The 450,476-nt window shown below is 44.7% G+C and overlaps 3 protein-coding genes across 3 annotated transcripts; 1 reads left to right on the top strand and 2 right to left on the bottom strand.

Annotated features, from left to right (window-relative positions):
* Positions 1 to 27,308: 27,308 nt before the first annotated feature.
* Positions 27,309 to 28,055, bottom strand: LOC149462767 (zinc finger BED domain-containing protein 5-like). The gene has a single exon (XM_089676424.1). It carries the CDS (start codon positions 28,053 to 28,055, stop codon positions 27,309 to 27,311), a length of 747 nt encoding a protein of 248 aa, XP_089532550.1.
* Positions 28,056 to 114,291: 86,236 nt separating this feature from the next.
* On the top strand, positions 114,292 to 334,496 carry STRC (stereocilin). Its single transcript, XM_089676425.1, has 28 exons — positions 114,292 to 117,475; positions 197,863 to 198,912; positions 209,085 to 209,109; positions 210,584 to 211,883; positions 230,069 to 230,131; positions 244,461 to 244,571; positions 247,536 to 247,702; positions 251,679 to 251,865; positions 259,021 to 259,130; positions 265,594 to 265,726; positions 265,962 to 266,144; positions 267,593 to 267,631; positions 271,727 to 271,894; positions 281,808 to 281,951; positions 283,846 to 283,904; positions 303,163 to 303,286; positions 303,369 to 303,460; positions 305,416 to 305,551; positions 307,088 to 307,287; positions 307,969 to 308,059; positions 308,538 to 308,712; positions 311,935 to 312,104; positions 312,779 to 312,934; positions 313,103 to 313,245; positions 314,251 to 314,399; positions 317,373 to 317,470; positions 333,989 to 334,136; positions 334,289 to 334,496. The coding sequence occupies exons 1-28, from the start codon at positions 114,292 to 114,294 to the stop codon at positions 334,363 to 334,365; spliced, it is 8,682 nt and encodes a 2,893-aa protein (XP_089532551.1). The 3' UTR covers positions 334,366 to 334,496.
* Positions 334,497 to 340,044: 5,548 nt separating this feature from the next.
* Positions 340,045 to 410,911, bottom strand: CKMT1A (creatine kinase, mitochondrial 1A). The gene is made up of 10 exons (XM_089676361.1): positions 410,769 to 410,911; positions 391,414 to 391,617; positions 360,251 to 360,449; positions 357,070 to 357,165; positions 356,714 to 356,935; positions 356,073 to 356,158; positions 351,772 to 351,895; positions 350,550 to 350,684; positions 348,587 to 348,712; positions 340,045 to 340,868 (listed from the first exon to the last, which is right to left on the bottom strand). Exons 2-10 carry the CDS (start codon positions 391,563 to 391,565, stop codon positions 340,752 to 340,754), a joined length of 1,257 nt encoding a protein of 418 aa, XP_089532487.1. The 5' UTR covers positions 391,566 to 391,617; positions 410,769 to 410,911; the 3' UTR covers positions 340,045 to 340,751.
* Between the last annotated feature and the right edge of the window lie 39,565 nt (positions 410,912 to 450,476).

Below are 450,476 nucleotides of genomic sequence, written 5' to 3' on the forward strand. Positions count from 1 at the left end.
TAGTCACGGTCGTGTGATTGTCGCATGTTGGTGGCGGCGATCGTGGATCAGTGACACATAGGGGTTTCATTAGCTGTGTTTTGCTGGATAAATGTGTGTAATTGCACTGTAATGATGTGATATACACTATATTGCCATAAGTATTGGTCGGCCTGCCTTTACACGCACATGAACTTTATTGGCATCCCAGTCTTAGTCCGTAGGGTTCAATATTGAGTTGGCCCACCCTTTGCAGCTATAACAGCTTCAATAATAGAAAATATGGTAGTGTGACAAGAGCAACACCACCCAAAAGAAAAGTGGTTACTTAGAAATCCACGCGGAGTAATGTAAGTTTAGTAGTTACAAAAAGTACTTTATTTGATCACATAGATCATAAGGAGGTTAAGCATAAGCACGGTGAACATATCAAACAAATGAAATCATTTAAAAGCACTTGGCGTCTTCATTTCTGGGTGATTTTTGGCACATAGGGAACCATATAGGGCAATGGAGTATTCTCTAGTTATATAGTCCTAGATTTCCATATAATTCAATCTTGTATTTAGATTAGCCATGTATTTTTCAGATGTATTCTTGGTATAAGCCAGGATATGTAGGATAACTTCCTGGTAACTGGAAACTGGAACAGAAAAATATGATGATAAAAAAGCTTAAATAGCACATAGATCACACCTCAGCTGCCCCATGCATAAGTAACCTAGTACTTTAATTACCTTCTCAGTAGCTTGGCTGTCATACCAGCATGATGGATGTAGAGACTTCCTGGGTAACCACCCCAGGTGAATCAAAGTCCACAATAACAAGTGATTCTAGAGATATATATAAATATAGAGATCATAAACATCAAGCAGAATCCCTGAATAATAAAAGACAACAAAATAAAGGTATATATTACCATCAGTGAAGATCAAGAGGACATACGTCGACTTGAAATGAGATCAGGTCCTTACTGCTTGTTCAGTAGTGTATATATAGGTGGGAAGCCAGGTAGTCTCAATACATGAATTTCAAAAAAGAGTATTATATATAGAAAGCAGGCACTATATACCTGGATCTATATACCCAATGAAGGGTTTCCAAAAATTGCTCAAACTGAGAAGGTAAAGCGGTTCCTTAAGAATGTAACTATATCACAGCGTATAGTACATATGTGACATAGAGTATATATATTCCTCTAGAGAGGATTTTCAAAAAATTCCCTGAAAAAACAGGGGTACTAGGCACATACAGCGTTCCCTATAACCTCCATATAAGCTCTATAAGTCTAAACAGCAACTGCCGCTAACTGAGCCAAATAAGCAAAAAAATAACTTGCCACCGGTGGAAGATATGCTCTTATTTAAGATTGCCATATGCGGACTGCTGGGATAGTAGCCTTATGGTAGTTTGTTCAAAGCCTCGTGCCTTCCTAGCATGGAGCTGGAGCAACGCCGCTCCTTCCCTCCTCGTGGGCACCGCACCCTATGAAGACGCCGAGCGTAGTGACGTCATTACGTTGACACGTTTCGTCCGCCAATCACCGCGGACTTCGTCAGAACTGGGAGGGGACTTCATTCCATTGCCTTATATAGTACACTTAATTGCATACAGAGAGATCTCCATGTCGCCCTCTTGTGTTGAAAAGATATCACTACATTAAAAAATCCAAAGTGAGTTTAAAAGAACATATATTGACTGCTGACAATACAGAGGAAGGCCTTATTTAGAAAAATCATCTTTAGTGAAAATAATGATCTATGTGATCAAATAAAGTACTTTTTGTAACTACTAAACTTACATTACTCCGCGTGGATTTCTAAGTAACCACTTTTCTTTTGGGTGGTGTTGCTCTTGTCACACTGCCATATTTTCTATTATGTATTTTCCGGTTTATAAATCCACACTTTTATGATAAGTGAGTCAGAGATAATACTAGGACACAATCTATTTGTGTTATTTCAGGTGGCTTTTTTCTGTTCTATTTTTGTGATATATATTCTTAAAGGTTATTATAACCTGTTCTGCCACCTACTGGAGGTCCGGATGTTGTTTAGCACTTGCATGGTGAACATTGACTGCTGGATAAACAGTAACCCTCTGACTTAATTTAAAGGAAAGGGTAGGGGGGAAAAAAATGGCCTATCAGATTAATGAGGAAATGGACGCAGAAATTAGATCTGCATTTACAAAGAATTTTGACTCTCGGACAGATGGAAATGAGGGGGACATCAGAGCTAAGTTCAAACTACATAAGAAATTAACTACTAAATATTTAAATAGAAAGTGGGATATTACATCTTTAGAATCCTATATAGAGAGAGGGATTGTCCCCAGGGGATTAAGAGAGAGAGTAATTCCAGCAGAACATCTTCACACTTCTAGATTTCTGGAAGGGTGGAAAGAGGTCTGCATAAAGCATGGCATTGAGATCATGCGATTAATTGTGGAAGAGGAGAGGGTTCCATTAAATGAACTCTCTAAAGAAATTGATGAAAGTGCTAAATCCCTTGATCCCCTGAAGGAGAATCCCGAGTTCGAGAAATACAATGATCTCCTTAGAAAGGAGATGGAAAAAACACAAAAAAACCTGAAATTTACTAAACAACAAAAATTCAGAAGAGATCTTGAGGACTGGGTGAAATATTCGATCTATCCAATAATAGAGGAAGGAGTCGCTCTAAACGTAAGAGATATTTCTCTAGGAATAATAGACAATACTCGTCAATGAGTGAGGATGATGATGAAATTAATAAGAGATCCGTCAGTTTTTTTAGAGGAAAAAACGGTAGGCGAAAATCAGGGTATACTAAAACAGACAAACAAGCAAGTAAATGGGACGAAGGAAGAAAGAAATGTTACAGCTGCCCTAAAACCGCTCAACCAAAATCGGACCAGGAGTCACAAGAGGTAAAAGATAATCCAGAGGAGGGAAATAATGACCTGAAGGTAATAAATTTATCTAAGTTTGTGCTGAAAAAAAGACATTATGATTTATTACGAAAAGGCTTGACCTTTTCCCCTATGGATAAAATGAGGTCTTTGAGGTCTATAAAGACTTAAATCTATTTTTGAGAAAGATCCTTCTAAAAATCCCGTATTTGCTTAGAGGTGAACAGATTTCCTATGGCCTAGACTCAGAAAGGGAACAACAGGCATTAAGTGACCTTCTAAGTCTTTTGGAGGAGACCCCTACGTTAGGTGAGATTGGGGAAAAATGTGTTTTAAATAAGTGGAAAAGACACACTAGATTAAAAACCCCATCTAGAAGGATGCCTAATATTAGGGAAAATAAATGGCTAAGTACCTTTTTAGATCTGGTACATGAGGACTTGGGTAAGATTGACTGGAAAATGAGAAACCCCGATAACCTTACTCAAGGTGAAAGAATAGCACTTAGGGAACTAAAAAATGCCAAAAACATTGTGATTAAAAGGAGCGACAAAGGGGGAAATGTACTATTGGAAAGTGATGAATATGAGAAGGAGGTACTTAGACAGCTGAGGAACCCCAACATATACTGTAAACACTATACGAATCCCTTCCCTAAACTGGTTGCTGCTCTGAACAAAGAAGTGGAACTGGCGCGAGAAGTAAACCTTCTAACCAAACAGGAAGGTGATATGTTGACAGTAGATGTTTATAATATTCCCACTTTCTATGTAATCCCAAAAATACATAAAAACCCCACCCAACCACCGGGACGCCCGATAGTATCTGCCATTAAAGGCCCTTTGGAACTAATTGGTAGGTTTGTTGATGATCTTATTAAGGACTTGGTCCTTGAACTTAGATCTTATGTAAGAGATACCGGAGATGTATTCAAAAAAATTGTAAACTTCAAAGTACCTGAGGGGGCACTTTTGGTTGGCATAGATGTGGAATCACTGTATACTTCTATTCCACATATTTGGGGTCTGAGAGCTGTGGCTTTCTTCCTTGAGATATATTTTCCTGAAATGGAAGCTCAGAATTAATTTATTCTGAACCTTCTGGAATTTATGCTGACCCATAATTGCTTCCAGTTCCTGGGTTCCTTTTATCAGCAAATATGCGGCACCTCCATGGGAGCACCCTGGGCCCCGGCATTTGCATGTTTGCATTTAGGCTTATGGGAAGAAGAGCTGGTATATCCATCTACTCCCTTTAAGCAACATGTGGTGAAATGGCTGCGGTACATTGATGATGTCCTTATGGTGTGGGACGGTGGTATGGATCAGTTGGAAAACTTCATGGGATTCCTAAATGAGAATGATAGAAATATCAGACTAACCTATATAGTAGATAGAGAGGTAATATCATTCTTGGACCTATCAATCTCAATATATGAGAGTAGACTAGTTACTAAAACATTCAGAAAGTAAACAGCGGCTAATACACTCCTGCATGCGAGTAGCTACCATCCAAGGAGTCTAAAACAGGGCATACCTATTGGTCAGTTTCAGAGAATAAAAAGGAACTGTACAGAAGAAGCTCAATATAGAAATGAATCCATTCAGCTCTATAAGCGATTTAGGGAAAGGGAGTATTCATATAGAACCCTAAGAAGAGCTAAACAAAGAGCCTTAGGTAGAATGAGAGAGGAACTAATAAATAAGCCAAAATCAAAAATAGAGGGGGACCCCTTAAACCAACCTGTAAGATTCATAACTAAATTTGGACAACAATGGAGTGAAGTTAGAAAGGCACTGGACTCTCATTGGCATCTATTAACACAAAACCCACAGATAGCAAGAATTGTGGGGGAGAGCCCTCAAATGGTAGCAAAAAGAGCTCAGAACCTAAATGACATACTAGTACAGTCAGAATTTCAGATGACTCCACAAACAAATTGGTTAACTAGGAAGACACGCTCGCGAGGTATGTTTCCCTGTGGCCATTGTCAAATCTGCCCATTTGTGCATAAGACTAACCAGTTCTTTAACAAGGATAACTCTCGGGTATTCCAGATACGTAGTTTCATTAACTGCTCTAGTAATAGAGTAATATATATGATAGAATGTCCATGTAAGAAGATGTATATAGGAAAAACTAAAAGGAATCTTAGAACTAGGATTGGTGAACACCTGAGAGATATTAGAAATGAAAATAGAAATGGAGGCAAGGGGGAGAAAGAGAATCCCCTGGCACAACACTTTAAAGAAGTACATGGAGGAAGGACAGAAGGCCTGAAAGTTAAAGGGATCTTCCTGCTGAATATTTCAGCTAGACGTGGTGACTTCGATAAAGTCCTTCTCCAAAAAGAGAAATTTTGGATCTATACTTTGGGAGCACTTGTCCCATATGGATTAAATACAGAACTTAATTTTAAAGTCTTCCTGAATTAAGCTCTTTTGAATTTATATCTGTTCTTGTGCTATATTGCCCACATGGCTACTTCTAAATTAAGGAAATAACTGTTTTCCTTGGTAAAATAGATTCTCGGTTTGACGGCCCTGAGGGGACCAAATAGAAAATCCAACTTGGGGTAGGTCTTATCTTACCTCAGATTGGATTTTTATAATAATAAAATAGTATTAAAACATGGATTTTCTATTTGGCTTTGATGTTCCCCGTATTTCCTCTCTCTTGTCGTTAGAATTATAATTATCCTCTCCTTTCCTCTATTTTCACTAAAGATGATTTTTCTATTTAAATAAGGCCTTCCTCTGTATTGTCAGCAGTCAATATATGTTCTTTTAAACTCACTTTGGATTTTTTAATGTAGTGATATCTTTTCAACACAAGAGGGCGACATGGAGATCTCTCTGTATGCAATTAAGTGTACTATATAAGGCAATGGAATGAAGTCCCCTCCCAGTTCTGACGAAGTCCGCGGTGATTGGCGGACGAAACGCGTCAACGTAATGACGTCACTACGCTCGGCGTCTTCATAGGGTGCGGTGCCCACGAGGAGGGAAGGAGCGGCGTTGCTCCAGCTCCATGCTAGGAAGGCACGAGGCTTTGAACAAACTACCATAAGGCTACTATCCCAGCAGTCCGCATATGGCAATCTTAAATAAGAGCATATCTTCCACCGGTGGCAAGTTATTTTTTTGCTTATTTGGCTCAGTTAGCGGCAGTTGCTGTTTAGACTTATAGAGCTTATATGGAGGTTATAGGGAACGCTGTATGTGCCTAGTACCCCTGTTTTTTCAGGGAATTTTTTGAAAATCCTCTCTAGAGGAATATATATACTCTATGTCACATATGTATTATACGCTGTGATATAGTTACATTCTTAAGGAACCGCTTTACCTTCTCAGTTTGAGCAATTTTTGGAAACCCTTCATTGGGTATATAGATCCAGGTATATAGTGCCTGCTTTCTATATATAATACTCTTTTTTGAAATTCATGTATTGAGACTACCTGGCTTCCCACCTATATATACACTACTGAACAAGCAGTAAAGACCTGATCTCATTTCAAGTCGACGTATGTCCTCTTGATCTTCACTGATGGTAATATATACCTTTATTTTGTTGTCTTTTATTATTCAGGGATTCTGCTTGATGTTTATGATTAGAGATGAGTGAAGTATTCAAAAATTCGATTCGACTGATTCGGCGAATTCGTGAAAAAAAATCGATTCGAGTCGAATATATTCGCTGCGAATTTAACTTATAAAAGGGTGTTTCTAGGCTTCAGAGAGCCTTTATATTAGTGCAGAACACTGTACCTTTAATTTAAATGCCCTTGGAGTCTGCTGGGGAAGAGAAATAATACTGTCAGTCAGTATGACATGCAGATGAGTGCCGTCGATCTTAGAATCACCGCACACTTCACTCATTTGGGCAGTCACGGGGCCAAAACCAGAGTGTGGAGCCACAGTGTGGCGGTGGAGGCAGCAGCAATGGGAGGCCATACAGCACCTTATGACAAAATGGAACCCACCAGCAGTGTGAGGAGACCTGAAAGTGGCACATGGCAGAGTGTGGCGATGGAGACAGCAGCAATGGGAGGCCATACAGGGACCCATGACACACTGTGGACCTGGCAGCAGCGTGAGGAGGCGGTACGGGGGCCCATGGCAGATTAGGGGCCTGGCAGCAGCAATGGGAGGCCCGTAATCTGCCAGCACCCTATGACAAAATGGAACCCAGCAGCAGTGTGAGGAGACCTGAAAGTGGCACATGGCAGAGTGTGGCGATGGAGACAGCAGCAATGGGAGGCCGTACAGGGACCCATGACACACTGTGGACCTGGCAGCAGCGTGAGGAGGCGGTACGGGGGCCCATGGCAGATTAGGGGCCTGGCAGCAGCAATGGGAGGCCCGTAATCTGCCAGCACCCTATGACAAAATGGAACCCACCAGCAGTGTGAGGAGACCTGAAAGTGGCACATGTTTGGGGCATGATTCATGGCGGATTTAGTCAGTTGTGTCAGGAACTGGTGGTTTGAAATCCAGACTAATCCACGCCTGATTCATTTTCACAAACGTGAGTCTCTCCACACTTTGGGTGGACAGTCGTGTCCTCCGCGGAGTTACAATACCTCCTGTCGCACTAAACACGCGCTCCGATGCCACGCTACTGGCCGGGCATGACAGCCTTTTAAGGGCAAATTCAGCTAGTTTGGGTCAAAGGTCAAGTTTTGTTGCCCAGTAGTCAAGGGGATTGTCTACCTCGGTTGGCAGGGTGCTGTCCAAGTAGGCCCAAGCCTGTTGTTTGAGGTCCTGCTCCAGGTCCAACTGATGCTGCTGCTGCTGCTGCTGCGGCTGGTTAGTAGTTTCCTCACTGCGCTGGTGAAGAAAGCTACTCATCATCGACTGCAGACTGAGGCAGCCGCTGCTGGTGGAGCTGCCACTGCTCCTACCACCCCACCCCTCCCCTGCTGCCATGGCAGCGGAACGCGAGCGCACAGGGCCCACAGTGTCTGAGGATGGACGTTGGCGCAGAAAGGCAGAGACCAACTGACTACATAGGTGGTTTTTATAGTACGTAATTTTGGCCTCCCTCTCAGCAGGTGTGAAAAAGGCCACCATTTTGGAACGGTAGCGAGGGTCCAACAAGGTGGACAGCCAAAAGTCATCCCTCTGTCTGATGGTTATTATTCGGCTGTCGCTACGCAAGCAAGCGAGCATGCTATGGGCCATTTGTGCCAAGGAATGCGAGGGACTCCCTGCCTCCATCTCCACAGCATACTGCCATGGTGCGTCTGGGTCCTCTGTCTCCTCCTCCTCCTCCTCTACCAGATGCTCCTGCTCCTCCACTCCTGTCCGCTGAGTGGAAAAACCACCCATTTCACTCAATAATTCCTGAGCACCAATGTCCTCCTCTACCTCCTCCTCTTCTTCCTGTCCTGCCCCCACAGGGGTCATGTGGCATTGAGATCTGTGCGCCACGTCTACCGCACCCTGACCAGCCATTGTTAACAGCATTTGTTCCAGGACGTGCAACAGAGGAATGACGTCGTTCATCCCATAGTCCTGCCGACTCACGAATAGCGTGGCCTCCTCAAAGGGCCTGAGCAAGCGGCAGGTGTCACGCATGAGCTGCCAATGGCTGACATCTAAGTTACACAGGGGAGTACCTTTATCCGCTTGTAACATCAGGAAATCGGTGATGGCCTTTCGCTGTTCGTAAAGGCGGTCTAACATATGTAGGGTTGAATTCCACCTTGTTGCAACGTCACAGCATGAGGAGTCGGTACAGGGGCCCATGGCAGATTAGGGGCCTGGCCGCAGCAATGTGAGGCCCGTAATCTGCCAGCACCCTATCACAAAATGGAACCCAGCAGCAGTGTGAGGACACCTGAAAGTGGCACATGGCAGAGTGTGGCGATGGAGACAGCAGCAATGGGAGGCCGTACAGGGACCCATGAGACACTGTGGACCTGGCAGCAGCGTGAGGAGGCGGTACGGGGGCCCATGGCAGATTAGGGGCCTGGCCGCAGCAATGTGAGGCCCGTAATCTGCCAGCACCCTATGACAAAATGGAACCCAGCAGCAGTGTGAGGACACCTGAAAGTGGCACATGGCAGAGTGTGGCGATGGAGACAGCAGCAATGGGAGGCCGTACAGGGACCCATGAGACACTGTGGACCTGGCAGCAGCGTGAGGAGGCGGTACAGGGGCCCATGGCAGATTAGGGGCCTGGCCGCAGCAATGTGAGGCCCGTAATCTGCCAGCATCCTATGACAAAATGGAACCCAGCAGCAGTGTGAAGAGACCTGAAAGTGGCACATGGCAGAGTGTGGCGATGGAGACATCAGCAATGGGAGGCCGTACAGGGACCCATGAGACACTGTGGACCTGGCAGCAGCGTGAGGAGGCGGTACGGGGGCCCATGGCAGATTAGGGGCCTGACCACAGCAATGTGAGGCCCGTAATCTGCCAGCATCCTATGACAAAATGGAACCCAGCAGCAGTGTGAGGAGACCTGAAAGTGGCACATGGCAGAGTGTGGCGATGGAGACAGCAGCAATGGGAGGCCGTACAGGGACCCATGAGACACTGTGGACCTGGCAGCAGCGTGAGGAGGCGGTACAGGGGCCCATGGCAGATTAGGGGCCCGGCCGCAGCAATGTGAGGCCCGTAATCTGCCAGCATCCTATGACAAAATGGAACCCAGCAGCAGTGTGAGGACACCTGAAAGTGGCACATGGCAGAGTGTGGCGATGGAGACAGCAGCAATGGGAGGCCGTACAGGGACCCATGAGACACTGTGGACCTGGCAGCAGCGTGAGGAGGCGGTACAGGGGCCCATGGCAGATTAGGGGCCTGGCCGCAGCAATGGGAGGCCCGTAATCTGCCAGCATCCTATCACAAAATGGAACACAGCAGCAGTGTGAGGAGACCTGAAAGTGGCACATGGCAGAGTGTGGCGATGGAGACAGCAGCAATGGGAGGCCGTACAGGGACCCATGAGACACTGTGGACCTGGCAGCAGCGTGAGGAGGCGGTACGGGGGCCCATGGCAGATTAGGGGCCTGGCCGCAGCAATGTGAGGCCCGTAATCTGCCAGCATCCTATGACAAAATGGAACCCAGCAGCAGTGTGAGGAGACCTGAAAGTGGCACATGGCAGAGTGTGGCGATAGAGACAGCAGCAATGGGAGGCGGTACAGGGACCCATGACACACTGTTGACCTGGCAGCAGCGTGAGGAGGCGGTACAGGGGCCCATGGCAGATTAGGGGCCTGGCCACAGCAATGTGAGGCCCGTAATCTGCCAGCATCCTATGACAAAATGGAACCCAGCAGCAGTGTGAGGAGACCTGAAAGTGGCACATGGCAGAGTGTGGCGATGGAGACAGCAGCAATGGGAGGCCGTACAGGGACCCATGAGACACTGTGGACCTGGCAGCAGCGTGAGGAGGCGGTACAGGGGCCCATGGCAGATTAGGGGCCTGGCCGCAGCAATGTGAGGCCCGTAATCTGCCAGCATCCTATGACAAAATGGAACCCAGCAGCAGTGTGAGGAGACCTGAAAGTGGCACATGGCAGAGTGTGGCGATGGAGACAGCAGCAATGGGAGGCCGTACAGGGACCCATGAGACACTGTGGACCTGGCAGCAGCGTGAGGAGTCGGTACAGGGGCCCATGGCAGATTAGGGGCCTGGCCGCAGCAATGTGAGGCCCGTAATCTGCCAGCACCCTATCACAAAATGGAACCCAGCAGCAGTGTGAGGACACCTGAAAGTGGCACATGGCAGAGTGTGGCGATGGAGACAGCAGCAATGGGAGGCCGTACAGGGACCCATGAGACACTGTGGACCTGGCAGCAGCATGAGGAGGCGGTACAGGGGCCCATGGCAGATTAGGGGCCTGGCCGCAGCAATGGGAGGCCCGTAATCTGCCAGCATCCTATGACAAAATGGAACCCAGCAGCAGTGTGAGGAGACCTGAAAGTGGCACATGGCAGAGTGTGGCGATGGAGACAGCAGCAATGGGAGGCCGTACAGGGACCCATGAGACACTGTGGACCTGGCAGCAGCGTGAGGAGGCGGTACAGGGGCCCATGGCAGATTAGGGGCCTGGCCGCAGCAATGTGAGGCCCGTAATCTGCCAGCACCCTATGACAAAATGGAACCCAGCAGCAGTGTGAGGAGACCTGAAAGTGGCACATGGCAGAGTGTGGCGATGGAGACAGCAGCAATGGGAGGCCGTACAGGGACCCATGAGACACTGTGGACCTGGCAGCAGCATGAGGAGGCGGTACAGGGGCCCATGGCAGATTAGGGGCCCGGCCGCAGCAATGGGAGGCCCGTAATCTGCCAGCATCCTATGACAAAATGGAACCCAGCAGCAGTGTGAGGAGACCTGAAAGTGGCACATGGCAGAGTGTGGCGATGGAGACAGCAGCAATGGAAGGCCGTACAGGGACCCATGAGACACTCTGGACCTGGCAGCAGCATGAGGAGGCGGTACAGGGGCCCATGGCAGATTAGGGGCCTGGCAGCAGCAATGGGAGACGCCCGTAATCTGCCAGCAACCTATGACAAAATGGAACCCAGAAGCAGTGTGAGGAGACCTGAAAGTGGCACATGGCAGAGTGTGACGATGGAGACAGCAGCAATAGGAAGCAGTACAGGGACCCATGACACACTGTGGACCTGGCAGCAGCATGAGGAGGCGGTACAGGGGCCCATGGCAGATTACAGGCCTGGCAGCAGCAATGGGAGGCCCGTAATCTGCCAGCACTCTATGACAAAATGGAACACACCAGCAGTGTGAGGAGACCTGAAAGTGGCACATGGCATGACACACTGTGGACCTGGCAGCAGCATGAGGAGGTGGTACAGGGGCCCATGGCAGATTAGGGGCCTGGCAGCAGCAATGGGAGGCCCGTAATCTGCCAGCACTCTATGACAAAATGGAACACACCAGCAGTGTGAGGAGACCTGAAAGTGGCACATGGCATGTCACACTGTGGACCTGGCAGCAGCATGAGGAGGCGGTACAGGGGCCCATGGCAGATTAGGGGCCTGGCCTCAGGAATAGGAGGTTCGTAATCTGCCAGCATCCTATCACAAAATGGAACACAGCAGCAGTGTGAGGAGACCTGAAAGTGGCACATGGAATGACACACTGTGGACCTGGCAACAGCATGAGGAGGCGGTACAGGGGCCCATGGCAGATTAGGGGCCTGGCCGCAGGAATGGGAGGTTCGTAATCTGCCAGCATCCTATCACAAAATGGAACACAGCAGCAGTGTGAGGAGACCTGAAAGTGGCACATGGCAGAGTGTGGCGATGGAGACAGCAGCAATGAGAGGCCGTACAGGGACCCATGAGACACTGTGGACCTTGCAGCAGCGTGAGGAGGCGGTACAGGGGCCCATGGCAGATTAGGGACCTGGCAGCAGCTATGGGAGGCCTGTAATCTGCCAGCATCCTATGACAAAATGGAACCCAGCAGGAGTATGAGGAGACCTGAAAGTGGCACATGGCAGAGTGTGGCGATGGAGACAGCAGCAATGGGAGGCGGTACAGGGACCCATGAGACACTGTGGACCTGGCAGCAGCATGAGGAGGCGGTACGGGGGCCCATGGCAGATTAGGGGCCTGGCAGCAGCTATGGGAGGCCTGTAATCTGCCAGCATCCTATGACAAAATGGAACCCAGCAGGAGTGTGAGGAGACCTGAAAGTGGCACATGTTTGGGGCATGATTCATGGCGGATTTAGTCAGTTGTGTCAGGAACTGGTGGTTTGAAATCCAGACTAATCCACGCCTGATTCATTTTCACAAACGTGAGTCTCTCCACACTTTGGGTGGACAGTCGTGTCCTCCGCGGAGTTACAATACCTCCTGCCGCACTAAACACGCGCTCCGATGCCACGCTACTGGCCGGGCATGACAGCCTTTCAAGCGCAAATTCAGCTAGTTGGGGCCAAAGGTCAAGTTTCGTTGCCCAGTAGTCAAGGGCATTGTCTACCTCGGTTGGCAGAGTGCTGTCCAAGTAGGCCCAAGCCTGTTGTTTGAGCTCCTGCTCCAGGTCCACCTGATGCTGCTGCTGCTGCTGCGGCTGGTTAGTAGTTTCCTCACTGCGCTGGTGAAGAAAGCTACGCATCATCGACTGCAGACTGAGGCAGCCGCTGCTGGTGGAGCTGCCACTGCTCCTACCACCCCACCCCTCCCCTGCTGCCATGGCAGCGGAACGCGAGCGCACAGGGCCCACAGTGTCTGAGGATGGACGTTGGCGCAGAAAGGCAGAGACCAACTGACTACATAGGTGGTTTTTATAGTACGTAATTTTGGCCTCCCTCTCAGCAGGTGTGAAAAAGGCCACCATTTTGGAACGGTAGCGAGGGTCCAACAAGGTGGACAGCCAAAAGTCATCCCTCTGTCTGATGGTTATTATTCGGCTGTCGCTACGCAAGCAAGCGAGCATGCTATGGGCCATTTGTGCCAAGGAATGCGAGGGACTCCCTGCCTCCATCTCCACAGCATACTGCCACGGTGCGTCTGGGTCCTCTGTCTCCTCCTCCTCCTCCTCCTCCTCTACCAGATGCTCCTGCTCCTCCACTCCTGTCCGCTGAGTGGAAAAACCACCCATTTCACTCAATAATTCCTGAGCACCAATGTCCTCCTCTACCTCCTCCTCTTCTTCCTGTCCTGCCCCCACAGGGGTCATGTGGCATTGAGATCTGTGCGCCATGTCTACCGCACCCTGACCAGCCATTGTTAACAGCATTTGTTCCAGGACGTGCAACAGAGGAATGACGTCGTTCATCCCATAGTCCTGCCGACTCACGAATAGCGTGGCCTCCTCAAAGGGCCTGAGCAAGCGGCAGGTGTCACGCATGAGCTGCCAATGGCTGACATCGAAGTTACACAGGGGAGTACCTTTATCCGCTTGTAACATCAGGAAATCGGTGATGGCCTTTCGCTGCTCGTAAAGGCGGTCTAACATGTGTAGGGTTGAATTCCACCTTGTTGCAACGTCGCAGATCAGGCGATGCTGTGGAATTTCGTTCTGCCGCTGCAGCTCAAGGAGGGTGTGCTTTGCGGTGTAGGAATGGCTGAAATGCATGCAAAGTTTACGTGACATTTTAAGGATGTCTTGCAGTGGGATGGTGGATTTTAGGAACCGCTTGACAACCAGATTGAACACGTGAGCCATGCATGGCGCATGGCACAACCTTCCTTGACGCAGAGCAGACACCATGTTCTTTCCGTTGTCGGTCAACATGGTTCCGATTTTCAGTTTGCGCGGAGACAGCCATCTGTTGATTTCTCTGTTCATTACACTGAGAAGTTCCTCCCCTGTGTGACTACGTTCGCCAAGGCATACCAGGTGCAGCACAGCATGACACCGTTGCGCCCTGCACATGTGATATGCCGGTTGGGTAATGGGACTTGACACGGGGGTGGCGGCTGAGGACACGAAGAGGAAGAAGAGGTGGTAGAGGCGGACATCTTTGCTGGACCAAGGACGTGCAAACGTGGAGGCAAAAGCGTCGTGACCTGTCCAAGTTGCTGGTGCGGCTGTGCCGGCACCACGTTCACCCAGTGGGCCGTAAATGACATGTACTGTCCCTGACCGTAGTTACAGCTCCACACGTCGGTGCTGCCGTGCACTTTGGCAGAGACCGACATGCTCAAAGACTGGCCCACCATCTCTTCTACATGTGAATGCAGGGCTGGCACTGCCTTTTTGGCGAAGAAATGCCGGCTTGGCACTCTCCACCGTGGCGCGGCACAAGCCATCATTTCTCGGAAAGGTGCTGAGTCCATCACTTGGAAAGGGAGGGACTGCAGCACCAGCAACTTGGACAGGAGGACGTTCAGCTTTTGCACCGTTGGGTCCGTGCTCGCAAACTGTTGTCTCTTGGAAACGGATTCCAAAAAAGACTGCTGACGGAATCCGTGAAGAGGAGTAGCAGGAGAAGGAGCATCTGAACGAGCGGAACAACTCCCCTCAGCAGAGGTGTTGGAGCCTTGACTGGCTGATAGAGGGCGATTGACGTCGGGTGACGGAGCAAGTAACGGAGCAGGTGATGGAGCGGGGGTGGGGCAGGCAGAACCGCCGTATCTTTATCACGGTTTTCCCAGGCCACCGAATGGCGACGCTGCATATGCTGACGCAACGCTGTAGTCCCAACATGGGCCCCCTGGCCACGCTTGACTTTCTGGCCACATAGTCGACATACGGCTACGTTTACTTCCTCGGGCGGCTTGACGAAAAATTGCCACACCGCCGAGTAGGAAACTTTGCCCCCGCTACTCCTCACTGGCTGACTGCTACTTCCTCCGTGCACACCGGCACCACTACTGGCCGTGGTGGTAGGCTGCAGTGGAGCTGGTGCTCTACTCCGTGGCCGTTTGCCTCCACTGACACTGCTGCGACCCTGCTGCCTCCTGGGCAACCCACCGACTGTTTTGCTCGCTGCCAAGCTGGCACCCTCTTCTCCTGATGATGCGGAAGAAATTGCCTGATGACGACGAGGCTGCCAAGTGCGATCAGCCTCATCATCATCAATTAGGGTCTCCGCCTCACTACTAGCCCCCTCGGCTGCGTGTGGGTCAGGAGACAGACCTGTCTCTAGACCGGCTACCGAGCCACTCTCCTCGCCAGTACTTCTTCGCCTGGCTGCTGAAGAGGCGGATGTCTCCCCCCGTTCCTGACCGCCCTCTGTTAGCTCTTCCTCACTGTACAGTGGGGCTGAGCCCACAGCATGCGATACTTCGCTTGGTGAGGGAACAGCAAAGGACAGGGGCAGGTAGAGGACACGTGATTTCAGTGGGCTTGCTCCCGGGCCATGCCAACTAACGGTTGTGTCTGACGTACACACCGACCGTTGGCTGCAGGTGTCAGAGGTGACCTGGGAAGAGGAAGACGACTGAGCCAACCAATCGATGACGGCAGGGTTGTCGGTGGAGACACGACTGCTGGATGACACCGGGAGCACTGGCCTCTGGCTGCGACTAGTGCTGCCTCGACCCCTTCCTCTGCTGCCACGTCTGCTCGCTCCTAAAACATTACCTCCTCTGCCACTCCTCTGCATGTTGTCTTACATACTCTTTAATTCAACGATTATGTGTCCCTGAGTAACAATTCTGTGTCCCTGAGTAACAATTCTGTGTCCCTCAGTAACACTTCTGTGTCCCTCAGTAACAATTCTGTGTCCCTCAGTAACAATTCTGTGTCTGTCCCTGAGTAACAATTCTGTGTCTGTCCCTGAGTAACAATTCTGTGTCTGTCCCTGAGTAACAATTCTGTGTCTGTCCCTCAGTAACAATTCTGTGTCCCTGAGTAACAATTCTGTGTCCCTGAGTAACAATTCTGTGTCCCTGAGTAACAATTCTGTGTCCCTCAGTAACAATTCTGTGTCTGTCCCTGAGTAACAATTCTGTGTCCCTCAGTAACAATTCTGTGTCTGTCCCTGAGTAACAGTTCTGTGTCCCTGAGTAACAGTTGTGTCCCTGAGTAACAGTTCTGTGTCCCTGAGTAACAGTTCTGTGTCCCTCAGTAACAATTCTGTGTCCCTCAGTAACAATTCTGTGTCCCTCAGTAACAATTCTGTGTCCCTCAGTAACAATTCTGTGTCTGTCCCTGAGTAACAATTCTGTGTCTGTCCCTGAGTAACAATTCTGTGTCCCTCAGTAACAATTCTGTGTCCCTCAGTAACAATTCTGTGTCTGTCCCTGAGTAACAGTTCTGTGTCCCTGAGTAACAGTTCTGTGTCCCTGAGTAACAGTTCTCTGTCCCTGAGTAACAGTTCTGTGTCCCTGAGTAACAGTTCTGTGTCCCTGAGTAACAATTCTGTGTCCCTCAGTAACAATTCTGTGTCCCTCAGTAACAATTCTGTGTCCCTCAGTAACAATTCTGTGTCTGTCCCTGAGTAACAATTCTGTGTCCCTGAGTAACAATTCTGTGTCCCTGAGTAACAATTCTGTGTCCCTGAGTAACAATTCTGTGTCCCTCAGTAACAATTCTGTGTCCCTGAGTAACAATTCTGTGTCCCTCAGTAACAATTCTGTGTCTGTCCCTGAGTAACAATTCTGTGTCCCTGAGTAACAATTCTGTGTCCCTCAGTAACAATTCTGTGTCCCTCAGTAACAATTCTGTGTCCCTGAGTAACAATTCTGTGTCTGTCCCTGAGTAACAATTCTGTGTCCCTGAGTAACAATTCTGTGTCCCTGAGTAACAATTCTGTGTCCCTCAGTAACAATTCTGTGTCTGTCCCTGAGTAACAATTCTGTGTCCCTGAGTTACAATTCTGTGTCCCTGAGTAACAATTCTGTGTCCCTCAGTAATTCTGTGTCCCTGAGTAACAATTCTGTGTCCCTCAGTAACAATTCTGTGTCCCTCAGTAAGAATTCTGTGTCCCTCAGTAACAATTCTGTGTCTGTCCCTGAATAACAATTCTGTGTCCCTCATTAACAATTCTGTGTCTGTCCCTGAGTAACAGTTCTGTGTCCCTGAGTAACAGTTGTGTCCCTGAGTAACAGTTCTGTGTCCCTGAGTAACAATTCTGTGTCCCTCAGTAACAATTCTGTGTCCCTCAGTAACAATTCTGTGTCCCTCAGTAACAATTCTGTGTCCCTCAGTAACAATTCTGTGTCTGTCCCTGTGTAACAATTCTGTGTCTGTCCCTGAGTAACAATTCTGTGTCTGTCCCTGAGTAACAATTCTGTGTCTGTCCCTGAGTAACAATTCTGTGTCCCTCAGTAACAATTCTGTGTCCCTCAGTAACAATTCTGTGTCCCTCAGTAACAATTCTGTGTCTGTCCCTGAGTAACAATTCAGTGTCTGTCCCTGAGTAACAATTCTGTGTCTGTCCCTGAGTAACAATTCTGTGTCTGTCCCTGAGTAACAATTCTGTGTCTGTCCCTGAGTAACAATTCTGTGTCCCTCAGTAACAATTCTGTGTCCCTCAGTAACAATTCTGTGTCCCTCAGTAACAATTCTGTGTCTGTCCCTGAGTAACAATTCTGTGTCTCTAAGTAACATTTCTGTGGCCCTAAGTAACGGTTCTGTGTCCCTAAGTAACGATTCTGTGGCCCTAAGTAACGTTTCTGTGGCCCTAAGTAACAATTCTGTGGCCCTAAGTAACGTTTCTGTGGCCGTAAGTAACGTTTCTGTGGCCCTAAGTAACGTTTCTGTGGCCCTAAGTAACGGTTCTGTGGCCCTAAGTAACGTTTCTGTGGCCCTAAGTAACATTTCTGTGTCCCTAAGTAACGTTTCTGTGTCCCTAACTCTCTCCCTCAATACAGCCAGTTCTGCCTCTCTTGAATGACCGGAGGCAAATGGAGAATTCTAAAATGGCCGCCATTTATAGCTCGACCATTACACAGTGCTGGCTGGCTGGCTGCTGATTGGCTAATGCGATCACATGTCATGAATGAATGCATTATGGGTCAGCGCGCCTTGTCTGCGCGCCTTCCCAGACATCCCCGCTCCGTCGCCGCACATGTCGCCGCCATTTTAGGAAAAATTACGATTCGCGCATCCGAAGTATGCTAATTTTCGGATTCGGCGCGAATCGAAATTTTTCTAATATTCGAAACGAATTCCACTTCGCCTAGTTCGATTCGCTCATCTCTATTTATGATCTCTATATTTATATATATCTCTAGAATCACTTGTTATTGTGGACTTTGATTCACCTGGGGTGGTTACCCAGGAAGTCTCTACATCCATCATGCTGGTATGACAGCCAAGCTACTGAGAAGGTAATTAAAGTACTAGGTTACTTATGCATGGGGCAGCTAAGGTGTGATCTATGTGCTATTTAAGCTTTTTTATCATCATATTTTTCTGTTCCAGTTTCCAGTTACCAGGAAGTTATCCTACATATCCTGGCTTATACCAAGAATACATCTGAAAAATACATGGCTAATCTAAATACAAGATTGAATTATATGGAAATCTAGGACTATATAACTAGAGAATACTCCATTGCCCTATATGGTTCCCTATGTGCCAAAAATCACCCAGAAATGAAGACGCCAAGTGCTTTTAAATGATTTTATTTGTTTGATATGTTCACCGTGCTTATGCTTAACCTCCTTATGATCTATGTGATCAAATAAAGTACTTTTTGTAACTACTAAACTTACATTACTCCGCGTGGATTTCTAAGTAACCACTTTTCTTTTGGGTGGTGTTGCTCTTGTCACACTACCATATTTTCTATTATGTATTTTCCGGTTTATAAATCCACACTTTTATGATAAGTGAGTCGGAGATAATACTAGGACACAATCTATTTGTGTTATTTCAGGTGGCTTTTTCTGTTCTATTTTTGTGATATAACAGCTTCAACTCTTCTGGGAAGGCTGTCCACAAGGTTTAGAAGTGTGTCTATGGGAATGTTTGACCATTCTTCCAAAAGCACATTTGTGAGGTCAGGCCCTGATGTCGGACGAGAAGGCCTGGCTTGCAGTCTCTGCTCTAATTCATCACAAAGGTGTTCTATCGGGTTGAGGTCAGGACTCTGTGCAGGCCAGTCAAGTTCCTCCACCCCAAACTCTCTCATCCATGGCTTTATGGACCTTGCTTTGTGCACTGGTTCACAGTCATGTTGGAACAGGAAGGGGACATTCCCAAACTGTTCCCACAAAATTGGGAGCATGAATTTGTCCAAAATGTCTTGGTATGCTGACGCCTTAAGAGTTCCCTTCACTGGAACTAGGGGGCCAAGCCCAACCCCTGAAAAACAACCCTACACCATAATCCCCCCTCCACCAAACTTTACACTTGGCACAATGCAGTCAGGCAAAAATTGTTCTCCTGGCAACTGCCAAACCCAGACACATCTATCAGATTGTCAAACAGAGAAGCGTGATTCATCACTTCAAAGAACACGTCTCCACTGCTCTAGAGTCTAGTGGCGGCGTGCTTTACACCACTGTATCTGACTCTTTGCATTGCACTTGGTGATGTAAGGCTTGGATGCAGCTGCTCCGCCATAGAAACCCATTCCATGAAGCTCTCTATGCACTTGTGTTGTGCTAATCTGAAGGCCACACGAAGTTTGGAGGTCTTTAGCTATTGACTCTGCAGACAGTTGGCAACTTCTGTGCGCTTCAGCATGCTCTGACACTGTGTCTTTTTTTGTGGCCTACCACTTCATGGCTGAGTTGCGGTTTTTCCCAGTCGCTTCCACTTTGTTATAATACCACTAACATTGCTAATATTTAGTACAAGGAGATTATATGGATGGATTTATTGCACAGAGATGGCAATAAGAGCTCCTGAGAGCGACCCATCCTTTCACAAATGTTTGTAGAAGCAGTCTGCATGCCTAGTTACTTGATTTTTTACATCTGTGGTCATGGAGGTGATTGGAACACCTGAATCCACTGATTTGGAGGGGTGTCCCAATACTTCTGTCAAAATAGTGTAAGAATGATACATTTGTGTCACCGATAAATCTTGAATAATGGCTGAATGGCTCAGATAACTGCAGTAAATTGAGAAATTACAACTGGAAGGATGTCTTGAGTTACCTTGCATGTTCCTGGTAACACTACGTACGCTGAAATGTGTATTTATCTTCTAGTACATTGTATGGTGTTATACACCAATTTGTTTTTTGATGCATTTGTGTTTATTTCAATGGAGAGCACATCTGGATAAAAGTGGCTAAAGGGTTAGTACTTCTGCCTGACAGTGCTAGGGTCGTTTGGTTCGAATCCCAACCATAGTACCACCTGCCTGGAGTTTGCATGTTCTCCCTGTGCCTGCGTGGGTTTCCTCCGGGTACTCTGGTTTCCTCCAACACTCCAAAGATATGCTGGTAGGTTAGTTGGATCCTGTCTAAATTGGCCCTAGTATGTGTATGTATGATTGTGAGTTAGGGACCTTAGATTTTATGCCCCTTGAGGGTTAGGGACTGATGTGAATGTAATATATATATGTAAAGCGCTGCGTAAATTGACAGCACTATATTAGTAGCTGTAATAAATAATAAAAAAATAAATCTGTGATTCCAGCCTGAAATTGTATTTCTTTCATCTCCATTCACGTCTACATTGGGGTAAGCTCAGGTTTGGTTATTACTTGCAGTGTTAATCACATTGACCTGATGTGGCCATTTTCAATGTGATGTCACAGACATCCCCACCCCTTTGTTTACATGCAGCTGCGAGGTGGGGAAAGCACTGGCTGCAGTTGATTGGGCGGGATTGACAGCTTCCTTCTGGGTTTAGTCTGAGCCCAAGTTAGAACCAAACCCGTGCTCATCCCTACTATACACCAGGGCTTATAGTGGACCCCCCACCTTAATAAAACTTATTATTTTAAATGGTTAGTTTACCTTTTTATAGAAATAAAATGAGTTCACAACACCCCCTCCACCCCAAACCCCGCTGCACTTAGCTCCTTTCCCGACTAACTTGTGCTGCCCATGCAAGCGTTATAGTTTCAGTGTAGTGGTATAAAGTTTGCAACAGCAAGCAGCCATTGGTCTGCACCAGCATGTGACCATGCTCTCCTAGCCCTCTTTGTGCAGGGACTGACTGCTTGAAGAACGAAGGAAGCACAAGAGTGCGTTTTAATGCCTGGACCTCTACATCAGCTAGCATAGTCAGTGGAAGATCATTCTGGAAGAAGCTAAGTGCATGGGGTGGGGTGGGGAGGATGTTCTGAGTTAGTTCATGTTTTTCATTTTTTATGATAAGGTGAAGTAACCCTTTAAAATAATTAAACTTGGTAATAGTTATTTGCATTTATCTTCCCTGCAGTCTCCATGGTCTGTTCCTCCCCAATTGGAAGAGAATGTTACCAGTAGTTGACCTTTTCCTTTTTCTGTGCCAGCTCACTGGTGACATCTGCTTCTGATCTCAGAAATGCACCATATGACATCTGGCCCAGTTTGCTCTTAAAGAACAACAAATCTCACCAGATCTCATATTGGCGACATATGGGACATCGATCAACACTGGTGACATAGTCTTCTCTGTAGGCAACGGTGATGCCTGGCATTCAGCCTGTAATACTGACACTCAGTGGCTGAATATCTCCTTGCCATGGGAACTCTGCCATACTGAAGCCTCTATCTGCTCAACCCAGCTCTGATGAAGAAGGGAGCACCCTTCAAAACGTGTTAGCCTTCACCCCCCCCCTTTTGGATTTACCTGTAACCCTGTTTGGATTATGGTTACTTATGCCTGTTATACCATCACTTTGTGAGTATATTTCCTTAATAATAAAATTAGTCACTATTTATTGAGGTAATGCGCAAGGTTTGTGCGCTCTTTCTTTCATCTTCTTCTACAGTTTTATTAAGCTTCCCCAGCTTCATGATAGAGCTGCACAACCTCTGATCACCAGCGGCTGAACACACAACACGCTGCTTGTTACTAACGCCCGTTTGATCTGAGTCTCTGAGCGCAAGAGATAATGGATCTTTGGCATGTTCGGATGTGCCAAAGGGCTCCGCCTAGCCTTCGGGTTCTGGCAGAGCCCTTAGTTACATCTGCATATGCTCAGGAAATTGACTGCAGAAGTGCAAACATGAGTTTTAAGTATTCCAATAGTTGCCTTTGCACATGAATTTGCAGCACAAAAAAGGTGGCAGGGCAATGGAGATTTAAGCCGGCCATGCATGGATCGAAATTTGGCCAGTTCAGCAGGAATCGGACAAATTTCAATCCATGTATATAGTCCGGCTGGTTGTATGTAAGCTGTTCTATCTATTGACTTGTGTACAACCAGCCTGTTGGAAATTTTCTCTCAATCAGTGCCACCAGCTATAGGTTGGTGGATATCTATTTACTCAGGCAACCTCATCTGTTTTATTGTAACAAAAATGTGCATACTTTATTGCATTTTGTTGCCCTAACATTCACCTTTTACTGAAATTTTGCATTTCCTAGACCTTTGCAGTAATATTTGTGTGACATATAGAACTAGAACTATCAATATTTTATTATCTAGGGTGTCTGCTTTCAGAAAATACATAATGTTTGGGGGTTTTGTGTAATCTTCAGGCCTTTAAATGATTTTTTTTTAGACATGCAAAAAAAGCAAAAACGGCTCTGACAGGGAAAGGACTAAAGGTGTACAGCAGGGGTCTACAAACTATGGCCCATGGGATGGATACAGCCAGCTAAAGCCGTTTGTCTGGCCAGCCGAGAAAAAAAAACAAAACCGGACTGGCAAATAGCTAAGCTGCTCACTGGGTCCTCGGCTGCGAGGACCCAGCAAGCAGCAGCCTGGAAGTCCCTGATTTGACCTTCTGCAGCCAGAGGAGCAACAGGAGAGGAGGAGAGCCCACCAGGCACCAGGTACAATACATTGCCGTGTCCAGTGCATTGCCGTGTCCAGTGTGTCAGTGTACAGTGCATGGCGGTGCCAAGTGAATTACAGAGTACAGTGCATTGTGGTGTCCAGTGCATTACAGAGTACAGTGCATTTTAAATATTGTATTGTTTTTTCCTGTTTTTTTTGCACTACAAATAAGATATGTGCAGTGTGCATAGGAATGTGTTCCTATTTTTTTTCAAACTATAGTCCGGCCCACCAACAGTGTGAAGGTCCGTGAACTGTCCCGTTTAAAACGTTTGAGGACCCCTGGTGTAGAAGCTGGGCTTTTTGCATTGTATTGTAATGAAGACAGACTTAGCAGAGGCTTTCAAATGTTCAAAAATCCTTGCAGTCAGCCTTGACACCTCCTGTGAACCAACTAAAACAGGGTCTCCAAACTTTCTAAGCAAAGGGTAAGTTTACTGTCCTTCAGACTTTAGGGGGTTGGACCGGAAAATGTCCTGGCTTCCGTGAGAATAAACAATGCCCCATTTTTGGTGTTAGTGAGAGGAATTGGGTCCCATTGATGGTGTCATTGGGAGAAATTGTGCCCCATCAATGGTGTCATTGGGCTCCATTCTTGGTATCATTGGGATGAACTGTGCCCCAACGTTGGTGTCAGTGGATTAAATAGTGCCCCAAGGGCCAAATAAAAGCAAGCGAAGGGCCGCAGTTTGGAGACCACTGATCTAAAAGATAAAAAATGTTCAAAATATATATATATTTTTTAGGGATGCTGTGTGAATGGGAACACATACTGTAAATATATAGTGTGGGTGACTAAAATTTGGCTGCCAAAGTATAAATAAACAAGCAGATGTCTTTTCCACTGTGAGTCAGTGAGAGGTATTTGCCCCTGCATGCCCAGTCAGTTGTGGATCCTGGAGTATCTTCAATACAGTTCGGAAAATAAACCAGTTTCTACATTTTATTTATCTAAATGACCATAATGTGATTGTGGACCAATAATAATTATAGCTGCCAATATTAATTGCTGCTGAGTGTAAGTTTTAGGTAGGAAATGCTTCTATTAGCTTGCCTTTTTCTCAAAAGTTAGAGTTTAGAGTAGAACCTGGGAATATCTATGTAGACATTACTAGTAGCACATTGTCAGAACTGGTGCTGAACAAGTCAGGATATTCCATTACCCCAACACATACCAACCCATGCATGCTAAAGGTTTGCTTTTTTATAAGTGAAGCTCTGCTCTTTTCCCTGCATTGTGTTGTCCCCTGTTCTGCAGAAGACTTGCATCTCCAACATGTTGTTGGTGTGCTATTCCTCTTATGTGGAATATCATTAAGGCAAATTTAAAGGGTAACTCCACTTTCTTACCTTTTCAATCTGCAATGCTGTAAATTTCTGTAAAATGCAAAGCAATATGGCTAGTGGGAAGGAAGTGGGTCTGAAAACATACTGTACATATAAATTCAGCTGCCTGTATTTATGAACCCTCCTAATATGCATATTTTTCACAGTAAATTACCCAGGCATGTGATCGGTTTCTTTGAGGCCATTTGACTCAACACCATGCATTTGTTAGTGCTTTGCAGATCTATTTATTTCAAATCTCACCCCAATGCACTAAAGCACCTGCATTGCAGTGCAGCATATTACACTACTGTGAGTTACATTCCCAAAAAGGGTCAGGAGCAGTTTCCAGTGCGCTTGGGTGTGTTGGCAACGCATTCAAAATATACAAGCTTCCCTAACATAATGCACAAGTCCAGATGGCTCTAATTTTAAAGTGTATCTAAACTCAAGACAAGGGAGAGGCTCAGATAATAATCACTGCGGTTTTAGTGCTATTGACAGGCTGTATTAAATCTGTAATGTTTTACCTTAATCATAGAGTACAGGATACAGAGTGAGTATTCATAGACTCTGTGTTATAGGCTGATACCTTCATTTACTTTCAGTGGCAAAGCTTTTGAGGACATGCTTGCTGGACACCTCCCCTTTAACCCTACCCCACTTTGTGTGTCATTAGATGGTGGACCTTTTCTCCATTACAGATGAATCATTCTTTGCCAAACTAGTTTATTATTTTTGGATTATTCACTGTCTAATACCACAATAGGAGTACTTTTTCCAAATCCGTGCATCCTTCGTAAAACCTTAGGTGTACCCAGACCCCATGCCATGGGGATGACCTGTAATGTTGCTTCCAGCACTTGGTCCTTCATGGGTATGCACCTCTGCACTTTGCACAATGCGTGTAGCTAGCTGCAGGGTGCTATACAAGTCCGGGGTTGTTGTCCATTCCTATAGAACCCAAACTCTGAAGACCCCTTAGGGTGTATACCCACCCCGATGGTCAAAGTCTGGACCCTATTTACAGGCTGTATTATATATGTAATGTTTTATTTTTCTTGTAGTTATATTTTAAAGGTGCAGACAATGTAATAGGTTGGCTGTAGGCAGGAAGACTCTATTCTTTTTTTTTTTTTTAAGATATTTTTATTGGTTTTCAACACAAAACCTACAAAAAGGTACAAAAGCAAGGTTCAACGAGTAAGCAGTGATCAAACAAAACACAAAACAGCTCACATTGTAATACATTTGCATCACATCAAAGCATACAACCAACTGAATGAATGTACTCCAAGGAAACAAGATCTATACATACTGTAACTAAACACAGAAAAATCTCACTCAAGACAATGGCTCTATAGAGGACAAAGTAAGGGGATTGGAAAGCCATCTGTCCTATAATTTGTGGAAGACTTTGGGGGTTTTCCTGACCTTAAGAGTTAATTAATACAAGGGGAGGGAATAATTAACAAGCTTAAGCCAAGAGGTGATCGTGGGTCGACCCGAACCCTTCCAGGACAAGAGGATCAGTTTCTTAGCATAAAAGTACAATATCCGTAGCAATCGTTTGGCGTCTTGTGAAAGAACAAGATCCCCGAATATACCCAAAAGACAATTTTTAGGATGTACAATGTGAGGGATATAAAGGAGCCCACCTCCCCCCAAAATTCTAGGACTATCAGACAAAATCAGAAACAATGCAGGAAATCGGCCCTATGTCCACACGCTCTGAAACAATCCATTGTAGGTAATAAACCCATCTTATACAACTGGGCAGTAGTAAGATGAGAAAGAGATGAAAAATTTTTAGTTGGATAATTCTATCTTTAAAAAAAAGTATCACTGAATTTGGACCAGTCTGCCTCCTCAAATGGTATGTCCATTGAAACCCATCTAGCCTTGGCAACCCGAAATCTAGGATTGGAGTCCAGTATCAGAGCAGAATAATAGAGATTAATTTATTAGGTGCAGGTTGTCCTAATAACTTTTCTAAGGGGGTAATCTGTAAAGGGTTATCTAAATTCCCAAATTGCATGCGCACTGCATGTAATAAAATAAGTAGTAGAGGGGTAAGTCAAACTCCACTCTCAATTGTTGGAATGTCTTAAAACCCCGGGGAGTAAACAATTGACATAGATATCTGATTCCTCTAGAGCACGAGTGTCAAACTGGCGGCCTTCCAGCTGTTGACAAACTAAAAGTCCCATGAGGCATTGCAAGATTGACAGTTACAAGTATGACTCCCAAAGGCAGAGGCATGATGGGACTTGTAGTTTTGCAACAGCTGGAGGGCTGTTTGACATCCCTGCTCTAGAGCAGTGTTTTTCAACCTTTTTTGTGCAAAGGCACACTTTTTTCATGAAAAAAATCACGAGGCACACCACCATTAGAAAATGTTAAAAAAATTTACCTCTGTGCCTATATTGACTATATATAAAGTAATTCTCTTGAATAGGAATCAAACACAAAGAAATTATTTTATAATTACTTTATTATGAAATAATAAAGTATTTTATAATTGTTCATATTTCTGTTTACTTACTCAGTGCGAAACCTGGGCCTGTTTGGCTGAACACAAAGCTGATATTCTGGCAGGAATCGAAGAAAGACACACACGTAGCTCTTCGTCAACAGCTCTCAGTCTCTCTCTGTCTTTAGTTTTTATAGCAATCAGGCTTGAAAAGCTCATCTCACACAGATATGTAGTGGAAAATGGGAGCAATGTCAAAATAGCTTTGTTTGCCAGAACGGGGAACTCCTTGGCAGTATCCAACCAAAAACTGTCCAAAGGTAGATCAGCAAATCTTAGCTTGAATCCACGATTTTGTCTCAGTTCAGTTAGTAAAGTCCTCCTGCTCCTGTAAAGTCATGTCCTTTCCACCAACTGATGCTGAGCTATAAGGGTCCCTAACCCAGTCAAGGCATTCAGTGGAGACTGAAGAGAAATAAAATGACAACTTCTCCTTGAGAGTTTTTAAATGTTTAACTATTATCTCACCCAGTGCAGCAGTGTGAACACCTTGCCATTGCTTGGTGAGTGTGAACATTTCAAGATTGCCACTTTCCACGTGTTGATGCCAGAGTTGCACCTTTGAACGGAATCCATTTATTTTATCTGTACTTGTAAGCAGATTTTCATTTCGGCCTTGCATTCGTGTGTTCAGCTCATTCAGATGATGAAAAATATCTGCCAGGTATGCAAGCCTTGCACACCACTCATCACTTGCAAGCAGCTTTGCGTAATCTGACCTCTCATTTGTCAGAAACACTTTAAGTTCCTCCTGCAGCTCATACACACGAACCAAGACCTTGCCACGCGACAACCACCGGACCTCCATATGAAACGGCAAGGTTTTATGCTTCGCTCCCATCTCCTCACACAAAGCTGCAAACATGCGACTTTTCACGGGTCGTGACTTTACAAAGTTTACCATGCGCACAACATCATCCAACACAGGAACTAGGTCTGCTGGTAAAGTCTTGGCTACGAGGGCCTCATGGTGTAAAAAACAATGCGTAACAATCACATCTGGATTTCTTTCCTTCACTCTGCTTACAAAGCCTTTGGTGCGACCGACCATGGCTGCAGCTCCATCGGTGCAGACACTTGTGCAGTTTTCCCACTTAAGTCCTCCTTGTTCAAGGTATTCTGATGTGACCCGAAAAATTTCTTCTCCTGTTGTTTTTTCTGGCAATGCCTTGCAAAAAAAGAAGTTTTCTCTAATTGCATCACCATCCACAAAACGCACATTGGCCAAGAGTTAAGCATGTCCACTGATATCAGTAGACTCGTCAAGTTGCAATGCAAATTTCTCACTGATACGGATCTTTTCCAAAACCACACTTTCTATGTCTGCAGACATGTCATTAATACGTCTGGAAATTGTGTTGTCTGAGAGAGGGACTTTGTCTATTTCCTTAGCTGCTTCAGGTCCGAGCATCTCCTCTACAATAGCTTTGCAGGCGGGAAGTATTAATGTCTCTGCCACAGTGTGCGACTTTTTTGACTTATCTATAAGTTCAGCAACTTGATAGCTAGCTTTAAGAGCTCTTTCATTTACCTTTGTGGTTTTTCTCATGAAAGTTGCCTGTTTCTCTGTGTTTTCACGCAGGTGAACAAAAAAGTCCGCATTTTTGTTTTGAAGCGAAGGGTGTTTCGTTTGGAGATGGCGTTTAAGTTTACTTGGGACCATAGCACTGTTAGCTTTTCACCACACACCACACACAGTGGAGTTGGTTTGTTTGCATCTCCGGTGAAATTAAATCCAAATGAAATATAGCTTTCGCTATATTGCCTTGTGCCAGAGAATTTCCTTGAGCTAACCATCTTTGCTTTCTTTTGATCCCCACTCATACTTGGGCTCTTATCTGGCTCCGAATTTTGTTCAGAGTCTAGTTCTTTCCTTTTCAAAAATTTGTCCATCACTGCAGTATCTGTTCCTGTCTCACTGTCACTCAGTACTTACTGCGCTTGTCTCCTCCAGATAGCCGCTGTCCGTCACACTCAGCACTCCATCCAGATCCATCAGTCAGCGCTCTTCTGCTCCTGTCTCCTCCAGATCCATCACTCAGCGCTCTTCTGTGCTGCGTCCGCGATAATCCTCCAGAGTCCAGATCCTTCGGTGCTCTTCTGCGCATCGGCGATCTACTGCGATGTCTTCTCCTGTCAGTGTAACAGTGACACCGGAGCTATTTATAGTCCGTAACATGCGCTTTGGCTCACAAATAGACCAATCATTAGATTCTAATGATTGGTCTATTTGTGAGCCGAGGCCACATGTTACGGATGAAACTGGAATTTTTTCCACGCCACACCAGACAATATCTCACGGCACACTAGTGTGCCGCGGCACAGTGGTTGAAAAACGCTGCTCTAGAGGATCATCGCTGGGGGTCCGGCAGGGAAGTTCTTGCAAAGTGGGAATAAGCCACAAAGGATTTTTGGGAGACACGATCCAGGAGGCTTTAAATATTTGTGACAGCACAACAGTAAACAAGGAGAAGGATGTGCGTAGCATCGTAGTACCAAGGCAGACAGGCACCTGGCGCCGATAAACAGTATTATGCAGGGTTTCCAAGGATGAAGCGATAGCCGCCTCAGTTGTAGTGCAAGCATTAGCAGAAGTAGGGAACAGCTAATTATGTATATGAACCATTTGTGATGCCAGGTAATATAGACAGAAGTTAGGGAAGGCCAGTCCCGCCAAAGAGTCGGGTAGCCTCAAAACCTCCATTGCCATTTTGGGAGGGGGGCGATGGTTCCAGAGAAATGCAGTACAAATGGCATCAATTTGTTTAAATAGGGATTTAGGTATTTTGCAAGGGCAAATACAACAGCTTAGGAAGATAAATCAGCCAGTCCGCTCTAGTAAGGGGACCAGGGCTAGCAGTACAATTTCTTTCAGCCGAAATCATAGCTGACTCCAGTTCCTCAGTGGCCACCTGAGCATTTTACGTAACATACCAGTAACAGACATAAAATTTCCACGGAGGGTAGTTTTAAATGCCTCCCACTCCGTAGAGGGGTCAACAGTTGCCAAATTTGAATTTTAATAATCAGCAATACCCTGATGCACACTCTCCCTGTACCACCCCGTCCTCCAACCACTGCGGATTCAAATGCCACAGTGTAGAGCCAGTGCGCGGAAGCAGGAGGAGGTCCATGGAGGGGCATGATCGGAAATATCCCTAGGTAAATAGCCAACTGCCGAGACCACAAGAAGCATGGTCACCGAAGCAGAGGCCATATCAAGACATGACATAGTATTAAAGGAATCAGAGTGGCAGGAGTACTGGCGAGCATCAGGGTGTTTCCACCGCCATATTTCAGTAAGACCGTATACCTGTGCCTAATCCAGGAGCGACTGATATATTTTATCACCACCCCCCAAGCGGTCAACAGCACGATCTAAGATTGCACTGAAGGGACCAGGAGGAAGAGATAAAGTCAGAAGGGACAATTTAGTCAGGAGATCTGGAGAGAATGGAGGTGGAATATAAACATTGACTAATGTAAACATAGTATAGGCAATCTGGATGGTAAGGACACCAAATCTCGCGTCTGGATCTAGTTTTACCTGGATAATATCAGCTGGGAGGGATTTATCCAGCAGTACAGAGACCCCACAGGAGTAGGAGGTATGGGTAGAGTGGAAGGACCTAGCTATCCAATGATGCTTAAGAACCAGAATTTTGGAGCCAATTAAATGGGTTTCCTGGAGACAGACAATATGTGGTCTATATTTTTTTTAGAAAAGAGAACACCAGTGACAGTTTCTGGGGTGAGTTCAACCCTCTAGTATTAAAAAAAAAATCATAAAAAATCAGTAGAAACATCACAGAATCTGTGAGGGACCGCCTAGCGGCACCACTAGCACTCCACTGGTCAGGCGTGCCCAGAGCGCGGAGTCTAAGTCCCAGGGTACTTGTTTACCAGAGCCCCTGATGGTGGGGATGGATTTGGAGTACCCCGAGACCAGGTCGCAACTACTGAGCACACCTGTCAGTGGTAGGGGTGTTCGCCAGGGGCTCCAACCAGGGAGAGCCAGATATGAGGAGGTCGGGTGACCCCGATGGGATGGATGGATGGCTGAGCAAGTGCGAAGTCAGACGGGCCGAGTCGGTAACGTAGAGGACGGTATGGTACAAGGGAGCGGACAGAGAATTGTCGGATCACACGCCAGGTCAGCAACAGCAGGTCAGATCTAATGAGGGGCATTCAGAAGAGAGGTCAGGCAAAGCAAGGGTCTAAGCAGGAGAAATCAGCAGGTCAAGAACAATACGGGTCAAATAACTTACTAGGTACAGGTTCAGATTCACAGGATACAGGTAAGACCAGAAGGCACTGAATGACAGCTCAGGGCCATTTAAATATCCCGCCCTGCGCTGCCACTGGTGCCCAGCGGGCGGCCGCGGCTTCTACTGCGCATGCGCGAACTCTAACGCCGCGGCCGACCCGGACCTAGTGCCCGTGTCCCTGCACAGGGCGGTGCACTGCGCCTGCGCTGGGACCATCGCGGCGGGGATCGAGGAGATCCCTGACAGAATCACAGGATAACCACGTAACATACAGTACATTCATACAGCCAGACCGAAAACTGTGGAGAAAAGACATGTAAGACTAACAAAAGAAAACAACACTTGCCCGTTCCCAACAGAGAACTTCCAAAAACCCCTCCTTGCCCACCCCGCTTTTCCATCCCCAACTTTGAGAGCTTAAATCCCATTAACTCTCGAACATCCAGTGGCCTCGCCACTAACCGATCGGAAGGTATTCTGAAATCCGGATGGCTCTTTGCATTAGAAGGCAAATCCTCTAAAAGGGTAGAGAGAGTTCCTGAGGCAGGAACAAAAAAACAAAAGTGGGCAGTCCTTCGGTACAAAAGGAATGCAGTGGGAGGCAGAGGCACCAGGAACCACAATTGAGGAGGTGCAAAAATAGGGTCAAAAAAGTTGAAAAAAAGAGTATGGGCACAGGAGAGTCTGATAGGGTCAACGTCACACATGCCTGGGTTCCGGCTCAAAGCGGTCATCCAGCCAAGACATCACCTCCTTTGGAGTAGTATAAAAATGAGCTTTCACATCATGAATAATGCGTAACTTGACTGGAAAGAGCATAGCATATTGCAAGTTATAAGACCGAAGGCATGCTTTAACAGTGGCATAAGAAGCGCATTCACATTGTACATCTGCAGAAAAGTCTGGATAAACAGAAATGGTAGCACCATTGTACTTAAGTGTCCCTTTCTCCCTGGCACTATGGAGGATAAGAACTTTATCTTGAAAGTTGAGGGTTCATGCAATCATGGAACGAGGAGGGGAGGCAGAAGGAGGTAGGCGCGGTGGTGTACGATGGGACTGCTCAATCAGAAATGGGAGGGTCATATGTCAACTCCAAAGGTGCCCTTCAGCCAGGAGGAAAGAAACTATTCAGGAGATGAGCCCTCCGAGTGTTCAGGAAATCCCACAAATATTAGGTTATTTCTGCGGGAACGATTTTCTAAACCGTCCAGTTGGGTCATGAGAGCTGCCATGTCATCACTAGCCCAATGCACTGACGCCGTCAAACGATGGAGAATATCTTACAGAGAACCGATGCGGTTTTCAGCCACCTCCGTTCTCTCCCGAAAATTTTGTACATCTTGTTTTAACAAAGAAAATCCAACATGGATGGTCTCTATCTGAGTAGTTAAGGAGTTCTTGCAGTCATGTATGGCCTGCATAACCTGAGATAATGTAGGTTCAGATGCTTGCTAAACAGTATCCCCCTCAGTATCAGAAGCAGCAGGGGATCCCAGAGAAGAGGAGAGGTCTGCAGGCAGAGCAGAGAGCTCAGGGAAAGAAGCACTCACGGATCCAGCAGGAGACAGCAGGAGGCAGCAGCGTGCATGGAGTCAGGGCCATCTTGCCTGTGAAAGCGGACCAGCTTTTCCGTCATCGATGGCATCTTTGCCTGCCCGATTTTATGTTTTAATATTTTTATTAAGAAAGTTTTGTTTTATGAACACAACAAGCTCAATATGCCTGCCCGATTTTTACCATGATAAGTGTACAGTGAGGTGCCTGCCGTCAGGAGGAACAAAGCGATGTGTTTGGAGTGAGGATTCACCGCAGGATGTCTGAAGGATACCAAGAAAGAGCTGGAGCCGTTGGGTTAAGCTGCCACTCGGTCCAGCATCAGGCCACGCCCCCCTCAAAGACTCTATTCTTTAACACTGTACCATTGTAATCATTCACAAGGTAGGAGGCAGCAGGGAGCTGATCTATGTGAAACATATGTACACATAGCCAGGAGCTGCACAGGGACTGGGATTTACATGATTATGTGATCTATGGGACAGTAACTTAGTCCAAGTAATACAGTTGTGACCAAAATTATTCAACCCCCACTGAAATTGAGTGTTTTGGCCAGTTTGACATTGCTTTTGATCATTCAGTCATCTTGCTTACATTTACATTAAAGAGGCACTTGTAGGTCAGACAAATATAACATAACAGTTATAATGAAATAACCACAAATGTCTTTTCTGTGCTCACAGCATTATCAGTTTTATTCAACCCCCAAGTGACATTCAATCTTAGTACTTAGTACAGCATCCTTTTACAGTTATAACAGCTTTTAAACGTGAAGCATAGCTTGACACAAGTGTCTTGCAGCGATCTACGGGTATCTTCGCCCATTCTTCATGGGCAAAGGCCTCCAGTTCAGTCACATTCTTAGGCTTGCGCACTGCAACTGCTTTCTTTAAGTCCCACCAGAGGTTCTCAATCGGATTTAAGTCTGGTGACTGCGATGGCCACTCCAAAATGTTCCAGCCTTTCCTCTGCAACCATGCTCTAGTGGACTTGGAGGTATGCTTGGGATCATTGTCCTGTTGAAAGGTCCAACGTCTCCCAAGCCTCAGGTGTGTGACGGACTGCATCACGTTTCCATCCAATATCTCCTGGTACTGAAGAGAATTCATGGTACCTTGCACACGCTGAAGCTTCCCTGTACCTGCAGAAGCAAAACAGCCCCAAAGCATGATTGACCCTCCACCATGCTTCACAGTAGGCAAGGTGTTCTTTTCATCATAGGCCTTGTTCTTCCTCCTCCAAACATAGCGTTGATCCATGGGCCCAAACAGTTCTAATTTTGTTTCATCAGTCCACAGAACACTATCCCACAACTTTTGTGGTTTGTCCACATGGCTTTTGGCATACTGCAGTCGACTCTTCTTATTCTTTGGAGACAGCAAGGGGGTACGCCTGGGAGTTCTGGCACGGAGGCCTTCATTACGCAGTGTGCGTCTTATTGTCTGGGCTGAAACTTCTGTACCCACATCTGACAAATCTTTTCTCAGTTCCTCAGCAGTCACACGGGGACTTCTCTCCACTCTACGCTTCAGGTAGCGCACAGCAGTCGAAGTCAGCATCTTCTTTCTGCCACGACCAGGTAGCGTTTCAACAGTGCCCTTTGCCTTGAATTTGCGAATGATGCTTCCTAAGGTGTCTCTTGGTATGTTTAACATCTTTGCAATCTTCTTATAGCCATTGCCCTTCCTGTGAAGAGAAATCACCTCTTCTCTTGTCTTCCTGGACCATTCTCTTGCCTTCACCATGTTTGTAACCACACCAGTAAATGTCTAGAAGGAGCTGAGTATCACAGTCATTTTAAAGCTGCCTAATTGGTGCTTATTATGCTTGATTGCTGCTCGGTGACATCCACAGGTGTTTTCAATACCTGATGGAAAGCACCTGTATGAACCTCTGTTCTTCAGAGTGGTAGTCTTTAAGGGGTTGAATAATTGTGGCAATGAAGAAACCACATAAGAACCATTTACTACTGTATTACATAAACAATTGATGTCATTTTAGTTGCATTTGGGTAGTTACAACGTCCTTGTAGGATTTGATTCTGAATACAATTCCAAATGTACACTATAGTCCCTAAACCCCTTTACAGCATTGGGGGTTGAATAATTTTGGTCACAACTGTAAATGTTGACTCTGAGTGATCATGAACAAAGATGGCAGCAGCCTGCATGAGAGAATGTCGGGGAGTATTGTGGCATCTGTGAGCTGTCAGCATTTGGCTGCAGTGAGTCGTAGTGAGGGGGTGGTAAGATGTGCAGTTTGGTGCATCACACTCTATACTACGTTCTCCAAACAGCTGCTCGATGTATTGTGCTGCGATATAGATAAAGTTATCCCTGATCATTCCACAAAGCCAGCATTGAACACCAACCACCCCCACCCCTCTGCAAAGTAGACATGAATAAAAACACTCCAAACAAAAAGAAGATAGAGAGCCTATGGAAGACATCAGAGATTTTGGAGCACCAGAAGAAGAAGAAATGACTAAAAACAATATTGGCAAGCCTGACCAGGAATCTCCTTAACAGGAGGAAAAAACCAGACTGACTGAGAAAGGAAAGAAAGAAGTGACCATATCACCAATTTTAACCATTTGCCGCCCGCCCTATGGCCGAATGGTGGCCGGCAAATGTCATCAACGTTCCGGGTGGACGCCATATGGCGTCCTCCCGCACATGCACAGATCGTGCTCCTGCAGAGTACCTTGGACACGGCCGATAACAGATCTGAGTATCGGCCCCCGTTGCCGGTACCATGTGACCTGCTGTGACCAATCACAGCAGGTCATATGACAGTTGTATACAATGGATGGCTTCATTCATGCCATCCATTGTATACTAGTGTCTAGCTGTGAATGGTCACAGCTAATCACATGCACATGTCACGTGATTATCTGTGGCCAAATCACAGCTAAGCACAAAAAAAAAAACCCTGAATTAATCCATGTCATTCAGATAAATGCTTGCTTATAGCAAAGTAACTCTTTGCTATAAGCAAATTGTGTAAAATAAAAAAAAAATACTGATCACTTCCCCAAAGTAGTACAATGTTACTATGGTAACATTGTACTACTTTGGTCATAGTGAAATATGAAAAAGAAATCTTAAAAAAAAAAAAAAAAAAATTAATAAAAAATAACAAATAATAAAAAAAAATTAAAATATATATTTTTTTTCATACTGTCACCAGTCAGTGTCCCTGATCACCGCCATGCCAGTTATATGATGACGCTGTACTGCACTGGTGACAATATGTAAAAAAAAAAATAGTGAAACTAATTTTTTTCATTTTCTGAAAAATTATGACAAAAAAAATACAACTTAAAAAAACTCGCCATGCCTCTTATGAAGTACATCGGACTGTCTACTTTGAAAAAAGGGGTCATTTGGGGGATATCTATACTGTTCTGACATTCTTGGACCTCAAGAAATTAGATTGGCCGTCAGTACTTCAGGATTGATCAATATTCAGATCTATACCATAGTTTGTGAACTCTATAACTTTCCTACAAACTAAAAAATACATCCTAATTTGGGTTATTTTCACTAAAGACATGTAGTAGAATACATCTTGGCCTAAATTTATGAAGAACAATTATTTATTTGCAAACTTTTATAACAGAAACAAAGAAAAACGTGTTTTTTTCAAAATTTTTGGTCTTTTTTTGTTAATTTAGCAAAAAATAAAAACCCCAGCGGTGATTAAATACCACCAAAAAAAAGCTCTAGTTGTGTGAAGAAAATGATAACATTTTAGTTTGGGTACAATGTTGTATGACCGCGCAATTGTCATTCAGTGTGAGAGCGCTGAAACCTGAAAAATGGCCTGGGCAGGAAGGTGTAAAATTGCCCGGTATTGAATTGGTTAAAGAAGGTAAGATACTCTGAGTTATCCATACTATGCATGTATGCAATTGTCATTACTTTCAAGTAGGCATTCTTTATTTTCCAGAAGGTCCTGAACCCAGGGCATCCAGAATGCAAACACACACACACACATCTTCACAAAGTCAGTGTTCTGGCACATGTCCCTGCAAGTCTCTTTAAAGTTGAACTGTAGGCAGTTGTTAAGTCTCATGTTTAAACGAGTACCAGCTTATAAGCCAAAAGCTCCTGCGCATGAGTGTAGAAGTCTGAAGACAGGGAGGTACGGCGAAATCCAAATAAATGCCAAATTCGAGCAGATAAGACAAGCCTTGCTGCTCCCTTGTACAACAGGGGAAGTCAGTAACTGCAGAAAAAAAGGAACAAGAGTGCAATGGCCTAGCACATTATCTCAGATAACAGTTTAGTGAATGAAACTTGAAATATACTCACAATCAAGAAGTGACAAATCACATAACAAATGACAATCATTGGAAATATGCTCCATATGGCACCAAGAGCCCCGACATAAAAGAAGTGTCATCCAAGGGCCAAAGAAAGACTGATGCGTTTCTAGGGAAATCCTGTTCCCCAGAGCCAAGAGAACCAGAGCCCTCTCTCACACTATATACTCTAAAGTCAGAAGCAGCTGACCCGTAGCTCCTCCCTTCTACAGTGGACGGGGTCACTGATGCATGTATCAAAACACAGTGATTAAAAAAGTATGAATGAGTAAATAGATGAATAAACCAGCATTGCAATTGCCATGTATAAATAGATACACCAACACATCCAATATACATACCGTATTTTTCGCTCCATAAGACACACTTTTTTTCCCCCAAAAAAGGGGGGAAAATGTCAGTGCATCTTATGGAGCGGCCGGTCCAGTATTTCCACCGCCGCCGCCGTGTGAGAATACCAGGCCAGCCGCTCGTCTCTTCTGTGCAGCAGGACCTTACCTGTTCCTCGGTCCAGTGCTGCACAGTCTTCCCACGCCGGTATCTTTAGTGTGGGCTCTCGGCTGTGACAGCCGGGTGCCCAGTGCGCATGCGCGAGGAGCGCTGCGCTTTGTGAATGGTACGGCATCTTCTGGGACACATGACAGATCCCAGAAGACGCTGGACCAATCACAAAGCGCAGCGATTCTGACGCATACGCACTGGGTAACCCTGCTGTCAGCCTGGTGCTCACACTAAAGGGAGGACAACTCCTCGGAAGTGGGAGCGGGTAATGACAATGTGAAATAAGTTTGTTTTGAAGTCTTTGTAATTTATTAAAAATAAAGAATGAAAAACATGTACACAAGTATTCACAGCCTCCATAGTGTAAAAATAATCTTGATCCTGAGGAAGCCACGTGTCCTATCGTGGTATAACGCGTAGAGAGCATGTGCAGTGACGCACTTTCGGTTTCAGCGGTGATGCACTTCTGGTTTTGACGCCATCTTGGTACATATATATAAATAAAGAACCAGCGCCACAGAAATTGTATGAAACACTAAGCTGCAAAACCTAGCCTATAAACTTGTAGGATATACAAAACTTCAAAAAAATAGGTTGCGCTTAAATAAATACAAAAGTGTAAAAAAAAAAAAATAAAACAATAAGAAACAATATTTTAAATCAAAATAAAATCCAGCAAAAACGAAAAAGTCCAAAAGTTCAAATAATCAATAATGTCCAAAATAATTCATCACCATGTAAATCCACCACCAAAAATGGTTAAATAGAACTCACCAGAGTAATATGCTGATTGTTGAAAAACCAGCATATAGTACTTGTTATTCTGGGAGAAATGAATAATATGGTGACAACAACACTGAAGAAATGAGGGATGAACTCCAACAGATGATGTGCTGCAAAGTTGAAAATCCACTCCAAAGGTGATTTAGTATCCAAACTGAGAGATGATCAGACCGTCACTCAAAAGAAAAAAACGAACAATCATGGTGCAGTATGTTTTAAAAAGCATCAAACTTTAATGAAGAAATGCACTTACAAGCAACGTGTCCAGACTGACATCAGTATAGACAGCATGTGTAATGAATATAGGCGACTCAGACCCAGCCAAACACACACATGTAACGTGCAGACAAACCAGGAGTATTCTGAACCTCACATCCAAAGGCACCGCCCTAAGCTTTTCGTCATCGAAGTCCTCACGGCCTGTATTCATTACACATGCTGTCTATACTTTCCACCAGGAATCTTCCTAGAGTGGGCTGCCCGGCCAAAATGAGCTATCAAGGGAGAAGGGCCTTAGTCAGGGAGGTAAACAAGCACCTGATGGTTACTCTGAAAGAGCTCCAGCGTTTCACTGTGGAGACAGGAGAAACTTCCAGAAGAACAGCACTCCACCAATCAGGCCTGTATGGTAGAGTGGCCAGACGGAAGCCACTCCTCAGTAAAAGGCAAATGGCAGCCCACCTGGAGTTTGCCAAAAGGCACCTGATCTCTCTGGTCTGATGAAACAAAGATTGAACTCTGGCCTGAATGCCAAGCGCCATGTCTGGAGGAAACCAGGCACCGCTCACCACCTGGCCAATACCATCCCTACAGTGAAGCATGGTGGTGGCAGCATCATGCTGTGAAGATGTTTTTCAGCGGCAGGAATTGGGAGACTAGTCAGGAGGATCGAAGGAAAGATGGGTGCAGTAATGTACAGAGACATCCTTAATGAAAAGCTGCAGAGATGGTTGTTCTTCTGGAAGGTTCTCCTCTCCACAGAGAAACGCTGGAGCTTTTTCAGAGTGACCATCGGGTGCTTGGTTACCTCCCTGGCTAAGGCCCTTCCTTCTCCCTCGATAGCTCATTTTGGCCAGGCGGCCCGCTCTAGGAAGATTCCTGGTGGTTCCAAACTTCTTCCATTTACGAGTGATGGAGGCCACTGTGCTCATTGAAAGAAGAAGAGATAGAGATAAAATACTCCTTCAGAAAGAAGCCATGTGGATCTTTCTATTAGAGTCTATGACTCCTGAAGGACTCAATAGTGAACTGTCTTTACTATGTTTCCTATGAACCAGTTGGTCTCTGATAGACTCCTCTCACTGGATCTTGGATCCAGAGTGCACATGAAAAAGGGAGGGTGGTTTTTAGGAGCATAGGGATTGAGATTAAATTGAGTGGATTGCAGCTATTCCCAGAGGAAGGAGGGTGCCTGTTGTGGGGGTGAGATACTGGAGGACCAGGGTTTGGGGAGATATCCCCAGAGGTTAGGAGAAGAAGGAGGGTGAGGAAAGTGAGATCGGAACAGGGTGCACATGCCTTCCTGTCCTGGTGTTTGGGTCACAGGTGAGTAAAGTATTAGCATGAGGTGATGAGAGCAGTAGTAGGGAGATGGTAGCAGTCAGGGTGATATGTATAAGCTTTGAGGTGGAGCAGAGGGGTAGAGAAATTAGATTTTGAGAACAGAGGATAGTAACATGAAAAGAAGGAGTAGAGGGGGCATATTAAAAGGTTCAACTGCTGCTTTGCACTCCAGCAGATGTGGTAATTCAATTTTTTTTTTATGTCAAATGATGTTAGTGCAAACATACAGTAAACAAGGAAAGCACATAAATGTAATTACTCCATTTTTGGTAAAAGATGAGGTTCTACTAAGAAAATTGATACCCAAAATTTTATGCCTTAATATTGTGCCTGCATAATTGTGACAATATTTGGTTATCAAAATTGTTCTTAGTTGATGCTTTAAAAGCTCTTGCAGGTCACAAGTTTAGGAATAACAGTGAATAATGTCCTAGAATTATTGCTCTCATTCCATCATGTGCGCTGATCTGTAATGTGCAGCACAATCAAGATTTTCATAGGTGCCCCCAACATGTGTATTTACATGTGCTTTGGGGGCTCAATATTTTTGTTGGAGCGTGATTTAAGTGCTCGGGTGTACCGTAAGGTGATACTAAACATACAGTGGTTGATTTACATGGTAACTGTTTGGCTACCATGCATCTATACATTGTAGCCAACGAGCTTCTAATGTCATATTGTTCAATTAAGCTTTGACAATAAAACCTGGAAGCTGATTGGTTTCTATGCAGAGCTGCACCAAATTTTGCACACTTCAGTTTTAGTAAGTCAGTCCCGTAATGTTTAATTGTCATCATCCCTTCTATTTATGTGTAAAGATTGTCAGGGCAGGAGCTGAGGAACGGACAGGCAGGCCTAATAACAATGTAACGCACTGGCTGGCGACAACCACCACCCACAGACCGAAGTCCCCCAGGGCGCGGAGTCTAAGTCCCAGGCTGCCCTTCACCAGGGCCCCTGATGGTGGGGTGGACTTGACGCAGCCAGGAACCAGGTCGTGGCCCCCGAGACACCTCAGTTGCGGTAATGGCCGCCGCCAATGGCGTGTAGCTGGTGGAAAAGACAATAGAGTAGTTGGGCAGGCCGGGTCCACAACAATGGGACAAAACGGTACAGGACAGCAGACGAGAATCACGGGTCACGGGCCGAGTTCAGCAATGGAGGGTCAGATCAAAGGAGAACACAAAGAATGGTCAGGTCACAAGCCGAGTCAGATTCCAGGAGAGTCACGAGAGTCAGAACAGAGTTATAGCAACACCAAGACACAAGTGCAAAGGGCATGTGTGGACCACAGGCTTATATGTAATCAGCCACACCCCTCTGGGGGATGGACCTCAGAGACTAGAAGGCATAAAAGATTCCCACCATGCTCTGCAGAAATCCAACATGAATGCCAGCACATGGAGAAACATAACCTCTGGGAAAAGGTCGGACCTTGACAGTACCTCCTCCTCAAGGGCCCCTCCCCCTCCGCGGCTCAACAAAAGGCTTCTGAGGAAAGCGGGCATGAAAAGCGCGGAGGAGGGCAGGAGCATGGACATCCGTGGAAGGAACCCAGGAACGCTCCTCGGGACCATAACCGCGCCAATGAACCAGGAACTGCAATCGACCGCGCACCAATCGAGAGTCCAGGATCCGGCTCACCTCATACTCCTCATGACCGTCAACCCAGATGGGACGGGGCCGAGGCAGAGAGGTAGTAAAGCGATTGCAGATCAGAGGTTTCAATAGGGATACATGAAAGATATTGGAGATCCGCATCCCAGGAGGAAGGGCAAGGGCATAGGCCACCGGATTCACCTAGCGGAGAATGTGAAAAGGCCCAACAAAACGGGGAGCTAGTTTGGGTGTGGGCACCCGAAGATTGAGGTTGCGAGTAGACAACCACACCCGATCGCCGACCTGGTATGAAGGAGCGGGCAACCATCTGCGATCAGCCTGGAACTTCTGGCGCTGGGCTGAGTCTCTCAAGGCCCTCTGGATCTGCCCCCATGAAGAACGCAGGACAGCAAGATGGTTCTCCACAGCCGGAATGTCCTGTGGTGAGAACCTCTCAGGTAATACCGCGGGTTGGAACCCATAGTTGGCCATGAAGGGAGACATCCCGGAGGAGGAGTTGACAGCCGAGTTCCTGGCAAACTCTGCCCAAGGCAGGAGATCGGCCCAATCGTCCTGATGGTCCGAGATATAACACCGAAGGAATTGTTCAAAGGCCTGATTGGAACGCTCCGCAGCCCCGTTGGACTGCGGGTGGTAGGCTGAAGAAAAGGAGAGACTAATACCCAACTGGGAGCAGAAGGCGCGCCAGAATCTGGACACGAACTGACTACCGCGGTCCGAGACAATCACCTTAGGCAACCCATGCAGGCAAAAAATCTCCCTGGAAAAGACCGTGGCCAGTTCTTGCGCTGTTGGTAATTTCCTGAGTGGAATGCAATGGCACATCTTGGAAAACCGATCGACGACCATGAGGATGACCGTATGACCCCGAGACACCGGGAGGTCTACAATAAAGTCCATACCTAGGTGTGACCAAGGACGCTCCCCATTGGGAATGGGTTGCAGAAGACCCAAAGGGAGATGCCGTGGAGACTTATTCTGGGCACAGATCGAACATGCCGCTACATAAGAGGCAATGTCGGCACAGAGGGTTGGCCACCAGAATAAACGAGAGACAACCCAGCACAGCTGGTTCTTCCCCGGATGCCCGGCAGTTTTGGCATTATGGTAGGTACGCAGCAGGCAGGTGCGCAATCCCTCGGGTAAGAAACATCTACCCTCTGGCCTCCCGGGAGGAGCGTCAGTTTGAGCCGCCAAAATCTGCTCCCCAAGAGGAGAGATCAGACTGGTGCGAATGGCAGCCAGGATCTGATCTGGAGGTATAACTGAGATTGGCTCAGAGTCCTCCCAGGACAACTCAGAGTATTGCCGTGATAACGCATCAGCCCTGACATTCTTGGAACCAGGCAAATATGAAACCAGATAGTTGAAGCGTGACAAGAACAGAGCCCATCTGGCCTGGCGGGGTGTCAATCTCTTGGCCTCTGAAAGATAAGTCAGGTTCTTGTGATCGGTAAGAATGAGGACCGGAACCGTGGAACCTTTCGAGCAGGTGCCTCCATTCCTTGAGAGCCAGAATGATGACCAACAACTCCCTATCTCCAATCAGGTAGTTGCACTCTGCAGAGGAAAGCTTCCTGGAGTAGAACCCGAAGGGAAGTAGGGGTCCATCGGGCGACCTACGCTGAGACAGGAGAGCCCCTACTCCCATCTTGGAAGCATCAACCTCGAGGACGAAGGGCAACCCAGGATTGGGATGAGAAAGAATCGGAGCCGAAGCAAAGGTGGCTTTCAGAGCCTCGAAAGCTACGATGGCCTCGGATGGCCACTCATGAGGGTTACTCCCCTTCTTGGTTAGGTCAGAGAGAGGCTTTGCCAACGTGGAGAAGTTCCTGATGAACTTCCAATAGTAGTTGGCAAAACCCAGAAAGCGCTGAATGGGCCGAAGACCATTGGGACGAGGCCACTGCAGAACCGCTGCAACCTTCTGAGGGTCCATCCCTCCGCGGAAATGATGTAGCCCAAAAAGGCAACTTGGGATCGATGGAACTCGCACTTCTCGAGCTTACAAAAGAGTTCGTTCTCACGTAATCGTTGCAGCACCCGCTTGACATCCTGAATATGGGACTCCATGGGAGTGAACCAGGATGTCATCCAGGTAAACCACCACGCACTGCTGCAACAAATCACGAAGGACATCGTTTATGAATTCCTGAAAAACCGTGGGCGCGTTACACAACCCGAAGGGCATCACCAGGTATTCATAGTGCCCGTTTCTGGTGTTAAACGCGGTCTTCCACTCATCCCCCTGTCTGATCCGTACGAGGTTGTACGCCGCCCTAAGGTCGAGTTTGGTAAAGACTGTTGCTCCCTTAAGGCGGTCGAACAACTCAGAAATCAAAGGAATTGGGTATGCATTCTTAATGGTAATCCGATTGAGACCCCTATAATCGATGCAAGGCCTCAATTCCCCACCTTTCTTTTCTACGAAAAAAAACCTGCTCCTGCTGGAGAAGTAGACTTACGAATGTGCCCCCGGGAAAGCGCATCCACAACGTACTCCTCCATGGCCTTATTCTTCGCAACCGAGAGAGGGTGCACCCTGCCACGCGGAGGAGTGGCACCGGGTTGCAAGGATATGGCGCAGTCGTAAGGACGATGCGGAGGTAAGGCACCAGCGCGTACCTTATCCAACACGTCCAGGTACTCCCCATAGTCGGTAGGCAACGCAGAGTCCGAAGAGGCACACAATACCTTAACCGGCCCACGGATGCACCCGGCCCCACACTGTGGAGACCATGAGAGAATCTTGGCTGCTTGCCAATTGAAGGTTGGATTGTGCCTCTGGAGCCAGGGATACCCCAAAACCACCGACTAGTGTGGGGAAGAAATCACCTGAAAACAGGCCAACTCCCTGTGAACAGCCCCAATGGCTACCTCTATCGGCAGAGTCTCGTGGGTAACCTGCGGTGGTTGCAGGGGCCTGCCATCTATTGCTTCGAGAACCAATGGGGTAGCACGAGCCTGCAGAGGAATGGAGTGCTGTGCAGCAAACGAGCTGTCCAAGAACAACCCACCGGCCCCAGAATCTACCAACGCCTGGGCCGTCACCGAGCCCTCCGTCCAAGAAAGGACAACGGTGATCAGTGGCTTATCCTTGCGGAACGCCGGGGACGAGGAAACTCCACCCAAGATCTGTACCCGACAGGATTCCGGGTGCGAGCGTTTCCTGGACGGACCGGACAAGACTGCCGAAAGTGCCCACCGAGGCCACAGTACAGGCAGCGACCCTCCCGACGCCGAGCGGCCCGCTCTCCCCCGGAAAGGCGAGCAAACCCCAGCTGCATAGGCTCCCCACCAGACAAGCTATCCCCAGGAGGCATGGGAGGAGAGGGAGGAACGGGTGGGACAGAAAACGCAGGTGCCAGTCGATTGGAAGGCCTCCGCAGGTGTTCCTTGAGTGAAGGTCTCTCCCTGAGCCTGGTGTCAATCAGGAAAGAGATGAGCTCCTCCAACTCCACAGGCAGCTGCAATCTCATCCTTCAATGTGTCAGAAAGACCATGGGAAAACGCAGCCACCATAGCCTCATTGTTCCAATCCACCTCTGCCGCCAGGGTACGAAACTCTATGGCGTACTCAGCCACGGTCCGTGAACCCTGATGCATGGTCATGAGCAGCTTGGCCTCCGAGGCGGAACGAGCCGGTACATCGAATACCCTGCGGAAGGCATCGACAAAACCGGAAAAATCTTGAATCACCGGGTCGTTCCTCTCCCATAAGGGATTTGCCCAGGCCAAGGCCTTGTCTGAGAGTAGTGATATTAGGAACCCCACTTTTGACCTCTCAGACGGAAAGGCGTGGGGTATTAGTTCAAAATAAATACCCACCTGGTTGAGGAACCCACGGCACTGACTCGGCTCACCCCCAAAGCGCTGTGGAAGAGGGGCAGAACCAGTCATACCACTGGGCGCCGCCGATGCAGCAGCCGAGGTGGTGGACACAACAAGCGGAGAAGCAGCGGGAGAGACCACCGGAGTGACTATCGGCCTAATAGCACCAGGAGCAAGGTGCGCAGTGCGTGCAAGCAGAGTTTGCAACGCCAGAGCGAACTGATCGAACAGGTGATCCTGTTGATCGAGTCTGGCGACTAGCGTTGGGAGCGAAGGCGTGCCTGCACCGTCAGGGTTCATGGCACTTGTGTAATGTCAGGGCAGGAGCTGAGGAACGGACAGGCAGGCCTAATAACAATGTAATGCACTGGCTGGCGACAACCACCACCCACAGACCGAAGTCCCCCAGGGCGCGAAGTCTAAGTCCCAGGCTGCGTTTCACTAGGGCCCCTGATGGTGGGGATGGACTTGACGCAGCCGCCGAGACACCTCAGTTGCGGTAATGGCCGCCGCCAATGGCGTGTAGCTGGTGGAAAAGACAATAGAGTAGTCGGGCAGGCCGGGTCGACAACAACGGGACAAAATGGTACAGAACAGCAGACGAGAATCACAGGTCACGGGCCGAGTTCAGCAACGGAGGGTCAGATCAAAGGAGAACACAAAGAATGGTCAGGTCACAAGCCACGTTAGATTCCAGGAGAGTCACGAGAGTCAGAACAGAGTTATAGCAACACCAAGACACAAGTGCAAAGGGCATATGCGGACCACAGGCTTACATGTAATCAGCCACACCCCTCTGGGGGATGGACCTCAAAGACCAGAAGGCATAAAAGATTCCCACCATGCTCTGCAGAAATCCAACATGGATGCCAGAACATGGAGAAACATAACCTCTGGGAAAAGGTAGGACCTTGACAAAGATAATGTCATTGTACTTAATTTAATATAAAAAAAAAATCATGTGAGTACCTTAACCACTTCAATACCTGGCACGTTTACTCCATTCCTGTTCAGGTAAATTTTCACCTTTCAGCGCTATCACAGTTTGAATGCACGGTCATGCAGCACCATACATAAACTAAATTTTTATAATTTTTTTTCACACATCTATAGAGCTTTCTTTGCGTGATATTTAATCACCACTGGGTTTTTTATTTTTTGTTAGATGAAAAAAGACCGAAAATCTTGAAAAAAAAACAGGTTTTCCTTTGTTTCTGTTATAAAAGTTTGCAAATAAATAATTGTTCTTCATAAATTTAGGCCAGAATATATGCTTCTACATTTCTTTGGTGAAACAAACCCACATTTGTGTATAATATTTAGTCTGTAGGAAAGTTATAGAGTCCACAGACTAGGTATATATCTGAAATTCGATCACTCCCGATGTACCTCCTCATTTCCAAAAATGTCAGGACAGTACAGATATCCATCAAATTACCCCTTTTTGTAAAGTAGACAGTCTGCAGTATTTGGTAAGAGGCATGGCGAGATTTTTTGTCATCATTTTTTGGAAAACAAAGAAATTAAGTAAATTTTTATTCACTTTTAATTTTATATATTTTTAACATTCTGTCACCAGTACAGTACAGCGTCATCATACAACTGAATTTCACTGCTATAGGCAAGCATTTAACTGAATGAAATCTGTTTATTCAGTGTTTTTTCTTGTAATTAGCTGTGATTGGCCACAGCTAATCACATGACACAGATGGGCTGTGATTGGCCCAGTCTGTACCATGTAATCACTGTGACCAGTCACAGCTAGCAACACAATTGTATCAAATGGATGGCATGAAAGAAAGCCATCCTCTGTTTACAATTGTCATGTGACCAGCTGTGATTGGTCACAGCGGTCACATGGTAGCAGAAATGGGCTGTGTCTGAACTTGCCACAGCAAGGCGGCGATCAGGGAGAACATCATATGATGCCCTCCCAGATTGACTAAAGTCTCGCTCGGTCATCACCATGCTATTGGCCAGCCGGGAACTGGTTAATTATTGCTATTCAGAGGTCACATGATGTTTTCAAGGTCTTTCCTGTCCTCAGGGAAAATTCTAAGGTAGGAAATGCTAGTACTCTCCTGATGTGTGAATCTGTGTCTACAAAGCACTGATTGGTGCTGTGCCAGTCACTTGACAAAAAAAAAAGTTTTCAGAATAGAAAATTAAATTAATAGCAGCAAAAGCGTTTTAAAGCCTTATGCAAATCTTTATTTCAAAGCAAATGTTTGCCTTTTTTTGCAATAACAGGGTGTAGGCGGAGTTTAGGTTGACTGACAATAGCTTTTGCTTTGTTGACACTGTAAACACATAGGTCTGGGTATGCAGCCTGTGATCTCTCTAGTTCCAACATTATTGGCAAGTATTCAAAGAATTAAAGCAGAAGTCCAGGCTGTTACTTACTAAGCCTAAACCTGCTCCCACCCCTCTTCTAAGTCCTTTTCTAACTACCCTGTAGAAGGAAGATGCTTATACTTGTCTATTCTCAGGACACTCCAATCCATTCACGTGATAGGCTCCCAGCGTCAACTTTAGGTGAGAGTAGGGACAGCCTCATAGTAATCCTATGGGCGAAGTCACCTACCAGACATAGCAACTGCTGTCACTGCTCTCTCCTCCCATGAAGCCTGCTGCTGGGGAGATCATGTGACCGGACCAAAGCACATTGAGAATAGGTAAGTATAAGCATTTGTCTTTAACACAGTAATTAGAATAGGATATGTGAGGGGAGTGGTATCAGGTTTAATCCTAGTAAGTGCCTGGACTTCTATTTTCAGCTTCTCTATTTGACAGGCAGGGAGGAGGTGATATATTACATAGTTAGTCTGGTTGAAAAATTAACCTCAGTGTGCACTTTCAGCCTATATCCATTATATAATTCCCGACGTGTTGCATCAGTAGTCAAACCCTGAGGAAGTCATGTGACCAGTGACGCAATGCAACGTGCCGGGTGGAGCCTAGTAACGTCAGTTGCGGTATTGTGCAAACTGGAAACTACGGTGAGAGGAAGCATCTTTGTCATTGAAGTGATATGCCTTCACTATTTTGTACTTTTGTGAGTGGATTTTAATAATTTATTAAAGGAAATCCTTTTTATGGGGTTGCACTATGAATTGTCCTATTTTCCCCTGAACATTTACCATCCCAGTGGGAAGCTGGAGTCTGGTCTCTTAAAGGGCCAGGAGCAAGTAAATAGCTACTAAGGGATAGCGGTGGACTAGCAAAATATTAACCAACATCCATAGTGTTATGACCTATATGGTATATGGGTCAAGGAAGAAGGTGAGTGCATGGCACACTCATTGGTGATGGGAAGTACTTTTGTACATGCTGGGTAAAGTGAACACTTACAACACTGTTTGTGGAGCACGGTGTGTTTTGCTTTAATGTGAGCGCATATGTTTGGTGCTTAGTTTTATATTAAATGGTGTTGCACTATGATATGTATTTTTGTTTTTATACACATTTTTGGAGCCGTGATTGAGTAAAGACATTTGGATTAATCACCGCATGAAAGAATTCCCTCCTGTATAAACGTATTTGACCTGTTATAATTTGTAGGTCGAACTTAAATGTAAGCAGGCAGAGCATCATGAGCACAAGCACAACCTTTGGAAAGTGATTGTTAAGCGCATTGATCTGGACATTTTTAATTTTTAATTTGGGATTTGGATTTATTTAGAGTATATTTATCTTGCATGGGACTGTTGGAGGAGTATTTAGTTTATTCATATTGCACGATGAGGAGTTGGCACACTACTGATTTATAGAAGTTTTAAGTGAGAGAACACTTAATGAGTTGTTGCAGCAATCTCCCCTTTTTCGGTTTAATTTTTCTTTATTCTATCTATGGTGTATCAACGTACGAGTGTGAGAGCTTTTTTTCACTTTATATTTTGAGAATGCAGTGAACATTTGAAAAGTACCAACATTTGACATGGAAGGATAACATCCATTTAGACATGCATATGGGACATCTAAAAACGCCATGTTTGTAGGCTTTCAGGCTTTGTTTTTTTCACTGACTTAAGTGCAGCCCATTGTTTTTAATCAGCCTGTACACACAGGTGTGTAAACTTGCCCTGGGTATAGATCAGTTGGTAAATATTTATACATGTATACCCCTATATATACAAATGTACCACCTTCTTTCACTTGTATAAAAAAGAAAAAGAAAAAAAAAAGCTAAAAGAAACTCTATACCCATGTACACGTACGCACAACTACAGCTCGTATAGTATACAACCTATTCTCGTGTAGACTAACAGATTGCCAGGAAACATTTTAAGGCCTGCAACCTTCCTCTAAAGTCCAACCAGTACTGACGCATCAAGCTAAAAACACAAACAAGGTAATAAAAGTAAGTCACAGAGGTTAGAATGGTCAAAAAATATTTGACAGAAATTTAGGAAACTGAAACCCACATTGTCTGTTATGTCTTGTGTCAAACAGGTTTCATTTAACATTTTGCTAAATGTTTGTATATTGGTACATCTTAGAGGAGAAGGAGTAGGCCCCAAAAGCTTGTCCTCAAAATGTTAGTTACCCATTGTTGTATGACCTGCTATAGAAATCCAAGTCCACTTTATATGGAGAAGCATTTTACGACAGGTATAATGTCACTTCTGGGTCACCTTGTCACTTTCTCCGGATAGCATAGCCGGGAAAGAATGTTTTGCAATGCAGTCTGAATTTCAATACATGCAGTGGAGCACAGAGGAGACATGCATGTTTTTTAGACCCTGCATGTCTTATTAAAGAGAACCTGTTACAAAAAATACCACAAAAAAGTTAAGCCAAAAATGTTTTATCTTAATTGCAAAAAAAATAAAGTTACACCCAAGCATATAACATTACCGCATGCCCCCCCCCCACCCCATTTTTTTTTTTCAGGACTTTTGCCCCCACATATACACATGTACAAACGTAAACAAATGTGTTGGGGATGCCTACGTGTGGAAACGTTGATTGTGATATGCATTACTGATGACATATAGGGGGCTTTTGAAGTGTTGCCTATAAAAAATATAGGGTACTAAAGTTTGTTGGCATTTCACAAGCGCACACAAATTTGATGTTTGACATGTTGGGTATCTATTTACTCGGCCAAGCATAGCTTTTATATTTTAACAAAAATGTGGGTAATTTATTGCGTCTGCTTGCCTTAAAACTTTAGTGTGTTTTTTACTGACATTTTATGTTTCCTAGACCTTTTAGGTAATATCGCGTGACATAAAAATCTGAAATTACCACTATTTTATCATCTAGGGTGTCTGCTTTCAAAAAATATATTTTTAAAAATGCAGAAACGGCTCTGTCAGTGAAAGGGTTAAAGGTGTAGAGGCTGGGCTTCTGGCATTATGTGGTAATGAGGACAGACTTAGCAGAGGCTCTCTAATGTTGTTCAAAAATCCTTGCAGTCAGCCATGACACCTCCTGAGAAACATCTAAAAGGTAAAACATATATATACACTGCTCAAAAAAAAAAAAGGAACACTGTGAAAACATATCAGATCTCAATGGGGAAAAATATCATGCGGGATATCTATACTGATATGGACTGAGTATTGTGTTAGGAACGTAAGGATGCCCCATCGTTTGATGGAAATGAAAATTATCAACCTACAGAGGACTGAATTTAAAAACACCCCGAAAATCAAAGTGAATAAATGATGCAGCAGGCTAGTCCATTTTGCTGAAATGTTATTGCAGCAACTCAAAACGGTACTCAGTAGTTTGTATGGCCCCCATGTGCTTGTATGCATGCCTGACAACGTCGGGGCATGCGCCTAATGATCGACAGATGGTGTCCTGGGGTATTTCCTCCCAGATCTGGACCAGGGCATCACTGAGCTCCTGGACAATCTGTGGTGCAACCAGGCAGAGTCGGATGGACCGAAGCATGATATCCTAGAGGTGTTCTATTAGATTTAGGTCAGGCGGGTGTGGGGGCCATTCAATGGTATCAATTCATTCATCGGCCAGGAGCTGCCTGCATACTCTCTCCACATGAGGCCGGGCATTGTTGTGCACCAGGAGCAACCCAGAACCTACTGCACCAGCGTAGGGTCTGACAATCGGTCCAAGGATTTCATCCCGATACCTAATGGCAGTCAGGGTGCCATTGTCTAGCCTGTAGAGGTCTGTGCGTCCCTCCATGGATATGCCTCCCCAGACCATCACTGACCCACCACCAAAACGGTCATGCTGAACCATATTACAGGCAGCAGAACGTTTTCCACGGTTTCTCTAGACCCTTTCATGTCTGTCACGTGTGCTCAGGGTGAACCTGCTCTCATCTGTGAAAAGTACAGGGCGCCAGTGGTGGACCTGCCAATTCTGATGTTCAACGGCAAATGCCAATGTCAAGCTCTATGGTGCCGGGCAGTGAGCACAGGACCCACTAGAGGACTTCGGGCCCACGGGCCACCCTCATAAAGTCTGTTTGTGATTGTTTGGTCAGAGATGTTCACACCAGTGGTCTGCTTGAATTAATTTTGTAGGGCTCTGGCAGTGTTCATCCTGTTCCTCCTTAAAGATACCGGTCCTGCTGATGGGTTAAGGACCTTCTACGGACCTGTCCAGCTCTCCTAGAGTAACTGCCTATCTCCTGGAATCTCCTCCATGCAGTTGAGACTGTGCTGGGAGACACAGCACACGTATTGATGTGCCATCCTGGAGGAGTTGGACTGCCTGGGCAACCTCTGTAGGGTCCAGGTATCACCTCATGCTACCAGTAGTGACACTGACCCTAGACAAATACAAAACTAGTGAAAACAGTCAGAAAAAAATTAGTAGGGAAAGAAATATCAGTGGCCTCCACCTGTAAAACCATTCCTTTTTTGGGGATTGTCTCATTATTGCCCATCTAGTGCACCTGATTTTAATTCCATTAACACCAAAGCAGCTAAAACTGATTAACAACCCCCTCTGCTACTTAACAGATCAGGTCAATATCCCAGGAGTTTAAATGACTTGATGCTAGACTCTGACTAAAAAGTGTTCCTTTAATTTGTTTGAGCAGTGTATACTTTTTAGGCATGCTGTGTGAATGGGAGCACATAATAAACATAGTGGGGTTGTCTAAAATTTGACTGCAAGGACTTGTTCACACTTGACTTCTTCCCAAAGGCCCATATAGCTTTAGACAGGCATTTAATGAGCTTTAAAAACACTCCCCAAACACCCTATGCATGGTTTGGAGGCATTTTATAGATGTTTTACAAGTGTTAAAACCGCTCCACAATCCCATGTAATGAACTTAATGGTATTAATGCCCCGCAAATGCCTGCCAGATGTTTGAGAAGCATCAACATAGACTTGAATAGGAAGCATTGAAAGGCTTCAACCCCTCCTGACTCAACATGAGGCATCAATTTAGACGCAACGTTAACGCTTCAGTGTGAACAGCACTGTGTGCTACCATGGGTATCATTTTCATAGGCATTTGAGGAATGTTAAAAATGCCCCTTAAGCGCCTGCTTACAAAGCTAGTGTAAACTGAGCCTAAGCCCTCATGCACACTGGGCGTTTTGATAACGCTTGTAATGTTAGCTGTGTAAAGTCACATTAAAAATGTGAGTTTTTCAGCTTTTTATTAGTGGTTTACTGTGGTTAGTGGTGTTTTCCCACGTTTGTTGTTTTTAAAGTTCTTTTTTACCAATAAAAATATATTTTTTTGGGGGGGGTCAAAAAATCATCCAAAAATGCCAGTTTGCGGCATTTTTACAGTGTGGCAGTGCGGTATCCTGCCACAGTGGAAATCATGATGGAGACCCAGGATTCTCAACCATACAGGTTGAGGGGCTCCAGGCAGTTCTCATAATGCAGAGGAAACTGGTTTATAAGTTTCCTCTTTGGTTTGTAAAGCCTGTTTTGGGACCTGTGGCCTGGAGATTTCTAAGAGATTTGGGAGGGATGAAATCTCTAATCCTGGGCCCATAATTTGAGAGCAGCCAGTGCGATGATTGCACATGTGTGTGCAGGCCTTTTTGTGGAGGCCAGGTCATGATTCTGAGCTCCACCCCGGCAGACAGGAGTCAGGAGGGCTCCACCCCGGCAGACAGGAGGTCTCTGCCGTGAAGTCAGGTGGGCTTCACCTAGTAGAGGTGGAAGCCAGACAAGCTGTGTGCGATTGGCTAGCTGTGTACGGGAAAGCCATTTTTGGATAGAGTCTGCAGGAGACAGATGGAAATCGGTGTACCAGCCAGAAGGCTGAATATCATTTGCATTGGTTTGACGGTGGATACCCCTGCGTGGGAAGCATTTTTTGTTATTTGAACTTTCTTAAATAAAATTGGGCAAAAAGGCCCTTAAAAAGAAGCGAATTGCCGTGTGCTTTGAAGAAGCTCTACCATTTTGAAGCGAGTTCCCACAACCGCTAAAAAACTCCTCTAAAAACCCACTAGTCCTGGGGTTTTTTCCAGCCAAAAAAGTTGATTACAGTATATGTGTGCATGGACTCATAGGATATCATGCTGGGGGGGTTACTAATTGTAGAAAAAAACGTCAAAAGCCAAAAACAGCCGCTGTAAAAACGTCCAGTGTGCATGTGTTGGATTTTAGACACATATAATACATCTTTAGTGTCTTGAGGTGATTATGAATGAAGAGCCGTTGAAATAAAAAATGAAGTGTGATTTTATTCTATCACACAATGGCTTAAAATAACAATGTAAAGCGTATCATGAACAGTTCCATGTAGATAAAACTACTGTAGAAATATCAAGCAGAAGTTTAAAGAAAAAGTCACCAGTATTTGTCATGGCTGTCCTGGCCATGTGCTGTTCTCCATGTTCTTCTTGTTCTTCTCATGTCTTTTGGGAAGAAGCCCGAAATAGACGGAAGTGACGATTTTGCAGCATGCACCTGTTGCAGCTTCTCAGTCGTGTATGTATGTGTGTGTTATGTATGAAAGAGTGTAGTGTTAGCGTGTGTGAGCCCCCCGTCTTCTGTCCCTTATGGACCTTTTATGCAGAATGAGTGTGTCATAACGAGAGATTCTTAATACCTTGTATGGCATAGAAGGGAGGGGACGACACTCACATAATATTTTTGATGGACAGGAACATATGTATGCTGATGTACATATTATAAGCTAATGATGTAACCTCAGCTATTCATATTTAAAGAATAATATAGCTTAAGAACATATTTTTTCAACATATCAATGTATAATCACTAATCTATATATGTATCAATATTAGAAACGTATACTAAATACACACAGATACTATTAAAATACATTATGTAATAGCAAATCTATAATGAGTCACTCCTAGTACCCTTGACATATTACTACCAGAGACTTTTAACCAGCTATACCTAAATATAGTCTTCAGCTGGTTTAGCTGGTCTCAGCTAACTCCTGTCTTATTTTACTGTCTCAGCTATAGCTAATATCTCAGCTATTTTACTGAAGAATTAAATATCATCGGTTTAAGGCGACAATTCACACATTTTAATATTAATTATGATTAATCATAAAAAACAAATATTTTGCAAGCTTGCCATCGATATAAGTGCTGAATCATAAATTTGATTTCTAACAGCATGAGGACTTAAAGTGTAAATAAACAAGCAGATATATTTCCCAGTGTGAGCCAATGACAGTATTTGCCCCTGTGTGCCCAGTCAGTTGTGGACCCTGGATGATCTTAAATACAGTTAGGAAAATAAGCCAGTTTCTACATTTTATTTTTCTAGATGACCATAATGTGATTGTGGACCAATAATAACTATAGCTGCCAAAAATAATTGCTGCTGATTAAAGGTTTTAGGTAGGAAATGCTTCTATTAGCTTGCCTTTTTCTTAGAAGTTAAGAGTTTAGAGTAGAACCTGGGAATATCTATGTAGACATTACCAGTAGCACATTGTCAGAACTGGTGCTGAACAAGTCAGGATATTCCATTACCCCAACACATACCAGCCCATGCATGCTAAAGGTTTTATTTTTTATAAGTGAAGTTCTGCTCTTTTCCCTGCATTGTGTCCTTGTCCCCTGTTCTGTAGAAGACTTGCGTCTCCAAACATGTTGGTGGTGTGCTATTCCTCTTATGTGGAATATCATTATGGCAAATTTAAAGGGTAACTCCACTTTTGTGGGAAGAAAAATTGCAAATTAATAAGAAAAATAAAAATATAGCTTATATAATTGCGGCACAAATCATATTGTAGTTGTTATTAAAAATGACCTTGCCTTTTCAATCTGCAGCGCTGGAAAATGCAAAGCAATATGGCTACCTGGAGGTGTTCTGTACACATATGATAGTTTACAGAACGCCCCCCAGAAATGTAATTTCCTGCTTGTCCGATTGGCTCATTGATTTTCCTAGAAGTCTGCACTAAGATACATGTCAGATTTTTTGCATCACCTGCAGCAAAAATATCATTTTTGGTGGGATACTCCCAAAGGGATATCACATCTGATGGCTTGCAGACCTTACAGCTTTCCTCATTAGAGCCTTGCAAGTACAACAGCTGTTTCTATAGAATAGCAAAAGGTAGGACTCTAAAAGAGTTTGCTAAAAGCCCTGTAATGTACATGGATTACCCAGAGGGGGACATTTTTTCTTAACAAGTGGAGTTACTCTTTAACCACTTCAATACTGGGCACTTTTACCCCGTTCCTGCCCAGGCCAATTTTCACTCTCACACCATAAATGACAACTGCGTGATCATGCAATTCTGTACCCAAACTAAATTTGTATCATTTTGTTCACGCAACTAGAGCTTTCTTTTGGTGGAATTCAATCACCACTGGGGTTTTTATTTTTTGCTAAATTAACGAAAAAAGCCCAAAAAGTTAGAAAAAAATATGTTTTTGTTTTTCTGTTATAAAATTTTGCAAATGAATAATTGTTCTCCATAAACTTAGGCCAATATGTATTCTGCTACATTTCTTTGGTGAAAATAACCCAAATCAGTATTTATTATTTAGTCTATAGGAAAGTTTATAGAGTTCACAAACTATGGTATATATCTGAAAATCAATCAATCCTGAAGTACTGACAGACAATCTAATTTCTTGAGACCCAAAAATGTCAGAACAGTACAGATATCTCCCAAATGACCCCTTTTTGCAAAGTAGACAGTCCGAGGTATTTAGTAAAATGTATGGTGAGTTTTTTGAAGTTGTAATTTTTTTATCATTTTTTTTTTCTTTTTTACATACTGTCAGCAGTGCAGTATAGCATCATCATATAACTGGTGTGGCGAAGATCAGGGACACTGACTAACTGAAAGAGGCAATTCAATGGCATGTATAGTGTATCTCTTGTACCCTGTACTCATATTACAGTATTATTTCACTTTTAGTTGTAGTAAATTTCAGCTACCCCTCCCTGGAGGAGCCTCCACTACTGCCAATTCCTGCTCAATTTATGCCAGTTAAACCAAGTCCCCCACCCTCCTCCCACACTGAACCTACTCCTGTACAAGAATGTCCAGCTACCTGCTGCCAGTAAAGGAGAAAAAAAAACTATTCCATAGTTAGTCTGGCTGAAAAAAGACAAAAGTCCATCCAGTTCAACCCCCCAAAAAAAGTTATAATCCTACACCCACAGTTGATCCAGAGGAAGGCAAAAAAACCCAGCAAAGCATGATCCAATTTGCTCCTGCAGGGAAAAAAATTCCTTCCTGATCCCCCGAGAGGCAATCGGATATTTGCTGGATCAACTTTACCTATAAATGTTAGAAATCAGTTATATTCTGTGTATCCAAGACAAAATCCAGGCCTTTTTTTAAAGCAATCCACAGACCCAACTCTTGAGGGAGTCTATTCCACATTTTCACAGCTCTTACTGTGAAGAAACCTTTCCGTATTTGGAGATTACATTTCTTTTCCTCCACACGTAAAGAGTGCCCCCTTGTCCTCCGTGATGACCTCAGGGTGAATAACTCTACACCGAGTTCACTATATGAAGTAATCTCGAAAGAGCAGGGCCCTTGAACCCCTCTTGTAGTGTACTGTTACTGTCTTGTCTCATGTTATGTGCCCCCTGCTACTGTACAGCGCTGAGCATACCCTGTGGCGCTATATAAATACTGTATAATAATAATATTAATAATTTATACATGTTGATCATATCCCTCCTCAATCTCCTCTTCTCAAGAGAGAATAAATTTAGTTCCTCTAATCTTTCCTCATAGCTGATCTCCTCCATGCCTCTTATCAGTTTGGTTGCCCTTGTCTGTACTTTCTCCAGTTCCCCAATGTTCTGTGAATTGGTGCCCAAAACTGAACTGCATATTCCAGATGAGGTCTTACTAATGATTTGTACCGGGGTAATATGATATCTCTCTCTCTGGAGTCTATACCTCTTTTAATACGAGAGGATTTTGCTCGCTTTAGAAACCGCAGCTTGGCATTGCATGCCATTATTAAGCTTGTGGTCTACCAGAACCCCCAGATCCTTCTCCACCATTGATTCCCCCAGTTGTACCCCACTAGTATGTATGATGCGTGCATATTTTTAACCCCCAAGTGCATAGCCTTACAGTTATAAAATCTACATTAAACCTCATTTGCCACATAGTTGCCCAATTAAACAGTGCATTGAGGTCGGCTTGTAAATTGGAGACATCCTGAAAGGACGTTATTCCACTGCACAGCTTGGTGTCATCTGCAAAGACTGAAATGGGGTTTTTAATCCCAGACCCTATATTGTTTATAAATATATTAAAAAGTAAGGGTCCCAACACTGAACCTTGGGGTACACCACTGATGACCCTAGACCATTCAGAGTATGAATCATTAACCACTACTCTCTGAATACGATCTTTTAGCCAGTTTTCTATCCATTTACATACAGATTATTCCAAGCCTGTAGACTTTACCTTACACATTAGCTGTGTGTGGGGAACTGTGTCAAATGCTTTTGCAAAATCCAAGTATACCACGTCCACCACCACCCCTCTGTCCAAGGTTTTGCTCACCTCCTCATAAAATGAAATCAGATTTGTTTGACAACTTCTGTCTTTCATGAATCCAGGCTGTCTGTTGCTTAAAATATTTTTTTTCCAGCAAGAACTCATCTATGTGGTCTTTTATTAAACTCTCCAGTATCTTCCCAACTATAGAAGTTAAACTAACAGGTCTATAATTACTTGGTAAAGATTTGGATCCCTTTTTAAATATAGGCACCAATACGCCAATGCAGTGGTACTATGCCAGTCATTAAAAAATCCCTAAGAATTAGAAACAATGGCTTTGAAATGACAGAGCTCAATCCTTTAAGGGCTTGTGGGTGTATGCCATCTGGTCCAGGTGCTTTGTCTAAATATTTCTGGACCATATCCGTTGTGATCCAATGTGGATCATCTGAAGCTGTGTCAATACCATACCCATTATGAACAAGAACTCCCCCATGCTCCTTTGTATACACAGAGCTGAAGAAGGTATGTAATAAATTTGGCTTCTCTTTGTCCCCAGTCACCCACTCTAGATTATTTTGTAAAGGGCATACCTGTAAAAATCAGTTTCTTGGGAGTACATCACGAGACACAGAGCTGGCTTAATTATCATGACCACCTGGGTTATGAGCCACCTTCAGGTGAATGGACACTGAAAGTCAAGGACAAGCAGTCCTCTATATAACCCGCCCATGGAAGCCTCAGTTTTGTATCAAGTAATACCCTCAAAAATAGAGAGTGCTCCCAGCACAAAGACCACGGTGTCACTGAGAACACCGGGTCACATGATCGCTGTAATAGCCTCTGATTGGCTATCACAGTGATCAGTCGCTGTACAGCCCGACCCCCTTGTTTTTGTTTTTTCTTTCTATGAATGGAGCAGAGATACATTGTCTCTAACTCCTGGCATAGAGGGGAAAAAAATATCTTTGTAAAAAAAAAATAAAGATAAATAAATATTAAAAAATAAAGAGAGAAAAAATACCTAGATCAAGGTTTGATCTAGTTCAGTGCCAGGGTAAGTGTTTGGGTCAGGATCAAAGGTCAAGGTCAAAAGGTCAGGATTTAAAAAAAAATTATTGTCAGTTAGTGTCTTAGGTAAAAAAAACAAAACAAAATGTGCGCTATTGTTTCCTGGCTGTACTACGGGTACAAACAACAAATAACATACACATATATGGTATTGCTGTGATTGTCAAGAGCTGGAGAATTTATTTTGGGTTGTTCTTTGGTAGTAGGTTATGATAGTAACAAGAAACACAAAGCTAAATAAAAAAAAAAATTTTTTTTTTACTATTGTGGGCCAGTTTTCCTTTGATAATAAAAAAAAATCAGGAGATATCCATTTACCACCAAATGAAAGCCCAATTTGTCCTGAAAAAAAACAAGGTATAATTCACCTGGATGTACAAAGTAGTTGTGATGCTATGTACGGTTTTACTAACACATGTCAACGTTGTAAAATTGTGCTTTTTTACCCTTAGGCACGAAGGGGTTAATAATCATGGCCACCTGGGATGTCTCTAAGCACTGCTCCGGAGGGGAGGGAATCACAGCCACCACTGGCAGGCCCAAAGCTGCACCACATCCCTCAAGAGACTGTGACCAAATGCAGCATCCTTTGCAGCAGGTGCAGCCATCTTAAACTTGTAAAAGTGTGAATAGACAACCAGGTAGCAGATTTACATACCTGTTCCACTGAAGCCTGATGACGTATTGCCCAAGATCCCCCTACACTCCTGGTGGAGTGAGCTTGTCAGGAAGGTAAATATATAAACACAATAATAGCGCTCACAAAAAACAACTGATATTAACCACTTGCCCTCCTGAGGATTTACCCCCCTTCCTGACTAGGCCTCTTTTTGCTACTCGGCGCTGCAACGGACAATTGCGCGGTCATGTAATACGGTACATAAATGAAATTTAAGTCCTTTTTTTCACAGAAATAGAGCTTTCTTTTAGTGGTATTTGATCACCTGTGCACTTTTTCTTTTTGGCGCTATAAACCAAAAAATGTTTGAAGAAAATTTTTTTTTTTTTTTTAATAACAATATTTTCTCATTTCGGTCATAAAAAATATCCAAAAACTAAAATTTCGTCATAAATTTAGGCCAAAATGCATTCTGCAATATGTTTTTGGTTAAAAAAAATCCCAGTAAGTGTATAGTTATTGCTTTGTGTGAAAGTTATAGCGTCTACAAACTATGGTATAGATAATGGAATTTACACAGCTTTTATTTTCTGACTGCACATTTCTTGAGGTGCTAATATACCAGGATAGTACAAACACCCTCAAATGACCCCTTTTTTGGAAAGTAGACACCCTAAGCTATCTGCTGAGAGACATGTAAGATTTTTTTTTTTCCACAAGTTTCTGGAAAATGACAAAAACATTTTTTTTTTTTTTTTACACAAAGTTGTCATTTAAATTATTTATTTCTTGCACAAGCCATGGGTATATGTGGAATTACACCCCAAAATACATTTTGCTACTTCTACCGAGACTTTTTGGGAGCCTAGCCACATACAGGAGCCTGAAATCCAATGACCACTTTGAAAGCTTGAAGGTGCGTAACTTCCTCAATATCTATCACAGTTTCGAAGGCCCTGACATGCCAGGATAGCACCAAACCCCCCCAAATGACCCCTTTCTGGAATGTAGACACCCAATGAATTTAAAAAGAGGCATTGTGAGTATTTTGCAGATCTAATTTTTTCTCACAAGGTTTTGAAATATAAAAAAAGAATATAAAAAAGTTTTTGTTTTTTTTTTCTTCATTTTCCAAAAACTTGTGGCAACAAATGAGATCTGCAAAATACTTTTTTTTACACCTTGGGGTGTCTGCTTTCCAAAAAGGGGTCTTTGGGAGGGGGTTAGGTGCTATCCTGGCATTTCAGGGCCTCCGAAACTGTGATAGGTAGTCTGGAAGTGTAATGAGGAAATAAAGCCCTTTAAAAACCTGAAGGTGCTTATTGGATTTTGGGGTCCTGTACTTGGCTAGACTGCCAAAACGTCTCTCACATGTGGTACCCCCATTACTTGGGAGAAGTAGCAGAATGTATTTTGGGGAGTAATTCCACATATACCCATGTCAAGTGTGAGCAGTAAATCATTTAATTGACAATTTTGTGTACAAAAAAAAAAAAAAATTAATTTTCCAAAAACGTGGTAAAAAAATAAATTCTTCTATTGATTCAACATGCCTCTCAGCAAATAGTTTTGGGTGTCTACTTTCCAAAAAGGGGTCATTTTGGGGGGTGTTTTATGCCCAGCATTGGAAGTTTATGCCACACATCATTCACTCTTCTAACCACCTGAAGATCAAGCCTTTTCTGACACTTTTTGTTTACATGAAAAAAAATCAGTATTTTTTGCTAGGAAATTAATTTAAACCCCCAAACATTATATATTTTTTTAAAGCAGACACCCTTGTGAATAAAATGGTGGGTACTACAATTTTTTATGGCACATAGTACTCGTGCAGCGATTTTTCGAAAGCAATTTTTAAAAAACAAATACACTTTTTTTACTTTTAATGCACAAAAACACAATATATTAGCCAATTATTTGGTAAGATATAAAAGATGATGGTATGTCGAGTAAATAGATACCAAACATGACATGCTTTAAAACTGTGCATGCCCCGTGCAAAGGCGACAAACTGCATACATTTTTAATATCCATAGGCAACGCTTTAAAAGCTACCAGTTTAGATTTACAGAGGAGGTCTAGTGTTAGAATTACTGCCCTTGATCTGACGTTCATGGCGATACCTCACATGTATGGTGCAACCGCTGTTTACATACCAGAACAGGGTCAACACTTGTGCACACAGGTATGCGTGCATGTGAGGGACGAGTTTTTTTGATTTTTTTTACACTGTACCTTTCATTTTTTTTTTGATCACTTTTAATGCTATCACAGGGAATGCAAATATCCCCTATAACTTCAATGGGCATTGTCATATATATATTTTTTTTTTAGAAATCTGGGGTCTATCAGACTGGATATTTCCTCTGCCCTTACATTACAGTTGCAAGAAAAAGTATGTGAACCCCTTGGGATTACGTGGAGTTTTGCATGAATTGGGCATAAAATGTGCTCTGAACGTCATCTAAGTCACAACAATAGAAGAACACAGTCTGCTGAACATAATACTACACAAACATTAGATGTTGCCATGGTTTAATTGCACAGAACATGTAAACATTCACAGTGCAGGGAGGAAAAAGTATGTGAACCTTTGGACTTAATAACTGGTTGACCCTCCTTTGGCAGCAATAACCTCAACCAAACATTTTCTGTAGTTGCAGATCAGACCTGCACAACGATCTGGAGTAATTTTGGACCACTCCTCTTCACAAAACTGTTTCAGTTTAGCAAAATTCTTGGGATGTCTGGTGTGAATCGCTCTCTTAAGGTCATGCCACAGCATTTCAATCGGTTGAGGTCAGGACTCTGACTGGGCCACTCCAGAAGGCATATTCTGTGCTGTTGTAGCCATTGTTTTGTTAAATTACTTGTATGCTTTGGGTCATTGTCCTGTTGCATCACCCATCCTCTGCGGAGCTTCAGTTGGCGGACAGATGGTCGTACGTTTTCTTGCAAAATGTCTTGATAAACTCTGGAATTCATTTTCCCATCAATGACAACAATCCGTCCAGGCCCTGAGGCAGCAAAGCAGCCCCAAACCACGATGCTCCCTCTGCCATGTTTTACAGTGGGGATGAGGTTTTGATGTCGGTGTGCTGTGCCTTTTTTTCTCCACACATAGTGTTGTGTGTTCTTCCCAAACAACTCAATCTTGGTTTCATCTGTCCACAGTATATTTTGCCAGTAGTGCTGTGGAACATCCAGGTGCTCTTTTGCAAACTTCAAACGTGCTGCAATATTCTTTTTGGACAGCAATGGCTTCCTCCGTGGTGTCCTCCCATGTACTCCATTCTTGTTTAATGTTTTCCTTATTGTAGATCTGTCAACAAAAATGTTAGCATGTGCCAGAGATTTCTGTAGGTCTTTAGCTGACACTCTGGGATTCTTCTTTACCTCATGCAGCATTTTGCGCTGTGCTCTTGCAGTCATTTTTACAGGACGACCACGCCTAGGGAGAGTAACAACAGTGATAAACTTTCTTCATTTGTAGACAGTCTGTCTTACCGTGGACACATGAACATCAAGGCTTTTGGAGATACTTTTGTAACCCTTTCCAGCTTCATCCAAGTCAACAATTCTTGATCGTAGGTCTTCTGAGAGCTCTTTTCTGCGAGGCATGGTTCACATCAGACAGTGCTTCTTGAAACCAGTAAACCCAAAACAGGTGTGTGTTTTTTAAGGGCAGGACAGCTGTCAGCAACACATCCAATATCATCACACTGATTGGAGTCAAGGTTGGCTCACTCCTGGCTCCAATTAGCTCTGGGAGAAGTCATTCAGCTAGGGCCTCACATACTTTTTCCTCCCTGCACAGTGAATGTTTGTATGTTCTGTGCAATTAAACCATGGCAACATCTAATGTTTGTGTAGTATTATGTTCAGCAGACTGTGTTCTTCTATTGTTGTGACTTAGATGACGTTCAGAGCACATTTTATGCCCAATACATGCAAAACTCCACGTAATCCCAAAGGGTTCACATACTTTTTCTTGCAACTGTATCTAATCAAACCAAAATCGGTGTGATCAGATGCTTTCCCAATTTACAAATGGAGCTGTTTATATCCTGCGAAACTGAAGTGATGAAATGCTCGTAGCTTCCGAATTCTTGCACCACTCTGGTCTCCAATCAGCTCTATGGTCAGCTGGCAGAAACACCGGCTGCATTCTCAGGTTCCCCTGATGGCACGGGACTGCCAGAGAAGGCCGTGGAAGGCAGCGGGGGAGGGGGGCATCATATCCCGCTGCTTGTAAAAGCAATCCTGCAGCTAATTAGCCACTAGGAAAATGAAAGCCGATCACCGGCTGAAAAAAACGATACCAGGATGATGCCTGCAGCTGTAGGCATCATCCTGGTATAACCATTCAAAGTCCAGTGATGTACCAGTACGTCGCTGGTCCTTGTTGGGTGTATATGCTATGCTTTTTATTTGTATGCAGCCTGTGTACTGAATGAAAAAAAGAGAAGAAATCTCTGCCAGAAAAAGTGTGTGGTATGCCCACCATTAGAATATTCCTCCCTGCATCTACCCACTTCTAATGGTGGGCACACATTAGGTCACACTTTGCCACATGCACCAGTTCCAAGATTGTACAAATGTCTAAATAGTGGCATGCTTGAAAAAAAATTGTCCACGTATAAGTGGTACCCCATATGGAAAAAGGATGACACCAAGTCCCAAACTATCTTGTCACTGCTCTCCATGTAGTCTGGGCATTCTGGGGGCTCCACGTGACTAGTTTTTCCCTCGTAAATCCGAAACTTATAAGTATAGCCTGCTGTCCTCTCACAGGTCTTCTACATCTTGACCCCATATCTGGCACGCTTACTGGGGAGAAATTGTTTGAATGCAAGGCGGCCACAAAAATCAATCAGGGACTCATCAATGTAGATGTTTTGCTGGGGAGTATAGACATCTGCAAATTTTTGGTTAAGGTGATTTGCGAGGGGCTGAATTTTGTGGAGCCGGTCAAATTCAGGGTCACTCCGAGGACGACAGAGTTTGTCGTTGAAATGCATAAAACACATTATACTCTCATATCTATGCCTGGCCATGGCAGCAGAGAACACGGTATATGATGAATCGGGTCTGTGGACCAATACAACCGCAATTCATTTCTTTTAGTAATGCCCACGTTGAGGGTTAGGCCCAAAAAAAATGTAATTTCGGAAACCGTAATGAGTTTCCATGCGACTGGTCTGGCAAGGTTTGAATTTGGGTTGGTGGCGATAAATTGTTGTGCATATAAATTGCTTTGATCCACAATCAATGCATACAGATATTCCGTGAAAAACAGCTCCAAACAATCAAGGGGAGTAGTTAAATTTGCTATTTCCACCTGAATTCCGGGTTGGGCAGTGAAAGGGGGAAGTACGGGTGCTGCAGAATTTGTGCGCTGTCAATCGGGATTTGCATGCACATCCGGAAGGATACTAGGAGCCTGTGTGTGAATTCTTGGTGGCTGCGGGACAATACTTGTGCTTGCCACCGCACCGGCTTGTACTGGACTTATGGGACTCGCCACGCCACCAAGTCATACTTCAGTGCAGTGCTGGTATTATTACTATACAGGATTTATATGGCGCCAACAGTTTGCTCAGCGCTTTACAGTATAAGGGGAGACAATACAGAACAATACAGTTCAATACAAGAGGGATAGGAGGGCCTGATCCTGGGAGCTTACAGTATATTCTAAGAGATACTGTATGTGAAAGACCAGGATGTACTAGACGAGGGCTTAAAATTTAGAGTCTAGACCTACTAGCCAGGCACAAACTTTGCACTTCTGCCATGTAATCAGTCTTGTCCTGAATGACCATTCCTCCTCCCTTGTAAGCCGGACGTATGACCAAATCTTTATTTTCAAGGAGTGTTGTAATCCGTGCATCTATCTGTTGTTGATTATTCCGATTTTTGACTTTTAGAGTCTCTAGATCTTTAATGACCATATCTCTAAAGATATTGATATGGGAATGGGTAGGCGGGTTAAAGAGAGAAGCATTCCTCAAATGTGAGGATTTAATGTCACTAATGATGTTGTTCTCCCTTACAACAGGATTGCTAAGTAAGTGTCTTTTTAAGGACAAATTTATCGAAAATTTATGTATATCTATATACATCTGAAATTTATTCAGTTTGGCTTTAGGTGCAAACTTCAGACCTTTATTCAGAAGCGTAAGTTCATTAGAGGTCAAAACTGCTTGGCTGAGATTAAAAATGCCATTACTTTTCAACTTCTCCTTTTCTTGGGGTCTATTGACCCTCTTTTCCCCTCGTTTTCCTCTGCGCATATACTTCTTTTCCTTGATGTTCTTCCTCCTAAAAAATTATTCTGTTGTCTATATTGTGTATCAGGGGGTGGGTAATGTTGATCCTGATAGTGTTGTGGGGGATCTCTACTATTATAACTTTGACCATTATAATAGTCATTGTTAGGATGTTTGTAATATGGTCTATAATTATTCTATTGTGAATATGGTGGATAGTATGACCCTCCATTATTATGGGTAAATGATTCATCATAGGTATATTGTCCAGGTCTATTATCTCCCATCGTACAAAATCTTTGGTCAGTAGGGGGGTATACTGTTGTTTATTAGAGTGTTGGTTATTAAAGTTCCTTGGTCCCCGCCATGATGAATTACGGGGTCTAAATTGGTTCAGCTTATTGGCATATGATCTATTATGTCATGTCCCCTATCAGTCTGTTGATTACCTTGACGGTATACTGAATTGTATGGATGAACTCTCATGTCTCTAGTGCCTATATTAGCATCTTGGAGATCATGAAGAACCTCAAACCTATTAATGAGAACATTAAATCTCCCGTCACCATGTCCTCTTAATGGTGATAAATGTTGATCACCCCGCACTTTTTGTTCCTTATGGGGGGTATTAGGGGGTTGCACATATTAAATTGTGCACCATTTTTCTCTAAAACCAACTTGCATGTCTGGACCTGAATGCTGGGAATTATTCTGGGCCGAGGTATTAGACAGGAATTGATTCTTGGCGATTTGCCATTTGAAAACCATATTATCTTTGTAGTCTCTCAAATCTCTAGAGAATGTTTTTATCTTTTTGATTTTCTGTTCTTTTTCCATATTCGCCATTAAAAGTTTCAGTCTATCTGATTCTAATTTGTATTCCTCTCTTCCCATATATAGGGCTAGTTTTTCCCGTGTTTTGTTAATTTCAGTATCTAGATGTATCAGTTTTTTCTTTTTCAAGATCAAAAATTTTAGTAAATCTATACCCATGTTATAAAAAAATTGATACCATTTTACATCGCTGTTAGTATCATATGTTTTAGGGGATACCTCCCATCTCAAAGACCTTGGGACCATACCATCTTTTACATATTTCTCCAAAAACAAAATGTCCCATAGTGTTCTAATTTCAGATGTGGCATGGTTTTGTAAATGTATTAAAAAGGCCATGTAGATTACCTACTTCCTCGTGTAAAAACTTCATCAGAGATCACAGATCTCTTGATGTTAATTCAAAAATATCCATAATGAAAAGAATGGATATAACTGATAGATGAAGGAATGATATGTATGTGTAAGAAATAATATAGATATGAAGAGAACCGTATATTAATGTGTGGGCTAAATCGGCAGTTCAAAATAATAGAGGTATAAACAAGATATCATAGAAGAAGGAAAACAAGCGACTGCACGATGAGATATAAAGCAACTAGCATGAAAGGATAAACCCCTATATCCTCAAAAAATAAATAAATGGTAAAAATGCAGCGCTATATAATAAATCAATGAACAAATAAAGTGACAAAAGTGACTGAATATATATAAGTGACAATCGTGAATCATTCAACATGTATGAAATCAAAAATAATGATAATTAAAAAATATATAATAAATATAAATAAAGTCCAAACAAACTCAGTGAAATATCTGTGCTGGTGACTCCCTGCTAAGGGATTGCTGTATGAATGCACTCACCAGAAGCGCATGTATATTGTGCATGAAATCAAATCCAGCTCCTTCACGGTGGAAGTAGGCAAGGAACTCCAAAAACTTCTTGCAGCATACAGGGAAGACCACTGGCTTCTAGCAGCATACAGGGAAGACTCCAGACCACCAAACACTGGCTTCTAATAGCCTGCAGGGATGGCTCAAAGGGTCCCTCCCCACCATAGATGGAAGATGCCAAAAACGATATATACCACCTTAAGGGAAATGGCTTTCAAAAACAAGCCACAAACAAGAGTGCTAATAGTGTAGTATTCTTTATTAGGTGGTGAAAGTAAAATAATCCACGTGTATATGTTAAAACAAGAGGCTGCAACACTTACAAAAATGGCCTCCGGCCCTCCATGCGGACTCGGCGGCGTGACGTCAGCACAGCAGGCTACTCCCTAACGCATTTTGTGCGCATGCACATTGTCAAAGGGATCTGCCTGCCACGACGTCTTGGACTTATATAGCCCCAAGCGCCTCCGTGATCGGGCGCCATTTTGAAGAAGACCATCGGATCACCATATCGTATGCAAGAACCGGAGTGGATTAAAGATTATAAACAATGTATTAGACAAAAATAACTGAATCCCAAACTGTATATCAAGCTATAGATAAATATGAAATATATTACCAACCGGTTATGACAAAAAAAATTTGGAAAAAATTACTAAAAACACCACGGTTGCCATGTTGTTGTAGTTGTAAGGGACAACAGGTACCAGGGGAACCAAACGAACCAAAAAGAAAAAACAATGTGTATCAAACCAGAATTAAGCCGTAGATACAGGGTAATATGTCATATATCAGTTATAATAGAAATATGGATTAAAAGGAATATACTAATTCATTAATAAATATAAAAAATTCTTAAACTCTTAAAAAAATGTCATAGTCCTGGCAGCAATGGGTGATCAAAGGTTGTACTTTAATATTATATTATTTTTATTTTATTATGTAATACCATAATATAATAACAATATTCTAAAGAGTGTAAGATATATAAAATAAAATGAATATAAACACCTATAAAATTATATGTTGATACTAAAATACTCCTAGAGAGGGTGTGTAATATACATATAAAAATATAGAATCATCTTATTTAGTCTCATTAAACCAGTGATTATGTGTGACTAAACTCAAAAAAAGAGGGAAAAAAAACAAGATAATACAAACCGGAGAGAATAAAACTGGAGATAGTGAAAAAATTGGAGATGCTAACTGAAAATGGTGATAAAAAATATGTAAAAATAACAAAAAAGGGACCTAAAGAATAAATTAGGATAAGTGCTAGTCACCAATGACTAAAAAAACGCAAAAAACCCAGGTGGCAAGCAAAGGGGAACAATATATGAATGTAATTGAAAAACAATGTGCAAAAACGCATAATAAAATGTATCTCAACTGTTGTCTATAAAACAATTAATATCAATGTCGATATTATGCCCCTGAGGTGATAGAGTATGCATCTCAAAAATCCACCTGGTTTCGAGCATTGATATGGCTCAGCGTTTGTTGTTATCTCTCCAGTATGGGCGAATTAAGTCAATACCCGTAAATTTTAAAAACCAAATGAACCAAAAAGAAAAAACAATGTGTATCTAACCAGAATTAAGCCGTAGATACAGGGTAATATAAGTCATACATCAGTTATAATAGAAATAAGGATTAAAGGGAATATCCTAATTCATTAAGAAATATAAAAAATTATTAAATTATTAAAAACATTACTAAAAGAATTTCATAGCCCTGGCAGCAATGGGTGATCAAAGGTTGTACAATATTATTATACAATACCATTTACCGTTGTTGCAGGGTTATTGGGGATAAGTCCTGAAATAGTTTGATTTCAAGTACATTAAACAAAATGCGGTCCACGGCTTGGACATCCAAGCAAAGTTCGGCAACAGCTGTCGCGAGGGCAGATTTTATATCTGCTGCAATGGTCTGCAAGTCCGCCAGAATAGCCAGCTGGGGAGAGGTAGAAAAGCGAGGTGCTCTTTCGGTGTCCGCTCGGTAGTGGTAATAGTTTTTATTGTGTACCTGATGTGTTGCTGATAACTAACTTCTGTTGGAAAACTGATAAAACACTGCAAGGCATTTTGGATTTTGTGCCCTTTCCTGAAACTCTACAATCAATATTACTTGCCAGATCCAGGATCAAGACACATTATATAAAATAGCTGGGCTTGGCTGAGTCTACCCTAGATTGACTTCCCCACCCTCATTTACCCCAGACTGCCCCCACACGCAAATATACCCCAGTCTAATCCCCCATCCCCATCTACCCTAGACTGACCCCCACCCACCTCCATTTACCCCAGACCGATTTCTCCAACCTCTCTGCCCCAGACCGATCCCTCAACCCTCTCTGCCCTAGACTGATCCTTACACCCTCTCTCCCCCAAGACTGACCCCCTTCACCCTCTCTACCCCAGACTGACCCCTCATTCACCCCCATCTACCCCAGAATGACCCCTCCACCGCCACTATACCCCAGACTGACCCCTCCACCGCCACTATACCCCAGACTAAACCCCCTCCACCTCAGTCTACCCCCGACTGACTCCCTTCACACCCATCTACCCCATACTGATCCTTCACCCCCATTTACCACAGACTGATCCTTAACCCCCATTTACCAGACTGAGTCCTCCACCGCCACTATACCCAAAGACAAATCCCTCTACCCCAGACTGATCCCTCCATCCTCTCTACCCCAGACTGATCCCTCCACCATCTCTACCCCAGACTGACCCCTCGACCCTCTCTACCCCAGACTGACCCTCCTTCACCCTCTCTACCCCAGACTGACCCTCCTTCACCCTCTCTACCCGACTGACCCCCCCTTCACCCCCATCTACCCCAGACTGACCCCTCCACCACCACTATACCCCAGACTAAACCCCCTCCACCTCGGTCTACCCCCGACTGACTCCCTTCACACCCATCTACCCCATACTGATCCTTCACCCCCATTTACCACAGACTGAGCCCTCCACCGCCACTATACCCAAAGACAAATCCCTCTACCCCAGACTGATCCCTCCATCCTCTCTACCCCAGACTGATCCCTCCACCATCTCTACCCCAGACTGACCCCTCGACCCTCTCTACCCCAGACTGACCCTCCTTCACCCTCTCTACCCCAGACTGACCCTCCTTCACCCTCTCTACCCGACTGACCCCCCCCTTCACCCCCATCTACCCCAGACTGACCCCTCCACCACCACTATACCCAAGACCAAACTCCCTCCACCTCTGTCTACCACAGACTGACTCCCTCCATCCCCATCTACCCCAGACTGACCCCCTTCACCCCCATCTACTCCAGACTGACCCCTCCACCGTCACTATACCCCAAGACCAATCCCTCTACTAAAGACTGACCCCTCCACCCTCTCTACCCCAGACTGACCCCTCCACCCCAGACTGACCCTCCTTCACCCTCTCTGACTGATCACCCTTCACCCCTATCTACCCCAGATTGACCCCTCCACCGCCACCATACCCCAGACTGACCCCTCCACCACCATTATACCTCAGACTAAACCCCTCCACCTCGGTGTACCCCAAGCTGACTCCCTCCACACCCATCTACCCCAGACTGACTCCCTCCACCCCCATCTACCCCAGACTGACTCCCTCCACCCCCATCTACCCCAGACTGACCCCTCCACTGCCACTATACCCCTAGACTGATTCCTCCATCCCCATCTACTCCAGATTGATCCCTCCACCACATCTACTCCAGACTGCCCCCCCTCCACCCCAGACTGACACTCCTACCCCCATCTACCCCAGACAGACCTCTCCCCCCCCCACCCTTTATCACAGTCAGATCCCACCCCCCCATACCCCAGACTGACATCCCCACTTCCATCTATTCCAAACATCTATCCCCATCCCCAGTATGACTCCCCACCCCACCTACCCTAAACTTACCCCACCCGCCTCATCCCCAGACTGACCCCCCACCTACCCCCATTTACCCTAGGCTAACCCCCCCCCCACCCCCATCTACCCCAGGTTGACCCCCCCCCCATCAACCGCAGACTTACCACCCACTCCCTTCTACCACCATTTCAGTCTGAAATGCCTTGCAGTGATTTATGTTTTCCATAAGCTACAACCTGGTGGGTATGGATTCATTTCATCTTCATCATGGCTCGCCATTCGTCACCTACAAAGGAAAAGCCATTAAAAAGCTTCTGTTCCTCAGCTGAAATAGGTTCATAAGGTTCTTCTTCTTCATCCAAGTCATTCATTAGGTCTTCCAGCTTTATTTTCTGTCTTGTCATGTCTCTGAAGCCCTGTAAAAGAGAAAACAATGAGATCCACTATTCAATGAAAGCCTCTATGACTTATGGGAACAATTTCCCCCTGTCCATAGGACTGTGAGATATTAGATATCAGTCATCACTATGCATAAGAAAGGATATGGATTTTCCAATATTAGAATTGTGCAAACTCACTTCTAAAAGCGTTATATGCATCCCCTTATTTCACTTTACTCACTTTTCCTGAGTCTTCAGATTGAGAGTCAGGGTAAGAGCTCATCTGAAGTCTGCCTGTTGCTGTCCTCTTTTATTTTTTTCACCATCTGCTTCCCATTTCAGAGATTTCCTTTCACTTCCTGTCCCATAGCCAAACAGGTATTGGAAATCCCTGCAAATGAAGAGAATCCCTTGAGGACCCCCAGGTCACAAGAACCAGGGTTCCCGTTGGAAGATTCCCCTCTATAACTTTTCTGGGGATAACCCATAATTTTATATTTTCTTTACTTTAACTTTCAATGTTAATAATAAACAGGCCAGACATTGTAAATTTCTTTAATAGAGACGCAGACAGCAATAAAAACGTACAAGGGTTCTACCTCCCTCTCCTCTCTATGTACAACCAAAAAAAAGTTTTGCCTTTTAGTTTTACTTAGGTGTAATTTCAGGCGCTATGTGTATATATACAGTTGTGACCAAAATTATTCAACCCCCACTGAAATTGAGTGTTTTGGCCAGTTTGACATTGCTTTTGATCATTCAGTCATCTTGCTTACATTTACATTAAAGAGGCACTTGTAGGTCAGACAAATATAACATAACAGTTATAATGAAATAACCACAAATGTCTTTTCTGTGCTCACAGCATTATCAGTTTTATTCAACCCCCAAGTGACATTCAATCTTAGTACTTAGTACAGCATCCTTTTACAGTTATAACAGCTTTTAAACGTGAAGCATAGCTTGACACAAGTGTCTTGCAGCGATCTACGGGTATCTTCGCCCATTCTTCATGGGCAAAGGCCTCCAGTTCAGTCACATTCTTAGGCTTGCGCACTGCAACTGCTTTCTTTAAGTCCCACCAGAGGTTCTCAATCGGATTTAAGTCTGGTGACTGCGATGGCCACTCCAAAATGTTCCAGCCTTTCCTCTGCAACCATGCTCTAGTGGACTTGGAGGTATGCTTGGGATCATTGTCCTGTTGAAAGGTCCAACGTCTCCCAAGCCTCAGGTGTGTGACGGACTGCATCACGTTTCCATCCAATATCTCCTGGTACTGAAGAGAATTCATGGTACCTTGCACACGCTGAAGCTTCCCTGTACCTGCAGAAGCAAAACAGCCCCAAAGCATGATTGACCCTCCACCATGCTTCACAGTAGGCAAGGTGTTCTTTTCATCATAGGCCTTGTTCTTCCTCCTCCAAACATAGCGTTGATCCATGGGCCCAAACAGTTCTAATTTTGTTTCATCAGTCCACAGAACACTATCCCACAACTTTTGTGGTTTGTCCACATGGCTTTTGGCATACTGCAGTCGACTCTTCTTATTCTTTGGAGACAGCAAGGGGGTACGCCTGGGAGTTCTGGCACGGAGGCCTTCATTACGCAGTGTGCGTCTTATTGTCTGGGCTGAAACTTCTGTACCCACATCTGACAAATCTTTTCTCAGTTCCTCAGCAGTCACACGGGGACTTCTCTCCACTCTACGCTTCAGGTAGCGCACAGCAGTCGAAGTCAGCATCTTCTTTCTGCCACGACCAGGTAGCGTTTCAACAGTGCCCTTTGCCTTGAATTTGCGAATGATGCTTCCTAAGGTGTCTCTTGGTATGTTTAACATCTTTGCAATCTTCTTATAGCCATTGCCCTTCCTGTGAAGAGAAATCACCTCTTCTCTTGTCTTCCTGGACCATTCTCTTGCCTTCACCATGTTTGTAACCACACCAGTAAATGTCTAGAAGGAGCTGAGTATCACAGTCATTTTAAAGCTGCCTAATTGGTGCTTATTATGCTTGATTGCTGCTCGGTGACATCCACAGGTGTTTTCAATACCTGATGGAAAGCACCTGTATGAACCTCTGTTCTTCAGAGTGGTAGTCTTTAAGGGGTTGAATAATTGTGGCAATGAAGAAACCACATAAGAACCATTTACTACTGTATTACATAAACAATTGATGTCATTTTAGTTGCATTTGGGTAGTTACAACGTCCTTGTAGGATTTGATTCTGAATACAATTCCAAATGTACACTATAGTCCCTAAACCCCTTTACAGCATTGGGGGTTGAATAATTTTGGTCACAACTGTATATATATATATATATATATATATATATATATAATTTTTTTTTTTTTCAGGCCATTCACATAATCTGGCTCCCCTGTGTCAGCCAGCGGTGGCTGCAGGGGAGAGGAGTGAGCACAACAAAGGTTGTGTCATATAAGCCTATGTGTGATGTCACCACTTCCAGGCATTCCAGCCATTGTCAGAGCTCTTTCCTCTCTTTTTGTATCCGCTGCTGGCTGACACAAAGAAGTCGGATCACCTGACCTGACTGGAGCAGCTTGAAAATATGCAAGTATGTACATCTTTTTTTACATAGGTTAGTCAACACAGATATTAGGGGGAGTAGACATTTTTAAGATTATTTAGGGTTAAGTTTTTTTCCTCTAAACAACCTCCTAAAAGTGTCATGATATGTGTACATTGACAGGTTGGCGGACCGCACACACACACACTGCTCAAAGTCTTTACTTACCTTCTGACATATGAAAAAAGGAGGGTGTGCCTCCCCCGCTTCCAGTTTATACCATTGAAAAATTGGTGATCTTGTATGTGGGCAACATGTTCTTTGCGCTGTTGTGGATCTTTGCACATGAGCTGTAGGGGAAAAAAATTGAAAAACATAAGGTGACAGTTATGGCACAGAATTGCTAAAAAGTCTATAAAGACCTGCGACTTCCACTCTCCACACATCACAAGAAAAACTGCACATGGCTCTGGCAATTTATGTCCTAGCAATAAAAAGCAGAACGTAATGAGGAGTCTGTGATGTGTTTTCTGCATAATGCTGCAAAGAATGCTTGGCCATAGGTGGTGAGAGATGTCACAGGATATGTTTCAAGGGCATGTGACAGGTTTCTGCCAGCATCTTGCACACTTTTTTTTTTTTTACAATTATTAGAATAAATGGGATTTCACTTTTTTCCGAGTCCCAAAGCGAATCAAGTTCAAACCGCATTTATAAAGCACACTGGCTCCTTGGCTGAGCCTATGGCCCTGATTTACTAAGAATTGAGTCTACCAGCAGTCACTGAACATTCAGGCAGACTCAATTCAATCAAGACCTGTCAGTCTTCAGAAAGGTGCCCAGCAAGCTGATTACAGAGTCTACTTTCTAGGCTCTTTCCTGTTCGTAAATACGAAAGCACGTTGGGCGTATTTCTAGATGCAATGCCGGACATGTTTGCTAGGTGGCGCACAACCGGCTTTGTTCCGTTGGTGTTTATCTGTTTGGATATGAGAATACTTATAATTTAAAAAAAAAAGCACACCTATATTATAATTTATTTATTTTTTTATTTTTTTTGTTGCCGTTTCTCCAAAAATGTTCGGCCAACTAATGCATTTCTTAATGAATGTCATGCATTCTATTTTCAAATGTCAAACATTTACACACTTATATCGCAAATAATTTGAATGTCTAGTTCTAAGTTCCCAATATAATTATATATCTTCATTCTCTTTAATCATGTAACTATTCTACATTCCAGCTCAAACTCTGTCTCCTACAGTGGCTTAGTGGTTAGTACTCAGAACTTACAGCACTCGGGTCATGAGTTCTAATCCCAGTCATGGCTGCACCTGTCTGGAGTTTGCATGCTTTTTCTGTACAGGTGTGTTTCTGCTAACACTCCAAAGACATGCTGTTAGGTTAATTGGGCCTAGTATATGTCCGAGTTTCTGGCCTTAGATTGTAAACTCCTTGACATTACAGACTATTGTGAATGGACAAAATGTGGAGGTCCATTTCCACAGTTCTGTCATTGCCAGGAATATTGATCAATCAATGAAGATTTTGGCTACTGACTAGAAAGTGGAAAGGGAGTGAATCTTACCTGCGTCCTGTTCTTCTGACAAGTTTGAAACTTTCAATTTTCCTTCTGTTTATATTTGATTGCAACTTTGTGTCTCTTATCTTAGGCTATGTTCACACTAGCTTTGTCAGCAGGCGCCAGACAGGCATTTGGGAAGCTTTTTAAACGCTTCTCAAATGCCTATGAAAATTCTGCACATGGCTGCACACAGTGCTGTTCACACTAAAGCATTAGCGTTATCGTTGCGGCAAAACTGGCCTCTCATGTCGAGTCAGGTGGAGTTGAACCCTCCCATTCAAGTCTATGGTGCCGCTCCTCAAATGCCTGGCAGGCGTTTGCAAGGCAGTTGCGGAGCGTTAATGCCATTTAACTTCATTATAGGCGTTTGTGGTGCAGTTTTAACGCATGCCTCAAAACCGTGCATAGGGAGTTTGGGGAGCATTTGAGGAGCGTTAAAAACGCTTCCCAAGCGCCTGCCAAACTATAGGGGCGTTTGGCAAGTGTTAGAAATAAAGTCAAGTGTGAATGAGCCCTTAAACCTCTCTCCTTATACAACTTGACCCACTCCCCCACCCCCCTGTCATCACTTATTCCATCTGCCAAAATATGTATCACCGCCCCACTCTTTTTATTTAACTATTTAGTGATCTTGTTAATGTGTCTCATTTCCTATCACCTACAGCTCAGATCTAGAATTATTATAAGATTCCTAATTGTATCTCACTACTAGTCTGATTGAATTCACAATTCCTGGTCAGTCCCGTTACCTTTCCTATAATAACCTTTAGGGCCAGTTTACACTACACATGTTTCAGTTGCTTTTTCTGTATCCAAAGCACACAGAAAGAAGGTCATATGGTTGTCAATGTCATAGTTCACATCAGCGCTTGCAGTTCCAGTGCATTGTAGGTGCTGCCAAAAAAGTCAAACAGGCTGCATTGTTTATGCATGGAACTGTACTGGAACGCGGTAAAATGCCCTGGAACGCACTAAAATGCACATGTCCCTAATTAAATTGGAGAAAAAGAGGGAAAAAATTTACTGGAATGCATAAAAAATGCACTGGAACACACAAAAAATGCATCCAAAATGCACTGGAACACGCTAAACATGCATCAAATAAGTGCATGCAAAAACGCATCTGGAACACGTCTAGACTGTGTTTCTATAGTGGGAACTGGACCTTAGGACTTGTTCACACCATTTCTGGTGCAGAAACGCAAGCAAGAGCACGCATTTTCCTGCACAGCAAAGAAATGCAATGCCCTCTGCAGATGTGCGCAGGTACCATGATGAAAACTTAACTGCACCTCCGCATGTCTAGTAAATACAGACGCAATTACAGCCACCAAAACGTATGGCACCACACTACTGTGCGGTTCGGTGCAACACACTTTTAAAATAATATGCCTGCAGTATTTTTGCATGCTCCTACACGTTAGGCAGCCCATTGAAATTAAGGGAAAAAAGTAAAAAATGCCACATTCACACAGGTCCTCTGGCCTGTACAGCATGAATAAGTGGTTTGTTCATGTGGCTGGAGCCACCTGTTTCGCTATGAGGACACAGCAGCTGTATGAACACAGGTTTTAATCTGACAGGTGTGAAGGCGTGGGGAAGTGGCCCTGAATGCTCACTGTCTGTGTTCAGGGCTGTACACTTGCACCCATATGCTTGATAAATTAGGACCTGCAGCATTTCCATAGTGTAACATAGGTTGCCTGCAAACGGCGACAGCCACAATAACAAACCACTGATTCACACTCTACAGGCCACAGCACCCATGTGAATGAGCCCCAAGACCTCAATTACACAGCTTTATTTATAAACTCAGTGCAGTTTTATCATTTATATTTAACATGAATTTGGTTGGGATTGCGTCCATTAATAATGTTTTTAGTGTATTTTTACCATAAATATAATTTGGATATTTTCTTTGGCGGTGGGAGGCTGTCAGGTATGCCGTACGGGGCCCCATGATATCTAACAGTGGCCCTGGGTGTATGCTTGTGTCTGTGCCACCTGTATAGTTAGGAAGAACAGTAACTTCTATGGAATACCTTGAACCTCTGCTATGTACCTCAATGTATGTAGGAATCGGACATGTTTTCAGCTGAAAATAAAATTATTAGTAATGTTTCCCCTGCAAATGAGGATCAGCTCCTCAGTCGAGAACGGCGATCTCGCCATGTCCTGATGTGGTCTGGAATTCCATAAAAGAATAATTCACAAAGCCAAAAAATAGATTTGCAAGTTAACACTAAACTCTTCAAACTACACTCCCATCCACTAACACTCCCCACTACCACGTGCGCGCGAACGTCCTCCAGCAAACGTGATTCTGTATTTCCGGTATGATAGCTGCTCTAGCGCCTCCTCCAACAATATGTTTGCTGGTAAAGGCCCAAAGTCAACATAAATTTGGGGCCTAATTTATTACTGTTAAGAGCATTGTAGAAAAAGAATAGCTAGCTCCACACTGAACACAACCTATTCATTGGTACATAACATCACCTTGTGGTGCAATAGGGGGCTTTTGGTTTGTTAGTTTGGACATACTTGCATATGTGCACTTTAACAAGCTAGATTTGGGCATATTATATAGGTATCAAAAGTAAGTGTTAGGGGTGCAAGTATACTGAACTTGAACATGAAATACCCCCCCCCCCAAAAAAAACGCAGTCCAAACAATTATTGATCAAATACATTTTCCACATTTATTTGGACAACAGCAGCAAGTAGGTACAGTCAATTTCTTGGTGGGAAAATAAAAAGCAGGATTGATGTTGCTAATATAGAACGGTCCTGCTCATAAGAGCTTACAATCTAAAAGATTATACTTCTAATGAACTGTGCTTTCACAGGTTACAGCAGGAAACAAAAAGGTTAATATGAATCAAGCAACATTTTCAGGGCCATAAAATTAACACACACCATCACTTAGTAGGATGATATATCCACAAAACAGGCTGCAGATCAAAATATCAATATAAAAATAAATACGTGCCAAAATAAAACACCTCCCACCTCCCCAAATCCCCCACACATACATTTCTCATCAGGTTTATCTGATAACTGCATTTCAGTCTAAATAAAGCAAATTATAGCCAAGTGCATATTTGGAAGAGCAGAGCAATTGACATTACAATGCAGAGATAATAAACATACAATCATTGTACAATAATACACAAACACACTGTAGAAGGACAAAAATGCAAAACATTTACAGCCCACATCAAAACACAGCCTGAGTGCGGTCTGGGCTAGTTCAGCACAATATCTCTTCCTCCCCAAACCACCACAGGCAAGGACTTGCTGAAAATAGGCTGGCCTATTAACAAATTGGATTAGATGTGACTGTGGTGTTAGCCCCTGGTCACATCCGGTGCAATTTGGCATGCGATTTGCAAGTTGCAGGGCATGCAAATCGCATGCCAAGTTGCATCCTGGGTGCGTGATGTCAGGTGCGATTTGGGAATTGAAATTGTACCTGATATCAGATCTAATTAATGTGAATGTGAGTGTCTTAACATATGTGATTTGCTGCAGCACAATTTCAAAAGTAGTTCTTGTCTAACTTTTTCTGCATTTTGTAGCGATTTCCCATATAGACTACAATAGAAATCGCAATGCAAAACACAAGTGAAAACGCAATACTTTGTTGGTAAATCTACAGAAAACACGGTAAAATTGCCAGCAAAAAGCGCAATTTTAAATCGCATCTAGTGTGAACCAAGCAGGCAATTCAACAAAGGAAGTACATCTTTGAAGGTATGCGGTAACTGCATGCTCGGATAAGGGTCTGTTATGGATTTGGAGGGGGGAACTCCATGCCATTATTTTATTTTTTTTAAATCCTTTTCTCTCACTCTGTCAGCTCTTGACTTGACAAACCCTTCCTAAAAGGGGGCGGAGTGCAAACCAGCATTATCAAATCAATCATTAGTCCAGGCCCTTATCTCATCCCATCATTTGACATTCACATTAGGTGCAGCTTTGAAGGTGTTTGAACAGACAAGGCCTCATTCTAATTCACATTCTAGGGAACATTTAGACAGAAAGCAAAGATGCTGCCAGCACATCTATTTCAGGGCAGCCGCCCAGGAACAACATTCAACTTCATTGCCGTGGTTGGAATTCAAACTGACAACCCTAGTACTGTGAGGCAGCAGTGCTAACCACTTATCCACTGAGCTGTGACACCAATCCAGCCTGTATTTATGTGGTGTGAATCAACCCTAAGTCCCTGGGCAAGGTCAATGTAACTAGCCAGATATCTCAAATGTGACACAAATGTTGTGTTATGTTGCCAATTCAGATGTATGTTGGTTCTATGTATCCCAATACAAAGGATTGCAATACTAATACAGGCGTACCTCGGTTTAGGAATGCCTCGGTTAACGTAATTTTAGGTTTACGAATGAAAATCCATTGAAAATAATGCCTCGGCTTACAAACTTTCATAATTTTTTTTCGCAATATGAAGTGTATGTCGGTGCTGATTTTTAAATGCAAGTGCCAGCCTTTTTCTTCACTTTAGCTCACAAGCTTAGCTGTCAATTTCCCAGGCGTTACAGAAAACTTTGTTTCTTTTAATAAACTAAAAGTAAACATTGTTTCCTTTAGGGAAATAAACTCAAAGAAAACTTTCTCTTTTAGCTGGGGGAAGTGACAGCTGAATTTCTGAGCTATAGTGAAAAAAAAAAAAAAGCGAGAATTACATTTAAAAACTAGCACGATGATAAATAAAAAAAGGCGTGGGGTCCCCCCTCCCATCCATACCAAGCCCTTCGGGTCTGGTATGGATCTTGAGGGGAAGCCCCACCCCAAAATTAAAAAAAAAAAAAATGGTGTGGGGCCCCCCCCAAATCCATACCAGACCCTTATCCGAGCATGCAGCCTGGCAGGTTAGGAAAGGCGGGAGACGAGCGAGCTCCCCCCCTCCTGAACCATACCAGGCCACATGCCCTCAACATGGAGGGGGGTGTTGATGGGGACAAGGGCCTCTTCCCCACAACCCTGGCCGATGGTTGTGGGGGTCTGTGGGCACGGGGCTTAACGGAATCTGGAAGCCCCCTTTAACAAGGGGGCCCACAGATCCTGGCCCCCCCCCTATGTAAATGCGTATGGGGTACATGGTACCGCTACTCATTCACCAAATTCTCATTTCAAATTTCTGAATGGACATAGTAACAAATGTCAACAAATCCAAAAAAGTTCTAACGAAATTAAGGAATGCATTCACATCATTTGGATTCATTGTGGACAGCTGCTTGTTAAAATCTGATATGGATTTTGAGGGGAACCCCCTCCCAAAATCTATGCCGGACCCCCCTCAGTTGGGTGAGACCCCATGCTGGTTTTTTATTTTTTTTAAGGCCAGCACTTCTCTGTTTACATTCTGCTGTCAGCGGGGAATCCCACTGACAGCAGATGAGTCATGGTTAAGGATGTAGTGGGTTCCCTTTCCTCAACAACTAGCAATTATGAATGAAACTAAACTAATGGCGAAGAGGCAAACTGCAAAAATTAATCTGTTCAATAAAAATAACAAATGCATCTGAAGCAAAATTCTTCAATTAACCACTAGGTTACAGTCCGCAGTACTGCTACAAGGCGGCTCCTGTGCGCAGGATCACGTATATAAACGTGATCCTGCATTACGGGGTAGGGGGCGTGCGCCCGCCCTATCCGTGGCACCGATCGCAGCTGCGGGTGTCAATCACGAGTCCCGGCCTCCCTGTCAGCTTTCAGCTCACTGTTCCGGGATATACTCTTATATTGCAACGAATAATTCGTAATGAAGGGACAGAATCTTTCGTTATTACGTTTAATTCTGGGGCCCAGGAGATTCTCTCTATCCAAATTACCGACTTCTATAATCTCCTTGTCCAAAACGTCAGTATTATACCCTCTCAACATACAGATATACTTTTTAATACATTTTGCATAATTTTACGGTTTAGTATTAGGAATTTTAAATACACACAATTCACCATTATATTATTATACGATTTTATGACACATACAATTTTCTATATTTATGAATAATTTAATATGTTTAATAATTATGACTGAGGACTAATTATATTTGTGGGTCTGCGCATGCCATAATGACTTTTAGTCAATTGAGACTTGTGGTTCCACCATTATATTATATATACTAACTATATCAGCCAAATGAGGGGATATAATCTGTTATGAAAAATAGAGGGTGAGATTTAAACTATCCTTGCTCCTTAAATGTGAATATACATGTTCACTATGCAATCTGGGTATATAGGAGACAGTAGCCCACTACATTGACTTATCATAGAGCGAGTCCCTGTGCTCTTTCCCATGAAACGAAGAATCCCCATAGAAATCAATGTAATTTAGGACTCCTTCAAAATGGCCACCGCGAGGACGATCTGCGCATGCGCGAGCGGACGACGATGACGTCATGAAGTCCTAATGCGCAGGCGCCGCCCACACTATATAAGAAATGTCACTGAGAGCAGCCAGCTTCCTTTGATAACGTGCAATCGCACGAAACATGTCAGGAAGTTGCTCTCAGTGACTTTACCATGTGGATTCCCCATCTGGCCAGATGCTATTGAAAGTGTAAGTGTCACTACAATTTTTTATACTGTTTTCAAATAAAAGCTGTGTTGCACTATGGAACTGTTTGTGCTTGGGCTCTTTTTTCTGTGAGCCCACTTCCTAAGGAGCCCTTGGGTCGACATGCTAACTACTGGCACCCTCTGGGAGATTTCATCTGCTTAGGATTCATCTGTGATTTTTGAGCCCTGGATCCTGGATGACATTCAGACGGCTGGCTCCCCCTGGTGGATGAGAATTGCATTACCTGGATATATTGGTTGAAACACAATAATCTCTAGAGTCGTTCTTCACCAGCAGATTCGGGTTCTGGATGTCTAAACTTAGATGATCTAATACCATCTATTACATGCGCAATATTAAGCGCTATCTGGTTAGTGCACTCTACAGCTATATTTTCTCACGGAAGTCACCATATTTGAATTAAGAATATCAGAGAGACTGTCACGTTTTATCACCTATCTGTAATAGTGTGGAATACTGAATTATTCCTTGAATCATCATAATAGAGACTTTATATAGAGATTTATTGAAGATATATATGTTCATTTTTAAGCGCTGCATGGTGTATGAATTTTGAGTGATATTGAAGGTTTTTGAGGTGATTACCTTTCATGCCAGCTGCTCCTGTCACATAGATCATTTTCCTTTGATATTTTCAACTTATGGTGGTATTTGATCGCCTGTACGTTTTTTATTCTTTGCGCTATGAAAAAAAAGGCTGACAATTTTTGAGAAAAAAAACAATATTTTGGACTTTTTGCTATAAAACATGTCCAGTAAAAAAATGTAAAAATCAAATTTCGTCATAAATTCCGGCCAAAAAGTATTCTGCGACATGTCTTTGCTAAAAAAAAAATCCTAATACGTGTAAATTAATTGGTTTACGTGAAAGTTACAGCGTTTACAAATGGCGGTATAGATACTGGATTTTTTTTTATACTAATAATGGCGGCGATCAGCGACTTATGGCGGCAATCATCGACTTATGGAGGCAATCAGCGACTTATTGCGGGACTGCGGCGGACATTCTGACACTGGGGGGAACTGACTTGGGGTCACTGACATCCCATTACACCAATACAGTGATCAGTCCAAAAAAAACCCACTTACACTGTACTAATGGCACTGGGGAGGAAGGGGTTAACATTTGGAGACAATCAAAGGATTAACTGTGTGTGTGTGTGTGTGGGGGGGGGGGGGGGGAGGGGTACTGGTCTGTTACACACTGTCCCAGAAGGCTGTGTCCTGCGATCCCGGAACAGTGAGCTGAAAGCTGACAGGGAGGCCGGGACTCGTGATTGACACCCGCAGCTGCGATCGGTGCCGCGGGTAGGGCGGGCGCACGCCCCCTACCCTGGAATGCAGGATCACGTTTATATACGTGATCCTGCGCACAGGAGCCGCCTTGTAGCAGTACTGCGGACTGTCCCCTAGTGCAGTGGTTCTCAACCTTTCTAATGCCGCGACCCCTTAATACAGTTCCTCATGTTGTGGTGACCCCCAACCATAAAATTATTTTCGTTGCTACTTCAGAACTGTAATTTTGCAGTGGGAGGACTAGCGCCCCATCACTGATGTCAGTGGGAGGAATAGTGTCCCATCGTTGGTATCAGTGGGATGAATAGTGCCCCATCGTTGGTGTCAGTGGGGGGAGGAATAGTGCCCCATCGTTGGTGTCAGTGGGGGGAATAGTGCCCCATCGTTGGTGTCAGTGGGGGGAATAGTGCCCCATCATTGGTGTCAGTGGGAGGAATAGTGCCCCATCATTGGTGTCAGTGGGAGGAATAGTGCCCCATCATTGGTGTCAGTGGGGGGAGGAATAGTGCCCCATCGTTGGTGTCAGTGGGGGGAATAGTGCCCCATCATTGGTGTCAGTGGGAGGAATAGTGCCCCATCGTTGGTGTCAGTGGGAGGAATAGTGCCCCATCGTTGGTGTCAGTGGGAGGAATAGTGCCCCATCGTTGGTGTCAGTGGGAGGAATAGTGCCCCATCATTGGTGTCAGTGGGGGGAGGAATAGTGCCTATCATTGGTGTCAGTGGGGGGAGGAATAGTGCCCCATCGTTGGTGTCAGTGGGGGGAATAGTGCCCCATCGTTGGTGTCAGTGGGAGGAATAGTGCCCCATCGTTGGTGTCAGTGGGAGGAATAGTGCCCCATCGTTGGTGTCAGTGGGAGGAATAGTGCCCCATCGTTGGTGTCAGTGGGAGGAATAGTGCCCCATCGTTGGTGTCAGTGGGAGGAATAGTGCCCCATCGTTGGTGTCAGTGGAAGGAATAGTGCCCCATCGTTGGTGTCAGTGGGGGGAGGAATAGTGCCCCATCGTTGGTGTCAGTGGGGGGAGGAATAGTGCCCCATCGTTGGTGTCAGTGGGGGGGGGGAATAGTGCCCCATTGTTGGTGTCAGTGGGGGGAGGAATAGTGCCCCATCGTTGGTGTCAGTGGGGGGAGGAATAGTGCCCCATCGTTGGTGTCAGTGGGGGGAGGAATAGTGCCCCATCGTTGGTGTCAGTGATGGGAGGAATAGTGCCCCATCGTTGGTGTCAGTGGGGGGAGGAATAGTGCCCCATCGTTGGTGTCAGTGGGGGGAGGAATAGTGCCCCATCGTTGGTGTCAGTGGGGGGAGGAATAGTGCCCCATCGTTGGTGTCAGTGGGGGGAGGAATAGTGCCCCATCGTTGGTGTCAGTGGGGGGAGGAATAGTGCCCCATCGTTGGTGTCAGTGGGGGGAGGAATAGTGCCCCATCGTTGGTGTCAGTGGGGGGAGGAATAGTGCCCCATCGTTGGTGTCAGTGGGGGGAGGAATAGTGCCCCATCGTTGGTGTCAGTGGGGGGAGGAATAGTGCCCCATCGTTGGTATTAGTGACACAAATGATGGGGCACTATCCCTTCCACTGACACCAATGATACTTACCTTGCTGACCCCTGCTCCAGCCTGGGCTCGCTCTCTCCCTCTCCCATCTACAGCCTGCAGAAGCAAAATTTGCACTTACCTGTCAGCTGTCTTCCTTCTCTGGCCGCTCTCCTCTTCACTCGCTCCTGCAGCTCCCTCGATCTTCTTCGATCTGCGCGCTCTGCCGCTCGGCTCCTCCTCTCCAAGCTCCACCTCCTCGCCGGTGATTGGCCGCCTGTGTGCCTCTCCTGAGCTACAGTTCCGGTGGCCAATCAGCGGCAAGGAGGCGGTGACAGGGGCAGCATATCCCGCCCACACATCGCCGGAGACAGGAGCGGTGTCTCGGGTTCCTAAGACCATCGGAAATATGTGTTTTCCGATGGTCTTAGGCGACCCCTGGGAAATGGTCGTTCGACCCCCAAAGGGGTCGCGACCCCCAGGTTGAGAACCGCTGCCCTAGTGGTTAATTGAAGAATTTTGCTTCAGATGCATTTGTTATTTTTATTGAACAGATTAATTTTTGCAGTTTGCCTCTTCGCCATTAGTTTAGTTTCATTCATAATTGCTAGTTGTTGAGGAAAGGGAACCCACTACATCCTTAACCATGACTCATCTGCTGTCAGTGGGATTCCTCGCTGACAGCAGAATGTAAACAGAGAAGTGCTGGCCTTAAAAAAATAAAAAACTAGCATGGGGTCTCACCCAACTGAGGGGGGTCCGGCATAGATTTTGGGAGGGGGTATATATATATATATATATATATATATATATAAAGGAATTCATGCACCTGTCCACAACCTCAAACAGTCACACTCCAAACTCCACTATGGTGAAGACCAAAGAGCTGTCGAAGGACACCAGAAACAAAATTGTAGACCTGCACCAGGCTGGGAAGACTGAATCTGCAATAGGCAAGCAGCTTGGTGTGAACAAATCAACTGTGGGAGCAATAATTAGAAAATGGAAGACATACAAGACCACTGATAATCTCCCTCGATCTGGGGCTCCACGCAAGATCTCACCCCGTGGGGTCAAAATGATCACAAGAATGGTGAGCAAAAATCCCAGGACCACACGGGGGGGACCTAGTGAATGACCTGCAGAGAGCTGGGACCAACGTAACAAAGGCTAAGGCAAAGGAGTGGCTTCGTAAGAAGCATTTCAAGGTCCTGGAGTGGCCTAGCCAGTCTCCAGATCTCAACCCCATAGAAAACCCAAAACATCACTGCTCTAGAGGAGATCTGCATGGAGGAATGGGCCAACATACCAGCAACAGTGTGTGCCAACCTTGTGAAGACTTACAGGAAACGTTTGACCTCTGTCATTGCCAACAAAGGATATATAACAAAGTATTGAGATGAACTTTTGATATTGACCAAATACTTATTTTCCACCATAATTTGTAAATAAATTCTTTCCAAATCAGCCAATGTGATTGTCTGGATTTTTTTTCTCATTTTGTCTCTCATAGTTGAGGTCTACCTAGGATGCCAATTACAGGCCTCTCTCATCTTTTTAAGTGGGAGAACTTGCATAATTGGTGGTTGACTAAATACTTTTTTGCCCCACTGTATATACCCAACAAGGACCAGCGACATACTGGTACATCACTCGACTTTGAATGGTTATAACAGGATGATGCCTACAGCTGCAGGCATCATCCTGGTATCATTTTTTTCAGCTGGCGATCAGCTTTCATGTAAAAGCAATCCTAGTGTCTAATTAGCTGCAGGATTGCTTTTACAAGCAGAGGAAGATAATGTCCCCCCTCCCCTGCTGCCTTCCACGGCATTCTCGGGCAGTCCCGTGCCATCGGGGGAACCTGAGAATGCAGCCAGTGTTTCTGCCAGCTGACCATAGAGCTGATTGGAGACCAAAATGGTGCCAATCATCTCTATAGTCTAATAAATCAGAAGCTACGAGCATTTCATCCATATATCTATAAATGTTGCGCTCCTATTATCCAACTATATAAAGTGTGTGAAATATACTGACAAAATTTTTTTAATATATCAATAAAGTGATCATAATAAAAAACAAAAATAAATCCGTTTATCTAAAAAAAGTCCAAATTTGTGATAAAGTGATTAAAACATAATACAGTGACTTTCTGTGAAACCTTCAGTGAAATTAAATGTGCGCTCAACTCCTTCTAAGCCTATTATACAGGCTTAATAAACTTTTGGTTCACATATCCTGGAACCTACTAGAATTGCTGCAGTATATGATGGATGTTGGGAACTTCTTGCAAACACCTTTCCCCTTTAAACTCTGTATATCCCTGCAGGGATTTCTCCCTCCTTCAGCAAGTTGGTGAGTTTGGGAGAAATTACAAAATACAGGTGTGTGTAACTTGCGAGCCAAACAAAAAAACCTTAGAGATCACTAACAATTAACACATACTCCAACTGTGCAATTTAAACCATATATCTATAAATGTTGCGCATTTCATCACTTCAGTTTCGAAGGATATAAACAGCGCCATTTGTAAATTGGGAAAGCATCTGATCACACCGATCTTGGTTTGATTAGATAATATAAGAGCAGAGGAGATATCTAGAGTTACACAGAACCTTCAGGCTTTTAAAGGGCTTTATTTCCTCATTACACTTCCTGACTACCTTTCACAGTTTTGGAGGCCCTGAAATGCCAGGATAGCACCAAACTCCCCAAAATGACCACTTTGTGGAAAGTAGACACCCCAAGGAATTTGATAAGAAGCATGGTGAGTATTTTGCAGATCTCGTTTGTTGCCACAAGTTTTTGGAAAATGAAGAAAAAAAACAAAACCTTATGAGAAAAAAATGAGATCTGCAAAATACTCACCATGCCTTTTTTTATATTCCTTGGGGTGTCATTTGGGGGGGGGGGGTGTTTGGTGCTATAATGGCATTTCAGGGCCTCCAAAACTGTGATAGGTAGTGAGGAAGTGAAATGAGGAAGTTACGCACCTTCAAGCTTTCAAAGTGGTCATTGGATTTCAGGCTCCTGTATGTGGCTAGGCTCCCAAAAAGTCTCACATGTGGTATCCCCATACTCGGTAGAAGTAGCAGAATGTATTTTGGGGTGTAATTCCACATATATGCATGGCTTGTGCGAGAATTATATCATTTAAATGACAAATTTGTGAGAAAAAAAAAAAAAGTTTGGCATTTTCCAGAAACTTGTGGAAAAAAAATTAATGTACCATGGACTTAATATGCCCCTTTGCAGATAGCTTAGGGTGTCTACTTTCCCAAAAAGGTTCATTTGAGGGTGTTTTACTATCCTGGTATTTTAGCACCTCAAGAAATGTGATGAGCAGTCAGTAAGGAAAAGCTGTGTAAATTACATTATCTATACCATAGTTTGTAGACGCTATAACTTTCACAAAAAGCAATCAATATACACTTATTGGGATTTTTTTAACCAAAAACATGTAGCAGAATACATTTGACCTAAATTTATGACGAAATTTTATTTTGGATATTTTTTATGACAGAAATGAGAAAATATTGTTTAAAAAAAAAAAAAAAAAAAAAAAACAATTCTCAAAAATTTTTGTTTATAGCGCCAAAAATAAAAAGTGCACAGGTGATCAAATACCACCAAACGATAGCTCTATTTGTGTGAAAAAAAGGATATAAATTTCATTTATGTACCGTATTGCATGACTGCACAATTGTCAGGTAAACTAGTGCAGTGCTGTGTAGCAAAAAAAGGATGTACGTTGCAGTATCTATACCATAGTTTGTAGATGCTATAACGTTCACACAAAGCAATCAATATACACTTATTGGGATTTTTTTTACCAAAAATATGTAGCAGAATACATTTTGGTCTAAATTTATAACTAACTTTTTGAGTTTACTATATATTTTTTATAGCCAAAAGTAAAAAATAGTTTTTCTTCAAAATTTTCGCTCTTTTTTTGTTTATAGCGCGAAAAATAAAAAGCGCACAGGTGATCAAATACCACCAGAAGGAAGCTCTATTTTTGTGAAAAAAAGGACATAAATGTTGTTTGGGTGCAGCATTGCATGACCGTGCAATTATCAGTTGAATTAGTGCAACGCCAAGTAGCAAAAAGAGACCTGGTCATTAAGGGGGGTAAATCCTCTAGAGGGCAAGTGGTTAATGTATCCAAAACAAAATGAAGATTTGCGGCATGCACATGTCTATCATAAAGATCTATGTTTCATTGCCAACATTTTTTTTTTTAAATATTGTGGCAAAAAAATGTTCAACTTTTCCAAAAAAAGGGTAATTTTGAGGGTTTTCATACTGTTCTGGCATGTTATTTTAACAGAAGGTAAGGGAAAGTGTTTTTTTTTTATATTTGTGGTCTTTTTATTTAGAAAACATAAATCCAGTGGTTGTTAAATACCACCAAAAGAAAGTTCTACCTGTCTCAAAAAATATAAAATTAATTTGGGTATAGTTTTGTATAACCAAATAAATGGTAGTCAAAGTATCACAGCACTGAAAAATGACCTGGTAATGAAGAGGATTACAGGGCTGGTACTCTAGTGGTTAAATATTTGCTTACATCAGGACTGAGCAATTAGTCCTGGTGGAAAATCCAATCAAATCCGACCAAATCACCCATCAACTGTCCATTTATACTAATGTAAATGGCCAGGCGAAGGGCAGCCACAGACATTGGATGGAGGAAGATGAACGGGCAAGTGTACGCTCACCATTGTCCTTTTCACAATTTTTCTCTGATAACAGTTTAGCTGTTGAGGTGGAGGGAGGGGGAGCGGTGAATTGTAAAATGATTTAAGAATGTATTAATTACCTGTGCACTACTCCTCTGGAATGCAGGCGCTTCAGACCACACAGGAGCTCCGCAGACAGGACTCTGATCATGGAAAGGTCAGCTGGGTCCAAGTTGTCTGCTATGCCCAAGGTTTCAAATACATCATACACATTTCCTCCTCTCAGATAGTCCATAGAATAAGTAATCCTGGGGAAAGGAATACAGACAGGTTAGTGAATTAATTTCAGTGAAAAGGTCCAAATGAAAATAACGTTATAATTTTTTACCAAAACACACTGCATGACATCTATCCATCCCATGTAGGCTATCTTCACTCCATGTACAGCTGTAGGTGACACCATTATATAATTTGTTATAGCATCTCGCTTTCAGGCAGTTGCTGTAACTACTGGATGGTTCCCTGAATAAAGCATACATGTACTAAACTTATAAGCATTGTACATTTCTTGGTAGCTTGTTTCTGGTGTCTTCTACATCTACTTAATCTCATCATTATCAGCTTAATCTATTATTATCATCAAGCAATGTTTGTGCTCCTATATGTTACATTTATATATATACGCTATTCATACGATAATTCTGTCTTTTTAACTTTTCCAAAATTAGACTTACCTCTGTCTGAAAGGCAGCATAGGCATGGCTGCAGAAAGGACTGCCCTCTGCCATCTCCAGGGCTTGGCGTTCATTGAGGACTGTGTCTGGGTTGTCATCAATTGGATTCCTCTTGTGGACCATCTTCACGGCCACCAGTCTTCCGCTGTCACGGTGTGTTGCCAGCACCACCTGTAGGAGAGAAACAGTTAGTACATCATTTTTTCCATGTGCTCTATATATAACATCATTGCTGGACCTTCCTCATGTTCAATGCTTAATTATCTTTCTTTTCCCCCTTCTTCTGACCTGTTGGTTTTGCCATCTGCAGAAATATAACCAAATGCCATTTGTGTCCTGTATACACAGACAGCCTCCGTCCTCCTTATTCAACCCACCAGGCTGATTCTTAAGCGTTGTAACCCAGAGCAACCAATCAGAATTCACTCTGCAGAAGTCAGACAAGGTGCATTCTGACTGGTTGCTGCACTGGCAGGCATAATCTGACACTCCACATTAAAATTTTCCCTAGCAGTGTGGGGGGGGGGGGTGTCACCCTCCATTCTGCAAGGGTTAATTGCTCATTGTGCCTAGGGGATGATGAATGAGGTGATATATATACACACCTTATTCCTTACTCCCACAGGCTTCTTCCGCACTCCATGACTACTCCCTCCGATGTCCCTACCCTTCACTGCATAGCTGGTTGCAGCTGTCTGATCTCGTCCCATATAGTGCAGATCCAGGAGTCCTGCATTATAGGGGGACAAGGGTGTACAATCCTTGCTCAGTACTTCATTTCCCTCCATCCCCCACAGACCTGGCTGAGTGTACATGTTTATTCTGCACATGGTGTACAGTCTTCAGTGAGGATGGTCATATTGTGTCCCCAAGTGTGTAGGGACACAATATCTTATCTTTAATCACTTACCTTCCCATAGCCTCCCTCTGGACCCAGGGAAGTCTTTTCACGTTGTTCACTCTCTGTGCTGTGGATCGTCGTTGTTCCAGTAACTCCTAGAGAAAGAAAGACATTAAATTTATTACCCCGTCACCATACAAATCATGTTGCGGTACTTATTCCTATTGGTAATTGAAGGCTCCAAAACAGAAACAGCTGCAAAAGGTGTATAGCAGACAAAAATCGTGTACTCCAGGTATAACTGATAATTCTGTTTTGCATTTAATCAGTTAACCACTTAAGGCCTGCCCACAGTACATTTACTGCTGCAGGGCAGGCCCACTGCACAAAATCACGTATATATATAATTGTGATTTTGCATTTCCAGGTAGTGGGCGCGCTCGAGGCACACAACCATCCTACCCGCACTGCCGATCGCGGCCTCAGGTGTCAATCACCAGGTCCTGGCCAGTGATTATAAGCAAACACCAACAGGGAGGAGGACTGCATTGTTTATATGATGTAAGGGCAGAGGAGATATTTAGAGTCTAATAGACCCCAGATTTCTCAAATAGAATACCTGTCATATATAATGTTTGGGGGTACAAAATTTCCTAGCAAAAAATACTGATTTTTTTTAACCACTTGCCTATCGGGCACTTATACCCCCTTCCTGCCCAGGCCAATTTTCAGCTTTCAGCGCTGTTGCACTTTGAATGACAATTGCGCAGTCATGCAACATTGTACCCATATGAAATTTTTATAATTTTTTTCACACAAATAGAGCTTTCTTTTGGTGGCATTTAATAGCTACTGGATGTTTTTATTTTTTGTGCTATAAACTAAAAAAAAAAGCAAAATGGTCTTGAACTCGCTTCCCATACTCCCGGAGTCTATGGGAAGCTATTCAAGCAGATAACCTTCTCTGCAAACACAATAATAAGCGGTTTTAACCCATCTGTACTTTATTGGCACGTTGCAGATAAATGGTAAAACTATAACAAGAAAGATAACATACAATCACTATACGATAAACATCACAGATAAAATGACACTCAATATAGCTAAGATCCTCTTCTATACAATCCTAGCTACCTATACCTATAGCAGGAGAAAAGGGACATTAATTACCTCTGATGATAGAATCTGGTTACTTCTCTCATGTAGAGAATCATGGATTCCTATGAGGTGTTTTACTTCCTGTAGCTCACTTCCTGTATTGTGGGAGAAGCAATGACCTTTTACATCACATCCTGGCTTAGCAAAATAACAGCTCTGAAGTTTAGCCAGTAGGTGGCATAAGAGAACAGATAACTAATCTGTAAATAAAACATGACTACAATCAAATGCAAAACAACATATAATTATTATACAGGTCAATCTTGACCTTGAGGTCCTCAGAAGGGAATGTATTCTGGGGACAGGACAAATACATTTGAAGAAAAAAAGTTTCTTTCTTTCTATTATAACATTTTGCAAACAGGTAATTTTTCTCCTTCACTGATGTGCGTTTATGAGGCTGAACTGATAGGCAGTAATAGGAGGCACTGATGAGCTGGCACTGGTGATGCTGCACTGACAGGCGGCACTGATGGGCATCACTGATGGGTGGCATAGATTGACGGTACTGCTGGCCAACACTGATGAGCAAAGGTGGGCAGCACTGATCATCAGTACTCTGATGATCAGTGCCGGTCAGTTTTCTGACAATTGCTTGTTATCGGCAGTACTTTCCTCACGGTGTGTGTGTCATTGGACACAGCTGATCACTTGGTAAAAGGCCGCTGTGATTGGCCTTTTACCATATCACGTGATCCTACGGACACAGCGATCACCGGTGGCACCACGTGCGTGCTGCTGGGGGCGCGTTCTAGGAGGACGTCCATGGACGTCCTCCCAGAACTAGACAACCGCGCTGTAGCCATCTTTCAGCTATAGCACGGTAGGGAAGAGGTTTATGTGAACAAAAAACAAAAAAGGCTTGGTCTTCAGGTGGTTAGAAGAGTGGGTTATGTGTGGCATAAACTTTTAATGCTGGGCATAAAATACCCCTATCCCCCAAATGACCCCTTTTTGGAAAGTAGACACCCCAAACTATTTGCTGAGAGGCATGTTGAGTCAATAGAAGAATGTATTTTTTTTTACCACAAGTTTTTGGAAAATGACAAAAAAAAAACCCTACTTTTTTTTTACTCAAAATTGTCACTTAAATGATTTACTGCTCACACATGCCATGGGTATATTTGGAATTACTCCCCAAAATACATTCTGCTACTTTTCCCGAGTATGGGGATACCACATTTGAGAGACCTTTTGGTGGTCTAGCCGCGTACAGGACCCCAAAATCCAATAAGCACCTTCAGGCTTTTAAAGGGCTTTATTTCCTCATTACATTTCCTGATTACCTTCCAAAAACTCAACATGCCTCTCAGAAGATAGCTTAGGGTGTCTACTTTCTGAAAAAGGGTATTTTGGGGGTGTTTGTACTGTTCTGGTATTTTAGCAGCTTAAGAAATGTGATGAGCAGTCAGAAAGTAAAAGCTGTGTAAATTCCATTATCTATATACCATAGTTTGTAGATACTATAACTTTCACACAAATCAATTAATATGCAGTTATTGGGATTTTTTTTACCGAAAAGACATGTAGTGGAATACATTTTGGCCTAAATTTATGACTAACTTTGAGTTTACAGTATATTTTTTATAGCCGAAAGTAACAAATTTTTTTTTCAAAATTTTTGATCTTTTTTTATTTATAGCGCAAAAAATTACAAAAACCCAGAGTTGATCAAATACCACCAAAAGAAAGCTCTGTGTGAAAAAAGGACATACATTTAATTTATGTACAGAATTACATGACCGCGCAATTGTCAGTTAAACTACCGCAGCACTGTATAGCAAAAATGGCGTAAATTGCAGTATCTATACTATAATTTAGTTTGCTGGATTGTGTAACCAGTGAAGGAAATAAGTATTTGATCCCCTGCTGATTATGAATGTTTGCCCACTCACAAAGAAATGATCAGTCTAAAAATTGAATGCTAGGTGTATTGTAACACTGAGAGACAGAATAGCAACAAAAATTTCAAAAGAAATGCATGTCTAACAAACTATGCACTGATTTGCATGTTCATGAGGGAAATAAGTATTTGATCCCCTATCATTCAGCAGGATTTCTGGCTACCAGGTGTCTTTCATACAGGTGACAAGCTGAAACTACAAGCAGTCTCTTAAAGGGAGTGCTGCTAATCTCATTTTGTTACCTGTATAAAAGACACCTGTCCACAAGAGCAATCAAACAATCAGATTTCAAACTCTCCACCATGGCAAAGACCAAAGAGCTGTCCAAGGATGTCAGGGACAAGATTGTAGACCTACACAAGGCTGGACTGGGCTACCAAACTATCGCCAAGCAGCTTGGTGAGAAGGTGACAACAGTTGGTGCAATCATTCGCAAATGGAAGAAACACAAAACTGTCAGTCTCCCTAGGTCTGGTGCACCATGCAAGATCTCACCTCGTGGAGTGTCAATAATCATAAGAACTGTGAGGAAGCATCCCAGAACTACACATGAGGATCTTGTCAATGATCTACAGGCAGCTGGGACCACAGTCACTAAGAAAACAACTGGTAACACACTATGCCGACAAGGACTGAAATCTTGCAGTGCCCGCAAGGTCCCTCTGCTCAAGAAAGCACGTGTCCAAGTCCGTCTGAAGTTTGCCACTGAACATCTGAATGATGCAGAGGAGGACTGGTTGAAAGTGTTGTGGTCAGATGAGACCAAAATCGAGCTCTTTGGCATCAACTCAACTCGCCGTCTTTGGAGGAGGAGGAATGCTGCCTATGATTCCAAGAACACCTTCCCAACTGTCAAACATGGTGGTGGAAACATTTTGCTTTGGGGGTGTTTTTCTGCTAAGGGGACAGGACAACTGCACCGCATCAAAGGGACGATGGACGGGGCAATGTACTGTCAAATCTTGGGTGAGAACCTTCTTCCCTCAGCCAGGGCATTGAAAATGGGTCATGGATGGGTGTTCCAGCATGACAATGACCCAAAACACACAGCCAAGGCAACAAAGGAGTGGCTCAAGAAGTAGCACAGTAAGGTCCTGGAGTGACCTAGCCAGTCTCCAGACCTTAATCTGATTGAACATCTGTGGAGGGAGCTGAAAGTTCGAGTTGCCAAATGTCAGCCACCAAACTTTAATGACTTGGAGAGGATCTGCCAAGAGGAGTGGGCCAAAATCACTCCTGAGATGTGTGCAAACCTGGTGGACAACTGCAGGAAACATCTGACCTCTGATTGCCAACAAGGGATTTGCCACCAAGTACTAAGTCATGTTTTGTGAAGGGGATCAAATATTTATTTACCTCATGAAACTGCAAATCAGTGCATAATTTGTTAGACATGCATTTTTTGTGAATATTTTGTTGCTATTCTGTCTCTCAGTGTCACAATACACCTACCATTCGATTTTTGGACTGATCATTTCTTTGTGAGTGGGCAAACATTCAAAATCAGCAGGGGATCAAATACTTATTTCCTTTACTGTATGCCTTTTAATGCAATGCAGGTCAACGTAGCATTGTAGTTGTAGTATATAATATGCGATGACCTGTATATTACAAGTGCGCTAAAACCCAGATCAGCGCATTTGAACACGCATTAAAACACGTGTAAAATAGATGGAAATGTACATCCATTTTCGCTGTATTTTATGCAAGTCAGTGTGGATTCAGCCTAAAGAGGAACTTAATCCATAATAACATGATAAAAAATAATGTTCTTCAGCAAGAAACATACATTCCTCATTATTAATTATACTACTAAAAGTAGCGTGTGCTGTAAATTCCCTCCAGCATTGTTCCTGTTTCTTCTTGCTGGAGGCTGCCATTTTGCTGAAGCCCAGAGCCCTGACCGGCATTAAATCTTAGACTCTCAGCAGATCGGCCTCTTCATTTCCGGCACAGTGCTGAAAAATCGAGAGCAACTAATCATGTGCAGACCAGGATGAGGCACTGTATTACTTGATTTTAAACAGTATAGGCACTTATTTTTAATGTTTTGCATACTTTTCACCTGCAAAATGGGCCAGTGTGAAGTGATCCTGCAGGACTTACTTTTTTGACTAAGTTCCATTTTAAGTTGGAGTATTAGTCTTGTGCTATGCAAGCCATCAGTTAATGCTTAAAGTTTGGAGTTTCATTGACACCCTTTATTTCATGGTATAAAGCCTGAAGGGATCAAAAGGGCCCCAAAAGCTTGCATCTTTATTAATTTAAAGCGGAACCTCAGGAATGATCCGTATTACCTATTTACAATGGTCTAGCTTGGCACAATGTAAGTATGCATACAGTGGGGCAAAAAAGTATTTAGTCAGCCACCAATTGTGCAAGTTCTCCCACTTAAAAAGATGAGAGAGGCCTGTAATTGGCATCATAGGTAGACCTCAACTATGAAAGACAAAATGAGAAAAAAAATCCAGATAATCACATTGGCTGATTTGGAAAGAATTTATTTGCAAATTATGGTGGAAAATAAGTATTTGGTCACCTACAAACAAGCAAGATTTCTGGCTCTCACAGACCTGTACCTTCTTCTTTAAGAGGCTCCTCTGTCCTGCACTCATTACCTGTATCAATGGCACCTGTTTGAACTTGTTATCAGTATAAAAGACACCTGTCCACAACCTCAAACAGTCACACTCCAAACTCCACTATGGTGAAGACCAAAGAGCTGTCGAAGGACACCAGAAACAAAATTATAGACCTGCACCAGGCTGGGAAGACTGAATCTGCAATAGGCAAGCAGCTTGGTGTGAACAAATCAACTGTGGGAGCAATAATTAGAAAATGGAAGACATACAAGACCACTGATAATCTCCCTCGATCTGAGGCTCCACGCAAGATCTTACCCCGTGGGGTCAAAATGATCACAAGAACGGTGAGCAAAAATCCCAGGACCACACGGGGGGGGACCTAGTGAATGACCTGCAGAGAGCTGGGACCAACGTAACAAAGGCTACCATCAGTAACACACTACGCCGCCAGGGACTCAGATCCTGCAGTGCCAGACATGTCCTGGATTTCAAGGTCCTGGATTGGCCTAGCCAGTCTCCAGATCTCAACCCCATAGAAAACCTTTGGAGGGAGTTGAAAGTCCGTGTTGCCCAGCGACAGTCCCAAAACATCACTGCTCTAGAGGAGATCTGCATGGAGGAATGGGCCAACATACCAGCAACAGTGTGTGCCAACCTTGTGAAGACTTACAGGAAACATTTGACCTCTGTCATTGCCAACAAAGGATATATAACAAAGTATTGAGATGAACTTTTCATATTGACCAAATACTTATTTTCCACCATAATTTGCAAATAAATTCTTTCCAAATCAGCCAATGTGCTTGTCTGGATTTGTTTTCTCATTTTGTCTCTCATAGTTGAGGTCTACCTATGATGCCAATTACAGGCCTCTCATCTTTTTAAGTGGGAGAACTTGCACAATTGGTGGCTGACTAAATACTTTTTTGCCCCACTGTGTGTGTGTATATATATATATATATATATATATATATATATATATATATATATATTCATGGCTCATTACTGTATAGAAGCAGGTTTAATTACAGTTGAGTTTGGCAGAGGCACCCTGGCTGCTTTTAGCCAGAATTGAGCAGTGTGAAGCATTATCCCTCCCCTGCGTGGCTAGTTAGTTCCCAGCTGTGCTGACATAGAGCTGTCAGGAAAATGGAAAATTTCATGACAGATACTTACCGTAATTTCCCTTTCCTGACGAGCTCCATGTCAGCACAATTCCCACCCAGCTTGGCAGGACTAGTTACAGAACACTGAGGCTGTACATGGACTCAGGTGTATGAGTTAGGTCCTGGAATCCTGGGGGTGCGGGGCCCTTACCCAGCTGTGCTGACATGGAGCTCGTCAGGAAAGTAAAATTACGGTAAGTATCTGTCATGAAATTTTCCATTATCCTATGCATACAAAGCCAAGCTGTGGTTTCTAAAGTGAGCAAAATCCTCTCTTGCATTAAGAGGTATATACTCCAGAGAGAGAGATTCTACCCCTGTGCAAATCATTAGTAAGGCCTCATCTGGAATATGCAGTTCAAGATCTGATGGCGTCCTGGAGGAAGGGCGAGGCGCGTCAGGCGGACGTGCTTCCGGTTTCCTATGTTGAACATGTGATGTCATATCCAGTGCTGCTAGTTTGGTTTACTTTCTGGAATCCGTTTTACACTAGGAAGTCTGTTTGGAGGATTTTGTCATTTGGCGACTTATTATAAGTTATAATGTGAGTAGTGTGGCAGTGCAGTATCCTGCCACGGTGTAAATCACGGTGATAACCCAGGATTCTCAACTATACAGGTTGAGGGGCTCCAGAGGTTTATCAGTTTCCTCTTTGGTTTGTAAAGCCTGTTTTGGGACCTGTGGCCTGGAGATTTCTAAGTGATTTGGGAGGGATGAAATCTTCAATCCTGCTACCATGTTTTGAAAGCCGCCAGCACACAGATTGCACAGGTGTGTGCAGGCCTTTTTGTAGAGGCCTAAACAGGGTTCTGGGCTCCACCCCGGCAGACAGGAGGTCGTTGCCCAGGATTCAGGAGAGCTCCACCTAGGAGAGGTGGAAGCCAGAGCAGCAAGGGGCTGCTAGCTGCGTGCAAGATAAGCTATTTTTTGGAAGGAGGCTGTGTGCATACAAGGAGTCCAACGCTGTGTGCTGGGACTAGCCAGTGGTCTGGGAGACCCATATAAATTGAGGTACTGCTAACCAGCAGGGCTGATAAAGAGAGTCAGGAAGCTGAATATTTTTGTTTGTTTTGATGGTGAACACCCCTGCGTGGGAAGCATGTTGTGGAACTTTCTTTTAAATAAAAATGGGCTAAAAGGCCTTTAAAAAGGAATAAAGCGAGTGGCTGTGTGCTGGAAAAACTCTACCATTTGATGCTAGTTCCCACAGTAGATTTAGCACTATTTTATTTGATTAAAAGTCTTTGTACTATTGGTTCTTCTTTGTCTTCCTATATAACACATTGTTATGAGGGGAAATCCCTTTTGAAGCTGGATGTAAGGAAGAACTTGTATATGGAGGAGGCTATGGAGAAGAACTTTTCCCTGGGAATTGAAGGATAATATTGTATCCATAAAGTATAATTTATTCTTATCTCTGGTGAGTGCGGAATACATCAGTATTCACAGGAAGGGGTGGATCCGTGGAGTCTTTTCTCTGTATTACACTTATCCTAAATAATTTTTGGAGCACTGTTTGCAATAAAAGGCATACATGTTGCATTTTAACACAGTGCAACACAATGCAGTTTTGTAGTGTGAATAGGGCACACAAAAAATTGTTTTCTATGTCTCTATGTGATGACCTGCATATTACAAGTGTGCTAAAACGCAAACCAATATGCATTAAAATGCACATAAAATGTATGAAAATGTTCATCCATTTTCCCTGCATTTCACTACAAGTCAGTGTGAATTCAGTCTAAAAGTTGGGATTTGTTAGGAGTCCTTTAAATTGTTATGTGATGCATTTTTCACTTTTCGCCACAAGAGGTCCTTATTTTACAAGATTAAGTATTCTGGCATCACCTGCTTGGATAGTATAAAGTTAGCATCTTTTGAGTTGTATTGCAGTGACCAGTCACTCCAGGCTTCTTCTATGTTCGCATGATTGTTCCATGATCATTTCATAAAACTGTGCAGGCCTGACGCAAATTATTTTATTTGATTCATATAGCCAAAACATTATGTACAGAATCCTGTTGCAGGTTAGGTATAAATCTAGCACACATTTTCTGAGTGAACTAACCCTTTATACCAAGGGGTCAATAAAGTGATATTTAAACCCTATGTACTTTCAGCAGCTGATTTATTCCCTTACTGAGTATGCAGCTTCTTTATCTTTTATTCCTTGCCTAAGCTCCAGTTTAGGCCGGTGCCATGACTTCTACCATTTCCTGTTTTCATGGTGGCTTCTTTCTCCTGTAACATCCTATGGAGCCACCATTGCATACAGGGACTAAAGTTGTGTCTCCCTACACTGTGTGCATTAAAAGAGACACACAGCCCCAAGGAAAGCAAGGCATTGTCCTGCTCCTCTGCTCACCTTCCTTCTCCACGCTAAAAGACTGACTCTAGACTGCACTGTCCACTCTTAAAGCCCAACTCTGGACAGAACAAAATGATCCCTTTCTGTGGGGCTGTGCTCGCACTACAAAGGTAATAGCTCATTTTGTCCAGGAAAGCGAATAAACCGTTTTACTTACCTGATTCTTCGCTCCCCAGCAGACAGTACTCCCCCACACTCTAGCTGTGGACTGGTCTTTTGCTTCCTCAGGTCCAGAGCAGGTTCTTAATGTCAGGACTTTAGAACATGGAGATGCCAAAGCTGGGGCCTGTCTAGTTGCAGGGAGGAGTGAAGGATTGGGTTCCCCTAGACATAAATAACCAGTTAACCCACCCTTAGAGTGTGGGCCCCCCGCAATTGATAGTTTTTTTTTTTTTTATTTGACCAGAGTTAAGCTTTAACTCTTTTTTGTGAAGACTGGAAGTTCAGGGAAGCAGCTTTTAGAGAGCAGGATCCAGCAGCATTGGAAGCTGTAAACGGCCAGTGCTGGGATAAGAATTTTAAAAAAGAGTTTACTGGGAAATGTTTATTTTATGCTCACTAAAAGCGCTGAGGGTTTAGTACTATCCTAGTGCCCTTAGGGTTTGTTGAGATTTCATTGATCGATTGATGTATTCATTTACTAGTCGTGTGTTTTATATATATTTTCAATGCACATGCAATATGTTACCACAAAATAGCTGTCTCTCTCCCAAGTAACACATCTTCAGATCACCCCAGAATAACTTGAAAATAAACAAATGAAGAAAGGACTGCTGGGTCTCACATGCTGCTCTTTTATTCAGAAAAGCTAGTGAAGCCTGGCCACTGAGCAGGACCTGCATCCCGTCCCATCAATAATGCAGGAGTTCCTCCTTTGTATTCTAGGAACACAGGACCTGGGCTCAGTTGGCTGTGGCAGAAGGCTTGGAGTGTAAAATCTCCGATTACTGTGCGAGACAAGGCTTTGACAGGCCAACGGTGTCAGGTGAAAGGCTGAAATGATCCGATTTAACATTAAAACAGCTCATTATCTGTGGTTACCTGAAACGGTTTTGTTGCTGCTCACTTTTCACTTAACTTATATTAACTATGCTACTGCTCAGCATAACATATGCAATTTGTGTTAAATTTGGTCTCCCCCCACCACAAAAATCCACGGTGCATACACATCCATAAGCTTCCCTAAATTCATATGTACAAATTAAAGATTTTTGTATAAAGCTGAAGATTAGCAAATATATTTTTTTTCATCAGCACAGGACTGTACCTATATTGAATGAAAAGTGTCCCTTGTGCTTGTGGCTTGTCTTCATTCTTCTGCCTCCAATACCCCCACAGTAGTGATTTTCCAGTGCTGCACCTGTCACAGGCACTCATTCAAAGGATAAGTTCACCTTTGGAACAGGTTCCTGTCAGTATATCTGCTTGGCCTACATCTTGTACGGCAAGCAGATATTCTAACAGGTCTGCAGGAGACCTGCATGGCATCAACGATTTACTGGTGAAGTGCTTTATTATTACAAAAATAATAAATGCACATTTTTTACCTGTATAATATCTGTATTATTTATGTCCAAAAGGTGAACTTATCCTTTAAAGGAGAAGTTTAACCAAAGCTCTTTTGGTTGTACTCCTGTGGTTCACAGGAGTGCAGTTCATTCTGCACTTCTGTGACACATTTCAGCTGACACAGGCTGATGCTCTCTGCCAGCTCACATCACTCAGCCAGTCCAGGCCAGGAAAAGATCCCGACTTTAAATTTGTCTGGAGCTGCACCTGGCTCAGCCTATCAGATCAGAGCGGCTGTGAGAAATCAGTAATTTTCGGTCATGTGATCGCTAAGTTCTCACGCTTAAAACCAGTGGAGGATAAGAGGAGGGGAGCGAAAAGGGAGGGCATAATCGACCCTTTTGATGAGTGCCTGTGACAGGTCTAGTGGCTCATAATAACCCCCACAGCACCAGAAGATCACAGGTGTGAAGGTATCTGGAGGGCAGATGAATGAAGATTTCAACAAAGGTAACAGCCACCAGCGCAAGAGACACTGCTTATTCATTGAAAGTACTGTCCCTGGTGCTGATTAAAAAAAAACAAAAAACACTAAATTTAGCTTTACATTTTTTTTCACTTTCTGGTTTTCAGTAGAGACTGGTGACATAGCCATAGCCCCATAGATGCCCCCTGGGAACGTTATGTCACCAGTACATTCCAGGGAGTGTGCAAGATCTGAAACACATTTTTAATAAATACAAAGCATCAACAAGATCAAAGGCAAACATCATCAGAAGGTCAGCAGAGAACAAGGAATAATAATCAGGCCATTGTTGGTAGGATGCAGAACACAGGCACAAAGGAACTGTGGAAAGGGGCAATCTAACAAAGTAAGAAGTGCTTTTCTATATGTAAGATTATTGGTTTCCCTAAATACATTTAGTTGTCATTGGCAATTTAAGGTTGGAGGGATCTCCATATTAAACTGGGTCAGGTCAGGCTTGTCATTGGTCTTCCCCTATACTAAGTGGAGTGAATATTTTTATTGTTTGCCTATACTGTCACACTCAAAAATGAAAATAGCAATACAGTATGCTAGATGTTCAGCATTTAAACTTACTGAAAATGCCGCTGTTATCTAATCAGAAGTATTGTTCTAAAAGGTTCAATGCACCAGGGGCGTATATAAAGGGGGGGGGGTCAAGGGAGTCTGATTCCCCAGAGGAGGGTTGCCAACCATCCCTGCAGCCCTTAAACTTTTCACTCGCCCGCGAGTGCAAGAAGGTGGAGGCTGCGAGCAATGTTGGGACTAGGGGTTTATGGGAGAGGCGGTGGTGGGGGCAGTGACAAGCAGCGATCTCCTGTATGGCTTTCAATAAATCAGCTGAAAGCCGCGGGAGAGGAGGATATGCTGCTTCCAGCTGCTTTATTGAAAGCCATACAGGAGATCGCTGCTTGTCACTGCCCCCACCGCTGCACAGCACAGAACATACCTGATGGTTCCGTTTTCTGGCCCCCCCTCGCCCTTTCCACCGCCGTGTTCTTCTCACTGCCCAGCCTCTCCCTCCATCCTCTGCACCAATAGGCGGAGAGGGGAGGGAGGCTGGATCTGCTCTGCCTCCCCCTGTGCCACACTCCAGTCCATGGAGCTTCAGAGGAGGTGTGGGCGGGAAGCTCTGATGCATCTGAAGGATTCATGGTGAGTCTGATCTACCTTCTTTCCTTCCTTCCACCCACCCCTCCCTTCCTTCCACCCACCCCTCCCTACCTTCCTTCCTTCCACCCACCCTTTCCTTCCAACCACCCCTACCTTCCTTCTACCCACCCATCCCTTCCTTCCGCCCACCCTTCCTTCCTTTCATCCACCCCTTTCTTCCTTCCACCCACCCACCTTTCCTTCCTTTCTTCCACCTTTCCTTCTACCCACCCCTTCCTTCCTCCCTTCCTTCCACCCACCCATCCCTTTGTTCCACCCACCCACCCCTCCCTTCCTTCCTTCTACCCACCCCTCCCTTCCTTCCTTCCATCCACCCCTTCCTTCCTGCCACCCACCCCATTCTTACTCCCTTCACGGAGGAGAAGTTGGTGAGGTGGGGGTAAAAATGCAGCCCATCTGCAAGCTGAACTCCCCCCCAGAAAAAAAATTATCTACAGCCCTGCAATGCACCCAACAGCCTTACTTTATTTTTAGGGGATCCTGTGGAATAAGTTACCCCTTTACTCCCATTTGATGACTCTGCTGTTGAGATTTCCATGTTTTCCTTTCAGGTTTTGTTCCTGCTCACCTTTTTATTCTGAGTACCCTTTTCCCTATGCTTCCACTGTAACAATAAATTACAGATCCAAGAGAACGCAATAGATTTCCTCATAACTGCCACAATGGGTCGTCATTATTTATGTATTAAGAATGTAGGACAAGGTCCCTTGGTTAACGTTATATGCTGGTAGTTCCTCTGCTTCCTATTACTTTGATTAGATTGCTGGTTAATTTCCCAGGAAGGAATCCCTTCTGTTCACAGAGGCCCTGTCCTGGGTGGAGGCTCTGCCAACTTTATTATCAATCTCACTCTACCACTTAGTGACTGTTTGGTTCTCTTATTTACCTACTGGTTAAGTACAATATCCATTTTGGGGAGGGCAATTTCTCATAACTCCCAAAAGAGGACTACAAGAGCATTACAGTGCACAATACAGAGGTAGCAAACACCATAATTCAAAGTGTTTGAACTCTGTGGCTGTGACATGTTGAAAAACAATACCACCTTTACGTAATGAAACAGTGGAAATTAACCCCTTCACGTCTAAGGGTAAAACAAATCTAAACGCCTATGCACAATTCTGCAACGTTGACATGTGATAGTAAAACCATACATATCATCACAACTACTTTGTACATCCAGGTGGATTATACCTTATTTTTTTCAGGACAAATTGGGCTTCCATTTGGTGGTAAATGGTAATGAATATCTCCTGATTTTTTTTTTATTATCAAAGGAAAACTGGCCCAAAATAGTAAAAAAAAAAATCATTTTTTTTATTTAGCTGTGTGTTTCTTGTTACGACCATAACCTTCCACCAAAGAACAACCCAAAATAAATTCTCCAGCTCTTGACGATCGCAGCGATACTATATATGAGTATGTTATTTGTTGTTTGTACCCGTAATACAGTCAAGAATCAATAGTGCGCATTTTGTTTTTGTCTTTTTTTTTTTTCACCTAAAACACACTGACCCTGACATTAACTGACGCTGATACCAATTTTTTTCTAATCCTGACCTTTGACCCTGACCTTGACCTAAACGCTAACCTTGGCACTGAACTAGATCAAACCTTGATCTAGGTATTTTTCTTTATTTTTTTCTATTATTTTTTAATATTTATCTTTTTTTTTTGAGGAAGTGTAAGCACACGAAATGCGTTAGAGGTGCCCCTGACCATTGTACATATACCGCAAGGCCATCCTGATTGACACCCAGTGGCCATATCGGATCCGGATGTAAGTTTGTTTTTTAATCTGTATATGCTGGAATTTTGTGAATTAAAGACCTACTGCACTATTGGAAGCTTTCTCTGGGCTCATCATTTCCATGGGAGCCCGCTTTTGAAGGTTCCTGATGACCTGGATTGGTGTGTGACCTCTCCCTCCCCCCCTGGTGACTGGCATGGTGGAAGTTTAAAGAGCACACCTAGATTGATGACACCTAGTGGCCTACACGCTGATAACATCTTCATGGTATTATAAGTCCAGAGCACCAGGAGCAGGTCTTAATTGCTCCACGCGCAGTTAATGCGCTATCTGGTTAGTGCAATGTTTGTATACTTTCAAGAGCACAAGAGTCATGGTTATCCCTCTATTGCGGATTTATGAACATTTGCACATAATCACATTGCTGTACCACTATATATGGACTACATTGCTGGAATATGATATTGTGCAATTTCTGATCTATCTGATTCTATATATTTTTTCATCTATTTGATTCTATATTTTTTACATTAGCGCTGCATACTTATTTTATATTTCTTGTACTGGGTTTTAGAGGTTGCCTTTTATGCTAGCAGCTTTATATTATTGTTCCCAGCGCTCAATTACCGCTTTTATATAGAGAAGTTGTATTGTATCTGTCTCACTACTTGCAGGATCTCCCATACTTTGTGTAGGGTACTGTAGTGATTGGTGTCAACAAACAATCATTGTAAAACAGCGAGTTTCACCAGCACTCCTTGGTATAGTGAAAGTGTTGTTGTTTATTTGCATAAAGTAAGAGGCATCACAGAGCAATGTTTCAGGACCCAGAATGTCGGCCTGTGATGTCTGTTACTTTATGTGAATCAAGAACAGCATTATCACTATACCAAGGTGTACTGGAGATCCCTATTTTCTGATGGGGTATTAGTCTCCCAGAGATCCCCATCAAGCTCCTGCCACCCCACAACAAAATTCCTCAGCCGCTGCACCTGTTTGTGTGATGGACATAGTGGCCTCGGAAAGCAGGTACAAAAGCTGCACCCGTCATTTTATCAGGCTCAGCGTTAATGAACTGCACTGAGGAAGCAATGTCTAGAATGAGCACTACAACCTCAGTGCCAGCCTCCATGTGACAGATTATTGCACCTGTTTCCGAATGAATATCAACAATTTGGTTCAAAGGCCCAACACTCTTTGAGTTTCAGGGATTGTGTGCTAACCCCACTCCAACCTGTTAGATGAATTCACATTAGTCTAAAAAACGCTTTTGCGGGGAGGGGTGGAGCCTGAACATGGTGGCACGGGAGAGTGTGGTGTAAGCACTCCTGGTGGCGAGCCTGGAGCCTGGCAGGATCCCAGAGAGTGACGCCCGGGGGGTTCCCTGGGACTCCTTACGGCGGCTGTGGAGGAGGAGTAGGAGCAGGGTTGCCAGGGAGACGGACGGAGCGGTGCGGTGGTGGAGACACGTGGGCAGCCGCAGAGGAGCTCTGGGCGCTCCAGGAGAGGGAGAGGAGATTGTCGGTCAGTTTAACGCTCCAGCATTCGGCGTCTGGGTGAGCTGGTGGAGTGGGAGGAACGCTGTCATACTACCTCCGTACCACACCACCCCCAACTCCAAATTCCCTCAAACCCTCCAACTTACATAACAGCTTTATCGCCTATATCAACATACCTGTCCACAGTTTTCATACCATCTCCAATTCAAGGTGGATATAGAAGGGAAGAAAAAAAAAAAAAAAAAGAGACCCATAGGAATCCCCCTAAGAGAGTACGGATATAGGTGAGGATTGCACTGAGAAAGACACTCCAACGTGGAGGGTGAGTGATAACTGTGATAACTGCAGGTTTTTTGAAGGTTTTCATATATACTCTTTATGCACTCTTTATTGATTGGATTTATGTTCTGAAACCTGGTTTACTTTGGATCTCCTGCTGCCTCTAATAAGACATTTTATTAAATATTTTGTCTGAAATAAGGAAATAGGGGATTCCTAGGGAGGGTCTGAAGACCTGGAGAAGTGAAAGAAGAGAGTTCCGAAAATAAGAGTAAAACTCTAAAAATTAACATGAAAGGAAAAAACACAAAAGGGAGTGGGTCTAAGAGTTCCCAATCTAGTACGATTAAAAAGTACGTATCACAAGGAAATTTGACCCCAGAAAGATCATCGGGAGTAAGTGAAAAAAGCAAATTGGAAATAAGTCTGGATAATAGCCCGAGACTATCCCTTGGACCGGTATATAATAGTCAACAATTAAAGGAAGGGTCTGAATCGAGAGAAATTGAAAGAGATCTGCAGATACCTAATAAAAAGGAAATGGCGGAGATGTTAAAAAATCTGGAAAAATCAATAAAGCAAGAGATGGGGACATTGCGGGAAGAATTGGGGCAAATGTTAACTAGGGTGGAGGAAATGGAGGAAAAGGTTCAAATTCATTCCCAAATTGTTCCAAAATTAGAGAAATGGATAATAGAAGATAGAAAAGAACAAAAAAGACTGCTTCTTATGATGGAAGAACAAGAAAATAGAGAAAGGAGAAATAATCTTAGAGTAAGAGGAGTCCCAGAGTTGACACAGGGGGAAGATTTAAAAGAACTAATTGATAAAATTTTGAATTCCATAATGGATAAACCAGAGGTGGAGACGTTTAAATTGGACGGAGTTTATAGGATAGGAAAATATCAACAAGAAAAAAGATCAGAAAAACCAAGAGATATAATTGTCAAATTCCATGACTTTGGAGATAAAGAAGAGATATGGAAAAAGATCAAAGGAAGAACAAGTATTGTATATAGAGAGAAAGATATCCAAATTTTCGCAGATTTAACAGCAGAGACTCTGAGAAGAAAGAGATCACTGAAACCCCTATTAGAACTGATCAGAAAGCATAATGTGAAATATAGATGGGGACGTGCAGTGAGTTTAATCGGTTGGAAGAATGGAATCACAGCAATATTAAGATTCCCAGAAGATATGGAAGACTTCTGTGATAAACTTGGACTGCAGAGACTAGTGATACCGGGTTGGGAAGCGGAGGAGGGAGAGTTATCTACCTTTGGGGAAGGAAAGTGGCAGTTGGTTAGAAAAGGAATTAGAGAGTCAATAGACAAGGGGACACCGGGGAGGAGGGGGGGAAGGTGAGCGGTCATGGGTGGAGTCGAACCCCTAAGGAGGGATCAGAGGAGGATCATGATCCAAAGGCAAAGGAGGCCTGGGGGGGAGGGATGGGGAGGAGATGGGGGGGGAGGTATGGGGGGGAGAGGTTTAGGGAGGGCAACACTCAGCAAAAGAGAGGAGAGAGGAGGGGTGAAGGAAAGAGAGAGATAAGAGGAGTGGGTTAATATGGAAGAAGTTCAGTTTGTAACATATAACGTACAGGGGCTGAGTTGCCCAGGGAAGAGATTCAGATTATTTAGGGAGTTGCAACATAGAACAGCATCGGTGGTTTTTCTGCAGGAGACACATCTAGAGATGGAGTCGAAGGTTAGGCTGAGCACTAGATATTTCCCGACATGGTATTATGCGGATTCATCAATTAAAAGAGCAAAAGGGGTAGCTATAGGCTTTGCAAAAAATATAAGGTTTGAGGTGGAAGAGAGAATAATAGACCCAGAGGGAAGGTTTTTGTTTCTGAGGGGTAAGTTGCAGGAAATCGAATGTACACTGGCTAGTATATATTGCCCAAATAAGAAACCGGAGACATTCCTGAGGGAAGTACTGAGGAAATTGATGAATTTTAAAAGGGGTCGTTTGATAGTAGCTGGGGACTTTAATATTTGCATGGACCTACAGATGGATACCACCTCTAGTGTGAGGAGGGAGGAGAGTCGGTCCCTGAAAATTTTAAAGAAATCGTTGAATGAATTCCAATTGGTGGATATATGGAGAATCAGGCACATGAAAGATAGAGATTACACATTTTTCTCACAGGTTCATGAGACTTATTCTAGATTGGATTATATATTGGTAGAACATCAATTTATAGATACCGTGGTGGAAGCAAAAATTGGAGGAAGTTCTATTTCTGATCATGCCCCAGTTGCAATGAAGTCAAGATGGGGTAGAGGGGAGAGAGGAGGATTTGCTTGGCGGATGAATGAGGCACTTCTTCTGGATGAGGAGATAGAGCGAAAGATCGCGATAGAAATTAAAAGATTTTTCGAAGAGAATGATACAGAGGAGGTGTCGGTTGCAACGGTGTGGGAAGCCCATAAGGCTTATATTAGAGGATAATTCATTGCAATAGGGACAAAAAAGAAAAGAGAAAGGAGGGAAAAGATTAATAGACTTTTAAATGAAATATCCAATCTTGAACAGGCCCACAAAAGGAAAATATCTAAAGAGATAATGCAGGAAATAATAAAGAAGAAAGAGGAATTAGAGACGGTAATAGAGGAGGAAAAAAGACGAATCTTTAATAAAGTAATAAGTGAAAGATATAGATGGGGAGATAGGCCGGGAAAACACTTAATGAGAGCCTTGAGGAAAAAGAAAAATAAGAATTATATAGAAAGAATAAGGAACTCCAAAGGTGAAATGGTGCATTCAACCAAAGATATCGCTAGAGTGTTTAAGGATTATTATAGCGATTTATATAATATTACACCCCAGGATACTTTCAAGAAAGCTGATATAGTAAATATAGTAAAAAGAAGAACATATTTAAAAAATGCAGGCCTAGCAAAGCTAGGTGAAATTCAGTTGAACTCCTTAGAATCAGAAATTACATCAGAGGAAATAGAAACAGCATTAAAGGGCACTGCGGTGGTGAAAAGTCCAGGCCCAGATGGGTATACTGCAAAATACTATAAAAAATATAAAAAGTTGTTAATGGGGGGCGTGGCTTGGCGCCGAGCAGAATGGCCGCATAATACAGGAGCTCCCGCCGGCCGGATCGGATTGCCAGACAGCGCGGTCGGGAGGGGTAAGATAATCCCCTCTCATCATGGGGAAACACGACCGGACGCTCTCCGGCACCCGATCGCGATCCCCAAGGGGCCACAACCCAGCTGGGAGGCACATTAAGGAGCTCTTTAGCTCCCAGGCTCAGAGAGCAGGGCCGCAGCCACCTCCCTCTCTCTCTCAATCCCCCTCTCCCCCTCCCTCTGCAGCCTCAGCCTCAGCCTCTGACACAGGCTGCTCTTCCTGCATGGCTATGCAGGCTGGAAGTGACACAGTGCCACAGCATGATCTCTCTCGCGCCACACAGTCCTTGTCCCTAAAAGATTTACATGCTGTGGCCACTGATATAAAGGCCTCTCTGGCTACTACCCTGACCACTGCCTTACATGATTTAAGGGAAGACATCCGCGCAATGGGCTCAAGACTGGCTCAGGTAGAAACGGTCTCTAGTAGCAACAAGAATGCTCTACTCCACTTACAGAGACAGTCAGGGGTCCACACTGCGACTATCAGAGAGTTATACAGGCAGATTGAAGACTTGGATAACCGTGGCCGTAGACATAACATTAGACTCCGCGGTGTACCAGAATCCGTGGAAAACCCTGATATACCTAAGGCGGTAACAACCATCTTTAACGACCTTCTGGGTCGCCCGCCGGCTACCCCTATTGAGATCGAGCGTGCACACAGAGCAAGTCTGCCCAGGGGGAGCGATGTGGATCCACCCAGAGATATCATTTGCTGCATTGTTAACTTCCCGCTCAAGGAAGATATACTTCGATGCGCTAGGATCAGAAGGCATCTGTCATACGAAGGAGCGGATATACAACTGTACCAGGATTTATCCAGCATGACCCTACAACAAAGGCGAGCTTTGAGGCCACTACTGGAGTCGCTCCGTTCCCATAATATTCTATACAGATGGAGATTTCCGTTTTGCCTTTCAGCTCGGGTTGGTGACCACACATATGACTTGCGAATTCCTGAAGATCTACCATCTTTTTGCTCGTCACTGAATATCCCATTGATCGACCTGCCTGATTGGCAGGGGTCTCTGAGAGGGCTTCCGACCCTGACCCCAGATTCAGCAGATGGTGCAATGGACTGGCAGGGCCACTCCCTTCGTAGAAGACGGACTGTCCCTTCGACTCCTCCAAGACCTCCCATTGGAGGCGCGGTGGCCGCTTCTAGCCCATCGGCCTCCCCCGCGCACAGAAAGCAACGGCACGAGCCTTAAACGGCTCCCGCTCCCCTTCCATCGGGCCACTTCTGTGTAATTTTTTTCAGCTGCCTGTGGTTCATTATATTTCTTCTGTTGTTCCCATGGCCTTCCCTAAGGAACTCCGAATGCCTCCTCTCTCACAACTTGTTTTGCGCTGGACTCCCTTCCCAGTTGACACGTCATTTGTTAGCTCTTTGGGGAATCTACGCCTCTGGACTCTGACCAGCACCCACTAAGGGAAAGACGCCCTGCGGGTGTCTCCACTGTACCCCTGCCTCATTGGTTCTAGAACCTGCTGCGAGTGATATTCGGTTGCTCCGGTGTGGATTTCTTGATCCTCGGCTCGCCCGCTACTGCTGAGATTTGGCTCCCCGGATCCCCCAGCTGAACTTCTGTCCCCTCCTCACCTGGAACCCGCCCAGTGAACTGTTCGCTCAAGTATCCGCCTTAGTGGTCAGCTTCCGGATTGTCCGCCCACCTTTTGCCGCATCCTCTTCGTACCCAAGGGTCCTCATCCTGCCTCAACGTCTGACGCTCTGTTATCTTTGAAGAAGCTCCCAGCTGAACTCAGCCTCTCCCTGGCGTTCTGTGATCGGCTATGCCCATTTGATTTCTTCGGTGCTGGCGCAAGAGGGCTGAGTATTTTATGCACTGTATTTGGGTCTGTGGAGGTGGGCGGGTGGCGGGATGGGGGGTGGGTTTGTGGTTGGGTGTGGTGGGGGGAGTTTGTGGGGTGGTTCCTGGGGTTAATGCTTCTTCCCTGTGGTTGGATGACTGACGATCCCCTTCCCTGCTTCCTATAGGGTTGTCCCGCCTGGCCTTGCCTTCTTCTCATTGGGTTATTCCTGTTTCCTGCTCTTGCTGTCAAGCGCCTTCTAGGGATAATAGCTTGGGCGGGGTCCCCTTGAGGTTCATTTCCCCTTTGCTCTAAGGATCTTAGTGGCCGTGCGGTTGTGGGGGAGGTGATGCTCGTCCCTTTTGTGATGATGGGGGCATTGATTATATTACTTATAAACATTTGCAGTATAGGGTCAGTGTTTTGTTTAGTATCGGCTTCACTGGTGCTGACCCTGGGATGTTTAGTCTGTATTTGCTAACCACTTGGGGTTCCATTGTGTTTCTCATTGTTAATGCCTGATTTTCGTTTGTTTTGCCTCTGCTAACCCGTTGATAACTTTGTTTTTTGTTAAGGAGATGCTTGCAATACTCGTCTTGGCCCTCCACTCTTCTACATTTGTCCTCCCTCGTTTCAGGCCTTGAGACCGTCTCCACATTCTCCAACCCTTCCCTTATATATGGGTTCTGGAGTTAACCAGACACTCGGGCTTGGACGGCGTGGAGACGGTTTTTTGACCTGATTTATGCCTCTCCGAATTTATTCCTGTGCCAGCCTGCGCTTTAGTGCCCCACACATGACTTACACTTTGCCACTTCATGGAGTTGGTATGCGACCCTTCCTACGCGCGTTTTTTCTAGAACCTCCTAAACCTTCTGTCACTACCGACCTCCTCCCGCCTCTTCACATATTTTCTCACCTGATTCCATATTTTGGCGTGACCACCGGCCAGCGGTGGTGTTTCTTCTCGTTTCGGCGTCCTCCTCGTTCCCCACACAGTGGGCTCTGTGAGCTCCTACTGATCGTCTATACGGCGCGTTTCACTATATAGTTTGTTTCCATTTCTTGCTTCTCTTTCTTCTCTTTCTCTTTCCACCTCCTTCTTACTCTCTTTCCTAGTTATCTTCCCCCCCCCCCCCTTTTTTTTTTTTCTTTTTTTTTTCTTCTCATAGGGAACAGCGGGTCTCTTCCCCAAGCCGTTTATTTTTTCCACCCCTTTTTTTTTCTTCTTATTCTCCCCCCCCTTTTTTGGTTTTGTTTTGTTTTTTTTGGTTTTTTTTTTTTCCCTTCCCTTTCCCCTCATCCCTAGTGCATTTTACTGACGGGTTACCATGTCGGCCTCCACCTCAGTCTCAGGATCATTGTCCTTGAAATGCCTTTCACTCAATGCCAAGGGCCTGAACGTGCCCGAGAAGCGTTCCATGTTGCTCTCCTACGTGCGTAAACAAAAAGCGGATGTGGTCTTTCTCCAAGAGACGCACTTTCGCCAGGATTCTATACCCAAACTTTTCAATTTCCATTTCCCTACAGTTATCCATGCTGCTAACCCTCTAGCCAAATCAAAGGGTGTTGCCATCTTACTCGCTAGACATTGTCCTTTCTCGGTGTCGGACTCCCTTGTTGATCCAGAAGGCAGATACCTGTTTGTAAAGGGTTTTTGTGCTAAGCGACCTGTTACACTGGCCAATGTATATGCTCCTAACACCAAGCAGGTTTTTTTCATGCGCTCAATTACCACCGCCCTGGCTGGGTTCCAATCCGGAATGTTGATTTTAGGGGGCGACTTGAATGTCCCACTTAGCCCGCTGTTAGACTCCTCTTCAGGTAGCTCCTTTCTGCCGTTCAAGGCCCTTAAGCAAATACGCACACAACTACAACATCTACAATTGCATGACTCCTGGAGAACCCTTCACCCGTCGGTGAAAGACTACACATTTTACTCTGCTCCCCATAATAAATATTCCAGGATAGATTATTTCTTCCTGTCGCAATCGGATCTCCCACTCCTCCATGCTGCTTCGATAGAACCTATGGTTCTTTCAGACCATCACCCCATCACCATGATCTTGCGGTTCCCTGATGTGTTCATTCGCTCGAAATTTTGGCGCCTGGATGCTTCCCTTCTTGCAGATCCCGCTATTTTACAGGAGATACGCTCCAATCTGACGGAATATTTTTCCCTAAATTCCTCTCCTGATATCTCCCCCCTTACGCTGTGGGAAGCCCACAAGTGTGTTATCCGTGGCTTCCTCATTGCAGCGGCGACAAAGCGCAAAAGAGATAGACAAGAACATTTGAAATTCCTCACGGGCAGGATACACTCCTTGGAGAGGGCGCATAAACGGTCTCTGGCCGCGTCGACCTTATCTGAACTAACGAGTCTACGCTCACAACTTCTTACTGAACTGGGTAGGGTGGTTAAGAAACGATTCATTCTTTCACAAAAGCTGTATTATGAATTTGCTAATAAGAGTGGGAAGTTTCTCGCCAGAGCTCTCCGTGAACAAAGATCCAGCATGACGGTGCACAGAATTAGAGGTTCTGATGGCACTATGGCCACATCTAACCCTGACATTGCCACCCACTTCGAACAATTTTACACTTCCTTATATAATCTCCCTCCGGAACATCCCCCTCTGCCCACTGACAATTCCAGGGCCTCCCTGATTTCCGAGTTTCTCCGCCGTCACGGCCCGGCGGCCCTCTCGGAGGACTTGGCTGCATCGTTGGAAACAGACCTGACACTGAATGAGGTGCAGTGTGCTTTGCAACGGATGAAACCGGGTAAGAGTCCGGGCCCGGACGGCTTTTCGGCGGCCTATTACAAATCTTTCCTTGACATCCTGGGTACCCCTTTCCTATCGGCATTCAACACTTTCTCTCAAGACCCTCCACCTAAAAATCGCCTTCTGGAAGCCCATATCACAGTTATTCCTAAAGGTGACAAAGATGCCACACAGGTTTCTAATTATAGACCCATCTCCCTGCTGAATGTGGACATTAAAATCTTTGCGAAAATCCTTGCCAATCGACTTCTTCCTCTGCTCCCCTCCTTGATCCATTTGGACCAAGTTGGATTTATCCCGGGTAGGGAGGCCAGGGATAATACCATTAAGGCCCTCAACCTCCAACATTGGCTCTGTAAATCTAACTTTCCCGGTTTCTTCCTTTCCCTGGATGCGGAGAAGGCCTTTGATAGGATCGCCTGGGACTATTTGCAGGAGTCTTTGGTGCAATTGGGTCTGGGTGAGAAGATGCTCAATTTTATAATGACCCTGTATTCAGGCCCTACTGCGCGTGTCCGGGTCAATGGCCATTTGTCAAACTCTTTTCCTTTGGGCAACGGTATGCGTCAGGGTTGCCCCCTTTCTCCACTCTTGTTCGTCCTTTCCTTGGAGCCCCTTCTACGGAAGTTGCGCTCTAACCCCGACATCAAAGGAATTGCGGTCTCGGATAAGGAATATAAGCTTGCGGCTTACGCGGACGATATTCTTCTTTTCCTTGCCGAACCGCATATTACTCTGCCAAATTTACTAAAGGACTTTGCATTTTTTCGTTATTTGTCGAACTTTAAGATTAACTTTTCCAAGTCTTTCGCTCTCAACATCACCTTGCCATCGGAAGTAGTTTCTGATTGTGAGTCGCGTTTCCCGTTTCATTGGGAAAGGGACTCACTTTCTTATTTAGGTGTGCAGCTTACCCGCAACCCTGATGATTTATATGCTAAGAACTTTTTACCCACTCTTCGTTCTCTCCAAGGGGATCTGAACAAATGGCACCGTCCTTGCTTTTCGTGGTTCGGAAGAGCTGCGATAATTAAAATGAACATCCTTCCTCGCCTTCTCTACCTCTTTCAAACTCTGCCCATCCACATACCGCTTGCCTTCTTCACATCCTGTAGGAGGCTCTGTTCTCTATTCCTATGGAACCATAAACGCCCGCGCATTGCTTATTCCCAACTGATTCTCCCTAAACTCAGTGGTGGTATTAGCCTTCCTGACCTTCACCGTTACTATTTGGCGTGCCAGCTCTGCCGTGTAGTGGATTGGCATGTCCACTCTGCTTCTAAAGACTGGGTGCAACTAGAACACGCCTTCTCGTCCGCACCCCTGATTTCGATCCCTTGGCTGCCGCTGAAGCATACGCCTCAGGTCCTTCTTAGTCACCCTTTGGTAGGCCCTACCCTGAAAGCCTTCCGCTATACCTGCAAATCAGCATCTATTTCTGCGTCTCCGAATTGTCTCACTTCCATCCAATTCAACCCTGACTTCCCCCCTGGAATGCACAAGAACTTTTTATCTGAACATTGGCCGCATGATCAAATTTCGGCCAAACACTTTCTCCACGAAGGCAAGATGAAATCACTCCACGAACTGCGTGAAAGCTTGGGTACCCGCGATTTTCCTCTCTGGGTTTATTTGCAAATATGGCATTATCTGCTCTCGCATAAACCTTTCCGTGATTGGACCCGCCCTCTTACCCCTTTTGAGGATATTTGCTCGAAAGGAGAACCGCGTAAGCATTTGATTTCAGAAATTTACCCTCTCTTAATTGAGAATAGGGCCTATAACTCCCTGCCCTCCTGTCAGGCCTGGAATAGAGATTTGGATGATAATTTGGCAGATTCCGACTGGGCACGTGTTTTCAAATATTCTCATAAATGCTCCCTTAATGTCTCGACGCAGGAAAACGGTTACAAATTGGTATCGAGGTGGTATCGCACCCCTTCACGAATTTCTCATTTCAATCCTTCTTATCCCAATACCTGTTGGAGGTGTGGGGCTGCGGACGGATCATTTTTACACATCTGGTGGTCCTGTTCGAGCATTCAACCGTTTTGGAAAGAGGTCCATAGGATTGTAGTATCGGTGACGACCGTGCCTCTGGATCTGTCTCCGGCCCAGTTTCTCCTCCATCATTCCTCCCTTCCGGAGAGACAATATCATAGATCTTTGGCCATGCACATGGTCAATGCGGCCAGACTCTGCCTTCCCGTCCTTTGGGGCTCTACTCGCCCCCCCTCTGTTCGTGATTGGCTTTTCCGTGTGGGTAAAATGGCAGACATGGAGGAACTAATTGCGTCGGCCCTTGACACTCCCACTAAATTTTCCCACATTTGGGCCTGCTGGATCTACTTCACAACTACTCCTACGTACAGGTCTCTTATGGACCATCAGGTCTGACTTGGTCCAGCTTTCCTGCTGATGTTACTTCTTTACAGTAGTTTTTGTGATAGGCACTGAGACTCTTTTCGACAATGTATCCCTTCCCACGCGACTCTGGCGTTAGCTTAACTCCTATCCCCATGCATGAGTAACCCCAGATATTGCTGTCATTACTCACCCCATATGTTTCCCCCCCCCCCCACTATTAATTTATTTTGCAAATTTGTTCTTTTTTTTTTTTTTTTTTTCTTCACCTTCCACCCCCATCCCCCTCTTTCTGTTTCTATCACTTTTCTCTCTATTTTCCTTTCTCTCTTTTCTCCTTTCTCTTTTCTTCTCGCCTCTCGCTTTGCTATGCTACATGGAACACTAGACATGCCATCCTATCACTCTCCCCACTTCCATCAACGGCCCCTACCGCAATATATGCCGATTTTGTAACTCTCCACCTTACCATAAGTTTTTTGTCCAATTCCTACGTTCAGATGCCATGACCACTCTTCCTATCACTACAGCCCTGCTTGGCGAAGCACGAGCGCAGGGGATATTATAAGATGCAATTACACCCCATACTATACTATATTGGCTCCGGTTTGTTGCAAGCATAACCTTATTGTAGTCGGGTTTTGTATTATTGCATTATCATGATCTGTATTCTCTTGTTTGAGTTACTGCTGTATCGCTGTAGGTTGTGCCTGCTGTTTCGCTTAGGCACCCTGTACATGTCTTTTGTACCATTATGTTCTTTCTTAATAAAGGCTTTCTTTTTGGAAAAAAAAAAGTTGTTAATACCCAAATTGAAGACATACATGAATGCTTTGGGAGGAGAGATGGAGATAAGGGGAGAGTCCTTACAGGCCAATATAGTTTTAATTCACAAGGAAGATAAAGACCCATCTCAGTGTGCAAGTTATAGACCAATTGCGCTGTTAAATGTAGATACTAAACTATATGCAAGGGTTCTGGCAAATAGACTTAAGGTCTTGATGCCAGAATGGATACATGGAGATCAGGTGGGGTTTGTACCGGGAAGAGAGGGTAGAGATAACGGATTGAGATCACTGTTGCTCATACAGGAAGGTAAAAAGGGGAAATCCCCAGTAGTACTACTGTCGATCGATGCTGAGAAGGCATTTGATAGAGTGAGCTGGGGATTTATGATGGACACCCTGGAGGCAATAGGGCTGGGGGATAGAATGAGGAAGTGGATTAGTAACTTATATAAAGGGCCTACAGCCGCTATTATGGTTAATGGAAGAAGATCGGAGATTCTCAGAATGTCAAATGGAACAAGACAGGGTTGCCCTTTATCTCCATTGCTGTATGTCTTATCGTTGGAGCCACTTTTGTCGATGATAAGAAAGAACATAAATATAAGGGTATAAAGATAGGAGATAGAGAACATAAGGTAGCGGCCTACGCTGATGATCTGATGTTCTATGTTGGAAATCCTCGGATATCACTTCCAAATTTAATGAAAATTCTGAAGGAATATGGGGAATTGTCAAATTTGAAAATTAATCCAACAAAAACTGAAATTTTAAATATTAACCTTACAAATAGTGAAAAAGAAATAATACAGAAAGAATTCCCCTTTGTTTGGCGAGAGAAAGAATTAAAGTATCTCGGGATAAAACTGTCCGCTTCAATTAAAAATATGTACATAACTTATATTTCACTTTTAAATGAGATTAAGGAAGAGTTGAAGAGATTGGGGAGTGGAAATCCGTCTTGGATCGGTCGTATAAATCTGATTAAAATGAAAATAGTGCCCAAAGTTTTATATAAATTCCAAATGATTCCAATTAAACTCCCAGAGGTCTTTTTTAAAACACTTAGAAAAATACTGTTGGGGTTTATTTGGAGGAATAAAAAACCAAGAATACGCTATGATATTCTGACTAGAATAAAAGAGAGAGGTGGTTTAGGACTCCCAGATTTTAAGAGATATTATAAAGCGGTGATAATTGCGAGAATTTTTGACTGGACCCATAACCCGGGGAAAAGCTGGGTCAGAATTGAAAATACACTGAGTGGGACAAATTTAAGTAGGATTATATGGTTACCTGCACAATATAGAGGACTAGATGCTAACACAAGTGTGTACACTTTTATGGTTTTAAAAATTTGGGAAATATTACATATAGAGATGGGCGAATTATTCAAAAATTCGGTTCGGCTGATTCGCCGAATTCGCCGAATAAATTCGCTTCGAGCCGAATATATTCGCTGCGAATTTAACTTATAAAAAGGGTGTTTCTAGGCTTCAGAGAGCCTTTATATTAGTGCAGAACACTGTACCTTTAATTTAAATGCCCTTGGAGTCTGCTGGGGAAGAGAAATAATACTGTCAGTCAGTATGACATGCAGATGAGTGCCGTCGATCTTAGAATCACCGCACACTTCACTCATTTGGGCAGTCACGGGGCCAAAACCAGAGTGTGGAGCCACAGTGTGGCAGTGGAGGCAGCAGCAATGGGAGGCCATACAGCACCCTATGACAAAATGGAACCCACCAGCAGTGTGAGGAGACCTGAAAGTGGCACATGGCAGAGTGTGGCGATGGAGACAGCAGCAATGGGAGGCCGTACAGGGACCCATGACACACTCTGGACCTGGCAGCAGCAAGAGGAGGCGGTACAGGGGCCCATGGCAGAGTGGCGAAGCGTAAGCAGCTTAAATTGAAGGCCATACAGAGGCCTATGTTAAAAAGTCCCCCCAGCAGCAGTGTGGGGAGACGACTATCAAGAGTAGAGATGAGCGAATTATTCAAAAATTCGATTCGACTGATTCGGCGAATTCGTGTGGCGGTGGAGGCAGCAGCAATGGGAGGCCATACAGCACCCTATGACAAAAATGGAAACCACCAGCAGTGTGAGGAGACCTGAAAGTGGCACATGGCAGAGTGTGGCGATGGAGACAGCAGCAATGGCAGGCCGTACAGGGACCCATGACACACTCTGGACCTGGCAGCAGCATGAGGAGGCGGTACAGGGGCCCATGACAGATTACGGGCCTGGCAGCAGCATGAGGAGTTGGTACGGGGGCCCATGGCAGATTACGGGCCCGGCAGCAGCAATGGGAGGCCGTACAGGGACCCATGACACACTCTGGACCTGGCAGCAGCATGAGGAGGCGGTACAGGGGCCCATGACAGATTACGGGCCTGGCAGCAGCATGAGGAGTCGGTACGGGGGCCCATGACACACTCTGGACCTGGCAGCAGCATGAGGAGGCGGTACAGGGGCGCATGACAGATTACGAGCCTGGCAGCAGCAACTTGGACAGGAGGACGTTCAGCTTCTGCACCGTCGGGTGCGTGCTCGCAAACTGTTGTCTTTTGGAAACGGATTCCAAGAAAGACTGCTGACGGAATCCGTGAAGAGGAGTAGCAGGAGAAGGAGCATCTAAACGATCAGAATATGCCAACAAGCGACAACAGGGGCCCATGACAGATTACGGGCCTGGCAGCAGCATGAGGAGTCGGTACGGGGGCCCATGGCAGATTACGGGCCTGGCAGCAGCAATGGGAGGCCCGTAATCTGCCAGCACCCTATGACAAAAAATGGAACACACCAGCAGTGTGTGAGGAGACCTGAAAGTGGCACATGGCAGAGTGTGGCGATGGAGACAGCAGCAATGGGAGGCCGTACAGGGACCCATGAGAGACTCTGGACCTGGCAGCAGCATGAGGAGGCGGTACAGGGGCCCATGGCAGATTACGGGCCTGGCAGCAGCAATGGGAGGCCCGTAATCTGCCAGCACCCTATGACAAAAAATGGAACACACCAGCAGTGTGAGGAGACCTGAAAGTGGCACATGGCATGAGACACTGTGGACCTGGCAGCAGCATGAGGAGGCGGTACAGGGGCCCATGCAGATTAGGGGCCTGGCAGCAGCTATGGGAGGCCCGTAATCTGCCAGCACCCTATGACAAAAAATGGAACACACCAGCAGTGTGAGGAGACCTGAAAGTGGCACATGGCATGAGACACTGTGGACCTGGCAGCAGCATGAGGAGGCGGTATAGGGGCCCATGGCAGATTAGGGGCCTGGCAGCAGCTATGAGAGGCCCGTAATCTGCCAGCACCCTATGACAAAAAATGGAACACACCAGCAGTGTGTGAGGAGACCTGAAAGTGGCAAATGGCAGAGTGTGGCGATGGAGACAGCAGCAATGGGAGGCCGTACAGGGACCCATGAGAGACTCTGGACCTGGCAGCAGCATGAGGAGGCGGTACAGGGGCCCATGGCAGATTACGGGCCTGGCAGCAGCAATGGGAGGCCCGTAATCTGCCAGCACCCTATGACAAAAAATGGAACACAACAGCAGTGTGAGGAGACCTGAAAGTGGCACATGGCATGAGACACTGTGGACCTGGCAGCAGCATGAGGAGGCGGTACAGGGGCCCATGGCAGATTAGGGGCCTGGCAGCAGCTATTGGAGGCCCGTAATCTGCCAGCACCCTATGACAAAAAATGGAACACACCAGCAGTGTGTGAGGAGACCTGAAAGTGGCACATGGCAGAGTGTGGCGATGGAGACAGCAGCAATGGGAGGCCGTACAGGGACCCATGAGAGACTCTGGACCTGGCAGCAGCATGAGGAGGTGGTACAGGGGCCCATGGCAGATTACGGGCCTGGCAGCAGCAATGGGAGGCCTGTAATCTGCCAGCACCCTATGACAAAAAATGGAACACACCAGCAGTGTGAGGAGACCTGAAAGTGGCACATGTTTGGGGCATGATTCATGGCGGATTTAGTCAGTTGTGTCAGGAACTGGTGGTTTGAAATCCAGACTAATCCACGCCTGATTCATTTTCACAAACGTGAGTCTCTTCACACTTTGGGTGGACAGTCGTGTCCTCCGCGGAGTTACAATACCTCCTGCCGCACTAAACACGCGCTCCGATGCCACGCTACTGGCCGGGCATGACAGCCTTTCAAGGGCAAATTCAGCTAGTTGGGGCCAAAGGTCAAGTTTCGTTGCCCAGTAGTCAAGGGGATTGTCTACCTCGGTTGGCAGGGTGCTGTCCAAGTAGGCCTAAGCCTGTTGTTTGAGGTCCTGCTCCAGGTCCACCTGATGCTGCTGCTGCTGCTGCGGCTGGTTAGTAGTTTCCTCAATGCGCTGGTGAAGAAAGCTACTCATCATCGACTGCAGACTGAGGCAGCTGCTGCTGGTGGAGCTGCCACTGCTCCTACCACCCCACCCCTCCCCTGCTGCCATGGCAGCGGAACGCGAGCGCACAGGGCCCACAGTGTCTGAGGATGGACGTTGGCGCAGAAAGGCAGAGACCAGCTGACTACATAGGTGGTTTTTATAGTACGTTATTTTGGCCTCCCTCTCAGCAGGTGTGAAAAAGGCCACCATTTTTGAACGGTAGCGAGGGTCCAACAAGGTGGACAGCCAAAAGTCATCCCTCTGTCTGATGGTTATTATTCGGCTGTCGCTACGCAAGCAAGCGAGCATGCTATGGGCCATTTGTGCCAAGGAATGCGAGGGACTCCCTGCCTCCATCTCCACAGCATACTGCCACGGTGCGTCTGGGTCCTCTGTCTCCTCCTCCTCCTCCTCTACCAGATGCTCCTGCTCCTCCACTCCTGTCCGCTGAGTGGAAAAACCACCCATTTCACTCAATAATTCCTGAGCACAAATGTCCTCCTCTACCTCCTCCTCTTCTTCCTGTCCTGCCCCCACAGGGGTCATGTGGCGTTGAGATCTGTGCGCCACGTCTACCACACCCTGACCAGCCATTGTTAACAGCATTTGTTCCAGGACGTGCAACAGAGGAATGACGTCGTTCATCCCATAGTCCTGCCGACTCACGAATAGCGTGGCCTCCTCAAAGGGCCTGAGCAAGCGCAGGTGTCACGCATGAGCTGCCAATGGCTGACATCTAAGTTACACAGGGAGTACCTTTATCCGCTTGTAACATCAGGAAATCTGTGATGGCCTTTCGCTGTTCGTAAAGGCGGTCTAACATATGTAGGGTTGAATTCCACCTTGTTGCAACGTCACAGCATGAGGAGTCGGTACGGGGGCCCATGGCAGATTACGGGCCTGGCAGCAGCAATGGGAGGCCCGTAATCTGCCAGCACCCTATGACAAAAAATGGAACACACCAGCAGTGTGAGGAGACCTGAAAGTGGCACATGGCAGAGTGTGGCGATGAAGACAGCAGCAATGGGAGGCCGTACAGGGACCCATGAGAGACTCTGGACCTGGCAGCAGCATGAGGAGGCGATATAGGGGCCCATGGCAGATTAGGGGCCTGGCAGCAGCTATGGGAGGCCCGTAATCTGCCAGCACCCTATGACAAAAAATGGAACACACCAGCAGTGTGAGGAGACCTGAAAGTGGCACATGGCAGAGTGTGGCGATGGAGACAGCAGCAATGGGAGGCCGTACAGGGACCCATGAGAGACTCTGGACCTGGCAGCAGCATGAGGAGGCGGTATTGGGGCCCATGGCAGATTAGGGGCCTGGCAGCAGCTATGGGAGGCCCGTAATCTGCCAGCACCCTATGACAAAAAATGGAACACACCAGCAGTGTGAGGAGACCTGAAAGTGGCACATGGCATGAGACACTGTGGACCTGGCAGCAGCATGAGGAGGCGGTACAGGGGCCCATGGCAGATTAGAGGCCTGGCAGCAGCTATGGGAGGCCCGTAATCTGCCAGCACCCTATGACAAAAAATGGAACACACCAGCAGTGTGAGGAGACCTGAAAGTGTCACATGGCAGAGTGTGGCGATGGAGACAGCAGCAATGGGAGGCCGTACAGGGACCCATGAGAGACTCTGGACCTGGCAGCAGCATGAGGAGGCGGTATAGGGGCCCATGGCAGATTAGGGGCCTGGCAGCAGCAATGGAAGGCCCGTAATCTGCCAGCACCCTATGACAAAAAATGGAACACACCAGCAGTGTGAGGAGACCTGAAAGTGGCACATGCCATGAGACACTGTCGACCTGGCAGCAGCATGAGGAGGCGGTACAGGGGCCAATGGCAGATTAGGGGCCTGGCAGCAGCTATGGGAGGCCCGTAATCTGCCAGCACCCTATGACAAAAAATGGAACACACCAGCAGTGTGAGGAGACCTGAAAGTGGCAAATGGCAGAGTGTGGCGATGGAGACAGCAGCAATGGGAGGCCGTACAGGGACCCATGAGAGACTCTGGACCTGGCAGCAGCATGAGGAGGCGGTATAGGGGCCCATGGCAGATTAGGGGCCTGGCAGCAGCTATGGGAGGCCCGTAATCTGCCAGCACCGTATGACAAAAAATGGAACACACCAGCAGTGTGAGGAGACCTGAAAGTGGCACATGGCAGAGTGTGGCGATGGAAACAGCAGCAATGGGAGGCCGTACAGGGACCCATGAGAGACTCTGGACCTGGCAGCAGCATGAGGAGGCGGTATAGGGGCCCATGGCAGATTAGGGGCCTGGCAGCAGCTATGGGAGGCCCGTAATCTGCCAGCACCCTATGACAAAAAATGGAACACACCAGCAGTGTGAGGAGACCTGAAAGTGGCACATGGCATGAGACACTGTGGACCTGGCAGCAGCATGAGGAGGCGGTACAGGGGCCCATGGCAGATTAGAGGCCTGGCAGCAGCTATGGGAGGCCCGTAATCTGCCAGCACCCTATGACAAAAAATGGAACACACCAGCAGTGTGAGGAGACCTGAAAGTGTCACATGGCAGAGTGTGGCAATGGAGACAGCAGCAATGGGAGGCCGTACATGGACCCATGAGAGACTCTGGACCTGGCAGCAGCATGAGGAGGCGGTATAGGGGCCCATGGCAGATTAGGGGCCTGGCAGCAGCTATGGAAGGCCCGTAATCTGCCAGCACCCTATGACAAAAAATGGAACACACCAGCAGTGTGAGGAGACCTGAAAGTGGAACATGGCATGAGACACTGTCGACCTGGCAGCAGCATGAGGAGGCGGTACAGGGGCCAATGGCAGATTAGGGGCCTGGCAGCAGCTATGGGAGGCCCGTAATCTGCCAGCACCCTATGACAAAAAATGGAACACACCAGCAGTGTGAGGAGACCTGAAAGTGGCAAATGGCAGAGTGTGGCGATGGAGACAGCAGCAATGGGAGGCCGTACAGGGACCCATGAGAGACTCTGGACCTGGCAGCAGCATGAGGAGGCGGTATAGGGGCCCATGGCAGATTAGGGGCCTGGCAGCAGCTATGGGAGGCCCGTAATCTGCCAGCACCCTATGACAAAAAATGGAACACACCAGCAGTGTGAGGAGACCTGAAAGTGGCACATGGCATGAGACACTGTGGACCTGGCAGCAGCATGAGGAGGCGGTACAGGGGCCCATGGCAGATTAGGGGCCTGGCAGCAGCTATGGGAGGCCCGTAATCTGCCAGCACCCTATGACAAAAAATGGAACACACCAGCAGTGTTAGGAGACCTGAAAGTGGCAAATGGCAGAGTGTGGCGATGGAGAAAGCAGCAATGGGAGGCCGTACAGGGACCCATGAGAAACTCTGGACCTGGCAGCAGCATGAGGAGGCGGTACAGGGGCCCATGGCAGATTAGGGGCCTGGCAGCAGCTATGGGAGGCCCGTAATCTGCCAGCACCCTATTACAAAAAATGGAACACACCAGCAGTGTGAGGAGACCTGAAAGTGGCACATGGCATGAGACACTGTGGACCTGGCAGCAGCATGAGGAGGCGGTACAGGGGCCCATGGCAGATTAGGGGCCTGGCAGCAGCTATGGGAGGCCCGTAATCTGCCAGCACCCTATGACAAAAAATGGAACACACCAGCAGTGTGTGAGGAGACCTGAAAGTGGCACATGGCAGAGTGTGGCGATGGAGACAGCAGCAATGGGAGGCCGTACAGGGACCCATGAGAGACTCTGGACCTGGCAGCAGCATGAGGAGGCGGTACAGGGGCCCATGGCAGATTACGGGCCTGGCAGCAGCAATGGGAGGCCCGTAATCTGCCAGCACCCTATGACAAAAAATGGAACACACCAGCAGTGTGAGGAGACCTGAAAGTGGCACATGGCATGAGACACTGTGGACCTGGCAGCAGCATGAGGAGGCGGTACAGGGGCCCATGGCAGATTAGGGGCCTGGCAGCAGCTATGGGAGGCCCGTAATCTGCCAGCACCCTATGACAAAAAATGGAACACACCAGCAGTGTGAGGAGACCTGAAAGTGGCACATGGCATGAGACACTGTGGACCTGGCAGCAGCATGAGGAGGCGGTATAGGGGCCCATGGCAGATTAGGGGCCTGGCAGCAGCTATGAGAGGCCCGTAATCTGCCAGCACCCTATGACAAAAAATGGAACACACCAGCAGTGTGTGAGGAGACCTGAAAGTGGCAAATGGCAGAGTGTGGCGATGGAGACAGCAGCAATGGGAGGCCGTACAGGGACCCATGAGAGACTCTGGACCTGGCAGCAGCATGAGGAGGCGGTACAGGGGCCCATGGCAGATTACGGGCCTGGCAGCAGCAATGGGAGGCCCGTAATCTGCCAGCACCCTATGACAAAAAATGGAACACAACAGCAGTGTGAGGAGACCTGAAAGTGGCACATGGCATGAGACACTGTGGACCTGGCAGCAGCATGAGGAGGCGGTACAGGGGCCCATGGCAGATTAGGGGCCTGGCAGCAGCTATTGGAGGCCCGTAATCTGCCAGCACCCTATGACAAAAAATGGAACACACCAGCAGTGTGTGAGGAGACCTGAAAGTGGCACATGGCAGAGTGTGGCGATGGAGACAGCAGCAATGGGAGGCCGTACAGGGACCCATGAGAGACTCTGGACCTGGCAGCAGCATGAGGAGGTGGTACAGGGGCCCATGGCAGATTACGGGCCTGGCAGCAGCAATGGGAGGCCTGTAATCTGCCAGCACCCTATGACAAAAAATGGAACACACCAGCAGTGTGAGGAGACCTGAAAGTGACACATGTTTGGGGCATGATTCATGGCAGATTTAGTCAGTTGTGTCAGGAACTGGTGGTTTGAAATCCAGACTAATCCACGCCTGATTCATTTTCACAAACGTGAGTCTCTTCACACTTTGGGTGGACAGTCGTGTCCTCCGCGGAGTTACAATACCTCCTGCCGCACTAAACACGCGCTCCGATGCCACGCTACTGGCCGGGCATGACAGCCTTTCAAGGGCAAATTCAGCTAGTTGGGGCCAAAGGTCAAGTTTCGTTGCCCAGTAGTCAAGGGGATTGTCTACCTCGGTTGGCAGGGTGCTGTCCAAGTAGGCCTAAGCCTGTTGTTTGAGGTCCTGCTCCAGGTCCACCTGATGCTGCTGCTGCTGCGGCTGGTTAGTAGTTTCCTCAATGCGCTGGTGAAGAAAGCTACTCATCATCGACTGCAGACTGAGGCAGCTGCTGCTGGTGGAGCTGCCACTGCTCCTACCACCCCACCCCTCCCCTGCTGCCATGGCAGCGGAACGCGAGCGCACAGGGCCCACAGTGTCTGAGGATGGACGTTGGCGCAGAAAGGCAGATACCAGCTGACTACATAGGTGGTTTTTATAGTACGTTATTTTGGCCTCCCTCTCAGCAGGTGTGAAAAAGGCCACCATTTTTGAACGGTAGCGAGGGTCCAACAAGGTGGACAGCCAAAAGTCATCCCTCTGTCTGATGGTTATTATTCGGCTGTCGCTACGCAAGCAAGCGAGCATGCTATGGGCCATTTGTGCCAAGGAATGCGAGGGACTCCCTGCCTCCATCTCCACAGCATACTGCCACGGTGCGTCTGGGTCCTCTGTCTTTTCCTCCTCCTCCTCTACCAGATGCTCCTGCTCCTCCACTCCTGTCCGCTGAGTGGAAAAACCACCCATTTCACTCAATAATTCCTGAGCACAAATGTCCTCCTCTACCTCCTCCTCTTCTTCCTGTTCTGCCCCCACAGGGGTCATGTGGCGTTGAGATCTGTGCGCCACATCTACCGCACCCTGACCAGCCATTGTTAACAGCATTTGTTCCAGGACGTGCAACAGAGGAATAACGTCGTTCATCCCATAGTCCTGCCGACTCACGAATAGCGTGGCCTCCTCAAAGGGCCTGAGCAAGCGCAGGTGTCACGCATGAGCTGCCAATGGCTGACATCTAAGTTACACAGGGAGTACCTTTATCCGCTTGTAACATCAGGAAATCTGTGATGGCCTTTCGCTGTTCATAAAGGCGGTCTAACATATGTAGGGTTGAATTCCACCTTGTTGCAACGTCACAGCATGAGGAGTCGGTACGGGGGCCCATGGCAGATTACGGGCCTGGCAGCAGCAATGGGAGGCCCGTAATCTGCCAGCACCCTATGACAAAAAATGGAACACACCAGCAGTGTGAGGAGATCTGAAAGTGGCACATGGCAGAGTGTGGCGATGGAGACAGCAGCAATGGGAGGCCGTACAGGGACCCATGAGAGACTCTGGACCTGGCAGCAGCATGAGGAGGCGGTATAGGGGCCCATGGCAGATTAGGGGCCTGGCAGCAGCTATGGGAGGCCCGTAATCTGCCAGCACCCTATGACAAAAAATGGAACACACCAGCAGTGTGAGGAGACCTGAAAGTGACACATGGCAGAGTGTGGCGATGGAGACAGCAGCAATGGGAGGCCGTACAGGGACCCATGAGAGACTCTGGACCTGACAGCAGCATGAGGAGGCGGTATAGGGGCCCATGGCAGATTAGGGGCCTGGCAGCAGCTATGGGAGGCCCGTAATCTGCCAGCACCCTATGACAAAAAATGGAACACACCAGCAGTGTGAGGAGACCTGAAAGTGACACATGTTTGGGGCATGATTCATGGCAGATTTAGTCAGTTGTGTCAGGAACTGGTGGTTTGAAATCCAGACTAATCCACGCCTGATTCATTTTCACAAACGTGAGTCTCTTCACACTTTGGGTGGACAGTCGTGTCCTCCGCGGAGTTACAATACCTCCTGCCGCACTAAACACGCGCTCCGATGCCACGCTACTGGCCGGGCATGACAGCCTTTCAAGGGCAAATTCAGCTAGTTGGGGCCAAAGGTCAAGTTTCGTTGCCCAGTAGTCAAGGGGATTGTCTACCTCGGTTGGCAGGGTGCTGTCCAAGTAGGCCTAAGCCTGTTGTTTGAGGTCCTGCTCCAGGTCCACCTGATGCTGCTGCTGCTGCGGCTGGTTAGTAGTTTCCTCAATGCGCTGGTGAAGAAAGCTACTCATCATCGACTGCAGACTGAGGCAGCTGCTGCTGGTGGAGCTGCCACTGCTCCTACCACCCCACCCCTCCCCTGCTGCCATGGCAGCGGAACGCGAGCGCACAGGGCCCACAGTGTCTGAGGATGGACGTTGGCGCAGAAAGGCAGATACCAGCTGACTACATAGGTGGTTTTTATAGTACGTTATTTTGGCCTCCCTCTCAGCAGGTGTGAAAAAGGCCACCATTTTTGAACGGTAGCGAGGGTCCAACAAGGTGGACAGCCAAAAGTCATCCCTCTGTCTGATGGTTATTATTCGGCTGTCGCTACGCAAGCAAGCGAGCATGCTATGGGCCATTTGTGCCAAGGAATGCGAGGGACTCCCTGCCTCCATCTCCACAGCATACTGCCACGGTGCGTCTGGGTCCTCTGTCTTTTCCTCCTCCTCCTCTACCAGATGCTCCTGCTCCTCCACTCCTGTCCGCTGAGTGGAAAAACCACCCATTTCACTCAATAATTCCTGAGCACAAATGTCCTCCTCTACCTCCTCCTCTTCTTCCTGTTCTGCCCCCACAGGGGTCATGTGGCGTTGAGATCTGTGCGCCACATCTACCGCACCCTGACCAGCCATTGTTAACAGCATTTGTTCCAGGACGTGCAACAGAGGAATAACGTCGTTCATCCCATAGTCCTGCCGACTCACGAATAGCGTGGCCTCCTCAAAGGGCCTGAGCAAGCGCAGGTGTCACGCATGAGCTGCCAATGGCTGACATCTAAGTTACACAGGGAGTACCTTTATCCGCTTGTAACATCAGGAAATCTGTGATGGCCTTTCGCTGTTCATAAAGGCGGTCTAACATATGTAGGGTTGAATTCCACCTTGTTGCAACGTCACAGCATGAGGAGTCGGTACGGGGGCCCATGGCAGATTACGGGCCTGGCAGCAGCAATGGGAGGCCCGTAATCTGCCAGCACCCTATGACAAAAAATGGAACACACCAGCAGTGTGAGGAGATCTGAAAGTGGCACATGGCAGAGTGTGGCGATGGAGACAGCAGCAATGGGAGGCCGTACAGGGACCCATGAGAGACTCTGGACCTGGCAGCAGCATGAGGAGGCGGTATAGGGGCCCATGGCAGATTAGGGGCCTGGCAGCAGCTATGGGAGGCCCGTAATCTGCCAGCACCCTATGACAAAAAATGGAACACACCAGCAGTGTGAGGAGACCTGAAAGTGACACATGGCAGAGTGTGGCGATGGAGACAGCAGCAATGGGAGGCCGTACAGGGACCCATGAGAGACTCTGGACCTGACAGCAGCATGAGGAGGCGGTATAGGGGCCCATGGCAGATTAGGGGCCTGGCAGCAGCTATGGGAGGCCCGTAATCTGCCAGCACCCTATGACCAAAAAATGGAACACACCAGCAGTGTGAGGAGACCTGAAAGTGGCACATGGCATGAGACACTGTGGACCTGGCAGCAGCATGAGGAGACGGTATAGGGGCCCATGGCAGATTAGGGGCCTGGCAGCAGCTATGGGAGGCCCGTAATCTGCCAGCACCCTATGACAAAAAATGGAACACACCAGCAGTGTGAGGAGACCTGAAAGTGTCACATGGCAGAGTGTGGCGATGGAGACAGCAGCAATGGGAGGCCGTACAGGGACCCATGAGAGACTCTGGACCTGGCAGCAGCATGAGGAGGCGGTATAGGGGCCCATGGCAGATTAGGGGCCTGGCAGCAGCTATGGAAGGCCCGTAATCTGCCAGCACCCTATGACAAAAAATGGAACACACCAGCAGTGTGAGGAGACCTGAAAGTGGCACATGGCATGAGACACTGTGGACCTGGCAGCAGCATGAGGAGGCGGTACAGGGGCCCATGGCAGATTAGGGGCCTGGCAGCAGCTATGGGAGGCCCGTAATCTGCCAGCACCCTATGACAAAAAATGGAACACACCAGCAGTGTGAGGAGACCTGAAAGTGGCACATGGCAGAGTGTGGCGATGGAGACAGCAGCAATGGGAGGCCGTACAGGGACCCATGAGAGACTCTGGACCTGGCAGCAGCATGAGGAGGCGGTATAGGGGCCCATGGCAGATTAGGGGCCTGGCAGCAGCTATGGGAGGCCCGTAATCTGCCAGCACCCTATGACAAAAAATGGAACACACCAGCAGTGTGAGGAGACCTGAAAGTGGCACAAGGCAGAGTGTGGCGATGGAGAAAGCAGCAATGGGAGGCCGTACAGGGACCCATGAGAGACTCTGGACCTGGCAGCAGCATGAGGAGGCGGTACAGGGGCCCATGGCAGATTAGGGGCCTGGCAGCAGCTATGGGAGGCCCGTAATCTGCCAGCACCCTATGACAAAAAATGGAACACACCAGCAGTGTGAGGAGACCTGAAAGTGGCACATGGCATGAGACACTGTGGACCTGGCAGCAGCATGAGGAGGCGGTACAGGGGCCCATGGCAGATTAATGGCCTGGCAGCAGCTATGGGAGGCCCGTAATCTGCCAGCACCCTATGACAAAAAATGGAACACACCAGCAGTGTGTGAGGAGACCTGAAAGTGGCACATGGCAGAGTGTGGCGATGGAGACAGCAGCAATGGGAGGCCGTACAGGGACCCATTAGAGACTCTGGACCTGGCAGCAGCATGAGGAGGCGGTACAGGGGCCCATGGCAGATTACGGGCCTGGCAGCAGCAATGGGAGGCCCGTAATCTGCCAGCACCCTATGACAAAAAATGGAACACACCAGCAGTGTGAGGAGACCTGAAAGTGGCACATGGCATGAGACACTGTGGACCTGGCAGCAGCATGAGGAGGCGGTACAGGGGCCCATGGCAGATTAGGGGCCTGGCAGCAGCTATGGGAGGCCCGTAATCTGCCAGCACCCTATGACAAAAAATGGAACACACCAGCAGTGTGAGGAGACCTGAAAGTGGCACATGGCATGAGACACTGTGGACCTGGCAGCAGGATGAGGAGGCGGTACAGGGGCCCATGGCAGATTAGGGGCCTGGCAGCAGCTATGAGAGGCCCGTAATCTGCCAGCACCCTATGACAAAAAATGGAACACACCAGCAGTGTGTGAGGAGACCTGAAAGTGGCACATGGCAGAGTGTGGCGATGGAGACAGCAGCAATGGGAGGCCGTACAGGGACCCATGAGAGACTCTGGACCTGGCAGCAGCATGAGGAGGCGGTACAGGGGCCCATGGCAGATTACGGGCCTGGCAGCAGCAATGGGAGGCCCGTAATCTGCCAGCACCCTATGACAAAAAATGGAACACAACAGCAGTGTGAGGAGACCTGAAAGTGGCACATGGCATGAGACACTGTGGACCTGGCAGCAGCATGAGGAGGCGGTACAGGGGCCCATGGCAGATTAGGGGCCTGGCAGCAGCTATGGGAGGCCCGTAATCTGCCAGCACCCTATGACAAAAAATGGAACACACCAGCAGTGTGTGAGGAGACCTGAAAGTGGCACATGTTTGGGGCATGATTCATGGCGGATTTAGTCAGTTGTGTCAGGAACTGGTGGTTTGTAATCCAGACTAATCCACGCCTGATTCATTTTCACAAACGTGAGTCTCTCCACACTTTGGGTGGACAGTCGTGTCCTCCGCGGAGTTACAATACCTCCTGCCGCACTAAACACGCGCTCCGATGCTACGCTACTGGCCGGGCATGACAGCCTTTCAAGGGCAAATTCAGCTAGTTGTGGCCAAAGGTCAAGTTTCGTTGCCCAGTAGTCAAGGGGATTGTCTACCTCGGTTGGCAGGGTGCTGTCCAAGTAGGCCTAAGCCTGTTGTTTGAGGTCCTGCTCCAGGTCCACCTGATGCTGCTGCTGCTGCGGCTGGTTAGTAGTTTCCTCAATGCGCTGGTGAAGAAAGCTACTCATCATCGACTGCAGACTGAGGCAGCTGCTGCTGGTGGAGCTGCCACTGCTCCTACCACCCCACCCCTCCCCTGCTGCCATGGCAGCGGAACGCGAGCGCACAGGGCCCACAGTGTCTGAGGATGGACGTTGGCGCAGAAAGGCAGATACCAGCTGACTACATAGGTGGTTTTTATAGTACGTTATTTTGGCCTCCCTCTCAGCAGGTGTGAAAAAGGCCACCATTTTTGAACGGTAGCGAGGGTCCAACAAGGTGGACAGCCAAAAGTCATCCCTCTGTCTGATGGTTATTATTCGGCTGTCGCTACGCAAGCAAGCGAGCATGCTATGGGCCATTTGTGCCAAGGAATGCGAGGGACTCCCTGCCTCCATCTCCACAGCATACTGCCACGGTGCGTCTGGGTCCTCTGTCTCCTCCTCCTCCTCCTCTACCAGATGCTCCTGCTCCTCCACTCCTGTCCGCTGAGTGGAAAAACCACCCATTTCACTCAATAATTCCTGAGCACAAATGTCCTCCTCTACCTCCTCCTCTTCTTCCTGTCCTGCCCCCACAGGGGTCATGTGGCGTTGAGATCTGTGCGCCACATCTACCGCACCCTGACCAGCCATTGTTAACAGCATTTGTTCCAGGACGTGCAACAGAGGAATGACGTCGTTTATCCCATAGTCCTGCCGACTCACGAATAGCGTGGCCTCCTCAAAGGGCCTGAGCAAGCGCAGGTGTCACGCATGAGCTGCCAATGGCTGACATCTAAGTTACACAGGGAGTACCTTTATCCGCTTGTAACATCAGGAAATCTGTGATGGCCTTTCGCTGTTCGTAAAGGCGGTCTAACATATGTAGGGTTGAATTCCACCTTGTTGCAACGTCACAGCATGAGGAGTTGGTACGGGGGCCCATGGCAGATTACGGGCCTGGCAGCAGCAATGGGAGGCCCGTAATCTGCCAGCACCCTATGACAAAAAATGTAACACACCAGCAGTGTGAGGAGATCTGAAAGTGGCACATGGCAGAGTGTGGCGATGGAGACAGCAGCAATGGGAGACCGTACAGGGACCCATGAGAGACTCTGGACCTGGCAGCAGCATGAGGAGGCGGTATAGGGGCCCATGGCAGATTAGGGGCCTGGCAGCAGCTATGGGAGGCCCGTAATCTGCCAGCACCCTATGACAAAAAATGGAACACACCAGCAGTGTGAGGAGACCTGAAAGTGGCACATGGCATGAGACACTGTGGACCTGGCAGCAGCATGAGGAGGCGGTACAGGGGCCCATGGCAGATTAGGGGCCTGGCAGCAGCTATGGGAGGCCCGTAATCTGCCAGCACCCTATGACAAAAAATGGAACACACCAGCAGTGTGAGGAGACCTGAAAGTGCCAAATGGCAGAGTGTGGCGATGGAGACAGCAGCAATGGGAGGCCGTACAGGGACCCATGAGAGACTCTGGACCTGGCAGCAGCATGAGGAGGCGGTATAGGGGCCCATGGCAGATTAGGGGCCTGGCAGCAGCTATGGGAGGCCCGTAATCTGCCAGCACCCTATGACAAAAAATGGAACACACCAGCAGTGTGAGGAGACCTGAAAGTGGCACATGGCATGAGACACTGTGGACCTGGCAGCAGCATGAGGAGGCGGTACAGGGGCCCATGGCAGATTAGGGGCCTGGCAGCAGCTATGGGAGGCCCGTAATCTGCCAGCACCCTATGACAAAAAATGGAACACACCAGCAGTGTGTGAGAAGACCTGAAAGTGGCACATGGCAGAGTGTGGCGACGGAGACAGCAGCAATGGGAGGCCGTACAGGGACCCATGAGAGACTCTGGACCTGGCAGCAGCATGAGGAGGCGGTATAGGGGCCCATGGCAGATTAGGGGCCTGGCAGCAGCTATGGGAGGCCCGTAATCTGCCAGCACCGTATGACAAAAAATGGAACACACCAGCAGTGTGTGAGAAGACCTGAAAGTGGCACATGGCAGAGTGTGGCGACGGAGACAGCAGCAATGGGAGGCCGTACAGGGACCCATGAGAGACTCTGGACCTGGCAGCAGCATGAGGAGGCGGTATAGGGGCCCATGGCAGATTAGGGGCCTGGCAGCAGCTATGGGAGGCCCGTAATCTGCCAGCACCCTATGACAAAAAATGGAACACACCAGCAGTGTGAGGAGACCTGAAAGTGGCACATGGCATGAGACACTGTGGACCTGGCAGCAGCATGAGGAGGCGGTACAGGGGCCCATGGCAGATTAGGGGCCTGGCAGCAGCTATGGGAGGCCCGTAATCTGCCAGCACCCTGTGACAAAAAATGGAACACACCAGCAGTGTGAGGAGACCTGAAAGTGGCACATGGCAGAGTGTGGCGATGGAGACAGCAGCAATGGAAGGCCGTACAGGGACCCATGAGAGACTCTGGACCTGGCAGCAGCATGAGGAGGCGGTATAGGGGCCCATGGCAGATTAGGGGCCTGGCAGCAGCTATGGGAGGCCCGTAATCTGCCAGCACCCTATGACAAAAAATGGAACACACCAGCAGTGTGAGGAGACCTGAAAGTGGCACATGGCATGAGACACTGTGGACCTGGCAGCAGCATGAGGAGGCGGTACAGGGGCCCATGGCAGATTAGGGGCCTGGCAGCAGCTATGGGAGGCCCGTAATCTGCCAGCACCCTATGACAAAAAATGGAACACACCAGCAGTGTGTGAGGAGACCTGAAAGTGGCACATGGCAGAGTGTGGCGATGGAGACAGCAGCAATGGGAGGCCGTACAGGGACCCATGAGAGACTCTGGACCTGGCAGCAGCATGAGGAGGCGGTACAGGGGCCCATGGCAGATTACGGGCCTGGCAGCAGCAATGGGAGGCCCGTAATCTGCCAGCACCCTATGACAAAAAATGGAACACACCAGCAGTGTGTGAGGAGACCTGAAAGTGGCACATGGCAGAGTGTGGCGACGGAGACAGCAGCAATGGGAGGCCGTACAGGGACCCATGAGAGACTCTGGACCTGGCAGCAGCATGAGGAGGCGGTATAGGGGCCCATGGCAGATTAGGGGCCTGGCAGCAGCTATGGGAGGCCCGTAATCTGCCAGCACCCTATGACAAAAAATGGAACACACCAGCAGTGTGAGGAGACCTGAAAGTGGCACATGGCATGAGACACTGTGGACCTGGCAGCAGCATGAGGAGGCGGTACAGGGGCCCATGGCAGATTAGGGGCCTGGCAGCAGCTATGGGAGGCCCGTAATCTGCCAGCACCCTGTGACAAAAAATGGAACACACCAGCAGTGTGAGGAGACCTGAAAGTGGCACATGGCAGAGTGTGGCGATGGAGACAGCAGCAATGGAAGGCCGTACAGGGACCCATGAGAGACTCTGGACCTGGCAGCAGCATGAGGAGGCGGTATAGGGGCCCATGGCAGATTAGGGGCCTGGCAGCAGCTATGGGAGGCCCGTAATCTGCCAGCACCCTATGACAAAAAATGGAACACACCAGCAGTGTGAGGAGACCTGAAAGTGGCACATGGCATGAGACACTGTGGACCTGGCAGCAGCATGAGGAGGCGGTACAGGGGCCCATGGCAGATTAGGGGCCTGGCAGCAGCTATGGGAGGCCCGTAATCTGCCAGCACCCTATGACAAAAAATGGAACACACCAGCAGTGTGTGAGGAGACCTGAAAGTGGCACATGGCAGAGTGTGGCGATGGAGACAGCAGCAATGGGAGGCCGTACAGGGACCCATGAGAGACTCTGGACCTGGCAGCAGCATGAGGAGGCGGTACAGGGGCCCATGGCAGATTACGGGCCTGGCAGCAGCAATGGGAGGCCCGTAATCTGCCAGCACCCTATGACAAAAAATGGAACACACCAGCAGTGTGTGAGGAGACCTGAAAGTGGCACATGGCAGAGTGTGGCGACGGAGACAGCAGCAATGGGAGGCCGTACAGGGACCCATGAGAGACTCTGGACCTGGCAGCAGCATGAGGAGGCGGTATAGGGGCCCATGGCAGATTAGGGGCCTGGCAGCAGCTATGGGAGGCCCGTAATCTGCCAGCACCCTATGACAAAAAATGGAACACACCAGCAGTGTGAGGAGACCTGAAAGTGGCACATGGCATGAGACACTGTGGACCTGGCAGCAGCATGAGGAGGCGGTACAGGGGCCCATGGCAGATTACGGGCCTGGCAGCAGCTATGGGAGGCCCGTAATCTGCCAGCACCCTGTGACAAAAAATGGAACACACCAGCAGTGTGAGGAGACCTGAAAGTGGCACATGGCAGAGTGTGGCGATGGAGACAGCAGCAATGGAAGGCCGTACAGGGACCCATGAGAGACTCTGGACCTGGCAGCAGCATGAGGAGGCGGTATAGGGGCCCAGGGCAGATTAGGGGCCTGGCAGCAGCTATGGGAGGACCGTAATCTGCCAGCACCCTATGACAAAAAATGGAACACACCAGCAGTGTGAGGAGACCTGAAAGTGGCACATGGCATGAGACACTGTGGACCTGGCAACAGCATGAGGAGGCGGTACAGGGGCCCATGGCAGATTAGGGGCCTGGCAGCAGCTATGGGAGGCCCGTAATCTGCCAGCACCCTATGACAAAAAATGGAACACACCAGCAGTGTGTGAGGAGACCTGAAAGTGGCACATGGCAGAGTGTGGCGATGGAGACAGCAGCAATGGGAGGCCGTACAGGGACCCATGAGAGACTCTGGACCTGGCAGCAGCATGAGGAGGCGGTATAGGGGCCCATGGCAGATTAGGGGCCTGGCAGCAGCTATGGGAGGCCCGTAATCTGCCAGCACCCTATGACAAAAAATGGAACACACCAGCAGTGTGAGGAGACCTGAAAGTGGCACATGGCATGAGACACTGTGGACCTGGCAGCAGCATGAGGAGGCGGTATATAGGGGCCTATGGCAGATTTCGGGCCTGGCAGCAGCAATGGGAGGCCCGTAATCTGCCAGCACCCTATGACAAAAAATGTAACACACCAGCAGTGTGAGGAGATCTGAAAGTGGCACATGGCAGAGTGTGGCGATGGAGACAGCAGCAATGGGAGGCCGTACAGGGACCCATGAGAGACTCTGGACCTGGCAGCAGCATGAGGAGGCGGTATAGGGGCCCATGGCAGATTAGGGGCCTGGCAGCAGCTATGGGAGGCCCGTAATCTGCCAGCACCCTATGACAAAAAATGGAACACACCAGCAGTGTGAGGAGACCTGAAAGTGGCACATGGCATGAGACACTGTGGACCTGGCAGCAGCATGAGGAGGCGGTACAGGGGCCCATGGCAGATTAGGGGCCTGGCAGCAGCTTTGGGAGGCCCGTAATCTGCCAGCACCCTATGACAAAAAATGGAACACACCAGCAGTGTGAGGAGACCTGAAAGTGGCACATGGCAGAGTGTGGCGATGGAGACAGCAGCAATGGGAGGCCGTACAGGGACCCATGAGAGACTCTGGACCTGGCAGCAGCATGAGGAGGCGGTATAGGGGCCCATGGCAGATTAGGGGCCTGGCAGCAGCTATGGGAGGCCCGTAATCTGCCAGCACCCTATGACAAAAAATGGAACACACCAGCAGTGTGAGGAGACCTGAAAGTGGCACATGGCATGAGACACTGTGGACCTGGCAGCAGCATGAGGAGGCGGTACAGGGGCCCATGGCAGATTAGGGGCCTGGCAGCAGCTATGGGAGGCCCGTAATCTGCCAGCACCCTATGACAAAAAATGGAACACACCAGCAGTGTGTGAGGAGACCTGAAAGTGGCACATGGCAGAGTGTGGCGACGGAGACAGCAGCAATGGGAGGCCGTACAGGGTCCCATGAGAGACTCTGGACCTGGCAGCAGCATGAGGAGGTGGTATAGGGGCCCATGGCAGATTAGGGGCCTGGCAGCAGCTATGGGAGGCCCGTAATCTGCCAGCACCCTATGACAAAAAATGGAACACACCAGCAGTGTGAGGAGACCTGAAAGTGGCACATGGCATGAGACACTGTGGACCTGGCAGCAGCATGAGGAGGCGGTATAGGGGCCCATGGCAGATTAGGGGCCTGGCAGCAGCTATGGGAGGCCCGTAATCTGCCAGCACCCTGTGACAAAAAATGGAACACACCAGCAGTGTGAGGAGACCTGAAAGTGGCACATGGCAGAGTGTGGCGATGGAGACAGCAGCAATGGGAGGCCGTACAGGGACCCATGAGAGACTCTGGACCTGGCAGCAGCATGAGGAGGCGGTATAGGGGCCCAGGGCAGATTAGGGGCCTGGCAGCAGCTATGGGAGGACCGTAATCTGCCAGCACCCTATGACAAAAAATGGAACACACCAGCAGTGTGAGGAGACCTGAAAGTGGCACATGGCATGAGACACTGTGGACCTGGCAACAGCATGAGGAGGCGGTACAGGGGCCCATGGCAGATTAGGGGCCTGGCAGCAGCTATGGGAGGCCCGTAATCTGCCAGCACCCTATGACAAAAAATGGAACACACCAGCAGTGTGTGAGGAGACCTGAAAGTGGCACATGGCAGAGTGTGGCGATGGAGACAGCAGCAATGGGAGGCCGTACAGGGACCCATGAGAGACTCTGGACCTGGCAGCAGCATGAGGAGGCGGTATAGGGGCCCATGGCAGATTAGGGGCCTGGCAGCAGCTATGGGAGGCCAGTAATCTGCCAGCACCCTATGACAAAAAATGGAACACACCAGCAGTGTGAGGAGACCTGAAAGTGGCACATGGCATGAGACACTGTGGACCTGGCAGCAGCATGAGGAGGCGGTACAGGGGCCCATGGTTGATTAGGGGCCTGGCAGCAGCTATGGGAGGCCCGTAATCTGCCAGCACCCTATGACAAAAAATGGAACACACCAGCAGTGTGTGAGGAGACCTGAAAGTGGCACATGGCAGAGTGTGGCGATGGAGACAGCAGCAATGGGAGGCCGTACAGGGACCCATGAGAGATTCTGGACCTGGCAGCAGCATGAGGAGGCGGTATAGGGGCCCATGGCAGATTAGGGGCCTGGCAGCAGCTATGGGAGGCCCGTAATCTGCCAGCACCCTATGACAAAAAATGGAACACACCAGCAGTGTGAGGAGACCTGAAAGTGGCACATGGCATGAGACACTGTGGACCTGGCAGCAGCATGAGGAGGCGGTACAGGGGCCCATGGCAGATCAGGGGCCTGGCAGCAGCTATGGGAGGCCCTTAATCTGCCAGCACCCTGTGACAAAAAATGGAACACACCAGCAGTGTGAGGAGACCTGAAAGTGGCACATGGCAGAGTGTGGCGATGGAGACAGCAGCAATGGGAGGCCGTACAGGGACCCATGAGAGACTCTGGACCTGGCAGCAGCATGAGGAGGCGGTATAGGGGCCCATGGCAGATTAGGGGCCTGGCAGCAGCTATGGGAGGCCCGTAATCTGCCAGCACCCTATGACAAAAAATGGAACACACCAGCAGTGTGAGGAGACCTGAAAGTGGCACATGGCATGAGACACTGTGGACCTGGCAGCAGCATGAGGAGGCGGTACAGGGGCCCATGGCAGATTAGGGGCCTGGCAGCAGCTATGGGAGGCCCGTAATCTGCCAGCACCCTATGACAAAAAATGGAACACACCAGCAGTGTTAGGAGACCTGAAAGTGGCACATGGCATGAGACACTGTGGACCTGGCAGCAGCATGAGGAGGCGGTACAGGGGCCCATGGCAGATTAGGGGCCTGGCAGCAGCTATGGGAGGCCCGTAATCTGCCAGCACCCTATGACAAAAAATGGAACACACCAGCAGTGTGTGAGGAGACCTGAAAGTGGCACATGGCAGAGTGTGGCGATGGAGACAGCAGCAATGGGAGGCCGTACAGGGACCCATGAGAGACTCTGGACCTGGCAGCAGCATGAGGAGGCGGTATTGGGGCCCATGGCAGATTAGGGGCCTGGCAGCAGCTATGGGAGGCCCGTAATCTGCCAGCACCCTATGACAAAAAATGGAACACACCAGCAGTGTGAGGAGACCTGAAAGTGGCACATGTTTGGGGCATGATTCATGGCGGATTTAGTCAGTTGTGTCAGGAACTGGTGGTTTGAAATCCAGACTAATCCACGCCTGATTCATTTTCACAAACGTCAGTCTCTCCACACTTTGGGTGGACAGTCGTGTCCTCCGCGGAGTTACAATACCTCCTGCCGCACTAAACACGCGCTCCGATGCCACGCTACTGGCCGGGCATGACAGCCTTTCAAGGGCAAATTCAGCTAGTTGGGGCCAAAGGTCAAGTTTCGTTGCCCAGTAGTCAAGGGGATTGTCTACCTCGGTTGGCAGGGTGCTGTCCAAGTAGGCCCAAGCCTGTTGTTTGAGGTCCTGCTCCAGGTCCACCTGCTGCTGCTGCTGCTGCTGCTGCGGCTGGTTAGTAGTTTCCTCACTGCGCTGGTGAAGAAAGCTACTCATGATCGACTGCAGACTGAGGCAGCCGCTGCTGGTGGAGCTGCCACTGCTCCTACCACCCCTCCCCTGCTGCCATGGCAGCGGAACGCGAGCGCACAGGGCCCACAGTGTCTGAGGATGGACGTTGGCGCAGAAAGGCAGAGACCAGCTGACTACATAGGTGGTTTTTATAGTACGTTATTTTGGCCTCCCTCTCAGCAGGTGTGAAAAAGGCCACCATTTTTGAACGGTAGCGAGGGTCCAACAAGGTGGACAGCCAAAAGTCATCCCTCTGTCTGATGGTTATTATTCGGCTGTCGCTACGCAAGCAACCGAGCATGCTATGGGCCATTTGTGCCAAGGAATGCGAGGGACTCCCTGCCTCCATCTCCACAGCATACTGCCATGGTGCGTCTGGGTCCTCTGTCTCCTCCTCCTCCTCCTCTACCAGATGCTCCTGCTCCTCCACTCCTGTCCGCTGAGTGGAAAAACCACCCATTTCACTCAGTAATTCCTGAGCACAAATGTCCTCCTCTACCTCCTCCTCTTCTTCCTGTCCTGCCCCCACAGGGGTCATGTGGCGTTGAGATCTGTGCGCCACGTCTACCGCACCCTGACCAGCCATTGTTAACAGCATTTGTTCCAGGAGGTGCAACAGAGGAATGACGTCGTTCATCCCATAGTCCTGCCGACTCACGAATAGCGTGGCCTCCTCAAAGGGCCTGAGCAAGCGGCAGGTGTCACGCATGAGCTGCCAATGGCTGACATCGAAGTTACACAGGGGAGTACCTTTATCCGCTTGTAACATCAGGAAATCGGTGATGGCCTTTCGCTGTTCGTAAAGGCGGTCTAACATGTGTAGGGTTGAATTCCACCTTGTTGCAACGTCGCAGATCAGGCGATGCTGTGGAATTCCGTTCTGCCGCTGCAGCTCAAGGAGGGTGTGCTTTGCGGTGTAGGAATGGCTGCAATGCATGCAAAGTTTACGTGACATTTTAAGGATGTCTTGCAGTGGGATGGTGGATTTTAGGAACCGCTTGACAACCAGATTGAACACGTGAGCCACGCATGGCGCATGGCACAACCTTCCTTGACGCAGAGCAGACACCATGTTCTTTCCGTTGTCGGTCAACATGGTTCCGATTTTCAGTTTGCGCGGAGACAGCCATCTGTCGATTTCTCTGTTCATTACACTGAGAAGTTCCTCCCCTGTGTGACTACGTTCGCCAAGGCATACCAGGTGCAGCACAGCGTGACACCGTTGCGCCCTGCACATGTGATATGCCGGTCGGGTAATGGGACTTGGCACGGGGGTGGCGGCTGAGGACACGGCGGAAGAAGAGGTGGTAGAGGCGGACATCTTTGCCGGACCAAGGACGTGCAAACGTGGAGGCAAAAGCGGCGTGACCTGTCCAAGTTGCTGGTGCGGCTGTGACGGCACCACGTTCACCCAGTGGGCCGTAAATGACATGTACTGTCCCTGACCGTAGTTACAGCTCCACACGTCGGCGCTGCCGTGCACTTTGGCAGAGACCGACATGCTCAAAGACTGGCCCACCATCTCTTCTACATGTGAATGCAGGGCTGGCACTGCCTTTTTGGCAAAGAAATGACGGCTTGGCACTCTCCACCGCGGCGCGGCACAAGCCATCATTTCTCGGAAAGGTGCTGAGTCCACCACTTGGAAAGGGAGGGACTGCAGCACCAGCAACTTGGACAGGAGGACGTTCAGCTTTTGCACCGTCGAATGCGTGCTCGCAAACTGTTGTCTCTTGGAAACGGATTCCAAGAAAGACTGCTGACGGAATCCGTGAAGAGGAGTAGCAGGAGAAGGAGCATCAGAACGAGCGGAAGATGCCAACGAGCGACAACTCCCCTCAGCAGAGGTGTTGGAGCCTTGACTGGTTGATAGAGGGCGATTGACGTCGGTGACGGAGCAAGTAACGGAGCGGGTGATGGAGCGGGGGCTGGGGCAGGCAGAACCGCCGTATCTTTATCACGGTTTTCCCAGGCCACCAAATGGCGACGCTGCATATGCTGCCGCAACGCTGTAGTCCCAACATGGGCCCCCTGGCCACGCTTGACTTTCTGGCCACATAGTCGACATACCGCTACGTTTTCTTCCTCGGGCGGCTTGACAAAAAATTGCCACACCGCCGAGTAGGAAACTTTGCCCCCGATACTCCTCACTGGCTGACTGCTGCTTCCTCCGTGCACACCGGCACCACTACTGGCCGTGGTGGTAGGCTGCAGTGGAGCTGGTGCTGTACTCCGTGGCCGTTTGCCTCCACTGACACTGCTGCGACCCTGCTGCCTCCTGGGCAACCTACCGACTGTTTTGTTCGCTGCCAAGCTGCCACCCTCTTCTCCTGATGATGCGGAAGCAATAGCCTGATGACGACGAGGCTGCCAAGTGCGATCAGCCTCATCATCATCAATTAGGGTCTCCGCCTCACTACTAGCCCCCTCGGCTGCGTGTGGGTCAGGAGACAGACCTGTCTCTAGACTGGCTACCGAGCCACTCTCCTCGCCACTACTTCTTCGCCTGGCTGCTGAAGAGGCGGATGTCTCCCCCCGTTCCTGACCGCCCTCTGTTAGCTCTTCCTCACTGTACAGTGGGGCTGAGCCCACAGCATACGATACTTCGCTTGGTGAGGGAACACCAAAGGACAGGGGCAGGTCGAGGACACGTGATTTCAGTGGGCTTGCTCCCGGGCCATGCCAACTAACGGTTGTGTCTGATGTACCCACCGACCGTTGGCTGTAGGTGTCAGAGGTGACCTGGGAAGAGGAAGACGACCGAGCCAACCAATCGATGACGGCAGGGTTGTCGGTGGAGACACGACCGCTGGATGACACCGGGAGCACTGGCCTCTGGCTGCGACTAGTGCTGCCTCGACCCCTTCCTCTGCTGCCACGTCTGCTCGCTCCTAAAACATTGCCTCCTCTGCCACTCCTATGCATGTTGTCTGACATACTCTTTAATTAAACGATTCTGTGTCCCTGAGTAACAATTCTGTGTCTGTCCCTGAGTAACAATTCTGTGTCCCTCAGTAACAATTCTGTGGCCCTAAGTAACAGTTCTGTGGCCCTAAGTAACAATTCTGTGTCCCTGAGTAACAATTCTGTGTCCCTGAGTAACAATTCTGTGTCCCTGAGTAACAATTCTGTGTCCCTCAGTAACAATTCTGTGTCTGTCCCTGAGTAACAATTCTGTGTCTGTCGCTGAGTAACAATTCTGTGTTCCTCAGTAACAATTCTGTGTCCCTCAGTAACAATTCTGTGTCTGTCCCTGAGTAACAATTCTGTGTCTGTCCCTGAGTAACAATTCTGTGTCCCTCAGTAACAATTCTGTGTCCCTGAGTAACAATTCTGTGTCCCTCAGTAACAATTCTGTGTCCCTCAGTAACAATTCTGTGTCTGTCCCTGAGTAACAATTCTGTGTCCCTAAGTAACGTTTCTGTGGCCCTAAGTAACGGTTCTGTGGCCCTCAGTAACAAATCTGTGTCCCTCAGTAGCAATTCTGTGTCCCTCAGTAACAATTCTGTGTCCCTCAGTAACAATTCTGTGTCTGTCCCTGAGTAACAATTCTGTGTCTGTCCCTGAGTAACAATTCTGTGTCTGTCCCTGAGTAACAATTCTGTGTCCCTCAGTAACAATTCTGTGTCCCTCAGTAACAATTCTGTGTCCCTCAGTAACAATTCTGTGTCCCTGAGTAACAATTCTGTGTCCCTGAGTAACAATTCTGTGTCCCTCAGTAACAATTCTGTGTCCTTCAGTAACAATTCTGTGTCTGTCCCTGAGTAACAATTCTGTGTCTGTCCCTGAGTAACAATTCTGTGTCCCTCAGTAACAATTCTGTGTCCCTGAGTAACAATTCTGTGTCTGTCCCTGAGTAACAATTCTGTGTCTGTCCCTGAGTAACAATTCTGTGTCCCTCAGTAACAATTCTGTGTCCCTCAGTAACAATTCTGTGTCCCTGAGTAACAATTCTGTGTCCCTCAGTAACAATTCTGTGTCCCTCAGTAACAATTCTGTGTCTGTCCCTGAGTAACAATTCTGTGTCCCTAAGTAACGTTTCTGTGGCCCTCAGTAACGGTTCTGTGGCCCTCAGTAACAAATCTGTGTCCCTCAGTAACAATTCTGTGTCTGTCCCTAAGTAACAATTCTGTGGCACTAAGTAACGTTTCTGTGGCCCTAAGTAAAGTTTCTGTGGCCCTAAGTAACGATTCTGTGGCCCTAAGTAACGTTTCTGTAGCCCTAAGTAACGTTTCTGTGGCCCTAAGTAACGTTTCTGTGGCCCTAAGTAACGTTTCTGTGGCCCTAAGTAACGGTTCTGTGTCCCTCAGTAACAATTCTGTATCCCTCAGTAACAATTCTGTGTCTGTCCCTGAGTAACAATTCTGTGTCCCTAAGTAACAATTCTGTGTCTGTCCCTGAGTAACAATTCTGTGTCCCTAAGTAACGTTTCTGTGGCCCTAAGTAACGGTTCTGTGGCCCTCAGTAACAAAACTGTGTCCCTCAGTAACAATTCTGTGTCTGTCCCTAAGTAACAATTCTGTGGCCCTAAGTAACGATTCTGTGGCCCTAAGTAACGATTCTGTGGCCCTAAGTAACGTTTCTGTAGCCCTAAGTAACGTTTCTGTATCCCTAAGTAACGTTTCTGTGGCCCTAAGTAACGTTTCTGTGGCCCTAAGTAACAGTTCTGTGGCCCTCAGTAACAATTCTGTGTCCCTCAGTAACAATTCTGTGTCTGTCCCTGATTAACAATTCTGTGTCCCTAAGTAACGTTTCTGTGGCCCTAAGTAACGGTTCTGTGGCCCTCAGTAAGAAATCTGTGTCCCTCAGTAACAATTCTGTTTCTGTCCCTAAGTAACAATTCTGTGGCCCTAAGTAACGTTTCTGTGGCCCTTAGTAACGTTTCTGTGGCCCTAAGTAACGATTCTGTGGCCCTAAGTAACGATTCTGTGGCCCTAAGTAACGTTTCTGTAGCCCTAAGTAACAGTTCTGTGGCCCTCAGTAACAATTCTGTGTCCCTCAGTAACAATTCTGTGTCTGTTCCTGAGTAACAATTCTGTGTCCCTAAGTAACGTTTCTGTGGCCCTAAGTAACGGTTCTGTGGCCCTCAGTAACAAATCTGTGTCCCTCAGTAACAATTCTGTGTCTATCCCTAAGTAACAATTCTGTGGCCCTAAGTAACGTTTCTGTGGCCCTAAGTAACGATTCTGTGGCCCTAAGTAACGATTCTGTGGCCCTAAGTAACGTTTCTGTAGCCCTAAGTAACTTTTCTGTGGCCCTAAGTAACGTTTCTGTGGCCCTAAGTAACGTTTCTGTGGCCCTAAGTAACAGTTCTGTGGCCCTCAGTAACAATTCTTTTTCCCTCAGTAACAATTCTGTGTCTGTCCCTGAGTAACAATTCTGTGTCCCAAAGTAACATTTCTGTGGCCCTAAGTAATGGTTCTGTTGCCCTCAGTAACAAATCTGTGTCCCTAAGTAACAATTCTTTGGCCCTAAGTAACGTTTCTGTGGCCCTAAGTAACGATTCTGTGTCCCTCAGTAACAATTCTGTGTCTGTCCCTAAGTAACAATTCTGTGTCTGTCCCTGAGTAACAATTCTGTGTCCCTAAGTAACGTTTCTGTGGCCCTAAGTAACAGTTCTGTGGCCCTCAGTAACAATTCTGTGTCCCTCAGTAACAATTCTGTGTTTGTCCCTAAGTAACAATTCTGTGGCCCTAAGTAACGTTTCTGTGGCCCTAAGTAACAGTTCTGTGGCCCTCAGTAACAATTCTGTGTCCCTCAGTAACAATTCTGTGTCTGTCCCTAAGTAACAATTCTGTGGCCCTAAGTAACGTTTCTGTGGCCCTAAGTAACGTTTCTGTGGCCCTAAGTAACGATTCTGTAGCCCTAAGTAACGTTTCTGTGGCCCTAAGTAACGTTTCTGTTGCCCTAAGTAACGTTTCTGTTGCCCTAAGTAACGTTTCTGTGTCCCTAAGTAAAGTTTCTGTGTCCCTAAGTAACGTTTCTGTGTCCCTAAGTAACGTTTCTGTGGCCCTAAGTAACATTTCTGTGTCCCTAACTAACGTTTCTATGTCCCTAAGTAACGTTTCTGTGTCCCTAACTCTCTCCCTGAATACAGCCAGGTCTGCCTCTGTTGAATGACTGGAGGCAAATGGAGAATTCTAAAATGGCCGCCATTTATAGCTCGACCATTACACAGTGCTGGCTGGCTGGCTGCTGATTGGCTAATGCGATCACATGTCATGAATGAATGCATTATGGGTCAGCGCGCCTTGTCTGCGCGCCTTCCCAGACATCCCCGCTCCGTCGCCACACATGTCGCCGCCATTTTAGGAAAAATTTCGATTCGCGCATCCGAAGTCTGCTTATTTTTCTAATATTCGAAACGAATTCCACTTCGCCTACTTCGATTCGCTCATCTCTAATCAAGAGTCCAATGGCAGAGTGGCGGAGCGGAAGCAGCTTCAATTGAAGGCCATACACAGGCCTAGGTTAAAAAGTCCCCCCAGCAGCAGCGTGGGGAGACGACTATCAAGAGTCCAATGGCAGAGTGGCGGAGCGGAAGCAGCTTCAATTGAAGGCCATACACAGGCCTAGGTTAAAAAGTCCCCCCAGCAGCAGCGTGGGGAGACGACTATCAAGAGTCCAATGGCAGAGTGGCGGAGCGGAAGCAGCTTCAATTGAAGGCCATACACAGGCCTAGGTTAAAAAGTCCCCCCAGCAGCAGTGTGGGGAGACGACTATCAAGAGTCCAATGGCTGAGTGGCGATCCGGGAAGTCAGCGTTGTGATTGCAGATGCAATGCAGAAATTCTACGAAGTAATGCCGTGGGTGCGAAGAAGATCATATACCGTCGTACTTCCATCCATAAGATGGAACAACCTGCGAACCGGGAGCTTTATTGCCCTGACCCGCTGAGCAGCTTCTGGGATACCCAAGAGGCCCATGGCAGAGTGGCGGAGCGTAAGCAGCTTCAATTAAAGGCCATACAGAGGCCTATGTTAAAAAGTCCCCCCAGCAGCAGCGTGGGGAGACGACTATCAAGAGTCCAATGGCAGAGTGGCGGAGCGGAAGCAGCTTCAATTGAAGTTTATGTCGTACGTTTATGTCACTGGAATGCACTAATCGCCCAAAAAATATTACCGCCACCCGGCGTGTAAATGGATCTAACTCTTTGAACGTACAATAGTGGTTGTGAAGCAGAAAGTCAGTTTATTGTACACAATCGGTCAATTGCAGCTTGCCGTTGGCTGGAAACTGTACGTTTGTGTCACTGGAATGCACTAATCACCCAAAAAATATTACCGCCAGCCGGCGTGTAAATGGATTTAACTCTTTGAACGTACAATAGTGGTTGTGAAGTAGAAAGTCAGTTTATTTTGCACAATCGGCAAACTGCAGCACCAACTGTGCACGACAACCACCAAAAAAAAAAAGGGTGTATGTCACTTTAAATTTTCGATTCTTTGATAGCTGTGGCCCTAAGTAACGATTCTGTGTCCCTGAGTAACGATTCTGTGTCCCTGAGTAACGATTCTGTGTCCCTGAGTAACGATTCTGTGTCCCTGAGTAACGATTCTGTGGCCCTAAAGTCTCTGTGGCCCTAACTCTGTCCCTTAATACACACAGGTCTGTCTCTCTTGAATGACCGGAGGCTAATGGAGAATTCTAAGATGGCCGCGATTTATAGCTCCACCATTACACAGTGCTGGCTGGCTGCTGATTGGCTAATGCGATCACATGTCATGAATGCATTATGGGTCAGCGCGCCTTGTCTGCGCGCCTTCCCAGAGATCCCCGCCCCATCTTCTCTGTCCATTTTCTCCGTCGCCACACATGTCGCCGCCATTTTTGGGAAAATTCGATTCGTGCATCCGAAGTTTGCTAATCTTCGGATTCGTCGCGAATAGAATTTTTCCAAATCTTCGGAACGAATTCCACTTCGTCATGTTCGATTCGCTCATCTCTAATTACATAGACAAAATGGATGGGTTTTTAATTCACAGTTAATGCCACTAAGGAATTCAGAATATTTTGCTCCAGGGAAGGAAGATATCACAGGGAAATGGATCATAAAAGAGGATGCCCAATTGAGAGATATAATGGTGGGGGAGGAAATAGGAACATACAGGGAGTTGAAGCAGAAAAAGGGAGAAGTTTTTAGCAGAATGGACAACCTTCGATATCATCAACTGAAATATTTCTTTGGGAGTCTCCCAAAACCTGTGAGAACCAGAAAGGAGTGGAATGCATTTGAAAAATTATTTGAGGCACGGGGAGATGGGAGACACGCAGTTGCAAAAATTTATAGAATATTAACGAATTTAGACACAGGCACAAAACTAATTTATATAGAGAAGTGGGAAAAAGATATGGGAAGGGAAATAGATGAGAAGCAGCAGAGGAAAATGCTTAGAATAATCCACAAAAACATTAGTATGCGGGAAGTGGAGTTGAACTATAAGTGTTTAGTAAGATGGCACATCACACCAAATGTGGAGCACAAATTGAACAGGGAGATTTCACCACTGTGTTGGAGAGGATGTGGAGAAGTGGGTACGTTATATCATGTATGGTGGGAGTGTTCAAAAATACAGGTATTTTGGAGTAAAATTGTATACTTAGTAAGAAAAATTACTGAGATTGACATTAGATTGGAGCCAGAGCTATGTCTTCTCCATGTCTCAAAGCTTTCAGTGAAATCTTATAAGGATTCAGGAATAGGATATTTCTTGAGCGCAGCTAAGAATCTTATACCCAGGTTCTGGAAAAAAAGGGAGGTGCCAACAGAGGAAGATTGGTTGATCAGAATGAATCAGATTTGTGCGACGGAAAGATTATATTATATGGATATGGATATGATGGAGAAGTATAATATAAAGTGGAAAAAATGGGAGGAACATAGAGAAAAAGTGAAATATATGATGATGATGTATACCCCTCTTAGTTAAAAAAGTTGAGTTTATGAAATGGTTTTAGAGAAGGGAAACGCTGAGTGGGGGGGGGGGAGGAAAAGGGAGGGTAGGGGAAGTGGGATATAGATAAGTTATGTCAATAAAAAATTTCCATTTGATGTTTTTTTGTATAGAAACAGGTGTTTTGTAATTTGCATTTGGAAGTAAATTAATAAATATTTATAATAAAAAAAAAAAAAGATGAATTCACATTAAAGCAGAGTGCCAGCCACAAACAAGATAAACATGAATAGCCTATTTATTGCAAAAAAACAAACAAAATCAGCTTTGCTGAAACATTCACCTTCAATCTCTGAACACCTCCTCCTATGCTTAGAGAATGAGGAGAGGGGAGATGTTTCTAAGGCTGGCCATACACTAAACAATTTTCTGTCCAATTTCTGCCTAATTTCTTTTAGATTTACCTTCAACTATGTAATGCTAGGGCCTGCCTAACTGGATACAATTGAAAGTGTTGTTTAGGTTTGACCTCGTATTATATGTTTTTTGGTAAATCTAAAGCAAAAATCTCAAGAGAACTGTATATTGTATGGCCAGCCTTAGTCCTGCACTGGGTTGATAACACTCCATGTCCTCCATAGTTACTGTTCAGTAAGTAAGCATTATCACCCTAGTACAGATTGTAAGGTTCCCATGTTGGGAGGCCATTCTAAACCAAGCCACGTGACCTGCTAGGAGAAGGTCAGGGGTGTCGATGTTTCTCTTTCTGTCTCCAAAGTGTCTTCTCTGTCTACCCTGGCAGTTCAGCTCTGCAGAGGGTTCTCTCTAGCAGTGCATATGCTACTTAATGCTGGTTGGGGTGTTTTGTTCCCATACCCCAATCTCCCTGGGCCCCACCCACAGCTGGCATACAAAGGGGAACTAACTTTATCCACTACATCACCACAAGAAGGGGCAACAAATAAAGTGCACTAACACCTGCCAACAGTTAGCGTGCTACTTGTAGAATTACTAAGTGAAAATCGAAGACACGTCTAAGCTGCAACATATTTTATTCTTGGGTTTTACACACCATCAATAGACTGTTCCTTGAAGCAAAGTTTTGTGCTAAGGATTAGAATCCTATTTACTATTGTTTAGTGTATAATAGAATGGGTTGCCTCACATTATCATTTCTGCTATTGATATTGTATGCTACAAATGCATTACTTGGATTTCATGGAGTAATAAACTCAATTTACCAAGTGTCAGAAATTTCTGTGTTAAATTCTGTGTTCAAAATATCTAAAGAATGTGTTTTACTAAGACCCCCATGCAATGCTGAGCTGCGGCGTGTTATACGAACAACAGGCTCCCTTGTTACAGATAAAGAATACAAAGCTCTGAAGTATTGTGTGTTCTTCATATAATTACTGCAGGTAGTTGTGAGCCTTGAATGTCTGCCAATTAGAATACACAATTGGTTAGTTTATCTGCACTTATCTGTCTGCTTATATTCAGTGATATCAGAAGTAGAGAGCCAATTACCAGCTGGTACACAAAGCCATCCATCAGCCGGTCCTCAGAGAGGCCTCTTTCATGCGTGTAATATGAATGTTGGCTACAGTTTCCTGGGCAGTAAGAGTTCCCAAGATAACAGACCTCTAGGGCTTTGGTTTCTTCCAGACATGAGGAATGGCACTACACCCAGATCACGTTTTACTGATAGACATCGTAAACTGAAAGGGACCAAGACTTGGGAGACTCTAAACAAAACTCCAAGTACGAAGCTTTAGTGTCTGATTGGGATGATTGTGTGCAATGAGAAGAATGAATCTGTTGTATCACTAGGCAAAACAGAATTTTTTACAGTTGTTTTTTTTAGATTATTACATTATTTTCTGGTACTGATGTACAAAGCCATCAAAAAACATACTGGCATTTTAATACAACAAATACAGTAGACAGTATGTGCAACAGCATGCCATGGCACTTTCAAATTAACAGATTATAGTAAGAATGTTTACAGTACAATAAGGTGTAAGGTGACTTTACAGAAGGCACTCGCCATACACTGCAGTAGCAGCTGTGCAGTAAACATTATATTGCTTGCAATGGTGAGTGGTCGTTGGTCAGCACAGCCCTGTGACCACACTGGCTAATGACAATCTCTTCTGAGCCTTCTGCTGGAATAGCATACCAGAAGAAAGAAGGGCTTCTCATTGGTGGAGATTCTTGTGGTCATGCTGACCAATGACTGCTTGCCATTATGATCCTTACAGGCTCTGAGTCTGCTAGAGAAGTGTACCATGCAGGGATTGTTTTCTGTAAAAGCGGACTTCTCCTTTAGGCTTTTAACACCCCACTACTAAAAACACTATGGTTTTCCTTAAGAAACCCTGTCACTAGAATAGAAAAAGGAACGAGACCTGAAGTGACAGCGGGTACAACCAAAATGCGCAGCGGGGAATATTCTTTCGGACACACCCAGAAGTACCTGTAGCTCTGTAAAGGTTTGAAGACTGGAATCTGCCAGCTAGACATGTAAGCATTTGGGATCTTCCTTTCCTATCCTAGCAATAGGGTTGCTTTAAATTTGATTCTATAAATATGACTTTCTGAGTAGAGTGACTACCCAAGCACACAGATGTGCTTCTTCCAGGTGAATGAAAAACTTTATTAAGGGCTTGTTCACACCAGTATGCATGCTAAAGGCCTCTGATACATGGGTGTTCCAATCAGGTCCACCTGTCAGTTTTTCAGGCAGACCTGATCGGAAGGTCCATTCATCCTTATGGACAGGCGAGTGTAAATAGACTTGTGCCTTTTTATACCCACCTACCTCCAGGTCCGTTAAAAAAAAACACAGAAGGGGACTCCATTCTCTTCCATTTAGGTGGAGCTTACCGGAGGTATTCAGGTGTAAATGGACAGCAGAGTCTGTTTACTCTTGGCTGCCCTTACAGCAGAGCAAGCTTTGTCTGTGTGGACACAGTTGTGTAGTCCGCCTGCTCTGCTCCTCTCAGCAGGGGATCTGTGAGCGGATCCCCTGTTGATCAGTCAGAATCCACCCCATGTGAAAGGAGCCAAAAAGAAAAAATATGTGATATGAGGTGTGGTGCATGTCTGCCTTTTGTTTCTGCTGCCTCAACACAGCAGAAAGAAAATAACTCACCTCACTAGAAAGGCAGTATTCCAGTCAGCACAGTGTCCAGTGCTTGCCGGCAGCCCACAAGCTGCATTCAATACTGGAACGCCCAGTGCCTAGTGACACTTCAAATGCTCAGTCACTACTGTCCCATCAGGCTTGAACACTCTGAGCCAGAGAGAACAAGAAGCAGTAGAATTTATATCCCCGGGGTGTGTCCAGGTGTCCTGGGGATTGTGGGAAAAGAAATTAAAGCATAAATGCAGCCAAAATAATTCTATGGAGGACAGGCAGATGATTAAAATGTCTGCCTCCTCCATTCATAGATCCTGTTTCCGCTATAGAAGCTTAGGCTTTTTTTGAATGGCAGAGCTGGGTGGAAAGGGCAGCCATAGTCAGACACCGTTGCGGCCTTAGTTTCATTAACCCCGCACCAGAAGATTGTGGGGTGCCACAAACAGAGGAAGAGTTCACATAAAAGTAGAGGCATCAGCACGTAGGACATATCCCGCTGACTGTAAATTTTGTTCTCTGTGCTGATTTTTGTGTTTTGTTTTACTTTGGCTGCACTAAGGTTTTAAAGGGGCCTGCAACCACAAGGTGGGTAAAGTGGGGCCCCACTACACTCCAATCCACTTGAACGTTCTGTCCCTAGCCAGTTTGTTGACCATACAAAGTCATTTTGTGTAAAGTGTCCAGGTGGCTTTCTGAATTTAGACCTCTGGGAGCTCCGGAGAGATTGAGTTTTGAATGCATATGTACAAGGTCATGAGGTGACACATACTCTTCAGGTATATCAGTAAATGGTGTTTAATGGCTTCTTAGAGGGAACACTGACCTGAACTGGATGATCATCAGGCTGAGTTGTATTGTCAGGGTTTGGAATTGCTCCTGAGGGTCTTGGAGGTGCTTGAGGATGAGCAGGGGACAGTCACCATTAGATCTCTGATGGACTAGACACCTGTGGTACATGAACATTTATAGACACATTCTCTATAACATCAAACTCTCCATGATTTCAGAGGGTCTTGAGGAGCAAAGTAGAAGAGTTTTGGTGTTATGGAATCTGAATAACAGCGTGCCTTGAGCCACTGTCAGGACCCTGCTGACCAATAGGGTCATTTAGGAGGGCAAGATTCAGCACACCTTGCAGTCATAGACGTGAGCCAACATTCATGTGAAGTACAAGCTCCAAAAGGGACCCCCGACAACACCAGCTTTTTTCCTAAACGTCTGCTAAGTGCATCAAAGGCTTCCAGCACTGCTAAAGCATCAAGTGGTTGTCTAATTTCCTTAAATGGACCCAAATAGTAAGTGTTTTCAACAACACAGACCTTAGTTCCTGTATGATATTCATGCCCAGTATCACCTGTGGCCATCACCTGTGACCACCATTCTCTTCTGGCTGAGGTCCTTTCCCAAAGTTCTACTTTCATCCAGGTAAACCTGAGTACTTCATTTGGAAGCTCATTTGCAACTGTCAGCATTATCTACAGGATATCTAGGTTCATTTTCTTGTTGGGGTTATATCGCTGGAACGGGTTTTGGCAGGGTAGTAACTTATATCCCAGTATCAAAGTGGCACTTGATCTCTTGACTGTCAAAGTACCCGTGCACAACAGGGGAATTGATCACCATGCATGATAGAACAGTTCCCTTAGCTGATGGCCCTTATTTTGGCAGCCCAAGCACAGGGAAGGTGACCCTGCCTGCCTATATAATCTCCAAGGTGATGTGTTCTTCCTCCAGGATGGGTTGTTTTTCTTTAACCTTTCAGTATATTCCTGTCTGCACTTCAATTCAGCAATTCCTTCTGTCAATTTCTGGATGGCTGCTATCCATGCGATTGTTTGATTTTTTTGTGGATCCAATGTTTTTTTTCACCTGCAGTGGTCATGGGTACATCCACATTGGTACACCTCTGCTCCAAGAATACTATGGCTACCTCCTGTAGTTCATGCAATTTCAAATTTGCAATGCTTCTTTTTCCTGTAAAATTTCTCTGGCCTTATCAGATGTCAGCCCATCCTTTTCCTTCAGCCATCCATCTGTGTTACCCATTGGAAGGACCAGCGCCTGGTCACAGCTCACATGCCCAGTCACTGCTGTCCCATCGGGTGTGGTCCCTCTGAGCCCTGGGGTGCAGGAAGTAGTGGAATTTATATTCCCGGAGAGAGTGTATAGGAATCCTGGGGATTGTGAAAAAGGAAATTAAAGGGGTGTCTGAACCCATTGCTTAACAAGGTGAGTAAAGAGTGACTACGCTTTATGTTTGTCTATAGGTATGGATATGAAATGTAAGTTTATTCAGCACAGTAGGAAGTAAAAGATGTTAAACCTATGTGTATCAAAATGAGTTTTAATTATTATATGTCATGTAACTTTACTCACATAAAAAGGATTAGTTGTGTAATTGTGCACATGATGCCTAGGTGCTCTATGTTGATAGACTTACTGAGTAAAAGAAAAAAACAGAGCTGGTTGACCTTTTTTGTTTGGAACCCAAATTATGTCTTTGGATTAGCACTGTAACCTGTTGTTGGGTTACTCATTAATGATGTATTTCCTCTTAATTACTCTACTATTGTCTGCAAATGAATGTGCATTATCACTTACATTTAATGAAGGCAACAATTTTCTAAGCTCAAACCGTTTTCATTTGACTACAGCTTTTCAATTAAGTAGAAACCAATGACCTCTCTATAGCTCAATGTTCTTCAGTGACATTCCTCTTTTCACCCAACCAATTGTAAGCTAAACCTTTGCATGAATGGGCCAATAATGAAGGTTTAAATCATGGGACAAAGAGGATCGAAGATAGTGACTTTAATTGTTTTGTCTTTTGAAAATCTGTTCTCTCTGCTTGTTCTTGGGTTAAAGGAGACAAACCCAACTACTATATTGTTTTAGATATTATGAAGGTGTATATGTGAAGGAAGTGTAACTATAGGCAGAAAAAATGACTCATACAGTATGATGCAGTCTGTCAGTAGCATTAGTGGAGCTTTTTTCCCTTCTCAGTCTTTGATAACACAATATCATTACCTGCTGAAGCTGCCAGTGGAGTTTTTTTAAATTTTGTGTAATAGAGTGACAGTGCTAATTGTGCGGTGCTAAAGTCACACAGCATTGTTGCCACACTGAGGACAGGGTAGTCTTAAATTAATACATTTTAAATTGAGTTTAAGTAAGAATCAAGCAAATTAAAACCTAAACTCAGCTAACACGGTTTAAGCAATTACAAAAAGGTTTAAAACTTTACTCCAGGCTGTTGTTAAATTTATCCATACAGTGGAGTCCTCACTGCAGAAGTTAAATGCTCGTTTGGTTAGGCGGGAATAAAAAAGTACAAGTATTCCTTGCTTCCTCAGGCTTCATCCCTGCTGTGCAACTGGTCCCTCAAAGCCACTTCACTCTGTTGTCTGGCCCTCAGTTTTTCGTTATACTTGAAGATTCCCCACCCCATATCCTGGGTGTGCTGGACAGCATAGGCAAGCATGGGTCATTGGGGTGGGGTTGAGGAATAGGAAAAGTGTTTGTACTTCCCTCCTAGGAAATTGAGCATGCAGAGTTGGGGGACCTCACTACATGTTTAACTGCAGCCCAGAGTGGGTCTTTAATATGAATAAAAGTTGACTTTGTACCACTGTCAGTGTTAATGACTGCAACTGCCATTTTTTTGGACAGCTTGATTTGATAGGCTACATTCACATGGACAGATAATTTTCTGCTGTCAGAGGTCACTAAATGCTAAGTTGGAATGCAGCTGTGGCCACATAAAAAACTGGCCAATTAGGTGTGACAGGCTTGTTTTTCTTGTAGAACCTGCATGGGAATGACATCTTTGGAAGCACACTATCTGCATGCACCCATCCAGGGTCAGTTAGAGGGTGTTTTTTCATGTAACCAACCAGATGAATGGTTCTATGTTAACAGCGTTTGGCGCCAGTCATTGATTCCTACAAATCGAGTACAAATCTGATGGCAACCACTGGCAGCAGCTGTTGTTCACACACACACTTTGTACACGCATGGTTTAGATCCGCAGGCAAGAATCCATTATTTGTCACCAACAGAGACCCTTTTCACCCCAGATGAATGTAGACTTACAGAAAGTGGAAAAAAAAACAGGTTTACTTGCAGGGTCAGCATGTAATAATACTATGATACAGGGGGCCACTTGTGATTTTGCATACAGTTCCACTTTAAAGTGTAATTCCTCTCAAATTCTAACAAATCTAATCCTATGCCCACCCCCTTTCCAAGACTATTCTATCTACCCTGTAAAAGAAAAGATGCCTGTACTTACCTATACTGAAGTCGCTCTGGTGCGATCACATGTCCAGCTTCCAGCTCTGTCTTCAGCGTACAGGAAGGATAGCTGACAACGGCTGTTCCTTAGTAAGCCTATGGGTGATGTCATTGCCCATGCTCTACAGCCATTTTTGCTGCCTCTCCTCTACAATGAAGCTGGTACTGGTACTTGATCATGTGACTGAACCAGATCGGCTTCAGAAAGGTAAGTATATTCATCTTTTCTTTTACAGGGTAGATAGAATAGTCTTAGAATGGGAGTGGGAGAAAATTTAGCCTCAGAATTTAACTAGAATTCCACATTTATTTATATTTTTTGCCTTTTTAGTTATTTAGAGCCCCTTTTCCAGGATAAATCATGGTGTCCTAAAGCCCCCCAGGGAGTGAAATTATAAATTGTTGACAAAAACATACATAATAGGTGACTAAAACATGATTGATTCATTTAAAACAAATAAAAACATTTGGAGAAGAAAATGTGATTGATTATGCTGTGTATGTGGATTTGTAATGGATTGCAGATCTTCAACGAGGATTTTGGAAATCCTGTATACCTTGTATACCTTGACCTATTCATTCAAAATTGGTGTTGCATATCACCAACCTGCTATAACATATTACAGAACAATAGTGCACTTCAAATGGCTTGGCCTACTTTTTTTCATTAAGTAAATTAATTAAAATTTCAATGAATGAATACCTGAATCTTTTTTTTTTTTGTAATCAGCATGATATAGTTCAGAACAAAACCAAAAATGTTAGTAAAACATCAGTGTTCTCATCAGAGTCCCCATTTACATCGGGTCCCCCATCAGAGTCCCTTTTATATAAGTTCCCTATGTTCCCTATCAGAGTTCTCCCTTACATTAGAGTTTATATCAGAGTTCCTCCTTACATCAGGTTCCCCATCAGAGTCCCTCCTGAGATCAGTGTTTATGTCAGATTCCTCCTTACCCCAGGGTTTCCCTCAGAGTCTCCCCTTACAGCAGTGATTATCAGAGTCCCTTCTTACATTAGTGTTTCTGTCAAACTTGCACTGGAGACCATGGAAGCAGAGATCTCCTGATCTGATATCTCTGACCCCAGCTGTGGCTCAGATAAAATCTCGCAGTGGGCCAGATGTGGCCTGAGGGCCATAGTGTGGAGTCCCCTGGTCTAAACGATACATAAATGTCCTACAGAATGAGGACAGAAAATCTTCAATAGCTATTCAGTCATTCAACTGACATTACACCTATTTAATTGTATTAAACAACTTACAAAAACAAACAGAATGCCTATAAGTCTGTAAATTTCTTTTTAAGCACAAAATACATAAACAAAACCACCAATTATGAAAATAATAATAAATCTGCCTTCCACACCTACACCTCCTCCCTCCACGCTGCCAAACAAGCCTACTTCCTGACCCTCATCAAGACCCTCTCCTCCAATCCTCGACGGCTCTTCTCCACCTTTAACTCCCTACTCTCTCCGCCACCACCTCCACCCAGCACCTCACTCACCACCCTTGAGATTGCCAATCATTTCAAAAACAAGATTGACACTATTTGCAGGGACATCGCCCCTGCTCAAACTTCCTCCCCACCCGTCCCCTCTCACACGGCAACCCCCTCATCACACCTCTATGCCGACGACACGCAAATCTATCTCTCCACCCATCACCTCACCCCCTCAGTCTTCGCCCGAATCACAAGCCTACTGAACGACATATCAGACTGGATGTCGCTCCACTTCCTTAAACTGAACCTCTCCAAAACCGAGCTCCTCGTCTTCCCCCCAGCCCGCACACCACCCCCCACTGACTTCTCCATCATGTCCAACAATGCCACCATCAGGCCTGCCCCACAAGCCAGAGTACTTAGGGTCATACTTGACTCCAATCTATCCTTCCAGCCCCAAGTCCAATCACTAACAAACTCATGCAAACTCCACCTTCGCAACATCGTCTAAATCCGCACGTTCCTAACCCCGGAAACCACTGAGCAGCTCATCCACTCCCTCATCATATCACGACTCGATTACTGCAACTCCCTCCTCACTGACCTGCCTCGCCACAGGCTATCCCTGCTTCAGTCGATCCTGAATACAGCAGCCAAACTCATCCACCTTACCAACCGCTCTGTTTCCGCCACCCCCCTCTGCCAATCCTTCCACTGACTTCCGATTGCCCAACGGATCAAATTCAAAATCATAACACTGACGTACAAAGCCGTCCACCATACTGCCCCAAACTACATCACTGACCTAATATCTAAATACCACCCAACACGCACTCTCCGCTCCTCACAAGATCTCCTTCTCTCTAGATCCCTGGTCTCCTCTTCCCATGCCCGCCTCCAGGACTTCACCCATCCTCTGGAACTCCCTACTCCAATCCATCAGAATATCACCTACTCTCCTCTCCTTTAGGCACACCCTGAAAACCCACCTCTTCAGGGAAGCCTACCCCACCCCCTGTTAATTACCGACCTCCTCCACTCTTCCTACCACTCCATCCCCCACAGCCATTTCCTCCTGTACCACTATCCCCTCCCTCCTAGACTGTAAGCTCCAAGGAGCAGGGCCCTTGAACCCCTCGTGTATCACATTGTATTGTTATCGTACTGTCGCATGTTCTGTCTCCCATTGTAATGTACAGCGCTGAGCGAACTGTTGGCGCTATATAAATACTGTATAATAATAATGAAAACTTTAGTAAAGTGTAGAAAATGTTCTTTTTAAGTCCACATAAAATAATTTTATACATCCTCTTCCCATCATATATCAGCTACGTTATCTATGCATCAAACAAATTACGCTTCTGCACAAAAAGGGGTTCTTTATGGATGATATTTATTATTTTTAAAGTTTAATTCATAGAAAATGTGATTTAAAGCTACACTGTAAATGGTAAAAAAATATAGCAAGACACCATCAGAAAACGAAGATGCTCTATACTCACTAATCCCGCTGCCAATCCTTCTGATCTTCATTCTGAGCTACGGCACCTTCAGGCTCTTCGTATTTGACACTTCTGTACCACTTGCCCTCCCCACTACATTGTAAGCTATCACGAACAGGGCTCTCCTGACCCTCTTGTGTTAAATTGTATTGTAACTGTACTGTCCCATCATATTGTAAAGCACTGCACAAACTGAATAATAATCCAAAAGCCCCTTTATTGTCCTTTCATAACTTGCTGGCCATAGTTTAAAGGCCATGCAGTGCATTATGGTTTAAAAATAATTTCCTCGAGTGAATCAGCATCTAAATGCTCCTGGACCTCAAACAGGATTCACCTCATACCCATGCTGGTGGCAAACCCAAACTTTATTCATTTTTTAACTAGGAGGGCAAGTCACTGCAAGGGCATAAAACAAATTCTTCCACATGATACCCAATCCGATTAAATGTTGATTCTAAGGTTGCATATATTTGTAAACAGATGATAGCTACAAATTACTATGATGGTACTTGTTGAGGTTTATCCCTGGAATATGTCAGTCATATTGTTATTACATCAAATTAATGTGTTAAATTAAACTCAAAGAAATGAGTAGTGAGGTGCAGTGAAGGTGTGAATAGTTTAATAATTGTGCCCCATGGGATTCCACTATTTATTTGATAACAGCTGTTCATTGCTGACTGATGAGTGTAAGACAGATGATTAAACAATTCTGATGTCCCATGATAGCGCTGTAAAATGTTTTTGGCAAGTATGCAAGTTTATGCATCCTATGGGAAACTATAACTTAATTCCAGAGAATCTATTCTGGACAATAGGTTTTTTCCTCTGAGATTGTTCAACCAGGGGATGTCTGAGTAGATCACATTATGCCCATTAATAGAGATGAGCGAAGTATTCAAAAATTTGATTCGACTGATTCGGCGAATTCGTGGACAATATTCGATTCGAGTCGAATATATTCGCTATGAATTTAACTTAAAAAAGGGTGTTTCTAGGCTTCAGAGAGACTTAATATTAGTGCAGAACACTGTACCTTTAATTTAAATGCCCTTAGAGTCTGCTGGGGAAGAGAAATAATACTGTCAGTCAGTATGACATGCAGATGAGTGCCGTCGATCTTAGAATCACCGCACACTTCACTCATTTGGCCAGTCACGGGGCCAAAACCAGTGTTTGGAGCCACAGTGTGGCGGTGGAGGCAGCAGCAATGGGAGGCCATACAGCAACCTATGACAAAATGGAAACCAGCAGGAGTGTGAGGAGACCTCAAAGTGGCACATGGCAGAGTGGGAGCAATGGGAGGCGGTACAGGGACCCATGTCACACTGTGGACCCAGCAGCAGCGTGACGAGGCGGTACGGGGGCCCATGGCAGATTTGGGGCCTGGCAGCACCTATGGGAGGCCTGTAATCTGCCAGCAACCTATGACAAAATGGAAAACAGCAGGAGTGTGAGGAGACCTCAAAGTGGCACATGGCAGAGTGGGAGCAATGGGAGGCCGTACAGGGACCCATGACAGACTCTGGACTTGGCAGCAGCATGAGGAGGCGGTATAGGGGCCCATGGCAGATTAGGGGCCTGGCAGCAGCTATGGGAGGCCCGTAATCTGCCAGCACCCTATGTCAAAAAATTGAACACACCAGCAGTGTGAGGAGACCTGAAAGTGGCACATGGCAGAGTGTGGCGATGGAGACAGCAGCAATGGGAGGCCGTACAGGGACCCATGAGAGACTCTGGACTTGGCAGCAGCATGAGGAGGCGGTATAGGGGCCCATGGCAGATTAGGGGCCTGGCAGCAGCTATGGGAGGCCCGTAATCTGCCAGCACCCTATGACAAAAAATGGAACACACCAGCAGTGTGAGGAGACCTGAAAGTGGCACATGTTTGGGGCATGATTCATGGCGGATTTAGTCAGTTGTGTCAGGAACTGGTGGTTTGAAATCCAGACTAATCCACGCCTGATTCATTTTCACAAACGTGAGTCTCTCCACACTTTGGGTGGACAGTCGTGTCCTCCGCGGAGTTGCAATACCTCCTGCCGCACTAAACACGCGCTCCGATGCCACGCTACTGGCCGGGCATGACAGCCTTTCAAGGGCAAATTCAGCTAGTTGGGGCCAAAGGTCAAGTTTCGTTGCCCAGTAGTCAAGGGGATTGTCTACCTCGGTTGGCAGGGTGCTGTCCAAGTAGGCCTAAGCCTGTTGTTTGAGGTCCTGCTCCAGGTCCACCTGATGCTGATGCTGCTGCTGCTGCTGCTGCGGCTGGTTAGTAGTTTCCTCACTGCGCTGGTGAAGAAAGCTACTCATCATCGACTGCAGACTGAGGCAGCCGCTGCTGGTGGAGCTGCCACTGCTCCTACCACCCCACCCCTCCCCTGCTGCCATGGCAGTGTAACGCGAGCGCACAGGGCCCACAGTGTCTGAGGATGGACGTTGGCGCAGACAGGCAGAGACCAGCTGACTACATAGGTGGTTTTTATAGTACGTTATTTTGGCCTCCCTCTCAGCAGGTGTGAAAAAGGCCACCATTTTGGAACGGTAGCGAGGGTCCAACAAGGTGGACAGCCAAAAGTCATCCCTCTGTCTGATGGTTATTATTCGGCTGTCGGTACGCAAGCAAGCGAGCATGCTATGGGCCATTTGTGCCAAGGAATGCGAGGGACTCCCTGCCTCCATCTCCACAGCATACTGCCACGGTGCGTCTGGGTCCTCTGTCTCCTCTTCCTCCTCCTCTACCAGATGCTCCTGCTCCTCCACTCCTGTCCGCTGAGTGGAAAAAAAACCCATTTCACTCAATAATTCCTGAGCACCAATGTCCTCCTCTACCTCCTCCTCTTCTTCCTGTCCTGCCCCCACAGGGGTCATGTGGCGTTGAGATCTGTGCGCCACGTCTACCGCACCCTGACAAGCCATTGTTAACAGCATTTGTTCCAGGACGTGCAACAGAGGAATGACGTCGTTCATCCCATAGTCCTGCCGACTCACGAATAGCGTGGCCTCCTCAAAGGGCCTGAGCAAGCGCAGGTGTCACGCATGAGCTGCCAATGGCTGACATCTAAGTTACACAGGGAGTACCTTTATCCGCTTGTAACATCAGGAAATCTGTGATGGCCTTTTGCTGTTCGTAAAGGCGGTCTAAAATATGTAGGGTTGAATTCCACCTTGTTGCAACATCACAGCATGAGGAGTCGGTACGGGGGCTCATGGCAGATTACGGGCCTGGCAGCAGCAATGGGAGGCCCGTAATCTGCCAGCACCCTATGTCAAAAAATTCAACACACCAGCAGTGTGTGAGGAGACCTGAAAGTGGCACATGGCAGAGTGTGGCGATGGAGACAGCAGCAATGGGAGGCCGTACAGGGACCCATGAGAGACTCTGGACCTGGCAGCAGCATGAGGAGGCGGTATATAGGGGCCTATGGCAGATTAGGGGCCTGGCAGCAGCTATAGGAGGCCCGTAATCTGCCAGCACCCTATGTCAAAAAATTCAACACACCAGCAGTGTGTGAGGAGACCTGAAAGTGGCACATGGCAGAGTGTGGCGATGGAGACAGCAGCAATGGGAGGCCGTACAGGGACCCATGAGAGACTCTGGACCTGGCAGCAGCATGAGGAGGCGGTATATAGGGGCCTATGGCAGATTAGGGGCCTGGCAGCAGCTATAGGAGGCCCGTAATCTGCCAGCACCCTATGTCAAAAAATTCAACACACCAGCAGTGTGTGAGGAGACCTGAAAGTGGCACATGGCAGAGTGTGGCGATGGAGACAGCAGCAATGGGAGGCCGTACAGGGACCCATGAGAGACTCTGGACCTGGCAGCAGCATGAGGAGGCGGTATAGGGGCCCATGGCAGATTAGGGGCCTGGCAGCAGCTATAGGAGGCCCGTAATATGCCAGCACCCTATGTCAAAAAATTCAACACACCAGCAGTGTGAGGAGACCTGAAAGTGGCACATGGCATGAGACACTGTGGACCTGGCAGCAGCATGAGGAGGCGGTACAGGGGCCCATGGCAGATTAGGGGCCTGGCAGCAGCTATGGGAGGCCCGTAATCTGCCAGCACCCTATGTCAAAAAATTCAACACACCAGCAGTGTGAAGAGACCTGAATGTGGCACATGGCAGAGTGTGGCGATGGAGACAGCAGCAATGGGAGGCCGTACAGGGACCTATGAGAGACTCTGGACCTGGCAGCAGCATGAGGAGGCGGTATATAGGGGCCTTTGGCAGATTAGGGGCCTGGCAGCAACTATAGGAGGCCCGTAATCTGCCAGCACCCTATGTCAAAAAATTCAACACACCAGCAGTGTGTGAGGAGACCTGAAAGTGGCACATGGCAGAGTGTGGCGATGGAGACAGCAGCAATGGGAGGCCGTACAGGGACCCATGAGAGACTCTGGACCTGGCAGCAGCATGAGGAGGCGGTATAGGGGCCCATGGCAGATTAGGGGCCTGGCAGCAGCTATAGGAGGCCCGTAATCTGCCAGCACCCTATGTCAAAAAATTCAACACACCAGCAGTGTGAGGAGACCTGAAAGTGGCACATGGCAGAGTGTGGCGATGGAGACAGCAGCAATGGGAGGCCGTACAGGGACCCATGAGAGACTCTGGACCTGGCAGCAGCATGAGGAGGCGGTATATAGGGGCCCATGGCAGATTAGGGGCCTGGCAGCAGCTATAGGAGGCCCGTAATCTGCCAGCACCCTATGTCAAAAAATTCAACACACCAGCAGTGTGTGAGGAGACCTGAAAGTGGCACATGGCAGAGTGTGGCGATGGAGACAGCAGCAATGGGAGGCCGTACAGGGACCCATGAGAGACTCTGGACCTGGCAGCAGCATGAGGAGGCGGTATATAGGGGCCTATGGCAGATTAGGGGCCTGGCAGCAGCTATAGGAGGCCCGTAATCTGCCAGCACCCTATGTCAAAAAATTCAACACACCAGCAGTGTGTGAGGAGACCTGAAAGTGGCACATGGCAGAGTGTGGCGATGGAGACAGCAGCAATGGGAGGCCGTACAGGGACCCATGAGAGACTCTGGACCTGGCAGCAGCATGAGGAGGCGGTATAGGGGCCCATGGCAGATTAGGGGCCTGGCAGCAGCTATAGGAGGCCCGTAATCTGCCAGCACCCTATGTCAAAAAATTCAACACACCAGCAGTGTGTGAGGAGACCTGAAAGTGGCACATGGCAGAGTGTGGCGATGGAGACAGCAGCAATGGGAGGCCGTACAGGGACCCATGAGAGACTCTGGACCTGGCAGCAGCATGAGGAGGCGGTATATAGGGGCCTATGGCAGATTAGGGGCCTGGCAGCAGCTATAGGAGGCCCGTAATCTGCCAGCACCCTATGTCAAAAAATTCAACACACCAGCAGTGTGTGAGGAGACCTGAAAGTGGCACATGGCAGAGTGTGGCGATGGAGACAGCAGCAATGGGAGGCCGTACAGGGACCCATGAGAGACTCTGGACCTGGCAGCAGCATGAGGAGGCGGTATATAGGGGCCTATGGCAGATTAGGGGCCTGGCAGCAGCTATAGGAGGCCCGTAATCTGCCAGCACCCTATGTCAAAAAATTCAACACACCAGCAGTGTGAGGAGACCTGAAAGTGGCACATGGCATGAGACACTGTGGACCTGGCAGCAGCATGAGGAGGCGGTACAGGGGCCTATGGCAGATTAGGGGCCTGGCAGCAGCTATGGGAGGCCCGTAATCTGCCAGCACCCTATGTCAAAAAATTCAACACACCAGCAGTGTGAGGAGACCTGAAAGTGGCACATGGCAGAGTGTGGCGATGGAGACAGCAGCAATGGGAGGCCGTACAGGGACCCATGAGAGACTCTGGACCTGGCAGCAGCATGAGGAGGCGGTATAGGGGCCCATGGCAGATTAGGGGCCTGGCAGCAGCTATAGGAGGCCCGTAATCTGCCAGCACCCTATGTCAAAAAATTCAACACACCAGCAGTGTGAGGAGACCTGAAAGTGGCACATGGCAGAGTGTGGCGATGGAGACAGCAGCAATGGGAGGCCGTACAGGGACCCATGAGAGACTATGGACCTGGCAGCAGCATGAGGAGGCGGTATATAGGGGCCTGGCAGCAGCTATAGGAGGCCCGTAATCTGCCAGCACCCTATGTCAAAAAATTCAACACACCAGCAGTGTGTGAGGAGACCTGAAAGTGGCACATGGCAGAGTGTGGCGATGGAGACAGCAGCAATGGGAGGCCGTACAGGGACCCATGAGAGACTCTGGACCTGGCAGCAGCATGAGGAGGCGGTATATAGGGGCCTATGGCAGATTAGGGGCCTGGCAGCAGCTATAGGAGGCCCGTAATCTGCCAGCACCCTATGTCAAAAAATTCAACACACCAGCAGTGTGTGAGGAGACCTGAAAGTGGCACATGGCAGAGTGTGGCGATGGAGACAGCAGCAATGGGAGGCCGTACAGGGACCCATGAGAGACTCTGGACCTGGCAGCAGCATGAGGAGGCGGTATAGGGGCCCATGGCAGATTAGGGGCCTGGCAGCAGCTATAGGAGGCCCGTAATATGCCAGCACCCTATGTCAAAAAATTCAACACACCAGCAGTGTGAGGAGACCTGAAAGTGGCACATGGCATGAGACACTGTGGACCTGGCAGCAGCATGAGGAGGCGGTACAGGGGCCCATGGCAGATTAGGGGCCTGGCAGCAGCTATGGGAGGCCCGTAATCTGCCAGCACCCTATGTCAAAAAATTCAACACACCAGCAGTGTGAAGAGACCTGAATGTGGCACATGGCAGAGTGTGGCGATGGAGACAGCAGCAATGGGAGGCCGTACAGGGACCCATGAGAGACTCTGGACCTGGCAGCAGCATGAGGAGGCGGTATATAGGGGCCTATGGCAGATTAGGGGCCTGGCAGCAACTATAGGAGGCCCGTAATCTGCCAGCACCCTATGTCAAAAAATTCAACACACCAGCAGTGTGTGAGGAGACCTGAAAGTGGCACATGGCAGAGTGTGGCGATGGAGACAGCAGCAATGGGAGGCCGTACAGGGACCCATGAGAGACTCTGGACCTGGCAGCAGCATGAGGAGGCGGTATAGGGGCCCATGGCAGATTAGGGGCCTGGCAGCAGCTATAGGAGGCCCGTAATCTGCCAGCACCCTATGTCAAAAAATTCAACACACCAGCAGTGTGAGGAGACCTGAAAGTGGCACATGGCAGAGTGTGGCGATGGAGACAGCAGCAATGGGAGGCCGTACAGGGACCCATGAGAGACTCTGGACCTGGCAGCAGCATGAGGAGGCGGTATATAGGGGCCCATGGCAGATTAGGGGCCTGGCAGCAGCTATAGGAGGCCCGTAATCTGCCAGCACCCTATGTCAAAAAATTCAACACACCAGCAGTGTGTGAGGAGACCTGAAAGTGGCACATGGCAGAGTGTGGCGATGGAGACAGCAGCAATGGGAGGCCGTACAGGGACCCATGAGAGACTCTGGACCTGGCAGCAGCATGAGGAGGCGGTATATAGGGGCCTATGGCAGATTAGGGGCCTGGCAGCAGCTATAGGAGGCCCGTAATCTGCCAGCACCCTATGTCAAAAAATTCAACACACCAGCATTGTGTGAGGAGACCTGAAAGTGGCACATGGCAGAGTGTGGCGATGGAGACAGCAGCAATGGGAGGCCGTACAGGGACCCATGAGAGACTCTGGACCTGGCAGCAGCATGAGGAGGCGGTATAGGGGCCCATGGCAGATTAGGGGCCTGGCAGCAGCTATAGGAGGCCCGTAATCTGCCAGCACCCTATGTCAAAAAATTCAACACACCAGCAGTGTGTGAGGAGACCTGAAAGTGGCACATGGCAGAGTGTGGCGATGGAGACAGCAGCAATGGGAGGCCGTACAGGGACCCATGAGAGACTCTGGACCTGGCAGCAGCATGAGGAGGCGGTATATAGGGGCCTATGGCAGATTAGGGGCCTGGCAGCAGCTATAGGAGGCCCGTAATCTGCCAGCACCCTATGTCAAAAAATTCAACACACCAGCAGTGTGTGAGGAGACCTGAAAGTGGCACATGGCAGAGTGTGGCGATGGAGACAGCAGCAATGGGAGGCCGTACAGGGACCCATGAGAGACTCTGGACCTGGCAGCAGCATGAGGAGGCGGTATATAGGGGCCTATGGCAGATTAGGGGCCTGGCAGCAGCTATAGGAGGCCCGTAATCTGCCAGCACCCTATGTCAAAAAATTCAACACACCAGCAGTGTGAGGAGACCTGAAAGTGGCACATGGCATGAGACACTGTGGACCTGGCAGCAGCATGAGGAGGCGGTACAGGGGCCTATGGCAGATTAGGGGCCTGGCAGCAGCTATGGGAGGCCCGTAATCTGCCAGCACCCTATGTCAAAAAATTCAACACACCAGCAGTGTGAGGAGACCTGAAAGTGGCACATGGCAGAGTGTGGCGATGGAGACAGCAGCAATGGGAGGCCGTACAGGGACCCATGAGAGACTCTGGACCTGGCAGCAGCATGAGGAGGCGGTATAGGGGCCCATGGCAGATTAGGGGCCTGGCAGCAGCTATAGGAGGCCCGTAATCTGCCAGCACCCTATGTCAAAAAATTCAACACACCAGCAGTGTGAGGAGACCTGAAAGTGGCACATGGCAGAGTGTGGCGATGGAGACAGCAGCAATGGGAGGCCGTACAGGGACCCATGAGAGACTATGGACCTGGCAGCAGCATGAGGAGGCGGTATATAGGGGCCTGGCAGCAGCTATAGGAGGCCCGTAATCTGCCAGCACCCTATGTCAAAAAATTCAACACACCAGCAGTGTGTGAGGAGACCTGAAAGTGGCACATGGCAGAGTGTGGCGATGGAGACAGCAGCAATGGGAGGCCGTACAGGGACCCATGAGAGACTCTGGACCTGGCAGCAGCATGAGGAGGCGGTATATAGGGGCCTATGGCAGATTAGGGGCCTGGCAGCAGCTATAGGAGGCCCGTAATCTGCCAGCACCCTATGTCAAAAAATTCAACACACCAGCAGTGTGTGAGGAGACCTGAAAGTGGCACATGGCAGAGTGTGGCGATGGAGACAGCAGCAATGGGAGGCCGTACAGGGACCCATGAGAGACTCTGGACCTGGCAGCAGCATGAGGAGGCGGTATAGGGGCCCATGGCAGATTAGGGGCCTGGCAGCAGCTATAGGAGGCCCGTAATCTGCCAGCACCCTATGTCAAAAAATTCAACACACCAGCAGTGTGTGAGGAGACCTGAAAGTGGCACATGGCAGAGTGTGGCGATGGAGACAGCAGCAATGGGAGGCCGTACAGGGACCCATGAGAGACTCTGGACCTGGCAGCAGCATGAGGAGGCGGTATATAGGGGCCTATGGCAGATTAGGGGCCTGGCAGCAGCTATAGGAGGCCTGTAATCTGCCAGCACCCTATGTCAAAAAATTCAACACACCAGCAGTGTGTGAGGAGACCTGAAAGTGGCACATGGCAGAGTGTGGCGATGGAGACAGCAGCAATGGGAGGCAGTACAGGGACCCATGAGAGACTCTGGACCTGGCAGCAGCATGAGGAGGCGGTATATAGGGGCCTATGGCAGATTAGGGGCCTGGCAGCAGCTATAGGAGGCCCGTAATCTGCCAGCACCCTATGTCAAAAAATTCAACACACCAGCAGTGTGAGGAGACCTGAAAGTGGCACATGGCATGAGACACTGTGGACCTGGCAGCAGCATGAGGAGGCGGTACAGGGGCCCATGGCAGATTAGGGGCCTGGCAGCAGCTATGGGAGGCCCGTAATCTGCCAGCACCCTATGTCAAAAAATTCAACACACCAGCAGTGTGAAGAGACCTGAATGTGGCACATGGCAGAGTGTGGCGATGGAGACAGCAGCAATGGGAGGCCGTACAGGGACCCATGAGAGACTCTGGACCTGGCAGCAGCATGAGGAGGCGGTATATAGGGGCCTATGGCAGATTAGGGGCCTGGCAGCAGCTATAGGAGGCCCGTAATCTGCCAGCACCCTATGTCAAAAAATTCAACACACCAGCAGTGTGTGAGGAGACCTGAAAGTGGCACATGGCAGAGTGTGGCGATGGAGACAGCAGCAATGGGAGGCCGTACAGGGACCCATGAGAGACTCTGGACCTGGCAGCAGCATGAGGAGGCGGTATAGGGGCCCATGGCAGATTAGGGGCCTGGCAGCAGCTATAGGAGGCCCGTAATCTGCCAGCACCCTATGTCAAAAAATTCAACACACCAGCAGTGTGTGAGGAGACCTGAAAGTGGCACATGGCATAGTGTGGCGATGGAGACAGCAGCAATGGGAGGCCGTACAGGGACCCATGAGAGACTCTGGACCTGGCAGCAGCATGAGGAGGCGGTATATAGGGGCCTATGGCAGATTAGGGGCCTGGCAGCAGCTATAGGAGGCCCGTAATCTGCCAGCACCCTATGTCAAAAAATTCAACACACCAGCAGTGTGTGAGGAGACCTGAAAGTGGCACATGGCAGAGTGTGGCGATGGAGACAGCAGCAATGGGAGGCCGTACAGGGGCCCATGAGAGACTCTGGACCTGGCAGCAGCATGAGGAGGCGGTATATAGGGGCCTATGGCAGATTAGGGGCCTGGCAGCAGCTATAGGAGGCCCGTAATCTGCCAGCACCCTATGTCAAAAAATTCAACACACCAGCAGTGTGAGGAGACCTGAAAGTGGCACATGGCATGAGACACTGTGGACCTGGCAGCAGCATGAGGAGGCGGTACAGGGGCCCATGGCAGATTAGGGGCCTGGCAGCAGCTATAGGAGGCCCGTAATCTGCCAGCACCCTATGTCAAAAAATTCAACACACCAGCAGTGTGAAGAGACCTGAAAGTGGCACATGGCAGAGTGTGGCGATGGAGACAGCAGCAATGGGAGGCCGTACAGGGACCCATGAGAGACTCTGGACCTGGCAGCAGCATGAGGAGGCGGTATATAGGGGCCTATGGCAGATTAGGGGCCTGGTAGCAGCTATAGGAGGCCCGTAATCGGCCAGCACCCTATGTCAAAAAATTCAACACACCAGCAGTGTGTGAGGAGACCTGAAAGTGGCACATGGCAGAGTGTGGCGATGGAGACAGCAGCAATGGGAGGCCGTACAGGGACCCATGAGAGACTCTGGACCTGGCAGCAGCATGAGGAGGCGGTATATAGGTGTTAGGAATGGACTGGCCAGCAATGGTGGGACTCACCTGCCTTTTGATCTGCAGTACCAGGGCTGGCCAGCGGGTGCTCCCAGCAATCAGAGACTCAACCTTTCAGCCAGCTAACACCTGGAACAGATGATACTGGTGTATTTAAGGGATGGCCAGACTTGCAGACTCTGCCTTGGTGTTGTGTTTGTCCTGGGCCCTGTATCTGTCCTGCATCCTGTTTCTGTTCCTTTGCTGACTTCTCCTGCTCTGATCCTGGCTTGTGACCCTGACCATCCCTCTGTCTGACCCTCTGTACTACGCTGCTTGCTACCTGTTCTGATCCCTGGCTTGTGACCCGGACCATCCCTCTGCCTGACCCTCTGTACTATGCTGCTTGCTACCTGCTGAACCTGGCCTGTGACCCCGACCATTCTCCGCTTGCTCCCCCTGTACCTACCTGCCCAATTGATATTGACCCGGCCTGCCTGACGACGCTTGCTTGTATATACTGTTATTTGTGGGTGGTTTGGTTTGGTTTGTTTGCACCGTATTATGTTTTAGTATTGCACTGCGTTTATGTTTGTACTGTTAGTGTTAATAAATTATATTGTTTATAACATATCTGAGGTCTGCGTTTCCCTGCTTCAGTCACACACCTCTGGTCATACCTGGGAGCCCTGACATTACACCAAGGCCAATCCTGACCAGAAGTGGCTGCACAGGGAAGCCATCTTGGCTTGTTGATGGGAAGGATGGATCTTGATGAGGTTGAATATTTATATCTGCTAGTGTTTGATGACAGGGAGTATGCTTATCAAACTCTGAAGGAGTATACCCGGGATGAATTGCTAGAATGTATACGGCTCGCTCATGTTCTAGTAGATCAGGGCACAGTATTCTCTGAGGTGCAGCCATTGATTGAGGTTTGTGCAGAGTTGGTTTCATCTGGTTCCCCCGAATGCAGGGATGAATTTTTGCCACCATTTAGTGCAGACCAGGTAGAGTCCCTGGTGTGGTTATTAGAGGATGATGTGGGTTACTTTCTGGAGCGTTATTCCACATGTTCACCACAGACACTGAGAGATTGTATAAACGCAGTACAGTCATTGACCAGACAGACTTTGTGTAAGCTCAGCTTTGTTCAACCCCTACTGCAGACATGGACAGATTTGTTGCACCCAGCCTCAGTCAGCTTACAAAAACCCAGTCCTGCTTCTAACTCTACTCCTGTATTCCCACCAGCTCCTCCAGTTACAGCCCAGTATACTTGGCTATCTACCGCATGTCAGTACCCTGTTCCCACTCGCTGCACCTATCCTGCCTTTAACCCTGTAAAAAAGCCCTCTGTAGCAACTGCTCCCTCTCCTGTTCCATCCTCCAGTTCTTCTCTGTCTCCAGCTGCTCCATTCGTTTGCAGACCTGCGTTTACTTGCAGTGCTCCAGTAGTTAAAACCAGAAAAAAGCGAAAATTCTTTCCAACCAATACCATCCTGCCAGTATCCAAACGGGTGAGCCTGCCTTCCGTGGTTCAGACTGATGCCTCTACTCGGCCTGAAGCCTCTACGCGGCCTGAAGCCTCTACTCGGCCTGAAGCCTCTACTCGGCCTGATGCCTCTACTCGGCCTGAAGCCTCTACGCGGCCTGAAGCCTCTCCTCAGCCTGAAGCCTCTACTCGGCCTGAAGCCTCTACTCGGCCTGATGCCTGTACTCGGCCTGATGCCTCTCTTCAGCCTGAAGCCTCTACTCGGCCTGATGCCTCTACTCGGCCTGAAGCCTCTACTCGGCCTGAAGCCTCTACTCGGCCTGAAGCCTCTACTCGGCCTGATGCCTCTACTCGGCCTGAAGCCTCTACTCGGCCTGATGCCTCTACTCGGCCTGAAGCCTCTACGCGGCCTGAAGCCTCTCCTCGGCCTGAAGCCTCTACTCGGCCTGAAGCCTCTACTCGGCCTGATGCCTGTACTCGGCCTGATGCCTGTACTCGGCCTGATGCCTCTCTTCAGCCTGAAGCCTCTACTCGGCCTGATGCCTCTACTCGGCCTGATGCCTCTACTCGGCCTGAAGCCTCTACTCGGCCTAATGCCTCTACCCAGCATGATGAACTGATCCAGCCTGACGATCCTATTAGGCCAGTTGACTCGATGCCCGCTGTTGATCCAGATGATCCGGTACCTGATCCGGTGCCCGCTGTCGTGCCAATTGACTCAGAGCCCGCTGTCGTACCTGGTGACTCGGTGCCCACTGCCTTGCCAGATGACGCGGTGCCCGCTGGCAAGCCAAATGACCTGATGCCTGGTGACCTAGTGTCCGCTGTCATACCTGATGACCCGATGCCCGCTGTCGAGCCAGACAATCCGGTACCTGATGACCCGGTGCCCACTGTCGTGCCTGTTGACTCAGAGACCACTGCCTTGCCAGATGACGCGGTGCCCGCTGTCGAGCCAAATGACCTGATGCCTGGTGACCCGATGCCCGCTGTCCAGCCAGACGATTCAATGTCTGCCCCGGTGCCCGCGGTCATGCCAGTTGACTCGGAGCCCACTGCCTTGCCAGATGATGCGGTGCTCGCTGTCGAGCCAAATGACTTGATGCCTGGTGACCCGATGCCCGCTGTCCAGTCAGACGATCCAATGTCTAACCCAGTGCCCGCGGTCATAACAGTTGACTCGGAGCCCACTGCCTTGCCAGATGACGCGGTGCCCGCGGTCGAGCCAAATGACCTGATGCCTGGTGACCCGATGCCCGCTGTCCAGCCAGACGATTCAATGTCTGCCCCGGTGCCCGCGGTCATGCCAGTTGACTCGGAGCCCACTGCCTTGCCAGATGACGCGGTGCCCGCTGTCGAGCCAAATGACCTGATGCCTGGTGACCCGATGCCCGCTGTCCAGCCAGACCATCCAATGTCTGACCCAGTGCCTGCGGTCATACCAGTTGACTCGGAGCCCACTGTCGTGCCTGGTGTCTCGGTGCCCGCCGCTCCGCCTGGGGGCCCGAGACCTGTTGCTCCGCTTGGGGGTCCAGCGCCCGCCGCTCCGCCTGGGGATCCGGCGCCCGCCGCCCCGCCTGGGGGCCTGAGACCTGTCACTCCGCCTGGGGGTCCGGCACCTGCCACTTCGCTTGAGGGCCCGAGACCTGTCGCTCCTCCTGGGGTCCGGCGCCCGCCGCTCCGCCTGAGGGCCCGAGACCTGTCGCTCCACCTGGGGGTCCGGTGCCCGCCGCTCCGCCTGAGGGCCCGAGACCTGTCGCTCCACCTGGGGGTCCGGCGCCCGCCGCTCCGCCTGAGGGCCCGAGACCTGTCGCTCCTCCTGGGGGTCCGGCGCCCGCCGCTCCGCCTGAGGGCCCGAGACCTGTCGCTCCGCCTGGGGGTCCGGCGCCCGCCGCTCCGCCTGAGGGCCCGAGACCTGTCGCTCCGCCTGGGGGTCCGGCGCCCGCCGCTCCGCCTGAGGGCCCGAGACCTGTCGCTCCACCTGGGGGTCCGGCGCCCGCCGCTCCGCCTGAGGGCCCGAGACCTGTCGCTCCACCTGGGGGTCCGGCGCCCGCCGCTGCGCCTGAGGGCCCGAGACCTGTCGCTCCTCCTGGGGGTCCGGCGCCCGCCGCTCCGCCTGAGGGCCCGAGACCTGTCGCTCCGCCTGGGGGTCCGGCGCCCGCCGCTCCGCCTGAGGGCCCGAGACCTGTCGCTCCATCTGGGGGTCCGGCGCCCGCCGCTACGCCTGGGGGCCCGAGACCTGTCGCTCCATCTGGGGGTCCGGCGCCCGCCGCTCCGCCTGGGGGCACGATGCCTGTCGCCCCGCCTGGGGGCACGATGCCTGTCGCCCCACCTGGGGGCCCGGTGCCTGTCGCCCCGCCTGGGGGCCCGGTGCCTGTCGCCCCGCCTGGGGGCCCGGTGCCTGTCGCCCCGCCTGGGGGCCCGGTGCCTGCTGCTCCGCCCGGGGGCCCGGTGCCTGCTGCTCCGCCCGGGGGCCCGGTGCCTGCTGCTCCGCCCGGGGGCCCGGTGCCTGCTGCTCCGCCCGGGGGCCCGGTGCCTGCTGCTCCGCCCGGGGGCCCGGAGCCTGTAGCCCCGCCCGGGGGCCCGGTGCCTGCTGCTCCGCCCGGGGGCCCGGTGCCTGCTGCTTCGCCTGGTAATCCGATGTGCCTCTGCCCGGAGTCCTGCCCGATGTGCCTGTGCCCGGAGTCCTGCCCGATGTGCCTCTGCCCGGAATCCTGCCCGATGTGCCTCTGCCCGGAATCCTGCCCGATGTGCCTCTGCCCGGAGTCCTGCCCGATGTGCCTCTGCCCGGAGTCCTGCCCGATGTGCCTCTGCCTGGAGTCCTGCCCGATGTGCCTCTGCCCGGAGTCCTGCCCGATGTGCCTCTGCCCGGAATCCTGCCCGATGTGCCTCTGCCCGGAATCCTGCCCGATGTGCCTCTGCCCGGAGTCCTGCCCGATGTGCCTCTGCCCGGAGTCCTGCCCGATGTGCCTCTGCCTGGAGTCCTGCCTGATGTGCCTCTGCCCGGTGTGCCTCTGCCCGGAGTCCTGCCTGATGTGCCTCTGCCCAGTGTGCCTCTGCCCGGAGTCCTGCCCGATGTGCCTCTGCCTGGAGTCCTGCCCGATGTGCCTCTGCCTGGAGTCCTGCCCGATGTGCCTCTGCCTGGAGTCCTGCCTGATGTGCCTCTGCCCGGTGTGCCTCTGCCCGGAGTCCTGCCTGATGTGCCTCTGCCCGGTGTGCCTCTGCCCGGAGTCCTGCCCGGTGTGCCTCTGCCCGGAGTCCTGCCCGATGTGCCTCTGCCCGGAGTCCTGCCCGATGTGCCTCTGCTCGATGTGCCTCTGCCCGGAGTCCAGCCCGGTGTGCCGCTGCCCGGAGTCCTGCCCGGTGTGCCAGTCTTTGATATCCCGCCAGTTGCCAGACCCGGGCGGTGGAACATTTTGCCCAGCTAGGACTGTTTGGAGCGTCCTGAGGCCGCTCCTTGAGGGGGGGGTACTGTTAGGAATGGACTGGCCAGCAATGGTGGGACTCACCTGCCTTTTGATCTGCAGTACCAGGGCTGGCCAGCGGGTGCTCCCAGCAATCAGAGACTCAACCTTTCAGCCAGCTAACACCTGGAACAGATGATACTGGTGTATTTAAGGGATGGCCAGACTTGCAGACTCTGCCTTGGTGTTGTGTTTGTCCTGGGCCCTGTATCTGTCCTGCATCCTGTTTCTGTTCCTTTGCTGACTTCTCCTGCTCTGATCCTGGCTTGTGACCCTGACCATCCCTCTGTCTGACCCTCTGTACTACGCTGCTTGCTACCTGTTCTGATCCCTGGCTTGTGACCCGGACCATCCCTCTGCCTGACCCTCTGTACTATGCTGCTTGCTACCTGCTGAACCTGGCCTGTGACCCCGACCATTCTCCGCTTGCTCCCCCTGTACCTACCTGCCCAATTGATATTGACCCGGCCTGCCTGACGACGCTTGCTTGTATATACTGTTATTTGTGGGTGGTTTGGTTTGGTTTGTTTGCACCGTATTATGTTTTAGTATTGCACTGCGTTTATGTTTGTACTGTTAGTGTTAATAAATTATATTGTTTATAACATATCTGAGGTCTGCGTTTCCCTGCTTCAGTCACACACCTCTGGTCATACCTGGGAGCCCTGACAATAGGGTCCTATGGCAGATTAGGGGCCTGGCAGCAGCTATAGGAGGCCCGTAATCTGCCAGCACCCTATGTCAAAAAATTCAACACACCAGCAGTGTGTGAGGAGACCTGAAAGTGGCACATGGCAGAGTGTGGCGATGGAGACAGCAGCAATGGGAGGCCGTACAGGGACCCATGAGAGACTCTGGACCTGGCAGCAGCATGAGGAGGCGGTATAGGGGCCCATGGCAGATTAGGGGCCTGGCAGCAGCTTTAGGAGGCCCGTAATCTGCCAGCACCCTATGTCAAAAAATTCAACACACCAGCAGTGTGAGGAGACCTGAAAGTGGCACATGGCATGAGACACTGTGGACCTGGCAGCAGCATGAGGAGGCGGTACAGGGGCCCATGGCAGATTAGGGGCCTGGCAGCAGCTATGGGAGGCCCGTAATCTGCCAGCACCCTATGTCAAAAAATTCAACACACCAGCAGTGTGAAGAGACCTGAATGTGGCACATGGCAGAGTGTGGCGATGGAGACAGCAGCAATGGGAGGCCGTACAGGGACCCATGAGAGACTCTGGATCTGGCAGCAGCATGAGGAGGCGGTATATAGGGGCCTATGGCAGATTAGGGGCCTGGCAGCAGCTATAGGAGGCCCGTAATCTGCCAGCACCCTATGTCAAAAAATTCAACACACCAGCAGTGTGTGAGGAGACCTGAAAGTGGCACATGGCAGAGTGTGGCGATGGAGACAGCAGCAATGGGAGGCCGTACAGGGACCCATGAGAGACTCTGGACCTGGCAGCAGTATGAGGAGGCGGTATAGGGGCCCATGGCAGATTAGGGGCCTGGCAGCAGCTATAGGAGGCCCGTAATCTGCCAGCACCCTATGTCAAAAAATTCAACACACCAGCAGTGTGAGGAGACCTGAAAGTGGCACATGGCAGAGTGTGGCGATGGAGACAGCAGCAATGGGAGGCCGTACAGGGACCCATGAGAGACTCTGGACCTGGCAGCAGCATGAGGAGGCGGTATAGGGGCCCATGGCAGATTAGGGGCCTGGCAGCAGCTATAGGAGGCCCGTAATCTGCCAGCACCCTATGTCAAAAAATACAACACACCAGCAGTGTGAGGAGACCTGAAAGTGGCACATGGCATGAGACACTGTGGACCTGGCAGCAGCATGAGGAGGCGGTATAGGGGCCCATGGCAGATTAGGGGCCTGGCAGTAGCTATGGGAGGCCCGTAATCCTGCCAGCACCCTATGTCAAAAAATTCAACACACCAGCAGTGTGAAGAGACCTGAATGTGGCACATGGCAGAGTGTGGTGATGGAGACAGCAGCAATGGGAGGCCGTACAGGGACCCATGAGAGACTCTGGACCTGGCAGCAGCATGAGGAGGCGGTATATAGGGGCCTATGGCAGATTAGGGGCCTGGCAGCAGCTATAGGAGGCCCGTAATCTGCCAGCACCCTATGTCAAAAAATTCAACACACCAGCAGTGTGTGAGGAGACCTGAAAGTGGCACATGGCAGAGTGTGGCGATGGAGACAGCAGCAATGGGAGGCCGTACAGGGACCCATGAGAGACTCTGGACCTGGCAGCAGCATGAGGAGGCGGTATATAGGGGCCCGTGGCAGATTAGGGGCCTGGCAGCAGCTATGGGAGGCCCGTAATCTGCCAGCACCCTATGTCAAAAAATTCAACACACCAGCAGTGTGAGGAGATCTGAAAGTGGCACATGGCATAAGAGACTGTGGACCTGGCAGCAGCATGAGGAGGCGGTATAGGGGCCCATGGCAGATTAGGGGCCTGGCAGCAGCTATGGGAGGCCCGTAATCTGCCAGCACCCTATGACAAAAAATGGAACACACCAGCAGTGTGTGAGGAGACCTGAAAGTGGCACATGTTTGAGGCATGATTCATGGCGGATTTAGTCAGTTGTGTCAGGAACTGGTGGTTTGAAACCCAGACTAATCCACGCCTGATTCATTTTCACAAACGTGAGTCTCTCCACACTTTGGGTGGACAGTCGTGTCCTCCGCGGAGTTACAATACCTCCTGCCGCACTAAACACGCGCTCCGATGCCACGCTACTGGCCGGGCATGACAGCCTTTCAAGGGCAAATTCAGCTAGTTGGGGCCAAAGGTCAAGTTTCGTTGCCCAGTAGTCAAGGGGATTGTCTACCTCGGTTGGCAGGGTGCTGTCCAAGTAGGCCCAAGCCTGTTGTTTGAGGTCCTGCTCCAGGTCCACCTGATGCTGCTGCTGCTGCTGCTGCTGCGGCTGGTTAGTAGTTTCCTCACTGCGCTGTTGAAGAAAGCTACTCATCATCGACTGCAGACTGAGGCAGCCGCTGCTGGTGGAGCTGCCACTGCTCCTACCACCCCACCCCTCCCCTGCTGCCATGGCAGCGGAACGCGAGCGCACAGGGCCCACAGTGTCTGAGGATGGACGTTGGCGCAGACAGGCAGAGACCAGCTGACTACATAGGTGGTTTTTATAGTACGTTATTTTGGCCTCCCTCTCAGCAGGTGTGAAAAAGGCCACCATTTTTGAACGGTAGCGAGGGTCCAACAAGGTGGACAGCCAAAAGTCATCCCTCTGTCTGATGGTTATTATTCGGCTGTCGCTACGCAAGCAAGCGAGCATGCTATGGGCCATTTGTGCCAAGGAATGCGAGGGACTCCCTGCCTCCATCTCCACAGCATACTGCCACGGTGCGTCTGGGTCCTCTGTCTCCTCCTCCTCCTCCTCTACCAGATGCTCCTGCTCCTCCACTCCTGTCCGCTGAGTGGAAAAACCACCCATTTCACTCAATAATTCCTGAGCACAAATGTCCTCCTCTACCTCCTCCTCTTCTTCCTGTCCTGCCCCCACAGGGGTCATGTGGCGTTGAGATCTGTGCGCCACGTCTACCGCACCCTGACCAGCCATTGTTAACAGCATTTGTTCCAGGACGTGCAACAGAGGAATGACGTCGTTCATCCCATAGTCCTGCCGACTCACGAATAGCGTGGCCTCCTCAAAGGGCCTGAGCAAGCGGCAGGTGTCACGCATGAGCTGCCAATGGCTGACATCAAAGTTACACAGGGGAGTACCTTTATCCGCTTGTAACATCAGGAAATCGGTGATGGCCTTTCGCTGTTCGTAAAGGCGGTCTAACATGTGTAGGGTTGAATTCCACCTTGTTGCAACGTCGCAGATCAGGCGATGCTGTGCAATTCCGTTCTGCCGCTGCAGCTCAAGGAGGGTGTGCTTTGCGGTGTAGGAATGGCTGAAATGCATGCAAAGTTTACGTGACATTTTAAGGATGTCTTGCAGTGGGATGGTGGATTTTAGGAACCGCTTGACAACCAGATTGAACACGTGAGCCATGCATGGCGCATGGCACAACCTTCCTTGACGCAGAGCAGACACCATGTTCTTTCCGTTGTCGGTCAACATGGTTCCGATTTTGAGTTTGCGCGGAGACAGCCATCTGTCGATTTCTCTGTTCATTACACTGAGAAGTTCCTCCCCTGTGTGACTACGTTCGCAAAGGCATACCAGGTGCAGCACAGCGTGACACCGTTGCGCCCTGCACATGTGATATGCCGGTCGGGTAATGGGACTTGGCACAGGGGTGGCGGCTGAGGACACGGCGGAAGAAGAGGTGGTAGAGGCGGACATCTTTGCCGGACCAAGGACGTGCAAACGTGGAGGCAAAAGCGGCGTGACCTGTCCAAGTTGCTGGTGCGGCTGCGACGGCACCACGTTCACCCAGTGGGCCGTAAATGACATGTACTGTCCCTGACCGTAGTTACAGCTCCACACGTCGGCGCTGCCGTGCACTTTGGCAGAGACCGACATGCTCAAAGACTGGCCCACCATCTCTTCTACATGTGAATGCAGGGCTGGCACTGCCTTTTTGGCAAAGAAATGACGGCTTGGCACTCTCCACCGCGGCGCGGCACAAGCCATCATTTCTCGGAAAGGTGCTGAGTCCACCACTTGGAAAGGGAGGGACTGCAGCACCAGCAACTTGGACAGGAGGACGTTCAGCTTTTGCACCGTCGGGTGCGTGCTCGCAAACTGTTGTCTCTTGGAAACGGATTCCAAGAAAGACTGCTGACGGAATCCGTGAAGAGGAGTAGCAGGAGAAGGAGCATCTGAACGAGCGGAAGATGCCAACGAGCGACAACTCCCCTCAGCAGAGGTGTTGGAGCCTTGACTGGCTGATGGAGGGCGATTGACGTCGGGTGACGGAGCAAGTAACGGAGCGGGTGATGGAGCGGGGGCTGGGGCGGGCAGAACCGCCGTATCTTTATCACGGTTTTCCCAGGCCACCAAATGGCGACGCTGCATATGCTGCCGCAACGCTGTAGTCCCAACATGGGCCCCCTGGCCACGCTTGACTTTCTGGCCACATAGTCGACATACGGCTACGTTTACTTCCTCGGGCGGCTTGACGAAAAATTGCCACACCGCCGAGTAGGAAACTTTGCCCCCGATACTCCTCACTGGCTGACTGCTGCTTCCTCCGTGCACACCGGCACCACTACTGGCCGTGGTGGTAGGCTGCAGTGGAGCTGGTGCTCTACTCCGTGGCCGTTTGGCTCCACTGACACTGCTGCGACCCTGCTGCCTCTTGGGCAACCCACCGACTGTTTCGCTCGCTGCCAAGCTGCCACCCTCTTCTCCTGATGATGCGGAAGAAATTGCCTGATGACGATGAGGCTGCCAAATGCGATCAACCTCCTCATCATCAAGTAGGGTCTCCGCCTCACTACTAGCCCCCTCGGCTGCGTCTGGGTCAGGAGACAGACCTGTCTCTAGACCGGCTACCGAGCCACTCTCCTCGCCACTACTTCTTCGCCTGGCTGCTGAAAAGGCGGATGTCTCCCCCCGTTCCTGACCGCCCTCTGTTAGCTCTTCCTCACTGTACAGTGGGGCTGAGCCCACAGCATGCGATACTTCGCTTGGTGAGGGAACACCAAAGGACAGGGGCAGGTAGAGGACACGTGATTTCAGTGGGCTTGGTCCCGGGCCATGCCAACTAACGGTTGTGTCTGACGTACCCACCGACCGTTGGCTGTAGGTGTCAGAGGTGACCTGGGAAGAGGAAGACGACCGAGCCAACCAATCGATGACGGCAGGGTTGTCGGTGGAGACACGACCGCTGGATGACACCGGGAGCACTGGCCTCTGGCTGCGAATACTGCTGCCTCGACCCCTTCCTCTGCTGCCACGTCTGCTCGCTCCTAAAACATTGCCTCCTCTGCCACTCCTCTGCATGTTGTCTGACATACTCTTTAATTCAACGATTCTGTGTCCCTGAGTAACAATTCTGTGTCTGTCCCTGAGTAACAATTCTGTGTCTGTCCCTGAGTAACAATTCTGTGGCCCTAAGTAACGGTTCTGTGGCCCTCAGTAACAATTCTGTGTCCCTCAGTAACAATTCTGTGTCTGTCCCTGAGTAACAATTCTGTGGCCCTAAGTAACGGTTCTGTGACCCTCAGTAACAATTCTGTGTCCCTGATTAACGTTTATGTGGCCCTAAGTAACGGTTCTGTGGCCCTCAGTAACAATTCTGTGTCCCTGAGTAACAATTCTGTGTCTGTCCGAGTAACAATTCTGTGGCCCTAAGTAACAGTTCTGTGGCCCTCAGTAACAATTCTGTGTCCCTGAGTAACAATTCTGTGGCCCTAAGTAACAGTTCTGTGGCCCTCAGTAACAATTCTGTGTCCCTGAGTAACAATTCTGTGGTCCTAAGTAACGGTTCTGTGGCCCTCAGTAACAATTCTGTGTCCCTGAGTAACAATTCTGTGTCTGTCCGAGTAACAATTCTGTGGCCCTCAGTAACAGTTCTGTGGCCCTCAGTAACAATTCTGTGTCCCTGAGTAACAACTCTGTGGCCCTAAGTAACGGTTCTGTGGCCCTCAGTAACAATTCTGTGTCCCTCAGTAACAATTCTGTGTCTGTCCCTGAGTAACAATTCTGTGGCCCTAAGTAACGGTTCTGTGGCCCTCAGTAACAATTCTGTGTCCCTCAGTAACAATTCTGTGTCCCTCAGTAACAATTCTGTGTCTGTCCCTGATTAATGTTTACGTGGCCCTAAGTAACGGTTCTGTGGCCCTCAGTAACAATTCTGTGTCCCTGATTAACGTTTCTGTGGCCCTAAGTAACGGTTCTGTGGCCCTCAGTAACAATTCTGTGTCCCTGATTAACGTTTATGTGGCCCTAAGTAACGGTTCTATGGCCCTCAGTAACAATTCTGTGTCCCTGAGTAACAATTCTGTGTCTGTCCGAGTAACAATTCTGTGGCCCTAAGTAACAGTTCTGTGGCCCTCAGTAACAATTCTGTGTCCCTGAGTAACAATTCTGTGGCCCTAAGTAACGGTTCTGTGGCCCTCAGTAACAATTCTGTGTCCCTCAGTAACAATTCTGTGTCTGTCCCTGATTAACGTTTACGTGGCCCTAAGTAACGGTTCTGTGGCCCTCAGTAACAATTCTGTGTCCCTGATTAACGTTTCTGTGGCCCTAAGTAACGGTTCTGTGGCCCTCAGTAACAATTCTGTGTCCCTGATTAATGTTTATGTGGCCCTAAGTAACGGTTCTATGGCCCTCAGTAACAATTCTGTGTCCCTGAGTAACAATTCTGTGTCTGTCCGAGTAACAATTCTGTGGCCCTAAGTAACAGTTCTGTGGCCCTCAGTAACAATTCTGTGTCCCTGAGTAACAATTCTGTGGCCCTAAGTAACGGTTCTGTGGCCCTCAGTAACAATTCTGTGTCCCTGAGTAACAATTCTGTGGCCCTAAGTAACGGTTCTGTGGCCCTCAGTAACAATTCTGTGTCCCTCAGTAACAATTCTGTGTCTGTCCCTGATTAACGTTTACGTGGCCCTAAGTAACGGTTCTGTGGCCCTCAGTAACAATTCTGTGTCCCTGATTAACGTTTCTGTGGCCCTAAGTAACGGTTCTGTGGCCCTCAGTACCAATTCTGTGTCCCTCAAGAAACAATTCTGTGTCTGTCCCTGAGTAACAATTCTGTGGCCCTAAGTAACGGTTCTGTGGCCCTCAGTAACAATTCTGTGTCCCTGATTAACTTTTATGTGGCCCTAAGTAACGGTTCTGTGGCCCTCAGTAACAATTCTGTGTCCCTGATTAACGTTTCTGTGGCCCTAAGTAACGGTTCTGTGGCCCTCAGTAACAATTCTGTGTCCCTCAGTAACAATTCTGTGTCTGTCCCTGAGTAACAATTCTGTGGCCCTAAGTAACGGTTCTGTGGCCCTCAGTAACAATTCTGTGTCCCTGAGTAACAATTCTGTGGCCCTAAGTAACGGTTCTGTGGCCCTCAGTAACAATTCTGTGTCCCTGAGTAACAATTCTGTGGCCCTAAGTAACGGTTCTGTGGCCCTCAGTAACAATTCTGTGTCTCTCAAGAAACAATTCTGTGTCTGTCCGTGAGTAACAATTCTGTGGCCCTAAGTAACGGTTCTGTGGCCCTCAGTAACAATTCTGTGTCCCTGATTAACGTTTATGTGGCCCTAAGTAACGGTTCTGTGGCCCTCAGTAACAATTCTGTGTCCCTGAGTAACAATTCTGTGTCTGTCCGAGTAACAATTCTGTGGCCCTAAGTAACAGTTCTGTGGCCCTCAGTAACAATTCTGTGTCCCTGAGTAACAATTCTGTGGCCCTAAGTAACGGTTCTGTGGCCCTCAGTAACAATTCTGTGTCCCTGAGTAACAATTCTGTGGCCCTAAGTAACGGTTCTGTGGCCCTCAGTAACAATTCTGTGTCCCTCAGTAACAATTCTGTGTCTGTCCCTGATTAATGTTTACGTGGCCCTAAGTAACGGTTCTGTGGCCCTCAGTAACAATTCTGTGTCCCTGATTAACGTTTCTGTGGCCCTAAGTAACGGTTCTGTGGCCCTCAGTAACAATTCTGTGTCCCTCAAGAAACAATTCTGTGTCTGTCCCTGAGTAACAATTCTGTGGCCCTAAGTAACGGTTCTGTGGCCCTCAGTAACAATTCTGTGTCCCTGATTAACTTTTATGTGGCCCTAAGTAACGGTTCTGTGGCCCTCAGTAACAATTCTGTGTCCCTGAATAACGTTTCTGTGGCCCTAAGTAACGGTTCTGTGGCCCTCAGTAACAATTCTGTGTCCCTCAGTAACAATTCTGTGTCTGTCCCTGAGTAACAATTCTGTGGCCCTAAGTAACGGTTGTGGCCCTCAGTAACAATTCTGTGTCCCTCAGTAACAATTCTGTGTCTGTCCCTGAGTAACAATTATGTGGCCCTAAGTAACGGTTATGTGGCCCTCAGTAACAATTCTGTGTCCCTGAGTAACGTTTCTGTGGCCCTAAGTAACGGTTCTGTGGCCCTCAGTAACAATTCTGTGTCCCTGAGTAACAATTCTGTGTCTGTCCGAGTAACAATTCTGTGGCCCTAAGTAACAGTTCTGTGGCCCTCAGTAACAATTCTGTGTCCCTGAGTAACAATTCTGTGGCCCTAAGTAACGGTTCTGTGGCCCTCAGTAACAATTCTGTGTCCCTGAGTAACAATTCTGTGGCCCTAAGTAACGGTTGTGGCCCTCAGTAACAATTCTGTGTCCCTCAGTAACAATTCTGTGTCTGTCCCTGAGTAACAATTATGTGGCCCTAAGTAACGGTTATGTGGCCCTCAGTAACAATTCTGTGTCCCTGAGTAACGTTTCTGTGGCCCTAAGTAACGGTTCTGTGGCCCTCAGTAACAATTCTGTGTCCCTGAGTAACAATTCTGTGTCCCTGAGTAACAATTCTGTGTCTGTCCCTGAGTAACAATTCTGTGGCCCTAAGTAACGGTTCTGTGGCCCTCAGTAACAATTCTGTGTCCCTGAGTAACGTTTCTGTGGCCCTAAGTAACAATTCTGTGGCCCTCAGTAACAATTCTGTGTCTGTCCCTGAGTAACAATTCTGTGGCCCTAACTAACGTTTCTGTGGCCCTAAGTAACAGTTCTGTGGCCCTCAGTAACATTTCTGTGTCCCTGAGTAACGTTTCTGTGGCCCTAAGTAACAATTCTGTGGTCCTCAGTAACAATTCTGTGTCTGTCCCTGAGTAACAATTCTGTGGCCCTAACTAACGTTTCTGTAGCCCTAAGTAACAGTTCTGTGGCCCTCAGTAACAATTCTGTGTCTGTCCCTGAGTCACAATTCTGTGGCCCTAACTAACGTTTCTGTGGCCCTAAGTAACAATTCTCTGGCACTCAGTAACAATTCTGTCTGTCCCTGAGTAACAATTCTGTGGCCCTAACTAACGTTTCTGTGGCCCTAAGTAACAGTTCTGTGGCCCTCAGTAACAATTCTGTGTCCCTGAGTAACGTTTCTGTGGCCCTAAGTAACAATTCTGTGGCCCTCAGTAACAATTCTGTGTCTGTCCCTGAGTAACAATTCTGTGGCCCTAACTAACGTTTCTGTGGCCCTAAGTAACAGTTCTGTGGCCCTCAGTAACAATTCTGTGTCTGTCCCTGAGTAACAATTCTTTGGCCCTAACTAACGTTTCTGTGGCCCTAAGTAACAATTCTCTGGCACTCAGTAACAATTCTGTCTGTCCCTGAGTAACAATTCTGTGGCCCTAATAACGTTTCTGTGGCCCTCAGTAACAATTCTGTGTCTGTCCCTGAGTAACAATTCTGTGGCCCTAACTAACGTTTCTGTGGCCCTAAGTAACAATTCTCTGGCACTCAGTAACAATTCTGTCTGTCCCTGAGTAACAATTCTGTGGCCCTAACTAGCGTTTCTTTGGCCCTAAGTAACGATTCTGTGGCCCTCATTAACAATTCTGTGTCCCTGAGTAATGCTTCTCTGTCCCTAAGTAACGTTTCTCTGTCCCCAAGTAACGTTTCTGTGGCCCTAACTCTGTCCCTAATACAGAGCGGTCTGCCTCTCTTGAATGACTGGAGGCAAATGAAGAATTCTAAAATGGCCGCTATTTATAGCTCGACCATTACACAGTGCTGGCTGGCTGGCTGCTGATTGGCTAATGCGATCACATGTCATTAAGGAATGCATTATGGGTCAGCGCGCCTTGTCTGCGCGCCTTCCCAGACATCCCCGCTCCGTCGCCGCACATGTCCGCCGCCATTTTAGGAAAAATTTTGATTCGCGCGTCCGAAGTAGGCTATTTTTCGGATTCGGCGAAAATTTTCCAATATTCGACTCGAATTCCACTTCGCCTACTTCGATTCGCTCATCTCTACCCATTAACCTACAATCATTTCTTAACGATTACTTACCAAATCTGGTAAAAATCATTTTATGGCCTTACTGTTTTTTAAAGAAAAATTCTAGGTATGGGTATTTTTAATCCATAGTTACAGTGGTCCTACTTGGACCAATGTAAATATGTATATACCATACATAGCCGATGCCCCTGGTAGCTGGAGATCACTGAATTAGATTATGCTACCCCAGTGATCTCCACAGATCAGAGGGTTCTGTGCCTGAATACAGAAGGTTGGCCACTTGGCAAAAGTGCCATTCACAGAATGCTTTGCATATTCCGAATGAATGCAAATCATTCTCTGATTGGAAAAGGTGAAGAGATGGGGTGGTGACATCATGCTCTCCCCCTCATCCAATCAGAGAACACTGCATTATTTTAGAAAATGTAAAGCGTTTTCTGAATGGGGCCTGTGCTAAGCAGCCAACCTTCTTTGTTCAGAATGCAGTAGGAAAGCTGCTTGGTGAGGGACCCACAAATAAATGGAAATTACTGGAGTAGTTGTGTCTACTACAGTGATTTCCAGCTTTTTGGGACATCGGTCGGGTATGGGATAAGCATAGTTACATTGGGCCATGTTGGACCAGTGTAACTATGTATAAAATATCTATACCTAGAATTCATCTTTAATATATAAATCTAACTGAAAGAGCTTTAGATGACCAAATGAAAGAATTGAGCTTAAGGCTTTCATAGCATAAGGGTATGAAAATAATAAGTCTGTGAATTTATGCAGGTGACATTGCAGTACCAGTATATCCAACCTGTAATCATTACATGTAACAATTTTTTTGTTTTTTTTATAATTCAGTTTTATTGAAATTTTTCGAAAATTATACTGTACTTATAGTACAGAAGGCTGACCAAATAAATCTGGCAACAATATAAAGAAAATGGCAACTGTATAGCACAACGGAATGGCAGTCAGTAGGTATGCAGTCAGCAGTAAAATCCACAAAGTGTGCCTTAGTATTTAGCATTACATGTAAATCTGATGGGAAAAGTTGTCTTTAGCAGGTTAAAGCAGCAGTAAACCCAAAGGCAAACATTTATTATATTGCAGCTTACCAATTCTTAAATTCAATTACTGCATTCGTTTTCTTCTTTAGCCTTTTTTCACCTGGTGATCTGGCAACAAGTAGTTAGAATGTTGAGACAAACCACTTACCACTGACGGGGTGTGTATAAGGATCAGGTTTCATTTATTCATGTAAAAACTTTATCCTAAAAGAAAAAAAAAGTTGCTGTAACTAATTGTGTAACTGCAGTGTGAGCTGGAGTTTGGCTTCAATTTGTCAGTATATCTAAATCTGCTAGTCCATCTAACACTCCCCTCGCCCCAGACTGACAATGCTGCTGACCAAACGTGTCCCTGTGCTCCTACATCCAGGGTGGGGGCACTCTAATGCAGGAGGTGTGTTACTGGCCAGATAGCCAAGTGAAAACAGAGGGGAGAAAAACTAGTGCAGCCACCACATTGGTAAGTCGCAATGTATTACATTTTTGTTTGCGGGTTTATTACCACTTTAGTGTATATTCAGTAATGTGAACCCATCTGTTGGTTTGGCATCAAACAAAACCTGGTGTACATGTTGTAGACCAGTGACAATGACAGTGACAGCATGTAGTGAGAAGAAATGTGACCCACAGGGCAGGTGAGTAAGATGCAAGAGTGACATGAAAGGTCTGTAAGCTGCCCCTCCCCACAAAGTTTTCTCCTTCACTGTGCTCGGAGAGATGGGAAATGTGGACAGAGCTATTGTCCTCGAAAATTGCTGATTATTAGCAACCTGATCAGATAGATTGTATCCAGTGGATGGGGGCTGCTGAATGAGGCTGGTCGGTTTTCTGCTTTCTCTTAAAGAAATTAAATCTGAAATACAGTTTCAAGCCATTCCTGGGAGAGTATAAAATGTTTTGTTGGAACAATAACAGACGCTAGGTAAGTAAAAATAACTTTATTCAACAACTGAAATGTTTGGAATAATATATTCTAATGCTATATTATATTAAAATAATATAATGTGTAAAATGTTGTGTCGGACTGGTCTTATACTGGTCTTATGTCTATCTCTTTAAAAAAAATATTGTACTGATAAATATCTAGATGTAGTTAGGTAAAAGAAATATTCACAGAGGATCAATGTCTTTTATCTGTCATTGATGCCACATATTTTATAAGTGATTATTCAAATCTTCACAAAGATACTTTGGAGGAGTTCAAAATTGGAAGCAAAACATCTATTCAGGGAAATAGTGTTGAATTTCACTCATAGATGATGATGGCTATGCATAGCAAAAACAAACACCTTGGAAGGAATTCTTATTACATAAAGAGATTTGTAACATAGACGAAAACCTATTTTAAACTAGTAGCCCAGCATTCCTTTTTTGAAAGGAAAAGGAGAGGAAAGCTTTATCCCATGTACTGCATCCAGCTGTTAGAAAAACACAGGAGAAGTTTGCAGCGATAGTGGCACGTGTCATTTTTCGGACAGGCAGATGTCTCGCAGACCTCGGTAAGACACCTTGACACATCTCTGTCTATCATCATCTCATAGAAAAGGGGTGGGGGAGGGGATCAAAGCACCACTCCTCTAGTATGGTTCTGAGTAAATTTTATTTTGTTTTAGTATAACCAGCTAACACAGTTCAGGAGCTTCTGTCCCTCTTCATCAGGCTACAAACACATATATCAAGAAACATATTGCCAATGTATAGTAATGTTGAGTCATATTATAAGCATCAGCACTGTGACTAAGTGGCACGTGTTAAATTTACTCTCGGCACATACTAGTAAAATTTAATTTTCAGTCCTCACCCTTTCTTCACGATTCAGTAAGGACTTCTTTGTTGGTTCCTTTGAACTATAGACCTGCCTACAAATCCACATGGACCATATGGATTATCCTTCCCTCTACTACAATATATGGCCCATTCAAGACATGGCATGGTTATCATTTGAATAGAATGCCAATATATCAAGAATGGCCAATAAAAAGTGCATCTTACTGAACTTAGATCGAGTATTTTTTTTCAATGATGTATGTAAAACAGCCAAAACATACATTTCCAGCATAAAAAGTAACTGTTTGCTTCTCCTGGAAATTCCATACGGTCTGAGTATTTTAGTTTTAGTTTTGTCTTTGCGTTCTGTGATAAAAAAAATAAATAATCTAGACCAACTTTTTAAGTTTTGATAAATCTTTTATTAAGCACATTCACATCTGGGCGTCTGTGATCTCAGCCAGAATCGCAGTGATTCTTCCCACAATCCTAAAGAGCTCAGCAAAAATGACAAATCGCACCACACGCGTTCGCATTCAGTTTCAATGGCACCAAAACGCGGTGCAATCGTGCTGCAATCGCAGCAAACCGCATTGCACTAAACTTGTCGCCCAAAAGAGCTCCTGTTCCTTTTTGAGCATCAAACTTCAAGCGATGTGGTTTGCCACAATTGCAATGCGATTTATCACGCAACAGTCGTGGCAAAACTGCACTGCATTTTGGTGTCATTGAAAATGAATGGTGCCCAAACACTCGTGGTGAGATTTGTCATTTTTGTAGAGCTCTTTGGGATCGCAGGCAGAATCGCGGCAATTCTACAGAAATCGCAAACACTCAGATGTGAACGGGGCCTTATAGCTAAAGGGAACAGTTATCAAAGTAGAAGTGTCTTCCTTAATGAACTGCATTTAAAGTAGAACTATAGGCAAAACTTTTTTTATCCATTTTGGATAGAGCAAGGGAGGGTTATAACCCTTGTCAGATTTTATTCCCCATCTGTGTCCCATTGGGGAGATTTCACTTCCTGTCACATAGCCAAATAGGAAATGAGAGTAAATCCCCCCCCCCAGTCACCAGAACTAGTGTCCCCATTAGAAGATTTCCCCTCTATTACTTTTCTGGGACAACCCAAAATTTGGGATTTTCTTTTATTTCTTTCACTTTCAATCTTAATCGTAAACATGATTAACAGAGAATATAAATCTCTTTAATGAGAGCAACAGACAGCAATAAAAGCTGGCAAGTGTTCTAATCCTTCTCCACTCCATCGGAAACTAAAATAGAATTTGCTTTTAGGTATACTTGAAATTTGTTGGAAATACTTCTGGTTATGAAAATATGATTGGCAAAGAGTAAGGCCACATGCACACTGGGGGTTTAGCTCTAATGCATGGGGCTTTAGCATTTAGCTGTGGACAAGGGCACAGGTGTCCCTTCCAGCCCTGCTGTCAGCAGACTGTCCTACTCAAAGAGGCTGACAGCTGCTGCAGCTGGACGGATCTGGAGGTTGCAACTAGCGGTACAGACTTTTAGACGTAGCTCACACTGGCATTAAAAGCAGGCATTTGAGGGGTGTTTTTAACGCAAATTCTACTATGGACAGCAAACAGTGCTGTTCACATTACTAAAATATGAAGCATTAGCGTCTCTTCAAAATTGAACCCTCGTGTCGAGTCTGGAGGAGTTTGAAGCCTTTCAACTCCCCCCATTGAAGTCTTTGGTGACGCTCCGTAAATGCGCTGGCAGGTGTTTGGGGGGCATTTGCAGTGTGGCTGTAGGGCATTAATAACATTACAGTTTATTATAGGCATTTGTGGTGCGGTTTTTTCCAACAGCATCAGTTGTCAGCCTCCCATAGAGTTTGACAGGCTTCCGGCAATGGCCACAGCTAAATGTCAGAGCTCCATACACCAGGGATAAATGCCTAGTGTGCAAAGAAGAAGAAATGGAAATATTGTACAAATATAGACAAATTAGTAAACTCCTACTTTGTTAAATGTGCTCCTAATATAGTATTTGCCTTCTGGAGGCTAAGCATCATATTAAAAGTGTTATATCGTGAGTTGGCCAACTACCGAATTTTAACTGTAAGAACTGACATTATCAATATAGCCACGCTAACTCTAAGAATTTGATGCTTCCCCTGGCTTTTCTTTCATGTGTCTATTCAATGGAAAGTGTAACATGAGGACCGGTTGTAAATAATGGTTGTAACTCCAGAAACTGCTCAGGTGAGGAAAGCTGCTGTGATGCTCCAGTGACAGATCCTTCATGTCATGTTACAGATCTTGTTTCCCTGTGGGTGGACAACAGTGAAGATGCTGCACGGCTTGTACAGAGATATAGATGGGCAGATGTGACTCTTCGGGTTACATATGAGTTGTCATATATCAGAAGACCATTAGCCTTTATAATACGGATATGGAATGGCAAAAACTCTTCTTGTGGACGATGCTAATATTGGTGCCTCTTGCATGCCAAGGTAAATCAAAATGGTATTTAACATTAGCATGGTATTTCAGAACTTGTAGTTTAACTGCTTACGTTTTTTTCACATCCGTGCTATGGAATTGTTTTTTAGAAATCATCCTGTAAGTACAAATAAAACAACTTCCCGGTCAATTTTAGAACCCTACATTGGCGAAAGACACTTCACTAGGAATTCATCTATACAAAAATTTATTCAAATAGGATTAAAAACGTGCACAAATATTCCGATATGTATGAAGCAATCTGCCGTGGCCTACTAACCCTAATTACTTTAAAATGCTGTCAATTCCTCTGTTTGCTGTGGTGTATTGTCTTGATGAATTGTAATCTTGATTGCATTGCTTAATTGTAATAAACATTTTTGAAAATAAAATATTCAGATACGCAAAGAAATCACACCTTGCACTATGGTGTTTTAAGTCACTGGAGATTGCAGAAAGTTTATTATTGTTTTCTGTAGACAGTCTCTTTCTGGTACACCTAAAATGAGAGTGTTAGTGGCAAACCAAGAGTGACAAATGGTATATATTACCACCCCCACGTGGGTATATATTGACATTCTATACAAACAAACATTTTCACAAACTTAGATCATTGACATAAAGTAAACTTCCTTATTTATATCCTAAAGACTTTTAAAAAGTTATAATTCCCCTTTAATCGGTTGAAGACTTAAAGGGATAGTTCACCTTTACCAAAAACTGCCTATGCAGATAAGGGGTGCCTGACTAAAGTTGAATAGTACCCTTGCTATAGGTGTAGGCCATTTACGTACCTCATGAAGCCTGACTGAAGTACTTACGGGACATAGCTAAGTGAGGCCTAGCCATTACTGCTCACCTCCTCCATCACAGGAGTGAGCTCTCAGATGCTGAGCTCAGGAGTACTACATCAGGGGAGAGAGAGAGCATGTGAGGGGGTATGAATCAGAGAAAGAGCTCACTCATGCGATGGTGGGGGTGAGCAGTAATGACTAGGCCTCCCCTAGCAACATCCTGGAAGTATGTAGCAATGTCCTTGGCGTATTACAGTCAGGCTTCATAATGTATGTAAATGACCTAAACTTTTAGCAAGGACATTAGTGACCTTTATCCCTTTAAAGTGATACTAAAGATTCTTTTTTTTTTTTTTTATAAAGTAACAAACATATTATACTTACCTGCTGCATGCAGTGGTTTTGCACAGAGCAGCCTGGATCCCCCTCTTCTCAGGTCCCCCACAGGCTCTTCTGGCTTCTCCTTTCTGTCTGATGCCCCCATAGCAAGCAGCTTGCTATAAGGGATAGGGGCACCCACTGCTCCATGTGTCCATTCACACACGGAGCCACAGTTCCCCCCCCCTTTTCCTCATTGGCTAACTGGCTGTGATTGACAGCAGCGACAGCCAATGGCTCCCACTTGCTGTCTCAGCCAATGAGAAGACAGAGATCCGGGACAGCCAAGGCTGTCGTTCACATCGCTGGATCTCGAGGGGGCTCAGGTAAGTATTGAGGGAGCTGGGGGGCATTGCTACACACAGAAAGTGTTTTCTCTTCATGCATAGAATGCATAAAGGTACAAAAAGCTGGAGCCTTTACAACCGCTTTAAAGCGGAGTTACACTCATACTGTCAAAAAATAAAAGTTAGCAGCTACAAAAACTGTAGCTGCTGACTTTTAAAAAACAGCCATTTACCTGTCCCTCAGTCCCGTGGTGTGTTCCCCACAGCCCGTTTCACCGGCCGTCCTGTATTCCTGGAGGCCGACATCTTCAGTGTGGGCACCTGGCTGTGACTGCTTGCAGCTTCACAGCCGGGTACCCACTGCGCATGCACGAGTAGCGCTGGGCTTCATGAATGGTCCTGTAGTCTTCTGGGACCTGTCACGTGTCCCAAAAGACTACAGTGAGGGAAGGAGGGAGGACAGCTTCCATTTCCGATCGTCCCCCAAAGGTGCCAATCCTTAATGGGGAGCGGGGGAGCAGTCCTTAAAGCGGAACTTCCCCTTTTGGGTGGTGCTCCGCTTTAAGGTTTGTGCCTTAATAAATTCCAACAAAGTACATTGAATGTATGCTTTGTTCCTCCTCCCCCACTGCCACTCCTTTAGCCTGTCTTGTTGGCAAATCCTGGCTGTCTAAATTACAGCCATTATTTGTTCTGTGTTACAGCAGCAGCAAAATGTTAATTTAAATAATAATTTTATTGCTATTAAATCAGTAACAGCTGGGTGATGTCTGCATTTATGTGAATATGGATTTGAAATTGAACAATGAAGAAGATAAACTTAAAAGTGAAACAGCAAAACAAAAATAAAATACATTTTACATTTGCAGTTAAAGCTTTATACAGCTGTTTTTTTTAGAACCAAATCACAGAAAACATCAAAGCCAAAATAAATATGTAGGTTGGAGCAAAGCTCTTTGTCCATAAAGTGATCCTGTGAGGATGGAATTTTTACATTTGCCCCTTAATCCCTTTAACTCTGTTGCTGCAATCTTGATCCTGGCCTTACTAGCTTGATGAGGTACTCAGAAAAAGCATGAGTGTAGACTTAAAATTCTGAAGGTGTTCCAGGACAGTCTAGATCAGTGGTTCTTTGCCTTAAACTGGAGTATGCAATGAGAAGGCCCTGCTTGCATTATACACCAGAGGAAACTACTGAATGCAACATATCATAGGCACTGTTGGGCTAAGCGATCTGTTGCCCGACAGTGCCTGCATAGCTCTCGCCGAAACATCAAGCAGCCAGTAGCGGAAAAACATGGATGGGGCACTTCCTCTCAATGATTGCTGACTACCAATGCACAGGGCACAATATGCCCCTGCTGACCACTGATGGGGGGGGGGGGGGTCTTTGTTAACTCTCCATGATGCTGGAAAATTTTTAATTAACTAGCTAGTGGGCATTTTTACTCCCACTAGCCACTGATGCAAGAGCATTTTTCATGCCCACTGGCCTTCAATGTCAAGGTATTTTATACATCCCAGCCCTCCCAATAGCTTTGTTTACATAAATTTGAGGGCAGTTGAAACCTTGCTCCAGATAGAGAAACAAGAATGAGGATAACCGCAATGGAGCCTAAACTGGGGCAAACCCAGTTTTTAAGGTAAGTAGGATGTTTTACAAAAAGCTGATTGCGTGCAGGCACTGGGAGGTACCTAAGTTATGCAACAAAACAGTAGCCTGTGGCCAGAATTTTCTAGGTTTGATTTGCCATAAGTAATAGTTACAGTGTTTCAGAAACCAGATGTTTTCATTTGTTCTGGTTTAGGTTGCAGTGCTTCTCCCTTAACTTCTGTTCACCTTCCTTGCTGAAGGATTTTCTTGGGTGATTGTCATAAATACAATGTTTAGTATTCGTGATCGATCTATGATTGAGATCAGCAGTAAGAGTGTTCCTATACTTATAGCCATGTGTAAATGGTAAATAGTTTATGTAGAGAATACAGTATGTATTTGGCTAGTGTTGCTTTTTGTATACTTTACACTGTAATTTTATTAGACATTCTATTAGTGGTTCATATTAGCCATCTGAAAAAAGTTAGCAAGTACATGGCAAAATAAAAAAGTATTACTGTGTTAATCTGTTGCCTACTTTGAGGTTGCTGCCACAAAATTTATAATATTGATTGTTTTCACTGATATAGAACAAAATCAAGAAAGGAAGCAAAGCAGCTTAGAAAAGATCTTTTCCAAATGGAAATCTAAAATTCCCATAATGTCTAATATGAAAACAAGACTTCAAACTGATGACATAAAACTACTCCTAGATAGAATGGTTTTTAATTTTGAATCTTTTTGGACTACACCGGAAAGTGATCCATCACTCCTAGGGATTCGGAAAAACAAAGCAAAGAAAAATCGTTTGTCGGAATTCCTCTATAATATTTCATCATATTTACAGAAAGAATCAAATGAGCAGGAGGGTGACGCCTGGGACATGTTACTTCAACAATTTCTCCAGATACCAGTGGAGAGATCCCCAACTTTACCACTCCTAAAGCTACATGACTTTCTTGTCTCTTTAAGAGGAAGTCAAAACTGGAGTGTTCTCCTCAGCTTCTTACAGAGAGTTTTCAAGTCAATTAGCAACAGTCAAAATGCTCTTCATCTTCTAGGACATAACTGGGAGATGCTTGGTGGTTTGATGGACACTCTGTTTCAAGCATTTCTTAGTGGAACCTTAACACAGACTGCAACTCTCCAGGGGGTCCTATGTTTCTTGATGGGTCACAGTAACTGTGGTCTTCATCCTGTTCAGATTCTAAAGCTCCTATTGCCCTTGGAGGGCAAAAACTGGACACCTGTTGTCAATGTGCAGTCAGGGATTTCCGTTGCACCACATGGGAAATATAGGCCTTTCAGTATGCTTTCAGAAAGCTTAAAGGACAAGCATGCCAACTCCAGTAGATTTAATAATTTATCAGAACAGGAAGAAGTGCAAAATGTTTTTGAAATATTTTACCGCTCTAAGGAGAAGGAGAGTGAAACCAAGACTGTTGATGCAGAGGGGAGTCCAGAGGATATTGTTTGGGAAGTACTAGAAGACCTCCACTACAATCTCATGAAACGGATGGAAAGATCTGTATATGAAAACTTAAACAGAAAAGTCTCTCGCATGAAAGGGGCCCTGATGAACAGAGTGTCATCAGTGATCGGAATACCCCACGCTGATCAGAATGGAAAGTGTTCTGTAGGTAGGTTCTGTGTATAACCACTAATATAAATAGATAGATGCCACCACAACAAGGCGGGGTAACCAAATTAAGGTGTGGGTGTTAACCTAAAAATAACAGCAAAGCAAAAAAGAAGCAGCTGCCAAAAGGCAAGCTACCAAAGTAATTATACACCCAGGCAGAGTAGCTTTGCTATTACAAACAGATTTGATTGATATCTCAATTAAAAAACAAATGATATCTGCAGACAGTGAATTCTCACACAACCTCCTAAAACACCATTAAAATCAAAAAGCCAAAGGCAATCCCGATTGTAAGGTGCCAAAAATATCAATTTGGACAATGAGGTATAATAACAAGCATTAGTTATTCCTAGTTAGGAGCAGTATTGGGCAGTAATAGTATATCCCCAGAAAGGTAATGTGCAATAAGGGTCTGGAGTGTTTATGATACTTGGCAGTCTCTATAATGGTTAACACAGAGTTTGAGTTCATAAATCCTGAGTAAACCAGGTTGTAGGTTCAAGTTATGAATATAACAGCTGTGGAGATAATTATCCCAGCTGATTGGGTTACAGATTGAGTATCCGTCAGTGTTGTGGCATAAGGACAGAATTGGATATATCCAAGGTAACACCTTGAGTAGTGATAAGGCTATTGTTCTGATCCGTCCAGCCTTGCATGTAATGGATGTAGTGACAGCAGCCAATCAGTTAGATAGGAAGACCGTATATATGGAAAAAGAGAGGAAATGTCTTGGTAGAGTATGGATAGAGATAGAGTATAGATCTTGAATAAATACTTCTCACATTAACTACTACCGTATGACAGGAGTTGCTAGCAGTTCAGCCTCTTTTAGGTTCTTCCATAAGCAGTGGCTCCATAAGCCGTTTAGTCGGCATTCTGTCCATATCCATGATAATGCATTGTCCATGCCTTTAAATACATGAAGGTATCATGTAACCAATAGCAGGGAACTCTCTCAGACCTCCGGGAATAGTATGATTGCCCTGGCATCATAGGACTATGCTTGCATGTCCAGCGTAGGGACTTTGTGGAGCGCCATTTCCAGGTGTGATGACGTTATTATGTTGACGCGTTTCGTCCGCCAATCTTTGCGGACTTCTTCAGAACAGGGAGGGATTAGTTTCCAGCTGCTTAAATATTTAAATTTTCAATTATAAACATGAAGCAGCACCCCCTAGTGTCATAATGTCATCATAGCAATGTACTAGATTAATGAAAAAGAATTTGGATGCATCGTGAGTATTTTATACATATACCCAATGGACTAAGGCATAACAGAAAGATATCTCAATTTAGTGTAGCAGACACATTATTGCAACTCATCAATTGTTTTTTATATAAAGTTATTTAAACAGAATATCAAAGGACATTATGTCCCTGCAATCTTATATTGAAAACAGAGTCATCCCATACAACTAGCAGAAATAACATAACAAATTGAAGTTAGTATTAAATCTCTAGATCCCTTTAAGGATGACTCTGAATTCAATAAACGTATAAAAGGAAATTGAGAAGGTTCAGAAAAATGAACGTACAACTAAACAACAAAGATTCAAAAGGGACCTTAAAGATTGGAGTAAGGGCGAGATTTACGACCTTACCACAACCAGAGGGAGAAGTAGATCCAGAAATAGAAGATATACTCCAAATAGGAGGGGCCCCCAATCATCTGACAGTGAGGAGGAGTCCCTTAATAGCAAAAAATCTGTTAGTTTTTTAGGAGTAATGAACATGGACCTGGAACAAGGAGAACAACAGAAGCTAAAGACCAATCAAGGGGCTACGCAAAACAAAGAAAGTGGTGGAAAACAAAACACTGCCAAAACAAACACCAGAGGTCCTACCAGAAGCCAAAAGGACTTGACGCATAACAAAGAAAATAAAATCGACCCAGATATTAAAAAGGATTTAAAGGTCAGAAATTTGTAAAATTTTCAACTTAGCCCAAGACATATACAACTTTTGAAAAAGGGTCTATCATTCTCTCCAGTGGAAAAAAATTAGTGAGTTTGAGGTATTTAAAGATTTAAATTTATTTCTACGAAAGTATTATTAAGAGCAAAGTATAATGTGCCTTTGACTCAAAGCAGTAAACAAGAACAAGATGAACAGGCACTTCAAACCCTAACTGATCTGCTGGATGAGAATGATGATAATGAAGATAATATAAATGAAATAGTATCGGAAAAATAGAAAAGAAAATCTAGATTGAGGATGAGAGCTAAAAGAATGCCGAGCATGGGTGAGAACAAATGGGTGAGTCTCTTCCTAGACTTGGTATAGTCTGACCTTAAAAGGATTGACTGGAATAAAAACAACCCTGATTATCTAATGAAGGAAGAAAGAAAGGCTGTCAGCAATCACGGCGGTGCACGGGTCTGCGCGTGCGCAGAACGCCAATGCGCTGTAATCGGCAAACACTAGGGCCTAGGCAGCTGCGGCGGCCGCGTATGCGCACTCACGATCGCGGATGCACGCCTGGCACCAATGACAGCACAGGGTGCACTATTTAAACCAGCCCTGCACAGACACTAGTTGCCGTATGGTCTTATATCCCTGTTCCTGCTCTTGTGCTCCTGCAGATTGACTTGTTGCCGACCCTGCTTGATTCTAACCTCTGCTGACTATCTCCTGCTCTGATCCCTGGCTCCTTTGACTACTCTTCTGGATATCCCTATTGACCTGAACTCCTGTTACCAAACCCGGCGAGTGACCTGACTACTCTTTGTCTGCTGCCTTGTACCGTGCTGTCCCCACTGTTACCGACCCGGCCTGTCTGAGCACGCTTCACTACCCTGCCATCCATCCATCCATCCTGTATGGATCCGGTCACCGCTGCTTCACGTCAGGCTTTCTACCAGTATATACCTCTGGCGGACCCCTCTACCACAGGCGGGTGTACTCAGGGGCTGCGACCTGGTCACTGTCAGCTCCAAGTCCATCCCCACCATCAGGGGCCCTGGTAAACAAGCAGAATGGGGCTTAGACCCCGCTCCCTGGGGAATCATGTCCTGTGGACCGCTAGAGGCACCGCCAGGTGGTGTATGACAAAGGCCTTATACGAACTAATAAATGTACCCAATATAATAATAAAAAGAAGTGACAAGGGGGTGGAATGTAGTCCTTATGAACAACGATGATTATGAGGAGGAGGTCAAAAAACAACTTAATGATACCAATACCTATGTTAAACTTGTTGAAAGCCCATTCCAAAAAAAGTATAGACATCATGAATCGAAAACTTCTATGGGCTTAGGAGACTAATCTGCTGACCGAATCTGAATATGACTTTTTAATGATAGATATCTACAATATACCCACATTTTATGTGATTCCAAAAATCCATAAAAATCCTTTAAAACCACCTGGTAGACCCATAGTCTCTGCAATTAATGGACCTTTAGAAAAAACGGGAAAATATGTTGAAAATATAATTAAAGATATGGTGACATTATTACCATCTTATGTCCAAGATACTAGAGATGTACTATCAAAGCACTGAAGTCCCAGAAGGAACTTTACTAGTAGGTGTAGATGTGGAATCTCTGTACACGTCTATCCTCCACAAATGGGGGACTACAGCAGTGGCTTACTTCCTTGAACTACACTATTCGGAAATGGGAACCCAAAATGAATTTATCCTGGATTTACTAGATTTTGTTAAATCATAACTGTTTCCAATTCGTTGGTGCAAACTATCAACAAAGTCAGGGGCACATCATTGGGAGCCCCTTAGGCACTAGCCTATGCCTGTTTGCACCTTGGATTATGGGAACAGGAAATAGTTTATCGAATGCCGATGTACCTCATCCATGTTGGTCGATGGTTGAGGTACATCGATGATATACTGATCTTGTGGAAAGGTTCAGAGGAAGAATTAAAGGATTTTATATCCAAACTAAATCAAAATGATAGGAATATCCATTTAACATCATGCTATGACTTTAAAGAAATTTAATTCCTGGACTTAATGATCTCTATTGAGCAAGGCCATTTAACAACGAGAACATTTAGAAAAGAGACAGCAGCAAGTACATTGTTACATGCAAAAAGTCATCATTCTGAAACCTTAAAACAAGGTACAGTATACCGATTGGCCAATTCCTCTGTATACGGAGAAATTGCACTGATCCTTCTCAATTCCAACAAGAAGCAGCATCAATGTATAACAGATTCAGTGATAGAGGATATTCACTTAAAATACCTAGGAAAGCGAAAAAAAAAAGCCAGTTCTACACAGAGGGACACATTACTAAAAGTTACTAAAACATAAGGTGCAGACAATTAACCATACGGGCCCTACAAGATTTGTTACAAAATATGGACAACAATTGCAAGAAGTAAAAAATACTACACAGAGACATTGACATGTATTGACAGCCAACCCAAACTAGTGGCACGTAGAGCTTCTAATTTAAATGATGTGCTAGTAAAATCTGAATTTAAAAATTCACCAGCGGTAAAGTGACGGGCATGTTCTCTTGCGGGCATTGCTAAATCTGTCCCTTACTGGAAAAAACACAAACGTTTACAAATGCAGATCGAACTAAGTTTTATGATATTCGGAGATTTATTAATTGCTCTAGTAGCAAAGTAATATATATGATTGAGTGCCCATGCAAAAAGTTTTATATAGGCAAAACTAAAAGACAACTATGAATCTGCATAGGTGAGCATCTGAGATATATAAAGAATAAACCCAAAACTAGAGAAAAGGGAAAAGAAAACCCATTTTAGGGAAGTACATAATGGACAAATAGATGGTTTCAGGGTAAAGGAAATTTTTGCCCTGAATATTTCTCTGAGAAGAGGTGATTTTGTAAAACTCCTATTACAGAAAGACAAATTCTGGATATACACATTAGAAACTTTAATCCCAAAGGGGTTGAATATGGAACTTAATTTCAAGGTCTTTCTAGATTAAAAGAATCCTTTGATATTCTGTTTAAATAACTTAATATAAAAAACAATTTATGAGTTGCAATAATGTGTCTGCTACTCTGTCAAGGATTCGGATATGACCAGAGATGTGTGGACTGACAAAGGGAATAGCAGGCTTCAGGAGTAATGTAATAATATAATTTATTTGTGCGACACACCAATATACAAACGCACCAAGCAAGTAAAAATCAAATAATCAAAACATCCACCAAATATATACACGGGCAGAATAAAGCGTAGTCAGGGCTGGAGAGGTAGAATAGTCAGGCAGGCCGGGTCAGGATCAATCGGGCGGATCAGGTACAGAGGAGTAGGCAAGTGGATAGTCAAAAGGGAGAGCTGGGTCAGTGCAGGCAGAGTTCAGTCGTAGTCAGAGTCAAGCAGGTAGATCACAGGAGTCAGGATACAGGTACAGGACAACAAGGGCTCATGGGAAACAAAACACCAAGGCACTGGTTACAGGCATGATTGCTGCTTAAATACACCTCCTGCAATCAGCCTCAGGTGATGGCTTGATGCAGGAGGTCAGATCCTGGCTGATGAAAGGCACTCGCTGGTAAGTCCCGGTACTGCAGCCCATAACACAGGTAAGCCACAGCACCTCCAGCAGTGAGCCCTTTCCTGACATACTCTAAATTGAGATATCTTTCTGTTCTGCCATAGTCCGTATTCTTTTTCATTAATCTATTGCTATGCTGACATTATGACACTAGGGGGTGCTGCTTCATGTTTATAATTGAAAATTAAGATATTTTAGCAGCTGGAAACTAATCCCTCTTTGTTCTAAAGAAGTCCGCAATGATTGGTGGAGGAAACGCATAAATGTAATGACGTCATCACACCCGGAAATGGCACTCCACAAGGTCCTTGCACTGGACATGCGAGCATAGACCTATGAAGCCAGGGCTGTCTTACTAATCCCGGAGGTCTGAGAGAGTTCCCTGTTATTTGGTTACATGATACCTTCATGTATTTAAAGGCATGGGCAATGCATTATCATGGATATGGACGGAATGCCGACTAAACGGCTTATGGAGCCACTGCTCATGGAAGAACCTAAAAGAGGCTGAACTTCTAACAACTCCTGTCATACAGTAGTAGTTAATGTGAGAAGTATTTATTCAAGATCTATACTCTATCTCTATCCATACTCTACCAAGATATTTCCTCTCTTTTTCCATGTATACGGTCTTCCTATCTAACTGATTGGCTCATGTCACTACATCCATTACATGCAAGGCTGGACGGATCGGAACAATAGCCTTATCACTACTCAAGGCGTTACCTTGGATATATCCGATTATGTCCACAGAACTCTGTCCTTATGCCACAACACTGACAGATACTCAATCTGTAACCCAATCAGCTGGGATAATTATCTCCACAGCTGTTATATTCATAACTTGAACCTACAACCTGGTTTACTCAGGATTTAGGGCTCGTTCACACTTTAATTTATTTCTAACTCTTGCCAAATGCCCATATAGTGTTTGACGGGCGTTAGGCGTTTGGGAAGCGTTTTTAATGCTCCTCAAACGCTCCCAAAACGCCCTATGTGCGGTTTTGAGGCAGTTGATAGGCGTTTGCCAAACGTTAAAACCGCACCACAAACTCCTATAATAAAGTTAAATGGTATTAATGCTCCACAACCGCCTTGCAACTGCACTGCAAATGCCTGCCAGCCGTTTGCAGAGTGGCACCATAGATTTGAATGGGAGGCTTCAACTCCTCCTGACTTGACATGAGGCGTCAGTTTTGATGCGACGCTAACGCTTCCGTGTGAACAGCACTGTGTGCTACCATGTGCAGAATTTTCATTGGCATTTGAGATGCATTAAAAACACTTCCCAAACGCCTATCTGACGCCTGCTGACAAAGCTAGAGTTAACTTAGCCTTATGAATAGAGATGAGCGAATTATTCAAAAATTCGATTCGGCTGATTCGCCGAATTTGCGGAATAAATTCGATTCGATGCGAATTTATTCGCTGCGAATTTAACTTATTAAAAGGGTTTCTAGGCTTCAGAGAGCCTTTATATTAGTGCAGAACACTGTACCTTTAATTTAAATGCCCTTGGAGTCTGCTGGGGAAGAGAAATAATACTGTCAGTCAGTATGACATGCAGATGAGTGCCGTCGATCTTAGAATCACCGCACACTTCACTCATTTGGGCAGTCACGGGGCCAAAACCAGAGTGTGGAGCCACAGTGTGGCGGTGGAGGCAGCAGCAATGGGAGGCCATACAGCACCCTATGACAAAATGGAACCCACCAGCAGTGTGAGGAGACCTGAAAGTGGCACATGGCAGAGTGTGGCGATGGAGACAGCAGCAATGGGAGGCCGTACAGGGACCCATGACACACTCTATACCTGGCAGCAGCATGAGGAGGCGGTACAGGGGCCCATCACAGATTACGGACCTGGCAGCAGCATGAGGAGGCGGTACAGGGGCCCATGGCAGAGTGGCGAAGCGTAAGCAGCTTAAATTGAAGGCCATACAGAGGCCTATGTTAAAAAGTCCCCCCAGCAGCAGTGTGGGGAGACGACTATCAAGAGTCCAATGGCAGAGTGGCGGAGCAGAAGCAGCTTCAATTGAAGAAGAAGAGGATGAGGATGAAGAAGAAGAAGAAGAAGAAGAGGATGAGGATGAAGAAGAAGAAGAAGAGGATGAGGATGAGGATGAAGAAGAAGAAGAGGATGAGGATGAGGAAGAAGAAGAAGAAGAAGAAGAAGAGGATGAGGATTAAGAAGCAGAAGAAGAAGAAGAAGAAGAAGAGGATGAAGAAGAAGAAGAAGAAGAAGATGAGGATGAAGAAGAAGAAGAGGACGAGGATGAAGAAGAAGAAGAAGAAGAGGATGAGGATGAGGAAGAAGAAGAATAAGAAGAAGAAGAGGATGAGGATGAAGAAGAAAAAGAAGAAGAAGAAGAAGAGGATGAGGAAGAAGAAGAAGAAGAGGATGAGGATGAAGAAGAAGAAGAGGATGAGAATGAAGAAGAAGAAGAAGAAGAGGATGAGGATGAAGAAGAAGAAGATGAGGATGAAGAAGAAGAAGAAGAGGATGAGGATGAGGATGAAGAAGAAGAAGAGGATGAGGAAGAAGAAGAAGAAGAGGATGAGGATGATGAAGAAGAAGAGGATGAGGATGAAGAAGAAGAAGATGAGGATGAAGAAGAAGAAGAAGAGGATGAGGATGAAGAAGAAGAAGAGGATGAGGATGAAGAAGAAGAAGATGATGATGAAGAAGAAGAAGAAGAGGATGAGGATGAGGAAGAAGAAGAGGATGAGGATGAGGAAGAAGAAGAAAAAGAAGAAGAAGAGGATGAGGATGAAGAAGAAGAAGAAGAGGATGAGGATGAAGAAGAAGAAGATGATGAGGATGAAGAAGAAGAAGAGAATGAGGATGAGGATGAAGAAGAAGAAGAAGAAGAAGAAGAAGAGGATGAGGAAGAAGAAGAGGATGAGGATGATGAAGAAGAAGAAGAAGAAGAAGAAGAAGAGGATGAAGAAGAAGAAGAAGAAGAGGATGAGGATGAAGAAGAAGAGGATGAGGATGAAGAAGAAGAAGAAGAAGAAGAAGAAGAAGAGGATGAGGATGAAGAAGAAGAAGAAGAAGAAGAAGAGGATGAGGAAGAAGAAGAAGAGGATGAGGATGAAGAAGAAGAAGAAGAGGATGAGGATGATGAAGAAGAAGATGAGGATGAAGAAGAAGAAGAAGAAGAAGAGGATGAGGATGAAGAAGAAGAAGAAGAAGAGGATGAGGATGAAGAAGAGGATGAGGATGAGGATGAGGAAGAAGAGGATGAGGATGAAGAAGAAGAAGAGGATGATGGTGAGGAAGAAGAAGAAGAAGAAGAAGAAGAAGAAGAAGAAGAAGAGGATGAGGATGATGATGAAGAAGAAGAAGAAGAAGAAGAGGATGAGGATGATGAAGAAGAAGAGGATGAGGATGAAGAAGAAGAGAATGAGGATGAAGAAGAGGATGAGGATGAAGAAGAAGAAGAAGAGGAAGAGGATGAGGATGAAGAAGAAGAAGAAGAAGAGGATGAGGAGAAGAAGAAGAAGAAGAAGTAGGATGAAAATAAGAAGAATTCCATTCCAGCAAAAAGTGTATCTGCAGAGAGCTCCGCTATTTCTGACAGTTCTCTGACAGTTCCTTCACATTTACAGCGGTTGAAACATTGTATCTATTTGTTTCCGAATAAAAACATCTGTATCCTAAATGGAAACAAATAGATACAATGTTTCAACCACTGTAAATGTGAAGGAACTGTCAGAGAACTGTCAGAAATAGCGGAGCTCTCTGCAGGGACACTTTTTGCCGGCTGTAGAAGGGATGAAAATCGGCCAATCGGGGAAAATTCGATTCGCGCATCTGAAGTTTGCTAATTTTCGGATTCGGCGCGAATCGAATTTTTCCTAATATTCGAAACGAATTCCACTTCGCCAAGTTCGATTCGCTCATCTCTACTTATGAACTCAAACTCTGTGTTAACCATTATAGAGACTGCCAAGTATCATAAACACTCCAGAGACCCTTACTGCACATTACCTTTCTGGGGATATACTATTACTGCTCCTAACTTGTCCAAATTGATATTTTTGGTGCCTTACAATCTGTATTGCCTTTGGCTTTTTGATTTTAATGGTGTTTTAGGAGGTTGTGTGAGAATTCACTGTCTGCAGACCAGGGGTGGACTGACAATTCATGGGGCCCCCGGGCAATAGGGGATCATGGGGCCCTTGTGTCCTTGCCCACACTCAAAGCACACCCATAAAAGCCTAAAAAAAGGTACCAGGGGCATTTCATGGGGCCCCCTACTGATCCTGGGCCCTCGGGCAATGCCCGAGTGCTCAAATGGTCAGTCCGCCCCTGCTGCAGATATAATTTGTTTTTTAATTGAGATATCAATAAAATCTGTTTGTAATAGCAAAGCTACTCTGCCTGGGTGTATAATAACCTACATTGGTAGCTTGCCTTTTGGCAGCTGCTTCTTTTTTTTCTGTGTATAACCAATATATAAGATCCATAAATTACTGTACTATGGATGAATGGGTGGTTTACTCAAAAATTCAATGTAAATCATAGTTTATGTAGATTAGTTCACAGATCTATTTTTGTAAAATATGGGAGATCAAATGTTTCTAGTCTAGATTATTTATAACAACAAACTTTTATAACAGCTGATTGAAAATGACAACACTTATCTATTTTGTTTTTTTCAGGTAATGTGCAGCAACTGCTCTTGTGGTAAGTATTCTGTCCACTGATACTGCTATTCTAGAAGTTTATGGCATATCTACTTTTTTCACATTACCTGTATTTTTGCTACAGAAAACAAGTGGCATTTAGTATGATCCGTTATTAACTGAGTGCTTCCTCCTCAATTTTTGTGTTTATAAGCAGGTTCAGGCTAATAATCTAGGACACTTCATTCACAGTGTACATCTACACACCATACTGTATTGAATTACACAAATATACTAAAAAAAAGGTAAAATCATGCCTTTTCTCCTTGATACATCAAGGAAATAAAAAATAGGGCTAGAAATTAGCACTGTGTTATGCATCAACAGTACTTTAATTAAAAAAAATATATTTATGCTCAATTAGTGTGGCCCTCCTAAAACATTTTGTAGAGAAAGTGGGCACACACTAGTAATAATCACTGAAAAATAATGTCAAAATGTCACCTGGTTTTGTTGGTTGCCAAAAACATGGCAGCACTTTATTGCATGTGGAGTTCACTAGCTTTTGTATCCATGCAGTTATCCACTGATACTAATGATTAGTGGTACACCTGCCATGAATTATAGCGGCAACTCTTGCTGACTAAATCCATACTTTTGTTGTTAATGGAACACCTAAAAAGCATCATTAACAAGTACAGATTTTGATATAGTAAGGGATGTGGTGCCCATGATTGCCCACCATTCGTTCTGACTTGGGTAACAATTGTTGACTACCAATGAGAACATTAGATCATAGGAAGTGAGAGAAGCTAGAGAGAGAGACACAGGGACTGCCGAATCTGAATAATTTGCCAAAAAGCCACAAAAAGACATTTTTAACTGAGTTTGAAAGGCACTATCACATTTCTTATTTAGGGCAGAGGCAGAGTATCTTACTAGTAAGGCCCAGACCCACATATACATACTTTTCCCGGCTCCTCTGCTGCTCTGTTCCCCCTGGAGCCTCAGCAATGTTTCAGATCTTATTCGAATTTACACACGGTGGATTATTTCCATGTCCTCATTCTCAAGTGTTGGTGTTCATTTCTGGCTATTGACTGTTTAGCATTGAGAACTTCATCCTGAGAAGAGATCACATACTCCCCATTTTAGGAAAAGAGTGGAGAGTGGGACCTCACTTCCTGTTCTACTGACATGTTATCAATGGGGTAAGTACAGGCCAGAAATCTGCAATGGGGACACAGCCATAAAAAGCTAACAGAGGTTCTAGTCTTTGCATACACTACTAATAAAAAGAGTTTCTACTGCCATTGTGTCCCTGATACCCTGAATTCCTGTTTTAGGGACATTTTCAATGGAATAGAAAATGAAGAAACACCTCCAAAATGGAGATACAGATGACAAATTAAACCAACAGGGGTTCATACCTTCCTCTACTTTATAACAAAACTGCACTGACTGCCATTTTGATATCAGTGTTGTTTCCAAATGATATGATGTTGATAGTGATGTCAGTGTTGTGTTCTGCACAGGGGAATAAAACATAATATATCATGGAATGTCCAGTCCCTTGGTTTTACATCAACAAGTTTTCCGTCAGCTCCCCCAATCTTGTCGTGTGGTAAACCTGCTTGGAAAACAGAGCTCAAGGCACATAACATGTCCAAGAGATCACAGTCTGATGTGCTGGAGGAACCTCAACCATATACTGAAGTCCTTGAAGCCGTATGCAATGATTCTATTCCAGGACTGCCTGGTGTCTCCAATTTTACAGTGTTTTTATACTGCAATGTTTACAATGCTACTGGCTACTCAGCAGATACAACTTATGACTTGCAGGCTGCCTGTTCTGATGCTGCGTGGTATCTTTCTTCCATGGAAGAAGACTCATTTTGGGTCTGGGTATGCAGGGAATATTTCCCACATGAATTTAATATTACTGTCTGCAAAAACACATCATTTCCAAAGAGTAGCCAAGATTTGTCAATGCTGAATGACTTGTGCACTAGTGTCTTCAACAGCTCTGAGGTCGTTAGAGAACTGCGGAACAATATCAGATGCTCAGATGTATGGCAGGGGATGTCCATGAACCCCAAATCCTTAAAGACATGCCTTTTTGAAAACAAAACATTCTTGATGGAGAAGCTCTGTGGTAATAACTCATTATCCAGCATGCCAGAGGACACTGGGACTTGGGTAACCAGACTATGCCAAAGACAAATGGTAAAAACAATGATGCTGAATACAAATCACAACTCTTGTAGCTACAAGTCCTGGGATAGTAATGATTTTCAAAATAGTACATTGGTGGAAGACTGCAAAGGGATCAACATGCAGGATTTTAGGGATCTAGTATGCAGAAATGCATCTTTATATTTTTCAGTTAAAGCCGTTCACCCATGGGTTGTGGATTACTGCTGGAAAAATGTATCCATTAATGGAAAATGTTTTCTTCAAAGACTGGCAAATGCATTACCTCTTTCACCAAGCTTTGATTCCTCCCAACTGTGTAAAAATCCAGTATCATACATCATAGGCCTGGTCTCTCAACTATCACAGTGTGACAGTGAGTCTTATGGCTGGGCACTCAATGTGCAGTATCTATTGAAGATGCTTGATTTTCTCTTCACTTTCTCAGACCCAGAGCAGATAGGTAAGGAAACAAGGGATAGACTGGGAGAAGCTATACTCCTCTCTAGCCTGCTGGATAATAGCTCTTTCTGGGCTTCTTTCAAGATGAATTCATCGCTGAGCATCCTGCAGACTGTGGAGCTGTATCTAGAGAAGGAGAGCAGTGATTCTAATAAGGAGGATCTTCTGAGCTGCTTTAGTGTGAGTTATTCTTATCAACTCATATTTTAAAATAACATTATTGTATGTGATCTGTTACTTGTAATTTTTGGAGCTTTGGAGGGAGCATGAGGTTTGTCTAAACATGAAGCTCATTGTTAAAAATAGAAAAAAAAAATACAAAGGGGAAGTAAGAAAAAAAATACAAAGGGGAAGTAATGGTTTGCCCTGCAGCAACCATCATGTTTCCTTTGGTCCCCCTAGTCTGTACCAGTAATATGTCAGGTGGAACGTGTTGGTTTCTACAGGCAGCCACTCAACTCTCCTTCTGCAGGATTTTCTACATGACCTTTTAACCATGAGCCCAAACATTGATTGTTTCTATCATTATAATTAGAGATGAGCGAATCGAAGTATCCGAAGTGGAATTCGAGTCGAATATCGGAAAAATTTCGATTCGTGCCGAATCCGAAAAACAGCCTAATTCGGACGCGCGAATCGAAATTTTTCCGAAAATGGCGGCTGACATGTGCGGCGACGGAGCGGGGATGTCGGGGAAGGCGCGCAGACAAGGCGCGCTGCCCCATAATGCATTCCTCAACGACATGTGATCGCATCAGCCAATCAGCAGCCAGCCAGCCAGCACTGTGTAATGGTCGAGGTATATATAGCGGCCATTTTGGAAATCTTCATTTGCCTGCAGTCATTGAACAGAGGCAGACCGCTCTGTACTAGGGACAGGGACAGAGTTAGGGCCACAGAAACGAGAATTGGGGACAGAGAGAAGTTACTTAGGGACAGAGAACCATTACTCAGGGACACAGACTTGTTAATGAGGGCCACAGAATCGTTATTTAGGGACAAAGAAACGCTAGTTAGGGCCACAGAATTCATACTCAGGGACAGACAGAATTTTCACTCAGTGCCAGAGAATTGTTACTTAGGGCCACAGAAACGTTATTAGGGCCACAGAATTTTTACTCAGGGACAGACAGAATTGTTACTGAGTGCCAGAGAATTGTTACTCAGGGACAGACAGAATTGTTACTGAGTGCCAGAGAATTCTTACTCAGGGCCACAGAATTCATACTCAGGGACAGACAGAATTGTTACTCAGGGACAGACAGAATTGTTACTGAGTGCCAGAGAATTGTTACTCAGGGACAGACAGAATTGTTACTGAGTGCCAGAGAATTGTTACTCAGGGACAGACAGAATTGTTACTGAGTGCCAGAGAATTGTTACTCGCACAGACACAAAATTGTTACTTGCACAGACACAGAATTGTTACTCGCACAGACAGAATTGTTACTCAGGGCCACAGAATTCATACTCAGGGACAGACAGAATTGTTACTGAGTGCCAGAGAATTGTTACTCAGGGACAGACAGAATTGTTACTGAGTGCCAGAGAATTGTTACTCAGGGACAGACAGAATTGTTACTGAGTGCCAGAGAATTGTTACTCAGGGACAGACAGAATTGTTACTGAGTGCCAGAGAATTGTTACTCGCACAGACACAAAATTGTTACTTGCACAGACACAGAATTGTTACTCGCACAGACACAGAATTGTTACTCAGGGCCACAGAATTCATACTCAGGGACAGACGGAATTGTTACTGAGTGCCAGAGAATTGTTACTCAGGGACAGACAGAATTGTTACTGAGTGCCAGAGAATTGTTACTCAGGGACAGACAGAATTGTTACTGAGTGCCAGAGAATTGTTACTCGCACAGACACAAAATTGTTACTTGCACAGACACAGAATTGTTACTCGCACAGACACAGAATTGTTACTCAGGGCCACAGAATTCATACTCAGGGACAGACAGAATTGTTACTGAGTGCCAGAGAATTGTTACTCAGGGACAGACAGAATTGTTACTGAGTGCCAGAGAATTGTTACTCAGGGACAGACAGAATTGTTACTGAGTGCCAGAGAATTGTTACTCGCACAGACACAAAATTGTTACTTGCACAGACACAGAATTGTTACTCGCACAGACACAGAATTGTTACTGAGTGCCAGAGAATTGTTACTCAGGGACAGACAGAATTGTTACTGAGTGCCAGAGAATTGTTACTCAGGGACAGACAGAATTGTTACTGAGTGCCAGAGAATTGTTACTCAGGGACAGACAGAATTGTTACTGAGTGCCAGAGAATTGTTACTCGCACAGACACAAAATTGTTACTTGCACAGACACAGAATTGTTACTCGCACAGACACAGAATTGTTACTCAGGGCCACAGAATTCATACTCAGGGACAGACAGAATTGTTACTGAGTGCCAGAGAATTGTTACTCAGGGACAGACAGAATTGTTACTGAGTGCCAGAGAATTGTTACTCAGGGACAGACAGAATTGTTACTGAGTGCCAGAGAATTGTTACTCGCACAGACACAAAATTGTTACTTGCACAGACACAGAATTGTTACTCGCACAGACACAGAATTGTTACTCAGGACCACAGAATTCATACTCAGGGACAGACAGAATTGTTACTGAGTGCCAGAGAATTGTTACTCAGGGACAGACAGAATTGTTACTGAGTGCCAGAGAATTGTTACTCAGGGACAGACAGAATTGTTACTGAGTGCCAGAGAATTGTTACTCGCACAGACACAAAATTGTTACTTGCACAGACACAGAATTGTTACTCGCACAGACACAGAATTGTTACTGAGTGCCAGAGAATTGTTACTCAGGGACAGACAGAATTGTTACTGAGTGCCAGAGAATTGTTACTCAGGGACAGACAGAATTGTTACTGAGTGCCAGAGAATTGTTACTCAGGGACAGACAGAATTGTTACTGAGTGCCAGAGAATTGTTACTCGCACAGACACAAAATTGTTACTTGCACAGACACAGAATTGTTACTCGCACAGACACAGAATTGTTACTCAGGGCCACAGAATTCATACTCAGGGACAGACAGAATTGTTACTGAGTGCCAGAGAATTGTTACTCAGGGACAGACAGAATTGTTACTGAGTGCCAGAGAATTGTTACTCGCACAGACACAAAATTGTTACTTGCACAGACACAGAATTGTTACTCGCACAGACACAGAATTGTTACTCAGGGCCACAGAATTCATACTCAGGGACAGACAGAATTGTTACTGAGTGCCAGAGAATTGTTACTCAGGGACAGACAGAATTGTTACTGAGTGCCAGAGAATTGTTACTCAGGGACAGACAGAATTGTTACTGAGTGCCAGAGAATTGTTACTCGCACAGACACAAAATTGTTACTTGCACAGACACAGAATTGTTACTCGCACAGACACAGAATTGTTACTCGCACAGACACAGAATTGTTACTCAGGGCCACAGAATTCATACTCAGGGACAGACAGAATTGTTACTGAGTGCCAGAGAATTGTTACTCAGGGACACCTAATCGTTGAATTAAATAGTATGTCAGACAACATGCAGAGGAGTGGCAGAGGAGGCAATGTTTTAGGAGCGAGCAGACGTGGCAGCAGAGGAAGGGGTCGAGGCAGCAGTATTCGCAGCCAGAGGCCAGTGCTCCCGGTGTCATCCAGCGGTCGTGTCTCCACCGACAACCCTGCCGTCATTGATTGGTTGGCTCGGTCGTCTTCCTCTTCCCAGGTCACCTCTGACACCTACAGCCAACGGTCGGTGGGTACGTCAGACACAACCGTTAGTTGGCATGGCCCGGGAGCAAGCCCACTGAAATCACGTGTCCTCTACCTGCCCCTGTCCTTTGCTGTTCCCTCACCAAGCGAAGTATCGCATGCTGTGGGCTCAGCCCCACTGTACAGTGAGGAAGAGCTAACAGAGGGCGGTCAGGAACGGGGGGAGACATCGGCCTTTTCAGCAGCCAAGCGAACAAGTACTGGCGAGGAGAGTGGCTCGGTAGCCGGTCTAGAGACAGGTCTGTCTCCTGACCCAGACGCAGCCGAGGGGGCTAGTAGTGAGGCGGAGACCCTACTTGATGATGAGGAGGTTGATCGCACTTGGCAGCCTCGTCGTCATCAGGCAATTTCTTCCGCATCATCAGGAGAAGAGGGTGGCAGCTTGGCAGCGAGCAAAACAGTCGGTGGGTTGCCCAGGAGACAGCAGCAGGGTCGCATCAGTGTCAGTGGAGCCAAACGTCCACGGAGTAGAGCACCAGCTCCACTGCAGCCTACCACCACGGCCAGTAGTGGTGCCGGTGCGCACGGAGGAAGTAGCAGTCAGCCAGTGAAGAGTAGCGGGGGCAAAGTTTCCTACTCGGTGGTGTGGCAATTTTTCCTCAAGCCGCCCGAGGAAGTAAACGTAGCCGTATGTCGACTATGTGGCCAGAAATGCAAGCGTGGCCAGGGGGCCCATGTTGGGACTACAGCGTTGCGTCAGCATATGCAGCGTCACCATTCGGTGGCCTGGGAAAACCGTGATAAACATACGGCGGTTCTGCCTGCCCCAGCCCCCGCTCCATCACCCGCTCCGTTACTTGCTCCGTCACCCGACGTCGTCAATCGCCCTCTATCAGCCAGTCAAGGCTCCAACACCTCTGCTGAGGGGAGTTGTCGCTCGTTGGCATCTTCCGCTCGTTCAGATGCTCCTTCTCCTGCTACTCCTCTTCTCGGATTCCGTCAACAGTCTTTCTTGGAATCCGTATCCAAGAGACAACAGTTTGCGAGCACGCACCCGACGGTGCAAAAGCTGAACGTCCTCCTGTCCAAGTTGCTGGTGCTGCAGTCCCTCCCTTTCCAACTGGTGGACTCAGCACCTTTCCGAGAAATGATGGCTTGTGCCGCGCCGCGGTGGAGAGTGCCAAGCCGTCATTTCTTTGCCCAAAAGGCAGTGCCAGCCCTGCATTCACATGTAGAAGAGATGGTGGGCCAGTCTTTGAGCATGTCGGTCTCTGCCAAAGTGCACGGCAGCGCCGACGTGTGGAGCTGTAACTACGGTCAGGGACAGTACATGTCATTTACGGCCCACTGGGTGAACGTGGTGCCGGCACAGCCGCACCAGCAACTTGGACAGGTCACGACGCTTTTGCCTCCACGTTTGCACGTCCTTGGTCCAGCAAGCATGTCCGCCTCTACCACCTCTTTTTCCGCCGTGTCCTCAGCCGCCACCCCCGTGCCAAGTCCCATTACCCGACCGGCATATCACATGTGCAGGGCGCAACGGTGTCACGCTGTGCTGCACCTGGTATGCCTTGGCGAATGTAGTCACACAGGGGAGGAACTGCTGAGTGTAATGAACAGAGAAATCGACAGATGGCTGTCTCCGCGCAAACTAAAAATCGGAACCATGTTGACTGACAACGGAAAGAACATGGTGTCTGCTCTGCGTCAAGGAAGGTTGTGCCATGCGCCATGCATGGCTCACGTGTTCAATCTGGTTGTCAAGCGGTTCCTAAAATCCACCATCCCACTGCAAGACATCCTTAAAATGTCACGTAAACTGTGCATGCATTTCAGCCATTCCTACACCGCAAAGAACACCCTCATTGAGCTGCAGCGGCAGAACGGAATTGCACAGCATCGCCTGATCTGCGACGTTGCAACAAGGTGGAATTCAACCCTACACATGTTAGACCGCCTTTACGAGCAGCGAAAGGCCATCACCGATTTCCTGATGTTACAAGCGGATAAAGGTACTCCCCTGTGTAACTTAGATGTCAGCCATTGGCAGCTCATGCGTGACACCTGCCGCTTGCTCAGGCCCTTTGAGGAGGCCACGCTATTCGTGAGTCGGCAGGACTATGGGATGAACGACGTCATTCCTCTGTTGCACGTCCTGGAACAAATGCTGTTAACAATGGCTGGTCAGGGTGCGGTAGACGTGGCGCACAGATCTCAACGCCTCATGACCCCTGTGGGGGCAGGACAGGAAGAAGAGGAGGAGGTAGAGGAGGACATTTGTGCTCAGGAATTATTGAGTGAAATGGGTGGTTTTTCCATTCAGCGGACAGGAGTGGAGGAGCAGGAGCATCTGGTAGAGGAGGAGGAGGAGGAGACAGAGGACCCAGACGCACCGTGGCAGTATGCTGTGGAGATGGAGGCAGGGAGTCCCTCGCATTCCTTGGCACAAATGGCCCATAGCATGCTCGGTTGCTTGCGTAGCGACAGCCGAATAATAACCATCAGACAGAGGGATGACTTTTGGCTGTCCACCTTGTTGGACCCTCGCTACCGGTCCAAAATGGTGGCCTTTTTCACACCTGCTGAGAGGGAGGCCAAAATTACGTACTATAAAAACCACCTATGTAGTCAGTTGGTCTCTGCCTTTGTGCGCCAACGTCCATCCTCAGACACTGTGGGCCCTGTGCGCTCGCGTTCCGCTGGCATGGCAGCAGGGGAGGGGTGGGGTGGTAGGAGCAGTGGCAGCTCCACCAGCAGCGGCTGCCTCAGTCTGCAGTCGATGATGAGTAGCTTTCTTCACCAGCGCAGTGAGGAAACTACTAACCAGCCGCAGCAGCAGCAGCAGCAGCAGCATCAGGTGGACCTGGAGCAGGACCTCAAACAACAGGCTTGGGCCTACTTGGACAGCACCCTGCCAACCGAGGTAGACAATCCCCTTGACTACTGGGCAACGAAACTTGACCTTTGGCCCCAACTAGCTGAATTTGCCCTTGAAAGGCTGTCATGCCCGGCCAGTAGCGTGGCATCGGAGCGCGTGTTTAGTGCGGCAGGAGGTATTGTAACTCCGCGGAGGACACGACTGTCCACCCAAAGTGTGGAGAGACTGACGTTTGTGAAAATGAATCAGGCGTGGATTAGTCTGGATTTCAAACCACCAGTTCCTGACACAACTGACTAAATCCGCCATGAATCATGCCTCAAACATGTGCCACTTTCAGGTCTCCTCACACTGCTGGTGTGTTTAATTTTTTGACATAGGGTGCTGGCAGATTACGGGCCTCCTATAGCTGCTGCCAGGCCCCTAATCTGCCATAGGCCCCTATATACCGCCTCCTCATGCTGCTGCTAGGTCCAGAGTCTCTCTTGGGTCCCTGTACGGCCTCCCATTGCTGCTGTCTCCATCGCCACACTCTGCTGCCATGTGCCACTTTCAGGTCTCTTCACACTGCTGGTGTGTTTAATTTTTTGACATAGGGTGCAGGCAGATTACGGGCCTCACATAGCTGCTGCCAGGCCCCTAATCTGCCATGGGCCCCTATATACCGCCTCCTCATGCTGCTGCCAAGTCCAGAGTCTCTCATGGGTCCCTGTACGGCCTCCCATTGCTGCTGTCTCCATCGCCACACTCTGCTGCCATGTGCCACTTTCAGGTCTCTTCACACTGCTGGTGTGTTAAATTTTTTGACATAGGGTGCAGGCAGATTACGGGCCTCACATAGCTGCTGCCAGGCCCCTAATCTGCCATGGGCCCCTATATACCGCCTCCTCATGCTGCTGCCAAGTCTAGAGTCTCTCATGGGTCCCTGTACGGCCTCCCATTGCTGCTGTCTCCATCGCCACACTCTGCTGCCATGTGCCACTTTCAGGTCTCTTCACACTGCTGGTGTGTTTAATTTTTTGACATAGGGTGCTGCAAGATAACGGGCCTCCTATAGCTGCTGCCAGGCCCCTAATCTGCCATGGGCCCCTATATACCGCCTCCTCATGCTGCTGCCAAGTCTAGAGTCTGTCATGGGTCCCTGTACGGCCTCCCATTGCTGCTGTCTCCATCGCCACACTCTGCCATGTGCCACTTTCAGGTCTCTTCACACTGCTGGTGTGTTTAATTTTTTGACATAGGGTGCAGGCAGATTACGGGCCTCACATAGCTGCTGCCAGGCCCCTAATCTGCCATGGGCCCCTATATACCGCCTCCTCATGCTGCTGCCAAGTCCAGAGTCTCTCATGGGTCCCTGTACGGCCTCCCATTGCTGCTGTCTCCATCGCCACACTCTGCTGCCATGTGCCACTTTCAGGTCTCTTCACACTGCTGGTGTGTTTAATTTTTTGACATAGGGTGCAGGCAGATTACGGGCCTCACATAGCTGCTGCCAGGCCCCTAATCTGCCATGGGCCCCTATATACCGCCTCCTCATGCTGCTGCCAAGTCTAGAGTCTCTCATGGGTCCCTGTACGGCCTCCCATTGCTGCTGTCTCCATCGCCACACTCTGCTGCCATGTGCCACTTTCAGGTCTCTTCACACTGCTGGTGTGTTTAATTTTTTGACATAGGGTGCAGGCAGATTACGGGCCTCACATAGCTGCTGCCAGGCCCCTAATCTGCCATGGGCCCCTATATACCGCCTCCTCATGCTGCTGCCAAGTCCAGAGTCTCTCATGGGTCCCTGTACGGCCTCCCATTGCTGCTGTCTCCATCGCCACACTCTGCTGCCATGTGCCACTTTCAGGTCTCTTCACACTGCTGGTGTGTTAAATTTTTTGACATAGGGTGCAGGCAGATTACGGGCCTCACATAGCTGCTGCCAGGCCCCTAATCTGCCATGGGCCCCTATATACCGCCTCCTCATGCTGCTGCCAAGTCTAGAGTCTGTCATGGGTCCCTGTACGGCCTCCCATTGCTGCTGTCTCCATCGCCACACTCTGCCATGTGCCACTTTCAGGTCTCTTCACACTGCTGGTGTGTTTAATTTTTTGACATAGGGTGCAGGCAGATTACGGGCCTCACATAGCTGCTGCCAGGCCCCTAATCTGCCATGGGCCCCTATATACCGCCTCCTCATGCTGCTGCCAAGTCCAGAGTCTCTCATGGGTCCCTGTACGGCCTCCCATTGCTGCTGTCTCCATCGCCACACTCTGCTGCCATGTGCCACTTTCAGGTCTCTTCACACTGCTGGTGTGTTTAATTTTTTGACATAGGGTGCAGGCAGATTACGGGCCTCACATAGCTGCTGCCAGGCCCCTAATCTGCCATGGGCCCCTATATACCGCCTCCTCATGCTGCTGCCAAGTCTAGAGTCTCTCATGGGTCCCTGTACGGCCTCCCATTGCTGCTGTCTCCATCGCCACACTCTGCTGCCATGTGCCACTTTCAGGTCTCTTCACACTGCTGGTGTGTTAAATTTTTTGACATAGGGTGCAGGCAGATTACGGGCCTCACATAGCTGCTGCCAGGCCCCTAATCTGCCATAGGCCCCTATATACCGCCTCCTCATGCTGCTGCCAAGTCCAGAGTCTCTCATGGGTCCCTGTACGGCTTCCCATTGCTGCTGTCTCCATCGCCACACTCTGCTGCCATGTGCCACTTTCAGGTCTCTTCACACTGCTGGTGTGTTAAATTTTTTGACATAGGGTGCAGGCAGATTACGGGCCTCACATAGCTGCTGCCAGGCCCCTAATCTGCCATGGGCCCCTATATACCGCCTCCTCATGCTGCTGCCAAGTCCAGAGTCTCTCATGGGTCCCTGTACGGCCTCCCATTGCTGCTGTCTCCATCGCCACACTCTGCTGCCATGTGCCACTTTCAGGTCTCTTCACACTGCTGGTGTGTTTAATTTTTTGACATAGGGTGCAGGCAGATTACGGGCCTCACATAGCTGCTGCCAGGCCCCTAATCTGCCATGGGCCCCTATATACCGCCTCCTCATGCTGCTGCCAAGTCTAGAGTCTGTCATGGGTCCCTGTACGGCCTCCCATTGCTGCTGTCTCCATCGCCACACTCTGCCATGTGCCACTTTCAGGTCTCTTCACACTGCTGGTGTGTTTAATTTTTTGACATAGGGTGCAGGCAGATTACGGGCCTCACATAGCTGCTGCCAGGCCCCTAATCTGCCATGGGCCCCTATATACCGCCTCCTCATGCTGCTGCCAAGTCCAGAGTCTCTCATGGGTCCCTGTACGGCCTCCCATTGCTGCTGTCTCCATCGCCACACTCTGCTGCCATGTGCCACTTTCAGGTCTCTTCACACTGCTGGTGTGTTTAATTTTTTGACATAGGGTGCAGACAGATTACGGGCCTCACATAGCTGCTGCCAGGCCCCTAATCTGCCATGGGCCCCTATATACCGCCTCCTCATGCTGCTGCCAAGTCTAGAGTCTCTCATGGGTCCCTGTACGGCCTCCCATTGCTGCTGTCTCCATCGCCACACTCTGCTGCCATGTGCCACTTTCAGGTCTCTTCACACTGCTGGTGTGTTTAATTTTTTGACATAGGGTGCTGCAAGATAACGGGCCTCACATAGCTGCTGCCAGGCCCCTAATCTGCCATGGGCCCCTATATACCGCCTCCTCATGCTGCTGCCAAGTCCAGAGTCTCTCATGGGTCCCTGTACGGCCTCCCATTGCTGCTGTCTCCATCGCCACACTCTGCTGCCATGTGCCACTTTCAGGTCTCTTCACACTGCTGGTGTGTTAAATTTTTTGACATAGGGTGCAGGCAGATTACGGGCCTCACATAGCTGCTGCCAGGCCCCTAATCTGCCATAGGCCCCTATATACCGCCTCCTCATGCTGCTGCCAAGTCCAGAGTCTCTCATGGGTCCCTGTACGGCCTCCCATTGCTGCTGTCTCCATCGCCACACTCTGCTGCCATGTGCCACTTTCAGGTCTCTTCACACTGCTGGTGTGTTAAATTTTTTGACATAGGGTGCAGGCAGATTACGGGCCTCACATAGCTGCTGCCAGGCCCCTAATCTGCCATGGGCCCCTATATACCGCCTCCTCATGCTGCTGCCAAGTCTAGAGTCTCTCATGGGTCCCTGTACGGCCTCCCATTGCTGCTGTCTCCATCGCCACACTCTGCTGCCATGTGCCACTTTCAGGTCTCTTCACACTGCTGGTGTGTTTAATTTTTTGACATAGGGTGCAGGCAGATTACGGGCCTCACATAGCTGCTGCCAGGCCCCTAATCTGCCATGGGCCCCTATATACCGCCTCCTCATGCTGCTGCCAAGTCTAGAGTCTCTCATGGGTCCCTGTACGGCCTCCCATTGCTGCTGTCTCCATCGCCACACTCTGCTGCCATGTGCCACTTTCAGGTCTCTTCACACTGCTGGTGTGTTTAATTTTTTGACATAGGGTGCTGCAAGATAACGGGCCTCACATAGCTGCTGCCAGGCCCCTAATCTGCCATGGGCCCCTATATACCGCCTCCTCATGCTGCTGCCAAGTCCAGAGTCTCTCATGGGTCCCTGTACGGCCTCCCATTGCTGCTGTCTCCATCGCCACACTCTGCTGCCATGTGCCACTTTCAGGTCTCTTCACACTGCTGGTGTGTTAAATTTTTTGACATAGGGTGCAGGCAGATTACGGGCCTCACATAGCTGCTGCCAGGCCCCTAATCTGCCATGGGCCCCTATATACCGCCTCCTCATGCTGCTGCCAAGTCTAGAGTCTGTCATGGGTCCCTGTACGGCCTCCCATTGCTGCTGTCTCCATCGCCACACTCTGCCATGTGCCACTTTCAGGTCTCTTCACACTGCTGGTGTGTTTAATTTTTTGACATAGGGTGCAGGCAGATTACGGGCCTCACATAGCTGCTGCCAGGCCCCTAATCTGCCATGGGCCCCTATATACCGCCTCCTCATGCTGCTGCCAAGTCTAGAGTCTCTCATGGGTCCCTGTACGGCCTCCCATTGCTGCTGTCTCCATCGCCACACTCTGCTGCCATGTGCCACTTTCAGGTCTCTTCACACTGCTGGTGTGTTTAATTTTTTGACATAGGGTGCAGGCAGATTACGGGCCTCACATAGCTGCTGCCAGGCCCCTAATCTGCCATGGGCCCCTATATACCGCCTCCTCATGCTGCTGCCAAGTCCAGAGTCTCTCATGGGTCCCTGTACGGCCTCCCATTGCTGCTGTCTCCATCGCCACACTCTGCTGCCATGTGCCACTTTCAGGTCTCTTCACACTGCTGGTGTGTTAAATTTTTTGACATAGGGTGCAGGCAGATTACGGGCCTCACATAGCTGCTGCCAGGCCCCTAATCTGCCATGGGCCCCTATATACCGCCTCCTCATGCTGCTGCCAAGTCTAGAGTCTCTCATGGGTTCCTGTACGGCCTCCCATTGCTGCTGTCTCCATCGCCACACTCTGCTGCCATGTGCCACTTTCAGGTCTCTTCACACTGCTGGTGTGTTTAATTTTTTGACATAGGGTGCAGGCAGATTACGGGCCTCACATAGCTGCTGCCAGGCCCCTAATCTGCCATGGGCCCCTATATACCGCCTCCTCATGCTGCTGCCAAGTCCAGAGTCTCTCATGGGTCCCTGTACGGCCTCCCATTGCTGCTGTCTCCATCGCCACACTCAGCTGCCATGTGCCACTTTCAGGTCTCTTCACACTGCTGGTGTGTTAAATTTTTTGACATAGGGTGCTGGCAGATTACGGGCCTCCCATTGCTGCTGCCAGACATGTAATCTGCCATGGGCCCCCGTACCGACTCCTCATGCTGTGACGTTGCAACAAGGTGTAATTCAACCCTACATATGTTAGACCGCCTTTACGAACAGCTAAAGGCCATCACAGATTTCCTGATGTTAAAAGCGGATAAAGGTACTCCCTGTGTAACTTAGATGTCAGCCATTGTCAGCTCATGTGTGACACCTGCGCTTGCTCAGGCCCTTTGAGGAGGCCACGCTATTCGTGAGTCGGCAGGACTATGGGATGAATGAGGTCAAATCGGCCATGGGCCCCCGTACCGCCTGTTCACGCTGATGCTGGTCCCACAGTGTGACCTGGGTCCCTGTACGGCCTCCCATTGCTTCCACTCTGCCATGTACCTCTTTGAAATCTCCTCACACTCCTGCGGTTGTCCATTTTGTCATAGGTTGCTGGCAGATTAGCGGCCTTCCATAGGTGCCGCCAGGCCCCATATCGACCATGGGCCCCCGTACCTCCTGGTCACGCTGCTGCTGAGCCCACAGTGTGACCTGGGTCCCTGTACGGCCTCCCATTGCTTCCACTCTGCCATGTGCCACTTTGAAATCTCCTCACACTCCTGCGGTTGTCCATTTTGTCATAGGTTGCTGGCAGATTACAGGCCTTCCATAGGTGCCACCAAGCCCCATATCGGCCATGGGCCCCCGTACCGCCTGGTCACGCTGCTGCTGGGCCCACAGTGTGACCTGGGTCCCTGTACCGCCTCCCATTGCTCCCACTCTGCCATGTGCCACTTTCAGGTCTCCTCACGCTCCTGCTGGTTTCCATTTTGTCATAGGTTGCTGTATGGCCTCCCATTGCTGCTGCCTCCACCGCCACACTGTGGCTCCAAACACTGGTTTTGGCCCCGTGACTGGCCAAAGGAGTGAAGTGTGCAGTGATTCTAAGATCGACGGCACTCATCTGCATGTCATACTGACAGACAGTATTATTTCTCTTCCCCAGCAGACTCCAAGGGCATTTAAATTAAAGGTACAGTGTTCTGCACTAATATTAAGTCTCTCTGAAGCCTAGAAACACCCTTTTTTAAGTTAAATTCACAGCGAATTTATTCGACTCGAATCGAATATTGTCCACGAATTCGCCGAATCAGTCGAATCGAATTTTTCATTTCTTCGCTCATCTCTAATTATAATGGAAAGCAAAAGATCCAGAGAGGGTAAACTATTTTTTTAAATATTCATAATGGAAGTATACAGAGTAGGTCTTTTACTTTCATGCATTCTATTCATGAAGGTAGAAAACCTGCTGTGTGTAGCAACCCCAATAATACTTACCTGAGTACAATCGCAATCCAGCAGGGTACATAAGAGCCTCGGCATTCCCAGGACTCTCTCTCCTCATTGAATGAGACAGTAGTGGGAGTCATTGGCTCCCACTGCTGTCAGTCACAGCCGGGAGCCAATGATGAGAGAGTGCTGTGTGTGTAAATGCTTGAGTGCCTCCATAGTAAGTTGATTGCTCTGGGGACACTCGGCAGGACGGAGGGGCCAGGAGTGCTTACGGGGAACCTGAGAAGAGGAAGACCGCCACTGTTCTGTGCAAAACCATTACACAGAGCAGGTAAGTATACCATGTTTGTTAGTTTAATAAAAAATACCTTTAATATCACTTTAATACAATGTATATCAAAATAGAATAAAACAAATAGAAAAGGCTGAACTTCAGACACACAGCCAAGTACACAGGTAAATACATACTGTGTATAGGCGCTGTTCGCCAATTGTGTTTCTGTCGATCCATCCTGAGATTAAGGCCTTTTCACACAGGCGATCCATTCAGGTCTTCCTCTCAGTTTTTCAGGAGGACCTGATCAGATGGTCCATATATCCCTATGGACTGGTGGATGTAATGGAATTGTTTCCGTTTACACCCACCTACCTCCAATCCAATCCAGTCCACTAAAACAAAACAGCGGATTGGAGGGCACCCCACTGCCCATAGAGCAGAGCAGGCTCTGTCCACGTTCACTCTGCATAAACTGAACGGGCACGGACCTGTCATCCAACCACTGTGTTCTGCTCAGCAGGGGATCAGTGGATCTCCTGTTGAGCAAATGCATTCTGCCTGGTGTGAAACTCACCTAACAAAACTCTGCAACGCAGCACAGCTTGTGACCTGTGTTTCCTCTGTTGCAGTTAAAGTGCATCTAAACCCAAAAACAAAAATGTAAAATATTGTAGCTTACGAATCCTTAGATTTGATGGCTGCATTTTTTTTTCTTTTTAATGCTCTTTTTCCCTTCATGTTCACCTGGTGATTTTGCCAGTAATACATCTTTTGCCCTAGGGTGTCTCCATTCTGGTTGAAGGAGCAAGGGAGACACCTTTGGACAGCATCATTGTCAATGTGGAGAAGGTAGTGTTAGATGTACTTGCCGATTTAGATGGATGTGGCTAACAAGTTAAAGCAGAACTCCAGATAACACTTTTTAAGCAGTTTAGGTTTTTTTCCTTTTGGGATATAGGTTTTATATAAATGATTAAAAGCTGAGCATTGTAAGCACCCCTGTCGTTGTACATGGTTTGTCTCAATCTTGTAACTGGCACCATTGCTGGACAGCTTGGTCAGTTAAATGAAGCTGAAAAATAAAAGACCTAATGGCTGGATTGGCAGGTGAAAATAAAGGATTGGTAAGCTGCAATATATAAAAATGTATCTTTTGTTTAGCTATACTTTAAAGTGGAGCTTCCCAAAACAGTTACATTCAAAGCATGCTGTAAATGATAAATGTCACAGTAACTTGTGCTCTCAACCAAACTCTCAGCCATCAAATGGCTGGTGTCAATACTGATCAGATGTGCAGCACAATGGCAACTTCAGATCAGACAGAGGCTATTATGACCATCTTCCCTGGCTGTGAAAGGATACAAGGGTTTAGTTCCACTTTAAAGCGGAGTTCCACTCACTCTGTAAAAAAATAAATGTCAGCAGCTACAAAAACTGTAGCTGTTGACTTTTAAAAAAACAGCCACTCACCAGTCCCACGATCCCGCATTGCTCTCGCCGCAGCCCGTTTAACCGGCTGTCCTGTATTCCAGGCGCCGGCATCTTCAGTGTGGGCACCCGGCTGTGACAGCTTGCGGCTTCACAGCTGGGTCACCACTGCGCATGTGCAAGTAGCGCTGTGCTTCCTGAATGGCCCCATTGTCTTCTGGGACCTGTCACGTGTCCCACAAGACTTCGGGGAGGGAGGGTAGGAGGACAACTTCCGTTTCCGATCACCTAGGCCAGTGGTGGGCAACCTTTTTTTTCAACTGAGCCAAATCTCGCCAAAACCACAATTGAAATTTATTTTGAGAGCCACATTTTTAAAACTGAAAATACATAGGATGGTACACTGTTTTTAGTTTCAATAAGTTTTTATAGTAATTCATCCCCCATATAGTAATTCATCCACCATATAGTAATTAATCCCCCATATAGTAATTCATCCCCCATAGTAATTCATCCCCCATAGTAATTCATCCCCCATATAGTAATTCATCCCCCATAGTAATTCATCCCCCATAGTAATTCATCCCCCATATAGTAATTCATCCCCCATAGTAATTCATCCCCCATATAGTAATTCATCCCCCATAGTAATTCATCCCCCATAGTAATTCATCCCCCCTATAGTAATTCATCCCCCATAGTAATTCATCCCCCATAGTAATTCATCCCCCATATAGTAATTAATCCCCCATATAGTAATTCATCCCCCATAGTAATTCATCCCCCATATAGTAATTCATCCCCCATAGTAATTCATCCCCCCTATAGTAATTCATCCCCCCTATAGTAATTCATCCCCCATAGTAATTCATCCCCCATATAGTAATTCATCCCCCCTATAGTAATTCATCCCCCATATTAATTCATCCCTCATATAGTAGTAGTAAGTAAGTAGCAAGTAGTAAGCCAAGTCCCCCCTGTGTCAATTCACTTACCTTTGCTCCGCGCGGTCCTCTCGCCGTGTTCCCGCGCCGTTCCGGTCTTCAGGGCGGACTGTGAGAGGAGCCTAGCTCCTCTCACGTTCGTCACGCTGCCCCGCCTACACACATCCTGACAGCTAATCACTGGCTATCAGGATGTGAGTGGCAGCGAGACTGGCCAATCATTGCATTTGAGCGCGCTGCCCTGGCTGTTTTTTTTTGGATCACGCTGCAGAGTCCCTGCCGCCCGAGAGGAGGGAGGGGAGCGGGCGCCCGACACACAAGAGCCGCATTAAAGCGTGTAAAGAGCCGCATGTGGCTCGCGAGCCGCGGCTTGCCGACCACTGACCTAGGCGATCAAAGCGGAAGTGGGAGCGGGTACCTGTCAAATTCGGGTACCCGTTCCCCCCCGCTCCCCAAAGGTGCCAATCCTTAATGGGGAGCGGTTGATGAATCTTTAAAGTGGAACTTCCCCTTTTGGGTGGAACTCCGCTTTAAGCAGCATAGCTAGGTCACCTCCGTGCCCCCAGCCTGTGACTGGACAGTGAAGGAGCAGAAACAGGCTGATGAAGTGTTTGCTCTCCCATTCTGTCAGCACATGTGATAGTTGTACACCTGATTGGTCCCAGGTCCCAACTACAGCTCCTCCCTCTCTCAGTCTGAGTGGTGGTGTACAGTACAGGGCATTACAAGAGGCTAAACTCAAGTAAAATGTATGGATTTATACTAGTTGCATTTAAAATGTTAATTGTATGTGATTAAATCCATAAATGCATTCATACGTTTTTTAAGATCTTCTGGGAGTGTAGCTTTAGATATACAATACTAATCTGCAAATTATTCTGCTCAACAAAAATAGTTTTACATGGGTATGTTGAGAGTATAATCCAAGAAGCCAAAGTATTACCGATCAGGCAAACGATCCAAATCAAACCAAGGCAGGTGCAGACTCTGGCTCGCCCCCACACGTGATGCAATAGGAAGAAGGGTTAGCAGCACACAGGAGGATTGATGAATAGTAGCACTCAAAACACCAGGACACGTGTACAGAACTTGTTAACGCGTTTTACACAGCTTATGATTAAGCACGTGATCCTGTGAAAAGCGTTAACAAGTTCTGTACATATGTCCTGGTGTTGTGTGTCATATGGAACAATAAATATTTGCTTCTATTCATCAATCCTCCGGTGTGCAGATAACCCTTCTTCCTATTGTATGTTGAGAGTATGAAATGACTAAAGCAATATTGTGACAGAATGGTAACTTGAACTTCTTAAAAACAGTTAGACCTGTCCAATTAAAAGCTGGAACATACTGTCATAGCATACACATTTATGAATTACACATATTAATAGATAATGGAATATCAAACTTGCACTAAACATTATCCTTATTCTCCAAAAATAATCCATACATATCCATTACTTTTTGACCCTGTATTTTTTTTTTTTTTATATAAAATTGGTTCTTACTGTGTTTTTCTGCTTCCTTGTAACATACTCAGTGAGCTCCAGAACCTCCCCTTTTCCCTCTCAACTCTGTGTAGAACAAGCAGTGCACATTACATAGTTGCAGTAATGTGCACTGCTCTATGCACCCTTCAAATCCCATAGTCCATAGTCCCTAGCCCATCTTGGAAGCAAGCAAGACAGGGTGGCTGCATTCCTAAAGACAGTGGGACCATGGAGAATGAAAGTAGCCTAGAAAGGAATTTGGAGATTTTGAGGCGGATGAGAGCAATAGAAGGGAATTTTTGAGTTAAGAATACATATGTGAATATCATTTTATTTTTAAATCATAGTTTCACTTTATAGAAAAAATTCAGTAAGTAAAATGGTCAGGCTAGATGGATCACTTGGTCTTTATCACACATCAACATTGCACATTGTTGTTTCCATTATATTCACTTGGGCTTCTATGTCTGGGGTGTATTTGCGTACAATTGTTGGGTCATTAATCTGTACATTGTACCTATGTCTGACAGCCTGTGCTCTGGGAACTCATTCAGAGGGAGGAAAATGCTACAGTTTTTGAAATTCTTCTTCAGGTAAGTCTTGTGCATTTTTTATGTTCTAAAAATAACTGCGATGAATATCCCTTCCATTGGGCTGGGAATCATTACTGATGTCTCAGGAAACACCTTTCCCAGAGTTCCCTGGATACTGTGCCAGTGGTGGGAACTCCCTCAGTGCTCAAACGGCAGTTTTAGCAGCGAGGGGGGTGATTCTGCTTTACCCTCTGAGTTCCCACCACTGAATAAGGCCCACCTTTGGACACCACTAGAACATGGAAAGTAAATATTAGTAAAACATTTATTAACATAATTTTGAAAATTTGTATGTTTAAACCTTTTACCGGGGTGCACTGTAAATAGGTTAGGGATCTAAGGGACCCCTAAATCCGATTCTCCTTGGAGGAGGCAACCAGGTACATTTTTTTTTTATTTCAATATTTTGATTTGTTAAAAAAAGGAGAGTTTAGGTTGCCAGTGCTGGAACTATCTATTCTAATTTATAATAGGTAACTTTATCATTACATGTGAGCTTTAAAGCAGAGCTAAACTGTATCTGAACACCACAGACTGAAAAAACTATTTTATTAATTCATTTTTATTATTGAAAGCAAACTCTCCCACCTGCCCATGTATCCATGCTTTTTTATTTTGTAAATCACTTGCAAAAAAAAAAAACACTCCCCAGCAGTTCTAGCTGTGGTCATCGTAGCGTCCCTAGCAGTCTGATTATGTCAGTATTTCTGTGCTCAAAGCGGTACATTTTTTGCAAAGGAAATATGTCTTTTTTTATTGTAGGCCTGTAATTTTTAGGAATAACTCACTGAAATCTGTCCAAACAAGAGTCTAGTAAACATTCTGGGTATGTTAAAATTTGAAACACGAAATCATAAATTATAATTTAATAAATAATCATAAAAAATAATAATATAATAATAATAAATTTATTTCAATAATATAATCAAACCCAAAACACTGAAATTTGAAATAGAGCGCCAAGTTCGCACATCACTGATCTTAGTCGCAAAATCGTTTTCAGTGTCTGATGAGGAATTTCCTCACAAATCATTATCACTCAATTCTGCAAGTGGTTCTAATTTACTATTGCTGTATTCTAGCTGGTCTAAAACCGCTTTTGACCTAAAGGGACGCTTTTAGGACACCATGGACATTTCTCAGTTTCCAGGCAGAAAGAACAGTAAAAATGCAGGCAGGGCACAGGACAAAGCACTCAGGACAAAATGTATGTGAAATAGTTTGATACAGTAATGCTATACTATGTGATTTTAGTGTATTTAGTGAATGTCACTTTTTAACATTTTTAAATTTCCCGCCGTTCCGTCCCCCGTACGTCCCGTATGCCCCGACATCGCAGGGAACGGAACCTGGAAGACGGATGCTGGCATCGGCCAGAGGACATGGTCGGGGATGTAAGTGCAGAAGGGATCCCGGAAAAACACTGCAGGGTAATCCCGAGTGTAGCTCGGGGTTACCGCTTTTGTTGCTGAAACTTTACCAGAACTACACTCGGCAATACCGCAGGGAGGTTAAGAGCAGATGATTCATCTAGCTTTTACTGCCTGGAATCTATTTTCCCTTAGCTCAGGCAATGCTGGGGTGGGAGTGGGGGGGGGGTGCTCAGCTGAGAAAGCCCCTTCTCCCCACCTCCAGATGAAATACTAAAATGTATATGAAGACTCTTGGGATGTATGACATCATTTTGGCCTAGTCCAGAAACAAAAAAGAAATATAAAAGAGAGAGTTTAATTCAATTGTTTACATGCTCCTGCATCTGCCTGGTGCACATTTATCCTATTATAAATTAGGGTGAATGCCAGGCAAATGTCATTGAATCACAGCAATGAAAAAAAATGTTGAAAACAACACACTGAGATCAAAGCCACTGTTAAAGGTTTAAAACGTTATTGTTCCAGCCGAAGTTATACAAGTCCAATATAAAGTCTAACACAGAATAAGAACCCGTAGTTGGGAGTATACACAGACATAGTTATTCCTTCCACTGACACCACCAATGAGGCACTATTCTTTCCGCTGAGGGCAGCAGGGGATGGTATTCTTCCTGTTCACATCAACAATTGAGCATAATTCCTCCCACTCATACCAACAATGGGGTACTGTTCCTACTCATCCTACTGACCAAAGGTGTTAGGCATTGTTTACTCCCACTGATGTGGGGGCATTTTTTACTCTCATTAGCAATTGTCTAGCACACCTTTAGTCTAGAAGACAGTAAACTGGCCCTTTGTTTCAATAGTTTGGAGACCCTTGCAGTAAGGCCTCATTTAAACTAGCGGATGGAGTGGGACAAAAATGTGCAGTTGAGATGCATTTTTGCTGCCTGCTCCCACTTAAGCTGCAGTAGGCAGCATACGGGGATGTTTTCATGCGAAGCATCGCAGCCGCGGCAATGTTGATCTGACATGGATCGTTCGTCGTATGGCAAGCCCACCAACCGATCCCCAGGACTGTGTGCATTGCCGGCAGAAATGGGGTTAGAGCTGGTGGTGAGGAGACGTCACATCACTTCCTCACCACCTATCAGTAGACCCTGGAGCACGATCCTAACATGCATCGGGCTTCAGAAGCAAGGGAAATTTAGACGCATGTCTAAACCTACCCTAAAGGATTGACTGGATGCATTTCCCAGTGCATTTTTTAAAAATAGAATAGTTAGCAAAGATAAAAAGTAGAGATGTCAACAACAGATTGATTACTGAGGGCATTTTATCCCATAATTTGGGCAGACACTATCACTCAAAATTACTAAATAACAATGATAGAAGTCAAGTGGCACAGTTAAATATCCACCTAATATAACACTGAAAGCGTTTTTAATCTCCTCAATATCAGACACTTACACCCCCTTCCTGCCCAGGCCTTATTTCCCAGATTGCAGCATAGTCACACTTTGGATAACAATTACTCAACACTGTACCCTAATGAAATTTTTATCGTTTTTTGAGACAGAGCTTTCTTTTGGTGATATTTAATCACCACTGAGTTTTTATATGTTTGCTATATAAACAAAAAATATTGAACATTTTGAAAACATATGTATTTCTTCACTTCTTTTATAAAATTTTGCAAATAAGTACCCCTTGGCACTGACATCGCACAAATATGCGGCCTCACAGTACTGTGCGTTTCGGCCGTGTGGCCGCATATTTCTGTGCTTCCAGCACAAAGACTGGGGTGTCACCTGATCACCGTGATAGACTCTGATTGGCTATCACACTGATCAGTCACTGTGAAGCCTGCCCGTGTTTTCTTTCTCTCTAAATGGAGGAGAGGGATATATTGTATCTCTGTCCTTGCATAGAGAGAAAAAAAACTGTTAAAAAAAAAAGAAGGAAAAATACATAAATTTATTTGGGGTTGTTCATTGGTGGTAGGTTTGGGCCAGTTTTCCTTTGATAATAAAAAAATATATCCATTACCATTTAGCACCAACTGAAAGCCCAATTTGTCCTGAAATAAAAAACAGGTATAATTCACCTGGATGTACAAAGCAGTTCTGATGATACTGTATGTACAGTTTTATTAACACATGTCAAAGTTGAAAAATTTTACTTAGGCATTAAGATTTGTTTTACCCTTAGGCATGAAGGGGTTCATCTTTCTTCATAAATTTAGGCCAAAATGTATTCTGTTACATTTCTTTGGTAAACATTTATTTATTATTTATTTCAGGTACTTCTATAGCGCCATCAATTTACGCAGCACTTTACATATATATTGTACATTCACATCAGTCCCTAACCCTCAAGGGGCGTACAATCCAAGTCAGTGTTTATTATTTAATCTGTGTGAAAGTTACGTTACTAATATCACATAACTACGGATACCAGCTCACTCTATCATACAAAACATATTTACAGTCATTTATCTGTGTGGAGGATGAAAAACCGAAAGTTTTCACTTTGAAATCGTTTTTTCAAGTGGTTTAGGTCACTTTCCCGTTCCACTGCCTGTCAGTGCATCAATCATAGCCCAAGCCATGTCTACGATAAACAAGGTGAGGAAGCCAAAAGCCAAACCTCCAAATGTGAACAGTTATTCTCCCATCTACATAGGTGAAAGGGGCTGGATGCATCTAGATGACATCACTAGATTCACCCCACATACTTCCACTTGCTTATCCTGGATCTGGATCGAGTTGTAATTGATGTAGTGATGGTTTGGTAGAATGGGAATGGGAGCTCAGACCTAAACTGCTAGAGGAATTACTTCAAAGTAAGCCCTTTCCATTCTTATTTGGAGTAATGGAGTGAGCTGCAATTTATAGTTGTGTGACATTAATGATGTAACGTAGGATCCATTCCAATTACACCTCTTTGAGACGGCTGGCCTGGCCGAAAAGAATTCTTTGCCTCTTTACTAAAAATATACTTATTAATATCCCCCCTCTACTCCCACATGCCCTTCCTACATCCTGCTTCCCTGCTTCTTGCTTCACTTCTTTTCCTCACTCTTTCATTTTACTGTCTTCTTTCTGAACATTCATTATATATTATTTCTGTTTTGCTGAAGCAGCATACGATAATCAGTCATTTTGATTCAAAATGTATATTTAAAGACATCAGGTTAGCATCATGTTCCTTTTGACAGCTTCTGCACAGATCAAGATTGTTTATCTGATTTTTTGGGTACATATGGCTAATATATGAAAAGTGTGGACCGACGAAAAAAAATAACTTCTTGCCTACATCAACCAGTCATGTTGTAGCTTCCATCTCTTTTGCTGTTAGTTTAGTTAAGTTTGAAAGAGAAAGATGAATTCTGATAGTACAGGTAGTACAGACACATTTTCATATTAGCCCCAATGTATTTTTATGCTACAATTGATGCTGGATCTGTTATCAGAGCTCTGTTTTTTTCATTGCTTATTATGTCTTTTTTTTATATTCTACTAAAATTTGCAGACTCAGAATAAATGCATAAAACATTATAAAATCTACACCATCATGTACACTGTAATACTGATAAAGACTTTGACACCAACAGGATAACTTCAGGTGACAAATGCTAACATAACTTCCTCGTCAGGCACTAATACTGTTGGTACATCATCTAATCAGGCACTAATACTGTTGGTACATCATCTCATCAGGCACTAATACTGTTGGTACATCATCTCATCAGGCACTAATACTGTTGGTACATCATCTCATCAGGCACTAATACTGTTGGTACATCATCTCATCAGGCTAGAGAATACCAGAAGCATAAGACTTAAAGGATTAGGTCATCTTTACCAAAAAACTTTTCATGTACAGTTGTGTTCAAAATAATAGCAGTGTGTTGAAAAAAGTGAATAGAGCTCAAAATCCTTCTAATAGCTTTTATTTCCATACACACAAATGCATTGGGAACACTACACATTCTATTCCAAATCAAAACATGAAGAAAAATATATCACATTTGTGTTGTTCCTCTAAAAAAATTGAAGAAAAGTGAATATTAGACTGTTCAAAAAAAATAGCAGTGTTTGTATTCTTACAAACTCAAACATTCACTATATAATTTGAAAAATGTTTGAAGATTTTGCTTTAGTTTGAATCACTTAATGAATATTTAGTTGTATAAGCACTGTTTCAAGGGCATTTCCTCTTCAGCATAAGGCAGCATGACCTCTTCAAGTATTCTGATGTATTCAAACTGATCCATGATCCCTGGTATGCGATAAATAGGCCCAACACCGTAGTATGAGAAACATCCCCATATCATGATGCTTGCGCAACCATGCTTCACTGTCTTCACAGTGTACTTGTCAGGGTCCGCCGCAGCTCCGTCCCCGGCGCATGCGCAATAGCGGCGGCTCACGCCGGGACACAGGCACCAGATCCCGGCGGGCCGCGGCTGACAGGAGGCCGCGCATGCGCAGTAGGAGCCGCGGGCGCGCCTCGGGCGACCAATGATAGCCCGGGGGCGCGTTCTGGGCGGCCAATGACAGTGCAGGGCGCGATATTTAAAGATGCCCTGCACTGTCACAAATCGCCGCAAGGTCTGATCTGATACCTGTGTTCCCTGTGATTGTGACCCGGATTGTTTGACGTTCTGCCTGCTCCTGCCCTGACCCGGATTATCTGACTACGCTGCCTTCTCCTGCGATTGACCCGGATTGTCCCTGACTACGCTGCCTTCTCCTGTGATTGACCCGGATTGTCCCTGACTATGCTGCCTTCTCCTGTCCCGACCCCCGGCTTGCCGGCTTGTTTGACCATTCTGCGGACTGACTCCGGTAACTGACCCTGCGAGCGACCTGACCACTCTCTGCCTACTGTCTCGGTACCACGCCATTTCCCACGGTGACAACCGCCGGTTTATCCTGCCAGGTCCTGCCGGCCTCCTCACATCTGGCTCTACTCTGTCCTACTCCTATCCCCGGAGGCTCCCTCTGCCACGGGTGGTATTGCTCGGAGGTCGTGACCTGGTCCTGGTTCTGCTCCAAGTCCATCCCCACCATCAGGGGCCCTGGTGAAAACGCAGACCGGGACTTAGACCCCACGCTCCGGGTGATTCCGCCTAGTGGGCTGCCAGAGGTGCCACCTGGCGGATCCGTAACAGTACCTTGCGGCCATGACAGAGTCAGGAAGAGGCCCGGCCTCCCTGGAGGATATCTGCCAGCATCTGGCGACCCTAACCCAAGTGGTCCAGACTTTTCATACCCGATGCTCCCACCTTGAGGACCGCATGGAGACGTTAGTCACCCTTACATCCCCGGCACAGAGCCCGAGTCCCGCAGCTTCTCCTGGGGAATCACCTGCTACCCCAGCTCCCGGAGCAGGGGCCGCACCCCCTACTCCCGAACCCCGCGTTCCCTTACCAGAACGCTTCCGTGGAGACCGAAGCCGCTTCAGGGACTTCCGGAATGCGTGCATCCTGTTCTTCGACCTGCAGCCCCGCACGTTCACCACCGAGACCGTCAAGGTGGGGTTTATAGTCTCTCTCCTTCAGGATGAGCCCCAGGATTGGGCTCATCGCCTGATGGAGAATCACGACCCCCACCTTGATTCCGTGACTGAATTTTTTAGAGCCATGGCTATACTATATGACGACCTCAGCGAGCTGCTTCCGCAGAGACCACCTTGTACTCTCTGCGGCAGGGTCGCCGGGCAGCCGAGGAGTACGCGTCTGAATTCAGACGCTGGATGGGGGACACCCGATGGAACGATGCGGCATTATGTCACCAATTTCGCATCGGGCTATCTGAGTCACTCAAAGACGAGTTAGCACGGGTAGGCCTACCTGACTCCCTAGAGAAGCTAATCGAGCTGGCCATACAAATTGACCGCAGACTGAGAGAACGCCGGCTTGAACGAAGCAACAAGGGTCAAAGGGCGGCTTGGGTACCATCGAGGGGATTATTCCCACCCACAGGAAGCACTACCCGGAGCTCGGAACCTGGGGACACCTCCGAACCCATGCAACTGGGACTGGCTCGGTTCACATTATCGGCCGAAGAACGTCAGAGGAGACTATCACAGAACCTCTGTCTGTACTGCGGAGAAGCTGGCCACCGGGTGCGCTCCTGTCCTGCGAAAAAATGTAAGTCCACTTCTAGTTTTTTTCCGTTATCTGCAGAAAGGGGTGATCAGTCAAGTTATTTGGCAATACCTGTGTCTTTACAGCTCCCAGGAAGAACCTTGACGGTGACAGCTATCATAGATTCGGGGGCATGTAGCTGCTTTATTGATCTCACGTTTGCTCACCAGCAAGGTATCCCACTCCAGACCAAGGAAAGGGGGCTGAACATCTTCCTGGCGGATGGGTCTAGCTTAAAATCGGGAGTGGTGAATCAGGAGACACCCCCTATTTTCGCCTCAATGGCTGATCATCACCAGGAATTCCTCCGTCTGGACGCCATCGCGTCCCCCCTTTTCCCGGTCATTCTGGGGCTTCCTTAGCTGCGAGCCCATAACCCCCAGATTGACTGGGAGAAGGGAGCCGTGCAGTTTCGGTCCACATACTGTCTGAAAAGTTGCCACGTCTCAGGGCCCATGGCCCCCCAATTACTCCTATGCATGGATGGGGATACAGATCTGTCCCAGGTTATTCCCCCGGCCTACCACGACTTTCTGGACATGTTTAGTAAGCAAGGGGCAGACACACTTCCCCCACACTGATCTTACGACTGTCCCATAGACCTCCTGCCCGGATCTGAAATTTCGTTCGGCCATATTTTTCCTTTATCGGAGCTCGAGTCAGGAGTTCTGAGGGAATACATAGACGAAAACCTTCAGAAGGGGTTTATTCGCCCTTCCACGTCCCCAGCCGGTGCCGGGCTATTCTTTGTAGAGAAGAAGGACAAGACACTTTGAATACCTGGTCATGCCATTCGGGCTCTGTAACGCTCCGGCCACCTTCCAACATTTCATAAACGACGTGTTTCGTGATTTCCTTGATATCTTCATGGTTGTCTATCTGGACGACACCTTAATCTTCTCGCCCTCTCTGGAGGCTCATCAAAATCACGTGATGCGGGTGTTGGAACGTTTGCGCCAACACAGGCTATACGCCAAAGCAGACAAATGCTGTTTTGAACAGCATAAGATCACGTTCCTGGGATTGGTTCTCTCCCCCGCGGGGGTCGCGATGGACCCCCGGAAAGTCTCGGCAATCCTGGATTGGCCGATACCCACCGATAAGAAGGGCGTGCAGCGTTTTATCGGTTTTGCAAACTTTTATCGAAAATTTATCAAGAACTTCTCCGGTCTGGTCTCCCCAATCACGCAACTGACTAAACAGGGGATCCGCTTTAAGTGGTCTACCGAAGCACAAACTGCTCCGATTCTCAGTCATCTTGATTCTTCTCTCCCATACGTGTTGGAAGTGGACGCCTCAGAAAACGCGGTGGGAGCGGTCCTGTCTCAAAGGAACGGCACCAAGGAGCTGCTACATCCTGTAGCGTTCTTCTCCAGGAAATTGACACCTGCCGAGCGAAACTACGACATCGGAGATCGGGAGCTCCTGGCCATAAAGACCGCCCTGGAAGAATGGCGGTACTTGCTGGAAGGAGCTACACACCCCATCCTGATATATACCGATCACAAAAACCTGGAATATTTGAGGACGGCCAGACGACTGAAGCCACGCCAGGTGAGATGGGCTCTTTTCTTTTCCCGGTTTACCTTCCACATAACTTATCGACCTGGCTCTAAGAACACTAAGCTGGACGCGCTGTCCCGCATGTTTGTGGACCCCGACGATACACCAAGACCTGACACGATCCTACCATCCAGAAACTTCCTCGTCTTACAGACGGAACTCCGCTCCAAACTTCTTGACGCTTCCGTGGGACTACCAGCGCCGCCTGGGACGCCTCTCCTGAACCGCGAAGGGTTATTGTGGAAGGAGGGTCGGATCGTAGTACCCGAAGGAGTCCAAAACCATGGTCCTGGGCCACTGCCACGACCATCCAATGGCGGGCCATTTCGGAGTTACGAAGACCCTGGAACTTCTGCAGCGCTCATTCTGGTGGCCAAACATGGTCAAGGACTGCGAGCGCTACGTTCAGACTTGTCCTACCTGCCAGAGGAATAAACCCTCCAGAAGCAAGGCCTGGGGATTGTTGCACCCGTTGCCAATTCCAAAGAGGGCCTGGCAAATGATAGCCATGGACTTTATTGTCGAACTCCCACCATCTCAAGGCCACACTGCCATATTTGTGATTGTCGATCGCTTCTCTAAGATGGCCCATTTCGTACCCCTGGAAAAGACACCATCCGCGCTGGAAACTGCACGAATATTTATCAAGGAAATAGTTAGACTACATGGAGTTCCCGAGGATATAGTATCAGATCGGGGAGCCCAGTTCACTTCAAGGTTTTGGAAGGCCTTGTGCGAAGCATTGGGAATCAAGTTGTCACTCTCGTCCGCTTACCATCCCCAGACCAATGGGCAAACAGAGAGGACCAACCAAGTATTAGAGCAATACCTCCGATGCTACACGTCCTACCTACAGGACGACTGGCTGCCGCTGTTACCGTCAGCGGAGTTCGCCTACAACAACTCGAACCACTCCGCTACGGGGCAATCTCCGTTCTTCACCAATTACGGTTACCATCCAACATTTCTTCCCGATCTCATGCCAGAGAGCTCAGTACCAGCATCTCAAGACATCCTAAATTTCCTTTCGACCAATAACAAAACAGTTTAGGAGGCCATCACGAAAGCCCAGGAGGACAGCAAGAAGGCATTTGACAGGAGGAGAAGGGGGGAACTGGCGCTTCAACCTGGAGACCGGGTTTGGCTGACCACTGCCAACTTGAAGATGCAGTGTCCATCAAGGAAATTGGGACCGAAATTTGTTGGCCCGTTCCAAGTCAAGCGAGTCATCAACGAGGTGGCTTAGGAACTCGCACTGCCGGAGACTTTCAGGATTCACCCGGTGTTTCATGTGTCTCTTCTGAAACCGGCCGCACCGGACCCCTTCCCGGATCGGGAATCCAGACCTCCTGAGGCAGTCACCATAGGTGAACAAGAAGAGTACGAGGTAGAAACGATTCTCAGTTGCCGTAGGAGGGGAGGCCAGATGCAGTTTTTGATAAAATGGAAGGGTTATGGTCCTGAGGAAAACTCATGGGAACCCATCCAGAATGTTCACGCTCCCAGGCTCATCCGGGAGTTCTTTCGTGGCCACCCACGGTGGAGAGATCAGTGGGGCTCCCGGAGGGTGCCCGTAGGGGGGGGGCAATGTCAGGGTCCGCCGCGGCTCCGTCCCCGGCACATGCGCAATAGCGGCGGCTCATGTCGGGACACAGGCACCAGATCCCGGTGGGCCGCGGCTGACAGGAGGCCGCGCATGCGCAGTAGGAGCCGCGGGCGCGCCTTGGGCGACCAATGACAGCCCGGGGGCGCGTTCTGGGCGGCCAATGACAGTGCAGGGCGCGATATTTAAAGATGCCCTGCACTGTCACAAATCGCCGCAAGGTCTGATCTGATACCTGTGTTCCCTGTGATTGTGACCTGGATTGTTTGACGTTCTGCCTGCTCCTGCCCTGACCCGGATTATCTGACTACGCTGCCTTCTCCTGTGATTGACCCGGATTGTCCCTGACTACGCTGCCTTCTCCTGTGATTGACCCGGATTGTCCCTGACTACGCTGCCTTCTCCTGTCCCGACCCCCGGCTTGTTTGACCATTCTGCGGACTGACTCCGGTAACTGACCCTGCGTGTGACCTGACCATTCTCTGCCTACTGTCTCGGTACCACGCCATTTCCCACGGTGACAACCGCCGGTTTATCCTGCCAGGTCCTGCCGGCCTCCTCACATCTGGCTGTACTCTGTCCTACTCCTATCCCCGGAGGCTCCCTCTGCCACGGGTGGTATTGCTCGGAGGTCGTGACCTGGTCCTGGTTCTGCTCCAAGTCCATCCCCACCATCAGGGGCCCTGGTGAAAATGCAGACCGGGACTTAGACCCCACGCTCCGGGTGATTCCGCCTAGTGGGCTGCCAGAGGTGCCACCTGGCGGATCCGTAACAGTACTGTGGCTTGAATTCAGTGTTTGGGGGTCGTCTGACAAACTGTCTCCGGCCACTAGACCCAAAAAGAACAATCTTACTTTCATCAGTCCACAAAATGTTGCACCATTTCTCTTTAGGCCAGTCAATGTGCTCTTTGGCAAATTGGAACCTCTTCAGCACATGTCTTTTTTTCAACAATGGGACTTTGCGGGGGCTTCTTGCAGATAGGTTTTGGTGGCCATTTTAAAGCATTTGCGATCATTTTAGCTGAGCAGCCTATCATTTTCTGCACTTCTTTATATGTTTTCCCCTCTCCAATCAACTTTTAATCAAGGTACGCTGTTCTTCTGAACAATGTCTGGAACGACCCATTTTCCTCAGAATTTCAGAGAGAAATGCACTGTAACCAGCATGTACAACATTTGCTGCCTTCCTTCCTTAAATAAGGGCAATAATTGCCACCTGTTTTTCAAAGAATGAATGACCTCACTAATAGAACTCCACACTGCTATTATTTTGAACATGCCCCTTTCAATTAGTGATTCATTTACACAGAATCAGCAGCAGGCATGTCATGACTGTTAGGTCTGTTGGATTTTTATTACTCTACTACACCTGCTAGTAAATTATTTGCCATGTAGAAATATCATTTCTACCAAAAACAGTGATTGATCAGGTTAGTGATGTCTGACTGCTATTATTTTGAACACAACTGTATGTAGCAGATGTTTGTAGAAAAAAACAAACTGTGCAGCTTTGACCAAAGTTAAATAATGCCATTGCTATAAGTGTAAGTAATTTATATATCTACTGAGGTCTTGCTGAAAAACGTCTAGAAATGGCATCATTCCACCCTGTCTTGTCTAGGACATGGCTAAGATACTGCCTGCCAATTCAGTCTCCCTCACATGCTCTCTCTCTTCCCTGTCACAGTAGCTTTGAGCTCAGCAATTCTGCAATGGAAGAGATAGTGGGCCACACATGTGCGGGGATTTGAGAGCTGGTTCCTGTGATGGTTGGAGTGAACAATAGTGGCTAGGAGTGACTTAGCAATGTCCTAGCAACAAGTCAGAGTGAGATGATGCCATCTCTGTACTTTTTTTGCCAAGCTTCAGGAGGTACAGCATGTAAATGGCCTACACCTATAGCAAGAGCATTATCCAATTTTAGTCAAAGCTGCACAATTTGATTTCATCTATGGACATTTTTCTACCTGCATAGGTAGTGGGTTTTTGTTTCTTAGGTAAAAGTGAGCTAACTCTTTCGATGCCAGGTCCGTACGGCATACGGACATACAGCATCGCTTAGATCTGGCCAGTTCCACACTCTATACAGACCTTGTATTCCCACTACAATGACTATGAGCTTATAGCAAAACTGTTCCACAGATTCTGCTGAACAAACCAATAGCTCTGATCAGCGGCTAACAAGCAGTTGATCAGAGCTATTCACCTAAAATGTGACCCCCACCTACCGCCATTTCTCTGCTCTCTCTTCCCCTGCTTTCTGCTGCCCCTCCACATCCCTGCTACACTGAGTGCTACAATCCCCCCCCCCCAACCTCTTTACTGTCCCCTTCCTCCACTGCAGCACCAATTCTTCCAAAAAACCAAAACCCTGTGCAAAATCATGTGCAATTGCAGCTTCTCTGCCTTTCCCCTTCCACCGGCTTCAGGTGCTGCAGGGCAGGCAGATAAAATATCTGAATATATCTCCCTGTCTCTATGACCCCCCAATGTAGTTGATCCCCCCATGATCCCCAACGCCCCCTCCCTGCAGCACTGCTGCTTGGATTTCCCTCCAACCGGTAGCAGCTGCTGCTGGGGCATTGATGTGGAAGATCAATGTCAGGATTGATTCCTTTCCTGAATGTACACTGTGAGTGATCGGTTCATATCACTCCTGTGTTCATTCATCAATGAAGCATAGCAAATTGTGTTCACTATGCTTCAATTTGTGACTGAATAGGATTCTTCTATTCATTCATTCATCCACCGAACAGCTGAGGCTGCAGGGAAAGGGACTCTCTTCAGACCCTTTCTCTGCCTAATATACATTAGCGGTCTGTTTAGACCACCAATATATCACCAAAGCCCCCCCCCCCCCTACCAAAAAAAATGTAAAAAATCGTAACTATAAAAGCATACCTGTTGACTAAATAAAATTGTTAAAAAAAATAAAACATTTCTAAATATCCCTTGCCTCTGAAGCCTGATCCACGATTGGATTGCGTTCCAGAGGCTACTGAAAGGCAGTGAGGAAGCAATGCAGTGCCTCCTCACCGCTTGTTTTAAACCAATTTTTGCTGACAAACACACTGCAAATGGCGTTGCACGCAGTTGTGGGGCATTTGCAGCGCTTCTACATTGACCTGAATGCGTAGCTTTCAGCAGACCTTCTGCCTGACGATCGTTACAAGTTGGGTCAAATTTGTTACACAAGCATCGTGGCCACAACATGTAAACACCCCCATGCGCTGCCTATTGCCTGCTGGGGGACAAACTCTGAAAGCTGTAAGGGAAAAAAAAGCAATGGAAAAATTGCAAAAATGGTCAGGCCACTTGAGTTTAAAGTGGAGAGCAGGATTTGGCAGCAAAAAGGTTAAAGTATATCAAAGTTTTGGTTTTTTTTGTTTTGTGTACAGTAAGTTTTTTTTTTTAGCCATCTTTTCCCCTAATTCCTGTTCGGTGACAGCAATAAAAACTTCTACACTTTTAAAAAATAAAGTGAAAATACACTTTAAAAAAAGCACATTGGTAGACCTTTTTCACATCTTGTGCTGCTTTAATCAATAGCAGATCCTTTTCTACTTAATGATCATCTTGAGAGGAGTTTAGAAGAATTCAAAGTTATGCAATTGTTTTTCTTTATCACAGGAATACTTGCACATGCCTAAAGAAGGATTCCAGAAGGTCCTGATGTCAGCAGAAAATGATGCAGTGGAAAGGTTCCTCTCTCTGATGCATAGGTCATGGCCCAGAATTCAGGTGAGAAGAAAAAAGAGCTAGAGCAATGTAAGTTTATTTATGTCTGGTTCTTGTATAGCGCTGTCAATTTACTCAGCACATTACTTATGTTTTATACATTCTCATCAGTCCCTGCCCTTAAGGAGTTTATAATCTAAGGTCCCTAACTCACATTCATACATACACATCCTATGGCCATTTTAGACTGGAGACAATTAACCTACCAGCATGTCTTTGAGTAGTGTAGGAGGAAACTGGAGTACCCAGAGGAAACTCACTCAGGCACAGGGAAAACCGTTAACATACATTTATCTTTACTAACTGCTATTGCCTAAAATGGGTGTATTCTGACTGTGGAATTAAATGAACTGGGGCTAAAACTATTTTCTAGTTTTGGATACAGCTTTTTCCAGCCATCTGGGGCTCCATTAGAGCAATGTTTCTCAGCCAGTGTCCTGGGGCACCCAGGGGTGCCATTGGGATCCTCCAGGGTGCTGTGATCACAAGACCCAGTTTGCCCAGATCAGAGATGGATGAGAAGACTGGATGGGGGACTCTGATGTTATGGGGGACTCTTGGATGAGGGGATTTTTAATGTGATGGGGTCTCACATGTATAGGGGGGGGACTCTGATGTGATGGGAGGCCTCTGATGTGAAGGGGGACTACTGATGGGCCTCTGGCACAAATGAGGGATTCTGAAGTTAAAGGATGGGCTCCTATGTGATAAGGGGACCTCTAATGTTAATGGGGGCTTCAGATGTGAAGCTAATTTAATCAAGGTGTTTGTGCATTGTCCTAGGCTCAGATTTCCAATTGATAAGTCACATTTATGTTTATTACTTTTCAGACTAGGGTGCCTCAAGATTTTTCATACTTTTAAAGGGTGCCAAGGATGAAAAAATAAACACTGCATTAGAGAGATGTACCCATCTTCCTGTCCTGCTGACAAAATTTTCACTAGACAGAAAGTAAAGGAAAATCTGCAAGATGGATATGGACAAAAATAAATATCTGACTGGGGTCTAGCCTTCCCCTTCTCTAGTAAAGAAAACAATTTTTATTTATATTTGTGCTGCTATTGGAGAGTTCTCTTTATTTCCTGTATGGTTAAAGGATGTCAGCAGGACAGGAAGTGAGGATCAATCTCCCTAATAGATCCCAGAATAGAAGAGAAAACCTGACAGGAGTTATAACCTTTCCCCACTCTAAGAATAAGAAAATACGTTTTTGCTGAGCATACACCTTTTAAAATACAGGATTGCCTGTATTTTATTTATATGCACATACCAAATATTATATTAAACAACACTGTTCTACTCTCTAGTTCCCTGGTCTCCTCCTCCCATGCCTGTCTCCAGGACTTCTCCAGGGCTTCCCCCATCCTCTGGAACTCCCTACCCCAATCCATTAGACTATCACCTACTCTCCTCTCCTTTAGGCGCACCCTGAAAACCCATCTCTTCAGGGAAGCCTACCCCGCCCTCAGCTAATTACTGAACTTCTCCACTCTTCCTACCACTCCATCACCCACAGCTATTTCCTCCTGTACCACTATCCCCTCCCTCCTAGACTGTAAGCTCCAAGAAGCAGGGCCCTCGAACCCCTCATGTATTGAATTGTATTGTTACTGTACTGTCTTGTGTACTGTCTCCCATTATAATGTACAGCGCTGAGCAAACTGTTGCCGCTATATAAATACTGTGTAATAATAATAATAATAATAACACTGATGGTGATCCATGGAAGTACTTTGTTGTATGTGTAAGGAATAATTTACTCTTTTCAGCTTTTGCTTTTACTTTTCCTGGATCAACACATCTAGGAATTTGAACTGGCCCGGCTTGATTCATTTGTGTTTTTCTTTAATCTCCATAATATGTAAATGACTTCCTTGTTGCCAAAGTGTTATTTTAAAGCGTGACCAAAAAACAGCTTTCTATTGGTAGATCCATTATAGTATGTATCACTTTTGGCTAGGGTCAAGGGGTAGTATTTGTTCCTATCAGTTTTGAGGCGCAGAGCTCCGATGCCTCTTGTTGAGTGGGGGCACCAGTTTGTAATTTCCAATGTAATAAGGTGGGCATGGTGGGAGGGATACTTTTCCCCGGTTGAAGGCGGGACTCTCCCTAAGAGCTTGTGCCTTTCTGGTAGGAATGAGACTACATTTGTCTAACCAGGGGCTGAGAGGTGCAAGGAGCTCCTGGTGATGTACCCCCTTGGGAATGGAGTGCCAGACAAACACTTTGGGTTTGAAACCCCACTGAGTTTCACTGGCGCTCTGTCACATCACTTTTGCTTTTCTTGCACATATCAATTGGGCAGATCTCCTGACTAGCTGACAGCAATTTTGATACCGGCCAGAATGTGTATACTGTACATGGCACTTTTAATTTTTTACTCGGCATGAATTTATCACAAGCTCTTACACTGGGGTGGTTTGTCTTTTCTCACAGAGACCAAGGGTGACGTTTTTTTTCGAGGCCTGCCCTGATGTCATGGAGAGGCTCTATGACCCTAGGTACTTTCTTTTCCCCAATCAGGTGTCTCTCTTCAGGTGAACCCTGACCAAGTACTTGGAGGACCAGTTTCAGCAGGTCCCTAAGGAGCGGGGTCCTCCAGGCTTTGGGCTAGGTAGACCAAGTATATCTTGTCTGTCAGGAGCAGTGCACCCTGGGGATTTTAGGAATAGAGGCCCTATCTCTTTGGAGGTTTGTCCCATTCTGTACCCTCTGTGCACATTTTTGTGTGCTGTGAGGACATGGTTCACTTTTTCGTTCATAGGGATTCAACAAGCACCACACCACAGAGCTCCGTAAAAAAAAGTAAAAACAATTAGTAGGATTTAAACAAATTATGTGTATACACTACTACTATCTGTGAAATACCAATCTGTAATGTGGCTAGCTAAAATGTATTCTATATTTTAAAATGTATTATATATTTTGTCTTTTACTACAACTACATTGATTTTTTCTTTTTCCAGGTGTCACAACCAGATGAAAAAGGATTAGAGACTCTGACATCAATGGTTATCCAAAAGTTTCCCCGCTTAACACCCCAAATATTTGTAGATCTTTCTCAGTTTATACCATTTATGTCAATATCTGACATTGTCAGCTTTCCACTCTACCTACTGGCCAATCAAAGTGTGTAAGTCAAACTATCAAACTGGCAGCTTAATTAATAAAGCCATAGAGATCAATGCATCTCCATCGTCTTGACCATGGCTTTTTTCTTCTCAGAGAATAGGTGCTGTACCCCCCCCCCCCCCTTCCCCCTTATATCATTTTGTAGTGCCAAGAAATGTGTATGGAATTTGTTAATTATAACAAGAATGTCAGTAAAATAGATCTCCTGCAGCCAGCAACAAAAGACCTCCCCCCAATAGATCACCTGATAACCAATAGATCTTCCCTCGCAATAACAGGTTGCCCCAGCAACAATATATCTTCACCAACAACAATAGATCTCCCACCAGCAGCAATAGATCCACCCCATAAATAATAGATTTCCATCATTCCTGCCAGCATCAATAGACTCTCCAGCACTTCTTGGAACACATACTGTCAGTGCTGGAGGTACTGGAACTGCTTGCCACAGTGTTCCTACTGAAAAAAAGACCTGGTCTTGATAAGTAGATGTTTTAAAATATAGAAATTAATTGTGAATTATATTTGTTACAGAGTAGTGTTACAGCAACCTGTATTTATAGTACTAATATAAGGGCTTGTATGTGGTATGCAGTATTGCTGTGGAATTCAATATATTTTACTAAGTATTTAAAGTATATTACTCTGCTGACAACAAGCCTAGAGCAGTAATATATACATATATATATATACACACAGTTGTGTTCAAAATAATATCAGTGTATTGAAAAAAGTGAATAAAGCTCAAAATCCTTCTAATAGCTTTTATTTCCATACACACAAATGCATTGGGAACACTACACATTCTATTCCAAATCAAAACATGAAGAAAAATATATCACATTTGTGTTGTTCCTCTAAAAAAATTGAAGAAAAGTGAATATTAGGCTGTTCAAATAAATAGCAGTGTTTGTATTCTTCTTTACAAACTCAAACATTCACTATATAAACTGAAAAATGTTTGAAGATTTGCTTTCCTTTGAATCACTTAATGAATATTTAGTTGTATAAGCACTGTTTCTGAGAACTGCTGTACATCTGTGTTGCATGGAGGCAACCAACTTCTGGCACCTGTGATCAGGTATTCCAGCCCAGGATGATTGGACTACATTCCACAGTTCTCTATTTCTTGGTTTTGCCTCAGAAACTGCATTTTTGATGTCACCCCACAAGGTTTCTATTGGATTAAGATCCGGGGATTGGGCTGGCCACTCCATAACGTCAATCTTGTTGGTCTGGAACCAAGATGTTGCACGTTTACTGGTGTGTTTGGGGTCGTTGTCTTGTTGGAACAGCCATTTCAAGGGCATTTCCTCTTCAGCATAAGGCAGCATGACCTCTTCAAGTATTCTGATGTATTCAAACTGATCCATGATCTCTGGTATGCGATAAATAGGCCCAACACCGTAGTATGAGAAACATCCCCATATCATGATGCTTGCACCACCATGCTTCACTGTCTTCACAGTGTACTGTGGCTTGAATTCAGTGTTTGGGGGTCGTCTGACAAACTGTCTACGGCCACTAGACCCAAAAAGAACAATCTTACTTTCATCAGTCCACAAAATGTTGCACCATTTCTCTTTAGGCCAGTCAATGTGCTCTTTGGCAAATTGTAACCTCTTCAGCACATGTCTTTTTTTCAACAGTGGGACTTTGCGGGGGCTTCTTGCAGATAGCTTGGCTTCACATAGGCGTCTTCTAATTGTAACAGTACTCACAGGTAACTTTACACCTTCTTTGATCTTCCTGCAGCTGATTGTTGGCTGAGTCCTTGCCATTTTGGCTATTCTTCTATCCATTCAAATGGTAGTTTTTTGTTTCTTCCACGTCTTTCAGGTTTTGGTTGGCATTTTAAAGCATTTGCGATCATTTTAGCTGAGCAGCCTATCATTTTCTGCACTTCTTTATATGTTTTCCCCTCTCCAATCAACTTTTTAATCAAGGTATGCTGTTCTTCTGAACAATGTCTGGAACGACCTATTTTCCTCAGAATTTCAGAGAGAAATGCACTGTAACCAGCATGTACAACATTTGCTGCCTTCCTTCCTTAAATAAGGGCAATAATTGCCACCTGTTTTTCAAAGAATGAATGACCTCACTAATAGAACTCCACACTGCTATTATTTTGAACACGCCCCTTTCAATTAGTGATTCAATTACACAGAATCAGCAGCATGCATGTCATGACTGTTGGGTCTGTTGGATTTCTATTACTCTACTACACCTGCTAGTAAATTATTTGCCATGTAGAAATATCATTTCTACCAAAAACAGTGATTGATCAGGTTAGTGATGTCTGACTGCTATTATTTTGAATACAACTGTATGTACACCCTGTTCCGTATTATTATGCAAATTATATTTTTCTCATTTACCTAAATGATTGATTTAAATAACAGTCAGCATAATTCTCATGTTATCAACTATTAAGAGTACAATTCAAATTTTATTGAACAAACCTCCTAATGATAACAGTATTTTTTTTAAACATAAAAAGCTTACAATGCACTTCTTCCAAATTATTACGCACAGTAAGTTTCAAAACACTTTATAGGTTGTAAAGAACTGAAAATTGTCATTTGTTGTGTTTGCAGCATATTTACTGAGATCAAAAGCTATTTCAATCAAACTTTTAACACCATTTTAACAGGTCACGTTACATTTTAACATAGGACCCCTTATTTGATAGCAGCTTCACAAGTCTTGCATCCATTGAACTTGTGAGTGTTTGGACAGTTTCTGCTTGAATTTGTTTGCAAGATGTCAGAATAGTCTCCCAGAGCTGCTGTTAGGATGTAAACTGCCTCCCACCCTCATAGATCTTTTGCTTGAGGATGCTCCAAAGGTTCTCAAAAGGATTGAGGTCAGGGGAGGATCGAGGCCACACCATGACTTTCTCTCCTTTTATTCCCATAGCAGCCATTGATGCAGAGGTATTCTTTGCAGCATGAGATGGTGCATTGTCATGCATGAAGATGATTTTATTACGGAACGCATAGTTCTTCCTTCTGTACCAGGGAAGAAAGTGGTCAGTCATACACTCCACATACTTTGCAGAGGTCATCTTTACACCTTCGTGGACCCTAAATGGGCCGACCAGCTCTGTTCCCATGACTCCGGCCCAAAACATGACTCCACCACTGCCTTGCTGACGTCGCAGCCTTGTTGGAACAGGGTGGCCGTCCACCAACCATCCACTACTCCATCCATCTGGGCCATCCAGGGTTGCAGGGCACTCATCAGTGAACAGGACTGTTTGAAAATTAGTCTTCATGTATTTTTCTGCCCAATGCAGCTGTTTCTGCTTGTGAGCATTGGTTAGTGGTGGCCGAATAGAAGGTTTATGCACAGTTGCTAGACTCTGGAGGACTCTACACCTTGATGTCCGTGGGACTCCAGAGGCACCAGCAGCTTCAAATATCTGTTTGCTGCTATGTAATGGTATATTAGCAGCTGCTCTCTTGATCTGATGCATGGATCTGGCAGAAATCTTCCTCAATGTGCCTTTATCTGCACGAACCCGTCTGTGCTCTGAATCAGCCACAAATCTCTTAATAGTGTGATGATCACACTTATGTTTTCGTGAATTATCTAATGTTTTCATACCTCATCCAAGGCATTGAACTATTTCACTCTTTTCGGCAGCAGAGAGATCCTTTTTCTTCCCCATATTGCTTGAAAATGGTGCTCTGCTTAATAATGTGGAACACCCTCCTTTATTAGTTTTTCCTTAAATTGGGCTCACCGGCCAATCTAATTATCACAGGTGTTCGAGATTGTTTTCAGTGATCAAAAGAGCCCTGAGACACAATGCCATCCATGAGTTAAACTGAAAAACAAAATATTTAATCTTTGTGACACTTAAATAGAATTTGCATAATAATTTGGAACAGGGTGTATATATCTATGTATGTATGTGTGTACATACAGCCCAGTATACATATAATATGCTGAAAATAATTAATTTATTTTAGATTAGAAGCAATCAGGATCCACAGTCCAGAAATGAAAATTGCTCAGAAACGTGCATTTGTGAAACGTCTCCTGCAAGCTGACACGTTTGGTGATATCCCATCATGGCCATCACACTTTCTCACATCCATCCAACCACTGCTACCCTACATGCCGTTCTGTCATTTCATCCAACTGAGCACTGATCAGGTCAGTACGCCATGTTTACCAAACTAATAGTATTGGCTTTGTACTGTGTACACTGGTTATAGACTTGTTTCTGGTGATCTACAGAGATTTAAAGTGGTTTCCAGTGCTGGTGCCTTAAGATTTTTCCATATTTTTTCTAAAAGTGTTTATATATAATAACCAGTTACTGCACCGTTAGCGTGAATTAACAGTTTTAAAAAACTCTTTTAATCGTTCATTAATTCTATATTTTAAAATGTAATATATATATTGTCTTTTACTACAACTACATTGATGTTTTCTTTCTCCAGGTGTCACAATCTGACCAGGCCATTTTTTTGCTATACGGCACTGCGTTACTTTAACTGACAATTGCACGGTCATGCAACGCTGTACACAAATAGAGCTTTATTTTGGTGGTATTTGATCACCTGTGCGTTGTTTTTTTTGGGGGGCTATAAACAAAAAAAGACCAACAATTTTAAAAATAAAAAAACAATATTTTTGACTTTTTGCTATAAAACATATCCAGTAATAAAAATTAAAAAGTCAACTTTCTTCATAAATTTAGGCCAAAATGTATTCTGCTACATGTCTTTGCTAAATAAAATCTCAATACATGTAAATTAATTGGTTTACATGAAAGTTATAGCGTCTACAAATGGCGGTATGTATACTGGAATTGTTTTTTTTTCTTTAATACTAATAATGGCGGCGATCAGCGACTTATTACAGGACTGCGGCGGGCATTCTGACACTGGGGGGAACTGACTAACTGCCACTTACATCCCAATGACACTAATACAGTGATCAGTGCTAATAAAGCACTGACACTGTACTAATGACACAGGGCAGGAAGGAGCTAACATCTTGGGCGATCAAAGGGTTAGCTTTGTGCTGTTTTACTGTGTGTGCTGTGTATGTTTTACTAGGGGAAAATACTGCTGTGTATTTCTCTGCTGTGCAGAGAAATACACAGCAGCATGTTACTGCTGGCAGGAGAGAGACCTGTGTTGTTTACACACAGGTCTCTCCCCTGTCAGTGATACTTGACGATTGCCGGGTGCCGGCGGGGAATCTCTGTCCGTGATACGGTGATCAACATCTGTAGCCACCAATGGCAGGGCGGGTAGGGTGGCACGCCCCCTGCTCGGAAATGCAAAATCACGTATATATACATGATTTTGTGCAGCCCTGTGGTACTTTTGCTTTAGGGCTGTCAGGAGGCGGTTAAGGGAATCCCTAGTGGACCCCCAGATCACCAGAACTAGTGTGCCCATTGGAGGATTTCCCCTCTTGTTTCTTTTCTGGCAACAACCCAACATTTAGGTTTTTATTTTATTTTCAATGATAACAGTGAACATGACAAAAAGAGGGTGAATCTCCCTACTGGGGGCACAGACCTCAATAAAAATTGACAGGTGTTTTAATCCATCACCACTCTATCCAAACCTAATAAAAAGGTTTGCCTTTAGGTGTACTTTAAGTTAGTACTGCTTGCAACTGACTAGATAAATAAAAATCAGAGACCCAAAAGATGCCCAATATCGAACACAGTTCTTCACAAGCTGTCATTATTTTGCACCACTCAATGCTCTCTAACATATAGATACGTTTTTGCTGTGCTCTAGGGCAGGGGTGGGCAACTGTGGCCCTCCAGCTGTTGGTGAACTACAAGTCCCATCATGCCTCTGCATTTGGGAGTCATGTTTGTAACTGTCAGTTTTGCAATTCCTCATGGGACTTGTAGTTTTACAACAGCTGAAGGGCCACAGTTGCCCACCCCTGCTCTAGGGTGTTCTTTTACAAGAAAGACAACTTTATCCTCCACTGGCACCAATTGCGCTTTCATTTATCATCTTTCTAGTCCGGCCAGCTGTCACAGTACAGCCTTTGGGAGTCATGCTTATAACTGTCAGCTTTGCAATGCCTCATGGGACTTCTGTTCTACAACAGCTGGAGGGCCATAGGTTGAGCACCCATGTCATCTAGCATGATATTGGTCAAAGCAGCTTGTAGGCAGGTGAAAGGTTCCCCTTTAAGGGTTCCTCCTCCTATTTTTGGAGTGGTGATGTGGGGTGCCCCTTTATAAGGTGGGAGGGATTTGGGTTCAGGGTCTTCTGGAATCTAGTTCATCTAGTAGAGGGTCTCTTGTGCTCTCCCCATTGGCGTAGGGGGTGTTAGCATAGCTTAAAGAAAGTACTGTTCCAAAAACTAGGTGGAAATAGTTGAATGAGTACAAGTACCAATATTCTCTTGCACTGGTTTAACTGGACCATAGTGTGCTATTGAACAAGTTTATTCACCATAATTTGGAATGTCTGTACCAAGAATTTGGAATGTTATGATCACATTGTTGAAAGTAAATAACTACTTATGCAGCAAGGTGCCTCTGAGAGATATTCTACAAGAGTGATCTGTTGTACAGCCAGTGCCTGGCAAGAGAATTATGTGCTTTATTATTATATTATTATACAGGATTTATATAGCGCCAACAGTTTGCTCAGTGCTTTACAATATAACGGGAGACAATACAGTAACAATACAGTTCAATACAAGAGGGATTTGAGGGTCCTGCTCCTTGGAGCTTACAATCTAGGAGGCTTTACAGGTGCAAGCTTGGTCGGTTCTGGAGTGGGTGGTGATGGAGAAAAACATGGTCACCACCTGATGGTGAGAGAAAGCCCCCTCATGTTACATGCATCAGATGGCCTGTGGGCCTAGCGGGTCGCTTGGGTTTCTGGAGTTTCTTTCTGGACCATGTGTCAAACATAGGCCTATGTGTGTAAGTACTCCAGGCGGTAAAGGGTTAAAAGTGAAGTTACCAGGAGGCTTGGGAGAAGACATCTATAACTGACATTCATGCATGTAACAGTATATGGTTTGGGCTGAACGCCAGCGTGATGTTCTTCAACCCTAAATGTACAGGCAGAACCCACCTGCACATGTCAGACACGTGTAAGTAAGCAGGGGTTCCCCTTACGAACTGTTCCTTTATTAGTGTTCAATCCTGATTCCAGTAGATTAATTTATACTTGCTTCTTACCATCCTCCAGAATAGAACCAAGATCCCTACCATCAATTTAATACTGAGCAATTAAAAAAGCCAGTTGTGCAAACTCAAAGCCTATTGCACCTTCTATTCTACTGTCCAACTAGCAGAGCGCCACAACTCCACAGTTTTCAAGCAGGTACCTTGAAAACACAGCAGAAAAGTTCTGGGGCTTTCATAATAGAATCATATAATAAGGCACATACACAAAAAAAACTTTTTTAAAAAGTCTGGACAGAGGATAACAGTTTGCTGCTGACCATTATCATCATAGGTCACTGTCAATTTGGTGAATGAAAGATCAGCTGGATCTGTTGCACGTATATGAATAACCTTCTCATAAGATGTCCCCTTTGCGTTCTGTGTTAAAAACATGTCCCATAACTTTATTTCAAAACAACAATATATACCAAAAGATGTTTTTTTTGTACTGCTAAATTTGGGAGGTCTTTTGTAAAATGTTTTAATATGGGTTATAATACTGAATGGGAATCTCCACTGAGTGTTTAAAGCGGTATTAAACCTCAAACTCAAAATGTAATATATTGCAGCTTTTACCAATCATCAGATGTGGTTGGCTACATTAGTTTTCCTTTTTTTAAATTTCCTCTGTTTTCACCTAGTGACCTAGCCAGTAACACACACACCTCTTGTATCTGAGTGCCCCTACATTGGAGGAAGGAGCACAGAGGCCACCTTTGGACAGCAGCTTTGTCAATCTGAGGGGAGGGGAGTGTTAGAGGTACTGACAGATTTAGAAACACTAACAAATTGAAGCCAAACTCCAGCTTTCACTGCAGATACAGCAACAGGTTTTTTTTTTTTGGGGGGGGGATAAAGGTTTTACATTAATAAATAAGAGCTGATCATTGTAAGAACTCCTGTCAGTGGTAAATGGTTTGTCCCAACCCTCAAACTGTTAAATTTGAAGGAGAGTTTGTTCTGCTGAAAAAAAGGCTCACTGGCCAGATCACCAGGTGAAAATAAAAGAATGAAAGCTTAAAAAATAAAACTAATGCATCCACCCCATCTAAGAATTGCTGAGCTGCACTATAATAAATGTTTGCTTTTGGTTTTTAACACCACTTTAAGGATATAATATACAGTGGGGAAAATAAGTATTTGATCCCCTGCAGATTTTGTAAGTTTTCCCACTTACAAAGAAATGAAGGATCTATATGTTTTTATCATAGGTGTATTTTTAATGATAGAGACAAAATATCAACCAAAGATCCAGAAGAAACACATGATACAAATGTTATAAATTGAGGTGCAGTTCAGTGAGTAAAATTAGTATTTGGACAACAACTCACCCAAGCTCTACTGCTCATCAAAACGATGTGAGTGGGGTGCTGGTGCTGAGGCTGGTTTTAAATCCAAGATATATGACAAAGTATCCAGCAACTCATTTCCTCATCATAATGATTTTATTGGCACACAGTGGAAAATATGGAATGCATAAAACCGATGCATTTCGGCCACAGCCTTTCTCAGAGCTTACATCAAAAAACTAAAATACAGACTTGTATAACATAACAGCCCACAGTGAATGGGGGCGGTGCATACTTGATTTTAAAATCATCATTTTGTCTTAATGATTACAGGTGAAGGTAAATCAATGAGACTTTAGAGAAAGAAAAACTTTGTCCCATACATATAGCTGCATGCATCCTAGTGTAAGAGCAGCACTACAAGTGCCGAATGACAACACTGCCCTCACCTTGGATGCATGCAATTTAGATATGGAAGTAATAAAATCATCATTAATTTATTATTTCAAAAAAAGATTAACATCCATTCTATTATGTAAAACAAAAGGGACCCTGGTATTGAGCGTATGATTCCACCACACTTCACACTGAAGTAAGGTGTGCTGTACATCACCTCCTCTTATAGGTTTTCTTACATGTTCCAAGGAAAGAAAAGAAGTCAAGGTTCCCACCATGCTTCTCCCTAAAATGTTTAGAGACATTAGAAATGTTGTTAGCATGTGGGTTGTTAGTGTCATTATAGTGTTCAGATATTCTAACTCGTCATGAATGAATGATACACCCCACATATTGAAGACGACAAACACTGCATTCTATAATATAAACAACCATTCTGGAATTGCAGTTAATGTAACCTTTCAAAGCATATATTTTCCCTGTAGAAGAGGAGGTAACTGCAGTACTGTTTTGTGTATTTTACATTGTGTACATGTGTTTGTGCCACATGGGTAAGAACACAAGGCTGGAATGGGCTACAAGACCATCAGCAAGAAGCTTAATGAGAAGGAGACAACTATCGGAACGATTAATTGCAAATAGAAGAAATACAGAATAAACATCATTCGCTCTCGGTCTGGAGCTCCATTCAAGAATTCGCCTCATGGAGTAAGGATGATCATGAGAAAAGTGAGGGATCAGTCCAGAACTACAGGGGAGGAGCTTGTGAATGATCTCAAAGCAGTTGGGACCACAGTCACCAAACAAACTATTGGTAACACAATACACCGCCATAGATTGAATTCCTGCAGCGCCTGCAAGGTCCCCCTCCTCAAGAAGGCATATATACAGGCCCATCTGAAGTTTGCCAATGAACATCTAAGTGATTCAGAGAAGGATTGGGATAAAGTGCTGTGGTCAGATGAGACCACAATTGAGCTCTTCACTCAGGCATTAACTTGATTCGCCGTGTTTGGAGGAAGAAAAATAATGACTATGACCCTAAGAACACCATCCCTACAGTCAAGCACAGAAGTGGAAACATTATGCTTTGGGGATGTTTCTCTACTAAAGGTACAGTCTGGCTTTTACGCATTGAGGGACCAATGGGTGGGGCCATGTATTGTAAAATCCTGGATGAGAACCTTCTTCTCTCATCCAGAACACTGAAGATGGGTCGTGGATTGGTCTTCTAGCATGACAATGACCCATACCGCCAAAGCAACAAAAGAGTGGCTGAAGAAGAAGCACATTAAGGTCATGGAGTGGCCTAGCCAGTCCCCAGACCTTAATCCTATAGGAAATTTATGGAGGGAGCTGAAACTTCGCATTGCCATGTGATAGCCAAGAAACCTTAAGGATTTAGAGAAGATCTGTAAAGAAGAGTGGACCAAAATCCATCCTGAGATGTGTGAAAACCTGGTAACCAACTGCAAGAAATGTCTTACCTCTGTGTTTCCCAACAAGGGTTTCTCCACCAAGTACTAAGTCATGTTTTGCTTGGGGATCAAATACTTATTTTACTGAACTGCAACCAAATGTATAACATTTGTATCATGTGTTTTTTTCTGGATTTTTAGTTGATATTCTGTCTCTGTCATTTAAAATACACCAATGATAAAAATTATGGACCCTTCATTTCTTTGGAAGTGGGCAAATTTACAAAATCTGCAGGGGATCAAATAAATATTTTCTCCACAGTATATAGGGCAGCAATGTGACTGTAGCACTTCCATCTTGAAGCACTGGGATCCCCAGCTCAAATCTAAACTGGTATATTAACTGCATTGAGTCTGCATGTTCACCCCGTTTCCTCCCACAATCCGAATATATGCTGGTAGGGAAATTGACCTCTGTCTATATTGACTGTATTATGTGTATGTATGCATGTGAGATAAGGATCTTAGATTGTAAGCTCCTTGAAGGCAGGGACTGATGCAGATTTACAATATGTTAAGCACTGCATACATTGTTGGTGTTACATAAATACCTGTAATAAAGGGGTTTGATACATCCATTATTATATATTATTGCAGGCAACAAATTGTAGTGAAATTATTCAAAAAATTTGGCCCAGATGCAGTAGATATGTTATTATTCCTTAACTAAATAGCAAAAAACAGACGTGCATAGCAACCATTCTCTTATCTTATTGGTTGCTGTCAGTTACACCAGTCTGTATCTTGTCTATTTTCACTGATTTATTGAATACACCTGAACGTCCTACAAGGAGAGTGAGCAAGCCGCTCCCTGAATTTAATATGACTGCAGTTTTATTGTCATAGTGATCATTACAGTAGATTTGTGTAATGTATTATACATAAGATTACTGTGTTAGGGAAGTGTACAAGCTCAGGATAAAAGAGACGCTAGTGAGGTACTGACAGTCATACTAATCACTTGTTTTGTGCCAAACAGATTAAATTGCTGGCAGATGGCTGGAAAGATGTGAACCTGGGTATGATGCATGGACGTTTTGTGGCACAGAGCCTGATGAACCAAAGCCAAGACGTGGACAAAATAAAGAGGTATATAGTAGTGCTATTCAACAGTGAATTTCCTGCTCTGGGATTGCATTACCTGCTACCAGCAAGTGCAGTAGTAGAGTGTTGCACAGGATCAGTGAAAGGAAAATTCTATATTTTATTGGCTGACTAGAATAAACTTGTAAGATTTCAGTACAGATCAGTGGCTCAGGCCTCTTCTTTGAATGCTTGTAGGCCTTCTATCTGTAAATCTTTTACATGTTTTGTTGCATGTTTCTGTTCTGGACATTAATAGTGAAATTTTATAGATAGGCAACCCCTACCCTCATATTGATTAGTGGTTCCAAATTAATAGTAACTACTGCAGTAGGGGACAGATAACTCTTCTCTTTATTCAGCACACTTTTATGGTAACAAGGCAGGCTAATTTCTAATCAGGATTGGAGGAGTGGAAACATGTAATGAAAACATTGTAAGTGCCGCGTGCACAATGAATGCAGTGCATAATACATAGGCAAAACATACAAAATTGAATATGATTTTATACAGAATTTACACATTTCCTTTACAATCTCCCCTCTTTTGATCAATATTTTACATTTTGATCACAGAACACACCTACTATCACCTTTAACCTGGAAACTCCTTACATTTAGACAGAACTAGTCCTGTCTCGGAGGCAAACTCCATTAGGGAGAATCTAATAGCTGAGAGTAGCTATATCATTACAAAATGACCTTTTATTGTGACTAAAATGTACATAAAAAACAAATCATACATATTTACAGTGTAATTGGCTGTACACTCAGATCCTGTGGCCAGAATGACCTTGTAGCTTAATTGTGGATATGCTGACTTATCAGCATAGTTAAAGACAATTCTACATAAAATGAAAGACATATAAAAGAAAATATGACTTCAACATGGCTGTACTACATTTCAAATCACATTAAATATATATCCCGTACATATATTTTTGTTAAAGCATTTGAATAATTAGTACCCCAGACTGATTCCAAGAGGAAACCAAATTAAACACAGTGATACTTTCATTTAGTCATTTTTGCAGTGTCTGGTGTGGAACCAGATGACTTTTCCTTCAAGTTTTGTAAACTGTACATGAATTAGGCGCTGTATTGTGTCTCCAAAAATGTCCTATATATACAGTATAAATGTCTGTTAACAATCCACAAGTCACCTGGCTTTAATTTACGAGTTCCTTCCAAACTGTTATGATCTGGCTATTGGGGAGAAAACACATACAGTATCTCACAGAAGTGAGTCCACCCCTCACATTTATGTAAATGTTTTATTCTATCTTTTCATGTGACAACACTGAAGAAATGACACTTTGCTACAATGTAAAGTAGTGAGTGTACAGCTTGTATAACAGTGTACATTTGCTGTCCCCTTAAAATAATTCAACACACAGCCATTAATGTCTAAACTGCTGGCAACAAAAGTGAGTACACCCTTAAGTGAAAATGTCCAAATTGGGCCCAATTAGTCTTTTCCCTCCCCGGTGTCATGTGACTCGTTAGTGTTACAAGGTCTCAGGTGTGAGTGGGGAGCAGGTGTGTTAAATTTAGTGTTATCGCTCTCACTCTCTCATACTGGTCACTGTAAGTTCAACATTGCACCTCATGGCAAAGAACTCTCTGAGGTTGTGAAAAAAAGAATTGTTTCTCTATATAAAGATGGCCTAGGCTATAAGAAGATTGCCAAGACCCTGAAACTGAGCTGCAACATGGTGGCAGGGCAGTACAACCCCCCCCCCCCCAAATGACCTTTTTTTTGGAAAGTAGACACCCCACCCGGTGAATTTGATGAAAGGCATGTTGAGTCCATGGAACATTTTATTTTTTGCCACAAATTTTTGAAAAATTACATATATAGGGATACCACATGTGAGAGACTTTTTGACAGTCTAGCCACATACATACCTCCAAAATCCAATGACCATCTTCAGGCTTTCAAAGGGCATATTTCCTCATATCACTTCCTTACAACCTTTCACAGTTTTGGAGGCCCTAACTTGCCAGGATACAAATACCCCCCCCCCATGACACCTTTTTGGAAAGTAGACACCCCAAGTAATTTGGTAAGAGGCACGGTGAGTATTTTTAAGATATCATTTTTGGCACAGGGTTTTGAAAGAGAATAAAAGAAAAAAATATGTATATTTCTTCGTTTTCCAAAAACTTGTGGCAACAAATGAGATCTGCAAAATACTCACCGTGCTTCTTAGCAAATACTTTGAAGCGTGTACTTTTCAAAAAGGGGTCATTTGGGGGGAGGGTGCTTCTACTATACTGGCATTTCAGGGCCAACATTACAAGTTTATGCCACACATCGCCCACTTTTCTAACCACTTGAAGACCAAGCCTTTTCTGATACTTTTTGTTTACTTGAAAAAACTGTTTTTTGCTAAAAAGATACTTTAAACCCCCAAACATTATATATTTTTTTAAGCAGAGACCCTAGAGAATAAAACGGTGGGTGTTGAAATTTTTTATGTCACACAGTATTTGCACAGCGATTTTTCAAACACAATTTCTGTGGAAAAAATACTTTTTAGAATTTTAATGCACAAAAACACAATATATTACCCAATTCCCAATTGTTTGATAAAATATCGAAGATGATGTTATGCCAAGTAAATAGATATCAAACATGACATGCTTTAAAATTGTGCACGCCCGTGCAACGGCGACAAAATATGTAAATTTGTAATATCCATAGGCAATGCTTTAAAGCCTTTACAGGTCACCATTTTAGATTTACACAGCAGGTCTAGTGCTAGAATTATTGCCCTCGATCTAACATTCATAGTGATACTTCACATGCATGGTGCAATCTCTGTTTACATACCGTCATGGGACCTCTGCTTGCATTTGTATTTGGGCAGCACAGTGGCTAAATGGTTAGCACTTCTGTCTGGCAGTACTAGGGTCGTTGGTTCAAATCCCAGCCACGGCACCTCCTGCCTGGAGTTTGCATGTTCTTCCTGTGCCTGCGTGGGTTTCCTCCGGTTCCTCCTACACTCCAAAGACATGCTGGTAGGTTAATTGGGTCCTGTCTAAATTGGCCCTTGTATATGAATGTGAGTTAGGGACATTAGATTGTACGCCCCTTGAGGGTTAGGGACTGATGTGAATGTACAATATATATGTAAAGCGCTGCGTAAATTGATGGCGCTATATATGTACCTGAAATTAATAAATTTGCCTTTGTGCTCGAGCACTGGTGAAATTTTTTTTTTAATTATTTATTTTGCTTTTTTTTTTCATTATTATTATTGTACACACTGTACCTTTCCTTTTTTTTTTTTCCCGATCACTTTTATTGTTCTCACAGGGAATTAAAATATCCATGTGATAGCAATAGGCAGTGACATGTATTCTTTTCTGAGAAATCTAGTGTCTAATAGACTCTAGATCTCTCCTCTGCCTTTAAAGCATCTGATCTCACCCGGAAATAGAAAGCAATGTAAGATTACATTGCTTTGTCCAGAGCCGCCCCTCACCCGCACATTGTTGGCGGGCAGGAGGCAAGTAGTTTTAAAAAAAAACAATTTCTGTCCCATGGACACAGCAGATGTGGGGGCACGCAGCACTCACCTGTGTTGAGAAAAGACCAGTGATGGGTGCGTCCCTGGTCCTGTAGCTGCCGCCCATCCACAGTACATTGTGGGCTTGCGGCCTGAAAGTGGTTAAAGTGTTACTAAACTCATGGCTCTGCATTCACTATATCTGGTTCCTCCCAGTACACAAAACATGGGAATGCAATTATTTTAGTAAATGTAAACTGCTGAATACCTTTTCTGATCAGCAGTACATAGCAGTCTTGTGACTTCTATCAGTGTCCTGCCAAGCTCTGGTTAAAGCTTGTAGGAGGAGTTTTTGTTCTCCTCAGACTGTGCTATGAGGCTGCATAGCCCCTCACCCAATGCCTGGACAATGCTGATTAGCCCTGTGCTGATCACATGCACCCCCTTCCCCCAAAAAAGTAAAAGACTCTTTAGCAATATACACCAAACTGAGCATGTGCAGAGTGCCTCCTAGGACTCTGTACTATTAGCAGATGGATTGGGGACTGTGGAAGAAGGGGAGGATCAGAGAAGACAGGATCAAACAGCCTTTTTACAGACTGTGGAGGATTAACCCTTTAGGTTCCTCATGGGGTATAACAAGCATTCTTTACTGCATATACAGACTGATTTTACTGTTGTGGGTTTAATAATGGTTTAATAAAAGGACATTTACGTGCCCAGGGATCCAGTACTGTCCTCATCTGGGCCGGTTCTTTGCCGGCCCAGATGAGGACAGTACTGCTTTCAAGTCCCTGGCACTGGCATGTTTGTTGTGGGAAGCCATCTATGACTTCTTTCTTCACCAACACAACAAACACTTTTCTCCTGCGCTAGGAAAGGACTCAGTAGACCCAATAGGAATGTTCTGGAATTTTCTGGAATATGCAGTGCTTGCTGCCCTCAACAGACCGGGGTGGTCCAAATACACTAGATGCAAATGGAGAAACAGATAAAGGGCGCACCGAGGTACACAACCTCTTCCTCAGAGCCAACACTACAGGAGTCTGCACTTCTCTTTATATAAGTTACTAAATGATATCAAAAGGGCTGTATCAGAACCACCCGAAGGCAGAGCCTGACATCACATGACTCGTTAGCATCCAAATCGAACATAACAAAAAAAAATATTAATTAATAATTGTGAACTATATTTGGAAAACATATATATAAAAATAATAACTTATAATAAATGTGTAAACACTTACACTTGTGGGAAGATCATTGGTGGTATATGATGAAAACAAACAAAAAAAAATGTAAGGGAAGGTGAAGAGTATATGGCCAGCATGTGTGATCCACTGCCATGTAGCTGAATACTGATAGACTGTGGGATGAGATGAGATGATGGTGGAATGAGGTGTTCATAGTGGTATATAACATGTGGGGATTTGGATGCTAACAGGTCATGTGATGTCAGGCTCCTTCTTCTGTTGGTTCTGATACAGCCCTTTTGATATAATTTAGTAAGACTGCAGACTCCTGTAGTGTTGGCTCTGAGGAAGAGGTTGTGTCCTCGAAACGCGTTAACAGGTTTGGTCATCCAGGGTTCCATCGTATGGACTCAGATGTTTGGATCATACATCTTGTTCAGTTTGACATGCCTGTGTTTTTATGTCCATTGTGAGTATGATACTTCAATAAATATTTTAAACGATAATGCACTAGGTCGGTTCGCCCTTTTTCTGTTTCTCCATTTGCTTCTTGCTTCACAGCTGGCTTCCCACTGCACACTGAGCTTTGTGCATGGTCCCACAGCCTGTCATGTATCCCAGAGGTCTGCTGGCAAAGAGAGGGAGGTTGAACATCCATACAGGTCGCCTAGGCGATCCGAACGGAAACCGGAACAAGTACCTACTCCCCAGAAAAAAATGTAATGTTCCAAATGTGCTGGGGGGGGGGGGGATGAGGACATAAAGCAGAATGTTCAGGGGCGAAGTTCTGCTTTAAAGTATATATAAAGCCAAAAAGTTTTTCTCTTCCTGTAGACAGGCTTTCAGGGCTAAAACGTGCCCAGGTTATCAGGATGTGGACAAAGTCATTACGTGAGCACAATTGACCTGTATTCAGCAGCTCACCACAAACACAGAAATCCTCCAGGCAAGGACATTCATCAAAATTGAGAAATTCAAGTGTGATAGGTCAAAGAGTGTTCACTATTGTTTCAGAATATATATTTTTTTACACATTTACTCACACATTACATTGCTTGGGTTGTAGCGTAGGTTTTTTTCCCCCTTTTTTCAGGTCAAAGAGTGTGCCAAATGAAAATTATCCAGCTAAGACATTATTCTAAGGTTAGAAAAAGGGAATCTAGGCAGGGTGAGAAATTCTGAGTACACATTCACACCAGCTGCGGTGGGACTGTGCTGGGCAGTATATCAATGCAGTTCCACTGCAAGACAAGTCAAAATGCATTGTCTTCTTCCAGGCCAGTTCACACCACCGCATTGTTTTGCATTACATTTTGGTTGTGTGTGCTGTAAAAAAGTACTGCATGCAATACTTTTTTTTAGCACAGCGTGATCCAATTTACTACCTCACACCACGCTGTTGCGGGTAGTAGAACTTAATGTCACTTTGTGACATTTCAAAGTAAACAGTGCAGTGCACTGAGATTGGTACATTGGCGTTGCTGTCACCCAGTGGATTGCGTGTACAATGCTCTGGCTGTGCTCTACCGTTAGCTGTTGCTGTGACTGGACCCTTAGTCTAAGCATTCTGTTTTCTGAAAACATTCTGATGTTTAAACCAACGGTTTCCTTTCATCTACTGTTTTCATGGTAACTATATTCTCTAGTTTTGCATTGTGGCATAATCACCATAATTAGACACTGGTTGTCCTGCTATTATATTCATTTTCTGATATCTTGATTTCTTTAATTGTCTGTTTGTCTTTTTTTGACATGTACAAAGACTTGATGGTTTCATTTGCTATTTGACATATGAGGACTTGCAAAACCTTCAGCCCTTCCACTATCCACTAGGAGACTTGGAGAAGAAGCTACTTGAATGCATTTCACAAAAGACTTTGTCCCACCGTGGGCGAGTATGTTTTTTCTTTGTTGTTTAGTTCCACAGTTTTAAACTTTTTCCTTTAAAATGATGAAGAGATGAGTAGCTAAAATATAGTCATAATTCTATCTCTCACATATCCTACATATACCTGTCATATGTGTAATAACAAATTTAGTCATTGTCATTGCACTGGGTCTATATTTGGTGCACCTTGATATTGCATGATTCCATGTATAATTAGTTAAATGTCCATATTTATTTTTCAGCTGGCTTATTCATTAGTGGATGTGTTAAGAAAAGTTAGTGTACATTCATTGGACTTTAATGAGCTCGTCATTTGGAAAAGTCTGCTTTCTGAACTCGGAGTGTCGTTTTTCCAGACGCTTCCAAACAGTCATGTGATTAATCTTCTGACAACAATACAAGCCTCTGATCTTTCACTTGCCCAGGTAAATTTGCTTCCATTGGAATCTAAAGAGATGCTGTACGTAGGTCCATGCTTATGAGTTCACAAAATCTGAGCTAAGAGCTACTGCATCAAGGGAGAGAGAGTGCATGCGAGGTCTGAATAGGAGAAAAAGCTTACTCCTCTGATGGTGGAGGTGAACAGTAAGAGCTAAGAGTCTCTTAGCAACATCCTAGTAACAAGATAGGATGGGATGATGTGATCTGTAGGAATTTTTCAGTCAGGCCTCATGAAGTATGTACGGTAAATGGACTACACCTGTAGCAAGGGAATTATTCAACTTTGGTCAAAGCTGCACAGTTTTTTATCTACAGACACCCCTTACCTGCATTGCTAGTTTTTTGGTAAAGGTGAACTATGCCTTTAAAGCTGACGTTTAGTCATTGTTTTATGGAGCTACAGCATCAAACATTAGATACCTGTAATAGTGTGTACCCCATGTCCTGCAGGCTGCTGCTTCTCGTAAAAATCTGCCCTTCATGCCGCCTTCATCGTCACTGGATATTGGCCATTGTTAAATGCTGAATAGGTTAACAGTAGTTGCTAATACTATGAAGAGTTGCACCGCTCACCTGCCCCCTTTACCCTCTTCACAAGACCATACTACTATTCTCCCACAATGCAAAATGTTCTGTGAATGGGCAGTAGGGTTCCTATCATTCATCAGCTCCTCCTCCATTCACAGAGAGTGATGAATTGTGGGAGAATAGTAGTATAAGGTCTCTGATTTGTGGAGAGAGCAGAAAGGAGTGGCTGAGCAGCACACCTCTTCATGCTAACCGCGGCTGCTGTTAACCCATACAGCCATCCACCTGCAGGAGATGCAATACACACCATTACATATAACTAATGTGTTTGGTGCTGTAGCCCGAAAAAAAAAAAGACTAAAGATTTTCACTGTAGAGCAATGCAGCAAACCCTGCTACACTGGAACCCGCTGTCAAATGTACTATCAAATATAAAGGTGCTCCTTGAGTACTGTCACATGTAAATAAACTTGGTCTGGTTTTCAATTTTTGTCCATGGATGGGCTTGGAAAAAAGAAAAATATTACCTTCAATTAGATTTAGGTATAGTGGGGTTGATTTACTAAGGGCAATGGGGCTCTTTGCTTTGTAAAGGAATTCTGCAGGGGAATTTTCTCTTAGCTTAGTGAATAAGCTCTTCCATCATCCAATCATGTGCAAACGCAAATGCTGTTTTATCTTTCCTTGCACTTGATTATTCTTTGCAAAGTAAAATTTTTACCTCATTCACTAAACCCTTGCAAAGTGTAAAGCCTATTTTGCCTTTAGTAAATCAATCAATTAGTCAATCAAGCGAGTCAAACCTAAAATTTTTGACATTTTAACTTTTTGATAAACATTTGATATTTAACCTATTGGTTAGGCTGATTATATATTGTAGTAATAACTGTCTTATTTATTTCAGGGGTTTTTACTTTTTAGTCATGTCACCCCCAAATCCAATGTAAGTATAGTTAACCCTTCATTTTTGCACATTGTGTATTCACAATACAATTCACTTTCTGTCATCAGATACATTTGCGTGCCATTTATAGGGATGAGGTGAGACAGTCAGAATTTTCAGCTTATTACTGAAAAGGTTGAACTTGACTGGGTTGCTGGAAAACCACTGGAGAGATGCATAGTGGAGTATACAGTAAGGCACTTCCATAGATTATGTCACTTCCATAGATTTCTATACATTCACATAGTGGATTTTGCAAATTATTGAATAATTGTCAATATATGTATCTAACTAATGGTAATCTATATGCAGCTGTATACTGCTATGTCTCTGTGCTGGGAGCACGCCACATGGCCAGCACAGAGTCAGATACACAAATATGCGGCCCCACAGAAAAAAGCCCGGTCCAGTGGGTCCACATATTTGCGAACGCTCGGCGGGAAGGGGTTAATAACACAATGTGCATTTATTGTTTGCTTACATTTGAGCCTGCATAGCATTTCAAATGCATTCAGTAGATCGCCGGTGCAGTCCTCTGTCTCTGGCATACTATACCCCCAGCTGCAGGTTCATATCGATGTGCATATCTTTGGGAACAAACCTGGAAAAAGTATTAGTGGCCTAAAAGATATCAATGCATTTGTTCTCCATTGATAACTATGCAACAGTGGAAGATGGGACTGCATTCAAACTTTCACCAGAGCCTGCTGGGAGAAGAACCCTGCTATTCAGTAAGGTGGGGGAGGAAATTCAACAAGAACTGGCCGAATTGAAATCCATCTGTAAACAGACAGGTTGTACTGAAATCGATCTATCAATTGAATTCAGTACAACCAGCCTGTCGAATTTTGTTTTTTGCTCGATCACTGCCGGGAGCCATAGCTGCCAGCAATGATCATTGTATTCTGATGCCTGAGAAACCGCCCTCTGTCAGAAAACAATTTCTCAGAGGGAGGGATTTCCCCATCAACAATTTCAATGGGCTGCCCTATGCAAAAGAAATGCTCAGAAAAAAAAAAGTGCCGTCACAATTTTTAACACCATCCTGCACCAACACACATGGTACTGCAGTACCATGCATTTTGACTGGTGCACATGCACTTGTGTTTGCTTGATGTGTGGGGGTGTCATTAAGAATCAAGGCTAAATATTAATAGCAGAAATGGGCAGTCCGTTATTGTACGGTTTGGGAAATCATGCTATTTTGCACGAAATACATTAGTGATAGGGATAGGTGGGAGGTCAGCTGTTTATTGTGTTTGACATTACAAATAATGTAATGTAGAGCCTATATCATAACAAGCAGTTATTATATCCATATTCAAATTTTTCAGAGTTTGCAAAAATCATTATCATTAACAAAGGAGACAAAAAATAAATATATTAGCAAAGCCGTTATACTAATATTTATTGGAAAATGAAAAAAAATTGCTCTGCTTATTGTATACATGCTCCAACATACTAAAGATCAGGATTAATCATGTTAAAGTGGTTATTCATTTTATTTTTAAAAAGAAAAACTCTCTATATGAAAGTGCTGAATTACAATGAGTCAGTAATACATAATGGGGCTCCATGGGTAGTCTTGAATAATGGAATTGCTCAATTGTCTTGATATGCTCTCCTACCTTCCTATGCTGGGAGAGGCCATATTTTTGTTTTTTAACAATTTGTTTTTTATTTTTTTGCAAACTAGTCATTTGATGCATTTCAGTAACCCCACTTTGCCTCATGTTGCACTGTATGATGGGGAACATTTTGAAAGACTGGCTGTTTGTCAGGCAGTTCTTCACCTTGATGACTTGCCCGACTGTAACATAGGCAGTTCTGCTAGATAAAAGTCTTTCTACAGAATGCAAATTTTACTAGAAGTTTCCTTTGCATCTTGAAATAAATGTCATGAAATTTAAATCTGTAGAAAGGTAACTGTAATCTTTAATGAAAAAAATACATTCCAATTCTGGTTTTATGTTGTAGACAGTTGATGATGATCCAACCACCAGAAATGTTCCAACTGATGCAGGGTCATTAGGATTCAATAAGAAATCTAAAGACTCTGGTTTGTGAGTACAGGGATTCAGCACTGCCTATGAGCTATTACTAAACTTCTGGTTAAGTTAGTGAATACACCTCCATTGAGAAGCAACACAAAATCGGCAGCACAGTGGGCTTTGGTGGTTTTCATTTCTGTCGTGCAGCACTAAGATCATTGATCATTCGGACCCCAACCATGACAATACCTGCATGGAGTTTGCATTTTTTCCCTGTGCTTGCATGAATTTCATGTGGGTACTCGTGTTATTTATTTTATTTATTACAGGTACTTATATAGTGCCGTCAATTTACGCAGTGCTCTATATATATATATATATATATATATATATATATATATATATATATATATTGCATTCACATCACTTCCTAACCCTCAAGAATAAGGTTTCTTCCCACACTCCAAAGACATGCTGATAAAATAATTGGCTCCTGTCTAAACTGGCATGTGCAAAAACTGTAAGCTCATAGAGAGCAAGGATTGTGATTGTACAATATATGTAGAGTGCTGCATAAATTGTCAGCCTTCTAAAATGACCTATGATAATAATATGTGGCATCTCATAGTGTAGGGGGCATGCTCATCCATACATACATTGGCTAGTGCTCCATATTTTACAATGACTAGCACTCTATACTCTTCAATGGCTAGTGCTCCATATTCTACAATGACTAGTGCCCTGTACTTTGCATTGACTAGGGCTTCACTGTCTACATTGACTAGGGCTCTGCTCTCTATATTCACTAGGGCTCCACTGTCTACATTGACTAGGGCTCCACTGTCTACACTGACTAGGGCTCCGCTCTCTACATTGACTAGGGTTCCACTCTCTACACTGAGTAGGGCTCTGCTCTCTACATTGACTAGGGCACTGCTCTCTACATTGACTAGGGCTCCACTCTCTACATTGCCTAGGGCTCCACTCTCTACACTGATTAGGGCTCCGCTCTCTACATTGACTAGGGCTCCGCTCTCTACATTGACTAGGGCTCCACTCTCTACATTGACTAGGGCTCCGCTCTCTACATTGACTAGGGCGCCGCTCTCTACATTGACTAGGGCTCCGCTCTCTACACTGATTAGGGCTCCGCTCTCTACATTGACTAGGGCTCCGCTCTCTACATTGACTAGGGCTCCACTGTCTACACTGACTAGGGCTCCGCTCTCTACATTGACTAGGGCTCCACTCTCTACACTGACTAGGGCTCCACTCTCTACACTGATTAGGGCTCCGCACTCTACATTGACTAGGGCTTCGCTCTCTACATTGACTAGGGCTCCACTGTCTACATTGACTAGGGCTCCACTGTCTACATTGACTAGGGCTCTGCTCTCTACATTGACTAGGGCTCTGCTCTCTACATTGACTAGGGCTTCGCTCTCTACATTGACTAGGGCTCCACTCTCTACATTGACTAGGGCTCCACTCTCTACACTGATTAGGGCTCCGCTCTCTACATTGACTAGGGCTCCGCTCTCTACATTGACTAGGGCTCCACTCTCTACACTGACTAGGGCTCCACTCTCTACACTGATTAGGGCTCCGCTCTCTACATTGACTAGGGCTCCGCTCTCTACATTGACTAGGGCTCCACTGTCTACATTGACTAGGGCTCCGCTCTCTACATTGACTAGGGCTCCACTCTCTACACTGACTAGGGCTCCACTCTCTACACTGATTAGGGCTCCGCACTCTACATTGACTAGGGCTTCGCTCTCTACATTGACTAGGGCTCCACTGTCTACATTGACTAGGGCTCCGCTCTCTACATTGACTAGGGCTCCGCTCTCTACATTGACTAGGGCTCTGCTCTCTACATTGACTAGGGCTTCGCTCTCTACATTGACTAGGGCTCCGCTCTCTACATTGACTAGCGCTCCGCACTCTACATTGACTAGCGCTCCATACTCTACATTGACTAGTGCTCCATACTCCACAATGATTAGTTCTTGGAACTAATCATTGTGGAGTATGGAGTGAGTTATTGGAATAAAAGAAAATGACAATATGACATAGTGATGTACTTGTCCTCATTTTGCAGATTGCAGAACAAGTGATTTGTGGACTGCACTCCATGATTCCTGTCCTTAGTCCAGATTATCTGCGTGCTTTACCCAGCCATCTCCTAACAAGAGCTTGCAAGTGCCTGGGGTCTTCTCTGCCTTTGCTGAGTGCTGCTCAGAAGGCAGCCATTATGCAGTCATTGCGGGTATGTGATTATGTAAGCTTCTGCACACTCACCGATGATAAGCTTTTCTTATTGGGCCTTTTATTATTATATGGCAAGTACAAGAGCTGTCTGTGTTGCTTTATACAATCAATCAGACTGCAATATGACATGACACTTTAAATCTGGTTGTTCCTAGTTAATACAAATGGTTCATAAAGTGGAGCCTGGGTAAACATTTAATCAATCAATGCATTGCTAACGATGGGCAGCAAATAATGGAACTGTACTAGCATCAGTAGCTTAAGTTAAAGCGGAACTTAACAACATTTTCTCTTTTGTTTCTGCCGCCTCTTTCTTTGGAAAATTGGGAAAAGCTTCACAATTATCTTCAGAGTTTAATACCTTTTTGTGCTGCAAGGCGGCACTTCCTGCCTTCGGCTAGGCCTGGCCCCACTGCCTTGTGGGATTGCCATGTCATACCTATCCCACGGGCAGTGTTTTACAGAGAACATACGCACTCCACACAATTTAGCACATGCACAGGCATGTCACGGTATTGTATGTCTGTGCGTGCACAGAGGATTTCTCCTCAGATGCATTGATACCATGGTCTGCCACAATGTCATATACTAGAAATTAGCAGCATTTGTGTGCATATGTAGGAATTCCCCGCGGTGTGCACATATGCTGCAGTTCCCTACCAGGTGCCAAATACTTGGCAGAGATCTCTGCGAATGTGCTGGATTTTTCATGCTGGCAGTGCATGAGAGAGGCAGAGGAGTGATGCAGGAATAAAGTTGAGTTTTAAAGGCTGCCTATACTCGCCTCGCCACCCCTGCACATGTGCAACTCGGCGTCCATTTTGTAGAAGATTGCATGCAGGCCAATAAAAAGGTTTTATTGCATAAGAGATGTAGAGGCTGATTTACTAAAGAAATTGAGAATCTAACAGAATAATCACAATTATCCAATCATGTTCAGATGAAATCATTTATTATGTAAAAATACCCAACTCCTTTAGTAAATCAGTCTCATCATATGTCTCTTCTGTCTTAAAAAAACTGCCTGCGTGCAAATGTTTTGTTATTTCACTTTGCAAAGTAAACACATTTATGTTCAATGAAAATTAAAAAAAAAAAGATTTATTTGCACATGTTTACTTCCTCTCATTTAATAAGCTCTGGAGAAAATTGTCTTGCAAAGTGAACAATCTAAATATACCAAGATGTGTGGTGCCTAATTGTTCACCAATATCAGAATTGTATCAAATGTGTGCATATTAGCATATTGTATCCATAAACTTGAGTGAAAAAAATAAAATAAACTCAAAATGAAATAAACTCAAAGTCCACTTGTGAATCTCTTCAAAATGTCATGCAAAAAATGTGCATCCCACTCCAAAAATTTGCCACCACCGAGAAAGCACAGCAGAGGCTTTCCAGAGAAATATGACTAAAATGATAGAGAAGTCATATGACTTGACTTGCAATAATATGTAGGCAGGACTCAAACTGTATTATAAAAAGCAGCCAACTGGGAGCACCACCAGAAATGGTTCTCAAATCCGATATTAAATTTATTAAAACTTATATATTGCATTCACGATGAATAAAAGTATTTAATCAACTCTGACGAAACACTTAGGGTGGACCCACACTATGTAACGTCATTACGCTACCAGAAGTATCCCCGGAATTGAGAATTGGCCAGTTTTGATATTGTGCACAGTGCTGTGATACTTCTTTTCAATGTGAGTGCAATATATGTTTTAATGTAAATATTGGATTTTACACTATGTGGAGTGCTGGTCTCCTTTTTTTTAATTTGGTTACTATAAATGTGGGATTGCAGACTTGAGGACCTTCTCTGGTGGTGTTTCCTATTGGCTGCTTTGTTGAATACTTTTCGAGTCTTGCCTACATATTATTGCAATTGTGACATCATGCCTAATAAGACTTCTCTATAACATGAGAGTCATATCCCTCTGGCAAGCCTCTGCTATGCTTTCTTGGTGGTGGTGACGTTTTGGAGTGGGACACATTTTCTGCACGCAATTTTGAAGAGATTCACAACAAAAGGACTTGAGTTTATTGATATGTCTTGTGACACACACATTTGATATAATTCTGATATTAGTGAACAATTAGGCATGTCACATCTTGGTATATTTGGACTGTCTGCTATGGTAAATATCTCATAGCATGCTCGCAGCTTTTAATTTTCTACACAGGTTACACAATCGCGGTCCCATCTTTTAAATTTTTCATTTTGTTAAAGTGCACAGTATCTGTCTGCCTTTAGTAAATCAACCTTAGTATTTACACAATTTATTGGGTTAAGATTCTTGACTCTTTTAGTATATCACCCTTATTATCTAAGCAAGGTAATTGCACTGACAGCACTACGTGGCTAATCTACAAATCTCTACAATAACAAAAACATGGCACAAGCTTGTGTAATATTAACCACTTGTCCTTCAGAGGATTTACCTGACCAGGCCATTTTTTTTGAGATACAGTTATTTTAACTGACAATTGCGTGGTCATGCAATGCTGCACCCAAATGAAATTTACGTCCTTTTTTCCCACAAATAGAGCTTTCTTTTGGTGGTATTTGATCGCCTGTGCGGTTTTTATTTTTTGCGCTACAATTTTGAAAAAAACAACAATATTTTTGACTATTTGCTATTAAACATGTCCAGTAAGAAAATTTAAAAAATCTAATTTCGTCATAAATTTAGGCCAAAATGTATTCTGCTACATGCCTAAAAAAATCCCAATACTTGTTAATTAATTGGTTTACGTGATAGTTATAGTGTTTAAAAATGGCGGTGTATATATACTGGATTTTTTCTTTTAACTAGTAATGGCGGGAATCAGATATTTATAGCGAGACTGCAGCGGGCATTCTGACACTGGGGGGAACGGACTTGGTGTCACTGACATCGCTAATAAAAATCACTGACACTGTACTAATGGCACTGGGCAGGAAGGGGTTAACATGTGGGGCGATCAATGGGTTAACTGTGTGCTGTTTCACTGTGTGCTGTGTGAGTGCTTTACACTGTAAGCACACTGCTTTGTATGGCTCTGCTATGCAGAGCCATACAAAGCAGTGTGCAGGAGCTGACAGGGGAGAGATATGTGTTGTTTATACACAGGTCTCTCCCCCGTTGGCGATCACCAGGTGCCGTCAACAAAGTAACCAGCTGTGACCTGGTCATTGGCAGCCAAGGCCTTAAAGGGCGGCCTGGGTAGGGCGCATGTGCGCCCCCTACCCGGAACTGCAAAATCACGTATATACATGATTTTGCACACCCGTGCTGTCCTGCGGAAGCAGTTAAGAGTCTTCAATATTAACTTAAAGTGTTACTCAACCCAGAACAGTAAAATCAGTCTGTATATGCAGTAAAGAATGCTTGATATACTCACTGTGGAACCTAAGGGGTTAATCCTCATCATTGTGTAAAAATGCTGTTTTATGCTGACTTCTCTGATCCTCCCCTTCTTCCAGTGTCCCCCTCTTATCTTCTGATAGAACATATGGTGTAGAAACACTCTGCACATGCTCAGTTTGGTGTGCATTGCTAGAGAGTTTTTTTTTCTTTGGAGAGTGCATGTAATCAGCACAGGGTCAATCAGCATTGTCCAGACAGAGGTCAGGGGTTCTGCATCCTCCTAGAGCAGAATAAAACTCACTGTGACTCCTAAGGGGTTAATCCAATGCATTGTGTAAAAAGGCTGTTTGATCCAGGCTTCTCTGATCCTCCACTTTTTCCAGCGTCTACCTCTACCTCTTTTTTTTTTTCTTTCTTGGGAGAGTGCATGTGATCAGCACAGGGCCAATCAGCACTGTCTAAACAGAGCTCAGGGGTTCTACATAGAAAATACTCCTCCTACAAGCTTTAACATGTGCTCTGCTGGACACTGATAGAAGTCACAAGACTGCTCAAACTGCTGATGTGAAAAGGTATATAGCATTTTATATTTACTAAAATAATTGCATTTCCATGTTGTGTGTACTGTGGGAGACCAGATATAGTGAATGCAGGGTCCTGGGTTTAGTAACACTTTACAATATGTACTACCTGAGAAGATATAATATTATTATTATTATTATTATACAGGATTTATATAGCGGGAGACAATACAGCAACGATACAGTTCAATACAAGAGGATTAGGAGGGCCCTGCTCCTTGGAGCTTACAAACTAGGAGGGAGGAGTATACTATACTTGCCTTTAATATGAGAATCATGCCAACCTATTTAGTAACTTGTTCACAAGGCTTCTTGATGGGGATGCAGCCTCAGTTCATGAGATTTTGTGCCTCTGGCTTGAACTTCAAGACGTGGGCTGGAAATTCCTGGCCTGCATAATTATTTAGAGAACAAAGCTTTAGCAAATTTCTTAGAATAGAGGCCACTTCTTTTGGATACATTTCATCTCACTTCCTGGTGTTTGTTAGAGAAGTAAAATGTTACCTCCGTACAGATAGCAAATTAAATCTTACAGAGGTTCCAACCCTTCACCACTGTGTCCAAAATTTAAGAAAGATGTTTTGGCGAGATTTTTACCTAGTTGGTGTTTGCAGGTTACTAGCAATAAATATGTTTCAACAAACAGTATGATTGATGAAGGTCCATAGCAAAACCTTCTCCTTGCCGTCCTAATTTCCATCTCATTTATTGATCCAAATTCACTTTCCATAGCTATTGCTACCTTCATAAATCACTGGGAAGCCAGACAGTGCAGGACCTCCAGTAATCCATGCCTGATAGCCATTACATTGTGTAGAGATGAGCGAATCGAACCAGGCGAACTGGAATTGGATACGAATTTCAGGAAAAATTCGATTCGCATCGAATCCGAATATTTGCCTACTTCGGGTGCGCGAATCGGATTTTTCCCGATCAGCCGGCAAAAGTGTCCCTGCAGAGAGCTCCGCTATTTCTGACATTTCTCTGACAGTTCCTTCACATGTACAGCGGTTGAAACATTGTATCTATTAGTTTCCATTTAGGATACAGATGTTTCAACCGCTGTACATGTGAAGAAGCTGTCAGAGAACTGTCAGAAATAGAGGAACTCTGCACATACACTTTTTGCCGGTTTGGAATTCTTATTTTCATCCTACTTCTTCTTCTTCTTCTTCTTCTTCATCCTCATCCTCAGAAGAAGAAGAAGAGGATGAGGATGAAGAAGAAGAAGAAGAAGAAGAAGTAGGATGAAAATAAGAAGAATTCCAAGCCGGCAAAAAGTGTATCTGCAGAGCTCCTCTATTCTGCAGATACACTTAGAGGAGCTCTGCAGATACACTTAGAGGAGCTCTGCAGATACACTTTTTGCCGGCTTGGAATTAATCTTATTTTCATCCTACTTCTTCTTCTTCTTCTTCTTCTTCATCCTCATTCTCATCCTCAGAAGAAGAAGAAGAGGATGAAGAAGAAGAAGCAGAAGTATGATGAAAATAAGAATAATTCCAAGCCGGCAAAAAGTGTATCTGCAGAGCTCCTCTAAGTGTATCTGCAGAATAGAGGAGCTCTGCAGATACACTTTTTGCCGGCTTGGAATTATTCTTATTTTCATCCTACTTCTTCTTCATCCTCATCCTCATCCTCTTCTTCTTCTTCTGAGGATGAGGATGAAGAAGAAGAAGAAGAAGAAGAAGTAGGATGAAAATAAGAATAATTCCAAGCCGGCAAAAAGTGTATCTGCAGAGCTCCTCTATTCTGCAGATACACTTAGAGGAGCTCTGCAGATACACTTAGAGGAGCTCTGCAGATACACTTTTTGCCAGCTTGGAATTAATCTTATTTTCATCCTACTTCTTCTTCTTCTTCTTCATCCTCATCCTCATCCTCAGAAGAAGAAGAAGAGGATGAGGATGAAGAAGAAGAAGTAGGATGAAAATAAGAATAATTCCAAGCCGGCAAAAAGTGTATCTGCAGAGCTCCTCTATTCTGCAGATACACTTAGAGGAGCTCTGCAGATACACTTAGAGGAGCTCTGCAGATACACTTTTTGCCGGCTTGGAATTAATCTTATTTTCATCCTACTTCTTCTTCTTCTTCTTCTTCTTCATCCTCATCCTCATCCTCAGAAGAAGAAGAAGAGGATGAGGATGAAGAAGAAGAAGAAGAAGTAGGATGAAAATAAGAATAATTCCAAGCCGGCAAAAAGTGTATCTGCAGAGCTCCTCTATTCTGCAGATACACTTAGAGGAGCTCTGCAGATACACTTAGAGGAGCTCTGCAGATACACTTTTTGCCGGCTTGGAATTAATCTTATTTTCATCCTACTTCTTCTTCTTCTTCTTCATCCTCATCCTCATCCTCAGAAGAAGAAGAAGAGGATCAGGATGAAGAAGAAGAAGAAGTAGGATGAAAATAAGAATAATTCCAAGCTGGCAAAAAGTGTATCTGCAGAGCTCCTCTATTCTGCAGATACACTTAGAGGAGCTCTGCAGATACACTTAGAGGAGCTCTGCAGATACACTTTTTGCCGGCTTGGAATTAATCTTATTTTCATCCTACTTCTTCTTCTTCTTCTTCATCCTCATCCTCATCCTCAGAAGAAGAAGAAGAGGATGAGGATGAAGAAGAAGAAGAAGAAGTAGGATGAAAATAAGAATAATTCCAAGCCGGCAAAAAGTGTATCTGCAGAGCTCCTCTATTCTGCAGATACACTTAGAGGAGCTCTGCAGATACACTTAGAGGAGCTCTGCAGATACACTTTTTGCCGGCTTGGAATTAATCTTATTTTCATCCTACTTCTTCTTCTTCTTCATCCTCATCCTCATCCTCAGAAGAAGAAGAAGAGGATGAGGATGAAGAAGAAGAAGAAGTAGGATGAAAATAAGAATAATTCCAAGCCGGCAAAAAGTGTATCTGCAGAGCTCCTCTAAGTGTATCTGCAGAGCTCCGCTATTTCTGACAGTTCTGTGACATTCACTCCATACAGCGGTTGAAACATTGTATCTATTTGTTTCCATAAATGGATCCATTTATGGAAACAAATAGATACAATGTTTCAACCGCTGTATGGAGTGAATGTCCCAGAACTGTCAGAAATAGGCTATTTCTGACAGTTCTGTGACATTCACTCCATACAGCGGTTGAAACCGCTGTATGGAGTGAATTTCCCAGAACTGTCAGAAATAGGCTATTTCTGACAGTTCTGTGACATTCACTCCATACAGCGGTTGAAACCGCTGTATGGAGTGAATGTCCCAGAACTGTCAGAAATAGTCCATTTCTGACAGTTCTGGGACATTCACTCCATACAGCGGTTGAAACATTGTATCTATTTGTTTCCATAAATGGATCCATTTATGGAAACAAATAGATACAATGTTTCAACCGCTGTATGGAGGGAATGTCCCGGAACTGTCAGAAATAGACTATTTCTGACAGTTCTGGGACATTCCCTCCATACAGCGGTTGAAACCGCTGTATGGAGTGAATGTCCCAGAACTGTCAGAAATAGACTATTTCTGACAGTTCTGGGACATTCACTCCATACAGCGGTTGAAACATTGTATCTATTTGTTTCCATAAATGGATCCATTTATGGAAACAAATAGATACAATGTTTCAACCGCTGTATGGAGTGAATGTCCCAGAACTGTCAGAAATAGGCTATTTCTGACAGTTCTGGGACACTCACTCCATACAGCGGTTGAAACATTGTATCTATTTGTTTCCATAAATGGATCCATTTATGGAAACAAATAGATACAATGTTTCAACCGCTGTATGGAGGGAATGTCCCAGAACTGTCAGAAATAGGCTATTTCTGACAGTTCTGTGACATTCACTCCATACAGCGGTTGAAACCGCTGTATGGAGTGAATGTCACAGAACTGTCAGAAATAGCCTATTTCTGACAGTTCTGGGACATTCATTTCACTCCATACAGCGGTTGAAACCGCTGTATGGAGTGAATGTCACAGAACTGTCAGAAATAGCCTATTTCTGACAGTTCTGTGACATTCACTCCATACAGCGGTTGAAACATTGTATCTATTTGTTTCCATAAATGGATCCATTTATGGAAACAAATAGATACAATGTTTCAACCGCTGTATGGAGTGAATGTCCCAGAACTGTCAGAAATAGCCTATTTCTGACAGTTCTGTGACATTCACTCCATACAGCGGTTTCAACCGCTGTATGGAGTGAATGTCATAGAACTGTCAGAAATAGACAGAAACTGTCACAGAACTGTCCTTCTTCTCATCCTTCTTCTCATCCTTCTCCTTCTTTTCATCCTTCTTCTTCTTCTCATCCTTCTTCTTCTTCTCATCCTTCTCCTTCTCCTTCTTCTCATCCTTCTCCTTCTTCTCATCCTTCTTCTTCTCATCCTTCTCCTTCTTCTCATCCTTCTTCTCATTCTTCTCCTTCTCCTTCTTCTCATCCTTCTCCTTCTTCTCATCCTTCTCCTTCTCCTTCTTCTCATCCTTCTCCTTCTCCTTCTTCTCATCCTTCTCCTCCTTCTCATCCTTCTCCTTCTTCTCATCCTTCTCCTTCTTCTTCTTCTCATCCTTCTCCTTCTTCTCATCCTTCTTCTCATCCTTCTCCTTCTTCTCATCCTTCTTCTCATCCTTCTTCTCATCCTTCTCCTTCTTCTCATCCTTCTCCTTCTTCTCATCCTTCTCCTTCTCCTTCTTCTCATCCTTCTCCTTCTTCTCATCCTTCTCCTTCTTCTCATCCTTCTCCTTCTCCTTCTTCTCATCCTTCTCCTTCTTCTCATCCTTCTCCTTCTCCATCTTCTCATCCTTCTCCTTCTTCTCATCCTTCTCCTTCTCCTTCTTCTCATCCTTCTCCTTCTTCTCAACCTTCTCCTTCTTCTCATCCTTCTCCTTCTCCTTCTTCTCATCCTTCTCCTTCTTCTCATCCTTCTCCTTCTCCTTCTTCTCATCCTTCTCCTTCTCCTTCTCCTTCTCCTTCCTCATCTCCAAGGGCATTTAAATTAAAGGTACAGTGTTCTGCACTAATTTAAAGGCTCTCTGAAGCCTAGAAACCCTTTTTATAAGTTAACTTCGTAGCGAATTAATTCGCATCGAATCGAATTTCTTCCTGAAATTCGGCGAATCAGCCGAATCGAATTTTTGAATAATTCGCTCATCTCTAACATTGTGTATTATGGCTAAAATGACACCCTTGTTTGAGAAGCACTTCCTAAATGAAGAACAAACGTTCTATTTCCCTTCCATTCAATCCAGTACTTTATATTTAATTTAAACTGGACTTTATCTTTCATTTTTGTTATTTTATGTCATTTTGTCATTTTATTTTTAACAGTGCCTAGGTCATATTTTCAAAAGTAGTTGAGTAAATCACAAATTTGTAATTGGTTCTAATATGTAGTTAATTTTCCATTCAATGGTAAAAAAATAAAAAATAAGTAAAATGGACACATGGGAGTAATTTACTAAATAAAAACAAGTAGGCTGTTCACTTTGCAATGCAAGCTGCACTTTGCAAGGGAAATTTCCCCAGTGTTTAGTGAATGAGGCTGACTTATCTTATTCAGTCACATGCAAGTAAAAATGTTTTTATTTATTTTTTTATAACTTTACTTGCACATGATTGGGTTCTCTTTGGAAAATGAAATTTCACCACATTCACAAAGCTCTGGGGCAAATTCTCTTAAGCGCAAACTAAATCAGCCTGTTTACCTTAACAAGGGAATTTCCATTAGCTTTTAGTAAATCAAACACAATATCTTTGCAGGAATGCAACAACTGTTTTTCTTTTAGTATTGGATCATCTTTTATCTAATCTGCTAGAATAATTGTTGGATCTATATGCAACTTTCATCCCATCCATCCAAACATCTCTAATGATGTTTTCATATCATTCTTATATATTTATTGTATGTGATTGTATGTATTTATTGTATGGCCCACATTGTAATCATAAACACTATTGTATGTTTTCTTTGAACTAGAAATATATCCATGATGTAGAGCTCTGGCCGGAGCAGTTTTCTTGTTTTCTTCCCTTCGCACCACTGAAGCTCCTGCATTTGGACACACAGATACTGTTTAGAAACATGAGTCTGTATGGGGAGCTGGACTGGATGCCACAGCAGGTTTGATGATCTTCCTATTGGGACAAATCTTATTGCTGTGCAGCTCTGTATCACTTTTTCCAATCAAATCACTTTTAGTATATTTCTATATATGGTCTATGAACAGGCAACAATTGCTCCTGTTGCATTCAGTGTGCAGTACTGCTGCTGAATGCAACTAATTAAAGCAAATGGGGTTGCACCACAAATGCCCTGCACCACAAATGCCCTGCAGCTGTGTGCAATGCCCCGGTTGTGGCGCATTGGGGCTCCAGGTACAGGGTTAAAACAGGCAGTGAAGAAGCATGATTGTGCCTCCTCACCACCTGTCCAACGACTCTGAAAAGTAATTCAAATGCAAATTGCATTTCAAGGTGTGGCAGTTCAGATGTTTAAACTTAAGCCCTGTACACAGGGGCCGAAGGTCGGGCAGTTTCTATGGAACTGGCTGACATTCGGCCCGTGTCTTACAGAAGCCGGTGTGACAGAAGCCGGCCAAACATCCAGCTTCTGTCGAAGAAGCATAGACTGAAAAAGGACTGCCGATCGGCATCCAATTAGCACTTCCCGCCAATATAGCTCAGTGGGGAGGTCGCAGTACTAACATTGGATTGTTAGTGCAGGATCTCCTCCCAATCTCTTCAGTTTTGTTTTTCCTTCAGCACACTGGGTTGAGTGAAAAAAACAAACAAACTGATAGCGTGTACCAGGCTTTAGCCTTAAAGCCGAGTTCCACTCACCCTGGCAAAAAATAAAAGTCAGCAGCTACAACAACTGTAGCTGCTGACTTTTAAAAAACAGCCACTTACCTGACCCTCGGTCCCGTGGTGTGACCCCGCAGCCCTTTTCACTGGCCAACCTGTATTCCAAGAGGCCGGCATCTCCAGTGTGGGCACCCGGCTGTGATAGCTTGGTCCTCTAGTCTTCTGGGACCTGTCAAGTGTTCCAAAAAACTACAGGGAGGACACCTTCCACTTCCGATCGCCTAGGCCATCGGACCGGAAGTGGGAGCTGGTACCTGTCAAATTCAGGTACCCGCTCCCCCCTTGCCCCCCAAATGTGCCAATCCTTAATGGGCAGTGGGGGAGCAGTCCATACAGCGGAACTTCCCCTTTTGGGTGGAGCTCCGCTTTAAGGTGTCTCCACTCTGGATGGAGGAGCTATGGAGCCACCCTTGTTCAGTAAAAGAAAGTGTAAAAAAAGTGAAATGAAAAAAAAAAAAACAGATTTACTGGTCAGACTAACAGGAAAATGAGCCCAGAACAATAAAACCACCACATCTAAGAACTGGTAGGCTGCAGTATTACATTTCTTTTGAGTTCAAGGCCTCTTTCACATGGGTGATCCAGTCAGGTCCACCTGTCAGTTTTTTAGGCAGACTTGATCATTGATCACAGACATACATTCCTATGGACAGACAGGTGTAAATGGACATGTCAGCCTACCCCTGAGCCCAATCTAGTTCACTAAAACAAAATGGGAAGGGATCTGATAGGAAGGTAGTTGGGTGTAAACAGCTGAGCCTATTTATTCCTGGCCATACAAAGAGCAAAGCAGGCTCTGTCTGTGTTCGCTCTGCAGACACTGAGTGGACACAGACCTGTCACATACCCACTCTGCTCCGATCAGCAGGGAATCTGTGAGTTGATTTCCATGCTGATTGGAACGAAATCTGTCCTTTGTAAAAGGAGCTTAATACTGCCATAATAAAGAATACAGTTGCTTGGGCATAATTTAATTGAGAGAATTTTATCTAGTGATTTTCATCTGTCAGGGTAAAATCTTTTCTTTGTGATAAAAATTTGAGCACATTTGCCAATAGGGTTTTGTTAGCGATAGTCATAGAAGGACAAAGCTGCTGAGTGTTGACAGGCATGTGAATTTTTCAGCATAAAGAGTATTTTTTCTCTCACAGACCCAATTCCTTTGGAGGAAGATTCAGGCTGGTGCAAACCTGACAAAGTATACCATTCTGTAAGTCTTGTGCAATGTGAAAGTATTAACACCATGGAGAGCAGCAATGGTACTGCTGTATTATGCAATCTGGTGCTCTGTGTTTGTGACCTGCGTTTGGGGTGTCATTAACATGGCACTGGCACCCGCTGTAAATCTCAAGTGCAGTCCTCCACTTTTCCTACCACTCCATCCCCCACAGCTTTCTCCTCCTGTGCCACCATCCCCTCCCTCCTAGATTGTAAGCTCGAAAGAGCAGGGCCCTCAATCCCCTCATGTTTTGCATTGTATTGCATTGTTATTGTTCTGTCCCCCATTGTAATGTACAGCGCTGAGTGAACTATTGGCGCTTTATAAATACTGTATAATAATAATAAATTTTGAACGGAGCTGGAAACATGCATGGAATGCGGGTTTCCTGCACCACGTTCTGGTGTGAACTGGCCTATTGCACAGGGAAGCCAGGGCCTGTTCACACTAGAAATCAGTGTGGAAAACCCGTGTTCCAATGCCGGTTTTCCACACTTTATGCAAGTTGCCTGTCCTTGTGATCTGCAGGGGATGTCAGTGCAAATTTAACACCCCAAATGCAGGTCACTAAAATATGCAGCGGCTGTCAGCACTGTATAAAATGTATGTAGCCTCAGCTACAGCACTGTGTTCCGGCAGCAGTACAAGGACTTCCCTTCCCATTCCTAGAACAAAACTAAGTCAGACTGAGAGCTGCTCAGCTATTCACAGGACACTTTGTATGTTATAAATGAGTACAAGACTTTCTCTGATTGGCTGGTGATGGAGATGGCGACATGATCTGCCTGTCTGTCCACCTCAGCCAATCAAAGGAAACCTTGCATCCTTTCATAAAATATAAAGCTTCCTATGAATGGCTGAGCAGTGTTCAGTTCGACTCAGTTATGTTCTGGGACCAGGACAGGAAGTTTCCATCTCTCTGCACAGCGCAGTATACTATATACAGTTCACACAACGCTGACAGCTGCTGTATATGTTAGTGAAGTAAATAGTTTGTTTAGACCCGCTTGGTCCAGATGAACTGTTTAATCTTTGGTAAGACCTGGAGCTAGGCTTAGCTCGCCTTTACAAAAAAACAAATCAATGCACATTTTTTTGTAGCTTAAAAAATGCATTTATTATCTACCTCTGATATGAAAACAGATACTGAGTTATGTATGAATTGTTGAAATCCCACAACATTTTATTCATTAGTCTGTAGGTCTGTGTATGTGAGCGCTGAGTGCGCAGTCACAGGATCTTCACTGAGGGGATCAGTAAACTATTCCAGAAAGAAAAAGGAGGCAGAATTGTCTGCCCTTAAAATGACCACTGGGATAGGCGCACAGAAGGAAAAAAAACTAAACGTTTTCACAGAAATAACAGCCTGCATTTTCCAGAAATTATGCCGTTTCTGAAATCCTGTTTCACAAGGTTTAATTTGGTGCCTTTTCTTTCACACAGGGGGTCACTGGAGAAAGAGGGGCAGTAAAAACAGGTGGCTTGGCTGTGGTTTTACCGCCTCCTCCGGGTGCCCACCCAAATCCTAACAATACAGGTGCACAGGGCTGTACACATACCATAGCTGTGATGCTGTGCTTCATAGCCACAGCATTTTAATTTGGGCTTTAGAGCTTGACAGGTGGCACCAGGTGGAAAACTCGCCCATTGAGTTTAGTGGGGTTGTGCCACAACTATGTGCAATACATGCAGTTGCAGTACAATATTGAGTCATTACAGTGTTAAAGGAGTATTAAACCCAAAGGCAAACATACAGTATATTGCATCTTACTAATTCTTAGATGTGATAGCTGCATTAGTTTTCTTTTTTAAGCTTTCTTTATTTTCATTTGATGATCTGGCCAGTAAGTCTGTTGTTTTTCAAAAGAACAAGCTGTCCAGCAGACTATCGATTTACAGGGATAAGACAGACCATTTACCACTGACAGGGGTGCTTACAACAATCAGCTATTATTTATTCATGTAAAACCTTTCAGTTACAGCAAACAGTTTTGTTTCCTTTTGGGATAAAGTGTTACCTATAGTTTGGCTTCAGTCTGTTTATTGTATTTAAATCTGCTAGTACATTTAACACTCCCATCCCCCCAGACTGACAAGGCTGCTGTCTGCTGTGCCCCCTGTGCTCATTCATCCAGAGTGGGGGAACTCTAATACAGGAGGTGTGTTACTGACCAGATCGCTAGGTGAAAACAATGGAAAAAAGCCTAAACAAAAAAACCCGAATGCAATCACCACGTCTAATGATTGGTAAGCTGCAATATATTACATTTTTGGTTTCGGGTTTAATACCACTTTAAATCAGGTGGGGAGCTGGCAGTATAACACCTATTCACTGTCTATCAAAGGCCATCTGAAAAGCAGTCTGAATCTGGATTGCTCTTCAGAGGGCACCACAAGTGTGAAAGAACTCTTAGTGTTTTAATGAGGTTCTAGGTGAAGGTCTGTTTTAAAGAACTTAGTTTTGCTCCCTTTTGGTCCATTAAAAAAAAAAAAAACTAAAAAAAATCTTTGGAATTAGTTTCTTATCTGTTTGATAAATGCAAATCTTGCTCTTGTCAGAAATTCTGAGCTGTACTGTGTCCTTTGCATATTTCCTGTATTATTTTTAAAAGTCTGGTAAAAAATTCCTGCTATGGATATTTTTCTATAGTTACATTAGTCCAGCTTTGATCGATGTAACTATGTACTGTATATGCTATACCTGTGGAATCCAAGTGGAAGCTGGAAATTGCTTTGGTAGACACTGCTACTCCACTGATCGCCTCTAGCTTGCAGGTCTTGTGCCGTTCACACAATGCTTTACATTTCCTCAATGAATGAAAAGTATTCTCCGATTGGATGAGCTGGAGACTGGGACATCTCTGCCCTACCTCTCCACCTCTTCCAATCGGAGAGCATTTTGCATTCATTGAGAAAATGCAAAGTTTTCTCTGAATGGCATCCATACTGAGTGAACAAATTCCTGTGTTCACAATTAGAGATGAGCGAATCGAACTAGGCGAAGTGGAATTCGTTTCGAATATTAGGAAATTTTTCCTAAAATGGCGGCGACATGTGCGGCGACGGAGCGGGGATGTCTGGGAAGGCGCGCAGACAAGGCGCGCTGACCCATAATGCATTCATTCATGACATGTGATCGCATTAGCTAATCAGCAGCCAGCCAGCCAGCACTGTGTAATGGTCGAGCTATAAATGGCGGCCATTTTAGAATTCTCCATTTGCCTCCAGTCATTTAACAGAGGCAGACCTGGCTGTATTCAGAGAGAGAGTTAGGGACACAGAAACGTTACTTAGGGACACAGAAACGTTAGTTAGGGCCACAGAAACGTTACTTAGGGCCACAGAAACGTTACTTAGGGCCACAGAAACTTTACTTAGGGACACAGAAACGTTACTTAGGGACACAGAAACGTTACTTAGGGCCACAGAATCGTTACTTAGGGCCACAGAAACGTTACTTAGGGCCACAGAAACGTTACTTAGGGCCACAGAAACTTTACTTAGGGACACAGAAACGTTACTTAGGGACACAGAAACGTTACTTAGGGCCACAGAATCGTTACTTAGGGCCACAGAAACGTTACTTAGGGCCACAGAAACGTTACTTAGGGCCACAGAATCGTTACTTAGGGCCACAGAAACGTTACTTAGGGCCACAGAAACGTTACTTAGGGCCACAGAATTGTTACTTAGGGACAGACACAGAATTGTTACTGAGGGACACAGAATTGTTACTGAGGGCCACAGAACCGTTACTTAGGCCCACAGAAACGTTACTTAGGGACACAGAATTGTTACTCAGGGACAGACACAGAATTGTTACCGAGGGATACAGAATTGTTACTGAGGGACACAGAAACGTTACTTAGGGCCACAGAAACGTTACTTAGGGCTACAGAAACGTTACTTAGGGCCACAGAATCGTTACTTAGGGCCACAGAAACGTTACTTAGGGACACAGAAACGTTACTTAGGGCCACAGAATTGTTACTTAGGGACAGACACAGAATTGTTACTGAGGGACACAGATTTGTTACTGAGGGCCACAGAACCGTTACTTAGGGCCACAGAAACGTTACTTAGGGACACAGAATTGTTACTCAGGGACAGACACAGAATTGTTACTGAGGGACACAGAATTGTTACTGAGGGCAACAGAACTGTTACTTAGGGCCACAGAAACGTTACTTAGGGCCACAGAAACGTTACTTAGGGCCACAGAAACGTTACTTAGGGCTACAGAAACGTTACTTAGGGCCACAGAATCGATACTTAGGGCCACAGAAACGTTACTTAGGGCCACAGAATTGTTACTTAGGGACAGACACAGAATTGTTACTGAGGGACACAGATTTGTTACTGAGGGCCACAGAACCGTTACTTAGGGCCACAGAAACATTACTTAGGGACACAGAATTGTTACTCAGGGACAGACACAGAATTGTTACTTAGGGACACAGAATTGTTACTCAGGGATAGACACAGAATTGTTACTGAGGGATACAGAATTGTTACTGAGGGACACAGAACCGTTACTTAGGGCCACAGAAACGTTACTTAGGGCCACAGAAACGTTACTTAGGGCTACAGAAAAGTTACTTAGGGCCACAGAATCGTTACTTAGGGCCACAGAAACGTTACTTAGGGCCACAGAATTGTTACTTAGGGACAGACACAGAATTGTTACTGAGGGACACAGATTTGTTACTGAGGGCCACAGAACCGTTACTTAGGGCCACAGAAACGTTATTTAGGGACACAGAATTGTTACTCAGGGACAGACACAGAATTGTTACTCAGGGACAGACACAGAATTGTTACTGAGGGACACAGAATTGTTACTGAGGGACACAGAATTGTTACTCAGGGACACAGAATTGTTACTGAGGGACACAGAATTGTTACTCAGGGACAGACACAGAATTGTTACTCAGGGACAGACACTGAATTGTTACTGAGGGACACAGAATTGTTACTGAGGGACACAGAATTGTTACTGAGGGACACAGAATTGTTACTCAGCGACAGACACAGAATTGTTACTCAGGGACAGACACAGAATTGTTACTCAGGGACAGACACAGAATTGTTACTCAGGGACACAGAATTGTTACTGAGGGACACAGAATTGTTACTCAGGGACAGACACAGAATTGTTACTCAGGGACAGACACAGAATTGTTACTGAGGGACACAGAATTGTTACTGAGGGACACAGAATTGTTACTCAGGGACAGACACAGAATTGTTACTCAGGGACAGACACAGAATTGTTACTCAGGGACAGACACAGAATTGTTACTGAGGGACACAGAATTGTTACTGAGGGACACAGATTTGTTACTGAGGGCCACAGAACCGTTACTTAGGGCCACAGAAACGTTACTTAGGGACACAGAATTGTTACTCAGGGACAGACACAGAATTGTTACTGAGGGACAGACACAGAATTGTTACTGAGGGACACAGAATTGTTACTGAGGGACACAGAATTGTTACTGAGGGACACAGAATTGTTACTCAGGGACACAGAATTGTTACTGAGGGACACAGAATTGTTACTGAGGGACACAGAATTGTTACTCAGGGACAGACACAGAATTGTTACTGAGGGACACAGAATTGTTACTGAGGAACACAGAATTGTTACTCAGCGACAGACACAGAATTGTTACTCAGGGACAGACACAGAATTGTTACTGAGGGACACAGAATTGTTACTCAGGGACACAGAATTGTTACTGAGGGACACAGAATTGTTACTGAGGGACACAGAATTGTTACTCAGGGACACATAATTGTTACTCAGGGACACAGAATTGTTACTGAGGGACACAGAATTGTTACTGAGGGACACAGATTTGTTACTGAGGGACAGACACAGAATTGTTACTCAGGGACAGACACAGAATTGTTACTCAGGGACAGACACAGAATTGTTACTGAGGGACACAGAATTGTTACTCAGCGACAGACACAGAATTGTTACTCAGGGACAGATACAGAATTGTTACTGAGGGACACAGAATTGTTACTGAGGGACACAGAATTGTTACTCAGGGACACAGAATTGTTACTCAGGGACACAGAATTGTTACTGAGGGACACAGAATTGTTACTGAGGGACACAGAATTGTTACTCAGGGACACAGAATTGTTACTCAGGGACAGACACAGAATTGTTACTCAGGGACACAGAATCGTTTAATTAAAGAGTATGTCAGACAACATGCAGAGGAGTGGCAGAGGAGGCAATGTTTTAGGAGCGAGCAGACGTGGCAGCAGAGGAAGGGGTCGAGGCAGCACTAGTCGCAGCCAGAGGCCAGTGCTCCCGGTGTCATCCAGCGGTCGTGTCTCCACCGACAACCCTGCCGTCATCGATTGGTTGGCTCGGTCGTCTTCTTCTTCCCAGGTCACCTCTGACACCTACAGCCAACGGTCGGTGGGTACGTCAGACACAACCGTTAGTTGGCATGGCCCGGGAGCAAGCCCACTGAAATCACGTGTCCTCTACCTGCCCCTGTCCTTTGGTGTTCCCTCACCAAGCGAAGTATCGCATGCTGTGGGCTCAGCCCCACTGTACAGTGAGGAAGAGCTAACAGAGGGCGGTCAGGAACGGGGGGAGACATCCGCCTCTTCAGCAGCCAGGCGAAGAAGTAGTGGCGAGGAGAGTGGCTCGGTAGCCGGTCTAGAGACAGGTCTGTCTCCTGACCCACACGCAGCCGAGGGGGCTAGTAGTGAGGCGGAGACCCTAATTGATGATGATGAGGCTGATCGCACTTGGCAGCCTCGTTGTCATCAGGCTATTGCTTCCGCATCATCAGGAGAAGAGGGTGGCAGCTTGGCAGTGAGCAAAACAGTCGGTAGGTTGCCCAGGAGGTAGCAGGGTCGCAGCAGTGTCAGTGGAGGCAAACGGCCACGGAGTACAGCACCAGCTCCACTGCAGCCTACCACCACGGCCAGTAGTGGTGCCGGTGTGCACGGAGGAAGCAGCAGTCAGCCAGTGAGGAGTATCGGGGGCAAAGTTTCCTACTCGGCAGTGTGGCAATTTTTTGTCAAGCCGCCCGAGGAAGTAAACGTAGCCGTATGTCGACTATGTGGCCAGAAAGTCAAGCGTGGCCAGGGGGCCCATGTTGGGACTACAGCGTTGCGTCAGCATATGCAGCGTCGCCATTTGGTGGCCTGGGAAAACCGTGATAAAGATACGGCGGTTCTGCCTGCCCCAGCCCCCGCTCCATCACCCGCTCCGTTACTTGCTCCGTCACCCGACGTCAATCGCCCTCTATCAGCCAGTCAAGGCTCCAACACCTCTGCTGAGGGGAGTTGTCGCTCGTTGGCATCTTCCGCTCGTTCTGTTGCTCCTTCTCCTGCTACTCCTCTTCACGGATTCCGTCAGCAGTCTTTCTTGGAATCCGTTTCCAAGAGACAACAGTTTGCGAGCACGCACCCGACGGTGCAAAAGCTGAACGTCCTCCTGTCCAAGTTGCTGGTGCTGCAGTCCCTCCCTTTCCAAGTGGTGGACTCAGCACCTTTCCGAGAAATGATGGCTTGTGCCGCGCCGCGGTGGAGAGTGTCAAGCCATCATTTCTTCGCCAAAAAGGCAGTGCCAGCCCTGCATTCACATGTAGAAGAGATGGTGGGCCAGTCTTTGAGCATGTCGGTCTCTGCCAAAGTGCACGGCAGCGCCGACGTGTGGAGCTGTAACTACGGTCAGGGACAGTACATGTCATTTACGGCCCACTGGGTGAACGTGGTGCCGTCACAGCCGCACCAGCAACTTGGACAGGTCACGCCGCTTTTGCCTCCACGTTTGCACGTCCTTGGTCCGGCAAAGATGTCCGCCTCTACCACCTCTTCTTCCGCCGTGTCCTCAGCCGCCACCCCCGTGCCAAGTCCCATTACCCGACCGGCATATCACATGTGCAGGGCGCAACGGTGTCACGCTGTGCTGCACCTGGTATGCCTTGGCGAACATAGTCACACAGGGGAGGAACTTCTCAGTGTAATGAACAGAGAAATCGACAGATGGCTGTCTCCGCGCAAACTGAAAATCGGAACCATGTTGACCGACAACGGAAAGAACATGGTGTCTGCTCTGCGTAAAGGAAGGTTGTGCCATGCGCCATGCATGGCTCACGTGTTCAATCTGGTTGTCAAGCGGTTCCTAAAATCCACCATCCCACTGCAAGACATCCTTAAAATGTCACGTAAACTTTGCATGCATTTCAGCCATTCCTACACCGCAAAGCACACCCTCCTTGAGCTGCAGCGGCAGAATGGAATTCCACAGCATCGCCTGATCTGCGACGTTGCAACAAGGTGGTATTCAACCCTACACATGTTAGACCGCCTTTACGAACAGCGAAAGGCCATCACCGATTTCCTGATGTTACAAGCAGATAAAGGTACTCCCCTGTGTAACTTCGATGTCAGCCATTGGCAGCTCATGCGTGACACCTGCCGCTTGCTCAGGCCCTTTGAGGAGGCCACGCTATTCGTGAGTCGGCAGGACTATGGGATGAACGACGTCATTCCTCTGTTGCACGTCCTGGAACAAATGCTGTTAACAATGGCTGGTCAGGGTGCGGTAGACGTGGCGCACAGATCTCAACGCCACATGACCCCTGTGGGGGCAGGACAGGAAGAAGAGGAGGAGGTAGAGGAGGACATTTGTGCTCAGGAATTATTGAGTGAAATGGGTGGTTTTTCCACTCAGCGGACAGGAGTGGAGGAGCAGGAGCATCTGGTAGAGGAGGAGGAGACAGAGGACCCAGACGCACCGTGGCAGAATGCTGTGGAGATGGAGGCAGGGAGTCCCTCGCATTCCTTGGCACAAATGGCCCATAGCATGCTCGGTTGCTTGCGTAGCGACAGCCGAATAATAACCATCAGACAGAGGGATGACTTTTGGCTGTCCACCTTGTTGGACCCTCGCTACCGTTCAAAAATGGTGGCCTTTTTCACACCTGCTGAGAGGGAGGCCAAAATAACGTACTATAAAAACCACCTATGTAGTCAGTTGGTCTCTGCCTTTGTGCGCCAACGTCCATCCTCAGACACTGTGGGCCCTGTGCGCTCGCGTTCCGCTGCCATGGCAGCAGGGGAGGGGTGGGGTGGTAGGAGCAGTGGCAGCTCCACCAGCAGCGGCTGCCTCAGTCTGCAGTCGATGATGAGTAGCTTTCTTCACCAGCGCAGTGAGGAAACTACTAACCAGCCGCAGCAGCAGCAGCATCAGGTGGACCTGGAGCAGGACCTCAAACAACAGGCTTGGGCCTACTTGGACAGCACCCTGCCAACCAAGGTAGACAATCCCCTTGACTACTGGGCAACGAAACTTGACCTTTGGCCCCAACTAGCTGAATTTGCCCTTGAAAGGCTGTCATGCCCGGCCAGTAGCGTGGCATCGGAGCGCGTGTTTAGTGCGGCAGGAGGTATTGTAACTCGGCGGAGGACACGACTGTCCACCCAAAGTGTGGAGAGACTCACGTTTGTGAAAATGAATCAGGCGTGGATTAGTCTGGATTTCAAACCACCAGTTCCTGACACAACTGACTAAATCTGCCATGAATCATGCCCCAAACATGTGCCACTTTCAGGTCTCCTCACACTGCTGGTGTGTTCCATTTTTTGTCATAGGGTGCTGGCAGATTACGGGCCTCCCATAGCTGCTGCCAGGCCCCTAATCTGCCATGGGCCCCTATACCGCCTCCTCATGCTGCTGCCAGGTCCAGAGTCTCTCATGGGTCCCTGTACGGCCTCCCATTGCTGCTGTCTCCATCGCCACACTCTGCCATGTGCCACTTTCAGGTCTCCTCACACACTGCTGGTGTGTTCCATTTTTTGTCATAGGGTGCTGGCAGATTACGGGCCTCCCATTGCTGCTGCCAGGCCCCTAATCTGCCATGGGCCCCTGTACCGCCTCCTCATGCTGCTGCCAGGTCCACAGTGTCTCATGCCATGTGCCACTTTCAGGTCTCCTCACACACTGCTGGTGTGTTCCATTTTTTGTCATAGGGTGCTGGCAGATTACGGGCCTCCCATTGCTGCTGCCAGGCCCCTAATCTGCCATGGGCCCCTGTACCGCCTCCTCATGCTGCTGCCAGGTCCACAGTGTCTCATGGGTCCCTGTACGGCCTCCCATTGCTGCTGTCTCCATCGCCACACTCTGCCATGTGCCACTTTCAGGTCTCCTCACACTGCTGGTGTGTTCCATTTTTTGTCATAGGGTGCTGGCAGATTACGGGCCTCCCATAGCTGCTGCCAGGCCCCTAATCTGCCATGGGCCCCTATACCGCCTCCTCATGCTGCTGCCAGGTCCAGAGTCTCTCATGGGTCCCTGTACGGCCTCCCATTGCTGCTGTCTCCATCGCCACACTCTGCCATGTGCCACTTTCAGGTCTCCTCACACTGCTGGTGTGTTCCATTTTTTGTCATAGGGTGCTGGCAGATTACGGGCCTCCCATAGCTGCTGCTAGGCCCCTAATCTGCCATGGGCCCCTGTACCGCCTCCTCATGCTGCTGCCAGGTCCAGAGTCTCTCATGGGTCCCTGTACGGCCTCCCATTGCTGCTGTCTCCATCGCCACACTCTGCCATGTGCCACTTTCAGGTCTCCTCACACTGCTGGTGTGTTCCATTTTTTGTCATAGGGTGCTGGCAGATTACGGGCCTTCCATAGCTGCTGCCAGGCCCCTAATCTGCCATGGGCCCCTATACCGCCTCCTCATGCTGCTGCCAGGTCCAGAGTCTCTCATGGGTCCCTGTACGGCGTCCCATTGCTGCTGTCTCCATCGCCACACTCTGCCATGTGCCACTTTCAGGTCTCCTCACACACTGCTGGTGTGTTACATTTTTTGTCATAGGGTGCTGGCAGATTACAGGCCTCCTATAGCTGCTGCCAGGCCCCTAATCTGCCATGGGCCCCTATACCGCCTCCTCATGCTGCTGCCAGGTCCACAGTGTCTCATGCCATGTGCCACTTTCAGGTCTCCTCACACTGCTGGTGTGTTCCATTTTTTGTCATAGGGTGCTGGCAGATTACGGGTCTCCCATAGCTGCTGCCAGGCCCCTAATCTGCCATGGGCCCCTATACCGCCTCCTCATGCTGCTGCCAGGTCCAGAGTCTCTCATGGGTCCCTGTACGGCCTCCCATTGCTGCTGTCTCTATCGCCACACTCTGCCATGTGCCACTTTCAGGTCTCCTCACACACTGCTGGTGTGTTCCATTTTTTGTCATAGGGTGCTGGCAGATTACGGGCCTCCCATTGCTGCTGCCAGGCCCCTAATCTGCCATGGGCCCCTGTACCGCCTCCTCATGCTGCTGCCAGGTCCACAGTGTCTCATGGGTCCCTGTACGGCCTCCCATTGCTGCTGTCTCCATCGCCACACTCTGCCATGTGCCACTTTCAGGTCTCCTCACACTGCTGGTGTGTTCCATTTTTTGTCATAGGGTGCTGGCAGATTACGGGCCTCCCATAGCTGCTGCCAGGCCCCTAATCTGCCATGGGCCCCTATACCGCCTCCTCATGCTGCTGCCAGGTCCAGAGTCTCTCATGGGTCCCTGTACGGCCTCCCATTGCTGCTGTCTCCATCGCCACACTCTGCCATGTGCCACTTTCAGGTCTCCTCACACTGCTGGTGTGTTCCATTTTTTGTCATAGGGTGCTGGCAGATTACGGGCCTCCCATTGCTGCTGCCAGGCCCCTAATCTGCCATGGGCCCCTGTACCGCCTCCTCATGCTGCTGCCAGGTCCACAGTGTCTCATGGGTCCCTGTACGGCCTCCCATTGCTGCTGTCTCCATCGCCACACTCTGCCATGTGCCACTTTCAGGTCTCCTCACACTGCTGGTGTGTTCCATTTTTTGTCATAGGGTGCTGGCAGATTACGGGCCTCCCATAGCTGATGCCAGGCCCCTAATCTGCCATGGGCCCCTATACCGCCTCCTCATGCTGCTGCCAGGTCCAGAGTCTCTCATGGGTCCCTGTACGGCCTACCATTGCTGCTGTCTCCATCGCCACACTCTGCCATGTGCCACTTTCAGGTCTCCTCACACTGCTGGTGTGTTCCATTTTTTGTCATAGGGTGCTGGCAGATTACGGGCCTCCCATAGCTGCTGCCAGGCCCCTAATCTGCCATGGGCCCCTATACCGCCTCCTCATGCTGCTGCCAGGTCCAGAGTCTCTCATGGGTCCCTGTACGGCCTCCCATTGCTGCTGTCTCCATCGCCACACTCTGCCATGTGCCACATTCAGGTCTCCTCACACACTGCTGGTGTGTTCCATTTTTTGTCATAGGGTGCTGGCAGATTACGGGCCTCCCATTGCTGCTGCCAGGCCCCTAATCTGCCATGGGCCCCTGTACCGCCTCCTCATGCTGCTGCCAGGTCCACAGTGTGTCATGCCATGTGCCACTTTCAGGTCTCCTCACACTGCTGGTGTGTTCCATTTTTTGTCATAGGGTGCTGGCAGATTACGGGCCTCCCATAGCTGCTGCCAGGCCCCTAATCTGCCATGGGCCCCTATACCGCCTCCTCATGCTGCTGCCAGGTCCAGAGTCTCTCATGGGTCCCTGTACGGCCTCCCATTGCTGCTGTCTCCATCGCCACACTCTGCCATGTGCCACTTTCAGGTCTCCTCACACTGCTGGTGTGTTCCATTTTTTGTCATAGGGTGCTGGCAGATTACGGGCCTCCCATAGCTGCTGCCAGGCCCCTAATCTGCCATGGGCCCCTGTACCGCCTCCTCATGCTGCTGCCAGGTCCACAGTGTGTCATGCCATGTGCCACTTTCAGGTCTCCTCACACTGCTGGTGTGTTCCATTTTTTGTCATAGGGTGCTGGCAGATTACGGGCCTCCCATTGCTGCTGCCAGGCCCGTAATCTGCCATGGGCCCCAGTACCGCCTCCACATGCTGCTGCCAGGTCCACAGTGTCTCATGGGTCCCTGTATGGCCTCCCATTGCTGCTGTCTCCATCGCCACACTCTGCCATGTGCCACTTTCAGATCTCCTCACACTGCTGGTGTGTTCCATTTTTAGTCATAGGGTGCTGGCAGATTACGGGCCTCCCATTGCTGCTGCCAGGCCCGTAATCTGCCATGGGCACCCGTACCGACTCCTCATGCTGTGACGTTGCAACAAGGTGGAATTCAACCCTACATATGTTAGACCGCCTTTACGAACAGCGAAAGGCCATCACAGATTTCCTGATGTTACAAGCGGATAAAGGTACTCCCTGTGTAACTTAGATGTCAGCCATTGGCAGCTCATGCGTGACACCTGCGCTTGCTCAGGCCCTTTGAGGAGGCCACGCTATTCGTGAGTCGGCAGGACTATGGGATGAACAACGTCATTCCTCTGTTGCACGTCCTGGAACAAATGCTGTTAACAATGGCTGGTCAGGGTGCGGTAGACATGGCGCACAGATCTCAACGCCACATGACCCCTGTGGGGGCAGGACAGGAAGAAGAGGAGGAGGTAGAGGAGGACATTGGTGCTCAGGAATTATTGAGTGAAATGGGTGGTTTTTCCACTCAGCGGACAGGAGTGGAGGAGCCGGAGCATCTGGTAGAGGAGGAGGAGGAGGAGACAGAGGACCCAGACGCACCGTGGCAGTATGCTGTGGAGATGGAGGCAGGGAGTCCCTCGCATTCCTTGGCACAAATGGCCCATAGCATGCTCGCTTGCTTGCGTAGCGACAGACGAATAATAACCATCAGACAGAGGGATGACTTTTGGCTGTCCATCTTGTTGGACCCTCGCTACCGTTCAAAAATGGTGGCCTTTTTCACACCTGCTGAGAGGGAGGCCAAAATAACGTACTATAAAAACCACCTATGTAGTCAGCTGGTCTCAGCCTTTCTGCGCCAACGTCCATCCTCAGACACTGTGGGCCCTGTGCGCTCGCGTTCCACTGCCATGGCAGCAGGGGAGGGGTGGGGTGGTAGGAGCAGTGGCAGCTCCACCAGCAGCAGCTGCCTCAGTCTGCAGTCGATGATGAGTAGCTTTCTTCACCAGCGCAGTGAGGAAACTACTAACCAGCCGCAGCAGCAGCAGCATCAGGTGGACCTGGAGCAGGACCTCAAACAACAGGCTTAGGCCTACTTGGACAGCACCCTGCCAACCGAGGTAGACAATCCCCTTGACTACTGGGCAACGAAACTTGACCTTTGGCCCCAACTAGCTGAATTTGCCCTTGAAAGGCTGTCATGCCCGGCCAGTAGCGTGGCATCGGAGCGCGTGTTTAGTGCGGCAGGAGGTATTGTAACTCCGCGGAGGACACGACTGTCCACCCAAAGTGTGGAGAGACTCACGTTTGTGAAAATGAATCAGGCGTGGATTAGTCTGGATTTCAAACCACCAGTTCCTGACACAACTGACTAAATCCGCCATGAATCATGCCCCAAACATGTGCCACTTTCAGGTCTCCTCACACTGCTGGTGTGTTCCATTTTTTGTCATAGGGTGCTGGCAGATTACGGGCCTCCCATTGCTGCTGCCAGGCCCGTAATCTGCCATGGGCCCCTGTACCGCCTCCTCATGCTGCTGCCAGGTCCAGAGTCTCTCATGGGTCCCTGTACGGCCTCCCATTGCTGCTGTCTCCATCGCCACACTCTGCCATGTGCCACTTTCAGGTCTCCTCACACACTGCTGGTGTGTTCCATTTTTTGTCATAGGGTGCTGGCAGATTACGGGCCTTCCATAGCTGCTGCCAGGCCCCTAATCTGCCATGGGCCCCTGTACCGCCTCCTCATGCTGCTGCCAGGTCCACAGTGTCTCATGCCATGTGCCACTTTCAGGTCTCCTCACACTGCTGGTGTGTTCCATTTTTTGTCATAGGGTGCTGGCAGATTACGGGCCTCCCATTGCTGCTGCCAGGCCCCTAATCTGCCATGGGCCCCTGTACTGCCTCCTCATGCTGCTGCCAGGTCCACAGTGTCTCATGGGTCCCTGTACGGCCTCCCATTGCTGCTGTCTCCATCGCGACACTCTGCCATGTGCCACTTTCAGGTCTCCTCACACACTGCTGGTGTGTTCCATTTTTTGTCATAGGGTGCTGGCAGATTACGGGCCTCCCATAGCTGCTGCCAGGCCCCTAATCTGCCATGGGCCCCTGGACCGCCTCCTCATGCTGCTGCCAGGTCCAGAGTCTCTCATGGGTCCCTGTATGGCCTCCCATTGCTGCTGTCTCCATCGCCACACTCTGCCATGTGCCACTTTCAGGTCTCCTCACACACTGCTGGTGTGTTCCATTTTTTGTCATAGGGTGCTGGCAGATTACGGGCCTCCCATAGCTGCTGCCAGGCCCCTAATCTGCCATGGGCCCCTGTACCGCCTCCTCATGCTGCTGCCAGGTCCACAGTGTCTCATGCCATGTGCCACTTTCAGGTCTCCTCACACTGCTGGTGTGTTCCATTTTTTGTCATAGGGTGCTGGCAGATTACGGGCCTCCCATTGCTGCTGCCAGGCCCCTAATCTGCCATGGGCCCCTGTACCGCCTCCTCATGCTGTTTCCAGGTCCACAGTGTCTCATGCCATGTGCCACTTTCAGGTCTCCTCACACTGCTGGTGTGTCCCATTTTTTGTCATAGGGTGCTGGCAGATTACGGGCCTCCCATTGCTGCTGCCAGGCCCGTAATCTGCCATGGGCCCCTGTACCGCCTCCTCATGCTGCTGCCAGGTCCAGAGTCTCTCATGGGTCCCTGTACGGCCTCCCATTGCTGCTGTCTCCATCGCCACACTCTGCCATGTGCCACTTTCAGGTCTCCTCACACACTGCTGGTGTGTTCCATTTTTTGTCATAGGGTGCTGGCAGATTACGGGCCTCCCATAGCTGCTGCCAGGCCCCTAATCTGCCATGGGCCCCTGTACCGCCTCCTCATGCTGCTGCCAGGTCCACAGTGTCTCATGCCATGTGCCACTTTCAGGTCTCCTCACACTGCTGGTGTGTTCCATTTTTTGTCATAGGGTGCTGGCAGATTACGGGCCTCCCATTGCTGCTGCCAGGCCCCTAATCTGCCATGGGCCCCTGTACCGCCTCCTCATGCTGCTGCCAGGTCCACAGTGTCTCATGGGTCCCTGTACGGCCTCCCATTGCTGCTGTCTCCATCGCGACACTCTGCCATGTGCCACTTTCAGGTTTCCTCACACACTGCTGGTGTGTTCCATTTTTTGTCATAGGGTGCTGGCAGATTACGGGCCTCCCATTGCTGCTGCCAGGCCCCTAATCTGCCATGGGCCCCTGTACCGCCTCCTCATGCTGCTGCCAGGTCCAGAGTCTCTCATGGGTCCCTGTACGGCCTCCCATTGCTGCTGTCTCCATCGCCACACTCTGCCATGTGCCACTTTCAGGTCTCCTCACACACTGCTGGTGTGTTCCATTTTTTGTCATAGGGTGCTGGCAGATTACGGGCCTCCCATAGCTGCTGCCAGGCCCCTAATCTGCCATGGGCCCCTGTACCGCCTCCTCATGCTGCTGCCAGGTCCACAGTGTCTCATGCCATGTGCCACTTTCAGGTCTCCTCACACTGCTGGTGTGTTCCATTTTTTGTCATAGGGTGCTGGCAGATTACGGGCCTCCCATTGCTGCTGCCAGGCCCCTAATCTGCCATGGGCCCCTGTACCGCCTCCTCATGCTGCTGTCAGGTCCACAGTGTCTCATGCCATGTGCCACTTTCAGGTCTCCTGACACTGCTGGTGTGTTCCATTTTTTGTCATAGGGTGCTGGCAGATTACGGGCCTCCCATTGCTGCTGCCAGGCCCGTAATCTGCCATGGGCCCCTGTACCGCCTCCTCATGCTGCTGCCAGGTCCAGAGTGTGTCATGGGTCCCTGTACGGCCTCCCATTGCTGCTGCCAGGAGGCAGCAGGGTCGCAGTAGTGTCAGTGGAGGCAAACGGCCACGGAGTACAGCACCAGCTCCACTGCAGCCTACCACCACGGCCAGTAGTGGTGCCGGTGTGCACGGAGGAAGTAGCAGTCAGCCAGTGAGGAGTAGCGGGGGCAAAGTTTCCTACTCGGCGGTGTGGCAATTTTTCGTCAAGCCGCCCGAGGAAGTAGCCGTATGTCGACTATGTGGCCAGAAAGTCAAGCGTGGCCAGGGGGCCCATGTTGGGACTACAGCGTTGCGTCAGCATATGCAGCGTCGCCATTCGGTGGCCTGGGAAAACCATGATAAAGATACGGCGGTTCTGCCTGCCCCTGCCCAGGGTTCCATTTTGTCATAGGGTGCTGGCAGATTACGGGCCTCCCATTGCTGCTGCCAGGCCTTAATCTGCCATGGGCCCCTGTACCGCCTCCTCATGCTGCTGCCAGGTCCACAGTGTCTCATGGGTCCCTGAACCGCCTCCCATTGCTGCTGTCTCCAACGCCACACTCTGCCATGTGCCACTTTCAGGTCTCCTCACACTGCTGGTGTGTTCCATTTTTTGTCATAGGGTGCTGGCAGATTACGGGCCTCCCATTGCTGCTGCCAGGCCCGTAATTTGCTATGGGCCCCAGTACCGCCTCCTCATGCTGCTGCCAGGCCCGTAATCTGTCATGGGCCCCTGTACCGCCTCCTCATGCTGCTGCCAGGCCCGTAATCTGTCATGGGCCCCTGTACCGCCTCCTCATGCTGCTGCCAGGTCCAGAGTGTGTCATGGGTCCCTGTACGGCCTCCCATTGCTGCTGCCAGGCCTGTAATCTGCCATGGGCCCCTGTACCAACTCCTCATTCTGCTGCCAGGCCCGTAATCTGTCATGGGCCCCTGTACCGCCTCCTCATGCTCCTGCCAGGTCCAGAGTGTGTCATGGGTCCCTGTACGGCCTCCCATTGCTGCTGTCTCCATCGCCACACTCTGCCATGTGCCACTTTCAGGTCTCCTCACACTGCTGGTGGTTTCCATTTTTGTCATAGGGTGCTGTATGGCCTCCCATTGCTGCTGCCTCCACCGCCACACTGTGGCTCCACACTCTGGTTTTGGCCCCGTGACTGCCCAAATGAGTGAAGTGTGCGGTGATTCTAAGATCGATGGCACTCATCTGCATGTCATACTGACTGTCAGTATTATTTCTCTTCCCCAGCAGACTCCAAGGGCATTTAAATTAAAGGTACAGTGTTCTGCACTAATATAAAGGCTCTCTGAAGCCTAGAAACACCCTTTTATAAGTTAAATTCGCAGCGAATATATTCGACTCGAATCGAAATTTTTTTCACGAATTCGCCGAATCAGTCGAATCGAATTTTTGAATAATTCGCTCATCTCTATTCACAATACAGCAGTGCAGCCACTCGACGCAGGACCTGGAAGTTAGTGGAAGTCACTAGGGTAGCAGTATCTGTTACATTGATTTCCAGCTTACAGAGGGACCCCACAGGTATAACATATGCATAGTTACATTGTATGCAAACATCTATATCTAAACTGCAGCTGTAAGTTTGTGACAGGTCTGCTTTAAAGAAATAAGCTAGGGGAAGAAGTGTTGGAATGGGGTAATTAAGCAATAGAGTTAAAACACGTTTTTGGACAATTGCTATTGCATTTGACATTCTCCTAAATCTCTCCGATGTTACATTTTACAGTTTTGTGTTTACTTCTACTTTATGATATAATTTATACATTTCTATAGTGCTTTTCTGCCTAGGGTCTTTATCTGCTGTTGGAGCTGATGGCCAGAGAGCCATCTTGGGCATGCTCAGTAGAGCCATTTATCCTACCAATATGTCTGTGGAATGTAAAACTATCCTTAGGCTGGCCATACATTATACAATTATCTTACAATTTTCTGCCCAGTTTCCTTTAGATTTACCTTCAACTGTGTAGTGCAAGGGCCTGCCTAATTGGATACAACTGAAAGTGTTGTTTAGGTTTGTCCTCCTATTATATGGTTTTTGGTAAATCTAAACCAAAAATCTCCAGATAATTGTATAATGTGTGGCCAGCCTTACCTGCAATTCTTCTTTAAGCTCTCCTTGTCCTAGTTGTTGTCTTGGACCCCAGAATAATTAACCTTTATTTTTTAGAAATGTATGATCAGCTATAGTCAGCAGCCTGTACAAATAAATGGCAGGCACTATGGCTGTTCACATGTAACCGCACATCTGAATGGCAATTAGGGACACATGAGCGGACCTGGACACGGTCTGTGCTTACTTGCCTCAGATAAATGCTGATTCTTGCCATTGTATGGCCCAAATCAGCTAAATGAATGAGCCCTAAAGATCAACAATGGACTACAACAATAACATTTTTTATGTGCTTTCATTGTAATTAGGACCCTTGGGACTTTGGCTAATGGAATTGAATGTGACAACCTGCAGCAACTTCACTCTCTTTCAGATATCAGAGATGTGGTTAAATATCTTCAAGGGATACCTAGTGGTCTGCGCAAAAGTCTTGTAAGAAATATTATGTTATTAATTCAGTTACATTTCACTGATGTGGTTTCAGGTTTTAAATATATGTAGTCATGTTTCCTAGAGGAAGTGTATCTTAGAGGAAATCGAGAAGCGGCCTGAGCTAACCTGGGAAGACACTGGCTGGATGGGCCCTGAGTTTGTCACAGATCTCCCGTAAGTCTTCTTTTATAACTTTTCCATCTTTGGCCAGTTGGGAAAACTTCCCTTCACTTCCTTTTCTTTCGACATAGCAGGAAGTGAGAGTAAAATTTTCCAAAGTGAAGGAAATTACATTTATCATAGGAACAAGTGTCCCCAATGGAAGATTTCCACACTCTCCCTGTTCTAATAGCAACTCATAAATTTCCCTTACTTTCAGTCTTTGTGACACTGGTCACCAGGACAAATCAAGCAAGTGTATCTCCTTATCGGGGACACAGACAGCAATAAAAAACTGACAGGGGTTCTAGCTACTCACCACTCGATCCAAAACTAAAATAAAATTTTGCTTTAGATACACCATAACACCCACATAGGAATTATTTTCAATAGAGCATTTTTGGGCCAATTCCCAGGGCAGCAGAGTTAAAGCATGTAACACCAAGCCTCAAAATTTAAAAATTGTGATAAATAAGGATGTTCAGAGGAGTCAGAAAGTTCTTTATAGTTCATGAAATATCAAACCGTTTTCCTTTCACTTGCTTTTTGGTCTGTATGGTTAAAATAAAAAGTTCTGCTTATAAAGCAGTACATTTGATCCCTCCAAAAGCTCATTCTACTAGTAGATGCTGCTCAAATATCACTTGACACAATGGGCAGAGCTTACACAATAGGTTGTCATCATTTACGTGTACCTAGACAGCATGATGTCCAAATACAGCCCTGCACCCATATAAAGCTTACTGGCATCTCAGAGCTAGGACATTATTGTCATATTTAATAAAGAATTACAACAGGAATAATGATTTTTCCTGAGTTCTATTATCCACATGTACTAGTCAGGTGTCATTTTATTGAATTAAAAACACTGAATACTGAATTCTCAATTGTCTTTTTTTAGGAAGGAGAATTTTTTGAAATAGTGTTTTACAACCTTTTTTTTTAGCGGCAACTCCCTTAAAAAGTATGAACAAATCTGGAGGCACCCCAGGATAACATTTAAAATCAATAGGAAACCATATGTGAAGGTCCCCCTATCACTTCAGAGCCACCCTTTCACATCAGGCCCCCCTTCACATCAGAGTCCCCTTCACTCCAGAGTCTCCCCATCATATCAAAGTCCCCCCTGTACATCAGAGGCTCCCATCACCACAAAATCACCCCCATCACAGAGTGAGAGGCGACTCATCACATCAGAGTCCCCCCTATACATGGGAGCCCCCATCGCATCAGAGTATCCACATGACCGAGTCCCATCATCAAAGAAGAGTCCCATATTACCATAGAGAACCCCCCCCATCACAGATTCTATCTATCTATCTATCTATCTATCTATCTATCTATCTATCTATCTATCCATCCCATCGATCCAGGGAAAAATAGGGTGTTGTGCTTGCAGCACCCTGAGGGAACCCAAATGGCACCCTGGTTCAGAAACACTGCTATGGAACATATAAGCAGATTTAATTACTGAGGGCAGCTTGCATACTTGTGCCTGTTCAGTCACGGTGATATCAAGCCACGTATTTTCTCTTCCGGCTGGTATATTTGGTTGGTAAATGATCATTTTTGTGTTAATTTAATGTAAACTCCCTCAAGGAGATTGGAGCATTAGAACCTGGCTAACCATGCAAAATGCATGAGTAGATTTTTCAGTTATTTGCAGTATTAACGTAAAGGTCATTCTGTTGGTATAAATAATATCAACCTCTACCTCAGTATGTTATATTGTATTATCCTAAGTGTATTGTGTGGCAAATACAAAACTTTGCAATTCAATATTTGCAAACAAGCTGGCTATACTGTACACATACTTCAAAAATATAGGGCAATGAATCCATGGCGGTTTAAAATTTTTTACATTTTCTGAAAGAGGGTATAGTTCTATAAATATGATTTTTTAGAAGTGACAGTTTTGCAATATGCATCAAGACAACATGATCTCAGTTTATGTCATTGGTTTTTTGCAGGCTGAAGCTGATTGACAGACTTTCCAATGAATCACTGAAGTTGTTCCTGGAATATGCCCATAAATATCCCAGAGCATTCATGGAACTACCACTGTACAAGAAATCTGTGTTGGCCCAAAGAACACTATATGCCTTGGTAAGGAGTACCAAAGTTATTGACAGTGTTTAAAATTCATGTATATAAATCTATTATCTGGGCCATATTTAGTATTTATGAATGGTGTACCCTTTCATGTAGGGTCTAGAGGTGTAACTATAGCCATAGTAAAAAAAAAAAGAGAGGGACAAAGGACATGGTTTTCTTGCTAATAAAGGTAATGGCAGGCATGCTGGCATGTTTGATGTTTTGCAGTACTACAATCCTCTTAACCCTAGTCTTAAATCTTAATCTAACATCAATTAAGCACTTTCCCTCTGAAGCATTTTATACATTTATGGTGAGAAAATTATTAAAAATCCTCAAATTTATATTTTCTAAAAACAGAGACCGCGTAGAATAAAAAAATTGTTAGACACTTACACTTTTTTTATGCTGCACGATTTTTTCACAGCTGTTTATCAAATCTATATTTAAAAAAAAAAATGCATCAAAATGAATTTTAGTGCACATAAACAACTTATAATCACCATGTTTTGTTTTGTAAAAAAATAAAAGATAAGTGTGTGTCACATAAATTAGATTCCAAATGTGTCAGACATCAAAACTGTGTGTGTACCTGCAAAGAATTATGGTAGCCAAAATTATCAGTAGGCGATGCTTGAAATGCCTTTACAGCTCATCAGTTTAGAGTTGAGCATAAATGAAGGCCCTAAACATATTTCTCTCACTTGCATGCATGTGGATGCCCAATGTGTTGCACAATAGTTTTTTATACACACACGCATGCCCTACCTACACGTGCATTTGCGTTTGGATTTGTGTGCATGGGGCAACAAGGTGCTTACAATTTTTTAATTTTCTTAGATTTTAAATTTTTAACACATTTTATTTTTTTTTTACATTTAACTCTTTTGCTATCACCAGGGGTCTAAGAAGCCCCCTGTGTGATAGAATTGAGCAGGTGACAGGTACAAATTTATGAAGACAAGCTCCTCCCACTCACCATGCTGATGTCATATCATGTGGTACCAGGAGGAGTGGTAGAGCCTGGGAACCCCTAAGGGGGAGCCATGGCCTTGGGTGCAGACAGCAGCACCTGTGGATCTATGTAAAAGTGATTGGGCAGCTCTACAGCCAGATCACTTTTACAGTAAAGCCAGGAGCTGATTGGTTGAAACAGTAACAACCTTGTGGCTGCTACTTCAGCTGTGAGCTTGTTTAACCTCTTCAGACTTTTGACATACCAGATAAATGCTAAGAGCAAAGGAAGTAAAACTGAATACATAACCTTGTGATCGCCAAAGCTAACACACCCTTTTGCCCTTGTAGTCCCTGCTCTGAGATCAGAACAAATATAATTTGTGACTTGTGTGCCAAATGCCAGGACCTTTAAAATAAACCTCAAACGTGATAAAATCAATAAGCTGCTCAGATTTCATGTATGAACACCTTTATATTTATACTGTATATGCTGCTGTATTTATCAGAGGGAAGATACTGTAAACTTGCCACATTAGGTTTAGTTGGTAAGTATTGGTCACAGTGTTTCTGCTTCTTTTTTCTTTATTTCAGCAAATACCAGGGAATGGAATGATAACCGCAGAAGAAATGGATCTGTTGGGTCCTCTGTTTGGGTTCATTGGAGAAGAAAACATTTCTGTCATACATAGGAAACAGTTGCTCCTCCACCTCGATGAGCTGAAGATGTACTGTGTGTCCGAGGAATTCAGTAGACATCTGGGGCAGATCCTAGTAGAAGATGACATGCTGGGGTATACAAAATACAAAATACTGGTTTTAATAGACCAACTGGGCCCTCACTCAGGTCTGCGAATAAATTGGGAAAAATCACAAATTCTTCTTTTGGATCTTTTCCTGCCTACAGAAGCACAGACCAGTTTACCCCTTGCTAGAATAGCCACAAGAGAGAGAGACTGTTTATCTCATATATGCTTAAAATGATCAGCTTTTATTTATTTATGTAAAAACTTTATCCAAAAAGGAAAAAAAAACTGTTTGCTATAACTGAATATGATGTACAGTATTAGGAGTTCAGTTTCAGATTGTTAGTCTATTTAACTCTGCTAGTGTATCTAAAACTTCCCTTCCCCCGACTAACAATGCTATTATCCAAATATGCTGTTTGTGCTCCTTCATCCAGAGTGGTGTCTCTGTAGTACAGGAGGCGTGTTACTGGCTAGACCAGAGGGGGGAACAGAGGGAAAAAGCCTAAAAAAAACCCAATATGGCCACCATATCTAAGGATTTGTAAACTGCAACATGTTACATTTTTGGTTTTGGGATCAATACTGCTTTAAGTTGGTTTTCATAATGGTCAAATAAATTGTATCTATCATTTTGGTTGTTTGTTGATATATATATATATATATATATATATATATATATATATATATATATATATATATATATATGCCCTATCACATTTTCTTTAGACATCCTACTAAGTGGACGCACAAGCACATAGAACAAATTGGGAGACTGATCTTTCACCTTACCCCAGAAAATCTCAATTCTATACCCAAGGTAAGATTCTGAACCTATCTTGGTTGAATGAGTTCATTAAAAACTGAAAGCCCCTACAATTGAACCTGTTAATCTTCTTATATTATTATTATTTTTTCTTCTGATCTAAACAATTGTTTATGATTTTAGATTTTTAGATGCCATGAGACAGGGTTCAATACCCCATTGGATCTTTACTGACAGTGAGACAGTAAGAAAACCAAAAGAGAGTTCAAATCTTTCCCATTGTTAAAAATAAACTTTTGGGTGGAACTGGGTTTCAAGGAAACTCTAGGTTTAATATCAATGAAGACATCATCCACTCATTTTGGGATTAAATTGATGTACAGTAAATTCATGATTAACAAAGGATGTCTGCGTCACAGACAGTACAATAAAAAAATCATAATTCCTCATCTATATATTACTTTTAATATACCAACAATATGTCTTGTATATGTAAGCTGGGATGAGTATGTTTACATTGGCTTGTGTCTAGGATGTTCTGGGACGAGATATTCTGGAATGGCTTCTGGAGAGTCAGAGAGTATGGGAAGAGAGTGAGATCGGAATGATTTGCACTAAACAAAACAATCACATTCAGGCCAGAGCTAGAAGAATCAAAAATCTATTGGCGTCAGCCTTGACTAAGAATGGTTTTCGCACCAACAGAGGTAAGACACAAAAGTAGGGGCTCATCTACTAAGCTTTAGTTTTACTGTAATTTTATTTTATTTATGTAGAATTTTTACCGTTTGCAACAAAACATGCATATGATTATATTCTTTGTCTTGGTCTGATGCTGAACAGAAATGCCAAGATTTGTGTGTCTCTAGCTTGCATTTACTTCGATGGCACATATAGTTTGTAATGCAGATGGCATGCCATTTATTGGTATGTTCTCAGGCAGAAAAACAATGGTGTAAGAGGATGTGGATTTAAGCCAATATGGTCTACTGTGTGTCATGGACTGGGCATATATCTATGTGCATCAAAGTATGTTATAGGACAGTGGTCTCCAAATAGTGGTCTGCGGGCCAGTCCCTCTACTTTCTTTTATTTGGCACGTGGGGAATTATTCCATCTACTGACTCTAACAGTGGGGCATAATTCCTACCACTGACACTAACAACGGAGCACTCTTCTTCTCACTGATACCAACAATGGGGTAAATGACAACAATGATGGGGCACTATTCCTCTCATTGACACCAGTGATAGGGCACTATTGCTCCCACTGACAACAATACAATGGGGCACAATTCCTCCTACTGACACCACCAATGAGGCACAGTTCCTCCCATTGACACGAAAATTGGGGCACAATTCTTCTTAATGACACCAGTGTTGGGGCACTATTCCTCTCAACGGCACTAACGATGGGGCACTATTGCTCCTATTAACACCGTCAATAGGATACAATTCCTCCCAATGACACCAATGATGGGGTACAATTCATCCCACTGACACCAATAATGGGGCACAATTCATCCCACTGACACCAATGACTGGGCACAATTCCTCCCACTGACACCAATGACTGGGCACAATTCCTCCCACTGACACCAACCATGAGACACTATTCCCCCCTAATATTGATGATGGGGCATTTTCTACTCCCACTGTCAGGTCCACAAAAGTCTGAAGGACAGTAAACTGGCTCTTTGTTTAGAAAATTTGGAGACCACCTGTTATAGGAGAATGTTGCAGATGTAGGAAGCACAGGCTGCTTCTGCACTCGTAGTTGCTAAACGTGTCTTAACTCTGGACTTTTGGTTGAAATTGTTTAAAGTAGGGTATGAGCATCCTCAGGGATGTGTTTTGTCTTTGCCATGTCTGTGATTTTTCATAGGTGGGATATCAAAGCGTAGTCATGGATAGAAGATTAGCCAGTATTGGGGATTTGAGAATAACAACTCTGCTATTTGTAGATGGCATATTTCTGACCCCATGTAGCTGTGAAATCCATTATTACCTTGTGCCACTTATCCAAAGTTTGCTTAACAAAATGCAAATGAAAACAAGATATTTGTTTGATACAATGCTGAACTATTGGCTGAGGAGACACCTCAACTAGCACCTTTCTGACGTGTGGTTTTTTTTTTAAAAACTTCAATGCTAACCCTTTAACAACAGTTCCTGGCATCCATTTAAGTGGGCTTTAATGCCCAGGAGATGGCCACTCATGTGACACCATGATAGGCTCCCACAGCGGTCTCATGACGAGCTCCTGAAGCTGTCTCCAAAGGCTGTCGGCGAGTAATGAGCATGCTCTTAGCACACAACCTCAAACCTCAGGCCACCGTGGATGTGTATGTCTGGTGGTCGGGTGTTAGACCGGCTGTCAAAATGTTCCTATCCTGAATGCGATTCTTCTGCGCTTAGGAGAGGGAGGTTTGACCTCACCTAAACATGGGCGTTCCTAAACTCTACTGAAAGCCTATGTGTGCATATACACATAGGCTTTTATAGAGTTGAGTTTAGGAGCTTTGGCAAAAGAATGACAAAAGCTGCTAAACTCAAGTTTAAGAGCTGCCAGTGTACATGAAACTTTAAAGGATACGTTTACCTTTGGGAACATGTTACATGTTCCACCAATGTTTAGGGTGGAACATGAAACATGTTCTCATAGCCGCCGCCCCCCTCCCTCTGACAGATAGTATGGGGAGAAGTTTCTCCTTACTATCTGGCAGATTTGAAAACAGCGCACCTGTGCGGGGCTCCGCCCACGCCGTCATGTCATTCATTCATGGACTTCTGTGAATTAATGAACTGCGAGTTCCAACAGCCTTAGTGGATGTGGGCTTGTAGTTTTCAATGAATTACCACGGTGTTGTGGAGTGCTGTGATAGTTCATTGAAGCTTCCTGTCAGAATATCTTCTTGGCTGTACATCCTGTATGGCAAGCAGATATTCTGACGGGTCTGCAGGAGACCTGCAAGGCATCAACGATCTACTGATCACTGGTGCAATGCCTTCCAGGCTCCTGTAGACAAAAATAATAAATGCACATTTTTTGCACATTTTTTTTACCTGCAAAAAAATGCGCATTTATTATTTTTGTCTAAAAGGTGAATTTATCCTTTAAAGCCCACTTTACTTGCTGCTGCATAAATGCATTGGCAGTTGAGGTTAAGGTCATTAAACACTTTTTTTTTAAGATATGGTGGTTCTAAAGGCAGAAGGTTTTTTACCTTAATGCATTTTATTCATTAAGCTAAAAAAACCTTTAGTGTGCAGCCCCAACCCTCCCTTATACTTACCTGATCCCCATTTCGATCCAGTGATGTGCATAAGAGCAGCGGCTCTCCAGCATCTCTCTCCTAATTGGCTCACACGGAAGCAGGATCCACAGGCTCCTGCTGCTGTTAATCACAGCCAATAAGCCAATGAGGAGAGAGTGTGGGGCCAGGTCGAGCTGCACTCTGTGTGTGAATGGACAATATCCATTCACAGGAGCGTGGCTCGGGAGGAAGCCTGCTCAAGTACCTCCATAGCAAGAGGCTTCCTATTGGGGCAATTGGCAGGGGGAGAAGCCAGGACAGCTGGTAGGGGACCCAAAAGGAAGAGTATCAGGACTGCTCTGTACAAAACCACAGAGCAGCTAAGTATAACATGTTTTTTTTTTTTTCTAAATTATAACCTTTAGAATCACTTTACATTTTAATGTAGCTACCTTCCAATTGTTGCATGTGAATGTTGCTGACAAGCCGAGGTAGGTGGTGGATGTTTGGTGCTAGATAGGGAAATGGGTTTCAATTTCCTTTGAGGCATGATGGTTATTGCTTAAAAGTTTATATGCACAAAACATGTCAGCTGCACACGACTTTGGGTGTTTGTGGAAATTAAAAGATTTAAAATTATTGCTTTAATTTGACATTGTATTTATTTCTACAGAGCCAATTCCTAGCTGTTCGGACATGAGAGTAACATTTCCCTCGGCATGGAGTGCAGCCCAGATTAGTGGAATGTCTCTTTCCAATTTTGAAGGCTGTTTAAATATAATCTCTGAAGATGTTGATCTTTCAATTGACCAGGCAAAGGCTGCTCTGGGAAAAGTGAAGCAGGTAAAATATTAAACAACCTTTAATTATCTTTAAAGTGGAAGTAAAGGCAAAACCTAACCAACTCTAAACCTACTCTCAGCCACATTGTGAGCATAATCTATATAGCCCTGTAAAGAAAAAATTGCTATACTTACAGTACCTGTTCTGCAGCCACTCCAGTCCAGTCCCACACCAAGCTGCTATTAGCGGCAGCAGTGTGTAGGAGTGTGCAGGAGAGGCAGACATCAATGGAAGCCCCATAGTAAATCTTTAGGCAACATCACTTCCCAAGTGTTTCGCAGCCGTTGTCTATCTCCTGCACACAGAGGGCACCACTGCAGAACGGACAAGAGCTTCTGCAGAACAGGTAAGTATAGTGATTTGTTTATTTACAGGGCTAGATAGATTAGGCTTAGAATCTGGCTGAGAGTTGGTTTACAGTTGGGTATGTTTTGCCTTTACTTTCACTATAGGCCTTAATATAATATCACATTGAGCAAAATTTAAGCAAGGGAATAAAAAGGGAAGCAAAATTTTTTAAAACTTAATTAGCTCTTTAACTTTCGCAGAATTCTCAGAAAGGTAGCTTAGACCTGAATCAAGGAAACATAGTTTTTTTGTCTCTTTCTTTCTTTGGAGGAATGGATGGCTCACATATACAGTGATTGCTCCATTTATTGGTGTTTGCATTGCAGTTGTTTGGTCCAGTGAAGAGTATGAGCCTGGTGCACATTCTACAGATGGGGCAACTTATCACTCACATGGCTGAAAAAGACTTAAATGAGATTGATACATCAGATTGGGCGGTTGTGTCTTTTCTGGGCAGAATGAACAGCTGGACCCCTAAACAGGTCTGATGTATAAAAAGGAAAACCACTTTTATGATGCTTTAAAAATCTGTTTTTTGTGATAATTTTATGATGAAAAACCTTGTGCTTTTGTTTGTTACTTTCCACTGATTATCAGACTTCTCTGCATCTAACAATGAACATCCTCATAATCTGAGCTTTTATCTACAGATGAAGACTTTAGTGTTCAACATTCTCAGAGAGCACAAGAAAGGGGCATCAGACCTAGATTTGATGGAACTGACAGCTCTTGGACATCTTCTGTGTGGTCTGGGAGTACAGGAACTAAAACGAATGAACATTCAGGAGTTCAGGTCAGTTTACTTGATGGCCCGCGCCCCCCCATCCTCTCCATCACGACTAGCAATGCCACCATCAATCCCACCCCACGCGCCAAAGTCCTGGGTGTCACCCTGGACTCAAACCTTTCCTTCCAACCTTATGTCCAATCACTATCAAAGTCATGCAGGCTCCACCTCCGCAACATCTCCACGATACGCACGTTCCTCACCCCAGACACTACTAAACAACTCGTACACTCCCTCATTATCTCACGCCTGGACTACTGCAACTCCCTTCTCACTGGCCTACCCAAACAAATGCTATCCCCACTCCAGTCTATCCTGAACTCAGCGGCTAGACTCATCCACCTCACCAACCGCTCCACAACTGCCACCCCCCTCTGCCAATCCCTTCACTGGCTCCCGATTGCCCAACGCATTAAATTCAAATTACTAACTCTGACATACAAAGCCATTCACAACGCTGCCCCAACCTACCTAACTAACCTGATATCCAAATACTACCCTACCCGTGCCCTTCGCTCCTCACAGGACCTCCTACTCTCCAGCTCCCTGGGCTCCTCCTCCCACGCCTGACTGCAGGACTTCTCCAGGACTTCCCCCATCCTCTGGAACTCCCTACCCCAATCCATCAGACTGTCACCTACCCTCCTCACCTTCAGGTGCACCCTAAAAACCCATCTCTTCAGGGCAGCCTACCCCACCCTCACCTAACAACCGGTCTCCTCCACTCCTCCTACCATTCCATCCCCCACAGCCACTTCCTTCTGTACCACTATCCCCTCCCTCCTAGATTGTAAGCTCGAAAGAGCAGGGCCCTCGAACCCCTTGTGTATTGTATTGTACTGTATTGTCTCATGTTCTGTCCCCCTCGCTAATGTACAACGCTGAGCACACCCTTCGGCGCTATATAAATACTGTATAATAATAATAATAATGTATATAATAGTAGGTCTTGTTTGATTAAATATTCCATATTACTTTGTAACACATCGTGTCCATGTTTGTTTCATGCAGCCAGGCAGCTGTATTCGTGGGAACCCTGAAACTAAAGTGCTTTGAAGCTCAGCTAGAAACCTTAGCGGATCTAATAACATCCAGCTCAGCATTTGGTGTGGTGAGCCGATGGGGCCCTGAGATCTTCACCGAGATTGGAACACTTGCAGGTGAATCACTATGACTAGCATGAGCATTCTGAAGCAGTTTTTATTCAACTCTTCTAATAATAATAACACTAATAATAATAACACTCAAGGGCCTTCCTGAATAAAAATTGCTGAGAATTTCTCGAGCATTCGCACAGCTGTCGCAAATAATCCATGTAATTTCTCTAATACACTACAGTATATTGGCAAAAGTATTGGGACGCCTTCCTTACATGCACATGAACTTTAATGGCATCCCAGTCTTAGTCTGTAGGGTTCAATATTGAGTTGGCCCCGCCCTTTGCAGCTATAACAACTTCAACTCTTCTGAGAAGGCTGTCCACAAGGTTTAGGAGGGTGTCTATGGGAATGTTTGACCATTCTTCCAGAAGCGCATTTGTGAGGTCGGGCAATGATGTCGGACGAGAAGGCCTGGCTTGCAGTCTCCGCTCTAATTCATCCCAAAGGTGTTCTATAGGGTTGAGGTCAGGACACTGTGCAGGCCAGTCAAGTTCCTCCACCCCAAACTTGCTCATCCATGTCTTTATGGACCTTGCTTTGTGCACTGGTGCTCATCCTTGTTGGAACAGTAAGGGACCATACCCAAACTGTTCCCACAAAGTTGGGAGCAGGAAATTGTCCAAAATGTCTTGGTATGCTGACACCTTAAGAGTTCCCTTCAATGGAACTAAGGGGCCAAGCCCAACCCCATACCATAATCCCTTCTCCATCAAATTTTACACTTGGCACAATGCAGTCAGGCAAGTACTGTTCTGGCAACCGCCAAACCCAGGCACGTCCATGGGATTGGCAGACAGAGAAGCGTGATTCATCACTCCAGAGAACATGTCTCCACTGCTCTAGATCCAGTGGTGGCGTGCTCTACACCACTGCATCCAACGCTTTGCATTGCACTTGGTGATGTAAGGCTTGGATGCAGCTGCTCTGCCAGGGAAACCAATTCCATGAAGCTCTCTATGCACTGTTGTTGTGCTAGTCTGAAGGTCACACGAAGTTTGGAGGCCTTTAGCTATTGACTGTGCAGACAGTTGGCAACTTCTGCACACTATGTGCCTCAGCATGTTCTGACCCCGCTCTGTCATTTTACATGGCCTACCACTTTGTGGCTGAGTTGCTGTTGTTCCCAGTTGCTTCCACTTTGTTATAATACCACTAACAGTTGACCGTGGAATATTTAGTAGCAAAGAAATTTCACGGATGGACTTATTGCACAGATGGCAACCTATCACGGTACAACGCTTGAATTCACTGAGCTGCTGAGAGCGACCCATTCTTTCACAAACGTTTGTAGAAGCAGTCTGCATGCCTAGGTGTTTGATTTTATACATCTGTAGCCATGGAGGTGATTGGAACACCTGAATCCAAATATTTGGAGGGGTGCCCCAATACTTTTGGTAATATAGTGTATTGAAGGTATGTTTATTTCCTACGATTGTCAGCTCCATCTAGTGGACATAATGCAGTATTTTCCTGATTGGGGTATTTCAGAAAAATAGCGCATTATGGCCACTAGATGGAGCTGACGATCACAGGAAATAACAGGGATTGTTTATGGTGGCTGTGTGAACACATGACACATTCACACAGCAGATTTTTTAATAAATAAATCCATACATCATCATTATTCCGCATACCTTATTTATATCACAGATACTGACTAATACAGCCACATAATGCATATTTTAAGTGCGGCAGTGTGTTATCATGCATAGTGGTGCACTGTAATGCATGTGTATCAGTTGCCATAGTGCTTTGGGGTGCCGTTCTAAAGTAAATAAAACCACAAGGTGCTGACGCACATACCATATGTTAATGTGTGTTGCAGTGAAGTGAGCATTGATGTACCTGCTGGCAAAAGTGTTTTGGCTGTTAAAGTTTTAGACTGAGTTGGACTTCAATAGAAACAAACAATTTAAGAAATATTTGCTGTGTTTTTTTTCTCAGAGAATACTTGCAGATACCCCCTTCTGAGTCACTCCACCCCTTCCCATCTCCAAGCACTGTCCATTGGTTCCACCCCATACCCACCTTCCAGTACTGCCTGTTTTAAAAAATACAGAACCAACTATCATTTTGTAGTGCTTAGTCATTTGTATGGACTTTGTTAATGGGAATAAGAAAGGCAATAAAATAGATCACCTACACCCAGCAACAATACACCCCAGCAACAATAGATCCTCTCAACAACAATAGACCCCTCCCTCAGCAGTAGATTTCTCCCAGCAACAAATGACCCTGCCAGAAACATAAAACTATCCCCCAGCCACAAAGGTTACCCCACCAATAACAAAAGACCCCTCCATCAACAGTAGATCTCTCCCTACAGCAATGTATCCTCCAGCAGCCAGCAATAATAGATCCAGCACACCCCACCAACCCTTGCCATTACACACATTCAGTGCTGGAGGTCTTCACAATACTGAGGTGGAGCTCTGTAGTCTCTTTTGCAGCAGATGTTTTCTTATTCCGGGTCACAATCATGCACAGCAACTAAATTGGCAACTTCAGTCAGAGAGGCACCAGCTAAGCTGACACCAACAATTTACCCTCTTTGAAGCTCAATAAGCCCTGACATGACTCCGTATTACTAGCAGCGCATGCAGTGAATGATGAAAGTGTGAATTCCTACCTGTTAGCTAGGTGTCTCATCACACAGCAGAAGCAAAAAAATGTTACATCACTTCCACTTTCAATGAGAAACATGTCGTCACTTTCACATCTGCAAATTATGTAGTGTTTTCATTTATTTTGTCTAACCCGTGTGTGTGAATACATATAAATCTTCAGGCTTAAAAAAACCTTTTAAACATCTGTGCAAAAAATTCTAAACCAGCTCTAGCAGCAAAAAGGTTACTGGTTACGCTAAAGCAATTTTACTGCTTTATTTCACAGACCAAAAGAGAGCAAACTATTGATGCAGATGTATAAAATCACTGACAGGTCCATATTAACCATGTGTTTTGGTGATTTTAGCTGGTCTTCCAGACATTGTGCTGTCTTCTTTGATAAGAGATCAGATTCAAGGATTAACACCTGACACAATATCCCTCATTCCAGCACCAAAGTTTGCTGTAAGTAAATGTACTGTATAATTCATATTATTACAAAGCAACTGTATTTTCTGCAACCTTTTTGTTTAAATAATGATTTCTGTAATAACTTTAAAGGTTACCACCCTGTCATAAGTTTAAATGAAAATTCTGGAGAATATGAGAAGGAGCTATCAGTAGCTCAGTGTAATTACTCTATCTTTCTTAGTGAATAACTAAAGCCAAGAAGAAGAAGAATGTAATTATACTCTATATGTAGCGCTACCCCTTTGAGAGCTGCTGGCTTTGGTTCTCCCTTATTTCCTGCACAACCAGGCAACACACATTTTCCAGACATAAGAAACAGTCCATGGGCTTGTTTTTTTATTTATTTATTAGGAAATTTAACTTGGATAGGGTATAGGGATTATGGCATGCCCAACTTCATTGAAGAATAACAAAATGATTATATTTTCCTTTTGTAGAGTACTGCAAAATGACAGACTTTTGACTGCATTCTAACTGGAACCACAATAGTCTTTAGCAAAGTAATCCCCTCCTAGGAACTCTGTGCCTCCTGAGTGGATTTTCAGCAAAGTGACAACTTGTAGGAGCCCACCTGGCTATAGTATCTGATCCCATGACAAGGGATTGGGTAAGCTATAAACTGTCCCCTGAAGACTTGCCAAGAACTTCCATTTAGCAGACTTCTCCCTTATAGGCCCTGGGGGTGTAGAGGTACTCGCACTGTCCTTGTCCTGCAGCTGTGGATAGAACAGGTTCTTTTCTGGACAGGTTCTTTTCCAGGTTACGCAGGCTGTCCTTTCCCTGGTGGACTGCAGGGCAGTTGAGTTCCCTCCTTCAGCTTTCCTCCAACCTTCAGCCTGGAGGCAGAACCCCCCTTCTCCGGGGCCCCTTCCAGGCTATACAGCAGCACTTCTCTTTTCCATCTACGACTCCCCTTGCTGGCCAGGCTTTGTCATATTTATAGGACAATCTGTTACACTGCCAGGCCTCCTGCCTGAGATTGGTCAGACTTCCATAAATATGCAGATCAGCCCCTCCTCACCTCTGCCTACTGACTTCTAGAAGCTTCTCCAAGCTTCTAGAGTAGGGAGCGGGTACCAGATGACTGACCTGTAGAACCTTTCAGCTTAGCCTAAAGTAACCATCTCACTCACACTGGGGCTCAAGCAAGCTAACTACACTCAATAAACTATGTACACTAGAGGGGGCTACATATGTATTAAGGTTTATCAGTTCGTAGATGTGTTGACTGCATTCTTTTTTTTTTTTTTGGACTAGGAACATTTTAGCAAGCACAGAAAATAGTTTGATTTGTGCAGAGATGCAAGGCATTGTCACTTCTTATAAGCTGACCTGAAAGCATAAAACAGTATTCTTTTACTTATGTAAAGTAATAATCACATCAAACCCCCTGCAAAAGAGATTAACAAAAACATAGTCCAGCCTGGATAGCAACAATGGCTTCTTCCATAGATTATTATTATTATACAGGATTTATATAGCACCAACAGTTTGCGCAGCGCTTTACAAAATGAATGCAGACATTACAGTTACAATACAATTTGGTACAAAAGGAGTCAGAGGGCCCTGATCCTGAGAGCTTACAATCTAAGAGATACAGTGGAGGTGTCAGCATAGCCACCCAGAGACAGGAAGTGTTCTATTTGAAGGATTTCCAGCTGAAAAAAAAGTCTGCAAAAATAATCTAATGCAACCACCACATCTAAGGACTGGGTAAAGCAGGCCATAGATTATGCAAGTTTCTTTTCTTCCACCATGGACGGACGGAAGGAAAGAAAATTGCTTGATTCTGCCATCAACACTGACTGTGTTGATGGGGGAATCCCATCCGCAACACTATTGTGTTCTCCCGACAGTGAGCCTTCCCTGCCAGCAGAACGCAAGGATTAGTGCTGCCAGCTCTAGTCGGTTGCACTAATCATTTGGGAGACAACATAACAGGCTGGTTATATACAAGATGAATGATCGACTTGTGAACAACCAGGGTGCTGATACCTGGATCGGACCCTCCCAGCTAAACTAGCCTACTTTGGAACCATGTATGACAGGCTTAAGATGCATTATATTACATTGTTGTTTTTTAATATAGATATGCTTTAACAACTGTTGAGATAGACTACCAGCCAGATAGTGTATAGTACATTCTTAAAACAATTCTTAAACTAACTATAAGAAGAAGCAGTAAAGCACAATCATTTTGTAGCACTGCAAAGCAGGAAGCAGAGCCCATGGCTACAAAGCACTGCTTTGTGTTTCATATATTATAAAATGGTTAAAGTGAAACTAAACAATATTCTTATTCTCCAAAAATAATTCATGCAAATCCACTGTTTAATAGCCCTGTAATCTATTTTTCAGTAAATGGTTTTTACTGTGTTTTTTTCCTGTTCCCTGTCACATGCTTTGTCTGCTCCCAAACTTCCCTTTTTTTCCTCTCAATTCTAGTTGTTTGGAACGAGTAGATGAGTTTAGTTACAGTCATCTACACTGCTGTGTGCACACTACAAATCCGAACGTCTATAGTCTATCTCAGGTGCTAGCATGAGAGGGCGGCTACATTACTTCCCTCTAAGTCAGATCACAGCAGCAAAAAAAGAGAAATTTTGAGATTTAAAGGATGCTGAGAGCATACATACTGGAATAACATTTTTATTAGTGTCACTTTAACTACCTGCAGATAGAGGAGGCTTAATCTGACCATACATGTGTAGATTTATTGTGTTCTGCCTACATTCAGCCCGTTTAACAGATTCCTCCATCCGTACTAACAGTGCAGATAGCTGAATCCCTCCAACCAGGCTATTGTATTACTTGGTTGGCTGCAGACACTGTTCGGTCAACAATTCTACAACAGGCTTCTTTGACAAAAGTTGACTGAATAATTGACCTTTTTGTAGAGCAGAGTAGTGTTGGCAGGGTCATACACTGCTCAAATGTCAACTTTGGAATCAAAAATTGGACGACATTCAGGCACTATATGGCCAGCTTTAGAATCAACATGATATATCTATCATATCAGTGAGATAATTTATATATCACAAATATTATGCTGTGTTAGGAATTATGATTTTTTTTCATATCTGAAATAAAATCATACAAAGTAATAGTGGAAATGTTAAAATGTATGTGTAGCCAAATTTTTTTTCAGCAACAGTAAACCCAAAAACAAACTTATTATATTGTAGCTTACCAATTTTTAGATGTGATAGCTGTATTAATTTTCTATTAAGGTTTTCTTTCTTCTATATTCATCTGGTGATCCGGACAGTAAGTCTATTGTTTTTCAGAAGCACAAGCTCTCCAGCAGAATGTATCAAATTAAATGGATGAGACAGACCATTTACCACTAACAGGAGTGATTAAAATGACCAACTTTTGTATGTCCCAGAAGGAAAAAAAAAGTGTTTACTGGAAGACTCCATTAACACTTGCATGGATCCAAAGTCGCACAATTTCCAGTGTGACTTTGGAGTGACTTTAAATGCAACTTTGATCCGACTTTACACTCTCTGAATCAAAGTCACGTCAAAAGTTGCATCAAAGTAGGGCAGGCACCCTTCCAAAGTCATGGCGACTTTGAGTCACATGGATTTGAATCAGTGCCATTGAAAAAAATGGGCTGAGACTTGTCATGTGGCTTTGATGTTTAAAAGTTGCATGACAAATCGCACAAGTTTGAATGGAGCTTAACTGACTGTGAGCTGGAGTTTGGCTTCAATTTGTTATTGTATTTAAATCTACTGGTACATTTAACACTGCCCCCCAACTGGCAATGCTGCTGTCTGCTGTGCCCCCTGTGCTCATTCTGTGTCTGTGTCTCACTATTACAGGAGGTGTGTTACTAGCCAGATCACCAGATGAAAATAGAGTGGAAAAAAACAAAGAAAAGAAAACTGATGCAGCCATCACATCTAATGATTGGCAAACTGCAGTATATTACATTTTTGGTTTTGGGCTTAGTACCACTTTAAGCTGGCTATAGATGTGTAGAATTTTGATCAAAAATTGTAAGGAAAAAAAAGGTTCTAAGAAAGTTTGCTTGTTTTTATAATCATTAATGGGGTCAGATTGATGTTTGTTTTGAACTTTTTTTCTCGAACGAATGAATTTCTGAGTGTACTTGGTTTTCATTCAGAAAAGGCTGTTCATTCCAAAATCAAATGTTAAAAGCTGTTCTGCCTCTAATCTAAGTACTGTAAGTGGAATCTCTAAGCACTGCAAGTGCGATGTCCTACTCACAGCCTCAGTTGTGTTAGCAGACAGTGACACGATCCAAATGACATTCAGCAGATCATAGAAAGTTTTTACTCCAAAACTGGTGAAGATTGTACAGATGAGCATCAGTTAGGTCCAAAAAAATTGTTGTATGTGTATAGTTCCAGCAGGATACAGTACATATGAAGAATGAAAAAGGAGACTGGTCACCAGGAAAAAAACAGGGCTGAATTTCCCCTATGGAGACACAGACAGCAATAAAACTTGACAGAGCATATGACCCTCCCCCTCTCTTTCCAAAGTAAAAATAAGAAAGGTTTTCTGCCTAGAGATACACTTTAATTGTCCCTGTCATACTCACCTGTTCCATGCCCCTGCGTTGGGTCTTTCCCTTTGTGTGCAGCCTCCAGCTTCCTGCTTCCTGCACCACAGTCATCAACAGATGGTGGGCTGTCATAAAACGGTGTTAAACCAAAAATAAAAAATGTAATATATTGCAGTTTACCGGTCATTAGATGTGGCTGCAGCAATATTCTTTTCTTTGGCTTTTTCCCTCTGTTTTTCACCTGGTGATCTGGCCAGTAACACACCTTCTGTTTTAGTAAGACACCACCTTAGAGGAATGAGCCAGGGCACATCAGGGAGCACCACTGTCAGTCTGGGGGGGAGGGACGTGTAAATGTATTAGCAGTTTTCAATACAAATAACAATTTGAAACCAAACCTAAGCTAAAGCCTGCCATAGACAGTTCGAATCTCGGCCAGTACAGCAGGGAAAGGCCAAGATTCAAATTATGTATGGGCAGGCTGAATGTATCCAAGCTGATCGATCAACTTGTGGTACAACCAGCCTGATGTAATATACATGGCTATTATAGGCGGAGACGGCCACCCCCACCCCCCTTCCCCGTGGGGAGAAAACGGTGGCTCTACGGGAGGGATTCCCCTATCAACACTGAGGCCTTCGTTCACACTAGTGTGGGCCATGTGGCCTACATTTGCTTGGGCACGGCAGCCCATTCATTTGAAAGGGCTGCTGTTTTGCGTGAACCACACAAAAATGGTGAATGCACCTTTTTAAAAATGCAGCTGCAGGGAAACCGCATGGTCTTTTTGATGCACCGCAGTGCAGCCTGAGATGCGTAGGGGTGTTATTCAGAATGAAGGGCACCACTGCATGTCTTGCAAGAGCAGCGTGGTTCAGCTTCGAGTGGTTGCATCAATCAATGTGATTCCCGCACCCGCAAACAGAATGCACGGTGTGAACAAGCCCTCACTGTGTTAATGGTGAAATCATTTTTTACTGAAACCACAAGTTGCTCCATCTATGGCCGGCATAACACTTTATAATCAGTTACAGTTTTTCTTCCTTTTGGGATAAAGGTTTTACATGAATAAATATAAGCTGATTTTTGTAAGCAGCCCTGTCAGTGTTAAATGCATGGCCTCAACCATGTAAGCTGATACAGTCTGCTGGAGAGTTTGAGTTTTTGAGCAGCAGAGTTGCTGGCTGAATCACCAGATGAAAATAAAAGAAAGAAAGCCAAAAAAGGAAACTAATGCAGCTATCACAACTAAGAATTGGTAAGCTCCATAAAATTAATGTTTGCTTTTTGGTTTAGCACTACTTTAACTACTTCCCTGCATGGACCATTCTGGTAGTCCTCTCCTACATGTAAAAATCATAATTTTTTTGCTGGAAAATTACTTTTTAAGCAAAGAACCTAGAGAATAAATTGGCGAGTGTTGCAATGTTTTCTTGTCACACAATATTTGCTCAGCGGTTGGTTTTTTAAATGCAAACTTTTTGGAAAAATACACTTTAATGAATTTTAGTGCACATAAACACAATATTATACCCATTTTTTTAATAAAATATAAAAATTGATGTTATGCTGAGTAAATAGAAACCTAACATGTCACGCTTTAAAATTGTGTACACCCGTAGAATGGTGCCAAACTACAGTGCTTATCTCGTAAAAGTCTTTACAGATGATCAGTTTAGAGTTGCACAGGTATAGTGCTAGAATTACTGCTCTCACTCTGAGGTTCGCAGTGATACCTCACATGGGTAGTGCAAACACCATTTACATATGCGTGTAGGACGTACATATGTGTTCACCTTTGCATGTGAGCACAGGTGGGCAGGGGCGCTTTAATTTTTTAAAATGTTTATCTTAAATTTTTTTTTACGCCCCTCCAGCGCTCACTGGAGCTCTGGGCTATGGAGGGGGCAGTTGTGTCTCGTCGAGAAGCTGAGCCAGCTGTAGGTCAGGCATCTGGGTGGATACTGGCATTAAATTCACAATCGCTCCAGAGTCTGGACTGGCTGAGTGACGTCTGCCAACAGTGGACTTTATAGTCCACTGTCAGCTGAATATGGGTCACAGGAGTGTAGGATGAAGTGCCCAACTGTGAACAACAGGAAAAGTATAGCAAAAAGGGCTTCTTTAAACAGGTAAAGAATCCTTTGAGATTTGAGTATTTGGAACAGTGACTCTGTACAAGTGTTCTGCAAATTGCTGTAACATTGCTTTAGCAACGTAAAGGATAAACAAACTTTTTTTGCTACCCAAAATCGGTTTCTATGCATACAGTCAGGTCCATAAATATTGGGACATCGACACAATTCTAACATTTTTGGCTCTATACACCACCACAATGGATTTGAAATGAAACAAACAAGATGTGCTATAACTGCAGACTGTCAGCTTTAATTTGAGGGTATTTACATTCAAATCAGGTGAACGGTGTAGGAATTACAACAGTTTGCATATGTGCCTCCCACTTATTAAGGGATCAAAAGTAATGGGACAATTGGCTTCTCAGCCGTTCCATGGCCAGGTGTGTGTTATTTCCTCATTATCCCAATTACAATGAGCAGATAAAAGGTCCAGAGTTCATTTCAAGTGTGCTATTTGCATTTGGAATCTGTTGCTGTCAACTCTCAAGATGAGATCCAAAGAGCTGTCACTATCAGTGAAGCAAGCCATCATTAGGCTGAAAAAACAAAACAAACCCATCAGAGAGATAGCAAAAAACATTAGGCGTGGCCAAAACAACTGTTTTTAACATTCTTAAAAAGAAGGAACGCACCGGTGAGCTCAGCAACACCAAAAGACCCGGAAGACCACAGAAAACAACTGTGGTGGAAGACCGAAGAATTTTTTCCCTGGTGAAGAAAACACCCTTCACAACAGTTGGCCAGATCAAGAACACTCTCCAGGAGGTAGGTGTATGTGTGTCAAAGTCAATAATCAAGAGAAGACTTCACCAGAGTGAATACAGAAGGTTCACCACAAGATGTAAACCATTGGTGAGCCTCAAAAACAGGAAGGCCAGATTAGAGTTTGCCAAACGACATCTAAAAAAGCCTTCAAAGTTCTGGAACAACATCCTATGGACAGATGAGACCGAGATCAACTTGTACCAGAGTGATGGGAAGAGAGAGTATGGAGAAGGAAAGGAACTGCTCATGATCCTAAGCATAGCACCTCATCAGTGAAGCATGGTGGTGGTAGTGTCATGGCGTGGGCATGTATGGCTGCCAATGGAACTGGTTCTCTTGTATTTATTGATGATGTGACTGCTGACAAAAGCAGCAGGATGAATTCTGAAGTGTTTCGGGCAATATTATCTGCTCATATTCAGCCAAATGCTTCAGAACTCATTGGACGCCGCTTCACAGTGCAGATGGACAATGACCCAAAGCATACTGCAAAAGCAACCAAAGAGTTTTTTAAGGGAAAGAAGTGGAATGTTATGCAATGGCCAAGTCAATCACCTGACCTGAATCCGATTGAGCATGCATTTCACTTGCTGAAGACAAAACTGAAGGGAAAATGCCCCAAGAACAAGCAGGAACTGAAGACAGTTGCAGTAGAGGCCTGGCAGAGCATCACCAGAGATGAAACCCAGCGTCTGGTGATGTCTATGTGTTCCACACTTCAGGCTGTAATTGACTGCAAAGGATTTGCAACCAAGTATTAAAAAGTGAAAGTTTGATTTATGATTATTATTCTGTCCCATTACTTTTGGTTCCTTAACCTCCCTGGCGGTATGATTATTTCAGATTTTTGGTGCTGAAAGCGGTACCATTTTTTTGCATGGAAATATGTATTTTTTTTATTGTAGGCTGTAATTTTTAGGAAAAACTCACTGAAATCTGTCCGAACAAGAGTCTAGTAAACATCCCGGGTATGATAAAATTTGAAACACAAAATCATAAATTATAATTTAATAAATAATCATAAAAATAATATAAAAATAATAAAAAATTTAATTCAATAATATAATCAAACCAAAAACACTGAAATGTGAAATAGAGCGCCAAGTTCGCACATTGCTGAGCTCAGTCGCAAAATCGTTTTCAGTGTCTGATGACGAATTTCCCCCACGAATCATTATCACTCAATTCTGCAAGTGGTTCTGATTTACTATCGCTGTTCTCTAGCTGATCTAAACCGCTTTTGACCTAAAGGGACACTTTTTGGACGCCATGGACATTTCTCAGTTTCCAGGCAGAAAGAACAGACAAAATGCAGGCAGGGCGCAGGACAAAGCACTAGGGACAATATGTATGTGAAATTGGTTGAGACAGCAATGTTTTACTATGTAAAGTGTAAAAAAAAAAAAATGACATTTTTTAAAATTTTTAAATTTCCCACCGCCGGTGGCGGCGGCGCCCGTACGTCCCGACGTCACAGGGACAGGACACAGAAGCCGGATGCCGGCATCGGCCGGAGGAGATGGCCGGGGACGCTGCAGGGGACACATCGTGGGAGCGCAGGGTAAGGTAAGTGAAGAACACATGCCGGAGCAGTGCCGCAGGGTAAGCCCGAGTGTAGCTCGGGGTTACCGCTTTTGGTACTGAAATGTTACCCCGAGCTACACTCGGGAATACCGCCAGGGAGGTTAATAAGTGGGAGGCACATATGCAAACTGTTGTAATTCCTACACCGTTCATCTGATTTGGATGTAAATACCCTCAAATTAAAGCTGACAGTCTGCAGTTAAAGCTCATCTTGTTCGTTTCATTTCAAATCTATTGTGGTGGTGTATAGAGCCAAAAATGTTAGAATTGTGTCGATGTCCCAATATTTATGGACCTGACTGTATGTATAATTTTATCAAAAATTCAATAGACAGCTTAGAGAGAGAGTGTTTAAAGCAGTAGTAAATCACAAAAAATAAAACAAAAAAATCTTCTCCCATTAAGGTAAGAGCATAATGTGTTAGTATGCATAGCACACTAGCACATTGTGAGAGACTTACCGGAAAGCAAAACCGTCTTCACCCCGTGTATCCCAACTACAGTTCTGTAGCTGCTTCTCTAAAAGATGAACTCTGTGGTCGGATGCGATGTGCATATGAAATCAGAAAGGGCAACAGGATAGTGCTCTCAGTATACAAAATTTATTAGACTAGAAGATAAAAACATACTGACAAAGTTTGGTACTGTCCACCAGTAGAGGCAAAAAAGCGCTATATCACAGTCAATGGCAGAGTTGGATAGCCCGTCATCGGCAAGGTTCCAGTCCCGCACATCGCTTCCCACCATGGAGTTCATCTTCCGGCGTAGCAGCTACACCAGCTGTATTTGGGATTCACCCCTGAGGGGACCACTTGTTTTGACTTACCTGTTAGTTCATGGGTCATACTTAGAGATGAGCGAATCGAACTTGGCGAAGTGGAATTCGTTTCGAATATTAGGAAAAATTCGATTCGCGCCGAATCCGAAAATTAGCAGACTTCGGATGCGCGAATCGAAATTTTTCCAAAAATGGCGGCGACATGTGTGGCGACGGAGCGGGGATCTCTGGGAAGGCGCGCAGACAGGGCGCGCTGACCCATAATGCATTCATTCATGACATGTGATCGCATTAGCCAATCAGCAGCCAGCCAGCCAGCACTGTGTAATGGTGGAGCTATAAATTGCGGCCATCTTACAATTCTCCATTTGCCTCCGGTCACTCAAGAGAGACAGACCTCTCTGTATTAGGGACAGAGTTAGGGCCACAGATACTTTAGGGACACAGAATCGTTACTTAGGGACACAGAATTGTTACTCAGGGACACAGAATTGTTACTCAGGGACACAGAACTGTTACTCAGGGACAGACACAGAATTGTTACTGAGGGACACAGAATTGTTACTGAGGGACACAGAATTGTTACTGAGGGACACAGAATTGTTAGTCAGGGACACAGAACTGTTACTCAGGGACACAGAACTGTTACTCAGGGACACAGAACTGTTACTCAGGGACAGACACAGAATTGTTACTGAGGGACACAGAATTGTTACTCAGGGACAGACACAGAATTGTTACTGAGGGACACAGAACTGTTACTCAGGGACACAGAACTGTTATTCAGGGACACAGAACTGTTACTCAGGGACAGACACAGAATTGTTACTGAGGGACACAGAATTGTTACTGAGGGACACAGAATTGTTACTGAGGGACACAGAATTGTTACTCAGGGACACAGAACTGTTACTCAGGGACACAGAACTGTTACTCAGGGACACAGAATTGTTACTCAGAGACAGACACAGAATTGTTACTGAGGGACACAGAATTGTTACTGAGGGACACAGAATTGTTACTGAGGGACACAGAATTGTTACTCAGGGACACAGAACTGTTACTCAGGGACACAGAATTGTTACTCAGGGACACAGAACTGTTACTCAGGGACACAGAATTGTTACTCAGGGACAGACACAGAATTGTTACTGAGGGACACAGAATTGTTACTCAGGGACACAGAATTGTTACTCAGGGACACAGAACTGTTACTCAGGGACACAGAATTGTTACTCAGGGACACAGAACTGTTACTCAGGGACACAGAACTGTTACTCAGGGACAGACACAGAATTGTTACTGAGGGACACAGAATTGTTACTGAGGGACACAGAATTGTTACTCAGGGACAGACACAGAATTGTTACTGAGGGACACAGAACTGTTACTCAGGGACACAGAACTGTTACTCAGGGACACAGAACTGTTACTCAGGGACAGACACATAATTGTTACTCAGGGACACAGAATTGTTACTGAGGGACACAGAATTGTTACTGAGGGACACAGAATTGTTACTGAGGGACAGACACAGAATTGTTACTGAGGGACACAGAACTGTTACTCAGGGACACAGAACTGTTACTCAGGGGCACAGAACTGTTACTCAGGGACACAGAACTGTTACTCGGGGACACAGAATTGTTACTCAGAGACACAGAACTGTTACTCAGGGACACAGAATTGTTACTCAGGGACAGACACAGAATTGTTACTGAGGGACACAGACTTGTTACTGAGGGACACAGAATTGTTACTGAGGGACACAGAATTGTTACTGAGCGACACAGAATTGTTACTCAGGGACACAGAACTGTTACTCAGGGACACAGAATTGTTACTCAGGGACACAGAACTGTTACTCAGGGACACAGAACTGTTACTCAGGGACAGACACAGAATTGTTACTAAGGGACGCAGAATTGTTACTGAGGGACACAGAATTGTTACTCAGGGACACAGAACTGTTACTCAGGGACACAGAACTGTTACTCAGGGACACAGAATTGTTACTCAGGGACAGACACAGAATTGTTACTGAGGGACACAGAATTGTTACTGAGGGACACTGAATTGTTACTCAGGGACACAGAATTGTTACTGAGGGACACAGAATTGTTACTGAGGGACACAGAATTGTTACTCAGGGACACAGAATCGTTGAATTAAAGAGTATGTCAGACAACACGCAGAGGAGTGGCAGAGGAGGCAATGTTTCAGGAGCGAGCAGACGTGGCAGCAGAGGAAGGGGTCGAGGCAGCACTAGTCGCAGCCAGAGGCCAGTGCTCCCGGTGTCATCCAGTGGTCGTGTCTCCACCGACAACCCTGCCGTCATCGATTGGTTGGCTCGGTCGTCTTCCTCTTCCCAGGTCACCTCTGACACCTACAGCCAACGGTCGGTGGGTACGTCAGACACAACCATTAGTTGGCATGGCCCGGGAGCAAGCCCACTGAAATCACGTGTCCTCTACCTGCCCCTGTCCTTTGGTGTTCCCTCACCAAGCGAAGTATCGCATGCTGTGGGCTCAGCCTCACTGTACAGTGAGGAAGAGCTAACAGAGGACGGTCAGGAACGGGGGGAGACATCCGCCTCTTCAGCAGCCAGGCGAAGAAGTAGTGGTGAGGAGAGTGGCTCGGTAGCCGGTCTAGAGACAGGTCTGTCTCCTAACCCACACACAGCCGAGGGGGCTAGTAGTGAGGCGGAGACCCTAATTGATGATGATGAGGCTGATCGCACTTGGCAGCCTCGTCGTCATCAGGCTATTGCTTCCGCATCATCAGGAGAAGAGGGTGCCAGCTTGGCAGCGAGCAAAACAGTCGGTGGGTTGCCCAGGAGGCAGCAGGGTCGCAGCAGTGTCAGTGGAGGCAAACGGCCACGGAGTAGAGCACCAGCTCCACTGCTGGTGGGTTCCATTTTGTCATAGGGTGCTGGCAGATTACGGGCCTCCCATTGCTGCTGCCAGGCCCGTAATCTGCCATGGGCCCCTGTACCGCCTCCTCATGCTGCTGCCAGGTCCAGAGTGTGTCATGGGTCCCTGTACGGCCTCCCATTGCTGCTGTCTCCATCGCCACACTCTGCCATGTGCCACTTTCAGGTCTCCTCACACTGCTGGTGGGTTTCATTTTGTCATAGGGTGCTGGCAGATTACGGGCCTCCCATTGCTGCTGCCAGGCCCGTAATCTGCCATGGGCCCCTGTACCGCCTCCTCATGCTGCTGCCAGGTCCAGAGTGTCTCATGGGTCCCTGTACGGCCTCCCATTGCTGCTGTCTCCATCGCCACACTCTGCCATGTGCCACTTTCAGGTCTCCTCACACTGCTGGTGGGTTCCATTTTGTCATAGGGTGCTGGCAGATTACGGGCCTCCCATTGCTGCTGCCAGGCCCGTAATCTGCCATGGGCCCCCGTACCGACTCCTCATGCTGCTGCCAGGTCCAGAGTGTTTCATGGGTCCCTGTACGGCCTCCCATTGCTGCTGTCTCCATCGCCACACTCTGCCATGTGCCACTTTCAGGTCTCCTCACACTGCTGGTGGGTTCCATTTTGTCATAGGGTGCTGGCAGATTACGGGCCTCCCATTGCTGCTGCCAGGCCCGTAATCTGCCATGGGCCCCCGTACCGACTCCTCATGCTGCTCCTAGGCCCGTAATCTGCCATGGGCCCCTGTACCGCCTCCTCATGCTGCTGCCAGGTCCAGAGTGTGTCATGGGTCCCTGTACGGCCTCCCATTGCTGCTGTCTCCATCGCCACACTCTGCCATGTGCCACTTTCAGGTCTCCTCACACTGCTGGTGGGTTCCATTTTGTCATAGGGTGCTGGCAGATTACGGGCCTCCCATTGCTGCTGCCAGGCCCGTAATCTGCCATGGGCCCCCATACCGACTCCTCATGCTGCTGCCATGCCCGTAATCTGTCATGGGCCCCTGTACTGCCTCCTCATGCTGCTGCCAGGTCCAGAGTGTCTCATGGGTCCCTGTACGGCCTCCCATTGCTGCTGTCTCCATCGCCACACTCTGCCATGTGCCACTTTCAGGTCTCCTCACACTGCTGGTGGATTCCATTTTGTCATAGGGTGCTGGCAGATTACGGGCCTCCCATTGCTGCTGCCAGGCCCGTAATCTGCCATGGGCCCCTGTACCGCCTCCTCATGCTGCTGCCAGGTCCAGAGTGTCTCATGGGTCCCTGTACGGCCTCCCATTGCTGCTGTCTCCATCGCCACACTCTGCCATGTGCCACTTTCAGGTCTCCTCACACTGCTGGTGGGTTCCATTTTGTCATAGGGTGCTGTATGGCCTCCCATTGCTGCTGCCTCCACCGCCACACTGTGGCTCCACACTCTGGTTTTGGCCCCCCGTGACTGCCCAAATGAGTGAAGTGTGCGGTGATTCTAAGATCGACGGCACTCATCTGCATGTCATACTGACTGACAGTATTATTTCTCTTCCCCAGCAGACTCCAAGGGCATTTAAATTAAAGGTACAGTGTTCTGCACTAATATAAAGGCTCTCTGAAGCCTAGAAACACCCTTTTTATAAGTTAAATTCGCAGCGAATATATTCGCATCGAATCAAATTTATTCCTCGAATTCGCCGAATCAGCCGAATCGAATTTTTGAATACTTCGCTCATCTCTAGTCATACTATTGAGGGTGAGCAGGTGGTTTGCTTCTTGGTGGTGGGACACAAATGTTATAAAGATGATGCATTTGTCATCCTTGACTGCTCCTATTAAAGATCTCTTTCTGTTTCCTTAGAAACTTTATTTATTTGTATTGGTTTGCGTAACACTTTTTTTTTGTATATTTCTGTTCTGTGGGTATTGTGAAAATTACCTTCAGTGTACAGCTTGCATTCTGTTTTGCATACATTATTTAGGTCTACACTGATTGTTTCCTTGTATATTTTAAAATGTCAAATTGCCTGGTCCATAAGGGATTGACATGTGCAGGAGCTGAAATGGTTAAAGATTGCCTGCAAGCGATGAGGGGCTCCAAAAACATTTCCATAGATCCCTGTGATTTATAGTTATATCCCAGAATTAATATGATATTTTCTTCATTCTTGGAAATGTAACTATTATTAGTATCCTAAAAGGCTAGGTTCATCTTTTTGAAAAAAAATGCATATATTTTTGCAGGAAAAAATGTGCATTTATTATTTTTTTCAGAGGAGTCTGCAGAGTGATTGTAGATCACAGGTGCAATATCAGGCATCTGCAGACACGTCCTCCAGCTTTGTGCCTGTGTGGCTGCACAACCGTATGGATTTTCAATTACAAAGCTGAAGAAGGTGTGAATGAATTATGAGGGGCTCATCAGCGCCCTTGCCGTTCATTGAGAAATACAGTCCGACTGCCAAGGTGGCAGATGGGACTTGTAGTCTCTTCATTCACAGATTCCTGAAATTCCCAATTTTGACAGTGGCAGTGTTGCCAACCTACCAGATTGAAATTCACTGACACTCAAATTTTACTGGCACAGCCAAGTTTATACTGGAATCTCTAAAAGTTAAAAAGTAAAATTTTAAGTGCAAATTTCAGTATTTAGTCTACAAACGAGTACAATGTGCAGTTAGTAATGTGGTTTAAGGTAGATATTAAGGCAAAAAACACATTCTTATATTGTTGCTATAGTAAGTATCTCAGGAACAGGATTCAGGAGGGCAAGAGATTAGAGTGGACAGGCACACACACATGAGATTGACTCTCACAGTGACACTGACAGCCGTGTTCAGCAGCACAGATGATGATGGCACCTCGCCGACATGACACATCCCCTCCTGAGTCACAGCGCCAGTCTCTTTGCATGCCAGGTAGTCCCTTCAGTCCACTCCAGTCCAAACAGCACTGACTGTCCTGCTCCTGACTTGCTTTGCTCCTGGCTTACTTTGCTCCCATCCTGCAGACCCACACACGAGGCTTCGGCTGCTCAGATCCCTTGCACCGTGGACATCATACGACATGCTCCGGCACCACCTCTGCCAGACCCACCCCTGCCGGTGCAGCCCAAACAAACTGTAGCAGGCGCTCAGATGGTTCAGTCCGGCTTCGGACTGGAACTGTGCATATTCAGTTCCATGCCAAGTGTCACAGCTGTATTTTTTACTGGAAACCTTTTTCTGTCACTGGCATTCACTGGGAGGAGAAAAGTGCCCATTTTTAACTGGCTGCCAGTAAAATACTGATGGTCGTCAACACTGGTGTGCGTTGCAATACGTAACATGTATTGCAATCAACGTTTTCATGCGTAGGCACCCCAGCATGTGTGTTTACTTTTGTATGTGCATATTTGTGACCATAGGGTTGAATTTGAGGTTGATTAACTAAAACTGGAGAGTGCAAAATCTGGTGCAGCTATGCATGGTAGCCAGTGGGCTTCCAACTTCAGCTTGTTCAATTAAGTTTTTACAAAAAAACTGGAAGCTGATTGGTTTCTATGCAGGGCTGCACCAGATTTTGCACTCTCCAGTTTTAGTAAATCAACCCTTGTGACTACATGTATTGGATGGATTAAAATGGTTCCAGTGTGCACATAGCTGTTACTGTACAAGTACATTTGACATGGAGGCGTTGACCACCTTATGCTTATGCCTGGCTCTATTGAATCTGCAGAGTGTCCTTGTCTATTCACTTGCTCATTTATGACACATATGCATTACCCCCTATAGTGGCACACACACAAAGAGTGAAAAAATGGTTCTCTTGGCAGGTTGTGTTCAGTCCAGTTCAGCTCTCCTCCTTCACCAGTGACCAGGCCATGGCAGTCACTCCTGAACAGTATGAACATCTTAGCAGCCAGCAACGTCAGGCCATCTCTAGTGCTCAGTATGAAGGGGACATTCATGAGGACCCTCGCGGTAAAGTACTTTTTCTCTTCTACATTGCAGTATATAAGTTACTCTGGAAATGGTTCTAAATTGACCCTGGTTTGGTTAAAGTTTGACCCGAAATTTAGAGAATTACTTGCAGTGCAGTGATTTCACAGACTTTACTTTCTTCTTTTCCCCAGGAGAGAATAACATGGGATCACTGGTTGTTTGGAATCCTGCTATTCATGTCATGGTGCTGCTCTCATTCCTGCTCTGAGCTCCGGTATCCAAGCCTAGTGAGTTGGCTGATTAGAAAATGTTTTTGTAAAACATTGCTTATAAATCCCACTTGGATTTTTAATAAAATTTTAAAGCTAAAAATACTGGAATAAAAAAATCTATAATTTGCTTTTGGTTTTGTTTTTTTCTAATGGTTTCCCACTAACTAACAAAATCAACATCTGTCCGTCTCCTATCGCCTACTCCATCTGCTTAAAGGTGATTTGTCAAAAATATTCACATCTTCAGGGAAGCCTATCCTGTCTCAAACTAACTACTGAATTTTTATTTTCTCTTATCAGCTGATCCCCACAGCTATTGCCTTCTTGTATCACTTTCCCCTCCCTTTTAGATTTTAAGCTTTTGTGAGCACAGTCCTCTGAACATTCGTGTCGTGATTCATATTGCAATTGTGCTGTCTTCAATTATTTTTTAAAGTGCTGGTTACTTAATGCACAGGTTACTTTTCCTTAAGGCCCCATTCGCACCTGAGTGTTTTGTAGTGTGAAGCTCCAAGACGCCTAACAAGCAAAATCTCATTCCATTCAATGGCCCCTGTTTAAATTTGAGAATTTGGTGGCTAAACGCTTGTTGCCCTAAATAGTACATGAGCTTCTTTTGAGGCAGATTGTAACGTTTTTGGTCCCATAGACCTAAATGGGAATGTGTGAAGAAGCGCAACATTATAATATTATTATTATAATACATGTTTTATATAGGGCCAACAGTTTGTGCAGTGCTTTTGAATACATGAACGTTTTTTTGCAGGTCTTCTGGCCAATCAGCAGCTCTCCACCTCTACTCTCCTAGTGCTTTCTTTTGGCTAAAACAAAAACCCCCTTGAAGCTTGAATACACATGTAAAAAGTTTGTAATACATATATAAAATGCTCATATCTATGCTTTCAAAACTCTCAAATAAAAACGCCTGAAAATACTTCTGTTCAGGTGTAAATGCAGCATAAAGTATCACTAGCATTTGACAGGCAAGAACTGTGAGATTCTATTAGGTGCCCACTGAGGAGAGCAGAAATGGAGATATAATAGAGATTAAGGCCTCATGTACACTGAACATTAGGTATCTCTCCCAGATGCCTTTCCTCCTGGCAGCAGCGTTTTCTACAAAAAAACAAATGAAGCTTTTAAATGTGTGTACTGCATTTAGGAGCAACAAGCGTTTGGAAGTTAATTCATTTCATTGGCCAGAATAATAATTTATTCTGTCCATTGAAATTAATTGATGCTCTAGTGCTAAACACATGTTTATACGCATTCCCTTGTGTTTACATGCATCAAGCATTTTTCAGCCAAAACGCCACTGCTACTGGACACTGGCAGTGAGGTTTATTTTCTGCCTCTAAACTCCTCTAAATGCCTATGTATGCATGGACACATGCAGGAGCATTTAGCGACAGAAAAAAACATGTCAAACACCCTAACAGCCACGTTACAAACATCCAGTGTGCATGAGGCCTTAAAGCAGAACTATACTCATCTAGAATCCAGGGATGCGCTTTCCCGTGAATTCTCGCCGGCCACTAACATGTTCCGGCTGCTGGTTTCCGGGTCCCAATCTCAGATGTCATTGGCCAGGTGGAGATGACATCACTCCTGCGCATTTGTGGGAGCTCTGTCTAATTCGGCTTTGCTGAAATAGTGCAGTGAGCTGCACTTGCACAGCTTACTGTACAGGGGGGGGATTTGCAGGTAAGAACCTTTATTGCAGAAGAGACAAAGCATGTCTCTTCTGCATTAAAAATCCTGCCTGTCCACCAGTTTTTAAATCATAGCCAAAAGTTCCACTCTAAGGAGAAATAGAAGCTTTCAACAGCTAAAGCCTAACTTAATTCAGCCCCTTTTAGACATGGTGGGGAAGGGTTAGAACCATTTAGACATTTATTGCTCTCTGTGCCCTCTTTTGTATTCCCTCTTTAGTTAGAGGGGATCAGAGGAACAGAAAATAGCACCAGTAAATCACTTTCTGTAGTCGAGTGGGGAGAAGATTAGAACATGGGTCACATTTTTATTGCTGTGTGTGCCTTCTGGTCCCTGTGACTTCCCCCTAGACCTCATTTATTCCAAAAAGGGGTCACTGCAACAGAAAGCTGAGAAAATACAAATTTTAAACTAATACAATATTTTTGTTTGTGTATTGAATATTTTCATGAGTTAATTATTAGGTTCAAATATTAATAAGTATGAATTACATTAAGCTAATTTTCTCATGAAATATTCAGTTCACAAAACATAAATATTTTATAGCTGTGGAATAGGTATTTTTCACATAAAATGGATATTTCTATACAGAAAAGCTTCTACAGTATTTCTGATGAATTTGTATTTACTCCCTTCTCAGATGCCTAATTTTCCTGCTCTTCTTTGGACACCTCACAGAACTTCACTATGAAGCCAGTAAAGTCGGCCATACATGGAGCGAAATTCAGCTGGTTCAGCAAGGACTGCTCGAATTTTGATTCATGTATGGGCACCCTGATTGTACACAAGCCAATTAACTTGTGTACAACCAGCCAGTCGTGTTTTTCCTGCAGGATTAGCTCCACCAGCTATCGCCGGCAACACTAATGAATGTGTCCTGCTGGCAGGGAAGGCTCCCCACCAGCAGAGCACAATAGTGCTGCAGGAGGGATTCTCCAACAAAAACACTGACTGTGTTGATGGGGGAATCGAGCAATTTTCTTTCCTTCCACTCATGGTGGAGGGAAAGAAAAATGCATAATCTATGGCCTGCCCAAGAAGCCGCAGCCATGAAGCATAGTATCACCGTGGTTTGTGGACAGCTGACTGTGGCTGCGTGTAAGTCTTTAGGCAGGCAGTCAGGAAGTGGTAAATCTGCATCTCAACCACCTCTTTGCCTCCCCCCCACTCCCCGCCAGAACACACCGGTCAGCACTCGCAGTCATTGGCTGCCAGCACTGTTCAAATGCTGATTGGATGCTGGTTTTCCAACATGCCTGTTCTACAGAAGCCAGCCAGGCTGGTGTACACACTGGCCGAATGTCAGCCGATTTCTGTTGAAGTGGTCGGTTTTGGCCCATGTGTACAGGGCTTAAGACTGGAAGTATGTGGCTGGTTGGATAACCAGGTGAAAAAAGAGACTAAAAACAAAAAAAATGCAGCTCCCACATCTAATGGTTGGTAAGCTTGCAATATATTACATTTTTGGTTTTGGGTTTAATGCCGCTTTAACACATTGGTAAAATGTCATATTTACATTGAAAAGATACACCGCTGGTGAAAAGTAATCACTTGCAGTAAAGTTTTATCAGTGGTCCCCATTGTAAAGCAAAATAACAAATGCTGATAAAATAGGTCAGACAGATTTGTGAAATCACCTGATGAATCTTTATGAAAAGGACCCATACCACAGTACAATAGATTAGTGATAGCTGTGTTTATGCTGAAATTTCATTGGCTATCCTATAGGGGTTGACCTAGTAAAGTCAAATAGGCTGTTTAGTTTGCAAGGGGACTTTTCCTAAGGCAGCCCATACATTATGCATTTTTCTTTCCTTCAGGCATGGGTTGAGAGAAAGAAAAATTCTAATTTTCCCCATCAACACAGTAAGTGTTGATGGGGTATCCCTCCTGCTGTGCTATTATATTCTGACAGCAGAAGGTGTCCCAGCTGACAGAATACAATGATCATGTGTAAAAAAAAGAGAGGCTATTGATCGACTTCAGTACAACCAGCCTGCCCGTAGGTGGATCGAAATTTGTTCATTTCTGTCTATGGCAGGCTTTAGGCAGACCATACATGTTTCTTTTTTTAATTCAAGAAGCAGGTTGAATGAAAGAAAATGAGCCGGTTCTCCCATCAATACATTCGATATGGATAAGGGGAATCCTTGCACACCAGCAATATACATTGTTTAGTGTTTCCGGATATAGCCAGCAACACTGATCGTTCTGAAATAACACTACAGGATGGTTGTACACAAGGTGATTGATAGGTCGACGTGTTTACTAGCAGACAGACCATTCACAGATCGATGTTCGGCTGGTGCCTGCTGAACTGGGTGAATTTCTATCCATGTATGGCTGGCTTTAGCTTAGTGAATGTGGATATAATTCACGTTGCAATGAATGCCTGATAACAGGCAAGGAAAAGACAAAAAACTTTATTTTTACAAGCTAAGGGATAACTCCTTTGAAAAATGAAAATTCCCTTAAAAAGTGAACAACCTACGGTATTTCCTTTTTAGTAAATCAACCCCATTGTGTTATAATTGTAAACTGCAACTTCCTTTTATGGTGAAAGATGAAATCACATTGTTTCTTATGGGTTACTGTTGATCCCATTGCTTTGCACTTTTTTTTATAAGTTCAGTTGAACCTTATTTTTTAACCCTGACTAATTAATCAACGTAAATGAGACAACAACACTACATACAAAGCTGCTTTTAATTTTTTTAGCAAGAAGGGTTGAGATCTTTCAGATTTATAGGATGCCGATTTCAAATAAATTCAACTTCTTATTATAGATTCCAGAAGCTGTTTTAGCCTGAACACATGGCCCACGCATTCATTTTATTTATAATCTCCCAGCTAGAGAAGTACCTATCTTCACACGTCCCTGACGTACATAATTCAAGTGGGAAAAAAAGATGTTTAGAATTTTTGCTCACATCATTTCACTTATAAAGAGGATCTAGTTTGATTTTTGGGTCACTGCATTAGCAGCTCTTGTGACTATCATTCCCCACTACATCTCTTCCACAGACTGAAGCCTCCTCATTAAAAGAACCTATAGAGACCCCGCTGTGAGGGAAGCCAGAAGAGGGGAATTCATTCTATAGGAAACATCTGTGACCCTTAATTATAAATGATTTGGAACAGCCTGGTGACCTTTTAGTTCAGAGGAGACCTTTTTCCCACAACAATATATTTACTAGCTGTATAAGGGTCCTGTAATTTGTTCAGACAGCTATGATTTTATGGAATTGGTCAATAAATATGATCACTTTAAGAGGAATGACTGACATGTTGCATGTTGCACTAGTGCTTACCAAATGTTTCTGGTGTCACTCCAGTTATTCATCTAAAAATAATGATGGGTTTTATATAATAGTAGCATATTAGGTTAAAATATTTTTAAGGATGCAAATTGTTTTGTAACAAAAAATATATAGATAGAACGCAAACTTTTGGTAAATATATTTTAAAGTGAATAGAAAAGTTTTTTGTCTGTCTCCTGTTAAATGACCGGAGATAGTCAGCCAGCAATCTACATTGAGAAGTGCAATGGTTTACTGACTTTAGTGTTCAGCACTGATGTGATCATGTCTGCTCTGTTGTTGTTCTGCAAGCAAGTTAAGCTAAGTACTCTGTTCAGTTTGTTGGGGTTTTTTTTCGTTTAGCTATCAGGTGATTTAGTAAAGTTCGAAAATGGGAGTCTTTGGTTTTGCACATAACATTTGTACATTTAAACTGTGGATTGGTTTTGTTTTGGAAATTCCTCTTATTTCACATTCAAAAGTTAAAAGTAAATGGAATTTTGAATGAAATTCATCAAGTTTCTGTTGGCAAATTTACTTACAGGATTTTGTTTTTATGTTCAAACGTTTCCTTGAAAATCTACCAGTGTAAGTAGTCACAGATTATTTTCAAATGTCCTTATCAATTATTATGACTTCAGATGATAAGAAACAAAGGCAGTATAGGCAGCAGTGAACTTTATTAGCATGGTGACAATTGCCTTGTATATACGGAGATATTCACAACATGATTAAACTGCTGTACAACATATTCAGCCTGATTTACTAAATTTGAGCTCACGCTGCCAATGAGGGTAAGCAAAGCTAACTCCCTGGCTTAGTCAATGATCTCAATGATGTGGTTTACTCTGGGTGATCAGTTAGCAAGCCATTGATAGATAGTACATTTTGAAGAATTTCTAGCTCAAAACTTTTTAGAAAAAATTGTAAAAACAGGAATATGTTCAAAGCGGTAACAAAAATAATTTTGTAAATAAATCAAAATAAATCCCTCCATGTACTGGTATATATATAAAGTTTGAAATGGGGTGTCATGACAATGAAGATGTATGCTACATTTTAGTGATATTTGCGTAGACCTTTCACTGGGTATGTACTGTATGTGAATTTCACGTTTATACTGTACATTTCACACTCACTTTTAAAAAATTAGAGTAAGGCATCCTTGTTATGTTATCGGAGATCATCAACCTGGCAAGCAAGCTTACCCTTAGTAAATCAGGCCCATAGGGTGCATGCTGTTCCTGACCACCATATTAAGTCAGGTGGACTCACAATGTATAAATTATGTTCCATTCACTGATGTGTCATGATTAATATACATTCTTGAGGCCACATTTCTTTTGCTGTATAACAGTAATAGCTTTGGATTAGTGCTTGAACTGAGCCACTGGTGCTGGGATACGGATGTCTTGTCCCCTCTCTAGTCTCTTTTCGCAGTCAACCAGATAGTTCACTCCATCGATGACCAGCTGCACCAGCTCCACCTGCAGGGATTATAAAACGATTAGGTGAGGGCAGTAAATAGTAAGAGGACTGGAGAGATACTTCTGGCTCATAAATCAGCTTGTTCTCCAAAGCTTATTGTGACCTGAAGGTGACACTATAAATATGGGCATGCTTAGTGCACTGCAGCTTCCCAGGGATTTTACTTAAGTCATTTTAATACCAATTCTCCATTTAGGTACATGATTGTTAAGAGGCATTCTTATGTTATTTTCAAGTTCATTCATAGTCTCCTTACCCTCCAAGAGTAACTTATTTCAATATAAAATTCAAACTATCTGTGATTTAAGGTGGGTGCTTTAAGTTAAAGTGTGTGTGTGTGTATGTATATACAGTATATATATATATATATAGTAACAGTGGAAGGCCCAGCCATATATATTTTTGTAAAGCGCTGCGCAAACTGTTGGCGGTATATAAATCCTGTAGAATAATAGTAATATGTGAGATTAGGAAATGGCTGGAAAAATGAGAAGCTCCAGCATCTATTATGTAAGTGGAGAAAGCTCTGTGTTTGGTAGTCCTAGATTGGGGCCTTAGGCTTGACGGTTTCAAAGTGTCTTGGGCAGGACAGAACTGTCAATCCTGTGTCCAGATTTTGCAAGACACCTGTAGCCTGCATTAAGCATACAGATGTGCAGGGTCATTATAAACTAAGTCTGAGAGTTGCTCAGGGCTGTAGGAGTTGCAGTTGCTGCCATTTGGAGACAGTATCTCTGTGTGGAGATAGCGGTGTGCTCCAGGCAGGATGGGTGACCTGCTTGGGAGTCAAGACCCTATGTTGTGGGGACTTATTGCACAAAGAACTGGAAATGTCTGGAGAGCCCGAGAAGCTGAGGTGACTAGTGAGTCCACAGAGGGGACTGGAGGAAGTTTGAGAAGTGAGAGAGCCCAGGATGGTGGGAGAACCCTATCCAGAGGCCAGGAGTGTGGGGCCAATGCAGTGAGTGGCTGCAAGTATAGGCTAGGTGAGCCTGAGGAGCCCATGGTCTGGGAGACCGGAGTAAGCAGTGGTACTGCTGACAGAAGAGCCAGGAGGCTCAGCATTTTCCTTATTTGTATTTGCTGAAGATGAACCCCTGCATGGGAAACCATGTGATTTTAAGACTTTATGTTCTTTTTCAATAAAAGTGGGCTGTCGTGTCCTTAAATACAGTTTGGACTGACAAGCGCATCTACCATGAGAGCAAAACATTCCCCATATCACAATAGCCAAACCTTGTTCTTTGTTGTTTCAGATAGAGTAGTGAAGTTAGAACACCTGTCAGGTGTATATTGCTCTCTATGTCCTCACTAGGCAGATTTCCCCTCTCCATTTGTCCTGGTGACCACTGACACCAAGAATGGGTAATTCACCATTTTACAGTTGTCATCAGAAGAGAAGGAAAGATAAGGGGAAATTATCCAGTGGGGACACTTGTCCTGGTGACACCAATCTAGAGGAAAATCTTTCTTATGGATTTGTTGTTCAGTAATAATCTATGTAATCAGCCTCCTCATGTTACATATTCTAAAAGGTTAGAATAGTGATGTCACCATGTCCATGGACATTGAAGGACCTATCTTGTTTACACACCCATCGACGTTCTTACATATGGAAGTGTTTGATAAGTGCTCATATGTAATTGGGTGCAAAGGTATTTAAAGTGGTTGTAATGGTTAAATGTTTTTTTTTACCCTTTCTGCAATTAGGTAAAAAAAACTTTCATGTTGAGGCCCCCCAAACCCCCCCTTTCCCAAATACCTACCTGAGGCCGATCTTAATCCAGGACTGTGCCCAAGAACAGCAGTGCTGCTTTCTCTCTCTTCACAGAACTCAGAGGCCGCAGTGGGAGCCATTGGCTCTTGCTGCCGTCAATCAAATCCTGCGAGGAGGAAGCAGCTGGGGGGGGGGGGGTGAGCCACACTGTGTAAATAGACACACACACCCTGGCTGAGGACTGAGCCCGCACGTCTTCCCCCATAGCAAGCGCCTTTCTATGAGGGCAGATAAAGAAGAGGAAGAACCAAGATCACCAGTGGAGAGCCCCAGAAGAGGATGTTTGGGGCTTGTGCCTGTCTTGTGTGTGTATGTGCATGTCTGATTTCTTTTTATGGGGAGGGAAGCAAAAGTGGCTGTGGACATAGTATTCTTGGAATTTGGAAAAGCGTTTGACACTGTTCCCCAAACACAGCTAATGTGTAAGGTAAAGTCTACAGGCTTGGAAAAGTCCACACTCCTGTCTTTAACTTATTACTGTACTCATTATCTCCTGCTAAGTCTGAACCCACATACTAATAAAACCTCCCGGACACTGGAACCTATCCCTCCATATAAGTCATACTCCCATTTTACCTCTCTCACCCTTCTGCTTCTAACATCTGGAGACAATTCCCCAAATCATGGGCCATCCTTTCCCTTTGACCAACACACCCAGCACCCCCTATCTTCTAACAACGGACGCAATCCACACAATCTGGTTACTATTCCTCTTCTTCCTAGAACCAGCCTCCCTTTTTCCTGTGCCCTTTGGAATGTCCACTCTGTCTGTAACAAACTCACCTCTGTCCATGACCTTTTTATCACAAACTCCTTTAACCTACTTGCATTTACAGAAACCTGGCTTCAAGAATCTGACTTTCCGTCTCCTGCTGCCCTCTCCCATGGTGGTCTCCTCTGGACTCTCTCCCAGACCTAGTGGACGGATAGTAGGTGAAGTTGGAATCCTCCTGTCCCCTCAAAGCACTTTCAGGTCCTTCATTCACCTCCCTCTCTGTCCTCCTCACTTGAAGTTCACTGTATTTTTCTGCTCTCTCCAGTTTCTTTAGGAATTGCTGTGATCTATCGGCCTCTTGGACTGGTATCAAGCTTCTTTGATGACTTCTCTGCCTGGCTGCCTTACTTTCACTCTTCTGAAATTCCCACAATCATTCTCGGTGACTACAACTTCCCTGTTAATCTTAACACTCCCGCTACCTCTAAACTTCTGAGCCTAACCACTTATTTTGACCTAAAACAATGGACACGTGCTTTTACACACTCTGATGGTAACTGCCTCGACCTCGTATTCTCCTACCTATGCACTCCTTGCAACCTCACAAACTTTCCTTTTCCTCTCTCTGATCACTCCCTTATTAGCTTCACTCTCTCCTTTGCTTCCTCCTCCTTGTCTTCCAACTACTGAACAGTTTCCCGTAGAAACCCTCGCTATCTTAATTCTTCTCTTTTTTCTGCAACAGATTGTCTCTATGACAAAAAATTCAACCCTGTCCTGCCCCAACCTGCCACTTCTGTCTACAACAGTTTATTGTTGGCCCCCCTCACTACACACAGAATTAGGCACTGACCACTACAGCCCTGGCACACAGATAATACCAGATGCCTCAAAAAACATAGCCATGCTCATGAGCATTTATGGCATAAGACTAAGACCCAGCAAGACTTCGGCCAATATAAATCCACCCTTCAAAAATACAATACCTGTCTCCACTCTGCCAAACAGATCTATTTTATCACTCTCATTAACACCCTCTCACACTATCCCTTTCAGCTATTTTCTACCTTTAATGCTCTACTTTGTCCTTCTTTACCTCCACCCACTAACTCACTCACTGCCCAGGAGATCGCTAATTACTTCAAAATTAAGATTGATACAATTCATGATGAGATCTCCACTGTACAGATATCTCCCTCACCCTACTCTCATTGTCCACCTGCACAATCTATACTTCCCTTGTTTAACCCAGCTACTATAGAAGAGGCTAAACTGTTTTCTAAAGCCCACCTGTACCCTGGACCCCGTTCCCTTGTACCCTGGACCCCGTTCCCTTGCAAATACTACGGTCACTCTTTGATTCTATCCTTCACTCTTTAACTCATATCTTCAATATCTCCCTTTCTACTGGCATTTTCCCCAACTCTTTAAAACATGTGCTAGTCACCCCTATACTTAAAAAGGCCTCACTGGACCCCACCAATCTTAGCAACCTAAAACCCATCTCCTTACTCTCTTTTGCCTCCAAACTCTTTGAATGTCTAGTCTACAGCCGGCTGAGCTGCCACCTTATTGAGAATCCCCTTCATTCTGGATTTCACCCACAACTCTCTACAGAAACTGCTCTCCTAAAACAAACAAATGACTTACTAACCACTAAAACCAATGGTCACTATTCAGTACTCTTACTCTTGGACCTCTCCGCTGCCTTTGACACAGTTGACCACCCCCTCCTCAAAAAACTCTATTTAATTGGTCTCCGTGACTGTACTACTCACCATTGGTCTGAATTTTACCTATCTTACCGCACCTTCAGTATCACTTTCAACTCTACTTCCTCCTCTCCTACTCCTCTTATCGTTTGGGTCCCCCAAGGTTCTGTCCTTGGACCTCTCCTATTTTCGATCTACACTTCTTCCTTGGGTCAGCTGATAGCTTCCCATGGTTTCCAATACCATTTCTATGCTGATGATACACAAATCTACCTCTCTACTCGTTAGCTCACCCCATCAGTTTCCTCACGTATCACTGATTTACTAACAGACATATCAGACTGGATGTCACACCACTTCCTAAAACTCAGTCAATCCAAAACTGAGCACATAATATTTCCTCTCCCACGTGCCTCTTCTGTTTTCTCGGTCAGGATCAATAGCACCACTATCAACCCATCCCCGCATGCCAGGGTGCTAGGGGTAACCCTGGATTCTGAGCTATCCTTTCAGGCCCACATCCAATCCCTGTCCAAATCATGCCGCCTCAACCTCCACAACATCTCCAGAATACGTCCTTTTTTAACCAATGATACCACAAAGCTAATTCCCTCCTGGTTATCTCTCGCCTCAACTACTGCAATTCCCTCGTCATTGGTGTACCTTTTCTTAGGCTATCCCCTCTCCAGTCCATCTTGAATTCTCAGGCTCATCCATCTTACCAACCGTTCAGTGTTTGCTACCCCTCTCTGCCAATCCCTCTATTGGCTTTCACTTGCCAAATGAATAAAATTAAAAATGGTAACAACAACTTACAAAGCCATCCACAACTCTTCCCCCCAGCTACATCACCAACCTGGTCTCAAAATATCAACCAAACCGCTCTCTTCGATCCTCCCAAGACCTCCTGCTCTCTAGTTCCCGCGTCACCTCCTCCCATGCTCGCCTCCAGGACTTCTCCCAAGCTTCTCCCATCCTGTGGAACTCCCTACCCCAATATGTCTGGCTATCTCCTAATTTATCCATTTAGATGATCCTTGAAAACCTCTCTCTTTAAAAAAGCCTATCCTGCTGCTAACTAGTAAACTGCCTTTTATTTCATCCATCAGCTCATCCCCCACAACTATTACCTTTTGTATTACTCAACCTGTCCTAGATTGTAAGCTCTAACGAGCAGGGCCCTCTGTTTCCTCTTGTACCAAATTGTATTGTAACTGTAATGCCTACCTTCATTTTGTAACATGCTGTGCAAACTGTTGGCACTATATAAATCCTGTATAATAATAATAATAATATTAATAATAAGTAAATGGATAGAAAACTGGTTAAAGACCTATTCACAGAGTAGCGGTTAATGATTCATACTCTGAAAAGTCTTAGGTTGCTAGTGGTGTACTCCAAGGTTCAGCGTACTTTTCAATATATTTATAAACGATATAGGGTCTGGGATTAAAAGTACCATTTCAGTCTTTGCAAATGACACCGAGCTGTGTAGTGGAATAACGTCCTTACAGGATGTCTCCAATTTACAAGCTGACCTCAATGCACTGTGTAATTTGGCAGTTATGTTGCAAACAAGGTTTAATGTTGATAAATGTAAAGTTATGGGCTAAGAATATACATGTATCATATATGCTAGGAGGAGTACAACTGGGTGTTCTGGTAGATCATAGCCTTATTACATGTAAATCCAAGCTGCGTTTTCCAAAGTGAGCAAAATCTTCTCTTGTATTAAGAGGTATGGACTGCAGAGATAGAGATATCATGTTACCCCGGTACAAATCTTTAGTAAGACGTCTTTAGGAATACGCTGTTTAGTTTTGGGCACCAGTTCACAAAAAGGATATCGGCAAACTGGAGAAAGTACAGAGAAGGGCAACCAAACTGATAAGAGGCATGGAGGCGATCAGCTATGAGGAAAGATTAGAGGAACTGAATGTATTCTCTTTTGAGAAGAGGAGGTTAAGGGAGGATATGTAAATACATAAGTGGTCCATATAGTGAACTTGGTGTAGTTATTCACTTTAAAGTCATCACAGATGACAGGGGGTCACTCTTTACGTCTGGAGGAAAAGAGATTTAACCTCCAAATATGGAAAGGCTTCTTTACAGTTAGAGCTGTGAAAATGAGGAATAGACTCCCTCAAAAGCTGGATCTGGCCAGCTCAGTAGATTGTTTTAAAAAGGCCTGGATTCTTTCCTAAATACTCAAAATATAACTGGATACTAACATTTATAACAAAGTTGATCCAGGGAATTTCTGATGGCCTTTTGGGAGATCAGGAAGAAATATTCCCCCCCCCCCAGAATAAATTGGATCATGCTTTATTGGAGTTTTTTTGCCTTCCTCTAGATCAACTGGGGGTATAGGATTGTGTATATGGAGGTTTTCTGTTTGTGTGTGTTTTTTTTTTCTCTGTGGATTGAACTAGATGGACATTTTTTGACCAGACTATTTAACTATGGGGTTGATTTATTAAAACTGGAGAGTGCAAAATCTGGTGCAGCTTTGCAGAGAAACCAATCAGCGTACACGTTTTATTGCCAGAGCTTAAAGCGATTCTAAAGGTTAATTTGTTTTTTTTTGTAAAATAACAAACATGTCTTTACTTACCTATTGTGTGCAGTGCTTTTGCACAAAGCAGCCTGGATCCTCCTCTTCTCGGGTCACCCACAGGCTCTCCTCACTCCTCCTGTCTGTTGGGTGCCTCCACAGCAAGCAGCTTGCTATGGGGGCACCCGCTGCTCCGTGTGCCCATTCGCACACGCTTGGCCCTGCCCCCCTCTATTCTCATTGGCTGACTGGCTGTAATTGACAGAATAGAATGCATGAAGGTAAAAAACCTTCAGCCTTTACAACCACTTTAATTGAACAAGCTGAGGTTAGAAGCTGATTGGCTACCATACACAGCTGCACCAGATTTTGCACTCTCCAGTTTTAGTAAATCAACCCCTGTGTGTGTATATGAATCACACTTATATTACAATTTTATTTATGGTGACATATAAATATATTAGATATATTTATATTACATTAATTGATATTTATTGTGTATATATTATATGAAGGGCTTCCTTAATATTCAGTGTGTATATATATATATATATATATATACACACACACACACACACACACACTATTTTTATACATTTATTTTGAAATTTTGACATTCCTATGTAGACTGTCCCTGACAAATCTTTAATATAATACAAAGTGGTAATTACTATATGTTTAATTTAATTTGGTGCTATAACAAACTCTGCATGCTTTTTTTAAATAAATATTTTCAAATAGACTCCAACCCCCATGACCACCACCACACTGGGGTTGATTTAGTAAAACTGGAGAGTTCAAAATCTGCTGCAGCTGTGCATGGTAGCCAATCAGCTTCTAGCTTCAACTTGCTCAATTAAGCTTTCACAAAAAAAAAAAAGCTGATTGGTTTCTATGCAAAGCTGCACTCTCCCGTTTTAAAAATTAACTCCATAGAGATCGTTATCATTGTACTCTACCTCGGATTTCCCCAACCGGTCCAAGTTCGAGATATCAAATATGCCACCAACAGCAGCCGTGTCAACTCCTCCTGTTCCTCTCTTCTGAAGACGAAGATTTTCTAGAATCTTGGGGAAGCGAGGATCCTAAAAACATGCACAAATATATCTCAGTACATAGTATACAAAAAAGTGAAAAGAAAATTCCTACTGAGTAAAACAATACCTAAGAAAAGCAGATGGAAATCTTTGATCACAAGCTTTCAATAGGAAAAACAATTGTAAATCATTTAACATAATAAATATCCTGCTTCATCAGTACATCACTCATTTTACTGGTATAAGTTTTACGCTTAATATGGTTTGTAGTTAATGATGAATTCCAGGAACGGTATCTTATATAGTTGCACTGGTTCAGCTTTGTTCAGCTTACTATAATATGTATATACCATACCTGCCACGAGGCCCCTGGAAGATGGAAATCACTGAAGTAGACATTGTTATTCCAGTGATCTCCACTTGCATCTGGATCCCGGGCTGAGCGGCCGGCCCAATGCACAGGAAATTACAGGAGGTCTTCCAATGAACATGGGTGCCATTCAGAGAATGGTTTGTATTTTCTGAATGAATGCAAAACTTTCTATGATTGGAAGAAGTGGGGAGTTGATATCATGCTGTCTACTTCATTCCCAATCAGAGAACGCTTTGGAATTTATTTGCAATTTATCTAAGCACCATTTATTTACTTTATAGGGTCTATTTAAAAAAAAAATGTTCTTAATATCTAAAGCATTTCCTCAGCTGTCATGAATAATCCTGTATTGTGCCTAAATGATCATACGTTCCATTTTGTGGCCATAAAGCAGTATTTTCCTAATTGCGGTATTTCAGGAAAATACCACATTGTGGCCAATAGATTGAACTGGTGATCATAGAAAGAAGTCCTGGAAACCAGCATGGGAGGAGGAGACAAGGGAGCTAGAGAGCAGGAGGTTGTGGGAGGAGCGGAGAGGACAATATGGCTGATATTTGGAGACAAGATTGGTGATGTAGTTTGGGGCAGAGTTATAAATGGCTTTATATGTTATTGGTAATGTTTTGAATGTTTTGGGAATCAGGCTTGTAGATGTTTCCCAGGGTGTTTTGCTTGTAGTCCATCCAGAGTGCAGTAAAGTATAAGCATGTCTGAATTTTACAAATATGGCCCACTATCCTGTGACTGCTTCCTGCAGGTTCGAATCGAATTTGCTTCAGCCTGAACCTTAGCTCATCACTAGTCTTAAACGTAAAACATATGTATGAATTATACGCCTGTAAATGTAACGGTAGGTAATAGGTGGTATATATGTGAGATGCAAGGCTCAATTACCATATGCTCATCGCTTGAACACGCATTTTCCTCCACTTTTTTTTTGCTTGTTTTCATTCTACACGCAAAGTGCTGCTCATTCACTTGAATACTCTGCCCTACACACAAAAACAAGTCAAAAGTCCTTTTCAGGTGTTAACTCCAGCAGGTGAAGCAGTCCTGCAACCTCCAACCATCACAGCTATAGGCAGCACAGGTAGAATAGCTTCTTATAGCTTCCAGTGTTGTACAATACATGAAAACAAAACTGCTCCCTGGCATAACAGCAAAATGGTATCCTTTATTACAAAAACTGTATAATGCAGCAGATAAAAACGCCAATGCGGATTGGTGGGTGTTAAACTTTGTGTTTTTTTTTACCGTGCACTTTAACGCATTTGTTGCTCATTTTGCAGAGCACAAAAACACGCATTTGCTGGCCACCTTTGGGGTGCCATTAACAGTTAATGGTACCACAAGAGTGACACGCAATTTTCATGCATTTTGGTAATACGCATTTCTAAGTGCAGTCCCGGAATGTGCAGATGTGAATGCAGCCTAATACTGTACACTGGTGCCAGTTATCAGTATGACAAAAATATCTGATCATACACTGGAAAAGTGCACATAGCTTACCTTGCCCAGCAGAGGTAGTTTCATGTGAACGCCAGCTCTCAAGCCAGTGCCCAAGTTAGATGGACAAGTCAGGATATATCCCAGCCTCTCATTCCACATGAATTCCCAACCTCTCTCCTGGATAAGCCTTTCAACCTGTAGAGGGCAGAGTGACAGTCTGTTAACATATATAAGCGGTATCAACTTCTGATTTGTACTATGTCAGAGATAAACAAAGAACTAGCTCACCAACCGTGCTTTGTATAAACACCAAAAACATATAGGGTATGGAATCAGAAAGAAACAACCCATTTCCTCTGATATATTAGTTGGGAGAGTGGTTAGACTGGGTAGGTATGTTTGCTTTAGGCGTGCCTAAAGCCAGCTATAACCAGTATTCATTTTCTAAGCAAATAAATGGCTGGCATGGCTGAAAATTCACTTTCCATCTCATAAAAACCTCATAGCAAGATTCCTATTACAGACTGACAGATGACATCGCTGTCTTTTTGCCTAGATCCTACAGACATAGGAGAAGTGGCTTGTGTTCTGCTCCCCATTCTTCTTTGTTGCAGTGGTTTCAGTCTTAAGTATATCTCCACATTTGAAGTCGGATTTGAGAAAATGTCACTATATGTTATGTGTTCCCACAACATACTTTATGTTAAAATGTTTTTTAAAAATATTTCTTTAGATATTTCTCTGGAGAAGGCCTCATGACTGACAGCAAGGATTTCTGAGCAATGTCAAAGTCAGTCTGTCCTTTGAAAATGTTGTCTATCTAACATATAATACAGCAGGCCAGCTTCTAAGGCCTCCTGCATATGTACATAACAGACATGACAGAAAGATCCTGAGTAAAACATTCAATAAAGACCTTGTGTAAACACACGTAAAAGTGTGTATGCCTAAACATGCATACAATACTTCTTCTAGTTGACAGCGTTGCAGAGGGAAGCCATTTTCAAATCTAGATTACATATACTGTAGATCTGTCAGCACATTACAGACAATTTAAAAGTGGAAGTTTAGTCAAAAACTAACTAAGGCTAAACCTACTCCCACTCCCAGCCTATTCTATCTAAGTTTGCAAAGAGATGACGTGGGAGAAAGCCAGAGTACCGGGAGGAAACCCACAGGCACAGGGAGAACATGCAGACTCCAGGCAGGTAGTGCTGTTAAGCCTAATGCTCTTCCCTACCTGTGTTCAGCCTCTAAAATACCTTCCAGTACTCTTCCTTACCTCTTTCAGTCCTTTGCAAAATCTTTCAAACACCCTCTTCATGTTTCCTCCCTTCTCCATGGAAATTACCCTGGTGTGGTCCTCCTCATTTATCCAGATAAGGAAAGTCTTTTCATTATTGTGCCTGAAAAACATACAGAGCAGTTAGATATGTTATGATAGTATTAAGTGTGGTTCTGCAATAGGTTTTGAAATGTAAAATTAAAAGTCAGCACCTATAAATATAGTAGCTGCTGACTTTTTCACCAGTCTTCGGGACTCTAGCATGTTTATTGTAGGAAGCCGACTGTGAGTCCTTGCAGCTTCACAGCTGGCTCCCCACTGCACATGTGCCTAAGCGATTCAAGTGGGAGTGGGTACCTGACAAATCTAGGTTCATCCCCAAAGTAAAAAAAAAGTTCCCAAACTGTTAGATTGGGGATGGAGGGCAGGAAGTGGAACTTCCCTTTTTAGGTGAAATTAAATAGTTTTAATTTCTGATCACATATTCCCCAAGAGAGACACAGAAATATACATGCACTGCCCACTTTATTAGGTTCACCTGTGAAATTGCATGACAACACAATTTGCTAATCAGCCAGTCACATGGCAGCAACTCAATACATTTAGGCATCTAGACGTGGTGAAGATGACTTGCTGAAGTTCAAACCGAGCATCAGACTGGGGAAGAAAGGGAATTTAAGTGACTTTGAGTGTGGCATAGTTGTTGCTGCCAGACGAGCTGATTTGAGTATTTAAAAAAAATGCTGAATACGCACAACCATCTCTAGGGTTTACAGAGAATGGTCCAAAAAAGAGAAAATATCCAGTGAGTGGCATTTGTGTGGACAAAAATGCCTTGTTGAGGTCAGAAGAGAATGGGCAGACTAGTTTGAGATGATAGAAAGGCAAAAGTAACTCAAATAACCACTTGTTACAACCAAGGTATGTAGAATACCATCTCTGAAATGCACAACACGTTGAACCTTGGAGCAGATGAGCTACAGCATCAAAAGACCACACCGGGTGCCACTCCTGTCAGCAAAGAATAGGAAATGGAGGCTACAATTCACACAGGCTCGCCAAAATTGGCCAATAAAAGATTGGAAAAACGTTACCTGGTCTGATGAGTCTCAATTTCAGCTGCGACATTCAGATGGTAGAGTCAGAATTTAGCGTAAACAACATGAAAGCATGGATCCGTCCTGCCCTGTATCAACGGTTCAAGCTTGTGGTGGTGGTGTAATGGTTTGGGGGGTATTTTCTTGGCACACTTTGGGTCCCTTAGTACTAATTGAGCATTGTTTAAACGCCACTCTCTACCTGAGTATTGTTGCATCCCTTTATGACTACAGTATATCCATCTTTTGAGGGCTACTTCCAACATTGTATGGAGCAGGATAATCCACCATTTCACAAAGCTCAAATCATCTCACACTGGTTTCTTGAACATGACAATGAGTTCACTGTACTCCATTGGCCTCCACAGTCACCAGATCTCAAACCAATAGAGCACTTTTGGGATGTGGTGGAACGGAGATTTGCATCATGGATGTACAGTCGACAAATCTGCAGTGTGTGGTTCTATCATGTCAATATGGACCAAAATCTCTGAGGAATGTTTCCTTGTTGAATCTATGCCACAAAGAATCAAGGCAGTTCTGAAGGCAAAAGTGGGTCTAACTAGCAAGATGGCCTAATAAAGTGGCCAATGAGTGTATATATGTATATATATATATATATATACACAATTTGGTGAGACACAGCTCACCTTCTTCTGGGTAAACCAGAGACAGATGAGCTGTATCTCATTGAAAGACTGATTTGATTAAAAATTAGAGTCTACTTCACTCTTTGTTCTCATGGAAGTAGCCGGTGAGGGCTTCCCTTCCATTGGACTACATTTTTTCTTAAACTGTGCACCCAGGTTTTTGGTATCTGTGAAACAAGCGCCGCACTCTTGTGTGAATGGAATATAGTAAAAAAAATATAATTTTTTTTTGTACTTCCAAGAGAAGAAACAATTGCGTGTGATGACACTATTGTCAGTGTTGGATTAAACTCTGTTGAGGCCCTGAGGCCTTTCTGGAGGATTCTTGTGCACGTGCTCTAGCAGGATAACATTGAACTAAGTAGTGTGCACTTCAGCCACTAGATGGAGATGACCATCACTACTGTACATTACATGTACCTAGGTGGCATCAAATTTTTTACAAACGGACAGCTGAAAGAAGATGAGCTTTTATGAGACCAACTTTAATGTGAACCTGATGTCTATGGTTTATGTACTTTAAAGCAAATTTACATTGCTTCTGAGCATCACAAAACAAAAACACTATTTAATAAATGTTTAGTATTCAAAGCAAAATTTCCCCATCCATCCATGTCTCTATTCTTTATTTTGCTGAGAACCCCCCCCCAGCATTTCCCCTCCTGAAGACTCCTGGAATTTATGGCACAATTTACCTAGGTATAGAAACCAGGAAGTAGCAGAAGAAATGGATACAAAAAATTTTAAACAAGTAAATATAATGTTCCTTCCTATCTATTTACTAATACTAGCAGCATAAGGAATAAAAATTGTCAATGTTGATGGAGAAAGTGAAATTCCATTTTAAGTTGTTATTGGGTACATTGCATTGTTGCAGTATTTTCACCACAGTGTCTTTAATGTAAAGTAGAGTTGATTTATTTTTTTCTATCTTTTGCAAACAATTTAAGAAAGTTTCATTGTAATTTTCTTTCAAGATCAAATCAATATTATTTTGATCTGTTGTTGCTGGGGCCCTTCAATGGCATGGGAGGCATAGGCTGGTGCCTATTCTGCGTATTTAGTAATCCAGCACTGTCTATTGTATATTATATTCTGGACATGAGGTGTGTCCAGAATATAGTGAGAATGAAGTGCCTACGCTCAAGAAGGGCTCTGTAAAGGGAGAAGCTGGCAAAGGTCACTTGCGGTGGGGTGCCAGGTATATGTTAGAACACTGATCAGTTGCGTTCCAGCCCTGTCAGAGTCAAGACATTCTTTTTTGTGACACCCTGTTCAAGTGCCTCATATTAAGAAAAATGCAAGTGTGTTTGGAACAGCGGTACACTATAAAACTTTGTGTGAAATTGGGTAAAAATGCATCGGAAACATTGGAAATGGTGAAGAAAGCATATGGATGGATGCCCTATCATCTGCACAAGTGTACCAAAGGCACAAAGTCCTTCAAGGAAGGACGAGAAGGTGTTGAAGACTAACAACGATCAGGATGTTACTCTTCATCAAAAATGGAACAGAATGTGGATGCAATGAGGTCTGTTCTAAACCGTGACCAAAGGCTCACTATCAGAATAATTCCAGAGGAAATGGGAATTACCAAGTCAAATTACCAATTACCAAGTTCATGAAATCATGACTGAGGATTTGAACATGAGAAAAGTGTGTGTAAAACTTGTTTCAAAGAACGTTTCACCTTATCAGAAGGAACGCCGTCAACTTGTTTGCCAAGACCTGTTGGCCTGTTTAGAAAGAGATCCTGAGTCAAGTGATCACAGGAGATGAATCTTGGGTGTTTAAGTATGATCCCGAGACGAAGAAACAAAGTTCAGAGTGACACGTACCCATGTCACCCATTGCCCCAAGAAAGCTCAGATTTGCAAATCAGAAGTCAAATCAATGGTCATTGTTTTTTTTGCTTTATGTGAAATTGTCCATAAGGAATTTGTACGTACTTCACATTGAATCAAAAATGTTACCTGGAAGTTCTTGGCTGCTCAAAACAAAGAGTTTCTCAGGTGCAAAAGAAAAAGGGTTTGAAAGGACACCATTTTGGTAGTATGCATAAAGTCTAAAGAGTTACTTTGCAGGCTCTGAACACCATCCCATGAAGCCTTCTAGGGATGCTATGAAGAATGCAAAAATTGCTGGGAGCGTTGTGTACACTCACAAGGTGCATACTTTGAAGGAAACTATGTTCAATTGTAAACTTTTTCAATAAAATCATTTTTAAAATATTCTCATACTCATTCTATACTTTCTGGACACACCTTGTATGTATATTGTCCCAAGGGTAGCCACTGCACTCTTTTTGTGAGGTAAATGTCCAGGTGCTCACCCACAAAGAAATCCATCCAACAGGTATAGAGGCAAGGCACTCATGGGTCTAGCAGTGGATGATATTCATATAGTATCAAAGTACTGAGGAGCATACAATGAATTACTGCATTGACTGCATTTGTTACTTAATTCTGCAAGTGACATTTTTGGACCATATGGCTTAACATATTGCATCCTGTTTGTTAACAGACATAAACGTTGTTTCACAGCCTCTTACCAAATGCCACGAGCATCAGGCCAGTCTCGGGCCATTCCTGCTGCTGTCAGTAATGGTGACACAGGCTTGTCAAAGAGGAAATGATCCTATTAAGAAAAAAAACATGAAGTTAAAATACAAAAGGACAAATTTGCAGCTCTCCACAGTGTAATAACAACCTTCTCTGATATTACACTCAATAGTAAAAAGAAAAAAAAAGTTCATTCATTCCAAAAAAGAATGTTAAAATGAAATGAAACTTTTTTTTAGTACTTTTGAAGGACATTCATCAAGTCATCAAATGTACTGAGAAGTACATTTTAGTACGAATTTGTGTATGAAAGCCCATGTAATACTATGACATGTTTAGAAAAGAAACATCTGTCTGGATGCACAAATGTTTCCTGATCCCATATATAGAGTTTCCAACTTAGCATAAATTGCATGGAAAGACAAATCAAGTCTGTTATATCTAAAATGGTAAATTATTACCCTAGCAATGGGTTAAAAAAACAACAAAATCCCTACAGATACTTGCAGTAACTGTGCTGAACCGGAAGATTACTCTACATTGCTAGTTCATATAATCCAAGAAAAATGTTTAGTTTACTTGTAAACCTTGAGTTTATTGTAGAGATAGTTAATCTTAGTTGGAGACTTACATCTATTAATTGTTGCTGCTCTTTTTCTGTCATTTCGCTGAGTCTGTAGTAACGTCCAGAAAGGTCTCCTTTGAGGCCATTAAGGGCTTCCACTGACACCTTCTCAACTTCCCTTCTCTCAGCACGAGTGCATGCTGGGGGCAAACTTAAGCCTCTGATGCTTCTTCCAGTGCGAACACGAGATGACAGTACATAACGGTCATCAAAATGGCCAGCTTTAATCTGCCAGGAGCAAACACAAGGAACACATAGTGGGTAATATACTGTATAAATTCAGTTTATCAAATTTGCCATTTTCTATGGCCAGCTTCATGGACTTATCATTCCTTGGTGTTTGCATTTTCTGTGACATTTACCTTGCTGGCATCTAAATCTGTGGGATGCTTCATGGCTCTTGGGTCATATCCATTATGTCTCTCTTTTATTACGGGATCAAAAATATCTGAAAATACCTAGAACATTAAGAAAACCATTTCAGAGATTATTACACATAATTTTATCTAAGAATTTTTGTACAATACATTGATCTTTTTGATTTACTACAATATTAAATATAATTTTCACCCGTTCACCCTGTGAAAAAACTTCTGCACATCATTTTTTAAATGAAAACAAGAAAAAAGTAAGTAAAACCTGGCTGAGTGATCATGAAATTTGCAGTTTATCCACTGAAATATATTTGTTTAACTGCACATTTTAGAATCAAGACAACCAGGCTTTACCAAGCAAAGGTAATTTTGTAATCGGATATTTTTGCATAATTCTAAGATCTTTTGGTCTACTAGTTCATACAAACTGAAGTTCTTTAGCAAGGCTAGAGGCACACTGACTTTGCTACTGCTTTTTATTTGTGGTTACTAAGTGCCTTACTGAAAGCATATAGTCATTTATGATATGTACCGTGTTTAACAATGCTATCCTGTGCAACATATTATTGTTTAAGGGTAAATACTTCTGCTCTAGGTTTAAGTGGTTTACTCATATGGCAGTCCAGATCCTGGATCTGAATTAATAACTTGCAACACTGAGAAGTAATAACTCGAAGAAAAGTTTACTGCTCATTGAGCAGGAACTGGCTGTAACCAGTGGAGGGGTGGTCAAAGATGGGCTAGTCTAGTGTCCAGAGGTGACTTTCATGGTTAGAATTTGAAGAGGAGTAAGGAGTTGAGTATCAGGCGCTGACCTTAATAATTATGTCCACCCATCTACACTTTTCTCTTGGTTTATGAAACCAACTATCTCATTTGTTAGCCAGTGAAAAAGTGCAGGCAAAACTGAGAAGAAAAAACTCAGATAAGATTTTGTTGCTCATTGTGCAGGCACTACCTGTAACCAGCAGAGAAATGATTGGTGATAGACTAGACCAGTGTTTCTCAAACTTTTTCAGTCAAGGCACCCTTTAAAGTTATGAACATTCTTGAGGCACCCTTTAAAATTATGGACAGTCTCAAGGCACCCCATTCTAAAATGTAAAAAATATTCTAATAGTTTTACCTAATGCAGCCACACCCACACATGTAGGACACCCAAAGGTAGAGGGGATTTATTTTTCCAAAGCAAATACACTGATACTGAATAGTGTTCCAATGTTTCTCTTCTCCCTCAGTTTTTTTTTATCACTCAGCTATTGTGACACGATTACTGACAAAGAGGGGCAGGGGAGGGTCATACAAGGACACCATGCAGACGACCTACATCCTCCATATCAGCTGATGGTGTATTGGTTGTTAGGACGCCAGCAGATAAAAGGTTGTAATAGAGCACAATGAAAATCTGTGACTTTGTGTAACTAAAAGGCAGGCTTGTTCCACCTGCTGGCTTGTATACAATTTTTGGGCAATTTTTAGACATTTTGCCAAGGCACCCCTGAAGAACCTCAAGGCACTCTAGCCTGCCTGGGCACCCTGGCTGAAAATGGCTGGGCTAGACTAGTATCCAGAGGTAAGTAGCATGGTTAGAATTTGAAGTGGGCTTAGAGGGTTGAGTATCAGGAAATGAGCCTAATAAATATCCCATTACCCTCTTCCTCTTGGTGTATGAAAAACCACCTATCACATTTGTTAGACAGTAATAAAGTGCAGGCAACACTGAGAAGAAAAAACTCAAAGATGAATTTGTTGCTCATTGAGCAGATATTAACTTTATACTATGAATAGGTGGTTGGAGATGGGCTACACTAGTATCCAGAGGTTGTTAGCACGGTTAGAATTTAAAGGGGAACAGGGGGTTGAGCATCAGGAACTGAGCTTAATGAATATCTCACCCTTCCACCCCCCAACATCATCCTCTTGGCTTATGAAACCACATATCACATTTGTTAGCCAGTAAGAAAGTGTAAGCAGCAGGAAATGGGAACTATGCAGATCCTGGGCACAATTTAATTTATAGAGCATGATGTAAGCCTTGCCAACACTTTCTAAAACAACTACAAAATAAGAGGTTCTGCCTTTACTATTATAACTCCAGCACTGTAATATTTAGAAAAATGCCTATACTTGGTTCTATGCTTTGTGCAAATTTGTGGTAAAGCAGTGTGCTGGTCACGTGAGAAGGGGATGAGATATCTGGGAGACAAAGGCGGGGATTTACTAAAACTGGTGCACACAGAATCTGGTGAAGCTGTGCATGGTTACCAATCAACGTCTAATTTCAGCTTGTTCAAAAAAGGTTTTACTATAAACCCTAGAAGCTGGTTCGTTACTATGTACAGCCGCACCACATTCTGTGCACACCAGTTTTAGTAAATCCCCCACATGGCACTCTTTTCATGGCTGCAAGAAAGACAATTGTACATTTTTTTTGCCAGCTTTATCTTGGCTGCAATAAACTGTCAAATGGCTATTATAGCAATTCTATTGTATATGTGAGGATTTACTTTAAAATGGGAAAAATATTTACATAGATTCATTGCTCAGCAATAGTCTTCGGTAAAAAGAGATTAATCACTAACACTTTCTGCTACACAAATTGCAGCATTGTTTTACTGTGGGTGATCGATTTTTCAGTCAAGCACTTACAATTCACCTTTGTAACAGTTCTTATTAAAATCACTGAAATGTACACAAAACTATTGATCACATGAATTTCAGTCTCATGACTAAGAACCGTTCTTTTAGCCCTAACCTACTTCTTCAAGTAGCTAAGCAGATTTGTAAAGCTTCCCTGCAGTGCAGAAACATGTTTTTCTCATCTGTGTTTACAGCCCCAGCATGGATTATTACTGTAACCGCACTGCAAATTAACTGAACGGAGCTGAGTTCATTCATCAGGACTAGGTTAAAGCTCAGTTTAATTAGTGGGTTATGAATTTACAACTGTCTGAAGACATCTTTGCTTATTTCTCTCTTACAAGCATGGAGGAGATTCCAGGAGACAGGCAGTTACTCTAGGAGAGCTGGACAGGGCCGTAGAAGGTCCTTAACCCATCATTGTTTTGAGCAGTGTGTGTGGGATACATATATATATATATATATATATATATATATATATATATAAATATATATATGAAATCAATAGGAGACTCATTGACTTTCTCACCTCATAGCATTCTTCATCTCCTGCCACCATACCCACAGTCTTAATGAAGGGATGTCCTGGGTTATCAACTCCGGTCTGGATGCATTCGTCGAGAGTATAGCCATTAGGAGTGCTCTTGTTACAGAGTTTGGCATAAATGGCAGGCGTTAGGCTGCTTGCCATACAGTTGTTGTGTTTTCGGAGGTCAGGATATTCTGCACTGTGGGAGATGAGGACAAAGATGTAATACAATGGTGCTTGTGGTAGGTTCATGTTAATAATATTACAGAGAGTATCAATGTCAATATTTGTCATTTCAGGTGCCATTAAACATAGTGGTCCTTGTAAAAGGATGGTAAATATTTGGCCATTCTACAAGCCTCTTATAATAATTCGGGGTAACAGAGTTTTCATTTCACATTAGTGTCTATGAGTCAAGTCTTTTTTTATAGATTCATTCTAGAAGGAAGAAAAATGTGACAATGGGGACAGACCAAGTGTCAAGTTATAGATTTTTCAAAAGCCTAGCTGTGTAGAGATAGTTGCACTAGTGATTATCTGCTGATGTGTCAGCATAGTAATCAAACAGCTGTATTTGTCTTTAAAAAGTAGCTTCACTTTTGTTGAGAAAAAACCTTCCCCTCTGGGTGATCTATGTACATTGCAAGGATTTTAACAAACTGTGTTGCAGATTCCTATCTTTTGTTATTCTGAAGAAATATCTGTTTGTCTGTGTTCATGTGGTAAGTGAATCTGTAAGGGAGTGATTTTATAATTTTCAATCAGCTGCTGCACCTGCAGGGCTCTAATTGGGAAATTGGCAAGATCTGCATCCCTCTAGATGTGATTTCCTTTTGGGAGTATCTCACCCAAAATTAAATTTTTGTTGCAGGGGATGCCAAAAAGCTGACTTGTATCTTAGTGCAGACTTCTAGGAAAATCAGTAAGCCAATCACACAAACAGGAAATTACATATACGAGGGGCGTTCTGTACACCATCTGTGTACAGAACACCTCAAGGTAGCCATATTGCATTGCATTTTACAGAAAATTACAGTTCAGCAGATTGAAATAGAAAAGTAATTTTTAATAACATTCAATTACAATATGACTTGAGCCGCAATTGCATATGCTATATTATTTTATTTATTTGCTAATTTTTTCCCCACAAAATTGGAGTTTCGAAAGACAATGCTGGACCATGAAAATGATATTCAACCCTCAATTTTTAAAAAACTTTCAGCAGGTGGTGTAATCACTTACCATGTATGCAGCTTCTGTATGTTTTAATCCTTGCATATATTCCAGTTTAAGCTGGTACCATGATCACTGCTCCAGGCTTCCTGTTTCAGGGTGGCTCCTTTCTCTTGCAGCATCCTATGGAGCCACCCTTGCATTTAAGAACTAGACTTGTATCTCTCTAAACTGTGTCTATCAATATAAACACGGAGCCCCAAAGCCTAGATAGGCAAGGCACCCCCTGCTTCTTCCTTCTCAAAGCTAACAGACTGACTGGAGACTGCACCGTATACTCTTAACATTTTCCTGTGAAGAAAAGAAATTCAGGGAAGCAGCACTTCGAGAGCAGGAGCCAGCAGCATTGAACGTTGTAAACTGCAAGTGCTGAGGTAAAAATGTCTACAAATAGTTTATTGGGGAATGATTATAATTATTTTATGGTATTCAATGTAGTAAACTATAAAAGCTGAGGGTTTAATGCTACTTTTATCTGAAAGGACTTTTGGTACAAGTAGTCTAAAAAAACTGCAGTAAGATCACAAGGAGTAGCTTTTTACCTGCTTGTATACACTCTCTTATATTGATATACTGTATTTTACATTTTAGAGCAGCTAAACTGCATCACATGTCCCAAACATTGAGCAGGAAATGAAAACACTAAAATAAAATTATTAAACCACTAAAATAGAATTAAAAAGTAATTTAATTCTGCATGTTTCTATTACTAAACTCATAAAGTTTGATTTCTTTATGGTGTTTAGCTTTAAGCATACGCATTTCAACCAATACCATGTGTGTAGCATAATGTTTAATAATTTTTGTTTAGGATCATGACACATTCCACACAAAACAAACTATAAGAATTAATATATCATTTTTTTTTTTATTTTCCTGGTTCACCAATACATTGCAGTTGTTAGTACAGAGAGCTGAATTAAGCATGGTTGGCAAACCCCATATTAGGTAGGGCTGTCAGCCCTCACTCGGCATAATTGCATGATAATATTATTAGATATTCAAAAAAAATCTTAATTATGAACACTAAATGCATTATGGCACTATAGTTTTCATTACCTTTTGCTCTTACATGTCATTATGACATAGTTTTTTTTTTATTAGAAGGCAACTTGAATAACAATGATGGATTTATTATTGAAGCACAGCTGAGAAATATTGCATGAATATATATAGAAACTCTGTCTTAGTACATTCTTCATTGCTTCATTTACAAGAGTTGCTGAAAAGCAGCAACATTTTTTTAGTCACTTATCAATACAAAATAGCACACAACATAAACCCCTGTCAGTTTATTTTTGCTGTTTGTGACCCACTGGGGAAATTTCCCTGCACCAGAGATGGAGCAGAAATTGTTGTCAGTGGAATTGGTGTCCCAGTTTGAACATTAAAGCCTAATTTCATGTTTCGTGTAATTTAAATAGTTGATTTGGACCACATTGGACCATATTTCTTTCACTAACAGATGTGCCCACTGGGAGTGCTGAATAAACTGTATGTATCTTTAGCTACATACAGCGCTGTGCTCCAGCAGCGGAATGAGCACTTCCCATCCAACTCCAAGTACAAAATCGAGTCAGGCTGAGCGTATAGCTTTTGAATTGGTGGGATGCGCTGGACAGGTGCCATTGTGCTCTTGCTGGGTGTCCCATGCGTCCCTGTACCTTTGAGGAGTGAGATACTTCCAAGCACACCTGCCCTTGATCTATCTACTGCTATAGGTGCTCCAGTGTGGGAGACTCCTAAATGATAGCGTTATAACCACAGTACACTGGGGTGCCTTGACATGGCCACTGTGGCTTGCTCATATATTTTCAGATGTGTGCGACTAAACCCTTGTTTTTAACTTGAACTCTTATACAGTAAATTTGGTTTGTTTCAGGCTGACTGGTAAGTGAGCTGGGAATTTTTGTTTTTTTATGTTTTGTTGCCTTTCCATGTGTTTCTTGCTGCAAAAGCTAGTTATAGGTTGGGGTGGTTGCCATTTGTTTGTATAGTTGGTGAATTGGTGCAGGGACACACTGGATACCTTCAGCTGCCATTGTGCTTTTGCTTGGTGTCCTGTGCGTTCCTGCGATTAAGGAGGAGTGGGCTCCCTCCAGGCACACCTACTCTTAATCTATCTACTGCTATTCATGCTCCTACTTGGGAGACTCTTAAATCATAGAGTTGGGACTGCAGTACACCGGGGTCCCTTGACGTGGCCACTGTGGCTTACAGATGTATTTTCAAATGTATGTGACTAAACCCCCTCTTTTTAACATGAACCGTTGGGGTCAATTTGGTTTGTTGCAGGCTAGATGGTAAGTGATCTGGGAATTTTTATTTGTTTTTGATGTGCATTGCTCTTCCATGCGCTCCTTGCTGCAAAGGCTAGTTATAGGTTGGGATGCTTGCCATTTGTTTGTATAGTCAGCCATTCACTGGAAGCCTTGTATTTCCCCAGTGAATGCAAGGCTTCCTCTGATTGGCTGAGGTTGATAAGCAGAGCTCACCTCAGCCAATCAGAGGAAGCCTTGTATTCACCGATGAATATACAAGGCTTCCTATGAGGGGCTAAGCAGCATTCAGCCCAACTCAGTTTTGTTCCAGGAGTGGAATGGGAAGTCCCCATCCCGCTACCGTAACAAAGAACTGTATGCAGTATGTAGCTGATGCTACATACAGATTATACAGCGCTCCCAGTGGGCACACCTGAAGCAAATATTTGGACTAGCTGGGTCCAAACAAATAAAAACACGGCACTAAGCTTTAAAGTGAAATGAAATTCAAAATTACAGTTTGCAAGCAGGCATGCTATTTATCGGAGTGAGGGCATCTTCTGCAATCAAATAAATCTACCTGCTTGCTCACAGTATTCTTTAAGGTGCTCATTGAGCTACAGATGCACAGCTCAGGTTACATTGCAAGCACAACCCCTGTGTGCCAGGATGACTGTCTCCTGCACATTCTCAGGAGTGACCTCATCCTGCATCAGCCAATCAAGATGGCCAAAGACTGATGCCCACCAGAAGCCATGGAGAAGGTACTGGTGCCAGTGAGGGACCCCTTGCAAATGTCAAAGCTTTGGAGAGTAGGTAAGCACTGTGACCTTAGTTCTGCTTTAACCCTCACCTTCTTCTAGAGACACATATAAACGTTCCCATGACTTTCTGTCTCAGCTTTCAGTTTTTTTTTGTGAAAGCTTAATTGAACAAACTGAAATTAGAAGCTGATTGGCTACCATGCACAGCTGCACCAAATTCTGAGTCTTCCAATTTTAATAAATATTCCCCAAAGTATTCTGTGATTAAACCACTGAATCTCTTCCTATCCATTCACAGATTGCAGGTGAAAAATATACAAGACATTTTGTGAATGGGTGATGGAAGAGCTCAAACAACCTGAGTGGGTTTTGTGTATCAGCACACGCTTCTTCAGGGGCTCTGCTAGAGATGATTCTACAAATACAGCACAGTATGGCTGAAAGCCTTTTTCTGTTCTCACAGAAACAATTGAGTACTGACATGATACTTATTTTATTTGCACTAACATACAATTTTGAGGACAAGCTTTCAGGGTATGTCCCCTTTTTCAAGGTCCAAGCAGTCTGACTGCTTGGACCTTGAAGAAGGGGACATACCCCGAAAGCTTGTCCTCAAAATTGTATGTTAGTGCAAATAAAAAAGTATCACGTCAGTACTCAATTGTTTGTCACAAGTGCACTAATACGGCTACAATCACTCTGTTCTCACACAAATTAAAAATAGCAGCTGTTATGACTTAAAGGATAAGTTCACCTTTGGCACATGTTGCACCCATGTTTTACTTATGGTTGCTTTTATCAGCTAACCTTTCTGTAACTCTTGGTGCATTGTACTGGTTAAGATGGTGTTTTCAAATTGCCAAACTTTTTTCTCTTCCAAAACTGGTCTTTGGAGGTCCTCCATCATACTCAATGTGAGATTATGTGGTTGCAGGTAAATTGTTAAAACAATAAAAAAAATACCCACTCCAGCTTTACCTGGTTTTAGTTAGAAAATACAATCAAAAAATAGTTTCACACACCTTGATGTAGTCCTCATGTTTAGCTCTTGGTATGTTCCACACAATGTTCTTCCTAATATCCAGACTAATGACCTATAAGTCTTAGCAAACTAGGGCATTCCACAAAAAAATTCTTCTGCAGTCTCAGACCATGTTGTTTCACTGGCTCTTATAGCTCCCACATGCTAACCTAACCACAATGAAGAGCATTTAACATTGGAGCAGATGTGCTATGAGATATGGATATGCTCTGCACCTAGCACTTGATTTTATATTGTGCATTATTCATGCAGTATCCTTACACCTATAGGATAATCTTATTTGGTCTATCCATTCTTGCGCAGATAAATATTTTCTAAATTCATAAAACTCTTATGTGAGATATTGAAACGACATTATGGCAAGAGACCCTGATAGCGGAGGACAGTATTGACCCCCAAAAAACCCCATAACACATGGACATGTTGGTGAACTGATAGCGATTCGGATCATTTTCAATGTCGCGGACCAGTCCAGAGACCATGAATCAAGATAGCAAACAGTGTTAGTGCGTGCATGGAACAGTGTGTGGTGATGAAGTTTCTTGTGAACGAAGGCATAAAATCTGTGGATATATACAGAAGACTTCAAGCACAGTACTGTGATGAGACACTTAGCCGCAGTAAGAAATTTGAATAGTCTATACATTTCAAAGATGGTTGTTTGTCTGTCAGTGATGACCCCAGCCCACAGCAGTCATTGCTGTAAACATTCAGTGTGAAGAACGACTGATCCTGGATAATCGACGCATATCCTGTTGAGTAATCGCACAAGAGACAAATCTTTCTGTGGGAAAGGTGAACACAAGGATGTTGAAGTGAAGCAGGCTGTCCTAGGATGGTTCAGGCGTACTGACGAATCTTTCTATGGTGAAGCTTTCCAGGCATTAGGTAAATGCTGAGACAAGTGTATAAATGTAGCAGGGGAGTATGTTGAAAAATAAATGCAGTTCCTACTCCTTGAAAAGTGTTCTTTTATTATATAAACTCAAAAGTCCTGGTTTGACTTGAACGCCCCTCGTATTTTTCCCTCTTTACTATAGTCTTGTTTTTTTTGTATCGTTCTTGTCTACAAGGTGGACGGTTCACTTTTCATGTAACTATTACAATGTGTGGTGTACAGACCTGTGTTCTAATATTACCTGTCTTTTTATCTCATTTATTCCTAAAAAACTTCGAATAAAGAGCTATTTGAACTAAAAACACCTATGTTGATTTTAGGATGGTTCTACAGCATAAACTAGACATTCCGAGGCCTGGAGATATTCGTAAAGAGAAACAAAATCCTCTTTAAGCTACTTACCAGTGCCTTGTGTCCCCTGTCCTCATTTCAAGAAGCAGCATTGTGAGTAATTACAACTTTTATTATGAATAAGCCTCTTGGTGAAAGGCACAAATTTCAGAGGCTGATTAGTGCACACAGCACTGACCCCTCTTGTGTTATGTATTCTTTTGTGCTGAAGTACGACTGCATTACACAGATCAATATTGGGGTTTGGAAAGAATGACACTGCAAGAATTATTGTCATATATAAGTGCCAAATATTGATCAGAAAGAAAAATCAACCTTTCATTACAAAGAAAAGGAGGTAGAAGCACTGCCATGAAGCTACTGCAGGACAGGGAGAGGAACCAAGTGATTAACCTTTTCAGTTCTAAGGTTCTTGAATATCTAGAAGTATTCCATTTATCTTATCAAAATCTTCCAATACATATTACGGGCAACTCTTAAAAAAGTTGAAAATCATAGATAGTTATATATATGTATAGCTACATAACTGAAGGCATATTGTGCATGTAGAATATGCAATTTGAAACTACATTGTTATATGTGTGGCCTGAAGCTAAGCCCAATCCTTGAGAATAATGCAATTGCAAATGTGCCAGAGTGTCCATTAATATGGCTAGCATGTAATGTACCCTGGGTGAGCTATAAAGACCAGATCTGTCGAATAACCAAGGTACACCATGTCTAATTTAGCTGTCTTTATGGTGCGTGTACATCTATGTTGTAGAATACAGAGGTATGCTATGAAAGTGAAGTGTGTGTTATTTCGCAGCCTGATACTGCAGTTGTTTAAATAAAGGTTTTTTTGTTGTTAATCTACACTCAGTACCTCATAATAACAAAGTGAAAACTGAATTTTAAAAAAGTCTGTGAACTTATTAAAAAGAAAAAACTGAAATATCACATTTTCTTAAGTATTCAGACCCTTTACGCAGTACTTTGGCAGTAATTACAGCCTCGACTCTTTTTGTGTATGACCTGACAAGCTTTTCACACCTGGATTGGGGAATTTTCTGCCATTCTTCTTTGCAAATCCTCTCAAGGTTGGATAGGGACCGTCGTTGGATAGCCATTTTCAGGTCTCTCCGGAGATGTTCAATAGGGTTCAAATCAGGGCTCTGGCTGGGCCACTCTAGGACTTTCACAGAGTTGTCCTTAATCCACTCCTGTGCTGTCTTGGCTGTGTGCTTATGGCCGTTCTCATGTTGAAAGGTGAACCTTTGACCCAGTCTGAGGTCCTGAACACTGTGGAACAGGTTTTCATTGAGGGGATCTTTGTACTTTGCTCCATTAAGCTTTCCCTCAACCCTGACCAGTCTCCCAGTCCTTGCTGAAAAAACCCCCACAGCATGATGCTGCCACCACCTCACTGGGGTTGGGATGGTATTGGGCAAGTGATAAGCAGTGCCTGGTTTCCTCCAGACATAATGTTTAGAATAGAGGCTGAGAAATTCAATCTTGGTTTCATCAGATCAGAGAATCTTGTTCCTCGCAGTCTGAGAGTCCTTTGGGTGCTTTTTTGTAAACTCCAAGCAGGCTTTTATGTATTTTTCACTGAAGAGAGGATTCCATCTAGCTACTCTGCCATAAACCAGGAATGGCAGGACCTAAGGTATCCCAGCAATGCCGGCTTGTTTTCTTCCCACACTGCATCCTGTGCCATCTCTTCCCCAGACAAGTGACGCACATGTACTGAATGAGGAAAGAAAAAACAGAGGGCGCACAGGCCTAGTGCATTACCATAAAAAATGTTTAATAAAAAATAAAGTATGTGTTGTACTCACAAACGACAATATAGTCAAGGCACATCATAAAGAACAGCTGGGTCAACACCGCGCTGAGTAACAGTCCATAATAGGGAGTATAGACATCCAAAAGACTGACGCGTTTTGAGGACTTGCCTCTTCCTCAGAGCTCTGAGGAAGAGGCAAGTCCTCGAAACGCGGTGTTGACCCAGCTGTTCTTTATGATGTGCCTTGACTATATTGTCGTTTGTGAGTACAACACATACTTTATTTTTTATTAAACATTTTTTATGGTAATGCACTAGGCCTGTGCGCCCTCTGTTTTTTCTTACCTCATTCAGTATATTTGGATTTCCCCGGTCCATTTGAGGGCAGCAAGGTGTGCATGTTCCAGGACATTCCTTATGTGGTTGTAGCCTGCATCGAGTCCATCCCCAAGCGCAGGAGCATTTGTGTTTGCTGGTTCAAGTGACGCACATGTGCCTGGCCAACCACATGATGTCAAAAAGAAAATCTGATTCATCAGACCAGGCCACCTTCTTCCATTGCTTAACAATCCAGTTCTGATGCTTATGTGCTCATTGAAGGCGTTTCTGGCTGTGGACACAGGTCAGCAGCCCCATACACAGCAAACTGTGATGCCTATTTTTTTCTGCTTTCAACACATCAACTTCAGGGACAACATGTTTACTTGCTGCCTAAAATGGCAACTTTCAGATGCCATTGTAACAAGATAATCAATGTTATTCAGTAAAGCCAGCATCTTAAATGAGGGAAACCGGCAGTGAAGCGTTGGGGCTGGTTTCTCCTGTGTATGCGCGAAGTGCATTGCGATTTGTGAATGGTGGGACCTGTCAAGTGTCCCAGAAGGCTGCAGGGGAAGAAGGGAGGGCCAAACTTCTGATCTCTGTGGCACATCTAACCGGAAGTGGGAGCAGTTACCTGTCAAAACCAGGTATGCGCTCCCCCCATAAAGTGCCAAATGTGGCAGTGGAGGGGGGATGCAGACTAGTTGAACTTTCCCCCGAAGTTCCGCTTTAATCTGTGTATGGTCTGAAGTATGGCTGATCAGTGTACAAAAAAAAAAAATATATATATAGATAGATATCTCAAGGTCTAAAAGCAGGTCAGGATATGTATATGTGGGCCTAGCTCAGCCTTTTCTATAGAACAGTGGTTTAGCACTAATAGCTCAGCCCTCTTCCACAGCATACAGTATGTGACATTTCCCTGCCTCACTTTGTATTCTGCATGCAGTGCATTTACAATAAAGAACTATAACCTCATTTATATGCTATAGCAATAAACTACCAGTAACTAATCAGATATCTACAACCAGCATCCTAGTCAAATCAGTCTAGTAATGGATGACTTCTTAATAGATTCTTTAAGTTAATGTATAAAAACTTTGCAGACTATGAAAGAAGTGGGGAACATACTAAAAGTGATATAGGCGGAGTGTGTCAGTGGAATTGGGGACAATGGAGGTTAAAAAGGAAGACCCAAGATCTAAATAGATTATTAGGAAGGACTGTGTCATCGAGTTCAGAGATGCACTAGGTTTTTCTGCCGGGTCTTGTTTATATTTTGCATGATGAATTTTTGAACACGTGCTGGAGACTGGGTGCTGAGGGGTTAATACACAAGTGCTGGGGACTGGCTACTGAGGGGTAAATGTGCAGGTGCTGGGTACTGGTAGCTATAAGATAAGCAGAATAATAGGTGCTAAGAGCTTAAGGTGGTATTAAACCCAAACCCAAATGTAATATATTGCAGTTAAACAATACTGCTTTAAAGCACATGCATGGGTTTTTGAGATATATCTGTGTTGCATTTGTCAGCTAGGAAATTCTCGTTTATTGAATGGGAAACACTGCTATCTTTTAACCTGCTCTAAAAGCAGGCAGCCAGCAGATACATTAAGGCTAGGTTCACATATGTGCGGGTGGTGCCGCTGCCGATCCGCACAAAGAAATGCGGACTCGCGGGCGGGTGCCATTAGTTCTAATGGCACACCACCCGCACTGCAAAACGTAACTGTACTGGGAACCGAGGTTCCCGTGTGGGCTGCGTTTTCGGAAGAAGTGCAGGGACTTCTTCTCTGCTTGTCATGGGCAAGGGAGTCCATTCAAATGAATGGGCTCGCGTCCCCGTGCACAGCGCGGCCCGCATGGCCACATATATGTGAAGCGGGGGTAAAACATGACTCCAGTCAATAAAATAATTGTGATTTAGTAGACTGGAAATGTCATGGTCAGGCTCGGAGATCAGTAGCTATAGCAGTAGGGAGGCTTCCACTGACCAGCTGAATAAGTGCAGCAGCAGGTCACACTGGCGGATGAAGCTGGGTCATGTGAACTGCAGAGTCTAGGTGTCAGGGACCCCAGAGCTGGCCGTGATTGCGCATGGGTTTGCGCATGCGCGGTGTGCCCGGCCGCACTAGCGTGCGAGCATTGGGACATGGGCACCCGCGATTGCAGCGGCGCTCGCACACCTGGCACCAATCAGGGCGCAGGGCGCCCTATTTAAAACAGGTCAGGGCTGTGTCTAGTTGCCGTATGGCCTTACCTGTATCCTGTGTTCCTGTATTGTAGATTGCCTTGTTGCCGACCCTGCCTGACCCTGAATTGCTGTCTGTCTCCTGTTCTGATCCCTGGCTTGTCTGACCATTCTCCTGCTTAACCCTGCATGTTCTGATCTCCTGTTACCGACCCGGCCTGCACGACGCTGCTCTTGTTACCTCCTCACATCAGGCTCTCACCTGCTATACACCTCCAGTGGTGCTTCTACCGCAGCTGGGTGAACCCAGGGGCTGCAACCTGGTCTCGGCCTGCTCCAAGTCCATCCCCACCATCAGGGGCCCTGGTGAACAAGCAGATTGGGACTTAGATTCCGCACTTTGGGGGATTCCGGTCTGTGGAACACTAGAGGCTACCACCGGTAGGTACCTAACACTAGGCACTAACCGGCATTCACCAGAGCTCCTGAGCTCCTGATGGTGGAGATGGTGTTTGCTGCATGTTACTACCAGGTCGCAGTCCTCAGGATCTCCCCACCAAGAGATGAGCAAGCCAGGGTCCAGTAGCAGATATAGCAGGTATGGATCAAGCAGAAGAGTAGTCAGTAAACAAGGCAAAGTTTGGTAACAAGTGGTTGCAGGTTGGGATGAAGCAAAAACGTAGTCAAGGAACAAGGTTGGAAACAAATGGCAATGGAGATACAGACGGCAGCAGGAGTGACAAGCAAGATATCGGCTGGAGAGAGCGCAATAATGTGGCAGACAGGATAGGCAAAATCATGACTAAAATAGAAAGTTCATGGAGGAGCAAAGGGTTCAAGAGAAACAAGATTTATGGAAAGATTATTCAAGGAATTGTCCAGGGATCTGTCCAGCATCTCAGATGCTTCAGCAAGAAGAGATATCACCAGACATAGCAGAGGTCCTGGGATCAGACCCGGATCCCTACAGGGGAAAAGGATCTGTAATGTTGTTATCACTGCTATACTGTATGTGTCCTTCTGTACCAGTGACCCATGTTCCCCTCCTTTACTGTCTTGGTGTCCAGGCAGGGCTAAAAAAAAATGTGATGGAATGAGATCACAGACAGCATTAAAAAAATGATAGGAAGCTCTAAAGCAAGCAAAAAAAAAAACCAATTCCTCCATCAACGCTAAACAGTGCGGTTGGATGAAGCCACTGGCAGAAGCTGCCAGAATGCCCAAGCAGTGGCTGCATCTGACTGGATGCAGCCACTGTTTGATTAACAATTTGTCAACCAAAGGATGTTTGGTGAGAGTGGACCAACAGGGACAGCCGCTAAGTGAAGTTTCTGGTAAACATTCCTAAAACTGAACAGCTTTGCACTTCCCTGTTCTATTCCAAACGAAAAAAAAAATTTGGGGCTGGTGGTGAGGCTTTAAAGTGGAACTTTCTCTCAATCAACATTGTTATCTTTATGCGCTAGCATTAGTAAATAGATAGGAAGGTATAATATATTTACTTGTTTTAAACTTTTTTTTTTACACATTACTTCCTAATTTCCATGCACAGCATTAGGCAAATAATGTCATACATCCCCGGAGTCTTCAGGATTGGAGGACGGGTTTTGTCAGCTAAAAACACCCTCCTTCCTGTATGCCTGCAGTGTAATTCTGCTTTCTTTGCAGTCTAGTCTCATAGTGAAAACGAATAATTTACTAAATTTACAAAAATTCTCGTAAGACAGAATACAATGTCCTGCAATTATGTAATGTATTATATTGTAGTATATTCTTTAGTTTCTGAGCATGCGTGGTCTTGGTCACTTGATTTTTTTTATGGACGAATACTGTACTGATTACTCAAAAATCGTTCTGTTATGATAAAAATTTTCATGCTTGTCCCTTTGGATAATTTTGCATGAACTGTCGTGAACTGCTCTCAAAAGCTGTGTACTACTGATCAGATTTTCGTGCGATTGATGCAAAAGTGATTTTTTGTCTGATTTTCTCATAGTGTGTACTAGGCATTAGAGATGCTCCCTAGACCCTCCTAACACCTATTCTGGCTAACCTGTGTAAGAAAGATCTGTATACTTACCTATTTTCAGGCCGCTCTGGTCCAGTCACACAATCCCCTGTGTCAGCCAGTGGCGGCTGCAGGGGAGAGGAGAGAGTGCTCCAACTATGGCTGGTAAAGCTGGAAGCAGTGATGTCACCCATAGGCTTCTATGGCCCATTTGTTGTCAGTGCTCCTCTCTTCTCCCCTGCAGCTGCTGCCGGCTGACATAGGGGAGCTAGATTATGTGACCGAATCAGAGTAAGCTGAAAATAGGTTACTATTTAGATCTTTCGTACACAGGTTAGTCAGAATAGGTGTTGGGGGAGAACATTTTTAAAGACTGTTACCCCAACATTTCATATTCCTGATATGTGACTGCTGTACCATGTACTTGCATGAAAAAGTATCCTGTTGCTTCCTTTTTGTGAAATCCCTAGTGTTCCTGCCAGTTCCTCTGCTTTCCTATTGAAAACTGACTACATTAGACAGAAGAGCACAGTGTGGTCAGTTTTCTGGCTGTGCTGAGATATCAAACCTGCTCTCCTCCAATGATCATACCTGTGCTAACATGCCCCCCCACCCCCCCACCCCTCTGCACACCCATTCACTGGGGAGACCAGTGTGCAGCTATTTCTCCTCCCCCACCACTCTGAGCTCCTTCGGAGCTGAGACCAGAGGGTATGTGACCACATTTAAAAAAAACTTATACTGTATCTATACAGAAATGTTTTGTATTTCATTCATATTTTAAACTGAATGGGTTGTTTCACAAGATGAGAGTTTACATGTACTTTAAGACTAATTAGGGATTGTGTGGAATTTTATTTTAGGAATTGGTAACTGCATTATAATACGTTTTTGTTTTTGGGTTTAATATCGCTTTAACATAGCTCTGTACAAAGAAAGGACAGTGGAGCAGACATTAATGAGGAAGCCCTGAATGATTTAGGAGGCAGTTCAGAAGTGATTGAACGCTGAATCCTAAAGGAGGTTTTATTGCTAGCTAGCTCCTTCTTGAGGAGGATATCATTGAGGGCCCAAGAGGGGGGCAGTTGGTCTTCTTTTCCACTCCACTAGACCTATTCTTGTTACATTTATGCTGTCAACACAAATGGGGTCACAAGACAAAGATCCATTGAGGATAGAAAATTTCACAAGCAGAATACAATGCCTACAAACTATGGTCACAGGCAATACATATGGAACCAGAAGGCTATGACTTTTTCACATGCTAAATACACGTAGCATGGATAAAAGCTCATACTACTAGTAGATAAAAGACACTGCACCTTATCACTATTAGCAGACTTTAATGTCCAGTGTACTGTGTTACTTATATCACCACTCTCAATACCAATCTGTCATCCCAGTATGTTTGGGGTTAGCCAAGTCTAAGCACTAATACTGTCAAATCCCTTTTGCAGTTTACCAGTTAATAAACGTAAGCCTTCCACTTTGGAGATCAACACTGTCATGTGGCACAGACCGGGTCATAGGGTGTAAATGAGGAAATTACGTGTCTGAACAGTCAAAATGACACTTCAGCAGTGCAGTAGACAGACTTCATGGAGATGGAAGACCTACTGCTGCCATATGGCATAGAATAGTCTGTGCGTCCATTACTATCTTTTGTCATAGTCCCCTATATACTATATATAACGATTATCAGATCTATTATACGTTTATGAGAGTTTGGATTTGTCAGTAGCACTATATGTCCAAATATACTTGGTATTATTTGTATTTAATTCAGAATAAATCTTTATGTTTTGAAAGGACATCAACCTTTTGTTTCTTCTATTTTTAAAATGCATATCTAATAAAGAAAAAAAAATCACAAACCATTAGATTTATCTCTGTGTTGATTACTTTTTTTTAATATTGTATGACCACTAATGCTGTATGTTGTACAAGCTTTAAATGTAAATTTTTTTAGGTGTTTATTCCCCTTCCTGACCATTTTTTGCAATACGGCGCTGCAGTACTTGACAATTGTGCGGTCATGCAATGAGATAAATAAATGAAATGTAAGTCCTTTTTTCCCACAAATAGAGCTTTCTTTCAGTGGTATTTTAGCACCTCTGTGTTTTTTGTTTTTTTGCACTATAAACAAAAAAATACCGACAATTCAGAAAAAAATATATATTTTTGACTTTTTGCTATAAAACATATCCAGTACAAAAATGTAAAAAATCTAATTTCTTCATAAATTTAGGCCAAAATGTATTCTGCTAAGTCTTTGTTTAAAAAAAATGCCACTAAGTGTATATTAATTGGTTTATGTGAAAGTTATAGCGTCTACAAATGGTGTTAAATATTGAAATTTTTATTTTAGTAATGGTGGCGATCAGCGACTTATAGCAGGACTGCGAGACTGTGGTGGGCATTCTGACACTGGGTGGGAACTGATTAATGGCCACTGACATCCCAATGACACTAATACAGTGACCAGTGCTAATAAAAAGCACTGACACTGTATGAATGACACAGGGCAGGAAGGGGTTAACATCTGTGGTGATCAATGGGTTAACCGTGTGATATTTTACATGTGCTGTGTGTGTTTTACTAGGGAAACATGCTGCTTTGTATTTCTCTGCTGTGCAGCGAAATACAAATCAGCATGTCCTTGCTGGCAGGAGAGAGACCTGTGTTGTTTACACACAGGTCTCTTCCCTGTCAGCTTTGCCCGATGATTGCTGGGTGCTGATGGGGAATCTCCAGCCAGGACCTGATGATTGACATTCCTAGTTGCTAATGGCGGCGCACGTGCTCCCCTACCCGGAAATGCAAATCATGTACATGTATGTGATTTTGCGCAGCCCTGCTGCCCTGTAGCAGTACTTATAGTTTAGGATGGCGGGCAAGCGTTTAATATGCATACTGTACATATTTATTTGTATGGCAGGATAAGAACAAAAGCAAAAACTATGCTCAAGCTGACCATAAAGTGGAATTCCTGCTTACACCTAACTAGTCTTAAAACTGTCCCTCTATTTTCAGGCCACTCTAGTCTGGTGATATGATTTTACTCCCCTGTGTCAGCCAACATGGCTGCAGAGGAGAGTACACACCAACAATGGCTAGTAACGCCTGGAGCACTGATGTTACCCATAGCTGTAAAGGGCCCATTCAATGTCAGCGCTCCCTCCTCTCCCCTGCAGCCATGCCAGCTGACACAGGGGGGTCGGATCACATGACCAGACAGAAATGGCCTGACAATAGGTAAGAATATACATCTTTCTGACACAGGTTAGTTAGCATAAGTGTTGTGGAGGGGGAGGGGGAGGTGACAGTTTTACAGCTAGTTAGGTGTTGGCTGGAATTCTATTTCATCTCAAAGGCCCCTATACCCTAGCTGTTATCAATTACATCACTAAAGTAATGTAAAGTCTATCTGGATGGCATTTACTTTTCTAAAGAACTGTGCATTGTTTGCTTGATGGTGACAATGGTAGGCCATGCTTGTGCACAGTCATTTGTAGACTCCACTGGAGCACTCAGAATGCATGGTAGCCAATCAGCTTCTAACTTCATCTTGTTCAATTAAGCTTTGGCAGTAAAACCTGGAAGCTGATTGGTTTCTATACAGAGCTGCACCAGATTTTATACTCCCCAGTTTTAGTAAATTAGTAAATAACCCCCAAAGTGCTGTTGCCCTATAATAGGAAGCGCCTGAAGAAAGACTTTCATGGCAGGATCACCGGGTATTATTTTAATGAAAGCTGCAGAGTCTAAAAGATTGAAACTGATTTGGAAATTGTTACATGTTAAAGAAAATATGAGACATTAGTGAGAAGATTTACATGTACCTTAAGGCCTAGTTTACATGGGCCTTTCAAGATCAGTCTTTGATGCATTTGGGTTGCATTCACTTAATGCATTTATCTTACACTCACTTTTATGGGAGAAAAAGCAGAGTACAAAGTGATCCCATTCTGACCTAAAGTATACGTAAACCCACTCACTAAGATTTCATATGCTACAGTCAGGTCCATAAATATTGGGACATCGACACAATTCTAACATTTTTGGCTCTATACACCACCACAATGGATTTGAAATGAAACGAACAAGATGTGCTTTAACTGCAGACTGTCAGCTTTAATTTGAGGGTATTTACATCCAAATCAGGTGAACGGTGTAGGAATTACAACAGTTTGCATATGTGCCTCCCACTTATTAAGGGACCAAAAGTAATGGGACAATTGGCTTCTCAGCCGTTCCATGGCCAGGTGTGTGTTATTTCCTCATTATCCCAATTACAATGAGCAGATAAAAGGTCCAGAGTTCATTTCAAGTGTGCTATTTGCATTTGGAATCTGTTGCTGTCAACTCTCAAGATGAGATCCAAAGAGCTGTCACTATCAGTGAAGCAAGCCATCATTAGGCTGAAAAAACAAAACAAACCCATCAGAGAGATAGCAAAAACATTAGGCGTGGCCAAAACAACTGTTTGGAACATTCTTAAAAAGAAGGAACGCACCGGTGAGCTCAGCAACACCAAAAGACCCGGAAGACCACGGAAAACAACTGTAGTGGATGAGCGAAGAATTCTTTCCCTGGTGAAGAAAACACCCTTCACAACAGTTGGCCAGATCAAGAACACTCTCCAGGAGGTAGGTGTATGTGTGTCAAAGTCAATAATCAAGAGAAGACTTCACCAGAGTGAATACAGAAGGTTCACCACAAGATGTAAACCATTGGTGAGCCTCAAAAACAGGAAGGCCAGATTAGAGTTTGCCAAATGACATCTAAAAAAGCCTACAAAGTTCTGGAACAACATCCTATGGACAGATGAGACCGAGATCAACTTCTACCAGAGTGATGGGAAGAGAAGAGTATGGAGAAGGAAAGGAACTGCTCATGATCCTAAGCATACCACCTCATCAGTGAAGCATGGTGGTGGTAGTGTCATGGCGTGGGCATGTATGGCTGCCAATGGAACTGCTTCTCTTGTATTTATTGATGATGTGACTGCTGACAAAAGCAGCAGGATGAATTCTGAAGTGTTTCGGGCAATATTATCTGCTCATATTCAGCCAAATGCTTCAGAACTCATTGGACGTCGCTTCACAGTGCAGATGGACCATGACCCAAAGCATACTGCAAAAGCAACCAAAGAGTTTTTTAAGGGAAAGAAGTGGAATGTTATGCAATGGCCAAGTCAATCACCTGACCTGAATCCGATTGAGCATGCATTTCACTTGCTGAAGACAAAACTGAAGGGAAAATGCCCCAAGAACAAGCAGGAACTGAAGACAGTTGCAGTAGAGGCCTGGCAGAGCATCACCAGGGATGAAACCCAGCGTCTGGTGATGTCTATGCGTTCCACACTTCAGGCTGTAATTGACTGCAAAGGATTTGCAACCAAGTATTAAAAAGTGAAAGTTTGATTTATGATTATTATTCTGTCCCATTACTTTTGGTCCCTTAATAAGTGGGAGGCACATATGCAAACTATTGTAATTCCTACACCGTTCACCTGATTTGGATGTAAATACCCTCAAATTAAAGCTGACAGTCTGCAGTTAAAGCACATCTTGTTAGTTTCATTTCAAATCCATTGTGGTGGTGTATAGAGCCAAAAATGTTAGAATTGTGTCGATGTCCCAATATTTATGGACCTGACTGTATTTAATATGTTAATGTCATTCCAAAAGTCATTTTCAATATCTGTAAATTTGCAGTGTTCCAAAAAAATATCTGGTGATCCTGTCGCAAAGGTCTTTATTCAAGCTCTTCCTGTTATGAGGTGACAACTCTGTCCTTGTCTTCCAGCTGCGCCCTGATAGTATCACACTGTTTTCTGATGGAAACTGCAAGTGTCAGGTTCAGCATACATTTTGCAGGCATAGTCCTCCATCAGGCCACCAAATCATCAACCCCTGCATTGAAGCCATCAATGAAATGCATGCCTTATCTCTGGGGTAATGTTTTTACTAAGATGATATTTTATTGTCTCTAATAAACTTTTTGATTTTAACATGTCTGCCTCCTGTTGTCCCTGTAAAGTCTAGCTAGTTCTGAACACTTTGTTCTTGAGTTTTTGAGTTCTTTCTCTTGAGTTTTTGGATGTGGCATGGTTGGAGTTTCTGATTTTTGTTTATGCATACATGTAGACAGAAAGTGGCTACAAAGAGGCTACCAGAGATGCAACCAAACAATGAAAAAGTTGTAAAAGCAAGCATTTTATTTAATAAATGGTAATGGTTAATAATGCATAATTATTTAGCAAACTAAATGTCATATAGTTGGGGGTTCCAATCTACTTTAAATGGCTTCATGATTAGCCTATGTACACTAGCTTTTCCTGAAATTGTGTGAATTGTACATGATATATAGATATATATATATATACAGTATATGTGTGTGTGTATGTATAGAGATGAGCGAATCGAACATGACGAAGTGGAATTCGTTCCGAAGATTTGGAAAAATTCTATTCGCGACGAATCCGAAGATTAGCAAACTTCGGATGCATGAATCGAATTTTCCCAAAAATGGCGGCGACATGTGTGGCGACGGAGAAAATGGACAGAGAAGATGGGGCGGGGATCTCTGGGAAGGCGCGCAGACAAGGCGCGCTGACCCATAATGCATTCATGACATGTGATCGCATTAGCCAATCAGCAGCCAGCCAGCACTGTGTAATGGTGGAGCTATAAATCGCGGCCATCTTAGAATTCTCCATTAGCCTCCGGTCATTCAAGAGAGACAGACCTGTGTGTATTAAGGGACAGAGTTAGGGCCACAGAGACTTTAGGGCCACAGAATCGTTACTCAGGGACACAGAATCGTTACTCAGGGACACAGAATCGTTACTTAGGGCCACAGCTATCAAAGAATCGAAAATTTAAAGTGACATACACCCTTTTTTTTTTGGTGGCTGTCGTGCACAGTTGGTGCTGCAGTTTGCCGATTGTGCAAAATAAACTGACTTTCTGCTTCACAACCACTATTGTACGTTCAAAGAGTTAAATCCATTTACACGCCGGCTGGCGGTAATATTTTTTGGGTGATTAGTGCATTCCAGTGACACAAACGTACAGTTTCCAGCCAACGGCAAGCTGCAATTGACCGATTGTGTACAATAAACTGACTTTCTGCTTCACAACCACTATTGTACGTTCAAAGAGTTAGATCCATTTACATGCCGGGTGGCGGTAATATTTTTTGGGTGATTAGTGCATTCCAGTGACATAAACGTACAGTTTCCAGCCAACGGCAAGCTGCAATTGACCGATTGTGCTAAATAAACTGACTTTCTGCTTCACAACCACTATTGTACGTTCAAAGAGTTAAATCCATTTACACGCCGGCTGGCGGTAATATTTTTTGGGTGATTAGTGCATTCCAGTGACAGAAACGTACAGTTTCCAGCCAACGGCAAGCTGCAATTGACCGATTGTGCTAAATAAACTGACTTTCTGCTTCACAACCACTATTGTACGTTCAAAGAGTTAGATCCATTTACACGCCGGGTGGCGGTAATATTTTTTGGGTGATTAGTGCATTCCAGTGACATAAACGTACAGTTTCCAGCCAACGGCAAGCTGCAATTGACCGATTGTGCTAAATAAACTGACTTTCTGCTTCACAACCACTATTGTACGTTCAAAGAGTTAAATCCATATACACGCCGGGTGGCGGTAATATTTTTTGGGTGATTAGTGCATTCCAGTGACATAAACGTACAGTTTCCAGCCAACGGCAAGCTGCAATTGACCGATTGTGCTAAATAAACTGACTTTCTGCTTCATAACCACTATTGTACGTTCAAAGAGTTAGATCCATTTACACGCCGGGTGGCGGTAATATTTTTTGGGTGATTAGTGCATTCCAGTGACATAAACGTACAGTTTCCAGCCAACGGCAAGCTGCAATTGACCGATTGTGCTAAATAAACTGACTTTCTGCTTCACAACCACTATTGTACGTTCAAAGAGTTAGATCCATTTACACGCCGGGTGGCGGTAATATTTTTTGGGTGATTAGTGCATTCCAGTGACATAAACGTACAGTTTCCAGCCAACGGCAAGCTGCAATTGACCGATTGTGCTAAATAAACTGACTTTCTGCTTCATAACCACTATTGTACGTTCAAAGAGTTAGATCCATTTACACGCCGGGTGGCGGTAATATTTTTTGGGTGATTAGTGCATTCCAGTGACATAAACGTACAGTTACCAGCCAACGGCAAGCTGCAATTGACCGATTGTGCTAAATAAACTGACTTTCTGCTTCACAACCACTATTGTACATTCAAAGAGTTAGATCCATTTACACACCGGGTGGCGGTAATATTTTTTGGGTGATTAGTGCATTCCAGTGACATAAACGTACAGTTTCCAGCTAACGGCAAGCTGCAATTGACCGATTGTGCTAAATAAACTGACTTTCTGCTTCACAACCACTATTGTACGTTCAAAGAGTTAGATCCATTTACACGCCGGGTGGCGGTAATATTTTTTGGGTGATTAGTGCATTCCAGTGACATAAACGTACAGTTTCCAGCCAACGGCAAGCTGCAATTGACCGATTGTGCTAAATAAACTGACTTTCTGCTTCACAACCACTATTGTACGTTCAAAGAGTTAAATCCATTTACACGCCGGCTGGCGGTAATATTTTTTGGGTGATTAGTGCATTCCAGTGACAGAAACGTACAGTTTCCAGCCAACGGCAAGCTGCAATTGACCGATTGTGTACAATAAACTGACTTTCTGCTTCACAACCACTATTGTACGTTCAAAGAGTTAGATCCATTTACACGCCGGGTGGCGGTAATATTTTTTGGGTGATTAGTGCATTCCAGTGACATAAACGTACAGTTTCCAGCCAACGGCAAGCTGCAATTGACCGATTGTGTACAATAAACTGACTTTCTGCTTCACAACCACTATTGTACGTTCAAAGAGTTAAATCCATTTACACGCCGGCTGGCGGTAATATTTTTTGGGTGATTAGTGCATTCCAGTGACCTAAACGTACAGTTTCCAGCCAACGGCAAGCTGCAATTGACCGATTGTGCTAAATAAACTGACTTTCTGCTTCACAACCACTATTGTACGTTCAAAGAGTTAAATCCATATACACGCCGGGTGGCGGTAATATTTTTTGGGTGATTAGTGCATTCCAGTGACATAAACGTACAGTTTACAGCCAACGGCAAGCTGCAATTGACCGATTGTGCTAAATAAACTGACTTTCTGCTTCACAACCACTATTGTACGTTCAAAGAGTTAAATCCATTTACACGCCGGCTGGCGGTAATATTTTTTGGGTGATTAGTGCATTCCAGTGACCTAAACGTACAGTTTCCAGCCAACGGCAAGCTGCAATTGACCGATTGTGTACAATAAACTGACTTTATGCTTCACAACCACTAATGTACGTTCAAAGAGTTAAATCCATATACACGCCGGGTGGCGGTAATATTTTTTGGGTGATTAGTGCATTCCAGTGACATAAACGTACAGTTTACAGCCAACGGCAAGCTGCAATTGACCGATTGTGCTAAATAAACTGACTTTCTGCTTCACAACCACTATTGTACGTTCAAAGAGTTAAATCCGGTTTTATTTTTGGGGTGCTTATTGAATTAAAGAGTATGTCAGACAACACGCAGAGGAGTGGCAGAGGAGGCAATGTTTCAGGAGCGAGCAGACGTGGCAGCAGAGGAAGGGGTCGAGGCAGCACTAGTCGCAGCCAGAGGCCAGTGCTCCCGGTGTCATCCAGCGGTCGTGTCTCCACCGACAACCCTGCCGTCATCGATTGGTTGACTCGGTCGTCTTCCTCTTCCCAGGTCACCTCTGACACCTACAGCCAACGGTCGGTGGGTACGTCAGACACAACCGTTAGTTGGCATGGCCCGGGAGCAAGCCCACTGAAATCACGTGTCCTCGACCTGCCCCTGTCCTTTGGTGTTCCCTCACCAAGCGAAGTATCGCATGCTGTGGGCTCAGCCCCACTGTACAGTGAGGAAGAGCTAACAGAGGGCGGTCAGGAACGGGGGGAGACATCCGCCTCTTCAGCAGCCAGGCGAAGAAGTACTGGTGAGGAGAGTGGCTCGGTAGCCGGTCTAGAGACAGGTCTGTCTCCTGACCCACACGCAGCTGAGGGGGCTAGTAGTGACGCGGAGACCCTAATTGATGATGATGAGGCTGATCGCACTTGGCAGCCTCGTCGTCATCAGGCTATTGCTTCCGCATCATCAGGAGAAGAGGGTGCCAGCTTGCCAGCGAGCAAAACAGTCGGTGGGTTGCCCAGGAGGCAGCAGGGTCGCAGCAGTGTCAGTGGAGCCAAACGGCCACGGAGTAGAGCACCAGCTCCACTGCAGCCTACCACCACGGCCAGTAGTGGTGGCGGTGTGCACGGAGGAAGTAGCAGTCAGCCAGTGAGGAGTAGCGGGGGCAAAGTTTCCTACTCGGCGGTGTGGCAATTTTTCGTCAAGCCGCCCGAGGAAGTAAACGTAGCCGTATGTCGACTATGTGGCCAGAAAGTCAAGCGTGGCCAGGGGGCCAATGTTGGTGGCCTGGGAAAACCGTGATAAAGATACAGCGGTTCTGCCTGCCCCAGCCCCCGCTCCATCACCCGCTCCGTTACTTGCTCCGTCACCCGACGTCAATCGCCCTCTATCAGCCAGTCAAGGCTCCAACACCTCTGCTGAGGGGAGTTGTCGCTCGTTGGCATCTTCCGCTCGTTCAGATGCTCCTTCTCCTGCTACTCCTCTTCACGGATTCCGTCAGCAGTCTTTCTTGGAATCCGTTTCCAAGAGACAACAGTTTGCGAGCACGCACCCGACGGTGCAGAAGCTGAACGTCCTCCTGTCCAAGTTGCTGGTGCTGCAGTCCCTCCCTTTCCAAGTGGTGGACTCAGCACCTTTCCGAGAAATGATGGCTTGTGCCGAGCCGCGGTGGAGAGTGCCAAGCCGGCATTTCTTCGCCAAAAAGGCAGTGCCAGCCCTGCATTCACATGTAGAAGAGATGGTGGGCCAGTCTTTGAGCATGTCGGTCTCTGCCAAAGTGCACGGCAGCGCCGACGTGTGGAGCTGTAACTACGGTCAGGGACAGTACATGTCATTTACGGCCCACTGGGTGAACGTGGTGCCGGCAAAGCCGCACCAGCAACTTGGACAGGTCACGCCGCTTTTGCCTCCACGTTTGCACGTCCTTGGTCCAGCAAAGATGTCCGCCTCTACCACCTCTTCTTCCGCCGTGTCCTCAGCCGCCACCCCCGTGCCAAGTCCCATTACCCGACCGACATACATGTGCAGGGCGCAACGGTGTCACGCTGTGCTGCACCTGGTATGCCTTGGCGAACGTAGTCACACAGGGGAGGAACTTCTCAGTGTAATGAACAGAGAAATCGACAGATGGCTGTCTCCGCGCAAACTCAAAATCGGAACCATGTTGACCGACAACGAAAAGAACATGGTGTCTGCTCTGCGTCAAGGAAGGTTGTGCCATGCGCCATGCATGGCTCACGTGTTCAATCTGGTTGTCAAGCGGTTCCTAAAATCCACCATCCCACTGCAAGACATCCTTAAAATGTCACGTAAACTTTGCATGCATTTCAGCCATTCCTACACCGCAAAGCACACCCTCCTTGAGCTGCAGCGGCAGAACGGAATTCCACAGCATCGCCTGATCTGCGACGTTGCAACAAGGTGGAATTCAACCCTACATATGTTAGACCGCCTTTACGAACAGCAAAAGGCCATCACAGATTTCCTGATGTTACAAGCGGATAAAGGTACTCCCCTGTGTAACTTAGATGTCAGCCATTGGCAGCTCATGCGTGACACCTGCCGCTTGCTCAGGCCCTTTGAGGAGGCCACGCTATTCGTGAGTCGGCAGGACTATGGGATGAACGACGTCATTCCTCTGTTGCACGTCCTGGAACAAATGCTGTTAACAATGGCTGGTCAGGGTGCGGTAGACGTGGCGCACAGATCTCAACGCCACATGACCCCTGTGGGGGCAGGACAGGAAGAAGAGGAGGAGGTAGAGGAGGACATTGGTGCTCAGGAATTATTGAGTGAAATGGGTGGTTTTTCCACTCAGCGGACAGGAGTGGAGGAGCAGGAGCATCTGGTAGAGGAGGAGGAGGAGACAGAGGACCCAGACGCACCGTGGCAGTATGCTGTGGAGATAGAGGCAGGGAGTCCCTCGCATTCCTTGGCACAAATGGCCCATAGCATGCTCAGTTGCTTGCGTAGCGACAGCCCAATAATAACCATCAGACAGAGGGATGACTTTTGGCTGTCCACCTTGTTGGACCCTCGCTACCGTTCAAAAATGGTGGCCTTTTTCACACCTGCTGAGAGGGAGGCCAAAATAAAGTACTATAAAAACCACCTATGTAGTCAGTTGGTCTCTGCCTTTCTGCGCCAACGTCCATCCTCAGACACTGTGGGCCCTGTGCGCTCGCGTTCCGCTGCCATGGCAGCAGGGGAGGGGTGGGGTGGTAGGAGCAGTGGCAGCTCCACCAGCAGCGGCTGCCTCAGTCTGCAGTCGATGATGAGTAGCTTTCTTCACCAGCGCAGTGAGGAAACTACTAACCAGCCGCAGCAGCAGCAGCATCAGGTGGACCTGGAGCAGGACCTCAAACAACAGGCTTGGGCCTACTTGGACAGCACCCTGCCAACCGAGGTAGACAATCCCCTTGACTACTGGGCAACGAAACTTGACCTTTGGCCCCAACTAGCTGAATTTGCCCTTGAAAGGCTGTCATGCCCGGCCAGTAGCGTGGCATCGGAACGCGTGTTTAGTGCGGCAGGAGGTATTGTAACTCCGCGGAGGACACGACTGTCCACCCAAAGTGTGGAGAGACTCACGTTTGTGAAAATGAATCAGGCGTGGATTAGTCTGCATTTCAAACCACCAGTTCCTGACACAACTGACTAAATCCACCATGAATCATGCCCCAAACATGTTATTAGGGACAAATGGAAGACCTCCACCTGATCCGTACATTTGTATATATATTTTATTGAGAGGCTGCTGGTCGGCCGACTCATGTTTTGCACATTTTTAATGACTTATACTCTGCAGGTCGGGCCCCTCATGAATTGGGGTTTTTAAATTATTTATACTTCACTGGACGACCGTCACATGAATTGAACCTTTTTAATGACTTATACTCTGCTGGTCGGGCCCCTCATGAATTGGTGTTTTTAAATTATTTATACGTCGCTGGACGACTGTCACATGAATTTAAACTTTTTAATTATTTATAGTCGACCAGTTCCAGACCGATGGAATAGCAATTTTTTAAAATATTTATTTGACACGTGTTGTCCATCTCATCAATGAGGTGGACTGTTTATTTATTGGCCTCCTGTTTCTTACATTGTTAACTTATTGTATCGGTCACGGTTTGGCCACATGTTTGGTTGTCTTGTTAAGATTTTCTGTAATGTACACAGTTACGCTTGACTTGTCGACTTTCCACAATCTACTAAGGTATAGCATCGCATCAAAGTTTTTTTTTTTTTTTTTTGGTCTAAACCATTTCTTATAATGTCAATTTGTAGGATACGCCGCTGTAAGGCGACCTACTTTTTTGTCACTGTGTAGACATCTATTTATAGACAATAACCTAGCCGTTCAAGCCGCTCACTGAACACCTCGGGAATTGCTTTGTATATCTGTCGCCTTAGGGGCTGCTGTCTGGCGACATAATTTTTTGTCACTGTGTAGACATCTATTTATAGGCCGATGTTTGGCCACAAAAATATATTTAGTAATAACCTAGCCATTCAGGCCGCTCCCTGAACACCTCGGGAATTGCTTTGTATATCTGTCGCCTTAGAGGCCGCTGTCTGAACAGCTCATGAATTGCTTTCTATATGTGTCGCCTTTGAGGCCGCTGGCTGGACAGCTGATGAATTGATTTGTATATATGTACTTATTGTCCGCTGTCCGGACAGCTCATGAATTACTTTTTGTATATAGCCTTCCAAACCACTCTCAGAATAAGTCATGATATTCATGCTGTGTATAGCCTTATAGGCCAATGGTCAATCAAGTCATGATTGTTATAGTGTGTATAGCCTTATAGGCCGCTGTCTTTACAACTTTATAATTCCATGCAGTATATAGCCCTATCGGCCACTTTCTGGCATCCAGTTGCTGTAGCCCCCATCACCACACTGTGCCACGGGTCCCTGTACCGCCTTCTCATACTGCTGCCAGATCCATCCTCTGCCATGTGCGTCTTTGTCGTCTGCTCACGCTGCTGGGTTCCAGTTTTAAACCTAGGCCTGTGTATGGCTTCCGAATACTGCTGCCTCCACCGCCACCCTGCGCCATGTGCCTCTGTCATCTGCTCACGCTGCTGACGGCTTCCGCTTTTTAACCTAGGCCTGTGTATGGCTTCCGAATACTGCTGCCTCCACCGCCACCCTGCGCCATGTGCCTCTGTCGTCTGCTCACGCTGCTGACGGCTTCCGCTTTTTAAACTAGTTCTGTGTATGTCTTCCGAATACTGCTGCCTCCACCGCCACCCTGCGCCATGTGCAATCACAACGCTGACTTCCCGGATCGCCACTCAGCCATTGGACTCTTGATAGTCGTCTCCCCACACTGCTGCTGGGGGGACTTTTTAACCTAGGCCTGTGTATGGCCTTCAATTGAAGCTGCTTCCGCTCCGCCACTCTGCCATTGGACTCTTGATAGTCGTCTCCCCACGCTGCTGCTGGGGGGACTTTTTAACATAGGCCTCTGTATGGCCTTTAATTGAAGCTGCTTACGCTCCGCCACTCTGCCATGGGCCTCTTGGGTATCCCAGAAGCTGATCAGCGGGTCAGGGCAATAAAGCTCCCGGTTCGCAGGTTGTTCCGTCTTATGGATGGAAGTACGACGGTATATGATCTTCTTCGCACCCACGGCATTACTTCGTAGAATTTCTGCATTGCACCTGCAATCACAACGCTGACTTCCCGGATCGCCACTCAGCCATTGGACTCTTGATAGTCGTCTCCCCACACTGCTGCTGGGGGGACTTTTTAACCTAGGCCTGTGTATGGCCTTCAATTGAAGCTGCTTCCGCTCCGCCACTCTGCCATTGGACTCTTGATAGTCGTCTCCCCACGCTGCTGCTGGGGGGACTTTTTAACCTAGGCCTGTGTATGGCCTTCAATTGAAGCTGCTTCTGCTCCGCCACTCTGCCATTGGACTCTTGATAGTCGTCTCCCCACACTGCTGCTGGGGGGACTTTTTAACATAGGCCTCTGTATGGCCTTCAATTTAAGCTGCTTACGCTTCGCCACTCTGCCATGGGCCCCTGTACCGCCTCCTCTTGCTGCTGCCAGGTCCAGAGTGTGTCATGGGTCCCTGTACGGCCTCCCATTGCTGCTGACTTCATCGCCAGACTCTGCCATGTGCCACTTTCAGGTCTCCTTACACTGTTGGTGGGTTCCATTTTGTGATAGGGTGCTGTATGGCCTTCCATTGCTGCTGCCTCCACCGCCACCCTGCGCCATGTGCCTCTGTCGTCTGCTCACGCTGCTGACGGCTTCCGCTTTTTAACCGAGGCCTGTGTTTGGCTTCCGAATACTGCTGCATCCACCGCCACCCTGCGCCATGTGTCTCTGTCGTCTGCTCACGCTGCTGACGGCTTCCGCTTTTTAACCTAGGCCTGTGTATGGCTTCAGAATAATGCTGCCTACACCGCCACCCTGCGCCATGTGCCTCTGTCGTCTGCTCACGCTGCTGCCAGGTCCATACTGATTCATGGCCCCCTGTACCGGCTCCTCATGAACGTGGTTCAGCGGGTTTGCAAACGCTGGGACGTTCAGTGTTGTGCGCATTAAGCCAGACACCAAAGGGCAGCACAGACCTGTTATTACTCGCTCAAGCATTGCTGAACAAAACCAGTCTCTACCACAAATTGGACCCAGACCTGCCCAGGGTCTCGTAAGTAGATTGCACGGAGGAGTAGAGTTCGTTATTGGAATTAACTGTGAGGGACTTTTAAACCTAGGCCTGTGTATGGCCTTCAATTGAAGCTGCTTCTGCTCCGCCACTCTGCCATTGGACTCTTGATAGTCGTCTCCCCATGCTGCTGCTGGGGGGACTTTTTAACATAGGCCTCTGTATGGCCTTCAATTTTAGCTGCTTACGCTCCGCCACTCTGCCATGGGCCCCTGTACCGCCTCCTCATGCTGCTGCCAGGCCCGTAATCTGCCATGGGCCCCCGTACCGACTCCTCATGCTGCTGCCAGGCCCGTAATCTGTCATGGGCCCCTGTACCGCCTCCTCATGCTGCTGCCAGGTCCAGAGTGTGTCATGGGTCCCTGTACGGCCTCCCATTGCTGCTGTCTCCATCGCCACACTCTGCCATGTGCCACTTTCAGGTCTCCTCACACTGCTGGTGGGTTCCATTTTGTGATAGGGTGCTGTATGGCCTCCCATTGCTGCTGCCTCCACCGCCACACTGTGGCTCCACACTCTGGTTTTGGCCCCGTGACTGCCCAAATGAGTGAAGTGTGCGGTGATTCTAAGATCGACGGCACTCATCTGCATGTCATACTGACTGACAGTATTATTTCTCTTCCCCAGCAGACTCCAAGGGCATTTAAATTAAAGGTACAGTGTTCTGCACTAATATAAAGGCTCTCTGAAGCCTAGAAACACCCTTTTTATAAGTTAAATTCGCAGCGAATATATTCGGCTCAAAGCGAATTTATTTGGCGAATTCGGCGGATCAGCCGAACCGAATTTTTGAATAATTCGCTCATCTCTATGTATGTATATATATGTGTATATATATATATATTATTATTATACAGGATTTATATAGCGCCAACAGTTTGCGCAGCGCTTTACAATATAACGGGAGACAATACAGCAACAATATAGTTCAATACAAGAGGGAAAGGAGGGCCCTGCTCCTTGGACCTTATATATATTTTGATCCTACAACTTATATACTTAAAACACGAGGATGGGCTGTATAGTACATGCATGTATTTGTGCATGCACATGTAAAAAAAATTCATCTAGCTTTACTTGGATTGCTTCATACACGTATACATGTGTAAAATACTGTACAGCAATGCAGATGTTTGTAATTTTTTTTTTTTTTACTGATTAATATGTGCTGCAAGTTAACGCACCTGTGTGTACAGCTGCATTAAAAATGATAGACTGCATTTAAATCAGTTAAAAAAATGCCTGAATGCCTAAAAAGATGGACCATTAGGCATCCATGCACAAGAGGCCTTAATGATGCATGCAGATAATCTGCGATCTATGAAACTGCAGGCACACTGGATAGATTTGAGATTTAAAGGATGGGTTACATGGGATTATGTAGTAGTATTTACAGAGAAAGACATTAACTAGTGACCAATGTTGGAGGGATTTCAGAGTGCAGATGGAATTGCATGTTTTCTAGGAATATTTAACCTTTCATTCCCTGATCATTGGCAACGGCTTTGAGACTTGATGTAGTGATCTCTGCTGGCTTGGAAAGCTACCCAGCACTGTGCTGTCTATACAAAAGATTGATTTCTCCAGCCTGCAGAGGTAGCAGAGCCCGTACACTGCTACACATAATGAAGAAGGCACATGTCCCCAGGGCCCGAGGTTATTAGCAATCGTACTCCAATATTTTATGTCATCCTCTGAAGGAATGCAATGAGATACCGAAGGATAATGAATTAAAAAAAAAAGAAAAGCAAAAGGGATACCTCTATGATAGGTGTCAAAATTTGCTTCATCACTGAGATGGAGTTCCCTTTCTGTTCATTGTAAACCTCATCATGCTTTTAGTTAGATTAATGACAGAAGATGGACACAAGGTGCTGAAAATTGCATTTTCTATTAATTTTATATGGGTGGGTAAATTGTTTAACTGACAGGTGACATTTTCTTCTTTTCTCTGTTTAAAAGCTTGGATTTTAATGTTGGATTTCCATTCATTAATTCTATGGATTCAAGGTTCCCCTTCCCCCAGAGTTCAATTTTCATACCCCCATCCCCCACGTCTAGGCTTCCCATAGCAACTCAGTAATGCCCCATCACCATTTTAGCTGATGAAGCTGATTTTACCAAATATTTATAGAGCAATCTATATATCAGAACATTCTCGGGTATCATTTGTTAAATTAAAATAAAGATTGAAATTGAATTTGCAGTGCATGACTTCAAACTATTAGCACCTTTTTTTCTGTTTTATTCTTTATTCAAGCATCTAATAGCAAATATAATAAATATGAACCTTGCACTCATATATACTACATAACATATGTGGATATATTAAACCCAATAATTTTTGAGAGTTACCTTGGTGGGTAAAGCCTCCTCCTTTGCTCTGCGCTAGCACTGAGTTTTTCTCTGCTGATCAGGTATCCAGCTGCTACGGACCCAGCTCCGACCATGGCCAGGAGTCCAGCCGATTTCTTGGATGTCAGGATTCTAGAGAAGGTGCTAGCCATTTTGGTGATCCTGGAGCACTAGCAGAGTGATGGAACAAGAGAACCAGTGGATCTGCAGAGAAACCAAGGACAAGGGAGGGAGAGAGTGTGAGAGACTGTGTACCAGAGAGAAGAGAGCGGAGGCTGTGGGGGAGGACGTGATATGAATAGAAACTACTAAACAGGAGATTACAGCAAGATCCAGTGAGAGCAGACCTGCATGTGGCTCCACAGTCCAATGACAATCCTGCCAGCCCCTCAATACCCAACACATGTATCACATGCAATGCAGACCGTCATGGGACATTTGAATCAGATAACTGACACTGCAGGAATTTGATTGGAGCACTAATAGAAAATTAATAAATGTTGAAAAAAAAATACATGAATGAATAAATGTAAATAAAAACACATCTATTCATAAAAGTTCCTGAGAAATGTAGATCATTGACGCTAACATAAAAAGATAATGTATGGGCAGCACAGTAGCTAAGTGGTTAGCACTTCTGCCTGGCAGTACTAGGGTCGTTGGTCCGAATCCCAACCATGATACCACCTGCCTCGAGTTTGCATGTTCTCTCTGTGTATGCGTGAGTTTCCTCCCACACTCCAAAGACATGCTGGTAGGTTAATTGGATCCTGTCTAAATTGGCCCTAGTATGTGTATGTATGAATGTAAGTTAGGGACATTAGATTGTACACCCCTTGAGGGTTAGGGACTGATGTGAATGTACAATATATATGTAAAAGCGCTGCATAAATTGATGGCGCTATATAAGTACCTGAAATAAATAATGAATGGAATTAACGTGTCAGTTTCATGCAGCATGTTTCTTACACAAGATTCAAAGAAGTATCATAGCTAACTTACAGTGGTTCTTCAGTCATTCTGCAAACATTCTAAGTCAGCAGCTACAAATACTATAGCTGCTGACTTTTAATAAAAGGAAACTCACCTGTCCAAGGAACCAAAGCCCTCCTCACCTGAGCTACTTTCTTCACCAGTCTTCAGTCCACAGAGCCAGCATGGTAACTGTGGGCAGCTGGCTGTGACTCCTTGCTGCTTCACAGCCGGCTAACCACTGTGCATGTGCAAGTTGTATCGCACTTTGTGAATGGTCCTGTGAAGTGTCCCAGAAGGACGTGGGTGAGGGGGAGGAGAACTTCCTCTTGGATCACCTAGGTCAGTGGTCTACAAACTGCGGCCCGGGGGCCGGATGTGGCCCATTGCTTGCCATTATCTGGTCCTTGGGTCACTTTTCCTCCTAGTGATACAAGACAATATTCCTTCCACTGACACCAACAATGGGACATACTACCTGCTTCTGACAAAAAACGAAGGAGCACTATTCCTCCCGCTGTCATCAATGATGGGGCACTATTCCTCCCGCTGTCATCAATGATGGGGCACTATTCCTCCCACTGACATCAATGATGGAGCGCTATTCCTCCTACTGACACCAATGATGGGGCACTATTCTTCTCACTGACACCAATGATGGGGTACTATTCTTCTCACTGACACCAATTATGGGTTACTATTCCTCCTACTGACACCAATTATGGGGCAGTATTCCTCCCACTGACACCAATGATGGGGCACTATTTCTCCCACTGACACCAATGATAGGTCACTATTCATCCCACTGACACCAATGATGGGGCACTATTCCTCCCACTGACACCAATAATGGGGTACTATTCATCCCACTGACACCAACAATGGGGCATTATTCCTCCCACTGATACCAATGATGGGGCACTATTCCTCCCACTGATACCAATGATGGGGCACTATTCCTCCCACTGATACCAATGATGGGGCACTATTCCTCCTACTGACTCCAAAACATTTTCTGCTCCCAATGTCCACAGTCTGGCCCCTATAAAATCTGAAGAACAGCTAGGCTAGGTTCACATCTATGCAGGTTGTGTTTGACCGGTTTATGCATTGTGTTTTTGCACCTGCATTTTTGACGCGTTTTTGATGCGTTTTGCTGTTTTGTTTTGTTTTTTCTTGTTGCTAGGCAGATTTAAATATGGCAACAATGCAGCAAAAATGCACTACATGATTTTCTTCAGTGTTTCCATTGAAGTCTATAGAACCAAAAATGCAACTTTTTGCGTTCAAAAAAGTACTTGACCCTTTCCAAAAAATGCACTAGGTGAAAACGCGGAGATGTGAACATGTCCCATAGGAAATCATGTTAAATGGACTGTACTGTCTTTCTGCAAAACGCAAAATCCTGTGGAAATTACTTAGGCGTGAACCTAGGGTAAACTGGCTTTTTGCAATCAGAGCGGAAAAAAAGATGTGCCAAATATGTTGGGGGGGGGGGGGGTAAAGAGCAGAACTTCCGCTTTTGTGTGAAGTTACACTTTAAAGTGGTTTTTCACTTTTACAGCCAAATTGGAATAACATCTACTTTATATTTGTTACATGTCCCCATTCACATAGTATAACTTAAATATATTAAACATGGCAGCTTACCTTGTTTAGATGCTTTGTTCTGGAGCCTCTGACAAGAAAAAATCCTACGTAGCTCTCTTTGTTCATGAGGGGGCTGAGCAACTGTGTTTATCATAATTAAAACAGAATTCCAGGCAAAACCTTACTTACCTATTTTCAGGTCACATGATCTGGCTTCCCTCTATAATCCAGTTGCAGCTGCAGGGGACAGGAGGGATCACTGACAATGAATGGGCCATAAGAACCTATGGGTGTGGTCACCTCTTGGCACAATTAGCTGTTGTCAAGTGCTCTCTCCTCTCCCCTGTAGCTGCTGTTGGCTGACACCGGGGAGATCACATGGCTGGAGTACAGCACCCTGAAAATAGTTATGTATACAGATACTTCTTACACAGGTTAGTCAGAAAAGGAATTAGGAGGGGAGAGGGAGCATTTTCAAGATCATTTAGGTTTTGCCTGGAATCTTACTTTAACCCCATCTGTACTGTGCAGGCAGATTTTCATTATCAATTGTACCTAGATTTGAACCCGGTCTGTCCTAACAAAGGGTTAAATGTGTAACGGCTGGGTTTCTTGCATTTTATGTTGATGAGGACAGACTTGGGACAGGCTCACTCTAATATTATTCAAAATACTTTGCAGTCAGCCATGACACCTCGTACTGAGAAACATTTAAAAGGAAATAAATCTTAAAAAGGGGAAAAAAAAGCCCTCCCTTTTTTATATCCCTCCCTCTGTTTCCCCCATCCCCCTTTTTTTTACTTTTTGCAGGGGACCTCTCCCCCTTTTATTGCCACTAGCTGAGTCCTCTTTTATGTGCATAGACCCTTTTTTCCTCTTTTTATTATCCTTTCTTACTTTATCCCAAAGCCAGGTGTGCTCCCCCCATCTACAGGGAATGAATGGGTTACATGGGAGACCTTTTTAATCTTTTTTTTACCTACAATTGCATACATTTGTAGCGATTAGGAGATAGTTTGCGAATGGGAATACATAACTAACTGTATAGTGGAGTTTTCTCAAATATGACTGCAAAAGTGAAAATATACTTTAAGAATGATATTATCCATCATAGCAGTAGTAGAGTGTTGTATTGTGTTAGCCATCAATTGATGCAGACAATTTGAGGTTTCTCGGCTGAAAGTAGAATTCCAGGTTTAATAGCATCTTATATCGTTTGTTGGCTCAAACAAACTATTTCCATTACAGAATAATTGTGACTGTTGTGTGTGAGGTAATATACTGTCGTAGGCGCTGTATTCCAGCAGAGAGTTGTGCTGAGTGCTTCTCTGCCATTCAGGGGAAGCCTTATATTTTTACCAATAAATATAAGCCTTCCTGTGATTGGACGAGGTGTAAATTGTGATGTCATCTGCCCAAATTTCCAGTGGATAAACAGATATTTTTGTTGGAAGATTTGAGTGGAAAAATGTCAGCCAAATAACACCTCCATCCAATCAGATGCAGGCACTGATTAGGTATTATGACAGCCCGCGCCACCAACTGTTTGAATACAATAACAGCGGGAGACTCATCCATCTGGGTTGTTGGTGTGGATGGAGGTATCTTTTAATCTTTTGTTCAGCCCACAGACCAAGCTAAAGAAATCTATACATGTCTGGCCTTTTAAATTTGGGGTGTATCTGATGTTTTGTAAAATCTGCTTTGCTAGATCTTTTAGTCTCTTTAGGTAGAACCATCTGGTGGAGTTTTCCCTGTGATATCTGTAACTCTACTGCTTTTAGCACATCATAAAAAAGTGCTTTCTTTGTAACTCAATACCTCTTATCTTGTCTACTAAGTTACAGATGGATTGAATTTGAAATCAATAGCATAACACATGGCATAGTGAAAAGGTTGCACTTTTTTCCGTTTACCGGTATAACGTGGCCATACATGATACAATTAAGTAATTAAATCATGCACTGTGAACGTTTTGAGTCTCAGTTGTGACTTTTGGGCAGTGAAGGGGTTAAAAACAGAGCTATAAGGAACCCTTCAATTCAATAAATCCCTTTTCTCTTACGTTTTGTGTGCCCCAGTGCCAATCCTATATTGTTTTACTAGTTATACTTAGACTTAGTATTTTTAACAAAGTGTAAATAAGCTGATATGAGATGGCTATATTTTTGCTGATGATAGGTAACTATTAACTATGCAGGAAAAAGCTGCCTCTTTGCTTCTGCAGTCTATAGGCGCAAGCGTCCTACAAGGTACACATAATAGTACATATCACCATGTCTGTATCCATCTCCTGGTGTTGTTTCAGGACAGCTTGATGTTACACCTCCAGCCATATAGTAGATACAAAGCCCCTCTTTAGTTTCTATATGGATGCACAGTCAATAAAGGTAGAGCTAGTTCTAGACTTTCCTATTGGAAAGCCTAGCATGCTCTGCACACAAAATATTTGCTTATGTTAAAAGGTTTTTGATTAAAAAAAATAGTTATGAAAAAAGATACAGTGATAAGTGCTAAAGTTTTTAGGGTTTGTACTTGTAAAAACCATGTTGGCAATTAAAGATCTTACATAGTTACATAGTTAGTCTGGCTGAAAATAGACAAAAGTCCATCCAGTTCAACCATAAGAAAAAAAAAAAAGTTATAATCCTATACCCACAGTTGATCCAGAGGAAGACAAAAAACCCAGTAAAGCATGATCCATTTTGCACCTGCTGGAAAAGATTCCTTCCTGATCCCCCAAGAGGCAATCGGATATTCCCTGGATCAAGTTTACCTATAAATGTTAGTATCCAGTTATATTCTGTGTATCCAAGAAACAATCCAGGACTTTGTTAAAGCAATCCACTGAGCTGGCCAGAACCAACTCTTGAGGGAGTCTATTCCACATTTTCACAGCTCTCACTGTGAAGAAACCTTTCCAAGTTTGGAGATTAAATCTCTTTTCCTCCAGACGTAAAGAGTGCCCCCTTGTCCTCTGTGATGACCTCAGGGTGAATAGCTCTACACCGAGTTCACTATATGAACCACTGATGTATTTATACATGTTGATCATATCCCCCCTTAATCTCCTCTTCTCAAGAGAGAATAAATTCAAATTAAAATCTTATTTTTTTCTGATAGGTTTCTACTAATGTCATGTTATACCTGTTGAAAGGTGTCATGTGTCTCCATCTGGCAGCCTTGGCTTGAATACCAACAGATCCCTCACTTCACCTCTAGGCTGACTTACCTTTGAAGACCAAAAAAGAGATTTGTGAAAAGAGATTCACAAGAAAGCGGCTACATTATGGACAGAATGCGATACTCAGAAAAATTTCCAAAAATTATGCTTTATTACACATTAATGATTGACACTCGGGCAATCGCCCTGGTTTACCATCACCTCAGTATGAGACAATACACACAGACCTAAAACCATTAAAATCACACCAAGACCGGTCTGGATATATGTGCTGCAAAGGCTATGACCACCATAGTCTAAAGCATTTGCAGCATCTGCACATTGGTTACACTCCCTGTAGGAGGTGTTTTCAAAAAATTATACCATGGGTATATAATATCACATGCTATGTATATAAGCACATATAGTTACCACATAGGTTACACTCCCTGAAGGAGGTGTTTTTCAAAAATTGTACCATAGGTATATAATATCACATGCAAGCATAAAAGACAAATACAGTTACCATCTGGAGAGAAGCATAACCCTAGGCCTATATAAGGCAATGTGGGTAAAAAATTGAATGAAAAGAGGGGGGAATAAACCCCAATGATATGATGATGGTTTCATGCAGTACAACCCTGTAGAGGCACATATGGTTGGGGCCCATCTATCTGTAATATACGTGAATAATTGCAAAGATTCTTATAGGTGAAAGAGTCCCTGTTGGTGTCTTGATGGAGAGATGGATGCAAATAGCAGAGGCCTGCTTTATATGGTTTCTTCACCACAACATGTGGACTGCAAACCACTTTAATATTTGAAATAAGATGAGGCCCAGTAGGTCTTCCGCCTGTTGCAATATTTGTAGTATGCCTTGCATCTAGATAAAGCATCATAATGTCCCCATCCACCTGTGCAATGGGTAGTAGAAAATAGAGATATCCTTCATAAGTACTGCCGTATTGATCCAGGGAACTACCGCTTACATCAGCCGACATTGAAGGATATCTCTATTTTCTACTACCCATTGTTGTGGTGAAGAAACCATATAAAGCAGGCCTCTGCTATTTGCATCAATTTCTCCATCAAGACATCAACAGGGACTCTTTCACCTATAAGAATCTTTGCAATTATTCACGTATATTACAGATAGATGGGTCCCAACCACATGTGCCTCTACAGGGTTGTACTGCATGAAACCATCATCATATCATTGGGGTTTATTCCCCCCTCTTTTCATTAAATTTTTTACCCACATTGCCTTACATAGGCCTAGGGTTATGCTTCTCTCCAGATGGTAACTGTATTTGTCTTTTATGCTTGCATGTGATATTATATACCCATGGTACAATTTTTGAAAAACACCTCCTTCAGGGAGTGTAACCTATGTGGTAACTATATGTGCTTATATACATAGCATGTGATATTATATACTCATGGTATAATTTTTTGAAAACACCTCCTACAGGGAGTGTAACCAATGTGCAGGTGCTGCAAATGCTTTAGACTATGGTGGTCATAGCCTTTGCAGCACATATATCCAGACCGGTCTTGGTGTGATTTTAATGGGTTTAGGTCTGTGTGTATTGTCTCATACTGAGGTGATGGTAAACCAGGACGATTGCCCGAGTGTCAATCATTAATGTGTAATAAAGAATAATTTTTGGAATTTTTTCTGAGTATCGCATTCTGTCCATAATGTAGCCGCTTTCTTGTGAATCTCTTTTCACAAATCTCTTTTTTGGTCTGCATATTTTTTGGCTACTGGATGGAAGCCATATATTGGGTGATACAGTAATTTATATTTGAACCTCTAAATCTATCTTTTACTAACTGACTCACCTTTGAACCCTGCTATCCCCCTCCCTGGGCTTTGGGGAATAGCTTCTCAGTCGCTGATCCCCTGTGGCAGAAATCCCCCGATTCTTTTCCTTACCCTCCCTTTTTTATATCCCTCCCTCTGTCCCCCCCCCTTCATTTTTTTTCTTTTTGCAGGGAACCTCTCCTCCTTTTATTGGCACTAGCCGAGTCCTCTTTAATGTGCACAGACCCTTTTTTCCTCTTTTTATTATTCTTTCTTACTTTATACCAAAGCCGAGTGTGCTCCCCCATCTACACGGAATGAATGGGTTACATGGGAGACCTTTTTAATCTGTTTTTCACCTACAATTGCATACATTTGTACCAATTAGGAGATAGTTTGCACGACCCTTGATATGTTTTGCCTTATGGGCTAACGGTGATCTACGCCATTTTCCGCTGCATAACAATTTTGATCCATGTAATTTCTCGCCCATGTTGTACACCTCAGCTATTTCCATACCCCTGCATGGGAAAATGTTTTGATTCCAAGTTCAGTTCTCTGATCAATGTTGTACACATTGCTGTATCCTTTGTATGTGCCAATACTTTTTCAATAAAGCTCTTTGGTACCAGAAATGTTTCATGTGACAGTTGTATTTAAAGCAAGATGTTCACATTTTACTTGTTGTCATTGTCTTTATAAAGCTGTTCTATGGATATATATTGTATTCTGTGTAATGACACAACCTCCCTTTTCTCTTGGATGCTCTCTTCCCAAAGAGCCTCAAATTCTTCCATGTTCACTCATGTATGACCTGTCCATAGCTTCCATATCTGAGCTGTGACTTTTTCTGTGTGAAAGACACAGTGAGGCTAATTGTAACTGAGTTTTCCCAGAAGGAAAGTTGTTTGCTGCTGATTGGAAGTATCCCACTTCCAAAAAAATAAAACTGAGCCAATTTCCTCATCCACACACTTGGGCTGGATGAGGAAATCCTCCCCGCTGTGTCCTTGTACCTTTCCCATTGTCAAAATACACTGATCAGCACATGCAGCCCATTGGCTGCATGCACTGATCAATGGGATATTTTCCAACAAGCCAGTTCATCAAAAGTAAATTGATAGATTGAATGGAAACTGCCATACATGGAACACAATTTGGCCGATTCCTGCTGATTCTTTGGCTGATTCCTGCTGAACTGATTGAATTGTAATCTATGTAATTCCAGATTTAAAGTCGTAAAGGAATCTTACTTTTGGGGTAGAAATGGGGAGCCTTTAGGATGGTGAATTTATCTTGTGGGTTAGGTTCATTTTAAAGAGCCTATAAAGGCAACTCTGAATATTTTCAAAGTTGAATATTTTCCTGCCATGTCTTGTAAGAACAGATTTGACAAACTGGGCAAGTGTTATATTTCTTAGCAGCAGGAGCACATCTCTTGTATGGGTATATGAGTATTTGGCCAAAAGGCACAGAAAACTGCCCTCAAAATGATCCCAGTTTAGTCCCTACAGTTATCTTTTATAAAGACTAAAGATATATTTTCTGTATTTCGATGTGGTATTGACTATAGAAAAATCACAAGGACCAAAGCAGATGTAGCCAGGATGGGCATCAGACTATGATGAGATTTGAGTAATGGAGTTGATATAAATCTTCATTTCAGAACCTCAGCTCCGGACAGCACCATTTGGCATTGCAGCACAAAACATTGGCTATGTACCAGGAATCTTCACATACTGCAGACAGTTCCAATGTCACACTCGAAAGCTGTGATGAACATTCTAAGAAGCTGCTGTGTTTGCCCTTCATAAATTATTATTATTCGAGCTATATGAGAATTAGGTTAGTGTCTTTTTTATATGTGTTCAGTAGCAAATGTTTGCTAGGTCCTTGAACATGGTAGAATTCTAAAGTCTAAACACTTTGCTAATGGTATTAATAACCTCTGTATGATGATTGGTACTATGGAGTATATTATGTACAGCACAGTGTGCAGAGTGTAGTGGCATGGTGTATAATGTATAAAGTAGAGTGATATGAAGTATATACCAAAGTGCAGCAAATGGAATGTGAAGGCGTAGAGCATGTGATGGAGTGTGGCATTCCAGAATATGTAACTTACAGCACAGTGTATGTAAAGTAAAGCACATCTTTGGGGTTTGGTGCTTCAGAATTTGCTATGCACAGTGGAGCATATGAAGTATGGGGTTCCAGAGTATACAATATACAGTGAGTGTGAATCATACACTGCAATAGTTAGTGTGGCTTACCAGAACATGTAACATATAGCACAGCAAATGGAGATTGGAGAGCATGCGGTGGAGGACATGCACCATTATATCTTTCCAGCAAAGTTGTTCCCTGCCACCATACTGTGATAGATTGTACATGTCAGGGCTGTCATGTTATGGAGGAGAAAGAAGCATTCTGCCCTAGTCTTGGTCTTAGAAAAATTCCAGTGGTGTCTGATGGATTATTTAACCCCCAAAACATATGATCAAATGACAGGCATTCTTACATTCCACTAAAAGTGTTTCTCAATATGATGGTGGAAAAGTTGACGTGTATGGGTGACATGTGAGTAATAACATGCTTGATCATAGAAACCGTCCAATATGTATGAACATTTTTGTTATTTATAAGTAAAAAACTGGGAATGAATAACAGTGAAGTGATTTTTTTATTTTTACCACAAAGGGACAAAATAACTTGTTTGAGCTGGTAAGTATTCTGATTCAGATACGCAACTGCTGCAGTTCTAATCTTTCCTTCTTAATCATGAAAATCTGACTATGCAGAGCCAGCAGGAGACAATGTGTCTGTGTCCTGGCCTGAAAATCATTAACACAGCTCTTTATTATTTAGAACTAGAAGTTTGATAAGCATGATTCTTTGATTACTTTAGATTTTTTTCATTTTATTAAGCCATCAAAGGCTTTGAACACACTGGTGCCAAAAGGGACCTCCTGGTGCACAAGAGCCACCCCTCCCAATTGTGGTCCTGACAGTATATAAGAAGCACACATTGGCATGAGCGCTGCCTGCTGATTCTTGGTACAACCTGATGCTGCCAGCCTGATTATTTACATTTCTCTAGCAGCAACAAGATTATTTCTGTGCTGGAAAAATGTGTTTTCATTGCTTTGTAACAGGATTGTATTGCTTTCTAAAATCGAACACACCACATTCCATGTTGAGGCCTCATTCACACACAGGCATACTCAAGCATATACCCGTGTTAGGGCCGTGCTTGCCTTGAGATGTACATGGGATGTACAGTTGTCCTGTGCATTCATGTGCAGACAGTCCCATTCGTTTCATTTGGGATGCAGCAGCTGAACGGACACAACCGCTGCTCCCTATTTGACATCCGACTGGCCTCATGTGATACACAGTGATGAAACAAATCCTCCTACATACTGTATGTTGTACCTGTTTATCGGTAGACATTTATTCTCTACATATTTTCAAAGTCCAGAATTTATCAAGCTTGTCTGATATTTCAGAAAGCAGGGGGCAGGGAGCTTAAGTTACACACTTCAGAGTTCAGTGAGGAGAGCTCTGAGAGCTGTTGGAGGGAAGTGACACGGACAAGTGATTTTCCAAACATGTGTAAAGAAGGCGATGGTTTGGGTCATGCGCAAATATTGGGGGAAAACCTACACATGCGCAGACTCACTCGGGATGGGGGGGGGGTACATAAAAACATAATTCGTGCCTAGTGGAGAAATGCAAAAGTGCTGCTTTGTGGCACAAATAAATGATATCAATTTTAAAAAAAAAACATTTATAACCAATTGTAAGAGAGGGAGGGGAAGGAGGGAGGACAACGTGATGATCCGCTTTAAGAAATAAGGGATTTTCACTTAACAAAATAAGTTTCCACTTCGCAAAGACCTTTTTATATATGGTAAGTAAATGCTAGTAAATAAGACAAACCTGAGTTGGCTCTAAATGCATCACGATCAAGCAAAACAAGAGGAAAATCTGGATTTTTCCAGCACATGATTGACTGGTTGTAAAGTGCATGGCAGTTTTTACTCCTAAAGTTTTTTCCTATATTAAAACAGATAGAAAATGTTCTTCTGAATACATTTGAATGTAATCAGCTTTAGGTAAATAACTATATCAGCAGCAGATGTATTTATAAAGAATTCCCACAGCTGTTCATCTATCAAAACTGCCTGTAAGTTTGTTTTGTGAGAATGAAGCAAAATGTCAAAATCAAATGCTCTCAGCTTGTATTCTCTGAAGACTGAATGCTTTTCATTAAAAAAAAAAAAAGAAGCGTGAACAAGGAAAATACTGTATTCTGGACATATATTTGAAATGCTACAATTTTGGCCATACTCAATATATTTCAAAACATATTTCAATAAATAAATATATATATGAAAAATATTTTAAAAAACAAATTTCAAATATACTGTATGTCTTTAAAATTACAAATCTACATTTTTGGAACACATTTACAAATATATGTAAAAATATATGTTAAAATTACTTTTTTATGTTAAAAAAAATCTGAAGAATACTGTATATTTTAAAAATATATATATATTCTTCAGATTTTTTTTAACATATAAAAAAAAGGAATTTTAACATATATTTTTACATATATTTGTAAATGCATTCCAAAAATGTAGATTTGCATTTTTAAAGACATGCAGTATATTTGAAATGTATTTTTAAAAATATTTTTCATATATTTTGTAATAAAAAACGTATTTCAACATACTATATATATATATATATATATATATATATATATATATTGAAATATATTTTGAAATATATTGAATATGGCCAAAATTGTAGCATTTCAAATATATGTCAATATATTTGGGAGGAATATTTTTAAAATATATTTCAAATATATTTTTCTTCCGTGTGGGAATGTATTATCGGGGTCATAAAAGGATACTTTTTTTAACATGTCCAGTCACTGTTACCCCTAAGATGGTGTCTGTGTTTACTTCGTTATCATTAGCTCATTACCCATATTGCAAAATGTGAAATTCTAAAATTCCTTTCAGGATAAATTTAATATACTAACTCCTGTTATGTACTTGTGAGAATACACTATAGTTTCCTTTTTACTTGTCCCTATCACTTTAGGCATTCTGAATGCTGCTGATGGGTGGTCACTCAAAGGTGCATCTTCAGAAGCTTTCAGCATCCTCTGCTATGCCCAAATACTGGGCTGGTTTGATTGGGCAAAGCTCTGACCAGGGGCGGACTGACCATTTGGAAACTTGGGCACTGCCTGAGGGCCCGGGGTCAGTAGGGGGCCCCATGAGATGCCCCTGGTACCTTTTTTATAGGCTTTTTTGAGTTTGGGCAAGGACACAGGGGCCCCATGATCCCCTATTGCCCGGGGGGCCCCATGAGTTGTCAGTCCGCCCCTGGCTCTAACACATCTGGGATGGCCTATCCCCTAAATCCTACTGGCCCATTACTATGACTGCCTGGCCAATCAAAACAGTTGAAGGAGGATGAGGGTGGGCAAGCTTCAACACCAACTGGAAGTTTAATCATTTTACCATGTCATAATGACCCGGCTATAGCCACTAGCAATGATCACTGTGTTCTTGCACCGGGCCCTGGGCCCCCCTGCAAATCCATATTTGCAAGAAAGAAAATCACACAACCTATGGCCTGCCTAAAAGTCACAAAGTGGGGCAATCATATAATATGGATGAGCTGAATTATTCAACTGCACTGGACAAGATAACTTTCACGCATGGCACTAAAGAAACTTCAAATGATAAGATAATTGTACAACATACATCATCCATGTACTTTGTTCTCATTTATAGTTGCTTCTTCTTCCAGGAAGTGATTTCATATCAAAAAGCTGATAGAGACCATAATTGCCATTAAGAACTAAGTTTAGTTAATCTTTTTTTTAATCAGCACATGGGACAGCACTTAAGCTGGCCATAGATGGTTCAAATGTTGGCTGGTTAAGCAGGAACCGGACGAGATTTGAACCATGTATGGGCAGGCTGAATGTATCCAAGTTGATCAATCAATCAACTTTGGTACAACCAGCCTGCAAGGTTTTACATGTGATTATTGCTAGCGACTGTTATAGCCACTAGAAATAATCACTGTGTTCTCCCAGTGTGGACGGTTCCTGCCCCCCCCGGCGCTGGGAGAACACAAAGGCTCGGTGGAAGGGATTTACTTGTCAACTTGTCAACACTATCTGTGTTGATGGAGGAATCGAGCTAATTTGGTTGCAGGAAAGAAATTTGCTCCATCTTTGGCCGACCTTACATTCAATGAAGAGTGTTCCTTGTGTTGGTGGCTGCTGTCTTAGTTAAAATCTTCCAACCTCTGCCCCCCCAATACAGTTGTGGCAGTAATCTTCTGGTGCTAATGGGGTTAATACCACTGTTGGACCTGTCATAGTCACTTTTCAAGAGCATTGACTATGCTCACCCTTTCTGTCCCCCTCCTCCATTCATACAAGTTTTACTATCACTTTCATCAATGAAATTCCCATATGAGTAGAGGAGACACACCTTTCGTTCATCCACCTGTCCTCTATTCATAGAGCAATTTTCATTGCTGGAAACTATAGCACAGCTTCTATGAATGGAGAAGAGGGACAAAAAGGGTGGGCCTAGTAATCATTCTTGATCAATGCCTATGATAGGTTCATCGGTTGTATTAACCCCCGCAGCACTGGAGGATGGTTGTTGGAGGGGGGGATGATTTCAGACTCCAGCTAAGACAGCAAGCAGCAGCTCAAAGGACACTTCTCAATGAATGTAAGTACCGTCCCTTGTGCTGATTTAAAAAAATAATAATAAATGTAGGCTTCACTAATCCAAGTATGTTTAAATCCAGAAAATTTGTTTAAATTTTGGATAGGGAATGGTTAAAAAAAATCTCCTATTTGGAGGAAGTTGCCCCTTGCCATGGTGCAACCTGAGGTTAAAGTGAGAGCAATTCTTTCTTAGACTGTAGTCACTGTAATGAGTATCTCCATTGCAAGACCTCCTATCTATTCCTGTTCTGGAGATGCTGCCTCATTTTCAACACCAATCAACACAAATCAAAAGAGGAATAAAAAAGAAACTGACAGAGGTCTTTACCATTCTCTATTCTATAAAAAAAACTAAAAACTTTTCTTAGGTCCTTTTATTCATATATGTTCTATGTATAACGATCATTACAAAACAATGTCCTCTTAAAGTAGCTGTTTCCATTAGTAGCAGATACAACTAATACAGCGACTAGCTTTTTCTTTTATTATTAACTTAAAAACCTATAAAAGATGGTGGTGTCCATTATTAAAATATGGAACAAACCAACGGAAAGTGCAAATTTTTTAACTCCTATTTGAGCTCCTATTTTTTTACAGCCTAACGGACTGAAGATTTTGACATTCTATATAGAACTTTTGCAATGTGTAGTCTGATTTGCTTCCCCATTTTCAAATGTTGTGTTTGTTTGTGAAGTGTGAGAGGGCTACATATACACTATATCGCCAAAAATTTTGAGACGCCTGCCTTTACATGCACATGAACTATGAATATTGAGTTGGCCCACCCTTTGCAGCTATAACAGCTTCAACTCTTCTGGGAAGCCTGTCCACAAGGTTTAGGAGTGTGTCTATGGGAATGTTTGACCATTCTTCCAGAAGCACATTTTGAGGTCAGGCACTGATGTCGGACGAGAAGGCCTTACTTGCAGTGTTCGCTCTAATTCCTCCCAAAGATGTTCTATCGGGTTGAGGTCAGGACTCTGTGCAGGCCAGTTAAGTTCCTCCACCCCAAACTCGCTCATCCATGTCTTTATGGACCTTGCTTTGTGCACTGGTGTTCAGGCATGTTGGAACAGGAAAGATGTCTTGGTATGCTGATGCCTTAAGATTTCCCTTCACTGGAACTAAGGGGCCAAGCCCAACCCCTGAAAAACAACCCCACACCATAATCCCCCCTCCACCAAACTTTACAGTTGGCACAATGCAGTCAGGCAAGTACCATGCTCCTGGCAACTGCAAAACCCAGACATGGCCATCGGATTGCTAGACAGAGAAGCATGATTTGTCACTCCAGAGAACAGGTCTCCACTGCTCTAGAGTCCAGTGGTGGCGTGCTTTACACCACTGCATACAACACTTTGCATTGCACTTGGTGATGTAAGGCTTGGATGCAGCTGCTCTGCCATGGAAACCCATTCCACGAAGCTCTCTACACACTGTTGTGCTAATCTGAAGGCCACACAAAGTTTGGAGGTCTTTAGCTACTGACTCTGCAGACAGTTGGCGACTTCTGCGCACTGTGCTTCAGAGTCCCGCTGACCCCACTCTTCCATTTTACGTGGCCTACCACTTGGTGGCTGAGTTGCTGTTGTTTCCAGTTGCTTCAACTTTGTTAAAATACAACGAACAGTTGACTGTGGAATATTTAGTAGCAAGGAAATTTCATGGATGGACAGGTGGCAATCTATCACAGTACCACGCTTGAATTCACTGAGCTCTTGAGAGTGACCCATTCTTTCACAAATGTTTTCAGAAGCAGTCTGCATGGCTAGGTGCTTGATTTTATACACCTTTGGCCATAGAGGTGATTGGAACACCTGAATCCAATGATTTGAAGGGATGTCTCAACACTTTTTGCAATATAGTGTGACTTCATAGCTTTGTTACATGTACTGGTCAGTGGTGAGTTGTCACAAGAAATACTGACTCAGTCATAGGACTTTGGTGAAGAGTAATGGATTGTATAGAACTGTAGGTAATAGTTCCAGCTGTAAACCTGTTATCGGGCAACATTTGTGGTTAGGTTGGTTTGTTAATGATTAACTTGGCACACCTTTGTCTGGAACCTTATCCAGCTAGTTAGCATTGTAGAGAACTGTAAAAAAAGTTTTGACCCCCTCCTAAAAAAAAAAGTGAACATACATTCCAGTAACAATAAAGCAAATAAAACTCTATATTCAAAGTTGATGATTTGAGGCCAGCTAAGAAATATGCTACGTATATACAGGCAAGTAGTTTTGTGGAATAATAAAGGCATTAAAGCCAGATTCATTCACACATCTTTAAATTCTTAGCTACCTTGTGTCTGTATAATGTACAGTATGTGTAGTTTTTTTAGCACTTAATGTTTTTTACATATAACATTTTGGCTACAAAATTCTCCAGCGTACCATAATATTTCCCTGCCTGACAATCTTTGATATAAAGGAATTGCAAGAATCTAGCAGGGTATTCTCCAGCCATATAGCCTGCACAATGGAAAATGTTGTGCTCAGTTCTTATAGTCATGTGACTGCTTCCACTGTGCAAGTCCTGGGCACTGCTAGGACTGTGGGTGGATTAGAAGTAGCGGCAGCACATTTGTGCTCAGGACATTGCTGCTGTGCACTTTCTATTGAAGCAGGTGCAATGGGAGAGACTACAAGGAGAAAGCATGTAAGGGCGGCAACACATTTGCTCTGTGAATGGCAGTATGAATGTCACCCAACCTATACTACCTAATCTCAGTAGGTGGACAGAAATGTAAGACTATCAATGCAAATCTGTACAAGATAAAGCAAAAGAACTTTAGTGAGGCGTGAACAAGCATATATATATACATTGCATTTTTGGGTTGACATACACTCACTTTAACTGCAAATAATAGTTTTTCATTCTCATTTGCTAAACTATATATTTTATAGTTTCTACATTCCAAAACAAACTGTTGCACTTGATTCTTTATGCTGAAATTAAAGTAGTTGTAAAGGCTCAACGTTTTTTACCTTCATTCATTCTATAAATGAATGTAAAAAACCTTCCCTGTGCAGCCGCCCCCCCCCCAATACTCACCTACGCACCCTCACGATCCTGCGTTGGGCCCTGGAGTCTCCGCTATCCCGGGACTCCCTCTCCATTGGATCCCACTGCTGTCAATCACAGCCAGTGAGCCAATGAGAAGAGAGAGGGGGGCAGGGCCGAGCCTCGGCTCCGTGTTTGAATGGACACACGGAGCAGAGGGTGCCCCCATAGCAAGCTGCTTGCTGTGGGGGCACCCGACAGGAGGGAGGGGCCAGGAGCCCCAGCAGGGGACCTGAGAAGAGGAGGATCCGGGCTGCTCTGTGCAAAACTACTGCACACAGCAGGTAAGTATAAACATGTTTGTTATTTTTAGAAAAAAAAAGTTAAGCCTTTAGTATCACTTTAAAATGTTACTAAACCTACAACCAACAATCATATGCAGTAATACATTCTGGTTATACTCACTGTGGAACCTAAGGGGTTAATCCTTAGCATTGTGTAAAAAGGCTGTTTGATCTTGTCTTCTCTGATCCTCCCCTTTTTTTACTGTCCACAATCCATCTGCAGATACAATAGAGCCTTGGGAGGAAGCTGCACATACTCAGTTTGGTGTGTATTGCTATAAACTTTGTGTTTCTTGGGAGAGTGCATGTGATCAGCACTGTCCAGACAGAGGATCAGGGGTCCTGCAGCCTCAAAGGACAGTCACAGCAGAATGAAAACTCCTCCTACAAGATTAACCAGTGCTCTGCTGGACACTGATAGAAGTCACAAGACTGCTCTAACTACTGATGGGAAAAGGTATTTAGCAATTTATATTTACTAAAATAATTGCATTTCCATGTTCTGCGTACTGTGGGAGACCAGATAGAGTGAATGCCGGGTCCGGGGTTTAGACACTTTAAGATCTAAAACTATACAAAAAAATGAACACTTCATTAATCATAAATATTTAAACCCAAATGCTTGCACTCACAATTGAGATATACTGTTTATACTAATATTATTATTTTTTAGAGCACTTACATAATATGCAGTGTTCAACATTAAACGCAATTTCAGCATATTCCACACTCAGCATGTAATTCTAAATGAAAATGCTATTTTGTTATATCTGGTTTCATGTGTCCCTTGGGCCACATACATTTATTACTAAAATGTCTTTCAATGTACTGATAGACAAAAACAGGGGCAAACTGACAACTCATGGGGCCCCCGGGCAATAGGGGATCATGGGGCCCCTATGTCCTTGCCCAAACTCAAAATAGCCTATGAAAAAGGTACCAGGGGCATCTCATTGGGGCCCCCTACTGACCCCGGGCCCTCGGGCAGTGCCCGAGTTTCCAAATGATCAGTCCGCCCCTGGACAGAAATGTACTTCATTGATGAAGTGTAATGCATTGCAAAACCTTTAATGTGATCAACAGTTAAAAACAGTGTCTGTGCGTTATATGAAAGCAAGCACTGTGATGAAAAAGTCATTAGTAAATTAATACAGTAAAAAAATGTAAATTAAGAAATAGCTCCTCGATGGAGACAGTATAATCAGTTTTGTGACAGCAATGCCTAAAGTGCCCATGAATAGGTAGAGTATATGGTGAGGAGGCTCTTGTTATGGAATCTTTGTTAATAATTGGAACCTGTAAGGATTTTCTCAGACCACCTGATAGTTATCGGTTCAGACGCAGCTTAGTTGGAATGGAAAAAACAATTTTTTTTGTTAGATTTGCATTGGTGACTATATGTGTTTGTCCTACAAATAATGCTGTGGTACCCCCAAAACTAGATCGCCCAATTTTGTTACATTTTACCAACATTGCTGATGGCTAGATTTTCATACTTAACTAAAGTACTAGAAATGTTGCCCTGTCTGCTCTGCCTGTGTATTACCAGATTCAGTCTCCAGGAATGTCAAATGTCCATTTCACATGTTTTGCCAATATTTCAATTGCTCAGCCTATAACATGCGCTTATTAATTCTTCCATCCTCAGTGTCCTCGGTGCATAGTGCAGTCCATCCCCCATATGATGATGTATTGTACCTGGTGCCGGTGCTGTGAGTCTGGATGGTGGCTCCCCTGTTCGGCAGGCTGGTTCAGTGCTTTATACTGAACTGAAACGTCTCCTATAAATATATTGCTGAGACCTTTCCTGTGCAAACTGAAGGAGAACACTAGACCTGCCCATTACACACATTGTCTGAGCTTATCACTACTACTAGACTGCGTGCTTTCACCTTTGGACCTCCTCATATTAGTTCATATATCTATCAGATCATTTGCAGCATACCCACCCCAGCATTTTCCATTTTTTTCCATATATGTGAATATTCACTGTATCCTCTGAAAATCACTTGTTCAGTAAGCCAGTGGTTTCTTTTCCTTGTTATGTTGCTTCCTAGGAAATATTCATCATGAATTGGTAATTATGCTTTTTCCTTGTGTTTATTTGAATTAATATGTGACGTGATCATACTACATATTGCACATTTAAGGCAAAGTGGCAAATTTTCTTGCTAAGTGCTCACCACCTGCTTTTACTAACCTTAGCCCACAGGCAGCTTAACTCTTCAATAAGACACAGAAGGTGAATCCAATGCAAGTTTACTTCAGATAGGTGCAGTCCAGAGGATGAGAATATTTCTAAGACCCATCTCAGCAGTGAACTAACACTGACTGAGGGAACAAGAAAAAACCAGAGAGGGTTCCTGTAGGACTGAAATAACTAGCACTAAATAGAAGAGGAGGAAAGGGGGTCAGAAGAACATAACAAATTACCTTGTAAAAAAGCGGTAGAGGCCCTGAATAACTTCTACATGTCCGCATACATCAAAACAATTGTAACTTGATACAGATCGATAGAACAACAGAAAAGCTCATATAGATGGGATGGAGCATGCAGTGCATGGTGACTGGGTGGCCAATTGCCTTGTCTGTGTAAGCTCCCTGTTGTTGTGCATAAGGAATCCAACCCATTATGACAGAGTTTTTAACTCAGGGAAGCAGCAGCAAACAGGGTGGAGTAGGAGTATGTGGAAGGTCTAAATGGGCAAAGTAATAGGTTCACTTACATTTAGAAACCATTGAACCAAAAATAAAGCTTCCCCAGCACTCCTGTTAGCAGTACAGCATATGGAAAAGTCACTTCTGCAACTTGTGGTCTGTACTCTACTTTAAAATACTGACCTCTATTACAGTGTAATGACTTATTCAAGTATAATTAAAGGTAACACTTTTTTTTAAGTGGAGTGATTTTGGTGGAGTGTTGTTAGAACCCGTCAGGTTTTTATTGCTGTCTGTGCCCCCATTAGGGAGACCCCCCCTCTTTATTTGTCCTGTATACCATTATCATTGAAAGTGACAGTAGAAGAAACCCCACATTTTGGGTTGTCCCCAGAAAAGGACATTAGCCATACCTCATGCTAACGTTCTGATCACCGCTATACCCCATACCAGCGTCCTGATCACCGCCATACCTCATGCTAACGTCCTGATCACCGCCATACCCCATACCAGCGTCCTGATCACCACCATACCTCATGCTAACATTCTGATCACCACCATACCCCATACCAGCATCCTGATCACCGCCATACCTCATGCTAACATCCTGATCACCGCCATACCCCATACCAGCGTCCTGATCACCGCCATACCTCATGCTAACAGCCTGATCACCGCCATACCCCATACCAGCATCCTGATCACCGTCATACCCCATACCAGCATCGTGATCACCGCCATACCTCATGCTAACGTCCTGATCACCGCCATACACCATACCAGCATCCTGATCACCGCCATACCTCATGCTAACGTCCTGATCACCACCATACCCCATACCAGCATCCTGATCAACGCCATACCTCATGCTAACATCCTGATCACCGCCATGCCCCATACCAGCGTCCTGATCACCGTCATACCCCATACCAGCATCGTGATCACCGCCATACCTCATGCTAACGTCCTGATCACCGCCATACCCCATACCAGCATCCTGATCACCACCATACCTCATGCTAACATCCTGATCACCACCATACCCCATACCAGCATCCTGATCACCGCCATATCTCATGCTAACATCCTGATCACCGCCATACCCCATGCTAACGTCCTGATCATCACCATACCCCATACCAGCGTCCTGATCACCGCCATACCCCATACCAGCGTCCTGATCACTGCCATACCCCATACCAGTGTCCTGATCACCGCCATACCTCATGCTAAAGTCCTGATCACCGCCATACCCCATACCAGCGTCCTGATCACCGCCATACCTCATGCTAACGTCCTGATCACCGCCATACCCCATACCAGCATCGTGATCACCGCCATACCTCATGCTAACATCCTGATCACCGCCATACCCCATGCTAACGTCCTGATCACCACCATACCCCATACCAGCGTCCTGATCACCGCCATACCCCATACCAGCGTCCTGATCACTGCCATACCCCATACCAGCGTCCTGATCACTGCCATACCTCATGATAACGTCCTGATCACCGCCATACCTCATACCAGCGTCCTGATCACCGCCATACCTCATGCTAATGTCCTGATCACCACCATACCCCATACCAGCGTCCTGATCACCGCCATACCTCATGCTAATGTCCTGATCACCGCTATACCCCATACCAGCGTCCTGATCACTGCCATACCCCATACCAGCGTCCTGATCACTGCCATACCTCATGCTAACGTCCTGATCACTGCCATACCTCATACCAGTGTCCTGATCACCGCCATACCCCATGCTAACGTCCTGATCACCGCCATACACCATACCAGCATCCTGATCACCGCCATACCTCATGCTAACGTCCTGATCACCGCTATACCCCATACCAGAGTCCTGATCACCACCATACCTCATGCTAACGACCTGATCACCGCCATACCTCATACCAGCGTCCTGATCACCGCCATACCTCATGCTAACATCCTGATCACCACCATACCCCATACCAGCGTCCTGATCACCGCCATACCTCATGCTAACGTCCTGATCACCACTATACCCCATACCAGCGTCCTGATCACTGCCATACCCCATACCAGCGTCCTGATCACTGCCATACCTCATGCTAACGTCCTGATCACCGCCATACCTCATACCAGCGTCCTGATCACCACCATACCCCATGCTAACGTCCTGATCACCGCCATACACCATACCAGCGTCCTGATCACCGCCATACCTCATGCTAATGTCCTGATCACCGCTATACCCCATACCAGCGTCCTGATCACTTCCATATGCCATACCAGTGTCCAGTATTTTAGGGTCTCAACTGATCAATTTTCAAATATATATCCCATAGTTTTTAGACTCTATAACTTTCACACAGACTAAATAATATATACTGTTTTGGGGGGTTTTTTACCCCAAAAATGTATCAGAAAACATTTTGGCCTAAATTTATGAGGAAAAGATTATTCATTTTCAAAATCTTATAACAAAACTAAGAAAAAAAATTTTTTTTTCAAAATTTTCAGTATTTTTTCATTTACATAGCAAAAAAAAACAAACTCAGTGGTGAACTAATACCACCAAAAGAAAGCTATGTCTGTCTCAAAAAATGATAAAAATTTCATATGGGTACAGTGTTGCTCAACTGTGTAATTGTCACTCAAAGTGTGAAAGCTCTGAAAGCTAAAAATTGGCCTGGACTGGAAGGGGATGAAAGTGTCTGGACTTGAAATGGTTAAGCTTCAAAGGCATCAGGAGGAGTGTGTATATATGGTGTGTACATATGTCACATTCTCAGTACTGCCTGCCAAATGCAACCCATTCAACTAAAGGGGGTGCCCCACGGCCATGTATAACGCATGTGGTTGTGGCACGCTGGTACACAGTTTAAGGGGTTAAAACAGGCGGTGAGTAGGCTGAATGTGGATCATCCTTCAGAGGTTATCTCATGTGTCGACAAGCCCTACGTGGTGGATGGCTGTAATTTCTAATTTTATAAACATCATTCACATTGGTAGAAATGTAAATCAATGTGCAAACATTGCATATTTTTATCACTGTACATTGGGGTTCATTTACTAAAGGCATATGGGCTGTTCACTTTCCAAGAGAAGTTGTACTGTACGAGGGAATTCTCGCCACAGCTCAGTGAATGTGATGAAATATCACATTGCAAAAAATACCCAATCACATACAAGAAAAAAAAACAGCATTTTTGCTTACATATGATTGGTTGATGGTAGTCAGTAGAGCTTTGCCTCATTCACTAAGCTCTGCAGCAAATTCCCTTGCAAAGTGCACCTTTCCCCTGTAAAGTAAAGTGCCTTTAGTAAATAAACCACATCATCTCCAGTGTATCTGTGCAGAACAGACTAGACTTGTAATTAATGCCTGTGACCGATGCCCAATATGTATATCTTCTTGACAGCATGCCAACTCTTCCAAGGGTGATGTGCTCCACCATTGTACAGACTGTTACCAGCCTCGACCATTTAATTCCATTCGCTGGCCCATAGAAAACAGATGACCCTTTCCGACATCACTACCTTCAGACTCATCACTGCCATTGCCAAAAGGCATCTTTATGTGCCTCCAAAATAGGTAGGGTCTTTCAGCCCTGGTTCACACTGATGCGGTGCGGAATTTGCAGCATTTTCAGTGCATCAGAATCGCACCCCGTTCATACGAACCACTGCGGGTGTGTATGTTAAGTTAACAACACTCCGAAAGCGGTCCACAAAACACAGTGAGATGTGCAAAATCGGATCACATAGGTGTGAATACCCATACGATCCGATTCTACTGCGGACCATAAAAGGGTTCTGCATCTTTTTGGTGCGGGTGCGGTGCGACTAGAGCCATACAAAATGTATGGCTCCAATCACACCGCATACAAATCGCATGTGATTTGTACAGAAATGCGGTTATTGTGCGAATAACATGGGATTTACCGCACCGCACTGATGTAAATCCGGGCTCAATGGGATCTAGTCTCTTTAAGCTCCTGCTGGCCCATCTGCTAGTTTAAAAGCATAAACAGCCAGAAACAGCAACTGTAAAATCTGAAAATTGCAGAAGTCACATGAAATGATTAAATGTGTATATTTCTTTGTCTGCTAATGAACATTCCATTGTTAAGATATTAGAGTAGAATTACAAAATGCAAATTGGCTGGGCATTTTACAAATGCAGTTGCACTAATTTTCCCCAGGACTTGTAAAAATATGGTAAAGCTCTGCTGATTTTCATCATCCAATCATGTGCCAGCAAAAATGCTGTTTTTTATGTTCCTTTCACCTGACTGGGTATTCTTTGCAAAGTAAAGTTTTACCAAATTTAAATTTATTGACGAAGATGAGTACAACTGCACTTGCAAAGTGCACAGTCTACTTGCCTTTAGGAAATGCATTTCATTGTATTTTAGTAGAATATTATGGAAAATTGGCATGTGTATGGATAGCCTTTGTTGTTTATGACTTTCATTAGGCTTTGGGGTCACTTCACTAAAGGTTACTGCATGTGATAACACTGTCACAAGACTCATTTGCATAAATTATCGCCTGCGGTAACAAAATGTCCAATTCCCCCCCCAAAAATAAAAAAAAATAAAAAAACCATTCTGAGGTATTTAACGCAAAATTTAAAAAACAAAAAAAACAAAACATGCTGTAAGCTGTAAAGTCCAATTCACAAACAGAACAGAAAGTGAAAAAAGATGCGATATTTATCACCAGGTTTTGGTGGCGATATCACATGCAGTATTTTTTCAGATGCAGTGATGGGGTCTCCCCCCAACCCCTAGGGTTCTGGTATGGATATTAAGGGGAATCCCACATCAAAATATTTTTTTTTAAAAATGGCGCGGAGTCCCCCCCAGATCAATACCAGACCCAAAATTCCTTAGGATTGTGAGGGGACCTGCACACCTTTTTTTTTTTTCGGTGTGGGGTACCCCCTAAATCCATACCAGACCTGAAGGCCGTTTTTTGTTAAATTTTGGTGTGGGGTCTTCCTTAAAATCCATACCAGATCCAAAGGGCCTGGTATGGATGGGGGGTTTTTAAGTACCGCATTTTTTACCGCGGTTGCAGGAAAGAAAATTGCATCATCTATGGCGGCTTAAATGCCCCACCCTGCACAACAACCAAACTGTGGAGAACTGACATGTAAGATGCAATGGTGAATGAATAAATGTATGCTTTATTCATCTAAAAACTGGGGGATAATAGGGAATAGAAAAAAATATTTTTACTCGAATTGCAAGGGCAGTTTTTGTTTCTCTACTTTGTCTCAGCCCAGGAATTGCACCATATTGACAATTTAATGTGCTATCATGCTATGTATATTAGCACATTATGAACATTATGACATAAACTGCCCAGGGGCCCCAAGTTGTTTTTTTTTTTTTTTATTGTAGGACTTTACTTCCACTTTAAATTGGGAAAAATGTATGTTGCATGGGATTTAAAAAAAAAAATCAATATAAAATAGTAATACACAAAATCATAGAAAATCCTATGTTTTAAATAACATTGCTGATTGTTTGTACTTTTTTAGATTGCATGTCTAAATTTGACTGACATATTTTATTGCAGAATACTATTTTACTACAATTTTTGTGGAATAGCACATATTTGTAGTCTATTGTCAGTAAATCATAAATAAATATTACAGATGTCCTGTGAGTTTGGTCACTTATCTAGAAAAAAGCCTTAGAGCTTAGTTTTTGAAGCACGCAAAGTACAGCCATCCTTTATCTTCTCACTTTGCTGAGTCAACCCCCATTTGCTAGTCAACATTCTGCCAGTTGAGCTTCTCTTGACTAAAGAGCAACCCTCTTAAACAAATATGCAACAAGCTAATCCTGATTAAATAAAGCTGTAGAAAAGTGCAGCCCATCACCAGCTCTCGGACAAACACTCACCAACTGAAATTGCCCAAAAATAAGAAAATTGGGCTTAAACTGCATGACAAAAAATGTGCACATAGCCCGGGAGCCAGGGTCTTAAGTAGACTCTGCTTGACCCAAGATGTCCACCAAAGTCAAATGGGCCACCAACATCCAATCGGATAGCTGCCCCCTGTTACCCAGGACACCATAGAGAAACTAGGCTTTCCTTGACTTCCTCTCCTGCAATGTCACTGCAGTTGAGCACCATTCATTCGAAGATTTCCCCTCTATTCCTGTTGTGGACAACTCAAATTTTTGCAGTTACTCTCACTTTTATCACTGGTGACATTGGTGATCAAGACAATATCAGAGAGTGAATCTTCCTAATGGGAACACATGGAGCCATCTCCTTATCACACTGTTGTGTTGTGTTTTATGCGACTTTAAGCTGGTTGTTAAGGAGCAGAAGGCTGCCGACATCTTTAACAATTAGTAAACAACATGGATTCTGCAAGACAGAACTGGAGGTAAAAGTAAAGAGTAGGTGGACCATGGTCCATGATGATGCCTTGTGGGAAGGTGAAACGTGTCGGCGTAACTTCCGATCCTGAACGTGTGACATCATATTCAGTGAGCGGAGCTCAAGCTGATGCGGCATTCCACGGCCATCTTTAGCGTGGGCAAAACGATCTGAATTCTACACTTTTGCCAGTTCTTCACTGCCAATGCTGATCAACTGTGTCTGCCTAGCTGGAATTGTCAGAAGGGCTATTGGAATAAGTTTAAAGGAGTCTTAATTTATTTATAAAAAGGCTTTATATTCAGTTTCAAAATGTGAGTGCATTTGGAACATCACCTGATTATTAAAAGTTTTTATACAGTGTTACACTATTTTGGTATCCTTTATTTTGCATTTTTTATCCATCCATCCATGAGAGTGAATTTGAGGGAAAATTAAGGAGGAATTATTAGCAGTTGCTTGGGAGTTACAAGCTGGTCACAAATCCATCGAATTACCCTTACTCGTCATACAAGCTGGTCACAAATCCATCGAATTACCCTTACTCGTCATACAAGCTGGTCACAAATCCATCGAATTACCCTTATCTGTCCATCCATGAGTGAGAAGTTAAAAGCGGTGATTTGGGAGGCATGTGAACTCATGGAAATTGGTTTTTAAGCCACCTTATGTGAGTGTAAGGAAAGTTTTTTTTATTGAAATTTCCATTTGATCATCATACAGTATTATACTATTGGCATTTTTTCTTTTATATTTTATATTGTCCTATGTGGAAATATCTGGGAAGGAAAGTCAGTGATTAATCTGAGGATACCACACTTCACCTGCATGCTTGTTTTTTGTCTCTTAAAGCTATATAAGCTCGATAATTCACAGTATTTGGTGAATGTGGAACAAATGTTTTTTCACTGAGGATGTGATCACACTGGAAAATTTATGAAGTTTGCGTTAAAGTTTTATATATTTTTTGTCACACATTTTTGGGGCATTGGACTTTAATTTGGGACTTTTGCTTGTTGGACTTTAATATATATATTTAATTTTTCACATTTTTTATTATTCAAATTATTTGCGCTGTGTCACTTTATATGTACATAAGTGTAGTGTTGACCAGATGTATCATTACTGAGTTTTTTAGTCTGGATTTAAGTTGGATATTGTTGTGATGAAGAAGGAAAAACCCTGGGTCCTTTGAAATGGAGTGGTCTGTGATTTTTTGGACAAGTATACATACTTCTGTCCAGAAGGCATATAGGGCTGGAAAGGAGTAAAAGTTGTTGGTCACTTGCGTGACTTCAAAGTTGCACGATTTCCAGCTCAATTTTGGAGCGTGACTTTGATGCGATTTGATATGACTTTACACTCTCTGGATCGAAGTCACAAGGATCACTTTTTATTTTTTAGCGAGATAGATGAAATATAGGATTGGATTTTATGTATTATTGAAGGGAAAGTTTACATAATAGGTTATTTTGCACTTTATATAAGCTGATGTTATATATGATATTGTATTTGTAAAATTTTGGGAACATTGCACTTTCATAAGAATGGGATATATATAATAGATAGTTGGATGTGTTGAGAGTAAAGGTAGCGATGTTCCATATTCGTTATTCCACATCAAAAATCACATCAAAGTAGTGCAGGTATCTTTTTAAAGTCACACTGACGAGTGCCATTGAAGAGAATGAGCTGAGGCTTGTCATGCAACTTTGAAGTCCAAAGTCGCATGACAAGTTGCACAAGTGTGAATGGAGCCTTACAGAATTTTACACTCACCAGGTAATAGGTGTTCATTGACACTCGATACCTGAAGCAACTATGTTTAATAAATGGCAAATTCTTTCAGTATCACTAGATTTTCAATACAAAAATACAAAAGATTGTCACCGCGTAGCAACCCTAATATAAAGCTAGCTAGCACAGAACTGTGATTCACACACAATAACCAAAAACCTAATAAATCAAAATGTGCAGCTCTTTAAAAATATTTAAAAGCTAAACTTATATATTTCTTCATCAAGTACTGCATAAGAAATAAACCACCTTATGCACACAGGTGAAAGGTAATAAACATGCACATAAAACAAATACATAATTATACTTGACAAATGTGAAAAAAACAAACAGCAAATCTTAAAGCCCACTGCACTTCATACCCTATGTAAGTCCAATAAATTCTAATGATGTGTACTTTATTTTTGATTATTTTTTATTTATTTCAGGTATTTATATAGTGATGTCAATTTACACAGCGCTTTACATATATATTGTACATTCACATCAGTCTCTAACCCTCAAGGGTGTACAATCTAAGGTCCCTAACTCACATTCATACATACACATATTAGGGACAATTTAGACAGGACCCAATTAACCTACCAGCATGTCTTTGAAGTGTGGGAGGAAACTGGAATACCTAGAGGAAAGCCATGCAGACACAAGGAGAACATGCAAATTCCAGGCAGGTGGTGCCATGGCTGGGATTTGAACCAATGACCCTAGTAGTGCCAGGCACAAGTGCTAACCATTGTGCTGCCCCTACTTGTGGTGCACATACCTTTGGCAATCCACAATATATTTAGTGCAAAATATAATATTGCGTAATCACACCTCTTCAACAAGAAAACTGTGATAAAGATAGGCTTTTCCAAGCGCACCACCTCAAACCATGCATTTCTAAATTGTATATACTATATATGCTCACCCAACTATAGATCTCAAGATTATAAGAGGTCTAAACAAGCCTGATGGAAAATTTCAAGATGCACCACACACATACAATCCTTATCCTGTGTAGGAATCTGATGATATGAGGTGATGAGGGTGCGCAAGAGCACAGTTCCCAGCCAAGCAACCTGAATAGTGAGACAAGGACTGGAGGGGCCGAAAGAAATACACAAGTGCCAAGGTGTTGCCGCTGTGAGCAGGAACTTGAGAGCGCTGGTATCTGACGAGCAACAGTACAGCTGGTTATGTACTGAAGTAGCACCAAGTTCAGTGGATGGCATACACCAGGACCTACACACAATCAGAATCAGGAACAGGCAGGGGTCGGCAACAATCGGACAGCGAGGTACAGAGACACTAGGCAGAAGCAGGGGTGGACTGACCATTTGGAAACTCGGGCACTGCCCGAGGGCCTGGGGTCAGTAGAGGGCCCCATGAGATGCCCCTGGTACCTTTTTCATAGGCATTTTTGAGTTTGGGCAAGGACACAGGGGCATCATGATGCCCTATTGCCCAGGGGCCCCATGAGTTGTCAGTCCGCCCCTGGGCAGAAGCATAGTCAGTAGTCCAGCCTGGGGTCAGTAGTGGAGGCAGATAGCAGACATGAGCAGGTAAAGATAATACAAGAGCAGTCAGAGCAGGAGCTGGGTCGGTAACAGGATCATGGATGCACATCGAGACTTGGTCACAGGGTGCAGACTGAAGACCATACTGCACAGGGTCAGTGCAGGATTCTGGTTTGAATAGGCAGTGCGTGTGCGCATACATGCGGACAAACAAGCAGTATGTCTTCTGTGCTTATGCCCATGCACATGTGCATTAACCACACAGCAAGTCCTACCCCGACAGCTGGTACCACATTCCTGACACTGAACTTGATATCTCTCTTTGGGTTAGGGGGGCTTTCATCATGATCGGCAGTATCACCCTTTCACTTCCCCTCAATAAAAAAAGAAGAGAAACCATCTAGTGCTCTCCGCTTATATATTTTTTATTAAAAAACAAAGCATCAAATTTACTCAAGCACATACACAGTTAACCAAACATTTCTTAGCATTAATCAGTGTCAGAAACATCAGAACCACTGATTACCAGACTCCAAGTGGCTTGACATAGAAGAGCCTTTTGTAGCATGATGATGTCACAGGGCAGGCTCCATCTTACATACCGTACATCCTGTGCAGGACTTCATTAGAGGTTATTGATGTATTTGTTTTCTGTGTATTTTTATTACCTTTTATACATGTGCATTAGGGGGTTTATTGATTACACTTGCTGAAATAATTTATAAATTACGTTTTTTATTATTTTTAAGCGCTGCACATTTGAATTTATTAGATCACTAGATTTTCAATATGTGTGATCTTTTCTTACCTATACCTAGTGTGTATCACAAATTATCTTGTACCATTATTTGTGTCTCTAGTAGTTCATAATAATAATGAGGCAATTTATTACCTTGCAGTGTTTAAAAAATTGGTAAAGGCCTACAAAGGATAATGACATAACCAGCTTGTGGAATCAGCAAATTGGAGATAAGAAGAAAAAAAACTACAATAAGAATAAGTAGCAGATGGGATTAAAAAATTGAGTAAAACTGGATTTCTTGGCATTCTGGATGTGGAAATATGGCTATGGTACACTACAAGTGTTTATGGCACGCAAATGGTAGCCCTTAAATGGATGCAGTCCACTGCTCCAACCTTAACTTAGCAGAAAGCAGCTGTCAGTCTAATAACACTGTTCAACAAATTTTTATTTTTTGCCAGTTTTGGAAACAAATGGATCCATTTCTTAATGAATTTCACATTCTGAGTTCAAATAGAACAATGAAATTTGTCAATTGGCTCTAGTTTTTCTGTAAACGGAAAGTTTTCTACTATAGGCGTAATGACTACATAATGCACAATAATTATATAGATAGATGTCTTTCCACAAATATAAAGCAAGTGATATTGACTACATAACAAAGCCTAAATGGCATAATATATTGCATAGGATTACCAAGAAAAATTATAGCCATAAGCTAAGTTGAATCATTTTAATACTTCTCACTAGTTTTGTCTTCAGTTTGTGTCGGTTTTGCTTCTCTTGGCTTTTCCCTTGTATTCGAGGAAAGGGCTATCTCTTACAACTGCACGTGACTACACGCTTCAGGTTCTTCCTCACTTGACTCAACCACGAAGGATTCTGGTGCTTTAGGAATTGGTAGCCCCTCTCCATGAGGAACTGGACGTATTGCCGATGGAATATTTGGAAAGTGCACAGATAACTTTTTCTTCTTATTTAGCCCTTTTACAATTGGAGGCACCATACAAAAGTAACAATTACTAACATGATCTGTTGGCTCTCTCCAAATCATTGGCACAGCGAAAGGCATAGATGCCTTTTTTCCATTCAACCATTGCTCCAGTGCCGTCCCACAAGAATTGCAGCATATATGTGGTGCCCAGTTCTTGTCCTGGTCTCCCATCTTGCAGCCAAAATACAAAAAGTTGTAGGCTTTCTTAATCATTCCTGTTATCCTCCTTTTTTGTGAGATAAAAGTTATTTCACCGCAGATATAGCAGAAATTATCTGCTTTATTCACACAAGTTCGAGGCATTACTGAGTAGCCTATATAAGCATAAAACGAAATGTAAAGACGCTGTCGAACTACAATCAGCTACAGATACTGCAGCTTTTATGCAGTGAAGTGATGCAATTAAAGGCTAATATTGCATCATCTCAGTATACATGCAATTTTCTATTGGTCACCAGTATCAATTGCGCAATATGCAGCTGAAGTTGCATCATAATTTTGAATGGCTTACGTCATTAGATGGGTGAATATATCATGGAAACTAGAGCCAATCAACATTTTCTAGGGTCATTTTCGTTTTCAGCACCCCAAAATTATGTAAGATTAGCTAATTTTATGCCCAAAACTTTTTACCTGTTGAACAGTGTAATTCAACATGAGAAGATTATTTCTGATGATATAAATTGTCCCTAAACATCAAAACATTTTGGACACCTGGAGTAAATAAACACTCACTGTCAATACAGTATTCAGTAAATGTAAATAACCTCCCAGATAAATGAGGGGGCATGTAGAGCTATTCACCCTGAGGTCATCACCAGGGGCGGACTGACAACTCATGGGGCCCCCGGGCAATAGGGGATCATGAGGCCCCTGTGTCCTTGCCCAAACTCAAAAAAGCCTATGAAAAAGGTACCAGGGGCATCTCATGGGGCCCCTTACTGACCCCGGGCCCTTCGGGCAGTGCCCGAGTTTCCAAATGGTCAGTCCGCCCCTGGTCATCACAGAGGACAAGGGGGAACTCTTTAAGTCAGGAGGAAAATACATTTAATCTCCAAACATGGAAAGGTTTCTTCACAGTGAGAGCTGTGAAAATCTGGAATAGACTCCCTCAAGAGTTGGTTCTGACCAGCTCAGTGGATTGCTTTATAAAAGGGCTGAATTGTTTCTTGGATACACAGAATATATCTGGATATAACATTTATAGGCAAAGTTGATCCAGAGCATATCTGATTGCCTCTCGGGGGATCATGAAGGAATTTTTTTCCAAGCAGGAGCAAATTAGATCATGCTTTGCTGAGTTTTTTTGCCTTCCTATGGATCAACTGTGGGTGTAGGATTATAACTTTTTTTTTTCTGTGGTTGAACTGAATGGACTTTTGTCTTTTTTCAGCCTAACTATGTAACTATGTAACCCAGTGGGCAGTGGCATTGTGTGATATTTGCATTGTAACTATTACTTTTCATTGAGGAGGCATAAGAGACAGGATTGTTTTTTATGGATTTTGCATTATTTTTGTGACTGTTTATTGCCATGCTTTTAACATAACCAAGTAGCACTGTATACCTTTGTATGATTGACAACCCTGTCTATGTGTTGCAATAGAGTTTTGAAAATTAATAGTATTTGCAATAGAGTTTTAAAAAAAATCACAATAAAACTGGCCAGTTTGGGTATATATTATGCATCTAGAAAAATGTTCAGTTTATCAATATAGTTGACACACATGGGCCTTAATATAGCAGGGGGCAGTTGCTGCTAGCCACCGGACAAGACACAGTCTACTATACTCTCTGCCTGCTGTTGTGTCCAGTAGTTTGGGATGCAGATTTTCCCATTTACTTGCATTAGGCATCTTTTGTACATGCAGCATAGTTTCCAATACCCTGTATTGTGCCACACCTGAAGCTGTCCTTGTGCAGTGTATGTGCAAGTCTTCATTGACGTTTAGATGATTACCTTGTAGTATCTTTGTATTGGGCTATTATTCAGGGAGGAATTTCCCCCTTATCTGTAACATAAGGAAAGAGGGGAGAATACAACCTTTTATTTATGTTACAGATAAGGGAAAATTCTTAACCTTCTTTCTTGAAGAAGCGGCGATGACCTGTGAAACGTGTTGAATGTGGATTGTGGATAGACATCCCTAATTCTTTGTTTATCTGAATTGTTCATTTACATTATGTTTTGATCCGTATATATGAAGAATGTGATCTGTAACTCCTGCAACATGTTTTGATGGAATTTAATGTTGAGTTTTAATTGTCATAATAAAAATATTTGATGTTTTTTACAAAAATTTAGAATAATTCTGGTAACTTAAAGTGATGCTGAAGCTAAAAACGTCTTTTTACTTTAATGTATTCTTTGCATTAAGGTAAAAAATGTTTTTTATTTTTCTGTCCTCCCCCTTCCCTGTGTGAAGGGGAAGAGCTGGGGGAAGTGATCAGTGCTGTGCACGGCTGCATCTTTTCTCCCCTCTCTTTCTCTTCAAACAGGGACTCAATATATTGCAGCTTAAAAACGGAGGCTGCATTCATTTTCTTTTTTCAGGCTTTGTTCCTCTTATTTTGATCTGATGATCTTGCTAGTAACACACTTCCTGCCTTAGGGTGTCTACAGTTAGTCTGGATGGAAGAGCAAAGGAGCCACCATTAAAGTGTTACTAAACCCACAACATTAAAATCAGTCTGTATACACAGTAAAGCATGCTTGTTATACTCACTGTGGAACCTAAGGGGTTAATCCTCTGCATTTTGTAAAAAACGCTGTTTGATCCTGTCTTCTCTGATCCTCCCCTTCTTCCAGTGTCCCCCTCTTATCCCTGATAAAACATATTGTAAGGAGTCACTCTGCACATGCTCAGATTGGAGTGCATTGCTAGAGAGGTACTTTTTTCCCTTGGGAGAATGCATGTAATCAGCACAGGGCTGTCAGGGTTCCTAAATACAATAAAGAATGTAGTGCTACACCCAAAAAAAAATATATGCACACTTAAATAAAAAAAAATATATAATAAAAGAAAAAATGTGAAATCACAAAATCTCATAAGAAATATATATATATATATATATATATATATATATAAGTGTGACAGTGATATCAATTAATAATAATTAGTGCCCATAAATCATGAAATCCACACAATGCAATAAATAGCTCAAAACAAGTGAAAAAACATTTCCATATATATATGTATATATAACCCGCATACACATATATATAATTATAATCACACGTGCCTCTTGTGAAGTGAAACGACCATTAAAATAGTACAAACAACAGTGCTCTCAAAGTCCAATAAATGTTGCTGGTGACCGAAGAAAAAACAGTGCTTCCAATAACTACTGTTAGTGACCATAAGCAAAACTCATGCAGATCTCTGAGTGCATATAAATCTGACAATCCGACCACCATCTGGATAAGCCTCTCACCTCATCTCTTCGACCCTTGCGGATCAAAGAGCAGTTGTGGATCCCCCTCACGGATCCTTCAAGATAACTATCACTCCAAAGGTTTCTCTCTCAGAAATAAATATTCCCACTCTGGCTCTTCTCCAGGAAAGTATTGCAGCATCAATCTCTCAAATGAGACAAAATGAATCCACCCATAGTGCAGTATATTTTATTTGTTACATAGGGACAGATAACATTAAGCTATTTCACTTACGTATCAGCCAGTCCAAAACCTCATGCTTTCGGATGAGGATATGTATGTATGGGTGTACAGCTGAATACACAGGTGTACCAAGATGGCCACCACGCCGGAAATACGTCACCACGTCAAGCCGACGCGTTGCGTCACAATGTCATGTGACTTCCTCAGGGCTGTCTGTGTATTCAGCTGTACACCCATACATACATACCCTCATCCGAAAGCATGAGGTTTTGGACTGGCTTATACGTAAGTGAAATAGCTTAATGTTATCTGTCTCTATGTAACAAATAAAATATACTGCACTATGGGAGGATTCATTTTGTCTCATTTGAGAGATTGATGCTGCAATACTTTCCTGGAGAAGAGCCAGAGTGGGAATATTTATTTCTGAGAGAGCAACCTTTGGAGTGATAGTTATCTTGGAGGATCCGTGAGGGGGATCCACAACTGCTCTTTGATCCGCAAGGGTCGAAGAGAGATGAGGTGAGAGGCTTATCCAGATGGTGGTCGGATTGTCAGATTTATATGCACTCAGAGATCTGCACGAGTTTTGCTTATGGTCATTAACAGTAGTTATTGGAAGCACTGTTTTTTCTTCGGTCACCAGCAACATTTATTGGACTTTGAGAGCACTGTTGTTTGTACTATTTTAATGGTCGTTTCACTTCACAAGAGGCACGTGTGATTATAATTATATATATGTGTATGCGGGTTATATATACATATATATATGGAAATGTTTTTTCACTTGTTTTGAGCTATTTATTTCATTGTGTGGATTTCATGATTTATGGGCACTAATTATTATTAATTGATATCACTGTCACACTTATATATATATATATTTCTTATGTGATTTTGTGATTTCACATTTTTTCTTTTATTATATATTTTTTTTTATTTAAGTGTGCATATATTTTTTTTTGGGTGTAGCGCTACATTCTTTATTGTATTTATTTATCACAATCACTGGTATATGATTTAATGTTAGCAGCTTCCCCTGGGATTTATATATATTTTCATTTAGTTTAAACACTTGGGAGCGCAGGAGGTTCACACCACTACTGTCAGGGTTCCTGCATCTTGCTAGAGCAGAAAAAACCTCCTCCTACAAGCTTTAACCAGTGCTTGGCTGCAGACTGATAGAAGTCACAAGACTGCTCTAAGTGCTGATGAGAAAAGGTATTTAGCAGTTTACATTTTGTTTAAATAATTGCATTTCCATGTTCTGTGTACTGCGGGAGACCAGATATAGTGAATGCCAAGTCCTGGGTTTAGGAACACATTAAGGCTGGTAAACACATTCAGTTTTTTTTTTTGTTCAACCCAGGGGGCTGAATGAAAAAAACTGAGAGATTGTTATACTGAGTGATGTTAGTGCAGCGATCTCTCCCACTGTGCCTTTTTGTTCTGCTCCTGCTAATGGCAATGAGCTTTGATCAGATGCTGGTTTTCCAGCATGCCCCTTTGACAAAAGCTGGTCCTTAGACCTGCTTCTGTTGGAAGGACAGCTGTACACATGGTCCAAATGTCAGCCGGCTCAGCAGGAACATATGGTGCCTGAAGAATATTCGGACAGTGTGTACCCAGCTTTAGACAGCATTGTCAGTTTTGGGAAGAGGGGATTGTTAGATGTACTAGCAGACTTAGATACACTAACAAATAAATGCTGAACTCCAGCTAACACTTTATAAGCAGTTACAGAAACAGTTTTTTACCTTTTTTTACATAAAGAATAAAAGCCGACCTTTGTAAGCACTACTGTGAGTGATAAACAGTTTGTCTCAATCTTCTAACTGCCACTTTTGCTGGAAAGCTTGATCTGTTAAAGGAAGCTGAAAAATAACAGGCTTGCTGCCCAGAACACCAGGTGAAAAAAAAGCCTAAAAAAAAACGAATGCAACCATTATATCTAAGTATTAGTAATGGCTGCAATAAAATAAAATTGTTATTTTTAATATGGCTGTTATGGCTGTGTCTCATTCATATATTTATATATATATATATATATATATATATATATATATACACACACACACACACAGGTGAAACTCGAAAAATTAGAATATCATGCAAAAGTTAATTTATTTCAGTAATGCAACTTAAAAGGTAAAACTAATATATGAAATAGAGTCATTACATGCAAAGCAAGATAGTTCAAGCCGTGATTTGTCATAATTGTGAGGATTATGGCTTACAGCTCATGAAAACCCCAAATCCACAATCTCATAAAATTAGAATATTACATGCAATCAATAAAACAAGGATTGTACATAGAACAATATCGGACCTCTGAAAAGTATAAGCATGCATATGTACTCAGTACTTGGTTTGGGCCCCTTTTGCAGCAATTACTGCCTCAATGCGGCGTGGCATGGAAGCTATCCGCCTGTGGCACTGCTGAGGTGTTATGGAAGACCAGGATGCTTCAATAGCGGCCTTCAGCTCTTCTGCATTGTTCGGTCTCATGTCTCTCATCTTTCTCTTGGCAATGCCCCATAGATTCTCTATGGGGTTCAGGTCAGGCGAGTTTGCTGGCCAATCAAGCACAGCAATCCCACGGACATTGAACCAGGTTTTGGTGCATTTGGCGGTGTGGGCAGGTGCCAAGTCCTGCTGGAAAATGAAGTCAGCATCCCCATAAAGCTCATCTGCAGAAGGAAGCATGAAGTGCTCCAAAATCTCCTGGTAGACGGCTGCGTTGACCCTGGACTTAATGAAGCACAGTGGACCAACACCAGCAGATGACATGGCTCCCCAAATCAACACAGACTCTTGGAAACTTCACACTGGACTTCAAGTATCTTGCAGTGTGTGCCTCTCCATTCTTCCTCCATACTCTGGGTCCTTGATTTCCAAATAAGATGCAAAAGTTGCTCTCATCAGAAAAGAGGACTTTGGGCCACTGAGCAACAGACCAGGTCTGTTTTTCTTTAGCCCAGTTAAGACGCTTCTGACGTTGTTTGTTGTTCAGGAGCGGCTTGACAAGAGGAATACAACATTTGAAGCTCATGTCCAGGATCCGTCTGTGTGTGGTGGCTCTTGATGCACTGATTCCAGTCTCAGTCTACTCCTTGTGAAAGTCTCCAACACTTTTGAATGGATTTTCCCTGACAATCCTCTCCAGGCTGCGGTCATCCCTGCTGCTTGTGCACCTTTTTCTTCCACACTTTTCCCTTTTCCCACATAATTTTCTATTAATGTGCTTTGATACAGCACTTTGGGAACATCCAACTTCTTTTGCAATTACCTTTTGAGGCTTTCCCTCCTTATGGAGGGTGTCAATGATGGTTTTCTGCACAACTGTCAGGTCAGCAGTCTTTTCCATGATTGTGATTCCTACTGAACAAGACTGAGAGACCATTTAAAGGCTCAGGAACCCTTTGCAGGTGTTATGGCTTAATTAGCTGATTAGAGTGGGACACTTTGAGCCTAGAATATTGCACCTTTTCACAATATTCTCATTTTTTGAGATTGTGGATTTGGGGTTTTCATGAGCTGTAAGCCATAATCATCACAATTATTGCAAATCACGGCTTGAAATATCTTTCTTTGCATGTAATAAGTCTATCTCATATATTAGTTTCACCTTTTAAGTTGCATTACTGAAATAAATGAACTTTTGCATGATATTCTAATTTTTTGAGTTTCATCTGTATAAGGTTAACCAATTTTCGCATGGCCAATAGAAAAATGATGGCTGAGCAGGACTTTTGTCGATCCAGATGGGCGTCATATGCCATTCTCCCGGATCACAAGCTCGAGATCTGTCACTGGCTGTGTCCATGGGACACAGCTGATGACCAATCTGTGTATCGGCACAGCAGGTCACATGACAATTGTAAACAATGGATGCCTTCCTTTCATGCTATCCATTCTATACAATTGTGTTGCTAGCTGTGATTGGTCACAGTGACCACATGGTACAGACTGGGATGATCACTTCCCCAGAGTAGTACAATGTTACTATGGTAACATTATATTACTCTGGTCACAGTGTTTTATTAAAATAATCATAAAAAAAAGAAAAATGTAATAGAAAAAATTGAGAACATTTATTTATTTATTTTCACACTGTCACCAGTCAGTGTCCCTGATCACTGCCACACCAGTTATATGATGACTCTGTAGTGTTCTGGAGACAAAAAAAAAAAAATTCTTTATTTTCCCAAAAAATTCTGACAAAAATTACAACTTCAAAAAAGTCTTTGTGACTCTTACTAAATGCTACAGACTGTCTACTTTCCGAAAAGGGGTAATTTGGGGGATATCTCTATCATCCTGACATGTCTGGGCCTTAGGTAATAAGATCGGCCGTCAGTACATCAGGATTGATCGATTTTCAGACATATACCATAGTTTGTGGACTCTATAACTTTCCTACAGACTAAATAATATACACAAAATTGGGTTATTTTCAACAAAGAAATGTATCAGTGTACATTTTGACCTAAATTTATGAAGAACAATTATTTATTTGCAAAATTGTATATCACATATTTAATTTTCAATGATATTTAATAGTATTTATTTAATAAAAAACAAAACACCCAGTGGTTATTAAATACCACCAAAAGAAAGCTCTAGTTGTGTGAAAAAAAAAGATAAAAATGTAGTATGGGTACAGCATTGCATGACCGCGCAATTGTCATCCAAAGTGTGAAAGCGCTGAAAGCTGAAAACTGGCCTGGGCAGGAAGGGGGTGAAATTTCCCGGTATTGAAGTGGTTGATATACATAAGTAGTACATATAAAAACCAGGCTTTTTTCCCAGTATATGTGCATGCTTAATCTCCAGCTCCAGTAAAGGTGGGTTAGTAAGGGTTAAATGTATGTCATATTTATTCTTAAATGCACAAAGGAAAGGTGACTCCACCTGTTGTTGTCTTAGTAACAATCGCTAATGTTCATTTACCCACCTTAAGCAGTACCAAAGGTCGCAGGTTTAGTACAGCTACGTGAAGACCTGCACCTACTAAATGCCCAACAAATCTCTTTTGAAACGATTTGGTAATGGGTACATTAGAGTCGCCATTCGTGGTTTGCAGGTATTGTGCAGAATTCCATCGCAGGACTTGGACCTGAACTTTCTGAACCGGTGAAGAGGGACACCTTTTAGCACAAAGGACATGGCCCCACTTACAGATATCTGATATGCAGAAAATTCTTAGCTGAACCACAGAAATTCTTTTTTTAACCTTTTCCTTTATATTGACTTTCAGAAAAAGAAATATAGTAATGTGGAGGCTGAATAAAACGTTTAGTCCAGTGTCAGGGTTCATTCAAATGGCCGATTATTGCTGTCCTCCATGCAAAGCCGCTGGAAGATACCTGTGAGTCTGCCTCAGAGTTTCTTGCAGGCAGACCATAGATGTGGATGCACACGCAGCATCGGCATGGACATAACTGCATGACAAATTCTGACATACAGGTAGAAGCAGGTGCGCATATCCGAACGCATAACCTTTGTCAGATTTGGAAATGCGATTGTGTCTCTGCGGCGTGTGCATCCATTTCTATGGGCTGTCTGCACGCAGCTCCAAGGTTGCACATACACATCTCCCAGCGGCTCTGCACAGAGGACAACACTAATTGGCAATCTGAATGAGCTCTAAGGGCTCTTGCACACAAACTAAATCATTTACTGATGTTTATACTCAGGATCATGTCCACAGAAAGATCCTGAGTGAAACGTTATATAAAGACCTTGTGTAAAGGCGCATAAATGTGCGTATGTGTATAGAGGCAAAAAAATCACCCATCAGGTGGCCAGCATGAGAGGAGAGTGAGGTGCAGCTGTGCTCAGTGCTCTCCTCCTGGACTACTGTGGAACTGTGTGCAACGCTGGCACTCTATTTATGCAGCCAGCAAGAGATATACACTATATTGCTAAAAGTATTGGGCCAGCCCTCCAAATCATCGGATTCAGGTGTTCCAATCACCTCCATGGCCACCGGTGTATAAAATCAAGCACCTAGGCATGCAGACTGCTTCTACAAACATTTGTGAAAGAATGGGTCGCTCTCAGGAGCTCAGTAAATTCAACCGTAGTACCGTGATAGGTTGCCACCTCTGCAATAAGTCCACCCGTGACATTTCCTTGCTACTAAATATTCCACAGTCAGCTGTTAGTGGTATTATGACAAAGTGGAAGCAACTGGGAACAACAGAAACTCAGCCACAAAGTGGTAGGCCACGTAAAAATAGAGAGCGGGGTCAGCGCATGCTGAAGTGAGCAGAAGTTGCCAACTGTCTGCAGAGTCAATAGCTAAAGACCTCCAAACTTGGTGTGGCCTTCAGATTAGCACAACAAAAGTGTGTAGAGAGCTTCATGGAATGGGTTTCCATGGCCAAGCAGCTACATCCAAGCCTTACATCACCAAGTGCAATGCAATGCGTCGGATGCAGTGGTGTAAAGCACGCCACCACTAGACTCTAGAGCAGTGGAGACATGTTCTCTGGAGTGACAAATTATGCTTCTTATTCTGGCAATACGACAATTCATGGACATGTCTGGGTTTGGCGGTTGCCAGGAGAACAGTACTTGCCTGACTGCATTGTGCCAAATGTAAAGTTTGGTGGAGGGGGGATTATGGTGTGGGGTTGCTTTTCTGGGGTTGGGCTTGGCCCCTTAGTTCCAGTGCAGGGAACTCTTAAGGCATCCAGCATACCAAGACATTTTGAACAATTTCATGCTCCCAACTTTGTGGGAACAGTTTGGGGATTACCCCTTCCTGTTTCAACATGGCTGCGTACCAGTGCACAAAGCAAAGTCCATAAAGACATGGATGAGTGAGTTTGGGGTGGAGGAACTTGACTGGCCTTCACAAAGTCCTGACCTCAACCCGACAGAACACACTTTGGGATGAATTAGAGCAGAAACTGCGACCCAGGCCTTCTCGACCGACATCAGTGCCTGACCTCACAAATGTGCTTCTGGAAGAATGGTCAAACTTTCCCATAGACACCCTCCTAAACCTTGTGGACAGCCTTCCCAGGAGAGTTGAAGCTATTATAGCTGCAAAGGGCGGGCCAACTCAATATTAAACCCTACGGACTAAGACTGGGATGCCATTAAAGTTCATGTGCGTGTAAAGGCAGGCCGACCAATACTTTTGGCAATAAATTGTAAGTGCAAGTGCATCCAGGGAGAAGTAAACAGATTGGCTGTGTGCAGAATTGAACCCCATGCTTACCCCCTCCCCTTTCTTTGGCAACTGTGCGAGAAGTGACTCTCTGTGTTTCTGCTTGCTCCTGCTCTCCACCCTCCCTTCTAGCAGTACAGGTCAGATCCAATCAGAGGGCAGGAGAGCAAAAGCCAATGAGAGCATCAGTAAGGACTCACGGTGCAGGCGCCAGGATGATGGGAACTTAGTTCTTAAAGGGGCACAGCACCACACTTGTGAATGAGGGCTAACAGGTTACTAGACTTCAATTCCCACAAATCTTTACACCTTGAGGAGGAGAAGCTTCACTGTTTTCCTGGGCAAACTGATCTTTTATCGGAACAGTTTAGGGAAGAGAGTGTTGAGGACAGACCGGCTGTCAGGTTTTGTGCCTCAGATATGAGGGGCTGGAGCCATTAGAGAGGAGCTAAGAGAACCTGTTGCTGTGCCTATTCCAGCACATTAGGAAGAGAGGACAGGCCTACACCTGAGCCTGCTGTAGCTGCCTTCAGAGACCAAGTTGAGAGAAAGAATTGCTGCATCTTCAGAGTCCAAGCCATGGGACTGTGGCTTGTGTGAAGATCTAACATTTTATTCTGTGGTCACATAGTGCAAACAAAGGCAACATTTTGGAGCCATGCAGGGCCCCTTTATATGGCCTGGTTTCTTGCACACCAAGCATTCATATGTTTCTTGTTGCATGTTAGTGGTTTTATTCCTATTTTTTGTCACTGTTAATGCTTTCTGTTTTACATTTATATTCATCCACAAGTTTGCCCTTAATATATTACAGTACAATGTCAGTTCATCATCTGGATGTGCATCAAGTACTCTGATGAGCATTTCATAACTTTCTGGTGAATCACTAAGTAATAGTACTGCAACAGGAAAATCTTTTATTTCTCCTCCTATACCTCTCAGGCGTTCAACCATTTCCAAGGTGTGCCTTATGTAATCCTGAATATCCTGGACTTTTATCAGCTTGGTATAGCTCTCTAATCATATACAGTCTATTGCTGAGATTAGATCTTTCATGCACCTTTTTTAATCCTTTCCACATTTCTTTAGCAGTTTCACATTCCCCAGCCACTTTATTTGTTACACCTGTTCAATTGCCTGGTAACACAAATTGCTAATCAGCCAATCACTTGGCAGCATTTAGGCATCTAGACGTGGTGAAGATGACTTTCTGAAGTTCAAAGCGAGCATGAGAATGGAGAAGAAAGGGGATATAAGTGACTTTGAAGGTGGTATGGTTGTTACTGTCAGACGGGCTGGTCTGAGTATTTAAAAAACTGCTGATCTGCTGGAATTTTCATGCACAATCATCTCTTGGCTTTACAGAGAATGGTCCGAAAAAAAGAACATATCCACTGAGCGGCCGATGTGTGTTGTTGTCAGAGGTCAGAGGAGAATGGGCAGACTGATTCTAGATGATAGAAAGGCAACAGTAACTCAGAAACCATTCGTTACAACCAAGGTATGCAGAATACCATCTCTGATTGCACAACATATTGAACCTTGAAGCAGATGGGCTACAGCAGCAAAAGACCACATCAGGTGCCATTCCTGTCAGCTAAGAACTGGAAACAAGCTACAATTCGCACAGGCTCACCAAAATTGGCCAGTAGAAGATTGGAAAAACATTGCCTGGTCTGATGAGTCTCAATTTCAGCTGCGACATTTAGATGGTAGGGCCAGAATTTGGTGTAAACAACATGAAAGCATGGATCCATCCTGCCTTGTATCAATGGTTAAGGCTGGTGGTGGTATAATTGTGTGAGGGGTATTTTCTTTGCACAGTTTGGGCCCCTTAGTACCAAGTGAGTATTGTTTAAATGCCTTGGCCTACCTGAATATTGTTGCTGACCATGGTTACCCCTTTATGACTACAGTGTCCCCATCTTCTGATGACCACTTCCAGCAGGATAATACACCATGTCACAGAGCTCAAATAATCTCAAAGTGATTTCTTGAACATGACAATGAGTTCACTGTACTGCAATGGCCTCCACAATCACCAGATTTCAGTCCAATAAAGCACCTTTGGGATGTGGTGGAACGGGAGATTTTCATTATGATGTGCAGCCAACAAATCTGCAGCAACTGCATGGTGCTATCATGTCAATATGTACCAAACTCTGAGGAATGTTTCCAAAACCTTGCTGAATCTATGCCACGAAGAATTAAGGCATTTCTGAAGGCAAAAGGGGATCCAACCCAGTACTAGCAAGGTGTACTTAATAAAGTGGCCAGTGAGTATATATGATTTAATAATCTTCTATGCTAAGAGAGATTGTGCTCTGAGCTTTCTGATATTTCTCTATCCACACATCTGAAGGGTATTCTGGCCTGACTTCATTTATATATTTCCACATACCTTCTCTTATTATCAGCATTTTTATCTCGAATTTCAAAGACTGGTAGTTCTGGTTTGTCAGATTTTCAAATGAAATCTTTGTTGCACCTGTGATAGTGGTAATTTTCTTTTATTCTGTTGCAGTCTTCATTCTGCTGCTGTATTTTGCACGTACTGTATTTGCTGTAGCTGGCTATGACTGGTTCCATAACCTGTTAGAAGTTCTGTATATAGCCCTACAGAACAGACAGTCCACATGTGCTTTTCTGCTTCACTGCAAGAAGAAAACTTTATTCAGAGAAAAGACACACACTATACAGCTACAAACTTAAAAACACTGCTATCTACTGGTTGAGGAATATATCTCTACTGAATACTCAAATCGTAGATAGGATTTTGTTTTTTACCTTTTTTTGAACAAGTGTTAAAGCAGTTTAGAATGCATAGAATGCATGAAGGTAAAAACCCTGGAGCCGTTAGAACCACTTTAAATAGACAGAAAGATGTGAGGCAGCCTACATCCACAGAATATATGTGGTTAACTCTCCAAGATTATATATTAGAAAATTCCACGATTGTGCAAATAATTCCAAACAGCAGCTAACACAAAACTATGATACCCAGTATAAAAACTTACATAAACACAAAGTGCAGCACTTTAAGTAAGTAAATATAAATAAATAAATAATTAAACCATGTGTCAGAGTATATATATATATATATATATACATATACATACAAAGGAGCCCATGCAAAAAGTTTCTGACCACAGTGGGGAAGCAGTAAGAAGAGAACAGTCCCCTATCAGGTGCTCGTAACAGGGCAGGCATACTGGACAAATTGCGACCCTGAACAAAAGAGTGGAGATAATGTTTATCTCAGGTAGGTATAACCTCCAGTATCTCCAACTTCTGAACACCACAAGGGAATTATGAATGGCAGCTACAGCACTGCTGTAGAGTCAGACTCTATTTGACTTGCATTCTTATGCACACTCTGGAGAGGACCCTTTACAACTGTGCAAGACTGAAGCACAAGTGGAGCCAGGACACATGCTACCATGCATGTGCAGTAAGCATCAGCCATCTTTGTTGTTGGCAACCTAGATCTTTCTTGGTTATAAAATGCTGTGTTATCCAAGGGTCCTTGTAAGTGTATTTGCTCAATAAAAGATATTCTGTTGGTGGTTTTACAGTATAGGAGATGTCTTTTCTGTTACATATAGGTGGATGTTTTGCCCATGGCCGGTGCTTTCACTAGGCAAACTAGGCAGCTGCCTAGGGTGCACCGCCAGCTAGGGGCACCTGGGCGCAGCACAGGCCAGTACTCTCTCTGTGTTGCCTATGGACCTCTTGTATGAATTCTTAATTTCTCTGCAAAGTCCCCCTCTCATCACACAGAGGGAATGATGGTATCTTTACTATGCACAATTTTCTCACAGCCTGTCCACACACATGACCATTTAGTATATATATATATATTTTTATACACATGACTGTATTCCTTGTAGCAGTGAAATGTCGGCTGTCCCCCTAGGATGGGAAGTGATGACATTAGCCCAGGACCTCGGGCGATCAGCAGTGTCTGAGGATCGGTCCGTACATCTCTGGTACAAACTCTGGCACATATGATACTCCAGCTGTAACAGGGAGCAGGCTAGTGACCAAAGGGGTGTGTCCAGCACTGGCCCCACCTTCTTCTACACAGCTGGAGCCAATCAATAGGCGGGGATGTGCTCTGGTTTCAAGGTTAGACCTATGTGAGTAGGATGATCGGGGCCCGATGTGTATGAGAGGGAAGCGGTGTAGTGCTGGGAGGCCTCTTGTCCTCGCTGAGAGCTGCAGCCTGGACTCCACACTCTGGCAGGAGCCATTAAAGATGAGCCGAGCCTAGGAGGATGGCTGGTCATGGAGGTGACAGGAGGAGGAGGGGGTGGATAATGGTCAGGGTGAGGGGAGCAGATGCTGATTGATCGTGTGAGATGCTGCCACATCATGACTGATCCTTCAGCTGATTGGAGGGGGAGGAAGAAAGGACAGAGGAATATGCCAGGTGTCTGGGGCCAGTGTAGCAGCTGGGTGTCGCTCCTTCCAGTGTTCTTCTCAGACTCAGTCCCTTACTGCAAGCCGGCTACCGGCTAGTGATCACTGTGGACTTTTATAACTCTTATTGGTTAATACAGTTAATTTATATTTGGTTAATATATATTTTGTTGTTAATATTGGTTATTGTGTCATCTTATAACATTTATTTTTAATATTTTCTACTGTTCTTTAATTTTTTATTTTTTTTTGGGGGGGGGGGGGGACGCAAGTAGCTGCTCTTGCCTAGGGCGCAAAATTGTCTAGTATTGGCCTTGGTTTCGTCTATTCCACTGAGCTGATCACTGGGTGAGGTGCCAGTCCCAGTGAGGTGTGGAGGAGTGCTGTAGCTGCCTGTCATAGTTCCCTTGTGATGTTGAGAAGTTGGAGATACCAAAGAGAGGTTATATCTACCTGAGATAAACCTGATTTTGACAAGCGCTGGTGACCACTCTTTTGTTCAGGGTTGCAATTTGTCAGAGACCTACTTTGTCACTATTATAATACCTAGTCATCCAGTCTTCATTGGCTTTGCTTTATCATTAACTCTCTACTTTGTCCCCCCCCCTCCACCTGCTAATTCATGTACTACCCAGGAGATTGCCAATCACTTAAAAACAAGATTGATGCAATTCGTGAGGACGACTCCACTGTACAGATATCTTCCCCACTTAACATACCCTACCTAACAGCACACTCAATACTTTCTTCTACTGAACGGCTACTACTGAAGAGGTTACCAAACCTTTCTCACATGCCCATCTAACCAATTGCCCCTGGATTCTGTTCCCTTGCAACTACTATGATCACCTTCTTCTTCTGTCCTATGCTCTCTAAATATTTCCAAAACTCAGCTTGTAATATTCTCTCTGCCCATGCCCACCTCCCTGACCTTTCCATAAAGATCAATAATACAGCTGTCAGTCCCTCCCCTGATGCCAGGATACTAAGTGTAATCCTGTACTTCGATCTTTCCTTTCAGCCCTAAACCCAACACTGTCCAAATCTTGTAGACTTCACCTCCATAACATCTCAAAAATGTGCCCCTTTTAAACTAATGAAACCACAAAGCTCCTCATACGTTGTTTCTGTAATTTATGGTATATTCTTATGTATACTGTTTTTTGCTGGTTTCCTTTGTATATTTTGCAAAAATCAATAAAAATTACTAAACAAAAAGATCACCAAGGCCCTTTATATCTCACCTTGACAACTGCATCTGCCTTCCTATAGGCTTCCCTCTTCATAGGTTATCTTCTCTTCAGTCTATCATGAATGCTGCTACCAGACTCATCTGTCCTACCAACCGCTCAGTGTCTAACACCCCTCTCTGCCAATCCCTCTTCTGGCTTCCAATAGCCCAGTGAATTAAATTAAAAATACTAACAACAACATACAAAGCCATTCACTACTCTGCCCCAAGATACATCACCAGTCTTGTCTCAAAATATCACCCAAACCGTTCTTTCTGTTCTTCCTAAGACCTCCTGCTCTCTCTTTCTTGTGTCTTCATCCCAACTTGTCTCCAGGACTTCTCCAGAGCCTCTCCCATCCTCTTGAATGCTCTACCTCAATATATCTGGCCATCTCCTGCTCTGGGTACTTTTAGGCCATCCCTGAAAAGTAATCTCCTCAGGGAAGCCTATCCCAATTCCACCTGACAACTGAACTCTTAATTCTTACACCAGCTCATCCCTCACAGTTATTACCTTTTGTATGACTAGCCCGACCCTATTAGACTCTAAGCTCCTATGAGCAGGGTCCTTTTAACCCACTTATATTTTATTGCATTGCAACTGTTCTGTCTCCCTTTATATTGTAAAGCACTGCTCAAATTGTTGGTGCTATATACAGTAAATCCTGTATAAGAATAATAATACAGACCCTACATTAGATCACTGAGAGTGCTCCAGGCAATTATATTTAACAAACTTCAGAGCAACAAAAGGTAAGAATCTGTAAAAAAGGTTGGTAAATCCCTGTAGTGTACACTGCATTTGTACATGTTTTTCTCAACAAAAGTGCACTTACGCTTTAAAAGCAAAAGGATACCCAACTGAAAGCAGTTTCATATAGGTCCAACAATCTCTAGATACTACAGCTAAACCAGCATAAATGATATTGACAAATTTTAGGTTTCTTGATCTCTATGGAACATCGAGTGATAAATGCAGAATTGTCAGAGTTGTATGCAGAGAAAATGAGTTCAACACCATCTAGTGCCTGAAATCATTATTGCCACACACTCATTGCCCTTACTGTATTTCCTAAGAGTTGATATGCATTGGGATTCATTTACTAAATCTGGAGAGTGCATAATCTGGTGCAGCTCTGCATAGAAACCAATCAGCTTCCAGGTTTTTTTTTCCAAAGATTAATTAACCATTTTAATACCGGGCACTTTTACCCCCTTCCTGCCCAGGCCATTTTTCAGGTTTCAGCGCTCTCACACATTGAATGACAATTGCGCAGTCATACAACATTGTACCTAAACTAAAATTTTATCATTTTCTTCACACAACTAGAGCTTTCTTTTGGTGGTATTTAATCACCGCCGGGGTTTTTATTTTTTTCTAAATTAACAAAAAAAGACCAAAAATTTTGAAAAAAAACCCCACGTTTTTCTTTGTTTCTGTTATAAAAGTTTGCAAATAAATAATTGTTCTTCATAAATTTAGGCCGAGATGTATTCTGCTACATGTCTTTGGTGAAAATAACCAAAATTAGGATGTATTTTTTAGTTTGTAGGAAAGTTATAGAATTCACAAACTAAGGTATAGATCTGAATATTGATCAATCCTGAAGTATTGACAGCCAATCTAATTTCTTGAGGTCCAAGAATGTCAGAACAGTACAGATATCCCCCAAATGACCCCTTTTTGCAAAGTAGACAGTCCAACGTACTTCATAAGAGGCATGGCGAGTTTTTTGAAGTTGAATTTTTTTTTGTCATAATTTTTCGGAAAATGAAAAAATTTAAAAAATTATTTTCACTATTTTTTTTTACATACTGTCACCAGTGCAGTACAGCATCATCATATAAAATGTAACACAATTTTTTGAAAAATTATAATTTTAGGTTATAAACTAATTTGGGATTTTGTTCTACTAAAAAGATAACTGAATAAATTTTGCCCAAGATTTATGAAGAAAGATTATTTATTTGCAAAATGCTAAATTTTTCAAAATGTTTGGACTTTTTCATTTATATAGCAAAAAAAAAAAAATCCCAGTGGTGAATAAATACCACCAAAATAAAGTTTTATCTGTCTCAAAAAAGAAATTCATAGGGGTACAGTGTTCCATGACCGCGCAATTGTCATTCAAAGTGTGATAGCACTGAAAGCTGAAAATTGGCCTGGACAGGAAGGGGGTAAAAGTGTCCGGACTTGAAGTGGTTAATTTCATGAAAATCACTGTAATTATCTCTTACAGATATACTTATACTAATGAACTTAGTGTGAGACATACTGACTTAATCAATGAGGAACAAAAACCTGTGTATTAAGCAGCACCCTGTTCATCCTGAGGAAGTGGCTCAGAGCTGAGAACTGTGCAGACCTGTGTGTTGTATTGCCATGTATTGTATATTAAGTTTTCAACAAGGTTACTATAGTTTATTATAGCATGGTCAGTCTCATACCAAGATATAGCATTCAGTGTTTTATACTAATTATATGAATTCTGAAAAAATATTCATCTTTATATAATAGATTTTTATTTTTGTGTAATTCATTGTTTGGTATTTTATTCAAAAAATGCTTCTGATGCTAGATGTTAATATCCATGAAACTTTGAAGGTCCAAATTAAAGAGGTGGCCCTGATGGTCCAATGGGACCCAAGACCCCATTTACACCTATGCTATTTGAAGAGTGAGCACATCAACGTTCTACTGTTCATCAAGAGTACCATTTTATTCAGTGATGCCCACTTACACATAAGCATCATGTGGCTTGAAGCTAGATATAGCACAGGAACGTGTTTGGGGCAAAGTCATGAGTTTTAGCACCCTATAGACTTTATTGTTTGTACTTGAAAATACATGTTTTCCTGCATCTCTTCCTTCTGTTAGTAACTAGCTTTGCATAAACTAAAATAGAAAGGCTCAAAAAACATGTGTAAAAAATGTTATGGTAATGAGGTTTGGGAAAGGGGGTGTCATAATTAATATTCATATTCTGTCATCACACTAAAAGCCATGTAGTATGTCCTATCACAACCGACCAGCAGTGACCCCCCAATCCCCCCCCCCTCCACAGCAGAACACTGTCAAAGCAAAATACACAAAGACCTTTTACTTAAGCTCAAAGGATTTTTCTAATCAGGCCATTAGGACTTTTACATTAGCAGAACTTAGGAACGGACAGTGTCTTAACAGACGTCTGGCAATCAGAGCACTAACGGCGATGCTAACAGCATTCACCACACCACAGAGTTGCAATCAAGATATGCTATAAAACCTCTAGCAACTTTACAAAGCCCAATTGCCAGTCTTAACTGACCATCATAAAACATGTAGACCAATACAAAATTAAGTCTGGCTTTCCTTGACCCCAGGCTGCCCATTTCAAACAGCCCAACTCTCAAAATATGCACAATTTTCATACCTCTGCCTTTTATTGAGATATCTTTATAAAACATGTCTACCCTACTGTGTAATGAAGTAACAATAATTTTAAGACTGAACACCCCAACTTTACAAGGTGCAGCAAGCTAGAGGGCCACAATTGTCTTTTATGAAGGATCCACACATAAGAGAAACATTATGATTAGTCTCAATCAATTTGGGACTTAAAGTGCAAGTATAGGCAAAAAATAAGTCTTTTTAAAACTGCTGCCTCCCCTCTCCTGTTACCTGTGCCGCCTACCGTTTTTAGAAGAAAACACCATTTTCTTTAACTTACTTGCTGGGGTCATGTGATCCAGAAGCACTGGCTCCCCTGCGTCAGTGAGTGGTTGCTGCAGGGGAGAACGCCGATAACGGAAGGGCAATGGAAGCAAGAGGGTGATATCACAGCTCCAGGAATTCAGTCTTGTTGTCCAAGGCTCTCTAAAAGTCTTCCCTTGCAGAGGGGTTGTGCCCGCTTTGCAAGGGTGAACTGCTCATTTCTGTATAGGGAATCCAGAAAAGCAGTTTTAGTTACCTGATCTTCCACCCCTGCAGCCTCTAAAGTCTTCTGATGTCATCAATAACAATGCAGGGACCAAAGCCCTGCATTGGACTTGTAAACACTGATGAACAGTCCGCCACCGGATCATGGGGGAGTGCCGTCTGCCAGGAAAGCTGAGAATCAGGTAAGTAAAAGTGTTCTTAACAGCCCCTAGACTAAACAAGCATTTAACCCTTGGAGTACGAGAGGAATTTTAGTTGTATACAAATACACAGTATTAGCTGCCTGACTGTAAAATAAAGTCATCTGAAAATATGGATATAAGTAGAAAAATTGGCATTGTGGGATGCTAGAATATTTGGTGACATTTCACCCCTTAACCCTTGTAATTAGGTGGTGGGTGGGTTCAATGACACCCTGTAGAACAGTGGTTCTCAACCTTTCTAACGCCGCGACCCCTTAATACAGTTCCTCATGTTGTGGTGACCCCCAACCATAAAATTATTTTCGTTGCTACTTCATAACTGTAATTTTGCAGTGGGAGGACTAGCGCCCCATCACTGATGTCAGTGGGATGAATAGTGTCCCATCGTTGGTATCAGTGGGAGGAATAGTGCCCCATCATTGGTGTCAGTGGGAGGAATAGTGTCCCATCATTGGTGTCAGTGGGAGGAATAGTGCCCCATCATTGGTGTCAGTGGGAGGAATAGTGCTCCATCATTGGCGTCAGTGGGAGGAATAGTGCTCCATCATTGGCGTCAGTGGGAGGAATAGTGCCCAATCATTGGCGTCAGTGGGAGGAATAGTGCCCAATCATTGGCGTCAGTGGGAGGAATAGTGCCTCATCATTGGCGTCAGTGGGAGGAATAGTGCCCCATCATTGGCGTCAGTGGGAGGAATAGTGTCCCATCATTGGTGTCAGTGGGAGGAATAGTGTCCCATCATTGGTGTCAGTTGGAGGAATAGTGTCCCATCATTGGTGTCAGTGGGAGGAATAGTGTCCCATCATTGGTGTCAGTGGGGGGAATAGTGCCCCATCATTGGTATCAGTGGGGGGAATAGTGCCCCATCATTGGTATCAGTGGGAGGAATAGTGCCCCATCATTGGTATGAGTGGGAGAAATAGTACCCCATCATTGGTATCAGTGGGAGGAATAGTGCCCCATCATTGGTGTCAGTGGGAGGAATAGTGCCCCATCATTAGTATCAGTGGGAGGAATAGTGCCCCATCATTGGTGTCAGTGGAAGGAATAGTGCCCCATCATTGGTATGAGTGGGAGGAATAGTGCCCCATCATTGGTATCAGTGGGAGGAATAGTGCCCCATCATTGGTATGAGTGGGAGGAATAGTGCCCCATCATTGGTGTCAGTGGGAGGAATAGTGCCCCATCATTGGTGTCAGTGGGAGGAATAGTGCCCCATCATTGGTGTCAGTGGGAGGAATAGTGCCCCATCATTAGTATCAGTGGGAGGAATAGTGCCCCATCATTGGTGTCAGTGGAAGGAATAGTGCCCCATCATTGGTATGAGTGGGAGGAATAGTGCCCCATCATTAGTGTCAGTGGGAGGAATAGTGCCCCATCATTGGTGTCAGTGGAAGGAATAGTGCCCCATCATTGGTATGAGTGGGAGGAATAGTGCCCCATCATTGGTATGAGTGGGAGGAATAGTGCCCCATCATTGGTATGAGTGGGAGGAATAGTGCCCCATCATTGGTATGAGTGGGAGGAATAGTGCCCCATCATTGGTGTCAGTGGGAGGAATAGTGCCCCATCATTGGTATCAGTGGGAGGAATAGTGCCCCATCATTGGTATCAGTGGGAGGAATAGTGCCCCATCATTGGCGTTAGTGGGAGGAATAGTGCCCCATCGTTGGTGTCAGTGGGGGGAGGAATAGTGCCCCATCGTTGGTGTCAGTAGGGGGAGGAATAGTGCCCCATCGTTGGTGTCAGTGGGGGGAGGAATAGTGCCCCATCGTTGGTGTCAGTGGGGGGAGGAATAGTGCCCCATCGTTGGTGTCAGTGGGGGGAGGAATAGTGCCCCATCGTTGGTGTCAGTGGGGGGAGGAATAGTGCCCCATCGTTGGTGTCAGTGGGGGGAGGAATAGTGCCCCATCGTTGGTGTCAGTGGGGGGAGGAATAGTGCCCCATCGTTGGTGTCAGTGGGGGGAGGAATAGTGCCCCATCGTTGGTGTCAGTGAGGGGAGGAATAGTGCCCCATCGTTGGTATTAGTGACACAAATGATGGGGCACTATCCCTTCCACTGACACCAATGATACTTACCTTGCTGACCCCTGCTCCAGCCTGGGCTCGCTCTCTCCCTCTCCCATCTACAGCCTGCATACCTGGCTGCAGCAGCAAAATTTGCACTTACCTGTCAGCTGTCTTCCTTCTCTGGCCTCTCTCTTCACTCGTTCCTGCAGCTCCCTCGATCTTCTTCGATCTCCGCGCACTGCCGCTCGGCTCCTCCTCTCCAAGCTCCACCTTCTCGCCAGTGATTGGCCGCCTGTGTGCCTCTCCTGAGCTACAGTTCCGGTGGCCAATCAGCGGCGAGGAGGCGGTGACAGGGGCAGCATATCATCCCGCCCACACATCGCCGGAGACAGCAGCGGTGTCTCGGTTCCTAAGACCATCGGAAATATGTGTTTTCCGATGGTCTTAGGCGACCCCTGGGAAATGGTCGTTCGACCCCCAAAGGGGTCGCGACCCCCAGGTTGAGAACCGCTGCTCTAGAAGGTCCATCAAAAGCTTTTGCAACTACAGCTTGACAACTTCATCACAATGGAATTCATCTACCAAAAGTCATTTTTCTTGAGGGCCAGTGACTCTGAACACTTGGCTTATTTTTATGCTCCATTGACTGATTTCTGTCAGAACCCAGGACTTTATTAAAGTGGACCTTGACCTCCTCCCCACCTGTTTAAAAACTGCCCACACTAGGTAAAGGCATGTAGCAAAAAAACAGACCCATTAAACTTTTTATTTAATGTTGGCATTTATCATGCTGCTTATCATAATGCCTATTGTCTGCTTTGGCTCGCACACCACCAGTTTAAAAATCAATGTCATTGGTGGCTGGCATCTTATTCCTTGCTCCCTGTACTGGCCCACCAATGACGTTTGCCTTTCTATTGGAATACTGCACATGTGTGATATGAAACACATGACGTTATGTACCTCATCTTGTGCATGCACTATATGGCATTACATTCATCTGTTGGTAAACAAACCTTCCACTTTATCTTGATTTTTTTTCTACTAACAGATTAGCATAATGTTGTACGGCGTATGTACAGGATGAGGTACATGACGTCAGCTTTATCTTGTGCATGCATATATTTACTTGAATGGTTGTTAACTGGTTGCATTTCAGCACCACTGAACTTGACAGTAGGAATAATTTTTGCCATATACAACCCCTATCCAGCTGCCTTCACAGCTTAAGGGGATGGTAAAACCATGGCTCAACTACCAGTTTACACTATTATCTCTAATGCACTAAACCAGAACTAAAAGAAATCCTATCTCGTTGAAGAGCATTACTATAGTGTAAATCTCTGAAATATTCTTATCTGCGTGACAGCATGTATTAAAAGGCAATACTTCATGGTTACGTTACAGAGATCATGGTTTACTGTCTTCACTAAACATTTGATGGTAACGATTTATATGTGTAAGGGGTTAACTGCTGAGTTACCCCAGTAACAATCACCCTCAGCCTGCTGGCACTTAGATCATGCTTCTGTGAGCTGGAAAACCTCTATGCAGGGTGAAGCTAAGAATGCCATTGTCACACAGTGGTGACAGCAGCATGTTAGTGACACCCTGGAAGAGACATGTATTACATCACTTCTGGGGTCACAGCTGTAATTCCCCTGCTAGAGTAGGCAAGGATGCAGCTATTAGAACAGGATCTGTGTTTGAAGCACTGGTGGGCAGGGGAGACACTGGGGGTCTAGCAGACCCCCCCTTGTCTCCATTAAGAGTACCTGCCACCTGCCCATGCTATAACATAGCAGGCTTGATAGCCCCCCTGTGATAGCAATAATGTGAGAGCATCTAATAAAGAGATAATCAGGGAGTGAAGTAGAAGCTTTGAAGTGTCATTGCTTAGGAAGGGGTTTATTTTGGAGATGTTGTGTAGGTTGAGCCACAAGCTTTGGACAGTGATTGCATGTGAGGCAGAAAAGAAAGCTCAGAGTCCAGGATTACACCTAGCACCCTGGCATAGTCTGGGGGACTGGTTGATAGTTGTGCCATCAATCAGAGAAGTCAGGGGATGGGGCATGTAGGGGAGGAAATACTATGAGCTCAGTTTGGGATAGATTGAGTCTGAGGAAATGATATGACATCTAGCCTGATATGTCAGGAAAAAAAATTAATGATATGTGAGGGGACTGATGGCATGAGATAGATTTGGTTGTGGTAAGCATTGAAATGGTAATGAAAGTCATGAGAGGATGACCCAGGGAGGAGGTGTAGATCAAGAATAGCAAAGGTCCAAGAACAGAACCTTGGGGGACTCTAACAGAAAAAGGAAGAGAAGAGGAGGAAGTAGAATTGTAAGTGAAGTATGTATTTTGAGGAAGAGGGGTGGTCAACTATGCCACAGGCAGCAGAAAGGTGCAGGAGTAGGAGTACAGAATAGGGTCCATTGGTTTTAACCAATAGTAAATCCTTTGTGAGTTTTATGTGAGCAGTTTCTGTGGCTTGTTGAGGACGAAATCCAAACTGAAAGGGATCAAGAAGGCAAAGAGTTTGGAGGAAAAGGGGAGCAGGGAGATGGGACGTAGGTTGTTAAGATTGGTGGGGTCCATTTAGGACTTTAAGTACTGGGGTGACTAGAGCATGTTTTACCGAGTTGGAGAAGATGGCAGAAGAGAGGGAGAGCTTGAAGATGTGAGTTAGAGAGGGTGGGTTAGAGAGTGTAGGAAAGAACCAGAGGATGACTGTAGTATATGAGAGGGAACAGGGATCAGGGGTGAGGTGGTTAGCAGGTAGTTTGGCAACCTTGCCTCTAGTAATGGGTTGAATGAGGGAAGTACCTGTGGGCATGGAGTGTTAAGTGTAACCAGTTTTCTGTCCATGAACAAACCCTATGGTCTATGCCTACAGACATCAATTTGTAAATTAAATGTTTATGGAGGACTGTATCAAATGCTTTTGAGAAATCCAGGTACACCACATCCACTGCCCTTCCTTTATCTAGATGGCAGTTCACATCCTTGTAGAATGTTAGCAGGTTGGTTTTGGCAAGAACGGCCTTATATAAATTCCTTCTGATTGCTACTAATGATACTGATTTCATCAGCAAATTATTGGATATAGTCCCTCATCATCCCCTTCAATAGTTTACATACTATCGATGTTATACTGACTGGCGTGTAGGAATATATCTCTGCCTGTTTTTAAATATTGGTACCACGTTGGCCCTTTTCCAATCCGCTGGTACCATTCCTGTCAGTATGCTGTCCATGAAAATTAGGAACAGTGGTCTGGCTATAACCTGACTGAGTTCTTTGAGGTTTCTAGGGTGTAAGTTATCCAGTCCTGGTGATTTATTTGCATTAAACTTTTGAAGTCTTTTTCGGACACTGGCTTCTGTTATACACAAGGGTACACTCTGTGATGCATTACTAACGATACAGCCTTGATTACTATAACCCGCCTTTTCCTTAGTAAAAACTGAGGAGAAGAATTGCCTTCTCCTTGTCATTTGTAACCAACTTCCCGTCATCATCCTTTATGGGGCCAATATGTTCTGACCTTGCTTTTGTACTATTATTAAAGTTAAAGAATTTAAAGTGTGACAGAGCTGAAAGCTGAAACGAGGTGAAAGTGCCCAGTATTGAAGTGATTACAGGAGTTAGCCTCCATTCATATTTGCATGACTTCAAAATCGTGCGATTTTCATTGTAACTTTACAGTGCCACATGGTGCGACTTTGGCCAAGGATGATTGTGCTGTACAAGTCGCATGTATAACATTCAGGTGCGACTTTCATGCGACTTGGGAGGGTTTACATTGAAGTATATGGCCCTCACGTCACATGGAAGTTGGACCAATGAACCTGGAAGGGTGCCGCAGAGGATTAGACCGCATATTAGACCGAGAATGAACCTGGAAGGGTGATGCTAAAGATTAGACCGTGTATTAGACTGAGAATGAACCCGGAAGGGTGCCGCAGAAGATTAGACCGTGTATTAAACTGAGAATGAACCAGGAAGGGTGCCACAGAGGATTAGACTGTGTATTAGACTGAGAATGAACCCGGAAGGGTGCCGCAGAGGATTAGACTGTGAATTAGACTGAGAATGAACCCAGAAGGGTGCCGCAGAGGATTAGACTGCATATTAGACCGAGAATGAACCCGGAAGGGTGACGCAGAGGATCGGACCGTGTATTAGACTGAGAATGAACCCGGAAGGGTGATGTAGAAGATCAGACCGCGTATTAGAACAAGAATGAACCCGGAAGGGTGACGCAAAAGTTTAGACCGTGTATTAGACCGAAAATGACCCCGGAAGGGTGATGCAGAGGATTAGATCACGTATTAGACCGAGAATGAACCTGGAAAGGGTGACGCAGAGAATCGGACCACGTATTAGACCGAGAATGAACCTGGAAGGGTGATGCAGAGGATTAGATTGCGTATTAGACCAAGAATGACCCCGGAAGGGTGACGCAGAGAATCGGACCGCGTATTAGATCGAGAATGAACCCGGAAGGGTGATGCAGAGGATCAGACCGCGTATTAGACCGAGAATGAACCCGGAAGCTTGACGCAGAGGATTAGATCGCATATTAGCCTGAGAATGAACCCGGAAGGGTGCCGCAGAGGATTAGATCGCCTATCAGACTGAGAATGAACCCGGAAGGGTGACGCAGAGGATTAGATCGTGTATTAGACTGAGAATGAACTCGGAAGGGTGATGCAGAGGATTA

The sequence above is a fragment of the Staurois parvus genome, unplaced genomic scaffold (genome assembly GCF_062004578.1).
Source record: "Staurois parvus isolate SC_StPar_1 unplaced genomic scaffold, SC_StPar_1.0 ptg000168l, whole genome shotgun sequence".
Classification (NCBI taxonomy): domain Eukaryota; kingdom Metazoa; phylum Chordata; class Amphibia; order Anura; family Ranidae; genus Staurois; species Staurois parvus.

Coding starts and splice junctions, on each gene's coding strand:
- LOC149462767 (XM_089676424.1), bottom strand. CDS start 28,055: ATGGTCGGTCGCACCAAAGGCTTTGTAAGCAGAGTGAAGGAAAGAAAT.
- STRC (XM_089676425.1), top strand. CDS start 114,292: ATGTCGGCCTCCACCTCAGTCTCAGGATCATTGTCCTTGAAATGCCTT. Junction 266,145..267,592: donor CTGATCTTTCACTTGCCCAG/GTAAATTTGCTT, acceptor TATTTATTTCAG/GGGTTTTTACTTTTTAGTCA. Junction 267,632..271,726: donor ATGTCACCCCCAAATCCAAT/GTAAGTATAGTT, acceptor CTCATTTTGCAG/ATTGCAGAACAAGTGATTTG.
- CKMT1A (XM_089676361.1), bottom strand. CDS start 391,565: ATGGCTAGCACCTTCTCTAGAATCCTGACATCCAAGAAATCGGCTGGA. Junction 360,450..391,413: donor AGGAGGCTTTACCCACCAAG/GTAACTCTCAAA, acceptor CATCTCCCACAG/TGCAGAATATCCTGACCTCC. Junction 356,936..357,069: donor CAGATTTAGATGCCAGCAAG/GTAAATGTCACA, acceptor TGCTCCTGGCAG/ATTAAAGCTGGCCATTTTGA.